General features: G+C 41.0%; 2 protein-coding genes and 1 pseudogene across 3 annotated transcripts; 1 reads left to right on the top strand and 2 right to left on the bottom strand.

The window, feature by feature from the left end:
• Nucleotides 1–118,216: 118,216 nt before the first annotated feature.
• Nucleotides 118,217–403,915, top strand: slc6a9 (solute carrier family 6 member 9). Its single transcript, XM_072273648.1, has 14 exons — nucleotides 118,217–118,349; nucleotides 156,118–156,298; nucleotides 346,301–346,457; nucleotides 359,505–359,636; nucleotides 366,096–366,357; nucleotides 370,920–371,052; nucleotides 374,196–374,330; nucleotides 376,180–376,283; nucleotides 379,257–379,494; nucleotides 382,634–382,768; nucleotides 383,943–384,042; nucleotides 391,478–391,578; nucleotides 393,222–393,392; nucleotides 398,380–403,915. The coding sequence occupies exons 2-14, from the start codon at nucleotides 156,269–156,271 to the stop codon at nucleotides 398,611–398,613; spliced, it is 1,932 nt and encodes a 643-aa protein (XP_072129749.1). The 5' UTR covers nucleotides 118,217–118,349; nucleotides 156,118–156,268; the 3' UTR covers nucleotides 398,614–403,915.
• Nucleotides 168,965–170,621, bottom strand: LOC140206307 (protein Red pseudogene; annotated as a pseudogene).
• A 40,919-nt stretch (nucleotides 403,916–444,834) lies between the features above and the next one.
• On the bottom strand, nucleotides 444,835–570,340 carry ccdc24 (coiled-coil domain containing 24). 2 transcript variants are annotated; one of them, XM_072273644.1, is made up of 9 exons: nucleotides 570,268–570,340; nucleotides 562,675–562,927; nucleotides 531,774–531,946; nucleotides 518,740–518,907; nucleotides 486,336–486,428; nucleotides 463,149–463,203; nucleotides 446,975–447,044; nucleotides 446,531–446,648; nucleotides 444,835–445,785 (listed from the first exon to the last, which is right to left on the bottom strand). In XM_072273644.1, the coding sequence occupies exons 1-9, from the start codon at nucleotides 570,330–570,332 to the stop codon at nucleotides 445,074–445,076; spliced, it is 1,707 nt and encodes a 568-aa protein (XP_072129745.1). In that variant the 5' UTR covers nucleotides 570,333–570,340; the 3' UTR covers nucleotides 444,835–445,073. The 2 variants fall into 2 exon arrangements, with proteins under 2 accessions (XP_072129745.1, XP_072129747.1); XM_072273646.1 differs by having other exon boundaries at nucleotides 570,176–570,338.
• Between the last annotated feature and the right edge of the window lie 6,376 nt (nucleotides 570,341–576,716).

Here is a 576,716-nt window from a genome sequence, read left to right as displayed (position 1 = left end):
CGAAGGACTTGTGCTTGCCTCAATGACCCCCTCCCTGAGCAGCCACTGCACCTCCAACTTAATGAAGGCTCTGTCCCCCGCGCTGTACCTCCTGCTTTTAGTTGCCACAGGTTTACAGTTGGGGGTCAGGTTGGCGAACAGCGGTAGGGGAGGGATCTTGAGGGTGTAGAGGCCGCAAGTGGTGTTGGTAGTGTGGCAGTTGGCATGGTGTTGGGTGGGATGTGCGGGTCGGTGTGTGTGTGTGTGTGTGTGGTCAGTAGCAGGGTACGTGACATATCTCGACAAAACTGGGGATTTACGACAGTGATTGGTAGGAGGGGCCCATCACACTCCATTGTCATGCTTTTCAGGTGGCTCTGGAAGCCGAGCCCCAATAGCACAGGGGCACACAGTTGAGGCATGACCAGTAACGTAAAGTCTCGATATTCTGTGCCCTGCACCACTAGCGTCGCTACACAACCCCCCCCCCCCCGGATGTCTGTTGTATGCGACCCAGAAGCCATGGTCACCCTCTGACTTACCGGCCATATCACAAGTCCGCAATGCTGCACCGTGTCTGGGTGGATAAAACTCTCCATGCTGCCCGTGTCAAACAGGCAGCTTGTCCTGCGCCCCTCCACCAGGATGTCCATCATTGACCTTGCGAGCTGGTGGAGACCGCTTTGGTCGAGGGTCACAGAGGCCAGGGTTGAGTTACAGACCTTGGTGAAGTGGCCCTTCTTTCCGCAGCTGGAGCAGGTAGCTTCGCGGGCCAGGCAGCGTTTCTGGGGGTGCTTCTCGAGTCCGCAGAAGTAGCACTTCGTGGACTCGCAACTGGCAGCAGCCGAGGTCGAATCGCCAGCGGGTTGCGGGGTCTGCGGCGCCCACAAGGCCATCGGCGGATCGTGTGCCTGGAGACCCTCAGAGTTGTGCAGAGCGGCCTCCAGCGTGTCGGCCAGCTCAGTTGCCGGACGTAAGGTAAGATCAGCTTTTTCCAACAGCCGCTGGCGCACAAGCATTGACCTGGTCCCCGTGACGAAGGCGTCTCTCACTAGGAGCTCTGCATGCTGCCCTGCCGTCAGCCCCTGGCAATTGCAGGCTCACGCGAGCATCTGTAGTGCCTGGACAAACTCGGCATTCGATTCCCCAGGCCGCTGGCGCTGTGTCGCTAATCGGTGCCGTGCATAGACGGTGTTTAGCGGCCGCAGGTATTGTCCTTTGCGTGCGCTCATCACGCCTTCGTACCTCGTCCGGTCTCTGATCATCGAGTAGACCCGTGGACTGACCCTGGAGAGTAGAACTCTGCACTTTGCTGTGGAGTCGGTTGCTTTAATCTCCTCTAGGTACGAAGCAAGCCAGCCAGAGTTCGAAAGCGTTTCCAGCTTCAGGTGTTTGCGGGTAGAGGTCTAACTTGTCGGGTCTCAGAGTGCGTTCCATGATTTTTAAAATTACTGCGAATAAAATTGATGCACCATCAATAATTCCAAAAGACTGGAAGTAGGGTAAATACTAAAAGGCTTTTATTCGCAGTAAAACGTGACCTCCATGCTATGTGTCTGCCCCTGGACTAAGGAGGAGGAGCAGTGGCGAAATCGCCTTTATTTAGGGATCTGTGGGAGGAGCCACAGGGGCAGTCAGTAGAGGGGCGTGTCCAGACAGGTAATCCAGTTACAACATACATACATATATATATAGTTTACCACAATGTGAAATGTGCCAACTGTGCTAGAACAACTGTTGCTGCGCTCCAGCATTATCCTGGTTACTCAGAGATGCAGTAGTTGAGATGTTCACCTCACCCTGCCCCTCTCCTTTCAGCCATGTGACAGTGCTAAGCTATAGGGCAGGAATTACAGAGTAGTTGTGAAGCATCTTTCTCACAGAAAACTCCTGTAACATTGCACTTGCCTCAGCAACAATCAAGCAGAGAACAGGTTCAGTGCTGATCCATCTCTTTTTTCCTGACAATAATAATTTCCTGAAGTTTTTATTCTGCCTGACCTTTAACCTTCATCTTTTATATCCTTTCAGAGTCAACAATCTTCCTTCTGTTCTCGCACTACTAACTCTGGAGAGCTCTGAGAACATCTCCTTGGATTTCTCCTGTTGCTTGTGTCCATGCCATTCCTCAATATCATTTGTCCAAAGGCAAGTGGCTAATTCCAGCCTTTGTTGACATCACCCATCTGTCTCCTAATGCCATCTCTCCTGAACCATCAGCATCTCTTTCCTCAGTATCCCTGGTTGATGCCAGCCTCAAGTAAACCATTTCAACATCATGAGGACCTAGGCAACAGTCTTCATTCCCTGTTGCAAACTCCATTCCCTCATTGTCATTTACATTATTCACCTGCAGCAGCTAAGTTGCTAACACCTTAAAGAAAGAAGTACCGACATCCTTAAGCAGAAACGTAAACTGTAACATTGACTTGCAGCACTTTCAGAATTCAGCCATGTGAATAACTTCGTTCTGTTGTTTAGAGCAAAGAATTCCAGCGGACCAGTCTGCCTCTGCAAGGAAGCTGTCTGTCTTTGTAGAAGTATGTATGTAGTAGACAGATAGCCTCTGTGGCTAAATTCAGTTGTTCCCAAAGTACTTTATTGGTGCCCTTTGTGATTTCTGTGCTCTCCGGTCTTGCAACGGATTGTGAGGACTGCTGAGAGAATCATTAGGGTCTCTCTACCTCCTTTTCTCTATCCTGGACATGCACCCGAAGTGTTGCATTCACAGAGGCCTCAGCATTGTCAACGACCTCTCCCATCCATCCTACAATTGTTTTGACCCCCAACTGTCAGGCAGAAGGTACCACACAACACAGTATAAAAACAAGTATAAGAATAAGAACAAGCGATTAGGCTATGTAACAGCTTTTTCCCCCAGACTGTAAGATTTCTGAACACCCTGTTACCACCCAATACACATTTACAACAGCACCAGTCACATTACACTGTTTTATATATAACTCTATGTTATATATGCATTTTATGTCAACTTGTACATCTACATATAGGCATCCGTTAGTCTCATGAGACCATGGATTTGCACCTTGGAAGGTTTCCAGGGTGCAGGCTTGGGCAAGGTTATATGGAAGACCAGCAGTTGCCCATGCTGCAAGTCTCCCCTTTCCACGCTACTGATGTTGTCCAAGGGAAGGGCATTAGAACCCATACAGCTTGCAGCGGTGTTGTCGCAGAGCAGTGTGTGGTTAAGTGCCTTGCTCAAGGATACACACATTGTCTCAGCCAAGGCTCAAACTAGCAACCTTCAAATCACTAGACGAATGCCTTAACCACTTGGTCCTACGCCAGCACATCTACATAATACCTTTATTATCTGTTAATATTATTATGTTAATATATTTTTATGTACTATATATGATATATATACTGTATTTTGCTCCTTGGTCTCAGAGGAATGTTGTTTTATTTAGCAGTATACACGTGTACAGTAGAATGACAATAAATTTGAACTTGGTTCTTTGATTTCATTCCAACCAAGAATTGTTATTATTACTAAGTACACTTCCTTAGCACTTGTCAACATCACAATCTTGCCCACGTGTTTCCCTGGTTTGTTCGTTCTCTCTCTCTCTCTCTCTCTCTCTCTCTCTCTCTCTCTCTCTCTCTCTCTCTCTCTCCCTCACTCCCTCATTCCCTCACTCACTCACTCCCCCCTTCTGCAGACCATAAGACATAGGAGAAGAATTAGGCCATTCAGCCCATCAAGTCTGCACCACCATTCCATCATGGCTGATTTACTCTGCCTTTCAACCCCATTCTCCTGCCTTTTCCCTGTCAGCTTTGACACCCTTACTAATCAGGAATATATCAACCTCCAGTTTTAAATATACCGCCCACAACCATGTGCGGCAATGAATTCCACAGATTCACCACCCTCTGACTAAAGAAACTCCCTCCTCATCTCTGTTCTAAAGAGACATTCTTGTATCCTGAGGCTGTGCTCTTATATTCCCTTACTATAGGAAAAGTCTTTTCCATATTTTTAAATATTTGATAGGTTTCAATGAATTGCTCCCATTCTTCTAAACTCTAGCAAGTACAGGCCTAGAACCATCAAATGCCCCTTATACATTAACCTTTTCATTCACTGGATCATCCTCATGAACCTTCTCTGGACCCTCTGCAATACCAACACATCCTTTCTTATAAAAGGAGTCCAATACTGCTCACAATACTCCATGTGGTCTGACCAATGCATTAAGCCACAGCTTTATATCCTTACTTTTATATTCTAGTCCTCTTGAAATGAAGGTTAACATTGCATTTGCCTTCCTTCCAACCAACTTAACTTCCAAGTTAACCATTAAAGAATCCAGCACGGGACCTCCCAAGTCCCTCTTTCTGTTCTGATTTCTGAATTTATTCCCCGATTAGAAAATAATTTATGCCTTTATTCTTTCTCCCAAAGTGCAAGACCACACACTTCCCTTCATCTGCCACTTCTTTGCACATTCTCCTAGTCTGTCTAAGTCCTTCTGCAGACTCCCTGTTTCTTCAACACTACCTGGCCCTCCACCTATCTTTTCATCGTCAGCAAACTTGGCCACAAAGCCATCGATTCCATCATCCAAATCACTGACATACAGTCAATGGTCAGTTTATTAGTATACCAGTACACCTGTTCGTTAATGCAAACATCTAATCAGACAAAGACAAGGCAGCAATTCAACGCATAAAGGCATGTAGAGATGGTCAAGAGGTTCAGTTGTTGTTCAGATCAAACATCATAATGGGGAAGAATTGTGATCTAAGTGACTTTGACCATGGAAGATTGTTGGTGCCAGATGGGTTGGTTTGAATATCTCAGAAAATGCTGATCTCCTGGGATTCTCCTGCACAACATTCTCTAGAACAGGTTCCCAAACCTTTTTTGGGTTATCACTCCCATCGTCCCCAGACCACATCTCCAGTGTTTCCCTCTCCTTTTCTGGCCATTAGATAGAAACTATAAAGCATTTTGTTTTATGATACACATTGAAAGAAAATGTCACTCCACTCAGTAAGAGAGGAGAAAGACAATAGAGAGGAAATTATAGGCCATTTAGCCTAATTTCAATGGTTGGAAAAGTGTTGAAGTCCATTATTAAGGACAAGGTTTTGGGGTACTTGGAGACTCATGATGAAAGAAGTCAAAGTCAGCATGGTTTCTGTAAAGGGAGATCTTGCCTGACAAATCTGTTAAGAGTTCTTTGAGGAAGTAACAAGCAGGGTGGACAAAGGAGAAGCAGTGGATGTCATTTACCTAGATTTCAGAAGGCATTTAATAAGGTGTCTCACATGAGTGCTTAACAAGATAAAATCCTATGGAGTTACTGGAAAGATACTGGCATGGATAGAGGAATGGTTGACAGGCAGGAGGCAGCAGTGGAAATTAAAGGGGCCTTTTCTGGTTGGCTGCCAGTGACTACTGGTGTTCTTCAGGGGCCAGTATTGGGACTGCTACTTTTCACATTGTTTGTCAATGATTTAGGTAGTGGAATTGATGGCTTTGTGGCAAAGATTGCAGATGATACAAAGATAGGTGGCGGCATAGGTATTGCTGAGGAAGCAATACGATTGCAGCAGGACTTAGACAAATTGGAAGAATGTTCAAAAAAGTGGGAAATGGAGTATAGTGCTGAGATACGTATGCTAATGCATTTTGGTAAAAGGAACAATAGTGTGGACTATTATCTAAATGGGGAGAATATTCAGACATCGGAGATGCAACGGGTCTTAAGAGTCGTCATGCAAGACTCCCAGAATGTTAATTCACAGGTTGAGTTTCTGGTAAAGAGGACAAATGCAATGTTGGCATTTATTTAAAGGGGAACAGAATATAAAAACAAGGAGATAATGCTGAAAGCAGTCAGGCCACACTTGGAGCGTTGTCAATAGCTTTGGGCCCTTCATCTCAGAAAGGATGTATTATCATTGGAGAGAGTCAGTTGAGGTTCACGAGGATGATTCCGAGAATGAAGCAGTTAATATATAAGGAGTGTTTGGCAACTTTGGGCCTGTACTCACTAGAATTTAGAAGAATGCATGGGGATCTCATTGAAACCTACCAAATATTGAAAGGACTAGATAAGGTGGAAGTGTAGAGGGTATTTCCTCTGGTGGGTGTATCCAGAACTAGAGGGTACATCCTCAAAATTGAGGGGTGACCTTTTAGAACAGAGGTAAGGAGGAATTTTTTTTAGCTGAAGAGTTGTGAATATGTGGAATGCTCTGTCACAAACTGTGGTGAAGGCCAAGTCTGTGGGTATATTCAAAGCAGAAATTGATAGGTTCCTGATTAGTTGGGGCATCAAATGAGAGGGCAGGTGTATGTGGTTGAATGGGATCCAGGATCAGCCATGATGAAATGGCAGAGTGGACTCTGAACTGACTGGCCTAATTCTGCTCCTATGTCTTATGGTCTTACAGTCTAAAATAGGAACTACAAATTCAAAGCAGTGGCAAATAATTGCAAAAATGATTCAATCCTATATAGGGCTTAAATAACATTATTTCTTTATTTAATTACAGTAAAAACAATATCATTAATAATTTTAGAGTGTACATTAGTCATCCAATTATTCACTACTTCATTGCTTTTTCACCTTTAATAAGATGTTTGGGCTTCATGCAGCAGTATCAAGCTTCTCAATATCAGGCTGAATGTCACTCAGAAGGAGACTCAGATCCCCACCTTTAGTAACTTGCAGTCTGTTTCACTGCTTTGAAAGAAGCTGAGCGAATACACTGAAATTATGCTCCAGTAAATATGATGCTGGAAAGGCAATAGGTAACATCTTGACCTTTTTCCACAGTGCAGGATAGCATTCAAAGATTTATTTCTGCAACGAAAACTCCTGATATAATTTTTGAACTTTGGCTTTAACATAAAGTCATTTTGTAGCAAGACCAGTTCTACTTCTAGCCTTCCTGTTAATTCTTCATTACAAGTGTTTAGTGAAGATCATAAAATTTCTCTGACATGTCTTTACGCAGCTCACCCAGGTGGACACAGTTTCCTTGAACATCATCATCTGGTATTCTTTCTTTCTCTTCCAACTCAGAAAGGCTCAGTAATTAGAAAAGGGTTGTGACAGCCAATGTTACACTTAAGTAGGGTTAATTTGGACAGAAATGTGGATCAAACTGATTTGACTTTGATAAAATTCACATTATTTCATTAAACTTTGCGAATAATTCTGACAAATAAGTAATGTCATGCATAATATTTTTGAGTTGATTGCTGAATGAATCATTTGAGACTTCAAAGAATTTTATCGCAGTTTCAGATAGCGCATAGAAGTGTCTCCGTCAGTTTCCTTTTGAGAACCAAAAGACTTCTGTGTGCAACGGCTAGCATGCAAACTGTTCATCATTCCCAATACAAAGCTTCAAAATAATCTAGAATTGAGAGCATAGGACTTGATCTTATTTTCCGCTGTGGTAAGAGTATTTAATAATGATGGGTGCAGCCCACTTGGGTTTTTTGTGACAAGATGTTGTCTGTGAATTACACAGTGAATGATAGATATGTCAGATGCAGCTTTATTCAGAGAAGTAGTAACTCCATGACAGTGTCTTATCATTGATGATGCCCCATTTGTTGCAGAAGCAAGAATATTGGAATATTGGTGAGCAGAATGCCAATTTGAAAAGTTCTTAGCCATGCTTCAAACTTTTATGAAGCAACATAACCAAGAAGCAAAGGGTTGTTGCTTGGCAAAATTGATTCATCCAACTGCAGAGCAAATTCTTTTGTGCTAAGTATGTCGCACAATGTGTCTTCCACATTCTCAGACATGCCATCTATTAGTCTTTGTACAGAGTTGATGCTGAGTGGAATCGCTGGTGACTTATGCAAAACCATACTCAGAACCTCCCTTACTGCTGGCAGAACTAGTTCTTCTCCAATTGTATAGAGCTCTCCAGATTTAGCAATGAGCAATGAAATGTTGTATGAAGCATGCAAACCATTACTGTTTTGTTGTGAAGTATTGGCAAACATGTTTTGAAGTGTTTTCTGTTTCTGAAAGTTTTCACGAAGTAACTGAAAATAAGCCAAGTTCTTGTTTATGCTTTCAGAGTGTATTCTCTTCAAATGTTCAAGGAGTTTGGACAATTTAATTGCCTCATTTGAAAAATCTTTTTCACACAGCAGACACATTGGCTACAGTTGGTTCACAAACAAGAGAAAATCTCTAGATGCTGGAAATCAAAACAATGCACACAAGATGCTAGAGGAACTCAGCAGGCCAGGTAACATCTAGGGAAAAGAGTAAACAGTCGAGATTTCAGGCCGAGACCCTTCATCAGCACTGCTGTTGCTTGGTGTTGGTAGAAATCCATGTTTCAGATACTCCATGCTAAATTGTCTACACTTCTTTTGTGTTTGATCTACTTCTGCCATTTTCATTGTGGGTTAGTGATGGTGGTCGATCACCTATTGTTCAAGTCCAACCTCAAGTGCTGCAATCAATTAAAGGGAAAGTTTTGACATCATCATAGCTCAGGCAAAACCTGATTCTCTGCCTGGAGGTATATAAAGCGGGGCAGTGATTTCTCAGTTGGGCCTAGGCAAGAAATGCAGTCAAGACCATTTGAAAGGGAAGATTCTGAACTTTATCCCATTGAATGCCATACACTGATTCAAAGGAATTGTGTCATTGCATGGTTAGAGTTTGGGAATCCTACTAGCTAACACTGTGCTACAATATTGAATGGCAATAATGCATGGAGCCAGCCAGGAAATAACACTTTTTCTTCAAATTAGGTTTTGCATGATATGCCAAGTGCAAAAGGGTCAGATTGCTTTTCAACAACCATAGCACACTTCCAGCAAACTCTCAGAGAATGGTGGGTTAGCAAGAAATGAGGTGATTGTATGATCTTTGTAATCAATTGTGAGGCACTGAGGATCAAATGCTTATAATGTGTAATTAATTTCTTAAATTAAGCCTGTAATCCCTCAGCTGCCCCCGTTACTGCCAAGCACACCCCCACCACCCCCTTTATCTCTCACAGACCCTAGGTGACAATATCGCCCACTTTGGGAACCACTGGTCTCCAGTTTACAGAGAATGGTGCAAAAAACAAAAAAAATCCAGTAAGTAGCAGTTCTATAGGCAAAAATGCTTAGTTAATGAGAGAGGTCAGAGGAGAATGGCCAGACTGGTTCAAGCTGACAGGAAGGCGACAGTAACTCAAATAACTACATTTTACAAGAGTGATGAGCATCTCTGAATGCACAACACGTTGAACCTTTAAGTGGATTGGTGACAGCAGTAGAAAGCCATGAGCATACTCTCAGTGACCATTTTACTAGGTACAAAAGGAAGACCACTATTCATTGCAGACAGTCAGAAAAGACCTCCCCCCCCCTCTTATTCTTTTCAATCACTATTGCCCACACACCTACCATGATGAAATGCTTTGTGAAATTGGTCATGGCCATCTCCTTCTGATCCTCTCCAGCTAGGGAGGTGTTATGGACATTAACATCTCCCCATCTCTGCATTGCCTATTTTTGTCCCCTTCCCCCTCCTACCTCCATCAACATCTTATCCACACAGTTCACCCACTATGTCTCCCCCTTCACCACCCCTTCCATTCACATAGACACATGAAATCCCAGTTCCAACTGCCTTTCACATCTCCCCTAATGGCTTCCATTATTACCTTCCTTCCTGGTCAGATTCCAGCACAGCTAGCATTTGTATTCCATCTTATCATCCTCTAGCAGTTCTCTCTGCTTTGAAACTCTCCTCCTCTTTGATGATGGACCAAATATCCTCATACTCCTAATGAAGTATAGTTGCCTGCATGCCTGATTCATGATTGCATTAATATATTGGGCCCAGAATGGATCCTCTCAGATGTTAATGTCAAGGAACTTGAAGCCACTCACCTTTTCCACCACTAACCCCTCAATGAGGATTGGTCTGTATTCTCCCAACTTCCCCTTCCTGAAGTCCACAATGAATTCCTAGGTCTTACTGGCATTGAGTGCAAGATTGTTGTTGACATCACTTAAGCAGCCAATCTATAGTGCCTATATAAAGTATTCACCTGTCCCCTTGAAAATTTTCATGTTTTATTGTTTTACAACATTAAATCTCAGTGGATTTAATTTGGCTTTTTTGACACCGATCAACAGAAAAAGACTCTTTTGTGTCAGAGTGAAAAACAGATATCTACAAAGTGATCTAAATTAATCAATTGGGAAAATCCAGTGGGTAATGGTTCTCAAGAGAGTGAGTTTTATGTGTGCCTACAACTGGGCAATTAGGGAGATTAAGGTAAAGGAACCTTTAAGAGGCAGTGATCACAATGTGATTGAGTTCAACATGAAATTTGATAGGGAGAAAGTAAAATCTGACATAGCAGTATTTCAGTGGAGTAAAGGAAATTACAGTGGTATGAGAGAGGAGTTGGCCAAAGTAAATTGAAGGAGATGCTGGCAGGGATGACAGCAGAGCAGCAATGGTGTGAGTTTCTGCGGAAAATGAGGAAGGTGCTGAATAGATGTATTCCAAGAACAAAGAAATAAGTAATCAAATGGAAAATAGTACAACTGTGGCTGACAAAGGAAGTCAAAGCTAATGTAAAGGTAAAAGAGAGGGCATACAACAAAGCAAAAATTAGTAGGAAGATAGAGGATTGGGAAGCTTTTACAAACCTCCAGAAAGCAACTAAAAGAATGATTAGGAGGAAAGGATGATATAAGAAAGCAAGCTAGTAAACAATATCATGGTGGATAGAAAAAGCTTTTTCAATTATATGAAAAATAAGAGAGATTAGAGTGGACATAGGACTGCTAGAAAATGAGGCCGAAGAAATAATAATTGGGGACCAGGAGGTGGCAGATAAACTAAATAAGCATTTTGCATCAGTCTTCACAAGCAGTGTGCTAGATGTTGAAGGGTGTGAGGGAGGAGAAGTGAGTGCAGTTACTATTACAAGGGAGAAGGTGCTCAAAAAGCTGAAAGACCTAAAGGTACATAAGTCATCCGGACCAGGTGACCTGTACCCTAGGGTTCTGAAAGAAGTCACAGAAGGGATCCTTCTAAAATCATTGGACTCTGGCATGGTTCTGAAAGACTGGGAAATTGCAAATGTCAGTCCACTCTTTAAGAAAAGATGGAGGCAGCAGAAAGCAAACTATAGACTAGTTTGACTGAACTCAGTGGTTGGGAAGATGTTGGAGTCAATTGTCAAGGATGAGGTTATGGAGAACTTGGTCACACAAGACAAAATAGAATGAAGTCTGCATGGTTTTCTTAAGGGAAAATCTTGTCTAACGAACCTGTTGGAATTCTTTGAAAAGAGTACAATTAAGATAGGTAAATGGGCTGCAACGTATGTTGTATATTTGGATTTTCAGAATGCCTTTGACAAGGTGCCACGCATGAGGCTGCTTACCAAGTTAAGAGTCCGTGGTATTACAGGATAGTTATTAACATGGTTAGAGCATTGGTTGATTGGTAGGAGGCAGTGAAAGGATCCTTTTCTGGTTGGCTGCCAGTTACTAGTAGTGTTCCACAGGGGTTGGTGTTGGGACCACTTCTTTTTATGCTGTATATCAATGGTTTATATGATGGAATAGATGGCTTTGTTGTCAAGTTTGCAGAAGATACAAAGATTGGTGGAGGGGCAAGTCACGCTGAGGAAACAGGTAGGCTGCAGAAGGACTTGGACAGATTAGGAGAATGGGTAAGGAAAGAGGCAAATGAAATATAATGTTGCTCATGCACATTGGTAGAAAAAACAAATGCACCGACTATTTCCTAAACAGGGAGAAAATTCAAAAATATGAGATGCAAGTGAACTTGGGATTCCTTCTGCAGAACACCCTAAAGGTTAACTTTTACGTTGAGCTGGTGGTGAGGAAGAAAAATGCAATGTTAGCATTCATTTCAAGAGATATAAAATACAAGAGCAGGGGTGTATGTGATGCTGAGGCTTTATAAGGCACTGGTGAGGCCTCACCCTAAGTATTGTGCCCCTTATCTAAGAAAAGATGTGCCGGCATTGGCGAGTGTTCAGAGGAGGATGAAGGGGGATCTCATTCAAACCTTTCAAATGTTGAAAGGCCTAGACAAAGTAGATGTGGAATGGACATTTCCCATGGTGGGGGAAGTCTAGTACAAGAGAGCACAGCCTCAGGATACAGGGGTATCCATTTAAAACAGAGATACAGAGAAATTGCTTTAGCCAGAGGTTGGTGAATTTGTGGACATTGTAACCACAGGCAACTGCGGAGGCCAGGTAGTTGAGTGTATTTAAGGCAAAGATTGATAGGTTCTTGATTGGCTATGGCAACAAAGGTTACAGGGAAAAGTCAGGGAGTGGAATTGAAGAGGGTGAAGAAAGGATCAGCCATGATTGAATGGACTTAATGGTCTAGCTTAGTGTAGTTTTGTGTTGTTTCATGTAGCAGCATGGTCCTGGAGGAACATTGTTTCCTTTTTACTGTGTACTGTACCAGCAGTTTATGGGCGAAATGACAATAAAAAGTGACTTGACTTGACTATTTCTGTTCCTATGTCTTATGGTCTTATGGTCTAAATTGCAGGGGCCCCAGAAGAGATATTAAAATTATCCTTAGTGACAGGTGAAGTACCGAAGGATTGCAGGATAGCTAATGTTCTTCCGCTGTTTAAGAAAGGCTCAAAAAATAAACCAGGAAATTCTTGGCCAGTGAGCCTAACATCAGTAGTGGGAAAATTATTGAAGGTATTTTAAAGGAATGGATCTACGAGTATTTTGATAGATATGGGCTGATTAGGGATAGTCAGCATGGCTTTGTACATGGTCGGTCATGTCTAACCAATCTTAGAGAGTTTTTCGAGGAAGTCACCAGGAAAGTGGATGAAGGTAAGGCAGTGGATGAGTCTAAATGGACTTTAGTAAGGCATTTGGCAAAGTCCCAGATAGAGGGTTTGTCAAGAAGGTTCAAATGCTTGGCATTGAAGATGAGATAGTAAATTGGATTAGACAATGGCTTTGTTGATGAAGACAGAGAGTGGTTGTAGATAGTTGTCTCTCTGACTGGAGGCCTGTGACTAGTTGGGTGCCACAGGGATTGGTGCTAGGTCCGCTGTTGTTTGTCATCTATATGACCTGGTTGATAATGTGGTTAACTGGATCAGTAAATTTGCAGATGACACCAAGATTGGGGATGTGGTGAAAAGCGAGGAAGGCTATCAGAGCTTGCAGCAGGATCTGGACCAGCTGGAAAAATGGGCTGAAAAATGGCAGATTGAACTTAATGCATAAAAGTGCAAGGTGTTGCACTTCAGTAGGACCAACCAAGTCTTACACATTGAGTGGCACTGAGGAGTGTGGTAGGACAAAAGGGTCTGGGAATACAGGTTCATAATTCAGCCAAAGAGGCATCACAGGTAGATAAGGTTGTAAAGAAATATTTCAGCACCTTAGCTTTCATAAATCAATGTACTGCGTACAGGAGATGGGATATTATGTTGTCGTATTAGACATTGGTGAGGCTTAATTTGGAGTATTGTGTACAGTTTTGGTCATCTACCTACAGGACAGATGTAAATAAGGTTGAAAGAGTGCAGAGAAAATTTACAAGGATGTTGCCAAGACTGGAGGAGCTGAGTTATAAAGAGAGATTGAATAAGTTATGACTTTATTCCTTGGAACATAGAAGATTAAGGGGAGATTTCACAGAGGTGTACAAAATTATGAGGAGTGTAGATAGGTTAAATGCAAGCAAGCTTTTTCCACTGAGTTTGGGTGTGACTGCAACTAAAGGTCATGGGTTAAGGGGAAAAGGTGAAAAGTTTAGGGGGATCATGATGGGAAACATCTTCACTCAGAGGTCATGAGAGTGTGGAATGAGCTGCCAGTGCAAGTGGTGCAAACGAGCTCAATTTCAATGTTTAAGAGCAGTTTGGATTGGTACATGGATGGTAGGGTTATGGACGGCTATGGTCCGGGTGCAAGTTGATGGGAATAGGCAGTTTAAATGGTTTGGCATGGATTCGATGAGCCGGAGGGTCTGTTTCTGTGCTGTACTTTTCTGTGACTCTATAGAATACTAGTGTTTGCAAAGTTTCCATTTCAGGCAGCTAAAATTAACAACAATCTAACAATCTCTGAGTGCATGTAATTTATGTTGTGTCATATTAAAGAGAAACTTTTCACTTACTGACTGCAAATGTAAACTATTCAATCTCATTTTATCTTAGACTGATTACATAACAATGACTGTCCGCACATCAGGTTGGACTGGGTAAGAATCCAGAAATGAAAGGAAAAGGTTTCTAATACAGCAGAAGGAAATGTGTTCATCAGTCAGTGGTTTTATAAGATTGCAGTTGAGTCTTTCAGCCACAGTGTGGCACAATGCAGTCATGAGGCAACTAGGAAGGTGTTAGGGCTTTGTTGTCATTGCCGGGGACAACGAGACCGCAGTGCTGCTACAGTCAGCGCAAAACAGCACACTGGTAATTCAATTATTAAAAACACTGCTTAAATTTAAAGTAAAATCTGAGTTATTTAGAGTGACATCTAAGTTACTGCTGAACTAAAAACAAACAACTCTAAAATGGAGCATTGCTCAGTTGCATGACAGCCCTGGGGAAAGAGATATTTTTTCAGTCTGGATGTCCATGCAGGGAAGTTTCTGGATCGCCTGCTGTAAGAGACTAGACAGATGATTATTGGTGTGGGATGAATCCATTACAATTTTGAGAGCCCACCATAGACATTGTAATTTGTAGATGGTTTCTATATCTGGTGGTTGTGTGCCAATGATGTTCAGTGTAGTCCTGTCATTTGCCTGAAGTGCTTTTACGTCAAACTTGTTGCAGATTGTGTTACCATAATGTTATGCAGTAGATCCGTATGCTCTCAATTACACATCGATGAAGGTACACATCTGCACTTTTTGGGGCAGATTATGTTGTGTATTTAATGTTTCAGTTATATTTGAGTAATCCTTTATATTAAGTGTAACACTCAGCTCTATCAACCCACGTTTGTCTAGGGGAAACCGCCCTCTGCCCGCCAAACTGTGTCTCACGTTTGCATAGATGCTGTGTATGCACCCCAGCACAAGCCTACAACGTAAAATATCAGTCAGTACACAATGTACGTTTAAACGATTACACTTTATAAATTCTACTGTGACTATGAGGTTAGTAGAGAAACAAATATATAAAATAAAAAGGCGCCAAGAATAGAGATTATACATTTTGTGCACAACGTTGGAGTTCACGCAATATCCTTGGTCCACCATTCAATTTCCTCCGAACTCCACGACCTTCGGACTGGGACCAACCACAGTGGTCTACCAGAGCACTTCCCACACATCCTCGCTCTTCGCTTCTCCTCACCGAACTTCCCGCGCACTCACTCAGGTTCCCACACATACAGATAGAATAACATAACTTCCATTGGTTAATTCCCATTGTCTACAATTATAACCCAAACACTTAAGCTACAACAAACATTACCTCATCAGTTAACATTACAAAGAAGCCAATTAATTATAACACTTCAGAGAAGCCATTTTATTATTAGCAGTTAACAGTTAACATTACAGTTAATATTACTGAGAAACCTACATAAGCTTTTTGGTTCATTAAAATAATCCATTATGGGTTAAATGTACAAATATATGAATTGCATATGTCATCACATTACCACGTGATATACGCGTGCCTTGCTTAAAATGAACGCAAAGTTTGGCCTGCATTCCCAGACATCTGTATCTTCCTTTGAATCAGATTTATGTTTTGAAGTTACAAAACATAACATTGGTGGTGAGGTATTTATAAAATGAACCTGAGATGGCTTGCCTACCCGTTGAAGCACAATGAGGCATTCAAATTTTTAAATAAGCACAGTAAGGAACAGTGAGTGAAAAGCACAGCTCAGCACATGTTCTTCAGAAAGGAAGACATGATCATTTAAAAAAAGTATTAAACGGAAGAATTCATAGGTTCATAAAGAGTGGGTACTGGGTAATAATAATAATAAATAAAAGCAGAAAAGGCTGGCTATGTCAGAAAGATTGACAGATTTGATTACATAACAGGTAACTGGCTCATATATACTGGGCTAATTCAGCAATATTTTGAAGCAAGTGAAATATCCATTGAGAAATGAGTACCAATTTTGCAGAGTGCAGTAGTTTTAAAGGCATACAGATTGCTTTGAAGTTTTACTGTTTCAACCAAATCTGCAAAAATGAGCTTTGCTGATATTGTCAGGAACTTTTAGGCCCAAGGCTATTGTTGATCGCAGATGGCTTTAGGTTTCAAAGTGGAATCAAAAATATGGGGAGCTCACTTCAGCGTATGTGGCTGAATTGAAGAGATTGTCTGATTATTGTTAGTTTAGTAAAGGTCTTAATGATGGACTGAGAGATCATTTAGTTTATGGAATCTTACAAGAAAGCATTCAAAAATGGCTTGTAAATAAAGCTCAACTTACATTTAAAAGAGCAGTTGAAATCACTGTTTCAATGGAAACTGCAGACAGAAACTCAATTGAGTTGCAGTCAGGAATGAAAATGAGCGTGAACAAAATTTAACTGTCCAACAGAAACCAGTCTTGCTGAACAAATTGTGTCACCATTGTGGCAGGGGCTCACATACACCAGACCAATGTAGGTTTAAAGGTGAAACTTACAGAAAGTGCAACAAAGTAGGTCATGTACAAAGAGCATGTCGGGCAGACAAAAATAAATGGTCTGCACAGGGAAGAGATAAATGTAAAAAGTCAAGTTGCAGGTTCCAAAAGTGTTCTAATCTGCAAGCTGTTGATGAACAATCTGCAAGCAACTAATAATGATGAGTGTGACACAGGACTGGCTAGCATTAAGATTTACTATGTGAAAGATAACAATAGGCGAGCAATATGAGTTATACCATAAGTGAACAGCAAATTAATTAAAATGGAATTAGACACTGGTTTGGCTGTTTCAGTCATTCCACAAAACGAGTTTGAGAAGCATTTCAAAAATATTAAACTGAAGCCTGCAGATATCCAACTAAGAACTTATATCGGAGAAAATATGGGAATGACATTCAAACTGTGAAATACAACAACCAACAAGCTACATTGAGTTTGTATGTGTTAAAAACAGAAGGACCAGCATTGTAGGAAAGTGATTGGCTGAGACAACTATAACTTGATTGGAGATCCATCCACCATTTGCATGCCACATCCCCTGCGATGAAGTCAATGGAAAGCGAATTAAGAAAGGTACTGGATGATGCCGCAGTAGTTTTCAAGGATGCATTGGAAAGCTCAGGCATATAAAGGGTAAAATTGTGTTAGATGGAAATGCCCCACCCATGTTTTGCAGGGCATTTCGGTTCATTACACCATCCGTGATAAAGTAGCCAGTGAGCTAGATCACAAGGAGGCTGAAGGAATTCTTTTGAAGGTTAAGTTGGGCCAATGGGCAATATCAGTGGTCCCAGTAGCCGAGAAGAATGGATCGCTCAGGATCTGTGGTGATTTTAAGGACACCAACAATCCATTACTGAAAGTAGATCAATACCCCCTACCCAGGAAGAGGGTATCTTTGCCTTTCTGGAGGAAAACACTTCAGCAAAACATACCCAGTGGAGGCCTACTTGCAAATAGAGATAGAAAAAGAGTCCAAAGTATTTCTCACCATTAAAAATTCGCAGAGGGCTTTATCACTATAATAGGCCTAGAGTCAGAGAGTCATAGTCATAGAAAATTACAGTAAAGCAACAGGCTCTTCAACCCATCTAGTCTGTTCTAAACCACTTAAGCCATCTACTCCCATTCACCTGCACCGTGAACATAGTCTTCCATACCCCTATCAACCATGTATTTATTAAACGTCTTTCAAACATTTAAGTCAAGTTTGCGTGCACTACTTGTGCTGGTAGCTTGTTCCATGTTCTCACAACACTCTGAGTGAAGAAGTTTTCCCTCATGTTCCCCTTAAACTTTTCACCTTTAACCCATGACCTCTAGTTGTTAGCCCACCCAACCTCAGTGGAAAAAGCCTGCTTGCATTTTTCCTATCCATACTCCTCATAACTTTGTATACCTTAATCAAATCACTTTGCTATCTTTTACGTTCCAAAGAATAAAGTCCTAACCTTTTCACAATCTTTCCTTATAACTCAGGTCCCGCAGGCCTGGAAACATCCTTGTAAATTTTCTCTGAACTCTTTCTACCTGATTTACATCTTTCCTGTAGATAGCACACAATACTTCAGATTAAGCCTCACCAATGTCTTGCACAACTTCAACAAAACATCCCATCTCCTGTACTCAGTACTTTTATTTTTGAAGGCCAATGTGACAAAAGCTTTTCTAATGACCCTATCTATCTGTGACACCATTTTCAAAGAATTATGGACCTGCGTAAGATCTATCCTAGTTAGTCCTAGTGATGTGCAACACCTCACACTTGTCTGCATTAAGTTCCATCTGCCATTTTCAGCCCATTTTTCCAGCTGGTCCGGCCCCTGCTGCAAGCTATGAGAGCCTTCCTCACCATCCACTACACCCCTAATCTTGGTGTCATCCACAAATCTGCTGATCCAGTTAAACACATTATCATTCAGATCATTGATACAGAAGACAAACAACAATGGGCCCAGCACAGATCCCTCTGGCACTCCACTCGTCATAGGCCTCCAGTCAGAGAGGCAATCATCTATTCCCACTCTCTGGCTTCTCCCACAAAGCCAGTGTCTAATCCAGTTAACTACCTTATCTTGAATACTGAGCAACTGAACCTCTTGATCAACCTCCCATATAGGCCTCATCAAACGCCTTGCCAAAGTTCATGTAGACAACATCCACTGCCTTGCCTTCATCAACTTTCCTGGTAACTTCCTCAAAAAACTCTGTAAGATTAGTTAGACATGACCTACCACATATGAAACCATGCCGACTATCTTTAATCAGTCTATGTCCATCCAAATACTTATATATCTGGTCCCTCAGAAAACTTTCCAATAATTGTTCCACTACTGATGTCAGGCTCACTGGGTAATAATTTCCTGGTTTATTTTGAGTACTTTTCTTTAACAGCAGAACAACATTAGCTATCCTCCAATTCTCTGGTATCTTATGTGTGGCTAGGGATGATTTAATTAACCCTGCGCAGACTCCAGCAATTTCTGCACTTGTCTCCTGCAGGGTCCGGAGGGGACACCTTGTTGGGCCCTGGGGATATATCCACCCTAATTTGCTTCAGGACAGCAAACAACTCCTCTCTTGTCATCCGTATCGGGTCCATGAAGTTGATGCCACTTCGCCTGATTTCTATGGACTCTGTCTCTTGAGTAAATACAGTTGCAAAAAATCCTTCTAATATCTCCCCCATATCTTTTGGCTCCATCACAAACAAGAGAGAATCTGCAAATACTGGAAATCCAAGCAACACACACAAATACTGGAGGAACTCAGCAGGCCAGGCAGCATCTATGGAAAAAAGTACAGCCGACGTTTCATCATGAGCTTATATTTCATCTGGGTAGCCTCCAGCCTGATGGCATTGAAGCACCTTCAATAACTCCAAAAGACTGAAGTTGGGTAAAATACTGAAAGGCTTTTATTCGCCATACAATACGACCTCCATGGTGAGTGTCTGCCCCCGGACTGAGGGGGAGGGGCAAGGCCCGATCATCTTTATTCAGGAATCTGTGGGAGGAGTTACAGGGGCAGTCAGCAGAGGGACGTGTCCAGACAGGTAACCCAGTTACAACATATATATGGTTTACCACATTCACCCCTCCTTTTTTAAAATGAGTCCCACGGGCTGAAGTGACTGACAATATTTAAAACAAGTATATTTATGGGTCAAGTCTATCAGGCGGTCGAGTCCGTCGCTGTGATCTACGTAGCACCAGTGGTGATTGCATCGGCGACGGCGGTTGTGCTGGCTCTGGCCTGACTTGAGGTGCCAGCACGTTAGGCGTTGTTAATCCCTCATGCGTGTGCATCGCGCCCGGTATGGGAGTGTCGTGTGGTGTCTGTGTAGGGCTTGGAGTGCGCGGTGTCTGGTGGGTATATATATCGGCGGATACAGGGTTAATAGTCACCACGGAGTGTTCAGGGTAGGGGCCCGGTGCTCCTGCAGGCGCCAGGTCGCGGATGGAGACCATGTCCTTCCGCCCATCAGGAAAAACCAAGTAGGCATACTGGAGGTTCACATGAAGTAAGTGAACCCTCTCGACCGTCGGGGAGTATTTATTGCTCCTCGCATGTTTCCGGAGCAGCACTGACCCTGGACACATCAGCTAAGTTGGTAGGGTGGTCCAAGTGGTTGATTTTCTGGGAAAAGAAAAGAGCCGCTCATGAGGAGTGGCATTGGTGGCCGTGCATAACAGGGAGCGGATGGAGTGGAGTGCCTCGGGAAGGACCTCCTGCCAGCGAGAGACCGGCAGTCCCTTTAACCCGAGGGCTAAGAGTGTGGCTTTCCACACTGTGCCATTCTCCTTCTCTATCTGTCCATTCCCCCGGGGATTATAGCTCGTGGTCCTACTAGTTGCAATTCCCCTAGCCAGTAGATATTGGCGCAGCTCATCACTCATAAACGAGGACCCTCTGTCACTGTGGATATAGCATGGGTATCCGAACAGAGTGAAGAACTTGCGCAGTGCTTTTATAACTGACGTGGTAGTGGTGTCGGGGCAGGGGATGGCGAAGGGGAACCGCAAGTACTCGTCGATAACGTTAAGAAAGTACACATTGTGGTCGGTGGAGCTAAGGGGGCCCTTAAGGTCAACACTCAGTCGCTCAAAGGGGCGGGTGGCCTTGATTAGTTGTGCCTTTTTGGGTCGGTAGAAGTGCGGTTTGCACTCTGCGCAGACTTGGCAGTCCCTGGTCATCGTCCTGATCTCCTCAAGGGAGTAAGGCAGGTTCCGGGCTTTCACGAAGTGGAAAAGCCGGGTGACTCCCGGGTGGCAAAGGTCTACATGTAGGACGTATAGCCGGTCGATCTGCGCGCTGGCGCACGTTCCCCGGGATAGGGCATTGGAGGGCTCGTTGAGCTTCCCAGGCCTGTACATGATGTCATAGTTGTAGATGGAGAGTTCGATTCTCCACCTAAGAATTTTATCATTTTTGATTTTGCCCCGCTGTTGGTTATTAAACATGAATGCGACTGAACGCCGGTCAGTTAGCAGGGCGAACATTTGCCGGCGAGATAGTGCTTCCAGTGCCTAATAGCTTCCCCTATGGCCTGGGCCTCTTTCTCCACCACGGAGAGCCGAGTGTCAGGGCCTTGAAGAGTACGGGAGAAGAACACCACTGGTCTTCCCGCCTGGTTGAGGGTGGCAGCCAGTGCAAAGTCGGAGGCGTCACTCTCTACTTGGAAGGGAATGGCCTCATCCACCGCATGCATTGCTGCTTTGGCAATATCCCCTTTTATATGGCTGAAGGCTGCGCGGGCCTTGGCAGAGAGGGGTAATGTGGAGAACTTGACCAGGGGGTGGGCCTTGTCTGCGTAGTTAGAAACCCATTGGGCGTAATATGAAAAGAAGCCGAGGCACCTTTTGAGGGCTCTGAGGGTGTTGGGAAGAGGGAGTTCCAACAGGGGGCGCATACAGTCGGGGTCAGGGCCAATGACTCCATTCTCCACGACACACCCAAGGATAGCAAGTCAGTTGGTCCAGAATACACACTTGTCCTTGTTATAGGTGAGATTGAAAGCTTTGGCCGCTTGGAGAAATTTTTGGAGGTTGTCGTCGTGATCCTGCTGGTCGTGACCGCAGATGGTGATGTTATCCAGATATGGGAACGTGGCCTTCAGTTGCTGCTGGTCCACCGTCCGGTCCATTGCCCTCTGGAAGACAGACACACCATTCATGACACTGAAGGGAACGCGCAGGAATTGATAAAGCCTGCCGTCCACCTCGAAGGCAGTGTAAGGGCGGTCCTCCTGGCGGATAGGGAGCTGATGGTAAGCAGATTTTAGGTCTATGGTCGAGTACACCTTGTACTGTGCTATCTGATTGACCATATCCGTGATGCAGGGCAGAGGGTACTCGTCGATTTGCATGAACCTATTGATGGTCTGGCTATAGTCCACGACCATCCTATTCTTCTCCCCATTCTGAACAACAACCACCTGCACCCTCCAAGGACTTGTGCTTGCCTCAATGACCCCCTCCCTGAGCAGCCGCTTCACCTCCGACTTAATGAAAGCTCTGTCCCCCGCGCTGTACCTCCTGCTTTTAGTTGCCACAGGTTTACAGTTGGGGGTCAGGTTGGCGAACAGCGGTGGGGGAGGGATCTTGAGGGTGGAGAGGTCGCAAGTGGTGTCGGTAGTGCGGCAATTGGCACGATGTTGGGTGGGATGTGCGGGTCGGTGTGTGTGTGTGGTCAGTAGCGGGGTACGTGACGTATTCCTACAAAACTGGGGATTTACAACAGTGATTGGTGGGAGGGGCCCATCATACTTCATTGTCATGCTTTTCAGGTGGCTCTGGAAGCCGAGCCCCAATAGCACAGGGGCACACAGTTGAGGCATGACCAGTAACATAAAGTCTCGATATTCTGTGCCCTGCACCACTAGCATCGCTACACAATCCCCCCGGATGTCTGTTGTATGCAACCCAGAAGCTATGGTGACTCTTTGACTTACCGGTCATATCATGAGTCTGCAGTGCTGCACCGTGTCCAGGTGGATAAAACTCTACGTGCTGCCTATGTCAAACAGGCAGCTTGTCCTGCGCCCCTCCACCAGAATGTCCATCATTGACCCTGCGAGCTGGTGGGGAGCACTTTGGTCGAGGGTCACAGAGGCCAGGGTTGATCAGCTGCACCTTACCCCCGAGATTCGGCAGAGTCAGAATGAAAGAGGTTGTGATCCTGGAGGACTGTCAAGAGTACGAAAGAATACCATCAAAACATGGATGAGAATATTAAGATCAAGTAATTGCTTTATCAGGAGATGTAATAGGTCAGGCATACAGAATGCCTGAAGTAAATTTTAGGTATTGTCATGTTTCCAGAGACAAAACTATTGAGGTTTTCCATGATTCTTTGGTGGTAAGGAAGGTATAGATAAGGGATTCAGTAGCAGATAAGGTGAAGGAGGAGTAGAAAAGGGCAGTACAGTTTTACAGAGATTATTATATGTTGGCCCGTGGCGAAATGGTTAAGGCGTTCGTCTAGTGATCAGAAGGTCGCTAGTTCGAGCCTTGGCTGTGGCAGCGTGTTGTGTCCTTGAGCAAGACACTTAACCGCAGATTGCTCTGCGATGACACTGGTGCCAAGCTGTATGGGTCCTAATGCAGGGAAATTGGAGCAGTTTAGGTAGGTATTGATGAATTGGGCTGAAGGGTTTGTTCCCATGCTGTACGACTCCATGGTTCTAAGAGAAATAAGGTATGACCAAGGATGGACTCTTAAAGACATCAAGAGAGCAAGTTTGGGAGGGAGAAAACAATCGATTGTAAAGGATTCTCTAGCTATGGCTCAATGTATAATAACAGACCAAGCCATGATCAAATGAATGCCCACCCATTCACAGAAATAACAAAGGAGAAGTATTAGACAATAATGGTGTGGTTAACAATCCAAACAGACAAGAAGAACAAGGAAGGGTAAATTCCCTTTGTTATAATTACATAGTAAGGCAGTAGTATTTTTAATAAGGGATATTTTGTTGGATGGCAATACAGAAAATCTGATTGAAGGAGCTCAGATACAGAATTCTGGGTAAGTTAAAGATAGACTTAGTGGTATTAGAATGTTTGGAGAATTTGGAGAGACAAAGAAACCTGGAGCTGGGTAATGGTGAAACTGGTCCTTAGTGATAACACAGAATGGGTAATAACAGGTTGTAGCTTAAATGCATACCTGATTTCCTTCTTGGAAATATTGAGGAAACACCCAAGGTGCTGTGTGATATGCACTGAGGTATTACAGGCCAAACATTTCCCAACCCCTAAGAATTGCGTCCTTTTCATTGGTTAGCAGAGTCAGTGAACCTTGTTCAATAATTCAGTTGTAAACAAGGTAATGTGAATATCAATCTAGTTTCAGTATGAAGAATGGGAAGCCTTGCTTGAGCTTCACCTCTGCTTCGCTCAGATTCCACTGCTACCCCAACTGCAAATTTGCACATACCAGTTACTGAAACTAATAACTGGCCTGTAGGGAATACTTCATAAAATTATAAGCCATTTTTACAGGTCATGGATAAGCTGGTTGAATGAGTTCAAGGGCTTATCTAGGTTAAGATTTTGATCAACAAACTTTATTGCAAAAGCTTTAAATAATCATTCTAAGATCTATGTGTGCTGTTTTAGTGCAGAAGTTGAAACAAATTGTTCAACACCTGCTAATAAAAGACATTAACATGGTTGTAGTACAAATATATAGAATGTCTGTCTGCCTGCCTCACTGCTTGGAATTTCCTATAATATTTGTGAGCCAACTCTCACAATTCCCCAAAGGAAAAAGAAAAATGATGCATTATTAATTTCCAATCCTGATAAGAAATAAAAATAATACAATATAACATAGCAGCAGTCAGAACACTAGGGTAATATCTCTACTAGTTAAAATATAAATCTGGTATTTATTATGGTCACCATCAAGAGTGGGAAAGACTTTAGTTCCAAATGCAAATTGTGGCCATTAAGCACAACTTTTTCATGTTTTTGACCTTGTCATTGAATCTATTTAAATTATTCAATAGGGAGTACTTAACCATTCATTTAATTTTTACATAGGAGTGCAGGGGTCTATATTCAAGGCTTTTGAATTCTCAACTAAAATGTGGCTGGAAACCACCCCCCCCCCCACCCTGAAGGAAATTGCAATAGATCCTTAATTTAGGAGATTAGAAATATAGTAAGGTTTAACTTATAAGGACAAGCTGCATAGAGCAGTTTTGTAATCTTTTAGGTATGGAAGATTAAGGGGTGCTTAAAGTGATTAAAGTAATTTCTGGCGTTGTTAGGGATAAACTGCTTAATCTTCTAGGGAATGTATAAAATGCATAACCTTAAATTTAGAGCAGGTGCATCCAGTTCTTGTATCGGTAGATATTTCTTCATGTAAAAGGCAACAAAAATCCAGAACTCAAGTATTATTTAGATGACAATAATAGAAAATTTTAATATTCAGAAACATTTTTTTGCTGAATAAATGTATGTAAGGTTATTGGTCGAAGGTGGGTTGATTTTGTAGTTGAGGGACTGGGCGTAAAATGGATTAGTAAATAAGATCAGAAATGGGCCTGTGTTCTCAAACCTGTTCTGCCATGTAATGCCATGACGAATGCTTTATTTGAAGAAATTTTCTCAGCCAAAGGTGAAGCAACATGCCAGACACTAATCAACTCAACTGCTGCAAGTACAATTTTCAAGTCCTCTTTGAGAGCAGAGTTTTAATTTTGAGCAGTAATTAACCAAACTGGGGATGTTCCTCTTGGAAAATAAAGAAGATTGAAATGAGATGCATCAAGTATTCCCACTATCCAGGTCATGACCTCGTCTCGCTGCGATCATCAGACATGAGACACAGAAGCCTGAACTCTCACTCTAACAGATTCAAGGACATTAACTTTCCTACAACCATCATGTTATTGAACAACCTGCACAACCCTAATCCAATCTCAGCGATGGAACATAATGGACCACTTCTTGTACTACCATGGACATGTCTCTAATTGTGTGTTTTGCTTTACACTGTCTTTCTTTGGCACTCTTTTTCTTCTTTTGCCGCTGTCTTCTTTAAGTGTAATTTATATTCTTTGTTTTTGTACCTACACACCTGTGATGCTGCTGAACATGTATGTCAACATACTTATGCACATGACAATAATCTCAATTGGACTTGATTTGACTATGAGATACCTAGACTGGTTAAGCTGCAGGAACCTGCTTTTCCTTGCAGAGAATTCAATAACAATGCTCATAGATTTGAGATCATTGGTAATGTTACATAACCGGCAACAATGAATATCAATCATGACAGGTTATATAAAAACAACCAAACATTTATTAAACACGGATAAACAATAAAAAAAAACAAACGAAAACCTTAACTGGAAGTTAACCGCTATGCGGCCATTCAACAAATCGCCACTCGGTACTGGTTCTTAAAGCGATAAATGCGAAAACAGTTCTTAAAGCTGTAAAGTCAAATACAGTTCTTAAAATGGTAAATTCGAAAGTCCATCAGATTTATACATTCAATTGGGAGAGACTTCTCTGGAGAAGGATTTCTTCATAGACGCAACTTTCCTGCTGGTTCTATCCAAAAGGATTCACAATGAAGGAAATAAACGGCTTAAAACAACTGACCTTTCTTCTGGCGAGAAAATCCTGCATGAACTACCTTTCTCTTTTGGCAGGAGTTATCTTCAACGAAGACTCAATAAGGTCGATTCTTTGTTAAACTGCCGAACGATACCAATTTCTCTTAATCCTTCAGGTCCTGTACTTCGATAAAGTCTTCACTCTCCAATACTACCGAAAAAGTACATCAACAAACCTGGCAGAAATTGCCAGTCCAGCACTATTGTACCTTACAATAGAACATAACACTCCTTTTTAAAAATGAAACTGGGTCATAACATAAGCACGCAACGGAACGGAGACACTGACGAACGTTCTAGCTGAGAAACTAATTGCGTCACCAGGGGTCTACTCTTTTATACCCATGGTGAACATCTCATCACGTGACCTCACATCGGCAGGAAAATTACATCAGGTGACCTCCAAAAACTCATTACATTATTCTCACAAGAAAGTCACAAGATCTCCTTGAGGTATGTAACAGTAGTAAGATGAGCTAAGCAAATACATGTATCTTTTTCACCCAAGGAATGAAATTTACTCCCTGAAATAGCTGTTCAGCATATTTTAACGTACCTGGAGAACTACTAGAAATGGTACAACTGACACGGCAAACTACTAAGTGTTGGGGTGTGAGGATAGTCTAATAGTTCTTTCTCTCTCTGAAATGAAGATAGTGGACCAAATGTCCTCTTTTGATAATTCTTCTATCAGTCACTGTATAAAATAATCAATACAATGAGGAAATGTTTCATGAAAGCAACACCATATTCTCAGTGTTATATAACATTGCAGCCTACGCTACCTTGGTCTCAATATTTCTTTAATTGTCCATATGAGGCGTGACACACTGGCACAAACAACATTTATTACCCAACCTTTAAGATGGTAAATTTCCTTCTTACACTGTGGCAGTCAATCTGACAAGGGTGCTCCCAAAGTGCTGCCAGGCAGAGAGTACCAGGGTTTTAATCTGAGAACGGAGGAAAGAAACATGATTCCAAGTAGACACCGTGCAGATGCTTGTATCTAGAGCATCACAACGGATGCAAGGTTCAACCAAAACATCCACAACTTCCTTTCCTCTATAGATACTGCTTGATTCGCTGTGTTCCTCCAGCAGATTATTGACATAATTCCATGTCTACATAGTATGTGATGTAGAGGGGGAACTTGTAATGGTGGTCTTTCTCTTTACAGCTGCTGCCATGTTTGCTGAGTATTTCCAACATCTTCAGTATGTATTTCATATTTAAAGCAACTGCAATTTTCTTTTGACTGTGTCTGCTTCCATGTTCCTGCAGGAAAGAAAATTAGCGGATTCACAAATTCAGCAGTTATAGCCAAGATTTTTCTATTTAATATAAAAACCTCACAAGATTGATTCAGCAAACTTCCACACATAATTGGCACAGCCCAATAAGGAGCTGATTGCATGAACTTGTAATTAAAGCTATAGTCACCATTTATATGAATAGAACATTGATCTGTACAGCACGGCAACAGGGCTTTTAGCCCATAATGTAGTGCCGAACAAATTAAATTATTGATCAAGTGGCTAACTAAACTAAATTCTTCTGCCTGCACAATGTCTATATCCTTCCAGTTTCTTCATATTCATGTGCCTATCTAAATGTCTCTTCAAACTCCTAATGCATCATCCAGGCACTGCATTCCAGGCACCCACCACTTCCTGTGGGGAAAAAAAATTGCCCCTCACAACCGCTTTGAAATTACCACCTCTCACACTAAATGCATGCCTTGGCATTAGAGATTTCAAAACATCTTATTATGCACATGCCCTTTAATCTAGAAAACAACCTGGTAAGCCCTTTTGCACCCTCTCCAAAACCACTAAAATCCATGTCGACAACACCCACGGCTATACCTTCATCAATCACCATTGTCAACTTGCCAAAAAACTAGATGAAGTTAGTAAGGCATGACTTGCCCCACACAAAGCCATGCTGGCTCTCCTTAATTTGGCCACAATTTTCCAAATACTCATAAACCATATCTTAAGAATTCCCTCCAATAACTTCTCTACCACTGACAGGATATTCACCAGTGATAATAGTTTCCAGGATTATCCCTTGTTCTCTTCTTGAATAATGGAACAGCTTTAGCTACTCACCAGTACATTGGGACCTCAATTGTGGTTAGTGAGGAGATTAGGGCTAAGAGGAAAATTGGATCAGCCATGATGAAATGGTGGAGTAGACTTGATGGGCCAAATGGCCTAATTCTGCTCCTATATCTTATAGTCTTGTGGTCTAATGGTCTCCCCTTATTGGACTATCTACATATTGATTTATGAAAGCCTCCTGGATGCACCTACATAATTCCGCACCATCTAGCCTTCTCGCACTCAGAAGGTCCCAATTTATATTAGTGAAGTTGAAGTTCCCCATGATAACAACTCTATTCTTTTTCCACCTTTTCTTCGTGTGCCTGCATATCTGTTCCTCAATGTCCTGGTAGCTATTAGGGAGTCTGTTGATTAATCCCCTCAGAGGGATTGCACCCTTCTTATTTTTGAGATCTACCTATATAGACTCAGTGGATGAGCCCTCCATTATGTCCCTTCTGAGTGCAGATGTTATATTGTCCTTGATTAGTTGTGCCTCCTCTATCTTTTCTGAAACTTGAATCAAAATCAGGTTCAATTTCATTGGTGTATGTCATGAAATTTATTGTTTTGTGTCAGCAGTACATTGCAATAGATAATTAAAAAACTATAAATTACAATAAGAAATACATATATTACATTAAGTAAATAGTGCAAAAAGAGAGCAAAAAAAGAAAAAAAATTAGTGAGGTAGTGTTCAGAAATCTGATGGCAGAGAGGAAGAAGCTGTTCTTGATGTGTTGAGTGTGTGCCTTCAGGCCCCATGGTTTCCTCCTTGATGGTATCAATGAGAAGGTGGCATGTCCTGAATGTCGCAGGTCCTTAATGACGAATGCTGCCTTTTTGAAGCATTGTTTTTTGAAGGTGTCATTGATGAGGGGAGGCTATTGCTTATGGTGGACTTAGCTGAGTTTACAAAGTTCTGCAATTTTTTCTGATCCTCTGCAGGGGCCCCTCCATACCTGACAGTGATGCAACCAGGGCCGGATTCACCTAGTAGCAAAAGTAGCATACACCACAGGCTCCGCATTTTCAAGGGCCCTGCACTAAATGCTTGCGTGCTGCAGTCTGGTGAAGTCCGCATCTCACCGTTGTGTTGCCCTTAAGGCATTTATTTAACTTTATTAAATATCAGATTTAAATAATTTGTTTGTAACTATTTTCTAGTTGAAGTTAAAGGTTGGTAACGACGTTGCAGTTTAACAAAGGGCAAAATTTATTGTTTACGGTATATCGCGGCATGTGATGACATCACCTCCAGTTTCACCGCGTCTTGTGGGCAACTTCCATTTCGGCAAAAACAGAAAGGAGGGGGCCCGCGTGAACAGCACGAAGGTGAAAAGCTCCACCTCCACCTACAAAGAAACGTTATAAAAGCAACGCCGTAAGTTCATATAACAGTAGACATGTTGAAGTAAATATAGTAATGCGGATTCTGTTAAAAGTAGCGTCGGTTGATGAGGTTATTTACAAGTATTTACAATGCAAGTGTGGTGTAGAGAATGAAACAGACACTGAATATGTTTTGTATTATTTTATGAACAGCTTTCACCATACGATGTCAATGTGGAAGAGTGAAAAGTAAACGGTCAATTTTACTGCGACTCTGTCTTCATTGGCTCTGGTTTAACCTGGTGTTTAGTCAGAGTTTCAACACACTGCAAGAGAATACTACACACCGTGTTCTCATGACGATCTGGTAATGCTGTTGTTTTCATGTCGGGGGAGCTGCATGCTGCATGGTATGTGTGTGCAGGTGTATGTTGGCTCCTTGCTGTGTCCTGGTGACCCTTGTGCTATCTCCCACGCTCCCAAGCCGCTGCAGCGTGCACTGTTTCGCCGCTGGAAGGTGCGCCGCTGACTTTGTGCGCTATGTTTTGCCGTCTGGACCAGTTGAAAAATTTGTGAAGTTTTTGGATATGGAAGGTCATAGTGCTGAACAGCTCGCTCAAAGTTTACTTGACTTTTTAAAGGAAAATGACATTGATATAAAAGACAGTCATGGTCAAAGTTATGACAATGCCAGCAACATGAGTGGCAAGTATAGTAGCTTACAAGCACAAATTAAAGAGCTGAATGAGTTTGCGGATTACAGTCCATGTTTTGCACATTCACTAAATTTGGTTGGAAAATGTGCTGCTGAATGTTGTCAAGAAGCATTAATTTTCTTTCAATTTGTAGAAAGCCTGTACACATTTTTTTCTGCTTCTACTTATCAGTGGGATCTCCTTTCTGCTGCATTATCTGATGGTGGTGCTCATTTGCCCATTGTGAAAAGAATATCAGATGCCAGGTGGTCAGCTCGTGCAGATGCAACAAAAGCACTTTCACACAGCTTTTCTGCAATAAAACAAGTCCTGGATGACACTTCAAATAACAATGATCAGAAGGCAGATTGTCGACAACAGGCTCGTGGACTACTTTCAACCATGATGAAGATGGAAACAGGAATAATGGTCATATTGTGGGATCAAGTATTACAGCATTTTCAAATGACCAGTGCTTCTTTGCAATCTTCTGGCCAAGACTTGAACACAGCTTGTGCACTCTATGAATATATTCAAGCTATGCGGTCTACTTTTTCTGACTAAGTGTGAAGATTATCAACAGCAAACTCAAAGAAAACACAAGCAAAACTGCGCATATGATGATTTCAGTGGTTATAGCATTCTTGATCCACTTGTTAAATCTCAAAGCTTATCTAAAGGTGAATGGTGTTTTTGGATTCCTTCATCAGTTACAGTCGTTTACACCTGAAGAGATCATAAAGAGGTCATCAAATCTTATTAAATCATATCCGGAAGATCTGGAAGGAGGTCTTGACGAAGAATTTGTGCAGTTTACTGAACTGTTGAAAACTAATCTTGCTTCTCATATTGGCACCAAACAAGACCTTGTAGAGTTACAGTTGTACCGTTTGATACCTGACAATTCTTTGGAGTCATGTTTTCATGTAGAAAATGCCTTGTGCATCTATTTGTCACTCATGGTTACCAACTGCAGTGGAGAACGCTCATTTTCAAAACTGAAAAGGATTAAAAATGAACTAAGAAGCACCATGGGTCAAAACAGATTGAACAATCTCACTCTAATGAGCATTGAACATGAACGTCTGCGTGAAATAGTCATTTCCAGTATCATCAACAAAATTGCTCATGCTAAATCTAGAAAATGTAACTTTTAAATGGTAGTTTTGTTGCTTTTGACATTTGAAATTGATACCTACATGTAAGTAATACTATTACTGAAGTGTCAGGCATTTGTCGTATTATCTGGCTGTATAGCAAATGAAAAAATTGAATTACTTTACTATGCAAGTAATTTATGTTTTAACACTTACGTGCATTTTTAAAATTTAGGGCCCCTTTATACAGACATCCCACCTTGCAAAAACTCATTTCAGGGAGGTAGCACCCTCGTCCCCCCGCAACCCCATATAGCCCCTCCCCACCTCCCGTCGACCTCCAAGGGTGTATGTAATACTTCGTTTAGTGATTTTGTCTAATCTGTAAACCAAGTTGAGCATATGCAGAAAATGTGACATTAAAATATGTACTTATATTATATTATCATGTTTATTCTATTACAACTTTAAGCAAGTCTACAGGGAATTTGGCCTATTGTAGGACATCAATAGCGTAGCTCCTTGGCAACTAGCCAGCTAGTTTAAATCAGGGGTTAAAATAAAAGGTTGGCACATAAATGGCGGCCCAGATCAGAGGCAACGCAATCTGCAATCGCCTCTGATCTGGGCCGACATTTATGGGCCGGGCAGCACCTAATTAATTAGCTTGTTTATTTCGGCTTTTTTCTTAAAGATGTGCTGGGTGCGTTCCGGCCACTGCTGTATTCTTCATGGCACGGAGGTTGGGGACCACTTAATTATAAGTCACTTATAAGTCAATAGCATCATAACATTTTAAGTAACATTTGGATGTTAAACACACAGCGCATATTTTCCTCGTATGAACATATAAAATCATTGCAACACACCAATATCGCTGAATCAGTGGGAGCCCTGGGCTTGTTTCCCTGCAACAACACGGTCCAATCGAGGGGTGATGGGAGACAGCGATACTTGAAGGGGGTTCCTTATGTCCAGTCTATTCCGCAATTTTGCTTTCGTTGCATTCATTGCAGAAAACTCTGCTTCGCAGCGATATGATGTTGGAAATGGAAGCAACGTCTTCAGTGCTTTCGTGGCTATCTCAGGATATTCAGCCCTGTCTTTGATCCAGAATGCCAGCAGAGATGTTATGTCAAACATACTTTTCAGCCCACCGCCATTTGCAAGCTCGAGGAGTTGATCTTTTTCCCGCGCTGACATGGATGATTCACCGGGGACATTCACAAATGGGTCACGGACCCATTCCTTTGCACGTCTTGGGTCACTGATGACCTCGCATGCGTTAAAATTTAGCAGTGTGTGACAGGGAATGAGGAAAGGTGCAGCTGACTCATATCGTTTCATATCGCCAAATCATATCTTTTCCTCGCGGCCCTGTGGTTGGGGACCACTCTTAGCACGAAGAGAGACCAATCAGGATGCTCACTCTCCCTCTCCCTCTCAAAAAAATCTATTTCCATGATATTGTATATAAATTCCGGGTGTCAGGGAGCCACTATCGATATGTGGGAGAGTCCCGCAACTTCCGGGAGAGGTGGGATGTCTGTTTATAACATATGCTACAGGCCCCGCACTAGCTTAATCCAGCCCTGGATGCAACCAGCTATAATGCTCTCCACAGTACACCTGTAGCAATTTGTGAGTGTTTTTGGTGACATCCTAAGTCTCCTCAAATTCCTGATGAAATATAGCCATTGTTATGCCTTCTTGGTAATTGCGTCAATATGTTGAACTCAGAATAGAGCTTCAGAGATTTTGACAAAGATTTTGAACTTGAAATTCACTCTTTGCACTGCTGATTCTTTGATGAAGACTGTTCCCTCAACAATCAATTCCTTGGTCTTGCTGACATTGAGTGCAATGTTGTTGTTGCCACACCACTCAACGAGCTGATCCATCTTGCTCCTGTATGCCTTCTCGTCGCCATCTAAAAATTTTTAGATGGTGTTTGTGCTGTGCCTAGGGTGTAGAGCAGGGGTGGCCAACCTTTTACATTCCATGCGTCAATTTTTTCATGCATGAGTTCAGCTGCGATTTTTTTCACACACCAGTTCTATATTAACATTTTTACAAGAATTGAATGGGGGTACAAGAGTTGTATGGCACATCTGAACTCGTGCGTGAAAAAATTGACACGTGGAATGTAAAGGTTGGCCGCCCCTGGTGTAGAGGAAGTAGAGCAATGAGCTAAGCACACATCCTTGAGGTGCACCAGTGTTGACTGTCACTGAGGAGGAAAGCTGAACAGCAAAATCCTGGTACGTTAAGCACCCATTCCTGTCCCTATCTCAATCAAGGCTCCATAATGGCCACAACATCATAGTTCCTTGAACTGATCCATGCGCTTAGTTCAGTACCTTTACCAGTAATACTTTTGGCATTAAAATACATACTGTATATTTTAAACCAGTGGTCCCCAACTACTGGGCCACAGACCGGTAGCGGGCCACAAAGCCTGTGCTACCGGGCTGCGAGGAAACAATATGATTTGGCGATATAAAACGATATGAGTCAGCTGCACCTTTCCTCATTCCCTGTCACGCACTGTCACGCATTGCTGAACTTGAACAACACCGGCCCCCCCCCCCATCCCCCCGGCTGGCAGATCCACAAGAATATTGTCAATATTAAACCGGTCCGCGGTGCAAAAAAGGTTGGGGACCCCTGTTTTAAACTATCTGTCCCATCATACCTATTATTTTCAAAACATACATTACTTAAAAAATCAGAAAACAGCAATCAAAATTCTTTGAACACATCACGCGAAGAGAGACATTAGAATATTAGTTACAACTGGAAAGCTGGAAGGAGAAAGAAGCAGAGGCTGACAGAGAATGAAAATGATAGATGGAATAACATCATGGTTAGAAACAGAGGAGGCAACAACTACAATTCGGAGGGTCAGGGACCGTGACGGATGGAGATAGACACACCGAACGGCAAGGCATCTGAATGATGATGAAGATTGTTCTGATTGCATGTTGTGCAGTCTACTCATTTCAGAGGATTCAATTTCTGTGGATATATTAATTCCATTCAGTCAGTAGAAATGCAAGAATCGAGTAATTTCACTCTTAACTTAAATCAAGCTAGATCAACTCAAAAGATTAAGTCCGGTAAAAATTATCTTAGAACATTTAAAAATTTGAGTTTATTTCAGAAAGCAGTAAGTGCATTCGCCTCTGAATGAGAGAGAGTGTGTGTGCATGTTTATTTATCAAAGAGGATAATCTTTTCCTCTTTGCTAAGCACACACATGCACACACACTCTCTCATGTGAAATTATGGCTCAATACACTAGTTCCTTGTAATTTCTGATTTTGTGCTGTAAGCCCCAACAGACATGATAATTTGAGAAGCAAAGACCATGAAAATTCACAGACAGCAGAAACTGAATTCTGACCTTTGATTATTCCAGCACCAAACCTGTGCATGCTTAAAGAAGAGCATCTCTATTTCACGGGATCAGCAGCCATCAATGGCAATATGGAGATAATTCCTATTTAATAGGGCCAAACAAAGTTTTAAAAATTTTTAAATGATCCTATTTTTCTTTGAAAGCCCGATGGTTTTTCATTCATGACTTCAAGGAATCCACTTGCAATTAACCTTTTCTGTGTTCTGGCTTTCAGGAATACGTACTTCCTGTTTTAGCAGGAGATATGTATGTTTGCAGCCCAGAGAATACTTTGCAATAGCCTTTATTAACCCTTGACAACATTGGCTTTGTGAGAGGTTGACAGATATTATGTATTTACAATCTGACAAGGAACCTCCAAGGTCAACAGAAGCAACCTTTACCAATTCCCTTCCTCCACCATCAACTCTGCTCTCAAACGCATCTCTCCCATTTCACGCACATCTGCTCTCACCCCATCCTCCTGCCACCCCACTAGGAATAGGATTCCCCTTGTCCTCACCTCCCATCCCACCAGCCTCCGGATCCAACATATAATTCTCCGTAACTTCTGTCACCTCCAATGGAATCCCACCACCGAGCACATCTTTTCCTCCCCCTCCCCCCGCTTTCCGCAGGGATCACTCCCTACGCAACTCCCTTGTTCATTCGTCCCCCCCAACTCTTCCCACTGATCTCCCTCCCGGCACTTATCCTTGTAAGCGGAACAAGTGCGACACATGCCCTTACACTTCCTCCCTCACCACCTTCAGTGCCCCAGACAGTCCTTCCAGGTGAGGCGACACTTCACCTGTGAGTTGGCTGGGGTGATATACTGCGTCCGGTGCTCCCGGTGCGGCCTTCTATATATTGCCGAGACCCGACGCAGGCTGGGAGACCGTTTCACTGAACACTTATGCTCTGTCTGCCAGAGAAAGCAGGATCTCCCAGTGGCCACACATTTTAATTCCATGTCCCATTCCCATTTTGATATGTCTATCCACAGCCTCCTCTACTGTCAAGATGAAGCCACACTCAGGTTGGAGGAACAACACTTTATATTCCATCTGGGTAGCCTCCAACCTGATGGCATGAACATTGACTTCTCTAACTTCTGTTAATGCCCCACCTCCCCCTCGTGCCCTATCTGTTATTTATTTGCTATTATTAATTTTTTTCCTCTCTCTCCTTTTTCTCCCTCTGTCCCTCTCACTATACTCCTTGCCCATCCTCTGGGCTTCCCCCCTCCCCCTTTCTTTCTCCCTAGGCCTCCCGTCCCATGAACCTCTCATATCCCTTTTGCCAATCAACTGTCCAGCTCTTGGCTCCATCCCTTCCTTCTCCTGTCTTCTCCTATCATTTTGGATCTCCCCCTCCCCCTCCCACTTTCAAATTTCTTACTATCTCTTCTTTCAGTTAGTCCTGACGAAGGGTCTCGGCCCGAAACGTCGACTGTACCTCTTCCTAGAGATGCTGCCTGGCCTGCTGATTTCACCAGCAATTTTGATGTGTGTTGCTTGAAATTCCAGCATCTGCAGATTTCCTCGTGTTTACCAATTTTTTGGTAAGTTTATTAGATATACCAAAAGAATTCATAGCTAATGTCTTTTCTTTCCTCACACTGAAATTTTTTAAAATATCCAAGTTGATTTTGGACCTGTGGAAAAGCTTCCAATGATTTCATTTGGGTCTCAGTGAGAGGGAAAGTGAACATTCGAATTAAAGGCGTTGGGAGTAGGAAGAATATAGAGAAAAAGAGATAAGAGGGACAAATGTTTCCAGGAGATAATTGGATGGAAAGAGAAAATAGCATAAAAGAAAGGGCTTTTCCTCACTGCCAAACATATTCTTTTTAATTGAACAATAAACAAAAGGTAGAACATGGTTCAGAGAGAATAGCAAATGGGATTAGCTCAGATGGGAATCTTGGTCTGCCTGCTTCCGTACTATAAGACTCTAATAAGACAGAGGGAAGCAAAAGTGAAAAAAAAACAATCTTTACAAAAGTACATATTGCCATGATCTAAAACTAACTGTTTAGAAAATCAGAATGGTTTGCAGTCTGAGTGAAAATTGATGGCTTGATTAGTAGACACTATTTGTCTGTTTGCTCCGTTGGAGCCAATTACCCTTCCAATCTTGCAAAGTAAATTCTAATTAATTAACCTAAAGTTTTGTATTTTTCTTTGAACTTCACAGGGGCAAAAATAGAGTTAATGGATCCAATAATCTGCTTTCTCTTCTGTCCCTTGAGTTAATGGATAATGCTTTTTTGTTTTCAATTTATGTATTAGTGTGGAGGAGGTAAAATTCTAAATTTCAGAAGATATAAACTAGAATATGCTAAATTGTATTAAAATACCATGCATTACGTTACTAGTTCAGGCAGATAAATAAAGCAGGTTCTGGAGCTAAATGGCCGATAAAATAGATATCTGGCAATGAAAACATGTTTGGTTTAAATTTGCATTGATTAGACATGTGTCCTCAGAAGCAATCAATGGGAATTTTGTTAATGGGTTTTTAGGAATGGGATTAAGTAATCAAATATTGTTTAATCAGGAGTTACAGCAAAGAGTTGGTGCTTTTTATTTTCCTGAAGTGAGGTCTGTTATAGAAGGAAGCCGCAGTGGCTGAAGAAAGTCTTGTGAAATCAGCTGGAGCCTAGGAGTGAAAGAGATTCAACAAAAAGCAGTAAAAGCTTGTGACAGCTGCCTAAATGGATGAAGGAAAGGAAGAGAGAGTAGCCGAGAATGCTGATTACCCCTCCCCTTGTGCAATTACAAAGGACAAGTTCAGCTCTGACCCTGTAAAAGGAACAGCTATTAGGTGAAGTGCATTGAGAATAGTGGTGCCTGGGAGAAGTGAAGGGGCACCAGAGAAATGTTCAGACGGAATGCCAACATGCTGCCATAGTGTGAATTTGTGTTTGGCGTGAGCTCTCGATCCATTGATATTAATGTGACGGAGGTAAGGAAGTAGGCGTGTAGTTGCTAAAGAGTGCCACCCAAAACTGAAGAATACAGAGAAGCTCTTTCAAAACCTATTAAGCCAAATAGTCCAATAGATCCTGGTTCCTCAACAGCATATGAAGAGAGGCAAGAGCACCTAGTCATGAGTATTCCATTTTAACAGCAGATGATGTAACGTTTTGGTGGTCTGATCCTTAATTTATTATTCTGCTTGAAGTTACTTTTTGTTCTTTAGCTGGTGTTCTAGTTGCTTTGTGAATGAAACTATTAAAACAACAATTTCCCCCCACACCCCTACCCCCCCTGAGTGAATGATTTCTGAAAATCATCAAACATGAAACTATTTCACAAAATGATTAGGGTGTTTGAGGTGCTACTGCTTATAAACTGGACCCATTACCGACTGGTATTTATGTATGAAGTATACTGTGATATTTTTCCCCTGGTTAGGTTGCACTAGAGATCTTTTCGTGGCGAAATCAAGTTCATGAGGAAACTTGACCAGGTGATTCCAGTCACAATACTGATGCTTCTTTAGTACCAGTAATGCTACTTGTTGTGTAACACACATACAGTAAAAACACTCAGTGGCCACTTTATTAGGTACACCTGTACACCTACTCACCAATGCGACTATCTAGTCAGCCAATCATGTGGCAGCAATTCAATGCATAAAAAAATGCAGACATGGTCAAGTGGTTCAGTTGATGTTCAGGAAAAATATTGGAATGGAGAAGAAATGTGTTCTAAGTGACTTTGACCATGGAATGATTGTTGGTGCCAGGTTTGAGTGTCTCAGAAACTGCTTATCTCCTAGGATTTTCACGCACAACAGTCTCTAGAGTTTCAGTGAACAGTGCAAAAAAACAAAAAAACATCCAGTGAGCGACATTTCTGTGGGTCTCGTTAATGAGAGAGTTCAGAGGAGAATGGCCAGAATGGTTCAAACCAACAGGAAGGTGACAGTAACTCAAATAACCATGCGATACAACAGTGGTGTGCAGAAGAACATCTCTGAGCGCACAACATGTTGAACCTTGAAGTGGATGGGCTGCAGCAGTAGAAGATCATGAACATACAGGAGGTACAAAATGAAGTGCAACAGAGGGTAAGATGGAAGTTCTGTGCACAACCTACAACCTTTGTTAAATATTCACAGTATAATTAGCATTGCATTGCTCTAGCCTGTTGTATGTGTGTTTACTTAGAGAGACACTCTGCTGTCGTAAGGAGACCAGACTGTATCGTTTCAATAGGCTGCTTGAACAAAGTTCCAGAGTTCACGGAACGTACACAAACTGTTTTTTTCAATAAGGACTATAGGCAACAGTGACAATGATGATCAGAGTAATCTCAACCAGATGGTAAAATAAACCACATTTCTTGCTAGAGTAGTTATGCAAAATCTTTATAGGCACAGTGGTATCACGAATATAGTTTTGGATAATTTATCACTATGCCAGCACCTCTGAGAGATGTATCTCCCAAACTGCTGTTCACAGTGACAGTGGAAGTACAGTCAAACAATTGAATTGTACACAGAAGAGTTCATATGCTTTGATTTCAGTGCAGTCAGAATGGAACTTCAAGCACTGTGATTTACAGGGACTCTGGTGATACAGAAAATAAAGGGTTAATTGTGTTGTGTATTTAATAATTGAATAATTTTGTATATAAATTGTTTGTGTAAGTATTCTTGTTAATTTTATTACAGGTTATATGTAAAAATACGTTAACTGCATACATCATCACACTACCACATGATATGTGTGTGCCTCACTGAAAATAATCTCTAAGTTAGACTGGCATTTTGGACTCCCTTGTCCTCATTTGAATTAGTTTAATGTTTTAAGATTACAAAACTTAACATTGGCGACAAGTTATTTTCAAAACAAACCCGAGACCTTCAAGCGGAATGAGGTGTTCGTACTAAAAAAAGCACAGCGTGTAAAATACGCAGCCCAACACATGTAGAGACTTTGAGATAACAAAACAAAGAGACCGCAAATGGAAGAATTCATGGTTTATAAAGAGTGAGTACTGGTTAGTAATAATCAATTTAAAGATCAGAAATGGCTAGCTAGATCAAAAAGATGGATGAATTTGATTACATAACGAGTAATTGGCTCATATACACTGAGCTATTGGAACAGTATTTTGAAGCAAATGAATGAGCCAATGAGAAGCGAGCGCCAATTTTGCTAAGTGTGTTGGGTTTAAAGGCATACAGTTGGCTTCGAAGCTTGACTGGTCCAACCAAACCTGCAGAAGTGAGCTTTGGTATTGTAAAATTGATTCAGGAACACTTAGAATCGAAGCCAATTGTTCATTGCAGAAGGGTTTCGATTTCATAAGCAGAATCAACAGGAAGGGGAGTCTATTTCAGTGTACATGACTGAATTGAAGAGGTGGTCTGAGCATTGTGAGTTTGGTAATGGTCTTAATGATACACTAAGAGGTTGTTTAGATTGTGGAATTTTACAAAAAAGAATTCAAAAAGAGCAGCTAACTGAAGCACAGCTGACATTTAAAAGAGCAGTGGAAATCCCTGTATCAATGGAAACCTCAGACAGAAATACAACTGAGTTGCAGTTAGGAATGAAAGTGAGCGTGAACAAAATTGCATTGTCTAAACAGAAACCAGCCTGGCTGAACAATTTGTGTTATCATTGTAGTGGGGGCTCACGTACACCAAACATAAGCAGGTTTAAAGGTGAAATTTGCAATAAATGCAACAAACTGGGACTCATACAAAGAGTGTGTCAGGCAGGCAAAAATAAATGGACTGCTCAGGGAAGAGAAAAAGCTAAAAAGGCAAGTTGCGGTTTCAAAAAGCTACTAATCTGTATCTCGGTGTCGGTGCTGTGCAATTGCTCAGCAAAAGTAGGTGTAAGGCGCTTCTTCTGTCCGATAGCCTACAAGTCACCCTTGGGCAAGGTGTAGTACATGTTTAGCCTCCCAGTCAGGGTCATGTGAAGCCATGGTTTGCAGGTGGAGGATGGTTTTACAAGCAGATTCTACAATTGAAATTTATGGTTGTAAAAGTAAAAACGCTGGGAAGATGAATCTGCTGATCAAATGGCTAGCAGGGCTGGACTTTAGGCAGGGCTAGGCTGGGCTGCAGTCCAGGGGCCTGAGTTTCAGAGAGGCCCAAAATAGGTAGCTATCATCATAGTGGACAAAAAAAATACAAGCGTGGAGCACAGAAAAGAAAAAAGAAAGGAGAAAAAGAGGACCGTGAGAAAGAAGCATTAAAAAAGACATCGAAATTGATAGCGCGAACACGAGGAAATCTGCAGACGCTAGAAATTCAAGCAACTTTTATGTGTGTTGATGGAAATTGACAGATTTTTTTTAAACCTGTTCTTGATGATGCAGCAGTACCATCGCTCTTGTCACAGTCTGAGACCGGTGGACAGATGGAGACTTGTTCAACAGCTAGTGCTAGCACCAGCATTAGCACAGGACCACCGTCCTTGCCACAGTCAGCAGCTAACGTTAAGAGGCAGAGACCATGACTTTGGGATTCCCGACCACAGAGGCCTCCGAACAACCAAGTCGGGTCACCACTAATGTTAACGTTACCGCTACTGAGGATCCTTACAGCACTGATCCTGCTCGCTGGGGAAAGGAAATGTTAGATGATTCAGTCCGAGCATACTGGGCTAAGAAAGGGCCGGATTCCTGCCAGAATAAGGATGTGGATATTCGATTAGATTATGAGAACACTCAGTCCTCTTTTATTGTCATTTAGAAATGCATACATGCATTAAGAAATGATACAATGTTTCTCCGGAGTGATATCACAGAAAAACAGGACAAACCAAAGACTAACACTGACAGAACCACATAATTATAACATATAGTTATAGCAGTGCAAAGCAATACCATAATTTGATGAAGAACAAATCATGGCCACTGTAAAAAAAGTCTCAAAAGTCCCCGAATCAATCGGCTCCCAAGTCCCTGATAGCAGGCGGCAAAAGGGAGAAACTCCCTGCCATAAACCTCCAGGCACCGTCAACTTGCCAATGCCTTGGAAGCAGCCGACCACAGCCAACATTGAGTCCATCCGTATCAAAGCTTTGGAACAAGTATACAAACAGCGGAGATGTTTTTTCTCCAAATTTCACTTCAAATGCAAGCTCGTAAATAGTGAGTACATATCAAGGCAATGACTCTTATATTCCCCTTCCACCGGCATTGCATTCTTCAGCACTTTGAAAGTGCAAGTGTTGCATTGCAAGCTGTAAATCTAGACCTGTATAATGCTGTATACTTGGTGAGATCACTACAGGGATATATAGCAAGCTTGTGTGATCAATTTGATACTTTTGAGACCCAGGCTAAAATTATGTCTCCAACAGTCTCACAAGTGTACAAAGAAGACACCCAATGAAAAAGAAAACGTAAAGCCTTTCTGGGTGAATCCACAACACCTGATGTTGGCTTGTCAGCCACAGAAAATTTTTCAGCTACTGTTTTTTTTTGGTCATGATTACTTGCAGAAATTGATTGCAGATTTGCATCATATAATGACCTTAACAACACATTTGGCATCCTAAACAATATCCCTTCTCTCTAGGTTTGCCAACTGTCCCATATTTGCTGGGACATCCCGTATATTGGGCTAAATTGGTTTGTCCCATGCGGGACAGCCCTTGTCCTGTATTTCCCCCACTAAGGTAGAGCATTCCTATGAGAACTTTTGTGCGGAAATGGCATAAAGCGAAGAAGCAATTACCATTAATTTATATGGGAAAAATTTTTGAGCGTTCCCAGACCCAAAAAATTACTTACCAAATTATACCAAATAACACATAAAACCTAAAATAACACTAATATATAGTAAAAGCAGGAATGATATGATAAATACACAGCCTATATAAAATAGAAATAATGTAAGTACAGTGTAGTCGGGAAGATTAAACCAAAACCGATTTGTGGGGAAAAAATTGGCACGTACATGCATGCGCACACAAGTGCCCGCGCAAGGCTTCGCAGTCATGATCGTCTTTCACAAGTGTCCCGTATTTGACTACTACTGTTGCTCCTTATTTGGGAGTGAGAAAGTTGGCAACTCTACTTCTCTCTCTGTACAAGATCTGCGCAAGAGAGCATCTGATCTCCAAAGTAGATATTCAGCTGACCTGGAGTTAGACTTTGTGGAGGAGGTTGTCCATTTCAGGGAATTTGTAAGTGGCAAATATATTTCAACCGCAACAGGGCTTTTATGCTTCCTTAGAGAAAAAAAACTTGCAGATCATCTTCCCAAATTTAAGCATTGCTTTGAGGCTTTACCTGACTCTCCCTGTCACAAGTGCAAGTGGTGTGCAATCTTTCGCCAAGCTCAAGCTGGTGAAGAATAGGCTCAGATCCACAATGGGACAGGACAGGCTGAATCATCTTACTCTGATGTCACTTGAAAGTGATCCTGTTCAGAAACTGGATTTTAGTGATCTGATCAAGGACTTTGCTGCGAAGAAATCCAGAAGAACTAGGCTTAATTTTGAAAAACAAGCATCTGACTTTGTAAATATCTAGGCTTATGTGTCAGTGCTGTTCCTGTTTTTGTGGCAATATGCTAATAGTTGACTGTTCACAAACCTAGTAAGTAATAAGTGGTCTTTACCCTGCAAGCCACACAGCACAGCAATAGGTTAGTATGTGCTAGATCTCATTTTCCAAAAAGATTGTTGAGTATCGTCAAGTTTCCTAGTTTGCCATAGTGCCATCTCTCTTGGCCTTTTTGTCTCTCATTTCCATATTAGAACACACGGTTGAGAAAAATACCTAGATAAAAATGCTTTGGCATTGTTTGAGAAATAAAGCCTATGGTATGTGCGGCAATAGCTAAATAAAGATTTAAGATTGGGTACATCATACTTTGTCTCCCTCATAGCTTTACTAAGCCAACTAAGCCTAGGTCAATTTTTGAGTGCTTTAGATGTTGTCCTTCAAACTAAGAATCTGCATTACTTTCTGTCCTCCCTCTTAAGGCCTGCAAGTTTATAGCCTACGTATTGTACTAAACCAATGCCTTGGTCCACAGCTTTGATATTTAGACCGGTATGACCTTTGCTCTTGTTCTTGCATTTTTTTGCTTGATACAGCAGCATTTTAGGGTGTCGGCAGGGGCCCATCAGGGCCTCCAGCCCAGGGGCCCCGACCCCATTAAATCTGGCCCTGATGGCCAGGGTTACCCATCCAGTATGGACACTGCAACTGAACAAGGCAACGAGAAACCACTTCAGTATTCCTCCCTTGTACAATAATGAACTACAACTGGAAAGCTGGAAGGAAAAAGAAGCAGAGGCTGACAGAGAATGAAAATGATAGATGGAATAATATCATGGTTAGAAACAGGGGAGGCAACAACTACCATTCAGAGGATCAGGAACCGTGATGGATGGAGAGACATGATCACCCACGCCGAACGGCAAGGCACCTGAATGAATCTGCATGCTGTTGATGAAAAATCTGATCATGATGAAATACAGGACTATGTAGCCTTGAGATTTATAGTGTAAAAATTAGCAATCGGCAAGCAATATGACTAATGCCAGAAGTGAACGGCAAATTAATTAAAATGGAATTGGGCACGGATTAAGCTGGTTCAATCTTTTCACAAAATGAGTTTGAACAGAATTTCAAAGATACTAAACTGAAGCCTGCAGATATCCAACTACAAACTTATTCTAGAGAAAAGATAACTCCTGTGTGAATGACACAGTGAAGTGCAACAACCATCAAGCCACATTGAGCTTGTACGTGGTAAAAACAGGAGGACTAGCATTGTGGGAGGTTGATTGGCTGAAACAACAACAACTTGATTGGAGAACCATTCACCATTTGCATCCCCTGCAATGAAGCCAACTGAAAGCAAAGTAAGAAATGTACTGTATGATGCCACAACTGTTTCCACACCAAACACCCTGAGCATTGTTCAACAGAGGGAAAACTGGCATTGGTACCAGCCTTTGTGGCTACTGGTTGGAAAGCTTATTGACCAAGGAAGGACTGTGCTGCTCAGAGGAATATTGAGTGACAAAAGCAGTGGTCCAAATACAACGGCTTTTGTAGGCAAAGTATCTGAGAAGACTTCTGATATGTTAATTAGGCAGTTACTTGTGAAATACGGCTTGGTGTTAAGCTGGAAGCAAATTCAAGGAGCTTCAAGAAAGTTACCAGCATTCGGCTTTTGTGAGTAGAAAGATCCAGAACCTACTCTGCGTGCATTAAGGTTATTGCATGAACCTCAAGTGGGAGGCAAAAAGCTGCTTGTCAAAGTTGATGCAAAGACCAAAGCCTTGCTGGATGAATGGAAGGCCAAAAGGAAAGGAGTCAATGGAGATATGAAAACAGAGGATTTGTCAGATGACGTTGTGGATGAGGAAACCAAGAGGAGAGATCAGATTGTAAAGGCAGCAATAGAAGAATTAAGAAGAGAATACTCCAGTGAACTAGATGCATCTCCCCAAGATCAAGATGCACAAATTAGAAGAAGAAAAAGAAAGAACGGTGTCCAGAGCTGTCAGAACCACTTCCAACAGTCTCAGAGTCAACTCCTACCTCCTACAACCACCACAGAGGAGGCCCCAGAACCGGAGATTGTTTCACAGCCACAAGTCTCACCTGTCGCCCAGAGTGATCCCCTTTGTCTGGGAAGACGTAATCCCACAGGAGTAGGAAATCCTCCACAGTGATTAAATCTTCAGGCCTGAATGGAGCAAATTAAACTTACAATGCTGTGGATGTCTATATACAATAGGTGTATGAAATAATATAGTGTGTATACAGTTGAAGAGCATTCATTTATAGCTAAGCAGGGAGGAGAATGTTGTATTTAACATTTCAAAAGTAGTTGAGTAACCTTGTATATGAATTTGTTGATTAAGTATTCTTGTTCATTTAAATAATTAATTATGGGTTGTATGTAAAAACACGTTAATTGCATACATCATCACACTACCATGTGATACATGCATACCTTGCAGAAAGTAAACTCAAAGTTAAACTGCCATTTCAGACTCTTGTCTTCATTTGAATTAGTTTAATGTTTCAAAGTTACAAAACATAACAAATTGGAACTCGTGCATAAAACGCAAAGACATTTCACAAAACGTGCACAGAATGTGCAGCCAGCATCAATTCCAAATCGGCCACTTTATTATTAGTATCTACTGTAACTGAGTAGGCTCTTCCCAGTGTACTTGTACTAAAGATTTTCTATATCCAGCTGACTCCTGTGACCCACAACCACGGGAGTGAACTGAAGTAAGAAATAAAACTTCCCAGAAATGCAGGCCAACATTCCATGCAGTAGTGAGGAAGGCAAATGCAATGTTGGCATTCATTTTGAGAGGAATAGAATACAGCATACTGTAAAAGTAAGGATGTAATGCTGAGACTTTATAAGGCATTGGTCAGAACATACCTGGAATATTGTGAGTAGCTTAGACCCCACATCCAAGAAAGAATTGGAAGAGGCCCCAGAGGAGGTTTACAAGAATGATAAATGGAATAAAAAGGTTAATTTCTGAGGAGCATATGATGAGCCTGCAACTATACTCTCTGGAGTTTAGAAAGATGAGAATGTTGGGAGGGGAGTATCTTATTGAAACCTACCAATTATTGAAATGACTCAATAGAGTGGTCATTGAAAGGATATTTCAAATAGTGGTGGGGTCTAGAACCAGAGGGCCCAGCTTCTAAATAGAAAGATGTCCCTTTAGAACAGGGATGAGGAGGAATTTCGTTCTCCAGAGGGTGATGAATCTGTGGAATTCACAGCCGCAGATGTCTGCGGAGGCCAAGTCATTTGGTATGTTTAAAATGGAAGTTGATAGGTTCTTAATTAGTAAGGGCATCAAAGATTACAGGGAGAAGGCAGGAGAATAAGGTTGAAAGGTAAAATAAATCAGCCATGATCAAATGGCAGAGCAGACCTGATGGGCTGAATGGCCTAATTCTGGTCCTATGTCCTATAATCTTACAGTCATGCACTTAGCTCTCTCTGGAGGTTCTCACTGACAACCCCAACCTTTTCAATCCTAGTAGAGCTTCCCACTCCTTTAGTGCTCAGGGAAGGAGGATAACCCAAAAGCTTTTCTGGTAGTCATGCCAATGTTTCTAGTTAGCTCACCTGATGTACACATGATGCACACGTCCTCAGGAGACCATGTTACTATGTCAGAATCAGAATCAAGTTTATTATTGTTGTTTTGAGGCAGCAGTATGGTGCAAGGCATAAAAACAATACTATAAGTTACAATATTACTTGGCCAAGTGGCCAAGTGGTTAAGGCATTGGACTAGCCACCTGAAGGTCGTGAGTTCGAGCCCCAGCCGAGGGAATGTGTTGTGTCCTTCAGCAAGGCACTTAATCACACATTGCTCTGCGATGACACAGGTGCCAAGCTGTATGGGTCCTAATGCCCTTCTCTTGGACAACATTGGTGTCATGGAGAGGAGAGACTTGCAGCACGGGCAACTGCTGGTCTTCCATACAACCTTGTCCAGGCCTGCGCCCTGGAGAGTGAAGACTTTGCAGGCGCAAATCCATGGTCTCACAGGAATAACGGATGCCTTAAAGTTACAATAAAAAATGAAAATACAAGAAGTATAGTGAGGTAGTTCTTGAGTTCATGGACCATTGGCAGAGGGGAAGGAGCTGTTCCTAAAATGCTGAGTGTGTGTCTTCAGGGTCCTGTATCCCCCACCCCACCCCCGATGATGGTAATGAAAAGAGGGCATGACCCAGATGGTGAGGGTCTTGTGGCACCACCTTTAGAAGATGTCCTTGATGGTGGGGAGGCTTGTGTCCATGATTGAGCTGGTGGAGTCCAACCCACTGCAGCTTCTTTCAATCTTCCGTGCAGAGATGTACAGAATGCTCTGTGCTGTACATCTGGAGAAAATTGCTAGTATTTGGAGGCATGCTAAATCTTTTCAAATCCCATATTAAGTATAGCTGCTGGCATGCCTTCTTTGTGATTGCGTCAGTATGTTGGGCCATATTTTGGCGTATCTGAAGGTATGAATCTTGGCAGACAAGGGCTTCCCGCTCTTTCATTGGTTCCTTACAGCAACTTGAACACTTACCAAAGCTGCAGAGCCCTGTTACCTGAAGAGGCAGACAAGTATCAGAATTTTTAAGGAAAGTACTATAGATGTTGTAAAAACAAGACTCTAGTGCCTACATCAGTCCTTCACAGCTGTAGTGTATGCCCAGCGTATGCAGAGACCTCATCCACATGTGCTTTATGTGAGTGGAGAGGAGTGCTTGATGCAGGCTGAGTATATACTAATGACAGAGAGGAATGCAGACTGATAGAGGAGTATATAGGGGCATATAAACCAAGGCAAGAGATAAAACAAAATCTATGCTTATCATTACAGTCAAGGTTGCCAAGCTTATTTGTTGAGTTGTCCATGTTATAAAATACTAGTCATCACTGTTGCAAAGCAGAGAGTTAAGATAGAAAGAGCAGCAACCCCTCAGCTCAGAAGATTTGTGTTCCATCTCTGGAGACAGTGAGCTGGGAGGCTAGATATACCAGCATTCGACCTCTAGCTCACTTACCTCTCACAAAGAGATATACGGACATAAAAGTCAAAGAGTAATTCCCCAGGAAGAGGACCTCACTGCAGAAAAACCCAGCACAAATGAAAGACATTTTGGCATACATTGAATTTAAAAGTGAATGAAGAATTTCTCAATGCATTACTTAAATGGCCAATCCACCTCCTGCAACTGGTTTAGTTGCTTGCTCCTCGTCAAATGGTCACGTTCATGAAGCCGCGTTCCTTATTCAGGCTCTTTTGCCTATCCATTTGTCTTTAGGAGGTAAAATTCTGTCCATTTAATTTCTAGCTAAATAAATCCAATGAAAATCTCCAAAACCCAAGAACCTGTGGTTTGGTGCCACGTTAACCATGTTTAAAAGAGAAAATCCTAGCATTAGTCCTGGTCATAATTCTGAAACACCAAGAGTTATTATATCCAGGCTGACAACCAACCTACAAGATTTTCCTCAGCGGATACTCCTCTGGCCAGTGTTTCCAATCTATAACTTTAAATTCACAATAAAGCTTTAATTACATCACAGGTCCATTTATTTTTCTTAATGAGGCACCCAACTGATCTAATTGTTTTATATTTCTTAATGAGGCACCCGACTGTTCAGAAGATTATGCTTTGAGTTGCCTGGCGTACATAATCCATGGATCAGAAGCATCCATGAGGACAGTAATCACTGGAGAGAAGCAGACAATGAGCTTTGTGTCAGGATATATATGCATCACAGGATCCAATAGAAATCATGTCTCTGTTTATTAGAAAAATTATTTTGTAAAATAACACCTGGTTTCAGGCTGGTAATATTCTCAGACATTACCTATTTATCACTTGGATGTCCTCTTCTGCTTTCAGTACTTTCCGAATATAGGTTACATTTGATCTAAAATAAAAAAAATAAAGATGCATTTGTTATCATTTTAATGGATGAGCCTTTTAATCAATTATTAGATCACGATACTTTTATGTTTGCTCTCTGCTAATATACAGAATTCTAAATAAAAGATACCTGCAATTTCAGTGATCACTTTCAATACTCAAAACACCAGGTCTGATTCAGACTTCTCCCTCAATGTGGGAGATCCAAAGGCCAAGTTACATCTTTCCTCGAAAAGGGAGCCAAGAGAAGAAATGTTCCTACAGGAAGTTCCTTAAGATGAGCTTGTAGAGAGGCAGGGATTACTTTTCGAAATAGTGTAAATTATAATAAATAAACTTCACAGAATTTTTCTAGATATGAAAATATTGCATGATCTCTCCCCTTAAAGATAAAATCTAACCTAGAATATTTGACTGATCTCAAATAATTAAATACTGTATACATTGTTTTGTACAGAGTTTTGGATATATTAATTTAGAAGTATCATATCAGATGATGAGGATTCTTTGGATTAAATGTCAAGTTAAATCATTGCATGGTTTACCAGAAGTTTATAGATCTCACATACATTGGATTTCTTGCACTTCGTAATTCCATTCTAGCAGGTCATAAGCCTGGGAAAGGTAATTGAACAAAAGCAGTACTTTGAGAAGAAAATGTGGCGACCAATTAATTCCCATTTCCAGTCTATTATCTCTCAAGAGTATTATTTATGAGCTGAATCATGTTGAAACAATATTTCAATGACTGATGGAGCAGTAAACTCAATTGATTAAATAACACTAATGCAATGAATTACTATACTGTATATCCAACATCTGTGACCCATTAGAGACTATAGCACAAGCAGCACTCTGTGTTAAACTAAAGATTAAAATATTGATATGTAACCAAGTGAGAACTACAATAGAGTGTTTCAATTTGAAAGAAAATTCCAAGATTCAAGATTGTTTAATGTCATTTCCACTGCACAGAATAAAGGAAAAGAAAATAACTGTTACTCCAGATCTGATGCAGCACAAAAAAAATTTAAAACACGATAAATACAAATACGTGAAATAGCTTATGTACATAAATTGATTGTATGTACATAAAGAGATGTCAGGTACAGAAGTGTCTGTACATAAAGAAACTGACAGGAAATAATAAAGCAGTGGTGGTGGGGTGGGCCAGTGGTTGAAGATGTTGATCAGCCTTACAGCTTGGGGAAAGTGATCGAATCTTCTTGACCAGCCTCCCATGCGGGTCTTTGTCAAAGGGCTTGCTGAAGTCCATGTAGAGAACATCCACTGCATTGCCTTCATTAACATTCCTGGTAACCTCCTCAAAAAACTCTATAAGATTGGCTAGAGAAAACCTACCACACACAGAGCCATGTTGACTATCCCTCAGTAGGCCTTGTCTATCCAAGTACTTATATATCCTGTCCCTTAAAATACCTTCCAATAATTTAGCCACTACTAATGCCAGACTCACCGGCCTATAAAGTCCTGTCATATTCATAGAGCCTAATACAAATACAAATAAGTATGATGTGATGCATTTTGAAATCATGTACCCGCTTAGGACTTATAGTATGAATTGTAGGGCATGAGGGAGTGTAATGAAATAGATAGACCTAGGAATAAAAGTGCATAGTTCATTGAAAGTGAGCTTTATGCCAGGTAAACAAGTTGGTGAAAAAGGTGTTAGCAGGCCTTCATCTGTCAGTCCACTGAGTATAAGAGATAGGACATGATGTTGCTTTTGGATAAGTTGTTAATGAGGCTGCTTTTGGAGTACTGTGTACAGATTTGGTCATCCCGTTATAAGAAAGATAAAGCTAAACTGGAAAGAGTGCAGAAAAGATATACAAGCAATTTGCTAGGACGAGAGGGCCTGAGTTAGAGGAAAGGTTGGCTAGGTTAGGTCTTTAATTCTATGAAACTTTAAAAATGAGGGATGACATCGTAGAACTTTTAAAAAATATGAAAGGCATAAATAAGATGAATGGTAACAGTCTTATCCCCAGGACAGTGAAGGCCAAAACTAGGTGGCATAGGTTTAGGGTGAGATGGGATTTAAAGGGACCTGATTTCAGCTTTTCCTGGTGAGTATTTGGAATGAGCTGTCGAAGTAAGTGGCTGCAGCAAGTACAATAGAACCATTTCTGGACCGGTACAAGGAGGGACAGGGCTGAGGAAGATTTGAGCCAAACACAGGAAGTAGGGACTAGCTAGATGGGTGCCATGGTTATCACAGAATGTTTGGGCCATGTTTGTCCATGTTGAATTGCTCTATGACTCTATGGCATGCTTAGAAACATCCATTTGCCATATACGTATGTCATATACCTATGAATGGGAGCACCTACTGAACACAAGTAAGGTGTTGGCCTTTAGGTTTGAAGGAAGTAAATGTTATACCAATGGAACTATTGAGTGTTAGAAGTAATAAATGACATGGTATGAGAAAATGAATTGAGGATGCTTTATTGGTTCAAGGTGAAATTGAACATAATTTGTCACTTCTATTGTAGATGAATCTAAGGTTTATCTTCCCTAAACAGTCAATATTTATTTTCATTTACTCTTGGGCTTCAATTTGTCAAAGAAACATAGCTCCTGGGCAGAAACTCTAAGGAGAGGTTGGATTATTTCCTTGCAAAGTCAGAACTGAGGGAAGACCTGTTAGAAATATATAAAATTATGGAAGGTTTAGATAAGGTAGATAGATTTATTTTCCCAGGGTGGATTTATGAAATACTGGTGAGGAATAGCTTATGCCTTCTAGTATAGCATAGGGAGGGGGAAAGTTTACAGTAGATTTGCAAGGCAAGTCTTTGACACAGGGAGTTGTAGGTGCCTGGATTGCACTGCTAGAGGAAATGTTGGAAAATGCATGATCATGCACTTTGGTAGTAGAAATAAACATGCAGACCATTTTCTAAATGGGGAGAAAATCCAGGAATCTGAGATACAGAGGGACTTGGGAGTCCTTGTGCAGAACACCCTGAAGGTTAACTTGCAGGTTGAGTCGGTGGTGAGGAAGGCAAATGCCATATTAGCATTCATTTCAAGAGGTCTAGAATACAAGAGCAAGGATGTGATGCTGAGGCTTTATAAGGTGCTGGTGAGGCCTCACCTTGAGTATTGTGAACAGTTTTGGGCTCCTCATCCTAATAAAGATGTGCTGGCATTGGAGAGGGTCCAGAGGTTCACAAGGATGATTCCAGGAATGAAAGGGTTATCGTACGAGGAACATTTGATGGCTCTGGGTCTGTACTCGCTGGAATTTAGAAGGATGAAGGAGGATCTCATTGAAACCTTTTGAATGTTGAAAGGCCCAGACAGAGTAGATATGGTATGGATGTTTCCCATGGTGGGAGAGTCTAGGACAAGAGGGCACAGCCTCAGGATAGAGGGGCGCCCTTTCAAAATAGAGATGCGAAGAAATTTCTTTAGCCAAAGTGTGGTGAATTTGTGAAATTTGTTACCACGTGCAGCTGTGGAGGCCAGATCGTTGCTGGGTGTATTTAAGGCAGAGATTGATAGGATCTTGATTGGACATGGCATCAACGGTTACGGGGAGAAGGCTGGGAACTGGGGTTGAGGAGGAGATAGAGAAAAAGATCAGCCATGATTGAATGGCGGAGCAGACTCAATGGGCCAGATGGCCTAATTTTTCTCCTATGTCTTATGGTTTTATGGTTCAAGTGGTAGAAGCAGATATGACAGCAACATTTAAGAAGCATTTAGATAGGCACATGGAATGTAGGAACATGGCCCATGTGCAAGCAGGTGAAATTAGTTAGACTGGAATCATGATCAGCATAGATATGGTCAACTGATGGACCTGTGTTGTACTATACTGTACTGTTCTACGTCAGAATCAGAATTGGAAACAGAATCAGGTTTATTATTATTGTCGTGAGAGTTGTTAACTTAGCAGCAGTAGTTCAACGCAATGCATAATATAGAAGAAGAAAATGATAATAATAATAATAATAAAATAAATAAGTAAATCAATTACAGTATATGTATATTGAATAGATTAAAAATTGTGCAAAAACAGAAATAATATATATTACAAAAGTGAGGTAGTGTTCTTGGTTTCAATGTCCATTTAGGAATCAGTTGGCAGTGGGGAAGAAGCTGTTCCTGAATCACTGAGTGTGCGCCTTCAGGCTTCTGTACCTCCTGGAACTAGGGGCCATAGCCTCAAGATTCGGGGGAATAGATGTAGGACGAAGATGAGGTAGAACTACTTTTCCCAGAGAGTGGTGAATTTGTGGAATTCGCTGCCCAATGAAGCAGTGGAGGCTACCTTGGTAAATGTATTTAAGACAATGTTGGATAGATGTTTGCATAGTAGGGAAATTAAAGGTTATGGTGAAAAGGCAGGTAGGTGGAGATGAGTCCATGACCAGATCAACCATGATCCTATTGAATGGCGCAGCAGGCTCAATGGGCCAGATGGCCTACTCCTGCTCCTATTTCTTATGTTCTTATGTCCTACCTGATGGTAACAATGAGACAAGGGCATGCCCTGGGTGCTGGGGGTCCTTAATAATGGACATTGTCTTTCTGAGTCATCACTCCTTGAGGATGTCCTGGTACTTTGTAGGCTAGAGCCAAGATGGAGCCGACTAAATCTGCGGCTTCTTTCAGTCCTGTGCAGTAGCCCACCCCACATACCAGACAGTGATGCAGCCTGTCAGAATGCTGTCCACGGTACATCTATAGAAGTTTTTGAGTGTATTTGTTGACATACCAAATTTCTTCAAACTTCTAATGAAGCAGAGTCACTGTCTTGTCTTCTTTATAGCTGCATTGATATGTTGGGACCAGATTAGGTCCTCAGAGATCTTGACACCTAGGAACTTGAAACTTCTGATCCCTCTATGAGGATTAGTATGTGTTCCTTCATCTTACCCTTCCTGAATTCCACAATCAGCTCTTTCATCTTACTGACGTTGAGTGAAAGGTTGTTGTTGTGACACCACTCCACTAGTTGGCATATCTCACTCCTGTACACCCTCTCGTCTCCATCTGAGATTCTACCAACAATGGTTGTATCATCAGCAAATTTATAGATCATTTTTGAGCTATGCCTAGCCACACAGTCATGGATATAGAGAGAGTAGAGCAGTGGGCTAAGCACACACCCCTGAGGTGCACCAGTGTTGATCGTCAGCGAGGATGAGATATTATCACCAATCCGCACAGATTGTGGTCTTTTGGTTAGAAGGATCCATTTGCATGTTCTATGTAACATAGCCTCTACCCAGGTACAATTAAGGAGAAGTGTGTTGGATTCTCTGATTACAGAACTAGATCATCCAACCTGATGGTTGGTGGTTACTGGATTAATTCCTGAAACTTGCTTTTACTTCCACTCAGAAGGTCTCCAGATCAGTAACACGAGCTTTCTGATTTCTGAGACAGACACTCACTAACTACAAGTTTGCCACTCCTTTAACACAAAGCCATGAGGCTGAATCCCTCAATGTGTACAGTGTATCAGTGTGCTACCCCAGCAGAAAGTGATCCAGCTCCACCAATTCTTTCAGCCTGGCTGGACGACTGATTGGTGAGAGACCTCTGATCGAGTAAGAAACCAGTTTGTCTGAATCAGTCTGGAAATACTGGCTTGGTAGCAGGGAAGGGAAGTTAATCTGATGGACTTCCACATGTAATTGTTTGTTCAAAGTAGCAACCAACAGAGCAATAATGGCAGGAGCTGGCTTTGATTTATTTTTTAACATTTTTAACATGCTTTTAATTTTTTCTCACACATCCACTCAGATGATTGACATGGAAACCCTGTAACATTACTTAGCAGTGTCTATTTTCATGTTGTCTTCTTGAGGAAAGGCAAGTGGGAGGGGGTATAATACAATGAATCCATTCAAAAAGGAAAAGGTTTCAGGATATGCCTCTTTGGTTTTCTGTATCAATCATCTCCACAACAAAGTAAGTGAAGTTATTAGCATGTGCGAGGGATGCTTTCATGAAGTCCCCTACATGACAATAAGTACCATGTGGTGCAGAGATCACCATGGGCTCTGTGCACCTAAATTAGTCTGACATCAGTAGCCTCATCAGAGGTACGTTTCAGGTGGAAATATGACTCATTTTGCAAAATGAACATTATAACAGATGTAATGCCCTGGTTCATATTTTTACTATCATGCTGTTCTGTATTTCATCTTGTGCTGTTCTGTGTGAGCTGCTTGTTTTCCGCTTATGTTTGGGTTACTGTTGAAGATAAGAGATAGGAGAATTGTGTGCCATCCAATTAGGATGATCGGATTAAGGGGAGGTTTCTCTGGTGAGGAACACTAAGGTTGGGCTTGGGGCTTTTGGTCGAGAGGAGATGAAAAGAGAAGATGCTGGGGAGAACCAGTTGTAGCATACGATCTGGTGGGAGACCCGTTTGTTCAAGATGGATTGCGAGCGGTGTTCGGAAGGCGGTGTGTGCCTTCACCTTGACCGAGGGCCCAGCGCATGAGTAACAAAGAAGTTCAAGATGATCTCCAACTTGTGCACATTTGACTATTTAATTAGAATGAGCCCTTTTCTTTTTGTTATTCTTTACTAACCCTTTAGTTAAGATTCATAAATATAATTCCTTTAATCGTATGCAGTGAAGTGTCTGCTATTTCGTGGCATTAATTTGTAACAGGGTAGCAAATTACACAGCATGCACACAAACAGAAGTTTGTGTTCAGAGTGCCTCAATCCCACATATTTGGTGGGGCTGAAGATTGTCTTTCCTAGACTTACGCAGCCGAGGAAACCAGGGTGTTTCACAGATCATGTCATAACATATATCCTACTGTCACCGTCACTGACCTACTGTGGTTTCATAAGCCCTGCACCTACCTAGAGGAGTTTCTCTTGCCAAGTCATTTTGTCACCTTATCATTTCCTGTCAGTCTCTTGCACTTAGCGTTACTTTATGTACATGCAATCAGTCTAAGCTAATCTTATGTATATATGGGCACACTCAAACAGTCACTTGTACATAAACAAGAGAAAGTCTGCAGATGCTGGAAATCTGAGCAATACACACAAAATGCTGGAAGAACTCAGCAGGCCAGGCAGCATCTATGGAAAAAGTACATGCGATCTTTCAGCCGTCCAGCATTTTGTGTGAGTTACTTATATAGGATTGCCTTTATATTTATATTTATTGTGTTTTGTTTTTTAAATTTTGTTCTTTATGCTTATTGTGTCTTTTAATGCCGCATCAGGTTCAAAGTTCAAAATAAATTTAATATCAAAGTACGTATACTACCCTGAGTCTCATTTTCTTGCAGGCATTCACAGTGAGTACAAAGAAATACAAGAGAATCAATGAACGACTACACACAAACAAAGATGGACAAGCAACCAATGTGCACAACAAGACAAACTGTGCAATTGCAAAAGAAATATAACTAAATAAATAATAAATAATATTGAGAACATGAGTTGTAGAGTCCTCGAAGGTGAGTCCATAGGTTGTGGAATAGTTCATGTTGAAGTGAGTGAAGTTATTCACGTTAGTTCTGGAGCCTGATGCTTGAAGGATAATAAATGTTCCTGAACCTGGAGGTGTAGGACCTAAGGCTCATATACTTCCTTCAGTGAGAAGACAGTACGGTCTGAATGATAGGGGTCCTTGATGATGGATGCTGCCTTCTTGTGGCAGTTCCTTGTAGGTGTGCTCAATGGTGGCGAGGGCTTTACCCATGATGGTCTGGGCCATATCCACCACTTTCTGAAGACTTCTCCATTCCTGGGCATTGAGGTTTCCATGCCAGGCTGTTTGCACAAACTTCTAAGAAAGTAGAGGTGTATCCATGCCTTCAACGTAATGGTACTTACATGCTGGTCCCAGGACAGATCCTCTGAGATCCAGAGTAACAATCATTTTGTTCTGCTTTACACTTGTGTACTGAAGAACAACAATAAGCAATCTTGAATCTTGAATCACATTACATATAACTACCTAAATTGGATATCTAGCTTCTCAACAAGCTTGCAATTTCATCATATTTTCAAAATAAACTCAATCTTTCCCATAGTTAACATCAAGAGTTTAAATTAATAACTTATTCTGAGCAAATTTTGAGTGAACCCTGCGTAAACAGGGGGCATGCATTTAAGATTAGAGGGGGCAATTTCAAACGAGGTGTGAGGGGCAAGTGTTTTCCACAGAGAGTTTGGGATGCCTGGAATGCGCTGCCTGGAGGGTGGTAAAGTCAGATATACTGAAGATTTTTAAGGGAAGTTTAGATAAGTACATGAATGTGAGGGAAATCGAAGGAAGTGGACATTGTGGAGGCAGAGGGGATTGGTTTAGTTGGCCATTTGATGAGTAAATGAATTGGTTTGGCACAACAATGTGGACTGAAGGCCCTGTTCCTGTGCTATACTCTTTTATGTTCTATGTTCTACCTGTTTGGACCCGGCGTGAGATTATGAAACTAGATCCTAAGCAAAGCTGGACCTTTAAGAAGAGCTGTATGATGAATTCCTCTGTTAAGACTGTTAATCCTATTTCCTCTTTTGCTTTATACCAGAGTGATTACTTTCCTGGTAGGCTTATCTTCAGTATAATTATCTTTGTCACAATTTCCACAACTGATGAAACATAGCAATTGGGAATTTGCACACACTAATCAAATCATCCATTAATATCCAGGTTTAACTGAGCAAAGACAAGCATTTTCAATAAATTTTTGTGTGTTGCACAAAAGCAAATGAGAAGTAGATGTTAATAGCTTCAATCGACTAGAGAAACACTTCATAAATTTATCAAACATGTACAGCTGAAAATGAGATAGCTGTGACAAAGAAAACTGCTGTGACTCATCAGTGATATAATCAAGTTGTACCTTCAGAATGTGTAAGCAATCCATCATTATTGAAAATGAAATATAATGATAACTATTATATAGTTAACTGAAAATGGAAGTAACAAATGGTGGCATAAAGATAGAAGGATGTTATAGTGATCGATAGGTCTCACTGGACTGGTTCATCCCTTTCAGTAAGTACTGATGCAAAGTATTCATTTGGGACCTTGCCCACATCCTCTGTCTCCAAGCACAGATTCCCCTCTTTATCCTTGAGTGGTCCTACCCACGGCATTCTCCTCTTATTCTTAATATATGTACAAAGTTTGTATAAAATGCTTTGGGATTCTCTTTAATGATACTTGCAAAAGACTTTTTCATGGCACATTCTGAATGTCCTAATTCCCTTCTTGAATCCATCAACTCTCTCAACAACCATGATTTCCTGACCTTGCCATCCATGTCCTTCTCACTGGAACATACTGTAGCTGTCCTGTACTCTATGCATTTAGTCTTTAAACACCCTCCACATACCAAACAACTTTTCCCAATTAACTTTCCCTAGTTCTTGCCTAATACTCTCGTAATTTACCCTGCTCCAATTTAATACTCCCCTGTAAAGTCCAGATTTATAAATTATAAGTTTTAAAAAGCTATCTTAAATCTTAGGGATTTGTGATCACTGTTCTGTATTGGTCTCCCGCTGACCAGGCTCGTTACCCAACACCAGGTCCAGTATGGCCCCCTCCTCTTCTTGGACTAGCTATATATAGATTAAAGAAACCTTCCTGGACGCACTTAACAAATTCTGCCCCACCTAAACTTCTTCAACTAAGGAGGTTCCTCTCTATATTAGGGAAGTTGAAGTCACCCATGACAATAATGCTGTTGTTTTTACACCTTTCCCTAATCTATCTGCATGTCTGTTGCTCACAAATTTCTATAGATGTACAAATTTCTAACTGGTTGTATCACCATCTGGTACAAAGGGGCCACTGCCCCCACCACCAGGACATGCCCCCTTCTCATTGCTACCATCAAGGAGGAGGTACAGGAGCCTGAAGACACATATTCAGTGTTTTAGGGACAGCTTCTTCTTACCATTAGCTCTCTGAAAGGGCAATGAACCCATGTACACTACCTCACTATTTTTTGTTATCTTTGTGCTCTGCTTATTTAATTTAATTTTTTAATATACAGTACCATGCAAAAGTCTTAGCTAGTGTGCCCAAGACATTTGCATGGTACTGTATTTGTCAACATAGAGCGCAGTGCAAATTTGTCAAAGGAGTTTGGGAACAGCAAGGGTGGAGCACCACAGGAGAGGTGTGAACAGAAAAAGAGTGCCAAGGGCTCGGTGGGTGGTGTAGATGCAATCAGATCAGGCAAGGTCATTTAATTCTAAACAATTGGTTTATTGATCATTACAGAATGCCTCTCTGATGCTTTCAGCTCCCTCCCATCTGCTTTCCCATTTTCCCAGCCATGATTCCCCTCTCCCTGTCCCCTTCCCACTCTCAGTCGGCAATAGAGAGACCCATATCAGAATCAGGTTTATCATCAGTCACGTATGCCATGAAATTTGTTTTTCTTTTGAGGCAGTGCAATACAAAAATTACTACAGTACTGTGGAAAAGTCTTAGGCATCATAGCTATGTATATTCAGTACATTTCCCAGGCTTTTGAACAGTACTGTATATTTTCATTGCAATTTATAGTTTTTTATTATTATGTATTGCAATGAACTGCTGCTGCAAAACAACAAATTTCAGGACATATACCAATGATATTAAACCTGATTCTACTTCTGATTCAATGTCACAGTGGTTAAGTGCGGGGTGGGGATCTGGGGGAAGTCTGTAGTACAATCCCATCACAGTGATTACACCTTTCTTATTTTTGAGTTCTACCCATACAGACTCCGGATGAGCCTCTATTGTGTACCCTCTGAGTGCAACTGTGATATTGCCCTGAACAATAGTGCATTTTCCCCAGCTCTTTTTACCTCTTTCTCTATCATTCCTAAAATATTGAAACCCTGGAATATTAAGCACACATTCCTGTCTCAACCAAGTCTCTTTTATGGCCACAACATCATAGTCCCATGTACCGATACATATTCGAAGTTCTTCATCCTTGCCCAGTTTAAGAGACTACTAGACAAGTATATGGAGGAATTTAAGGTGGGGGCTTATATGGGAGGCAGGGTTTGAGGGTCGGCACAACATTGTGGACCGAAGGGCCTGTACTGTGCTGTACTATTCTATGTTCTATGTTCTGTTATAATACTCCTAGCATTAAATTACACACTTCAACCTGACAATCTCTTTGTGTTTATTACCTTGCTCTTGCCTGTTTTTACTGCTTATGACATCTACATTCCTCTCAATTCCTCCACTTTCTAAACTGGAACCAGATTAATTTAAACTCTCACGAGTAGTGTTACCAAACCTCCTAGCAAGGATATTGGATTAAGGTGTAACTTGGCCCTTTTGTAGAGATCAGCTCTGCCCTAGAAGAGGTTCCAATGATTCAAAAATCCAAACCTCTTCCCCCGTGCCAGTTCTTCAGCCACCCCATTCATCTATTCTATATTTCTATTCCTGCATGGACAAGCATGTGACATTGGGAGTAATCCAGAGATGACTATTTTCAAGATCCTGCTTTTCAGCTTCTTTCCCGATTCCCGATACTCACTGTGCAGGATCTCTTCATCTTTTCTACTCATGTCATTAGTACCAACTGCACCATGTCCTCTCCCTTGATAATGTTCTGCAGCTTCTTCTGAGACGCCCTCAAACAGGAGACAACACACCATCCTGGTGTTTTTTCATGGCCACAGAATCTCTCTCCTGTCCCTTGACTATTAAATCTCCTACCATTAATGCTCTGCCTGACTTTACTCTTCTCTGATGGCCTCTGAGCCAGCCGGAGCGCCATTGACTTGGATGCAGATGCTGTGCCCTGATCAGTCACTTCCCCCCACTGACCTCCAGCAGTTTTGAAAGGGGTATACATCTAGTAACATGAGGAAATAAATTGTAGCAGCAGAGATGTGGTTTTTGAGGAGGATGCAAAGAATATTATGGACGAAACGAATATCTAACGAGGATGTCATGAACAGAGCAAACACAAAAAGAGAAATAATGTATGAGATCATGAAAAGGCAAAGTAACTTCATTGGACATGTGATTAGGAAAGAGGAGTTAGAATGCACGGTAATTATGGGAAAGATTGAAGGGAAGAAAGCAAGAGGAAGACGAAGACAAATGATGATAGAGACAGCAGCCAGAGAACTGGAAATGAATACCAATGAATTGATCCATTTGACCCGAAACAGGAGTGTGTGGGCCATGGCAGTCAAAGCTCACACTGGGCATGGCATCTGATGATGACGATGATGATGATGATACATCTCACTGAAGTGAATGCCTGCAGTGACTGCCTACTCCCCCACCTCTCCTGATGGTCTGAAGGTTGTACTTTGGGTGTGACCATCTCCGTAGAAGTCTCATCTATGAGGTTCTCAGCTTTCCGTATTATCTAAATTAGCTAAGACCATCACCTACAGGGGCATGGGCTGTCAACAGCAGCTCAGTAGAGTCCTCTGTCCTGGGCTAGTCTTCAAGTTGTCCCCAGGTGTAGCCCATTTTCTTGGTATCAGCTTCAAGGTCACATCACCAGGTGTTCCACTTTCCCTGGGGATTCCACATTAGTGCTTGCTTGGAGATGTTGTTACTTGGCATCTCTATATTCTTGACCCTGAATTTTCTTCCTCTGGTAAATGGTGTGTTCTGTGCTATAGATTAGTGTTGCTGATGACTTCTGGTCAGTGGATTTAGACGATTTTTCTCAGCTACATATTTATAAATGTCTGCACTTTCCTGATGAGAGTCTTTGCGATCCAAAAGACCATAATACATAGGAGCAAAATTAGGCCATTCAGCCTATCAAGTCTGCTCTACCATTCCATCATGGCTGATCCTGGATCCCACTCAACCTCATACACCTGCCTTCTTGCTAAATCCTTTGAAGCCCTGACCGAACAGAAAACAATTGACTTCTGCCTTAAATATACCCACGGGCCTCCACCACACTCTGTGGCAGAGCATTCCACAGATTTACCACTCTCTGGCTAAAAAAAAAATTCCTCCTGACCTCTGTTTTAAAGGGTCGCCCCTCGATTTTGAGGTTGTGCCGTCTATTTCTGAATCCCCCCACCATAGGAAATACCCTCTCCACATCCACCCTATCTAGTCCTTTCAACATTCAGTAGGCTTCAATGACATCCCCACAATTCTTCTAAATTCCAATGAGTACAGGCACAAAGCTGCCATACGCACATCATATGTTAACTCCTTCATTCCTGGAATCATCCTCGTGAACCTCCTCTGGACTCTCTCCAATGACAACAAATCCTTTCTGAGATATGAGACCCAAAACTGTTGACAATACTCTAAGTGCGGCCTGACTAGTGTCTTAAAAAAGCTCAGCATTATCTCCTTGCTTTTATATTCTAAACCCCTTGAAATTGCAACATTGCATTTGCTTTCTTTACCACAGATTCAACCCGTAAATTAACCTTCTGGGAATCTTGCACGAAGACTCCTAAGTCCCTCTGCACCTCTGATGTTTGAACCTTTTCCCCACTTAGATAATAGTCCGCACTATTGTTCCTTTTACCAAAATGCATTATCATACATTTCCCAACTCTGTATTCTATCTGCCAGTTTTTTTGTCCATTCTTCCAATTCATCTAAGTCCTGCTGTAATCGCATTGCTTCCTCAGCACCACTTACCCCTCCACCTATCTTTGTATCATCCACAAACTTTGTCACAAAGCTATCAATTCCATAATCTAAATCACTGACAAACAATGTGAAAAGCAGCAGTCCCAATACTGACCCCTGAGGAACACCACTAGTCGCTGGCATCCAACCAGAAAAGGCCCCTTTTATTCCCACTCGTTGCCTCCTGCCTGTCAGCCATTCCCCTATCCATGCCAGTATCTTTCCTGTAACGCCACAGGGATTTATCGCGTTAAGCAACCTCATGTGGCACCTTATCAAACGCCATATGAAAATCCAAGTAAATGACATCCACTGCCTCTCCTTTGTCCACCCTGTTTGTTACTTCCTCAAAGAACTGTAACAGATTTGTCAGGCAAGATCTCCCTGTACAGAAACCATGCTGACTTTGACTTATTTTATCATTAGTCTCCAAGTAACTTGAAACCTCATCTTTAATAATAGACTCCAATACTTTCCCAACCACTGAGGTTATACTAACTGGCTTAACTGCTCTGTATATAGAAGAACTGACTTCACACTGGAGTTGAACACTGGTCTTAATACACTGTGTCAGCTCCTTGGAGCATCAGATGTTCTTGAGTTGGACGATCCTTGTCTTGCCATCTGTATCGGTGCTGCCCTGTCTGTTAATGACACCACACAGGTAGGTGAAGGCTTCTATCTCCTCAAGAGGATTTCCTTCGAGAGTGAATAGGTTGATGCAGGTTGAGTTGATTGTTAGGGAGCATTCTGGAGTTTTGTGAATATAACAGATAGTAATTCAAGCAAGAAGCAGCTTTCAGTTCTTAATTGTATTTGCAAGTGGCAAATTGAAGTTAAAAGCACAGGCTGGCCCACGGATTGCATATGCATCAGCCAAATATGCATCAGGTGGTGTTAGTTGGCTTGCATCAAGTCGGGCAACATGGATTTAAGTAATTTGCACCATTGTGACTTGAGTTAAAGGAGGCTTTGAAACCAGACTAATATTGTCATGTCAATTATTTTGTTCCAGCCAACGTATTTTCAAATTCAGAGGTGTTTCCCACTGTAGATATGCAATTCAAAGGAAACATTGTCACCCCAAAGTAGTGAAGTAAGCAATGTCCTTGCAACTATTGAAACTGTATTGAATCACATATTGATATTAAGGGTTTAAAAATGTGATGTACTTTTGAGTTTGTGAGACTCTACCATGAGTGTCTCCAGAAGAACCCCTGTTTGTTGTGATGAATAAAAACTTCATTATCATCATTTTTAAGCCTCTCCAATGGCTTTCATCATAGTCACAGTATTTGGGGCCTGTCAGGGATACAATCAAGACCCACTGTGTGGCCAGTGACTTAAGCAGTGTGTGGTAAACCATATATATATATATGTTGTAACTGGGTTACCTGTCTGGACACGCCCCTCTGCCGACTGCCCCCGTGGCTCCTCCCACAGAGTCCTGTATAAAGGTGTTCGCCTTGCCCCTCCCCCTCAGTCCGGGGCAGACACTCACCGTGGAGGTAGTGGAGATCGTATTGTACAGCAAATAAAAGCCTTTCAGTATTTTACCAAACCTCAGTCTTTTGGAGTTATTGAAGGTGCTCCAATTTTATTCGCTGTACATTTTAAAGCATGGAACATGCACCAAGACCAGACAAATTAGACCTTGATCTCCAAACACCTGAAGCTGGAAACACTTTCGAACTCTGGCTGTCCTGCTTCTAATCATACCGAGAGGAGATTAAAGCAACCGACCCCGTAGCGAAGCGCAGAGTTCTACTCTCCAGGGTCAGTCCACGGGTCTATTCGCTGATCAGAGACCAGCTGAACTACGACGGCGCGATGAGCGCTCTCAAAGGACAATACCTGCGGCCGATAAACAGCGTCTATGCTCGGCACCGTTTAGCGACGCGGCAACAGCGGCCCGGGGAATCGAGTGCTGAGTTTGTCCGGACACTACAGACTCTCGTGCGATCCTGCAATTGCCAGGAGCTGACGGCGGCGCAGCATGCGGAGCTCCTAGTGAGAGACGCATTCGTCACGGGGACCAGGTCCGTGTATGCGCGCCAGCGGCTGCTGGAACAAGCTGATCTTACTCTAAGTTCGGCGATGGAGCTGGCTGGTACGTTGGAGGCCGCTCTGCACAACTCTAAGGCTCTCCAGGCACGCGATCCCCCAATGGCCTCGTGGGCGCCACAGACCCCGCAACCCGCCGGCGAATCGACCTCGGCTGCCGCCAGTCGCGAGTCCGCGAAGTGCTACTTCTGCGGACTGGAGAAGCACCCCCGGAAACGCAGCCCGGCCCGACAAGCTCCCTGCTCCAGCTGCGGAAAGAGGGGCCACTTCGCCAAGGTCTGTAAGTCAAAACCGCGAGTGGGATCGAGCAGCACCGCGTGCGAGACGTGGGGGTCGCCATCTTGCCTGCTGCCATCTTCCCTGCACTCGGCCACCACGAGCGAGACATGGGGGTGGTCATCTTGGTCGGCGCCACCTCCCACCGCCTACGACCAACGGGTGCTGACGGGGCACCCACCACGCCGGACCAAGACAGCGACCCCACCCTGGCTTCTGTGACCCTCGACCAAAGCGCTCCCCACCAGCTCGCAAGGTCAATGATGGACATCCTGATGGAGGGGCACAGGACAAGCTGCCTGTTTGACACAGGCAGCACGGAGAGTTTTATCCACCCGGCCACGGTGCAGCATTGTGGACTCATGATACGGCCGGTAAGTCGGAGAGTCGCCATGGCTTCCGGGTCGCATACAACAGACATCGGGGGGGGGGGGGTTGTGTAGCGACGCTAGTGGTGCAGGGCACAGAATATCGGGACTTTACGTTACTGGTCATGCCTCAACTGTGTGCCCCTGTGCTATTGGGGCTTGACTTCCAGAGCCACCTGAAAAGCATGACAATGGAGTGTGATGGGCCCCTCCTACCAATCACTGTCGTAAATCCCCAGTTTTGTAGAGATATGTCACGTACCCTGCTACTGACCACACACACACACACACACACACACACACACACACACACACACACACACTGACCCGCACATCCCACCCAACACCATGCCAACTGCCACACTACCAACACCACTTGCGGCCTCTACACCCTCAAGATCCCTCCCCTACCGCTGATCGCCAACCTGACCCCCAACTGTAAACCTGTGGCAACTAAAAGCAGGAGGTACAGCGCGGGGGACAGAGCCTTCATTAAGTTGGAGGTGCAGTGGCTGCTCAGGGAGGGGGTCATTGAGGCAAGCACAAGTCCTTCGAGGGCGCAGGTGGTGGTTGTTCGGAACGGGGAGAAAAATAGGATGGTCGTGGACTACAGCCAGACCATCAATAGGTTCACGCAGCTCGACGCGCACCCTCTACCCCGCATCACGGATATGGTCAATCAGATAGCACAGTACAAGGTGTACTCGACCATAGACCTAAAATCCGCTTACCATCAGCTCCCCATCCGCCGGGAGGACTGCCCTTACACTGCCTTCGAGGCGGACGGCAGGCTTTATCACTTCCCGCGCGTCCCCTTCGGTGTCACGAATGGTGTATCTGTCTTCCAGAGGGCAATGGACCAGATGGTGGACCAGTGCCAACTGAAGGCCATGTTCCCATATCTGGATAACATCACCATCTGAGGTCACGACTGGCAGGATCATGACAACAACCTTCAAAAATTTCTCCAAGCGGCCAAAGCTTTCAATCTCACCTATGACAAGGACAAGTGTGTACTCGGGACCAGCCGACTTGCTATCCTTGGGTGTGTCGTGGAGAATGGAGTCATTGGCCCTGACCCCGACCGTATGCGCCCCCTGGTGGAACTCCCTCTTCCCAACACCCTCAGAGCCCTCAGAAGGTGCCTGGGCTTCTTTTCATATTACGCCCAATGGGTCTCTAACTACACAGACAAGGCCCACCCCCAGTCAAGTACACCACATTCTCCCTCTCAGCCGAGGCCCACGCAGCCTTCAGCTACATAAAAGGTGACATTGCCAAAGCAGCAATGCATGCGGTGGATGAGGCCACTCCCTTCCAAGTAGAGAGTGACGCCTCCAACTTCGCACTGCCTGCTACTCTCAACCAGGTGGGAAGACCAGTGGTGTTCTTCTCCCGTACTCTTCAAGGCCCTAAACTTCGGCACTCCACAGTAGAGAAAGAGGCCCAGGCCATAGTGGAAGCTATTAGGCACTGGAGGCACTATCTCACCGGCAAAAGGTTCACCCTGCTAACTGACCAGCGCTCAGTCGCATTCATGTTTAGTAACCAACAGCGGGGCAAAATCAAAAATGGTAAAATTCTGAGGTGGAGAATTGAACTCTCCACCTACGACTATGACATCATTTACAGCCCTGAGAAGCCCAACGAGCCCTCTGATGCCCTATCCCGGGGAACGTGCGCCAGCGCGCAGATCGACCAGCTATACGCCCTACATGTAGATCTTTGCCACCCGGGGGTCAACCGGCTTTTCCACTTCGTGAAAGCCCGGAACCTGCCTTACTCCCTTGAGGAGATCAGGATGATGACCAGGGACTGCCAAGTCTGCGCAGAGTGCAAACCGCACTTCTACCGACCCAAAAAGGCACAACTAATCAAGGCCACCCGCCCCTTTGAGTGACTGAATGTTGGCTTTAAGGGCCCCCTTCCCTCCACCGGCTGCAATGTGTACTTTCTTAACGTTATCGACAAGTACTCGCGGTTCCCCTTCGCCATCCCCTGCCCCGACACCACTACCACGTCAGTTATAAAAGCCCTGCGCAAGCTCTTCAGTCTGTTCGGATACCCATGCTATATCCACAGTGACAGAGGGTCCTCGTTTATGAGTGACGAGCTGCGCCAATACCTGCTGGCTAGGGGAATTGCAACTAGTAGGTCCACGAGCTATAATCCCCGGGGGAATGGACAGATAGAGAAGGAGAATGGCACAGTGTGGAAAGCCACACTCTTAGCCCTCAGGTCAAAGGGACTGCCGGTCTCCCGCTGGCAGGAGGTCCTTCCCGAGGCACTCCACTCCATCCGCTCCCTGTTATGCACGGCCACCAATGCCACCCCTCATGAGCGACTCTTTTCTTTTCCCAGAAAGTCGACCACTGGAACCACCCTACCAACTTGACTGACGTCCCCGGGGCCAGTGCTGCTCTGGAAACATGTGAGGAGCAATAAATACTCCCCGATGGTCGAGAGGGTTCACTTACCTCATGCGAACCCTCAGTATGCCTACATGGTTTTACCTGATGGGCGGGAGGACACGGTCTCCATCCGCGACCTGGCGCCCGCAGGAGCACCAGGCCCCTACTCTGAACACTCCGTGGTGACTATTGACCCCGTACCCACCGATATATATACCCATGAGACACCGCGCACTCCAAACCCTACCCAGACACCACACGACTCTCCCATAACGGGTACGACGCACACGCGCGAGGGATTAACAACGCCTAACGTGTTGGCACCTCAAGTCAGGCCGGAGCCGGCACAACCGCCATCGCCAACGCAATCACCACTGGTGCTACGTAGATCACAGCGACGGACTCGACCGCCTGATAGACTTAACCTGGAAATATACTTGTTGTAAATATTGTCAGTCACTTCACCCCGTGGGACTCTTTTTTAAAAAAAGAGGGGTGAATGTGGTAAACCATATATATATGTTGTAACTGGGTTAACTGTCTGGACATGTCCCTCTGCTGACTGCCCCTGCGGCTCCCCCCACTGAATCCAGTATAAAGGTGTTCGCCTTGCCCATCCCCCTCAGTCTGGGGCAGACACTCACCGTGGAGGTCGTATTGTACAGCGAATAAAAGCCTTTCAGTATTTTACCAAACCTCAGTCTTTTGGAGTTATTGAAGGTGCTTCACAGTGTAAGGGGGTGAGTATTTTTAAAAATAGCACTCAGGTTTACCTCAGCTCAATGAGATCACAAAGTATCAAAGAACATGGCGGAGTAATAAGTTGGTAGATATAAAGGCATGTGCGTTTGTGTGAGGGACCAGTTATCAAACAGTCTTGGGTAACTTGGTGAGACAGGGCCAACATTTGTGACAGATGATTACTAACCGTTCAGGATGCCTGCGGGTGTGTATATATGCATTCTGGAGATGATATGTTGTAGCTTTGGCCTATCAGGCCATCGTTGGAGGCAGCGTACTAAAATGGGAGGAAAGTGCAAGAAGCACTCACTGAGACCAACACAAAAACCACAGCAGTGCCCTCTCTATTCGATTTGACTACTGATCAGATCATGGAGCTGGTGAAGACATAATCCAAGGCAGACAAATGGCTGGTGGAAGGCTCTATTGCTAGTAGTGGTCACCCACAGATGTACACAAGAGGTTTATTAGGGGGAGGCGACAAAGTTTTGTGTTAGTGGACACAGGGTTATTAGCATCAATAACTGATCTACCCTTGCAGTGACTAGTGGAGTACCGCAAGGCTCAGTGCTGGGACCCCAGTTGTTTACAATATATATTAATGACTTAGATGAGGGAATTAAATGCAGCATCTCCAAGTTTGCAGATGACATGAAGCCGGGCAGCTGTGTTAGCTGTAAGGAGGATGCTAAGAGGATGCAGGGGTGACTTGGATAGGTTAGGTGAGTGGGCAAATTCATGGCAGATGCAATTTAATGCGGATAAATGTGAGGTTATCCACTTTGGTGGCAAAAACAGGAAAACAGATTATTATCTGAATGGTGGCCGATTAGGAAAAGGGGAGGTGCAATGAGACCTGGGTGTTATTATACACCAGTCATTGAAAGTGGGCATGCAGGTACAGCAGGCGGTGAGAAAGGCGAATGGTATGCTGGCATTCATAGCAAGAGGATTCGAGTACAGGAGCAGGGAGGTACTACTGCAGTTGTACAAGGCCTTGGTGAGACCACACCTGGAGTATTGTGTGCAGTTTTGGTCCCCTAATCTGAGGAAAGACATCCTTGTCATAGAGGAAGTACAAAGAAGGTTCACCAGATTGATTCCTGGGATGGCAGGACTTTCATATGATGAAAGACTGGATCGACCAGGCTTATACTCATTGGAATTTAGAAGATTGAGGGGGGATCTTACTGAAACGTATAAAATCCTAAAGGGATTAGACAGGCTAGATGCAGGAAGATTGTTCCCGATGTTGGGGAAGTCCAGAACGAGGGGTCACAGTTTGAGGATAAAGGGGAAGCCTTTTAGGACCGAGATTAGGAAAAACTTCTTCACACAGAGAGTGGTGAATCTGTGGAATTCTCAGCCACAGGAAACAGTTGAGGTCAGTTCATTGGCTATATTTAAGAGGGAGTTAGATATGGCCCTTGTGGCTAAAGGGATCAGGGGGTATGGGGGAAAGGCTGGTACAGGGTTCTGAGTTGGATGATCAGCCATGATCATACTGAATGGCAGTGCAGGCTCGAAGGGCCGAATGGCCTACTCCTGCACCTATTTTCTATGTTTCTATGTTTCTTGCCCACAATTGGAGAGGTGAATTACATTACCAGTACATGGGCTGAAACAATGAGGGCAGAGAGAAGTAAGTCACAAGCAATGGAGATAGAGTGAGCACAACTCCCTGCAGATTTTTGGGTGTGCCCAAGCAATAAGCAAACTGTCCTAGAACAGACACTGAGTAAAGCAGGTGCTATCACAGACGCAGCAAAGGGAGACATAACATAGACAAGACAGGGGCAGCAAACAGATATGATCTTCAGAGCGGACAACATGGCCCACAGAGAGACAGCAAACCCCGAGCAGGGACAGGAGATAAAACAACGTATGTGAATCATGTCAGGAGGACCCAACGATAGGAGCTAAATATAGTCAGAAAGCACTAAAAGCAATACAGCAGCCTGCAGAAGTAGCAGCATTTAAAGTAATGCCTTGCCAGAAAGGGGAGAGAAAGGTGAAGAAGAAGAATGAGAGTGCAGATCATGGGGCAAAGATAGAAGAGGAACATGTGTCAACAGAAGTTGAAAGTGCACAGGAAGAAACTACGGGAGCTAATTCAGCAAGATTATAAAACCATAGGAGCAAAATTAGGCCATTTGGCTCATCGAGTCTGTTCCACCATTCAATCATGGCCGATCCATTTTTATCCTCCTTAGCCCCACTCCCCAGCCTTCTCCCCATAACCTTTGATGCCATGTCCAATCAAAAACCTATCAAGATCTGCCTTAAATACACCCAACGATCTGGTCTCCACAGCTGCCTGTGGCTAAAGAAATTTCCCTGCATCTCTGTTTCAAATGGACGCCCTATCCTGAGGCTGTGCCCTCTTGTCCTAGACTCCCCCACCATGGGAAACACCCTTTCCACATCTACTCTGTCTAGGCCTTTCAACATTCGAAAGATTTTTTTGAGATCCCCCCTCATCTTTTTAATTCCAGCAATTACAGGCCCGGAGCTATCAAATGTTCCTCATGTGATAACCTTTTCATTCCCAGAATCATCCTTGTGAACCTCCTCTGAAATGTATCCAATGCCAGCACATCTTTTCTGAGATGAAGGACCCAAAACTGTTCATAATAACTAAGGTGAGGCCTCACCAGTGCCTTATAAAGCCATTATAAATCACATCCCTATTCTTGTTTTCTAAACTTCTTGAAATGGATGCTAACATTGCATTTGTCTTCCTTACCACTGACTCTACCTGCAAGTAAACCTTTAGGGCATTCTGCACAAGGACACCCCGTGTCCCTTTGCATCTCTGATTTTTGGGTTTTCTCCCCTTTCAGAAAATAGTCTGCAGATTTACTTCTACTACCAAAGTGCCTGACCACACATTTGCCAACATTGTATTTCATTTGCCACTCTCTTGCCCATTCTGCTAATCTGTTTAAGTCGTTCTGCAGCCTACCTGTTCTCTCAACACTACCTGTCCCTCCACCAATCTATACATCATCTGCAAACTTGGCAACAAAGCCATCTATTCCATCATCTAAATCATTGATATGCAGCTTTAAAACTTTAAGACGGATTATTTAACTAGGGAAGCAAAGATTCCCTTCATTTTGGATCCGTTCCCCAATACCCAACCTATCATGTCCCTATGTGCATGCTCACTTCTCAAGAACTATGACCCCCAGATGCCATATTACTTCAAAATTTTCTTATCTTGCTCCATCTAAATAATAATTTGCTTTTTCATTCTTTCATCAAAATGGATAACCTCACATTTTCCCATATGATACTCCATCTGCCAACCTTTTATCTACACTTAACTTACCTAAATAAGTATGCACTTTGTGCCCTCTTCACAACTGGCTCACCTAACTTTGTACCATCAGCAAATCTGGTTATCATACCTTCTTGTCTCTTCATCTGATTCTTCACAATATATTGTAAATAATCAAGGCCCAAGGACTGATTCCTATGACAGCACACCAGTTACTGATCACCTATGGAAAAATCTACTTATCTCAGCTTTCCGTTTTGCATTAGTTAGCTAATACTTGCAACCCTTGTCTGTAATCTTTTATCTGGTCGCTTAATGAATGCTTTTGGGAAGCAAACTTTTTACTCGTTGAGCACTAGTTGTCACAACCTCAAAGTACTTTGGCAAAACTGTCCCTATTTCACAAAAACAACGTGGACTGTTCCCCATTTGTCTTTTGATTTTCTAATTGTCCTGCTATTACATTATTGTTATCTATTAGGGATTAAAGCATCTTCCCAATAACAGATGGTATGTTAATCAGCCTATCGTTTTCTGCTTTCTTTCTCCTTTCTTTTTTGAATAGTTGCATAACATTTGCAAATTTTCAAGCCACTGGGTCTTTTCCAGAATTTCTGCAGTCTCTTCCTTTGAGAACACAAGGATGTAGGTTATCATAACATCATTAGACCATAAGTCATAGGACCAGAATTAGGCCATTCTATCCATCAAATCTGCTCTGCCATTCCATAATGGAGACTGGAAGGACTGGAAGACCGGAGGACTGGAAGAATGCAAATGTCACTCTGCTATTTAAGAAGGGGGCAAGGAAGCAAAAAGGAAATTATAGACCTGTTAGCTTGACGTCGGTGGTTGGGAAGTTGTTGGAGTCGATTGTCAAGGATGAGGTTACAGAGTACCTGGAGGCATATGACAAGATAGGCAGAACTCAGCATGGATTCCTTAAAGGAAAATCCTGCCTGACAAACTTATTACAATTTTTTGAGGAAATTACCAGTAGGCTAGACAAGGGAGATGCAGTGGATGTTGTATATTTGGATTTTCAGAAGGCCTTTGACAAGGTGCCACACATGAGGCTGCTTAACAAGATAAGAGCCCATGGAATTACAGGAAAGTTACATATGTAGATAGAGCGTTGGCTGATTGGCAGGAATCAGAGAGTGGGAATAAAGGGATCCTATTCTGGTTGGCTGCCGGTTACCAGTGGTGTTCCACAGGGATCAGTGTTGGGGCCGCTTCTTTTTACATTGTACATCAACGATTTGGATTATGGAATAGAGGGCTTTGTGGCTAAGTTTGCTGACAATATGAAGATAGGTGGAGGGGCCGGTAGTGCTGAGGAAATGGAGAGTCTGCAGAGAGACTTGGATAGATTGGAAGAATGGGCAGAGAAGTGGCAAATGAAGTACAATGTTGGAAAGTGTATGGTTATGCACTTTGGCAGAAAAAATAAACGGGCAGACTATTATTTAAATGGGGAAAGAATTCAAAGTTCTGAGATGCAACGGGACTTGGGAGTCCTCGTACAGGATTCCCTTAAAGTTAACCTCCAGGTTGAGTCGGTGGTGAAGAAGGCGAATGCAATGTTGGCATTCATTTCTAGAGGAATAGAGTATAGGAGCAGGGATGTGATGTTGAGGCTCTATAAGGCGCTGGTGAGACCTCACTTGGAGTACTGTGGGCAGTTTTGGTCTCCTTATTTAAGAAAGGATGTGCTGACGTTGGAGAGGGTACAGAGAAGATTCACTAGAATGATTCCGGGAATGAGAGGGTTAACATATGAGGAACGTTTGTCCGCTCTTGGACTGTATTCCTTGGAGTTTAGAAGAATGAGGGGAGACCTCATAGAAACATTTCGAATGTTAAAAGGCATGGACAGAGTGGATGTGGCAAAGTTGTTTCCCATGATGGGGGAGTCTAGTACGAGAGGGCATGACTTCAGGATTGAAGGGCGCCCTTTCAGAACAGAAATGCAAAAAAATTTTTTTAGTCAGAGGGTGGTGAATCTATGGAATTTGTTGCCACAGGCAGCAGTGGAGGCCAAGTCATTGGGTGTATTTAAGGCAGAGATTGATAGGTATCTGAGTAGCCAGGGCATCAAAGGTTATGGTGAGAAGGCGGGGCAATGGGACTAAATAGGATAAAATGGATCAGCTCATGATAAAATGGCGGAGCAGACTCGATGGGCCGAATGGCCTACTTCTGTTCCTTTGTCTTATGGTCTTATAATGGTTGATTTATTATCCCTCTCAATGCCATTCTCCTGCCTTCTCTCCATAACCTTTGATGTCATTACTGATCAAGAGCCTATCAACCTCTGCTTTAAATATACCAAATGACTTGACCCGCACAGCTGTCTGTGGTGATGAATTCCACAGATTCACCACCCTCTGGCTAAAGAAATTTCTCTTCATCTCTGTTCAAATGGGATGTGCTCATATTCTGAGACAGTATCCTTTATTACTAGACATACCCCTATAGGAAACATCCTCTCCATATGTACTCTATCTAGGCCTTTCAATATTCAATATTCAATCTCTTTCAATGAGATCCCCTCTCATTCTTTTAAACTCCAGTGAGTATAGACCCAGAGCTATCAAATGCTGCTAATATATTAACCATTTCAATCCTGGAATCATTCTTGTGAACCTCCTCTGCAATCTCTCTAAAGTCAGCGCATCCTTTTTCTGGGTAAGGGGCCCAAAATTGCTCACAATACTCCATGTGTGACCTGACCAATGCCTTATAATGCTTCAACATTATGTCCTTGATTTTGTATCCTTGTCCTCTCTAAATAAATACCAGGGACACCCAGCTCATGTGACAAGGTATACAAACCATAACCAATTACAAGTCCTGCACGTCAACGATTGCATCGCCTCCACTCCCTTCTTTATAGGCTGAATGCTTACAATGCATGATTTGACCAAAGTTCAAATTAAATTTATTAACAAAGTACATGTATGTCACCATATACAATCTTGAGATTCATTTTAGTGTGGACACACTCTATCGTCATCATTGTGGCTATCCCTCGAGGTCAAGGATGATGGTCTTCGTTCTGAAGAAGTGGCCCACAGAGCGAAGACGCCTGTGCGTGTATTTGTTTAACGTGTACTTGATGTTGCACTCCAAGATGCACATGATACTTCACAAGTCAACCAACTGATTCCAATGGCATGGAAACCACGATGATTGGAGCTGATGGATTTGTTGCAGCCTTCATCCGCCTTCACAGCCATTGAGTTCGAAGTAACTTTGTCCGCCTGTTCCACCATTGAGGTCTTGGCTGGATTGTTCTTTGTCAGGGACCTCACCCTTGACCTTACCGCCATGGGTGACCCTACTAGGAGCATAGCTCCAGACGGCATTGCTCTCGGGATCTCAGGACCACACAAGCTTCTCCACCGCGACAAGGTGACAATCCACAGAGAAGACATACTCAATAATCCACAGAAAAATAACCATAACAGAATCAATGAAAGACCACCCAACTAAGGTGTTCAACCAGAGTGCAAAAGGCAACAAACTGCGCAAATACGAAGAGAAGAAATAACAATAATTAATAAATAAGCAATGAATATCAAGAACATGAGATGAAAAGTCCTTGAAAATGAGTCCATTAGTTTGGGAATATTTCAAAGATGGGGCAACTGAAGTTGAGTGAAGTTATTCCCTTTGATTCAAGAGCCTGATGGCTGATGGGTAATAACTGTTCCTGAACCTGGTGATGTGAATCCTGAGGCCCTTGTACCTTCCTCCTGATGGCTGCAACAAGAAGACAGCATACCTTAGGTAGTGGGTGACCCACTGATGACGGGTGCTGCTTTCCTGTGACGGTGTTTCATGTAAATGTGCTAAATGGTTGGGAGCGCTCTACTGTGATGGACTGGGCCATATTCATTTCTATTTTGTAGGATTTTTCACTCAAGGGCATTGGTGTTTCTATACTAGGCTGCGATGTAGCCAGTCAATATACTCTCCACTACACGTTTATAGAAGATTGTCAAAGTTTTAGATGTCATGGCAAGTTTTCACAAACTCCAAAAGAAGAGGAGGCACTACCATGCTTTCTTCATAATTGCACTTAAGTGCTGGGCCCAGATCAGGTCCTCTGAAATATTAACACCTATGACTTTAAAATTGCTAACCTTTTCTACCTCTGATCCCCCAAAGAGGACTAGCTCATGGACCTCTGGTTCCTTTCTCCTTAAGTCCATAATCAGCTTCTTGGTCTTGCTGACATTTACTAAAAGGTTGTTCATATGACACCACTCAGCCAGATTTTATTCGCCCTCCTATAGACTGACTCATCAGCAAACTTGAATATGGCATTGGAGCTGTGCTTAGCCTCACAGTCATAAATGTAAAGCAAGTGCTGATGGAGATCGTGGAGGAGATGTTTTGTTGCCAATCCAAACTGACTAGGGTCTGCAAGTGAGTAAATCCAGGGCTCAGTTGCACAGGGAGGTACTGAGGCCAAGGTCTGGGAGATTCTTGATTAGATTTGAGAGGATGATGGAATTGAATGCTAAGCTGTAGTCAATAAAGAACATCCTGATGGATGCATCTTTGCTGACCAGATATTCCAGGGTTGAGTGAAGAGCCAATGAGATGGCATCTGCTGTGGACCTGTTGCTCCAGTAGGCAACTGGAGTGGATCTAAGTTGCTACTCAGGCAGGATTTGCTATGTTTTATCAGCAACCTCTCGAACACTTCGTCACTGTGGATGTAAGTGCTACTGGCCAATTGAATGAAGTGACATCAAGGAAAGCCCCCTCACTTCCTGAGGAATAGCCACCATGTCTGGCCGCAGCTGAGGTGAGGAGGACCCTAGTGGTTGGCCTCATCAGCAACAGTGATGAGTCGGGATACAGAGAGGAGGTAGAGCGGCTTGTCAAATGACGCAAGAACAACAACCCAGGTCTGATCGTGGACATTCAAAAGAGACGATTGTGGACTTCAGGAAGGCACAGGTTGACCACCCTCCTCTGTACATCAATGGCTCTTCCGAGGAGAGAGTGAAGAGCACTAAGTCCCTTAGTGTGCATATAACGGGCGATGTAACCTGAACCTACAAAACCTCCTCACTCATCAAGAAGTCAAAGCAGTGCCAATACCTTCTAAGGAGACTGAGTCGTGCAAGACTCCCCATTCCCATTCCAACAACCTTTTACAGGAGCACTGTCAAGTGTGTCTTGCCTGACTGCATCATTGTGTAGTATGGAAGCTGCAAGGCATGGGCAAAGACTCTACACAGGACAGTAAAATCCACTGAGAGGAGCATCGGGGTCTCTGCTTCACCCCTATTTGTGACATTTACCGGGAGCGCTGCAAACGAAGGGCCCAAAGTATTGCTGAGGATTCCTACCATCCGTCCCATAGTCTCTTTGACTCACTGCCATCAGGAAGGAGGTGCAGAAGCATCAGGACTAGCACTGCCAGATTGAGTAACAGCTTCTTCCCTCAGGCAGTGAGACTAATGAATACCCAGCCACCACCACCTCATCACTAGGACAGCGAGATTATCCATGCCAACTAAGTTGTCTAACTGACCCCGGTGGGTTGCTCTGTACCTATCACCCTCTGTGTGAAAAACTTCATCTCATCCCTTTTACATCTTCCCTCTCTCACTTTAGATTTATGCCCTTTATTTTTAGACACACTACCTTGGCAGTGTTGCATGAATGAAGTCACCGGAAAAAAGTACTGGTAAATACAAAGCAGCTTCTTTATTCGACAAAACAAGGTACAGCAGGCATCATATGAGACTCTTTCAGTCAAAAGGTCTGCTGGCCCAAAATGGGGCTCGATATTTTATGTGCCAAACATCAAAGGACAACTCTATATTTACAATGAATTGGCAATGCTTTCTTTGAAACTACATACAATCTTCTCACCTCCTGAATCGCATCCACATCACAGACATCCAAATGAATTTTAATCAGCGTCGTCTGGTCCGAGATTCACGGCTTTTAGGAACCTGTTGTTCAGAGCTGCACTCCAAATTAAATGCACAATACATTTTCAGATATGAAGCATGGTAGCCAAAGTCAATTGCTAAATGTATTTGTCCTAAAACCAAAAATCGCTCTAACAGCATAACAAAACCATGACCATTCACCTTATCTATACCCCTTATGATTTTATATTCTTCTACAAGTTCATCCCTTAGCCTCCTGAAGAAAAAAGTCCCAAGAGCTAGTAAGAGATTACTAGCTCTTCCTTCAGTTAGTCCTGATGAAGGGTCTTGGCCCGAAACGTCGATTGTACCTCTTCCTAGAGATGCTGCCTGGCCTGCTGCGTTCACCAGCAACTTTGATGTGTGTTGCTTGAATTTCCAGCATCTGCAGAATTCCTCGTGTTTACCAATCTTTCCTCTATTCTTTCCTGCTTAATGACATCCTGGGCTTTAACATTTCAGAGGATTTGTTCTGGTAATAATAAAGAAGTCACACCAGCAGCTATTCTCCATTCAGAGTTTGAAGAGATTTGGTATGTCATCAAAGACTAGAGAATTTCTGCAGATGCACAGTGGTGAGCATTCTGACTGGTTGCATCACTGTCTGGAATGGAGGCACCAATGCGCAGGATTGTAAAAGGCTTCAGAGGGTTATGGACACAGCCAACTCCATCGCAATCAAAAACATCCCCACCACTGAGGACATCTTCAAAACGTGATGCCTCAATAAGGGGGTATCCATCATTACTGTCTAACACATGCCCTCTTCGCATTACTATCTCAGAAGAGATACAAGAACCGATGATTCACATTCAATGTTTTATGTACAGCTCTTCCCCTCTGCAATCAGATTTCTAAATGGTCTATAAACCCATGGACACTACCTTGTTATTTCACTTGTACATTTGTTTATTTATTGCAACTTATAGTAATTTGTTACTCCTGCACTGTACTGCTGCCACAACTGAACAAATTTCACAACTAATGTAAGTGACAATAAATAAATTCTGTTTCTGATACTGTTTCTCATTACTGGGTCTACACATTACTGTAGTGAGGTCTCACAAAGGACTTGTACAGTTGTAACATGGCTTCCCAACTCCTTTACTCAGTCCACTCACTGCTGAAGGCAAGTATGCCAACCTCCTCCTTCATTAGCCTGTCCACTTGTATCTCCACTTTCAGAGAGCTAGCTATATATCTATGCCCCTGTTCTCTATTCTACAACACTCTTCAGGGCCTTACCAAATACAAGAAAATCTGTAGATGCTGGAAATCCAAAGCAACACACACAAAATGCTGAAGCAACTCAACAGGCCATTCAGTACCTATGGAAAAGAGTAAACAGTCGACATTTCGGGCCGAGACCCTTCATCATAACCTTTTTGTTCTTCAGGGCCTTACTGTAAGTCTTGCCCTGGTCTCACGTAACAAAGTGGAAAACTTTACCTTTGTCCAAGAAAAATTCCACCTGTTATTCTTTTGCTCACTTCCTCAGTTGATTTAGATTCTGTTGTGGTCCATAAAACCATATGACCATAAGACATAGGAGCAGAATTAGACCATTTGGCCAATTAAGTCTGCTCCGCCATTCAATCATGGCTGATTTATTATCTCTCTCAACCCCATTCTCATGACTTCTCCTTGTAAGCTTTAACTCCCTGACTAATCAAGAATTATCAACCTCTGCTTTAAATATATTCCATGTTTTGGCCTCCACAGTCATTTGTGGCAATGAAATCCACAGACTCACTACCCTTTGGCTAAAGAAGTTCTTCCCCATCTCCGTTCTAAATAATCATGCTCCTATTGTGAGGCTGTGCCCTCTCATCTCCATGTGCACTCTATCCAGGCCTTTCAATATCCGATGGTTTCAATGACATCCCTCCTCATTCTTCTAAGCTCTAGTGAGTACAGGCCCAGAGCCATCAAACACTACTTATAGATTAACCCTTTCATTCACATAATCATTCTCATGAACTTCCTGTGCCAGCACATCTTTTCTTATATAAGGGGCACAAAATTAGTCACAATACTCCAAGAGCCGTCTGCCCAATGCCTTACAAATCCTCAGCATAACATCCTTGCTCTTACATACTAGTACTCTCAAAATGAATGCTAACATTGCATTTGCCTTCCTTACAACTGACTCAACTTGCAAGCTAACCTTTAGGGAATCCTGCACAAGGACATCCATATCTCTTTACACCTCTGACTTTCTCCCCGTTTAGAAAAAGTCTATACTTTTATTCCTTCTAGCAAAGTGCATGACCATAAATTTCCCTACACCATATTCCATCTGCCACTTCTTTCCCATTTTGCTAATCCATCCAAGTCTTTCTGCAGACACCCTGCTTCCTCAACACTACCTGCCCCTCCACCTATCCTGGTGTTGTCCACAAACATGGGCACAAAGTTATCAATTCCCTCACCTAAATCATTGGCATATAACATGAAAAGAAGCGGTCTCAACCCCTGTGGAACACCACTAGTCACCTTCGGCCTACCAGAAAAGGCACACTTTATTCCTACTCTTTATCCCCTGTGAGTCAGTAATCTTCTATCCATACCAGTAACTTTTCTGCAATACCATGGGCTCTTCTCTTGTAAGGCAGCCTCATATGTGGCACCTTATCAAAAGGCTTCTGAAAATCCAATTAGACAAAATCTACTGACTCTCCTGTGTCTATCTTGCCTGTCATTTTCTCAAAGAATTCCAATAGATTGGTCAGAAAAAGATTTCCCCTTAAGGCAGCAGTCCCCAACCACCGGGCCGCGGACCGGTACCGGGACGCAAAGTATGTGCTACTGGGCCGCAAGGAAATGCTCTGAGTCAGCTGCACCTTTCCTCATTCCCTGTCACGCCCACTGTTGGAACTTGAACGCACGCGCGGTCACTACGCACGCGTCATCCATGTCAGCGCGGGAAGGAGGTCAACTCCTCGAGCTTGCAAATGACGGGGGGCTGAAAAGTATGTTTGACAAAACATCTCTGTCGGCATTCCGGATCAAGGTCAAGGCTAAATATCCTAAGATCGCCATGAAAGTACTGAAAATGTTGCTTCCATTTCCAACGTATCTCTGCAATGAATGCAACGAAAACTAAATTGCGGAATAGACTGGACATAAGGAACCCCCTTCGAGTATCACTGTCTCCCATCACCCCTCGATAGGACCATCTTGTTGCAGGAAAACAAGCCCAGGGCTTCCACTGATTCAGCGATATTGGTGTGTTGCAATGATTTTATATGGTCATACATACAGGGAAAATATGTGCTGTGTGTTTAATATCCAGATGTTACTTAAAATGTCATGATGCTATTGACTTATATAACCATATAACGATCACAGCACGGAAATGGGCCATCTCTGCCCTTCTAGTCCGTGCTGAACTCTACTCTCACCTAGTCCCACCGATCTGCACTCAGCCTATAACCCTCTATTCCTTTCCTGTCTGTATACCTATCCAATTTTTCTTTAAATGATAATATCGAACCTTCCTCTGCCACTTCTACTGGAAATTTGTTCAACACTTACTTCAAGCTCCCCTGTCCTCCCCTGATAATTGACTTATCACTATATTCATGCGAGGAAAATATGCGGTGTGTTTAATATTAAATTCGTTAGATAAACCCTTTTAGAAAGGAAATTGAGTGTATTAGCCATTTAACACCTATATTCCGGTCGTGATCGACATCACCCCCCCCCCAACCCCCCAACAGAATCGCTGAAAACAGGGAAAAAACGGCACTTACACGCAAGCGCACTGGTGCCCGCGCAAGGCTTCATGGTCATTGTAGTCTTTTTTGGGGTAAACACAACGTACTTGACTGCTACTCTTGTCTGTTGGCAACCCTACCCCACCGCCTCCCCCCCCCCCCCCCGGGTCAGCCAGTCCGCAAGAACATGGTCAATATTAAACCGGTCCGCACTGCAAAAAAGGTTGGGGACCCCTGCCTTAAGGAAACCATGCTGACTTCGGCCTATTTTATCATGTGCTTCTAAGTACCCCGAAACCTCACCTTTAGTAATGTTCTCAAATATCTTCCCAACCACTGAGTTCAGGGTAACTGGCTTATAATTTCCTTTCTTCAGCCTCCCCGCCTTCATAAAAAGTAGTGATAGTTGCAATTTTCCAGAATTCCCGAACTATTCCAGAATTTAGTGATTTTTGAAACATCATTACTAGTGCCTCCACAATTTCTTCAGCTACCTCTTTCAGAATCCTGGGATGTAGGCCATCAGGTCCAGGTGATTTATCTACCTTCAGACCTTTTCGTCTTAGGTAACTCATGATGACAAGAAAGGGTAATGGCTGAGGAAACTATGTAGGGTGAACCAACCGTGGTGATGGATAGAATAAAGGAGCAACTAACCAAGGAATGTGCAATTGTAAAGGGCCTCAGGATGAGCCGGGTGTTTGGAAGTGGACTGCAAAATGTGATCTGATACAGCAGGATAAAGCAGAAAAAATGTGAGCAAATAAGGTTAAGAAGGTATATGGACTGCATGGACATGATGGGTTGAAGGGTTTGTTTTGTGCTGAATGACACCATTCAACCATTCTATAATGCACAAGCATCCAACCTGGCTTTTTTCTATAACAATCAACTTCCACCTGAGTTTAGAGATTGCAATAACAACATGACGGCAGCTACTACAACTTCCAATACCTTCACTAATTTATGAGTTAACCCTCCACAAACGCCCCCACCCCCACAGCACCCATATTTCTATTCCCATCTCTGTGATCAATCTGCAAATGATCTGGTGATCTACAGTGTCTATAAAAAGTATGCATTCCTCTTGGAAGTTCTCATGTTTTATTGTTTTACAACATTGAATCAACATTGGTATTTTTTGACACTGATCAACACAAAAGAAAACTCTTTCATGTCAATGTGAAAACAGATCTCTACAAAGTGATCTCAATTACAAATATTAAACACAAAATAATTGATTAATTAGGTATTCACCCCCTTTAATATGATACACCAAATCATCACCAAATTTCAGCCATTGCTGCTCTGCCATCATCCCTGCCAGTGTTCTTTTCCAATCAATTCTGGTCAACTCCTCTCTCATGCCTCTGTAATTTTCTTTACTCCACTGTAATACTGATACATCTGACTTCAGCTTCTCCTTCTCAAATTTCAGGGTGAATTCAATCATGTTATGATCACTTGCCCCTAAGGGTCTTTTATCTTAACGTCTCTAATCAATTCTGGTTCATTGCACAACACCCAGCACAGAATAGCTGATCCTCTAGTGGGCTCAACCATGAGCTGCTCTAAAAAACCATCCCGTTGGCACTCTAGAAATTCCCTCTCCTGTAATCCAGCACCAACCTGATTTTCCCAATCTACCCCCCATGACTATTATAACATTGCCCTTTTGGCATGCATTTTCTATCTCCCATTGTAATTTGTAGGCCACATCCTTACTACAAAGAAATACTAACAGCCATGCACTTAAATAATAACTAATAAATCTTACAGGGAATTCAGGAGAAATATCTTCTCCTAGAGAGTGGTGAGAATGTGGAATACACTGTAGCAAGGAGCGGTTGAGACAGGTAGCATTTGACAAAGTGCATGATTAATATATTGGGGAGAAAGGAATATCAGTACATACTAATGAGATTAGATGGAAAATAATTCACACAGTGACTACTTTAATAGATAAACCCTGTACTTAATAAAATTACCACTGAGTGCGTGTTCATGGTCTTCTACTGCTGTAGCCCATCCATTTCAAGGTTCGACATGTTGGCTTTCAGAAATGCTCTTCTTCACACCACTGTTGTAACACATGATTATTTGAGTTACTGTGGCCTTCCTGTCAGCTTGAACTAGTCTGCCCATTCTCTTCTGACCTCTCTCATTAACAGGGCATTTTAGCCAACGGAACTTCTGCTTTTGTTTTTCACACTATCCTCTGTAAACTCTAGAGACTGGTGTGCAACGTTCCCTCTTTTTTTTTACAGCTGTGCGGACCAACCATTGCTCTGAGGTGGAAATTTTTACATGGCTTGAAAACTACATGGCACTTTAAATGTTTTTCTTTGGAATAAAAGAAAGCCAGAATATAGAATTTTTCACATCAAACAAAGTCAGACCACAACTCATAGCACAACTAAGCAATGCCAGACAATCAAAACAACTGACAGGCACAATGACAAAAGTAAAATGTTTTGACTAGATGTGTTTATTGTTACAATTTGTAACAGTGTTGTAACTTGAAACACTGACAATGTAAGTACATTGAAGCTCCAAAATATTTTAAAGTAAAGGCTGTGGTACATTTATTGTTCAGAAAATTTATGGATTCTATTCATGAACACAATTAATTACAGAGTATTTCATAATTATATTAACATTATATAAAAGCAAATTCCTGCTGCACAGCAAGAAAGTCTATGTGCACAGGAACATTTCAGTTACTGCAAGGCCGCGCACCCATGCAGCTTGGAAGTAACAATGGTGTTGTGCATGAAAATACCAGATCAACAGTTTCTCTGGCACCAACAATCATTCCATGGTCAAAGTCACTTTGATCTCATTTCTTCCCCATTTTAATGTCTGTCTGAACAATTTCTGAATCTCTTGACCATGCCTGCATGATTTAATGCATTGAGTTTCTGCCACATGATTGGCTGATAAGGTACTTACCTTATCAAGCAAGTGTACAAGCATACCTAATAAAATGCACACTGAGCTCAGAAGTCATTGGAATGATTAATATCAAAAGAGACCTGCTGGACTGAGTAGCTATTTCTGTGTTCTAAGTCCCACATGAATCATATTAAAGAGGCTTGAAACTCCTCATCATTACATTCCCAAGCCCTACCCTAGTTGCTGTAGAGCAGAAATAGAGGCCTCTGTTAAGTCCAAGTCCAAGGTCTCAATAGTTGCACAAAAGTGTTGGTGACAAAGGACAAACTACTGCTGATACATTTCTCCGTGCCAATTGATTTTTGATATGCTGCAGTTTTCCAGACTCCCTTTTGATGTCTCCATAGACGCACTGCTGTGAATTCTCTGCTGCTTCCTACACAGGGACCTGAAATGCACCGTATACGAGGTAGGAATTTGAGTTGATTAATCTCCACTGCCCCATTAATACATAAATCACTAAATATGGCAACAACCAACCCCTCTAGCTCTTTCCTTCCTGCTACACATGTGCTACTTTCTCATGATTCCCATTTTTCTTCCTTCTGAGGATTCTTGTATGACTCCTGCCTTTTTGAATCTTTTGTGCATACTTCTTTAGCCTAAAATATGACTGTGGCCCTTTCTGTCAAATTAGCAATTTCTTTAGTGGTGCAGCAGCTCTTTAGGAGCTACAGAAGGTCTTACGGCCTTGAGACCAGGTTAGCTGTTGTGGATTATGTACAAAGAATATAGAATCAAGTGGAATTGACTCCATGTTGTTGATTCATGATACAGTTAACATGAGCACACAGAGGAGCACTGAAGACAAAGGAACAAATTAATTTTCTCCTATGATAACTAGTGCCAGTGATATATTGAAGTAATACATTCAATGGCCAGTTTATTAGGTGCACCTGTACACCTGCTTGTTAATACAAATATCTAATCAGCCCATCGAGTGCAGCAGCTCAATGCATAAAGCATGCAGACACAATCAAGGGGTTCAGTTGTTGTTCAGACCAAATATCAAAATGAGGAAGAAACTGACTTTGACCATGGAGTGACTGTAAAAGCTAGATAGGGTGATTTGAGTATGTCAGAAACTGCAGATCATTTGGGATTTTCACACAGAATAGTCTCTGGAGTTTATGGAGAATGAAGCAAAAGACAAAACAAAAAATCCAGTGAGTGGGTGAAAACACTTTGTTAATGGAAAAGGTCAGAGGAAAATGGTCAGACTGGTTCAAGCTGACAGGAAGGTGACAGTAACACAAATAACCACGTGTTACAGCAGTGGCTTGCAGAAGAACATCTCTGCAGTACAGAAGGAGTGCATCTCTGAACACACAACACATTTAACCTTGAATCTGATGTGCTACAGCAGTAGAAGACCACAAAATACACTCAGTGGCCACTTTACTAGGAGCTGTGTATGGGAATGTTTGTGCCAATCCTCAGATGTCAATACCAACACCAATCAGACTATAGGAATACACAGGTAGAGGCAATTCGTACACAGAATTCTGATTTTGTGGAAATAAATCACAAGGAAGCAACCAATGAAGCGATAAACTGCAAGAGACAGCTTATGTGCCGCATATTATATAAACTTCAGATTGGATTAGTGCCTGTAATTCTCTCAAATATTCACTGTTTTACATCAAAAGGATTATTTTGTGTTTAATATAAAAACCTAATCCTCAAGAGGCCTGTTGTAGTAATGCTTAAAGAAAATCAATTAGGAGTGAAATGTTAATAACTAAAGTTTACTATATTGGTAAATAGTGAATTAAAAAGTGGGGCTTCAAATTACTGAAATATGAAACCTTAAAATGCTTTTCTTGAAATTTCTGTGTGGCCTGGAGCTGCATAAAGAATCTGCAGAAACATAGATAATAATCTGTGAATAGCAATTGTTATGCTGCTGTGTCAGTGTGCTAGCTGGTGTTCTCTGCATTTAGTGACTGCTACATTCTGTGCTGAAGACCATTCTCCTGAGTGTTCCGCATTTTACTGCATTATTCATGTCAAAGCGCACATTTCTTGGTATTACCGCATGTGGGAGGAAACTGCAAGGTTTGCATTTGAAACCAGATTAGACAAGAAACTGTTTTTCACAGTACTCCTTTCACATAGTGAACTGTCTCTGTGGACTGTCTTTCAGGCTGGTAGGCCACATAATTTATGTCAAATGGTGCAGATTGCTTGCAAAGGCAGTTGGTTTAATATTTCAGAGGATGACAGTTGACCTGCTATCATTCATACATTACAACATAGAACATAGAACATTACAGCACAATTCAGCCCCTTTGACCCACAATATGTGCTGGTCTTTTAACCTACTCTAAGATCAATTTAACCCTTCCCTCCTACATAGCCCTTGATTTTTCTATCATTCACGTGCCTATCTAAGAGTTTCTTAAACGTCATAGAAAACATAGAAAACCTACAGCATAATAAAGGCCCTTTGGCCCACAAAGATGCGCCGAACATGTCCTTACCTTAGAAATTATGAGGCTTACCCATAGCCCTCTATTTTTCTAAGCTCCATGTACCTATCCAAAAGTCTCTAAAAAGACCCTATTGTATCCGCCTCCACCACTGTTGCCAGCAGCCCATTCCACGCACTCACCACTCTCTGCATAAAAAACTTACTCCCTGACATTTCCTCTGTACCTACTCCCCAGCAACTGAAACCTGTGTCCTTTTGTGGCAACCATTTCAGCCCTGGGAAAAAGCCTCTGAGTATCCACACGATCAATCATTTTATACACCCTTATCAGATCACCACTAATTCTCCGTCGCTCCAAGGAGAAAAGGCTGAGTTCACTCAACCTGTTTTCATAAGGCATGCTCCCCAATCCAGGCAACATCCTTGTAAATCTCCTCTGCACCCTTTCTATGGCTTCCACATCCTTCCTGTAGAGAGACGACCAGAACTGAGCACAGTATTCCAAGTGGGGTCTGACCAGGGTCCAATATAGCTGCAACATTACCTCTCAGCTCTTAAACTCAGTCCCACGATTGATGAAGGCCAATGCACCGTATGCCTTCTTAACCACAGAGTCAAACTGCGCAGCTGCTTTGAGCGTCCTATGGACTCGGACCCCAAGATCTCTCTGATCCTCCACACTCCTCACTTACCATTAATACTATATTCTGCCATCATATTTGACCTACCAAAATGAACCACTTCACACTTATCTGGTTGAGCTCCATCTGCCACGTCTCAGCCAGTTTTGCACCCTATCAATGTCCCGCTGTAACTTCTGACAGCTCTCCACAATATCCACAACACCTCCAACCTCTGTGTCATCAGCAAATTTACTAACCCATCCCTCCACTTCCTCATCCAGGTCATTTATAAAAATCACAAAGATTAAGGGTCCCAGAATAGATCCCTGAGGCACACCACTGGTCACCAACCTCCATGCAGAATATGACCCGTCTACAACCACTCTTTGCCTTCTGTGAGCAAGCCAGTTCTGGATCCACAAAGCAATGTCCCCTTGGATCCCATGCCTCCTTACTTTCTCAATAAGCATTGCATGGGGTAGCTTATCAAATGCCTTGCTGAAATCCATATATACTTCATCAATGTGTTTAGTCACATCCTTAAAAAATTCACTCAGGCTCATAAGGTACAACCTGCCCTTGACAAAGCCATGCTGACTATTCCTAATCATATTATACTTCTCCAAATGTTCATAAATCCTGCCTCTCAGGATCTTCTCCATCAACTTACCAACCACTGAAGGAAGATTCACTGGTCTATAATTTCCTGGGCTATCTCTACTATCTTTCTTGAATGAAGGAACAACATCCGCAACCCTCCAATCCTCCGGAACCTCTCCTGTCCCTATTGATGATGCAAAGATCATCGCCAGAGGATCAGCAATCTCCTCCCTCACTTCCCACAGTAGCCTGGGGTACATCTCATCCGGTCCTGGCGACTTATCCAACTTGATGCTTTCCAAAAGCTCCAGCACATCCTCTTCCTTAATATCTACATACTCAAGCTTTTCAGTCCGCTGCCATTCATCACTACAATCAGCAAGATCCTTTTCCGTAGTGAGTACTGAAGTAAAGTATTCATTAAGTACCTCTGTTATTTCCTCCGGTTCTATACACACTTTCCCACTGTCACACCTGATAGGTCCTATTCTTTCACGTCTTATCCTCTTGCTCTTCACATACTTGTAGAATGCCTTGGGATTTTCCTTAATCCTGCCCACCAAGGCCTTCTCATGGCCCCTTCCGGCTCTCCTAACTTCCTTCTTAAGCTCCTTCCTGTTAGCCTCATAATCTTCTAGATCTCTAACATTACCTAGCTCTCTGAACCTTTTGTAAGCTTTTCTTTTCTTTTTGACTAGATTTATTACAGCCTTTGTATATCACGGTTCCTGTACCCTACCATAACTTCCCTGTCTCATTGGAACGTACCTATGCAGAACTCCACACAAATATCCCCTGAACATTTGCCACATTTCTTCCATACTTTTCCCTAAGAACATCTGTTCCCAATTTAAGCTTCCAATTTCCTGCCTGATAGCCTCATATTCCCCTTACTCCAATTAAATGCTTTTCTAACTTGTCTGTTCCTATCTCTCTCCAATGCTATTGTAAAGGAGATAGAATTATGATCACTACCTCCAAGATGCTCTCCCACTGAGAGATCTGACGCCTGACCAGGTTCGTTTCCCAATACCAAATCAAGTACAGACTCTCCTCTTGTAGGCTTATCTACATATTGTGTGAAGAAACCTTCCTGAACACACCTACAAACTCCACCCCATCTAAACCCTTGCTCTAGGGAGATGCCAATCAATATTTAGGAAATTAAAATCTCACATCACGACAACTCTGTTATTATTACATCTTTCCAGGATCTGTTTCCCTATCTGCTCCTCGATATCCCTGTTACTATTGGGCGGCCTATAAAAAACACCCAGTAAAGTTATTGATCCCTTCCTGTTCCTAACCTCCACCCACAGAGACTCCATAGACAATCCCTCCATGACGTCCACCTTTTCTGCAGCTGTGACACTATCTCTGATCAACAGTGCCACGCCCCCACCTCTTTTGCCTCCCTCCCTGTCCTTTCTGAAATATCTAAAACCCAGCACTTGAAGTAACCATTCCTGTCCCTGAGCCATCCAAGTCTCTGTAATGGCCACCACATCATAGCTCCAAGTACTGATCCATATTCTAAGCTCATCCGCTTTGTTCACAATACTCCTTGCATTAAAATAGACACATCTCAAACCTTTGGTCTGAGCGCGTTCCTTCTCTATCACCTGCCTATCCTCCCTCACACACTGTCTCCAAGCTTGCTCTATTTGTGAGCCAACCACCTCTTCCCCAGTCTCTTCAGTTCGGTTCCCACCCCCAAACAATTCTAGTTTAAACTCTCCCCAGTAGCCTTAGCAAACCTCCTCGCCAGGATATTCGTCCCACTGGGATTCAAGTACAACCCGTCCTTTTTGTACAGGTCACACCTGCCCCAAAAGAGGTCCCAATGATCCAGAAATCTGAATCCCTGCCCCCTGCTCCAATCCTTCAGCCACGCATTTATCTTCTACCTCACTCTATTCCTATACTCACTGTCAGGTGACACAGGAAGTAATCCCGAGATTACTACCTTTGCGGTCCTGCTTCTCAACTTCCTTCCTAGCTTCCTGTAGTCTGTTTTCAGGACCTCTTCCCTTTTCGTACCTATGTCGTTGGTACCAATATGTACCATGACCTCTGGTTGTTCTCCCTCCCACTGCAGGATATCGTGGACGCAATCTGAAACATCCCAGACCCTGGCACCTGGGAGGCAAACTACTATTCGAGTTTCTTTCCTGCGTCCACAGAATCGCCTGTCTGACCCCCTAACTATAGAGTCCCCTATCACTACTGCCTTTTTCTTCCTCTCCTTACCCTTCTGAGCCACAGGGCCAGACTCAGTGCCGGAGGCACGGCCACTGTTGCTTCCCCCAGGTAGATTGTCCCCACCATCAGTACTCAAACAGGAGTACTTATTGTCAAGGGCTACAGCCACAGGGGTACTCTCTAGTACCTGACTCTTCCCCTTCCCTCTCCTGACTGTTACCCATTCGTCTGTCTCCCATGGCCCTGGTGTGACCACCTGCCTATAACTCCTTTCTATCACCTCCTCGCTCTCCCTAACCAGATGAAGGTCATCGAGCTGCAACTGCAGTTCCCTAACACGGTCCCTTGGGAGTTGAAGCTCGACACACTGGATGCAGATATGACTGTCCAGAAGGCTGGGAGATTCCAGGACTTCCCACATCTGACACTGAGCACAGAACACCTGCCTCACACACATACTTCCTTTCCGCAGTTAACACAGGTAAACCTACCTCATCCCGTTACCGCTTAAGCCTGTTGAGCCAAAGCCCTATCACTCTGCCACCTCTCACTCCGCTGCCCACTGGATATGGTGGTCTCCTTTTTAAACTTTCCCCCACTCTCTTGGCCTAATGTATCTGCCTCTGCCCCATCCCTGACAGGGGATTCATAGAGCAATACAGCACAGAAACAGGCCCTTTGCCCCAACTCATCCCTGCTAACTATGCTGAACATGCACCTAGTCCCAGTGGCCCATGTTTGGCCCAAACCCCTCCTGTCCATCTTTTATCCATACTAATATGTTAAACCCCATCCCCAATACCATATGTTTTTACTTCTCTAATTGCAAAGAATTTTGTAAAGCCACAAAATCTATTTACTGCAAATTGGCACATCCTGGGGTCAATTAGAATGATTGTCATTGGTGAGGGGGGGCTATAAATTGGTGGGTCTTTACATCCATATTCCTTTATAGCATAGGAGGCCACTATTGAATTGATGTCAACCAATAGAGCAATTCCATTTGCCACACTCATTTTCCTTGTAGGAACAAATTTCCTACTCTCAGATTCTAACAATCACCTACTCTGTAGTCAATTAACAGCAGCTATTCAAAATGTCAACCTGCACGTCCCTGGGATGCGGGAGAAAACCCATGTAATCGTAGGGAAGGTGTAGGTGTGCCTACTGCACACACTGACAGCACCAGACATCAGGATTAAACACAGTCACTGGAATTGTAAAGCAGCAGCTCCTATGTCACAGGGAATAAAATCATTGGACTCTACTGTGTATTTTCTAATAAAGAATAATCTCTCTAAATTGAGGCAACTAGCCCTCATCAGCGCACTACCACCATTCTTTTATCCAGGAAGCAACTCTATCATAGACAAGGAGCTGTAAAAGCCTACAACTAATCTTACATCTGGTTTCCACCACAAAAATACACATGAAAAACACTATCTTAAAAATATGCAGTAATAAAAAGTTATAAGACACAAATAATCATCAAGACGGCTACGTCTGTCTTGCAAACACACATGCAACACAGTTACGCACGATGTTACGGTCCATTACATTATCGCACCTTACATTTTCCGCAATTGTTCTTTCAACCATAAAATCAAAACCAGCCTCCTGTAACCTCTGTGATACAGAATATTTAATAATTATCTTTCCCTACCATCCAGTGTGTTGGGCACGTGGCCAAGTGGTTAAGGAGTTCATCTAGTTATCTCAAGGTCGCTAGTTCAAGCCTCAGCTGTGGCAGTGTGTTTGTGCCCTTGAGCAAGGCACTTAGTCACACATTGCTCTAGTCTGTGCCAGGAGTGGCGCCCCACATAGACTTCCAATCTGCACCTTGTAAGGCATGAAAATGTCCGATGCAGGCCTCTCATGGTCTGAGTCGACGTTCCCCTCCCTACCATCCAGTCCTAAAAACTGACCCCAGTTTTCCAGAATCTGGAGTTCACTTTCACTGTCCCATGTCTGGTTAGATACTTTTATTTTATTTATTTTTAGATACAGCGTGGAATAGCCCTTTCTGGCCCAGCGTGCCGTGAAGGCCAACCACCCAGTCATTGAACACTAGCCTAACACAAGTAAATTTACAAAAGCTAATTAACCTATTAATCGGTACGTGTTTGATCTGTGGAAGGAAACTGGAGAAGAAACCCATGCAGTTATGGGGAGAATCTACAAACTCCTTACAGATGACACCTGAATTGAACTCCGAACTCCAGTACAGCCCCAGCTGGAATAGCATTGCGCTAACCACTACACTATCATGGCACCCATACGCATTTCCTAAAAACTAACGGGCTGATAATTTCCTACAGGTCCTAAGGCTGTTACATCTGGTAATGATATTGTTCAGAAGGTTCTTCTGAGGTCAAGAAAGAGGCGCAGAAGTTATGGTTATGGCCATTTTATTAGACATTCATTATAGTACAGGTCAGACTGGGTCAACCCAGATCAGCAAGCAAGGCCAGTAAAGACTAATAAAGGAACGCTGAGTACATGCTTTCCTTATATTCTGCAAACTAGTCTGAAGCAACTTACATTAAAAAAAACGTGAACAGGTACTGACAAGAGTCTCCCCTCAGCTTTACAGATAAAGAAACCACAGAAGGAAATACATTACAAGAAACTAGAGGAGTATAGACAAGGAGGTGAAGCAATCATAAAGAAAGCTAAACTACAAAAAAAAAGACCAAAAACAACAATTTGGACCTGAATCTAGTAGTCCCCCCCCCCCCGCCGCTCCCGATGCTAAATACAATATTTTTAATCATTACATCTGAAACTTCTGAAGTAAAAAGAAAATCTTTTGGTACAAAGTTGAGCATAAGATTTAATCATGTCCAGTGGTTGGTGACCTCATTTAATGTCTTGCGGTCAGTTAGTGATTTATTCATTGCAACCCAGCTGTCTCCTTTTCCATTTCTTAGTGCCACTTTGGCTTGCTTACAATTGCGAGTGTGTATTCACTTAGATTTTTCCTTCAATATTTACTACTAAATCAGGAATTAACTGCACCTAATAAGACCCTTCCTACTGAATGTCCAATGGCTCCTTATGTGGTTTCCTTATCAAAACCCACTCACCAGGAATCAAGGTGTGTCCTCCTTCTCCTGGATTTCTCCAAGCAGCAGAATCCTATTGAGAAGCAGATTGAAAAGTCTGAGTTAGTTTAACAGAATAGTCAACTAGGCTGTCTGTTATAATATGTATATCATAATGTGCATGTAAGATATTGTTAAGTTCATAGGGATGGTATTTGGAGACAGTGTGGGAAGTTAGAGGTCAGGTTAGGGAAAGGGACAGAGAGAGAGGAGTGAGAGGTCAGGGAAGAAAATGAAGTGTTTGAGGAAGGAACAGAGGTTGGATGCAAGTTATTCCTCTAGAGCAGAGGTCCAAAGTCTGCCTGGCCCTGATAACGAGGGCCAGTGACCTCCAAGGTTAGCGAGACCTGAGGATGAAGGGATTGGAGGCCCAGGGTCAGTCAGCTGGTTCTGAGTTTGGAGCCCAGGGGTGGGTGAGTCTGGAGGTCGAAGCCCCAAGGTCAATGAGTAAGGAGGTCAGACTCTTAATGTCTGCGAATCTGGGGCCACGGTCTAGAGGTTGGAGGCCCAGAGGCTGTCTGTTCTGGGGTTGGAGGCCTATGGTAGGTGGCGAAGGGGGTTTGCTTGTTTGTTTTGTTGCTGCTCCTGTGTGTTCTGCTGAACATTGTGGGCAGGCTATGTTGGCACCGGAATGTGTGGGACACTTGCAGGATATCCCTAGCACATCCTCAGAATGTGTTGGCTGTTAATCCACGTGACATACAGTTTTTCACTGTATGTTTCAATGTGCATGTTCCTAATAAATACTGTAAATCTAAATCTAAATCTAAATTTAAATTAACCTCTCTGAGGTCAATAGCCGCAGATAATGATATTGGTCATATTGTCACCACCTCAAGCCTAGTGTCTTTACTTGGGGTTTCCGTGATGCTACAAGACTATAGGGGGGTCATGGTCCATGGTACACATTCCTCACCATACTCAGACTTTGTTTATTAGTTCCATTCATTTCTTCCACCTGTCCTGATAACTCTGGATAATGTGGACAGTGGAAATGTCATTCAATGTCCATCAGTCAGCATAACTCTTGACATATCCCTTGGTCAGAATCAAGCAGCTGCTACTTGAGAGGTCCCATTCCTTGTCAGTAAAGTGCATGCAGAGCGAGGACACCAGGCATTCATGGCTTGATCAAGCACAATACTGGAATCAGCCATATCTGCCAGATAAGTTGCTTGCTCTGCTCACAAACATGAACCCTATTCTAATGCTACAGTCATAAAAGTTGCCGGTGAACGCAGCAGGCCAGGCAGCATCTCTAGGAAGAGGTACAGTCGACGTTTCGGGCCGAGACCCTTCGTCAGGACTAATGCTACATTATCTAGTCTGACAGCTCCAGTCCTTTAACATGTTCCTTAGAGAACGTGTTAAAGAACTGGAGCTGCAAATTGATGGTCTTCGGCTCATATGGGAGAATGAGGAGGTGATAGATTGGAGCTACAGGGAGATAGTCATCACTAGGTTTCAGGAGGCAGCTGAATGGGTGACCGTCAGGAGAAGGAATGGAAATAGGCAGCCAGAACAAAGTGCCACTGTGGCCGTTCCACTCAATAACAAGTACACCATTTTTGATAGTCTTTGGGGATGTCTCGGCTTATGTCCATGACATTCTAAAGGGGGGAGCGTGAGCAGCCAGGTGTCTTGGTACATACAAGTACTAATAACGTAGGAAGGAATAGAGAAGAGGTCCTAAAAAGAGAATTTAGAGAGTGAGATACAAAGCTGAAAAATAGGATCTCCAGGATAAGAATCCATGGAATGTTGCCTGTGCCACGCACCAGTGAGGGCAAGAACACAATGATTTAACAGATAAATCCATGGCCGAGGACCTGGTGCAGGGGACAGGATTTCAGATTTCTGGTTCACTGGGATCTCTTTGGGGGAACGTGTGACCTGTACAAAAAGAACGGGTTACACCTGAACCTAAGAGGGGCCAATATCCTTGCGGGCAGGTTTGCTAGAGCTGTTAGGGGTGGTTTAAACTAATTTGCAGGGGGATGGGAACTGGAATGATAGGGCTAAGGACAGGGATGTTGGTTTACAAGCAGAAGGTAACGTATAGTGAAACTGTCAGGAAGGACGGGCAAATGAGAGGGAAAGATTGCAACCATTGGGATGGGTTGCAGTGTAAAGGGGGACAAAAATGAAACGGGTGACAAATACAGTACAGTAGGTGTTATATTGAAATGCACACAGCATACAAAATACAAGGGGTGATTGATAAGTTTGTGGCATAAAGTAGCAGGAGATGAGTTATTAACTTCAAAACTTCTGTATAATCACTCGAAGATTTGAACTGCATGTGAATGTAACGAGAGCTATATAACTCATCTCCTTCTACCTTGGGCAAAGAACTTACCAATCACCCCTGCTGTGGACCACTTTCTGGAGGTCCAAGACGCCGACTTCTACAAAGAAGGGATCCGTATGCTCCACAACCGCTGGACTAAGTGTATAAATGTAGGAGGGGAATATGTTGAAAAATAAATGTGCTAGGTTTTCTAAAATTGACTCCTTCTACCGTAGGCCACGAACTTATCAATCACCCCTCGTAAGCTAGATGATCTTGTAGTGCAGCTAGAGCTTGCTAGATATGATGTTGTGGATCTCATGGAGTCATGGCTGAAAGATGATTTTAGATGGGAGCTTAATATTCAAGGATACACAAACTATTGAAAGGACAGGCGGGTAGGCAGAGGACGAGGAGTGGCTCTGCTGGTAAAAAAAAAGAAATCCAATCTTTAGAGAAAGGTGACATAGGATCAGAAGATGTAGATTCCTTGTTGGTAGAGTTAAGAAACTGCAAAGCTAAGAAGACCTTGATGGGAGTTACTTACAGGCCGAAAAGTATCAGGATATGGTCTACAAATTACAGCCGAAGATTTTAAAAAATCATGTCAAAAAGGCAATATTACAGTGGTCATAAGAGATTTCAATATACAGATAGATTGAGAAAATCAAGTTGATGTTGGATTCCAAGACCAGAGAATTTGTGGAATGGCTCCGAGATGGCTTTTTGGAGCAGAATGTGGTTGAGCTCACTAGGGGATCAGCAATTCTGGATTGGTTGTTGTGGAATGAACTGGATATGTTTAGGGAGCTTAAGGTAAGGGAAGCCTTAGGAAACAGTAATCATAATATGATAGAATTCACCCTGAAATTTGAGAGGGATAAGCTAAACTCAGGTGCATTAGTATTACAGTGGAGTAAAGGGAACTACAGAGAAATGAGAGAGGAGTTGGCCAAAGTTGATTGGAAGGGGACACTAGCAAGGATGATGGCAGAGCAGCAATGGCTGGAGTTTCAGAGAGCAATTCAAAAGGCACAGGGCAGATATATCCCAAAGAAGAAAAAGTATTCTAAAGGCAGTATGATGTAACCATGGTTGACAAGGGAATGCAGAGCCAATATAAAAATCAAAATAGAGGGCATATAATATAGCAAAAATTAGTGGGATGTTAGAGAATTAGGAATTTTTTTAAAACCAACAGAAGAGAACTAAAAAAGCAATGGGGGGAAAGATGAGATATGAAAGTAAGCTAGCCAATAATATCAAAAATTACATCAGAAGTTTCTTCAGATATACAGAGTAATAGAGAGGTGATTTTGGACCATTGGAGAAAGATGCTGGAGAGATAGCAATAGGGAACAAGGAAATGGCGGATGAACTAAATATTTTGCATCAGTCTTCACTTGAGGTATCAATTGAATCTTGCAGACACTTGAGGTATCTTGGAAGTTCAAGAGTGTCGGGGGCAGAAGTAAGTGCAGTTGCTATTACTGGGGAGATGATGCTTGGGAAACTGAAAGGTCTGATGGTAGATAAGTCAGCTGGACCAGAAGGGCTACACACCAGGATTCTAATAGAAGTAGCTGAAGAGATTGTGGGTGCACTAGAAATAATCTTTCAAGAAACAATAGATTCTGGCATGGTTCCAGAGGACTGGAAAATTGCAAATGTCATTCCACTGTTCCAAGAAGAGAGGCAGGCAGAAGAAAGGCAATTATAGGCCAGTTAGCCTGTCCTCAATGGTTGGGAAGATATTGCAGTTGATTGTTAAGTATGTGGTTTCGGGAAACTTGGAGGAACATGACAAAATAAGCCAAAGTCAACGTAGTTTCCCAAAGGGAAAATCTTACCTGACAAATCTGTTGGAATTGTTTGAAGAAGTAACAAGTACGGTAGACAAAGGAAAATCTGTGGATATTGTGTACATGGATTTTCAGAAGGCCTTTGACAAGGCAGCACATATAAGGCTGCTAAACAAGAAAAGAGTCCAGGGTATTACAGCAAAGATATTAGCATGGATAGAGCATTAGCTGATTGACAAGAAGCAAATAGTGGAAATAAAGGGATCCTTTTCAGATTGGCTGCCGGTGACTAGTGGTGTTGGGATCGCTTCTTTTTTACATTGTATACCAATGATGAAATTGATGGCTTTGTGGCCAGGTTTGTGGTTGACACGGAGATAGGTGGAGGGGCAGGTAGTGTTAAAGAAGCACAGAGGCTGCAGAAGGATTCAGATTAGGAGAATGGGCAAAGAGGTGGCAGATGGAATATGGTGTTGGGAAGTGTATAGTCATTCACTTTAGTAGAAGAAATAAAAGCATAGACTATTTTCTAAATGGGGAGAAAATATAAAAATCCAAGATGCAAGGGGATTTAGGAATCCTCTTGCAGGACTCCCTAAAGGTTAACCTGCAGGTTAAATCAGTGGTGATGAAAGCGAAAGCAATGTCAGTATTCATTTTGAGAGGATTAGAATATAGAAACAGGGATGTAATGTGAGGCTGTATAAAGCACTGGTGAGGCCTCACTTGGAGTACTGTGAGCAGTTTTGGACCCCTTATCTAAGAGAGATGTGCCGATATTGGAGAGGGTTACGAAAATATTTCTGAGATTGAAAGGCTTGTCATATGAGGAGCATTTGATGGCTCTGGGCCTCTACTCACTGAAATTCAGATAAATGAGGATTGACCTCATTGAAACCTATTGCATGTTTAAAGGCCTCGACAGAGTGGATATGAAGAAGATGTTTCCTATGGTGGGAGAATTAAAGACCAAATAACAGAGCCTCAGAATAGAATGGAGGTTAAGGAAGAATTTCTTTCACTGGAGAGTGGTGAATCTGTGGAATTTATTGCTACAGGTGACTGTGGAGGCCAAGTCATTGGGTATATGTAAGGCAGGAATTGATAGATTCTTGATTAATCAGAGCATGAAGGGACTTAGGGCAAAGACAGGAGATTGAGACTGGGAGGGAAATGGATCAGCCATGATGAAATGGCAGAGCAGACCTGATGGCAAAATAGCCTAACTCTGCTCCTATGTCTTATGATGCTATAATAGAAAATGAGATGCTTGTTCTTGAGACAAGACTGCTGTCATGTACCAGGTTTCTCATTTCACCCATGTCACAGATTCCTAATGTGGCTGCTGTGCATAATGCTGCCTTTATAGTTTGGAATTCCTTGAATTATTCGCCAGCGAGAGTCACAGCGTCATAGAGTCACAGAGCACTAGAGCAGAGAAACAGGCCCTTCAGCCCACAAGACCATAAGACCAGAAGACCGAGGAGTTGAATTAGGCCATTTGACCTTTTGAGTCTGCTCTGCCATTCGATCACGGCTAAATTATTTTCTCTCTCAATCCTATTCTGCCTTTTCCCTGTAGCTTTAATGGCATACAAATCAAGAACCTATCAACCTCCACTTTAAATATATTGAATGACTGAGCCTCCATAGCCACTCTCTGGCGAAAGAAACTCCTTCTCATCTCTGTTCCATAGGGATGTCCCTCTAATTTGAGGCTTTGCCCTCTGGTTCTAAACTCTCCCACTATTGGAAACATCACATCCACTCTATGTAAGAGTTTTAATATTCAGTAGGTTTCAATGAGATCCTCCCTCATTCTCCTAAGCTCCAGTACATACAGGTCCAGAGCTATCAAATACTCCTCTTACACTAACTCTGTCATTCCTGAGATCATTCTGTATACTCCCTGCTTCTTCAACACTACCTGTGTACCATCTGCAAACTTGGCCACAAAACCATCAATTCCTTCAACCAGATCATGAACATATAACTTGAACAGTAGCACTCAACTCTGAATGCTATGGAACACCACTTGTCACCAGCAGTCAAGCAGAAAAGGCCTCTTTTATTTGGGCCATATCCTTCCAAACCACTGTCATGCATGCACCTATTCAAACTTCCCCTAAATGTCATGGTAGCTCATTCCACATTCACACCATCCACTGACTGAAGATGTTTTCCCTCAGATTCCCTTTAAATACTAAACCTTTCATCCAAAGCCTATGACATGTAGCTTTAGTATCACTGGTCAACCAAGTATTTGCAGCCCTTCAATGAATTTTCAGTACATGAATCAACCAGGCTCTGTTATATTTACACAAGCCCAGAAATGATCAGAATCACTGGACTGTTGCAGGTGCTTTTGCTGATATGATAGCCTTCATATGATCCTCAGCGATTTCCTGCTTATCCTGAGAAATTCTTTGTACCAAGTAAATAACTTCTTTTTGTTATAATTATGCTTTGTCCAAAGTTGCCTTTGGGAGGATAGATAATTGAGTAAGGAAATTACATCATACTCCTGATGGTCTGCAGTGTCAGGTGCAATCAGGACACCATCCAGATGTTGAGTGATGGCCAAATCAAAAGTTGGTAAATCTGTCAGATGTTGCCTTAAAACCATGTGGTAAACAACTGGGCAGATGTAGAAGCCTTGTAGCAGCCTCGTCCGCTGTAGGGATGATCATTGATTGTGAAAGCAAACTATAGTTGACATTCAGGTGTCAAGATACAGAACAGAACCAATTGGCAATGTCAATGACTGTGAAGCATTTGTGTGACATTTTCAATACATTGAAAATGATTGAAGGTTTAGTCACTTGAAGAGTTAACTTGTCAGTGCTTTGATTATTAATATATAGACCAATGTCAGTATACAGCTTTCTTAAAAGGCCAAACCAGACCATTTGATGGACTATGAGTTTCAACAACAATTCTCTGTTCCACCAGCTGATTAATGAAGGGTAAAATGCCTTCCACAGATATTTTGTTGGGAGGATACTGCTTAGTACATAGGGGCACCTTACCAGTAAATGTGAAAGGGCCCATTTCTGGCAGCCACCATTACTGAGTGGTTTCCTAGTTCAGATTTGACCAACTGCATTAGGTTCCAGACAACCTTACCCTAAAGTTTAGGATCAGCAATACATCCATTCCAAGGACAGGTTGTAAGATGTCTCCCATATAAAATTATCTTTTTTGTTGATGAAGACCAAGCTAGGGACCTCAACTGGTCTGGTTTTGGCTGAAGTTATCTTCTGACCTCCAGCACCATATACACGTTTGTGAGTATTGCTCAGTTATACTTTGCATTTTTTTTGCAATTGTTTTGGTTATATACATTAGCTAAGGTCTGGTATTTAATAAGAATTCAGGACATTTGTTTCCAATAGACTCCCTATTTTTTTTTTGCACTATCAGGATGAGCAAGGGCTGCATGGTAAGATCCAGTTCTTTTTTTCACCTTGAGTCTCCATCCAAAGGCTGCACTTGTGGATCAGGTGTCAGGTCAGGGTCTACCGACATAGGTGGAGCTGATGGTTGAGCCTGTTTCCATTGACCACCTTGTTATCTGGTCCTCCAACCTCTAGCCCAATGTCCCATTTTACCACGATAGTGACATGCTTCTTCAGGGACTTGGTTTTGCTTCTGTCATTGGCCAACAGGCAGTCCTGCCTGTAATGTTCTTATTCAGACTTCCATGTCTCATTCCACTTGGTTAGCAGCATCCACTGACTGACTGTATGAACTGTCAGGTTCATTCCAATTTGATTGTGTTAACCTAACCATTGTGGCAACATCTGGTCTCAGGCCATCCATAAAGTTTGACGTGAGTGGACTCTGGTCAGATTCTCCTATGTTGCTTTCATTTACCTTTGGAATTCCTGAGCGGTTCAGAAACATTCCTCATATTCAGGGATATCCTTAGGGTTCTTCTCAAGCGACTGACTGCCTTTTTTCAGTCTGTTGGTGTTGGGGTTGGTTCATGCAACCACATCTCAATGGCATTCCAACCACCTTATATATTCTTGTTATCCTCTCCTATGTCAGTATTAACTTTTTGCATCAACACTTTTACTTGATGAGGAGACAACACAGTCGCCAGAACGAGAATGCCATCATATGGGTGCAGGTCACATATATTATTAACAAGCAGAAGTTAAGTCCAGGTCTTTGAATCTACTTTTAAAGCAGGGGTTCCCAACCATTTTTATGCCATGCTCCACTACCATTAAGCAAAGTGTCTGTGGACTCCTAGTTAGAAACCTCTGGTTTAATCGGACCATTCTCATGTTCAACAGTATTGTGAGAAAACACTTGTCTTTTTTTATATAGGATCTATCTTCCTGCCCACGCAACTTCACTTCCTTGGTCTTCAAAGGAGCTAATTCAGGAGTGGCTGACAGTCCCATTTTCTCATTGCTGTCATCATCGCTTGAATCACTAGAGGTCACTGTAGCATCCATGTCAAATCCATTCGGCAGTTCTAAATGCAGATAGAGGAGCTGCTTTGGATTCTTGTCCGATGAAGGGGGATTATCCAAGGGTCACCCCTCGGAGCACATCACTCTACTTCACCACACTTTCCCACTTTGACTCGAACACACTTCTGCTTGTGCCTTCTCACTTGTTCAGTTAAGGCACAGATTTGATCTTTAGTCTTACCAATGATTTTATCACACTAACTTCATAAGTGAGCATACTGTCTCTTTCATAATTGTAGAAGATTGTTGATGTGCACCCAGAATTTTTCTTTCTCTCAGGCATTATTTGGATCTTAGCCCATGCTCTTTTAGTATCATCTTGCAGCCATATTCTATCAGAGTCAGAATCAGGATCAGGTAGAATATCAACGGCATATGTTGTGAAGTTTGTTATGCGGCAGCAGTACATTGCGATACATACAAAATAAAAACTTAAGTTACAGTAACAAGTATATATACTTCAAATTTTTAATGCAATAAGTAGTGCGAAAGGAGCAAAAATGTAGTGAGGTGTTGTTAATGGTTCAATGTCCATTCAAAATCAGAGGAGAAGAAGCTGTTTCTGAAATGTTGAGCATGTGCCTTCCAGCTCCCTGTACCTCCTCCCTGATGGTATCAATGAGATGAGGACATGTCCTGAGTGACAGAGGTCCTTAATAATGGATCCAGCCTTTTTGATACATCGCTCCTTGAAGATATCTTGGATGCTGGGGAGGCTAGCACCCATGATGGAGTTGACTGAGTTGACAAATTTCTGCAGCTTAGCTTATTCTGATCCTATGCAGTGCCACCTTCCCCTCCCCATACCAGACGGTGATACAGCCAGTTAGAATGCTCTCCACAGTACATCTGTAGAAATTAGTCAGTGTCTTTGGTGACACACCGAATCTCCCCAAAGTCCTAATGAAGTACAGACGTTATTGTGCCTTCTTAGTAACTGCATCAATATGTCAGGCCCAGGGTAGTTCCTCAAAGATGTTGACACCCAGGAACTTCAAATTGTTCACCCTTCCCAAGTCTGATCCCACGATGAGGACTGGTGTGTGTTCCCTCATCTTACCCTTTCTGAGGTCCACAATCAATTCTTTAGTCTTATTGATGTTGAGTTCAAGGTTGTTGCTGTGACACCACTCAATTAGGTAATCTATCTCTCTCCTGTACACCTTCTCGTAATCATCTGAAATTCTGCCAACAATAGTTGTGTCATCAGTAAATTTATAGATTATATTTGAGCTGTACCTAGCCACACGGTCATGGGTGTAGAGAGAGCAATAGGCTAAGCACACATCCTCGACGTGCGCCAGTGTTGATTATCAGTGAGGTGGATGTGGTATTTCCACTCCACACAGACCGTAGTCTTCCAGAGAGGAAGCCGAGGATCCAGTTGCAGAGGAGGGCCCAGAGGCCCAGGTTTTGGCTAATCTTAATCAGGGGTGTAGGGATGATTGTGTTCAACGCTGAGGTGTAATCAATAAACAGCAGCCTGACATAAGTATTAGTATTATCCAGTTGATCCAAGGCCACATAAGAAGCCAAAAGTGAATGAAATATACCTGAATTGATGGTGCATTATGGCAAGGATTAGGTGTTTATCTGATGATTGATCTCAGATGGTGATAAGGAGGCATACAGGAGTGAAATAGATCAGGTGGTCAGGTGGTAATATTGGAAGTTTGTTAGGAAGGGATTTCACTCAGGTCCACTGCCTGAGAAGGCAGCAGTGGGTCATGGTGTAATAGAGCTTTGACCAGCGACCAATCTGAATTTAAGATTGATTAGCAAGAGCAAATTGAAGGAAGGCAGGGGCAAGTGCAGCAGCCGTTGTTGCAGTGGACAGAGTCAGAGCGGTGATATTGATACTTTCGCCCTTTGCGTCTTCAGTCAAGAGAAAGCAAAAGAAAAATAAATGCTCTCGGTAAAAAAAAATTCTCCTTCTCTTCTTTATATCTGCTCAACTGGGACAGTAGAGATATCAGGCAGGATGTGGGAATGCAGAGGGACTTCCAGTATTCCTGACGACTACAACTGTGAGAAATACATCCAGCTGCAGTTTCTAACAATCCGCGTTAAGGAGTTGGAGCTGGAACTGGATGAAATCCAGATCAATCAGGAGGCTGAAGGGGTGATAAATATGACATATATTGAGGTAGTTCCACTGAAGGTGCAGGACACAGGAAACTGGATGACAATCAGGAAGGGGAAAGGGGTTAAGGAGCCAGTGCAGAGTACCCCTGTGGCCATTCGCTTCAACAACAGGTAATCACTTTGGACGCTGTTTGAGGGTGTTGACCTTACAGAGGAAAGTCACAGTGGTCAGTTCTCTGGCACTGAGTCTGGCTCTGTAAATAAGAAGGAAAGGCAGGAGAAAAGCAATGTTGTGGTGAAAGTGGCTTCATTATTTAAAGGGGTGGAGAGGAGGTTCTGTGGACGAGATCGGGATTCCCGGATGGTGTGATACCTCCTAGGTGCCAGGGCCCAGGACACCTTGAATCAACTCCTCAGCATTCTTAAACGGGAGGTTGATCATCCAGAGGTCATGGTCCATGTAGGTATTAATGACATGAGTAGGACGAGTGACCAGGTTCTGCATAGGGAGTTCAGGGAGTTAAATGCTAAGTTAAAGGCAGGGCCACTAGGGCTGTGATCTCTAGATCACTCCCCATGCCACATGCCAGTGAGGCCAGAACTAGGAAGATTATACAGTTTAATATGCGGCTAATAGTTGGTGTAGGAGGGAGGGCAGAATATTTTTGGATCATTGGGCTCTTCCAGAAAAGGTGGGATCTGTACAAATGGGCCAGTTTACACCTCAACTGGAAGGGGACTAATATCCTAGCGGGAAGTTTTGTTAATGCCGCACGGTGGGGTTTAAACTAGAGTTGCAGGAGGATGGGAACCAGAGTGCTAGAACAGTTCATAGAGAGGTTGTGGAGGCAGATGTTGGTAAGACCCCGGACAAAGTTAGGAATCAAAAGGTTAAGCATGGTGCGACTGGCGTCCTGAGCTGCTTATTTTTTAATGCAAGTATCGTAGGAAAGGAAGATGATAATGCTGAAGGTATCTGGTTTACAAACAGAGGCGATGTGTAGTGAGGAGAGGCTGTTAATAGGGCAAAATTGCAGTCAACAGTACGAGTTGCAACGTAAAGGGCGGACAAATTAAAAAAGGTTGAATACAGGACTGAAGGTGTTATATTTGAATGTTCGCTGTATACAGAATAAGGTAGATGAACTTGCAGCACAACTACAGATTGGCATGTATGACGTAGGCATCACTGAATCATGGCTGAAAGAAGATGGTTGAGAGCTTAATGTCCAAGGATACACATTGTATTGAAAGGACGGGCAAGAAAGCAGAGGGGGTAGTGTTGCTAGTTTGGTAAAAAATGAAATCAAATTATTAGAAATAGATGACATAGGGTCAGAAGGTGTTGAATCATTGTGGATAGGGATAAGGAACTGCAAGGGTAAAAAGATCAAGATGGGAGTTGTTTCAGACCCCCAAACAGTAGTAAGGATGTGGTCTTCAAATTACAACAGGTGATAGAAAATGCATGCCAAAAAGGCAATGTTACAATAATCACGAGGAATTTCAATACTTCAGTATGCATGTTGATTGGAAAAATCACATTGGTGCTGGATTCCAGGAAGGGGAATTTCTGGAATGCCTACAAGGTGGCTTTTTAGAGCAGCTTGTGGTTGAGCCGACTAGAGGATCAGATATTCTGGATTGGGTGTTGTGCAATGAACCAGAATTGATTAGAAAAGGTAAAAGAACCATTGATCATAATATGTTCAAATGATCATAATATGATCATAATATGTTCAAATTTGGTGAGATTTGTGAAAGAGAATCTAAAGTCAGATGCAACAGTATTGCAGTGTTGCAGTGGAGGAAAGGGAATTACTGAGACATGAGAGAGGAGTTGGCCAAAATTGATTGGAAAAGAACACTGGCAGGGAGGATGGCACAGCAGCAGTGGCTGGAATTTCTGGAAGCAATTTGGAAAGCACAGGATATATACATCCCAATGAGGGAGAAATATGCTAAATGCAAGATGACATAATCATAGCTAACGAGAGAAGTCAAAGCCAACATAAAAGCCAAAGGGAGGGAATATAATAGAGCAAAAATTGGTAGGAAGATAGAAGAATGGGAGGCTTTTAAAAACGAACAGAAGGCAACCAAAAAGTCTTTAAGAAGGTAAAGATGGAATATAAAAGTAAGCTAGCCAATAATATTAAACAGGATACCAAAATTTTTTTCAGGTACGTAAAGTGTAAAAGAGAGGCAAGAGTGGATATCAGACTGCTGGAAAATGATGCTGGAGAGGTAGTAATGGAAGAGGAAATGGCGGATGAACTGAATAATTATTTTGCATCAGTCTTCACTGTGGAAGACACTAGCAGTATGGTGGAAGTTCAAAATGTCAGGGGGCATGAAGTGTGTGTTGTTACCATTAGTCGAGTGAAGGTTCTTAGGAAATTGAAAGGTTTGAAGGTAGCTGAATCACCTGGACCAGATCATGTACACCCCAGGGTTATGAAAGAGGTGGCTGAAGAGACCGAGAAGGCATTAGTAATGATATTTTAAGAATCACTAGATTTTGGAATGGTTCCAAAAAATAGAAATCGGCAAATGTCACTCCAATCTTCGAGAAGGAAGAGAGACAGAAGAAAGGAAACTATAGGTCAGTTAACCTGACCTCAGAGTTTGGGAAGATGTTGGATTCAATTATTAATGATGAGGTCTCAGGGTACTTGGAGGCACACAATAAAATAGGCCATTGTCAGCATGGTTTCCTCAAGGGAAATTCTTACCTGACAAATCTGTTGGAATTCTTTTAAGAAATAACACACAGGATAGACAAAGCAGAATTGGTTAATGTTGTTTACTTCGACTTTCAGAAATCCTTTGACAAGGTGACACTAATGAGGTTGCTTAACAAGCTACGATCCCATGGTACTACAGGAAAGATTCTAGCATGGATAAAGCAGTGGCAGGAGTCTGTGTTGCAACCGACTCTTCTTACAGTATATGACAGAATTTGGATGATGGAATTTAGTGGCTTTGTCGTGAAGTTTGCAGACGAAATAAAGATAGGTGGGGGTGCACATAGTTTTGAGGCAGTAAAGATGCTACAGAAGGACTAAGGCAGGTTAGGAGAATGGGTAACAAGATGGCATTTGGAATATAGTGTTGGGAAGTGCATGGTCATGTACTTTGGTAGAAGAAATGAATGGGAAGACTATTTTCTGAATGGAGAGGGAATATAAAAAACGGAAGTGCAAAGGGAATTGGAAATCCTTGTGTAGGATTTCCTAAAGGTTAATTCCCTAAAGGTCTGTGGTGAGGAAGGCAAATGCAATGTTAGCATTCATTTCAAGAAGATTAGAATATAAAAGAAAGGATGTAATGTTGAGACTTTATAAAGCACTGGTGAGGCTTCACTACGGAATTGTGAGTAGTTTTGAGCCCTTTATCTAACAAAGGATGTGCTGAAACTCAAGAGGATTCAAAGGAGGTGCATGAAAATGATTCCAGGATTGAATGGCTTGTCTTAGGAAGAGTCTTTGATAGCTCTGGCCCTGTATTCACTGGAATTCAGAAGAATGAGGGGTGACCTCATTGAAACCTATTGAATAGCGAAAGGCCTTAATAGAGTGAATGTGGACAGGATGCTTCCCATGCTTGGAAGTTTCAAGGCCAGAGGACACAGCCTCAGAATAGAGGGGCGTCCTTTTAGAATAGAGCTGAGGAGGAATTTCTTTAGCCAGAGAGTGGTGATTCTGTGGAACTCATTGCCACAGGAAGATGTGGAGGCCAAATCTTCATGTATATTTAAGGCAGAGGTTGATAGATTCGTGATTGGTCAGGGCATGAAGGGGTATGGGGTGGGAGTGGGGGGGAAGGCAGGAGATTGGGGCTGAGAGGAAGAATGGGTTGGCCATGATGAAATGGCGGAGCAAACTCGGTAGGACAATTGGCCTAATTCTGCTCCTATATCTTATGGTCTTATGGTAATGCAATAAAAACCTTGCACACAACCTCTGCAAGGTTAAGGAATTTATTGTAGACTTCAGGCAGGGGAAGCAAAGAGGACATATACCAATCCTAATTGAAATGTCATTGGTGGAAAGGGCGAGCAGCTTCAAGTTCTTGAGTGTCAACTCCTCAGCGGATCTATCCTGGGCCCATCATATTAATCCACAGCCAAGATACATCAGCAGATTTACTTCATCAGGAGTTTGATAAAGTTTGGTATGTCACCAAACAGATGCTCCTCTTATGAGACATCATTAGAGAGCGTAAACGTGACTTCCACAGTTATGTAGAGTTGAGCCTGACGCTGATAACGACTTATTTTTGCCGATTTGCAGTACGTTTACAATAAACAAATGGATGAGCAATAATTTCCTGAAACTAAATGAAGATAAAACTGAAATACTGTCATGTAATGATGCTGAAAGCTAATCCACACCTTTATATCGAATAGATTAGATGACTGCAATGCACTTTTTACTGGCATTCCAAATCAATTTATTGACAAACTACAAGTCATTCAGAATGCCACTGCTGGACTTTTAACCAAAACCAGGATGAAGGAAGATATAATTCCCATCCTAGCTATTCTGCATTGGTTTCCTGTGTATTTTAGAATTGATTTTAAATTTCTCTTACTTGTTTTTAAAGCTCTTAATGGTCTGGGACTAAGAATACATCACGGAATCGTGTTTCTTTCATAACCCTGCTCGAGCTTTCAGGTCTTTTACTGCCAGTCTCTTTAAATTAAACTCTCTCCCTCAAAAGATAATTGGCAGGTCAGCTTCTTAAACTGTGTTTAAAGTTATTATTATTAATTTCTACAAATATACTATGGGGGTCATTCTGACTGGTTGCCTACTACAGAGCCTCCAATGCACAGAATCATAAAGGGCTTCAGGGGATTATAGACGAGGCCAGCTCCATCATGGTTACGAGCTCACCATCATGGACATCTTCCAAAAGTGCTGCCTCAAGGCCCCTCACCATCTGGGACGTGCCCTCTTCTCATTACCACCATCAGGGAGGAGGCACTGGAGCCCACACTCAAGATTTTGGGAACAGTTTCTTTCCCCCTGCCATCAGATTTCTGAAAGTTCCTTGAGCCCATGAACATCACTATTCCTCTAATGAACTATTTATTTATTTTTATTAAAACTAGGCATTTAGTTTGACATGGAATCTTACAGTAGCAAATACAACTCATCTGCTCAAGACTTTGTTTGACCACATTAATAAAAATCAATTCTACTTTAACAGTGCAAGTAGCCAAACAACCCTTAATAACTTGCCAAAACAAATATAACTTGCAAGAGTTTGTTTACAATTAATCTTAGGACTCATTGGCCTGTCATTCAACCATGGTTTAAATCTGAATAATGTTCTATTTTAATAACAGGAAATGCTATAAATACTCAGCCAATCAGTTTGCACCTGTGAAAGGAAAAACAGAGTTAACATTTTCAGGCAAATACATCATAATACAATGTTCTAGCTTATCTATTTCGGGAAATTAAGTCTTTGTAGATTGAAATTAACTTCATAACCTAATATAAAATAAATCAAATAAAAAGTAAACTTTCTGGATCAACAAGTTTACAAATGATACCACAACAGTAGATATCACAAATAATAATGAGTTGGAATACAGGAAGGAGACAGGGAGCTTAGTAACATGGTGCTATAACAACAACTTTTCCTTCAATGTCAGCAAAACGAACACCTGAGAGGGTTGTGAGCTTCACGTTCCCAGCAGTGAACATCACCAGTAGTCTATCCTGGTCCAACCATGTAGATGTCAAGAAAGCTCACAGATGCCTTGACTTCTTCAGAAAGTTTTTTTTTTAATTGACAAATCCCTGTCAACCCTTACCAAATTTTAATCAGTGCACCATAGAAAGCATCCTATCTGGATGCATAATGGCTTGGTATGGCAACTGCTCTGCACATAACCAAAGAAATGGCAGGCAATTGTGCTTACAGCTCAGCACATCACAGAAACCAATCTCTCTATGGACTCTGAACTCACTGCATCAGTAAAGCAGCCAGCATAATCAAAGACTCCACCATCTCTGCATACTCTCTTTTCCGCCTTCTTTCATTGGCCAGAAGATACAAAAACGCACATGCCAGCAGGTTCAAAGGCAGTTTCAACCTTGCTGTTAAAAGACTATTAAATAGTTCCCTAGTACGATAGGTTGAAACTTCGACTTTACAATCTACTTCATTATGATCTTGAACCTTATTTTTTACCTGCACATCACTTTCTCTGTAGCTGTTGCACCTTATTCTGCCTTAATATTGTTTTGCCCTGTACGACCTCACTGCACTGTGTAATGATCTGATCTGTATGGACTGTTTGCAAGACAAACTTTTCACTGTTTCTCGCTACATGTGACAATAATAAAACAATTTCAGTTCCTTTTCCAGCAGGTGAGCAATTAACATGTACTGAGGACTTGCACACTATTATGAATATCATGGTGTAATGGAGCGAGAGAGTATCAGTAGTGCTGAGGTCTTTCTCTTGATTATTATTAAGTCTCAAATAAGTATTAGCATGGTCCTTCTGCCTAATGCCATCATGGCACATATACGGCATTGCAGGACCTCCTTGCTTGTATTTAATAGTTACTAAATAATTGGGCATTGTTCTTTCAAGGATATCTGATTTGCAGTAACTTTGACATGTTGCTGACTTGCTGATTTCATTGTTTATTTCATGATGTCCTTAGGTTTCAATCCTATAACTCTTTAGACGTTCTTTGAGCTGCACCCTGTCTGCCAATCATGGGTTGCTGGCTGAAGGAACTGTTTGTTTCATTGACAGAAACAGCACAGTAGCAGGCTCCTCTGACCCAATATGCTCGTGCCACCAGTTTACACCTATGTGGACAATTAACCTACTAACCTGTACATCTTTGGGATGTGGGAGGAAACCGGAGCGCCCAGAGGAAAACCACGTGGTCATGGGGAGACTGAACAAACTCCTGACAGACAGCGGTAGAATTGAACCTAAGGTGTGTCGCTGTAACTAACCATTATCCCACCACGCTGCCCCCAAAATGTAATTAACCTTAACCAAAAGAACCCTGGAAATGAATAGAGGAAGGACATGGCATTATGACTTACATCCAGTGCAAAATTAACTCTTATTAGCACCACCAAGCCATATCCACTGGCTTGTTACCTATGGAACCCTCCTACGATACTCCTCTCCACACAATCCAAGTTACATCCAGTATTCCACATCAAGGATGAAGAAGAATCCAAGTGAATGCATGCCCTAATCCAATGAACTTTTGCTCTTCCATTTCCTGATGCCTGCCAGTGTGACAGGTATGAGAGACTAAAAGCTATTAACATGGATATGAAAATCCACGTTAGGAAAATGATGTGACCTGTTCCCTGAGTGTTTTATATTCTCTCACCATGATAATGACATGACAAAAAGAACCAGCTGACCAGTTCTGATTATTTGGCTGTTTCTTTAAATTCTGTACGAGTTTAGTAATTATTAAGAAAAGAAAGTTGCAGATCAGATTTCTGTGTCTGCTTTTGTTAAATACAATGTTACAAGTCTTATCTTCTAGAACCGGAGTGATGAACAATTTAACTTAATAATGCCATGTGTAACCTTTTCAAAATGCGCAAGATTCCAGCAACTGTTTCTGGGATGCAAGGCACAGTATTAATTTGATGTGAATTGGATGTAAAGAAGACCAGAGGTACTATGAAACATGAGTGGGAAAGAAAGAAGAGGAATTCCACTTGAAAAGACAGTACTTACATGAATGATGCACCTGTTGGTTAAGGTAATACTGTCTCTGGTTTTCCTCCGGTGTTCTTCAGACCACATATTAGGTATTATCAAAAGTCTTTGGAGGGAAAAAAACACAGCTCATTGCCCAATAATTCTGGGACTTCTTCTGCTTTGTATATGACTGAGCCTGTGCTCACAACTTTCAGAGCTGAAGGTATTATGGCTCCGGAAAATGATGACTCGAGGCTTTGTAGCTCTGAAGCCTAGAACCAAAGGCAGTGCGGTGAACAGCACTTCAGAGGACCACAGATATATTTCAACAGATGGAAGGTATCAAAGTAAAGAGGCAAACAGGCAGAGAAGGACAAAACAGATAGAGTCTCGTCATGTGCCACCCAGGTATTCCGGCAAATGGACAGGCACTTATGATTGCGGCTGCTAGATATATCCCAATGGATGTAGTGACACCTCACTTACCTTCTACAAATGAGGGCCACTCCGACAGGTTTTACCAAATCTGGTAAGGTACTATTAAATCTGTTTTCCCTTTCCACAGATGCTGCTTGACCTGCTAAGAATTCGCAATATCTTTCAGTATTTGAAGTGCCTTACTTGATGTATCTCCCCAGACACACTAAAGGTTTATCTTATAGAGTCATAGACATAGTAGCACAAAGGAAACTATATAGTCTATTGTGTCCAGGCCAGCTCTCTGTACAGTAGCCCAATCAATTCAATTCCATCACTGTGTTGCTGTAGCCCTGTGAATTTATTCCCCTCAGATTCCTATCTACTTTTCGTTTGAAATCATTTATCTTTATTGATTCCAGGGTCCAGGTTATTACCGCTTGCTGCCTAAAAATGTTATTCTTCTCATCTTCCTGATATGTCCTTCCCAGAGCCTTAAATCTGTGCCCCATTGTCCTTCTGACAGCAGTGACACCAACACTATAACATGGGAACAGCTTTTCTTTCTCTACCTTATGTGTATCCTTGTACACTTCTGTCAAATCCCTACTCAAACTCCTTTGTTTGAAGGAGTCGTCTCTTGTTTGAACTACATATCTAAAATCCCTCATTCCTGGTATCATTCTCAGAAATAATTTTTGCATCTGTCAAGGGCCTTCACCTCCTTTCTAATAAGTTGTGACCAGAACTGGAGGAAATACCATTGCTCATCGTGGCCTTACAATGGTTCAGGATAATTCTGTTACTTTTGACAATAGCTTATTTATTTTCTGAAGTCCAAGATCCCAAATGCTTTGCCAACAAACCTTTCATTGTATTCTACTCCATCCAAGGATTTATGCACATAAACTCCAGGGACCTTTTACACATTTCCAAGTGTAGTATAAATTAATCTTTGTCTTAATGGACTTTGCCTCATCTCTTTTTTTTTATTAGTCATCAAATATCCTGAGTTGTGAAATGAAATGAAACTAACCTGATGCTGTGTGTTGCTTCCTTGATGTAATCGACAGAAGTGAATCTTGCCATTTTTCCCATTTCCCTCGCTGTTACTCCTCAATGAAGCCTGAGAATCAGTTCTAAATCATTCTGCTGCGGGCCAACTATTTTTCTTCTTTCAGGTGAAGTACAGCTTTAAGGTAGCTCATCCATGACTGTGAGTTTTTCACGTCAATGAACTAATTCAGAAATGTAGTTCAAGGTCAGCCATCTGAGCTACAGGTGTCATTTCAGAAAACCGCTTTATTGATTCCAAGCACTACATAAATTTCCCAGCTGACATTAATGTCTCTCAGGGTTTTGTGCACCTGTGGTTATCAGGCTAATTTTTAGTCATAATCCTTTGTTTCCAATGAAATCATTCCTGGTGGAAGGAGATGCCTCTGCATTTTCATGCATTAACAAAATATGTTTCTTATATAAAAAGTGATTTTTAATTAAACAAGCTATTAGATATACTGAGCAACACACACAAAATGAACTCAGCAGATCAGGCAGTGTCAATGGAGGGGAGTAAAGAATTAGTGTTTCAAGCCGACAACCTTCATCAGGACTGTGAAGGAAATGGGCAGAAGCCAGAATAAGAAGGTGGGAGAGAGGAAGGATACCAGCTGACAGATGATAGGTGAGACCAAGAGAGGGGGAAGTTGGATGGGTGGGGGAGCGGGTGTGATGAAGTAAGAAGTTGTGAGGGGATATGTGGAAGAGGTTGAAGAAGAAGGAATCTGATAGAAGAGGACAGTGAACCGCGGACGAATGGGAAGGAGGAGGGGAACCAGACAGAGGCGATGAAAAGGTAAGGAGAGGGAACCCAAAATGGGGAATGAAAAAGGGAGAGGGGTGAAATTACCAGAAGTTAGAGAAGTCGATGTTCATGCTATCAGTATGGAGGCTACCAGATGGAACATGAGGGGTTTCTCCTCCAGCCTAAGTTTGGCCTCATCATACCAGTAGTAGAGGTCATGGACAGACATGTCAGAATGGGAATGGGAAGCTGAATTCAAATGAGTAGCCACCGGGAGATCTTGTCTTTTGCAGAGATAGAGTGAAGATGTTCAACAAAGCGATCCCTCAATCTGTTTTGGGTCTCACTGTTGTACAGAAAAAAGCTGCTCCAGGAGCACTGTACACAACAGATGATCCCAACAGATTTGCAGATGGAGTGTTTCCTCACCTAAAGGGGCTGTGTGAGGCCCTGAGGGAGGAGGTATAGGAGCAGGTGCAGCACTTGCAAGAACATGTGCCAGGAAGGAGATCAGTGGAGTGAGACTGACCTGCATGATACTGCAAAGATGAAAGAGGGTGTGGGAAAGAGTAAGTTTCATTTCATAGCATACAAAAAATGATTCAGTTTAAGGTCAACCACAATCCTGATATGCAAATTAGAAAATAGTTACACCCAGGTATCAGAAATGTTGCAGATACTGTATGCTTAAGGGGTGGATAATTCATTTCATTCTTAATGGAAAGAAAAAGATTGGTGTCCAGTGGGACTGACTGGCCTTTGCTCCACCTGCAAAAAGCAGGATTTCCTGGTGGCCAACTATTTTAATTTCAATTCCCATTCCAACCTGTTGGTCCATGGCGTGCTTTACTGCTATGATGAGGGTGGAAGATCAACACCACATATTCCATCTGGATTGCTTCCAACCTGATGGCATGAACATTGATTTCCCTAACTTGTGATAGTATTTCCCTCTCCCCCTTCCCTCTTCTTCCATTCCCCTCTCTGGCTCCACTCTTATCACTTCTCTACACTCACCTGCCTATCACCTCCCACTGGTGCCCTTCCTTCTTGCTTTTCTCCCGTGTTCACTCTCCTCTCCTCTCAGATCCCTTCTTCTCCAGCTCTTTACCTATTTCACCTGTTACCTCCCTGCTTCTTCCTTCATTCTCCCTTCCCCATTCACCTGGCTTCACCTATCACCTTCCAGCCTGTACTCTTTCTCCTCCCCCCACCTTCTTACTCTGGCTTCTTCCCCCTTCCTTTTCAGTCCTGATGAAGGGTCTCAGCCCAAAACACCAACTGCGTACATGATGATTGCTGAGTTTCTCCAGCATTTTGTAAGTGTGGGTGGGATTTCCACTTTTGTTCAGAAGAACTGACAGAAAGAATCACCGTGCCACATAAACTTATTTAGTGATACAGCATGGAATAGGTCCTTCTGGGCCTTTAAGCTATGCTGCCCCAGCAATCCCACAGACCTGATCAACCCTAACCTAATTATGGCACAGTTTACAATGACCAATTGTCTTTGGACCCAGGGAAAACCCATGCTTTCTAGGGGGAAGGCAGACAGAGATTCCTTACAGAACAGTGCCGGAATTGAACTCTGAACTCTGGAATGCCCCGAGCTGTAATAGTGTTGTGCTAACCACTAGGCTACCAAAACACCAACGCTTTCATTTTAACTGATCAGTGCATCGCTAACAAATCCACCCTGTAGTCAAGAAAAGCTCTCCCAGAAGGCTCCTGTGGCAATTTCAGAATAGCATGTAGCATACTATCCCCTTTTGACTTGCAGAAAGTTACTACTATGATTAGTGCTCTAAGTTTCCTTGCCAGTCAAGGATTATTCTGTTCGGGTCGACTCAACAAAGCAGCGTGAACATTGGATTTAAAAACGCAAACATGAGAAAATCTGCAGATGCTGGAAATTCAAGCAACACACACAAAATGCTGGTGGAACGCAGCAGGCCAGGCAGCATCTATAGGAAGAAGCACAATCGACGTTTCCTGTACTTCTTCCTATAGATGCTGCCTGGCCTGCTGCGTTCCACCAGCATTTTGTGTGTGTTGCTTGAATTTCCAGCATCTGCAGATTTTCCCGTATTTGCGTTTTTAAATTCACTACTGCGAAGCATCTTCCAGTGATGCCTACACTGAAGAAGTTTAAATCTTCTCTTCGACGGGAGTTTAGTGAAACCCTCTCTCACTGCTCCCCATCTGTAACTTCTTCGGCCCCTCAGTTTTCTGACCATGAACACCGGATGTCCAGTTTCAAATAACCTGCACACTCTCTGTCTCCTGCAAATCCAGCTAGGTCCTTTTGCACACCTCCTTCTCTTCCCCCCCCCCACCCCACCCCTACCTCCGTTACACAGTTTCTTTCCTCTGTACATTAGATAACTTAAAAGTTGGTGTGCAGCCATGGAAGCAGGGCACATGGGCTTACTACACAAATTGTTTTCTATTGTAGTTGTTAAGCTGTTCCACACAAAGAAACATATTGTATTGAATTAAAGGTAATGAATCACTGAAGGTAATGTCCTTTCAATCTTTGGAAATGTATGCATAAGGTAAGAAATATAGACAAAGGATGTTACTGGTGAAAGGGTTCCTACAGCTAGTCCCCAAAGAAAGCAAAACAAACTCAGTGGATCAGCAGCATGTTTGGAGGCAGAGGGATAGTCAACACTTTGACTGAAGACCATGCATCAGACTGTCAACCATCCCTCTGCCTTCATAGATGGTATCTGACTTGCTGAGGTCCCTCGTGATTTGAGATGCTTCTTGACAGACTACAAAACTGAGCAGCACCATCCAGCCCAACAGGTCCACATTGGCTACAGGCAGCGCGATTCCATTTCCACTCTCACATCCCCTTCAGCTCCTGTCCTGATTCCTTAGCCACTTACCCACACTCTGAGGCACCATACAATTGGAGTGCATGCTGTAAAACCATATTGTCTCAGGGAGAGCATGCAAATTCCACACAGAGAGCACCAACCACCACATCATCAAGACATCCGAATTTAAAATCACGAAAGACATAACGAAAACGATACACTGTTTCATACATTATTTTTAGGGGAAACAGTGGAGGTACATAGAACAGAACAGCACTGTGCTAGAACAGTCTCCTTAGACCACTATATCTGTGCAAACCATGATGCCATTCTAACTACTTGCTCATTGTCTATCGCCCACTATTCCCTACTTATTTCTATGACTGTTTAAATGCCTTCTTAAATATTGCTCTCACACCTGTTTCTAGCACGTCCTCTAGCAACGTGCTCCAGGCATTTAGCACCCTCTGTAAAAATAAACTTGCGTACCAAATCTCCTTTAAGCTTTCCCTCCTTTCACCTTTAAGCTATGTCCTCTAGCATTTGTCGTTTATACCCCTATCTCAGCCTCTGGTAATTTTATACACTGTATCAGGTCGCTCCTCAGCCTCCGCCGCCGTAAGAGTTTAGATAGCCGCTGGATAACGAAGTGGAAGCAACGGATTTATAGAGGTGGGGGAGAAAGGGCGGAACTAAGACTGATCTCATATCGAACCAGTACGAACAAGATGGATCGAATGTACACTTTGTGTGCTGTATCGGTCGTCTGATTCCTTGCTGTAGTCATCACTGTTTGAAATCCCTTCATAACGGATCAGATGTGATTGATACTGAGGCGGCCTGCGGTAGAAGATACACGGCTACATTTGATTTCTAAGAAATGTCAGCGATCTCCTTTCGTTTTCGCTCTGCGATCCGTGCACCGACGATTCGCCCATCACGTTAACGTGAAAGTGTGATACTTACGTGAAAGTGTGTGATGCTCAAATGAGGTGAGGAGAAGGAGGTGGGTGGCACCACTACAAATAAAATGTGAGGCTTTGTGGACGGAGGAGGAGTCAGAGAGAGCCGAGTGGATTTCAGTAGGTCATTTCATTAGAGAGAGGCTGACGCAACTAACAGGACCAAATCCGTCCGGAAGATCACCACCGTAAAACAAAGCAAATTATTGTACGTGTTACATCTGTAGAAGGTTACTGATCTGCTTGCATAGAGAAAGGTAAGAGTCTAGCTGCGGTTCCACGTCGTTTATATTATGAAGATTCATTGTGTAGTGTCACTCTCTCTCATGCTGGCATGCTTCAGAATGTGGGGAACGGTTTTTTTTCTTCTTCTGTGTTTCTTTGTGTTTTTTTTTAACTGCAGCGATCGACGTGTTCAGCAAAACCGAACTGGACTAGGTTTGCTGTGGGACGTGGTCAATGGGTACCGCGGAGGGTTTAAGTTTCAGACTGTGTGTGTGTGTGTGTGTGTGTGTGTGTGTGTGTGTGTGTGTGTGTGTGTGTGTGTGTGTGTGTGTGTGTGTGTGTGTGTGTGTGTGTGTGTGTGTGTGTGTGTGTGTGTGTGTGTGTGTGTGTGTGTGTGTGTGTGTGTGCGCGCGCCCGCGCGCGCGTGCCCGCGCCCCTGAGCGCGCACAGTGTTGACTGATAAAACTTGCTCTCCAGGGAAGGAGCCTGGATCATTGCAAAGTGATATTGACTGGAACACGTGGCAGGTCCTGCAGTCAAGGGACCGAACGTCACAATAACGAGCTAAATAAACTAAAAAAAAAGTCACAATTAATTTGTAAATGCAGCGTGGGCAAAAGTAATATTTCAGCGGCGTGTTCCCGCTGATTAGTGCAACATCAAATCCCGCAGCCGCTGTACGAGATAGCGTGTTGTCAATGCAGAATATATCTTCCATTCGTACATGTCCCGCATAACAAAATACTGGTACCTTTCTTTTAGTAGCCGATCACGTTTGAATAATTGCCGCATTTACGCAGACTAATCTTGCTTTTCCTTCTTTCGATCTCTCTCCCTCCCTGTTTTCGTTTCTAATATTAATTGTCAATAGCGGTTTTTTGTAAAGACGGCGAAATGAAGCGTACTTATAAAAGATAAATTTCCCTAGAGGATTCAAGAAAAAGGTTTCCTACCGGTTGAAGGGGGAAAATTCATGTTACAATTCGGAACTGAATGCAGAAATGGATGGAAATACAAGCGTACGTATGCAGGTTAGGTGTTTTCACCTGTTAGAAGGGGAAGGCGATATTTTAGATGAAAGGTGCTTCAAAAGAAAGTGTCTTGTATCTAATTAGTCTCGTCTTTTCTCTTTGGAGATGTCAACAAATCTGTTGTGCATTTTCAACATTTTCTCCGTTTCCAGACTGGAAACCTGGCAGTGTCTGCTACACGAATGTTTAGCTGTCTGGGGGAATATCCGCAGTAGATTTTAGTATTTGTGAGGGATTTGTGGGAGCTCTTCACAATCCCAGAAGGATCAAGGCAGAATGAAAGACTGGACAACACTACCCGTTTTTCATAAGTATCAAAGAGGATATGGTGCCAGAAGATCTGAGGAATTTATTTTCACAAGGCTGGTGACCACGGTCTGGAATGCAGTCAGTTGAAACGGTGTCAATTGCCATTTTCATAAAGGATCTGATTAGAAATGGGAATGAAAAAAAATCTTGCAATGCTATAAGGCTGGGAAAGGAAATGTCAGAATTGCTGCTACATAGAGAGAGAAGTGGAGGCACAATGGGCCAAATGGCCTTCTTCTGTGCTATAATGGTTCTGTGACTCAATGCTTGTGTCATGCAAGCAACCCCTAGCATGAGGTTTTTTTTTGCACATTTTCAGAAAGCCTTGAGGGATTCGGCAGTTAGTCACTCAAGGTGAAGAAATCTGAAGCTAAATGCAAGGAGTGGGAAGATTTTCTCCTTGAAGAACATTCATAAATCTCCACAATCCAGCAGTTTCCATAATGATTTCTTGGCAGCTTGCATGAAAACAAATTTAGTTTTTTGCAAGTTGCCACACTGGGCTTGTAAATCCTCAGGTTAACATCTTCATAATATTCCAGCACCTATTCTATTCACCAGTAGGATTATCATTTTATATTTTGATGTCTGGAGTCAATTTTTAAATGATGATTTGGGCGATCAATGACGGTAATATAGCACCCAGAGGATTTCTATGTTGACAGACAGCAGCACTTGATAAGTTTTCCCAGTAACCAACTGTTTTGAAATATTCAACTGCTGATTGGAGCTGGATGGCAGAACTGGCCCAGAGTTTTATTTTGGTCGGAATCTCTGGGACTGAAGTATGCAGACCTGAAATGGAACTGACTGAATGTGGGTAATGTGAGAGATTACCTTTGCAACAAGATAACAACTTCAGAAAATGTATTGCAGCAAAGAATTTGAAGCTTTCTGTTACAAAATAAGTAGAACATGATGTTAATAACTTTGGGGTGAAAAGCCACAACATCTAGTTTTAGCAACACACGCACAAAATGTTGGAGTAACTCAGCAGGCCAGACAGCATCTATGGAAAAGAGTAAACAGTCGACGTTTCGGCCTGAGACCCTTCATCAGGACTGGAGAAAAAAGAGATGAGAAGTCAGAGGAAGAAGTTGGGGGGGAGGGGAGGTAATAGTGATAGGTGAAACCTGGAAGGGGGAAAGGGTGAATTAAAGACCTGGGAAGTGGATTGGTGAAAGAGATAAAGGGATAGAGAAGTGGGAATCTGATAAGGGAGGACAGAAGCCAATGGAAGAAAAGGAAGGGGGAGGAGCACCGGAGGGAGGTGATGAGCAGGTAAGGAGATGAGGGTGAGCATGGGGAATGGTGAAGATGGAGGGGGGGGGGGTATTACCAGAATGTTTGAGATTTAGTTTTAGTTAATTTAAGAATTGTTATTGCATGGCCCCATTTTGCCTGATTTAACAATTAACTTCATCATCTTTGTCTATTTACATAAATATTTTTGCATATCTCTCTTTTTCAAGGTATTGATGCATTTTACATTTTCTGTTTTCCTGCATTGATCAAATATTGTCTATGTGGCTTTCTCATTTCTTGTCTGTTGCATATGACCAGATGCACTCAGCCTTTCTGAACATACACAAATTAAGAACTCCATTACTAAGGTGACATCAAGCCCCCACACTAACACATTCTGAGATTGGGATTTATTTCAAAACCAAGCTATTTTTGCACTATGAAGTAACCGATGTTCAACTAGGGTGAAAGAGGTTTCTAGACATGTTTAAATGGCCACTTTGATCAACAGCAGTATCTGTAAGAACTTGCATGAATTCCAGAAATCTTGCCTTCTCTGACTAATGACTGTACTAAGAAAATATCTTTCATAATGGATGAGCAACTTTCCCAGTATGAGGTAGGCCTGAAGCATTTTGCGATGAAGCACTTGGAAGTGTAGTTATTGATGGAAGTAAATACTAGAATCAATCTTACAAAAAGAAATAATGGAAGTCAGAACAACTGGTTTCTTTTGATGGTTAAGGTTGAGGGATGACACCAGCAATAAGATACCCAATATACGTGCACCTTTAATACCTGAGACTTTATGGCAGACGTGGGATTTTAAGGAATATATTTGTGAGTTTTGGAAAGTTAATTTCAAAGCCTATATGTGACTTGGCACGACTGCTGAGGTGAAAGGGTTATCTTAATGTTTCAGTTCATTGACTTTTAACTGGAAAAGCTGGTCATTGAGTTGAAATTTTAACTATGTTTCTCTCTTCACAGATTCTGTCTGACCTGCTGAGTACTTTCAATCTTTTCTGTTTATATTAGTTTCTCGAACTGGCCTTGAACAAATGACATTCTGATCAGAAGCAAAAGTCCTGTTGCTGAGTAAAAGCTGAGACTTGAAAACAAAATCTGTCTATATACTGATTTTGCTTGCAGACTTAACACTAAATATATATAAGTAGACCATAAGACATGAGAGCAGAATTAGGACATTTGACTATGCTATTCAACCATGGATGATTTACTTTCCCTATCAATTCAATTCTGCCTTCTTCCTGTAGCCTTGCGCACACTTGCTAATCATCCTCCTTTCAACCTCTGCCTTAAATTTACCCAATGACTTGGCCTCCACAGCTGTCTGAAGGAATGAATTCCACAAATTCACCACCTTCTGGCTAAAGGAATTCCCCTTGTCTCTATTCTAAAGGGACATCCTTCTCTTCTGAAGCTATGCCCTTTCGTCATAAACTTTACACTATTGGAAACATCCTCTCCATGTCCACCCTAGATTTCAATGAGATTCCCCCCCCCACCCCATTTTTCTAACTCCAGCGAGTACAGGCCATCAAACGCTACTCAGAAGTTAACCCATTCATTCTCAGGGTCTTTCTCATAGTGATCAAGACTGACTATTGAGTATTTTTTGAGCTGATCTTTGTTTCTCTTACCTGCAGTTTTCTTCTAATTACTGAGTGCCTGAAAGGATCTCATCCAAGTAGCCATTCTTCATATGATTTTATGAGCTGTTTGACAAGGCAGCAAGAGAGCAAGTGTTAGATGACAATATCACACTCCAAGACAATTTTTAAGGACTCTATTAATTCTTTTTTACACTGTAACCCTGAACTCCAACTGATTTTACTATTTCTGAAGCCCTTGATAAGTAATGGCCTGCTTCCTTAAACTACCCTGCACAAATGATGAGGTAACATAAGCAGGCATTGATCAGTGACATTTGGCGTATGGAATATGAAGGTAGGGGACCTATAGCATAGAATATAAGATGAGGCAATATCTTGGACTGGGAGGCCAGTTTGAAATTGTGGAGGAAAATTAGATTTTGAAATGGGCTAAGGAATTCAATAGGCTTATCCTTTTCACTCCTACTACAACTCTTTTGTGGGTTGTCCCATAATTTATTTCAGGGAAATTTCACAATCAGTATGTTTCCTCAGTTTCTTCTTGGGATTGTTCTGGAAGATATCCAAAGTCCCATACGCCATTTATAAGGTCACTACAAAATTCGTGAGGAGGAATGACAAAGCAGGTGAAAGACCTCATAATGCTGAGGATTATGTGGACAGCCCTTCAAGATTTTTCAGATCATCAAATCCTGGGATATCAGGAGGACAGATTTTACTGAGTCCCAGCCCTGCTCCCAGAATGTGCTCAGGAATCTTTGGGACCTTGTGTCCGGTTACAGCAAGTTTAATGTTGAAAATTCAACAAGCAACTCAAAACTACAAGTTTTCAAACTGTCTGTTTAGTTTGGAGATGCATGGACGGACTGGTGGTTGACTTGATATAATGCAGTAAACAACAATACAGGTGTCCCCCGCTTTTCGAACGTTCGCTTTACGAAGCCTCACTGTTACGAAAGACCTACATTAGTACCCTGTTTTCGCTTTCAGAAGGTGATTTCACTGTTATGAAAAAAATCAGCGCGCGATAAAAGGCAGCGCACGTCCCAAGCAGCCGCTCTCCCCCGGATTCAGAATGGCATTCTCGCTGGCATTGCTTAAACACTTTGTATTGAGCAGCCATTAGCAAGATGAGTTCTGAGGTATTGGAAAAGCCTGAAAGAGCTCGTAAGGGTGTTACACAGCGTAAAACTGACATAATTACGCGTTTTGATCATGGTGAACAAAGTAAGGACAACGTGAGTTTGGCTTGTGGAAGCTGACGAAGATGATGTTGAAGAGGTTTTGGCATCCCATGACCAAGAACTGATAGATGAAGAGCTGATGCAATTGGAAGAGGAAAGGATAACAATCGAAACCGAATGCAGTAGCGAAATGAACGTGAAGCATCTGCGTGAGATTTTCGCTGCAATGATAAAGTACGACTTTAATTTTGAAAGGGTACATAGGTGTAGGGGATATTTGCAGGATGGTTTGAGTGCTTACAAAGAACTGTATGATAGAAAAATGCGCGAGGCTCAGCAGTTAAGCAAGACTTCCACATCAGCCACAGCAGACGACGAACCTCAACCTTTGACATCAAGGCGGGCAGTCATAGGCGAAGATGAGCCACCTGCTCTAATGGAAACAGATGACATTGAGATGACATCCCAGTGTCCCACCACCCCAACCCCCGGGCCATGGACAGATACCAATTCATGGAGAATGCAGCGGTAGCCGGGAGGCAACAGCACATCTTTAAGAAAAAAGCCGAAATAAACATGCTAATTAATTAGGTGCCGCCCGACATGTAATTGTCGGCCCAGATCAGAGACGATGCAATCGGCAATCGGCACCTAACAGTGCCAGCAATGATTGTGGAAAAGTATTTCTACTTTATATAGGCTGTGTATTTATCATATTATTCCTGCTTTTACTATATGTTACTGTTACTTTAGGTTTTATGTGTTATTTGGTATGATTTGATAGGTTATTTTTGGGTCAGCGAACGCTCACAAAATTTTCCCATATAAATAAATGGTAATTGCTTCTTTGCTTTACAACATTTCGGCTTACGAACCGTTTCATAGGAATGTTCTACCTTTGGATGGCGGGGGAAACCTGTACAAAGAATTGAATTTGTTGACAAGTGAGCACAAGTACTTACCCAGCCCATGACTGAAACAGCACTTACCCTCCCACAGCCCTCCACCATCTCATATGTGTTTTATTTTGTGTGTGAAACATTGAAATATCACAAGAATTAGATAAATGTAACAGCTTAATGCATTTTACTGGTTTGGAGCATATTAAGTATACTAAGATAATTGGTAGTCTAATAAAATGTCTCTTTTGACCACTATGCATTTGAAGTGAATTTGGCCAAAATAGATTGCTTCTGACCACTTGTGGTTATGAACACGTCAATATCAAAAGTGATAATAACTTTTATTTAAATAGCACCTTTAAAAATAAATAGTTCTGAGGTGCTTCTGATAAATAATAGTTCTAGAAGGATATCTAAGAGCATATTACGATACTAATTTAGGAAATTGATGCCTTTTAGAAAGCAACATCACAGAGCTGGGAAGGGGTGAAAAGAACTTTATTCTATATATAATCTGTGCCATCCCCAACATTGGAACATAGGGTACATTCTCTTGGGTGCTGCTGATCCATATTTTCAAATACTGGATTCGAAATCTGGAATTAACGTGCTGACTCTAAGGTTTTTCTCTTGATACTGTGTTTGCATAATTTTCTGAAATAAGATCCTGATACTTAAAACTCTCCAACACACAGTTAACCCTTTATTATACTTGGCTGGAAGATTACTCATCTTAAATTCAAAACCTATGTTAAGTTTGAGCTTTCTCATCATGGTGTTATGGCTGTTGAGATCAGGGCAGGAAGGGAATTAATGGAGATATCAGAGTTCTATGGTGTTACAGCATGTTACCAAACCTGTTTTTGAAAGGAAGCCTTTCTGTTTTGCAACACCAAATTTGGGAATTACATGGCAAATTTTGTCCAATTTCCATACGATAACCAATCATAAATTGTCTCTTCTTTGATCTTGTGCATATTGTTTATAGGCTGTTTGTTTTAAGGCATCAGGGAAGTATTCTCTTACAAAATTTTATTCTCTCTGTCGACATTTATGAATCAGACTTCATTTCCTTGTGGACAAAGGCACAAGGGGCTGCAGATGCTGGCTCAGTGGGTCATGCAGCATCTGTGAAGGCAAATGGTTCTGAAAAGGTTTCATTTTGTCCACTTCCTTGAGCCTCTCTATTTCTGAGTGTAAGCAGAAATATCCCAATGGTACTGTAAAATGCTGAAGCCACATTACCACAGGAAGTACTGAGCTATTTCAGTGGAATGGAAGACCAATTTGATATTGCAGCTGAGGTGGAAGAAGAAGACTGAGGAGTTCAGCAGTTAAATGCCGAGCCTGAATTGACAGGTCTCCCTTCAAGCATCAACTACAAGAGCTTTTTCACAATGGAACATCACTTGCCCCAACACCCCTGAAACCCCACATCTTCATAAAGTGGTTGCATCTGAGAAATCTCAATTACCCAGGATATATCTGTGGCCACCATTTTGGAAATAGGAGATAGGAAGGGAGTAGAAAAATTCTTGTATCAAACAAGAAGGCCTTTATAACATGAATTTTCTCACACGTTCTACTCAGACCACTGAGTCACGGAAGATAATTCTGTTTATGGGGTTTAACATTGTTAGTGTACACGTTCAGAAGATAATCATCGACTGGCCAGAGAGATGATTACAGGAGAATGTTATGATTGTTTGGGTGGAGGAATTACTGGCTGAGATGTTGTACTTCCTTCCATTAGTCAGAAGTGGAAAAGTAAGATATCGTCGCAGTGTAAGTACACTGCCTACACTGCCTAGGAGGTACCTTATTGATTGTCTCATTCTCCTAATATTGAAATTTGGTGAGAAGTCTGAATCAGATTTAGAATCGGGTTTAATATCACTGGCATATGTCAGCAAATTTTGTTATTTTGCGGCAGTACATTGCAAAACCTAATTTAAAAAACTATAAATTACAATAAGATATATTTAAAGGAGTAGTTCAGACAGCAAAGAGAAAAGAGATTTGTTATCCATTCAGGAATTTGATGGTGGAGGGGAAGAAGCTGTTTCTGAAATGTTGATTATGTGTCTGCAGGCTGCTGTGCCCTCCTCCTCAATGGCAGCAATGAGAAGAGGGCACATCCTGGGTGATGGGGGTCCTTAATGATGGATGCCACCTTTTTCATGCGTCGCCTTTTAAAGGTGTCCTCAATGCTGTAGATACTAGTGCTTATAATGGAGCTGGCTGACTTTATAAATTTCTATGGCTTTTTATAAATCTTTCCAATGTACTCTCTGAGCCAAACCAGACACTGATGTAACCTGTTAGAATGCTCTTCACAGTACAACTGTAGATATTTGCTTGAGTCTTCAGTGACATACCAAGTCTCCTCACTCCTAATGAAATATAGACACTGTTGGACCTTCTTTTTAATTGCATCAATATGTTGGGCCAAGGATAGATCTTCAGACATGTTGACTCCTAAGAACTTGAACCTGCTCATCTTTTCCACTTCCGATCCCTTGATGAGGACTGGAGGGTGTTCCCTCAACTTCCCCCTTCCTGAAGTCCACAATAATTTCCTTGGTTTTACTGATATGGAGTGTAAAGTTATTGTTGTGACACCACTCAAAGTTCAAAGTAAATTTATTATCAAAGTACATGTATGTCACCATATACAACCCTGAGATTGGATCATTTGATCTTCTGATCTGTCTCACTCCTGTATACCTCCTCGTCACTCCATCTGAAACTCTGCCAACAATGGAGAGTTTAGAGATGGTGTTTGAGCTGTGCCTAGCCACACAGTCACGGGTAAAACAGTGGGCTAAGCATGCACCCTTGAGGTGCGTCATTGTTGAACCTCAGCGAGGAGGGGATGTTTCCAATCCGCACCAGCTGTGGTCTCCTGATGGGGAAGTCAAGGATCCAGTTGCAGAGGGAGGTGCAGAAGCCCAAGTTTTGAAGCTTGTTAATTAGAACTGAGAGTATTATTGTTTTGAATGTTGACTGTAATCAATAAACAGCAGCCTGATGTAGGTATTGCTATTGTCCATGTGATCCAAAGCTGAGTGGAGAGCCAGTGAGATTGCATCCACCATTGATCCATTGTGGCGTTATGCCAGCTGCAGCAATTCCTTGCCCTTGATTCTGACCATGACAGACTTCTCAAAGCACTTAATCACAGTAGATGTGAGAACAACTGGGAGATTACTGTTGAGGCAGCTCACCCTGCGGTTCTTGGGCATTGGTATGAGTAGTTTCATTCTCCCTTTCAAAGTGTGCATAAAAGGTGTTAAAGTCATCTGGGAGTGAAGCATCACAACTATTCATAATTCAGATTCGCCTTGTAAGAAGTAATGGCATGCAAACCCTAGCAGAGCTGACGTGCATCCGATTCCATCTCTAACTTCAATTGTTTCTTCATTCTTAAAATAGCCATTTGTAGGTCATAATTGGGCCTGTTGTATAGTCTTGATAGATGAGAAACTGCAGTCATAGTGGATGTCACTGACGATTTTATTAGTACTGGGTTTTAAGATTGAGGAAGACAAAATGGCATTAAGGTTGATGTCAACAGAAGCAATGAGTTCGTGTTTGAATTGCAATATATTCAAAGGTTTTGCATATAAACACAATGGTTACAACATGAGAGGCTACTCAACCTGCTCAGACTACAGTATGTGAGAAAAATCCAGCTAGTGACACTCACCTCTCCCAAGGCCAAGCAAATTTGTTCCTTTCAGGTACTTAGCTTGCTGCCTTATGAATGTTACAAATTGATTAAATCCACTGACCAAAATTTCATTTAAGCTAGCTCTATATTGCCCATATTCCATGGAACCTTGCTTATCTATGCACATGTCCAAATTACTGGGCCGGGTAATTTATCCACTTTAAATGCCAACAGCCATTCTTGTAGTTCCCTTTTATCAAATCTTCCAGTTGAGTTACAAAAAAAAGAGATACTGGAAATCTGAAACAAAAAGAGTAAATGCTGGATGTATTGAACGGTTCAGACAGCATCTGTAGAGAGAGAAACTGAGACTAAATCAGCAGCATCTTACAGTTGTGGGCTGGTGTTAAGCGCTTGTATAATATTGCTATGGTGCCAACATTCTCTGTGAATAAATTTCCTTCTATGTCTTTTCTCAGCCCCTGTGCACTTTTAGTCCTTTCCCTGCTTTCATGTGTTTTTGGATTTCCTTTTATGTTTGCTTCCAGTTTTTATTTCCTGATCTCTCTTTGTTTCTCTTATTTCCTTTTTTAAATTTCCCTCTGAAATTCTCACAATTGGATTGGTTCTCACAGGTGTCAAAAACCTGGCATTTGTCATATGTTTGGATCAACCTGAGACATTAACTCTGATCCTCTCTCCATATTTGCACACGGATTTGCTGAGTATCACCAGTATGCTCCAGTATTTTCTCTTTTTGCTTCAGACTCTGGCATCTGCAGTTGTTCTGCTTTTTCATTTTTTGTACATTCTTTTTATTCTATTTCAGAACCCTCCCCAGTGTTCATTTACTCAGTTATATACTTGCTTGTTAAGCTTTGATTCCTGTTTAACTGGGTTAAGTAGGAATTCGTCCCATTAAAAGTGCACCTCCTCCAGTTGACTATATTCGTCCTGGAGAAGTCCACCTCGGTTTCCATTGCTATTCTAATCTTTATGCCATAAAGCATTACCTTGAGTGATTGTCAGGGCAGAGAGCAACAGCTAGCTAAGAGTAAGCTGAACAAAATTGTTGTCAGAAATTTTCCACTCTGGAACTTCCATGGTATTTCATCTTGTGAACATCTCCTGACAGACCTGCAAAATTGGTTATGGTCGTCAATGGCAGTCAACAACAGGAAGACATATACTGTTATAGCCCCACACCTGAATTTATAGAACCATAGAACATTACAGCACAGAAACAGGTCTTTTGGCCCTTCTTGGCTGTGACAAACCATTTTTCTGCCTAGTCCCACTGACCTGCACCTGGACCATATCCCTCCATACACCTGTCATCCATGTACCTGTCCAAGTTTTTCTTAAGTGTTAAAAGTGAGCCCGCATTTACCACTTCATCTGGCAGCTCATTCCACAATCCCACCACTCTCTGTGTGAAGAAGCCCCCCGCTAATGTTCCCTTTAAACTTTTCCCCTTTCATCCTTAACTCATGTCCTCTGGTTTTTTGCTCCCCTAGCCTCAGTGAAAAAAGCCTGCTTGCATTCACTCTATCTATACCCATCATTATTTTATATACCTCTATCAAATCTCCCCTCATTCTTCTACACTCCAGGGAATAAAGTCCTAACCTATTCAACCTTTCTCTGTAACTCAGTTTCTCAAGTCCCGGCAACATCCTTGTAAACCTTCTCTGCACTCTTTCAACCTCATTAATATCCTTCCTGTAATTTGGTGACCAAAACTGCACACAATATTCCATATTCGGCCTCACCAATGCCTTATACAACCTCACTATAACATTCCAACTCATATACTCAGTACTTTGATTTATAAAGGCCAATGTACCAAAAGCTCTCTTTACGACCCTATCTACCTGTGACGCCACTTTTAGGGAATTTTGTATCTGTATTCCCAGATCCCTCTGTTCTACTGCACTCCTCAGTGCCCTACCATTTACCTTGTATGTTCTACCTTGGTTTGTCCTTCCAAAGTGCAATACCTCACACTTGTCTGTATTAAACTCCTATCTGCCATTTTTTAGCCCATTTTTCCAGCTGGTCCAAATCCCTCTGCAAGCTTTGAAAACCTTCCTCACTGTCCACTACACCTCCAATCTTTATATCATCAGCAAATTTGCTGATCCAATTTACCACATTATCATCCAGATCATTGATATAGATGGCAAATAACAATGGACCCAGCACTGATCCCTGTTGCACACCACTAATTACAGGCCTCCACTCAGAGAATCAATCCTTCACTACCACTCTTTGGCTTCTTCCATTGAGCCAATGTCTAATCCAGTTTACTACCTCTCCATGTACACCTAGTGACTGAATCTTCTTAACTAACCTCCCATGCGGGACCTTGTCAAAGGCCTTACTGAAGTCCATGTAGACAGCATCCACTGCCTTCTCTTCACTTTCCCGGTAACCTCCTTGAAAAACTCTAATAGATTGGTTAAACATAACCTACCGTGCACAAAGCCATGTTGACTTTCCCTAATACTTATAGGTGCAGGAGGAGAAGATGGCGATGAGCCTGCGCGTGCGCAGCCCTCCGGTAAAAAATGATATCATACCTGTTAAATAGGGGCCATGGACAATTCTGATTTGATGGAGAATGGACGTGAAAGCACAGAGGAACATCTGGAGAAATTTCTGAAACGCCCATTTGCTGCTGTTGTTACTGTGTGGTTGGGAATCTTTCAGAGGGTAGGCCTCAAAATCCCCGGCCTTGCCTGTTTTTGGTGACCGAGAAGGAGGTCGAATCGTTCGGACAGAGATGGCACTCAGTACTCGGTGTTGGAGAGCTGATCAGAGCTCGAAGTTTTCAGATGACTCAGAGTCGGACCGTGGTCGGGTATGGCAGGGAGAGTTTTTCTTCCTTCTCCCGTCTGGGACATTTGAGAAACTTCGAACTTTACTGTGCTCACGGATTTCTTCATCAAGTTATGGTATTGTTACACTGTTTGTAACTATATGTTATAATTATGTGGTTTTGTCAGTTTTTTCAGTCTTGGTTTGTCCTGTGTTTTGTGATATCACACCAGAGGAAATAATGTATCATTTCTTAATGCATGCATTACTAAATGACAATAAAAGAGGACTACGTGTCTTTATAATCATAATAAGTCTCTGTCTATCCAAATACTAGTAGACCCTATCTCTTAGTACTCCTTCCAACAATTTACCTATGACCGACGTCAAATTTACCAGCCTATAATTTCCTGGATTACTTTTAGAGCCTTTTCAAACAACGGAACAACATGAGCTATCCTCCAATCCTCTAGCACCTCACCTGTAGATACTGACATTTCAAATATATCTGCCAGGGCCCTTGCAATTTCAACACTAGTCTCCATCAAGGTCTGAGGGAATACCCTGTCAGGTCCTGGGGAATTATCTACTCTGATTTGCCTCAAGGTAGCAAGCACCTCCTCCTCTTCAATCTGTGTACGTTCCATGACCTTACTACTTGTTTGCCTTATTTCCATAGACTCCATGCCAATTTCCTTAGTAAATACAGACGCAAAATCCCATTTAAGATCTCCCCCATTTCTTTTGGTTCCATACATAGCCGACCACTCTGATCTTCAAGAGGACCAAATTTATCCCTTACTATCCTTTTGCTCTTAATATCCTTCACCTTGACTGCCAAAGCAACCTCATGTCTTCTTTTAGCCCTCCTGATTTCTTTCTTAAGTTTTTTTTTGCACTTTTTATACTCCTCAACATCGTATTTGCTCCGTTTCCTATACATGTCATACCTCTCTTTCTTCTTCTTTTTCAGAGTTCCAATATTCCTTGAGAACCAAGGTTCCTCATTGTTATTCACTTTGCCTTTAATCCTGACAGGAACATACCAACTCTGCACTCCCAAAATTTCTCCTTTGAAGGCCTCCCACTTAGCAATCACATCCTTGCCAGAGAACAACCTGTCCCAATCTACGCTTTTTAGATCCTTTCTCATTTCTTCAAATTTGGCCTTTTTCCAGTTTAGAACCTCAACCCGAGGACCTGATCTATCTTTATCCATGATCAGGTTGAAACTAATGATGCTATGATTACTGGAACCAGAATGTTCCCCTACACACACTTCTGTCACCTGTCCTAACTCGCTTCCTAATAGGAGATCTAATATTGCATCCTCTCTAGTTGGTACCTCTATATATTGATTTGGAAAACTTTCCTGAACACATTTTACAAACTCTAACCCATCTAGACCTTTAACGGTATGGGAGTCCCAATCAATATGTGGAAATTAAAATCCCTTATCACAACTTTATGTTTCCTGCAGTTGTCTGCTATCTCCTGCAGATTTGCTCCTCCAATTCTTGCTGACTATTGATGTGGTCAAACCTTTCCTGTTTCTCAGCTCCACCCATATGGCCTCTAAACTGTCCTGCCTGAGCACTGTTGTAACATTTTCCCTGACTGGCAATGCCACCCCCCCACCCTTCATTCCTCTGCCCCTGTCGCATCTGAAACATCGGAACCCTAGAACATTAAGCTGCCAGTCCTGCCCCTCCTGCAGCCAAGTTTCACTAATGGCTATAATGTCGTAATTCCATGTGTTAATCCATGCCCTCAGCTCGTCAGCCTTCCCCACAATACTCCTTGCATTGAAATAGACACCTCAGATTACTACCACCACACACAACCCTTCTATTTGTGACTTTGCATGAACTTTTTAACATTTATTTTCACCCCTGCTCCACTATCTGCTCTGGCACTCTAGTTCCCATCCCCCTGCAAATCTAGTTTAAACCCTCCCCAATAGCACTAACAAACCGCCCTGCAAGGATATTGATCCCCCTGTAGTTCAGGTGCAACCCATCTCTCTTGTACAGGTCCCACCTGCCCCAAAAGAGGTCCCAATGATCCTGAAATCTGAAACCCTGCCCCCTACACCAGTTCCTCAGCCATGTGTTCATCCACCAGAGCATCCTATTCTTACCCTCACTGGCACGTGGCACAGGCAGCAATCCTGAGATTACCACCCTCGAGGTCCTGCTTTTTAACTTCCTACCAAGCTGTCTATACTCACTCTTCAGGACCTCTTCACTCTTTCTTCCTACGTCATTGATACTGTACTGATGTGTACCATGACATCTGGCTGATCACCCTCCCACTTCAGAATGTTGTGCACACGATCAGAGACATCCCTGACCCTGGCACCCGGGAGGCAACAAACCATCTGGGAGTCTCTGTCACGACCACAGAACCTCCTGTCTGTACCTCTAACTATCGAGTCCCCTATCACTACCGCTCTCCTCTTTTTCTACCCTCCCTTCTGCACTGCAGAACCAGACACAGTGCCAGAGATCCGGCTGCCACAGCTTGTCCCAGGTAAGTCATCCCCCCCAACAGTATCCAAATCGGTATACTTGTTGTTGAGGGGAATGGCCACAGGGGAACCCTGCTCTGCCTGCCCTTTCCCCTTCCCTTGCCTGACGGTAACCCAATTACCTGTGCGCTGCTCCTTTGGCGTAACTACCTCCCTGAAGCTATTATCTATAAACACCTCATTTTCCCCAGTGATCTGGAGGTCATCCAGCTCCTGCTCCAGTTCCCTAACGCGGATTGTTAGGAGCTGCAGCTGGATGCACTTCTTGCAGGTGTCGTTGTCAGGGACACCGGAGGTCTCCCTGATTTCCCACATCCTGCCTGGCATTCTCTCTACTCTAAACAAACAAAACAAAACAAAACTTACCGGAACTTACCCTCGCCTCTGCCTGTTCACACCAAAGCCTGTTGAGCCAAAGCTGTCCCTCACTCCACTGCCCGCTGTATATGGTGGTCTTTTTTTTAAACCTTTGGTGCTGTACGTCACGTGCCTGCGCAGTCTAGCCTCTTTTCCCCAAGCAGTGTAAAAAAAAAATCTTCTCTCTGAGATTCCTTTACTCCTTCACTCTCAGCCTCTTGCTCTGCTTTTTAAAAAATGTCAGGTGCTAAATAGAATAGAAGACCATAGATTTAGATTATTTTGTACTTCCTTCTGGTTGGATTTCAAGTCCAACTATTCATACAGGAGGCTCTTCATTCCCTAAAGCACAGTCTACTTTTTTTTTATGGAGAAAAATTCCAACCCTACGAGATTTTCAAGAAGCTGTGTGCAAAGAAGATGGCTGTGACTGAAAAAATACTTGATAATATATGTACAGTATCTGTATAATGTCTCTTATCAAGAGGTAAAATTTAGAAATAGTTCATGAAACATTTTATAGAAATGGCTACTGACCCAGTGTGGATAAATTCACTCGCCTCAAATCTGAAGTGATTTCACAACCTATAGACTTCCTTTCAAGGGCAGGGCAACTGGTGTACTCATTATTATTCATATATTTTTTTAAAGTTTTTCATCTTTTGCACATTTGTTGTTTCAGTCTTCCTTTGTGTGCGGTTTTTCATTGATTCTATTCTATTTCTCCATTCTACTTTGAGAGCCTGCAAGAAAATGAATTTCAAGGTAGTATATAGCAACATTTACACTCAATAATAAATTTGATTTGAAACCATGATGGCGAGGAGAAGAAAAGATGAAAGTACAAGTAATAGAATTGTTTACATGGGAGTAACTGCAAGAAGCCATGATGGTTGTCAAGGTTATGGAGGAAGTGGTGAGGAACTAGCATGGGAGTGTAGCAGTTAACATAACACTATTACAGCGCCAGTAACCCTGCTTCAAATGCATTAATATCTGATAGGATTTTGTATGTTCCCCTGTGACCACAGAGGTTTCCTGCGAGTGCTCCAATTTCTTCTCACAACCCAAAGGCATACAGATTACTTGGCTAATTGGTCACATGGATGTAAATGGTCAGCATGGATTTGTTGAGCCGGAAGGGCCTGTTACTATTCTGTATCCCTAAATAAAATAAAATTTCAAATCTCCTGTATGTATTCATTCGGAAATGTCTCGGGCTTTGCTTGCTTTGGCAGTAAGTGTTTGATTGCATCATGGATTACTATTTTGCATAATTGGGAGAGAAAAAATTGTTGCCCTGCTTTTAAAACTTCCCTGTATTCCCTGTCTTAAAGGATATAATTATGTGTCTTAAGTCCTCTAACAAAAGGCTCAATGTTCACACAATTTGAAAGATATTTTTTGTAATCTCTTCATCTCAGTATCAAGTAAATTAGCCAATCAGTGATGCAAATATGTCAATTAAATAGGTCTTTCTTCCTCATATTCATCCTTCGCCATAGCTTTCCCTGTTCCAATGGAAGTGTTCCACTATTATATATCGAACTGATTTCCGAAGAAAATTGTTTATCCTTTATCTTGCACTTTTCATACAGTCTTCCTCCTTGTACTCCCTACCCTTGATTACAAGGAGTTATTAAAAGAGCTATTTACAAGAGCTGTTTCCATTTTAGCTTTTATCTTTTTAATGGTGAAATTGCATGGCATAGCACCAGTTATTTCAGCATCATGGGTGTTGATTTCCAATTCCTTGTATGAATCTCAAATATGCCTTTTTAGTGGGAGTTGAATTTCGAAATTAGTTGGCAGACAATTCGAGCAATCCACATGAAATGCTTGAGGAACTCAGCAGGTCAGGCAACTTCTATGGAAATGTACAGAGTCAACATTTCAGGCTGAGACCCTTCTTCAGGATTGGAAAGGAAAGGGGAAGATGCCAGAATTTTTAAAAAAGTGAGGTGAGGGGAGGGGAAGTAGGATAGTTAGAAGGTGGTAGGTGAAGCCAGGTGGATAGGAAAGGCCAAGGGCTGGAGTGGAAGGAATCTGATAGAGGAGGAGAGTGTACCATAGGAGAAAGGGAAGGAGGGGGTTCAGGGTGATGTAACAGACAGGTGAGAAGTGACAAGAGGCCAGAATGGGGAATAGAAGGGGGGGGTTAATTTTTTTACTGGAATGAGAAATTGATAGTCATGCCATTTTGGAGGATACCCAGACAGAATCTAAAGTGTTGCCCCTCCTTCCTGAGGGTGGCCTCATCACGGCACAAGAGGAGGCCCTGGGCAATTAGGGCAATTCTTGATCTGCTGCTAATTCATAACAAAATTGCATCATTCAGCCACATTTGTTTAGCTGAAGTATACTCCAGCTCCTTGTTTCCTGGTTACTGGCATTTTTTCTAAGACTCTGAATGACTTGATTGGTTGGGAGACAATTAATTGTTCAAGGCTGTGATTTGGGAATATGTGTTTAAAAACTTATAAAGTCTTCTAGAAGTATTATGGGTAAGCAGACATCCCACCTCTCCTGGAAGTTCTGGGAGTCTCCCACATCTCGGTAGTGGCTCCCTAATGCCCAGAAATTATATACAATATCCCGGAAATAGATTTTTTTGAGAGGGAGAGGGAGAGCGAGCATCCTGATTGGTCTCTCTTCGTGCTAAGAATGGTCCCCAACCACCGGGCTGCGAGGAAACGATATGATTTGGCGATATGAAGTGATATGAGTCAGCTGCACCTTTCCTCATTCCCTGTCACGCACTGTTGAATTTTAACGCATGCGAGGTCATCAGTGACCCGAGACGAGCAAAGGAATGGGTCTGTGACCCATTAGTGAATGTCTCCGGTGAATCATCCACGTCAGCACGGGAAAAAGATCAAGCTTGCAAATGACAGTGGGCTGAAAGTATGTTTGACTTAACATCTCTGCCGGCATTCTGGATCAAAGTCAAGGCTAAATATCCTGAGATAGCCACAGAAGCACTGAAAACGTTGCTTCCATTTCCAACATATCTCTGTGAAGCGGAGTTTTCTGCAATGAATGCAACGAAAACTAAATTGCGGAATAGACTGGACATAAGGAACCCCCTTCGAGTATCGCTGTCTCCCATCACCCCTCGATAGGACCGTCTTGTTGCGGGAAAACAAGCCCAGGGCTCCCACTGATTCAGCGATATTGGTGTGTTGCAATGATTTTATATGTTCATACGGGAAAAATATGCGCTGTGTGTTTAATATCCAAACATTACTTAAAATGTTATGATGCTATTGACTTATCACCTATATTCCGGTTGTGATTAACACCCCCGCCCCCCCCCCCCCCCCCCCGTCAGCCAGTCTGCAAGAATATTGTCAATATTGAACTGGTCTGTGGTGCAAAAACGATTGCGGCCCCCTGTTAAGTAGACCCATCAGTTTTCTCTGTGGGCGGGCTTTACAGTCGACCTCAAAAATAATGACAGTGTTGCTCGCTGCACTGTTTGCAACAGTGACTTTTCTATTGCCCATGGTGGGTTAAAATGTAAAAGACATGTTGAGGTGAGTTTAACAGGTGTCATTTGTTCATTAGCATAGCTAACGTTATTTAAGCCAGCTGGCTGGCTGCTAAGGAGTTGTGCTATTGATGTCCTACTTGATAAGGTCAAACTCCCTGTAGACTTGCTTAAAGTTGTAATAGAATAAACATGATAATATAATACAATATAATATAAGTATATATTTTAATGTCCCATTTTCTGCATATACCCAACTTGGTTTACAGATTAGACAAAATCACTAAACAAAGTATTACATACACCCTTGGAGGTCGACCGTGGGCGGTGGGGATATGGGGTTGTTGGGGGCGGGGGTGCTACCTCCCTGAAATGAGTTTTTGCAGGGTGGGATGTCTGGGTAAGGATTAAATAGTCTTTTCTTACCAGATGGATGTAAAGGAGGAAAGCAATTTTAATAGGATGATTAGCCAGAATAAGCGGAAGTGAAAGAGTAGGATAAAAGCAACTAGCTGGAGGCCCTTTAGTGTATGTAGACAGTAGTTCTCTTAGAGTAATATTTCAGAGAATTTGTCTCCAGAAAGGAGATACTCATTTTCAACCTCTATATCCTAGTCATAGAACTGTAGCGGTGCTATTTTGGACAGTGACCATGAGCTTTAGACAATAGACAATAGGTGCAGGAGTAGGCCATTTGCCCCTTCGAACCAGCACCGCCATTCACTGTGATCATGGCTGATCATCCACAATCAATATCCAGTTCCTGCCTTATCCCCATAATCTTTGATTCCACTGTCTTTAAGCGCTCTATCCATCTCTTTTTTGAAAGCATCCAGAGACTTGGCCTCCACAGCCTTCTGGAGCAGAGCATTCCATATATCCACCACTCTCTGGGTGAAAAAGTTTTTCCTCAACTCCGTTCTAAATGGCCTACTCCTAATTCTTAAACTGTGGCCTCTGGTTCTGGACTCACCCATCAGCAGGAACATGCTTCCTGCCTGCAGCGTGTCCAATCCCTTAATAATCTTATATGTTTCAATAAGATTCCCTCTCAGCCTTCTAAATTCCAGAGTATACAAGCCCAGTCGCTCCAATCTTTCGAAATATGACAGTCCCGCCATCCCGGGAATTAGCCTTGTGAACCTACACTGCACTCCCTCAATAGCAAGAATGTCCTTCCTCAAATTTGGAGACCAAAACTGCACACAGTACTCCAGTTGTGGTCTTACCAGGGCCCTGTACAGCTGCAGCTTTCTTGTCTTGGGATCTTTCTAGACTGGCACTAGCCACATTTAGAATCAAAATTAGATACGTTATCACTGACAGAAGCAGCAATATTTGTTTTCTGGCAGCAGTACAGTGCAAAGTATTTTAAAAAATTACTATAAATTAAATAAAAAATACTTAGTGCAAAAAAGGCCATGCTCAAGGATTATTAACAAAGCGGCTGAATTTGTAATGCACTTTTGCAAAGCTGCTCGACAAGCTAATAGGGTTGTTAAGAAGGTATATGATATGTTGGCCTTCATTAGGAGATTGAGTTCAGCAGCCTTGAGGTAATGTTGTAGCTCTGTAAAATCCCTGGTTAGAACACACTTGGAGTATTGCATTCAGCTATGATCCCCTGAAGGATGTTGAAGCTGTAGAGAGGGTGCAGAGGGGATTTATCAGGATGCTGTGTGGACTAGAGAGCATGTCTTGTGAGGATAGCTTGAGTTTGTTAGGGCTTTTCCCTTTGGGGCAAATGACAATGACTGGCGACTTAATAGAGGTGTACAAGATAAGACCATAAGACATAGCAGCGGAATTGGGCCACTCAGCTTATCAGGTCTGCTCCACCATTCCATCATGGCTGATTTATTATCCCTCTCAACCTCATTCTCATGCCTTCTTCCCGTGAACTTTGACACCCTGACTAATCAAGAAACTATCAACCTCCGCTTTAGATATACCCAATAATAAGGCCTCTACAGCCATCTGTGGCAGTGAATTCTACATATTCACTACGCACTGGCTAAAGAAATTCCTATTCATCTGTGTTCTAAATGGATCCCACTATTCTGAGGCTGTGCCTTCTGTTCCTAGACTCCCCCACTATAGGAAACATCTTCTCCACATCTACTCTATCCGGGCCTTTCAATGTTCGATAGGTTTCGATGGGATTCCTCCTGCCCTCCCCCCACCCCACCATTCTAAATTCCAGTAAGTACAGGCCTAGAGCAATCAAACACTCCTCATACGTTAACCTTTTCTTTCCCAGAATCAGTCTTGTGAACCTCCTCTGGACCTTCTCCAATGCTAATGCATCTTTTCTTGAACAACGGGCTCAAGACTGAAGGAAAAATGGAGAGCTATATGTGAGGGAGGTGCTAGATTGATCTTGGAGAAGGTCGCACAAGATTGTGGGCTAAAGGGCCTGTACTATGCAGTACCGTTCTATGTGCTGTATTAAGTTGAGGAGGTGCAGGAGAATATTTCTTTATTGAGGAAAAAAGGGACAGCCAATTCGAGCTTCATTGAGCCTCTGCCACTCCATCCATGCAACCTGATTCCTGATAATCTGAAGGTGCGAAGGCCTTTCAGCCCTGGTAGTTATCGCGAGAAGCTTAAGCTTCTACCACAGGTTACAGTTGTTTGTGGCTCTGCTTCCTGCTGCATTAGTTTTTGGAGCAATGATGGTCACACGGTGGTATATCAGCAAGGGCTGAGATGAAACTATCCTCAGTATCCATGCTAGAGAGGAGCAGTTCCATTTTTTTTCCAACCAAAATCGTTTACAAAAATGAAGTTGGATTTCCTGCAGATTTTGACATTTATAGCAGGGTTTCACCAAATGTGCTAGTGCCTCAGGCATTGTGTGCACTAGCCCCTGTCTATAGGGAGCCATGTTAAGGTCTTTACAATTAGACTGGAGCAAAATTTAGAGGTAACCTCAGTTTACAGGTGTTGCATGAATTGGCTGGCAACTGTACAATCCTTTTCCACTGGTTATTCATACCTAATATTGCATGTTGATCCCAACAGTAAGGTAACCTACAAGATTTGCAGTACCAGTATTTAAGCTGGTGGTTAAACATACTCCCAGATTATTCAGTGTTGTGTTTTATGGAATTCTTGGGTTCTTAGCAGTCAGCAATCTGTCAAAAGAACACTTAAGGAAAGGGTTAACTAGAGACGAGGGAGCAAATAATTATTGGTAATATGTCAGCATTGAAATTTATAGATACATGTAAGGTGATAAACAGTTGAATTGTCATTGCTGGAGCTGTAATCATGATAGTGAACAAAAAAAAAAACAAGATTTTTATGTCTTGTGGTGCATCATGAACCCAGCACACACTTTATTTAGGGTCATCCAGTCTAGCTTCATGAGTATATGGATCAGTCATTTACTATTTTCACCCCACGTTCAGAATTTTCCCATTATTTGTATGTTGGCATTCTTTTTTTCCTAATGTGGCATTTTTGTCTAAGTTGTTCAGTATATGAAAGAAAGAGTGAGGCCTCAGTATGATTCTTAATAATGAAAGGAAGAATTGGTGCCTTAGCAGTCGGATGGAAACTGAGACTCCAAGGACTAGAAACAAGGAAGGAACAAAGAACAGTAAATTACAACGTGAAATCTTCAGGAGGAGAAAAAAGAGAAAGAATCAGAGAAACAACTATGGATATCATTAAAGAGTGTGGATAGAAAAATAATCTAAATCGAAATCCAAGAAACGAGGGTAGGTTTTGGCGTAGATAGAAGCAGAAAGGAAAATAACAGATGTGATCTAAATGCTATCATTGACAGAGTTAATATGTGAAAACTTAGTATGTTAATGTGACATTCCACTTCCTGCCATCTTAATGTAGCCATTAATTCATATGGATTAATATTACTAGTAAAATAATGGAGAGAGCAATAACATTCAGTATGAACCTCTATAGAGCAGCAAAGGTTATTATCTGAGCATTAAGATAAAGATTGAAATTAAACAACTGAAGCAATTAGAATAGGTAATTGTGAAGAAAGGTGAAATAAAAAGGACAAAATGTAAGAACTTAATCAGCGAAAAATGAAAAGGAGCAGAACATATCAGTAAATAAAAGCATCCTAATGGATGCAATACAGTCAAGAAGTTTGTAGATGATTGATGTGGTTGACATAGTGGAATAAAACTCTTTTACAGCAGATTGTAAATGGTTTAATCATTTAGGAAGATTAGAGTTAAATGGGATCTGATTCAGGTAAGTACGAGGTAATACGTTTGGCAGGTGCTGCAATTTAAAAGGGAATATAGAATAAACAAGAGAATACAGAATATGATGCAGGAACAAATAGACTGTGGAATGTCTGAAGATCATAAAAATCTCAAGACAAATTGATAAGATAGCTACAAAGGCATAGAGGATGATTTCTTTATTAAACAAAGCACAGAATGTGTGATCAGGGTGCTATGCTAGAAAGAGATACAACAATTAGTAGACCACAGATTAATGATTATATACAATTATGGCAATCACATTACAGGAATGATGTAGTTGCATTGACAAGGGTATAGAGACTGCCAGGACTGGGAATGTCTGACTATGAATAAAGATTGGTATTTTTTGAGGATGTAACTATGAAAATGGACAAGGGAGAGCCAGTGGATGTAGTGTACCTGGACTTTCTGAAAGCCTTTGATAAAGTCCCAAATAGGAGATTAGTGGGCAAAATTAGGGCACATGGTATTGGGGGCAGAATACTGACATGGATTGAAAATTGGCTGGCTGACAGAAAACAAAGAGTAGCGATTAATGGGTCCCTTTCGCAATGGCAGGCAGTGACCAGTGGGGTACCACAGAGTTCAGTGCTGGGACCGCAGCTGTTCACAATATATAGTAATGATTTAGATGAGGGAATTAAAAGTAACATTAGCAAATTTGCCAATGACACAAAGTTGGGTGGCAGTGTGAAATGTGAGGAGGATGTTATGAGAATGCACAGTGACTTGGACAGGCTGGGTGGGTGGGCAGATGCAAGGCAGATGCAGTTTAATGTGGATAAATATGAGGTTATCCACTTTGGTGGTAAGAATGGGAAGGCAGATTATTATCTAAATGGAGTCAAGTTAGGAAAAGGGGAAGTACAACGAGATCTAGGTGTTCTTGTACATCAGTCACTGAAAGCAAGCATGCAAGTACAGCAGGCTGTGAAGAAAGCTAATTGCATGCTGGCCTTCATAACAAGGGGAATTGAGTATAAGAGCAAAGGGGTCCTTCTGCAGCTGTACAGGGCCCTGATGAGACCACACCTGGAGTACTGTGTGCAGTTTTGGTCTCCAAATTTGAGGAAGGACATTCTTGCTATTGAGGGAGTGCAGTGTAGGGTCACATGGTTAATTCCCGGGATGGCGGGACTGTCATATGTCGAAAGATTGGAGCGACTGGGCTTGTATACTCTGGAATTTAGAAGGCTGAGAGGGGATCTTATTGAAACATATAAGATTATTAAGGGATTGGACACGCTGGAGGCAGGAAGCATGTTTCCGCTGATGGGTGAGTCCAGAACCAGAGGCCACAGTTTTAAGAATAAGGGGTAGGCCATTTAGAACGGAGTTGAGGAAAAACTTTTTCACCCAGAGAGTGGTGGATGTATGAAATGCTCTGCCCCAGAAGGCTGTGGAGGCCAAGTCTCTGGATGCTTTCAAGAAAGAGATGGATAGAGCTCTTAAAGATAGCGGAATCAAAGGTTATGGGGGATAAGGCAGGAACTGGATACTGATTGTAGATGATCAGCCATAATCCCAGTGAATGGCGGTGATGGCTCAAAGGGCCGAATGGCCTACTCCTGCACTTATTGTCTATTGTCTATTGTCTATTGCCATGGGATGGTTTTCTTGAAAAGGAAACTGATTAGAGAATTAACTGGGGGTTTTAGACTTGTGAGACTCCTAATTAGAATAGGGGAATGACACAAAGCAAACTTTTTCTCCTTTACAGAGACATACAAAACCACAGAGCAAAAGTTCTAAAGTGAGCAATGAGAGGGTTAGAGGAGATCTGAGGAAGGCTTTTTCCACCCTGTGAGTGGATGGAATCTACTTTGCATTGTCTGAGGACATGGTGGCTGTGGTTCTCATTATAAAGAAGTATCTTAACTTCATAAGGCATAGGAAGCTGTGGAACAAATGCTGGTGAATGATGGGATTGGTATGGATGGATTATTGACAGTTGACATGGACATGCTGAACAATATGTGTTTGACTTTATTACTAACAATAGTATGTGGAGAGGGAAAACAACAGATCCATAGCTTTAAGATATTTGCAACAAAGAAAAATGTTTGAATCCAGATAACGCTAGTCCTCTGAAATTCACTGCGTGAAAGTCTGGTAGAGGCAGAAAATATGTGGATATGTTCTTGAGGAGCAGGAGTATAGACCAAGCATTGGAAGCTGGAATTAGGGTAGGTGGTTATTTTTCATCCGGTACAGATATGAAAATATTGCATCAGTGTTGGAAAATATTGTGATTGAGAACTGATGAAGAATTTAATTAATGTTTAAATGTGTAAAGAGAATTGTTGAATAAAGTGTGTCTAACAATGAAAGCAAGTCAGCGAGAGAACTGTAAACATTACAGCTGGGCTGTGTTAAATCTGGAGGACATTTATCAATTCATTGTTTTTGAAAGAAAACAAATAAACCTTTGTAAAGGAATTGTTGATCTGTTTGCAGGGCATCTTGGAAGCTCTTACTCCCACGCAATGAATTTTACAACTAACTATAACTCCTAATTTTACCTTATCTATCTCCCCATTGTTCTCACTCTTGCAGTCTCTTGACTCCCTCATTCTTCTTTATATTTCTTTGTCACTGAAAGAGCCTTAAACATATGCTGTTGCAATGAGTTGTACATTTACACTTAAATTTAGAATTCTAGTGAAATGAATTGTGCTTCCTCGTACTCTGTTGGAACATCTAGCAATTTTTAGGCACTGATAAAAGATCTCAGCCTGAAATGTTATCTCTTCATTCCTTTCCATCGATGCTGCCTGAGCTGTTATCATAAATGTAGTTATGGCCATATATAATCACAGCTTCATTAAAATCACTGTTTCTAAAGATTTTGTGTATTTTTGCTATATGTTTACCACTAAAGTAATTCCTTTTAGCTTTATAGTTCAGAAATATCAGACGACTTGAACAAAGTAGAAAAATAATTCGTTGTAACATGCAATGAAAACTGATACATAGTCATAGTCATAGTCATACTTTATTGATCGCGGGGGAAATTGGTTTTCGTTACAGTTGCACCATAAATAATAAATAGTAATAAAACCATAAATAGTTAAATAGTAATATGTAAATTATGCCAGGGAATAAGTCCAGGACCAGCCTATTGGCTCAGGGTGTCTGACCCTCCAAGGGGGGAGTTGTAAAGTTTGATGGCCACAGGCAGGAATGACTTCCTATGATGCTCTATGTTGCATCTCGGTGGAATGAGTCTCTGGCTGAATGTACTCCTGTGCCCAACCAGTCCATTATGTAGTGAATGGGAGACATTGTCCAAGATGGCATGCAACTTAGACAGCATCCTCTTTTCAGACACCACCGTCGGAGAGTCCAGTTCCATCCCCACAACACCACTGGCCTTATGAATGAGTTTGTTGATTCTTTTGGTGTCTGCTACCCTCAGCCTGCTGCCCCAGCACACAACAGCAAACATGATAGCACTGGCCACCACAGACTCGTAGAACATCCTCAGCATCGTCCAGCAGATGTTAAAGGACCTCAGTCTCCTCAGGAAATACATTCACTTACAAAGCAGAATTTGTAAGACCCATACTGTGCATTTCTACTAGCCATTGAAAAGGTGGGGATGGACACTTCCTTAATCATCTGCAGTACGTTTGGTGAAGGTGCTCCCAGGGAGGTGTTGATAAAGGGATTTGCACCCAATGTTGAGTGTGTGACACTGTTTTTACACATGCTGACTTTCACCACCTGCTTCATTTGTTCTTCAGTGTGGTAGAGGCTGTGAATTTGAAAAATGTTGAAGCTTTGGAAGTTGTTCCACTTTATTGACGATACATATCGTAGCTGTGGCATGCTAGTGATGAGCAGAATGAATATGCAGGGCTGTGTACGAAGTACAACTTGAGCAGGTTGTTTCAACTTGTTGGTGACAAGATTCTCAAATGTTACGGGTGCAATAGTCATCCGGGCAAGTTGACAGTATTCCATTGCACTCTTGATAAGCTTTGAGATTGATTTTATATATAAAAAAAAGTAGTTTTCTAGAGTCAGGAACTGAGTTCTTACTATGGATTATCCATTCCATCACATGCTTTGCAGCCACAGTACTTGTGTAGCGGGTCATTCAGTCACTCAACAACCATGGCACAGAAGGTCATTCAGCCCATCACATCCAGAGTAGCTCTCTTCTAGAACACAAGTTTGGCCTCTTTCCCCAGACACAATTTTTCCCGTTATTATTTAATTCCCTCTTCAATCCACAATGGAACTTGCTTCATCACATCTGCAGGATGTACATTCGAGATTCCAACCAGGTGCTGTGACAAAGTCTGTCTTCATCTCACTGTTGATTCTCTTCTCTATTATCTTATAGCCGTGACCTTTATTCCTTGACCTCTCTACCAAGCAGACAGCTTCCCGTTACTTTATACTCTCAGCATTTTATGTTGTACTATTACATCTCCCCTCAGCTTTCTTTTCAAGTTGGGGTTGTTTAAAGCAAAAGAGCGTAAGTTTAAAATGAGTTTTAAAGAGAATTTGATAAGAAAAGAGCTTTTATTTGCAGAGTAGTTGGTATCTGGAACCCATTTCCAGAGGAGGTAGTGGAATTGGAAACTGTTACAAGGAGGCGTTGGGAGCGGACCTAAGTGCAGGACATAGGCACAGAGGTAGTATAAACAGAACAGTGTTTATTGATAGTTACTAGGAAGGCCAGGGAGCGAGGACAAAATGTCAACATGGACGTAAACTTTGGATAACCAACCGGTAAAACCCGGACTTGACCTGGACTCGGACTTGACCTGGGCTTGGACTTGGACTTGGATCTTGACTCGGACTCGGGACTTGACTCGGACTCAGAACTTGGATCTTGACTCAGAGCCTAGAACTGGAACACGGAGCCTGGAACAGGAACACGGCTTGGGGCCTGGAACAGGAACACGGCTTGGAGCCTGGAACTGGACACAACTTGGAGCCTGGACTTGGACACGGACCTCGAGCCCGGACATGGACATGGACCACGAGCCTGGACTTTGACACGGACCACAAGCCGGGACTTGAAGGACTTGGACAACGAGGAGACAAACTACCCAACTCAGAGTGTAACGGCAAACGGCTGGATCTACTCAGCTGGAAGGACTTGGACGTCAGGCTCTCGACTCGACCCAGAAACAGCGGATGACAGGCTCTCGACATGACCAAGGAACAGCGAACAACAGGCTCTCGACTCGACCCAGGAACTATGCACGGCAGGCTCTCAACTCGACCCAGGCTCAGCCAGCCATGAAAACGACAGAATTTGTATCTTACTTGGAGTCGCGGCAAAATGGCCGACAACTCAGCTGGACACAAAAACGACTGAATTCACTAAGTGGCCATGGCACTGAAGCAACTGGAATCCACGATTCTTGGCAGCCCTGAGACGAGCAGAGCCACCTTGCTGAGATGACTGGCTTCCGGTGACTGGTTACCGGTGACGAACTTCTGATGACGGTCCTGCACTGAGTAGCTGTAACCCAGAGCCTTTGATGCTGCCAGTTCGAAATGAAGATCAGGTGCCTTAATCAAGCCGCCCAACGGAACACGGGGAAAAGGAAATGACCGAAATGAGGAGTCCACCGACCGGACCATGACAGGAAACAATCTCTACATTTTGGAGAAACTTGGAACAAGGCAAGGTGAAGGATACAGAAATAGGATTGAGTAAAATGATCAGCATGGATGTATTGGGGGAAAGGGCCTGTTCCTATGCTTACAAAATTGATGACTCCATCAAAGCACTCTTAGCCTCTCTGATCCGCCCTCGTCATTGCAGTCCCTTATCTCAGGAACCATTCTCGTAACCCCTTATTGAACCTTCTCCCATACCCACATATCCTTTTCATAATGGGCAACTAGAATTGAACACCTTAGTTGAAGCTTTTAATAAAGGTTCTGCATAATTATGTATACACTCAGTGTCTCCATAGATAAAGCCCAGAACTATGTATTTCTTAATAGCTACTCTCTCAATCTGCCCCACTTTAAAGGCTTTGTCTGCATATAACCGTAGGTTCCGGTATTCCTGCATTGCTTTTAGAACAGTATATCTACAACAGGAACCTTCAATGCACTGGAAAAATACCACCAATACAATCTCCTGGAAGTCCTCTAAATTCACTGCAAGGATAAAGGAAGCAGTATTGACATCTTTCCAGTCACGCTCCAAACACTGAGGTCCGACTTCTCAGTTAATTGCTTAAACAGGGCATATATTTCATATGTCTGCATCCTGAACCATACTCTGTTCTGAGCTCTGTCATGAGAGGAGATTGCCAGGTAGAAAAAAGTGCGAACTAAAGGTGTGCTCAACACTTCCTGGAGGAAGTGCAACACCCAGGAGTCTCTGGCTCCTGACCACTAACTATGGAGTTGGAGCATGCAGGATTCAGAACTCCAAGACCATGCGCACAAGAACTGTGTACAAGTATCAGAAGGAATGCATCACCTCACAAGCTACTCACTTTCCCGCCTCATCCAATATATCTTGCTCCAGCCGCAGATGTGTCTCGATTTCCCACACTGGCCTCGATCTGTTATATCAGAAACCACAAAGCCACAATGAAAATAAATCATCCTGAATCTCAAGGGGCTGCTTAACAAGAAGATTATGAAGAATTGCATAAATAGGAGGACGTCCAAAGTTAATGAGTTCAGAGCTTTATGCATAATTGAATTTTTATTATCGGTGATGAGTGAACTTGCTGAACTATAAATGAACTAAGGAACTTTTAGAAGTCACTAATAAAAGTAATGGCTCTGGTAGGATATTGATAATTAAAATGTCTGAGGATTTGAAGTTGCCCTGATTTTTACATTTGACCACTTTGAAGCTTTTAACAGAGCACAAGATAGACTTTAGACAGCGATAGTCTAAGACTGGAAAATGTAAAGCAATACTGAACCCTCCCTCTGAATTCCCAGTAAATGCTCTAATTGCACCTAACTCCATGACAAAATGATATGCCAGTTGTTTGAAGATTGTTTAAAATGTAATTTTGAGTGTAACAGGATTCAGCTTCAGAACTGGATAAACTTTTTTTGATTTTATTGTTGGTTGTACTATGAAAATGTTGAAATTTTGCAGCAGATAAATGTACTTCTGACTTTTGATTGCATGAAGCATATTGGGATCAAGAGTGAATCTGTTATTGAATACATTTGTAAACGTGTTGATGGATTCCAAAATTGTAAAAATGAAATATTAATTTTTGCGGACTCTGATTTGCCTCCATGTCTTTGTTTCTCTGTGTTCCCTCGTCTTACCCAGGGCTAGAATAAGTTGGGCTCATACATGTGGACACATTGCATGTATTTTAGTAACAAGTAATATAAACAATTAAAGTAAACATAGAGTTACAACCTCGCAGCAGCAGCAGACAACAAAGTAATTCGTGTGCAGTGCACCGAAAGCTGAATAAATGGCTTATTCAGCTCTATAACTGCATCATATGTGCGTACTTACATTTGATATATATTACATCATTGATTCACAGACAGTACAACAGTTTCCCATTCATGTTTTCACAATGCTTACACATTTAACCTTGCTGTAGAGTTTTATTTTAATCTCCTGGAGTGACTCAAAGGAGTTCAGGAAATTGTCAGTATATCCATTTCCGCCTCAATTTTCACTTTAAAAATTTCTACTATATCAACATCTAGAATGCAAATATTCACAAGTATTTTATTTTAGTTTTAATTAACCCTTGTTGGAATTGTATTGTTGTTTTGAAACTCCAAAAACTAATTGAAAGAAAAATCAGGTGAGCCAGGAATAAACATGTACTCTTTGTTTTTACTTTTAGTGAGGTGCACACCTATGATGTAGTGCATAATGACATATGCCATTCAAATACTTTTATATAGAACCCATCATGAATTGTGAAAACAACAAAGAATGCTTAATTACTGAATTGAATTGACTTTATTACTTCATATACATGAGGAGTGAAAATCTTTACATTACGTCTCCATCTAAATGTGCAATGTGCAATTTATAGTAATTTGTAATAAATAGTATGCACAACAGGACAGTCAATAAAACATAGAAATACAATTGTATCAGCATGAATTAATCAGTCTGAGGGCCTGGTGGAAGAAGCTGTCCCGGAGCCTCTTGATCCTGGCTTTTATGCTGCAGTACAATTTCCTGGATGGTAGCAGCTGAAGCAGTTTGCAGTTGGGGTTACTCGGGTCCCCAAATGATACTTTGTGCCCTTCTTACACACCGGTCTTTGTAAATGTCCTGAATAGTAGGAAGTTCATATCTACAGATGTGCTGGGCTGACAGCACCACTCCCTGCAGAGTCCTGCAGTTGAGGGAAGTTACAGTTCCCATATCAGGCAGTGATGCAGCCAGTCAGGATGCTCTCAATTGTGCCCCTGTAGAAAGTTCCTAGGATTTGGGGGGCCCACACCGAACTCCTTCCACCGTCTGAGGTGAAAGAGGTGCTGTTGTGGTTTTTTCACCACACAGCCAGTATGTACAGACCACGTGAGATCCTCAGTGATGTGTATGCCGAGGAATTTAGAGCTGTTCACCTTCTCAACCCCAGATCCATTGATGTCAATAAGGGTTAGCCTGTCTCCATTCCTCCTGTAGTCCACAACCAGCTCCTTTGTTTTGTTTTTGCGACATTGAGGGAGAGGTTGCTTTCTTGACACCACTGTGTCATGGTGATGACTTCTTCTTTGCAGGCTAGCCCATTATTTTTTGAAATTAGGCCAATCAGTATTGACAGCAAATTTATTTAGCAGATTGGAGCTGTGGGTGGGGACACAGTCATGGGTATATAGGGAGTAAAGGAGGGGGCTTAGTACACAGCCCTGAGGGGCACCTGTGTTGAGGTCAAACATTATACCTGCAATATTATTCAAAATGTTCTGTAATCAATGCTGGTTTCAGTTTCAATTGCTCTTGCATTACTTTCATGATGTCAACAAAGGTCATTTCTGCTATTTTAGTTGGAGCAGTCAAACTGCAAAGTAAACTCTATTCATTTCCACATATTGCACTCAGCAAAACTGCACTTGCTTTGCATTGGGTATTTCATTTGCTTTAAGATATTGCACAATTCACCTAGTGTATATCACCCAGTTAACTTTTGTGCATTTGAACGTGTCCATCTTTTCAATGCAGCCAGCCATTTCTGCTTTTTTTATTTGCTTATCTGGAACTCATTGTTTATAAACCCATGAATTTGTCTGTTTTCTGCCTGTACTGACTTTTTTTACTCGACCGTTTCTGTCCTCTTGTGAAGAAAGTGTGCTACACTTTTAAAAAAAATTCTAATATCTCGCTGCATTTCCACAGGCAAGTAGTCATCTTAGGTTCATTTTAAAACTTACTCATCACCACTGCTATGTTTCAAAATTTCAAAAAATAATTAAAAGAAAAATACTGGAGAGCTGGTAATAAATGTGTACTGTTCATTTTTACTTCTACCGAGGTATGCATATATGAAATGGTAGTGTGGCTTATGCTATTCACATACTTCTCATATAATCCACAATGAATTATATAAACAACAAAGATTGCTTAATCAAACAATATATCTACAATTTACTCAAATATCACTGAAATATTAAGTACATTATATATGAATTACATAAACATTTGATCTTGGCTCGTTATACTTTTTGCAAAACATTTCCAAGTTTCATACTTGTCAGGTGGTGTCAAACACAAATATTTATTTTTTGGTCCTGATGCAGTGCCTCAACCCAAAACATTGATTGCTTTCCTCCCAGTGGTGCTGCTTAACCTGGTGAGTTCCTCCAGCAGGTTGTTTGTCGCTCCAAATTACAGCATCTGCAGTCTCTAGTGTCTCCACACAAATGTTTGCGTCTCAATTGCTTCTTTCCAGCACTTGAGTATAACCTTGCTTCTAACTCAACAGCCTCTCTCCCACTCTTCCTTCAGGATTTAATTTGGGGGAGATTAGTTTCAGTGAGATGAACTTAGAACTGGCTCAGGATAATTGGAAACCAAAGTTGACAAGCCTGCAGGAACAAATGGTTCAGGTACAGTTTATGCATATTCCCTTGAGAAGCAAAGGAAGAAAAACAAATCCACAACTCCTTGGTCGATGAAAGAGATATATTGGAAAAGAAAACAAAATAAGGCTGCATAGGAAAATGTTGGATTGCAGGGTGAGGTGGTATTCCTGGAAAATTACGAAATCTGTTGGTGGGAGGGTGGGGGAAGAAGCTATTCTAAAAACATTGCTTCAGCATCTTCAGGCATCTTATCTCCTCCCGGATGGTAGTGATGAGAAGAGTGCATGTTGTGGATGGTGAACGCACCTCATGATGGATTCTGCCTTCATGAGGCACCGACTATTGAAGATGTCCTCAGTCGTCGGGAGATTAGTGTCCGTGATGGACCTAGCTGAGTCTGCAGTTCTCTGCAGCTTTTTCTTGATCTTGTGCATAGGAGCCTCCAAACCAGGTGGTGATGTGCCCAACCAGAATGCTCTCCACTCCATACCAGGTGGTGATGTGTCCAACCAGAATGCTCTCCACTCCATACCAGGTGGTGATGTGCCCAACCAGAATGCTCTCCACTCCATACCAGGTGGTGATGTGCCCAACCAGAATGCTCTCCACTCCATACCAGGTGGTGATGTGCCCAACCAGAATGCTCTCCACTCCATACCAGGTGGTGATGTGCCCAACCAGAATGCTCTCCACTCCATACCAGGTGGTGATGTGTCCAACCAGAATGCTCTCCACTCCATACCAGGTGGTGATGTGTCCAACCAGAATGCTCTCCACTCCATACCAGGTGGTGATGTGTCCAACCAGAATGCTCCCCACTCCATACCAGGTGGTGATGTGCCCAACCAGAATGCTCTCCACTCCATACCAGGTGGTGATGTGCCCAACCAGAATGCTCTCCACTCCATACCAGGTGGTGATGTGCCCAAACAGAATGCTGTCCTCTCCATACCAGGTGGTGATGTGTCCAACCAGAATGCTCTCCACTCCATACCAGGTGGTGATGTGTCCAACCAGAATGCTCCCCACTCCATACCAGGTGGTGATGTGCCCAACCAGAATGCTCTCCACTCCATACCAGGTGGTGATGTGCCCAACCAGAATGCTCTCCACTCCATACCAGGTGGTGATGTGCCCAAACAGAATGCTGTCCTCTCCATCTCCATAGAAATTTGTTAGAGTCTCTGGTAGCATGCCAAATCTCCTCAAATTCCTAATGAAATGTAGCTGCTCATGTGCCTTCTTCAAGATTGCATCAATACATTGGTCCCAGGATAGATCGGCTGAGATGCTGAAAGGAAGCTGGTTATCCTTTCAACTGCTGACTCCCTGATGAGGAGTGGTGCAATTTCTCCCAACTTCCCCTTTCTAAAGTCCACTACCAATTCCTTGGTTTTACTGACATTGAGTGCATTGTTTTGTTGTGACACCACTCAATCAGATGATCTATTTCATTACTGTACGCCTCACAAAATAAGAGTAAAAGATGGCATAAGAAAAGATATTAGCTGCCAAAATAAATAGAATCTTAAAGTTCTTTTGGTATAAATCTAGTAAAAGGTTGGGCATGTGGAATTTTGACACACTGAGGTGAAAAATAGACACTTGAACATACGAGGGGTGATTGATAAGTTTGTGGCCTAAGGTAGAAGGGGTCAATTTTAGAAAACCCAGCGCATTTATTTTTCAACATGGTCCCCTCCTACACTTACACACTTAGTCCAGCGGTTGTGGAGCAATCTCACAACACTCATGTCTCTCACAATACTCATGTCTTTGAGATGTGGAAGCAAATTGAAGCACAGAAAGAATATACAAATTTCCCACAGAGTGCACCTGTCATAAGGAGGGTGGCTGGGAACGGACCCAAGTGCAAGACACAAACACTGAAGTACTAGGGACAAGACTAGGATACAGGCTGAGGTCAAGGACATGGACATGAAAACCGGGAACCCGGAACGGGAATGGACAAGAGAGCTAGGAGCCTGGGCTTGGACTCCGAGCCAGAGACTGGACAAGAACCCAGTACCTGGGTCTTGCCTCTGGCTCGGACCCCAGAACTAGGCAAGGACGAGGTTGGCAGGCAGGCAGGACGAGGCTGGAGTCTTCAGGCTTGAGGCTAGAGGCGAGGCTTGGCAGGAGGCAGGAGGCTGGAGTCTTCAGCATTTTGTGTGTGTTGCTTCAGTTACTTTAATAGATTTGCTAATGTATGTTTTGCAACATGCTTGTTAAACGGCTTATTTGTTCTACAGCATTTTTTGTTTAGGCCCGTTCTTATAAATATCAATCTTTTATTTGCTATATTTTTTAAAAATCCATGCTATTAGTAGGTGAACGGAAAGGATCATGCATGCTTTCAAATGCAAAAAAGCTTCTAATGCAAATGTATTTTCTGATAATCTTCCAGTCATGCCATGGACACCGTTGTTTTGTAGTTATCAATAGACTCTGAGACTTACCTTTTTTTTCAGTTTGTTTTACATTGCTTTGTCCTCATGATCAATTTATAAGGTATGCTGATGCATTTGATATTCTTGACTATACTACAGGAATGCATCACACATATCATGCAAAACATTCCTTTGCATACATCACAGGTAGGAAATAAATACATCATTCAATTATATAAGATGCAAGCTCACAGTTAAAACAATTAACTTCAACCCCATACAGAAATTAGTTTATGTCTTGTACAGCAACTGCAGTGGGAGAAACAGGGAATCACTGCTTCACCATAGAGGAATAAGACAAAATGACTGTTCTGACATGGGTTGGTTGTATACACAATCAGGTTTGTGAGCCCTTCACACTTAAAATGTAAAGGATTTCATTAGTCCAAGAATGTTTTGTATCTCAGGAGAGAGAATCGTAGAGTTTAAATAGATTTTGTGCATCAGTATTTACTTGGGAAACCATCTATAGAACTGAGGCAAAACAGTAGTAAGGCCCATGGACTGTAGTCTCCAGAGCCTGACCAAGTGTCCCATCGGACCTTGTGGGAGGCTAGTGAAGAAATGACAGGGGCCCTGCCAGGGGTATTTAAAATGTCCTTAGCCACAGGTGCAAAGTGGACAGTGAGGAAGGCTATCAAGGCTTGCAGTAGGTTCTGGCCCAGCTGGAAAAATAGGCTGAAAAATGGCAGTTGGAATTGAATGCAGACAAGTGTACGGTATCGCACGTTGGGAGGATAAACCAGGTTAAGTCTAATACGATGAACAGCAGGCACTGAGGAGTCTGGTAGAGCAAAGGGATCTGGGAATACAGATCAATAATTTCTTGAAAGTGGTATCACAGGTAGATAGGGTCATAAAGAGAGCTTACAGTACACTGGCCTAAATAAATCAAATTATTGAGTACAGGAGTTGAGATGTAATGTTGAAGTTGTACAAGACGTTGGTGAGGCCTAATTTGGACCTCTGTGTACAATTTTGGTCACCTACCTTACATAGCTAAGCCCCATCAACCCTACTGGCCAGAGTCTTCTGTCCTGGGACAGTCTTTCGAGTCTCTAGATGCAGCCCAACTTCTTAGTGTATTCTTCCTTTCCCCGGGATGAGGTCTTTGAAACTTCTGTTGGTATTTCCATAGTGCTGGATTTTTACAGGATAGGGTTGCCAGTCGCAAGCCCAACCCTCATCTTTTCACAGCTGGGCTTGGGACTGTCCATGGCGCAGTTCACCTATGTACAAGAAAGATATTAATAAGATTGAAGGAGAAACTTTACAAGGTTTGCTGGGACTCGAGGACCTGAATTACAGGGAAGATGGAACAGATTAAGGCTTTATTCCCTGGAGTTTAGAAGGATCAGGGGAGATTTGACAGAGGTGTACAAAATTAAATGGAGTAAAGATAGAGTAAACGCAAGCAGGCTTTTTCTGCTGAAGTTGGGTGAGACGAGAACTCGGGGTCATAGGTTAAGGTGAAATATTTAAGAGGAGCCTGAGGGAAAACATCTTCACTTAGAGGGTGGTCCCAGTGATGGACACAAGCTAGATTTCAACATTTAAGGTTTGTTTCGATATGTAAGTGGATGGAGGGGAATGGAGGGCTATGGTCCAGATGTGACGAGGCAGAATAACAGATGGAAGGGCCAGTTTCTGTGATGTAGTGCTCTATGACTGTCGAATATAGTTTATTTGAAATATGCTATACTTCAGGTTCACAAGGAAATAATAAAAAAGATTGCATTGAATGTGAAATAATGAATTTTGGAGGAATTCAGTTCATTATAAATGTACAAAATAAAAATGCAACTGATCAAGTGCGTATTAACCAGGTATTAAGTGTTACAATTAGATCATCTGATCTAGAATCTGATACAAGTGTCAAGATCTGGATTGTGTCAAATATCATTTCAGAGTATTCAAGATTCCTGGATGGACGTGTAACAGAGTGAAAGAGAAGCTCAATACAGTCACAGCAAGAAGGAGGCAGAGGGCAGCAGTGACTGAGCTGAGCAAAAGTTCTTGAAGAGTGTAGAGTGAAAACTCTGAACAATTTATTCAGACCATGCCTGACAAAAGTGCTGAAGCCATGTTGGTAAGTTATCAGTAACATGTTATTATAACAAAAAAATTATCAGTCCCTGAAGATGTACTGATAAACCCGGATATCCCCTTTTCTGCAAGATTTTGCCTGGGTGTTGGTGTTTTCTCCAGCTCAGGCCCACTGTGGTTGCATCTCAGTTCATCTTGTAATGGAGGGAAAAGTGTAAGGAGTGTTTGAGAGCATTACTACAGCAAAGTTAAGTTTTTGTGTAGTCATTGGCAAGTTCGACCACAATCTTCATAGCCCAGAAAGAAGTTGTTTTCGGACCTGGTAGTTCTCAACTGTTCAATTTGCATTATAATGAAGAAACAATATTCACATCTTGCTCTTTTCACTCATGCATCTTCCTCCACCCGTTCCCCCCACCCCCACCAGCTGCATTTTCCTTAGATGAGGGAGTAAACCAGATTGCAACGATATCACAAGTATATTCCCAAGTATGTGACTTGGGAAGTTAAGACCTTCTCTGCCGTATTAGATTCGGATTTACTTATCACGTACATCCAAACATGTAGTAAAATGCATCATTTACATGAACAACAAACAGAACGTAGGGATGTGCTGGGGGAAACCCACAGTGTCACCACACATTCCAGTGCCAACATAGCATGCCCCACCAATTCTCAGCAGAGCAACACAGAACACAACAAGCAACAAAACAACAGCAAAACAAGTTTCTTTCCTCCCTCCCACCCACTTCCACAGATGTGGACTGTCTTCCAACTCCAGTTCGAGCATCTGGGGGTCAAGTCACCAGGCTTTAGCCGTTGGCTTGGCCTTCTGAATTCTGATTGACTGTTGGGCTCCAATCTCTGGTATTGCCCCCAGAATGGTGAATGGTGAACGTCAGGCTCTTAATTGTGGGTGTGCCGATTGATCAACCCTCATGCCACCTGTTCACATGGACATCCGATCCTGGGACACACTGACTGGGACAGCCTGACTACATGAATGTCCTCTGTCACCTGGCCGTATTGATGTCCTTCGTGTCGAGCAGAGGCCTGAACTACAGGTTCCTTTCATCACGATCCACGTCATTGGGCTTTGAATGGAGAGTCAAGGCCTGACTTTCTCCACATGCCCCACAGCGGCATAGTGGTTAGCGCACTCTATTACAGCTTGGGACGTTCTTGAGTTCAGCTTTCATTTCCATTGCCAGTCTGTAATGAGTCTCTGTACATCCTTCCCGAGGAATGCATGGACTTTTTCAAGGTTCTCCGGTTTCCCCTCTCACTCCAAGGACATACTAGGTATGTAATTGGTTATTGAAATTCATCCTGTGATTAGGCTAGGGTGAATCGAGTTACTGTTGTGTTGCCAGGGTGGCATGATTCATAGGGCCTGCTTTGTGCTGTGTCACTAAAGGAAAAAAAATGCCTGTCTCAAAACCCTAACCTGACCTCTAATTCCCTTTTCTGTCTCCAAAACCATCCCTACAAACTTAAAAAACCACTAAGACAGAACCACAATCTCAGCAGCCTCAGCCTTATTCCTCAGCTTTAGAAATGGTAATCAGAGGGTTGACAATGCGTCTGGGGTAGTGTCAAGAAACCCCCTTTTGGTGTGAGTCAGCCCAGCCACCAGCATTCCCCAGTCTCCTCTGGACCCAAGCAAGTTTACAGCTGAGTCTGAAGTCTGAGAGAAAATTTGGTGGTATGTCACTTAGGTTCTGATATGTAGCGGATTGACACAGGAGAGCTGCTGCCTCCGCACCAGAGATCTGAGTTCAGTCCTGGCCTTGGGTGTTCTTTGTCCGCATGCTCTATCTGTGGCCATGTGGACTTTCTCTGGGTGCTCTGACATCCTCTTACCATCTAAACACGCATGGATTGTTTGAGTAATTAGTCACTGTAAATTGTTCCTGGTGTGGAAGTGATTAGTTGAATCTGCGGAGGGAATGAAAAAGGGGATTAATTTGGGATTGGTGTAAATGGGTGCCTGACGGTTAGCATTGAGCAGTCACTGTGTTAAAGGGTTCATTTGCATACTGTATGTTGCAGTGACCCCATTGTTATACCTTTCTAAAATTTGAAATCTTGGCTTTCAAGTGTGGCAGCTATCATTGGCAGTGGTGACCATTACCTTCTAGCTGAGCTGAAGCCCAACGAGGAAGAGCGGAACATGACCAAAGCAGGCTCAGGGTAACCGTCCAAACAAGAGAAACATTCACCTTGCTGTATGATGCAGTATAAACATGGCTTTTATTTAGCAGGTCAGGCAGCATCTCTAGGAAGAGGTACAGTCGACGTTTCAGGCCGAGACCCTTCGTCAAGACTAACTGAAGGAAGAGTTAGTAAGAGATTTGAAAGTGGGAGGGGGAGGGGGACATACGAAATGATAGGAGAAGACAGGAGGGGTAGGGATGGAGCCAAGAGCTGGACAGGTGATTGGCAAAAGGGGATATGAGAGAAAGCAGGATCTCCCAGTGGCCACACATTTTAATTCCACATCCCCTTCCCATTCTGACATGTCTATCTACGGCCTCCTCTACTGTAAAGATGAAGCCACACTCAGGTTGGAGGAACAACACCTTGTATTCCGTCTGGGTAGCCTCCAACCTGATGGCATGAACATCAACTTCTCAAACTTCCGCTAATGCCCCACCTCCCCCTCGTACCCCATCTGTTATTTATTTTTATACACACATTCTTTCTCTCACTCTCCTTTTTCTCCCTCTGTCCCTCTGAATATACCCCTTGCCCATCCTCTGGGTGCCCCCCCCCCCTTGTCTTTCTTCCCGGACCTCCTGTCCCATGATCCTCTCATATCCCCTTTGCCAATCACCTGTCCAGCTCTTGGCTCCATCCCTCCCCCTCCTGTCTTCTCCTATCATTTTGGATCTCCCCCTCCCCCTCCAACTTTCAAATCTCTTACTAACTCTTCCTTCAGTTAGTCCTGATGAAGGGTCTCGGCCTGAAACGTCGACTGTACCTCTTCCTAGAGATGTTGCCTGGCCTGCTGCGTTCACCAGCAACTTTGATGTGTGTTGCTTGAATTTCCAGCATCTGCAGAATTCCTGTTGTTTGTTGATGGCTTTTATTTATCTGGTTTGCTAATTATACTGAGGATTCTACACTTCTGATTTGTACTTATTCTCTTTTATATTTTGAAACTCCTTCATCCCTGTTAGCAGAAATTATTAGTGAAGGGCTGAAATAATGGAAGTGATATGAAAGCAATCCAGGTTAAAGACCACTCCATTTGTCAGGTGTCAGACCTCAAAACAACAAACTGGGAATTGTGCACACTCCTCCTTTTCCAATTGGTGCATTTGTAGGGAAGGTCCCCCAGGCAGTGAGCCCATTCATAAAAAAATCAAAGATTCGGATCATTCCCTCCTAGTCTCTTAACTTGCTTTGCTCCAGAGAGAACAGTCCCAGACTACCGAGACTTTCCTTATGACTCCAGTCCTCCAGTCTCAGCATCATTCTTGTGAATCTTCTCTGCACACTCTCTAGTATAATTCTACCTTTTCCTGTAGTGTGGCAAAAGGTGTAATACTCCATGTACGATGTAACCAACATTATACACTACTGTAATGTGACCCAAACCTTGAACTCAATTCCCTGTGAAGGTGAACATGCCATATACTGCATCTTCTCCATCCTACCTATCTATATGCCACTTTTGAGGAACTCTGTTCAACAACACTGCTAGGGTTCTGCCATTCACTTTATGACTTGCGCTACTCAAACTTCCCAAATGCACAATTTTTTACTTGTTCGGTTTAAGTTCCATCTCCTATTTTTATTTTGGCAATTTCGTTTTCAAAAAAAGATGTGGCAGAGCAGATGGACTAAGTGTGTTCATGCCAAGATTATATTGATCATCTTTTTTCTCTTTAATTGATCTTTACTGATTTGGAGCCTGGACTCAAAATGTGAGTCAGGAAACATAGAACAGGAATAGGCACCCTATCATGATGTCAAACTAAATTAAACCTATCTGCCTACACTTGACCCATATCCTTCATTTCCTACAGGTTCATGTGTCTTTTTAAATGCCACTGTCATGTCAGCTTCCACCATCATCCCGGCACTGAGTGCATCCCAGCACCCACCAATTTCTGTATAAAAACACTTAACCACACATCACCTTTAAACTGTCTCCCTCACATTTTAAAACAACATCCTCTAGTGTTTGACATTTCTATCCTGAGGAAAATACTCCAACTATCAGCTCTATCTATGCCTCTCTTAATTTTGAGGTTTCCACTCAGCCTCCAGTGCTTCAGCGGAATCAGTTCAAGTTTGTCCAGCCTCCCTTATACCTAAAACTCTCTAATTCAGCTGCATGTCACCACTTCTCTTGTCCTTCATTTACATAACCTATCAAAACTTAAATGTTGAGATGACGTTTGCCTCAGCCTCAAAGTCCTTGAATTGAATTCTACAACTTCACAACTCAGTGTAATGAAATACTCCTGCATTCTGTTCTAAATATTTTATATTGTTGACAGAGGAGGTCCTTGCATTTTAAATGAATATGTCATTTTAATAAAAGTACAAAGCTTTCAGTCATAATTGCAAGGTTCAAGTTCCATCATAATTTGTTTAGTTGAGTGTTATTAGACAATTTCAATGAATATCAGGGGCAGATATTCAAAGGCCAAATATTAAATGGAATATTTTCGAGAAACTCCCTGCCTTGTTAATCTTTAGGTAGCAACACTGTAGCAGGCACAAGATAGATTTGATTACAAATGGTTACTTCGATCAGAGTTGTTAGCTTGGTGCTGGAATTTCCCAGTGTAATCATTATTAAGCAGTCATCTGTATTGCAGCCTTGAAATGGGTATTGGCAATATATGTAAGCAACCAAATATTTAACACATATAACAAACACAATTATTGTCCATCCCTAATTTCCTTTGGTGAGGTGATAGTGAGCCACTTTGAACTGTGCAATCCCTCTGAGGAGGGTGCTCTCACTATATGATTGAGTAAAGAGTTCTTGGATTTAGATCTAATCACTGAAGAGAATGCAATATATTATCTAGTCAGGATGCTGTATAACTTCGAGGAGTACTTGCATGTAGCATTGCTGTATTCTTCTAGGTGCCAAAAGGCATGAGTAATAAGATGATCGTGGAAAGGTCTTGATTAGTTTCTGCCGTGCATTTTATATCTGACCGCTGCCCTGGAGGTGCAGGGAATTAAAGTTTCATGTATGGATGTGGGTGAGCTGCTTTGCGCTGGGTTGATAGCAGATCACTCAATTATTGTTGGATGTTGACTTAACCAAATAGTGGAAAGTCTGTGGGGGGGGAAAGAGGAGATGAAACATTCACCGTAAATTCTGCAGCCTCTGAGCTGCTTTTGTAGCCACAGCATTTATTGGCTCTCTCAGTTACTTTTCTGCTCAATACTGACCCCAACCCCTGGATGATAAACGGGGATTTAATGATGTAATGTATTTTGCTGTCAGAGACAGAGGCAGGTAAACTCTCACTTATTGGAGATCATTTTGGAATCAAAGAGCATAGAAACAGACTATTGACCCACCGTGCCCATGCTGATCATCAAGTGTCCATAGGTCTTTTGGCAGAAAAAATACAGTTTTCTTTCTTTAAAGTTTATGGGGCAATGGGAATATATTCCCCATCTAGAAACGTCTAGGCTTCTTTCAATTATGTTTGGAGTTTCATTATAAAAAATGGAAATGGGTTTTATTGGTAAATGCTTATTAAAATTTTACAGTATTTTCAGCTGACTTACTGTGTGAAGAGACAGTATCTCCAGGCTAGATGGCCCTTATTTGGCAAGATTTCTACCTCTCATTCATCAGCCACTGGCAAGTTTTTTTAAAGATCAAACTAACTGCGTAAGATAGAGCAATTCATTTCTTTGACATTTTAATAGTCTATTTATTGAAAATCATATTAAAAAAACTACTTTCAAGCATATTAAGTTTAGTTAGTTAATTTTGATCTCATTAATTTCAAACTTATTTTAATGAAACCTGTTTGACACTGGCTTTTTTTTTGCATTCTTTAGTTAATTTTGCCACTTTAGCATGAGTTTGAATGTAGCCAAGTCTCGAATTGCAAGCACAGTTTTATTCCAGTGTGTTATTGCTGTAAATCCTTGCTGACAGGCCTGGCTTGTTGAGGCATTGACATCTGTCTGCATGAAATATGAATGTTTGATATTTAAGAAAACTGAGTTCAAATTCTGTAGTATATGCTGTTATGGATAGTGACCCTGGCCATCTAATTATTGTCACATCTACTGCATCCTTCATTGCTGTTCTTCAGAGAATCATTTGGCAGATCCCATGGGATGCATCATTTGGGGAAACCTAGCAACTGGAAGTTCTGCTGGTTGTTCATCAGGTTGTTATTCCCAAGTATACCTTCTTGGAGTGACACAGTGATCATCTCCAACAAGAGAATTTATTTGCCTCTCTCTCCCATTCAAATCCACTACACCAAGTCCTGAATTATCAGCATCCAGCAGGGGTGAATAGAGTCAATATTGATTGGAAACATAACTAAAATAATGAACAAAATACTTATAGAAGCCAGAATAATTGCTTTTAGCATATCATCCTGCAGAAATTTAACAGGTTCTGCACTTTGGGAGGACAAACCAGGGTATGACTTGCACGATGAGCAGCAGGACACTGTGGAGTGTGGTGGAAAAGGGAGATCTGAGAATACCGATCCATAATTCCTCGAAAGTGGTGTCACAGGTAGATAGGGTTGTAAAGAGAGCTTTTGGCACAATGGTCTTTGTAAATCAAGTAATGAGTACAGGAGTTGGAATGTTATGTTGAAATTGTATAAGATGTTAGTGCGGCCTAATTTTGAGTATTGTGTGCAGTTCTGATCACCTACCTACAAGAAAGATATCAATAAGATTGAAAAAGTGTAGAGAAAAAATTATAAAGAAGTTGCCAAGACTTGAGAGCCTGAGTTGTAGGGCAAAGGGATACTTTATTTCCTAGAGCGTAGGAGAATGAGGGGCGATTTGGTAGAGGTGTACAAAATATGACTGGTATAGATAAGGTAAATGCGAGAATCCTTTTTGCATCAAGATTGGGTGAGATGAGAACTAGAGGTCATGGGTTAAGGGTGAAAGGTAAAATGTTTAAGGCGAACATGAGTGGGTACCTCTTCATGTCAGAGGAGGGTTAGTGTGTAGAACGATCTGCTAGTGAATGTGGTGTATGCGGGTTCAATTTCAACATTTAAGAAATTTGGATAGGTATATGGGCAGGAGGGGGAATAGAGTGCTTTGGTCTGGGAGCAGGTTGATGGAACTAGGCAGAATAATATTTTGGCGTGGTCTAGCTAAACTGGAGGCCTGTTTCTGTCTTCTGTGAATCCAGGTCTGAAGAAAACATAAATACCTGAAACTCCTGATGTTTTTTCCCTGATTTATGTTAAGTATAACTTAATTTCATGTTGTTATGTTAGTTTCATCTTGTAACGTACTGTCCTACTGCCACATAAAGGTAACTTTCATGACATTTATACCTTGTGTATGTATGCCTCTAACAACAATTAACCTAATCCAGAAAATAATAAGCTACAACAGCAATGAGGCAAAAACTGCTCTGCTCTGCTTTAGGTAGTTCTATTTGTCTCTAATCTGGTTTACCATTGCTGGATTACTCATCATCATTCACCTTCTGGCTGGATAAAGGTGTCATCACTGTGAGCCCACGTCCCAGCACTCTCCACTCAACAGAGGCCCTCTGTTGGTCAGGGCTGACCATGGACATAGGACTCCAGCTCCGAATTCTTCCTCTGGGTTTACTCCTGAAACCTCCCCATAAGGCTGTAGTCGCAAGGTAGCAGAGGTTTGAGATCAGAGCTTTCCTTCTCCTAGGCGAGCTGATGAGCCCCATCTGCCCGAAGAGAATGCTTTTAAGGTGCTAGTAACTCGCCTTTGCTCCTTCTGTCAGTAGAAACAGCTCCACTGGGCTTAGTTACACATCAAGGCCAGGAGTTGGATTTGGTTGTCAGAGGCTATCTGAGTCCTTCACCATTGGGAGCATTTAATAGGTAGTGGGAGCTTATACCCACTACATTCCCCAGATATATCATCATCAAGGATCAATATAGGACGATTCTTCTCCTGGTGTATGATCTGCTGACTTGTGGGTCTTGAAATGACTGAAGGGGCTGATCCATGATCCACAAGTTCTATTGCAGTGTTGGCAGATGTAAGACGCTGATCTCATGGTGGACGTAGCTGGTTGGGCCTTTCCCAGTCTCTCCTTGTGTTGAAGCCGCTTAGTCTCAGCTACATGGTGGAGGTATTCTTCAAGCCCTGCAGTCCCCTCATTGAGAGTCCTTCTCCAGCATTCCCTATCCTGTGAAAATTTCTTCCGTCCATTCAGATTGATGTTGCGCTTCCACAGGTGGGTCTTGATATTGTCCTTGAACTGCTTTTTCTGCCCCCCAGGAGTGGGCTTTGCATCCTTGAGCTGCTGAACATGAGATGTTTAGGGAGGCGGGAGTCAGGTATACGGATGATGTTGCCGACCCATCACAACTGGTGTTGACTCACGATTGTGGCTATGGAATTAATGCAAGCTTCCTCCAGGATACTGCAGTTAGTACGCCTGTTCTTCCAGCTGACTCCCAGAATCTTTCGAAGGCACCTTTGATGGTAAGATTCTTGAGATTTTATGTGCCTGCTGTATGTTGTCCATGACTCCATTCCATATAGCAAGGAGGGGAGCACTGTAGCTTTATAGACCAGAAGTTTAGTGTTGGTCTTGATATCATGATCCCTTTCTCAGCCTGGCAAAAGCTCTACAGGCACAGCCTATTTTGTGATTTATTTCAAGATCAATGTTGGTTCTTGAAGAAAGAAGGCTGCCAAGATATGGAAAATAATCAGTCTTCACCAGAGGGCTGTCAGCTTGGATGGTTGGAGATTTAGGAGCTTGATCTGGAACAGGTTGGTGCAGGGCTTGGGTTATCAAGTCCCAGGAGCTTGTATGCTCTGGCAAAAGTATCCTTCATATAAAAACCCCAGATATTATAACCTTAAGTCCACACAACTACATACGGTGAATATATGTCTCTGTGACAATTAGTCATAAAAATTGGTTGCTAAGGTTCTCAGAGTACAGTTTATTTTCAATTCAAAGGGTGTTGTTGGCAGAGAAGGCCCTTAAAGTTTAAATGAATGTGTCATTTTAATAAAAATACAAAGCTTTCAGTCATAATTGCGAAGTTCAAGTTCCATTGTAATTTGTTTAGTTGAGTGTTATTAGACAAGTTCAATAAATAATAGAGGTGATGTACATAGTGAACCAGGCCAAATATTAAATGGAATATTTTCTGTGAAAGTCATTGCCTCGTTAATCTTTAGATAGCAACACTGTAGCAGGCACAAGATAGATTTGATATTATGAATATATCAGAATCTAATTGTGATGTCTACATTTGCTGATTAAAAAATCTGGGGGCCTTTCTTTTGAGTGCGGTGATGTACCAACAGATGTAGTATCCTCAGTCTGTGCTGTTGCCAGAACTGACAGTACTCCATATTCAAATTCAAGACGCAATAGCCACAGCTCTACACAGTGTCCTTACACACCCGGAGAGGAGGGATGCCTTTGTGAGAATGCAGTTCTTGGACTACAGTTCAGCATTCAACACCATAATTCCCTCCAGGCTCGACAAGAAGCTCAGAGACCTTGACGTTCACCCTGCCTTGTCTAGCTGGATCCTGGACTTCCTGTCAAGTCGCTGGCAGGTGGTAAGAGTGGGCTCCCTCACCTCTGTCCCTCTGACCCTTAAGTTGGGTGCCCCTCAGGGCTGTGTACTAAGCCCCTTCCTTTACTCTCTGTATACCCATGACTGTGTCACCACCCACAGCTCCAATCTGCTAGTAAATTTGCTGACGATACTACATTTATTGGCCTAATCTCAAATAATAATGAGGCAGCCTACAAAGAAGTCATCACCCTGACACAGTGGTGTCAGGAAAACAACCTATCCTTCAATGTTGCAAAAACAAAGGAGCTGGTTGTGGACCACAGGAGGAATGGAGACAGGCTAACCCCTATTGACATCAATGGATCTGGGGCTGAAAGGGTGAACAGCTTTAAGTTCCTTAGCATAAACATCACTGAGGATCTCACATGCTCTGTACATACTGGCTGTGTAGTGAAAAAAGCACAACAGCGCTTCTTTCACCTCAGACGTTGAAGAAGTTTGGTTTGGGCCCCCAAATCCTAAGAACTTCTATAGGGGCACAATTGAGAGCATCCTGACTGGCTGCATCACTGCCTGGTATGGGAACTGTACTTCCCTCAATCACAGGACTCTGCAGAGAGTAGTGCAGACAGCCCACTATTCAGGATATTTACAAAGACAGGTGTGTAAAAAGGGTCTGAGGGATCACTGGAGACCCGAGTTACCTCAACCACAAACTGTTCCAGCTGTTACCATCGGGGAAAACTTACCGCAGCATAAAGCCAGGACCAACAGGCTCCAGGACAGTTTCTTCCACCAGGCCATCAGACTGCTTAATTCATGCTGACACAACTGTATTTTTATGTTATATTGACTATCCAGTTGTACATAATATTTATTATAAATTGCACATGTAGACGGAGACGTAATGTAAAGATTTTTACTCCTCCTGTATATAAAGGATGTAAGTAATAAAGTCAATTCTATTCCATTCAATTCAGTGGGTTCAGTCCTGACTACAAGTGCTTGGAATGGCGTCAAGCAAAGACACAATGATGTGCTGATACACAGTGTTAAACCCACTAAGTACATATACAGGTGAATGTGATGTCTGCAATTGAAAAAATAGGGTAAGAGCCAGTGAACAGAAGAAATGTAATCATGGAAAGAGGCAACTGCAAAACTATTGGCTATGAGGTGGATAGCAAAAGATGGAATGGAGAGTCTATTGGTCATGGACGAGAAAGGCAGACTAGACTTAAAAAAAAGTTTTTATAGGAGGCAATCAAGCCTATCAACACACACATATGCTGGAGGAACTCAGCAGGCCAGGCAGCATCTATGGAAAAGTAGCCCGAAACGTCGACTGTATTTTTTTCCATGGGTGCTGCCTGGCCTGCTGAGTTCCTCCAGTACTTTGTATGTGAGTGTGTTGCTTGCATTTCCAGCAACTGCAGGTTTTCTCTTGTTTGTGATTTAACCAAGCCTATGCTGGGCAGGGAGAGGGAAGCAAGTACAAATATGAATGTTAGATTGGATGTGAAGGGTGGTGTGGAGAAAATGTTTTGAATAACTTGTATATCTGATCTGTTGATTTTTTTTTATTCTGGCGACTTCCAGTCTTGAAGAAGGATCTCAGCCCAAAACGTCGACTACTCATTCGTTTTTATAGATGCTGCCTGATCTGAGTTCCTCCAGCATTTTGTGTGTGTTCCTCTGGATTTCCAAAAACGGCACACTTCCTCATTTTATATTTTTGATCTATATATATAGAAGACTCAGTATAAATAATAGAATCTTGTTTACAATTATTTATTTTACTTGTAGACCCTTTATAATTGCTTGATGCCTGTTTAATTATGCCCTTGTTTTTGACTTTGTTGTGGTTTTGATGTTGCATTTAGCAGATAATAGATAATAAATAAGGGGAAACCAGAAGTGTACTTGTAGTCTCAAGCCATCAGTAAGGTTATTGAGCAACATTAAAACACATAAGGATTAATAGTACTAGTCAGCATGGATGTGGTTCATGCATTGAAAACTGAGGATCAGAATACATGTCATTTTGCGTTTGGGAGGCAGTGGTGAGTAGGGTGCAGCAAGAAACAGTGCCAGGATTGGAGCTAATCATCATCTGTATTAGTAATCTCACAGCCATTACAGTGTCCGGATTTCTAGGATAGTAAACTTGTAGAAGAGATGGAAAATCCTGATTTAAAAAAAAATGGGATAAAGGTAGTATAGAGAAAAAATACATATCTTAGCTGTGAAAATCAGAGTTTGACTGAAGCGAAGAAAAAGCCAGGGGCTGAAAACACTAATTGCCCCCCAAACAGTTCTGGTAAAGTAGGCCAGGGTATAAATTAAGATGTCAGTGTGCACATGACTAGGATGGTACGATAACCAGAGGGGGTCTTCATTCCACGTATAGATGAAGCAAACTAAATTGGCAATTATAGTGTGAATGAATCATGTATGGAAGAAATGAATTTTTACATCAGTACTTTTGAGTGGCATTAGATGAAATGGTAATAGAAGCCAAGAGCAATAACTTTCTTGTAGCATTTAAACAGTTGAGTTGATTTCTCATTTCTTCCTGTCTAACTTTTTAAAAAATCTATTAAATATCTCATTAAATTTAATCATTTGAAGCTTTTCATTACCATTTACAAAGACCAGAATATAAATGTGAGGAGATCCAAGCCTCCGCAGTCAATTCAAAGTTTAACCTGTAGACTCATTCAAAGATCTCTCCTCCATCTCACACCCTGTCAAACATATTCAACTTCAGCTTAAAAGTTATCAGCAGGCTTCAAAATAAAGATGTGGCAATCAATACAAATTGTGTGAGGGTTTTTCTAATGTTCTACATTGTGATGGACCATTGCTGATGACAACAACAAATTATTTGGGACAGGTCACACACACAATTCAGCGCCAAGAAGCAATCGGCATCATGGAATGTAGGAACAGTTGACGTCTCTCCGCTCCGCCACTCAGTACTTGGGTCTCTTCACCTCGACACCATCAGCCTCTTAACTTCTTTCTCTTTTCAATGATCGCACTGATCTTCTTCCACTGCCGATCCGGTTCTGCCTTCTCATTCGTTTCCTTGAAACGTCGTGTTTTACGTCCCTCTGACACCTTGATGCCGTATTGGAAAGCAGCTTTGGGCAAAGCCTCTTTGTTGTTCATGTATTCACTGTATTCCTCCTGTGTATCAAAATTCCAGTGGCCAAGGGGTCCCTTCTTGTTACCCTGATCCATCTTACTGTAATCCACCTCTTCATCGCTGTCAACAGCCATATCATCCAGCGTGGCTGGATAACATTCTGCATAGCTGTCTGACGTTCCGAAAAAAACTCCAAGCCACTTCTTCTCTTCCTGTCTCTTTGCCGATTCTGCTCCCTGCCAATCTCCAGCTCCGGCAAACTTCTCATTGATCGACTTAATCAGATCCTTTGTCAGCCCAGGACCAGCATCCATCTCCACTGGTTCATCATCCACTCTTGGCTTTTCAAAGTAATTGTGCCTGGATTTTTTTTCTTCGTCTCTCTCTCTTTCCCTCTCCCACTCCCGCTCTTGTTCTCTTTCTCGCTCTCTCTCCCGCTCCTGCTCCCTTTCTCTCTCCTTCTCCCGGTACTTTTCACGCTCCTTCTCACGAACAACCTTCGCGGTTGTTGGCACATAGTCACTGGTGTCATCGAAGATGCCTCTTTTCATCACCTCCCAATTTACCTTTATCTTTCTTCTCCATTTTCTTGTTACGAGTTCCTTGGCGCAAGTAGGACAAGATCTGAGTCAGTTTATTGATAACAATGTCATTGGTGGTCAGCGTTGTTTGTGCTTTCTTGGTAGGGCAGTCGGCTTTGCTTCTGATTAGCATTGTGGGTACATCCATGTCTGCATATTCATCATCTAAATCCACAACATACGCCATGCATCTGGTAAAAACAGCTCATTTCGCTCTTGGGGCTTCATTTTAAACAGAATACGGTATATGTTGTGTCCCAAGAGGGTCTTGAATTCAGTTTTATTTTCTGGATCTTCATCTTTCTTCACTTCCTTCTGTACTTTCTCAATCATATCCTCTTCTTCTGTCTCTTTGCTGGTGATTTCTGCTCGGACCTTCTGCAGGAGAGCAAAATCCAGCCCCTTCACCAAGTGAGTGTGCTCCATGTCACCACCCAAGAACTTGGACTCCTGGATGAGCTGCCGCCTCTTCTCTGCTGCAGACTTGTCCGCCTCAGCAGTTGGTCCAACGGCTCTGTAGTTTGCTGCTGTACTGATGAGCTCAGTTTCCTCATAGTCTTTGTTCACACCATCTTGTCTCTCCCATGCTCGATCACAGTACTTCTCAGCCAGCTCACGCTCGCATTCCAGCTCCTGCTGCTGCAGTTTCGCGTAGTAACTTTTCTTCTTCCTCCCCCGGGCAGCAGGATCAGCCTGTTTGTTGTATTCCCTCGGCATCTCACGTTGGCGAGCTTTTGAAGGTGGAGCCGATGATGGCATTGACCTTGGGTTTGGAAGTCCTCATTGGTTAGCTTTGACTGATTCAGTGACTGAGGATCTTCCATCTCGTGTGAATCAGGCGCCAGAAGGTTTGAAAACGGCTCATTGTCGCTCTCCGGCATCTTGACCGCTTTTTGTGCCTGTTCCACTGATGAATTGGACGCGATACCACGACAAAACCAACAGCACTTCACAACTCCTCCAGACCTTCAGCAACTATCCCACATTCTTGTCTAACTTTTATCTATGTAACTCTAGCCATTCCCTCACTATCTGTCCTATAAATGCATCTCTGCAATTTGCTTCATCTCTGTGGTGATAGATTCTCTCCCTACCTTCCCCACACCTCCCTCCTTTCTGTCTTCAAATTACGACTTGATGTTGCTGCTTTTAGATATGTCATTGTTTATCATAGCTCTCTGAATGGTAACTGAGTTACAACATGCAGGTCAGGGTTAGTTCTTCAGTCAAACTAACTGGATGTTATACTTTGTGTTCATTTAAAAATGACAATTCTTAGTTAAATGTCAACACAATCTAAGTCAGGTTAGTTGCACTACGTATAACCACATCACTACCATTGATGTTACTACTTCAGTTTTCCTTAGTCGTTGACTTTGTGGTATTTAAGTTATTTTGGGAATTATTAAGCATTTGAGTAACAACCATTACTGCTGAATAGTTATTAGCATTATTATTCATTCAGTGATATAGAGAACTTAACTGAATTAAGTAAGGTTTGAAGTAAATGAAAGGGTCACACATGCATGTGGTCCGATGATTGGTTGTTACTGTGGGTCTCTGCTGAGATGACAAAGCAAACATTTCTCTTGTGAATGTGTTTAATTTCAACATGAGTGGAAGCAGTTTCAAATGCCAAGTGTTTATGTTGTCATAATGAATTTTGAAACTTTTATATTTGACATTTCAAAGATAGTTTCTGCCGGAGCATGCCAAGAATTACTGGCATCTGTGGATATAAGCTGCCTTTTTGGTCAAGCTACCATCTGACACTACTTGCATAATGAATAGTGAAGGTATGAGTATTAGATGTTTTGTGTCAAAGGCACAGGAAGAGTGTCTGAACTGACTTCCAGCCAGATATTTCACCATGACTTCCTTCTGAGATCCCAATTTCAGTCACTTTGCTTTAATTCTATGTGATATCAAGAAATAACCCTGAGCAATGAGTACATAGTAAGGGCCAACAACATCTGGACTATAGAAACTTGTGCTCCGTAACTGGCAAGATCTGGACTATTCTAGCAGAGTACCTGCTAATGGTTTCTGTACAACTATAGGTAAATTTTTCCAGTACATACTCTGCTTAAGAAGTAAGACAAGTGTCTACATCTCATTCTGTCAGACCATGCTTAATTATAAGCATCTTGGCAGAAGGTATTGATGAGAATGCTTATCCATAATCTGTTCACTGATGCCTGATTCAGCCAGGACCACTTGGTTCCATTGCACTCTTGGTCCAAATGTAGGCAGAAGTGCTATATTCCTGAGGTTAGGTAAGAGTGACACCCTTTTTCATTAAGGTCAAATCACAAACTAGAGAAAATCTGCAGATGCTGGAAATTCAAGCAACACGCGCAAAATGCTGTAGGAACTCAGCAGGCCAGGCAGCGTATATGGAAAAGAGTAAACAATCAATGTTTCGGACCGAGACTCTACAACAGGATGTTGACTATTTACCCTTTTCCATAGATGCTGCCTGGTCTGCTGAGTTCCTGTGCATTGCTTCAATAAGGTCAAACTCAGGTCAGTGGGAATTCAGGGAAAACTGCCCTACCCTCCATCAACAGTTGAGAAGCAAAGTATTGATTACTGAATGCAAAACATTCAATTCCATTTGTAACTCTTTAGTAAATAAAGCTGCCGTCACCGTACACAAGATTCAGATAACATTCAGGCAAGAGATAAAAGCAGCTAACATTTTGTAAGAGATAATGATCTTACATAACAAGCTTATGTAAGAGCTTATGGTTGGGCACAGGAGTACATTCAGCCAGAGACTCATTCCACTGAGATGCTACACAGAGCGTCATAGGAAGTCATTCCTGCCTGTGGCCATCAAACTTTACAATTCCTCCCTGGAGGGTCAGACACCCTGAGCCAAGAGGCTGGTCCTGGACTTATTTCCTGGCATAATTTACATATTACTATTTAACTATTTATGGTTTTATTACTATTTATTATTTATGGTGCAACTGTAACGAAAACCAATTTCCCCCGGGATCAATAAAGTATGACTATGACTATGACTACCACTTAACCTTAATATTCAGTGACATTATTACCACCAACATGAGAGAATCAGAATATTAACTGAACCAACCACATAAACACTGTCTTAAGGAGCAGATCAGAATCTGACAATGATGGGCTAACTCCTCTAAAAACTTACCACCGTCAATTGATGTGAGGAGTGCAATTGTCTACTCTGCAGCAAAATGAATTGGATCCAGACTCGATGAGCCCATGGCAAGATCAGCCTTGATCTTATTGAATGGCGGAGCAGGCTCGATGGGCCAAATGGCCTACTCGTGCTCCTATTTCTTATGTTCTTGTGTTCCTATCCTCACCAGTTCAGTACAAAACAGCCTGCTTGATCGGTATCCTACTCACCAGAGGCTTCAGCTGTATCATCTGTCAGCCTGCTTTGACAGGACCTCCCAAGCCCATCACCTCCAGGCCTAAAGGGACAAGGTCAGCATTCTCCCACATAGTGCCATTATCACCTGCAGACTTCCCCTCCAAATCACACAACATTCAATCTTGGAAAATTATCATCGGTCCTTGAGCTCCAAAACATTGGTGCTCACTGACCTATAATAATGGAGGTAGATTTTCAACACACGGGCTATGGGGGGTCTCAACAAGGCTGCACCTTTTTAATACCACTTTGACATCAGAAATTGGGTACCAGCAATAAAAGCTGCACTAGCCAATAACGCCCCATGTTTTGCACAAATAGGCTTGGTTTTAGATTTTCCTTGAAAAGCAGTGTCTGATGTCTGGTGAAGTTCAGTTTACAGCTGTGCAAGTTAGACTTCCCAGAGCACTTTAATTGAATCTTTTATTGAATTGCCCTTTGAAGAAACAGAGTGCACAGCTCTTAAGATTGCGCCAGAACCTGCTGGGGAATGCCAGCAGTCCAGCACCGAGATTTAAATGCAGGATTCCTGTGTGAGCAATAGTACTCCTGGCAATTGCCCAATGGAACATTGTACTCCTGCAGTGGATTGTGAACCTAAGGATTGAATCTGCATCAGGTTAGACTTGATGCAGCAATACTCGGGCTATTAATAAGAATGGAGAAGCATGTTAGTGAGGGGTAAGGGTTTTAAAAAGAGATTTTGGAATAAAAAAGATTAAGTTTATTTATGTTTTAAATGTTATTAAAATATGAATATGCTTTAAATTTTATTAGTTTTAACTTTTTAAAAATGTCAATGATTTTTAATAGCTTTGACTGTTTCTGACTGTCGACAACATCCAGAGGGCTTAAGGTCTCACTAATGCAGCGTTTGTTTATGTACATTACATTCTTATCTTTATACATAATACGAGGGGTGATTGATAAGTTCATGGCCTAAAGTAGATGAGTCAATTTTAGAAAACCCGGCACATTTATTTTTCCTACATTACACACACAGTCCAGCAGTCGTGGAGCATACAGATCCCTTCTTTGTAGAAGTCTGCATCTTGGACCTCCAGAAAGTGGCCCACAGCAGGGGTGATTGATGTTTGTGACCTAAGGTAGAAGGAGGTCAGTTATAAACTTCAAACTTTCTGCATTTTCACTCAAAGAGTTGAAATGCACGTGCATGTAACAAGAGCTGTATAACTCTTCTCTTTCTACCGTAGGCCACAGGCTTATCAATCAGCCCTGCTGTGGACCACCTGGAGGTCCAAGATGCTCTCGTTACATGCACGTGCAGTTTCGACTCTTTGAGTGATAATGCAGAAAGTTTGAAGTTAATAACTCACCTCCTTTTACCTTAGGCGACGAACTTATTAATCACCCCTGATGTGGACCAGTTCTACAAAGAAGGGATCTATCTGCTCCACGACTACTGGACTAAATGTGTACGTGTAGGAGGGGACTATGTTGAAAGATAAATGTGCTAGGTTTTCTAAAATTAACTCCATCTACCTTAGGCCACGAACCTATCAATCACCCCTCGTATGTGTACTTAGTGCTAGTGAAACAACATTCTTTAAAAAAAATGTGGAGGATTTTGTTAGATATTGTTTATGTCTGGTATTGTCCAGGAATCATGGATTCTTGTAAATATCTATAAATTGTAAGGCATACAATGCTGGATTTATATTATCATTTTGAATTAAAAAAACAAGTTTGAAGGAAGGAGAAATAGTTTCTTGCTTTTTAAAGCATTCTGTGTTAAAAGTTCTACCACATTGCAATGTATAAACAGAAGTAAAATCACATACATTTATGTTATTGAAACATTTACATTGGCAATTCTATTTACTTGTATCTCTGTTCCTTCACTCTTTGGTGCAACGCACTTTACATTAGTAAATCATTAATAAATGTGTGGATTCATGAATTACTATTTTGCAAAGGTCAAACATAAAGTTGGACAACAGTTTATTTATGATCTGTGGCCTGCCTGTTCCGCCAACTCCGAGATAATGTCTGTTTGAGGTCTTAACTTCACATGGTAAATTTCACCATTTCAGCAAATGGCTTAAGTCATCTTTACTAGAAGAATAAAGCAACATGCCTGTGAATTTCAAAGCAGTCTCAGTGTTTGTTTCTAGAACCCAGAGTTGAAGGAACCCTTCTGTAGTCATAGTACCATTTGCAGTGAAACTTGAAATAATAACACACAGGTTTGGTAATTCTATTGCCAGCTCACCATCTATTGTCTGAAGCCAGGTTACTGCCTGCACAGGAAAATTTTCTTTGAACATATTGACTGCAATAATCACCAATGCATGCATGAAATGTGTTAAGTCCAATTTTTCACATTTGATGACAGCAAGTAGAATGTAATAAGCAAAAAATAATTTCTATCTTTCCCATCCTGAAAGATGCGTTCCAGCAATGAAATGTAGTAATTCCAGACAAAGAGGAGGAAAACACTTCTCACAGTACATAACTATAATATAAAAGGCTGTAAATTTGTTACTGGTTATGCAACAAAGTTGCAACAGTTTTCTGCAATATAAGAAATATTTAAAAGCTGAGAAGTATTTATAGAGAAAAGCTGGGCCTCTATGGCTAATATCAAAATGTAGGATTGGTCCTCTTCTTAACACATCAATGTATTTTCTTCGAATAAAATGCTCTTTGGTGGATATTATTATCATTATAATTATGTGCTGTGTTGTATCACATAAGCAATCATGGTCTTTGACCAAGATTGTTCATGGCAAACTTTTGTGGTTTGCCATTGCCTTCTTCTGGGCAGTGTCTTTACAAGACAGGTGACCCCAGCCATTATCAATACTCTTCAGAGATTGTCTCCCTGACGTCAGCAGTAGCATAACCATGACTTGTGATATGCTTCTGCTCATACAACTATCCACCCACCTACTCCCAAGACCCAAGGTATTATACTCATTTTTAAAAAAATTCTTCTTTGAAAATTGGGAACGAGTATTCTGCAAGTAAGCTCTAAGTCACTGATAGTTATACAAAATTGAAGGAAAAGAACAATATGATTTGGGAATAAATAATTACTTTCTTTGAAAATTCCATTCGCAGATTTAGATTGGGAAGATTTTCTCTACAGAGTTTTAATTATAAGAGAGCTGGTACATAGTTAAAATAACTTGTCCTTTATTATTCTAGCTGCTTACATTTGGAATCTCCATGAGGAGTCATACTTCCTGTGTTTAACTAATCAAAAGAACCCCAGCTCCGGTGCAACTTTAATGCAAAGAACTGTTGTTGTTTTGTATCTCCTCTTAGAATAGAAAGAAGTTGCATATGTATTATGAATGGAGGACTGTGAGATACTGTTTCTTTAGATGGTGTTTGGTCCAGCTCTGACAGTAGAGGTGGCGAAGGACAGCCAAGTTGGTGGAAGCATCAAATGGCATTCAACCAGGAGCTCAAGACCTGTAGGTAATCAGCAAAGCAGTCTACTGTACGTTTGGTCTTGCTGATCAGAGTAGGTCACTTTGTGGGGCACAATGTTACAGTAGGTACAGATGAATCTGTGTCTCACCCGCTAGTATTGCATCATTTTGGTTGCAGGAGAAAGTCCCAGAGGAGGAGAGGCAGGAGAGCAAATCAGTGAATCACGGAGACAGTGATTCCTGTGGAAAGAGGTGGGAGTGGTGATGACAGATGGTGGGATTGCATGGTAATTGGCAGAAATCATGAAGGGCATTCTGCTGGATACAGAGGTGGATAGGTTGAAAGGTAAGGACAAAGGAACGTTCTCTATGCTCTATCAGGGGCAAGGCAGCGTGAGAACAGAAGTTTGGGAAGTGGAGGAGATGCATGCAAGGGCTCTGCCAACCTTATAAAGGGGATGCTACATTTCCTGACAAGTAATGTCCTGGAACAGATGTGGCAGTGATGGTAAAATGAGAGAGAGGAATGGTGTCCTTATTCAGTTGAGAGTGGGCAAAGTGTAATCTGAGTGACTGTGGGCATCGGTGGCATTACAGTAAATGTCAGCAAAGTGTTTGCCTCTTGAGGTAGTAACAGGGCAATAAAGAGAGGGGAAAGAAGTGTCAGAAATCATCCAGGTGAATTTGAGGGTGGTGTGGAAGTTTACTACAAAGTTGATAACATTGACAAATTCCATATACAGTACAGCACAAATGCAGTTAGTGATGTTACAGGTGAAGAGTTAGGGCATCCTTTCCCTTCTTTTCCACTCCTGATGAAGGGTCTTGACCTGAAACATCCACTGTTTATTCATTTCCATAGACACTGCCTGACCTGCTGAGCTCCTCCAGCACTGTGTGTGTGTGTGTGTGTGTGTGTGTGTTGTTCTGGATTTCCAGTGACTGCAGAATCTCCTGTGTTTAGGGAGTGGTGTGAAATAAGGTTTGGAAAAATGTCTGTTCCACATAGCCAATGAAGGGTATCGCTGGAGTCCATGGCTACACCTTTGATTTGTGGCAAATGAGAGGACTCAAAAGTGCACTTATTTGTTCAGAGTAAGAAGTTCTGCCAGGCAAATGAGAGTGTTAGTAAAAAAGGATGTCTATGTGGAGGGTCTGGACATCCAGAGTGAAGATGAGGCACTGGAGCATATTGGAACTGTGTTGCCTGTTACAACACACAAATCTGGTTACTACATTGTAAGAAGGATGGCATAATGTTAGCTAATACACAAAAGATATTAAGAGAAAGTGATCAGAAATGAAAAATGTTGGATGATGAACCAAAATTTAATTGTGGTGCTTAAAATTATGAAGGGTTCTGATATGAAGGACATATTTCCCTTTATAATAGTTAATGGGGGAGGCCATTAATTTAAGATAATAGGTAGAAGGAATAAGAGTTTAAAAAATCAGAAGTTCGTACAGGTTTCAAAAGATGAGGGAGTCAGAAACACACAGCACATTAACAGGCATCTGAATAGCTAATTGATAGACATAAACTGTAAGGCCATGGAGTTCAGCTGGAAAATTGGATTAGTCTGAATTTGTTTTGTGGGCAGCATGATGTCATGAACTAAATTTAGAACATAGGTCATTTCAGCACAGTGTAGGCCCTATAGCCCACAATGTTGTCCTGTCCCTGCTCTAGGATCAATCTAACTCTCTGTCTGACATAATGTATACAGGGAGTACATGGCGGTTACATTAAGTTGGTAGTTTCCACCTTTTGTGCCATAGACCCCGGCCATTAACTGAGGGGTCTGTGGACCCCTCGTTGGGAAACCCTGCGTTAGGGGCTTTTAAGCAACTCTTAGATGGACACGTGGGTGATAGAAAACAAGAACCAGTCTCCAGTTCTTAATGTAAATTGCAAGCAGCAATTAGATTGGAGTTAGAAGCACAGGCTGCTAAGAGGTGTACTTTACAAACTAAAATTACGAGGTCATTTTTTTTTCGTCTTCATTAAACAAGCTTAAGACAATGTCATTTAGCATATAAAATGTGATTACAAGTTGGGATGTTTATGTATTCAGTGAGTCAGGCCTCACAGCCTTAGTTGTGGATGTGTGAGATCTCTGTCACCAGAAGCAATTAAGACCATCTGTGTGAGTTACTTTGTCCCAGCAGAATTATCTAGAAAATATTATATGCAGATGACGTCATCTAGTAGAAAATCGTATAAATATCATCAGCATTGGGGATTGTTAGAAATGTCAAGGAGAGTAACAGAGAGATGGGGTGACAGAAAAAAAAGAACTGGAATTCATTCCTCATCCTTCAGTTTCTGTGACAGATGACTTGTTGGTCTGCAACTCATTGCTATGTTCTTCTAGTTAGATAAAATTCTACCTGTGTTTGGAAATCCTTTGTAGTTTGTAAATCTTTTGCTATTTGGAATTTTTTCATAAATCAGAAATCCTCTGAGTGTTAAATGTGTGTTAAGAAATATTTGTCTAAATTTAAATGAGTATCATTAAAAAATAAAATAATTATGTTTAAATGATTTTGTTATCTGGAAGTATCCCCTCCTTGATAGGGTGGGGGACAAGCTACTCAAGCAATGGGTATTGTTCGGATGGACCTCTCCGCAGAGAAAAGACAGTGTAACAAGATTGCCCTTGAAGTGTATGTGGTACGGTATAAGCTCTTATAGTGAGGTACCCTTTGATACCTACATTGGATAGGACTTACATCTGATTTTGAGTTTAAAGATCTGCAGCTAGGGAATCTAATCACCCTGGGATTAGGGTATTGTGTGTATTAAGAGTATTGGGCAATCAGCAACATGAATTGATCTTTTGTCTAAAGTGTCTTTTTGTTATTCTAAATTTGATGCATGAGGTTTATGACAATATTACTATATTTGGAATAAAAAGTACTGTACATCGACTAAAGCTTGCTTTAAAGTTTTTGGAGGTATAAAGTAAACCCCCTAATACTCAGCAACATATACCTGCCTTTTCATTGTCTACGTAGAACAAACAGTCCATGTTCCAAGCCTTCTGCAGTAATGCTCCCCAACACTTCCTCCGCTACATTGACGATTACATTAGTGCTGCTTCATGCTTCCATGTTGAGCTCATCAATTTCATTAACTTTGCCTCCAGCTTCCACCCTGCCCTTAAATTCACTCAATCCATTTCTGACACCCCCTCCCCTTTCTCAGTCTCTCTGTCTCCATCTTTGAAGATGAACCGTTGATCGATATTTTTTTATAAATCTGCTGATTCCCATCCTGTTTCCTGTAAAAATGCCATTTCCTTTTCTTAGTTCCTTCATCCTTGCTGCATCTGTTTCCAGAATGAGGCTTTCCTTTCCAGAACTTCAAATATTGTCCTTCAGCGAACTTCCCTTCCTCCATCACTGATGCTGCCTTCACCGGCATCGTCTCCATTTTCCGGACATATCACCCCATCTTCCATCACCTTACCAGTGATAGAGTTCCTCTTGTCCTAACCTACCACTCCATGATCCTTCACATCCAACACATCATTCTCCAAAACTTCTGCCATCTCCAAAGGGTTCCTTCCACCAAATGCATCTTTACCTCCCTCCAACTCTCCGCTTTCCACGGGATCACTCCTTCCATGAATCCCTTGTCCACTTGCCTCTCCCCACTTATCTCCCTTCCGGCACTTATCCCTGCAGGTGGCCAAAGTGCTACCCCTGCCCACTCACCTCCTCCCTCACCTCCATTCAGGACCTAAACTGTCCTTCCAGGTGAGGCAGCACTTCACCTGTGAATCTGCTGGGGTCATCTGTTGTATCTGGTGATCCCGATGTGGCCTTCTCTGCACTGGGGAGAGCTGACATAAATTGGGGGACTGCTTCATCAAGCACCTCTTCTATCTGCCAAAACTGGAACTTCCTGGTGGCCAACATTTTAATTCATATAACCATATAACAATTCCCATTTCCTTTCTGACATGTTGGTCCAACAAGAGGCCACCCTCAGGGTGGGGAAGCAACTCCTTATATTCCATCTGGGTAGCCTCCAACCTGATGGCATGAATGTCAATTTCTCCTTCTGTTTTATTAAAAAAAAGGTTCCTTTCTTCCCTCTTTTTATCACGACTCTGGTCTCTTACCTCTTTTCATCTGCCTGTCACCTCCCCCTGGTGTGCCTCCTGCCCTATCTTCTATGGTCCTCTCCTAAGAGGTTCCTTCATCTCCAGCCCTTTACCTTTCCCACCTATCACCTTCCAGCTATCCTCATTCCCCTCCGCAACCTTTTTATTCTTTCTTTCCAGTCCTGAAGAAGGGTCTTGACCCAAAACGTCAATTGTTTTTTTCACTTCCATGGATGCTTCCTGACCTGATGATTTCCTTCAGCATTTTGTGTATGATCCCACTAATACTCTAATCTCCACCCCTTCTGAATATTAGCCATTTTCAAAATTTGCAAACAAAATATGTTGGAGGTTGCAAATGACAAATACTGCAAGTCCTTGGAGCTATGTCTCTAAACAAATGATAGATTGTTCATGTTTATGTGAGGTGACTGAGCCAGTGATCAGATGCATTGCCTCCGGCAACATCTGCGGCCCAGCTTGTGCCCATATGTTCCATGAAATCTGGATGTCCTCTTGTTTTCTGCTTGATTTCCCCTTCATTTGTTCCCATTGCACTTCATTCCTGCACAGGATTTCAAACAGGCATAATTTTATTTTACTAGATTTCACAAAATAAAGCGAACTTCCATCAAAGCATACAATAGGTGTACAGTTTAAAGATAAAAATATCCAAATGTTTGGCCATCGACTTCAAGTTAAAACTCATGCAATCATTTTTTTTTTAAATTTAAATTCCCTTTGAAGACAAGCTGTCTTATTGATAATATCCAATATGTCTAGATTACTTTAGAACTACGAAATGGTCTCAAAAGTGTTATCACTGTTGCTGGCAACAGTGATACAAATCAAATTCAAGGTCTCATTGACTAATTCTGGATGAAGAACAGGAAAAGGTTATTTCTGGGTGCTTAAAAGTTACCACATTTGTAAGAAGCTATTTTGCTGTCAATGTAAGAATTTGCAGGAAAGCATTTTATGCTACCAACTGGAGACCTATTTCTAGTCTCCCTTCCTCCTGCCTATCGCCCCTCCTGATACGGATCCACCAATCACTCTCTCCACCCCTTCCCTCCACCCTCAATCTTTTTGTCCTGACGAAGAGTCATGACTTGAAAAATCATCTGTGCATTTCCCTCCACATACTGTATGCTGCCTGACCCATAGTGTTCCTCTAGCATATGTGTTGCTGCATATTTGACATAGTGAGGGACATTTATTTAGGTGAGATTTGAACTATTCCACAGAAAATAAATATTAAAATGTATTAAGATATATGAGGTGACAATCTAATTATTAATGAATAATTTGGTCAGCTACATAGTCATTTTCGAATGCTGTTACCTATAACAATAGAAGTGCTTTGATATTTTTGAAAAATAATTACTTTCAATAGCAAGCTTCCAAATTTTACTAAGGAGATTTGTGATATGCAGGCTTACAACATAGAGCTATCTGTTGTACAGGTATTCTGTGTTAGGTTGCATTCAACTGAAGAGATGATTAGGAAGTATTGAATTCAGTGTTGAATTTGGTTATCTTCAGATAATCAAATGTATCTTGAACAGGAATAGATGGAATAGATTTGTAACAGTCTGAGAGTAATACTTACCACAGTTTTATGAAGAGAAAGGCTCTTAAGTTTTATTGTGTAAAATTTGAAGTGTATGGGTTTATGATCTTTTTAAAATCAATCAAATCTCCTTATGCTGGAACGTATGGGAAAAATTATTCTTGCTGAACCTTAAATGGGAAGGCTGTATATGCATAGAGAGAATTATGCAAAAATTATTTGACACATGCCAGGATAGAGCAGTGATAGCATTGTTGATCAAAATATAAAGGAATGATTTTGTCCTGACTGTTCAAGTGATGAGTAAAGATGAACTGAAATGTGTATCACAGATTGATTGTATACCTATGTGAGGAAATTGTTACTATTCCAGAGTTTGACCGTGAAATCACAAGAAGAGAAATTGAAGAAGCACAAATCTAAATGTTTTTCAGAGAATGATCTTACTGAAATTCTCTGACTTAGAAAATGAAGAAAAATGTGTTTGAGACTTCATGTATTGTAATCAGAGTACATGCACTGGCATTGGTAAGAGTTATTGCAAATGTGTTTTTCATTCATCAGATCAAAGCAAACTAATGAAATCTTTTCTTGTGTTTTGTAACTTAAAAACATTAAAGTAATTCAAAGGAAAATGCGGGAGTCCAGGATTACAGGTCTAACTTTGCGTTTACTTTAAGTGAGGTGTGCAGGTATCACATGATAGTGTGTGTGTAATACATGTAGTTATACACGTAAACCATGGTGAATTATTTAAACAAACAAGAATGCTTACTCAAACAATATAAATGCAAGTTTACTCAAATATTACTTAAATATTAAATACGCAACACTTTATATAAACTGTTCAATAAAAAAGATAAAGACTTAATCTCAAACAAGAGAAAATCTGCAGCTGCTGGAAATCCGAGCAACACACACAAAATGCTGGAGGAACTCAGCAGGCCAGGCAGCATCTATGGAAAAGAGTACAGTTGATGTTTCGGGCCAAAACCCTTCTCTGACCCCTGAAAAATAAGCCAAAATCAGGTGTGTTCCTGGAGCATATCTTATTAGCCCAAGATCCACCTAATCATTTCATTTGAACTACGTTGTGCAATTTCCAAAGAAAAGTTGGCTTCATTCAGCCAATTTTAGTCTTTGAAAATTCTAAATTATTCAGTGATGATTGATTGCAATCCTGTTTTGAATGAGCTTGTGGATTTTTGCAACTGAGAGATAAGGATATCAGCCTGAATTTCTATAACATAGAACATATGCAGAAATATAAAATTCCTCTACACAAATCGGGAATGAAATAATGTCTGCTGCACAGCAAGAATATCAAAAATAAAATGGTTTCAACCTGCATCTCGGAACCGAAAGCAGACATATTAACCCTTTTAAAATCTGTTTTGGATATAACCAATTTCTCAAAGGAATACAAGGTTCTATTCAATAAAATTCACTCAAATCACTGCAACCTTTTTATTTTCCACTGCTTGTAAGACAAATGTTTGCTCTTTTCCTGACTCATGATTTTGCAGTATGGGCCAATCACACAGGTAGTTCCATATTGTATTTTTCCATCAACTTTTACAGCTTTTGCCAAAGTTGATTGAGTACTCCTTAAGTATCTGTAGTACTTTTGGTTAAGAGTGGTGTCAGTGATGTAAATTAGTGTTTGTTATTTGTTTAATTTTAGTAAATTACTCTTAGATTCTTGGAGAAAAAAGTCCTTTCCCTCTGTAAAACTGTTCCAACTTCTTCTGATTTTAATCTGCTCTTATGTTTTACCTCCTGCAAAAAGAAACTTATTGCACAGCAGATGCAGGCATAAAACCACCAGAAAAATTACTCAGTTTGCTGGAAGCCACCTTTGCAAAGTTGTATGATATGGGCCAAGGGCTTAGCATTGCCATTAGATGATACAATCATGATGTCTAAGGACAACTTAGTAGACAGACCTTAAATTCCCTTTTTCTACTTGTCCTCCAGACACTTGTTTAGCAACTCTAGACCAAATTTGTAAATCAAGTGTATCGAGATAAATACAAACTAATCAAAAAATACACTCCATTACTTACTTCTTCAATAAACCTGAATATAAAACCATAAGACATAGAAGAAGAATTAAGCTATTCAGCCTGCTCCACCATTTAATCATGTTGGATTCATTACCCTTAGCAACCCTATTCTCCTGCCTTCTCAACATAACATTTGACACTCTTTGTAATGAAGAACATACTTACATTCACTCTAAATACGTATACCCAATGTCTTGGCCATCACAGCCATCTATGAGATGAATTGCACAGATTCACCACCCTCTGGCTAAATAAATTCCTCCTGCACTCTGTTCCTAGTTTGCACCAGTACAGTATAGGAAACATTCTCTTCACATCCACTCTATCTAGGCCTTTGAATATTCATTAGGTTTCAATAAGATCCCTCCTCATTCTAAATTCCAGCGAGTACAGTCTCAGAGCCATCAAATGGTCCTCATACGTTAACCCTTTCATTCCCATGAAACTCCTCAAAAGAAATCAAATATTCATGCATCTATTATTAAAGCATGTATGCAGTATACAGTCGTAAGATTCATCTTCCCCCATAGACAGCCACAAAAGAATGAAAACCATAGAACCCGTTCAAAGAAAAACATCTCACCCTCCTCCAGCAAAATAAAACCAAAATCAAACATATCATGCAAACAACAACAAAAAAAGAGTGAAAAGCACAGAATATAAAACACAAAATCAAATGAGTCCAGAAATATTCAAGCAACACACATAAAAAATGCTGCAGGCCAGGCAGGCCAGGCAGCATCTATAGGAAGAGGTACAGTCGACATTTTGGGCCGAGACCCTTCATCAGGACTAACTGAAAGAAGAGATTTGAGAGTGGGGGGGGGAGATCCGAAATGATAGGAGAAGACCGGGGGGGGGGGGAATGGAGCTAAGAGCTGGAAAGTTGATTGGCAAAAGGGATACGAGGCTGGAGAAGAGAGAGGATCATGGGACGGGAGGCCAAGGGAGAAAGTAGGGGGGAGGGGAGCTCAGAGGATGGGCAAGGAGTTATAGTGAGAGAGACAGAGAGAGATAGAAAAAAATGGTAAGAATAATAAATAAATAAATAAATAAATAAGGTCTAGGGTACGGAGGGGAGGTGGGGCACTAATGGAAGTTAGAGAAGTCAGTGTTCATGCCATTAGGTTGGAGGCTACCCAGATGAAATATAAGGTGTTGTTCCTCCAACCTGAGTGTGCCTTCATCTTGACAGTAGAGGAGGCCGTGGATAGACATGTCAGAATGGGAATGGGACGTGGAATTAAAATGTGTGGCCACTGGGAGATCTTGCTTACTCTGGCAGATGCAGTTCAGCTCAGTGTATGTTATCTGCAGGTCATTCTGATTCAAAGCTGCCAAAAATAGTAACAAAAAAAGGAGTGACCAGAAACCAGAAACACATCTTAGCATGAACTAGAGTCCAAACTACAAACCGCATTGATTAAACCTTGCGCAAGACCCAGGATTCTGGCACCATTCTCTGCCAGCACTGAGAGAGAGAGAGCGCATTCAGATGCAGGGTTTTTCCCCTGGCAGCGGTGAGTGAGATGCTGATAGATAGCACGGAACACCTGCTTGCATTCCGCACTCGCCCTGATGATTTCAGTCTTCAGCGCTACAAAATGCTAGATCAGCGAGAAATGCAGTTGATCAATGGCTTGCACCCTGTCTCCAGGCTTCTTGGCCTTAAGGCTGCAGTGCCTCATGGAACACCCTTGGAGACAGCAAAGCAACAGATTGCTCAATCAGCCCAAAAACACACCACCAACTTGTAGATCTCTGGCTCCAGCAGTAGCAGAACCACGTTTGACAGAAAAAGGAGATGTGAACCGTCTGGTTGTATTGTTTGCTGGTGCCATCTTCTTCAGGAGACTCTGGATCCTCTCCAGTGCCAGCACATCCTTGCTTAGATAGGGAGCCCAAAACTGCGCATTATACTGCAAGTGCGGTCTGACCAAAGCTTTATAAACTTTCAGCATTACATTCTTGCTTTTATATTCTAGTCCTCTCAAAATGAATTTTAACACCTTCCTTACCTTCTTTTAATGCCTTTCTTACCACCAACTCAGCCTGCAAGTTAAGCTTCAGAGAATCCTGCACGAGGACTCCTAAGTCCCTTTGCACCTCTGATTTTTGAATTTCCTCAGTGGTTAGAAAATAGTCTATGTCTTTATTCCTTCTAGAGAAGTGCAAGACCATACATTTCCCTAAACTATATTCCATCTGCCACTTCTTTGCCCATTCTCCTAGTCTGTCTACGTCCCTCTGCCAATTCGCTACTTTCTCAACACTAACTGCCCCTCCACCCATCTTAGTATCGCAATAGTATGAACTCTTGCCCCGCAGTGACCAGAGTGTGGCTGGTGGAAGATGCGAACATTCAATGGGGGAGACTGCTGTTGAAATTAAAGGGTCTTCCAACTGTGGCTTCCTGATTGCTAGCTGACAGGTAGCAACAGAATTAAAGAGAATTCCAAACCCTTTTATTAGAAGCAAGATCAAAAGGGAAGCCTTTGTGTGGAACCAGTGCACAGTGTCTTGAGTGATAAATTCATGTTGGTATTTACCAGGGAGAAGGATGGAGTGTTAACAGAGGTGCACACTGACAGTCTGAAATGTGTGTATCAGGAAAGTGGCCATGTTAGAGAGATTGATGCATACATTGGTGGACAAATTCTTAGGGCCTGATGAAATCAATTCTAGGTTTCATGGGTAGTAAGGGAGGAAATTGCTGGACCCCCACAAGGATTTTTGCATCATCTTTAGTCAAGACTAGAGAATAGCTAAACTTGTTTCCATCCTCAAGAAGGGTGGCAGGGATAAGCAAGGAAACTACAATCCAGTGGTGAAAACTATTCTAAAGAATAAGATGCTTGAAAAACCAGGGTCTGATTAGGGGGGTCGGCTTGGTTTTGGACGTGGGAAATTTGACTGAAATTTGACTGGACTTTACTGAGAAAATTGATGAAGCAAAGTGGAAGACTTGGTATATATGGACTTTTGCAAGGCACCACATGACAGGCTGGTCCAGCAAGTTTGGGCACCTGGTCCAAGCTGCTTTGGCAGACTGTATAGACGGCACAGTGCAGTTGTAGAAGATGGCTTTTGTGACCAGACGTCTGTAATCAGTGGTCGATGCTGGCACCTTTGTGCTTTGTCATTAATATAAATGACTTGGATGAGAACGTCTGTGGTCTGATAAGTAAGTTTTCTGAAAACACAAAGATTGATGGAATTTTAGATTGTGAAGATGTTTGGCTAAGGGTACAAAATGATATAGAACAATTGTAAATGTGGCGTAGGGAATTTAGTTCAGCCCAAACCTGAACAAGTATATACAGTAAATGGTAAGAACCTTGTAAATATTGATGTGAAAAGGACCTTGGGTTGTACAGTATGTTGATTGCTCCCTGGACACAGATGGATAGGATAATGAAAGTACATTTAGCTGGCTTGACCTTACAGGCAAGGGTATTGTGTATAAGGGTTCTGATATCATGTTGCAGCTGGATAAGACATTGTTTGGGAAAGATTTGGAATATTCTGTGCAGTTCTGGTCACCACGGTGTAAACAGGACATGGTAGTGCTAGAAAGAGTGCATAAGCGATTCATTGAGAAGTTGACTGGATTCGAGGGATTTAGTTACAATAAGGATTGTTATCACTCATGCAGGAGGCTAAGGGGTAACCTTACAGAGGTCAGTAAAGTTATGAGGGCATAGATAGGGTAGATAATCACAGTCCTTTTACAAGGGTAGAATAATCTCAAAATAGAGGACACCAGTTTAAGGTGAGACAGGAAACATTTAAAGAAGATCTTATGTGCACACTTTTCTTATAAATGGTGGTGGGTAAATGGAACTAGCTATCAAAGTAAGTACCAGTTACAATCATACTGTTTAAGATGTGTTTGCACTGGTACGTGGATAGAAGAGGAATAGAGAGATATCGGCCAAATTCAGGAAAATAGAATGAGCTCAGATAGGCATTCCAGTTAGCATGGAAAAGGTTTCATGCTGTATGACTCGACGACTTTATAACTAGTACACTAAGGGAGTGGTAATCTCCTCTCTGAGCGAGGAGATTCTGTGAGGTGGGTTCCTTAGGTTAGAATCAGCCCTTTTTGGTACATTGTTTCTCTTAATCTGCAAAATTACCACTACGTCTGTTGTTATTCACTTCAATTGTTTGCATAGTTTTAATTTATTTTTTTCTTTCTCTTGCGCATCAAGTGTTGGTCTTTTATTTTTATTCTTTTTTTTCTTTAATTAGATTCTTTCGGGTTTCTTGCTTTGTGGCTATCTGTGAGCAAGCAAATCTCAAGGTTGTATAAGTTATACATTCTTTGGAAATAATAAATGAATCTTGAATCTGATAATCAGTGCTTGGACAAAGTGGAGTCAGGCTTGATCTTATTCTGTTAGAGAAGCTGATTCTGAGAGACTGGTTGGATCCTTGCAAAGATAATGTGTTGTGTTCCTTGGGTTGGCAATGCTTTTTAGTTGCATCTTTGTCTGTTGTTCATTGAACTGTACAATCACAGTAAAACAGTCTTGTTAATTTAAAAAAACTGGACAAGGAAACTTTGTCTTTAGTCAGCAAAAGTACTGCATTATTTCCCATGCACGGCAAGATCAATTAGTTTACAGTGTATGCTTTGTGCAAACAGGGGTGAAGTCATTCCATCTGAACTCTCCTTTGTAACCTATAAACTGAGGATAAATTTAGATTTAGATTATGAAGACACGCAGTTCTCTTTTATTGTCATTTAGTAATGCATGCATTAAGAAATGATACAATATTTCCTCCGGTGTGATATCACAAAACACAGGACAGACCAAGACTGAAAAAAAACTAACAAAACCACATAATTATAACATATAGTTACAACAGTGCAACAATACCATTACTTGATGAAGAAGTCCATGAGCACAGTAAAAGTTCAAAGTCTCTCAAATGTCCCACATCTCACGCAGAGGGGAGAAGGAAGAAAAACTCTCCCTGCCATACCCGACCACGGTCCGACTCTGAGTCATCCGAAAACTTCGAGCTCTGATCAGCTCTCCGACACCAAGTACTGAGCGCCATCTCTATCCAAATGATTCGACCTCCATCTTGGTCGCCAACAGCAGGAAAAGCCTGGGATTTTGAGGCCTTCCCTCCGAAAGATTCCCAACCGCGCAGTAACGACAGCAGCGAACGAGCGTAATTGACCATCAGTTCATCAATTAGGCCTCTGCTTTGCTCTTTTCTTGGGTTAAGGGTGTAGAAGAGAAATATTCAGAGTCATTTATTTATCATGTGAGCATCGAAACATACAGTGAAATGCGTCACTTACATGAACAAGTGACACCACCTAAGGATGTGCTGGGACCAACCCGCAAGTGTCATCACACATTGTGATGCCAACATTGCATGCCCACAATATTCAATAGAACAACACAATAATAGTAACAAAACAAAATAACAGCAAAACAAGTCCCTTTCCTCCCATCCACCCATTCAGTCGTACGCACCGACTTCTAATTCCAGCTTTGGCCCCTTTCCTTTCCAGTTCTGATGAAACGCCTCGGCCCAAAACAGCAACTGTTTATTCCCTCCGTAGATGCTGCCTGACTAGCTGAGTTCCTCCAGCATTTTGTGTGTGTTGCTTAACATAAAGCACTGTATACAAATTGGAAGCAGTTTAGCGTTGCTTAGCTAATGCTGGCTTTTGGTACATCCACACTTCCAACAAGCTGCGTCTGTAGCTGTATTTTTGTCTCTGATAACAAGCTGTGGGTTCAAGGTACTTGTGTCAGCTTTGTCCCATAATTCTGTCTATGTGGAACGCTGCATTTAGATGGGCACCAAACCAGAGCTTTGTCTTAGATGCCTATACAAACTGAAGCAAGCAAGTGATCTGATCAAAAATTTGCCTCAAGCACAACACTGAGGGAGTGCTACACTGCCCAGCATTCTAATTCCTTGACATTACTTTTTACGAGGAATAAAAATAGAATAACTCAGTGGGTCATGTAGCATTCCATTGAGGCAAAAGTTGTATTTCAGGTTGAAACCCTGCATTAAGGCAGTTTATGGAGTGGGGAGGGTGGTGAGTTGGGGTGAGATCAAAGGCTGGTAGGTGGTAAGTGGAACCCAATGAAGGGGAATGACAATAACCAATTGGAAAAGGGAGGGGATAACAGATGGGAAAGATGAATAAAGAGAAATCAACCTTGCTAGATAGATAAGTGTTTATGGGAGAAGACCACCAGGGATGTGGATTATCTGAATTTAATTGTTATGGAGAGATTAAACACAAATTATAGGAATGACATATCATAATTCCACTTGGCTAATTTACAACCTAATTCTATGAAGACTGAATTTTCACCTTTGTTGACAAAGGCAGCATTATTATTTTTGAGTTGTGTCAACTGAACTCCATTTGTATGTATAAAGAATGGAACCAAATAGATTTTTATGCACTTTTTTGCAAATGATTATGTGCTTTCTCTCCATCCATTCCTTCCCCAAAACAATCCTCACCAATTTTTGTTTCCTCAGAAACTCAAAATTTGCCTCCAGGAATAACCAAACAAAATTTCATCATATCAGTTGTGCAATATATACCACCACTAAGCACTTCTTTCCCTCCCTCCCCCCCCCTCTGCATTCCACAGGGATCGCTCCCTACGCGACTCCCTTGTCCATTCACCCCCCCATCCCTCCCCACTGATCTCCCTCCTGGCACTTAGCTGTGTAAGCGGAACAAGTGCTACACATGCCCTTACTCTTCCTCCCTTACCACCATTCAGGGCCCCAAACAGTCCTTCCAGGTGAGGCAACACTTCACCTGTGAGTCGGCTGGGGTGATATACTGCGTCTGGTGCTCCCGATGTGGCCTTCTATATATTGGCGAGACCCGACGCAGACTGGGAGACCGCTTTGCTGAACACCTACGCTCTGTCCGCCAGAGAAAGCAGGATCTCCCAGTGGCCACACATTTTAATTGCACATCCCATTCCCATTCTGACATGTCTATCCACGGCCTCCTCTACTGTAAAGATGAAGCCACACTCAGGTTGGAGGAACAACACCTTATATTCCGTCTGGGTAGCCTCCAACCTGATGGCATGAACATCGACTTCTCTAACTTCCGCTAATGCCCCACCTCCCCCTCGTACCCCATCTGTTACTTATTCTTATACACACATTCTTTCTCTCACTCTCCTTTTTCTCCCTCTGTCCCTCTGAATATACCCCTTGCCCATCCTCTGGGTCCCCCCCCCTTGTCTTTCTTCCCGGACCTCCTGTCCCATGATCCTCTCATATCCCTTTTGCCTATCACCTAGCTGCACCTTTCCTCATTCCTGGTCACGGCCACTGTTGAGCCATTGCGCATGCAAGGTCATTACCCACGCGGCATCCATGTCACCGCGGGAAGGAGATCAACTCTTCGAGCTTGGCAGGCTGAAAAGTATGTTTGACATAACATCTCTGCCGGCATTCTGGATCAAAGTCAAGGCTAATTATCCTGAGATAGCCGGGAAAGCACTGAAAACGTTGCTTCCATTTCCAACATTTTTCTGCGCAGCGGAGTTTTCTGCAACGAATGCAAGGAAAACTAAATTGCGGAATAGACTGGATATAAGGAACCCCGTTCGAGTATCGCTGTCTCCCATCACCCCTCGATAGGACCGTCTTGTTGCAGGAGAACAAGTATTCAGCCCAGGGCTCCCACTGATTCAGCGATATTGGTGTGTTGCAATGATTTTATATGTTCATACGGGGAAAATATGTGCTGTGTGTTTAATATTCAAACGTTACTTAAAATGTTATGATGCTATTGACTTACTTATATAACCATATAACAATTACAGCACGGAAACAGGCCATCTTGGCCCTTCTAGTCCGTGCCGAACGCTACTCTCGGCCGGTCCACAAGAATATTGTCAATATTAAACCGGTCCGCAGTGCAATAAAGGTTGGAGACCCCTGTCTTATGGTCTCATCTTCAGTCATAGAAAAAGAATCTAGTGCTTTCCCGGCGTATATGATGAGTAAACTCTTCTTGGACTTCTAGCTAGGTACAGATACCGATTATAACTGACATTTTGATGACAAACTCTGCCATTTTCTTCAGGGATAATGCGTGGGTAAGTCTAGTCCAGTGATATTTATATCCCCATAGTCCGTCCCTCCTGATTGGTTAGTCCTCATCCAATCAGGTTTCTGCTCTCCCACCTTGTTTACAATCAGATTCCAGATCTTACTTCACAAATTTTAACAAAGACAAAGTTCTCTCTAAGTAAGAACTACAATTTGGTTGGAAGCAAGGTGGGAGAGCAGAAACCTGATTGGATGAGGACTAACCAATAAGAAGGGATAGACTAAAGGTGGGGGGAGGGGGAGGGGAAAGGAGGTATAAATACCACCGGGCTAGACATGCTTAGGCCTCATCCCTGAAGAAGATGGCAGAGTTTGTCATAATCAATATCTGTATCCTTTTGGAAGCCCGAGAAGAGTTTATTCGTTCAGTCATAGAAGTTTAGGAGCTAAAACATGTATAATATTCCTTTTTATCTTCAAGTCTCTGTTTCAAAAACTACAGTTCCTAAGGTGATTTGTTAGTCACCTGTCTTAAGAACATAAAATTCTTAGGCAAGAGATGCTATTGATTGATCTCATACATACACAGCATTATGTTGGTATCTAGTTTCTTCCTGGAACTATCAGAGTTTTTTGTTTTACCAGTTGTGCTGCCAATCTATTTCAACCTTTGGTTTTGCATAACCGTTCCTGAAATACCTCCTCAGGTTGCTTCTAAATATCTTCATTGTTTGGACGGGTGCAACAGAAGTGAGTAATACCACAAAGGCTTCAGCTTTGCCAATATGAGAGTAGGTTAAATATTCTACATCACAAACAAAAGAAGATCTGCAGGTGCTGGAAAGCCGAGCAACATACACAAAATGCTGAAGAAACTCAGCAGGCCAGGCGGCGTCTATGGAAAAAAGTACAGTCTACATTTTAGGCCATGACCCTTTGGCAGGGCTGGAGAAAAAAAAGATAAGGAGTAGATTTAAAAGGTGGGGGGAGGGGAGAGAAACACAAGGTGATGGGTGAAACTGGGAGGGGGAGGAATGAAGTAAAGAGCTGGGAAGTTGATTGGTGAAAGAGATACAGGGCTGGAGAAGGGGGAATCTGATAGGAGAGAATAGAAGGCCATGGAAAAAAGGAAAGCGGGTGGAGGGGGTGGTGGTGAGGAGCACCAGAGGGAGCCGATGGGCGGGCAAAGAGATAAGATGAGAGAAAGAAAAGGGGAGGGGGAATGGTGAAGGAGGTGGGCTGGAGGCCATTACCAGAAGTTTGAGAAATCAATGTTCATGCCATCAGGTTGGAGGCTACCCAGACAGAATATAAGGTGTTGTTCCTGCATCCTGAGTGTGACCTCACCTGGAAGGGCCGTTTGGGAACACTAACATACAGGAGGCCACACCAGGACCTCTGGGCACAGTATATGACCCCAACGGACTCACAGGTGAAGTGTCACCTTACCTGGAAGGACTGTTCAGGAATGTAGAGCAGGGAAATTAAATTCAGGAAACAGGAGAAAATCCGCAATAATCCAACAAGTGCATGGAAAGATAGCAACACACACAGAATGCTGGAAGAACTAAGCAGTCCAGGCGGCATTTATATAAAAAAAAAGAATAAATGGTCATGTTTCAGGCCGGGACCCTCCATCAGGACAGGTAGCTTTGATGGTCAAATGAACTTACTTGACGTTGTTTCATTTAATCATTTTATTCAGGGCCATTTATAAAAATTCAGCCTTTCTGCTCTTCCTTTCAATCTCTCTATTAGCTTCTGCCTCTTTTCACACCTCTGCTTCCTCAGGAGTTTGTCCCTCTTAAGGAATCTTCCGTGCTTTGTTTCTATGATGTCCTCTCTGTGCTCACTCCAGACAATCAGCACCTTGTCTGTGCCTGGAGTTCCCAGCATTGTTTCCGTCAGTGGCTATGGAAACTGGGTAGGATGATTTGCCAACTACACCCACCTTTGTCAATATATTGACTGAAATATGGCTGGCACCTTAGAGATTGCCACATGATCCTGTGTACTATTTCCCTGTACCATTGCTATAGAAGTTAGAAGTTACTATTCCAAGTGGAACTAATGGAACAGAATATCTTTACATGTAAACAGAGTAATAAGACACTATTGGAACACAGCATTAAGTGCCCCCTTCAGGTTTTTGCAGACTTTGAAGTCAGTCGAAGTCCTATTTCAGCATAAACACAAGCCTCCTCTACTGCCACAATGAGGCCATTCAGGCTGGAGGAGCAACATCTCATATTCCATCTGGGTAGTCTCCAACCTGACAGCGTGAGTATCAATTTCTTTAACTTTCAGTAATTTCTCCCCCTCCCCCCTTCCCCTTCTCTCTTTTTTGCATTCCCCATTCTGGTACCTCCCTTACCCCTTCACTTCTCCTCACCTACCTCTCGCCTTCCTCTGGTGCCCCTCTCCCATGATCTGTTCCTCTTCTAACAGATTCTATCTTCAACCCTTTACCTTTTCCACCGGTCACCTCTCAGCTTCTCACTTCAGAATCAGAATCACCAGCGTGTGTCATAAAATTTGTTAACTTCACAGCAGCAGTACAATGCAATACATAATATAGAAGAAAACATAAAATAATAATAATAATAATAAGTAAGTAAGTAAATCAATTATAGTATACGTATACAGGTTTCCCCTGCTATCTGAAGGTAGAGCATTCCTATGAAATGGTTTGTAAGCCAGAATGTCGAAAAGTGAATAAGCAATTACCATTTATTAATATGGGAAAAATTTTTGAGTGTTCCCAGACCCAAAAAATAACCTACAAAATCATGCCAAATAACACATAAAACTGAAAATAACAGTAACATATAGTAAAAGCAGGAATGATATGATAAATACACAGCCTACATAAAGTATAAATACTTTTCTGCAGCACTGCCTAGCACAGCAAAAATCTTGCGGAAGCGCTCTCAGCAGAAACACTCTCTCCAGTAACCTTTAAGCTATGAAGCTGCCAAATCATACCAAATAACACATAAAAATACACAGCCTATACAAAGTAGAAATAATGTATGTACAGTGTAGTTTCATTTACCGGAATTGGGAAGACTCCAATAAATTGCAGTTTTGTCACAGTTAAACACTTGCTTATATGAATAACCACCTGATGCAATTGGCAATCGCCTCTGAACTGGGCCGATATTTACGTGCTGGGCGGCATCTAATTAATTAGCTTGTTTATTTCGGCTTTTTTCTTAAAGATGTGCTGGGTGCGTTCCGACTACCATTGCACCACTGCATCCTTCGTGGCAATGTATCAGTCCGCGGCCCGGAGTTTGGGGACCACTACTTTAACTATGAAGCTGCCTTCACCTCAGAAACCGATCAAACCACCTGTGACTATCTTTAAGTTCCACTTTCGCAACACTTTCATCACCATCATCCAGTGCCTTCTGTTTCAGCTTATTAAACAGACTGACTGATTTCTCCTTTAAACCATTGTCCAGTGCTTTCTGTTTCAGTTTATTAAAAAGACTGACTCATTTTTCCTTTAAACCATTGTCCAGTGCTTTCTGTTTCAGCTTACTGAAAAGACTGACTCATTTCTCCTTAAGTATAAAAAAACTTAACAGAACACCACACTTTGTACACCCATCAATCCACTCAAGCAATAGACTTTCTATTTTATCCTTTATTGGATGCCGACTAAGAGAGACCACTTTGCTACGAGCAGAACCAACAGTAACATCGGCACCTTTCAAAATTCTTTCTCTCTGCGGATGAATAGTGCGAATGGTGGATGCAGGCAAGATCAACACACGGACAATGTCCTTACTTCATTCAATATGTTCGAAAGGCTTAATTATGTCTGGTTTTACGGTAAGTGTAACACCCTTACGAGCTCTTTTAGGCTTTTCCGATACCTTAGAACTCATCTTGCTAACGGATGCACAAAATAAATTGAGATAAAGCACGTGTTTAAGCAATGGCAGCTAGAATGCAGTTCCGGGGGAGGAGCTTGGCTGTTCGGGCATGTGCTGCCTTTTCTCGTAACAGTGAAAACACCTTCTGTTAGCGAAAACAGGTAACTAATGTAGGTCTTTCATATCAGCAAGGTGTCGTAAAGTGAACATTTGGAAAACCGGGGGCCACCTGTATTGAATAGATTAAAAATCATACAAAAACATAAATAATATATATTTAAAAAGTGAGGTAGTGTCCAAGGGTTCAATGTCCTTTTAGGAATCAGATGGCAGAGGGGAAGAAGCTGTTCCTGAATCGCTGAGTATGTGCCTTCATGCTTCTGTACCTCCTGCCTGATGGTAACAGTGAGAAAATGGCATTCCCTGGGTTCTGGAGGTCCTTAATAATGGACACTGTCTTTCTGAGACACTACTTCCTGAAGATGTCCTGGGTACTTTGTAGGCTAGTACCCAAGATGGAGCTGACTAAATTTACACGCCACTGCAGCTTCTTTCTGTCCTGTGCAGTAACCCCTCCATACCAGACAGTGATGCAGCCTGTCAGAATGCTCTCCATGGTACATCTGTAGAAGTTTTTGAGTGCATTTGTTGACATGCCAAATCTCTTCAAACTCCTAATAAAGTACAGCCGCTGTCTTGCCTTCTTTATGACTACATCGATATGTTGGGACCAGGTTAGATCCTCAGAGATCTTAACACCCAGGAACTTGAAGCTGCTCACTCTCATCACATCTGATCCCTCAATGAGGATTGGTATGTGTTCCTTTGTCTTACCCTTCCTGAAGTCAACAATCAGCTCTTTCGTCTTACTGACATTGAGTGCCAAGTTGTTGCTGTGGCACCATTCCACTAGTTGGCATATCTCGCTCCTGTACGCCTTCTCGTCACCATCTGAGATTCTGCCAATAATGGTTGTATCATCAGCAAATTTATAGATGGTATTTGAGCTATGGCTAGCCACACAGTCATGGGTATATAGAGACTAGAGCAGTGGGCTAAGCACACACTCCTGAGGTGCACCAGTGTGCATTGTCAGCGAGGAGGATATGTTATCACCAATCGGCATAGATTGTTGGCTTCCAGATAGGAAGTCGAGGATCCAGTTGCGGTTGGAGGTACAGAGGCCCAGGTTCTGCAACTTCTCAAGAATTGTGGGATTGATGGTATTAAATGCTGAGCTGTAGTCGATGAACGGCATCCTGACACAGGTGTTTGTGTTGTCCAGGTGGTCCAAAGCCATGTGAAGAGTCATTGAGATTGCAGCTGCCATTGACCTATTGTGATGATAGGCAAATTGCAGTGGGCCCAGGTCCTTGCTGAGACAGAAGTTCAGTATCGTCATGACCAACCTCTCAAAGCATTTCATCACTGTAGATGTGAGTGCTACCAGGGGATAGTCATTAGGGCCCCCCTTCCCTCACCCACACTTTCACTCTCACTTGGTTCACCCGTCACCTGCCAGCTTGTACTTCTTCCCGTCCTGCCACCTTCTTATTCTGGCTTCTTCCCCTTTCTTTTCCAGTCCTGATGAAGGGTCTTGGCCCAAAACATCGACTGTTTTTGCACAGATGCTGCCAGACCTGCAGACTTCTTCTAGCATTTTGTGTGTGTTGCCCTATTTCAGCATACATTTTGCAGGTAACTGTGACTGTACAATGTTTAATGGATGTTTATGACCATTTTACATTTAATCCCAGTTTAATTTCGATAAAGCTTATTTGATTATAAAATTGGGTTGGAGGAAATATAAATTCCGCTGTTCGGTGCCTGGTTACTGGACATTATCAGTGTGGAGGATTTTGAATGTATGATGGCACAGCAGAATACAATAGGAGCTAGAGTTTGGACAAAGAAAAATCACAGAAATGTACTATGTTGTACTTTTCTATGATCTTATGTTGCCAGTTCACTTTCTCTAGTTTCACTTTAGTCATAATTCCACCACCATGTGTATTTTGCCAAAGCATAAATTGACTGATCTTTAATTATGTTACATAGCATGGTGAAAATTAAATTTCTTGTACTCTGTGTTAAATCTTTATGCTGAAAAAAAAGTCACTGTGACCTGCAGTTCTGAAGTAGCTTAGTTTCACTCACCATTTACTGTAAATGTCAAATGTTCACTGGTAGATGAGACATTGCAGGCTACAGCCAATCTCTTTTTGGCAGAAAAACAGTTGCAGGAATGTTACCAAAGCAGTAAGTCTTTCCACACAAAACCAATTACACCAAAGTACCAAAAACAAAACTAAATAACACTGCATTGTCTGAAATGCCACTGATCTTTCAAAAATCTATCAATTTTATCACCAAAAGCATGTTTTTTTTTCAAAAAGAATATTTTTAATTATCACATCCCTAAATTGTTCTATTACGTGATTTGGATTATAGGTGAACTTTATATGATGCAATTCGTTTATATGAAGTTTGCGTTCTGAAACTGGCCTAGAGTCTGATTTGATATTATCTAAAATGGCAGCACCTTGTACAGGCTTTGTTCTCCCCTGCTCTTTTGGTTTTCATTGTGCAGAACCATCGAAGATGGCAGATAGCATGTTGGCGCTGTAGTCCTAATTTACCTCACCTTATTAATTCCAATTATAAAAGAAAACCTGAAATGGCAGTTCTCAGCAAGGGGAAATGCAATTAAACTGAAAACAAAATAAATTGCTGCTTCTTAATCCAGCACAATGAGGCACAATTTTTGCTGGAAATACTCCTGCAGGAATTGCCTGTTGAAGCCCACATTTTATTTCACTACTTTAGTCGCAAGAGTAGCTTTGATCCACTTGCAAAACCTTGAATATTTGATACTTACATATGTTTTATGCAAATTTCTTATTCTGAGTTGCAGTGAGGATTGAGCATTTTTAGAATTTAAGCCTTCTCATGACCTTGTCAAAGTGGTTTGAGTCGATTGATGTAACTGGATTACACAGCATCTTTCGTGAAAACTTGCAGCCAGGCAGGGCAACTATGTTTTCATCAGATCCTATGAAAGTATTAAATGCAGAAGTAATTTTCGTCTTGCCTCCCTGGACGGTCAATAAAATAAAATGGAGGTCATGAAGAATCTCTGCAAGTTTGTTCCCCAGGCAGAGGAGTAAAAATGGCCCTAATTCATCGTGGGTTTCTACTACACAGAACCCAGCCAATTGTTAGTTTTGGAGAAATAATTTTCTGAACAAAGCAAGGAAAATAAGAAAGAAAGGGAAAAAGGAGAAAAGAGAAGGAAGGAAAAAAGAAAGAAGAAAGGTGGTTCTCTGTATTTCACAACCATAGAAGTGTTCTTGAATTATGGTAGATGTGTAACATAGGGAATACTGTATAGTACAAATGAGAGCTCTACAAGTTATGTTGAGAGATAAATGACCAATAAGCTGCTTTTTCCCCATTCTTGGAGCAGAATACCTACTCTTATATGATCCACACCATGGTACCCTCTACATCCATCCTGAAGCAAATCAATCTTTGCCTTTAACATCTTATTGGAGCAACAGCACTCGGACAGTCTGTTTTCAAGTAGAAAGTTTATTTATCCGTGTTGAACCTTTTTAATAGTTTCATATTGCAGGATTATCTCTGTTCCCCCGCCCCTCCCCCCCCCCCAAAACTTGTGGATATAATGGTTTTCTTGTTGGTGAATGCAGATTAGAAGTATTCATTTAAGACATAACACATGCCCTCTGGCTCCCCTTTCCACGATTACCCCATTGCTCTTAAAACACTTATAAACTGCTTTGAGAGTTTCCTTAATGTCACCTACCTGTGATATTTTGTTCCCTCGCTTTGCCTTTTGAATTTATTGTTACGCCCTCACCCACAAACTCTCTATCCTCTTGAAAGGGCTTCTCTTTTTTTCATTCTGTATGCTCTCATTTTTCATTCTGTCCTCAATATCCCTTGACCGTTTGGTTATCTTAGTCTTTTCATTGAATCTGAACTCTCATTATTTTACCTTTAAATTATCTTACTCATCCAGTGGAGACTTACCTGCAAGTAGCTACTCTCACTCTATTTTGTCCCAGACATTCTATTATGTCCAGATCCTGTCTGATAATGTTGAAATTCTCCAATTCAGAACTTTAACTTTCAGATAGTCTTTATCCCTTTCCATCACAAATTTTCAGAGGTATGGTCACAATCGCCATAAAGATTCTTCCACTTTCATTTCAGTGACGATACATTCCCCAATACTGCTCCTTTCCTGAATGCACTTTAAAATTTCACCCTCATTATGACCTTCCACACTCAAAATTACTATTGGATTCCGCAAAACCTCTTCCATATTGATCTGCCAGATTTTTTTCACACTCTAGGACTTTCAAAAGCTTTGATAGAGAGGGGACATTAATAGTGAAGTTGAAATCCTCTGCTGCTCAGAGTCATCCCCCTATAACTCTTACTTTATATTAGAAGCACCCATTTTATGGATTCCCATAGATATATGTAATGCCCTGGCATTAAAGTATGTAATGCCATACTTTAACGGTAACCCAAATACTACTGCAAAGCTGTGGGATATTTCATTTAATAGTTTTCTGTAGAAGCAGTGTGTTCTGCTGGTAGTGTTTGGGTTACTGTTAAAGGTAAGGGGTTGTGATGTTCAGCTTTGGAATGTCAGATCAGCCAATCAGGATGGTGGAATTGGGAGAAGGGTCCAGAGAAATCTGGGCGGACAGGTTTTGTGAGAGGGGTTTTGTGAGGCCCTTTTTGGTGGGAGATGGAGAAAGAAGAAGATCAAGAGAACCGGCAGTAGGATTCGATCCAACTGGAATGCGCAATTCAGTGGAGTCGAAGATGGAAAGTTCTATCAGTGATTGGTGAATCGGAGTTGGCACCCAGGTTTTGGAAGATCTGAGCTCCAACTTTATGCACATTCGATTATTTTAATTATAATGGGCCCTTTTATTTTTTTCCTTTTACCCTTTCTTCAATATCTTACATTAAGTGACGTTCATAAATATACATTTCTTATAACTGTATGCAATTACTGTATGTATGTAATTGGGTAATTGCAAGTGAGCAGGATTTACACAGTATTCGCTCAGGTTGGGGTGCAGGCTGCTGAAACGTCTCGGTTCTCCCGGTCTGGTGGGACCCAAGTCATATCGACCTTAGACATACAGAGTTCGAGAAAGGTGGTTTTCTTACTGCTGAGTCCATTGGCTTGTTAGCAAGGGGCTAACCAGCTGTGTTTCTAGAAACGCCTGGTAAAAAGGGGTTTCATATGAATGAGCTCCATTATATTATTAAATTTGGAAATACATCAAACATACAGATTGGCAGGTATGTTGTGGGCATCTAGCCAATAATATAGAAGAAGATACAATAAGTTTTTTCAGATATATAAGGAGTAATAAAGAGACGTGTATGCATATCAGACCACTAGAAAATGACATTGTTGAGGTAGTAATGGGGACAAAGAAATGGCGGAGGAACTTATAAGTATTTTGCATCAGTCTTCACTGCGGAAGACACTTGCAGAATGTCAGATATAAGAGAATGTCAGGAGGCAGAAGTGAGTGTCATTGCTATTGCTAAGGAGAAGATGCCTGGGAAGCTGACAAGCCTGAAGGTAGGTAAGTCACTGGACCAGATGGACTATGTCCCAGTGTTCTGTAAGATGCAGCTGAAGAGATTGTACTGATCTTTCAAGAATCACTAGATTTTGGAATGGTTCCAGAGTATTGTAAAATTATAAATGTCATTTCACTCTTTAAAAAGGGAAGGAGTAACTTCCGGTGATGCCATGATTCAGTTTTGACCTGCCTCGCATTCCCTCCCACGAAACTCGAGGAATAATAGCTGTTAGGTTATCTTAGACCATATATGAAAGATATTTTTGCTTAGTAAAGAATAGAGGAACGTGAGTATGGCGTCTCGGACTTCAAAACACGCTGGAAAACAAGAAATACAAAGAGAAAGCAAAGATAAAAAGATACAGTTCACTCCAGAACAGGCCGAAGCCAGCAAAGATGATGATATGGCCGTGATACTACGTGAGTTGAAAGAGTTGAGAAAAGAAAATCAAGAGTCATTATTAGATACCAAGGCATCCCTGCTTAGACCGGAAACTTCGATGACAGACCTGAAGGAACGACTGGATCTACTTGAGCAGAAGTCTATCAAGTCTGAGTCCAGAATTAGTGCTAACGAGGACGCACGTTTCCGGCATGAGAGAGCACTTAAGTACTTGTTGAAGCGAGAAGCCGCTCTTACCGCGGCTTATGATGATCTACAGAACTGCTTTCGAAGAAATAACTTAAGAATCTATCAGATACCTGAGGGTAGTGAGAAAGGAGACATGGAGGGGTTTGTCAAACAGTTAATTAAAACGATGCTTCAGCTGCCAGAGGACTTAAATAATGCACATTGAAAGAGCTCACCGATCTCTAAGCACAAAGCCGGCGCCTTCTGCGCCACCACGCTCCATCGTTGTACGCTTCTTGGATTATACAGTGAAAGAGGCAGAACTGCGTCAAGCATGGGCTCAAAAACAAGTTATGTTTCAAGGCAGAGTCATCTATTTTGATCAGGACTACTCTCCTGAGGTCCAGAAAAGAAGAGCGAAAGTCCGTGCCGTGATCAAACAGCGAAAGGAGAAAGGTGTGCGAGCAAGTTGTCGCTTCCCAGCGCAGCTGAGAATACACTTGGATGCTGGAGTGAAGACCTTTTCTTCCTTGATTGAAGCTTTACCTACACTGAGCAACCTGGGCATCTCCGTGCCGGTGAGTGGGAGGGAGAAGCTGGAGCAGCAGCTCATCAGCGAGGTATGGCAGGTGCAGCAGAGGGGGCGAGGAGGAGGGAGCACTGCGCTGTCAGAGGCAGACATGAGAGTTCTCCTGACATAAGGAGAGGACGATTATTTTTTTTTCGTTCAAAGAAGGAGGTATTATGAATGGTGTCTTCTTCGGACTGATCAATAATTTCTGGTTGTGAGGAATATTTAACTGTCTTCGTCAACATGTGCATCTATTTAGCAGTCTAACTGACATACTTTGATATACAGTGCAGTTTTATGGGGGGGGGGAGGGAGGGCAAGTTAAATTTTGTTAAGAGAAGGAATTGCCAAGGGAGGGCAACAACTCAACCAGGGGGATATGTTTTCCCCGAGGTTTGTAGCTATGACAGCACTGTGTGCGTGTTCCTCAGAGAGAAGCAGGTGTCATTACTCTCTGCCTGATTATCATCAGGGGTTGGTCTTGATAAGAGAAAAAGCAGTCATAATAATTTGTTTTATCAGGAATCTTAAAAGACCAACTGGGTATTTGGAAGTCTTGTTTGGTTTTGTTGGATTTGTTGTGTTTTGTGGGTTATACTCTTTTGTAAATAGTTCTCTAGGCATTGGCAGGTCTTTACAAGTTTTTCAGTTATTAAACTATAAAAATGCCGGATTTGGTTGAAGGTGGGAGGGGGGAGGTGATGTAGTAAGAGAGATATTGTACTATGGCCACTTTGAACATAATTAGTTATAATATTAATGGAATCAATCACCCCATTAAAAGGAAAAGAAATATTGGCTCAGTTGAAAGAACTTAATTGTTCTATAGCTCTATTACAAGAAACACATTTAGGAGACATGGAACATAAAAAATTAAAAGAGAGTGGGTAGATCAAGTCTATTATTCATATTGCCCTAATAGTAGAAAGAGAGGAGTTGCAATATTAGTTAACAGATCAGTTTATTTCATGGTGGAAAAAGACGTTACAGACAAGCAGGGTAGATGTGTGTTCGTTTTGGGCCCGATGGGAGGTGAAGAGTTTACCATCATGAGCATCTATGCACCGAATGAAGATAATCCCACCTTTTTCAAAGAAGTAGCTGTATTACTTGCCAGGGGAGCTAGAGGTACTGTTATAGTTGGAGGAGACTTTAATTGTATTCTTAATAGGAGTTTGGATAAATCACCTGGGAATGGGGAACCCCTGAGCAAGAAGTCTAAAGCAGTAAAAATTATGTTGGGTGAGCTTGGGCTGGTTGATGGCTGGAGAGTATTGAATCCAGGTGTCAGGGATTTTAATCATACATCAAGAGCCCATAGCTCATATTCAAGAATTGACCTTATTTGCATCCCAAAGACGAATCTACATCAGGTGAAGGAATGTGTTATTGAACCCATTACACTGCCAGATCATGCTCCCGTTAAATTTGTACTGAAAGTAGGCTGTGAGTGGCACGTCAGATATTGGAGACACAATGTTGATGGATCCCTCTTCCTATAATCAACTAAAACAATGCAGTGACGAATATTTTGTGACAAATGACAATGAGGAGGTTTCCTCCTTGATACTGTGGGAAGGTGCAAGAGCCGTGATTAGGGGAAAATGTATTGATTTGGCTGTTCAAGTGAAAAAAATCCCGAAACAAAAAATGTAATCAGTTACAAAGTGAAATAAAAAGATTAGAACAAAGGCACAAATCAACATTGAACAAAGATGATTGGAAAAACCTCCAAAAGTGTAGGGATGCCTTGAATGAGTTGCTCACATATAAAGTGGAAGGAGCACTTAGATACACAAATCAAAAGTATTATGAGATGGGGAACCGGGCCAGCTGTCTGTTAGCATTTCAGTTGAGAAAGGCACAGTCTAGTAGAGTTGTACCAAAATTTAGACATCCTTTAACTTTCTCCGAGGTATCGAACCCAAACGATGTAGCAGAGGCATTTAGGGCCTTCTATAAAGATCTGTATGATTCTTTGGATCCACCACAAAATAAAGGCAAGCTGGACGAAATTTTAAGAGACACTTGTATAAACAAACTTTCAGAAAATGAGATTGTCTCACTGACACAACCAGTCTCAGAACTAGAAATAAAAGATGTTATTAAAACATTAAAAAGTAATACATCTCCAGGTATGGATGGATTTCCGGGTGAGTTCTATAACAGAACAGAACTTACTCCAGTTTTATGTAAAGTTTTTAATTATGCTTTGAATGAACATGACCTCCCGGAGAACTGGTCAGAGGCAATTGTATCAGTAATCCACAAGGATAGAAAGGACCCTATAGCTTGTAGTTCATATAGACCAATCAGCCTACTTGGTACTGATGTGAAGATTCTTTGCTCTATTTGAGCAAAGAGACTACAGAAATATATAGGGATATTGATTAATCCAGATCAAACTGGATTTATTCCAGGCCGCCAGGAGGAAATCATATTAGAAGAGCTTTAAATATCCAGTCTTTGCACAGAGATCCATCCAACCTTCAACGCTTCTTAGCTTAGATGCCGAGAAGGCATTTGAAATGGTGGATTGGATATACTTGGACTGTACCTTAGAAAAAATGGGCTTTAATGCAACATTTTGAAGTTGGATGAAGATACTGAATAGAGATCCAGTTTCCAGGGTTAGAGTAAATGGATACTGTTCCAATTTCTTCAGGCTCAAAAGGGGAACCAGACAGGGGAGTCCCCTATCCCCGATATTATTTGCTTAAGCATTGAACCACTGGCTGAGTTAATAAGACAAAATGAACAAATTGAGGGTATAACAGATAAAGGAGGTATAACCCACAAGATAGCTTTATTTGTAAATGACATTCTTCTCTTTCTTTCATCAGTTCCCCCGCTTATACAATGCTTGAGAAGCTATGGAGAGGTCTTGGGATACAAAGTTAACAAAGCAAAATCTGAAGCTATGATGATTACAAGGACCTGGCCAAGCCAGCTCGATGATGAAGTGACTTTTCATTGGTCAGGACAGGGTTTTAGATATTTGGGGGTAGTTTACCTCATAGTTCCTCTCAGCTCTTTGCAGCCAATTATGTTAAACTTATTAATCAAGTGAGGAGAGATCTTGAACATTGGGAGATGCTTCCTTTATCACTGATAGGTAGAGTAGAAGCGATCAGGATGAATATTTTGCCCAGGTTTCTTTTTCTTTTTAATGCTTTACCCATAATAGTTCCTATATCTACTTTTAAAATGTTGGATTGACTCATCAGTAGGTTTATATGGCCGAGGAAGAGGTCCAGGATGAGATTAAAAGTATTATACTCAAATAAAAAACAGGGAGGTTTAGCTTTACCTCATTTAAAGACCTATTACTGGGCTGCCCAATTAGGAGCAATTGTGTCATGGATCAGAGAAGATGTGGATTCAAGATGGGTTCACATAGAGCAAAATTCAATTGGTGAGTTATCTTTAGCAGCTCTTCCCTTTTTAAATCCACATGTGTAGAAGAATGTTGAGACTCAGAATGAATGGGTTAACTATACATTGAAAGTGTGGGATAGAATTAGGAGAAAATTAGGTCTTCCAAGGTCTATATCAAGGGCAACCAGAATTGCATTCATTTCAGATTTTATTCCAGCAAGACTGGATTCTGGTTTTAACAGGTGGGCAGAAAGAGGCCTGGTTCTTGTGGATCAATTGTTTGATGGTGAGATGCTCAAATCTTTCTCTCAGCTCCAAACTGAATTTGACCTTGTATCAAATGACTTTTATAGATTCCTCCAAATTAGACATTACCGTACATCACACAAAGAATGGAATAATCTTAAAATACAGCCAAATAATTTCGTAAAATTTTGGACAGAGATCATCATGGGTAGGTCGCAATCCCAGAAAACTGTATCTTGTCTATATACAAACATACACCTGGATACAATGGATAACACGTTAGATGTTAAACATAAGTGGGAATTGGAGGTAAATACCATAATAGAAGAGGAAGAGTGGTAGAGGTCTTGGGAGTCATGGCATAAATGCTTGAATAGTCCCAATTGGAGGGAATTTGCTTGGAAAATAAGGATGAGGTACTTTAAAACCCCGTTAGTAATATCATTATATGCAGAAAAAAACAGCAGACTTTGCTGGAGGGGCTGTGGCCCAGTGGGAGATTTTGTACATATATTCTGAGACTGTCCCAAATTAAGGGAATTTTGGTACAGGGTCACTGAGGAAATGAGAAAGATTTTAGATATAAGTATACCCTTTCAACCTAATCATTTAATTTTAGGTAACCTCCCGCAATTTGCACTAGAGAAGAATAAACTATACCTGGACCTGAGACAGGTTTTTCAAGTCGCCTATGTTATCATTAAAGCAGCAAATTCTCCACATCCTGGCAACTGGGTTTTGTAGCGCTCAATCGATGGCATTACATTTGAACCATGGCAGTACTCTGCCACAAGTGATACTGAGTGCCTGACCCGATACAACATTGCACCTGGAATTGGACCGCCAACCTACAAAAGAGATGATGAAGTGATCTGCACTTCTTATTATTCCAGGCTCGTCCCAGTGGAGCATGGAGAGGTAATGTCATCTTCATAGAAAGATATCAAATACCTGCTGGAAGGTGCGTTTTAAAATAGGGTTCTGGTGGATCACCCATCACTCAATACAGGAGTTGGGATGTTCTGTTGAAGTTGGATTAAATATTGCTGAGGCCAATTTTTGAGTAATGTGTGCAGTTCGTCTACTTACAGGGCAGATACCAGTAAGCTGAAAAGAGTGCAGGAACGTTGCCGAGACTCAAGAGCCAGAGTTACTGGGAAAGGTTGAATCAGTTAGGACATTGTTTCTTGGAGCGTAGGAGAATGAGGGAGGATTTGATAGAGCTATACAAAATTATGAGAGGTATAGACAGGGGTAAATACAAGCAGGCTTTTTTCCCCACAGAGGCTGGGTGAGACTAGAGCTAGAAGTCAAACATTTACTGGAGGTGAAAGCTGAAATTCTTAAGGGTGATCTGAAGGGAAACTTCTTCACTCAGAGGGTGTTGTAGAAAGAACTGCCAGAAGTTTGTTCTTTGGAGTGTAGAAGGTTGAGGGGGGACTTGATAGAGGTATTTAAAATTATGAAGGGGGATAGATAGAGTTGTCGTGGATAGGCTTTTTCCATTGAGATTGGGGGAGATTCAAACAAGAGGACATGAGTTGAGAGTTAAAGGGCAAAAATTTAGGGGTAACATGAGGGGGAACTTCTTTACTCAGAAAGTGGTAGCTGTGTGGAACGAGCTTCCAGCAGAAGTGGTTGAGGCAGGTTCGATTTTGTCGTTTAAAGGTAAATTGGATAGATATATGGACAGGAAAGGAATGAGGGTTATGGGCTGAGTGCAGGTCGGTGGGACTAGGTGAAAGTAAGAGTTCGGCACAGACTAGAAGGGCTGAGATGGCCTGTTTCCGTGCTGTAATTGTTATATGGTTATATATGTTAAGAGTCTTGATTTTGATTGCTCATAAAATGATAACTGTCAACTGGCTTAAACCTCGCCCACCCACTTTGAAACAATAGATACAGAGACTGAAAGAAGTGAACTGTATGGAAAATATCACTGCAAGTCTACAACTGAAAATGGACTCTTACTTGGAAAGATGGAACTCTGTTATAGTGTACCTGGCACCGTGAAAGGCCCTTACAGGAGCCTGGGAAAATGTGGGACTTGAGTTGATTTGCTGAAGAATGTGATTTTATTTAAAATAGATGTAAATCTACATTGAGGGGTGATGTAAAGTATGTAGATCATGTGTATGTTTGTTTGTATGCAATTATATGTATGTGCTCTTTGTTTCTTTTTTCTCTTACTCCTGTTCTGGTATTGTTAATATAGATATTTACCATTGTGCAGTGAACCGTGGACTAATAGCTGATGCTTGTTTGTTGATATGTGTTTGTTCAATAAACTTTTTTAAAAAAGGGAAGGAGCCAGAAGAAAGGAAATTATAGGCCAGCTAGCCTGACTTCAGTGGTTGGAAAGATGTTGGAGTCTACTATTAAGGATGAGGTTTCGGGGTACTTTGAGGTATACAGGTCAAAGTTAGCATGGTGTTCTAAAGGAGAAATCTTGCCTGACAAATCAGTGGAATTCTTTGAGGAAATAACAAGCAGGATAGACAAAGGAGATTCAGTGGATATTGTTTATTTGGATTTTCAGAAGGCCTTTGACAAGGTGCAGCACAAGCTAGAGCCCTTGATGTTATAAGAAAGGTACCAGCATGGATAGAATATTGGGTGGCTGGCAGGAAACAAAGAGTGGGAACAAAGGAGGCCTTTTCTAGTTGGCTGCTGGTGACTAGTGGTGTGCCACAGGGGTTGATGCTGAGACTGTTTTCACATTGTTTGTCAATGATTCCGATGAAGGAATCGATGGCTTTGTAGCCAAGTTTGTGGACTATACAAAGATAGGTGGAGGAACAAGTTGTGTTGAGGAAGCAGAATGTCTGCAGAAGGAGTTAGATTGGGGAAATGGACAAATAAGTGGCAGATGAAATATAATGTAGGGAAATGCATGGCCATACACCTTGGCAGAAGGAAAAAAACTGTGGACTATTTTCATAATGGGAAGGAAATTTAAAAATCAGAGGTGCAGAGAGACTTGGGAGTGCTTATGCAGATTCCCGAAAGGTTAACTTGCAGGTTGAGTGGATTGTGAGAAAGGCAAATGCAATGTTAACATTCACTTCGAGGAGACACTAGAATACAAATCAAGGATGTAATGCTGAGGCTTTATGAGGCATTAGTCAGATTTTACTTGGAGTATTGTGAGCAGTTTTGGGTTCCTTATCTAAGAAAACTTGTGCTGGCATTGGAGAGGGTCCAGAGTAGGTTCACATAAGAACATAAGAACATAAGAAATAGGAGCAGGAGTAGGCCATCCCGCCCATTGAGCCTGCCCTGCCATTCAATAAGGTCATGGCTGATCTGTCTGTAAACTCAGCTCCATCTACCTGCCTTTCCCCCATAACCCTTAATTTCCCTACTATGTAAAAATCTATCTAATTTTATCTTAATTATGTTTAGTGAAGAAGCCTCAACTGCTTCCCTGGGCAGAGAATTCCACAGATTCACCACGCTCTGGGAAAGAACAGTTTCTCCTCATCTCCATCCTAAATCTTCTCCCCTGAATCTTGAAGCAATGTGCCCTAGCTCTAGGCTCACCTACCAATGGAAACAACTTTTCTACTTCTATTTTATCTATCCCTTTCAAAATTTTGTATGTTTACGAGAATGATCCTGGGAATTAAAGGGTTAACATACATGGTTTATTTGATTGCTCCTGTACTTCCTGGAGTTTAGAAGAATGAGGGGGATCTCAGTGCAACCTACCAAATATTGAAAGGTCCGGATAAAGTGGATGTGGAGAGGATATTTCTTACAGTGGGAAAGCCTAGGACCAGAAGGCACAGCCTCAGAATTGACGGATATCCATTTAGAACAGAGGTGAAGAAATTTTTCTTTAGCCAGAGAGTGGTAAATCTGTAGAATTCATTGACACAGATAACAGTGCAGGCCAGGTCATTAAAGCAGAGGTTGATAGGCTCTTCATTAATCAGGCACCAAAGGTTATGGGGAGAACAGAGTTGAGAGGATTAATAAATCAGCCATGATGGAACAACAGAACAGACATCTGGGCTGAATGGCCTAATTCTGCTCCTACATCCCATGATCTTATGGTTGCTTAAACTTTCCCCCTCTCACCTTGAAGCTATGCCATTTTGTTTTTGACATTTCACCTCTGGGGAAAAAAGATATTATTTACCCTTTCAACATCTACATGTCTGCTCCTCTCTTTGTTGATAAGTTTCAGGAGGCTTCGATGTACCTTCAGTAATCTTTTGTTTCTAACCTGTACCAAATGGACTAATTTAAAGTCTGCATTAGAATAGATACAATTTACCCTTGCATTCCTCCCATGTACCTTATACTCATGTGTGCTCTGCCTATTGGTTGTCTTAGCTTTCCTTCTATATTTAACTGCACCTCCCACCTCCTCAAATGTACATCTAATCTGTATCCCATTACCCTGCTAAATTAGCTTAAACTTTTCCTGATAACTAACAATAAGGATTCTTAGCAATGTGGAAGAACAGGGGGATTCAGGATCCTTAGCAGTGTGGAGGAACGGAACTGAGTGATCCTGGAGTCCATATCTGTAGAGCCCTGACAACTGTTGTGCAACTTGTAAGGGTGGTTAAGAAGGCATATGGTGCGTTAACCTTCTTTAGTCGGAGGGTTGAGTTCAAAAGCCACAAGGCAGCTCTATAAAACTCTAGTCAGACCACACTCGGAATATTGCATCCTGTTCTGGCCAGCTCCGTATAGGAAGGATGTGGAAGCTTTATAGAGGGTGCAGAGGAGATTTAGTAAGATGCTGCCTGGTTTAGAACATGTGTTTTAAGAGCAAAGGTTCAGCAAGCTAGGGCTTTTCACTTTGGAGTGAAGAAGGATGAGAGGTGACATTAAATTGGTGTGTAAGATCATGAGAAGCAGAGATAGAGTGGACAGTTCAATGCTCTCTATGTTCTACAACACCAGCAAACCATCCCACAATGTTGGATTGATTCTGGTTCAGTTGCAACCCATCCATCTTAACCCAATGCCACCTTTCCCAGAAACAGTCCAAATGACCCATTAAGCTAAAGCACTCTTGCCTGTCCCTTTAACTACATAATCATCTGAACAGTCTTCATCTTCCTATACTCACCAGCATATGATACTGGAAGTAATCCAGAAATGACCATTTTTAGAGTTAGATATGGCCCTTGTGGCTAAGGGGATCAGGGGGTATGGAGGGAAGGCTGGTACAGGGTTCTGAGTTGGATGATCAGCCATGATCATACTGAATGGCGGTGCAGGCTCAAAGGGCTGAATGGCCTACTTCTGCACCTATTTTCTATGTTTCTATGTTTTTTACAGGACCTGTTGGTATCCTAAGAGTGTTAGTAAGAGGAATCTGATATCTTTATGTAAATTAATATGAAGGTACATTGTGCAATTGCAAGATTTGAGTACAAGAGTAATAGCATCAGACTGCAATTACTTGAACTCTGGTGAGACTACATTTGGAATATCATGCACAGGCCTAGTCTCCCTAGCTGCAAAGCCATTGCAGTGAAGACTTGACAGAGTGATTCCTAAGATAACATATTTGTTGTAAGAATAATAGATTAAGTAAACAATGCCTATACGGTCTAGTGTTTAGACGAATAAGAAATAATTTAATTAAAATGTACAGATATCTTGCTGTAATTGACCAGAATTATATTTTCTGTGGCGGAGCTATCTAGAGTCAAGAGTCGCAGTTTGAAACAAAGGATCAGCCAGAGAATAGTGAACCTTTAGCAGTCTCTAACCAGGAGGGCAGCCGAGGCTCAGTCAGTGAGTATCTTCGAGAGAGAAAATGATCACTTTATCAATATTGTCATGAATCAAATGATATGATGTTTCAGCAGATATGAGGGCCACATAGTCAACTCCTGCCACAAACAAGAGAAAATCTGTAGATGCTGGAAATCCGAGCAGCACAGTTCCTCCAGCATTTGTGTGTGTTAGTCAACTCCTGCTTTGGTTTTAATGTCCTTATATAATCATTGGTATGCAACCATAAGTTCTCAAGATCTTTTACGACCTCCCAGCAGTAAAAGCATTTTTGTATCCTTTTTTACCAAGAGTATCTTGTAACTTTAATATTTTTAGAAAATAAAACTCATAAACTCAAAGGGGATCATAAAACAGACCAGAAAAGAGTTAGTTGCGAAGTTTGGTTCACAAAGAGTTCTACAACCGGGTTCCATTCCTGGTTGAAACAATAATGTGTACAAGGAGGACAAACCAGCAGTAAATGAAAATCCTGTTTACTTAGCCTGCAAGACTATAAACAGCCCCACAGAAAAAAACAAGGTGATAAAGAACCGAAAAGAGGAACTAATTTAAAATCGAGAAGTGCAAATTCCAGGATGACTTAAATAACTTTTACTTCATCCTGAAAATGAGGGATTTCATTTACCATAAATCAAAATACCTTGACAAATTTGTTTCCATATATTTCCCAACGTTAGCTTCTCTTTGTGTACACAGGCGGAGCGCTGGAGAAATGACAGAAAATGGAGGCCTATCTGTACTTTTCCAAAAAATGTGCATGATCAGGGAGGGAGTACTATTTTTAGCAGAAGCAATCGTATTATGGAATGGAATTCGTAGTGGATAATTTGACACCCAGATGCATTGCTTCCCTCACACATTCATACGTTGAGAAGGCTGTTGACACATACAGTCCAATGCTGGACATTGCAACACTGGGGTGGGAGGAGGGGGAAGGTTTAAATAACTCCTCCGTGGCCGAGTTAAAATTATATTCTTCTGTCTTATTCAGGAACTGGAACTATAGGAATGGATTTTATCTGAGTTGAACTCCTCTGATGATAATACTTATCTATATAGTAATGTAAAAAGAAAAAAAAGTTTTCATTTATTGAGAAGCTTTCACAGACTTAAAAGAAGCACTTCACAGCCAGTGAATTCCTATTGGAATGTAGATGATGTTGTGAGGAATGTTGACAGATATGTATTGAAATGGATTGCTAGCCTATTTCCTGTTATATTTACTGATCTCTGTATAAATCCACTGAGTGCTTTTATCAGTGGTGTGCATTTCATATGGTTCATGGTCACTAATGTTCCATTATTGTGTCTGTGTCTGTGTCTGATGCCACGTGTGTCATTTGCAATCTGCATATATGACCTAGCTAGCAAAATGGAACGGTGAGAGAGCTTATAGAGGTACACACACAAAATGTTGGAGGAACTCAGCAAGTCAGGAAGGGATTAAACAGTCAATGTTTTGAGCCGAGACCCTTCATCAGAATCAGAATCAGGCTTGGTATCACTGGCATACGTGGTGAAAATTGTTAATTTAGTGGCAGCAGCCCAATGCAATATGTGATAAATATATAAAAAGATAAATAACTGAATACACTAACTATATAATGTAAGCAACACACATCAAAGTTGCTGGTGAACGCAGCAGGCCAGGCAGCATCTGTAGGAAGAGGTGCAGTCACCTCTTCCTACAGATGCTGCCTGGCCTGCTGCGTTCACCAGCAACTTTGATGTGTGTTGCTTGAATTTCCAGCATCTGCAGAATTCCTGTTGTTTGCGTTTAAGCTATATAATGTAGATTGAGTAGTCAAATTAAAAATAGTGCAAAAACAGAAATAATAAAAACCTGAGATAGTGTTCATGGTTTCAATGTCCATTTAGGTGTCAGAGGGGAAGAAGCTGTTACTGAATATCTGACTGTGTGCCTTCAGACTTCTGTACCTCCTACCTGATGGTAATAATGAGAAGAGGGCCTGTCTAGGACTGGAGAGGAAGGGGGAAGAAGCCGGATAAAAAGAAGTGGGGTGACGGGGAAGGGAGGGGAAAGAGTACGCATAACTTTAAGGTGTGTGGAGGTATGTATGGGGACGGATGTCAGAGTGGCAAGTACAAGGAATGTGCTATCGTGTAGTGGTGGAGGCGGATACATAAGGGACATTTAAGAGTATCTTAGATAGGCACATAGATGAAAAAAATGGAGGGCTATGTGGGAGGGAAGGGTTAGATTAATATTAGAGTTAAAGGGTTGGCACGACATTGTGGGCCAAAGGGTGTGCACTGTGCTGAAAGATGTGTTAACTAATGCAATTTGTACTACCATTGTCTCTAAATTCTATGGCTAGTGTCAGATTAGCTGAAGGTGCACAAATCATAAACTGTAGGAGCTTATGAAGAAAAGAGAGAAAAGGGTAATGTTAGCTAAGTTTTGCTGCCTGGAATAAAGGCCCCAAAATCCACAGTTATATAAAGACTAACAGTGAAAAGAACTCTTCCATTCATTCATCAGTGCGTTCTGCTTCAATCATCATGCAATGGTGCTGTTGGACATCAATTCTTCATTTTTCCCATTATGGAGGTCATGCCTTCACAGAAATAGCACAGTAAAGAATATTTTCTATTTTCTTCTTTTCAGATTGGAACTATATTTGTGAAAGGTATGGCAGTTTTTGACGTAATTATTTAACCAGAGCTTTTCATTTCTTAATATTGCATCTTTTTATTTAATTTCCTTCCCTTCACAGCCATGCTAATTTGTGGATCTCATGTCGTACCAAGTTCAGTCAGCCAAAGTGATAGAGATACTGGCTGAATTTGAGGACAACTCCTTGAATTGTGCTGAAATACCAATCATCTTGATCTTCAGGTAGAGATTTCTTTGACAAAATTGCAAACTTTTTATCATCTTAAAAAATAAGAGTTGTTCAGCTAACTATGTTCACTTTTAACATACTCTGCCCCCAATCTTCAGAAAAGATTGCTATTTTTCCCTGCTCCCTTGAAGTTACAATAAGTGTAACTTATTGAAGAATACCATTCACTGTATCCTCCGTCATTCATTTCCTGAGCAGTCATCTTGCCTGCATAACAGAAAAAACATCCAGTAGTAGAGTATCAGGGAGTACAAAACAGATATTCGCTAGCATGGATCTTGTCATCTTTTTTACATCCATTAATTGAACGCTCACAACCTTCAAGGTCCAAGGACAATTATATTGCACATCACATTCTTGATATGTATTTAGCCATTTTCACTCAGTTTAAATCTGACGTTTGAAGATTGGAATTGTCATCTAAAACTTCTTGTGAATAAAAACGTAAATAAAAAATTGGATGCAAGTTTTTTTTTCAGCATTTATATGCTCTCCTTTAACTTAACACTTCAGGTGTACAGGTTAACCTTGCTTTGCACCTCTTAGAAATGTAGCTACAATAAAAACAACATTTACAAGCGAGAGAAGATCTGCAGATGCTGGAAATCCAAGCATCACACACAAAATGCTGGAGAAACTCAGCGGGTCAGGCAGCATCCATGGAAAAGAGTACAGTCGACATTTCAGGCCAAGACTCTTCAGCAGGACTGGAAGTGAAGGATGCAGACAGGAAGGATGGGAGAGCTAGGAGAAAGGGCAAGGTAGATGTGTGAGAGAGAGATAAACAAGAGAGAGGGAAAAAGATGATGTGATGGATGTGTCGATTGAGGTAGGAAAGAGCTAATTAGATAAACTATAACCCTAAAAGGAGTATGTTGCTTCAATCAGACATTACCTGAAAGTTAGTATTACTAACTTTATTTATTATACTTACTCATCTTTCAGGACTTCAGCATCTCTGGCTCATCATTCCTAGCTATCTTTGAAAAGCTGGTGATGAGCTTCCTTCTTGAACCACTGCAGTTCAATTGGTGAAGGTGCTCCCCACAAAATACTGCAGAGCAGAGAGAAGCTGAGCTGGGTGCTGTGTTAATCAGGGTTCAGCCTTCTTTATTTATTCCTCTCCTACCAATTTCTCCTTCTGTTAAATCTGACGAGACATTAGTGGAGCAACTCAGATGCAGACACCTGACCTGTGCCTACTGGATGGTGGAAAGAGAGGAGTCACTTGTTGGAGGCTACCTCACCTTTGAGCTGCTGTCCTATTCGTGGTGTTTATGTGGCTGCTCCCATTGAATTTCTGCTCATTGATGACTCTGGGATATTGATGTTGAGGACCTGGTGATGTAAAGCCACTGGTTGTTAATGGTAGGTGCTAGAATCTCTTGTTGGAGGTGGTCAATCTCTGGTACTCTGATACAACTTACCAACCCATTATCTGGAGGTTTTCAATATTTTCTTTCTGTCTTTTTAGTGCAATCTTTGCTCCTTTTTGTTTCTTTAAGTAATCTTCAACACACCACTAGTAAAGAGGTCAGACCTTAGATATACCATCAGATTGACTTATCTGTAGAAGCTACTCAAATCTTCATATCAGAGTGGGTTTAACTATTGTTCCAAACACAGTGGAAGAGGATTCTGCATTTTGTAAACTAGATGTCTTTTGTTAACTGATCTTAATGTGAATCAGTGGCAGCATGGTTAAATATTACACCCTCCAATTGTGTGTGTGCATTGCAATATCCTTGTTTGGAGTGAATAATTAACATTTGTAAAGTGGAGGTTGATAAGTCTTACATCATTTATCCCTAAACCCGTAAATGAATGGAGCATCTTGCAGGGCTCCTGGGAATTCAGCAACTTATTACTAGAATAACAAGCTTGTGAAACCTGCAACAGCAAACAATCTGTTGGAGTAACTCAGTGGGCCAGTCAGCTTCTGTGTAGGGAAAGGAATTGCTGCCATTTTAAACTGAAACCCTGCATAGGGACTGGAAAAATCTACTAAAGAAGTTGTGAACCTGTGCTGGACATACTCAGCAAGTCAAGCAACATTCTGGAAAAAGAGACAGTTCACATTTCAGGTTGAAGATTCTTGATTAGATGTTGTGCAGTTTTGAAGATGACATTGACATCCCAAAGGAACTGGCGAAACTCCAGCGAGTGATTCACAGCTGTGCTTGACTGCTGGATTTCCCATGGAGTCCAGCAACAGAGTGACGACCTTGCTGAATTTCCCTAGTGCTTTCACTGGGGATGCTGCTTTTAGATTATGTTAAAGGTCTAACCTGAAGCAGGATCTACAAGACACTGAATCAGATTAACAGGGACAGTGAACCTGTGGGAAAGGAAAGAATATATTCAATTTATTACATTGTTGCTAAGTAATTTTATTTTGTATAATATTTCATATTATTTAATAGTCTATTTTTCTATTTGATCATTTTAAAATATGCTTGATTAGCTTTTCTAATACTTTGCTTTTATCATTTTTAAATAAGAGGCTTAAAGAAAAAAATAAAAATGTTTACCAGTTCGATAGGTGGGAAACCTGGAGGTGGAGCCTTGATGGTTACCAGAGGCATCCAGGGCAGATTCATAGAAAGCTCATTACAAGGGGGGCCATTCAGCCCATCTTGTCTGTGCCACTTGAAACAGAGCTACCAAACCTGATCCCACCTTCCAGCACTGGGTCCATGGCTTTGCATGTCATACTCTTCAAATAAATATATAAGACATTAAGATATAGGAGCAGAATTAGACCATTTGGCCCATCAAGTCTGCTCCGCCATTTCATCATGGTGGATCCAATTTAATTGTTTTGTTTGTATTGTTTAAATATGAAGAAGGCTTTTGCCTTTACCATCCTTTTGAGCAATGTATTCAAGATTCTTTACATGCCTCTGGGTGAAAAAATTTTCCTCATGTCCCCTTTACTCCTTCTACTAATTAATTGTACGGGGTCTTTCTTTTGTTACATTTAAAATGGCGATTTTTGTTATGTTAATCTGTGGAATGCGGCTTTGTTGTGTTTTAACGCTGCAGAGAGTTTGCGCTAGCAGTTTATTGTGGTTTAGAGGGTGATAAGAGGGTGCTATTAGCCAATGGGTGGTTATGTATCGTTTTGTTTTCGGATGCCATGCTGTATGATATGACTGTGGACTGAGTTTTGGCGGGGAGTCGGGAGGAGAGACGAGGAGGACGGCGGACGTGCGGAGAGGCTCCGGTCGATCACTTCGGGTGGTCCCGAGCCGTGGGTCGACGGAATTCGGGTGGTCGTCTGACGTCGAACTTGAGCTCCAACGGTAGCGCGCGAAGAACTTGGACTTTGAATAAGTGTTGGCGCCTTTTTTTTCCTTACTTTCCTCTCTGTATCACATGTATATTAATGCCCTAGAATTAGTAATATCTATAAAGTGTATGTGTTAAAATTTACTGGGTGTGTTGGCTGATGATTGATGTTTGTGATTGATTCGGGCGACGATTGACCCTGAGGGGACTGCTGAAGCAGGTGCTGGGCGGGATTTCCCCTAGACATACACGAGCCAAAATATTGGAACGTTACATAATATAAATTTATCCCCTTGGTGAATGTCTCCTCATATCTATACTTTGACAGGCCTGACAATGTATACACATTTCACTCTCTCCATCTTCATGGATGGGACTTGGTCAAAGGCCCAGATGTCAGTCATTACCTCAGTATTCAGTGCCAAGATCATCTGGGCCAGTGAGATAGGCCATTCCAGCCCCAAGCAAGATAAATATGGCGATATGGGGTATGGGGGTAGAAAGTGCACTCAGTCAACACAAACATGAGGAATCAGACTTAATGTCCTGCTGTATGAGGCTATTAAATGGTTCCCTAGTACGATAAGATAGACTCTTGACTTCATAATCTACCTCACAATGACTTTAAACCTTATTGTTTATCTGCACTGCACCTTGTAGCTGTTACACTTCATTCTGCATTGTTATTGTTTTATGTTGTTCTACCACAGTGTACTGTGTAATAATTAGATCTGTCTGAGCAGATGCAACAAAAGATTTTCACTTTATCTTGGTGCATGTGACAAGAATAAACCAACTCCAGTTCCAGTTGCAGACTCAGCATTGGCTTTAGTCAGTTGGACCCTTTATAGTCCCTTCAATGGGATTATGTAAGACTGATGTTGATAATTAAAATAACACCTCAACTTCAGTGGAATTGGGAATTGAGAGAGCAGTGAGCATTGGTGTCTGAGGATAAGATTGCCCCATTTTGCTATAAAGGCAACTGCATGGTGGGAGTTCATGCTATGGCAGAGAAGTTGAAGCAGGCAAACACCCTCCATTGTATGTCTGTTTGCTGATTTCAAATATTAAGCTGCAATGCAGTAACATTCCTCCACACTAATCATTTTCATAGTATCAGCGTTTCCAAGGCAGCACCTAGGCTATTCATTTCAAACCATGCCAAGGGAGTGTTTGTTGCATAAGCACAATAGCACAAAGAATCAGTGAGGTTCAGGCAGCAAGCCTGATGTGAGGTAAATGCCCTTTCATGCCTTGGTGAATTAGCACGTAAGAGCCTATCCGTTTTTGCAGTATTTGAACAAGGCGCTAAAACATCCAGGAGCTCGAGATCACTACTGTGGCCACTCGGTGAGGAAGCATGGATTGAGTTGACCACCCCTCTCCCCTGAGTATGAGTCTGTCCCAACAATTGATCTATGCCTAGAAAGTATGAACTCAAACATCATTCCCCATCTACAGGGTGTGATAGAACACCAACCCGGGGTACTGAGCTTTTCCCATGCCTGGAGAAAATTGGCTTAATCTCCTGGTGGACAATTTCCAATACAGTGCTGAATGGTCTGGGTGACTTAAAATATTGCATAATCATTACCAATTCCAAGAAACAGGTGCAGGATTGTTCATCTTCATTTAATTGCAGCAGAATAAGAGATTCTTCTGATTCAATGAATGAAATTTGAGAAGTGCACATGTTTCTGGTATCAGAGTTTCTGGTATCTTTCCATTAGGCCACTGCAAGTGTATGAGAGTATCCCCACTTCTCTTCCCTAATCTCTATTTGTTACATAGTGACATATTATCTGTGTTTAAATTTCTTTATCTTAAGTTTACATCACTCAGTATCTGTTCCCAGACCTCTGAAACAGCAGCCGGAAGAGATAAGAACAGATTAATTCCTTCTTATTATCCTTCACTCATGCTGACCTGACTGAAATTGGGGGCTGGCTACACAGGACAAATGCAGGGCACCGATGTGAAGTCTTGGTAGAAATTGCCTTTATAAGTCAATTCTGCTTGGGACTCTCCCCTGCAGCGTGGAGTAATGACAGCAAAGACTGCCGAAACCCATCTCGTATCGTTAACTACTTCTGCTGGGTCAACGTTGGAGACATCTGCTCAGTTGTATTCTTGCTGCTACGAAGGGCCCTGCCTGTGCAGGAGAAGAGATTCTTCTTGCAATAGGACTGCAGCTGAGGTATGAAAAGATGCAGCAAGATCATAAAATCAAAACCATCGGAGTAATAGAGTTGTGCCATGCACTTACCTAAACCTTTATCCCATAACACCACTGTTATGAATAGAAGTTTCCCATTATTTACCCTATCTATGCCCCTCAAACAGGTCCCTGTCTACCTTCTTCACTGCCCCGCCCATCAAGTTTCTCCTCATGTGATACACCTTCCTTGTCAAATATGTGCACAGAATATAGGTATCATTGTAAGGCTTCATCTGTTACCCATCCCCCTTGAGCCTGTGCCATCATGTATGATGTATTAAGAGGAACAGATGTCAAATATGTGTTTGGCTGGGACCTGCCTGTTGCTTTCTCTGTGTGTCAAGGAAGCAACAGCTGCCGTAATTCCTTGAGGGTGGGAGAGAGAGGAGACTAACTGGGAAGGTGGCAGTGCACTTTTCTGATTTTCGCAGTGGTTTCCAGGGATGGCGGGGGAACATCCAGACAAGACAGTGGTTTAGTGCACTCCCATTTCATTAATACCAAGAAAAACATGTGACCCTTTGTTAGACAAACTACAGAAATGAAAAAAGGCTGGGCTAATATATTTGTACTCATGCAGCAGAATTCTGAGCCGCTTCAGAATAATAGCATTGTTTGAGATTAGTTTCGGAAATGTGCTTGGTTTGACTGATTGAATTTTGACAAAAGTCAAATGAACACCACATCAGTCCCACAGTAGAAGATGATCAAAGCCTTCATTCAGCTGAAGAACACATTCCATTGTAGGTCTGATGGCAGGGCTGGCCAATGCCAGGAGCTTACAAACTGGCAGGGAGCCGACAGAGTGCCCATATCCTGGCACAAACTTGTCTAATACACTAGGATACAGGAATTCCACTCAGCAATAACAATGGAAGTACAGAGACTGTAAACCTTGCTTAGATTGTACTAGCTAATTAGAATTAGAATCAGAACCTTGCAAAATTCTTGCAGGGTTAAAGCAAGGCTAATGCTTCTCCTGGCTGGGACGTCTGGAGCCCAGGGTTACAGGATAGAAATTATCTATCTCTCTATCTCTTTATGTGCTTATTTATTTATTTAGAGATACAGCATAGAATAGCCCCTCTGACCCAATGAGCCATATCACCCAGCAGCTCACCTACTTAACCCTAGCCTAATCACGGGACAATTAACCTACTAACCAGTATGTCTTTAGACTGTGGGTGGAAACCGGAGCACTTGGAGGAAACCCTTGTGGTCACTCAGGGAGAACGTACAAACCCCTTATATTCGTCCAGAATTGAACTCTGAACTTCCAACAAACCATGGTGTCCCAAATAATGGACTGACCGTTCAGGACTAAGATGAGATGAAATTTCTTCATCCAGAGGGCAATGCTCTTTGCAATTCTCTACCCAAGAGTTTGCTGAATATCATAAGAACAGAGATCAATAGATTTTGGATGTTGAGAGATATGAGGTTATCATAGCAATGTAGTACTGAGGTATATGATCTGCTATGATCTTATTCAGTGATAGAGCAGGCAAAAGAAGTTGAAATGCCTTCTCCTATTTCTATTTCTCATGTTGTATTCTTACTTAAGAAGCAATATAAAATGTCACAATATGGCAGATGTGTTAAAGCCTTTGAGTTAGGTTTGGCTCTTTATGTTTATTGGGTGTTTTCTGGTAGAGCGTGTACTATTTCATAGTATGTGAAGTATGAGTAGCTCATACATAAATCATATTTCTCTGTTTATGCTTATTTGGCATGTAGATATACAAAAAAGTCTAGTCCTATTTAGATTCATACTGAACAGAAGCAAGTGCCTAGACCCACCAAGACCATGACCATCATCAAGACTTCTTTAAATATTAACCTTACACTAAGCTAATCTTATTCTCCCCACGTTCCACTCACCAATGCACCAGGAGTAACTTACAGTTGCCAATTAACTGAGCAAGCTGCAAGTCAATGCGATGTAGGAGGATACCAGTGCAGCTGAAGAAACTCGATAGTCTTGAGGAGGATGTGTAGTCTCCAGCCAAGCAACACCAGCGGTGAAGATTAAACCCACCTACCAGAGGCTGGGAGGCTGTAACACTGTGCTGCAATTCTAATCTACCATTGGATCACCTGGATAATGCAAATAACTGTCAGGATGCTATTTATTGACTGCAGCTCAGCATTTAACACCATCATTTCTACAGTTTTGATCAAAAAGCTCCAGAAGCTGGACTTCTGTACCTCTGTCTGCAGCTGGATCCTTGACTTCCTAACCAGAAGACCACAGTCTGTGCAGTTCGGAAACAACATCTTCAGCTCGCTGACAATCAACATTGGTGCTCCACAGGGATACTTGCTTAGCCCACTGCTCTACTCTCCCTACCCCCATTACCGCGTTGCTAGGCTTAGCTCAGATTTATAAACTTGATGACGATACAACTACTGTTGGCAGATTTTCAGATGGTGATGAGAAGCTTTACAGGAACAAGATGGTGTCGCAGCAACAACCATGCACTCAACACCAATAAGACCAAAGGACTGAGTGTGGTCTTCAGAAGCAGTAAGACAAAGAAACACACACCAGTCCTCATAGAGGGATCAGAAGTGGAAAGAGTGAGCAATTTCAAGTTCTGGGTGTCAGTATCTCTGAGGATCTAACTTAGACCCAGCATATCAATGTAGCTACAGAAAAGCCACGACAACAACTATATTTCATTTGGAGTTTTAGGAGATTGGGAATATCACCTAAAACACTGAAAATTTCTACAGTACCGTGGAGAATATTCTAACTGACTGCACAGGATCAAAACCCAGGATATGGGGAGACAAAATTGGAAGAAATAAAGAAACCATTAACCAACTTGCGTAAATAAAATAAGTAATTTCAACATAATCCTCATTCCTTACCTTGCAGGATGCCAACAATTCCAGACAAATCCGTTAGCAAATTGCTTTGATGTTGCTTTTACTTGGTGAGAAGCCAGAGTTGATCAATACAGGAGGCATACTTTCTGTAGGAAACCTTAGACTGTTGTAGCTCCCACAATGTTTTCCTTGTATGTGCGCTTGCAAAAGCTACAGTACCTGCACTAAAGTGGAATTAAATTGCCCCTTTTGTATTTTAGTAGCTGATGGCTATTGAAATTGATATACCTTTTTCTACACATGGCACATTTGATGCCTATCAAAAAACTATTGGTTGGTGATGTCTGTTCATACTGTGGCTGTTCCTTGCTATGCACCTGGTTATGTCCCAATTTTAAAATCACTTTAGTTTGCCATGATCAGACATTAGATTGCAACTTCCTTGCTAATACGTTATTGGCATTTATTTTCCTCTGCAGAGAACTGAGATATATGTAAATACAGACATCCCACCCTGCAAAAACTCATTTCAGGAAGGTAGCACCATCAATTTGCGGGAGACTTCCAGGAGAGGTGGGATGTCTGCAATAGAGTAGCCCTTAGCAGCCAGCTAGTTTAAATAACATTAGCTATGCTAATGAACGAATGACACCTGTTAAACTCACCTCAACATGTCTTTTACAGTCTTAACCCACCATGGGCAATAGAAAAGTCACTGTTGCAAACAGTGCAGCGAGCAACACTGTCATTATTTTGACCCCTATTAGGCAGGGGTACACTTTAGTGGGGTGATGTATGTTTTATTTTTTTTTTGGAACACTCTGCAATGGCACGCTCTCTCTCTCTCTCTCGTGGTCACTCGCACGCTCTCAAGTGCTCTCGCTTGCTTTCTCTCTCGCTGGCTGTCTCTCTCTCTCTCGCTTGCTTTCGCTCTCGCTTTCTCGCTCGCTTGCTCTCTCTTGCTTTCTCACTCTCTCGCTCGCTTGCCTTCACTCTCGCTTGCTTTCTCTCTCACTCTCTTGCACGCGCTCTCTCTCTCTTCACTCTCGCGCTCTCTCTTGCTTTTCTCTCGCTCGTTCTCAAAAAAATTGATTTCCGTGATATTGTATATAATTTGCGGGCATCAGGGAGCCACTATTAATATGCGGGAGACTCTCGGAAGTTCCGGGAGAGGTGGGATGTCTGTAAATATTGGGAATCCAGATTCCCATCTCCCTGTGCTGATGTTAATTATTATCAAAAGGCCATTTGAGCTACCCTGTGTGAATAGAATTTGTGACAACTGTGGCAGCTTCGACTGAGCTTTCGTTATCTGTTCATTGACCAGAATTGGAATTAGGTTTAATATCACCAGATAGATCACAGCACAAAGTATATTCAAACAACAGAAAAGTTCACTGACAGTAAAGTAAATAATACTTCTAACATATTCATGGTTTTGTGACTGAGGGCTGCGTTCCAGCAAGAAAGTCATGGGCCCAGTTCCCAGCGTGACCTGTCTCTTGAATTCCCTCAGCCTCACTTAACTTCAAAAGGACACAGACCAGTTCCTGCAAGACAAAACATATTTTCTTTAGGGAACATAGATAGAATTGTTGTTGCTGAACTAACGGCACTAATTATAACCCTCACTGACTGATCTCACTCAGCAGACTAGTCTGGAGGAAGGATTTAACAATTAATTGGCTAATAATAATATGCATTCTTTAGCTTAGGAAATAATAAACGAATTGACCTGACAGCAGAATGACTAAATTCATCTATCTTTGTGAGTTATACCAATCAGGAATTTCCAGGCTTGGACTGAATTAGTTGAGCTTACCTAGATAGTAAATCTCCATGTTTTTAGATACCAGGTTTGGGTTGGGTTTTAGGTATTTAATCCTCCACAATATTCCATGTGGGGATTTAAACTGGAGGTGGCAGTGTTTTTTTTACGAGGTTGATTTGCGAGCTCGACATCAACCCGGCATGGATGGAGAGCGCGCTCGGGAGCAGTCTGTCACTGGATCGAACTCGGGAACCTCCGTTCTCGAGCCCGGCGCTGATCTCACTGCGCCACCAGCCGACCTGGTGAGCTGCAATACCAAGCCAAATTCGATGCACTTAAAAAATGAATGCTTAAAGCCCATGGAAATACGGCTTCTTGTCCAGCACAGTGAGTGGTTCAGTTACTAGACTAGCAATCTGGAAGTTTACAATAATAATCTGGGTATCAGCAATGGTGAAGATGTTAGAATAACCGTATCCTGCTGAACCATATGAAATGGCAGTCCCATCTCAAAGTTATTCACTCTCAGCTGCTCTTTCAAATTATTCACAGGCCAATTCAATTTCAAACCAATGCGAAGGACTGTTCAGGAAGAGGGCAATATATCCAGCCTGGCCTGCAAATTCCACGTAGAGAGTAAGAACTAAATTGCCCAAGTGTGTTCACCTGAGGAAACTGGAAATTCTGGAGAGAAATGGAGTTCCCCAGAACGCAGCAGTGGGACCCAGCTTTTCCTAACATATAATATTACTTGGATACCATGCAAATTGCAATTTCAAAACTGCAGATGGCATAAAATGAAGGCATAGTGTCCTATTAGAAGGATAGTAATGAACCTCAAGGAGATGAAAACCGGCTAGGATCTGGAATGCACTGCAGCATGCAGAAGAGAACTGATTTATATCTGAAAGAGAAGGATTTGCAGCGCTGTAAGGAGTTTGTTCATAAAATAAACTAGTTCAGGTTCAATGGGCCAAAAGGCCTCCTACATGCTATAACCATTCCATGATTCTGTAAGTAAAATACCAGCAATTTGTGGTGGGTGAAATTTAATGCTAAGGTACAAACACTCAGTGGCCACTTTATTAGGTACACCTGTGCACCTGCTCGTTAATGTAAGTTTCAAATCAGACAATCATATGGTAGCAACTCAGTGCATAAAAGCATCCGTACATGATCAAGAGTGTCAGTTGTTATTCAGACTAAACTTCAGAACGGGGAATGAATGTGACCTATGTGACCTTGACCCGTGGAATGATTGTTGGTGCCAGACAGGGTGGTTTGAGTGTCTCAGAAACTGCTGATCACTTGGAATTTTCATGCACAACAGTTTCTAGAGTTTACAGAGAATGGTGCAATAAACAAAAGACATCCAGTGAGCGGCAGCTGTGGTGGGGAAAGCACCTTGTTAATTAGAGATGTCAGAGGAGAATGGCCAGACTGGTTGAAGCTGACAAGATGGCAACATTAACTCAAATAACAAACACATTTACAGCGGTGGTGTGCATAAAAGCATCTCTGAGTGCAAATTGAACCTTGAAATGGATGGATTACAGCAGCAAAAGACTATGTACAGGAGGTACCTAATAAAGCGGCGGAGTGTAAAGTGCTACATATTGGTAAGAAGAATAAGAGGAGAGCACGAATGTAATTGTCTACAGCAACGAGTTGGAATCCATGTGCATGATCATAGAGTAAAACCAAACTACTCCTCCTATGTGCATAGTGTCCACTTTTCCACCTGCTGCACATTCATGTGCCTGTGTAAATGCTTCTTGAACACCTCAGTTTTATGTGTCGCCACCAACATTGAGAGAGGCGGAATGAGAAAGTGGCAAATAACCACAGGGAAAGCTGAGGTTTATAGAGGTAAGAGTAAGAAAGATACCATTTTTTATTAAATACTGCCTTTGGCCAGTTCAAGGTACAAGGTACAGGGTACAGTTCAAGGAAAGGCAGGAAACCAATTAAATCTTGTAGAAATGAACTGTTCAAGTGATTCTACAGATGAGAGACTTGGTTATGTGGATAGACTGGGGAATATGGGTTGTTCTCGTGGGAACAAAAAATATTGAAAAGGGATGAAAGAAACATTTAGATCATCACAAAGTAGATAGAGAAAATCTATTCCCATGGACGGAAGAGTGAGAACTAGGGAACATAGATGAAGGTAACTGGCAAACGGGTCAAGAACCAAGGCATGAAGGAATTTTAACACAGCAAGTGGTCGGGCTCTGGAATGTACTGCCAGTGTTGTAGTTGAGTCATATTTAATTGTAGTTTTCTAAAAGGAACCAGTTAAAAGGACAGAATTTATAGGCCTATGGGGGAGGGTTGAGGAATGGGACTAGCTGGAGTTACACTTACATGGAATTAGTACAGACTTAATAGCTGTTTCCTGTTTTAAACCATTTTGAGTTCAGCGAATAAAACATCAGACTTCAGTTGCAGGTGAAGAGTAGCAGGAATATGAAGTTAGTAGGCAGAGACTGAAGGAGTAATATATTCAAGATGGAATAGGAAAGGCAGTGGTGTCATTTTCATATTAGCTGTTTGCTGTATTTCAGCGGAACTTAAATTAGACTGGAAATTTCCACCCAGCACTAAGCTTCCCACAATTTTAAGGATAGAAGATAAATAATGGAGCACCGCCAAGAGGGAGAAAAACTGAGAACAAAATAAGATTATAAAGATTGTTTATGGAATTATTTTATGTATCAATATCTGGTATTTTGTTGTCTCCAGACAGTATCAGATTACATGAAGAGAGGTGAGTAAACTTACCCTTCATCCATGCTTAGAATTAATGTGCAATCACTACTCTCAATCGTTCGATATTAAGTTCACTGAAGTGGAATTAAGCATATCCATTAAATTAAACTGAAGCTAATTATGTGTGCTGCAACATGTTTACATGTTTGCATACAAAATAAACATAGATTCTCTGTAGTGTTGCGCAGTTTACAGGACTAGTGAGATATACGAAAAGGGACACAGTCATACCCGCCACTACTGGAGGAAGAATGTTAATATTCTAATAGTGATATTATTTGTAAAAATTTAAGCTATTTTGTAAATTATGATTTAATTTTTGTTTGAACATTTAAATAAACTTTCATTACCCTTACTGTATGTTTCCCTCCCCCCCACCCCTATCTGTATCATATAATTAGTCAATAGATGCTCAAGGTATATTACAGCACGAGATGGTTGAATGGCTAGGATCTGATTTCCCTACTCCCCTCCCCTCCCACATCCCTACCAGCTGTCACCCTGGCAAACTAAGAGCCTGTTAGTACTGGAAGCTATTAGGGGAAGTCTGAATGTGCAGCCAGGTGGGTAACCCCCCATTGCTATGCACTCTCTTATACCTAATAAAGTGGCTACTGTGTATGACTTCATGGTCTTCTGCTGCTTTGGGCCATCCACTTCAAGATGCAATGTGCTGTGCTTTCCGAGATGTTCTTCTGTTCACCACAGTTGTAACTCGTGGTTAGTTGAGTTAACGACATCTTCCTGTCAACTTGAACCAGTCTAGCCATTCTCCTCAGACATCTCTCATTAACAGGGCATGTTCGCCCATAGATCTACCGCTCATTGGATGTTTTTCTGTGTAAATCACTGTTGCCTGTAAACCCTAGTAACTGTGGTGTGTGAAAATCCCAGGAGATCAGCAATTTCTGAGATATTCAAACCACCCCATCTGACGCCAAAAACCATTCTACAGTCTTAAGTTACTTAGATCACATTTCTTCCCCATTCTGAGCTTTGGCCTAAACTACAACTGAAGTCTAGACTATGTCTGCATACTTTTTTGCATTAAGTTGCTGCCACATGATTGGTAGATTATATATTTGAATTAACGAGTACTTGTGCAAATGTACCTAATAAAATGGCTACTGAGCCTGTTTCTTTTGGCCAGATGCTTCAGCACTGTGAAAATGCAGTTATTCAAAATATGGGCTGGTTGCAGGGTAAAACTCAAGACTGAAACTTTCTATGTCAAATCAAAATATAATCATGTCAGAGAGGATTTTGTTGGTGTCACGAAGGAGTGGTGATTAACTTTCCGCTTTAGCATCAAACAGTCCTGGTTCCCTAAACATTTAGGCCTTTTTATTCTGCATTCAAGCTGCCAAGATCCTAAATGGCCTCACTTACACTGTGGACCAGGCGTGCTAGAGTGTGAAGTTGCTGCTTTTGCACAAATGCTGCAGTGTTGAGCAAAGAGAAATAGAGAATTATTCTTTGCAGGGCACTATTTATTGTAGCTTATCAGCTGAGGCCGATAGAAGTGAGGAGTTTGTAAGCCTGAATGCTGAGCATGGCTTTTTGCTGCAATTGTTCTTTCCTTGGCACTCTGCTTATGCAGAACACACTTGTCTAATTTCCATCAACTCAGTTTCAACTAGGGCATTCCAGAATACTACAAGTCATGGAAGCAGAATTAGGCCATTCAGCCCATTGAGTCTGCTCAGCTATTCTATCATGGCTGATTTATTATTCCTCTCAACCCCATTCTCCTGCCTCTCCCTATAACTTCTGATGTCCTTACTAATCAAAAACCTATCAACCTCTGCTTTAAATATACCCAATGACTTGGCATCCACAGCCATCTATGGCAATGAATTCCACAGATTCACTACCCTCTGGCTAACGAAATTCCTCATCACCTTTGCTCTAAAAGGGTCGTCTTTCTCTTCTGAGACTGTGTCCTTTGGTCCTAGATTCTGCCATTACAGGGAACATTCTCTCCACATTGCATCTTTCTAGACCTTTCGATATTTGATAGGTTTCGATGAGCTCCTCCCTATTTCAGCAAGGCATTTGATAAAGTACCCCATGCAAGTCTTATTGAGAAAGTAAGGAGGCATGGGATCCAAGGGGACATTGCTTTGTGGATCCAGAACTGGCTTGCCCACAGAAAGCAAAGAGTGGTTGTAGACGGGTCATATTCTGCATGGAAGTCGGTCACCAGTGGTGTGCCTCAGGGATCTGTTATGGGACCCCTACTCTTTGTGATTTTTATAAATGACCTCGATGAGGAAGTGGAGGGATGGGTTAGTAAATTTGCTGATGACACAAATGTTGGTGGTGTTGTGGATAGTGTGGAGGGCTGTCAGAGTTTACAGCGGGACATTGATAGGATGCAAAACTGGGCTGAGAAGTGGCAGATGGAGTTCAACCCAGATAAGTGTGAGGTAGTTCATTTTGGTAGCTCTTGTCAGTGTGGAGGATTGGAGGGATCTTGGGGTCTTGAGAGGATCGGAGGGATCTTGAGAGTCCATAGGACACTCAAAGCTGCAACGCAGGTTGACTGTGTGGTTAAGAAGGCATATGGTGCATTGGCCTTCATCAATCGTGGGATTGAGTTTAGGAACTGAGAGGTAATGTTGCAGCTATATTCGACCCTGGTGAGACCCCACTTGGAGTACTGTACTCAGTTCTGGTCACCTCACTCTAGGAAGGATGTGGAAACCGCAGAAAGGGTGCAGAGGAGATTTACAAGGATGTTGCCTGGATTGGGGAGCATGTCTGATGAGAATAGGTTGAGTGAACTCAGCCTTTTTTCCTTGGAGCGATGGAGGATGAGAGGTGACCTGATAGGGGTGCATAAGATGATGAGAGGCATTGATCATGTGGATAGTCAGAGGCTTTTTCCCAGGGCTGAAATGGCTGGCACGAGAGGGCACAGTTTTAAGGTGCTTGGAAGTAGATACAGAGGAGATATTGGGGCAAGTTTTTTATGCAGAGAGTGGTGAGTGTGTGGAATGGGCTGCCGGCGACAGTGGTGGAGGCGGATATGATAGGGTCTTTTAAGAGAATCCTGGATGGATACATAGAGCTTAGAAAAATAGAGGGCTATGGGTGACCCTAGGTAATTTTTCAGGTAAGGACATGTTCCGCACAGCTTTGTTTGCCGAAGGGGTCTGTATTGTGCTGTAGGTTTTCTATGTTTCTATTCTTTTGAACTCCAATGAGTACGCACCCAGAAGCAACAAATGCTCTTCACGTGTTAACATTTCATTCCTGGGATCATTCTTGTGAACCTGTTCTGGACCCTCTCCAATGCCAGCATATCCTTTCTTAGATAAGGAGCTCTGAACTGCTGACAATGCTCTAAGTATGGACTGATCAATGCCTTATAAAGCCTCAGCATTACATCTTTGCTTTAATATTCCAACCCTCTCAAAATGAATGATAACATTGTGTTTGCCTCCTTACATCTACTCAACCTGCAAGTTAACCTTTAGGAAATCCTGCACAGGGACTCCTAAGTCCCTTTGCACCTCTGATTTCTGAATTTTTCATCCCTATTTAGAAAATAGTCTATGCCTTTATTCCTTCTTCCAAAGTGTTTAACTGTACACTTTCCTACACTATAATCCATGTACCACTTCTTTGCCCATTTTCCAAATCTGTCCAAGTCCTTTTGCAGACTCCCTATTTCCTCAACACCACCTGCCTCTCCACATGTCTTATTATCATCCACAAACATGGCCACAAAACCATCAATTCCATCATCCAAATCATTGACATATAACATGAAAAGAAGTAGACCCAGTACTGACCCCTGTGGAACACCACTCATCACCAGCAGCCTACCAGAAAAGGTCCCCTTTATTCTCACTCTTTGCCTCCTGCCAGTCAGCTGATCTTCTAAAGCTAGTATCATTCTTGAAATACCATGGGCTCTTATCTTTCTAGCAGCTTCATATGCTACATCTTGTCAAAGTCCTTCTGAAAATTCAAATAAGCAACATCCTTTATCTAGCCTGCCTGTAACTTCATCAAAGAATTCCATCAGATTTGTCAGACAAGATTTCTTCTTGCAGAAACCATGCTGACTTCAGCCTATTTTATCAGATGTCTCCAAGTACCCTGAAACCATATCCTTAATAATCAATTCCAACGTCTTCCCAACCACTGAAGTCAGGCTAACTGGCCTATAATTTCTTTTCCTTTGCCTCCCTCCCTTCTTAAAGCATGGAGAGACATTTGCAGTTTTCTAATCCTCTGTACAATTCCAGAATCTAGTGAATTTTGAAGGTTCACTACTAATGTCTCCACAATTTCTTCATTACATCTTTCAGAACCCTGAAGTGTAGTCCATCTGGTCCAGGTCACTTAACTATGTAAAGAACTTTGAGCCAGGAACTTAGTGCATGAAAAATGCTCTATGAATAAGTTATTATTAATATTTATTTTTTCTCGGGTCAAGCTGGTAAAACCTGAGGTACGGCATTGCCAAGCACACTCATTTCTTAATTGCTAGAACTTTCGGACTATTCAAGTAGTGTTCAGTATTGTAACTTCCTGGAGATTTACATAAATATTGCTCTGTAGGCCTAATTGATTTATGCTATTGTGTAGTGACTTTGGGAAGATACCAATTGTAGATACTGCTGTTGGGACAATGTATAACCTGTTCATGTTCCATAACTTTCAGTTCCCTCTTTTAATTTGGCATATTTGTGTTGTTTTTCACTTTTTTTATTTCTGTATGTTATGTGTGTTTGGAGTGGCTATATCTATTGAGTAAATAGTTCTTGCTTATTTATCCTGTAATATTATATCTAAATGATTATTATGGAGTGTCCTATTTGTAATAATGGATCAGTCGTAATATAATTTATAGCACTCTGACTCTAAAACAGGATCAGGGTTGTACTTATAGTAAGGTATGATGCCATTAGGAGTTTGTATATAAAAGTCTGAATCTGGTGAATGATATTTGCCGCTTGATTGTGCCTGTGTAAGTAATCAGATTGAGTTAAACTGCTGCAGGATCCTGTAATGCAGATGTACCCAACCCGGAGTGCATGGATCCCTTGCTTAATAGTATTGGCCATTGGCATTAAAAAAGTTGAGAACCCCTGCAGTAACGTGTTGGATTTTTTCTGGTTTCTCTTGGCATTTTCTACATTTATTGACTTGAATTTGTTGGTCTTTTATTATTTATTTTTTGTGTTAACCACCTGGTCTTGTCGTGCCACAAGGAAACCCTCTGTTTCTGGGAAGAGGTCTCCAACTCTGAGCGAGGTGTTCAATGCTTCCTTGTCAGCATCAAGCCTTATTATTTTTGAGTAGGAGTTTCATAGGATACACAGGCAACTATCAACAGGGCATGAAGAGCTATAAGATATCAACCCCTGCTTCTTCAGGTTATACAGATGAAAGAGATCTTCAGAGGACATTGCTATATGAATAAGAAGGAATTATGAATGCTTATCACAACAAAAATGATTAGTTAACAGTCTGAAGTAAAATTAAAGATTACTCAATCTCCAAACAATATGGTTTGATTGGAACACCTGGCTGTAAACAGAACCTATTTCACCTACTGGGAATTGTCTATTGATAAGAAAGCTCTTAATAGTGACACATGAATAATTAAAACTTCACCATGATCCTCTTAAAATAAGTGTCATGTTGCACATGTTGGAAAGAGGATGGGAAAACTGTTGTCTTTAACTGCACTGAATACCTTGAAGTCATTCCAAGAGTGGGATTTTGCCTTGGGAAATTGAGAGATTGCATCAGTTCAACTCATTGTGGATTTTGACAATATAGGGAATCCGAATCAGAATCAGGTTTAATATCACTAATATATATCATCAAATCTGTTGTTTTGTGGCAGCAGTACAGTGCAATACATGAAAAACTATAAATCGCTATAGAAAATACAGGAAAAGAAGTTAAATTAAGTAAGTAGTGCAAATAGAGAGCAATAATAGTGAGATACTGATCATGCGTTGATTCATTGTCCATTCAGAAATCTAATGGTGGAGGGGAAGAAGCTGTTCCAATAACATTGAGTGTCTTCAGATACCTGTACTTCCTCCCTGATGGTAGCAATGAGAAGAGGGCATGTCTGGGTAATGGGTGTACTTAATGATGGATGCCACTTTTTTGAGGCATTGTCTTTTGAAGATGTCATCAATGTTGGGGAGGCAAACTCGGCCAACTCCATGATGGAGCTGGCAGAGACTGAAACCTTCTATAGCTTTTCCAAACTTGTACTGTATCCTTCTCCATAGCATATGGTGATGCAACCAGTTAGAATGCTCTCCACCTCTATAGAAATTAGAGATGTGATAGAGTCTTTGATGACATGCCAAATCTCCTCAAACTCCTAATGAAATATAGCCATTGGTTTTATATTCAATGCCTCTAGAGAAACATTTTTTTATTATTATTGGGTAACAATGAACAGAAACATTCTAGTTAAGGACCTGAGGCTGGATGCAGACCAATGTGAGGTGAAATCTGCTTGCACACCAGATCAGCAATAGCTGGAAACAGAGATTTGAAAAAGTGAGGAAACAATACTGAACCTACTGTTGTATTCAACAGTGGAAAGTTACCTTGGGCAGAAACTAATTATAGAAAAAGGTCTGTGAATATTGTGGCCCTACTGTATCTAGAGTAACAGCTCATGCAACAACTAAGCTTCTAGAATTACACCAACATCGTTAGCTCAATTAAAATTGTTATATAATTATGGAATGCTTAGAATGGAATTAAATGCGCCACAACCTCATTAAGTAGCAACATAGATTAAATCAATTAATTTCTTGGAAGCTGTTGATTTTTACTCCTCATGTATATGAAGGATGTAAGAAATAAAGTGAATTCAATTCAAACTAATTTCAGGAACATCGTAGCATCAGTTTTTGTCATTGTTGCAGCTGCTGACAACATGGGGAGAAGAGGGTGGTGGGAGGATGAAGTGAAGTGGGAGAAGTAGGGAGGGATCAGTGGAAGGTTGGGGTAAATAATAGTAGAGGCATGAGGTGATTGTTAGGGAGACAGAACTTCTGGCACAAAATCTTACACTTTCCTATATCCCAAAATATTACTCGAGGTATAACCAGAAAGAAAGGTACGGCAAAATAGGAGGATATTGGAAGAACGCTCAAAAGATTGTTTAATAATATCAGAGGTGGATGGAGTGGAGAAACAAATAAAAGTAATCCCCACAAATAAAGAAACATCTATCAGCCAGTTTTTTTTTGTCATGAACCCAGCAGCTTGCCATAGCATGTCGGGCTTCAGTGGTCTTTGAACACCTGTGTTAGCTAATCAGTGTCTTGATTGTAGTTGTTAAGCTCTTGTGCTTTCAGTTTGGTTCTGCTAATTTAATTGTGTCTGCCACCTGTGTCTGGGACTCTGTGATTATTTAGAGAGGACTCAGTTAGTGCTTGAGGTTAGCATTTGGGGTGGCTATTACCAGCAAAAGGAATTGGAATTAGCAGAAGAACATCTAATAAGTTAGGGGTGTATACGGTGGAGATGCTGGCAGTGTTGGTTGCATTGTGAAGGGTGGAGAAAGCTAGACAAGTCAAAGTGTTGATATGCTCAGATTAATCCTCAATTCTAATGAGTTTAAGGTCTTTTCATTCAAACAGTTGGCAAGATGTACTTTATGAAGTCCTTCAGTCAGTCACAATAATTGCAAATCAGGGTGGTCAGGTAAAATTTCTATGGGTTCTAGCACATGTAGGGGTGAAGGGGAATGAGAGGGTGAACGAGTTGGCAAAGAGGGTGTTAAAGAAAATATAGAAATGCACATTAGTATCAGTAAAGCAGAGGTTAAGTGTGTAATCTGGGGAAAAAATCAACTAAAAGTGGTAAGAAAGGTGGGACAGGTAGGGGAAAGGGAGGCATTTATATCAAATACAAAAGAGTATTGCAGGTAGTAGGGTAGGTTGTGGATATAGAAGAGAGGAAACTCTGTGGACTAGGTTAAGGCTGGGGCACTGTGCATTAAACAAAACATTGAAAATGATAGGGAAACACCAGACAGGATTGTGTGCGGAATGTCAGGAAGAGGAGTCAGTAGAACATGTAGTTCTGAGTTGCAGGAGGTATAGGATACAGAGAGATGGAGAATTAATCTAAGGGAATTGGGGGTGCAGGAACTCCCATTAAAAGGGTTGCTGGGCATGGGTGAGAGAGCATAGGTCAGGGTATTTTTAGCTTTCTTAAGGGATGCAAAGGTTTTTTTATAGGATATAATGGATAAGCAGGAATAGGGTACTAGGATGGCCAAAGATGGGAGGGTAAAGTGTAGGTTAGTGTGTGTATGTGATTGGGTGGAGGGATTTAGAATGTAAGTCTATTGCACACACTGCAGCAGAAGGTAGTGGTAATGCACCATTAAGCTGGGTGCCAACTGCTGTAAAACAGGATGGAGAAGAAGAGAGAAGGTGCCTGAGGTTGGTCATTATGTTGAAGAGAATGAATTCTTGTGGTGTCATTTCTCCAGGGCTCTGGTGGTATTCTTACTGTGGTTGGAGATGGAGTTTACCTCATGGTGTTGCTTAGTCACGCTTCTGAGGCTGATTCTGACATTTACCTTCTTGTTTTTGCCTTTTCCTGGAGGTCCTGCCATTCCACTGCACTGGGGTCTGATCCTTCGGGAGTACTTAATAACAGTCTTATTCTTTAATTGTTCTGCTAAACTTTGAGAATACATTTCAAATAAAAGCGCAGATAAGTTTGTGAAGCAGATAAAAATATGACACCCAAATTATCGAGTGTCACAGTGTTTAAAATTGAAGATTTTCTTGGATTGTATATTTGTACTTTGTAAAATCCTGCTTATCTATTACTGCATTAGGTGTTGTAGATCTGGTAACATTATGTAACAAGCATTTGTCATGCATGCAGATTATTTGGGATAGTGCACTCAGATCACATTGAATGCTAAGATCTGTTTATATGATCTCTGCAGTCTTTTTTGCATAATGCACACAAGTTCCATTCATGCTTTGCATTGATTATTTTGCTATAATGGTGGTTCTTGGTGGTACATCATTGTAAGGTTGCATTGGTGAAGTTGTGATTAAACCAAAAGTCGTGTTACAGTGGTTTGTAGCTTTCTCTGAGAATTCATCTTCAATTATATAGTATGGTATTATAAACCTGTTGTTCTTTGCTTTGTCAGTTCCTGCTCTTGTTTTTATCTAACCTGCTGTGCATCTTATTTGGTAACACTAACACCTTTGTTTGCCACATGTACACATCCTCATTTGTTTATTCAGTTACTTATTGCTTCTGCTACTACTTTTTTAAGGTAATTTACACTTCTTTCCTAGCTCTCTAGTCCCCTAGGACTGAATACCATCATAATGGGGTCATTATACAGTCCACTGAAAAGAAAATTATATTGGGTCAGCTGTATTGACCCAACTGTAAATTGGAGACACCATTTTGCTTCACACCAAAAGTTATTGTCCTTGGGCTGTAAGTTCCCAGTCATCAGAATGTTTTTGGTCTTTACTATCTTGTAAAATCTTCTATGTTCATCTATTTTCCTATTCTCTTGACATAAAATCTCCTAAAATGTAGACATGTTCTTTGTTTTCAAACTTGAATGAATTCCATTTTTTTTGCTACTATTTACGCAAGTAAATTTCTCCTAATTTTGTCCGTATGACTAAATGGCTTCTGATTTTTTATGCTGGAGGAGCTCAGCCAGTCAGGCGGCACCCATGGAGGGAAATAAACAGTTGACACTTCAGACCAAAGTGTCTTGGCCCAAAATGTTGATTGTTTCTTGCCCTCCTGATTTGCTGAGTTACTCCAACATTTTGTGTATGTTGCTCAAGATGTCCAGCCTTTGCAGAATTTCTTGCATCTCATTTTCATGTCCTCTTGCTTTAGATTCGCTCTGTATTCTGTGATATAATGTTGTCATATCAAACCCATCACAATTCTTAAAGACCAGCTAGTTCTCCGTTAATTTCCCCAGACTGCTCGATCTATCCTGGTTGTTGCTGCTTCCAATTTTGTTAGCATCTGCATAACTCTTTTGTGCATTCCATATAGAGGTAATATTACTTGTAGCACAGAAATCAGAATTCCATGTGATAATACCAAAATCAGTCAAAATAAATCATGTACAAGATGAGACGCATAGATCGAGGCCAGAGACTTTTCTCAGGGCAGAAATGGCTAATACAAGGGGGCATAATTTTAAGATGGAAAGTATTGGGGGAGGGATGGGTTGTCAGAGTATCTAAGTTTTTTTTTTACGGAGAGTGGTGGGTGCATTGAGCACCCTGCCAGGGGTGTTGGTGTATAAGATGATGAGAGGCATTGATCATGTGGATAGTCAGAGGCTTTTTCCCAGGGCTGAAATGGCTAGCACGAGAGGGCACAGTTTTAAGGTGCTTGGAAATGGGTACAGAGGAGATGTCAGGGGTAAGGTTTTTTATACAGAGTGGTGAGAGCTTGGAATGGGCTGCCGGCAACAGTAGTGGAGGCGGATACGATGGGGTCTTTTAAGAGACTCCTGGACAGGTACATGGAGCTCAGAAAAATGGAGGGCTATGGGAAACTCTAGGTAATTTCTAAGGTAATATGTTCGGCTGGAATGTAAGGCAGAAGTTCCAGTTCCCCTATTTTTTTTCCAGTGCTGGGATGAACTTGCCCTTGAGGGAGGTTGCTTTATGTGGGGATTGAGAGTTCTTGTACCATCCAAGCTGAGAGCTAAAGTATTGGAGGAGATGCAAGCTGGTCATCTAGGAGTGATCAAATGAAAACGTTGACCTGAAGTGTTGTCTGGTGGCCTGGGACAGATCAGCAGATTGAGCAGTTTGCCAAGCAGTGTTTGGGACAGCAGTATGTCTGGAAGATGCCAAGAGCAGTGCCTCCCTGTCCCTGGAAATGGCCTTCATTGCCCTGGCACAGGATTCATGTGGATTTTGCCAGATCATTCATGGGCACAAATGTCTTGGTAAGTAGATACAGCTACAAAGTGGCCAGAAGTGTTCACAATAACCTCTGCAACAGCTTCGCACGCTGTTAATGTGTTGAGAAGTTTCTTTGCAAGGACTGGTGTTCCAGAGCACCAAGTCAATGATAATGGACTATAGTTTGTTGTGGAACAGGTTTGGTCACTTCTGAAAATGAAAGGAATAAGACATATTACATTTGCACTGTGTCACCCAGCTACAGATGGCTTGATGGAAAGTTTTGCACGGAGTCTAAAGAACACAATTATCAGTGGAACACACTGCACTGAATCAGGAGCTCGCCTTTTTCCTCTTTGCATATCACAATGCAGCACACTCCACAACCAACAGCTCACCAGCTATGCTGTTCCTGAGTCTTCTTGCACTGGGATATCCTCACTTCCAATCTCAGAAGGAGTTTGCAGGACAAATAGCTGAGGCAAGTTGAGGTCTCCTCAAACAAGCAGGCTCAGTGTTTCACTCCTGGATGTGCTGTCCTGTCAAGGGATGAAAGAGATGCTCAAAAGTGGGTATTTGTAAAGATCAAGGACAGAACTGGACCACTTTCTTACATGGTGGAGATGGCGTCTGATGTCATCTAGAGATGGCATGTTGATCAGTTGGAAAAGAGCAGAGTGAATTGTTAGAGGAGAAGTGTCCAGAGCTATCAGAACCACTTCTTGCAGTCCCAGAGTCAAATACTACAACCACCACTGAGGAAGTTCCACAACCTGAGATTGTTTCACAGCCTCAAGTCTCACCTGCCAAGCAGTGTAAACACCCTGTCTCGCTTCTGCCCCCCCCGTTATGAAAGATTTACCCCACAAGAGTAAGAAATCCTCCAGAGATTAAATCTTTATGCCTGAATGAGACAATTTAAAATTTGCTATGCTGTGGCTGTATATATAGTAGTTGTATTATGTATGTATTCTGTATATAAAATGACCAGAGAGCAATACATTACACATTTGAGTTGAGATGCCTTCAGTATGGAATTTATAGCTAAGCATGGAAGAGTATAGTGTATTTAATATTTTAGTAATATTTGAGTTATTGTTTCATTACACATTCTGTTTCTATAATTCATTATTATATGTAAAAGTATGTGAATGGCATATGTCATTAAGCCACCATGTCATATGTGAGTGCCTCACTTTTTTTAAAAAAAGAAAAACTAAACAGACAAAGCATATCCTGGCTTCTGTTTTTCTTTCAATTAGTTTCGGGAGCTGTAATACTTAACAGTGAGAGAGCCAGTAACAACAGGCAGAGAATCATGGCTTGGGGTCCTGCTCCAGAACCTCAGAGTTAGAGAACTAAATAAATTGGAACATTGTGGTTTGGGCAGTCAGGGGCCCTGAAACAGAGGAATTGGAAGGCAAGGAATTTTGTGTTTCAGAAATATTGAGGGATCATTGTGTTGGGGATTCAGGAGTACCAGGGGATCAGGGCTTAGTACCATTGGTTCAGGAACATCAGAGGATTAATGGCAGAGAATGTCAACAGATTAGTTGCCTAAAAATACAAGGAAGTAAATTTCTTAAGAAATACTAATTTTATTCCCATTTCCCTCACACTGGTCTCACTGCTGTTCTGTTAAAGTTTATCATGAGCCCCCTTTATTTTGGCAATTAGTTTTTAAACAGCTCATTCCACTGTTATTTTTCATAAATATATTTTTCCAGGCTTGGGTTAGAAATACAGCAGGAAAATATACAGGAACCCTGGAATGTTCATCACATTTCATTCCAGGAAATCTCAAATTTGATGCTAAAATATGTAATCTAAGCCCACAGTTTCTTATTTAACTGGGATGGAGTAACTCCATATTTCTCCCACCAAAAGTAACCACAGCCCACTTTGCTGTATTAAATTTCATTTGCAATATACATACACTTTACAAGTCTATTTAGGTCCAATGATGTTTTTTTTTGAGTCCAAACCAGTTACATAAAAGGTGAACAACTTTGATCCCAGTATAGATTCCAGTAGATCACTTCTAACATTATGTCAGTCCAAGTTACTTCACCTAACATTTGCAGTCAATTTTCTGGTTTGTAGCCATCTTTTCAATTTGTTCTGACAGTCGATAACGTGGTCTAGAAATTTAATTGCATATGACTCCCTTCATCTTTGTGCTACTAAAAATTGATCTATTTTAGGAGTAGAACAGGATTTACTTATGTAGTGTAATACAGAGGAGACTGTTCAGCCCTTTGGGTTCTGTTGACCCCCAATACAGCAATTCCATTAGCCCCTTTTGCCCTTTTCATATTTCCCTATGGGCCTGTAACTGAATCTTTCTCACACATTGACTCACTTTTGTTTTTTTTTTTTGCTGATTAGGGATAACTTGCAACATTTTAACATACTGTATTTTTAGAGCATGAAAGCAGAGATCCTGGCAGAAACCATACAGTAATTAGAAGATCGACACAGTCAGTGCCAGCCACCATTACTGGGTCATGTTATTTTCTCTGGAAATCCTACTCTGCACACATGAGTCATTCTTGTTCCCTGATGCAATTTCTGCAAAGAGTAGTTGTAGAGCAACCTTGCCATGGGTTGTTCTGGGAAAAATCTGTAATTGGGAATGCCCAGGATGAGATGGCTATAATATAATCTACCTTCATTCTTGAATTACACTGACTCGCCCACCAAATGCTGACCTCCTGTTCACACCCTGCTTCCCTGGCTCCATGTTGACCTAAGTCCCTGGATTGACCCATTGGTCATAGAAATCCCACCATGCTCTGCTCTGACCTCAGAACCAGCCATCCAAATTGAGCACTGGATGGCATATTTTCAATGCCAAAAGTATGTGATGATTTAACTGAAATTTGCTGCAGGAAACCAATGCCAAATGGCTATTGGTGCCAAATTGCTACTTCCTCTTTTGGGCCAGAATCTCCAGACACATGGTCTTTGATCTTTGTCATGAATCAGTTGAGACACCTAATCAAAGGCCTTCCTATCTCCTTGCAAGAGCATGCTAGCCTTTTTTTGGACTCTCCGTTACTTGTTCAAAGTATTGATGTATATGCTTTCTGTATCTGGAAGAATGAATTAATCTTGTAAGAGCTAAAATACAATGTATAGCACATTTTGTGAATTTTAGTAAAGATTCTAGTACCTTTCCAACTCTGATATCTAGAAATTGGATCCATTTGCACTTGTATCCATGTATGAATGATGTGAAAAGAGTTTAGAACCTGTCTTGAAGTATGTATGTCTGTTTCCTAGTGGTTCCTCTTACCAAGTAACTGGACTGGGTGGTACTTGTCATGATTCCTCCAGTCATTTTACACTGTTCCTTTTTCCATTGAATTTTTACATATTACTTTCTATCGTTTCTTCAATTCTGCAACCATCAACTACTTCCTAATCTTACCCAATCAGAACCAGGTTTAATATCACCAGCATATGTTGTGAAATTTGATAAATTTGCAGCAGCAGTAGGATGAAATACATGACAATATAGGGTAAAACTATGAATTACAGTAAGTGTATACAGAAATAAAAATGTAGTGAGGTAGCATTCATGATTTCAAAGTTCATCAGAAATCGGATGGCACAGGGGAAGAAGCTGATCCTGACAGTAACAATGAGTAGAGAGCATGCCCTGTGTGGAGGGGTTCCTTAATGATGGAATCCTTCTTTCTACTTTTTCTAACAAATTAATATTTATGACATTACTTTGCTATGGAGATGTCAGGGGTAATTTTTTTTTTACACAGAGGGTGAGTGTGTGGAATGGGGTGGAGGTGGAAACGATATGGTCTTTTAAGAGACTCCTGGATGGCTACATGGAGCTTGGAAAAATTTGAGGGCTATGGGTGAAGCCTAGGTAGTTCTAAGATAGGGACATGCTTGGCACAGCTTTGTGGGCCAAAGGGCCTGTATTGTGCTGTATGTTTTCTATGTTCTAGTTGCTTCCTTTCCATCCCAGTCAGATTTTTCAATTAGAAAACATTCTATCTACTTCCCTACTACTTAAGCACTTTCTAACTTCCTCTCGGTCAACCCTTAGTGCGCTGTCCTTCCACTATCACAGCTGTGCAATTATCCCTCATTGTTTATTTTAATTTATATGTAGTCTGATATTAACTTTTCTTGCTACAGCCATTATTTGTTTTATCCACACTTCATTTCTAAATACATTAAAACTGTAGTGTTCGGCTATTGCTCTGTGCCAGTACAACTTACCCCAGTTACTTTTGCTGCCGTTTTTTAGTAATGTAATATTGAAGAAGAGATGAACAGTAGAAGTGAATGGGGAATGAAGGGGCTTCAGAGCCCTGTGTTACTAGGGAACACTCACAACACGCTGGAGGAACTCAGCAGGTCGGGCAGCATCCATGGAAACGATCAACGTTTTGGGCCAGAACCCTTCATCAGGACTGTAGAGGGAAAGGGCAGAGGCCCTATAAAGAAGGTGGGGGGAGGATGGGAAGGAGAAGGCTGGTAGGTACCAGGTGGAAAAACCAGTAAGGGGAAAGGTAAAAGGGTGGGGGAAGGGAAGCAGGGAGGGGATAGGTAGGATTGGTGAAGGAATAGGGGAAAGTACAATGGGTAGTAGAAGGAGGCGGAACCATGAGGGAGGTGATAGGCAGCTGGGGGAGGGGGTGGAGTGAAACTGGGATGGGGGATGGGAGGGGGAGGGAATTACCGGAAGTTGGAGAATTCAATCTTCAATACCCCTGTGTTACTAGGGGTAGTGATGGGTCTGGCCATTCAGTGCCTTGAATTTCAGCAACAGTACTGAATTTGCACAATACTAATTCTGCTGATTGGGTAATTGGATTTTAATTACTGTCTAATTATAGTGTAAATAAGGTTTAACAAAATAAATAGCTAGGAACTAGAGACCTAGCAGTGGTTGCTAGGCAATCATCTCTGCAAGGATGTTAAATAACATATTGTGTGAGCAAAGTCTATTATTGATATCTAAACCTTGAAATAAGATTATGGTGTAAATTAATTTTGGTCACCATTACATTTTGCTAGTAAACTCCTTTGTTATTGGACTGCAAGCTGCATGTGTGACTGGAGTACATGTCCAGAGTCAGGAAACAGTCTATCTGGAGGTTAGCAGTGAGGTAAGAATGGGCGCAGTCCATGCCAGCATAGTGCCTAATGTTGGGTGCTGGGTGTAGGTTGATTGACAAGATGAAGTTTACCTTGAGTGGTGTATGCAAATAAATGGAAGATAAATGAAAATATCTTGTTGATTTCACTTCCATGTTTTAATCACATTCCTATTTATCAGACTAATTATTGAAGCCCATTAATGTTTGGGTTATTTTTAATGCTTTTATAAATATTTCCCAAAGGAAAGTACAAAAAAAAAGGATGAGGTGACCTGATAGAGGTGTATAAGATGATGAGAGGCATTGATCGTGTGGATAGTCAGAGGCTTTTTCCCAGGGCTGAAATGATTGCCACAAGAGGACACCAGTTTAAGGTGCTAAGGTGCTGGGGAGTAGGTATAGAGGAGATGTCAGGGGTAAGTTTTTTTTTTTACGCAGAGAGTGATGAGTGTGTGGAATGGGCTGCCGGCAATGGTGGTGGAGGCGGATACAATAGGGTCTTTTAAGAGACTTTTGGATAGGTAGATGGAGCTTAGAAAAATAGAGGGCTATGGGTAACCCTAGTAACTTCTAAGGTGGGGACATGTTCAACACAACTTTGTGGGCCAAAGGGCCTGTATTGTGCTGTAAGTTTTCTGTTTCTAAAAAGAGCTATAAAATAGTGCCAAACCAGTTTATTGTGGGCATGCTACATTAGCATCAGAATGTGCGGCGGCATTTGTGGGCTGCTCCCAGGCTGCACGTGGGTGTGTTGGTTAACACAAATAACACATTTCACTGTATGTTGTGATGTACGTGTGATAAATAAATTTGAATCTTGATCTAATTATCATGGGGTTATATCCAATTGGATGACTAGAAGGGGCAGTAAAACTGACATTCCCAAAATCTCTCTGCAAACTTACTAGTTGCAGTCAGTTAGTTGCAGCTTGTTCTGCTACTTGGAGGCTTTTACATATTATGAGTTCACCTTTGGGCATCTATGGTATTATTATAATACTGTAACTTGGAGCACTTTTCATGAAGATGGCGAAGTTGAAAGTGCTTTACAATGGGATAAAATGAAATCATGAAAATAAAAGGTAAAAAAAAAAAGATGTTAGTTAAAAGCAAAGTGAAATAAACAGGTTTTGAGCTGTCTTTTAAAAGTGTCGATTGTGTCTGTGTCCTTTATAGCTTTAGGTATTGAATACCACAGTTTAGAAGAGTTGTTCAAAAAAAGCTGATCTGCCAATTATCTTTTGAGGGAGATGGTTTAAATTTAAGAGACTGATGGAAGAAGACCTGAGAGCTCGAGCAGGATTATGAAATGAAAACAATTCTGTGATGTGCTCTGGTCCCAGACCCTTGAGAGCTTTAAAAATAACTAATAGAACTTTAAAATCAATTTTAAAAGATACAGTAAGCCAATGTAAATTAGCTAATATTGGAGTGATATGCTCACTCATCCTGATTTTGGTTAAATGTTTTGCAATAGCATTCTGAGTTAGGGTTTGTCAATAGATTATATTGGAAGGCCAGTAAAAGGTGCTTTGCAGTAATCTAGTCTATTTGATATACAGGTGTGGTTTAGTTTTTCAGCATCATTACATGACGGACGTACCTTTGCAATACTATTTAATTGTAGAAAAGCTGCTCTGTCACTTTGAGGGATTTAAAATTCAATCTGAATCAAGGATAACACCCAAGCTATTTACTTCTGATTTTACAAGGGGAGCCAACTTCCCAATTTTGTCAAGAAGTTTATTTCTTTTGGCTTTGGGACCAAGTGTTTCAGTTTTATCTTCATTTAGTTTTAGGGAATTATTGCTCATCCATTTGTTTATTGGAGCCATACCAGAAGTCAGAAGATGGGGTGTTCTCATCATTAAGCTCAACTGAGATATACATGTGTGTTATCTGCATATCTGTGGAATCACATCAAGTTTATGCTCTCTAATGATGTCTCCTAAGGGGAGCATAAATAAGGAGAAGAGTTGAGGACCAAGACCAACACCAAAAGTTACATCATATCTCTTAGAAACTTGGTCTCCAAGCCAGACAAAAAAATTTCTCTAAGGTACACAAAACACAGCCCCAGTAGGCTGGTCCTGGACTTATTTCCTGGCATAATTTACATACTGCTATTTAATTATTTATGGTTTATTACTATTTAATTATTTATGATGCAACTGTAACAAAAACCGATTTCCCCTGGGATCAATAAAGTATGACTATGTATATGGGCGAAACCATTTAAGGACACTGCAGAAAGGACAACCCAGTTCTCAAAGTGATTGAGGAGAATGTTGAGGCCAATTGTGTTGAAGGCAGCACTTAGACCTTGGAGAATTAGAACTGAGACCCTGTTGGCATGATTTTGAGCCTAAGATCACTGACAATTTTGGTAAGAGCTTTGGTAACCTTTGTGCTGAGGTTTGCTCTAAAACCTGACTGAAACTTTTCTAGAATTTTGTTTTCATTCAGAAATTTGTCAAGTTGGTTGAAAATGATTTTTCTCAAGAATTTTGCGCTGGAAGGGAAGATTTGATATAGGCCTGTAGTTAAGTAGTACCTCATTATTTAAACTTGGCTTCTTAAACAGGAGTTTAACAACTGAATTTTGAAAGCATCTGGAAAAACCACATTTTCAATGGATATGTTAGTAATTTTCCTTACGGAATTGAAGATCTTATTAAAAGAATCCTTTAAAAATGTGGTAAGGACTGGGTCGGGACAACAACTAGATAGTTACTCTTTGTTACAATCTTAGAGTTCTGAATCGGAAATACTTGTAAGTTTTGACACGGTTGCCATCTTTTTGAGGTTTCCTATAGAGGTTATGAGTATCTGTAGCTATACTCTTCCTGGAAGTATTTTTGTTGAGAAAAAATTTGCAAATTCCCTGCATCTGTGGCAGATGCTTGACTGAGGACATTATAGGTTGGGGCAGAGTTCAACAGTTGGTTTATAGTTGAGAACAATGTTCTTGAATTCCCTGCTATTCCCCATAATAATCTTGGAAAAATGGGCTCTTCTTGCAGAGTGTATAGCAGCATTAAAAGAGGCTAGATTTTCCTTGAAAATATTATGGTGGATTTCGAGCCCAATTTTCCTCCAAGAGCAGCATGAGCTCTTGACCTGCAAACAGAATTGTTTAACCATGGTGATAATTTACTCAGTGATTTCTTTTTAACCCCAAGTGGGGCCACTGTATTTAAAATATTTGTCAAAGTTATTGCTGAAAGAATCAACTCTTTTATTTACTGAGTGGTTTCTGTCACATGGGTCAGATAAACTAACGAGCTCAGAATTTAACTTGTGTTGCAGCATCAAAATACTGGTTGGCTGTAATTTTTTTGCGGTTTTGTTTACAGGCTGGAGGGCATCACAAAGTTCACAAAAATGATCAGAGATAATGATATCAGACAGATGTACATTAATAATATTTAACTCTTTTGTCATTACTAAGTCAAGTGCATTTCTAAGTCAATGGGTGGTTTCAGTGACATGCTGGGCAAGATCTAGGCTGTCTAGTAAGTTCATAAATTCAGCTGCCTTGGAGTTCATGTTTGAGAGATAATTAGTATGAATATTGAAATCACCAGAAAATATAGGCAGATAGGGAGCAAGAGCAGCAGCAGAGGTAATTAAGCGAGTTCTGCCATTCAGTCAGATTATGGTTGATCTCACTCTGACTTCACTCTCACACTCATTCCCTGCATCGTGGATTCCAAAAAACTGTTAATTTCAACTTTGAATATAATCAACAACTAAACGTATGGGGACAATAGAGACTATGGATGCTAAGATCTGGCGCAAAACACAAACCGCTGGAGGAACTGAACAAAGAAATGGGAGCAATTCAGTGAGTCAGGTAGTAACTATGGACGGAAGTGAATAATCAACTTTTGAGGATAAGACCTTTCAACAGGACTGGAAAGAGGGGAGGTGGCTGGTATAAAATGGCAGAGGGAAGGGGGTGGAGCAAGAGCTGGCAGACTAATAGGTGGATCCAGGTAATGGTTGTGATAGGCATACGAGTGAGGGAGGAGAGCGGAAATGATGTGAGAAGCTGGTGGTGATGAATGGAAATGATAAAGGGCTGAAGAAGATAGAATGTGTTAGGAGAGGATGTAGACTAGGGTATAAAGGGAGGGAACCAGTGGGAGGAGTGTGTGAGTGGTGGGCAGATAGTGAGGGTGGAGGAGGGGGTAAAGTTTGATGGAGGGTAACTGGATCAGGAGAGAAAAAGGTGGTGGAGATGGGAAGAGTGGGAGGGGAAGGACAGAAAGCAATTACCAGAAGGTAGAGAAATTGATGTTCAAGAACTCACTTTCATATTAAGAACTATTGTTTCACCAAGTGAAATAGGAGATTTAATTTGCTTTCTTAATGTGAATTTGGGACAAATTGGCAATGATCTGTCCTGACCCGAATTCAAACAAATGGCAAAAGAGTAGGCTTGCCATTGCTTTTGAATGTACTTCCGCATTATTGAGTGAATTGGTAAGCTTGGTAAATGAGCTTATTGTCACGTGTACTGAGGTGCAGTGAAGAACCTGTTTTACATACAGTTCATACAGATAAAATCATTAAACTACATTGAAATGGTACAAGGTAAAACGATGATAGAGTGCAAAATAGTGTTACAGTTATGGTGAAAGTGCAGTGCATGTAGACAGTAAGGTGCAAGATCCTAATGAAATTGTTGGTGGTCAAGAGTCTATTTTTATCATGGTAGAGAACAGTTCAATAGTCCAATAACAGTAGGTCAGTAACTGTCCTTGAGCCTAATGATATGAGCCTTCAGTCTTTCTTGTCTTTTGCCTGATGGCTGAAGGTGGGAGTTAAGAGAATGTCTGGGGTGGGTGGTGTCTTTAATTGTGCTGGCTGCTTTACTAAGGCAGTAAGAAGTGTAGTTAGTGTCCATGGCAGGGAGGATGCTTTCTGTAGTGTCCGGAGCTGTGGCTAAAGCTCCCTGGAGTTTCTTGCTGCCATGGAAAAGAGACTGCAAATGCTGTAATCTTGAGCAAGTAACAAACTGCTGGGGAAACTCAGCTGGTCAAGCAACATCTGTAGAGTCAGAGGGATAGTTGACATTCAAGACCCAAAATATCAACCAACCCTTTGCATTCACAGATGCAGACCTCATCCAGAATTTTGCTTTTTGCACCATTATTAATGCTCTCTGTTCTCAGGATGATCTCGAAAGCTTTTTCTGTGTTCGTCCTGTCATCATCGCCGGAGAGCAGTGAAGTTAGAACTAATGAGCTTCCTGTTTCCTCTTGTGAGCTTTGCACCATCCCCCTGCTGTAGCAGTGAGTTACAGGCTCTGTTTTCAGGCAGAGAGATGAAACAAATATTCCAAAGAATACTGTTTCTGGCACATCTCTACCCTGAGCAACAAAAAAATTAGTACAGCTTCAGGGTAGAGGAGGCTTCCTACATTGAGCTTCAGACAGGAGGGCAAATAATTGCAAGGAAGTGGCAGAGGGGTTGAAAAAGCTATTGCATGAAATGAGGTGGACTTAATTCACACATTAATCAACCTTGATCATTGGATCCCTCTTTTAATCAGGGCTCCTTTGTGTGAGAGAGAGAGAGAGAAGGTGCAAGACAAATATTACTTCACTAAGGAGAAATAGAGCTGTTTTATTTGCAGTAGATCTGACTTGATTTAAATTAATTTAATATTTTAAAAATCTTAATTATAACTAATTATCTGAGAAAAGGAGTTGAGAACTTGAGTGCAGTAGGATCAATGTGAATGCAAGCCCTTTTGTAAGAGTTGTCTTGTATTAAACTAACCCCAGTACTGAGAAAAACCTTCAGTGACCAAGGGGAAGTTTGTGTCAGCATCAAAGCAGCATTGTTCAGGGCTCCAGGGGTGATGGTGAGAGGTGCTTAGGAATGGCATTTATCAAGAAAGTGCATTGTCCCTCCTGCATCTCTTTTTGTGATTACTCAGGGAGTCCCTGACGACTCTGTGTGGTTTCCTCCATGTGATACAAGGCCCTAACCTCCTTAAAAGTCTGTCAGCGTGCAGTTTAGAAACTTTTTTTTAAGGAAAAGCACTTCAGCCAGATTAAGCGAAGAGTGGGACAGTCAGAAGCAGAGAGAGCATTGTTGGGTGGTGGAGTGTGTGTAAGTAAGTGCAGTTACTGGGGAGAGCCTTTCTCCATATTTCCAGCATATCATATTCTGTTACTTTCTTGTGAATGTGACAAGTGGACGATTCAGCAACACTTGAAGGAGCAAAGCGAAAAAATATCATTATGGCATATTGTCCGATTGGGATTTATATCAAGAATCAAGTGTTGAGTGATTTCATGCTTTTTCCCTTCGGAGGCAGATGTGTGTTCTTTTGGTAGACAACCAAAACCTTTCTTCCCCCAGCAAGTTTCTTGCCCTCCAAGACTCAAAAAGGTAAAGGCTGTACGCTAAATTCTTCGCTAGGAATGGGTTTGTTTCCGGTAGGTGAAAATATTCATAACTTTTATTATTATGCTCTCAGCACAGAAGTGTGCCTTTTTTAATCAGACAAAAGGCTTTTGCAATAAAATTTAGTTTGTTTAATTTTAATTTTTTATTTTCAGAAGTTGTTTTGATAAATCCTCTGATGGCTAGCTTTATTGGTATATGATGGAATAGTTTATCAAGTTTAAAAAGTTTTCATTTTAACTTTCAAACCAGAAAACAGTCTAAGAATATTTAAGCTGTGGGCATTTGTAACCATAATCTACCTACTTCTGCTGACTCTTAATTAGTTGAGGCAATTTTATTTTGAAGTTAATTGCCAATAAGTGATAGTGCGTCTCACATAATAACAGCAAAGGAAATGGAGCAGGGTAGTATGAGGTGCCTGAAATAAGCTATATCAGATCTCAAGCTTGTTTGTTTAAAAGAGAAAGAATGTCTCAGGATTGTTCTTCAGAAGTATCTAAAGTTTGTATATTTAATTAAATACAAGTGAAAAGGGAGAGAATATAACAGAGAAGTCATCATCTTTTTCTGTTTGATCACTAATCCAAGTCTGGCTTGATGTATTTATGAAAAGTTGTTGGAAGAAATAAGCTGTAAAGACAGACAGCCTGAAGAGGGACAGCAAAAACATTAGTGTTAGATAAATGGAAATAAAATAGCCATTCAAGGGGAGAAAATTTCTTCCCTGTATTTTTGGGTGAGAAACTACTGTGGAAGGGAGACAAACTTCTGTAAGTGACTTGAATGTTCCCAGTCCACCAGAAATGTATTGGCGGCCAAATTGGCAGTCAGTAACTTTGGAGACTCCGTACATTTGTTCAGAAAGGTTTGTGCCTTGAATGAACTATCAGTGCAAAGGTAGTTCAGTATTCATTTCTCTTTACGTGAACATGATGTGTAAGGATAGTCATAAAAATTAAAGAAACTGAAGTATGACATTCGGTGTCTTGTGCCTATTCCACCATTCTGTAAAACCACAGCTCTTATCCTGTGGTGCTACTTCTATTCCCTTAATGTTTAAGTATCCATTTATCTTTATCTTGAATATATTCAGAAACCGAGTGCCCATCACCCCCATGCAAGAGCATTCCAAAAATGTACTATTTTCTTGGTCCCTCCCCAACAGATACCTACTTTATCCCCCCTCAAAGAACAATTCCTTCAGCCCTCCCTCATCCGAGGAAATCAATCTGGTGAACCTTTGTCCAATCATGAGTACATCCTCCTTTAGTCTGAGAGCTTGGATACATACATGGAATTACGACGTAGTGGCCATTACAGAGACTTGGCTGGCACCAGGGCAGGAATGGATTCTCAATATGCCTGGATTTCAGTGCTTTAAAAGGGAATGGGGGGGAGGGGAGGAGGGGTGGCATTACTGGTCAGGGATACTATTACAGCTACAGAAAGGGTGGGTAATGTAGCAGGAACCTCTTTTGAGTCAATATGGGTGGAAGTCAGGAACAGGAAGGGAGCAGTTACTCTACTGGGTGTATTCTATAGGTGCCCTGGTAGCAGCAGAGATGCAGAGGAGCAGATTGGGTGGCAGATTTTGGAAAAGTGCAGAAATAACAGGGTTGTCATCATGGGTGATTTTAACTTCCCTAATATGGATTGGCACCTGATTAGTTCCAAGGGTTTAGATGGGGCAGAGTTTGTTAAGTGTGTCCAGGACGGATTCCTGTCACAGTATGTGGACAGGCCGACCAGGGGGAATGCCATACTAGATCTAGTACTAGGTAATGAACCGGGTCAGGTCACAGATCTCTCAGTGGATGAGCATCTGGGGGACAGTGACCACTGCTCCCTGGCCTTTAGCATTATCATGGAAAAGGATAGAATCAGAGAGGACAGGAAAATTTTTAATTGGGGAAGGGCAAATTATGAGGCTATAAGGCTAGAACTTGCGGGTGTGAATTGGGATGATGTTTTTGCAGGGAAATGTACTATGGACATGTGATCGATGTTTAGAGATCTCTTGCAGGATGTTAGGGATAAATTTGTCCTGGTGAGGAAGATAAAGAATGGTAGGGTGAAGGAACCATGGGTGACAAGTGAGGTGGAAAATCTAGTCAGGTGGAAGAAGGCAGCATACATGAGGTTTAGGAAGCAAGGATCAGATAAGTCTATTGAGGAATATAAGGAAGCAAGAAAGAAGCTTAAGGGGCTGAGAAGAGCAAGAAGGGGGCATGAGAAAGCCTTGGTGAGTAGGGTAAAGGAAAACCCCAAGGCATTCTTCAATTATGTGAAGAACAAAAGGATGACAGGAGTGAAGGTAGGACTGATTAGAGATAAAGGTGGGAAGATGTGCCTGGAGGCTGTGGAAGTGAACGAGGTCCTCAATGAATACTTCTCTTCGGTATTCACCAATGAGAGAGAACTTGATGGTGAAGACAATATGAGTGAGGTTGATGTTCTAGAGCATGTTGATATTAAGGGAGAGGAGTCCCCTGGGCCTGATGGAATATTCCCCAGGCTGCTCCATGAGGCGAGGGAAGAGATTGCTGAGCCTCTGGCTAGGATCTTTACGTCCTCGTTGTCCACGGAAATGGTACCAGAGGATTGGAGGGAGGCGAATGTTGTCCCCTTGTTCAAAAAAGGTAGTAGGGATAGTCCGGGTAATTATAGACCAGTGAGCCTTACATCTGTGGTGGGAAAGCTGTTGGAAAAGATTCTTAGAGATAGGATCTCTGGGCATTTAGAGAATCATGGTCTGATCAGGGACAGTTGGCATGGCTTTGTGAAGGGCAGATTGTGTCTAACAAGCCTGATAGAGTTCTTTGAGGAGGTGACCAGGCATATAGATGAGGGTAGTGCAGTAGATGTGATCTATATAGATTTTAGTAAGGCATTTGACAAGGTTCCACATGGTAGGTTTATTCAGAAAGTCAAAAGGCATGGGATCCAGGGAAGTTTGGCCAGGTGGATTCAGAAGTGGCTTGCCTGCAGAAGGCAGAGGGTCGTGGTGGAGGGAGTACATTCAGATTGGAGGATTGACTACTGGTGTCCCACATGGATCTGTTCTGGGACCTCTACTTCTCATGATTTTTATTAATGACCTGGATGTGGGGGTAGAGGGATGGGTTAGCAAGTTTGCAGACGACCAAGGTTGGTAGTGTTGTAGATAGTGTAGAGGATTGTCAGAGAGACATTGATAGGATGCAGAAGTGAGCTGAGAAGTGGCAGATGGAGTTCAACCCGGAGAAGTGTGAGGCGGTACACTTTGGAAGGACAAACTCCAAGGCAGAGTACAAAGTAAATGGCAGGGTACTTGGTAGTGTGGAGGAGCAGAGGGATCTGGGAGTACATGTCCACATATCCCTGAAAGTTGCCTCACAGGTAGATAGGGTAGTTAAGAAAGCTTGTGGGGTGTTAGCTTTCATAAATTGAGAGATGGAGTTTAAGAGTCGCGAGGTAATGATACAGCTCTATAAAACTCTGGTTAGGCCACACTTGGAGTACTGTGTCCCGTTCTGGTCGCCTCGCTATAGGAAGGATGTGGAAGCATTGGAAAGGGTACAGAGGAGATTTACCAGGATGCTGCCTGGTTTAGAGAGTATGGATTATGATCAGAGATTAAGGGAGCTAGGGCTTTGCTCTTTGGAGAGAAGGAGGATGAGAGGAGACATGATAGAGGTGTACAAGATAATAAGAGGAATAGATAGAGTGGATAGACAGCGCCTCTTCCCCAGGGCACCACTGCTCAGTAGAAGAGGACATGGCTTTAAGGTAAGGCGTGTGAAGTTGAAGGGGGATATTAGAGGAAGGTTTTTTTTTACTCAGTGTTTGGTGCGTGGAATGCACTGCCTTAGTGGTGGAGGCAGATACACTCGTGAAGTTTAAGAGACTACTAGACAGGTATATGGAGGATTAAGGTGGGGGGGGGTATATGGGAGGCAGGGTTTGAGGGTCAGCACAACATTGTGGGCTGAAGGGCCTGTAATGTGCTGTACTATTCTATGTTCTAGTGAAGTGCCAAAATAGGTTGAGGGATTGGTCAGTTCAGATGCAGTTGCAAACAATTTAAAGGGATCTTTTACATTACATGGTATAAATGCATTCCAATTGGAAAGGGGGAACAATATACAGTCAACGCATTCTACATCTTTAACCAAAAATGTAAATGATAGTTTCAAACTTAGAGAAAACATAATTGCACAAAGACAAGTGATAGGTCTAAAATAGGTCAAATATAATGCAGCAAAGAAGGACTAAAAGATTATAAGGAATGGAAATTAGAGTATGAGATAAAGTTAGCTAAAAATGTGGAAATAGAGTTTCTATAGATTCTTAAAATGGGAAAATAATTAGCAAAGCGATTGTCTTATAGAAGGAGTGCAAAGGATTATTGATGGAAATGAAGATGAATTAGACATTACTTTTTATAATAGAGAATACAAGTGACATCCCTGCAATAGAGGAAAATTGAGAATTAGAGGACAGAAATGCAGTAAAATTGTAATTTCCAGAGATGTGCTGTGGGAATCTTGCTGGAATTGTGGATTAACAAGTCTCCAGCTCCTAATGCTCTTCATCTTGGAGTATTAAAATAAGTGGCTAGCTTGTGAGATAGTTGATATATTAGTTTTGATTTTCCAAAATTTCTTTGATTCATTAAAGTTTATATTAGATTGGAAAATAACAAATGGAACTCCTTTATTCAAAAGTAAAGTTGGAGAAAGCTGGAAGCTCTAGGTCTGTAAGAAGATATTGCTGAAGAGACAGTATTGAAAAAAGTGAGACAATCAGCAAGTCAGTGTATTTTTGTGAAAGGGAAAACATGCTTAACTAACTTATGGACGTTCTTTGAAGAAGTAATATGCTTTGTAGATAAAGATGATTCAGGCATGTTCTAAACAGATTCAAAGAAATATTTTGATAAAATCAAACGAAATGTGAAAATAAAAATTCAAGATATGAGGCAACAAGTTGATGTAGGTTAAGATTGGTTGACTATCAGAAAGTAGAAGTTAAGCATCATTGTCAAGATGTAATCAGTATTCTGACACAGAGACCTAAACTTTTCAGTCTAAAGAAATGTCCTGGATGAAGAGGCCAAAGGTAAATTTGCTAAATCTGATGTTATAAAGATAAGTAGGGAAGTAAGTTGTAAGGAGGATGAAAGGAGGCTACCAAAGGACATAAGTTAAATGAATGGACAAATGGAGTACAATATGGGAACATGTGAAATTGTCCATTTTGGTAGGAAAAAGAATGAAGAAAGTTATTGTCTTAAAAACTTCAGAATTCTGAGTTGCAAAGGGATTTTGATGTCCTAGTGCATGATTTGCAAAAAAAAGAATATATAGGTACTGCTGATAAATGGGGAAGCTAACAATGTTATTTTTCATTGTTAGAGGAAATGAATATGAAATAAAAAGCTTATGCTTCAGTTGATGAAACTATGAACAGTAATGGTTTATTTGACAAATACTTGGAATAAATAGGAAATCATTGGAAAGGTTGGGCTTGTATCCACTGGAGTTGAGGCAGCTTAATGGCACAGCTTGTAAAGCTACTGCTTCATGGATCCAACTTGATCTGGTTCATTCCTGAGCTCAGGCACTGACTATGTGGAGTTTACTCTGTGACAACATGGGCATTTGCCAAATGCCCTAATTTTCTTGCACATCTCAAAGATGGTAGGTTAATTGGCCATTATAAATACCAGCTAGGTCTAGGTGATTGATGGAATCTGTGAAGAGTTGATGGGAATGTGGTGAGATTAAAAAGATGGAATTAGTCTAAAACTGTAGTCTTGTGAAAGTGCTCAGACCCAAACCATTTGTTCACATAAATATTACAATCAGGGATTTTGATCAATTTAACTGAATTTTTATTTGTGAATCACATGCTCCTGTTTTTTCCACATTACAGCCCAAACCAGGTAAATTGTAAAGCATGAAAAACTATAATTTCAATAACAAGTGGCAGCAGCTCAAAAGCATTCAGCCCCCTTTGCTCAGTACTTCATTGAACCACCTCTTGCAGCTATTGAAGCCAGTAGTCTTTTTGCATATGTCTGTATCAGCTTTGCGCAAGGTAATGGGGCAAGATTTTCCCACTTGCAAAATTAGTCAAGCTGTGCCAGATTAGTTGGGAAGTGACAGTGGACAGCAATCTGAGGTCTTGCTGGAGATGTTCGATCTGGTTAAGGTCAGGACTCTGACTGGGCCACTCAAATCTTCAAGTTTTTTCATTCAAAACCATTCATGGTTGTTCTGGCAGTGTGCTTTTCATCGTTGTCCTGCTGAAAGATGAACTTTCTCCCCAGTTTAAGCTTTCTGGCAGAGGCTAACAGGTTTTTATCCAGGATTTGTCAGTATTTAGTGGCATTTGTCCTCCCATCAATCCTGACCAAATTTCCAGTCCTTGATGCTGAAAAGCATCCCATAGTATGATGTTACCTCCATCATTGTGCCCAAATTTGTGCTTCTGTATTATAATTTCCCTGACTTGCCTTGAATGCTCTTTTGTCTTCATTTTGGTTTGGTCTGTTGAAAATATACCATACTGTCAGATCTTACAGGGAGAAGAGATATTTACAGTTGTTATGAAATTTTTGAAAACAGGCAATCCTCCAATTTTCTATATCAACAAATTGGGTGAGTTGGTAAGGTAATACAGGTTATTACCCTACCAACTGAGGAAAGTTAGGGTCGTAATTACAAAATTGATGAATACTTTGTCAGCCTCACAATTTTTGGTAAATTTTTGACAGATTTTAGAATTTTCCATTTGATTTGACATGATGCACGATGTTTTATAGATGAGCTCAAAAATACAATATATCTTAAATTTAGAAAATGACAGTAAAGTGAATATCATTTTTGTTTTGAAATATAAGGTCTTGAGCCTTAATGCAGAGAAGACACTTCTACTTGTGCGAGAATCTATAACATGAAATTTTGAAAAATAAAGGTAATCTGTTTGAGGGAAATGGAGTGAATGCTTTTCTCGCAGGAAATTGTGAGTCTCTGAGCTCTGTTTCTCAAAAGCAGGGCTAGATAGATTGTGAGTTGACAAGGTGGATAGGGTGGAAGATTATACAGGATAGCCAGGAATTACAAAGTTCTAAATAGCCAGGAATTACAAAATTTCATCAGAAGAGCCATGATCTTAAATACTGGAGCAGGCATGAAGGCTGGGTGACTTACTCTGATCCTAAATGTTTTATTCATTTGTGTGTTCAGAGGAAAACCAGAAATATAAATCATATTGCAGGTGTTTTTAAACCAAGGCCCTGTTTTGTTGCAGTAAGATGACTTTGCTCTTGTGCTCAAAATCATCTTCTAATTCAGAATCAGGTTTATTATCACTGTCTTATAGGAAATGAGGTTTTGTTATTTTGTGGTAGAAGTACAGCACAAACACAACATTATAGATTTAAAATAAATAAATATTACAAAGGCAAAAGGAACAATGCGGTAGTATAAATGGGTTCATGGACTATTCAGAAATCTGATTACTGAAGAGAAGCTGCTCCTGAATTTTTGAGTGTAGGTTTTCAGATTCCTGTATGTCCTCCCTGATGGTATTAATGAGACGAAGGCGTGTACGGAATGGTGGACACTGCCTTCAGAAGCCACTGCCAGTTGATAACGATGAGGGGGATTGTGCCCATGATGGAGTTGCCTGAGCTCATGACCCTTGATAGCTGTGAATTGGAGACTCCACACCAGGCTGAGGTGCAAGCAGTCAAAATGCTCTCTGCCATACATGTATAGAAATTTGCAAGGATCTTGGTGGTGACCTACTAAATCTCCTCAAATTCCTAATGAAGTAGAGCTGCTGGCATGTTCTACTGTGATTTGTGATTGCTTCAGTGAGTTGGGTCCTGGACAGCCCTCAAAGATTTTGACAGCCAGGAAATTAAAGCAGCTCACTCTTTCCACTGACCCCTTGAACCCTGGCGCCTGTTCTCCTCATTTCCTCTCCCTACAATCACAATCAATTTCTTGGTCTTGCTGACAATGAGTATGTGGTTGTTGTTGCAGTACAATTTAATTAGCCAATTTATCTCATTCCTGTAAGCCTCCTTGTTGATATCAGATATTTTACTGACAGTGATGTCATCTGAATTACAAATGGCATTTGACCTGTGCTTACCACACAGTTATGACTGCAGAGAGAGTAGTGCAGTGGGCTAAGGACTCTTCCTTGTGATACGCCTGTGTTGCTTTTCAGCGAGAAGATGATGTTATTACCAGTCCATACTGACTGTGGCTTCCCAATGAAGAGGTTGAGAATCCATCAGCAGCTGGATATGCAGAGACTCATATGCAGAAGCTTAATGATTAAAATTGAGGGGGTGATGGTATTGAATATCGACGTGTTTTGCTGGTATCTAGGTGCTTCAAAGCAGAGTGGAGAGCCAGTGAGATTGTGACTACTGTAGTGCTGGTGTGAATTGCAGCAGGTCCAGGTCTAGGAGTTAATTCTAGTCATGACCAACCTCTTCGAAGCACCTCATTACAGTAGACAAGAGTGCTTCTGGTTGATAGTCTACAAAGAGTTCTTAATAACTTTCTGTAATTCATGTTAACTTCAAGTAATTCATGTACAAGAACACCAAAATCGCCCTGATGTGCATGAACTCCTTTTTAGTCTCCCACCACTGGCAGCTAATGTTTCATAACCAAATTGGATGGATATGTTGTTTTTGATCCATAATCCATATTGTTGATGTAGATTGTGAACAGCTGGGGCACCAGCATTACTTCTGAGGCACCCCATTCATTACATCTGCTCAATTCCAAAATGACATTCATTCCTACTTGCAAGCACCGACACCAGAAAGTGGTGTCACAGGTGGAAAGGGTAGTTACACTGCAGTTACATGAGGTTGGTGAGGCTGCATTTGGAGTGTTGCATTCAGCGCTGACTACCCTGCTATAGGAAAGGTGCTATTAGCTGGAAAAAGTGTGGAAAAGATTTGCAAGGATATTGCCCAGACTTGAAGGACTGGGTTATGGGGAGAGGTTGAGCAGATTAGGACCTTATTGCATGGAGCAGAGAAGACTGAGCATATAGATTTGTGTAGATTATGAATGGTTTAGATAGGGTGAATACAGTTTTTTGCCCAGGGCTGGGGTATATTAAAAAAAAATTGATGACACCGGTTTAAGGTGAGAGGGGAATGATTTAATATAAACCTGAGAGGCAACTTTGGAATAAGCTGCCAGAGGAAGTGTTTGAGGCAGGTGCAGTTATAATTTTTAAAAGACAATTGGACAGCTTCATGAGTAGGAAAGGTTTAGAGCGGGGTTCCTGACGTGGGTCCACACAGCCCTCCGTTAATGGTAGGGGTCCCTGGGATAAAAAAGGTTGGGAACCCTTGATTTGGAGGGATATGGGTCAAATCCAGGCAACTAGCCAAGATGGGCATTTTGGTCAGCATTGATGAGTAGACCAAAGAAACTATTTCCATGCCTTATAACTCGATGACTTGTATATTATTTTCAAACTTCCAATATTACGTGTTAACCTATGTCCTTCATTAGCACTACTGCTTGGAAACCCACAGACAACTGGCATCACACATAAAAGTTGCTGGTGAACGCAGCAGGCCAGGCAGCATCTCTAGGAAGAGGTGCAGTCGACGTTTCAGGCCGAGACCCTTCGTCAGGACAACTGGCATCATTACTTTTTGTCTTTGCTGTTCCTTAGCTCTGCTCTGATTGACTTTAGTTCTTGATCTTTTTCTGAGCTCAGATCCTTTCCCTCCATTCCTTCATTATTGAGGCCATCCTTCCTCCTCCATTTTATGTTTCATTTGACATCTTAATTGATTTTTGTCAGCAGCATTTTATCGCCTTTACTCAAGTATTAAAATAATCTGACTTTTTTCAAGTCTATGCATTAATTGGGTAAAGAGGAAAAGGTGTTTTGTTGGCTAGGGTTGCAAAATACCAAGTAAATAGTACCCCATGACCAGCAAATGGGTGGGGATTGTTTGCTCCCTTTGTGTTTACAGTTACAAATAAGACTGAATTTAAACAGCAGATCAATACCAATAAAAGATTAGAGAGAGCATGTGCTCACCAAAACAAAACTCATTCAGTACCCGGGGATGGCCTGAGCGTCCTGTTTTCTAAACAAAGCAACTTTAAAATTGAGTGCAATATTTGTACAATTTGGACCAAGAATATACTTGTAATATTTCAGTATTTAAATGCCAGTTCAGTCTTGAGGCTAGCAGATTGTTGAATAATGCAGCAACTTCACTAAGGTCTGTTACTCCGGCTTTGTGCCACTGTGATTGTACCTTAAATACTTCCTATGAGCAGCCTAGAAAGCTGTTCAGTTGTTTGGACAATAGAAGTCGACTTGTTTAATGGACAGGCATGAGTTTTTTTGAACATTGTGGGCTATGTTAAGAGAAATATTATGTACGTGATTAGTCAACCCTATTTTGTAAATTCTTGCAATGAGCTTGCCCCAGCAAAATTACTTTCATCCACCATATTGATTTTCATACATTAACACAAATAATATAGAGACAATTAATATTAAAGCTTGAAACTGAGCAATGTGGGCAGGTAATGCACTTCAATAATCTATTCAGAGTTGGAAAAGTGTATATCCAAAACTTGACTAAGGACTGCAGACAAATTGTGTATTAAATGACATGGTCCTTGGAAACAAATGTGGGAATTACAATATCACTGACCCACAACTGTAGCTTCTGATGTAGGCAGTAAGCTAGCTTTGTACTGCTCACTGCTGAATGTGACTCTGATGGTAATGGGTTCTGTGCCAGCAAAGCCCTAAACGTAAAAGATCTTAAGCCCTATCCGATGTAAATATCTACCAGTACCCTCAGTATAGGGCTGTATCTGTATCCACCTACTTTTCAAAGACTAGTTTCCTTCCCTTTCTAGTCTCTGCAGCGAGGTTTAGCTACCAACACCCCTACCTTCCAAACCAAGGAGGAGGTTCTTCGAGCTTACAAAGTAGTTTAAACAGTTTATTTCAAATGGTAAATGTCTAAAGTTAAACAAATAGTTCTTAACATGCATTTGATACTCAGATTTCAGATTTATAAAATATTTTTGAATTACTGAAGACTTACGAACTACAAAGTATTTCCAAACATAGGTACAATCCTTATGAACTAAAAGAACATGCCAAAGAATTGCAAATTAAAATGAGTCATCCATTACCGAAACTGAAGGCTGAAGAATGAGTGCGAGTTCTTCTTTCTGTCACTCCCTATTTCTGTCATTCTCCTTGTCATTATAAACAATTCCCAAATATTCAATGAGTCTGCTCCACCCTTTCATGGCTGATCCATTTTCCTGTCAGCCCCAACATCCTGCCTTCTCCCTGTTACTTTTCATGTCCTGACTCAAGGCACATTCAGCAGTGAGCAGTACAAAGCAAGCTTACTGCCTACAGCAGAAGCTACAGTTGTGGGTCAGTCATCAAGAATGCATCAACCTCTGCCTTAAAAAATACCAAATGACCTGGCCTCCAGTGGCCTGTGGCAATGAATTCCGCAGATTCACCACCCTCTGGCTAAAGAAATTCCTCCTCATCTTGATTCTAAATGGATGTTCCACTATTCTGAGGCTGCACCCTCTGGCCTAAGACTCCCCCACCAGACGAAACATCCTCTCTATATTTACTCTGAGGCCTTTCAACATTCAGCAGGTTTCAATGAAATTCCCCCCTCATTCATCTGAATTCCAGTGAGTACAGGTCTAGAGCCATCAAATGCTCCTCTTATGATAAGCCTGTCAATCCCAGAATCATTTTCATGAACCTCCTTTGAACCCTCTCCAATGTCAGCACTTCCTTTCTCAGATAAGAGGCACCAGACTGTTCTCAATACTCCAAGTGAGCCCTTGCCAGTGCCTTATAAAGCCTCAACGTTACATACTTGTATATTCTAGTCATCTTGAAATGAATGTTAACAGTGCATTTGTCTTCCTCAACACTGACTCAACCTGCAAATTAACTTTTTGGGACTCCTGCATGAGGACTCCCAAAGCCCTTTGTAATTCAGATTTTTGAATTTTCTCTCCATTTAGAAAATAGTCTATGCTTTTATTCCTTCTACCAAAGTGCATGGCCATGCACTTTCCAACACTATATTCTATCACCACTTGTTACCCGTTCTCCTAATCTGAGTCCTTCTGCAACCTGTTTCCTCAACAGTATATGCCCTTCCAGCTTTCATTGTATCATCTGTAAACTTGCCCACAAAGCCATCAATTCTGCCATTCATATCATTGATGTACAACTTAAAAAGAAGTGGTCCCAACACAGATCCCTCTGGAACACCATGAATCACTGGCTGATAATCAGAAAAGGATGGCTTTATTCCCACTCTTTGCCTCCTGCCAATCAGCCAGTGCTGTATCCAAGCTATTTTCTTTCCTGTGATACCATGGGCTCTTAATTTGTTAAGCAGCCTTATGTGTGGCACCTTCCCAAAAGCCTTCTGAAAATCCAAACCATTCTCCTCTGTCTATGCTGCTTGTTATTTCTTCTAAAAATTCCTACAAATCTGGCAGGCAAAATTTTCCCTTGAGGAAATCCTCAACATACTTTATCATGTGCTTCCAAGTACCTCAAAACCACATCCTTAACAATTGGTTCCAACATCTTCCCCACCACTGAGGTCAGACTAGCTGGCCTATAATTTCCTTTCTTTTGCTTCTCCTTCTTGAAGAATGGAGTGACATTTACAGTTTTCCAGTCCTCTAGAACCATGCCAGAAACTATTGGTTCTTGAAACATTATTACTAATGTCTCCACAATCTCTAAACCTCTTTCAGAACCTTTGTGTAGACCATCTGGTCCAGGTGATTTATCTACCTTCAGAGCTTTCAGTTACCCAAGCACCTTCTCCCTAATAATGGCAACTAGACTTGTGTCTGCCTCCTGCCACTCTCAAGCTTCCCCCATTCTGCTAGTATCTTCCATTTTATGTATCTGAAGAAACTTTTGATATCTGCTTTAATATTATTGGCTAGCTTACTTCTGTATTCCATCTTTTCCTTTTTTTGACTTTTAGTTGCCTTCTGTTAGTTTTTAAAGCATCTCAATCCTCTAACTTCCCAGTAATTTTTGCTCTTTTATATGCCTTCTATTTGGCTTTTATGTTGGATTTGACTTCCCTTATCAGCCATGATTGCATCATCCTATCTTTAGAATACTACTACTGCTTTGGGATGTAATTATCCTGCGCCTTCTGAATTACTCCCAAAAGCTCCATCCAATGCTGCTATGCTGTCATCCCTGCTAGTGTCCCCTTCCAATCAACTTTTTCTCTCATGCCTCTGTAATACCCTTTATTCCATTGTACTACTGATACATCTGACTTTAGCTTCTCCATCTCAAATTGAAGAGTGAATTCAATCATAAACAAGACGAAATTTGCAGATGCTAAAAATCCAAGCAACACACAAAATGTTGGAGGAACTCAAGCAGGTCAGACAGCATAGATGCTGTAGCTCCCCCCCAGTAGGTCCCTCCCCACCAACAGTACCCAAAACAATATACTTATTATTGAAGGGAATGTACATAGGGGTACTCTATATTGGCTGCCCAGTTCCCTTTTTTCTTCTGACAGTCACCTGCCTCCTGCAACCTAGGGGTAACTACCTCCCTGTAGCTCCAATCTATCACTTCCTCCGTTTCCCAAATGAGCCAAAGGACATTAAGCTGCAGCTCCAGTTCCTTAACACATTCTCTGAGGAGCTGCAGCTCGGTGCACCTGGTGCAGTTGTGGTTATTCAGGAGGCCGCAAGTCTTCCAGAATTCCGACATCTCTCATAAAGAACACAATACTGCTCCTGGAGCCATTCTCACTACACTGACTGTGCCCTAAAAAATGAGAAATAAAGAAGGAAGAAGAAACTTACCAGCTACTTGCCTCACCAAAGCCTGATGAGCTAAAGCCACTCTAACACTGGCCCAGTCAAACAATAGCCACTCCTACAATGGCTGCTCCTCTTGCCCCTTCCTTATTTTTATCTGCACTTCTTAATGCATCTGGTCCACTGATTGGTCACAGTCTACACTCCAAAAGCTACTGCCAAGCGCTGCTTTCTTAATCTTCAATTTCAGACCTGTGTGAAGTCATCACTTCTCATGCCCCCAATTACTGATTGGGTATGATCCAAACTCCCATGTGATGTTTTCCAAATACCACATCTGCATGTGATGTTTACCAGATACCTTTGCTGGGACAAAGTAATTTACATCGATGGCCTAAAAGATTCTGAAGACAATGGTGCAAATACCTTGGCTGTAGCTGCCTGGTTTAATATAGGCCAATTAACATAGCCCAGTTGTGTTGTGTTTGGCCAATGCAAACAATAAGTCTCATGGTCACTTCACTTTGCAGAAAGCACAAGTGTCCTTTGAATTTCAAACAGATTACTGCTTGCAAATTGCATTGAGAACTTGAGGCTGGTTCTTGTTTATAACAGGAAATCGAGCAAGGAATATTTGTTAAAAGCTTAACTTTGTCACAAACAACTCTGACCCTTTAGAAAGGTCATGCTGCTGTAGTAGAAAGCTGAAGTTAGTAGTAATCTTCTTGGGCCTTGGAAAGTGAATATCCATCGCAATTGCAGCACGTAGCCAACACTAACTTTAACTGTTGCTGCGTGCTTCATCAAGGTGAGGTGTGTCAGAACTGAGTCCCAAGCACCATTGGAAGTTTGTTCTACTTAAAGCCCAGCCAAACCTCTTAAAGGTAAACCATGACATACAGCAATGGGCAGATGTTACAGCCAACATCCTTATTTATTTGACCTCACTGAAAATCATATTGGGGAATCGATCACTGAATACCTCACAGATAGGGCGAGGCTAAGAGCTGTTATCCATCCTCCCGCTTCTGTCTGTTATTAACTTGAACTGCTAATATGGCCTCTGATTATTCTCAAGGTTCTGCTCCCATCAAAAGGGAATTCCCTATCAATGCACCCATAGCTAGACACAATTAAATCAAGTGCCTATGTCTAGGAATATTTGGTTTCATCAGGCTACTAATAAATACATTCTTCAGTGTCTGTCACCACTCACTGTAAACTTTAACAACTTAATGAACTCTCGGAAGTTCGATAAACATTCACATCAACAGCTAGCATACATCAACTAACAACTTACCTAAAAGTAGTTAAGAGTCCTTTTAAATAGCAATGATAGTGTTCCTGCTGGTGTTCTGCCTGTTGCCCCAGCACACCAGCCCACATAGAAGATCGTACTGGCGACAGTAGACTGGTGGAGCATGTGAAGGAGAAGCCTGCATACTAAAACCTCAGTCTCCTCAGGAAGTAGAGGCGACTCGACTCTCAGTAGAGCAAAAGGAGTGTTGGCCTCTAGTATGCCGGTACTGATATCAGACTGATGATAAAATAATGCGATGCCTCCACTGTTCAGATAATCAAAGTCTGCTGAAAAATGGGATGAAATTCTTTTTGCCTAAATGTAGTGTGGCCTTTTAGATGTGGAAATTCAGGTGCCTGTGTTATCTAACTGCCTGTCAATCATGGTGAAATTTGGGCTTACTACTGTAATTATAATTATGAAATAGTAGGCTAACAGTCACTAAGTTCTAGCTAGCAATCTTCAATTAATATATTACTGTGTGATTTTATAAAAATGTAGTCCATTGCCATTATTTGTGGTGGATGTCATGATAGCAAATGGTAACCAGGATTCTCTACAGTTTGTGTATGATACCGTTGACATTCAAGACTGAGAACTCTGACATCACTTAGTGAACAATTTATGGATGTTACAAACTAAAGGCCATTCAAATTTAATAATGTCATTTGTTATTAAACTTTTGTCAGTCTTTCTGCATGATTTAAATTGTATGGCAGAAGGTTGAATTGTTTGAATGATGGTACAAGCTTGTGTAACTTTTTTTTTCAGACTTTGGAGATGAAGAAATTTCAGCACCACCTCATTTCACAATAAATGAAATTTTGCCTGGGGCTTGAGCGTGCAGAATGGGGTAAATTAAGTTGGCACCTGGTTTGAACTAATAGCAAGCAGTTCTATAGATGGAAAACACTGACAAAATAAGTCCAAATATATCCTTTTCCCTTCATTGAGATGTACTAATTCAAATCTTAATCAGGCCAATCTGGTGCTATGCAAGTATTGTATCTTCATTGACTAATTGTTGGAGAAACTTGGATTTGGTAATAATGTGCACCTCAAATTGTTGCTAGGATTTTTGTCATTTCTATGAAACTCTGAGTAGATTGTTTTATGGAGGCATGATAGACTCATGGGTGGTCATAATATAGACTCAGGAAACAAAGAAAGTAGGAGCAGGAGTAGACCATTTAGCCTGTTGAGCTTGCTCCACTATTAAGTATAATCATGATCACTACAGTATTCCCAATCTTTCGATACTCTTTATGTCTCGAAATCTATCTCTTTAAATATTTTTGTGCCTCTGTGATAGAGCTCCATGGGTTTACCACCCTCAAGAGAAATTATTCCTCCTCATGTCAGTCCTCTACTCTGCATCCTGTGGGGCTGGATGCAAGGGAAATGTCCTCCCTACATCCTGCCATCAAGCCCTGTAAGAAATTTGTATGTTTCAATGAGGTCTCCTCTTTCTTCTAAACTCCAGTGAATACAAGGCTGGTTGGCCCCACAATCTACAATGACAGTCTGACCATCCTAGGAATTAATCCTGGGAACCTTATTTGCATGACCCCTCATGCATGTTTATCTTCCCTTAGGTAAAGAAAACCAAATGTACACACAGTATTCCAAGTATGGTGTCACGAAGGCCAAGTATAATTTAATGCCACATGCCTGTACTCATTTCCTATAAAGCTCTTGCAATGAAAGCCAACAGAGAAAACAGAACAATGCAGCGCTAGACATGCTATTTAGCCTACAGTGGGACAACCTTGATGCCAATTTATTTGAAATGTCTTGCTCCTGTGTATCATCAAACTCTCTCCATTCTCTTCATATTCATGTGTCCCACTAACTTGAAAAGCATAACCTTTGAAATTTGACAACATATAATTTGCTACCTTAAATGATGATTCTACCTGTTGTTTACTTTAAGTTGCAGTTTCAAAAAGTACTAATTTGCATGCTGTTGATGAAGAATCTGATTGTGATGAGAGTGACCAAGCACTGAGTAGCCTTGAGATTTGAAATGTGAAAACTAGCAATACACAAGCAATGTTGTTTACACCAGAAGTGAACGATAAGTCAATTAAAATGGAATTGGACACTTGTTCAGTTGTTTTAATAATTCCACAAAATAAGCTTGAGTGGCATTTCAAAGATGCTGTACAGAAGCCTGCAGATATCCAACAAAGTAAGAACATACTAGGGAAATGTAACTCCTGTGCGAATGACATTTGTAACAGTGAAATACAACAACCAACAAGCCACACTGGGCTTGTAGGTGGTGGAAACAGGAGGGCCAGCATTGTGGGGTCTAGAGTGGCTGAGACAACTACGACTTGATTGGAGAACCATTTCGCATTTGCATGCCTCACCCCCTGCAACAGAGTGAACTGAAAATGAATTAAGAAAGTTACTGGATGATGCCACATCTGTCTCCACGCTGTTCTCCATGAACTGTTGTCCAACCAAGGGCAAACAGGTATTAGTGCCAACCTCTGTGCCTTTCTTTGGAAAGCATATTGGACCAAGAAAGGACCATGCTGCTCAGCGGAATCGTGAAAATGATGAAAGCAGTGGTCTGACCACAATAGTTTTTGTAGGCAACATATCTGAGAGAGCTTCTGATATGTTAATCAGGCAGTTTTGCAAAATCTGGCTTGGCTTTACACTGGAAGTGAGTTCAAGGAGCTTCAGGAAATTTGCAAGCATTCAACTTTTGTGAAGAACCATGGTCTACTCTGTGTGCATTAAGATTATTACATGAACTTTAAATAGGAGACAAAATGCTGTGTGTAGAAGTAGATACAAAGACCAAAACCCAAAGCTGGATGAATGGAAGGCCAAAAAGAAAGGAGTTAATGGAGATATGAAAACAGAGGATTGATAAGATGTTGTGGATGAGGAAACCAAGAGGAGAGATCAATGTAAAGGGAACAATAGAAGGATTAATAAGAGAATACTCCAGTGAACTGCATGCACTTCCCAAGATCAAAATGCACAAAATAGAAAGAGGAGAAAGGAAAACAAAGAAGAGGATAATATAAGTGCTATGGAAATGGATTGTGTTGAATAGTGGAACAGACCCAAAGAATCAAAGGGCCACCTCCTGTTCCTATTGTCTAGACAGATTGAAACTCCTTTGTGCCTGTCTGGTGATGGTCCACAGAAAAATGTCCCCAATCATCCTCCTCTAAGCAGGAGAACTGTTCTTTTGAAGTATAGACACTCCTGGGTTGTGTAAGGGTTCCAACTGTCTGTAACCCTATGTTTCTGTAAGTCGGAAATGCTAGTGGCTAAGTATGCTCTCAACTGAGATCACAAAGTTGCAATTCGAAGTTAATTAGCTGCACATTAGTATAGAACTTAGTTAATTTTATTCTTAGCTAGATATCAGTTTGAATTCATTAATTGGTTAGATTTGTGCTACAGATTCAAAATATTCCATCCCATAGGAGTTGCTGGACTGCAGAATGCCAGACCTTAGTTTCAAGCTATATTTTTGATCCATCTTACAATTAAATCACATTCCCAATCTTTTGAAAGCCTGCACAGTTTTCTTTGGAGATGCAATTACTATTAACAAGATGGCTGCAGCCAGTGGAAAGAAATGAACCCAGGTCTCTGAGACCTGAATCTGATTAGAAGCAGAACTTAACTGGTGTGGATACAATTGCACCTACTTCAGTTTATCAAAAAAACGTTTGCATCATTTCATAAATAATCTATGACTTTGGTGTAGGACACCTGAGTACGACATTGGGAAAACATATTATGGAAGGTTAGTGGGGTGCTGCAGCAATCTGAAAATTGTTTCGGAATAAGTTCTCACCCTTCTGTGTGAGATACATGGTTGTCAGCTTTTTGAAGCATACGATTGTTGGGAGTCATCTGACTGATTTTATTGTGAATATGGGGAAAATAAGCCAACTAATTTAGGGTTCAAGTTTATTATTTTAACTGGAGATTTTAAAAATTATTGCTATAGATCCTGAGTCAGTGTTTCCTGGAAACTTCACCATTTCAGCTGTTTCACAGTCTTTGCCTCTGCTTAGTATCAACTGAAACAAATCCATTGAAAATACCTGAATCTTTGTTTTGGGCAGGATCTCACTTAGCTGTGAATCCCTCACTCACACCTGTGTTCCTAGGCATGAACCAGTAGTACTGAACCTTGCGGAAATATAGTGTGAGATTGTGAAATGTATCTGTCCTGCCAATTGACAGCTAGAGAAATATTATCAACTCTGGTGCCTGGCATAGGTTAACTGGGGTTGTAGTGGAAACAGCATTTGGTGGAGGTGGAGTTAGATAGATGTGTGAAATAGAGGTATATACCTGATACTCAGGAGGCTGACTTTTGGTATAAATTGACATCTGGATTAACACAAATAGCCTATCCATTGCTGTACTGTTCTATATTTTATATATTTGCCTACTATACAGCAATTTATTAAGTTGAATGAAAACACAATACAAAAAATAAGATAGGGAATTATATTTTGAATCACTGAAACCAGATTTGTATTTGATTATCTTCATCAATAATCTCGTGTTTCCATACAATCTAAAGCAATCAATCTGGAAAAATCAAAGATATCAAATGAGAGTGCATTTGTTATACAATCATCCTCCACTTCAGAAGCTATCACAAGGAACACAATCGATTTCTAAACACTATTCCTTTTATCTCCAAAAATGTATTCTTAGATTTTGTCAAAAATGGTTAGATCAATTGACCTAAAGCTCTCTTTTCACTTGCTTATCATTCTCCCTCTCATAAACAAATATATTACTTTCAAGTCAAATGACTCAATTTGCCAGCTCAGTGATGGATTGGAAATTTATAGCTTCTGGCATTACCTAGCTGCCTTGTTTATATACAGTCAGCCCTCCTTACCCACGAGTTCGGCATGCGCAAATTCAACCAACTGCGAATCAAGAAAACCCGGAAGTGCTCTTCCAGCACTTGTTGTTTGAGCATGTACAGACTTCTTTTTCTTGTCATTATCCCCTAAACAATGCAGTATAAAACTATTTTACATAGCATTTACATTGTATTAGGTATTGGAAGTAATCGAGAGATGATTTTAAAGTATACGGGAGGGTGTGCGTAGGTTATCGTGGATAGAGATTTAAAAAAAAAGGAAGTTATCTTACTAAGTAAGTTAGAACAGGTACATCTGGTATTACTTAGCATCAGTTAAATGTTTATCTTAGTATATAGTGTATATATTTTGCCTTTCTATGCATATAAAACACTTAAACGTATGTTTCGGCGCCGGGCTCAGGAACAAAAGTTCCCGAGTTCAATCCAGTGACAGACCCTTCCATCTGTGCCAGGTTGATGTGGAGGATCATGTGGTAAACCATATATACGTTGTAACTTGTTTAACTGTCTGGACACATCCCTCTGCTGACTGTCCCTGTGGCTCCTCCCACAGATTCCTGTATAAAGGTGATTTCGCCTTGCCCCTGCCCCTCAGTCCGGGGGCAGGCACTCACCATGGAGGTCGTATTGTTGTACAGTGAATAAAAGCCTTTCGGTATTTTACCTAACCTCAGTCTTTTGGAGTTATTGAAGGTGCTTCAGATCAAAAACCCAATAATTAAACCTTGCTTAGTAATAATTGTAGCTTTCATCGGGGCTTAGTAATAATTGTAGCTTTCATTCTCACTTTTTCCTTTAAAATTGTTCTGATCGTTGACCGACTGTAGCCTAACACTTTTCCAATGACCGATGGCATTTCACCTCTTTCCGCTCGCTTTATTATTTCCACTTTATTTTCAATCGTGGTTATTTTCGTGAACAGAACACTGCGGATTCAGAGCTTCGCCGCCGTGTCCTAATGTCCACCACATTGAGACCGGTTGAATGAGGGACTTGAGCATCTGCGTTTTTTGGTATCCGCGAGGGGTCCCGGAACCAATCCCTCGTGGGTAAGGAGACCGACTGTAGTGCACACTATCAGGACACAAAACTGTTCATCCTTTGTAAGTCATTTCTTTGACTATAGATATATGTACATAGCCTTTAATGTACACTAGGAATCATATTTCTTTTCCCTGTTCTCAAAATTCCATACAATATCCTTAACTCTTCATGCAGTGCCAGAATCACTTGCTAACACTCCACTTCACTCCCCTTTTTGCCTCCAACTCTTTTGTAAATGCCATGATTGAGAATGTTAAGTTCTCAGTGTAGTCTAAGCCTAAGGCATGAACCTGTTATAACTCTTGTATTATGTGCATGACCAACAATGAAGACTGACATGCAGTAACATGCATAAAGTAGATTCTTATGTAATAGATCCAAGTCACAGTTTGTAACCTATTAAAAGAATGAGTTTTAAAAACATGGATTAGAACTGTAGGGCTCTGCAAGGCATGCCTGGCCTGTTTTTCATAGTTATTTAATTTTTGGTATTGCATTGTTTTGACAATTATATCCTTCATGGGTATATAGCTTTGTTACTGTTCTTTTGCCAAAGGCGGTATTACAAACTCAAGCTATCTTCCATGACACTAGATTGTCTGAAATGTCAGACTTGGCATTCTGAAGAAATGTCTAGAAAGCAACAAAAATTGTACACTATATTTAGTTGATCATTTCTAATATTATTATGAGGGTGTATTTGTCTCCATTAATGGCAGAAGAGAACCAAGTTGCAAATCCCATTTGCAGGGTCTCTACCCGTATTGATCTGTGCAATCATGCTCAAGTGCCTGGAATAAGTTCTCTTTGAAACGACGTAAGGTATTACCAAAAAAATAGGTTGTGAATAAGCCATACTGTCTACAAACGTATTAAAATGAAATAGCTGCTGATGGGGTAATGCAAATGAAAGGAAATGAGCTAAAATATTGATATCATGCTGTCTTTTACCTTTAGTCTTTACCTTTAATTAGCTGTTTATTCATCTTTATGTGTATTCTCCATGGCTGCACCATCAATGCTTTAATGTAGACATCGGCATAAGTTAATTTCAGTGAATTTGGCAACATATCAAATTATGATCAGACCTTTTTTGAGTTTTGTATTCGCAATTCACAATATCATCTGACTCTTTAATACAATTGTTCATTTTTGATTATTTAGAATACTCTGTATAATAAATCATTGTTTTACAATGGTTGTGAAATGCTGTGGGATATCCTAACAATGTCAAAGCCCAATTTTTGCCTTCTAAACTACATCTGAATAGATTTTTATTCATCTCTAGATCATAATGTCATAAATATATCCCAATTATGCTTGCCATTTTGATGCAAACCAAATGGAAAAAAAAATTGTATAAAATGGAAGAAAACCCTAACACCTATGTATTGTGGTAAACTCTAATCAAATATTGAACAGCTGATAGTTAGCAGTATCTGCAGAAGTTCGCTTTTGTATCCAAGGGCCTTTTTATTTCGTTACTGGCTTTTAGGAAAACAAAATCTGCTTGGATTGTCAAAATGTGACTACAGACTGAACACAATGACTGGCTCTTAACTGCTGTTTAAAACAACCCACCAACCCACTCAGTTCACATAGTGATTCACTATCAAAGGCAATTGGGGATGGGCAATAAACATTAGCCTTTCTAATGAGCCCCATTTTCCCAGAAAGAATCAAAGGCCAATTGTCCAAAAGCTAAACTGCACCTGAAGGGAGCAGAGAAGAACCTGGGAGCCTTTCAGAAGTCTTAACATAGAGGCTTAACATAACAATACCAACATATGAGGAGAAAGAATGCTTTGAATTTCAAAGTAACAGCCTTCGTAGCATACAGATTTCATTTTAATTACAGTAAAAGTTAAAATTCTGTGTTACATTCTTCATTTACTTCAAAACTCTGAAGACCAAGCACTGCATGTCTCCAAAACTGCTTGGAGCTTCGCTGAGGAGTTGGTGCCACAATCATGGTTTTATAATAGCTCTAATTGTTGGCTGCCAACAAAGGTTCACTGAGATATGCAGGAATTGGGGAGGATTATATTTGTTGACAGAAGGTTGTTTCTTAAAATTACAAACTTGCTGAGCTTCATTCTTAAACATCGTTCAACAACAACCTGCATATGTTGTTTTTATCATAGAGAAACATCCCAATCCATTCTATAGAGATATAGCCAGAAAAATCAAGATGGCTGGCATCATTTTAAAAAAGGGAAGCACTGAAAAGGACAATCAAATGCTTGATCAATCAAGTGAATTTTATAGATTCTCGCTAGTGGTGAGAGAGGTAGAAAGGGAAGGGGATAGGAGTTTGGGCAGAGAGCCATTTTCTTTTGGGTTTCCCAGACATTTTTATATTATTTGGAATTGAATAAGGTTTTAACAAGCAAAGAAGCAGCAAAACTTTGACATGGAGAACACAAGCAAATCCAAAATGCAAAGAATAGATTTGAGATTTAACCAATGTTTAAAGATATCCTTGTCCAGTCGTGAGCAAGCTGACAGAGCCCATTCCTTCAAGTTGATTACTGCAAACATATCACCCCTATGTCAGCTTCTATTAAGTACAACCTAGAAATATTTTGATCCCAGGTTATAAGGTGCTTAAATGGTGTCCTTATTCAGTAACAGTGGTAAAGAAGCTCAAGGGCGCAGGGTAAACATGCTAATTTAAAGTCCAGTCTAATATTCCTTCACCTCTATGCCTATAAGCTCCCAGATGAATAGATTTTTCAAGAAGTCCTATCCTTTTGAGGTAGATGGAACAGGATAATTTCCTGAACAAGGAAAATTTTCCTTTCATTGTGCAAACAATTGATGCATTTATTTGAAGGGACAACCAGTAAAAGAACAAAATTCAAAGCTAGAATAATTTCTAAATTATGGCAAGCAAGAATAAAACTACTATATGAAGAGGGAAATATTTCAGGCTTTGGACTATGTTTGTACCTTGGAGAACTTGTCTGATGATATAGAGTGATTCAGAGACATAGCCAGAGGTGCTGCAGATCACCTGGTCCTTCATAAGAAAGGAAATGTATTGCTGTGTTTCATTGAGATCCAGAACAGGTGCTGGAAGTGGCAACTGATAAATCGGAATCAGAATCAGATTTATTATCACCAGCATGTGTCGTGAAATTTGTAAATTTAGCAGCAGCAGCAGGACAATGCAATACATAATGAAGAAGAAAAATATCAATTACAGTATGTGTATTGAATAGATTAAAAATGGTGCAAAAACAGAAATAGTGTATATTAAGAAAGTGAGGTAGTGTTCACTGTTTCAACGTCCATTCAGGAATCAGATGGCAGAGGAGAAGAAGCTGTTCCTGAATCGCTGAGTGTGAGCCTTCAGGCTTCTGTGGTGGCATCCGTTAGTCTTGCGACACCATAGATCTGCGCCTGGAAAGTCTTGCTTCAGTCTGTGTTGGTAGAGCAGCGTCTGTTGTGGCTGTAGAGGCCCACATGGGAGTGACAGTCTTGACTGCAGCGACTGTACTTGAAGGCACTGTCCTCCAGTGCTGTCTTGGTGCTGTTTTTTTCGGTGAGTGCGCTTTTCTTCAGCAGCAAGTCTCAACTTCTCTTTTTTTTTTTTGACCTCTGCGCTCTTGTAGACATCTTTGAAATGAAGATGGGGCCGCCCTTGTGCTCTCTTGCCGAAGTCCAGTTCCCCGAACAGCAGGTCTTTCGGGATCCTCCTGTCTGAAGTGTGGTGTACATGGCCCAGCCAGCGAAGACGGTGTTGTTGGAGCAGGGTGAAGAGGCTGGGTATCTGGGCGTGGGCCAGGACCTCATTGTTGGTGACTCGGTCCACTTGACGTCCAGGATGAGTCTCAGGCTGCAAAGGTGGAAGGCATTGAGATGCTGCTCTTGTCTGGAGTAGAGGCTCCAGGTCTCACTGCCGTAAAGCAGTGTGCTGAGGATGCAGGCCCTGTAGACTGCAACCTTGGTGTGCGTCGTCAGCTCTCTACTCTCCCAGACTCCCTTTGTCAGCCTGGCGAATGTTGAGGCTGCTCGTCCAATCCATCTGTTGATCTCAGGGTCCAGGGAGAGGCTGTCCGTGATGGTGGAACCAAGGTATGTAAACTCGTGAACTACCTCCAGCTCGTAGTTGTTGATGGTAATGGCAGGGGAGTGCTCAATGCCTTGGCCCAACACGTTGGTCGTCTTCAGGCTGATCATCAAGCTGAAGTCCTGGCAGGCTCTTGAGAAGCTGTCCATGAGGCGTTGCAGTTGCTGTTCAGAGTGTGTTGCCAGTGCTGCGTCATCCGCAAACAACACGTCCCTGATGAGTACTTCACGAACCTTGGTTTTTGCCCTCAACCGGGACAGACTGAACAGCCTCCCGTCCGATCTGGTGTGGAGGTAAACACCATCAGTTGATGTTCCAAAGGTATGCTTCAGCATGACTGCGAAGAAGATGCCGAACGGGGTGGGGGCAAGCACACAGCCCTGCTTCACACCGCTGCTTATGTTGAACGTTCCAAGGTTGTCAAGCCGAGGAGTGGTAGTGGGGACAAGCTCCCACTACCTAAAAGTGGGATGCTCCGCATGGCACGCACCTCAAATAGCCTCTGACAACCAAGTCCAGGGCTTCTGTAACAATGAGAAAAGGGCATGCCCTGGGTGCTGGGGGTCCTTAATAATGGACACTGCCTTTCTGCGACACTGCTCCTTGAAGATGTCCTGGGTACTTTGTAGGCTAGTACCCAAGATAGAGCCGACTAAATTTAAGACTCTGCGGCTTCTTTTGGTCCTGTGCAGTAGCCCTCCTGTACCAGACAGTGATGCAGCCTGTCAGAATGCTGTCCACGGTACAGCTATAGAAGTTTTTGAGTGTTTTTGTTAACATACTAAATCTCTTCAAACTCCTAATAAAGTATAGTCGCTGTTCTGCCTTCTTTATAGCTGCATTGATATGTTGGGACCAGGTTAGGTCCTCAGAGATCTTGACACCCAGGAACTTGAAACTGCTCACTCTCTCCACCTCTGATCCCTCTGAGGATTAGTATGTGTTCCTTCGTCTTACCTTTTCCTGAAGTCTACAATCAGCTCTTCCGTCTTACTGACGTTGAGTGCCAGGTCGTTGCTGCGACACCACTCCACTAGTGGATATATCTCACTCCCGTACACCCTTTCATCTCCATCTGAAATTCTACCAACAATAGTTGTACCATCAGTAAATTTATAGATGGTATTTGAGCTATGCCTAGCCACACAGTCATGGCTGTAGAGAGAATAGAGCAGTGGGCTAAGCGCACACCCCTGAGGTGCATCAGTGCTGATCGTCAACACTGATGATGTAGAAAGTTTGTTGAAATATTACTGTTCCTTTATCAATTACTGAGAATCAATTGGGAAAGTAACCACAAAATATGACATGGGATCAGAATCTGAATGAAAGTGATAGGGATGGAAAACTAATTCAAGCAAAACCATGCAAACTAAATTGAGAAAATAAATAAGCAACAGTGAGAGGTAACTGCAAAATAACGGAGGCGCAGGAACACCAGTATTGCATGGAAAAAAAATAAGAACATTGTTGAGGCATTTTATATCCTGGGATCAAAATATTTCTTGGTTGTACATAATAGAAGTTAGTGTAGGTGTGATATGTTTGCAGTCATCAACTTGAAGGAATAGGCAGGAAAATGAGCAGAAATATTCTAGCAAGATCATTTGCAAACAAATAGGATTTCTGGGTTTACAATTCTATGATTTTGAATCTTGTGAGACATTCATTGAGATTTTCCATATTTTAAGGGAAAATATTTTATAAAAATATTTTATTTTCCATATTTCCTCTATTGACCAGTCTTTGGAAGTAGAAGGATTTAAATATTCTATTTTTGGGCAGGCAGAGGTGAGAGAGGCACTGTCAAATTGTGCAACATTTCACAATGTTTTTAGTCATTTTTGAGCAGCAAACACTCCCAAATCAAGTTATTTGGAGATGCATACCAGTATTCATCATTCTGTGTCCAAGTGGTTTTATTATTGCCAATGACTTAACATTGTCCATTGTGACATTTCTGTTTCTAAACCACTCTACTTAGGATCTTTCTGAATAAACCTGCCAGTCTAATGAGACTTATTTCCAGTTCATGAGCAGCTTGGAAGCTCGGAAGCTTGCCCAGTAGCGACTAGATTTACACTGCCAAAGTAAAAAACCTAACACATCCGTGAGAAAGGAAGACTTTTTCCCTAAAACTGGATGGGATTGGGAATTGTAATCATGACTGCTGAAGAAAGGCTTCTTTGCTTGGGCTAGATTTATTTCTGGATCTGGTGAAAGGATGTTACACTTACATGGCTTCAGTTTGCCAGGAATGGCACGGTAGCAGCAGAATCTTCAAGTGAACATTACTAACTGAAAAACCAGCGTCGCTGAGCTGGTATTAACTCAGGTTGGTCTCCTTTCTTTCTTCACTGGTCCAAAATATCACAACCACGTGCAGGAAGCAGATTACATTGCCTCCTGGTTATGTACAGAAATTACCGGCTGTCAGATCACGGTAGAGCAATACACTAATTAAATGTTCTGGTTAAGCACACAACATGCTTGATGCCAACCTCTGACAGCATGAACAAATGCAAAATGACATTTCATTTTTATTTCGAGTGGAGAGGAGGTGAATGGAGCTGTTTTGGGCATTGACGGGTGATTAAATCTTTATGATCACCAAACAGTGTTCATTTATAGTAAACTTAAAAATAAGTTTGAAGCACCTTAAAGAAATTAACTTGGAGCATACCTTCTAAAAATTGTAATTTTTAAAGTTTAGAATTTTGATATCTATCTTTAGAAAGTTTAAATAAGAGCTATCTCCTAAAAATAAATGCACATCAGTAAGAAGTAAAATGTAGAAGTCTGATACATCATGAAATCTATTGTAAATAGAGACCAAATGCATATCAATATATGCATTGCAGAAGTCCCTAAGATTTGTAGCAGCAAATAAAACTATTTAATAACAAGAACATGGATTTTGGAGCACTTTAATCCCCTATTCAAATTTTGTCAGTATAAATACAGTAAAACTGTTATTTGTTTTCTGACTGCTTCGACACAACCTCTGTTATCATGTCCCAGCTCACCCATTCCCTTTAACAGACTGGGACCCAGGTTTCCACACTGTTAAATTTCAATTACAGATGCTCCTTCAACACACTAGGTTCCTGGTGCCCTTGTTCCCTTCAACACATTAACTTCCTGGTTCCCGCACTCATTCTAACATGCTGGGTTCCCAGATTCTGTACTCTGTTTAAACTTAACAGGACCCCATTCCTATGCTTCCTGTAACCTGGCTAGGGTTCCATATTCTGTGCTTCCTTTAAACTGACCTGTTTCTATTTCCTACAGTCCCTTGAATCTTACTAGAGTCTTTAAACTTGATGGGTTCAATGGAAAATATATTACTCTGCAGTGAAAAAGTTGATTAAAATGTATGTTGGAATATTAATAGAAGTGGCATCCAACATTCTGGAAAATCTAAATTCAGCTCCAGCAAAGTCCCAAATCTGCTGGATTAAGTGTTTTTCTATCTAATACACAAACAGTCTAATCCCCATTGAGAGTACAGGTGATTTCATGGGGAGCGGGTGGAATTTGGAAAGTGTTACGGGGTTTATGCGCTGTGCCTGGAAAATGGTCCGTAAATGATTTTCTGTCTTGTAAGGCCACATTGTCAAGTCATGGGTTATGAAACAGATACTGAAAAAAAAAGTTTATTTATTTACTGTTTCCACATATTCCACAAAAGTGAATTTTGTTTTGTATCTCAAATTTTTTGGGTAGTGATCTGTGAATTCTATAGAAGTGAATTGCCATTACCTAAACCATCATAATTTGAAGGTCAGCTGTAAATAGAAATCTGTCTGAAGTCACATAATATCTAAAGGAATGCTCCTTTGGCTTGCATTTGTATCACAGTTTATCACATCACCTTTCACAAGACCTTCATATTCACAAACATGAATGTATACATTTCTAAATCTCAATTTAAGTGATTTGTAGTGAAGGCTCATGGGCATTTTGTTCTTTAGGTGAATACCAGTTTTACATAGAACAGAACAGTACAGTACAGCACAGGAATAGGCCCTTCAGCACACAATGTTGTGTCAAACTAACTAAATTGGTAATCAAGTGGCTAACTAAACTAATCTCTTCGACCTACACTATTCCATTTTCCTCACATTCATGTGCCTATCTAAATGTATCTTAAAATTCTCTAATGTTTCTGCCTTTAACACATCCACCACTCCCTGTGATTTAAAAACTTGCCCTTACATCTTTGAAATTATCCCCCCTCATCTTAAATGCATGCTGTCTGGTATTAGATACTTCAACCCTTGGAAAAAGACATTGTCTGTCTACTCTATCAATGCCTCTTACAAGCCTCTATCAGAACTCCCCTCAGCCTCCAGTATTCCAGAGAAAACAACACAAGTTTGTCCAAATTGTCATTATAGCATGTGCCCTCTAATTCAGGTAACATTCTGGTATACCTCTTCTGCACTCTCTCCAAAGCCTCAACATCCTTCCTAAAGTAGGGTGACCAGAACTGTATGCAATACTCCAGATGCAGTCTAACTAAAGGTTTACAAAGCTGCAACATAACTTCCTGACTTTTGAATTCAGTTCCTCGACTAATAAAGGTAAGTGTGCCATATGTCGCCTTCACCATCCATGAGCTACTTTCAGGGAGCTATGAACTCGGACCCCGACATCCCTCTGCTCATCCACGTGTAAGGATCTTGTCCTTTTCAGTGTACTGTTTCTTTGTACTTTACCTACTAAGGTGCAACATTTCACATTTGGCCAGGTTGAACTCTATTTGCTATTCCTCCACCCACATCAACTGATCTATTCTATATCCCATTGTATCCTTTGCCAGTCTTTTGCTCTATTCACAACAGCACCAATCTTCATATCATCCCATCCATTTACATTTTCATCCAGGTCATTTATTTACATCACAAACAGCAGAGTTCTCAGCACAGGTCCCTGCAGAACACCACTAATCACAGACTTCCAGCTCGAATAAGTCCCTTTGACCACTACCCGGTATCTTCTGTGGGCAAGCCAGTTCTGAATCCATACGGCCAATTCACCATGTATCCCATGTATCTTAATCTTCTGGATGAGCCTCCCACAAGGCACTTTGTCAAGTGCATTACTAAAATCCATGCAGACAACATCCACAGCTGTAACTTCATCAATCACCCTCATCACTTCATGGAAAAACTCAATCAGGTTACTAAGACACACACAACTTGCCCTGCAAAAAGTTATGTTAGCTGTCCCTAATTATGGCATGGTTTTTCAAGTGCTCATAAATCCAATCCCTACAAATTTTCTCCAGTAATCTCCCTGCTAATGACATGAGACTCATCAGTTCAGTTTCCTGGATTATCCTTGATTTACTTCTTGAACAATGGAACAATATTGGCTACTCGCCAGTCTCCAGGACGTCGCATGTGGCTAGAGAGGACACGAAAATATAGGCCAAGGCCCCAGCAATCTCTTTACTTGCCCCTCTCAATAATCTGGTGTGTATCCCATAAGGCCCTGAGGACTTGTATACCTTAATGCTCTTTAAGAAACATAAAACTACCTCCTTTACCTTGAAGTGCCCCCATATATCAATATACACAGCACTGATCCCTCTATTCTCCACATCATTCTCCTTGGTAAATACTGATGTAAAGTACTCATTAAGGATCTTGACCACATCCTCTGCATCTGAGCAAATGTTCCTCCATTTATCTGCTCCCCAGTTATTCTTGCTCTCAATGTACAGTTTGTATAGAATGTCTTGGAATTATCTTTAATCCTACTTGCCAATCACTTTTTAAGGCCCCTCCCGACTTTAATATTTCCCTTGAGGTCATTTCTGGCTTCTTTATAATCCTCAAGGGTCTGGTTTGATTCTGGCTCCCTAGGGTCTGCATACTTTTCCATTCTCTTCTTTACTAAATTTATCACCTCTCTCAATATCCAAGTTCTCCTACATTGCAATCTTTGTCCTCCTTTCTTACTGGAACATATCCACACATCCCACCTCTCCCGGAAGTTCTGGGAGTCTCCCGCATATTAATAGTGGCTCCCTGATGCCTGCAAATTCCGGAAATCAATTGTTTTGAGAGAGGGAGACATGGCAGAGTGTTCCAAAAAAAGAAAATATAAAACGTACGTCACCCCAGACTACACTAAAGTGTACCCCTGCCTAATAGGGGTCAACAATAATGACAGTGTTGCTCGCTGCACTATTTGCAACAGTGACTTTTCTATTGCCCATGGTGGGTTAAGACTCTAAAAGATATGTTGAGGTGAGTTTAACAGGTGTCATTTGTTCATTAACATAGCTAACGTTATTTAAACTAGCTGGCTAGCTGCTAAGGAGCTACTCTATTGCAGACATCTCACCTCTCCCGGAAGTTCCGGGAGTCTCCCGCAAATTGATGATGCTCCCTTCCTGAAATGAGTTTTTGCAGGGTGGGATATCTGCATGTCTATCCTATACCCTGTGTGTACAGTTGGTCTTTAAACAGCTGCTACATGAGAGACAAACAACAAGAATTCTGCAGATGCTGGAAATTCAAGCAACACACATCAAAGTTGCTGGTGAACGCAGCAGGCCAGGCAGCATCTGTAGGAAGAGGTGCAGTCGACGTTTCAGGCCGAGACCCTTCGTCAGGACTAACTGAAGGAAGAGTGAGTAAGGGATTTGAAAGTTGGAGGGGGAGGAGGAGATCCAAAATGATAGGAGAAGACAGGAGGGGGAGGGATAGAGCCAAGAGCTAGACAGGTGATAGGCAAAAGGGGATACGAGAGGATCATGGGACAGGAGGTCTGGGAAGAAAGATGGGGGGGCGGGGACCCAGAGGATGGGCAAGAGGTATATTCAGAGGGACAGAGGGAGAAAAAGGAGAGTGAGAGAAAGAATGTGTGTATAAAAATAAGTAACAGATGGGGTACGAGGGGGAGGTGGGGCCTTAGCGGAAGTTAGAGAAGTCGATGTTCATGCCATCAGGTTGGAGGCTACCCAGATGGAATATAAGGTGTTGTTCCTCCAACCTGAGTGTGGCTTCATCTTTACAGTAGAGGAGGCCGTGGATAGACATGTCAGAATAGGAATGGGATGTGGAATTAAAATGTGTGGCCACTGGGAGATCCGGCTTTCTCTGGCGGACAGAGCGTAGATGTTCAGCAAAGCGGTCTCCCAGTCTGCGTCGGGTCTCGCCAATATATAAAAGGCCACATCGGGAGCACCGGACGCAGTATATCACCCCAGTCGACTCACAGGTGAAGTGTTGCCTCACCTGGAAGGACTGTTTGGGGCCCTGAATGGTGGTAAGGGAGGAAGTGTAAGGGCATGTGTAGCACCTGTTCTGCTCACACTGATAAGTGCCAGGAGGGAGATCAGTGGGGAGGGATGGGGGGGGGACCTCCTGTCCCATACCCCCCCCTTGTCTTTCTTCCCGGACCTCCTGTCCCATGATCCTCTCATATTCCCTTTTGCCTATCACCTGTCCAGCTCTTGGCTCTATCCCTCCCCCTCCTGTCTTCTATCATTTTGGATCTCCCCCTCCCCCTCCAACTTTCAAATCCCTTACTCACTCTTCCTTCAGTTAGTCCTGACGAAGGGTCTCTGCCTGAAACGTCGACTGCACCTCTTCCTACAGATGCTGCCTGGCCTGCTGCGTTCACCAGCAACTTTGATGTGTGTTACTGCATGAGAGATGTGTACTTACCCAAAAACAGCTGTTCCCAACTAACTCTGCCTAGTTCCTGCTTAATGTTCTTGTAATTTGCCTTGCACCAATTACATACTCTCCTGCAAGGTCGTTACTTATTCTTACCAACAGCAATCTTAAAGCTTAGAGTTGTGGTCGCTGTTCCCTAACCGCTCACCCACTGAAAGGTCAGTTTACTTAGCCAGACTCACTGCCCAGCACCTGGTCCAGTACAGCCCCTGCTCTGTTGGATTATCTACATATTGATTTAAGAAACCCTCCTGGATGCACCCATCAAACTCTGCACCATCAAACCTCCCACATTCAGAAGATCCCATTTTGTCTTGTGTGGGGCTTTTTTTTTGTGCTGTATTGGAGCTAGAGTAACAATTATTTAGTTCTTCTGTAAACTTGTGTACTGGAAATGACATTAAGCAATCTTGAAATTGAAGTCTCCCATGACAATAACTGTATTGTTTTTGCACCTTTCCTTAATCTGCCTGCATATCTGTTCCTCAATGTCCTAATGGTTTTTGAAGTGTCTGTAGTAGTACAATCCCATCAATGTGATTGCATCCTTCCTATTTTTAAGTTCTGCCCATGTAGACACTGTGAGCGAGTCCTCCATTATGTGCCCTCTGAGTGCAGATGTGATCTTGTCCCTGATTAGTAGTACAACTGCACCCCCCCAACCACCCCCATCTTTTCTAAAACATAGAAACCCTGAGGCATTAAACACCCATTCCTATCCCTGCCTCAATCAAGTCTCGGTAATGGCCACAAGATCATAGTTCCATGTACTGATCCATGCTCATCATCTCTACCAATAATTCTAGCATTAAAATACACTCACTTCAAACTATCTATCACATCATACCTATTACTTTGCTCTTCTCTGTTTTTACAGACCCTGGCATCCACCTTCCTCTCCATCCCTCCACTTTCTGACCTGGTGCTATGGTTCCCTTTTCCCTTGTCAAACTAGTTTAAACCCTCCCAAGTAGCACTAGGAGACCTTCCAGCCAGGATATTAGTTCCCGTAGAGTTTATATGCAACCTGTCCCTCTTACACAGGTCACTACTACCCCAGAAAAGGTTCCAATTATCCAAGCACCTGAAAGCCTATCCCCTGCACCAGATCCTCAGCCACTCAGTCATCTGTACCATCATCCTATTTGTGCCCTAACTAGCACATGGGATTGGGAGTAATCCAGAGACTACTATCTTGGAGATCCTGCTCTTCAGCCTCTTTCCTAACTCCCTGTACTCACTGCGCAGGACCTCTTTCCCTTTTCTACCTATGTCATTGGTGCCAGTGTGTACCATGACCTCTGGCTGCTCATCCTTCCTCCTGAGCATCTTCTACAGCCCATCTGAAACATCCTCAACCGTAGCACCCAGGAGGCAATGCACAGTCATGGCATTTCTTCCATGGCCACACAATCTTCTGGCCGTCCCACGAACTATTGAGTCTCCTGTTGCTACTGCACTACCTGACCTTACCCTTCCCTGCTGAGCCTCCGAGCCATCCACAGTGCTATTGATCTGGCTACTCTTGCTGTGCCTTGATAGGTCATCGCCCCCTCACCCATTGCGCCAGCAGTATCTAAAGGGGTGTACATGTTGCGGAGGGGAACACCACTGTGGAACCTTGCACTAACTGCCCAGTGCCCTTGCTTCTCCTGGTGATCACCCATGTACTATCTGAAGCCTGCATTTTGGGTGTGACCACCTCAGTAAACATCTCATCTATGAGGCTTTCATCTTCCCAGCTGATCCTGAGTATATTCAGCTCCAGTTCCTTGACCTTGTCGGTCAGGGGGTGAAGTTAGGTGCACTTCCTGCAGATGTAGTCATTAGGGATTGGTCTTGAATGTAAAGCATAACTTCCAGCAATATTTAGGGAATCACAGGTCAATAGAAGGCATTCATAGTAATGAGTAAACGCGAGGAATTCTGCAGATGCTGGAAATTCAAGCAACACACATCAAAGTTGCTGGTGAACTCTTCCTTCAGTTAGTCCTGACGAAGGGTCTCGGCCTGAAACGTCAACTGTACCTCTTCCTAGAGATGCTGCCTGGCCTGCTGCGTTCACCAGCAACTTTGATGTGTGTTGCATAGTAATGAGTCCTAATTTTTACTGATAAACTTATGGTTTATTATCTTGGATTAGTAGTTGCCACTAATTTAACGAAACTTTGTAGGCTTATAGAAATGTAGCATCTTACTGATAAAAACAGAACTTTTAAAATAAAAGTATTTTACATATTCTTTTAGTGACACATTTTTATACCTGATCTTGAGGACTTGATAAATAATACAGTATGTTTATATTTCCATTTTATTTCAATTGTTTTCTGATATATGCTGCACTGATCTTCTAAGTTATTAATCTGTACATTTCAGACATCCCACCCTGCAAAATCTCATTTCAGGGAGGGAGCACCATCAATTTGCGGGAGACTCCTGGAACTTGTGGGAGAGGCAGGATGTCTGCAATGGAGTAGCTCCTTAGCAGCTAGCCAGCTAGTTTAAGTAGTGTTAGCTATGCTAATGAATGAATGACACCTGTTAAACTCACCTCAACATATCTTTTACAGTCTTAACCCACCATGGGCAATAGAAAAGTCACTGTTGCAAACAGCGCAGCGAGCAACACAGTCATTATTTTGACCCTTATTAGGCAGGGGTACACTTTGGGGTAGTCTGGGGTGACGTACGTTTTACATTTTCTTTGGAACACTCTGCCGTGGCGCGCTCTCACTTTCTCTCGCTCTCGCACTCTCTTGCTTTTTCTTGCTTGCTCTCAAAAAAATTGATTTCCATGATATTGCATATAATTTGCAGGCATCAGGAAGCCACTATTAATATGCGGGAGACTCCCGGAACTTCTGGGAGAGGTGGGATGTCTGACATTTTAATGCAATTATTAAGGTTGTTTACCATTCAAAACTTGATTTGGTGAAGACAATTTCTCGTTTGTTCAGTCACAACTTTAAATACTCTTATTAACTCTTAAAGTTTCTTGGTAATTTTGGAGTGTGTGACCAGTGACCAGTGATAGTTTTGCCATGATATAACTCCAAAATTAATGTGAAAGTGAAAAGTCTTAAATTTAATAAGTACTTCATAGCAATACCTTAATGTAGTTCGACATACTTCCAGTTTTCTTGCTCATAAAAAGTGTCAAATTGATTATAATGGATCACTATGCTTCATTGCACTTGATTAGCTCAGTTTTATTCATAGTCTTTGGCTCTCATATTTTCTGGCATTGTAACAGAATGCAGATAAGTAAGTTAGAACAAAGATTTTAAAGATATAATCATAGGATAGTATCATTTTTAAAACATTGATTTGCGTATTTATCTTTATAACTGGTTGTGCATTTTTGTCAGGCAAATAATGCCAGAGATTTTAAGCCTCTTCATCTATGCAGTGTTTCCAAAAGCTTAGTGAACCTGTCAAACTAAGCTGCAACTTTTATCTGCTAGCCAGCTTCTAAGTGAACCTATTATTCATTTAATTTGAGCAAATAGAATTTTTGGGGCTTAAAAGAAATTAACAGCGACTATTATCTACAATGTCATGGCCTGTTTTAAAGAATACTGTATTTTCTGATTTATTTGAAATAGATTAAAAGCAGAATGTGTGCACACTCCATTCATTGTTGTAAATCTAAAATAATCTCAAATTCCTATGTTTCTCAGTTGGAGCTTGAAGGTACTCATTCCCATTCCTTAATCAAACAGCAGTTAAACTTTGAATGACCCACTTCATTATTTAAACAGGAGTGAAACACCAGCTTGTATTAGACCTGTCAGTTTAACATAATTTTCAGATATGTTCCTAGAAGGATGGGTCGTGGCTCACCCCTTTGTGCCAAAATTCATGAGAGAATTGTTGGTCAGTTCAAAAGGAACATTTCTCAACGCAAGATTGCAGAGAATTTAGGTCTTTCAACGTCTACAGTACATAATATTGTGAAGAGATTCAGAGAATTCAGAGACATCTCAGTGTGTAAAGGGCAAGGTCAGAAACCACTGTTGAATGCGCGTGATCTTCGAGCCCTCAGGCGGCACTGCCTAAGAAACAGTCATGCTACTGTGACAATTATAGCCACCTGGGCTCGGGAGTACTTCAGAAAACCATTGTCACTCAACACAGTCCATCGCTGTATCCAGAAATGCAACTTGAAACTGTATTACGTAAGGAGGAAGCCATATATCAACTCTATGCAGAAACACTAGAAGTTCTCTGGGCCCGAGCTCATCTCAGATGGACCGAAAGACTGTGGAACCGTGTGCTGTGATCAGATGAGTCCACATTTCAGCTAGTTTTCGTATATAAAAAAAACGGGCGTTGAGTTCTCCGTGCCAAAGATGAAAACGACCATCCAGATTGTTATCAGCGAAAGGTGCAAAAGCCAGCATCTGTGATGGTATGGGGGTGCATCAGTCCCCACAGCATAGATGAGTTGCATATATGTGAAGGTACCATTGACTCTGAAACATATATTAGGATTTTAGAGAGACACGTTGCCATCAAGGTGAAGTCTCTTCCTGGGACGTCCATGCTTATTTCAGTAGGACAATGCCAGACCACATTCTGCACGGGCTACAACAGCATAGCTTTGTAGAGACAGAGAGCGTGTGCTTGAATGGCCTGCTGCCAGTCCAGATCTATCTCCTATTAAAAATGTATGGTGCATCATGAAGAGGAGAATCAGACAACGGAGACCACGGACTGTTGAGCAGCTGAAATCTTGTATCAAGCAAGAATGGACAAAATTTCCAATTGCAAATCTACTACAATTAGTATCCTCAGTTCCAAAACGATTAAAAGGTGTTATTAAAAGGAAAGGTGATTTGACACGATGGTAAACATGCCTCTGTCCCAACTTTTGTGGAGTGTGTTACAGCCATCAAATTCTAAATTTGTGTATGTTTACAAAATACAATTCAGTTAGTCAGTAAAACTATTGAAAATCTTTTCCTTGTACTTTTGTCAGTTAAATAAAGGTTCACATGAATTAACATATCACAGATTTTTGTTTTTATTGCATTTTGGAAATATCCCAGCTTTTCTGGCTTTGTAGGTAGCAGGCTGGGTTTTGGCACAAAGGAAATGGCAGTGAGTTAGACTGGTTTGAGGCCTCTACCCACATAGTTTCACAACTCTTGGCCTTTGATCTTGTATACTAATAGAATTGGAGGGGTGCCTATTCTGGATTTCAGGAAAGAGATTAGTTGGGGTGGTGTGCCCTGGAGACATTCAAGAGGAGAGAAATAAAATCAAGTCAAGTCACTTTTTATTGTCATTTTGACCATAAGCTACTGGTACAGTACACAGTAAAAATGAAACAATGTTCCTCCAGGACCATGGTGCTACATGAAACAACACAAAACTACACTGGACAAAGTGAAACAGCACAAGGCTACACTAGACTACATAAAACATCACAAAAGCTACATTAGACTACAGACCTACACAGGACTACATAAAGTGCACAAAACCGTGCAGGGCAGTACAATAAATCATAAACAAGACCATAGGCACAGCAGAGGACAAATTACAATATAATAATGAATGATGTCAGTCTAGACTTTGGGTATTAAGGAGTTTAATGGCTTGGGGGAAGAAACTGTTGCACAGTCTGGATGTGACAACCTGAATGCTTTGGTACCTTTTGCCAGATGGCAGGAGGGAGAAGAGTTTGTATGAGGGGTGTGTGGGGTCCTTCATAATACCTGTTGGCTTTACGGGTGCACCGTGTGGCGTAAATGTAATGGTGGGAAGAGAGACCCCGATGATCTTCTCAGCTGACCTCACTATCCGCTGCAGTGTCTTGTGATCCGAGATGGTGCAATTTCTAAACCAGGCCGTGATGCAGCTGCTCAGGATGCTCTCAATACAACCTCTGGAGAATGGTGAGGATGGGCCGTGGGAGATGGACTTTTCTCAGCCTTCGCAGAAAGTAGAGATGCTGGGCTTTCTTGGCTGTGGAGCTGGTGTCAAATGACCAGGTGAGATTCTCTGCCAGGTGAACACCAAGAAATTTGGTCCTCTTAACAATCTCTACAGAGGAGTCATCAATGTTCAGCGGAAAGTGGTCGCTCTGTGCTCTCCTGAAGTCAACAACCATCTCTTGTGTTTTGTTCACATTCAGAGACGGGTTGTTGGCTCTGCACCACTCTGTTAGCCAATGGACCTCCTCTCTGTATGCTGACTCATCGTTCTTGCTGATGAGACCCACCACAGTCGTGTCATCGGCGAACCTGATGATGTGATTCGAGCTGTGTATTGCTGCACAGTCGCGGGTCAGCAGAGTGAACAGCAGTGGACTGAGCACACAGCCCTGGGGAGCCCCCGTGCTCAGTGTGATTGGTGTTGGAGACGCTGCTTCCAATCCAGACTGACTGAGGTCCCCCAGTCAGGAAGTCTAGGATCCAGCTGCAGAGGGAGTTGTTCAGGCCCAGCAGTTTCAGCTTTCCAATCAGGTGCTGAGGAATGATTGTGTTGAATGCTGAACTGAAATCTATGAACAGTATTTGAACGTAGGTGTCTTTTTTGTCCAGGTGGGTGAGGGCCAGGTGGAGGGTGGTGGCGATGGCGTTGTCTGTTGAACGGTTGGGACGATACGTGAACTGCAGGGGGTCCAGTGAGGGGGGCAGCAGGGTCTTGATGTGCCTCATGACAAGCCTTTCAAAACATTTCATGATGATGGATGTGAGTGCAAGAGGACGGTAGTCATTGAGGTAGGACACTGAAGACTTTGGCACAGGGACGATGGTGGCAGCCTTGAAGTACGTTGGAACGACAGTGCTGCTAAGGGAGATGTTGAAGATATCAGTGAGAATCTCTGCTAGCTGGTCTGCACATCCTCTGAGCACTCTGCCAGGAATATTATCAATTGTGCCAATTGTCAAAATAAATGTAGTCAGGAGGCTGGATGTTGTAGATCTCCGCTGCTGTGAGTGAAACTCTCAAAGGTGATTCTGTTGTCTGCCCTTTGTTGGATTTAAGGAGATTTTCTCAGGATTGAATGGGTCCTTGGAAGGGGTGAGGGTAGATAGGTCCTGATAGATATAATGACACTGGAACAAAAGTTCTATTGAAAAGGAGAATGAAGAGCTAAATTAACAGATAGAGCATTGCAATGAATACACTACTGGTGTATGTAGCTTTGGATGTGAAATCAGAATCAAGTGTGGACACTGACAGTGTATGTATTAAAACAAGAGTAAATCAATGTAACTTCGTCTAGTTAAAAAAAAATCTATCTTTTTAACAGAAGTATATGTGAAGAACTGTGCCGTGGATGATAGCACTTCAATCTTAAACTATAAAAGCAAGCAGTTGCTAAATATTGGATAAAAATAGTAATAATACAATGAAATATATTTATGTAGAGACACAAAAGACTGCAGATACTGGAGAAAGCAAATTACTCTGCAGGTTGAGCAGCATCTGCGTAGGGAAAAGAATTATTTCAGTCAAGTGCATGTATCAAGAGGAGATGGAGTAGTGAGAAAGGGTCCAGTAGGATATAGGTGGACCAAGGAGAGGAATGACAGGCAGATACAGCCAGATGGGGGAGGGGAGAGGTGGAGTCGGGTGACAGGCGGGGCAGGTGGGTTATCAATGGAAGCAGGCAAAGAAAATACTAGGTTTTATGTAATTCTGTAACAGCTTTCTGACGCAAATTGTTAGTTTTTAGCCCATTAAGAACTCAACGTGTTTTCTATTTGTGTCTGCTTTAAACATTTTCTTACTCTTTGTGACACAATGATTTGGAATATATTCTGTCTTCCTGTTGAGCAACTGGGTGGATGGACCTTGATAAATCTTAAGCCTATTCCAGTGGCCGCCTCAGCAAGGTCCCATGTAGTATTTGCATTTGCCGAGCAATTTAGATTTCACTTTGTTTGGTGTGTTAACTTGGTGCGCCTGTTCACTCTGATGAAGTATTGAGGGTCAGCAAAATAAAAGAGATGTACTTGTCTTTAAGAAGCAATACAAACCTAAATTGAAAATAAAACCCATGTATGCAGCCATGTGATGAGCGAAACCTGGTACTCTAAGTGAAATATCACTATATAGTTAAGCCTACAACATTCCCTTGCTGATGTAACCAGGTTTCCATTGAATATCATTATGTATTCACCCTGGTAATACTAAAATAATTGCCTGTGCCTTTAAGAGAAAACGGTGACATCATTATTCACGTGTGGAGTAGCAAAAAGAGTTGCAAGGTTCTAGAAATGACGTCAAATTCTAGTCATATGGTGAGGAAATGTGAATAATATTTGAGAATATCCATGTATATCTGTTACATTTGTTTGTAAATCTAGAATATCGGTAACTTGTTTTACATGTGGATGCTGTATATTTTTGCGAGTGAAGTGTTGCCGCTTAATAGCGTGGTTGTGCAAAGTTCCTTATTGGCCTGGTAGGTTAGTCTTTCTAGTAATTTAAACTCCAAGGCAATATGTTGTAAAAGTTTTTGTAAAAGTTTATTTTTTTGTCTGTCTTTATTGTTTCATGACCAAATGTGAATGTAACAGAGTAATGTGAATGTGTTAATCTGTTTATGTAGCGTGAGTGAGGAGAACTCATTTCAAGGTCTAACCTCTGTGTTTGGAAGTTAAGCATGTGTGTGCCGATCACTTAGTTAGGATGAGATGTATTTATTCATATTTTTGATGTGTACAAGGTTGGTGGGATTCTAACATTTGTATTGTTTAGTAGAACTTCCACTACTGTATTGGTTTTGTATAATTTGTTTTAGTTATATTCATACTGCATACATAACAAGTGTGTGGACAGAAATTAAGCTGAGATTGTAACAGCCGGAACTGTTTTTTAAATTCATTTTGTCATTTTAATTTTGATACCCTCTTTCTGCATTCAAACATCTAAAACAGATAAAGGAATTAAAGACGCAGAAAATTATTTGTTGTCTTGCATGTGCATTTTTCTCCGGGCTACAAAACATAATTCATAAGTTATTAAGACTTGGCAGTCTGGCTCTTGTGATATGCTTTCCCATCAACGCTGAGTGTAATGTCAAGCTTTGAAAAAAGCACAGTCACTAGGTGGGAATAATTTACCAAGCAACTGACAAAAACACAATGGGTGTTTGTCACATTTGTTCAGATCAACACCATCATAACTTGGATTTATTTATTGCTAATAAAGTAGAAAAGATCCCAGGGCGCATCAGGAACACATCTAAAGAAAAATCATGATATTAAGGGACAACGGAGCCACTAGGACAGATGACAAAAGTGATCAAATTATGTTTTAAGAAATGCATTTAAGAGAGGTAAGAGTTCACTGAGGCAATTTAGGACTTGAGGCTTAGATTCAGTGTTAGACTCGTGTTGTGTCATCAGCTCAGATGCCACCTATGTGGGATTTGTATATTTTCCCTCTGACTCTGTGAACTGCTCCTGTTTCTGTGCACATCACAAATATGCGCTGGTACATTAATTCACTACTGTAAACTGCCCTAGCATAGATAAATACTATAAGAATCAAAAGGGAATAGATAGGCATGTGAGAGAGAATATGTGTGCATGATTACAGGGGTAATAGTATCCTAAGTTATAGTAATTAAATAATTGCTACAATAATTAACAGTTCTTTGTTAATTCCAAGGTGAAATCCTCAAGAGTATGAAGTCACTTGGTGTATAGGTTGTGTGTGGAAAGCAGGTGATACGTCAGTGTTATTTTTATGGTATTTGGGTGATCACTAACATATAAATGATGGAAATTATTCACTGTAGTTTTTGTATCATCAACCTATGTAGAAAATGCAAGGATCCTAAGTTCTCCTATTAATGGAACCATCCTCTCCATGTATGCTCTTTTCATCTCCTACAGTATTCGGTAGGTTTCAGTGTGATCCTCTCGTCCTTCTGAACTCCAGCGAGTACAGGCCCAGAGCCCTCAGATACTCTTCGTATGTTAACTATCTCATTCCAAGGATAATGGTTAAATTAAAAAAAAAAGCTGATTTTGGTTTTGTGTTGGAGAAATATTAATGTTGAAAGATGTGTACGGAATCGTGAGAAGGAAATGAAGGAGTACACGCTGAATGAGCTCAATGCATGACTGTCATTCCTACATTCTGTATGTAGGGAGGCTTTGCAAGCCATGACACGTAACTGAGTTCCAAACTCAGATGTATTTCAAGTGGCTGACTCATGCCCAAAAAAGCAATTTTTGGGAAGAACCTGTTATTTTTTAAAAAAAGAAAAGAAAATCATAACAAAACACATTGATGGGATGAAACAAGACACCTTGATGAAGGTAGTGCAGTGGATGTAGTGTATATGGATTTTAGTAAGGCATTTGATAAGGTTCCCCATGCACGGCTTCTTCAGAAAGTGAGGAGGCATGGGAACTAAGGAGACCTTGCTTTGTGGATCCAGAATTGGCTTGCCCACAGAAAGCAAAGGATGGTTGCAGATGGTTTGTATTATGCATGGAGGTCGGTGACCAGTGGTGTTCCGCAGGGATCTGTTCTGGGACCCCTCCTCTTTCTGATTTTTGTAAATGACCTGGATAAAGAAATAGAAGGGTGAGCTAGTAGGTTTGCTGATGACAAAGGTTGGGGATGTAGTAGATAGTCGAGGGATGTCAGAGGTTACAACGGGACATCGATAGGATGCAGAACTGGACTGAGAAGTGGCTGCTGTGAAGTGGTTCATTTTGGTAGGTCAAATTTGAAGATAGAATGTAATATTAATGGTAAGACTCTTGGCAGTGTGAAGGATCAAAGATCTTGGGGTCCGTGTCCATAGGACACTCAAAGCTTTTGCGCTGCTTGACGGTGTTACTAAGAATGCGTATGATGTGTTAACCTTCATCAACCATGGAATTGAGTTCAAAAGCCGTGAGGTAATGTTATAGCTATATAAGACCTTAGTTAGACCCCACTTGGGAGTACTGTGTTCATTCCTGGTCACCACATTACAGGAATGACGTGGATCCTATAGAGAGAGGGCAAAGGAGATTTACAAGGATGTTGCCTGGATTGGGGAGCATGCTTTATGAGAATAGATTGAGTGAACTCAGCCTTTGCTCCTTGGAGCGACAGAGGATGAGAGGTGACCTGATAGAGGCGTATAAGGTGATGAGAGGCATTGATCGTGTTGATTGCCAGAGGCTTTTTCCCAGGGCTGAAATGGCCAACACAAGGGGCATAGTTTTAAGGTGCTTGGAAATGGGTGCCAAAGGGATGTCAGGGGTAAGTTTTTTACTGAGTGAGTGTTGGGTGCGTGGAATGCACTGCCAACGGCAGTGGTGGAAGTAGATGCAATAGGGTTTTTTAAGAGCCTCTTAGATAGGTACATGGAGCTTAGAAAAATAGAGGGCTATGCAGTAGGGAAATTCTAGTAGTTTCTAGAGTAGGTTACATGGTTGGCACAACATTGTGGGCTGAAGGACCTGTAATGTGCTGTAGATATCTATGTTCTTAACTTTTTTTCCTAGAAGTACTGTACATTTGTAAGCATCTTTATAAATTTAAATATTGCATCCTAAAGTTTAATGTAAAATTTATTATCAGAGTACATACATATCACCACATACAACCCTGAGATTCGTTTCCCTGTGGGCATACTTAGCCTATCTATAGAATGGTAACTATAAACAGGATCGATGAAAAGAGCAAGTGGAGCATTGAAGACAACAAACTGTGCAAATACAGACATAAATAGCAAAAATGACAAGATGAAGAGTACTTAAACTGAGATCCGTTGGTTGTGGGAACATCTCAATAGATGACTATGCTGCAGTTCCATATGCCTTATACTTCTAAGCAACTAAGGTAACACGAAACTGTCTTCTAACATTGATTGAACATCAAACATTTAATATCCCTTTTAAAGCAGTTGGTATTCCTTGTTGATAGCTGATTTCAGTGACATGAGTTTGTTACAGCTTTGTTTACTATTTGCTCACCGAGAAGCTGTATTTGGGATGCACATCACAAGCTGGTTTTTGCTCAGGTGTGAGACTTTCAAAACAATACAACGTTCATGGCATAGAGAGTCCCCGTGAGTGCCCTACTGGAGTATAGGACTCAAGATTTGAGATAGTTAAGCAAATGTTTTTCTTTCTCTTGCCATTATCATTCTCTGCCTTTTCCTTGACATCTTTGTTGTTGACGAGTTAGGCTGGGAACCTGTGCCATGTCTGCTAATGGCAGGATCTCCCTCTGATACGGTCCTATACTAGACAAAGTGGCCTACTTCCAGCTCCTTTGGTTGGGAGACTTAAAATATGTGGCTATGTGACCAGAATGCCTTCTGCACATTGCCACGAAATCATTACTTTACACAAAGCCACTTTAGTTTCAGGAATTGCTTGAAATCTGACAACTCTAAACAAACATTTATTCTTCGGGCCAAGACCCTTCACCAAGACTGATCTTGGCCTGAAATATCAACTGATTATTCCCCCATCATAGACACAAGAGTTATAGAGAAGTACAGCACAGAAACAAGCCCTTTGGCCTATCTAGTTCATGCTAAAACTGATTAAACTGCCTACTCCTATCGACCTGCATCAGGAGCGTAGCCCTCTGTATCCATACTATCTGTGTACCTATCCAAACCTCTCATTCTGCCTGACCTGCTGAGTTACTCCAGCATTTTGTGTTTTGTCTGGATTTCCAGTATCTGTGGAATCTCTTGTGTTTAAACTTTTAAGCATAGTGATTTTCATTTCACCTCTATTATTCTTGGAAAACTGTAGATGACATGACATCTGAGGCCATTATACACATTTCATACAATTCTAAACCACCCAGGGAGCTGTTTAGATTTGGGGTAATGCCTGCTCTTGCGATCCATAAACAGTGGGCTCTTTGAGGTTAAATAAGCATGGATTGTTTACTCTGGGGTGTTAGAAGCTGAGAAAGCATCCTGAGATAAGTATATAAAATTAAGAAAGGCATTAACAGGGGAGATAAACATTTTCCCCAGAGCAGAAAGATCAAACATTGAAGGATGCAGGTTTAAGGCAAGAGGGGGAAACTTTACAGGAGATTTAAAAGGAAAGTTTCTTTTGAATGATAGGTCAGCAACACCCCATCAAGAAAGGTGATAGATCAATGAGGAAGGTGCAGGATAGATGCACTCCAAAAACAGAGGAGTACTCAAATAGCAAAATTATATGTCTGAGGCTGACAAGAGAAGTCAAAGCTAATGTAAAAGCAAATGAGAGGGCATACAACAAAGCAAAACTTAGTGGGAAGATAGAAGATTGGGAAGCTTTTTAAAAACCTACAGAGAGCAACTAAAAGAATCATTAGGAGGGAAAAATTGAAATAGGAAAACAAGCTAGCAAACAATATCAAAGTGGATAGTAAAAGCTTTTTCAAGTATGGAAGAAATAAGAGATGTGAGTGATATAGAACTGCTTTTTAAAAAAAAAAAGAGGCCAGAGAAATAACAATGGCAGCAAGGAAATGGGCAGATGAACTAAATGAGTGTTTTGCATCAGTTTTCACTGTGGAAGATACTAGCAGTATGCCAAATGTTGAAGGGAATGAAGGAAGAGAAGTTGCTATTATAAAGGAGAAGGTGCTCAAAAATCTGACAGACCCACAGGTTACACAAGTCATCCCGACAAGATGAACTGCACCTTTGGATACTGAAAGAGGTAGCAGCAGAGACTGGAGGCATTAACAATGATCTTTCAAAAATCATTGGACTCTGGCATGGTGCCAGGTAATAGGGAAATTGCAAGTGGCACTCCACTCTTTCAGAAAATAGGAAGGCAGCAGAAAGGAAATTATAGACCAGTTAGCCTGACCTCAGTGGTTGGGAAGATGTTGGAGGTAATTGTTAAAGATGAAGTTATGCAGTATTTGTCGAGACAGGACAAGATTGGACAAAGTCTGCATGGTTTCATTGAGGGAAAATCATGCCTGTTGAACTTGTTAGACCATAAGACCGTAAGACAAAGCAGCAGAAGTTGGCCATTCGGCCCATCAAGTCTGCTCTGCCATTTTATCATGAGCTGATCCATTCTCCCATTTAGTCCCCACTCCCCCGCCTTCTCACCATAACCTTTGATGCTCTAGCTACTCTGATACCTATCGATCTCTGCCTTAAATACACCCAATGCCTTGGCTTCCACTGCTGCCCGTGGCAACAAATTCCATAGATTCACCACCCTCTGACTAAAAAAATTTCTTTGCATTTCTGTTCTGGATGGGTGCCCTTCAATCCTTAAGTCATGCCCTCTTGTACTAGATTCCCCCATCATGGGAAACAACTTTGCCACATCCACTCTGCCTGTGCCTTTCAACATTCGAAATGTTTCTGAGGTCTCCCCTCACTCTTCTAAGCTCCAAGGAATAGAGTCCAAGAGCAGACAAACGTTCCTCAGATGTTAACCCTCTCATTCCCGGAATCATTCTAGTGAATCTTCTCTGTACCCTCTCCAAAGTCAGCACATCCTTTCTTAAATACGGAGACCAAAACTGCCTACAGTACTCCAAGTGAGGTCTCACCAGCGCCTTATAGAGCCTCAACATCACATCCCTGCTCCTATACTCTATTCCTCTAGAAATGAATGCCAACATTGCAATTGCCGCCTTTACCACCGACTCAACCCGGAGGTTAACCTTAAGGGTATCCTGTACGAGGACTCCCAAGTCCCGTTGCATCTCAGAACTTCGAATTCTTTCCCCATTTAACTAATAGTCTGCCCGTTTATTTCTTCTGCCAAAGTGCATAACCATACACTTTCCAACATTGTATTTCATTTACCACTTCTTTGCCCATTCTTCCAATCTATTCAAGTCTCTCTGTGGACTCTCCGTTTCCTCAGCGTTACCGGCCCCTCCACCTATCTTTATATCATCAGCAAACTTAGCCACAAAGCCATCCAAATCGTTGATGTATAATGTAAAAAGAAGCGGCCCCAACACGGACCCCTGTGGAACACCACTGGTAACCTGCAGCCAACCAGAATGGGATCCCTTTATTCCCACTGTTTCCTGCCAATCAGCTCTATCCACGTGTGTAACTTTCCCGTAATTCCATGGGCTCTTACCTTGTTAAGTAGCCTCGTGTGGCACCTTGTCAAAGACCTGAAAATCCAAATATACAACATCCACTGCATCTCCCTTGTCTAGCCTACTTGTAATTCCCTCAAAAAATTGTAATAGGTTTGCCAGGCAGGATTTTCCTTTAAGGAATCCATGCTGAGTTCTGCCTATCTTGTCATATGCCTCCAGGTACTCTGTAACCTCATCCTTGACAATCGACTCCACAACTTTCCAACCACCGACGTCAAGCTCACAGGTCTATAATTTCCTTTTTGCTTCCTTGCCCCCTTAAATAGCAGAGTGACATCTGCAATCTTCCAGTCCTCCGGAACCATGCCAGAATCTATCGACTTTTGAAAGATCATCGCTAATGCCTCCGCAATCTCCACAGCTACTTCCTTCAGAACACGAGGGTGCATTCCATCTGGTCCAGGAGATTTATCTACCCTTAGACTATTCAGCTTCCTGAGTACTTTCTATGTCGTGATTGTGACTGTGCACACTTCTCTTCCCTGCCACCCTTGGGCGTCCGGTATACTGCTGATGTCTTCCTCAGTGAAGACTGATGCAAAATACTTGTTAAGTTCCTCTGCCATCTCCTTATCTCCCATTACAATTTCTCCAGCATCATTTTCTATTGGTCCTCTATCTACTCTCACCTGTCTTTTACTCTTTATATACTTGAAAAAGCTTTTAGTATCCTCTTTGATATTATTTGCTAGCTTCCTTTCATAGTTAATCTTTTCCCTCTTAATGACCTTCTTAGTTTCCTTTTGTAAGCTTTTAAAAACTTCCCAATCCTCTGTCTTCCCACTAATTTTTGCTTCCTTGTATGCTCTCTCCTTTGCTTTAACTTTGGCTTTGACTTCTCTTGTTAACCACGGTTGCATCCTTTTTCCATTTGAAAACTACTTCTTTTTTGGAATATACCTGTCTTGATCCTTCCTCACTTCTCACATAAACTCCAGCCACTGCTGCTCTGCCGTCTTTCCAGCCAGTGTCCCTTTCCAGTCAACTCTGGCCAGTTCCTCTCTCATGCCACTGTAATTTCCTTTACTCCACTGAAATACCGACACATCAGATTTCTGCTTCTCTTTTTCAAATTTCTCTGTGAACTCAATCATGTTATGATCACTGCCTCCTAAGGGTTCCTTCACCTCAATCTCTCTAATCTCCTCCGGTTCATTACACAATACCCAATCCAGTACAGCTGACCCCCTAGTGGGCTCAACAACAAGCTGTTCTAAAAAGCCATCTTGCAGACATTCTACAAATTCTCTCTCGAGATCCAGTGCCGACCTCATTTTCCCAATCCACTCGCATGTTAAAATCCCCCACAATTATCATAACACTGCCCTTCTGACAAACCTTTTCTATTTCCTGTTGTAATTTGTAGTCCACATCACTGCAGCTGTTTGGAGGCCTATAAATAACTGCCATCAGGGTCCTTTTACCCCTGTGATTTCTTAGCTCAACCCATAAAGACTCTGCACCTTCCGATCCTATATCACCTCTTTCTAATGATTTAATATCACTTCTTGCCAATAAACCATGCCACCCGCTCTGCCTACCTTCCTATCCTTCCGATACACCGTGTATCCTTGGACGTTCAGCTCCCAGAGACATGCATCCTTTAGCCACGTCTCAGTGATGGCCACGATATCATACCTGCCAATCTGTAGCTGTATGACAAGATCATCCACCTTATTCCTTATGCTGCGTGCATTTAAGTATAACACCTTAAGACCAGTATTTGATACTTCTTGCTTTGATTTCACTGCAACTTTATTGCACTGCAACTCATCCCAATGGCTACAAATTTGCCTCATCATCTGCCTGTCTTTCCTGACATCTTTACTGCTCACTATCTTAGATTTATTTCTGTTTTCCCCTTCTGCTCTATCATTCCATTTCCCATCCCCCTGCCAAATTAGTTTAAACCCTCCTTAACAGCTCTATTAAACTTTCCCGCCAGGATATTGGCCCCCTTCGGGTTCAGGTGTAACCTGTCCATTTTGAACAGGTCATACTTCTCCCAGAAGAGATCCCAATTATCCAAGAATCTGAAGCCCTGCCCCCTGCACCAGTCTCTCAGCCACGCATTCATCTGCCTGATCCGACTACTCTTGCCCTCGCTAGCACGTGGCACAGGTAGCAATCCCGAGATTACTACCCTGGAGGTCCTGCTTCTCAGCTTCCTTCCTAACTCCCAGAAATCTCTCTGCAGGACCTCCTCCTTTGTCCTATCTATGTCATTTATGTACCAAGACAACTGGCTGCTCACCCTCTCCCTTCAGAATATTCTGGACCCGATCCAAGACATCCCGTGCCCTGACACCTGGGAGGCAACACACCATGCGGGTATCTCTATCAGGGTCACAGAATCTCCTGTCTGTTCCCCTGATTATGGAATCCCCTACGACTACCACATTTCTCTTCACCCTCCTTCTCTCCTGCACAACAGTGCCAGGCTCAGTGCCAGAGACCCGGTCACTGTAGGTGTCCCCTGTCTGGTCATCCCCCTCAACAGCATCCAGAACAAGATATTTGTTGCTGAGGAGAACAGCCACAGGTGTGCCGTCCACTATCAGGGCATTTCCCTTTCCTCTGTTGACAGTGACCCAGTTTTCTGACCCCTGTAGCCTAGGGATGACTACCTCCCTGTAGCTCCTGTCGATCACCTCTTCACTTTCCCTGATAAGCAGTAGGTCATCAAGCTGCAGCTCCAGATCCCTAACACAGTCTGAGGAGCTGCATCTCGGCGCACCTGGCGCAGATGTGGCCATCAGGGAGGCTGTTGAAATACTTTGAGGAGATTACAAGAAGGATAGAGAAAGGGGATGTAGTGGATGTTGTATATTTGGACTTCCAGAAGGCCTTTAACAAGATGCTACACATGAGGCTGCTTACCAAGTTAAGGACCCATGGTATTACAGGAAAGTTACTGGCATGGTTGGTGTTAGGCCCACTTTTTATGCTGTATATTAATGATTTAGATGATGGAATAGATAGCTTTGTTGCAAAATTTGCAGATGATATGAAGATTGGTGGAGGAGCAGGTGGTGTTGAGGAAACAAGTAGGATGCAGAAGGACTTAGACAGATTAGGAGCATGGGCAAGGAAGTGGCAAATGAAATACAATGTAGTAAAATGCATGGTCAGCACTTTGGTAGTAGAAATAAATGTGCAGACTGTTTTCTAAATGGGGAAAAGATCCAAAAATCTGAGATGCAAAGGGATTTGGGAATCCCTGTGCAGAACACCCTAAAGGTTAACTTGCAGGTTGTGTCAGTGGTGAGGAAGGCAAATGCAATGTTAGCATTTATTTCAGGAGGTGTGTTATTCAACTGCAGGGATATGATGCTGAGGTTTTATAAAGCACTGGTGAGGCCTCACCATGAGTATTGTGAACAGTTTTGAGCTCCTTATCTCGGAGAAGATGTGCTGGTATTGGAGAGGGTTCAGAAGAGATTCACAAGGATGATTCCAGGAATGAAAGGGTTATCATAAGAGGAATGTTTAATGGCTCTGGGTCTGTACTTGCTGGAATTTAGAAGGATTAGGGGGCGTCTCATTGAAACCATTTTGAATGTTGAAAAGCCTAGACAAAGTTGATTTGGAAAGGTTGGTTCCCATGGTGGGTGAGTCTAGGACAAGAGGGCACAGCCTTAGGATAGAGGGGCGTTCATTTAAAACAGAGATGCGAGAAGTTCTTTAGCCAGAGGATGGTGAGTTTGTGGAATTTGTTACCACATACAGCTGTGGAGACTAGGTCATTTGATGTACTTAAAGCAGAGATTGATACGTTCTTGATTAGACACTGCATCAAAGGTCACAGGGAAAAGGCCATGGATGGGGAGCTGAGGGGGAAAAAAGGATCAACCATGATTGAATGGTGGAGAAGAACTTGATGGGCCAAATAGCCTAATTTTGCTCCTATGTCTTATGGTCTCATATAGATACGATAACATTTTGAGAGGCAGAGCAACAGACTTAGTAGGTCAGACAGCATCTATGGAGAGGAATATGCAGTTGACATTTTGGGCCAAGATCCTTCATCAGGGCTGGAAAGGAAAGGGGAAATCCTGTCCTGATTAAGGACCTCAACCAAAATACTGACTATTTGTCCCTTTCCACAGATGCTGCCTAATCATTGAGTTCCTCCAGCATTTTGTGTGTGTTTCTTTTAAGAGGCATTTAGACAGACATACGAACAGACAGGGAATGGTAAGATACAGACTCTGTGCAGATAGATGGGTTTAGTTTGGCGTGGCATTATGATTGACAAAGATACCATGGGCCGAAGGTGTTTTCCTATCTTCTAATATTCTGTGATCCAGACCATTATGAAAATTTTACTAGTCTCAGCACCTACACAATTCATATGAAAGGTGTCTTCTGGTTTTATACCTAATGGGCCAACTCTAATTTTAAGATTGTGGCTTTTTCTTGCACCAGAGGAACTGTTGAATTCTTGAATTGTTTCAAACCTCCATGTCGCATCACCCTTTGTTTATGTTACATTAAAACAGCGAGTTTCTCATGGAAATATTTCCGTAAGACATGGAAGCAAAGGTGGTGGTGGGATAAAATGCTTTTAGTGCAGGTAAAATGCAGATGAGGGACTATTGAGGGTATGGAATATTGGGGTCAAGCAAAGACACTGAAATTTGGAACCATAAAGAAAAACAAAGGTATATTAAGTAGGAGAGTAACATATTTAGTTTTTAACTTTCTAACAAAATAGAAAAATAATTCATTTGGGTCATTGGTGGATAAATCTATAAGAACAGGAGCTTCTCTTGCATATTTGTATTCTGTAATTAGCTTTATTTTTCAGTGTCTGCCTCCACATTGTCCTTGGGAGGATACAGCAACTATTCTTGCACATTCTCCTCCCGCCCCTTCCCTGAAGTCACTGTCAAAATAATGTCAGAAATTTTAAGGAAGGCTTTATTGGCTGGAATGATTTGTGTCCCAATTTTACAGCTCTCTTTCTGAGAAAATGACCTTTTCCACACAATTTCTCCCCAACAGCCTCGCAGATAAATTGACTGCATTGACACCTACAGGGAGCTGCTTATTTAAGCACAGACATTTATTACTCTGCCAAGAAATGTTACTGTCTTCACTGCTCAGCCACTCAGTCAAGAAATGGAAAACTCTAGTTTGCCATGAAGATACTATATAATGTATCTGTATATAAAGTAAGATAAATTCCTTGGAATTTTCTGAATAATAGAAATAATATGATTTTGGCAAGAACAGTTTTGTCAGACTGCTAGTTTTGGTGCCATTATGAGCTGGAAGGATTGTTCCAGGTTGATTGTGCTGTTTTTTTTTTGCACCACATGAAGCTGGCAGCCTTCAATTGTTATATCTGTTCCCAGGAGTTCAGTGCAAGCTATACAGCTGTGTCAATAATATAAGTTGAGTGTTGGCCAATTCACAGCAAGTCTGTGATGAAATAGGTTTCTGTCTTTTCTGCTGGCACAAGAGTGAGATGTACATAGGGATTTTGACCCAAATTATGTTGAACTCCTAAGGAAGGATAAGCGATAGGTTTAGACTGGTAGACTCTTGTGAATTTTTCAATGATTCTCTGAACAAAGACATAGGAGAATAATTAGTCCATCGGGTCTCTCTTGCTTTATTATCCCACTCAACCCCATTCTACTGCCTTCTCCCCATAGCCTTTGACACCCTTTCTAATCAAGAACCTATCAACTTCTGGTTTAAATATGCCCAATGACTAGACCCATGGCAATGAACTCCACAGATTCACCATACTCTGGCTAAAGAAATTCTTCCTCATTTCCATTCTAAAGGGATGTCCTTGTATTCTAAAGCTGTGTCTTCTGCTCTGACACTCACCCAATATAGGAAACATCCATGTCCACTCTGAGCCTTTCAGTATTTGACAGGTTTCAATGAAATCTCTCTTTTCTCCTCTTCCCCCCCCATTCATTTAAAATCCGGAGAGTACAGGCTCAGAACCATCAAATGCTCCTCACGCATTAACCCTTTCGTCCCCAGGAACTGAGGGTCTGAACTGCCATTCCAGAATGGAAAATACTAGTTTTCTTGTATTTCTGGAATACTGAAGCAGCAAGGTATTCTTTTGAAATAAACTCCATATGCTTGAGCTCCAAATTTCTAGACTGCAGGCCAACTGCCTGACTACCAATACTTTGACCCTATTGCACTGCTGAGTGAAGCCATAGTGGCTCTCCCACTCTGAGAAGCTTTCAGTAGTAGTTGCATTAACAAGTAGAAGGTTTAAAAGATTAATAGCACTGATTGCATTGAAAGAATGTTAGCATTCCTTCTTGAGCCGTCTAATTTGTCAATGTCAGCAGAAGAAAAAAAACAAATATTGAAACACCACCACTAAGAATCTGGCATCCAAAATGCATACTTTACAGAGCATAGCTTTTAAAGGAGAGGTTTGGAGGTACATCTGTGTCCCTGCAGGAATTTTCATTTCAAGGAGATGTGATAGCCCCAAAAAAAACACACAATTGAGCCTGTCACTCCAGCTGCCATTTTATACTGGCAAGCACTCTTTGGAGCACTAAATTAAAAGTTGCATGACAATTATATACAAAAGAATCTTCTGCAAATTGCTTCATCTTCCTGAAGGAATTTGCAGATTGGTTTATTTGTTTATATATCCACATCACAATTACATCAATCATATCTAATAGCTTACCATGTAACACTTATGTTGGAGACAACCCATTGCATTTCTCACTTCCACGCATTGCTAGGCACGTTTCTATGAAGGCAATTATTTTCTTGATAAACAAGTGCTTTCTCCTGGAGATTAATATGCACTATACTGTAGTCATAATACTTCCTCCTTTATGTGTCAGGTTTCTTTCCCCTGTTATCTAGTCTACAACTGTTAATCTTTGCTGTGAAGCCCCGTCCTAGAGCAATTTATGCTGGAAGTCATGATTAGAGTTTAATCAAGATATTTATGACTAAGTAAAATTAAAAAGGAAAGTCATCCACTGTTGAAAAAGATTTATAACAGATCAAGTAGCAGCTGGGGGAGGGAAAAGACAAATGGCACCTTTAAGAGTGTGTGTATCCAGCTGTGTCTATTTCCCAGGAAGAAAATAGATGAAAACAGCAGCATTTTTAAGAAAGTGCATCTCACAAAATCCTATGAAAAATGACCAGCCTCAAATGAGAGGGCATCAGTCTTCAGATGTATCTGCATTCTTCCCGAAGCCAGTTGCTGGCACCTCCCCACCATTATTCTTAAACTTGAACCAAAGAAGACTTTAAATGTGTTGAGAAGAATCATAATCAGGTAAATTGAATGGTTTTAAATGATTATAGCCACATAAGACATTCAGGCAAGTAGTTAGTCCATGACCAGCTTCATCTAGGCTGGTTGCACACAGCAACCACACAAATAAGGATCATCAGACACAAAAAATGCTAGAGGAACTCAGCAGGCCAGGAAACATCTATAGAAAAGAGTATAATCGGTGATTTGGGCCAAGACCCTTCATCAGGACTGGAAGATTTAAACAGCTACAGGGTAGGCATCCCTGGAAGAGACTTTGCAGTGTAGTAGTCCAATCACAAGCAAAAGAAAATCTGCAGATGCTGGAAATCCAAGCAACCAACATGCACTCACGCACAGCCCAAACATCGCCTATACTCGTTACCATAGGTGCTGCTTGGCCTACTGAATTACTCCAGCATTTTGTGTGTGTTGCTTGGATTTCTTTTGCTTGTGAGGATCAGCAGAGGCATGTTGCTCGCATATCAAAACCTATTCTTTGCTGCTGTCCAGTTTATCTTACAGCTATCCTTCTCCATACCACCCAGTTCATTCTTGGATCAAAATATAATTTTCTGATTTTGTAGAGCAGAGTTGATACACTTTTCTTTCTGGATTTGAATTAATAAATATAAGAAAATATTATGATATGAATGGTAATGAGGATCCTAAAATCAAAATATGTTTCATCCCACATTCTGATGTGTTCTTAACTTAGGAGAAATGTCAGTGCCACTTTCGGATACCTGTCAGTGAAGGCAACCCATGTTACTGCAACTATAGTTGTTGATGAGAAGGAATTATTGTGGTGCTTTGACCCTGAGAAGGGTCTTTCTGCAAATTACTCTGTTCCATAGACAGGCAATGGCATTTGTTTACATCTTCAATCTGACTTCAACGTCCTTAGAAAATGTAACTGGAGTACAGCCTTTCTGTTATCTGCTTCACTGATCACTCCCCTTCAAGTCCTTTGCCCCCATCCATCATAGGATGGAAAACAGAAAAATCAGGGCAACTCCAAAAATTTACCTAGTTTAATAGCAAGGAACAATGGAAGTCTCAGTGGAGCCACAATGATGTCCCAAACAAAGACCCCATCACTGACCCTGCAGCTTCCTATGCATTACAAGGACAGCATTAACCAGATATCAACTGGACAAGGAAGATGTATCAATATTTTATAGGATTGGAAATGTCTATCCAGTCCTTGGGAATGCAGCTGCATAAAAAGTGAAATACTGTACATAAAGACAGTTTATTGCTGTACTGATCTAACACAGCCATATCATGGAATAACCTGGCTCCAAAATCCTCCTAAGAAAATACATCTCAAGGTAGTACAGCATGACATATGCGTACTTTGATAATAAATTTACTTTGAACTTGAAAGGAAAATCCTACAAAAAGTAGTGAATATGGCCCAGTCCTTCACAGGTAAAGCCCTCCCCACCAATGAACACATCTACATGGAACGCATCTATCATCAGGGACCCCCAACACTCACTACTACCATCAGGAAGAAGTCTCAGGACTCACACCATCATGTTCAGGAACAATTAGTATACCTTAATCATTTACACCTCAACCATCAGGCTTTTGAGCCAGTGAGGATAACTTCACTCACCCCATTACTGAACTATTCCCACAACCTGTGGACTCACTTTTCATCTCATGTTCTTGATATTTATTACTTGTTTTTGTTTCCTGTTATATTTGCGCAGTTTTTTGTCTTTTGCACATTGGTTGTTTCTCCAGCTTGTTGGGTGCAGTCTTTTTTTGATTCTATTATGGTTCTTGGATTTACGTTTTCTCGTAGGCATATTCTGTATCTCAGGTTTGTATATGGTGACATATACACATCTTGATAATAAATTTACTTTGTACTTTGAAAAGTAGTCATCAATATGTAAACCACTGCCATTGTAATACAACAAGAAGAATTGAAAAGCATGATGGGTAATGGGAACATACTGCACATGACCTGAGTGCACGATGCTGACACTTAGAAATGGAATAACACCTGGATGAGCATAAAATTTAGCAAGGTATATTTCATTAATTAAATGTTTTGATTTCTCCAGTGTGAATTCCGGTTAAGACTGTCTCAGATAAGCAAGTGTGTGTGTGTGGCAAGCATTCATTTTTAGCAGGAAGCGGTCATAGATTCCCATACTTTAATGATACAGATTACAATCTGACCCATGACATACAACTTCCACGTGAAGCATGTGTCAAAATAATGTTTGCAGTGTTAAAACCATGTACCGGAAAAACCAAAGAGAGGACGTGGGAGTACAACCACCACAAGTTTCATCATCAAGCTGTTTCTGCTGCTAGTTTGTTCTGTTTGGAGATTTAGAACTGAAATTAGGTGAAACTTGAGAAGCTCACCTTGTGATGTGATGCTTTCGTGTGCAAGGACTAATAGTCCGTGTATTTTGTTCTTTTGCCCTCTGGTTGACAATTGCTCCAAGTAACAGTTTGATCAAATATCTTACTGCAATTTTCCCCATGTCAAGCATTGCCTGGTTTGCATCACTTCTTGCCTTAACAATAATTGTTGTGTCTCATTTTCAATCTTTGAATTAATAACCTCATTTTGAGGATCATGTGGTCTTCCTGTGTGTCAACTGTTCATTCCCTCACAAAGCACGGCAATATGTACACTATTTCTGAGTAGCTGCAGAGTTTGGTGTAGTGAATAAAGCTGATCTTAAACAGAGGACAACATAATGATACAAACATTCTCATCTCATTCCAAAAAATGCAGTTGCATTATCCTTTTTGGAATGATGAAGGATTGTTTTAATATTTTCCAATTAAGGTTATTTATCACCTTTTCAAATCTTTTCTGCAATACCATTCATCTAATAGTTTAATATTATCTGTATTTTATTAACCTATATTCAACCTCTGCAATTGGATCCTCAACTTCCTAACTGAAAGACCACAGTCTGTGCAGATTGGTGATAACATATCCTCCTCGCTGACGATCAACACTGGTGCACCTCGGGTGTGTGCTTAGCCCACTGCTCTACTCTCTGTATGCACATGACTATGTGGCTAGGCATAGCTCAAATACCATCTATAAGTTTGCTGATGATACAACCATTGTTGGTAGAATCTCAGATGGAGATAAGAGGGCATGCAGGAGTGAGTTATGCCAACTAGTGGAATGGTGCTGCAGCAACAACCTGACACTCAACGTCAGTAAGACAATAGAGCTGATTGTGGACTTCAGGAAGGGTAAGACGAAGGAACACATACCAATCCTGAGAGGGATCAGAAGTGGAGAGAGTGAGCTGCTTCAAGTTGCTGGGTGTCAAGATCTCTGTGGATCTAACCTGGTTGCAACATATCGATGTAGTCACAACAAAGGCAAGACAGTGGCTATACTTTATTAGGAGTTTGAAGAGATTTGCATGTCAACAAATAGATTCAAAAACTTCTATAGTTGTACCATGGAGAGCATTCTGACAGGCTGCATCACTGTCTGGTATGGAGGGGCTACTGCACAGGACCGAAAGAAGCTGCAGAAGGTTGTAAATCTTATCAGCTCCATCTTGGGCACTAGCCTATGAAGTACACAGGACACCTTTAGAGAGCGGTCTCTCAGAAAGGCAACATCTATTGTACTACTTTTAAAGTCTATTCAATATATGTAATTGATTTACTTGTTTATTATTATATTTTTATTTTTTTCTGTCTGCCAGATTATCTATTGCATTGAACTGCTGCTGCTAAGTTGACAAATTTTACGTTACATGCTGGTGATAATAACCCTGATTCTGGTGAACACTTTGGGTTCTGAGATCATTGTAATTTCATAGAAAAAATGAAAATTTCTTAGTATAGTCACAAATGAGAGAAAATCTGCAGATGCTGGAAATGCAAGCAACACACACACAAAATGCTGGAGGAACTCAGCAGGCCAGGCAGCATCTATGGAGGAGTAAACAGTTGATGTTTCAGGCCAAGGCCCTTCATCAGGACTCTTAGTATATTAGCAAAATTATTGTGGGAATTTTAAACATAGAAATTTACTGCACAGAAGGAAGCGATTTGACAGTGTTTCTGCTGGCTGAGTAACAGAAGCTAGCCACCAAGTGCTACGTTGCACATCTACATCATTGTTACAACACTGCACATCAAGTACTTGTTAAGAAAGTTCATGCTTCCACGACACCTTGAGCTAATATCAAGGGAATGATGAAGACTTTAAGTTTGCCAGCATGGGTATATTATAGGGTGAACATTCATAAATGTATGTTCATAAAATACATTTGTAATCGTATGCATATTTGTTGATGATTCCTGACCAAGTGGTGGGCAACAGTCTTCCTGTATGCCTACACTTATGCACATCCTTGGATTTGATTTCTAGAACTACTTCATATCTGGGTGAAAAATAACCTGCACTCATCTACATGTAAATGGTTCAATATGGTGAAAAAAAAGATAGCATGCAGTCAGACTGTCAGGAAGAACAGGCAGATGATGGAACAAAACTGCAGGCAGCAGAGTGAGTATCAGTGCACTAGGGATGCAGATCAAAGAGTAGTAAATACTCAATGCACGGAGTATAAGGAATAAGGTGGATGATCTTGTGGCACGATTACAGATTGTTGGGTATGATGTGTTGGCCATCACTTTGTGGCTGAAGGATGGTTATAGTTGGGAGTTGAACGTTCAAAGTTGCCCGTTGTATGGGAGGGATAGGAAGGTAGGCAGAGGAGGTGGCATGGCTCTGTTGGTAAAGAATGACATCAAATCGTTGGAAAGATGTGGCATAGGATTGGAAGATGTTGAGTCCATGTGGGTTGAGTTAAGAAACTGCAAGGGTAAAAGGACCCTGATGGCAGTTATATATAGGCCTCCCAACAGCAGATGGGATATGGGTCACAGATTACAACGGTAAGTAGAAAAAGTGTGTCAAAAGGGCAATGTTACGAGATTTCAAATGCAGGTCGATTGGAAAATCAGGTTGATAATGGATCTCAAGAGAGTGAACTAGTTGATTGCCTCGGAGACGCCTTTTAGAGCAGTTTGTTGTTGTGCCTATTAGGTGATCGGCTACACTGGATTGGGTGTTATGTAATGAACTGCAGGCGATTAGGGATCATAAGGAAAATAGCCCTTAGGAGGCAGGGATCACAATATGATTGAGTTCAACTTGAAATTTGATAGGGAGAAAGTAGCAGTAATTCAGTGGAGTAAAGGAAATTACAGTGGTAGGAGAGAGGAGCTGGCCAAAGTAAATTGGAAAGAGATGCTGGCAGGGATGTCAGCAGAGCAGCAATGACGTGAGTTTCTGGGGAAAATGAGGAAGGTGCAGGATAGATCTATTCCAAAAACAAAAATATACTCAAATGGCAAACTAGTACACCCGTGGCTGGCAAGGGAAGTCAAAACTAATGTAAAAACAGAAGAGGGGGTATACAACAAAGCAAAAATTAGCAGGAAGATAGAGGATTGGAAGGCTTTTAAAAACCTACAGAAATGAACTAAAAGGTCACTAGGAGGGAAAAGATGAAACATGAAAGCAAGGTAGCAACCAATATCAAAGTGGATAGTAAAAGCTTTTTCAAGTATCAAAAAAAAAAGAGAGATGAAAGTGGGTATAGGACCACTAGAAAATAACCCTGGAGAAATAATAACAGGGGCCAAGGAGAAGGCAGATGAACTAAATGAGTATTTTGCATCAGTCTTCACTGTGGAAGATAATGGCCGTGTGCCTGATGTTGAAGGGTGTGAAGGAAGAGAAGTGAGTGCATTAACTATTACAAGGGAGAAGGTGCTCAAAAAGCTAAAAGACCTGAGGGTACATAGGTCACCCAGACCAGATGAGCAGCACCGTAGGGTTGTGAAAGAGGTAGCAGTAGAGATTGTGGAGGCATTAGTAATGAAATTTCAAAAATCACTGCACTCTGACATGGTGCCAGGCAATAGAAAAATTGCAAGTGTCACTCCACTCTTTAAGAAAGAAGGAAGGCAGCAGAAAGGAAATTATAGACCAGTTGGCCTGACCTCAGTGGTTGGGAAGATGTTGGAGGCAGTTGTTAAGGATGAGTTTATGGAATACTTGGTGAGACAGGACAAGATAGGTGAAAGTCAGCATGGTTTCCTTAAGGGAAAATCTTGCCTGATGAACCTGTTGGAATTATTTGAGGAGATTACATGTAGGATAGATAAAGGGGTTGCAGTAGAAATTGTATATTTGGACTTTCAGAAGGCCTTTGACAAGATGCCACACATGAGTCTGCTTACCAAGTTAAGAGCCCATGGTATTACAGGAAAGTTACTGACATAGTTAAAGCATTGGCTGATTGGTAGGAGGCAGCGAGTGGAAATAAAAGGATCCTTTTCTGGTTGGCTGCCAGTGACCAGTGGTGTTCCGCACCAGTCTGTTTTGGGACTACTTTTTTTATGCTGTATAACAATGATTTTGATGAAATAGATTACTTTGTTGCCAAGTTTGCAGATGATATGAAGATTAATGGAGAGGCATGTAGTGTTGAGTGCAGAAGGTAGGCTGCAGAAGGACTCAGATTAGGAGAATGGGCAACAGTGACAAATGAAATACAATGTTGGAAAATGCATGATCAGACACTTTAGTAGTAGAAATAAATCTGTAGACTATTTTCTAAACGGGGAGAAAATCCAAAACTCTGAGATGCAAAGGGACTTGGAAGTCCTTGTGCAGAACACCCTAAAGGTTACCTTGCAAGTTGTGTTGGTACTGAGGAAAGCAAATGCAATGTTAGCATTCATTTCAAGACATCTAGAGTACAAGTGAAGAGATGTGATGCTGAGGCTTTATAAGGCACTGGTGAAGCTTCACCTTGAGTGTTGCAAACAGATTTGGGCTCCTCATCTAAGAAAAGATGTGCTGGCATTGGAGAGGGTTCAGAGGAAGTTCACAAAGATGATTCCAGGAATGAAAGGGTTATCATACGAGAAATGTTTGATGGCTCTGGGTCTGTAGTTGCTGGAACCTAGAAAAATGAGGGGGATCTCATTGAAACATTTCAAATGTTGAAAGGCCTAGGCAGAGTTGTTGTGGAAAGGATGTTTCCCGTGGTGGGGGAGTCTCGGACAAAAGGGCACAGCCTTAGGAAAGGGGCATCCATTTAAAATAGAGATGTGGAGAAATTTCTTTAACCAGAGGGTTGTGAATTTGTGGAATTTGTTAGCACAGGCAGCTGTGTCATTGGATGTATTTAAGGCAGAGACTGAAAGGTTCTTGATTGGAGTTGGCATCAAAGGTTACAAGGATAAGGCTGGGCAGGAAGGGTGAGGTGGGGAACAAAGGCTTAGCCATGTCTAAATGGCAGAGAAGACTCAATGGGCCAAATGGACTAATTCTATTCCTATGTCTTATGGTCTTATGGTCGATATTGATTCCTCTTAAAAATGGCCGGACTCTAGGTCCGCAAATCTCTGCGACTCTGCTGGGGAAGTCAAAGGTCCAATATCTGCAAACCCACCTGTCTGCTGGAGGCTGAAAAGATGGGTTCAGGGGAGAGAAAGTGTGTGTGTAAGGCAGTGAAGGCCAATTCATTAAATGTATTCAAGAAGGTATTAGATAAATTTCTCATTGTTAAAGGAACCAAAGGATTTAGGGAGAAGAAATGAACAAGGTATTGAGTTGGATGTTCAGCTTTGATGGTGTTGAATTTTGGAGGAACCCTGAAGGGATGAATGACATTTTCTGTCTTGCTATCTGAGTTTTGATGTTTATGTTCAAGATATTACCTAGGGTTATTACTTCATAATTCATAACTTTTAAACACCTTAGTGGAATATGCTGTCTGCCTTCTCTTAAAACAAATCAGCACAGCCTAAGGCCAACTCGGCTAAATAAAAGCTAGAAGTTCTCATAAGGCCGATCCTGTCCATCCTGTCAGCTTGTTCCAGTCTGGCCATTCTCCTCTGACCTCTCTCATTAACAGGGTGTTGATCCTGACAGAATTCCACTCAGTGGGTTTGTTTTGTGTTTATTGTACCATTCTCTGTAAACTCCAGACATGGTTGTGCATGAAAACCTCAGGAGAGAGCATTTTCTGAGATATTCAAGCTACCCATCTGGAATCAATAGTCATTCCACAGTCAAAGTCATAGATCACTGCGTCGTAGCTGAAATGAGGCCATAGTTTAACATTAGAGGATGCACTTTGTATCAAAAGGACAGGCAGGAAGGCATAGGCAGTGGTGTGGCTCTGTTGGTAAGAGATGCAATTACATCTTTAGAAAGAGATGACATGTTGAATCTTTGTGGGTGGAATTAAGAAACTGCAAGGGTAAAAAAAAATTATGGGAATCATATATAGGCCTCCAAATAATAGCCAAGATGTGGGGTTGAGATTGCAAAGGGAGCTGGAAAAGGCATCTAATAAGGATAATGCCACAATTGTAATGAGAGACTGCAATATGCAAGGGGATTGAGAAAATCCTGTTGATGTCTGATTGCAAGAGAGGGAATTTGTTGAATACCTATGAGATGGCTATTTAGAGCAGCTTGTGCTTGAGCCTACTAGGGGAAAGGCTACCTTAGAATGGATGTTATGAAATAACGTGTTATTACACAACCCAAATCTTATTAGGGAGCTTAATGTAACGGAACCCTTAGGAGACAGTGATCATAATATGATTGAATTTATACTGCAATTTGTGATTGAGAAGCATAAGTGATATATATCAATATCTCAATGGAATAAAGGGAAGTTACAGAGGCATGAGAGAGGAGCTTGCCCAGGTAGATTGGAGGAGGATACTGACAGCACAGCAGAGATGGCAGAAGTTTTTCGGAATAGTTCACAAGGCGCAGGATAGATCTCAAATGGCAGGGGTAGGCAACCATAGCTGAAAAGGGAAGTTAATAACTGCATAAAAGCCGTGGAAGGCGCATATGATATAGCAAAACTGAGTGGGAAGTTGGATGATTGGGAGGCTTTTAAAATCCAACAAAGGGCAACTAAAAAAGCTTTAAGAAGAGAAAAGATGAAATGTGAGGGCAAACTAGCTAATAATATAAAGCAGGATACTAAAAGTGTGTTTCAGTTCCATAAAGAGTAAAAGGGAGGTGAGAGTTGTTATTGGACCGCTGGAAAATGACGCTGGTGAGGTAGTAATGGGGGACAAAAAAATGGCAGATGAACTTAATGAGTACTTTGCATCTGTCTTCACTGTGGAAGACACTAGCAGTCCAAGAGTGTCAGGGAGCAGGAGTGGATGCCATTGCTATTACAAAGGAAAAAGTGCTACGCAAACTCTAAGGTCTTAAGTCACCTGGATCAGATGGACTACATCCCAGAGTCCTGAGGGAGGTTGCTGAAGAGATAACAGATGCATTGATCATGATCTTTCAAGAATCACTTGATTCTGGCATAGTCCTGGAGAACTAGAAGATTGCAAATGTCACTCCACCCTTTAAGAAGGGAGGAAGGCAAAAGAAAGAAAATTATAGGCTAGTTGCCTAACTTCAGTGATTGGGAAAGTGTTGGAATCTATTATTAAGGATGAGATTTTGGGGTACTTGGAGACTAAGGATAAAATAAGTCAAAGTCAGCGTGCTTTCTGTAAAGTGAAACCTTGCCTGACAAATTTGGTAAGAGTTATTTGAGGAAGTAACAGGCAGAGTAGACAAAGGAGAGGCAGTGGATGTCATTTGCTTGGATTTTCAGAAGGCATTTGATAGGGAGCCACACATGAAGCTGCTTAACAAGATAAAATCCTATGGCATTACAGGAAAGATACTGGCATGGATGAAGAAATGGCTGACAGGCAGGAGGCGTCAAGTGGGAATAAATGGGGCCTTTTCTGGTTGGCTGCCATTTTGACTAGTGGCGTTCCTCAGGGGTCCATATTGGGACCACTACTTTTCACATGGTTTGTCAATGATTTGGATAATGGAATTGATGGCTTTGTGGCAGAGTTTGCTGATGGTACAAAGATAGGTGGAGGGGTAGGAAGTGCTGAGGAAGCAAAGTGATTGCAGCAGGACTTAGACAAATTGGAAGAATGGGCAAAAAAGTGGCAGATGGAATACAGTGTTGGGAAATGTATGATGATGCATTTTGGTAAAAGGAACAACAGTGCGGACTATTATCTAATTCAGACATCAGAGGTGCAGAGGGATTTGGGATTCCCAGGAGGTTAATTTACAAGTTCAGTTTGTGGTAAAGATGGCAAGTGCAATGTTGGCATTTATTTCAAGGGGAATGGAATACAAAAGCAAGGAGATAACGCTGACCCTTTATAAGACCCTAGTCAGGCCACACTTGGAGTATTGTCAACAGTTTTGGGCCCCATATCTCAGAAAGCATGTGTTGTCTTTGGAGAGAGTCCAGAGGATGATTCAGGAATGAAGGGGTTAACATATAAGGAGCGTTTTGGCAGCTTTGTGCTTGTACTCATTGAAATTTAGAAGAAAGTGAGTGTGATCTCATTGAAACCTGCTGAGTGTTGAAAGGACTGGATAGGGTGGATGTGGAGAAGAAATTTCCTGTGGTGTGGGTATCCAGAACTAGAGAGCACAGCTTCAAAATTGAGGGGTGACCTTTTAGAACAGAGGTAAGGAGGAATTTTTTTTTTAGCCAGAGAGTAGTGAATCTGTGGAATGCTCTGCCAAAGACTGCGGTGGAGGCCAAGTGTGTGTGTATATATAAAAAGAGGAAGTTGTTTGTTGCCCCAACCAGTCAGGAAACTAAGTATATGGCAAGAAGGCAGGTGTATTGGGTTGAGTGGGATCCGGGATCAGCCATGATGGAATGGCTGAGCAGATTCAATGGGCTGAATGGCCTAATTCTCCGCCTATGTCTTATCACATTTCTTCTCGCATTCTGATGTTTGAACTGAACCTCTTGACCATGCTTTTATGTATTGAGTTGCTGCCATATGATTGTCTAATTTGGTATTTGCATTAACAAACGGATGTACAGGTGTACCTAATAAAGTGCTCACTGAGTGTATACACTTCCTTTTCAGTGCTCTTAGAATACTAATCTGGCTACACTGCAGTATAGTCAATACAAGTATGTATGATTGTAACAAATAACAACAGAGCTGTAAATGAGTGAGACCTGAAATCGAAAGGAGAAGGCTGGAAATGCCCAGGAGATCAGGCAGTGTAGGTGGAGAGAGAAAAGCTGTCAATATTGCAAATTGATAATCTTGCATTAGAATTGGTCAGTTCTGATTCAAATTGTAAAAGTTTTTAAATGCCAGGCTACTCAGGAATAAATTGATTTAAGTAAAATGGAGAGAGAGTGTAGTTATGAGAATGAGACATAGATTCACTGATCATTCATGTATTTTGCAGTCTACGAGACTGTTGTGTGCAAGTGGGGTATCCTCTTTGCTTACAAAATAACAGATGATCCAGGTGCACATATGCAGCAGCCTTTGCATGGGAAATGAGGCTTGGGAAATCTCCCATAGGGTAAATTAAAAATAAAAGGAACAGCTGTCCCCCTGTCTTCTACATCTCATATCTGCTGGCTGCATATGGCACGGGCTAGATTCCAATTTGAACTGGGATGTAGGCTGTGTGACTAAGTTACTAGTTGTGGTCAATCTGTACCACATGTAGGCAGCTCACATGGGAAGTTATAGGCGGCCTTCACCTTAGGTGTGGAGAGTGCTGTGCCGGCCTCAGTTCCACAGATGGAGTAGCCCCGCTCTCTACCATGCACATGCAGCAACTACCTACGGAAAGCATCCTGTTAGATTACTACTTCAAACAATTGCTAGTTGAAGTGCACAGAATCTGTTGTGAGCATCTCTTGGAACTACAGCATAGGGAAAGAGGGAAACATAGCTTTACCAGAATGATACTCAGCTTAAATGCTATGTGGAGTGATTACGCAAACTGGTGTTGTATTTACTTGATAGAGAAAAAGATGAGGGCATTTGACCAAAGTTTGCAAGACATTTCAGAGAGCCTTACACTGTATATAAAGAGGATCTATTTCCAGTGATTGGGGAGTTCAGAACTAAAGTGAGCCAGCCAAGAATATCATTAATTAAACTTTCCTATGCATAAATGATAACAAACATTTGGAGTGCTAGTAATTAACGTGAAGTAAGTTGTTAAGTTTAAATGTAAGACCTATAGTGTTTCCTTAGCCAAAACTCAACATACTTTAGCTGGCAAAACACATAAAAGTTGCTGGTGAACGCAGCAGGCCAGGCAACATCAAAAGGAGGAGGTACCCGCCCACTTTCTTTCTCCTTAGGCCTCCTGTCCCATGATCCTCTCATATCTCTTTTGCCAATCAACTGTCCGGCTCTTGGCTCCATCCCTCCCCCTCCTGTCTTCTCCTATCATTTTGGATCTCCCCCTCCCACTTTCAAATCTCTTACTAGCAATTCTTTCAGTTAGTCCTGGCAAAGGGTCTCGGCCTGAAACGTCGACTGTACCTCTTTCGATAGATGTTGCCTGGCCTGCTGCATTCACCAGCAACTTTTATGTGTGTTGCTTGAAATTCCAGCATCTGCAGATTTCCTTGTGGTTGCGTGATACTTTAGCTGGATTATGGGGCCAAGGTACCTGGAATAGGTTATTGATCGGCTTATCTAAATAAGTATGAAGATTTGCATTTTGGGAAGTGAAAGCAGGGCAGGATTTACACAATCAATGGTAGAGACCTGGGGATTGTTGTAGAACAGAAGGACCTTGAAATGCAACTACATAGTTCCCTGAAAGAAGCATCTCAGGAAGATTAGCCTGGTTAAGGTGGCATTTGGCACACTGTGCTTTGTTAGTTAGGGCACTGAGTAGAGCAATTGGGACATCATGTCACAGTTGTGCAAGATGCTAGTGAAACTGTACCTGGGGTATTGGGTACAGATTTGGTTACCTGATCATAGGAGTGATGTCACTATGCTGGAAGGAACACAAACAAGACTAATGAGAATGTTACCAGGGCTTGGGGGCCTGAGCTAGAGAGAGAGGTTAGGTAGGCTGAACTTTATTCATTGGCACACAGGAGAGTGAGGGGTGACCTGATAGCAGTGTATAAAATCACAAAGGATATAGGGTAGATGGACACAGCTTTCTTTCCAGGGAAGGGGAATAAAAAAAACTAGAGAGTATAGGTTTAAGGTGAGCAGTGAAAGATTTAAAAGAGACCTAAGGGGGCAACTTCTTCACACAGAGTGGAGCATATATGGAACGAGCTGCCAGAAAAAGTGGTTGAGGCAGGCGCAATACCAATATTTGAAAGACGTGGATAGGAAAGAGTTTGAAGGATGTGGGCCAAATTCAGGCAAGTAGGACTAGCTTACATGGTTGACATGGATGAGTAGGATGGAGAGGCCTGATTCCCTGCTGTATAGCTCTATGACTCCATGACTCTATCAGTTAGGACCTTATTGATTAGTAAAGGGTTTAAAGTGCTGAATGATCGGCTGTTTTTCCTACATTCCATGTCCCAACAATGAATGCACTATGTTAATGCAGGAAGTAAGTAACAATTGACTTGTAGTCTGCCTCAGAATTCACTTCCACCTTTCAATAGAATTGAATTTTGGAAATGGAATATCAATTTACCAAACAGTGATCTAATTGGCAAATCATGACGTTAGTCTTTAAATTAATATCCATTCACTTAAATGGATGGGATGTCACAAAAACGGATTGGTAACTTCTTAACTAATGCCTTTCAATGAAGTAACATTCACCTAATTTAGTTACTTTCTAAGCTTTAATTGCTTTGGCAAGTTTGAATGTTGCAAAGAGAGCAAAGGTTAACTGTGCCCAATTTCTTGAGAGAGTTTTTATATTGTAATCCCTGAATGAAGCACAGAATGGGAACCGTCTGGAGCTCGCAGAGCTGGCGTTCTTTGCCTCTACCGGGAGCTGAAGCTGTGCTTTACTCCTCATTCCAGGAATTGACTACAGACGGAAATTTACTCAAGCAGACCAGCCTCAATCCCCCTCTGACCCTGTGCCATATGGAGCCAGCAGCTTTGAGATGAAGAGGACAAGAAAGACAGCTGTGTCTTTTATTTCCCCCTCTCCCTGTGGAAATGTACTCGGGCTTTATTTTCCATGCATTAATTGCGAGTTGCTAGAAAGTTAAACTCTTGGTTAGTTTCTACTGGTGATTTCTTATGGGCACAATGGTAGCATAGTGGTTAGCATGACACTATACAGCTTGGGTCATTGGAATTCAGAGTCCAATCTCAGCGTCCTCTGTAAGCATCCCCACGGAACACATGGGTTTTCTCCGATTCTTCAGCTTCCTCGACCAGTCCAAAGACATACCGGTTACTAGGTTAATTAGCCATTGTAAATTGTCCTGTGATTAGGTTAGGGTTAAATCGAGGGTTGCTGGGCAGTGTGGCTCGAAAGGCTGGAAGGCCCTATTCCATGCTGTATCTCTAAATAAATAAGAAAGCTCTGAGAATGGGAGCTTAGTAGTGTCAGTGATAAGGGAGCAAATTGGAACTGTTTTGTTGGATGGCTACTGTCCTTGATAAGAGAGCGGTGTAGATTACAGTGATAATTATAGTGTAGATAGACAGCATCAAATGTGGCTCCAACCTTGGAATTCATTATTTGTGGTGGAATTACTGAGTATTTAAAGATTGATAAGGTAATAAAAAGACAACCAAGATAGCTGTAGAAAAAGCAATTTTGCTTGACAAGTATAATTACATTTTTTAAGAAGGGACTGTGTGTTCATAAAAGGAACATGGCTGAAATATGCATGGATTATCAGAAGCTATTGTGTAAAAATCCTTTTCAGATGTTTGTAGGTACAGACTAATACACAAAAAGGTGACACAAGATAAAGGCTAATTGTCGGGAAATAAAATGTGCGTTACTATAAAGAAGAAGGGTTACAAGGAATGTAATCCATTTTTGTTTTGATTATTTATGTGTAAATAATTTAGATCTGGGCACAGGGAGATCCATATAAATATTTTGGGGAACAAATAATGAATAGCATTGATAAGGACTTGGTGGTGAATGGGCAGTTTTTATTAATTATGAACAGGCATATTCAGGAAGGAAAGACTAGGGTTAGGATGGTGATTACATGCTGAGCAAAAAGCTGCAGAGGTGTTTTAGCTTCCTCTCTCACGCTGCTAGTAGAAACAACAAAATAATCATGGGCATTTCAAACAGCAGCACAGCCTTTCTTCATTTGTTCTGTAAAACTACATAACTTTTAAAAGTTCTGTTAAATCTCACTTGAATACTCCAAAGGAAAGCTGAAACTTCTCCATATCCACCTGAATGCAGATAGCTAAGGTCATTGAGAGGTTTATTAAATAGTGATGTTAAGTAAAGGAAAAAAGAAATTACAATAAGTTGAACAAGACAGTGAAAAAGCCTTCGAGAGAGTTCAATGCATAGTTTTGTAGGACATGCTGAGCTACAGATTGAGCATTTCAGTCTGTGAAGAGTACTGCACTATTTAGTTACCTTGTGAGCAGTTTGGGTCCCATATCTCAGAAAGAATGTACTGTCATTGGAGAGGGTCCAGAGGAGGCTTACAAGAATGATCCCAGGTATGAAAGGGTTTACCATATGTCTCTGGGCCTGCACTCGCTGGTGTTTTGGAGGATCTCATTGAAGTCTACTGAATATTGAAAGGCCTAAACAACGTGGATGTGGAGTAGATGTTTCCAGTAGTGAACAAGTCTAGGACCAGGGGGCACAGCCTCACGATAAAAGAGTGTCACTTTAGAACAGAAATGAGGAGAAGTCAGAGGGTAGGATTCATTCACAGCTTATGACTATGATCCATAATTAACTTGTGAGTAAATTCTCAACTGTTTACTTAATCTGTACAGTCTGTATCTGTAACAGATATCAATAGATACTCAGTTACTTTGGCATTAATTGGGAAACCAGATCTAGTATAGACTCTATTCTAAACTCAGGAGGTAGTTAGGGATGGGTAATGGTTGCTACTTTTGCCAACAAATTTAAAAAAAAATGAACACCATGCACAAAATGTTGGAGGAACTCAGCAGTTCAGAAATTACTGTAATTTCTTTTTATGGAAATGAATAAACGGTTGACGTTTGGGTCAAGGCCCTTCTTCAGGAAAAGGAGGAGGAAGCCACCTGGGGTGGGGAGATGAAGGAGGATTAGCTAAAAAGTGATAGGTGGAGCCAGGTGGGTGGGAAAGGTAAAGGGCTGGAGAGAAAGGAATATGATAGGGTAGAGTGGACCACAGGAGAAAAAGAAGTGCACCAGGAGGAGGTGACAGACAGATGAGGAGAAGAAGTAAGAGGCCAAAGTGGAGAATAGAAGAAGTGGGTAGGGGGATGGAAAAAAAAAATTACTGGAAGAAAAACTCGATGTTCATGTCAACAGGTTGAAGGCTGCCAAGGTGGAATATAATGTGCTGTTTTTCCACTGGGAGAGTGGCCACATCATGGCAAAAGATGAGGCTGTTGACCGACATGTTGGAATGGGAATAGGGATAGGAATTAAAATGCAAGGCCACTGGGAAATTCCCCTTTTGGCAGATGGAACAGAGGTGCTCAACAAAGTGGCCCCCAATTTATGTTGGGCCTCACCAATGTAGAGGAGGCTGCATCAGGAGCACTGAACACAATAGATGAAGAATGTCCATTGACATTACATAGTGTATGGAAGCAAAGCATCCAGTCTCTTTGTAAAGAAAAGTTAACATCCATTGGAGCTTGGAAATGTTGTTGCTTATGATTTTACAGCATTTATTAATTGTTATTAATCATTTTGACAGAATTTCAAGGGCATGACCCCAAATTGCCAGCATCACATCAGATTATCCCATAAACAAGAGTATTAGTATCCATGGCAACTGGGACAAAAGATTCAGTTGGTTGAAACATAACATTGGCAACTGAAACAAAACATTGGTCAACATACAGAATAGGGTTTTTATTCCAGTAAATTAATAGAAATTCCCAAAATATTGTTTTCTCCACAGGAAACTATTTAAATATGGTTATTGCAAAGTGTATAATCATTTGAAAGTGAGATTCCGTTGTAGTTTTATCTCTCTCCCTCCCCTGGAAATTCCATTAAAATTAAAATTAAAATTTTATCTCTGCTTTTTACAGCTAAGCTCTTTATGGCTTCTAATGTTCTAAACTACTTTATGCAACTTATTACTTAACAGAACTAGATTTTTTTCCTGAATATTTTTGGTGAAGTAGGATAAGAGAGGCAGAAGAGAAATGAAGGTTGTCAGGCAGTGGGTGTAGTGGTGGATATGACAGATAATGAGCACCAGGAGATCCTGAGAACATTTTGCGGATTACAGCTGAGATAATACTGGCAACGTGGATGGGGAAATGAAACTGGCTAAATGAAAGAGATTGCTGCTCAGCTGTGGGAATACACTAGGACCTGCCTACTTGTTTTAATATTTGTTGGGATGCCTGTGAACACATCAAAACGGGAGTCTCATACAGCACTCGAGGAAAAAACTGATTGTTTTTCTTTATTTTATGATTGTGTCTACCAGAGGTGGGGGAAAACCCTAACAGAAAGACAACTGAACATGAGAAACAAAATGTTTCTCAGAGGAAATCTTTTCTAAATAACCCAATAAGGAGACAGTCACAGTCCCAGTGTCATCAAAAAGCAAGCAAGAATTTGCTTTTACCCAGGGCGGTCAGAACTAATAAAGAACTAAACTGTAGCAATTTAAAGGAAATGTGTACGGTTGAATGAGTGTTCATTGCTCATGTACATGTACAGCTTAAAATTCTTAAAGGACCACCTGCATACCTGCATTTTCTCTGGGGTTTGAATGATTTTAAGGCTCCACAGCTGAAAGTCCTCCAGTTTATAAATTGCAATTTTTGCTTGCAAGGGTATTCTTAAAGTCAAATTGGTTAAACAAAGCAATACATATAACTCATTTAAAAGGATGAAAGTCAAATATTTCATTGCACTACTTTCAGAAATTAACAAATATTGCCTCGCAGTGTAAAAAATGTAGCCGTGTGCTCTGCCTACCGCCTACTTGACTATCTTTGTGCTGGTAGCTGGAACCAGCTCATTGGAAGTCACAATGCCTGGCACTCTATAAACACAAACTTCCATCTTTAATTCCATCTTGATTCTTGCTTTTTGCTGAGAGTGCTTATTACTATTGCCAAATTCAGTCATATTGATGCCAGATAGAGCACTAAAACCTACACAACGCCAATGTGTAGATCTCCAGAAATGAACACAAAATATAAGAAAGTAGCCAAGTCAGAAATTCTCAGTTCTCACACCTTAAAAAAAACTAAATGCCTAGTAAAGTAGAGCTACACATTTAGGTCATACCCTTTGTTCTTAAGTGTTGGCTGCCAGACAGTGATTCTGTTACTTAATGACTTGTGGTTTTTAACAGGAATGACAGTAACCACAGAATAAATGACTTAAGCTACTGCAGTGAAAACCCATTCCTACGTGACTTAATAGGCTTTTGAAGAAAGTCAGTCCAGTCTTTTCTGAAGTGAGGAAAATTCATTCAATACTGAGCTTAATTGATAAATCTCAAATCTGAGCTCTAACCATGCTTGTCATGAAATACTGTAATTTATTCCAGAAATTCAAAGGTGAAAAACAGTGATAATCTAAATAGATGTTTTGAAAATGTAAGAATATAGGAAAATTTTAAACACTATGTTATGATAGTAAAAATATGATACAGGTGTGGTAAGCTTTAATGTTTCATGTATTGTAGGCTTGTTACTGTTTGGCTTCTACATTGAGGTTCCTCTACAACAGAGATGAAGTATACAGGACTGGATTTATACAATGAGCCCTTGAAAATCAAATATTATTATTTGTCCGAGGGAAAGGAGCAAAGGCAGGTGCTGGTTCAAAGGTGCAATTTTCTCATGGCATATGATTTCCTACAGCATAGAAGGAGACCTTTCAGCCCATCAATTCAATGTCAGCTCTCAGAGCAACCCTATCAATCTCAATCACTTGCAACACAAACAAAATGCTGGGGGAACTCAACCGGTCAGGTAGCATCTATGGAAATGAATAAATAGTTGTTATCTCAGGCTGGGACCCTTCTTCAGGGCTGGAAAGGAAGGGAGAAGATTCCAAAATAAAAAGGTGGGGGAGGGAAGGAGGATAGCTAGAAGATAATAGGTAAAGCCAGGTGGGTAGGAAAGGTAAAGGGCTGGAAAGGAAGGAATCTGATAGAAGAAGGGGAGTGGACCATAGGAGAAAGGAAAGAAGGAAGGTCTCCAACATGCACATAATCTTCTGCCCTGATTCTCTTGCCATCAATCAGCACTGTATGCAATTCAAGGGAGCAAATTAACCAAATAATTGGCACATTTTTGGGATGTAGGAACAATCCCATCAAACAGAGAATATCCAACTTCACATAGTCAGCACCTGGAATCAGGCTCAAGCCCATACAGCCGGAGTCTGTGAGAAGCTTCAGCAACAACTATATACAGTAAATTACAAATATTGTCAGAGGCTCAACTGTGTTTTTCATACAGCTATCTAACTTTCCATTTCAAAACTTAATAGATGGGTTTATTATTGGCACATATACCTAGGTACAGTGAAGAACCTGGTATGCCATCCAATAGATCATTTTATTACAACCATGCATTGAGACAGTAAAGAAGAAATCAATAACAGATTGCAGAATAAAGTGTTACAGGGAAAGAGTAAGTGTAGGGAAAGAGTAAGTGTAGCGAAAGCAGGGAAGGAGGTGTAAAACCATGGCAATTAGATTAGATTGGCTTTATTTTTTCTCTGTGTACATTGAAACACAGTGAAATTTGTCCTTTACGTCACCAACCAACACAGTCTGCACATGTGTCTGTAGCAGCCCACAAGTGTCCCCACGCTTCTGGCGCCAACATAGCATGCTCACAACTTGCTAACCCTAATTAAATCATATGTCTCTGGAATCTGGGAGGAAACCAGAGCACCCGGAGGAAACCCATGTGGTCATGGGGAGAATGTATAAGCTCTTTGCAGACAGCGGTAGGAAATATCCTATGAATTCTAAGGACCAGTTATGATATTTGGAATTCTTCATGGAATCCCGTTGATGCTTTCATGATGTTAATGTGATGGCTCTAGAATAATCATTACCTATGGCAAATAGTGGTTACAAAGTATGAAGATACTTTTCTTTTGATGGAACATTAAATTAAGTCCCATCGATCCTTTTGGATCGACTGAAGTTATCCTACTGTATAAAATTAATCAAGACAATAGAATTGTTATTTATTCCTTAAATATCATTAAAACTGGATTTCAACAAAATGCAAATGCTGAAAGTCTGAAATAAAAAAAAACAAGTACTCAGAAAGTACATCCTAGGAAATGAATGGTAGTGACTCAAACAGCAAAAGAACAGCAGAGAGTTATATATATGTATATGTTCTTATTTCAGATTGTGCTGTTTTCCCACCATTTAATTAATTGTTGAATTCAGTGCCATTTCTATTTGAGGAAATCCAGTTCTGATGAAATGTCAACAATCTGAAACATTAACCCTATTTTGTCTTCACAGATTCCTCCTGACCAGCTAAATATTTCTACCAGTTTCTATTTTTAATTTATTATGACAGAGAATGGTGATTAAGTAGCATGCAAATGAACTGGCACCTTGGCTGCAAAGCCCTCAGGAAACTCACAATATAAATTTATATTTTTCAATATAAATTTGAATGTCTCTTTCATTTAACGTCCTTAGAATTGTGATCTTGTGATTGGGGTGGTTACATGGAAAGGTGAGTATTGACAGAAGTTGGGGTATCACTTCATCTCTTGTCCAAGTTGAAGACCCTCATGTGCATGAATTTAGATCGCCAAATTCAGAGAGAGTTAGCTGTCGGAGGATGCACGGATGTGAGTACTTGAAGTGACACAAGAGTGTTGATCATATAGTTTGACCTGTCCACTGAGTGACCATGGGGGTTAAAGAAGAAAAGACATGGTCAAAATTTCAACTACCTCTCTCTGTTTCTCTCCTGCTCTTTCTCACTTCCCCTTTTGCTGTGTTCTCTTACATTGAAAAAGCCCTCAATTCTCTCTTGGATTGTTGTTTGTTCATTTCTGATTTTTCAGCTATCTGCTGTCTCTTCTGTATAGCTGGTTGGCTCTATAAGTGTTGGTACAATTAGCATTTTTTCCTACATAATGACTACACCTTTGGAAGAAAATAAATAATGAATTGGTTATGAACTCTATCAACAGTTATGGTTCTGGAAGAGAATGCAATTCAAATTGAAAGAATAAATGAATGTAAATGACCAACAATAGACTTAATATAGCTTTCATTTAACTATGTGCTTTTTATAAACTTCAGAATATTTATGGTCACCTAGCAACACTGGATGTCTGTTTCACATGGAGGTATTAATTTGATTCTATAAAACAATATTTGTATTTTTAAAAATACTTGTATTTGGAAAGGTTAGAAGTAGTCATCATGGCTTTGTTCATGGAAACATTTGTCTCATGAATTTGATTGAGTTTTTTGAAGAAGTGACCAGGAGAATTGTCGAGGGCAGGTTGGGAGAAGTCTACATGGATTTTAACAAGGTATTTGAAATGATCCCTTACAGTAGTCTTGTCTAGTAGGGTTGAATACATGAGATCTAATATTAGGTACTCAATTGAGTACAAAAATGGGTTGGTGGTAGGAGGCCGAGCGTGGTAGTGGAGTGTTGCTTTTCAGATTAGAAACCTATGACCAATGGTGTGCATAGGGATCAGTGCTGATCCACTGTTGATTGGATGAGAATGTAGGTGGCAAGATCAATACATTTGTAGATGACACCAAGACTGGTGTCACCAGCAAACTTACTAATCATGTGGACAATGAAGAAGATTCTCTAAGGTTATACTAAGCTACTGATTAAGTGGGAAAGTAGGTGGAGGAATGGCAGATAGAACTTAACTCACACAAGCATGCAAAGATCCTGGATAAATCAGGGCAGGATATAGAACGTAAATGGCTGGGCATGGGATGTATTGTTGATTAGAGAAACGTAGAACATTTAGATAGTTGCCTGAAAGTGGCAACATAGGTAGACAGCGTAGCAAAGAAGGTAAATGGGGAATGCTTGCCTCCACAGAGCTTGACGTCATGTGCAGGAGTTCAGATGTTGTGATACTTTTCTGTGAAACATTGGATAGACCACACTAAGATACTGTGCGCTGTTCTGAACGCCATGCTATAGGAAGGATGTGATTAAGCTAGAGAAGTCTTAGAAAAGATTCACAAAGATATTGTATAGGCTGTGACTGTTTTCTCTGGAACAAAGGAAGATGAGAAGTGACCTTATAGAGGTTTGTTAAATCTTGGGGGACATTGATAAGGTAGAGAGTCATAGTCCTTTTCCCAGGATAAGGGAATCTAAATATAGAAGGTATCCATTTAAGGTGAAAGGAGACAAAATTAAAGGGGACTTGAGGGACAAGTTTTAAAAAAAATGGTGGTGATAATATGGAATGAGGAAGTAGTAGAAGTGTGTACTATCATATTTAAAAGGCATTTAGCCCAGTAAACGGATAGATGCATTCTAGAGAGAGATGTCCAAATGCAGGAAAATGGAACTAGCTAAGAGTCAGCAAAGATGAGCTGCACCAAGGGGCCTGTTTCTATATGGTATAACAACTCTATGACTATGACATTGGGATATGTTAGACTGGTTACTAAATATGTTCTCATCTGGTAAAACGAACTTCACCTACATTTACTAAGCTTCCACAGAATAATTCCACACATGATTTGTCTTTGATGTTCAAAAGCTCCTTTCACAGGCATATAGCACGGTCAAATAGGATTACCACCATCTGGGTGCAGAAAGAGGGTGACTTCCTGTTTAAATTTCTGCCCACCTAAAACGTGTGCTGTATTTATCTGCAGAGTTCAGTGAGTTGTGTTTAATCCCTGATTCTTCAGTGCACCATGTGCTGTGTTAGCATGCCAGCTTCCACTCAGTGCATTCACAGTAATCAAGCATGAGTACGATCAAGTGGCGGCAGTACATCTGTTTACCCTGCAGCACATTTAATGGTAACAGTAGAATATGGAAAGCACAGAAGTTCTGAGTGTATTAAAGTTTGAGAATGGTTTGTCCTTGGCTTAACCTTGATGTTTTTGCTGCACAGGTTATGTTTGTATCTTTTTGTAAACGCTGGACACATGCAGTTTCTATAGTAATTCAAAGGCTGAACCCAATTGTAATTTCACTGCATAGAGGCATCATTAGTGATTAGAATATCATAAAAAAAAAACAAGTATGTATTGTTTTTATATTCTTGATTGTTCCAATCAGGACTCTTTTTAAGAAGAGTTGGTGCAGTTTAATGCTGATCAACATAAAGGTTGCCAAACCTTGCAGGATGAAGGGCAACTCCTGTTAGGAGTCCTTTCTGTCATTAGTAAATATGGCTGGATCATCTTATGGTGTGATTAGACACACAGAATTGTAGTCTATTTGCTCTGTATTCATTATCCATAACCACAAACAAACAGTCCATTTGCCACATCACTATAACACATTTCTCAAAGTAGTTGCCCTCAGTAAGATTATGAGGAGAAATTCATCTTCATGTTCTTATGTTAGACACTGCAAGTGTTTGGACTGCTTTTTTTTGTCTCACCCTTGGACAATGCTCTGGCACCCATGTGGCTTCAGCAACCAAAGAATAATTTCTGCAATGTTTGTCTCTTTCTGAGCGCAGACTTACTAGTTCGACAAAGGATCAGAACATCTGACCCATGGGACAGTAACTTCCTAGTAATTGCTCTGTCCATTCCTCCACAAACCCTTGGCAGCCCTATCAAACCTGTGACAGAGTTCAGCAGTCTCTCCTAGCAATATGCTTCCACATAAATGTGAGGCATGTCACGCGACTGGTACCCCCCATATATGCTGATAATGTCAGCATTAAAAGCACAGCTTCCAAGCTACTCCTCAGATAAAATCCCTGAATGAATAAGGAAATTACAGCATGTTTTGATAAAAGGACAGGACAGCATAGTACAGACCCTTCAGACTACAATGTTGTGCCGACCTGTTAACTCAGGGGTCCCCAACCTTTTTTGCACTACGGACCGGTTTAATATTGACAATATTCTTGCGGACCGGCCGGGGGGGGGGGGGGGGGGGGGCGCGATCAAGTAGGGTTAAACTGGCCTCAACATGTCTTTTACAGTTAGGGTTGCCAACTTTCTCACTCCCAAATAAGGGACAAAAGTAGCAGTCAAATCCCGGGATACTTTACCCCATGAAAGACTACCATGACCATGAAGCCTTGCGCGGGCACCTGTGTGCGCATGCGCATACGTGCCGAATTTTTCCCCCGCAAATCGGTTTTGCCTTCATCTTCCCGACTATAAAGTTATTTCTACTTTATATAGGCTGTGTATTATATCATTCCTGCTTTCACTATATGTCGGTGTTACTTATTTTCAGTTTTATGTGTTATTTGGTATGATTTGTTAGGTTATCTTTTTGGGTCTGGGAACGCCCAAAAATTTTTTCCCATATAAATTAATGATAATTGCTTCTTTGTTTCATGCCATTTCGGCACGAAAGGTTTCATAGGAACGCTCTACCTTAGCGGGGGAAATACGGAACAAGGGCGGTCCTGTATGGGACAAACCAATTTAGCCCAATATACAGGATATCCCGGCAAATACGGGACAGTTGGCAACCCTATGTTCAAGTTCAACAGTGCGTAACAGGGAATGAGGAAAGGTGCAGCTGACTCGTATCGTTTCCTCACGGCCCGGTACCAGTCTGCGGCCCGGTGGTTGGGGACCACTGTGTTACCCTACTCCAAGACCAATCCAATCCTTCCTTCTCACTTAGCTTATTTAAACTTGGAGTTTACTTTAAAGTGAAAAGTGGAAAAAAAATAATGCAGATGGTGAAAATGTTCAGCAGGTCAGACCACGTCTGTGGGAAGAGAAACAGAACTAATGTTGCAGGTATATCATTTATTAGTATTTGAAAGGAAACATAAGCAGTTTGAAGCTTTAGACCGGGGTTCCCAACCTTTTTTATGCCATGGACCCTTACCATTAAACAAGGGTCCGTGCACCCTTGGTTGGGAACCACTGCTTTAGGGAATCTGGGGGAGGAGGGTACAACCAGAGCAGCCTTGGAGACAAGCTGTATGTATACCAGGATATCTGTAAAATGTTATGATTTTGGAAACCAAACAACATCAAATCACATTGCATTTAAAATTCAGCTGCTCAAACATCAATCTAATTATATTGTCAACTTCAAAATTATAGAATGCGTTAGAAATGTTGTTCTGACATGTTCACTGCAATTCGATTGACAGAACTGAAAAACCGGCCAGACCATTATGATTAATCCTACAAACCAAAGAAAAAAATTTCTGGCTCACTTGTGATATCAGCCAGAGAGCAAGTATATCCACATTTGGCATTATTTAGAAAAGAGGACTTTGGTACCCTATGTCTCTTGGATGAGAAGTTAGTTTTGCTAAGGAATGTGGTAGCAGCCAGCTTAGAGAGACTATGGGCAAAAAATGGTATCCTCCAATCAAAATCATTAGCTCAGCAGAAGCATATGTCCCTGAACTTTAATCAGGTTGCAATAGGTCTTTGGAGACCATTTTTGATTGAATAAATAAGCAGATATTTCTGGTTGCATAAAGCTCTTTTGCTTCCACTGCTATTTTGTAAATAAGTAGCAGGCTTCTAGAGCGTAGCTGCTTTTATCTGCTCCCCAGCAAGCTCCGCTAACTAGAATTAGTATGAAATATTAACTCCATTTCTCCATGTGCAGACACTGCTGAGTAGTCACAGCATTTTATGTTTTGTTTCCAATGATGAACATCTGCAGTATTTTGCTTTTCAAGCAATGAAAAGATATGTTTTGGAGGGGATGAAGTATGCAATAGTTTCTCAGTGGTTTTGGTTTTGTATATACAGGGCACAATTTCCAAACTATGAGGAACATAACAATATGCTTCAAAGACATAAACTCCAGCTGATTGACAGGGTGATTAGATCTGGATGAATGTTAATAATAGGGAGAGCAAAGAATGAGATATTGACGAATAAAATGGCGGACATAATTCTAAAAGGCATCCAGCAACAGAACGATCTGGTGGTACAGGTAAGTAATTTGTTAAAAATGGCAGGGCAGGTTAAAATTGGACAGGATTCTGGTCTTTATAAGTAGAGACAAGAAGTAATAGAAGCAAAGAATTTATGACAAAGCTTTAATAAAATATTGGTTCAGCCACGGCTGAGAGTAATCTAGTTTTGGGGCAATGTATTTTAGGAAATATGTGAAGGTTTACTAGAGGTGCAAAAGAGATTTATTTGGGTGATTCAAGGGTTAAGGAATTTTAGTTATGTGGATAATATGAAAAAGCTTGGTGATAGTTCTTGAAACAGCTGAAGTTGGATGGAGATTATGAAAGAAATTACAAGAGTAGATGGAGAGAAACTTCCTATTGCCTGAAAGGTCCAGGGATTTGAGGACATAGAATGAAGATGATTCACAAAAGTTTCATGAGGATAAACTTTGTTTACACTGTGAGAGATTAATATCTGTGATAAATCTGGATTCAATTGAGATGCTCAGCAAAGAACTGGAGGAGTATCTGCAAAGGAAGTATTTCAGCACCAAGGGAAAAGACTGGGAGATGGGACGAGCAGGACTACTCTTGCACAGAGCCAGTACAAACTCAATAAGCACATGGACTCTGTGCTTAACCATTCTGTGATTCCATTATAAATTGTCACGTACATGACTGAACTTGTCATTATGTAATTAAGAGACTTCCTGCGATTGATGTAGCAGTAGACTGCAGATTATGGAATATGACACAACAGAGGATCTTCTGGTGACACTCAGCAGGTTGAGGATCGGCCCTTGTGGGGAAAGGATTTGTTGATGTTCAGGTTGAAACCAGTATCAGAACTGAAAATGGACTGGGAAAGGTGCCATGTATATAGAGAAAGTGAGTGGTGAAACTGTAATCCAAAGTGATTGATGAGGGATGGAAGTTGATGGGCAGGTTCCACCAGCCACATTCTTGTCTTAAGCAATAAACACTCCTTTGCAGCTCTCTGGTCTACTCTACTTAATTCCCTGTGCCCCCTGCCACGATTCCTTACAATCGCAGGAACTGTAACATTTGTTCTTACACTTCCCTTGTCACCATCCAGTACTTAAACAGCTCTTCCAGGTGCGGATTGGTGGCCTTCTCTACACTGGTGAGACCAAGCACAGACTAGAAGACCTATGCTCTGTCCCCAGTGGCCAACCCAAGATCCCAACTGCATGCCATTTTAATTCCCTTTCCCATTTCCATACGAACCTGTCAATTCTCAGCCTTCTCCATAGAGGTCCGATGCAAGGAAGAGGAACGGCACCTCATATTCTGCCTGAGGAGTCTGTATCCAAGTTACACAAACACTGAGTTTTCCTATTTTACTATAACCCTCCCTTTGGTGGGTTTTTCCCTCACATGTCCCCCCTCCTTTCCAATCCTCCTCTGGTCCCCCCATTTTATAAGGTCCTCTTTCAGACTTACCACCTACCCCCACCCCCACCCATCTGGTTCTAGCTCCACCTGCCTCTCCCCTAATGGTTCCCATTATCATCTCCATTACTTCTCATATTCTACCATTGGTTGACCTTTATGTTCCTAATTATCTTCCTCTAGTAACTAACTTCACCTTTCACTCTCCCCTGCCCCTGTCTTGCTCAATCTCCCTCTCCTTTATTTTCTCTTTGCCTCCATGTAACCTCCAGCTGGCACTCCCCCTCCCATCTCCTTCATCTGGCAAAATCTGTCAATCTTTTGCCACTCATTCTCAGTCCACCAGCCACCTGGGGCTCCTGTCTTATCACTTCCACTCTCTCCTTTATACTGGCCATCTCACCTAGACACTCTTGAGTTCTGATGCAGGGTCCCTGAGGAAACACATTGATGAATTCTTTTCCTAGATGCTGCTTGACTTGTTATGTTCCTCCAGCAGATAATTTGGGATGACATGGTAGCACAATGCTTCACAGTTCTAATGACCCGGGTTTAGTTCCTGCCGCAGCCTGTAGGGAGTTTGTAATTTCTTCTAGGTGGTCCAGTTTCTTTCCACAACCCAAAGACGTACCAGTTGATAGGTTGTAAATTGTCCTGGTGATTAGGCTAGGATTAAATTGGGGGGGGGGGGTGTTTCTGAACCGTGTAGCTCGAAGGGCCTGTTCCACACCGTATCTCAATAAATAAATAGATTGTTGTTACTGCCACTGTTAATTTTGTGGTGACACCATCGGAGAGGGTGGAATTACAAGATGATATATTGATAACTTGCATTATAAATGTGGTGGTACCTCTCAAACACCAAAAAAATGAGAAGAGGTATGTCAGACATGGTTATTAATATACAGTTTAAAATGAGGGTCTCTATTTATTGCTGAGAATAAATTTGCTTTAATTACAAGCACCCTTTTGTACCAGAATTGCTTTCTAAAATGCTGGAGCATAGCCAGGAAATTGAACTAAGTTCTTTATTAAACAAAACAATTGATAGAAGGGCATACATGTTTTTTTCTACTGTGTGTCTGCCACCGGCAGGCAAGTACTCCAAAGAAAGAGATTTTTTGGAAACTTCCCCCTAAACATTGTTGCAATAAGAACTAAGAGCAGTGGATAAATGCTATAATCTTCAAGGATTACATTGGTCACATAAATTTAATTGTAAATCTTCACTACAGTATCTTAAATTTAAAATCTCCAGCTGGCATGTATTGTCGACAGAATGCAAACAAGTGCGTGTTAGATTTGCATAGAGGCTGTCTTGACAGGACGCTTTTCCTCAATGAAGTCATGTGCTACAACTGTGTTTTTGTTGTTCTTAAAGGAGAATTGTACTTTGATGTAAAAAGTGAACATTTTCAATGGATAATTCACCAAAAAAAAGAAAAAAAAATCCTCCTGCATTCCAAGTGTTTAAGTACTGTGGAGAGGTCTCTGGTATGTTGTATTTTTTCCAGCACATGGAGCGCTGTCAGTTTTCCTTCCCCCCCCAGAGTACAATGTAGGTCGAGTGATATCACTGTGGGGGGCTTGATGCTAGAGCTGATTGACACAGAAGTTTACAACAATAAAATAAAAGTTTATTTCAAAGAACTTTGGGCAAAGTTCGGAAATGCAACTTCACATCACAAAGCAGTAGTAGTTACTGGCTGTTTGGAAGATATGTTAAATGACAAGATTACAGCCAAGGCGAGAAGAATGACAAGATGTTGGCTAAACTGCTGTAACTAGGTCAGATTACATAATTTCCTGACGTGTGCAGTACAGTCATGTCTTTGTCAGCAGCTATGTGATAATCCTTGGTTTATTACATTTTATTTTATTCCCATTTTTGCTGCTGACTTGTTTTGTCTGTCTGGAATTGATTAATCTCTGCCTTCATGTTGCATCATGTACCCCCGATTAGCTCTGAAATGGAAAGTGAACCTCTCTTTATGTCACCTGCACTTTGTGGTTCCTCAGCCTAAGAAAATTAGTTAGTTCTTTTTGTTTTATCTTATTGAGTGCAGACAGAAGTAAGTGACTATTTGTGCTATAAGTTTTGAAAGACTCTGTTTTTCAGTCATGCTGGTTATATCTTTACCTTACACAAACTTCAAAGATGGTCTGCGTAAGTGTGCAGCTCTCAACTTTAGGTAACTTATATTTAGTCAATGATTTTCCTGTTGCCTTCACATTGAAATTTGGATTGCAAAATACACAAAAATGCAATGCTGCACTGCTACTTCATATCCAACTGCATTAGCATCTGCTGGCTATTTGTGCAGTTATCCTGCATTATTTTGCAGGGAGCATCATTTTAGTCCACTGTGCAGTATTGTCTTGACTTTATATTGTTACAACTCAAGTACCTTACCACAAATTTCTACTCATAATTTTTATTTTTCTATAGACAAGATGGAGAGCCCTGTTGGCAGCTGATGGAGTAACATCATTTTAGATTGCTCCTACCATATTTACTTTGTCTCCTACCAGTTTTTTTTTGAAACCTTATTATACTTTACTGCTCTACTATGGCTGGGGAAAAAAAAACAAAAGCTTCTGCAAAAGAAAGGGAAACAGAAGATGAATCCCCAGTCACTTTGGATTCAATCAGCGACTTCCTTCAACAGCAAAAATCGGAATTTTCTGAGGAGTTTCAATGACTTAATGACAAATTGGATACAATCTAATAATCTTCAACTGAGCACGAGAACCAAATTCAGGAAAATACTGCAAAGCTGTTGACACTTGAAGAGGATGTTGAAGATACAGTTCAACTCTGCAAAGAGTTATCTTTATCCAATGAAAAATTGATGAAAAGGATTATCAATCTAGAAAATAGAAATAGGAGAAATAATTTGAGAATTCTGGGTCTTGAAGAATCAATTGAAGGCGCTAACTCTACGAAGTTCTTTGCAAACTTTCTGAAGCGGCTGTTCCCGGTTTTATTCACTAAAGAGCCGAAGCTCGATCGAGCATATCACTCGCCGACTTCGAAGCCACTGTTGTCGGCAGTGAGACCTAGGTCAGTCATTCTAAGTTTTCATGAATTTCGTATTAAGGACCTTTTAATTCGCCATACCCGTCGACAAGAAATGATCGATTTCTATGGTTACAAGGTCAAATTTGTGGAGGACTATTCACCTGAAGTTATGGCTGATGGTATGGAATATAAAGAATATATGTCGGAATATTATAATAAAGGATTTAAACCATCCCTTTGGTTTCCCGCCTGTCTGAGTATTGTTTTGAAGAACGGTTTGCAAAAGAGAATAAAGTCGGTTGAAGACGCAAAGGAGTTTCTGAAGGCTGAAGTCTAAAACTGTTACATTTCTTATTTGATCAATTTTTTCTTCTGTTAATATGAATTTGAAATAAGGTTTCAATAAGCTTACGTTTTGGCTGTTCATATATTGTCTTTTGTTTCTTTTGATACTTTTTTATCATATTCCTTTTTGAGGCTTTATTTTAATGTATCTTTCTTTGAATTTGTTTAAATTGATCCTTTTATATTTTCGAATACCGAGTTATTTTTCTTTTTATGTTGTGTCTTGGTAGGGACATAATTAACCTTGAAGGACTGGAGTTTCTGGGGATTTTTTGGGGAGGAAACTTTTTAGTTGTTAGCTCGCTGACTGTCTATTGGTCACCCTTCTGGCTTTGAGTGGGGGGGAGGACCTATTTCTCTCTGGGAGCTGTGTTGGGTTGATTGTACAATTGTCTGTTTGACTACCTTACCCTACGGTTTGCTTTCTAGTTTTAATAACTTATGGCCAGATCTTTTAATTACATGATGATTGGTATTTAAAATGGTTTGAAATATTAACTTATTTAGTTTGAATGTGAAAGGGCTGGATCACCCCATTAAACAGACCAAAGTGTTTGCTTTTATTAAAAATATTAAAACCACCCATTATTTTCTTACAAGAAATGTACATACGCAGCTGTGATAGCTTACATTTTTTAACTTGGTGGAAGGGTATGCAATTACATTCTTCGTTTAATGCAAAATCACGTGGAGTTTTGATTTTTGTAGATAATACGGTTTCTTTTGTTCAGCATAATACAGTTTTTATAGATAATGCGGTTTCAGTTGTTTCGGATCCTAATGGTCGATTTATTATTGTATCAGGGAGTTCAAACAGTAAATAGATTATTTTTGCTATGTATATGCCCCCAACATAGACGATCCAGGATTTTTTGAACGTCTATTTTCGTTTTTGCCAGATTTGTGTACTTATTCTCTTGTGATGGGAGAAGATTTTAACTGCTGGTTAGATCCAATATTAGATCGCTTATCTGTTAAACCAGCCATACTTAATAATTCAGCTTTGTTTATCCAATCCTTTCTAACTAAATGTGGTACAGTTGATGCTTGGAGTTTTCTTCATTTGGCAGACAGGGAGTATTCTTTTTTCTCTCATGCCCATCATTCTTATACCAGGATTGATTATTTTTTTATTGACAGTCAAATGATTCCATTGGTTCAATCGATCGAATATAAAGAGATTGCTATTTCTGACCGCTCTCCTGTACTTCTATCTTTAAATCTTCCTGGTCCTATCCCTATGAGTAGATTTTGGTGATTTAATTTATCTCTGTTATCCAATGAGGACTTTAAGAAATTTATGGAGAATCAAATTACTCTTTTTTTTTGAAGAAAATACGTTGGAAGAGACCTCTAGTCTTATTATATGGAATACTTTTAAAGCATATATCTGGGGTCAATTTATTTCTTATACTGCAAACATCATTAAAAAAGTTAACAAAGAGAGAAACAAACTAGCTAATCAGTTAAAACAACTGGACCATAAATATGCTTCAGTACCTGATCCTGAAATATATAAGAGATGTATTGAAACCAAAACTAAATATGATCTTATTTTAACATATCCAATTGAAAGCCAGCTTTTGAAAGATAGAAGTCAATTTTATATTCACAGAGATAAAACTGGTAAGCTACTGGCTAATCAATTGAAACCATTCATAGCCAAGCGACAAATTAAAGAAATATGTAAAATAATGGTGACATGACAACTGATCACTTTGAAATTAATGACACTTCTAGGGAATTTTATTCCAATTTGTATAGTTCTGACTCTGTTAATGATATTGCAATGAATAATTTTTTGGATCAATTAAATATTCCTAATCTTTCAATAGATGATCGTAGGCAACTGGATCAACCTATTTCCCAGGAGGAAATTGCTCAGGCTATTTGAGAATTGCATTCTGGGAAATCCCCAGGACCCAATGGATTCTCTGGAGAGTTTTATAAGCCTTTTCCTCCTTGCTTATACCACACTTATGTTCTACCATTACAGATTCCTTTAAGCTAGGAAGACTACCACAGTCTTTTTACGAAGCTTCCATTTCGCTTATTCTTTAAAAGAATAAGAATCCTACTGAATGTCCTTCATATAGACCTATTTCTTTACTCATATTTGATACTAAAATTTTATCTAAAGTGTTGGCTCGCAGACTTGAAAATATATCTTCTATAGTTTTGGATGATCAGACAGGATTTATTAAAAATCGATATTCCCGTTTTAATATACGGCGTTTGTTAAATGTTATGCATTCTCCATCTAAGGAAATATCAGAATGTGTGATATCTTTGGATGCGGAGAAGGCCTTTGACAGAGCTGAATGGGATTATCTTTTTACATCCTTAAAAAAAATTTAATTTTGGACCTAATTTTATTCACTGGATTTAATTACTTTATTTATTTCCCTCTGCTCAGGTTCTTACTAATCTTCAGAATTCTAAACCCTTTAAACTCCAACATGGGACTACACAAAGTTGTCCTTTGAGACCTCTGCTTTTTGATTTAGTATTAGAACACTTAGCAATGGCTTTTCAAGAATCTAAAGAGATTACTGGTATTTTAAGGAGAGGTACTATTCATAAAGTGCCACTTTATGCTGATGACATTGCTTTTTATATCTAATGCTACAACCTTTTTACCATCTGTGTTCCGTTTACTGACTAATTTTAGTCAGTTCTCAGGATATAAATTAAATTTACATAAGAGTGAACTATTTCCTTTAAACAATTTAATACCAACTGATATTAACCTTCCTTTTAAAATTTTCAGAAAACAGTTTACATATTTAGGAGTAACAATTACTAAGAATTATGAAGATTTATTTAAGGAAAATGTTTTAACTTCAATGAATTATGTTAAAAAACACTTTCTAATTGGTTGCCTCTCTCTTTATCACTGATTGGCCAAATTAATTCTATTAAAATGAATATCTTACCTAAATTTATATACCTTTTTCAAGCTGTGCCTGTTTTTATTCCTAATTTTTTTATTGACTCTTTGGATTCAATTCTTTCTTCCTATATGTGGAAGAATAAAAAACCTCGTATAAATAAAGCTCACCTTCAAAAAACCAAAAAGAGTGGAGTCTTTGCCTTACCTAATTTTAGATTATATTATTGGGCCGTTAATATACAAAATATTACATTCTCGATATATTACATTAACCATGAGAATTGTCCTATATGGGTCTTTTTGGAAGTCAATTCTGTTATGAAATTTTCCATTATTTTTTTACTTGGATTCTCGCTTCCTTTGTCTTTAAATAAACTAACTGACAATGTGGTAGTCAAACATACTTTGAGGATTTGGTTACAGTTTACAAAACATTTCGGTTTATTGAGATTCTCCTTCTCGAGTCCCATCTTTTCTAATTGTTTTTTTAAACCATCTATGATTAACTTACCTTTTTAAGAATGGGATAGATTGGGTATTATATGATTTCAGGATCTTTTGATGGAGGAAATCTCTCTTCTTTTGTGCAACTTTCAACAAAATTTAACCTTTCCAATACCCACTTTTTTCGTACTTACAGATTAGAGATTTTTTAAGATCTCAATTACATACATTTCCTACAAGTCCAGATAAGAATACAATAGATACAATTTTTAATCTGAAACCCTTTGACAACCGTCCAATATCTTACATTTACGGTCTGCTGTTGGGATTGAAATAGGCTTCTTTAGATAAAATTAAAGGAGACTGGGAAAAGGATTTACAGATTTTCATATCTGAAGAGAGCTGGAAGATTATTTTAAAACTGATTAATTCTTCATTATGTGCTCGTCATTCTTTATTACAATTTGAAGTGGTACATCGAGTTCATATGCCTAAAGGTAAGCTCTCTTGTTTCTACGCAGATATTTCCCCTTACTGTGATAGATGTACTAATGGGGTGGCCACACTAATTCATATGTTTTGGACATGTCTGAGTCTTGAAAAATTTTGGAAAGATGTATTTCAAACTTTTTCTGTACTTTTCAATGCTAGTTTTAAACCCAATCCCTTGACTGTCATGTTTGATATTGTTGTGGATAGTACTACAATACTGAAACCATCTAATTTGCAGGTATTGGCCTTTGTCTCTTATGGCCAGGAAGGTGATCTTGCTCAAATGGAAAGAGACCACCCCGCCCACTCATGTTCAATGGCTATCTGATATTATGTTGTGCCTTGATCTACAGAAGATTCGGTGTTCAATTTCTGATTCTAAACATGATTTTCTAATGTTATGGGGACCCTTTCTGAGTTATTTTCATAATCTTTGAACTGTTATTAAAGTATGGATCTGAGCCATTATCACAGTAATATTATATGGTAAGGTTTTTTTCCCTTTTTTTTTTACCAACCAGCTCATTTTGGTAGTGGAGGTAGATTTTTTTTTAATAAAATAAAATTATTTTATTCTATTTCATTTCATATTTCAATTTTTTTCCTACATGATTGATTTGGAATATGGGATACTGTGATCATATTACTGTGATTTCAATGTAATGTAATTCGTATTACTTGTATCCTTATGAATTTTGTATTTGTATTCATGCAATTTATAATATTAATAAAAATATTGAAAGAGACAAGATGAATTTCAAGACTTGACTCTGACCAGATATTGTTAATGCTGTCTTTGAATCTGATTCATGTGATGCAGCCATTGTGTTTCTGCTTCTTTGCAATCCTGTCACAACCAACTGCACCCAACTGTTCCTGACAAACACCCCTCACTCTGGTCTGTCTATCTGTCAATTGCCACTGAACGTCAGCCCTTCCATTCACTTGCGGAGCCATTCTACCACATAGGGGAACCAGAGGAGCATTGCAGCTAATTTTGATCAACTGCAATAGCTTGAAAATTCCCAGTGCGTGGGCTTCAGTTTTGTTTCCCTGGAGACTCCCAGACTCTAACTTTCAGCTTTCAGCTTGGTGTTCAGTAAACCTCCAGTGTGGAGGCCTCTGCTCCTCACTAAATTACATGCACTGCTTACGGCATCCCCCTTTGTCTACTACTAATGACAGTAATTGAAAGACAAATCCAATTTATAGTGCTTCACATTCAATGAATCATAGATTGGGTGGACAAAATGAGGTCAAAGCCAGTTTCAATGAAAGGTGCTAGTCCATTAGGTACAGAGGAGATATCAGGAGGAAGTTTTTTTACACAGTGGTGAGTGCGTGGAATGGGCTGCCAGCGACGGTGGTGGAGGCGGATACGATAGGGTCTTTTAAGAGACTCCTGGACAGATACATGGAGCTCAGAAAAATAGAGGGCTATGGGTAACCCTAGGTAATTTCTCAGGTAAGGACATGTTCGGCACAGCTTTGTGGGCTGAAGGGCCTGGATTGTGCTGTAGGTTTTCTATGTTTCTATGCTTGTCCTGCAGGAGCCTCTGACTAACTGGGATAAAACCATAGAAATTGACAGTGATCTGTTTAATGAATGCCAAGTTTGAATGGAGATTAATTTCCTACGGTCCCAAACTCCTTAAAACTCATTGACATATATTGATAACTTTCTACATCCTTTCTGCTCTTGTTACTTTGTCACCCATAGGCAAACTGGTGTCAGTTTCTCATGCATTCTAGCTGGACTATGAAGAACTTTTTTTCTTAATTTCAAAAGGTACGTTATTAGTAATGTTTACAGTAAGTACAGTTGGGACATGTCTTTCCCTAGATTGATCCAGTTCAATATATTCTCTTACAAAGCATCAGCACCACTCCTGTCTACTCCTCAAACAACACATCCTTGGGCCACCTGCGATCATTTTACACGGGGCCTAGTAGTGCTATGATCCCAGCTTTCCCTACAGTGCCATTCTAGTGTCTGAACCCAGCTTTAGTCTATCCATGAGCGTGTACTTCTGCACCCTGGAATATGTTAGATGGCAACATTCATGTGTGAATACCTCCTTAAACTGGAAGACTAACAAGATTCAGGGAGAGAGAAGTGCATCTTTCATGAGTTGATGATCGTTCATTTTTTTTTGAAAAAGATCTGAAGACCTTCCGACTCCAGAAATACTCAGTCGTGTTCATGCATGCAAGGGTTGACAGTTACAGGCTGATATTTTACATGGCAATATGGTTTAGTGACTAGTTACCTGGAACATTCCAAAACATTGGGCATGGCTGTTTATTTTCTAACCCTTCCTACTGAGGTGATTGTTTGGTTGCAGAAGTTTAGCAAATAGTGATTCAATGGGATTATATACGATGGTGCGTCAACATCCTTAGATTGTGGTCAGAATGTTCTGAAAATAAGAAATTCGGCCACGAAATCCAAGCAAATGCTGTGATGGGCTGTTTCCATGTGATCGAATCGCAAGCAGCTGTGAACGGTAGCTCTGTGCAGAATACTAGAAACTGTGAACTGTTTGTAGCAAGCTGATTTGGAATCTCGGCTCCAAAATCTCATGCGTTACTCCTTTGGCAGAGATTAGATTCGATGCACTCTAATCAAATTGAAAACACTGAACCATTGATGTTGATATTCCAACAAGGGGCTACATTGTTTACATCAAATAACAAAGTTTTTTTTTACTTCCACTGCATGGAGTTTAGGGGGACACAAACACTATCATTCCACAGGCTGTCATCGGTTTTGTTTATTGGATAGTTAAATGGGATGGGACATACTGGCATCTCTCCAACATAAGACATAGGAGCAAAAATTGGCTATTCGGCCTATCAATGTTGTTCTGCCATTCCATCATAGCTGATTCCTCTCAACCCTATTCTCCTGCCTTTCTCCCTGTAACCTTTGACATCCTTGGGAGTCAAGAGCCTATCAATGTCTGTTTTAACATCTCAGTCGGTTACCTGCATGCATGAACTTAGACAGACGTGGTAATTGGATTGTGTAGGGCAATAGTAGTGTCTAAACCAGCGCATCTGCAGCAAAAGACAGAGGAGACCAATCAGGGATTACAGAATAGTTTGATATTTTACCTTGGGAAACATAGAAGCCAGTTGTGGAATTAAAACAAAACTGGGGATATTCAACAGCTTATGTGGAAAGATTGACTGCAAGTTAATGTTTCAGGCAAATGAAACCAGTTGGATGCCATTATTTTCTTCCCCTCCTCTCTCCCCCCTCCTCTCTCCCCCCCATTCCCTCTTTCTTTCTGTCTATCCATCATTCTCTCCACTGAATGTGGGTTTAGCCTATGCACTTCACACACAGACATAAACAGAAAGGATCTTTAGATTTGCATAGCATATTGAGTCTCCTGGGAACCACTGGAGACCTTATCAGTTAATTCAATAATACTGTTTTTCTAAACATGCTTGTTGTTTATACAATGGTGCTAGGTAACAACTTACCATGGAAGACTACTGTTGAGATGGTAAGTCTCTAAAGATCCCAGATACTTGTTCTGAAGGAAAAGAAGACAACTAGAGAGGAAAGATCGTGGACAATCTGTAATACCACATCCATTTCTCACTCCAGCTAATACCATATATTGCCAAGTGACCGTTTGTACACTTTGTCCATCTAATGGCTACTGCCTGGCAAAGGCAGAGACCTGAGACTGGTAGCCTGCTGCCCGTTTTCTCTGGGGAAGGTTTTCATATGGAATAACAAGCCAATGTGAACTAACATTGAAAATAATTATACTGGACCGCATTTTAAGGTGTTGCTTCCTCAGAATTTTGTTTTGTTTATGATAGACTACTTGTAGCTGAACACAAGTATAATTTCAGACTACGTGTATCACGTAGGAATTTGGAGAAACAAGAAATCAACTTTTATTGAATACAATGTGTTAAATTGCATAATGGTACTGATGCTGTGCAATAGTTCAACTAGGCTAAAAATGTTTTGCTGATGATTTTTGTTTGTACTCAGTGACTCAAGCTTCTCGCTTAAGTGTCCAATAATAATCTGCCAGCACTCGTGGATTCCAGTTGCCCTGATACTGTTCCTCCATGTCCTGGTGAAACCTTTCACTGTGCTTGTCACTGACAGTGCCAATATTTGCAGGGAAGACGTCAAAATAGGAAAGCAGATAATGAATCTTTAGTGACACATTGTAGTTCATGGTTTTGTATACTTGAAGCATGTTGTCAGCCAGCTGCATGTGGTTTGGTGCTCTGTCATTGCCAAGAAAATCTTCAACAACATTCTTGAATGCAGTTTTCTCCGGTCCCACTAGAAGTTCTTCGAATTGTCTGTAATTGATGACCTGTTTGATTTGTGTGCCAGCAAAAGTGCCTTCCTTAATCTTGGGATCAGTTATTCTTGGAAACATCTGTCTCAAGTATTGAAATCGTTCATGGAAATGTTTGCACTTGGTGACAGCAGATTCCATCCGTGCAGTTTTGAACCCAGTAGTTCTGTTTTTGCCTTTGACAAACCCAAGTCTCTGACCAGGTTATTTAACTGAGATTGAGTTATCGGATGAGGCTTACTCAACATAAAGGGATTAAAATCTGTATCGATATCAGTGTCATTTTCCATTCCTGGCTCGTGCATCATTGCACCTTCATCTGCGTCCTCTAGACTGAATGTCTCTGGTAGCTTTGTACTGGAAAATTATCGTCATGCAACACAGGTCTCATGGCTGAAGGAGAGATTGGGGTATTCAATGGATTTCTTGTTATTAGCGGAGAAACCAGACACGCTGGTCAGACAGAAGTAGCTGTCCGTCACATGATCCTTCTGATCTCACCATATCATCCGGACAGCAAATGACATTAACTTCTGAGTACCACTGAGCCAAGCTCTAAGATAGAGCTTGTTGCACAACAAGTGTGAGGAGCCCAGACATTGTCTTGATCACCAATTTTACACCCAAAGTAGAGCTCATAGGCATTCTTAATAAGAGGAGTCCTGCTCCTCCTTTGAGATTTAAGTGTGTACTCGTCACAAATATAACAACAAGTATCACAGCTGTTGCAACATTGGTGAGACATTTTGCTATCACAAATACATCTGAAAATGAGTACACGCAATATGCTCTGCTCATGGAACACGTGCATCAACCTGATCGCAAACCAATATACTTGTAAATGCAATACATAGCACAATGTGTGTGTGATGCTTTTATATCCCTTCTAAAACCTGCCCTGCCATGTAGCATCCACCCTGCCTAAGCATGCCTGTACAAGACAGAAAACTTTTCAGCTTACATTGTGGGTAACATTTTAATTGACCTGAATTGTGAATTGAAATAGCAAGTATAGGCGATTTCAAAAAATAAAATGTATGATAGGGAAATTTCATGGTGATTTTCATGATCAGCAGCCCAATATCCATAAGATACATCCAAAAGTATTTATGAAGCAAAATCTTTGTTGTCCAGTGTTACATGTTAGGGGATTATAAAGTGTTTAAAACACAAACTGCTGTAGGAAATCAATGAATTGAGCATAATCTGTGGGGTGGGAGAGGGAGAAATTTGATTTCCCCCAAAGATGCTGCTTAACCCACTGAGTTCCTTCAACAGGTTGTTCTTTTTCCCCTGATTCCAGCATCTGTATTCTCATGTGCCTCTGCTATAGAGTGTAACAGAGCTTGGTTTCTAGGACACTGATGGTTTTCTTTGAACTTTTTGCAGAATGGTGCTATTCCAGGTGAGATGGTGAAGAAAGATGAAAACTTGAAGCGTGGGAACTGGTCCAATCAAATCGAGTTTATCCTCACTAGTGTTGGATATGCTGTAGGTCTTGGAAATGTCTGGAGGTTCCCATATCTGTGCTACAGAAATGGAGGAGGTGTGTAGAACTTCTGTAATTTTCATGTGAGCATGTGTGCATTTTTAAGAGTATGTGAATTGTGTTAAAGCACCTTAGGGCATTTGTATGATGATGTGGATGTATTTGTGAATGTATAAGTGTTTAAATCTATATGTGAATGTGAGTGGACTGTGAATTCTTGTTTGTTTGTTCACATCTGGATTAGTGTGTGGCTGTGTCTGTCTTCCTATCCTTAAGTGTGATTATACATCTATCTAATGTACAATATGTATAGTATGAGCTACTATGTCACTTCCCCATCAAACGTATTTGCACCGGTGTCATAAGGACATGCCCAAAATCTGAGAAACAAATAAGAAGTTAATAAAACCTAAGAACAGCTTGAATTCAATCAAAATTCACTTATAGTCAAAATTTACCCTGCAATTCCACAAGTAATTTAGCTGCAGATCTGACTGAAAGATGCTTGGCAATAGCATAACATGTCAATGGCACAGAACTGCGAATAGGCCCTGGAATTCAATATGTTAAATCTCTAAAGATCCCTTCTCTGATTAATACCATATATTTGCATGTAGGTTCTTGCACATCAGCAAAATTCCACAATTTGTCTCCTTTCAAGAATGGCTGGCTTATTTGTACAAATAGCAAATAGAAGTACTGGGTTTTATTTTAGCAATATATACACAATATTCACAGTCCGTCACACTTCAAGTTTGTTTTCACAGTAACTCATTTTACTGGTCTGTTATTCTTTGTGTCACATTTGCAGTACATTATTCTCCGTGTACAACATTTTCAGTCTGTTAAACGCAATGTGCCACATTCTCGGTGTTGTTTCCATTGAGTCAGATTGTCAGCTGTTTGGTATCCTCGCTGTGTTAAACTTCCAGTCTGTTATTCTTAGTGCACCAAGCTGGCATATGCTTGTTAGTCTCATGTCATTCTCCTTGTGCTACACTCACGTCATCTGCAGTGCACCAGATTCGCAGCACTCTTCAGTCTGTCATTTTTGTAAATGTTTGTTATTCTCAATATATCATCCTGTCAGTCTCTTATTCTCACTGAGTCACATTTGCAATGAACTATGTCCACATTCTGGCTTAATATGCCATATTCACTATTTTTTAAAAATCATGCTCAAGGAGCCCCTCTCCTAGGCATGACAGATTCTGCAGATGCTGGAAATCCAGTGCAACGCAACGCAACACACACACACACACACACACACACACACACACACACACACACACACAAAAAGTACTGGAGGGACTCAGTAGGCCAGGCAGTATCTACGGAGAGGAATAATGTTCGGGCTGAGACCCTTCATCAAGGAGTCCTGATGAGTGGTCTCAGCCTGAAATGCTGGCTCTTTATTCCTCTCCATAGATGGCGTATGACCTGCTGTGATTTTACAGCATTTTGTGTGTGCCATTCTCCTAGTCTGTTATTTTCAACCTAGGGTATTCTCAGCCTGCTAAGTGTGTTATATTCACAAAAGTTTGTTATTATCAGTTTGTTGCAGTTTCATCCTGTATTCTCAGTATGTCAGACTTCCGGTCTTTTTATTCTTAATGTTAAATTAATTTGCTCATATTATCATATTGTCTCAATATTGTCATATTCTTAGGTTATTTGCATTGTAAGATACTCCCAATTATTTGTTATTCTAAGTGTAATACTCTCAGTTGTCTGTTATTTCCATTGTGTCCTATTTGCAGTTCGCTATGTGGACAGATGTTTTTATCAGAATGATACATTCTCAGTGTTACATCTTTGTATGTTGTCATTTACTACTTGGTGTGTCTAATTCTCTGTGTCACGTTTTCAGATAATTTAGTGTGTTCACATCTGTTTTTCTCAATCTAATACATTCTGAGGTATCTGCTCCTCTTAAGTCTGTACTGAATTCTCTGCTGTCCATTTCTCTTACAATGTCAACATGGCATTTTATCTGTGAGTCATACACACATTTAATTAAATCTTAGTTTCACATTCTCTGCTGTCTGTTATTTTGACTAATCCCACTGACAGTTGTATTATTTCCAATCATTTTTAATAAAGCTATTTCTTATGTTTCCTAGAAATGTCTGCTTTTCTTATTGTGTGCTGCTGATTTAACATATTCTCAGGTGCCTGATGTTCTCATTGTGCGGCTGTTATTCTCAGTAAATGTATCCTCAGATGTTTATTGTTCTCATTCTGATTCATTCTCAAGTCTCGGTGTTCTCACTTGTCACATTATCAAGCACCTAATGTTCACAGTAAAATATTTTTTAAGGTGTCTGTCATTCTAGGTCTATCTAATTCTTGCATGTCTGAAATTCTCTTTACTTAGACTGAAGGGATTGAGATTCCTTTCTCTTAAAGACAAAAAGAGGGGTAACCTGACAGATGTATGTAAAGTTATGAACATGTTGATTAGGTAGATAGGAAGATGTTCCTATGTCTTATGGTCTTATATTTTCAGCGGGAGAAAGTGCAATCTAGGGATCATGAATGTAAAATAATCACCAATAACTCAGATGGAGAGTAGAAGTAGAAATCTCTTTACTTGAAGAATATTAAGAATGTGCAGAATAGTTGGCACAAGTAACAGATGGTTTTGGGAGAGAGGGGTGGACTAAACACATTTGAGAAAGTTAAAGAAGACTATGCTGATATAGTCAGATGAAGATAGGTGGGAGGAGGTTCATAGGGAAGTAAACTCTAACATGCCAAACTTCCCTTTTTGTGATTTATTTAAAATAACCAATATTATATGAAGCAGAAAGAGGCAATTTGACTGAATTTCATGATCCGCTTCATGTTGTTCCTTTTCAAAGTCTTAACAACATAACCCTCTATTCTCATGTCCCTCATGTTCTCATCAAGCTTTTGTTAATGATTATAAGATGGTAGTCAATCTCTAAGATCCATTCTAGTCTCTCTGTAGCTAATACTGTATTTCCAAGTAGGTGATTATTCCTCTTAAATGAAACCATTCCCTGTGGTAACAAGTTCCATATTCTTGCCACGTTAGGTAAATATTTTTTTCGGAATTTGCTGTATGAGTTCTTGATGACTATTCTATTCTGATTTTGCCATCCCCTACACAGAGAAACAGTGTCCACTTTACCAAGACCCTGATAAAGTGATCCTTAGCCATTGCTTCCAAGAAAAATGAGATCATTTCTTTGTCAACTAGTCTGCCTCTGTGTTTCCAGCATAATCCTCATTAATTCTTTTTGTATTCCCTCTAATGTTTACAATATGATTACCAGAATTAGACAGAATATACCAAGTTTTGTCTAACATGAGGTCTTATGTATATTTTGCATAATATTCAAGATGTCCCACTCAAAATAGCTAGTCATTTTTGGCTTGCAAACACAAGGAATTCTTCAGATGCTGGAAATTCAAGCAACACATCAAAGTTGCTGGTGAACGCAGCAGGCCAGGCAGCATCTCTAGGAAAAGGTACAGTCGACGTTCAGGCCGAGACCTTTCGTCTGGTCATTTTTGGCTTGCAGTTTTATGGCCTTATTATTGTGCTTTTAGTGTTTTTGTAGTTATTTTCCGAGATACCTCATTTCCCCTACCCCATAAAGATTATTATTTTCTTTAGTTTTCTTTCCCAAGTATTCTACATCACCCTTATGATTGACACTCTTGTACAAAAAATCTCCATCCTACACGTGTTTATTAATTGCTGACCATAATTTTTCCAGTTCTACTCAGCATTGACCAATTCCTTTACCTTGTTTTGGGGCTGTCTGCAAATTTAGAAATTATGTTGAATCTATAATTTAAAAAGTATAAATTTTAAACTAATGTAGTCTCAGTATTGGCTATTGTGGAAGCCCACTTTCTGCCTTCTGTCACTCTAAGTTAAAAACTCATCATCCTTACCCTCTGCTTTCTAAATTGATGCCAACTATTTATCCATGCTTACTCCAGATAAGGTGACCTTGGTCATTAACTCTCTTGTGTGACACCTGCTCAAAGGCCTTTTGAAAATATATTACATACATCTGTGATATGAACCTTCTGAAAACTGTTGCTTATTTATATTTATAATTTTGATTGCTAGATGGTTTTATATTTCAACTTTACTAGGGATCCCATTAGTTTTCCAACCTGTGACATTTTCAATCTCTGAATACATTCCTCTAACCTCCTTTCTTAACCGCTGATATTACTCTTGCTAACAGTCTCAGGCACATTACATTTTTCAACAAATTCTATGTAAAAGTGCCTCTTCTATCTCTTTCTTAACATCTTGTAAAATACACAGACATAATCTGTACAGGCCAGGGATTTTATTCTCTTTGCAAAACATTTATTCTCAATGTAACATTTGTGACGTTTGTTTCCTTGTGTGATATATTTTGTAAAATGTTGCATAAGCCATTTGAACATTTTCAGGCATTATTTTCATGTTTCTTAAATGTTTGGTATTTTTCACATATCAGTCTTATAACTAATATTGTCAAAATAATGGAATGGCTGGTTCTTAAGATAATTTCTTTTAGGAGTTTGATACTGATACTAAGCCTTATTTTTCCCATACTAGTATGTACACAATTAGTTGCAATTGTCAATCCATTATTTCTGCAAATAAATTTATGTTTGATGAAAATAATTGACATTGGCTACAACTATTTTTTATGGATGGGAAATAACTTAAAAACCTATGTAAACAAAGGGCAAGCAATTTACTTATTCTTCAAGAAGATGAAAAATACTGTGGCCTTTAGTGGAAAATAATTAATTTAAAATTAACTTTAAATATATTTAACACCAATCCATCCTGAAATATGCCTCTGTGGACTTCTAATGCCTTTCATCTATTTCATTTCTTTCTCATGTCTTCAGTTCTACTCGTCTCTTTTTTTCTTACGAGTGCACATATCCACTTTTACATAAGCACAACTTGCAAATCATCCGACAGTCACTGAACCTTAATGTAATCTGTAGGGAAAATGTAAACATGTTTAAATCTAATCAATAGAAGAAGCTTTGCTTCTTGGGTTGGCCTGACACCTGACACTCTCATTGATGTGACTTTATCTTTAACCTTGAACAAGAGAAAATCTGCGGATGCTGGAAATCCAAGCAACACACACAAAATTCTGAAGGAACTCAGCAGACCAGGCAGCACCTATGGCAAAAAGTGCAGTTGACGTTTCGGGCTGAAACCCTTTGGCAGGACTGGAGGAAAAAAACTGAGGAGTAGACTTAAAAGGTGGGGGAGGGGAGAGAGAAACACCAGGCAATAGGTGAAACCTGGAAGTGGGGTGGGGGGGGGGCTGATGAAGCAAAGAGCTGAAAAATTGATTGGTGAAAAAGACAAAAGGCCATGGAAAAAGAAAAAGGGGGAGGAGCACCAGAGGGAGGTGATGGGTGGGCAAGGAGATAAGGTGAGGGAGGGAAAAGGGGATGGAAACTGGTGAACATGGTGGGGGTGCTGGAGGCCATTACCGGAAGTTTGAGAAATCGATGGTCATGCCATCAGGTTGGAAGCTACACAAGTGGAATATAAAGTGTTATTCCTCCAACCTCAGTCTGGCCTCATCACAACAGTGGAGGAGGCCGTGGATGGACATATCGGAATTGGAATGGGAAGTGGTATTAAAATAGGTGGCCACTGGGAGATCCCGGTTATTGTGGTAGGTGCTCAGTGAAACAGTCTCCCAATCTATGTTAGGTCTCACCCATATACTGGAGGCCACACTGGGAGCACGAACCAAGTAAAAGACCACAACAGATTCACAGATGACGTGTTGCCTCACCTGGAAGGTCTGTTTAGGGCCCTGAATGGTGGTGAAGGACGATGTGTAGGGGCTGGTGTTGCACTTGTTCTGCTTGCAAGGATAAGTGCCAGGAGGGAGATCAGTGGGGAGGGACAAATGGACAAGGGAGTCACAAAGGCAATGATCGCTGTGGAAAGCAAAAACTGGGGCGGGGGGGGGCAATGGGATCCCATTGGAGGTAGCAGGAGTTTCCGAGAATTATGTGCTGGACGCAGAGGCTGGTGTAGTGATAGCTGAGGACAAGAGGAACCCTATCCCTAGTAGGGTGGCGGGAGGATGGGGTAAGAGCAGACATGCGTGAAATTGAAGAGATGTGTTTGAGGGCAGCGTTGATCGTGGAGGAAGGGAGGTCCCTTTCTTAGAAAAAAGAGGACATCTCCTTCATTGTAGAATGAAGAGCCTCATCCTGAGAGCAGATGCGGTGGAGATGGAGGAATTGAGAGAAGGGGATGGCGTTTTTACAAGTAGCAGGGTGGGATGAGGTATAGTCTAGGTAGCCTTGTGAGTCCATGGGTTTGTAATAGACATCAGTGGATAAGCTGTCTCCGGAGACAGAGACAGTGAGATCGAGAAATGGAAGGGAGGTGTTGGAAATGGACCAGGTGAATTTGAGGACAGGGTGGAAGTTGAAGGCAAAGTGGATGAAGTCAACGAGTTCAGCACGGGTGCAGGAGGTAGCACCAATGCAGTCATCAATGTGCTGCTTCCATGTGACATGCTGCATGCAAACCTGTCCCCACTATGAACTTCACCTTCACCAGACGGTATCGCCGGGGTTTTTCAGGTAGCAGCTGACAGTGCAAATTATTGTTAATTTACACTCTTGATCACCTCAGCTCAGCTGAAGTCCATGTTCAGGTGACGATCTTGCTTCTGGGGCATTTAAATACATAAAAAAAACACTGTGGAAATGTATGTCTAAAAAATTGAAAATATCATTCACTAAAAACAATGCAGTTTTTATTCAAACCAAATGAGAACATCAGAAGGCTGCAGGGTAGCCTTCTGGAAGAGTTTATGAGTCAAGAAGTCCAATCCTGATGCTGAAGCACCCAATATTTAAGTACTTTTGCTGGCACTCTAGTCATACTTTATTGATCCCGACAGATCTACCTGTTTAATGAAGCAGTTGAAGGCAAGTGAATCAGTCAGAACATGTTGCCTTCATTCATTGTTTGGCATTTTTACAACTGAGTAGAGATTAACCAAAGTATAATCTATTTCATGTTAATACATGTACCATTCAGAACTGATTAAATGATTAATTATGTGATCTATGTCAGAACTGAATATGAGAGTCCATCGAATGCCAAAGACCAAGGAACAACTTTATTTGCCATATGTATTTACGTGTATTAGGAATTAACTGTGCTGTGCTGGCGAAACATACAACGAAATAAAACAACGAGACTCAAGAGTTACACAGGAGAAAGAACTATACTTTTATACTTTATTGTCGCCAAACAATTGATACTAGAATGTACAATCATCACAGCGATATTTGATTCTGCGCTTCCTGCTCCCTGGAGTACAAATCGATAGTAAATATTAAAAATTTAAATTATAAATCATAAATAGAAAATGGAAAGTAAGGTAGTGCAAAAAAATCAAGAGACAGGTCCGGACATTTGGAGGGTATGGCCCAGATCTATACAAAAGTAAAGCTAGACGTTCTGACATAGAATAAAATATGGATAAAAATAAATACCAGCATGTATTTACAATGAAAGTGGTTTAAAGTATAAATGCAAGAGATTCTGCAGATGCTGGAAATCCAGAGCAAATAACACAAAACGCTGGAGGAACTTAGCAACCCTAACCACAATCCAAACCCTAAGGCAGCATCTATGGAAATGACTAAACAGTCAGTGTTTCAGGCTGAGAAAGGAAGGGGGAAGATGCCAGAATAAAAAGGTGGGAAAGGAGGACAAGCTAGAGGTGATAGGTGAAGCCAGGTGGGTGGGGAGGAGGGGAATGAAGTAAGAAGCTGGGAGGTGTAGGTGGAAAAAGCAGAGGGCTGGAGAAAAAGGAATCTGATCGGAGAGGGGTGTAGGCCATGGGGGAAGGGGAAGGAGGAGGGCACCAGTGTGATGATAGGCAGGTGACGAGAAGAGGTAAGAGGCCAGAGTGGGGTATAGAAGAAGGCAGAATGGGGAAGGGAAAAAGGATTACCAGTAGGAGAAATCGATGTTCGTGCCATCAGGTTGGAGGCTACCTGGATGGAATAAGATGTCTCTGACTGTGATCGAAGTCACTGGAGAGACACTGAAGCCAGTGATATAGAAGTCTTTATTTGTTACAACAAGCAGGCATCATTCCAGAGACATTCTCAGTCTCCAGTTGATTCATTAAAGTTACAATGGCATAATTTACCTCAGTACTTTGGGGCGATCATGCTTCCTTTGTATTGTATATCTGCAAAGGGAGACATCTCTGAATATTCAAGTACCTTTGCTGGGACAATTCCCTGAATTTATTTAAATTTGCAAAGGTGCAAATTCCGTAAACCCATAGTTGTTGCAGGTCAATTAACACAACCACATTGTCTTAACTTTTGACTTATGCATATGCAAATGTCGGTTGGTCACCATTTTGCAAACCACATCTCTTTTTCTATGGGCTTTTAATTTCAGTTTACTGCTTGCAATTTACAATAAAAACTGAAAACTAATTGCAAGCTTCCAGAACGTATTTACAGCACATTTACAGTACTGCAGACTGGTTCTTGTTTACATTGATATTTGTTATATTCACGTAACTCCAGAATACTCCTGATCAAGGTGTTGCTTCTCCACTGAGAGTGGCCTCATCGTGCAGAAGAGGAGGTCATGGACATTGGGATGGGGATAGGAATTAAAATGATTGGCCACTTATTGCAGTTAGAGTGGAGGTGCACGGCAAAGCTGTCCTCCGCTTTACAATGGTTCTCACAAACGTAGCAGAGGCTGCTTCAGGAATACCGGATACAGTAGACAATTGCAACAGATTTGCAGGTGAAGTGTTGCCTCACCTGGAAGGACTGTTTGGGGACCTGAAAGGAGGTGAGTGGCCAGGTGTAGTATTTCTTTAACTTGCAGGGATACATGCCAGGAGGGAGATTAGTGCGGAGGGACATACGGACAAGGGAATCATGGAGGGAACGATCCCTGTGGAAAGTGATGAAGAGTTGGGGGGGTGGTGGAGCAGAAGTGGGAAGTAAAGATGTATTTGGTGGCAGGATGGCAAAAGTTGCAGAGAATGGTGTGTTGGATACAGGGCCTCCTGGAGTGTTGGATACAGGGCCTCCTGGAGTGGTAGGTGAGGACAAGAAGAACACTATCCATGTTGGGCAGCGGGAAAATAGGATGAGCTTGGATGCCAGGATATGCAGGCAACAGCAGCATCAATGGTGGAGGAAGGGAAATCCCGTTCTTTGAAGGAGGAGGACATCTCTGATATCCTGGAAAGGAAAACCTCAACTTGGGAACAGATGCAGTGGAGATGAAGGAATTGAGAAAAGGGAATAGCTTTTTCACAGGAGACAAGTTGGGAAAAGGTATAGTCAAGATAGGGAAGGGAATCAGTAGGTTTATAAAAGTTATTGGTAGACAGTTTGTCTCCGGAGATGGAGGCAGAGAGATTAAGAAAAGGGAGAGAGGCATCATTAATAGACCAAGTGAATTTAAGGGCAGAGTAGAAGTTGGATGCAATGTTGATGAAATTGACAAGCTCAGCAGAGGTGCAGGAAGCGGCACCAATACGATTGTCAATGAGGCAAAGAACAAATTGGGATGCAGTACCTGAGAAAGCATGGAACATAGACTGTTCCACATAGCCAACAAAAAAGGAAAGCATAGTTGGAGTCTATGCAGGTGACCATGGCTACCCCTTAAATTTGGAGAAAGTGTAAGGAGCTGAAGGAGAAATTTTTGAGGGTGAGGACCAGTTCTGCCTGGTGGAGGAGGGTAGTGGTGGAGGGGAACTGGTCGGGTCTGTTGTCAAGGTTTAAATTTTTGAAGATGCAGTGCAGTGACTGAGGTAATAATTAGAGGGGGTGGGAGGTAACTGCAAGGGTTGATCAGATTAACTGTATACAGTTTGTCAGTCTTAATTGCAATGAAATAAATCTCGATTTTAACTAGGAAATCTAATATCAGTCTAATTTTCTTGTATACAGTGGTTCTTGGATTTGAAATCAATAATTAATTGCATGAACCTTATGAGGATTTACCAGTATTGCAGAACAGTGGTGAATATTTGGTGTAAAGTTAAGCATGCATTACCAATTCACTGTACCACACAGTGCTGGATAGGTAAAGCTTGAAAGCAGATAAACTTTAATAACAGGTTAGCCAACCACATTAGTTTGCATTTATATCAGCCAAGCTTTCATCTACATTTATGCAAAATTGTACCTTTTCCTGAAAGTTCTTAAGAAAAACATATTGGTTGAATATTGTTAATAGATGTTTGCATTTACATACAGCAGCAATTTGTTTACACATTAATTGATTTTATGATGAATGGATAGTCTCTCATTTTTACACCTTATGAGGAATTTTCCTCCCAAAGCCTATTTAAAGGATTTTTAATAGGAAATCAACAACTATTTCCATCTAGTTTCGATCTAATAACAGTAAAAAATAAGAATGAGAGTTTATTTGGGATCTAGAAACAAAAAGGATTTGTAATATTTGGTTCTGCAACATCATCCAAGGTATTTTGTCCATACCCAACACAGTAGCCGGGGACAAAAGATGTTCCAGGACTTGCCAATTCACATTTCAGATTGTAAAAGCATTACATCACCTCAGCTTGTACTGATAGAAAGGATACTTGCATGAAGAATCGCCTCCAACTCACACTACTTGCCATGTCTGGATGCATGTTTTACAGAGGAAATCTGGGACAGGGTATTGGAGACAAAGTTAAGCAGAGCATGGAGCTTTTATTCTACCTGATCCTAGTCAGAAGTCTCAGAGAATTCATGCCATAATGGACAGTTTGAATAATACAAGAAGAAGAAGAAGAATATCTTTATTGTCATTGTTGTGGAGCAATGAAACACAGTTTAGCAGCTCAACGTTTTGCAGCATGACAAAGAATATATACATAAAATAAACTCTAAAGCCTCAGGATTACAGTCCAAAATTAATAATATATGGATGGGGGGGGGTGGGGTAGGACTATTGCACACCTGCCATTCCTGGAAGTGTGATGCATTTAGCTGCTGCCGTCTTAGGAGGGGGCAGGAGAAGGGAATGGGGTGTTATACATTTCACTGCTTGTGGGTAGAAGCTGTTAAGGAGTCTCTTTGTTTTCATCCTTAATGCTCTGTATCTCTTCCCAGAAGGTAGAGGGGAAAACAGGTGATGTCCAGGATGAGGGGGATCCTTTGAAATACAAGTAGCCTTCTTTTGAAGTCTGCCAGTATAAATGTCTCTGAGGGAGGGTAATGTTGTGCCAATAACCCGCTCTGCTACCCTCACCACCCGCTGCAAGTCCTTCCTGTTCTGTTCTGTGCAGCTGGCAAACCACACTGCACAGCAATACGTCAGGAGGCTCTCTATAGTTGTCCGATAGAAGTTGATCAGCAGGTGATGAGGGAGGAGAGTGTGCTTTAGCTTCCTTAGGAAGTAGAGCCTCTGTTGGGCCTTTCCCACCTGATAAGAGATATGGGCAGTCCAGGTGAGGTCAGCCGAGATGTGGACGCTGAGGAACTTGAAACTCTCTACTGTCTCCACCTCTTTCCCGTATATGTGCAGAGCAGAGTGCTCGACGCTCTTTGATTTCCTGAAGTCTACTATCAGCTCCTTGATTTTTGTGATGTTCAAGTCCAGGTTATTATGACAACACCATTCTGTCAAATGCTGTACCTCCTCCCTATAGGTTGTCTCATCACAGTCTGATATGATACCTATTAGGGTGGTATCGTCAGCAAATTTGACAATGGTGTTGGTGGAGTGAATGGTAGAGCAGTCATGGGTGAAAAGAGGATAGAGGATGGGGCTGAGAACACACCCCTGTGGTGTACCAGTGTTCAGGATGAGAGTAGATGATGTGTGTTCTCCCATCCTGACACTTTGGGGTCTGTTACTCAGAAAATCCAGTATCCATGAGCACAGTGAACTGTCAAGGCCCAGGTTGCTCAATTTCTGCACCAGTTTGCAGGGGATGACTGTATTAAAAGCTGAGCTGTAGTCCACAAACAGCATTCTTACATAGGTGTTATCCTGATCCAGGTTTGTAAGGGCTGTGTGGAGAGCTGTGATGACTGCATCCTCTGTCGATCTGTTTGCACGATATGCAAACTGGTATTTATCAAGGTCAGCAGGTATGGCAGACTTAATATAAGACAGTATGAGTCTCTCAAAACATTTCATGATGATAGGAGTTAGAGCAACTGGGCGATAGTCATTAAGGCAGTTCACCGTACTTTTCTTTGGTATGGGTATTATTGTGGCTGACTTAAGGCAGGTGGGGACTACAGACTGTAGTAGTGAGAGGTTGAAGATGGTAGCAAATACTCTCGCTAGTTGATTTGCGCAGTCCTTAAGAATCCTTCCGGTGACTCCATCTGGGCCAGCTGCTTTCCTCACATTGACTCCGAGCAGGGTGGATCTGACCTGGAGTTGGTGTAATTGTATAGGGTCATCCTTCTCTGTTAGTGCTGACTGGATGCCAACTTCTCCATTCTGACTGTCAAAGCGAGAAAAGAACTGGTTCAGAGTGTCTGGCAGTGTCCTATCTGAGGAGTTTGTGACTGTATAGCTGCCCTTGTAGCCAGCAAGATGAATATTGCACAATTCTCTTGGACAATACAGGGCATGCCTAATGGGGCACACATGGTAAATAGGCTACGGCCACTCATTCCCAGGGCCATTAGGAATAGTAGTTGGTGTCACAATGGGAGGAATGGGTGCAAAGCTCAGCAAAACATTTATATCTGTGTTATCATTTCCACCCACAAAAAAGTGGTAAAACTGTCCAGCAGATGCCGTGATAATATTAAATTAGGCATAGTAATGTGGGACTTCTCCAAGTTACACATCCATTTAGCACTGTTTAAATGTGCAACTCCTCATCAGAAAATAAACAACAAAACTGTTTGCTTTATTAGCAGAATTAAATATAACTAACCCAAACGATCATGTTTTCATCATTATATAATCTGAGTAAACAGCACTCAGTTTATAGTTAAGCTTAAGCATAGTTGCTAAAGGAACTTTCCTTCAAGTTGTTCTCAGAATTTGACAGTATTGTCCGTAATCTTGGATCTTCTTTTTTAAAGGTGCTTTTATGTTTCCCTATATCATCATGCTGGTCTTCTGTGGTATTCCTCTTTTTTTTCTGGAGCTTTCCTTTGGACAGTTCACCAGCCAAGGATGTCTTGGTGTGTGGAGAGTTAACCCTATGTTCAAAGGTAAGAAAGTTCATTACCAACTGTGCCAGGGGAATGGATAAGCGGCACAGGAAAGCTAGAGGTGGGGATGTTATTAAAATGTATATTGAGATGATATTAGCGATATTCCCAGAAAAATGTGACTGCTGCATCCATAAGCAAAATTAAACACTGGGAGGTATTACTTTGTTGTGTGAGAAGAAGCAATGTCTGAAGACTTTTGATTTACAGTTGGTGGCCACTATTATTACACTGTGCACCTCATTAATCTATATATCTAATCAGCCAATCGTGTGGCAGCAACTCAATATAAAAGCATGCAGACATGCTCAAGAAGTCAGACCAAACATCAGAATGGGGAAGAAATGTGATCTGAGTGACTTTGACCGTAGCATGGCTGTTGGTGCCAGATGGGGTGGTTTGAGTATCTCAGAACCTACCGATCTCCTGGGATTTTCACACACAGCAGTCTCTAGAGATTACAGAGATTGGGTTAAAAAAACAAAAATACTTTGGTGAGCAGCAGTTCTGTAGGCAAAAACACTTTATTAATGAGAATGGCCAGACTGTTTCAAGCTGACAGAAAGGCATCAATAACTCAAATAACCGCTTGTTACAACAGTGGTGTGCAGAAGAGCACCTCTGAATGCACAAATCTCGAACCTTGAAGTGAATGGGCTACAGCAGTAGAAGGCCATGAACATACACTCTGTGGCCACTTTATTAGATGCAGAAAAACTGAATAAAGTTGCCTTTGAGTGTATATAATTGCAAGACTCTGGTTAGGAAATCCCTTAAGATTGAGGATGATGTGCCTCCACTCTGTACTTGGGTTCTGAGGTGGCTGATGGGATCCACCACAACACAAAGAACAGGGTCTATTATGTGAGGGAAATAGCTCCTGCCATTTTAGCTCAGTTTTTCATGTGTTTCAGACAGAGATTGAAAGACCCTCATGCTACCCTGATGTTCCAGCTTCATTTTGAATGTAATGGAACAGTGATACCTACCAGTGGCAGTGTTACCCTTGCTGCTGGCAACTTTGAGAATATCCTTGGATCACTTCCTCTGACCTCCAGCAAATCCATTACTCTGATGGGGCTTGAAATAGAGTGCTCATTTCCCAGTGACAGACTGCAAAGTACTAAATGTGTCACAATCACATATAAATAATTTTACCAGGACAAGGCTATTTACCACTATTTGTTACATCATGTCCAAAGCGGAGAAAAGCATATGAACAAATGCTTTGTGAAAGTTTAGTCCACCCACCATGAAAAATTTGCTGGGAGGTCTTAGACTACCATAAATGCCCTTCCCACTTGGCACCACATTATCTGCCCTGTGAAATTGGATGAGGCTGCCACACAGGCAGATTGATAGTCTAACCTTAACGGGTGGAGACTACCTATTCAATTGTGGGTCCCCAAGGTGCCAACTTGAGCAAGGAACCCTGATAGCATGCAGCAAAGTGGCCTGCAGAGTCCAAAATATAGAACTATCTAACTGTACAAGGGAAGAAAAAGGCGATTTCTGCTTTAGTGTCCTTCTCCCCCAAATGCTATCAGCATAATTTTGAAATATGGGACATACTTAATGGAGGAGAAATTATTTCCCATAGATGAGTTATATTTTCTGCATCCCAGGGAGCTATGTGTGTCAAGTCACTGTATATTCAAAGCCAAGATATTTTTGGACGAAAGGAGAACCCTGAGTTAGGAAAGAGGAGGTCAGCAATCAGACTTTACTCATTATATTTCTGACAGTTCCTTAATTTATTATAGCCTTGTTACGCTTTCAGTTTCTGTTACTAATTATATGACTTCTGTTAAATTTTGCTGTTCACATTGTAAAGAAGTTGTGGTGGGAACAGTGCCACTTCCTGTTTGTCCTAGAAGCCTGCACATCAGAGTCATCATAATTTAAAATAATGACACTAAATTGGCACTCTCATTCCAAGGACCTCAATAGTGGAGATTTCCTGCATGCCCTTTGAGGCAAAATTATGACTTGCACATAGACGTTAAATTTTATTACTCTATAAGATATAGGAGCAAAAGTAGGCCATTCAGCCCATCAAGTCTGCCCTCCCATTCAATCATGGGCTGATCCAATTCTTCCAGTGATCCCCACTCCCCTGCCTTCTCCCCATACCCTTTGATGCCCTTTCTAATCAAGAACCTATCTATCTCTGCCTTAAATGCACCCAATGACTTGGCCTCCACAGCCACTTGTGGCAACAAATTCCACAGATTTACCATCCTCTGACTAAAGCAATTTTTCTGCATCTCTGTTCTAAATGGATGTCCTTCAATCCTGAGGTTGTGCCCTCTTGTCCTAGACTCCCCTATCACGGGAAATAACTTTGCCATATCTAATCTGTTCAGGCCTTTTAACATTTGGAATGCTTCTTTGAGATCCCCTTTCATTCTCTTGAACTCCAGGGAATACAGCCCAAGAGCTGCCAGACATTCCTCATATAGTAACCTTTCATTTCTGGAATCATTCTCGTGAATCTTCTCTGAACCCTCACCAATGTCTGTATATCCTTTCTAAAATAAGGAACCCAAAACTGCACACAATGCTGCAAGTGTGGTCTCACAAGTGCCTTATAGAGCCTCAACATCACATCTCTGTTCTTAGTATTCTATACCTCTAGAAATGAATGCCAACATTGTATTCGCCATCTTCACCACCGACTCAACCTGGAGGTTAACCTTTAGGGTATCTTGCACAAGGATTCTCAAGTCCTTTTGCACCTCTGCATTTTTGAATTCTCTCTCCATCTAAATAATAGACTGCCGGTTTATTTCTTCCACCAAAGTGCATGACTATATACTTTCCAACATTGCATTTTATTTGCCATTTCTTTGCCCATTTCCTTAAACTATCTAATTCTCTCTGCAGGCTCTCTGTTTCCTCAACAGTACCTGCTCCTCCACCTACCTTTGTATCATTGGCAAATTTAGCCACAAATCCAGTAATCTCATAGTCCAAATCATTGACATACATCGTAAAAAGCAGCAGTCCCAACACTAACCCCTGTGGAACTCCACTGGTAACTGGCAGACAGCCAGAATAGGATCCCCTTCATTCCCACTCTGCTTTCTGCCGATCAGCCAATGCTCCACCCATGCTAGTAACTTCCCTGTAATTCCATGGGCTCTTATCTTGCTAAGCAGCTTCGTAGGATCGGATGGTCAGTTGAGTTAAACTGCAAGGGTGAAAGGACGTTGATGGTAGTTATATAAAGGCTTCCCAACAGAGCGGCTGGGAGGTGGACCACAGGTTACAGCAGAAAATAGAAAAGGTGAGTCAAAGGGGCAATGTTATGATAGTCTTGGGAGATTTTAACATGCACGTCAATTGGGAAAATCAGGCTGGAAATGGATCACAAGAGAGTGAGTTTGTTGAATGCTTAAGAGATAGCTTTTTAGAGCAGTTTGTCGTTGACCCTACTAGAGGATGTTATGTAATGAACCAGAGGTGATTAGGGAGCTTAAGGTAAAAGAACCTTTAGGAACCAGTGAACACAATATGATTGTGTTCAACTTGAAATTTAATAGGGAGAAAGTAAAGTCTGATGTAGCAGTATTTCGGTGGCGTAAGGGAAATTACAGTGGTATGAGCGAGGAATTGGCCAAAATAAATTGGAAGGAGCTGCTGGCAGGGATGTCAGTAGAGCAGCAATGGTGTGCATTTCTGGGAAAAATGTGGAAGGTGCAGGACATGTGTATTCCAAAAGGGAAGAAATACCCAAGAAAGGGCATACAATAAAGCAAAAATTAGTGGGAAGATAGACGACTGGGAAGTTTTAAAAACCTACAGAGAGCAACTAAAAAAATCATTAGAAGGGAAAAGATGAAATATGAAAGCAAGCTAGCAAATTATATCAAAGTGGATAGTAAAAGTTTTTTCAAGTATATTAAAAATAAACAGAAATGACAGTGGATAAAGGACTGCTAGAAAATGAGGCAGGAAGCCATAAGGAAGTTTAGAGCGGCAAGGAGATGGCTGGTGAACTAAATGAGTAGTTTGCGTCAGTCTTCACTGTGGAAGACACTAGCAGTATGCCTAATGTTGTAGCGTGTGAAGGAAGAGAAGTGGGTGCAGTTACTGTTATAAGAAAGAAGGTGCTCAAAAAGTTGAAAGACCTAAAGGTATATAAGTCACCCGGACCAGATGAACTGTACCCTAGGGTTCTGAAAGAGGTAGCATTAGAGATTGTGGCGGTATTAGAAATGATCTTTCAAAAATCATTGGATTCTGGCACGTTGCCAAAAGACTGGAAAATTGCAAGGCAGCAGAAAGGAAATTATAGACCAGTTAGCCTGACCTCAGTGGTTGGGAAAATGTTAGTCAATTCTTAACGATGAGGTGATAGAGTACTTAGTGACACAGGACAAGATAGTACAAAGTCAGCACGGTTTCCTTCAGGGAAACTTCTGCCTGGCGAACCTGTTGGAATTCTTTGAAGAGATTACAAGTAGGATAGAGAAAGGGGATGCAGTCGATGTTGTGTATTTGGACTTTCAGAAGGCCTTTGACAAGGTGCCACACATGAGGCTGCTTACCAAGAGCCAATGGTATTACAGGAAAGTTACTAACAGGGTTAGAGCATTGGCTGATCGGTATGAGGCAGAGAGTGGAAATAAAAGGATCCTTTTCTACTTGGCTGCCAGTTGACTATTGGGACCGCTTCTTTTTACGTATATAAATGATTTAGATGATGGAATAGATGGCTTTGTTGCCAGGTTTGCCGATGATAAGAAGATTGGCAGAGAGGCAGATAGTGTTGAGGAAACAGGTGGGATGCAGAAGGACTTAGGCAGATTAGGAGAATGGGCAAGAAAGTGGCAAATGAAATACAACGTTGGAAAATGCATGATCGTGCACCTTGGTAGTAGAAATAAATGTGCGGACTATTTTCTAAACAGGGAGAAAATCCAGGAATCTGAGATGCAGAGAGACTTGAGAGTCCTTGTGCAGAACACCCTGAAGTTTAATGTGCAGGTTCAGTCAGTTGTGAGGAAGACAAATGACATGTTAGCATTCATTTCAAGAGGTCTAGAATACAAGAGTAAGGATGTGATGCTGAGGCTTTATAAGGTACTCATGAGGCTTTATAAGGTACTCGTGAGGCCTCACCTTGAGTATTGTGAACAGTTTTGGGCCCCTCTTCTTAGAGAAGATGTGCCGGCATCGGAGAAGATCCAGAGGAGGTTCACAAGGATGATTCCAGGAATGAAAGGGTTATCATATGAGGAACGTTTGATGGCTCTGGGTCTGTACTCCTGGAATTCAGAAGAATGAGGGGGGGGATCTTATTGAAAAACTTTTGAGTGTTGAAAGGCCTAGACAGAGTAGATGTGGAAAGGATATTTCCCATGGTGGGAGAGTCTAGGACAAGAGGGCACAGCCTTAGGATAGAGGAGCGCCCTTTCAAAACAGAGATGCGGAGAAACTTCTTTAGCCAAAGGGTGGTGAATTTGTGGAATTTGTTGCCTGATGCAGCTGTGGAGGCCAGGTCATTGGCTGTATTTAAGGTAGAGATTGTAAGGTCTTGACTGGACATGGCATCAAAGACTACAGGGAGAAGGTAAGGAACAGGGGTTGAGGAGGAGATAGAAAAAAGGATCAGCCATGATTAAATGGCGGAGCAGACTCAATGGGCCAGATGGCCTAATTCTGCTCCTATGTCTTATGGTCTATGTGCAGCATCCTGTCAAAGGCCTTCTGAAAATCCAAGTAAACCAAATCTTTTGCACCTCCTTTGTCTGCCCTGCTTGTAATTTCCTCAAAAATTGCAGTAGGTTAGTCAGGTAGGATTTTCCTTTCAGGAAACCACCCTGGCTTTGGCCTATCTCGTCATGTGCCTCCAGGCACTCCGTAATCTCATCCCTAACAATCGATTCCAACAACTTCCCAATCACTGATGTCAGGCTAATAGGTCTATAGTTTACTTTCTGCTGCTTCCCACCCTTCTTAAATAGCGGAGTAACATTTGCAATTTTCCAGTCATCCGGTACAATGCCAGAATCTATCAATTCTTGAAAGATCATTGTTAATGCCTTCGCAATCTCTCCAGCTACTTCCTTCAGAACCCGAGGGTGCGTTCCATCAGGTCCAGGAGATTTAAGCTTCCTGAGCACCTTCTCAGTTGTAATTTTCACTGCACATACTTCACCTCCCTGACACTGTTGAATGTCCGGTACACTGCAGATGTCTTCCACTGTGAAGACTGATGCAAAATATGCATTAAGTTCCTCTGCCATCTCTGTGTCTCTCATTACAATACTCCAGGGAATTCATCATGAATAGATATATCTGACCCAAGGTGGAGGTTGTATGTTCTCATTTTTCTTACATTTTCCAGGCATTGAAATCTTTGCCTCATTGAGCATATCATTTCTTAACTAAAACATGAAGGAAGACTATGCTGTGGAATTATATGACTTGTGTCCTTATTCATGTGAACAGGAGTCGGGTATGGGATGATGGTTGTATCCTCGTACATTGGAGTCTACTACAATGTGGTCATTTGCATCGCCTTCTACTACTTCTTCTCCTCCATGACTTCAGTTCTTCCATGGACATACTGCAATAATAACTGGAACAGGAAAGATTGCAGCAGCATGCTGAATCCCAACAGAACTGTCAACTTCACTGAGCTGTCACAAAACATCTCAACATTGCTGAACCAAACTGCAAAGAGGACCAGTCCCAGTGAAGAGTTCTGGAAGTAAGAACAGCCTTCCCCTTTAACAGCGTTATACTACTGTATATTAGCATGTTTTATTAAAGTTTGTCTCTTCATTTTCTATTTACTACTGAATGCAGTGACAGTGTTTGTGCACAATCCCATAATCCTTTCTAAACATTAGTTCACACAAAGCCATAAGGAAGTTCAGAGTGGAAACATTTTGAGCATAAATGCAACTCCTAGTGGATTTCCCAGAGTCCTGGAGAGTTTTTTCTATCACTGATTTCTTTTTTTTTTGGTAATTTCCAGGGCTAAATTGAGGCTATATCTAGAAAATATATGCTCCCTAATGATTTCTCCTAAAGGAGACCGCGTCAGCTTCCCTGAGCAAAACCAAAAGGTACATCGTATCTCTTAAAAAAAATTGGTCTCTGAGACACACAAAAAAAATCTCTCTAATATATATGAGCACAACCATTTAAGAGCACTAGCAAAGAGGAAAAGCCAGTTCTCAAGATGATCTAGGAGAATGTTGTGGACAATTGTGTCGACTATTCCTGCTCCTATTTTCTTGTGTCTTCTGAACCTTTAGCATCAGTGATAAGGATATGACTTGACAGGAAGTCTAGAATAACTACTCCGTCCTCCATTATGATGAGCAAAGCTTTTACCATGTTTGATTACTGCAATGAAACTGAGTGCACATCATGACCAGGTAATCATGAACTTGTGTTCTACTCTGCATCGAGCTGCCCATATTTTAAGTGCAAGACTTAATTAAAGGCAAATGAGTCAGGCTTTCCTCCCCAGTGATATGTTACAAAGAATCATGCATATTTTCATCCTAAAGGTAATAACTAAAATTAAAATGCCTCCCTTGTGTGGCCATATAATGACTGGAAGGTATTGAGACAAGGAATAATGACAATGAAATCTTTCAAACCTGAAAGAACAACTGGAAAGGGATCTGTGGGTGATTAGTTAAAAAGGATAATGTTTCAGCATCAATATTAATTGAGAGTGAAGAAAGTAAAATGTTCCTATTGAATTGCTGCTACAAATAGTCAGAAGCTTAAAGTAATAGAAGATATTTTTAAGGAGCTTTGTTTGTGTCACACAACTGGAGGAAGCTGTTGGCCCACTGAAATATTTCCCTCCAATTGATTCAGTGAACTCCTTAAGCTCAGTTGGTCTTAGAAACAGTCTGTTTGGATTGTTTACTGATCTCCATTCTGAAATCAGTGTCAGCAGCAATGGTACAATTAGAGTCTTCTTTATGATGATTAATTAATGGACCAAAGACATTGAATAATTGAAATATTTGTCTTTAAAAGAACATACTAATAACTGTGAAATGAGCTGTTGGGGAAGGTTTAAACTAATTTGGCAGGGGGATGGGAACCGGAGTGAAGGGACTCAGGAAAAGATGGTGGTAAAAAAGCAAAGATCGTATGCAGTCAGACTGTCAGGAAGGACGGGTGGATGATGGGACAAAATTGCAGCTCGCGGGGTGAGTATCAGTTCTTTAGGGATGCAGAATCAAAAAGGGTAGCAAATACAGTACTCAGTGTTATATCTCACTATATCGCACGGAGTATAAGAAATAAGACGGATGATATTGTTGCACTTTTCAGGATTATTGGATATGATGTTGTGGCCATCACTGAATCGTGGCTGAAGGATGGTTGTGGAGCTGAATGTCTAAGGTTACACATTGTATCGGAGGGATAGGAAAGTAGGCAGAGGGGGTGGCGTGGCTCTGCTGGTAAGGAATGGCATCAAACATTAGAAAGATGTGACATAGGATCGGAAGATGTTGAATCCTTGTGTGTTGAGTTAAGAAACTGCAAGCCTAAAACTGATGGCAGTTAGACAAAGGGCTCCAAATGGTAGCTGGGATATGGACTACAGATTACAACAGGAAATAGAAAAGCCGTGTCAAAAGAGCAATCTTGACAGTCATGGTAGATTTTAACATGCAGATATAATGGGAAAATCAGGTTGGTAATGGATCTCAAGAGAGTGAATTTGTTGAATGCCTATGAAATGGATTTTCAGAGCAGTTTTTTTTTGAGCTTATTATAAGATCAGTTAACTGGATTAGGTGTTATGTAATGAACCGGAGGCAATTAGGGAGCTTAAGGTAAAGGAACCCTTAGGAGGCAGGGATCACAATATGAATGAGTTCAACTTGCAATTTGATAGGGAGAAAGTAAAGTCTGACATAGCAGTATTTCAGTAGAGTAAAAGAAATGATGGTGGTATGAGAGAGGAGTTGACCAAAGTAAATTGGAAGGAGATCCTGGCAGGAATGACACCAGAGCAGCAAGTGTCACTCTACTCTAAGAAGGTATGGAGGCTGCAGAAAGGAAATTATAGATCATTTAGCCTGACCTCAGTGGTTGGGAAGATTTTGGTGGCAATTGTTAAAGAATGAGTTTATGGAGTACTTGATGAGACAGGACAAGATAAGACTAAGTCAGCATGGTTTCCTTAAGGGAAAATCTTGCCTGACAAACCTGTTGGAATTCTTTGAGAAGATTACAAGTAGGATAGATAAAGGGGATGCATTGGATGTTGTATATTTGAATTTTCAGAAGGCCTTTGATAAAGTGCCACACATGAGGCTGCTTACCATGTGAAGAGCCTGTGGTATTACAGGAAAGATACCGGCATGGTTAGAGCATTGGCTGATTGGTAGGAGGCAGTGAGTGGGAATAAAAGGATTCTTTTCTGGTTGGCTGCCAGTGACTAGTGGTGTTCTGTAGGGATCGGTGTGACCATTTCTTTTAGTGTTGTATATCAGTCATTTAGATGATGAAATAGGTGGCTTTGTTGGTAAGTTGGCAGATGATATGAAGATTGGTGGAGGAGTGGGTAGTGTTGAGGAAACAGGCTGCAGAAGGACTTAGGTTAGGAGAATGGGCAAGAAAGTGGCAAATTAAACACAATGTTGGAAAATGCATGGCCATACACTTTGATAGAAGAAATAAATATGCAGACTATTTTCTAAATGGGGAGAAAATCCAAAAATCTAAGATGCAAAGGACTTGTGAGTCCTTCTGCAGAACATCCTAAAGGTTAAGTCGGTGGTGAGGAAGGGAAATGCAATGTTAGCATTCATTTCAAGAGGTCTAGAATATAAGAGCAGGGAATTGATGCTGAGGCTTTATAAGGCTCTGGTGAAGCCTCACTTTGAATATAGTGTACAGTTTTGGGCTCCTTATCTAAGAAAAGATGTGCTGGCACTGGAGAGGATTCAGGCGAGGTTCACAAGGATGATTCCGGGAATTAAAGGGTTATCAAATCAGGAATGTTTGATGGCTCTGGGCCTATACTGGCTGGAGTTTAGAAGGATGAGGGGGAATCTCATTGAAACCTTTCGAATGTTGAACGGCCTCGACAGAGTAGATGTGGAAAGGATGTTTCTCATGGTGGGGCCAGTCTAGGACAAGAGGCCATAGCCTCAGGATAGAGAGGCGTCCATTTAAAACAGAGATGCGGAGAAATTTCTTTAACCAGAGGATTGTGAATTTGTGGAATTCATTACCACAGGCAGCTATGGAGGCCAGCTCGTTGGGTGTATTTAAAGTGGAGATTGATAGATTCTTGATTGGCCACGGCATCAAAAGTTATGGGGAGTGGGGCTGAGGAATGCGAAGAAAACTGATCACCCATGATTGAATGGTGGAGCAGACTCAATGGGCCAAATGGCCTAATTATACTCCTATGTCTTATGGTCTTATGGAAATTAATGTTCATGATTTGAAGACTCAGGGGTATAATCTTTCTTTGAGTGCCAAATCTTGGTATCTTCTGTCAGTTATTTTAGACTTCCCGCCTTTTAGAGTCAATGCAGGAGGCTAGTGGAATTGTCATCTGATACTGTCACATTTGTATATTGCTAACACTCAAGGATGAATTCCAAGTCTTCACAGGGTTGTCAGTGTTTCCAAAGCTAAACGTGCTCTCTTGATTTATGTAAATTCCAATATAAACTCCTCAAACAGTGAGCAAAAAGGTCTCTGGTTTGTTCCCTGGGGCAAGTGTTGTGCAGGCAGTGGGAGGGAGTTTCCCAAGCTGCAAACATCTTTGTCCCAAGCCCAGCAAATCAATATCAGTTAAGCAGCAGGGGTGATTGATAGGTTTGTGGCCTAAGGTAGAAGGAGATGAGTTATTAACTTCAAACCTTCTGCATAATCACTCAGAGTTGAACTGCACGTGCATATAATGAGAGCTGTATAGCTCACCTCTTTCTACCTTAGGCCACAAACTTATCAATCACCCCTGATGTGGTTCACTTTCTGGAGGTCCAAGACGCCGACTTCTGCAAAGAAGGGGTTCGTATGCTCCACGACAGCTGGACTAAGTGTGACTATGTTGAAAAATAAATGTGCTAGGTTTTCTAAAATTGACTCCTTCTACCTTAGGCCACAAACTTATCAATCACCCCTCATAATTTGTTCTTCTCTCAAACATGCCAATTGTCCTTTTGATGTTGAGATCAAGGTATGCTGTGCATGGATCAAGCATCAATTTGATGCAGGTGAATAAAGTACTTAACCTTGTTATGACCTGACTGTGACCATATCTGTTGACAGTTATTATGTACTGAAGACCTCGGATGGCATTGGAAATTTTGGGGAGGTCCGCCTACCTTTGCTGGGATGCCTTGCTGTGGCCTGGGTCGTAGTCTTTCTGTGCCTCATTAAAGGGGTCAAGTCTTCAGGAAAGGTAAGTACAGTGCTACTGTCAACAAATTAACAATGGAATGCCATGAAGGGAAGGCCTGGTTTGGGTGGTTGGCAACAAGGGCAAGAACTTTGGAGAAAGGGCAAAAGTTTTGAAAGTGTGCCTACAAAAGGGAAAGACATTAACCACACTAAGAGATGAGCTTTTCCAGATCTCAAGAGATTTCCCAGGTCATTGAGAACAATATAACAACATTCCCCATCACAGGTCCCAGTACTTCTCAGTTATGTTAATGAAGTTGTAAGTAAAAGCTTCGCCTCTGAATCTATGCAAATCAGACATATGTAATTCAGAAGCAGGTACAAAGCAACATAGCGGATCTATAGCTACCATGTAGACACTGCTCTCAAATAATGCTTCCTTGTCTTGTATGTTGAAGCTTTCTTCCTTAATCTGTAAGATCAATAATTATACAGGGAGACGAAGAGAGAGAGAAGAAAGACTGCAGATGCTCCATTCTCAGAAAGATGAAAGGTCCTGACCCAAAATGCCAATAGCCCATTTCCACCCACAGGTGCTGCCTGACCTGCTAAGTTCCCCCAGCATTTTGTGTGAAGATGGAATTAAAATACTGAGCACAAGTACTAGTAGATTGTAAACTGTAGTTATTGGATTCCTTGGGTATAACTGGGACAAGCATAGTTTTGGTCAGGACCCACTGTGAACATTTCCAGTTTCTTAAAAGTAATGCCTTGTACAAAGGAAAAAAAGAAAAAGATCCAATGATTCATTTTAGGACAGTCACTGCTCCACCACCTGTAGGTTCTCCTCCAAGCCACACACCATTCTCGTTTTGAAGTATCTCACCATTTCTTCATTGCTATTGACTCCAAATCCTGGAGATTCCAATTAAACAGCATTGTAAGAGTACCTTGCACCAGAATAATTGGCAGGAATTAAAGAATATGGTTGACCAACATCTTTTTCAGGGAGATTACTAATGGGCATTAAATACTGGCCTTCCCAGAGATGGCCACATCCAGAAATAAAAATAATGATAAATAAATAAATCTTATTCAGTATACTCTATTCAGTGAAAAATCTGATCTGAATCAATGTGTCCAAAATTGTGTCAGTGTGGGGAATAGGTCCTATTCATCCAGACACACTGAGGCAGTCACATCAATGCCAGTTGTATTAAGACCTCAATACTCATCAGTAATTCCTCATTTGATCTGCTTCATAATGAACTAGAATAATTTGAAGCCCCAAACAGATGCAAACTGTTCCCTCAATGTTGGGTGTGAAACAGAGGTTCAAAGGTACATTTAATGTCAGAGAAATGTAGACAATATAGATGTACCATGGAGAGCATTCTGACAGGCTGCATCACTGTCTAGTATGGAGGGCCTACTGCACAGGACCGAAAGAAGCTGCAGAGGGTTGTAAATTTAGTCAGTTCCATCTTAGATACTAGCCTAACAAATACCCAGGCTATCTTCAAGGAGCGGTGTCTCAGAAAGGCAGCATCCATTATTAAGGCCGTCCAGCACCCAGGGCATGCCCTTTTCTCACTGTTATTAATATATAGTATTCCTGTTTTTTTTTGCATGATTTTTAATCTATTTAATATACGTATACTGTATAAAGTATACTGAATAAGATTTACTTATTTATTATTTTTTTCTTTTTTCTATATTACGTATTGTATTGAACTGCTGCTACTAAGTTAACAAATTTCACGTCACATAAACCTGATTCTGATATAGATCCTGAAATGCTTTTCCTTCGCAACCATCCACGGAAACAGGAGTGTCCCCAAAGAATGAATGACAGTTAAATGTTAGAACCCCAAAGCCCCCCCAGCACCTCCCCCCCACGCATAAGCAGCAGCAAGCAATGGTTCCCCCTCCCCCCACCAGCAAAAAAAAGCATTGGCACCCACCAACGAGCACTCAAGCGTGCAGCAAAGCAACAGCAAAGACACAGACTACGCATTAAGCAAATATCAGAACGTGTATACTGGGAAGGTCGGATTAATATCTTATCCTGACGCACAATCTAAAGTTAACATGACCATCATGAGATTGAGGAGAAACAATAAAGGGCATTCTGAGGTGAGCACAAATTGTCGTGAAGTCTTCTTAACAGCTAAGCAGAGCCACTAACTTGCAAATTTTTGTCAGTGATCTGTGAGGTAATTATATTCCCGGTAACTGCCCGAATAGTGAAGGTTCTCAAATAGAGAAAATAGTTAGCATTCTGCTGGGGAAAGTCAACAGGGCTGATCGGTAATGGTGGGGAGGGGGGGGGGAGGAGCTGTTGGCCTACTAGACTGAGACTCTGCATTAACAACTGAGACAGGGTCTCCACCCAAAACATCAACAGTTCTCACCCCACACAGATGCTGCTTGACCTGCTGACTTGCTCCAGCAGTTTAATTTTTTAAAAAATTCAGATTCTAGCATGGCAATCTTTTATGTACCCTCCAGTTTTTCTCAATTTGGATAGTTTTGCAAAATGTAAACACTTTTAGTAGTAGATTTAATGAATTAATTCTCAATTCAGGAGCTTTGCACAGCAGTATGAATGACTCATTCTACCCTACACTCATGTGTGAGTGGCTGTTGCAGAGCATACTAAACCATGTTAATTTATACTGAGAGTAGACTCCTCCAATTTCCCATTGCACGGGCTCACCCACCGTGATTAATTTCATGACGCTCCAACAGTGAATCCACATCAATACAGTAATGGAAAGCATGTTATTTATTTAAGGAGACTGCACTGTACTCTGAATATAAAGGGGACTAGTCCCTAGTTGGCTGTGGAAGATTTTCTAAGAGCTCTGTTTTGTTCTGTCACTATGCGACACATGCCAGCAGTGCTCTGAAATCTTTAAAAAGGAAAAAAAAATGCTGTGATGCTTGTTCTAAGCGCATTTGGAAAACTGGTGTTTTTGCAAAAGAGGTTTACATTAGAGGGTTTTCGTATCCAGTTTTGTCTCCACAAATGGGTCAATGGTCCTGTCAGCCATATATAACTGGGAAAACCCTCTTTGACCAATGATCAGATTCTGTGTTTTAATATTGCTGCTACATTCTAAAAAAAAACCTGCTGGACAGGGAACTTTCATCAGTGATGCTTACACATGCTGGAACTGACAAGGTGCATTATTCTTCCAGGTGGTGTACTTTACAGCAACATTTCCATATGTTGTGCTGACTATTCTGTTTGTCCGGGGGATAACACTGAAAGGAGCTGTAAATGGCATCACTTACTATCTCACTCCTCAGTGGGACAAGATTTTGGATGCAAAGGTGAGCCATTTATAGCTTAAGACTTGGTCACAAAATATTGTGTCGCTTAGGAGTATTTGGTGATATTGTACTAAGTTGTTTTCTGTGGACTTGGCCCACAGTGTTCTCTGTGCAATCATGAAGGAGTAACAGGCAAGCAGTGCTCCCTTACTGAGAGAAGTAGGGAGCCAATTGCAACCAGCCTCTGCAAGTTTCCACCACTCAATAATTCAGCAAACGATAGTTAAAAACAATAAAAGTGTTGTATTCTATTTGGTCTTGAGTCAGTTGATTGGATTTATGTTGATTTATGCCCTGATTTCCCCTAATTAAAAACTTCCAATCTCAGTCATTTTTTGAAAGGAGATTGAGAGGGGACGTAAATGACTGTCTGTTTTCAAAGGTTCATTTATTATAAAGTATACAACTCTGAAATCATTCTTCTTCCGATAGCCATGAAACAAAGAAAGAAAAGATCAGCAGCACAATCAGCAACCCCTAAATCCCTCCTCATTACACACAAAAAAGAACAAAGATGGAACAGGCACATTGACCCCCAAATCTCCCTCTCTTGCACACAAAAAAATAAGAAAGATCAGGCAAAAAACACAGAATATTAAAAAAAACATAAGACTGGGGAAAAAAAAGGCCAGAGTCCAAGTCCATATCCAAAATGCAGAAAACCTGGGTAACATTCTCCAGGCCTTTCCCTCTGTGGCAGCAGAGCAATCCTCCAGTGATCAAAAGGCAGTTTCCCCTCTCCAGTTGCGGAGCGATCTCCCAGCAATGAAAAGGCGGGTGGCCAGCACTCACCTTCCTCAATCACCTCAATGTTTCATTCTCTCTCGTCGCTTTAATCGGTGAACAATGGAAGCTTTAATCGGCGAAATGGAGTCAAACGTTAGTTCACACCCCGCAGCCTTCTTCGCACAAGGTTCACACACACTGCTTCAGCTTCCCGGAATCCTCTCGGAGACTGCAGAGCGTTGAAACACCCAATCGATCTCCAAACTGCAAATCACAGACTCCAACTGTTCCAGAATCACATACAAGATGAAAAACAAATGTAAAAGACATAAAAGAAGTGAGGTATGGTTTCTTGATTGATCCAGAAGATGTTGACTGAAGGAGCATTGCATGCAGGCACCATCTTGATCGGAAGTGCTACTGAGAATTGCTGCAAGTAATTAAGGTCAAGAATGCACTGACAGTGTAATTGTGGTGGTACATCTAATTGCAGGACTCAAATAGGATCTGGATGATTCTCTGAAAGGAAAATTTCAATAGGGTCTCAGGGAAAGGGTGGGGGGTTAGAAGTAGCTGATTTGCTCTGTTGGTAAGTATTTGATTGGATATATGATCTGCTTTTACATTCTAAAACCATCTAAGGATAAGGGTTGATTTTAAAGCGAGACCAGGCAAAATACTGAGTGAAGTATTCAGCTACAGTAGAGCATAGTGCGTCATCTGCTTGTCAAGGCCATACTGGATGTACAGTTGGCCACCAATCTCTTCCACACATGTCCCATCTTGCCCACTTTTTAAAATAAGCCGCTTCAGACACTTCTGAAAATCATAGAACTCTCATCTATAAACCACCACTAAATTGATAAAGTTCTAGCCTGTTGCTGTGACCATGGACAAGAATACCACATTAAGCAGGTTGATGAATCCAGGAGAGAAAAATGATGGAAAATTTAAAAAGTTGCACTGTGATTGCGAGATAATGTTGCCAGTGTACGTTACCATTCCTACAGAAGAGGTTGTGGGGAAACTCAGGTAAACACAATCCCAACATAAAATTTAATGACTACTTTCATTGTAAATATTGAAAAATTCTAACATTCATTCAATTTGTATTCATTTCCAGGTATGGGGTGATGCTGCTTCCCAAATTTTCTACTCTCTGGGATGTGCTTGGGGTGGCCTGATAACCATGGCTTCTTACAACAAGTTCCACAATAACTGCTTCAGGTTTGCAAGCATTCTCTTATTTTCTTCCTTCTTTGGAATCATGCTCTGAAATTTCGTCATTGAAGGGTTTAAAATTTCTGGCAGTACTGTTGCCAACTCAAGTGCAAACTTTCAATAATGGGCAATTGAAGAACTATATAAATACGTACTGTCCGTTCCTTGGCTGTGGTTAATTGTGAGTCATAAGATCGTAACGCCATCAGACTAGGAGCAGGATTACAACATTCAGCCCATCAAGTTTGCTCTGCCTTTCAATCATGGATGATTAATTATTCCCTCTCAACCACATTTGCATTGCTTCTCCCCATAGCCTTTGACACCCTTACTAAGCAAGAAACTATCAACACACACAAAATGCTGGAGAAACTCAGCAGGCCAGGCAACATCTATGGAAAAAAGTACAGTCAACGTTTCGGGCCGAAACCTGCTGAAATGTTTCAGCCCCAAAAGTTGACTCTCCATTTTTCCATCGATGCTGCCTGGCCTGCTCAGTTCCAGCTTTTTGTGTGCATTGATCGGATTTCCAGCATCTGCAGGTTTTTTCTTGTTTGTCATAAGAAACTATCAACCTCTGCTTTAAGTATATCCAATGACTTGGCCTCCATATTTGTATGGGGCAATAAATTGCACAGATTCACCACCCTCTTGTTAAATAAATCAGTTAACACTCCTCATACATTAACCCTTTCATCTTGAGGATAAGTCTCCTAATCCTCTGGACTTTCTCCAAGATATAAGACCATAAGACATACATGCAAAATTAGACCATTTGGCCCATCGAGTCTGCTCCACCACTTGATCATGAATGATTTAATTTACTTTCAACCCCTTTATCCCACTTTCTCCCCACAACCTTTGATGCTGTTTTTAATCCAGAACCTATCAACCTCCACTTTAAATATACAGTACATAATGTTGTACCTTCCTCCACCATCTGTGGCAATGAATTCTACATACACATCACCCTCTGGTGGACTCTCCTTTGTTTATCCTGTCTGTTACTTCCACAAAGAACTCAAATGTATTTGTCAGGTAAGATCTCCCCTTAAAGAAACTGTGCGGGCCTCAGCCTATTTTGTAATGTATTTCCAAGTCCCCCAAAACCTTGTGCTTTATAATGCACTCTAAAATCTTACTAAGCACTGAAGTCAGACTAAGTGGCCTATAATTTTCTGTCTTTGCCTCTTTCTGTTCTTAAGGTATAGAGTAATATTTGCTATTTTCCAGTTCTTTGGAACCATTCTTGAAAGATCACTTCCAGTACCTCCACAATAACTCCAGCTACATTTTTCAGAACCTTGGGGTGTAGTTTGTCCAGTCCAGGCAACTTTCCACCAGCAGACCTTTCAGTTTTGCAAGCACCTTCTCCTTAGAAATAGCGACCACACTCACTGCTGTTCCTTGACTCTCAAATATTTGGCACATTGCTAGCATCTTCCAGAGTGAAAACTGATGCAAAGTACTTACTAAGATTATGTGCCATTTCTCTTATGTCCATTATTACTTCATTGAATTTATGCCATGTACTGTGCAGGAATGTTACTTCAATATAAATGCATTTATCTTTGAACAGGAAAAGCACCCACTTATATATTCGACTCACATTCCCTTGCAATCACAGTGCAACTTTTTAATTGCATTTTCAACATCCATATTATTTGTTTAAATTACAAAATATGCAATTATCTTTTGGGAAAGCTTACATGGTGCATTTGAGGACAGGCAAGGAAAGTATTTGCCAACCTTTCAGTTTGTAGGTGAAACTTAATAAGGTTCTGTAATAAGGCCCGGCTCTGCTCTTTGTTGAGGGCTGTTCTTATATTTGGAACATGTGTTAGGCCGCTTCAGTGAATAGTGAGTGTCACCATGATCGTAGCTCACAGATGACCACATCTGATAATTCATCATTAGCTAATTCTGCAGAAATTCTGGCCTAAATTGATTTTTACAGTAAGGAAATAATATGATATTTTCAGAGCCTAATATTGGCAAAGTTCTGATGTTTTTTTCTATATTATGATTATGTAACTAATCTCAATCATAATTGTCAATATTGATTTACTGCAGATATACTTGGCACACTACCCACAAATGCTTGTGACTTGGATGCCTTCCATTTCTGTAAATACATATTTGGCTTGGGAACATTTAATTAAATTACAACTGAAGTACCCACAGTGAATTATCTACATGGTTCACCTCGCTGTCGTATTTAATGAACCATGTGGCTGTCTCTCTCCTTTAAGTGTCAGGATTCTTCAGATTACAACCATGGTGCAATGAGAACATTGGGAACATGGAAAACTGCAACAACCCGAATCATCCTGATGTCCCCAGCCTTTTCAACAAAGCCAGAGTTCTATTGAGCCAGTGTATTAATGGATATCATGGACAAAAAGGAAATAAACACAAGGGTTCTAGTTCAGGCTAGTTTGGACTCTGCTAATCAGGCACATGTCCTCTGTGCATCAAGCCGCAGCATTAGTAGGGGAGGATGGTGGGGGGCCTTGGGACTCATCTTGTGTTTGCTTACAGTGTGTGACTGTTGGTAAGATGTCTTTGCACTTTGACCCCATAGTAACGCTGTCTCATTTGACTGTACTCACGAGTGTTCATATATGGTTAAACGACAATTAAATTTGAAATCAGGTGAATAGTATACCGGCTGCTAAGTGCATGCTTTGCCTTGACTGAGGAGCAGGAGTGGGAACCTCTGGTTCAGGGAAAGCCCTTTTAGACTCTGACCTCTGATCACAATTTGCCATGTAATGGGAAAGCAAAAATCCAGTCTCTAATAGACATTAAAGAAACAACCAAAATGTTCAAAAATGATACCACTTTCCTGGGGGTTGCATTAGAGCTGAAGAGAAAATAATAGTGTTTAAAAATGGATAAATTTTAGTCCTTTAATTCTTTCGCAAATGACTTGTAATTTCATCCTTACTGTGACTGACATTCGTCCCTTTGTTACAGAGACAGCATCATTATAAGTATCACCAACTGCGCAACCAGTGTTTATGCTGGGTTTGTCATCTTCTCCATTCTTGGATTTATGGCCGAACACCTGGGAGTTGATGTCTCAAATGTAGCAGATCATGGTCCTGGACTGGCCTTTGTGGCCTACCCAGAGGCTCTGACCTTGTTGCCGATCTCACCCTTCTGGTCACTTCTGTTTTTCTTCATGCTGATTCTTCTGGGGTTGGGTACGCAGGTGAGAGATACTTTTCTTTACTCCTCTTTCATTAGCAATCCTCAATTAGAATGATGAATCTGCAGATGTCTCAAAAAAGATATTTAGCAAAACATCCTGAAGAGAAGACTCAGAGTTCTCTTTTTGGCTTTCACTATTGGAAGTGCTCTTAAGTTTCAAAGAAGTTCAAGCTCTGTCTGAGTATGAAACAAGACTGATTTGAAAAGCCTTCAAGATAACAACAATGAGATCTCATCTGCTTCATCTGGAATCTCTGATCTAATTTCAGACCCCGCTTAATGCCATATGTGAATCTAATCCCGTTGTAAGTGATGTCAGAGAACATGCCATTTTCAAATAATGTTTCATACCTCATACATTAACACGCCACATACTAAAATGTGTTAAGACAAATTTAGAATGAGTCTAGTATAAAAATTTTTAGAGCTTCTCAACTCTGCATCATTGAGCAAGAGGCAGTTCATCCTAGCAATCTGTTGCGTACTGCATTAATGTAATGGATATTATAGATGTGGACAATATTTAGTAACAAAATAATTAAGTGATATAATGGTCACAGCATTGACCTTTGACCTATAAATTGAAGCAAAACCTAACAAATGTAACACAAGTTTCTAATACCTGCTGGCTTGTCAATGACCGAAGTGTTGTCTGAAGTGGGAAATGGAAATGACGTTCTAGAACATCAGGATGACATTTGGTATTGGCAGAGAAGGATGTTGCCACTTTTTGCACCCTCAGGGTCTGATTTGACTTAAAATTGCCCCCAGTCTCTTTTTTTCAAAAATTGCCTTGCTGAATAATTCTGTGTGCTGAGGACTACAAATGGTTTTCCAAAAAGCACAGATCCAGTTGATTTATAAACAAACCTGTAATGATTTTTGTATGCCAGATGAACATTTAATGTTAAGAAAATAATGATCATAAATCAAAATTATAGAAAACATTATTAGCCATTTACCTTACTCTGTGTCACAGGAAGACCTGGAACACTTGAATATAAAGAAGCAGACATGAATACTCCAGCATTGACAGTTCATGCAACAATGTGCAATGGCAGCAAATTTCACCCCAATTTTTGTCTTTTTTTTGAAATAGATCTTACCCATGGCTAGCCACGATATGATAGTTACAAACCAAACAGGTAACACATGGCAAGGAAGTTACTGTGTATCCATTGGATTCATGAAATGTATAAATATTGCATTATGCTGGTATTTATACAGTGAAGATGATGAGAAAAAAACATCCCTTTCTTTGTAAAAAACAGAATTTTTTATTTCTCTCTTTCTTCATTAGCCTGGTACTTTACTTCCGTGGAGATGGAGTGGTACCCGACCCCATACAACAAGCCGTGCTGTTGTGAAAGATTCTCCATGGCTGTGCAGGACAGGGTGTCAGCCCAGTCAGCAAGGTCACTTTCATTGCATACAAAAACTAAATCCCAGGGAGGAAAAAAACTTATACTGCAGTACCATTAACATGATGCCTGGGCTGAGTCACGATCAACATCATTAACATCTCATCAATGCCATGCATAATCCCACTCTTAAACAGGATCTGTTGTGGAATATGTAGATTATCTTTAAATAATCATTTCTAACCATGACAGGTACACTTTGGTACACGTTGGCATCTTGTAGCTAGTACTGAGGTATTAACAGCTTTTTTCCCTCCCATTTAGCAGAACAGCTGGAGTATTGCATCCACTTCTGAGTGCCTTACATTGATTAGAAAGGGATAAATGTTGCTGGAACTCAGCGAGACTAGTGAAGCCATGTTTTCTCAACTAACATCAACAAAGATTAATGGGAGATTTAATAGAGGTGAAGGGATTTAATAAACAAATAGGAAGAAATTGTCTCCAGTGGTACATTGGATGGTAGTTGGATAATGAAGATCTAAGTTAATTGGCAAAGGAATCAGAGATGACATGAGGAGAAATACTAAGGGCGGCATGGTAGTGTAGTGGTTAGTACAACGCTTTGTAATCCAGGTGACCCCAGTTCAATTCCCGTCACTGCCTGTAAGGAGTTTGTTCGTTCCTCCCACATTCCAAAGACCAGTTGGTAGGTTAATTGGTCATTGTAAATTGTCCCGTCTTTAGGCTAGGGTTAAATCGGGGGTTGCTGGCAGCAAAGGCAGCACAGCTTGAAGGGCTGGGAGGGCCTCCTCTGTGCTGTATCTCAATAAATAAATATTTATTTCTGGAATGCAATCTGGAAAGCAATATCTGAAGAAATGGTGAAAACAGAAACAATACTAAATTTCAAAAGGGAATTGTTGAAATACTTTTTCAAGATGATCGGGAAAGGATTGCACAGAGTTGGTACAGATGTAATGGAACAAGTAATCCTGTGGTATATGAATCTATGTAGATACTTTGAATACTAAGAAAAAAATAATTTAGGATTGGGAAATTTTATTTGGAGTGATTGTGTAGGCTAGAGTATTAGATATTAATTGTAACTTATGCAGTATAGTATAATATTCTATACTATAAAATAGTCATAATATTCTACATAAATGTAAAATAGACAATGTAATGTGATATTCTATACAGTACAATTATATCGTATAACATATTACATTGTGCTAAATTTTATATTTTGCATTATGTATGACAAAATATTATATAACATAATTATGTCATTTATCCCAAATGTTATCATGTAATACACTAACCCTTGTGATATTTTTGTAGGACGGGTACTTGGTATCATTCCATCATTGTAGGAAACCACCATTTATGCCTCTCTCAGCAACTCCCGCTTCTTCATCATTACTTCAAACCACAATGGAGCACCTGTGCTGGAGCAACACCAAGCAAATTCTTGAGATATGACTTATTATTCAGAATAACAATACTTAGGCCAAAAACCATGTTAGAAATAGGAATTGTAGAAACTTGAGGGATTTGTCCCAAGAATTCATTTTGAAGGGAATTGTTTCCCTCAGTTATCCAGTACACCACACAGTATCTGATGTTGAATGCACATTATTTCAGGATATGCTGTATGTATAGTAAAATGTGGATATTACAATTAGAATACAACATTCACCCTACAGTATCAGTTTCCGATGTCTGGCATAGTAAATATTGTGTACCAAAGACTAATGCTTCTTGTTACTTCCGTAGTTCTGTCTGCTGGAAACATTGGTCACTGCTGTTGTCGATGAAATTGGCAGTGATTGGATTCGCAGACGGAAGTCCCTTGTCACTCTAGGAGTTGCCGTTATTGGCTTTCTTCTAGGAATCTCACTAACTACACAAGTAAGAGAATAAATAATGCATTCTTTTTTTAAATAAAAATTCTGTTTACATAAGTAGAGGAAATCATGTCCAAACATTTGTATTGAAAGATAACTTTGATCCTGGTTAAACCAGAGTTAATATTTCATTTGTGGCAAGCAAATTCCATGCATGTTTCTAAAGCAGACTTTAGGTGACAGTGAACTATTCCTGATATACTATAGTTTTACATAATTTTGTGTATAATTCCAAAGGTGGTAAATTATAATTAATCCAGTTTATTTTTATTTAAGACTTACGATCTTAATCATGTTTTCCACCCTACAACTAACAAGAGCATCAAATTTATAATGTACAAAATAAGTAATGTGAGAACATAGATCTATTAATGTTTCAGGGTATTTTGGTGCTCCATGAATCTGTGGTTTCAAATGTCTGAAGTGTCAAGAAATTGCTTATGATAAGAATTTTGTTAGTTAATCTGAATAACTATGGAGAGACATAACAGCTCCGAACAACACAATCCCCTACACAATTTTACTTAACTTAATGTGCTGGATGTGTAAGGCAGCTTCTTACAAACTGTGATACATTTGTGTTTCTTGGCAGAAGCCACTTTGAGTGTCAAATGATGGGCCGTATAATGTTTAATGCTACTTCCAATATCTCATCGATCCATTACAGCAACAGAAGTCAGCTATCACAGCATGTACACAATTTGCTTTTGCACAAGTTAGTCATTTATCAGATTATTGCATGAATACTGGAGAGAACTGGGCATCTTTAAATACACACCAAACCCCTTTTACACATCCTCCTCATGTCAGTAATGCCATAGTTGAAATTCAGGCCCCCAGTAGCTAGCAAGTTACCTCAAATTAGTGATTCACAATACTTATTTCTGAGTCCCAAGGTCCTGATTTCATCCCCTCTGATTTGATCTGAAGATTAATATCTACCTCTCCTCAGTTCCCCAGACCAATGTAATCGGCACTCTGTATCCACTGACAGAGCAGTGGCAGAGAGAGCAGAAGAAAGACATGATTGTGTGTGACCAAATACTAAACAAGCAGCAGCCTCTCCACAGTGCCCTTTGCCACAATTAGTTGAGGGTGGAAGAATTTTGAGCCCTATGTCTTTAAATGGATTTGTTAAGTCAGCAAATGATTGGTATTCTTTTGCCTTTCTACGATAGGCTGGCATTTACTGGCTCCTTCTCATGGATAACTATGCAGCCAGCTTTTCACTTGTGGTGATTTCCTGCATTATGTGTATTGCGATCATGTATATTTATGGTAAGTAAATGGCAATGCAGGCTAGGCTGAATTAATGTAAGCATAATTTGAGCATGTCAGGCACGCATTTGTCAGTGCTACACCTGGACGACTAACCAGTGTCCCTATGATCATTCAAATTGCATCTGATATGCCAAAGTAGCATTCTGATGGACTAAATCAGCCTAATTAAAAAAGAAAACGCTGGAAGCACTCAGCATTTGCAGAAAGAAAAAGTTAATGCTACAGGTCTGCATGCCTTTGGCAGTTTTGACATCTATTTCCACAGACGCTGCCTGTGTCCTTCCAGCAAATTTTCATTTTTTAAATTTCAGATTTTGAACATTTGCAGTTCTATTTTTATCTTTGTTTTAAAGTTATTTTTGTGGCATTTATACTGTAGATAGGTATGCCTATGTACCTAAACTAGACCTGCACTTAGCACGGAAGCGAGCTGTTTGACCCAATTAATCCCTGTCAACCAAGATTCCAGTCAAAACCAGTCCCATTCACTTGCATTTGGGCCATATCCCTCTAAACCAGGGTTCCCAAACCTGGGGTCCACAGACCCCTTGGTTAATGGTAAGGGTCCGTAGCATTAAAAAGGGTTGGAACTACTGCTCTAAACATTTCTGCTCTATGTACCTGTTCAAGTAACTTTTAAATGTAGTTAATGCACTTGCCTTAATTACGTCCTCTGGCAGCTCATTCCACATGTGGACCACTCTCTGGGTGAAAAAATTGCCCCTCAGGTTCCTATTAAAATTTTTCCCTCTCACAAATCTATGCCCTCTAGTTTTTGATCCCCCAACCCTGCAGAAAAGACTGTGCATTCTGTCTATGCCCCTCATAATTTTATACATGTCTTGTAGATCACCCCTCATTCTCCTACAAACCAGTGAGAAATGTTGCATTCTGCTCAGGCTCTCTGCCTGGTAACATCCTCATAAATCTCTGCACCCTTTCCAGCATAATGGAGTCTTTTCTACAGCAGAGTGGCCGAAACTGAACAAATGTGGCCTTACCAATGTTTTGAACAACTACATCTCAACTTCAGTACTCAGTGACCTGGCTGAAGGGCTGCATGTCAAAAGCTGTCTTCACTATCCTGTGCAACTGTGACATCAGTTTCAGGGAACCATGTCCCTGATCTCCAAGATCCCTCTGTTCTTCAACACTATCTAGGACCATACCATTCATCTTTAAAGCCCTACCCTCATTTGTATTCTCAAAATGCAACAGCTCACACTCATCTGAATTAATCTCTACTTGTCATCCCTTGGCCTATTTACCCAGCTGATCAGGTTTCTCTGTAAATTCTAATAACCACCTTCATTGAAAGCAGCACTTCCTATCTTAGTGTCATTTACAAACTACCAACAGTGTCTGGTTACATTATCATCTAAAGTGGTGATATAGATGATAAAATAGCAATGGGCCTATTTTCAAGCCCTGGGTAACACCACTGGGCCTCTAGTCCAATAAACAACAGACGTCCCTCCCTGCAAAAACTCATTTCAGGGAGGTAGCATCATCAATTTGCGGGAGACATCTGGGAGAGGTGAGATGTCTGCAATAGAGTAGCTCCTTAGCAGCTGGCCAGCTAGTTTAAATAACGTTAGCTATACTAATGAACGAATGACACCTGTTAAACTCACCTCAACATGTCTTTTACAGTCTTAACCCACCATGGGCAATAGAAAAGTCACTGTTGCAAACAGTGCAGCGAGCAACACCGTCATTATTTTGACCCCTATTAGGCAGGGGTACATTTTAGTGTAGTCTGGGGTGACGTATGTTTTATATTTTTTAGGGAACACTGCCATGATGCGCTCTTGCTCTCGCTTGCTTTCTCTCTCGCTCGCCTTCGCTCTCGCTCGCGCACTCTCTTGTTTTTCTCTCTCTCGCTTTCAAAAAAATTGATTTCCATGATATTGTATATAATTTACAGGCATCAGGGAGCTACTATTAATATGCGGGAGACTCCCGGAAGTTCCGGGAGAGGTGGGATGTCTGAAACAACCACTGCTAAGTGACAGAACAGTTGGTGTAATTGGCAATTGCAGTCACCACAGTTACCAGAGTCCTACACACTGCTGACATCTGACATGATGGTGCGGGAGGCACAGTGCGGGGGCCCTGCTCAGACTCATCATAATGACTAACAGTCTTTGGTATTGGGGCAGAGCATACTCATTTGTAAATCTGTCCAGAATTTTACACTCCAGTAAACTTAAAAACTATTCAATGCAAATAATATATAGAAACATAGAAAATAGGTGCAGGAGTAGGCCATTCGGCCCTTCGAGCCTGCACCGCCATTTATTATGATCATGGCTGATCATCCAACTCAGAACCCCGCCCCAGCCTTCCCTCCATACCCCCTGACCCCCATAGCCACAAGGGCCATATCTAACTCCCTCTTAAATATAGCCAATGAACTGGCCTCAACTGTTTCCTGTGGCAGAGAATTCCACAGATTCACCACTCTCTGTGTGAAGAAGTTTTTCCTAATCTCAGTCCTAAAAGGCTTCCCCTCTATCCTCAAACTGTGGCCCCTCGTTCTGGACTTCCCCAACATCGGGAATAATCTTCCTGCATCTAGCCTGTCCAATCCCTTTAGGATCTTATACGTTTCAATCAGATCCCCCCTCAATCTTCTAAATTCCAACGAGTACAAGCCCAGTTCATCCAGTCTTTCTTCATATGAAAGTCCTGCCATCCCAGGAATCAATCTGGTGAACCTTCTTTGTACTCCCTCTATGGCAAGGATGTCTTTCCTCAGATTAGGGGACCAAAACTGCACACAATACGCCAGGTGTGGTCTCACCAAGGCCTTGTACAACTGCAGTAGTACCTCTCTGCTCCTTTACTCGAATTCTCTCGCTATAAATGCCAGCATACCATTGGCCTTTTTCACCGCCTGCTGTACCTGCATGCCCACTTTCAATGACTGGTGTATAATGACACCCAGGTCTCGTTGCACCTCCCCTTTTCCTAATCGGCCACCATTCAGATAATAATCTGTTTTCCTATTTTTTTCACCAAAGTGGATAACTTCACTTTTATCCACATTAAATTGCATCTGCCATGAACTTGCCCACTCACCCAACCTATCCAAGTCACCCTGCATCCTCTTAGCATCCTCCTCACAGCTAACACTGCCGCCCAGCTTCGTGTCATCCGCAAACTTGGAGATGCTGCATTTAATTCCCTCATCCAAGTCATTAATATATATTGTAAACAACTGGGGTCCCAGCACTGAGCCTTGCGGTACCCCACTAGTCACCGCCTGCCATTCTGAAAAGGTCCTGTTTATTCCCACTCTTTGCTTCCTGTCTGCTAACCAATTCTCCACCCACATCAATACCTTACCCCCAATACCGTGTGCTTTAAGTTTGCACACTAATCTCCTGTGTGGGACCTTGTCAAAATCCAAATATACCACATCCACTGGTTCTCCCCTATCCACTCTACTAGTTACATCCTCAAAAAATTCTATGAGATTCGTCAGACATGATTTTCCTTTCACAAATCCATGCTGACTTTGTCCGATCATTTCACCGCTTTCCAAATGTGCTGTTATCACATCCTTGATAACTGACTCCAGCAGTTTCCCCACCACCGACGTTAGGCTAACCGGTCTATAATTCCCCGGTTTCTCTCTCCCTCCTTTTTTAAAAAGTGGAGTTACATTAGCCACCCTCCAATCCTCAGGAACTAGTCCAGAATCTAATGAGTTTTGAAAAATTATCACTAATGCATCCACTATTTCTTGGGCTACTTCCTTAAGCACTCTAGGATGCAGACCATCTGGCCCTGGGGATTTATCTGCCTTCAATCCCTACAATTTACCTAACACCACTTCCCTACTAACATGTATTTCGCTCAGTTCCTCCATCTCACTGGACCCTCTGTCCCCTACTATTTCTGGAAGATTATTTATGTCCTCCTTAGTGAAGACAGAACCAAAGTAATTATTCAATTGGTCTGCCATGTCCTTGCTCCCCATAATCAATTCACCCGTTTCTGTCTGCAGGGGACCTACATTTGTCTTTACCAGTCTTTTCCTTTTTACATATCTATAAAAGCTTTTACAGTCCATTTTTATGTTCCCTGCCAGTTTTCTCTCATAATCTTTTTTCCCCTTCCTAATTAAGCCCTTTGTCCTCCTCTGAACTCTGAATTTCTCCCAGTCCTCAGGTGAGCCACTTTCTCTGGCTAATTTGTATGCTTCTTCCTTGGAATTGATACTATCCCTAATTTCTCTTGTCAGCCACGGGTGCACTACCTTCCTTGATTTATTCTTTTGCTAAACTGGGATGAACAATTGTTGTAGTTCATCCATGCAACCTTTAAATGCTTGCCATTGCATATTCACCGTCAATCCTTTAAGTGTCATTTGCTAGTCTATCTTAGCTAATTCACGTCTCATACCTTCAAAGTTACCCCTCTTTAAGTTCAGAACCTTTGTTTCTGAATTAACTATGTCACTCTCCATCCTAATGAAGAATTCCACCATATTATGGTCACTCTTACCCAAGGGGCCTCTCACGACAAGATTGCTAATTAACCCTTCCTCATTGCTCAAAACCCAGTCTAGAATAGCCTGCTCTCTAGTTGGTTCCTCGACATGTTGGTTCAAAAAACCATCCTGCATACATTCCAAGAAATCCTCTTCCTCAGCACCTTTACCAATTTGGTTCACCCAATCTACATGTAGATTGAGGTCACCCATTATAACTGCTGTTCCTTTATTGCACACATTTCTAATTTCCTGTTTAATACCATCTCCGACCTCACTACTACTGTTAGGTGGCCTGTACACAACTCCCACCAGCGTCTTCTGCCCCTTAGTGTTACGCAGCTCTACCCATATCGATTCCACATCTTCCTGGCTTATGTCCTTCCTTTCTATTGCGTTAATATCTTCTTTAACCAGCAACGCCACCCCACCTCCCCTTCCTTCATGTCTATCCCTCCTGAATATTGAATATCCCTGAACGTTGAGCTCCCATCCCTGGTCACCCTGGAGCCATGTCTCTGTGATCTCAACTATATCATAATCATTAATAACAATCTGCACTTTCAATTCATCCACCTTATTACGAATGCTCCTTGCATTGACACACAAAGCCTTCAGGCGCTCTTTTACAACTCTCTTAGCCCTTATACAATTATGCTGAAAAGTGGCCCTTTTTAATGCTTGCCCTAGATTTGTCGGCCTGCCACTTTTACTTTTCTCCTTAGTACTTGTTGCTTCTACCCTCACTTTACACCCCTCTGTCTCTCTGCACTGGTTCCCATCCCCCTGTTGTGAACTAACCTCCTCACGCCTAGCCTCTTTAATTTGATTCCCACCCCCCAACCATTCTAGTTTAAAGTCACCTCAGTAGCCCCCGCTAATCTCCCTGCCAGAGATCCCAATGATCCAAAAACTTGAATCCCCGCCCCCTGCTCCAATTCCTCAGCCACGCATTTATCCTCCACCTCATCGCATTCCTACTCTCACTGTCACGTGGCACAGGCAGTAATCCCGAGATTACTACCTTTGCGCTCCTTTTTCTCAACTCCTTTCCTAGCTCCCTATATTCTCCTTTCAGGACCTCATCCCTTTTCCCACCTATGTCATTGGTACCTATATGTACCACGACCTCTGGCTCCTCACCCTCCCACTTCAGGATATCTTGGACACGATCAGAAATAACCCGGACCCTGGCACCAGGGAGGCAAACTACCATCCGGGTCTCTGGACTGCGTCCACAGAATCGCCTATCTGACCCCCTTACTATCGAGTCCCCTATGACAACTGCCCTCCTCTTCCTTGCCCTACCCTTCTGAGCTACAGGGCCAGACTCTGTGCCGGAGGCACGGCCACTGTCGCTTCCCATGGGTAAGCTGTCCCCCCCCAACAGTACTCAAACAGGAGTACCTGTTGTTAAGGGGCACAGCCACCGGGGTACTCCCTATTACCTGACTTTTCCCCTTCCCCCTCCTAACCGTGACCCACTTGTCTGCCTCCCGTGGCCCCGGCGTGACCACCTGCCTGCAACTCCTCATTCTCCCTGACCAGACGAAGGTCATCGAGCTTATATTTTATATTTTAAATATATGTAACAAGTAAATGATAAACATATGAAAGCTTTTGAAATAATCAGGACATTAAACTAAGCAAAAATAGTTAAAAAAAAAAGACTACATCCAAATCTGCAGGCCCAAATCCCTCCGGGTGCTCCGGTTTCCTCCCACAATCCATTGTAAATTGTCCTATGATTAGGCTAGGGTTAAAAAGGTGGGTTGCTGTGCAGTGTGGCTTGTTGGGCCGGAGAAGCCTATTCCACGCTGTATCTCTAAATTAAATAACTGGCTGCACTTCACGCTTCCCTTTAGAACCATTGGCCACAGTCAGCTCACTTTGTCTCCAGGTATCTTGCTTGTATGATTTGGTTTATACTATTAAATGTTTTCAAAAATCTTTTCTGTGTAGTTGTCCGGCTGAGTATTATCTGAACCTCTAGATTGCATTGTTGTTCAATGATTCATTGAAATACACTTTAAATCGAAACACATGAGATTTTCTTTTCATCCACAGCTAACACATAAGGGAACTACAAATCTAACTTTATTGTATTTTATAAAGTTAGTGCTTAACTGTTCCAAAGAATTTGGCCATACTGAACACTGGATGTAAGCATTTTATGTGACATAAATCAGATGGTAGTGTACTAGTATCAGCACTGGACTTGGAGTGAGTGGTTCCGAGTTTGAATCCGGCCAGCACCTTGCATGCTTTCCATATGTACTGAGTTGAGTGTCGAGCTAGCAACTCAGCCTTGTAAAAAAAAAGTTAAATCTTATGGAAATGACAAAAATGCCACCCGATGTGCCACAAGGAACAACGTATCATTTATATACTTAGATTTACTTAATAAATCATTTATAGTGATTTATTAATTAACCAAAATATTATATACTAAGTATTAAGTAAATCATTCATAAAATTTTGTTGTTTTAAATAATGAAGCATTCAAAATGCTTTTTGAGAGCAAAGATTACCTGCCATTTTCTGACAATTGAAATATTTGCTACCCAAAATAAAAGTTGTTCATTAATTTTTTTTTGCAACATTTTGATATTAGTAATGTCCTTTCACTATTGTATTTTTCAAATTGGATGACGTCGACAATGTGTGCAGTTCACTTTGCATGCTTAATGACAGAAATTGGATCAAAAGAGATTTACATCACAGTGTTTATGCTGATTGCTGCATGAAAGAAAATGCTTTCCTTTGGGATATAAAATATTTAAAACCGCTTGTGGTTTTTATTTAAAGAAAATTGGTACTCTCATGCCACTGTAAATAGAGGTGTTTCTGCTAACTCAAATAAAATGTGGAAAAGGTTGCGTGAATTCTGGATTTCTATACGGTCTCATTAATTTCCCTTGCCTTTTTCAGGACATCATAACTACTTCAAGGATGTTGAGATGATGCTTGGTTTTCCACCTCCAAAGTTCTTCCAAATTTGCTGGCGTTTTGTTTCTCCCAGCATTATCTTTGTAAGTACCCATTAGATGCACAAGTAAAATTGTTTCAAAAATGAGTAAGAAGCAGTTGTCACATTTCCCTACAATTCTCTTGAATGCATTGAGTTAGAACTCTATCATTTCATATCCAGTAACTGGATTCAAGTTCCAAAGACGTGGGGGTTAGATTTATTTTTTACTTTGAAAGCTATGATAGTGTAGGAAAAATGAAATTCACATGCTGAACTGAACGCCAGTGTGTTCGACTCTTCACATTACAAATTTTGAAGTATTAACTGTAACATGAAGATAATTTCACAGAAGGATATAAGGGAAGTAGGCCACTCTGGAGGTACTCAACTGGTTAGACAACATCTGCTCTGAGAAAAAGAGTTAAAGCTTTGGATCAACAACTTTTTTATGAGGACAGAAGAATGGCTGCTTAATGAGTTTTGCATGTCAATGTGATGCTACAGGGGAAGGATTTTAATCTTAAGTGGCTACTGCTTGAGACATATGGTTGAAGCATCATGAACTGGGAACATCCACCTTGTACCTCACGTGCATAAGTACTGAGCTTTATGAATGCTTGTTCATGTCGTTGGTACAAGAATGGAAAACATTCCTTAACAGGTACAAAATCATTAGGATACAAAGGTGGAGTGGGAATATGGATGGGGGAGGGGCTTGGAACTGATCTATAGCCTAATTTATACATTCTCTCAATTATGTAACTATTCATTTGGTTTGCTGAGGGCCAATTATATATTAATTAAAGGGGATTAATAGGATAATACTAGTTTTGTTCACCCAAATATTAACATTTCTTTGTCTTCCTCTGTTTACATGTTGCATTACCATGCACCATTCCCCAGGCCAGGAAGAGAGTGGCTGCGCTGCTTCCAGGCCTCTGCCAGGGCCATTTTAAACTGGCCTTTTCGAGGGAGCAGGAATGGTCCAGGGTGACTCACCTTCTTTTCTCTATTTCTGCAAACTCTTGTTGATCACTTCCCTTCAAACACTGTGAGCACCAGGAATCCATCAGAGGAGACAGTTATATTTGGAGGCTAATTCCCACCACAGTAGAGGAATAATAGTGTGCTGTATTACCATATCCAAGGTGGTTCTAACCTTTGGACTGACCACTTCATGCCAATAGTAAATTCAGTGTGCAAGTAAAAGCTTGAATTCTTTTTAAAAGATTTGCATTTATAAAGCACCTTTCTTATCCCATGTAGAAAGTCCTAACCCATTTTACAGCAAACAAACTATTTCTAAAGTATAGTCGTTGTTTTTGTATTGTTGTTTTTGTTTTTGATGGCAGCCAGTCTACAGAGATAGTCCACACAAGAAAAATATTTGTTAATAAACAGGAACTCCCCCTTTTTCAGCACTCACCGGTACAGGCCTGGGCCTTGGGATGAATTGTTTCTAAACATATCCTTTTGTGTGGAGAACATGATAAAGGATTTTCCAATAACCTTCTAAGAACAATGGCTAATAATCAGCAGACTGACATAAGAAACTAAAGACAGAAGATTGTTATTGAGAGGAATGACTTAAATAAATAAGAAAAATTCTAATCATGAGAGAATTTATGCTTTATTGCAAATTCCATTGATTTGTAAGGTAAATTTAGCTTTATAATCAATCGTATTTTTATTTGTTCCCTCTAGTTCATACTGGTGTTCACTGTGATCCAGTATAAGCCCATCACTTACAATAACTACATCTACCCAACATGGGCTATCACTCTCGGTTTCCTGATGGCACTCTCCTCAGTAATCTGTATTCCAATTTATGCTTTTTGGAAGATTTGCAGTACTGATGGTTCCACATTTTGGGAGGTAAGTGAACTAGGTAGAACACTGGTTTAAGTGTAGGTGACTTGGCATGAAACATTCTTTGTACATTGAGAAATCTCAGTGAGCAGCACGGTGACTGTCAAAAGATTAGAAGAAAATAAAAAGAAATCTTCTTCAACAATGCCGAGGAACCAACGAAGACTTGTTTCTACTCTGGTTTTGTAGTTTCTAAGATGGCTTCTTGGGTTAATGTGAGAACCCAAGAAGCAATTTTCCAACAAGGATGTGGGTAGTCTATAAGGAAGTGTGCTTCCACAGGGCTTCCATGTGCTGCCAATATTTTTAATGTACTTTCAGTGGTCATGAGTTTGAGGTTCCTGGGAGTCAGTGGGGAGTATTGCACTTCCTTAAAGAGACTTTGAGTCTTTAATCTTTTCTTCTGCCCACCTGATAATCTTTTCTTGGTCAGAGCTTAGAATAGGGCTCAGTGATAACAGACATGGCTTATAAAAGACAGGCAGATTGTCAGAGAAACAAAAGAATCAGAAACTTAACTCCAATTCAAGATTTAAGTGCAGACAAGTCTGTAAGGGTAGGAGCAATACCTCCAGCATTATTATTCTCAACACCCTACAAGGTTGCATCCTTAGCTGCATACTCTACTCCCTGTACACTCAAGACACCTTGACCAGATTTTGCTCTAACGTTATCTGCAACTTTGCAGATGATATCACCGTAGTGCACTAAATGTCAAGTAACAATGAATCACAGTACAGGAGGGAGATAGGGAGTTTAGTAACATAATGTCATGACAACAATATTTCCCTCAATGTCAGCAAAGGGAAAGAGCTTGGTCAGTGACTTCAGAAGGGGGTCAGGGCACATTCTCCTGTTTACATCATTGGTGCGGAAGTCAAGATGGTTGAGAGCTTCAAGTTCTTAGAAGTGAACATCACTGTTACCCTGTCCTGGTCCAACCACGTATGTGCCACAGCCAAGAATGCCTCACTAACACCTCTACTTCCTCAGGAGGCTAAAAAAATTTGGCATGATGCCATTTACCCATAAGATCTGGAGCAGAACAAGGCCCATCGAGTCTGCTCCACCATTCCATAAGGCTGATCCCGGAACCCATTCAGGACACTTTGATGCCCTGACCGATCAATAAATGATCAACTTCCGTCCTAAATATATCCACTGACCTGGCCTCCACTGCAGTCTGTGGCAGAGCATTCCACAGATACACTACTCTCTGACTAAAAAAAAATTTCTCCGTACCTCTGTCCTCAAAGGTCACCCCTCAATTTTGAGGCTGTGCTCTCTGGTTCTGGATACCCACACCATTGGAAACATCCTCTCCACATCCGCCCTTTCTAGTCCTTTCAACATTCAGTAGGTTTCAATTAGATTCCCCCCATGTTCTTCTAGATCCCAGTGAGTACAGGCCCAAAGCTGCCAAATGCTCCTCATATGTTAACCCCTTCATTCCCAGAATCCTCCTCGTGAACCTCCTCTGGACTCTCTCCAATGACAACACATCCTTTCTGAAATATGGGGCCCAAAACTGTTGACAATATTCCAAGTGACAATACTAGTGTCTTATAAAGGCTCAGCATTATCACCTTGCTTTTATATTCTACTCCCCTTGAAATAAATGCCAACATTGCATTTGCCTTCTTTACCAGACACTCAACCTGTAAATTAACCTTCTGGGAGTCTTGCACGAAGACTCCTAAGTCCCTCTGCACCTCTGATGTTTGTACCTTCTCCCCATTTAGCTAATAGTCTGCACTATTGTTCCTTTTACCAAAATGCATTATCATACATTTCCCAACACTATATTCCATTTTTTGCCCACTCCTCGAATTTGTCTAAGTCCTGTTGCAATTGCATTGTTTTCTCAGTGCTACCCACCCCACCACCTATCTTTGTATCATCCACGAACTTTGCCCCAAAGCCATCAATTCACTGCCTCTCCCTTGTCCACCTTGTTTGCTAATTTCTCAAAGAACTCTTCACAGATTTGTCAGGCAAGATTTCTCTTTACAGAAACCATACTGACCTTGACTTATTTTATCAATAGTCTCCAAATACCCTGAAACCTCATTTTTAATAATAGACTCCAACACTTTCCCATCCACTGAGGGTAGGCTAACTGGCCTATAATTTCCTTTCCTCCCTTCTTAAAGAGTGGAGTGACATTTGCAATCTTCCAGTCTTCCAGGACTATGCCAGACTCAAGTGATTCTTGAAAGATCATGACCAATGCATCTGTTATCTCTTCAGCAACCTTCCTCAGGACCCTGGCATGTAGTCCACATGGGCCAGGTGATTTATCCAACTTACGACCTTAGAGTTTGCCTAGCACTTATTCCTTTGTAATAGCATTGGCACTAACTCCTGCTCCCTGACACTCACAGACCTCTGGCACACTGTTAGTGTCTTCCACAGTGAAGACAGATGCAAAGTACCCATTAAGTTTATCTGCCATTTCTTTGCCTCCATTACTACCTCACCAGCATCATTTTCCAGTGGTCCAATATTAACTTTCACCTCTCTTTTCTTCTCTATATAACTGAAAAAAAGTTTTGGTATCCTGCTTTATATTATTGGCTGGTGTGCCCTTATATTTCATCTTTTCCCTTCCTATAGCTTTTTTTAGTTGTCTTCTGTTAGATTTTAAAGCTTCTCAATCACCCAACTTCCCATTCACTTTTCCTACCTTACATGCTCTTTCCTTGACTTTTATGCAGTCTTTAATTTCCCTTGTCAGCCACGGTTGCCTACCTCTGCCATTTGAGAACAACTTCTTCTGTGGGACATATCTGTCCTGCGCCTTGTGAACTATTCCCAGAAACTACAGCCATCTCTACTCTGCCCGCATCCCCACCAGTATCCTACTCCAATCCACCTGGGCAAATTCCTCTCTCATTCCTCTTTAATTCCCTTTATTCCATTGTGATGCTGATACATGTGACGTATGCTTCTTCCTCTCAAATTGCAGTGTGAATTCAATCATATTGTAAACACTGTCTCCTAAGGGTTCCTTTACATTAAGCTCCCTAATAAGATCTGGGTTGTTTCACAACACCTAATCTAAGATAGCCTTTCCCCAAGTAGGCTCAAGCAAAAGCTGCACTAAAAAGCCGTCTCGTAGATGTTCAGCAAATTCCCTTCCTTGCAATCCAACACCAACTTGATTTTCCCAATCCCGTTGCATATTGAAGTTCCCCATTACAATTTTCCTATTCCCCTTATGACATGCCTTTTCTAGCTCCCTTTACAATCTCAATCCCACACCTTTGCTATTATTTTGGAGCCCTATATTTGATTTCCATAATGTTTTTTTAAAACCCTTGCAGTTTCTTAACTCCACCCACAAAGAGTCAACATTCTCTGACCCTATGTCACCTCTTTATAAAGGTGTAATTCCATCTCATACCAACACAGCCACACCACTGCCTATGCCTTCCTGTCTGTCCTTTCGATACAAAGTACATCCTTTGATGTTGGGCTCACAGCTATGGCCGCCTTTCAGCCATGACTCAGTGATGCCCATAACGTCATACCGACCAATCTCTAATTGCGCCACAAGTTCGTCTGACTGACTCCAAATGCTATGTGCATTTAAATACAGCACCCTCAGTCGTGCATTCTTCATCCCTTTGAATTTTGCCTCTGTGCTACAATTTATCTCTTTTCTCTGTCTGTATTTGTTAGCTTGTCCTTCCTTACATTCATGTTACACCCATCATCTACTTGTAAATCTGCTGGCTCATCTTCAGCTCCATCATACTGGTTCCCATCCCCCTGCCATATTAGTTTAAACCATTCTCTGTAGGTCTAGTAAACCTAACCACAATTTTTATCAAGGCACTATAGAAAGTATACTATTCCCCTTACCATTTACCAGTTTTTATCCTTACCAATTTTTATCAAGGCACTATAGAAAGCATACTATCTGGATGCGTTACAGCTTGGTATGGCAACTGCTCTGCCAGTGACCGCAAGCTACATGACTGTAGACACAGTACATCAGTGAAACCAGCCTCCTTTCCATGAATTCTGTCCACACTTCAGTTCAGTAACAAGCATAATCAAAGACCCCAAGCACGTCAGACATTCTCTCTTCTCCTCCCTCCCTCCAGGTAAAAGATACAAAAGCCTGAAAGCGTAGAGTTGTTATAAAACTATTGAATGTTTCTCTAGTAGGATAAGATGGACTCCTGACCTCACAGTCAACTTCATTGTGACCTTGCACCTTACTATCTACATTCACTGCACTTTCTCTGTAACTATGATCATTTATTCTGCATTCTTTTATTGTTTTAACCCTAACCCTACTTACCTCAATGTACTGTTGTAATGAATTGATCCGGTATGCAAGACAAATTTTTCTATTGTATCTCAGTACATGTGACAAAAATAGACCAATTTACCAATTGCTACAGAAGGTATTAGACTGAGAAATCTTGCAGCTTTCAGTTTCATTGAAGAAATAATATCGCAAAGTGATCAAGAGTGATTTTCTGTAATATCTTTTATAATTCTGAGAGTGTGGCTTCATTTCCAAATGAAACCATATCAGTTTCTATAATCTTTTCTCGTAACTCAGTTTCCCATTTTGAAGATTAGGATTGAGGTCAGCTCCATTATTTGAAAATTTACATTTCAACAAGCAAAGCTGACTAGAGTACATGAAGGTAAACTATATACAGAGAGGAAAGAAAAGCTATGTAATGAATCAAAAAGATATAAGAACAAAGCAAAGCTACATTAGTGGATTTTTTTTTACATATTACTATTTGTTACAGCTGAGAACCTAAAGTTGTAATATCACTCCAATTGAGAATAAGATAGGAAAATCAATTTATAGCAGGATCTAGATATTGAGGAATAATTTAAGGATTACTTAGAAACTGTGTGCAAGCCAATTTAGAAAGCTGATTATATAGTGATCAAAATTCCAAGGTTAGTCACAACTTGGCTACCAAGTCCAAATTCACAGGTCTCTTTCTTGTTTATTCAGCGCCTGAAAAATGCAAATAAACCAAGCAAAGACTGGGGACCTGCTTTATTGGAGCACCGTACTGATCGATATTCCACACTGGGCAGCCCATCCTATGATTTCAGCCTTGAAATTCAACAGTTGAATCCGGATAAGGAGCGAGAAAAGGAGCAGCTACCAACAGAAAATATAGAGCATAACCTCAACTTGCAGGGCAGCAATGGTTCTGCCAGAACACAGAACCTTAACGTGTAGTCAAAATCATTTTTAAATCAAAGAAGATAATTAATTTGTGGTGGAGGGGGGATGGCAGTTGGGTCAGGAAATAAAAGCCTTCACCTTATAGTGAAAGGATCTGCTCCTATAATTTCCTGTACGATCTATGGATTTTGGCAAGTAGTCAACACAATTTAATTGATTGTTCTTCCTTCAGGTATCAACATTTTTTCTTTTCATTCATTTTTAAAATTATCAATATAGCTACATAATTTAATATTTAACCTTTTTTTCAAGAAATCAATTATTTTTGTTGTCATTTTGCAGAATTCTATACTTCTTGTGGAAATTACTTGTACCTTTACGCAACTGAGATGTGACGTTCCCAGTTGCAAGATTTATTTGATTCTGATTTTCATTAGGCATCTGTTTGTGTCTGCCTACTCCACACAAGAGCGCTGCTTCTTTCCAACAACATGAATATATTACACATGTAGAATACCAAAAAGGTAGAAGGAGACTTTGTGAAGGGACTGGTTAATGCCACTTCAATATGAAGTGTGTGACATCACACATTTCCAAGTAACCACTTGTTCACCACACACCAAACTAAGGGATGTCCTCCTCCTTCAAAGAACAGGGTTTCCCTTCCTCCACCATTGATGCTGGCCTCAACCGCATCTCCTCCATTTCCGGAACATCTGCACTCATCCATCTTCCTGCCGTCTTAACAGTGATAGTGTTCCTTTTGACCTTACCACGAGCTTCCACATCCAACACATCATTCGCCGCAACTTCCGCCATCTCCAAAGGGATCCTAACACCAAACATATTTTACCCCCTCCCTCACTGATTTCCACATGGATCGCTCCCTCTGTGATTCCCTTGTCCATTTGCCCTTCCTTACTAATCTCCCTCCCAGCACTTATCCCTGCAAGCAGCCAAAGTGCTACCCCTGCCCATTCACCTCCCCCCTCACCTCCGTTCAGGACCCCAAACAGTCCTTCCAGGTGAGGCAACACTTCACCTGCGAATCTGCTGGGGTTGCCTATTATGTCCAGTGGTCCCAATACAGCTTTCTCTACATCGGTGAGATTTGTTGTGAATTGGGGGATCACTTTTTTGAGCACCTCTGTTCCAACCGCCAAATACGGAACTTCTTGTTGGCCAAATATATTAATTCCAATTCTCATTCCCGTTCTGACATGTTGGTCCAAGGCCTCCTCTTGTACCACAATTAGGCCACCCTCAGGGTGAAAGAGCAATACCATATATTCATCTGGGTAGCCTCCAACCAGATGGCACGAATATAGAATTCTCCTTAGGGTAAAAAAAATATTTTTCTCCCCCTCCCCTCTTGTTCTATTCCCCACTCTGGCCTCTTACCTCTCCTCACCTGCCTTTAATCTCCCCTTATGTCCTTTCCTCTTTCCCTTTCTCCCATGGTCCACTCTTCTCTCCTCGGGTTCCTTCCTCTCCAGTCCTTTACCTTTTCCACCCACATAGCTTCACCTATCACCTTCTAGCATTTGTCCTTCCCCTCCCTCCCACCCTTTTATTCTGGCATCTTGTCCTTTCCTTACCAGTCCTGAAGAAAGATCTTGGCCCAAAACATCATTGTTTATTCATTTCCGTAGATGCTGCCTGACCTGCCGAGTTCCTCCAGCATTGTGTGTGTTGCAAGGGATACAGGTTTCTTGATTCCCTAATATACTAGGTTTGTTCATCTTTTTTCTTAATGCAACACAGATTTTTTTATATATATTACAAAATTCAAAGCTGTCCCGTTATTTTCTGATAAACTTATGCAGAACACAAACAAAAGATATATCACACATGTTTCAATCATTTATGCAAAAGCTGTACACCATTTGCATAAGTTTTTCTACAGCTACTGGAGACACCAGTTCCTGGTATTTTCAGTTTGTAAAACATGGCCTCACTGTCAGGTAAAAAGCCTCTGTCACCAGTAATATGATGCTTTCATCACCATCATGATCTTTAATGCCAGTACCTCTTCACAAGAAGATCCATAGCAGTAAACCTATAACTATAACTAAACCAGCAATATAGAGTACATGACATATTATCAGACATGCATGTCCAGTATACATAGGAATATTTGATACTTTTACTCATATGACTAGTACTTAATTTTTCCAAATTTATTAACATGTCTGAACCTACTGATCATCTAACTTGTACTACTTCAGAGGAAGTTAAAAATTACAAAATGCCATCAGTACATCTAAAAGGCAGCAATTTGCTAATGAAAAGCAAAGAATCTGAAGCTGATAATGCATCTGGAGGATGTTTATATCTGAGGAACATACCATTTTATGTATTCAGTTAGCACTTTAGTACACTTCATTGGAAGAGCTTTTGGAGATGTTTTAATGGTACTAGTATCAACTAAGTAATAGGTTTTCTTTGATTAAAAATCTATTTTGTAAAATTATCAAGTAGGATGTTAGAAGTAATAGTGCAAAGAAATACTGCAACAGAGGCCTAATATGTAGTTGAGTGTGATTCTGAAATAGAGACTTTTACAGTTTTTAAAGCCAATTACCTTCAGATGACAACTAGCAGTTTTCAAGATCTCTTGTGTTTGGGTTTTAGCAGCGCTAGAGTGGGGGAGCTGGGAAAATTTGAACTTTTGGTTGCATAATCTTTTATCTTACCCATGCCCTGCAAAAGAAGAAATATACCATTTCAACAAAACAGGCATGAATTTTTACAGCTACCTATCTATCAGGCAGTCACAATACAATTCCTTGAATAGCCAAGACTTACTAAGCTCAATTTATAATTGGGTATCTGCCATTCCTATCCAAAAATATGATGGGATTGTTCATATAATCCAATTGTCATTTTCCTGAATAAATTAACATTAAACGTGGTATGCACATGAGCCCTTATTTCACCAAAAATTTTATGATTTAACCTTTAGAAGAACTCCTGACTGCCATTCCAAAACATGCCAAAAGATTTTTTATGATACAGACATCCAAACATTGTAACAGTTCATCCTGCCAATTAGTACTACACAGGAAATGATGGTTTAACTAAAGCAGCAAGTTGCCATGTAAATTTGCCTTACATTGATCATAATTCATCTCAAATTATATAGTTGAAAATAGTTCGTACTACCTAATGTAGATGAATCAATGGATGTCATGGACTCATTGCCATCTCCACAATGGTCTTGGGTTAAAGGCAGAGCCTATACACAATAACCTAAAACTAAAATTGGGAAGGTATTCACACCCATGCAGGACTCTTTGTTAGGAGAGGTAGAACAGCACAAACAGATGCTTTAAATATTTGTTCTTTTGGATTATTTTTAAAGATCAAAACCAACCCGCTTTTTCCACTCCCACCACTGCCAAAACAAACTTGTAATGAAATCAGTCACCTCACTTTATTGGTCAGTCTTTGAAATCCATGTACAGTTACATTCATGTGTCAAATTATGTAAAGTACTTGAATTGTACAGTGTACATTCCAGTCCTAAATTTACAAATGCAGAAAGGGTTTATGCCAAAAGATTTTGTGCTTAAACCCAAATTTTGATTAGATTGGAATTTCCATTTAATGGAAATACATGAAATGTTCCATTAAGGTTCAAGTTCTGAAACAAAATTATGTTTATATCAGAATACTTGCATGATAGGAATGGTCATAATGGGATTTTGTGCCTGGCTGCAAAACAAATTTATGTAGATTCCATTGCATTTGCTTCAAAATGTTAAACCTTGATTCCATGAATGCAGTATGACAAAGTAGACATTGCCAATTAGAAGCTATAAATTAAATTCTCTCTTTCTCCCCTTGTTCTCCTTACTAACCCTTTCCCTGCCTCATTCTATGCTAATATTATTCTGACCATTTCAATATTTTCTTTATTCATATCTCTATGGGGTTTAGTTCTGGATGGGTAATTGAATGTCTATCTTTACTGCACTGTGGTTGTGGCAAATAGTAGAACTCTAGCCTTAGAGCCAGAAGGTTCGAGGTTTAAACCCAATTGCTTTAACAAGAATAAAACTTAATACTTTATTTTAATATTGAGAGAGTACCATCTTTAAAAAGAGGTGTTAAACAGGGACCAGTCTTCCCTTCCAGGACGACTTAGAAGATCCCGTAGCGCTGTTTCAAAGAACAATGGTGCTGCCTCCAACTTCAATGGCTGTTAAGCACTTTAATAACCAACATTTCAACTTAAGCCCTCTGTTAGATGCACAGAGTGAATAATTAGTTTCTTATCCTTATGACACATACTTCACCCCTTCAGACTGCACGTTACTTTCTTAACATAATGGGAAATAGTTTACAAATTACAACCAAAAAATACAGTAAATACACATTTTATTATGCTGAACTATATAATATGTCCCTTAATTCATATTGACAAAGCAATAGGCTGCACTTTGTTGACTTTTATTAGCAGACATAGGAAAGAGTATTTTTTCACATGGTTTAGTCAAATGAATGTCATGTTTCAGTCTAAGGAAGTCTGACCCAGATCATCCACATCTCTACAGCTTCCTGGCTTGATACTGTTGTAACATTGATATATTGGTATTAATATTCAGTGGCAGACTTTATTTGAGCTTAAAAAAATCTTTTCCTCAATATGTCAGGTAGCAATGGCAAAATGTCTGTGATGATTAAGGTTAATTCAATGGAGCTTGACTGCTAATAATTTGATTCACCAAGGACATACGTAGCCACTAACAGGTTCAATTAATTTCGACACAGGTCATTTAAAAGTCTGCCTCACTTGTACTCAAGGATAGGTAATTGCCAGCCAATACAGTGCATAAAAACTTTCATAGTGCCAGTGCTTCCCTAGTCATAGATCTCTCAGACTATTACATTTTCCAATCCAGGTTACTTCAATGCCAGCAATAAATCATTTAATTTAAAAATAAACATAATTTAAATGGTTTGCTGCTCGCTTCAAAATAACAATGTTTGCACAATTCAAGCTTGTAATTCCCAGTATTACATAGTGTTGGTAATATCTACAATATGCACATGCATTCATTTTCAGTCTCTCTCTCTCTCTCTCTCTCTCTCACGCGCGCGCGCACACACACACACACACACACACACACACACACACACACACACACACACACGCACTCACACTCCCTCTCTAGATGATGCTTACACTGTTGTAGACTTTGGACTGTACAAACGTAGAAAGCATCAATATTACATGACCCCATTAGTGGCACAGAGTATTGTAGATTAGGGGTGATTTTGCTCTTGAACATGACTGGATTTTACACTACACTGAAACGCTTAAATTGAGTGGGGGTGGAGCTGCTTGTTGTTGTGGGGTGGGGTGGGGTAGGGGTTAGATTTCATTCTTCACATTTTGTGAAGTTTCTCAAGCACACAACTTTTATATAGTGTAAACAGTGATCTGGATTGAGCCATGTTTCTGGTTCATTTTAGTGCTTTCTTTACTCTCTATTTAATCTGTTTTCTATCCATGTACTTGGTCTATCTCATTTTCACAATTGCCAAACCTCTCAACTTTTTGCCTATTTATAGCTGTAAATATGTAGATTTGTAATCTATCCTATATGCCATTGCCCAATTTGTTCACCTTTTCTGACTGGCAAGCTCTTGTATTCACTCAGTAAAGGTTTTTGGGGAAATCTTTGTAACCCACGCTTCCTTCCTACCTCTGACATTTATCAATATAAAATACTCATACTCTATTTAATGTATAATTTAAATTGAGCACTACCTTGCATTTCCTTTTAGCTGTGTGTGCTGAAAAATAAAGGAAGGGTTTACTTTCCAATGTGCCAATAGCTCAAAATGAGAAATGTAATTGTGTACACAGTTTTCTCTTGATAGTGTATATTGTTTCAAGTGACTGTAATCTGTAGAAATATACTTATGGAAGTTTACCTGACTTTTTTTTTAGTGTTTAGAAGACAGAAATAAACAGTATATAAGAAGCTACTTATATAAATCTCTTTGAGTTTGGGGTCAGTTGCATATATCAGTCATTAACAAAAGCTGTAAATCACATTTCCAAATGGGATTGAGTTGTGTTTATACTATTTGTTCTTGTATTTAATATAATTAATAAAACTATAATAATAATAATAATAATAATAAAACTAATTATCAAAGGGAAGATGTCACCAAACTGAATATTTCATTAAATAAGTGATTTGTGCAGGTCAAACACCATTGCAACAAAACCTATTGCTGTACTTCAGCAATAAATACCTCCTCCATCTTGGATTCGGTTTCTGAATTTTAATGAAATTGACAACTCTTTTAAGAACGATATAGCTTAGTTCGCCAGTCCAAGACCACCACCGCGCCCTTCTACTTCATGAGAAGTAGAATTTTCTCATTAACACCATATATTTAGATCAACAAGTGAATTTCTTGATGTAAAATGTGCAAGAGTTTTCTTAGAGGCAAAAGTTAAAGATGAACAATAATTCTCTTAATCCCTTTTCAACAATTCAAACTGATATAAGCCATGTCCAGTTATTTTTCCCTGGAAAAGATGAAAATGTCTATTATTCATTTTTCTCACTTACTAGCATAACTAATTCCCCTCGTGACAGATGCAACCAGGTAACTAACCTGAGAGCCCTCAGTCTGCGCCAGACTTTACAGTACCCACATTATGATGCCTCCTAAATTTACATTGTGTTTTAAAATATGAATGACTGCCTTAGGGCAACTCCACTAGACAGAGTGCACATGATATTAAGACTTGAAGAGGCAAGCTTACAGTATATTCACTCCTAGTCCCATGCTACAGCTGTTTGCCACAGCAAAATTCATGTGCAGAAATTCTTTATCAGTTGCACTGAAACTGAACGTCAGAAGTAGGGTAACAGGCAATATTGCTACAATTAGAGCACATTTAATATTCCCAAACAGAATGAATCTTTAGCCAAATGACGATCAGACTTGCTTCAGCTTATTGTGGATAGAAACTTAAATTATACATAGAATGTACAACAGGCTGAAAGATTTGTTTCCTATAAAGTGTGAGACAGTTGTCTAATTATAGTGAGGTTTAGTAGGGTTGGTTGAGGATGGTGGAAACCAATATAGAGCCAATCCCCATCAGATACCACCTGGTTGGTGAACCTGGTTACATGATGGATTGAAATATTATCTCTTCCACTCCAGACCTGGCTGGAAATAGCACCATCTACTGGTGACTGTGAAATACGTTAAGCTGCTCAACCCAATTCTTACGGCATCAATGAATTACGGGCAGGTGATGGAGATGAGTATCACAACATTACATTTCATTCACTTATTGGCTGAAATAGTGTCCAGAAATATACTGAGACAGAAGAGACTGCAGATGCTCGAAAGAAACACGCAAGATGCTGGAGGAACACAGCAGGTCAGGAGGCATTTATGGAAGAAATAGTCAGTCACTGTTTCAAATTTGGACCCCTAATCTGAACTGTATGGTTATCAGTCCAGATAAATGTTTCAACCTGAAACACTTCCCTCGGTAAATGCTACCTAACCATCTGAGTTCTTCCAGGATCTTGTGCAATGCTGCAGAAATGTTATGTATACCGCCTAGGCAATTATTACAGCAGATTTGTTCACAAAACTTAATTGTTTTCAGTGCCTACAGAATATCAGCATTTGCATTTCAAATTAATAATTGGCATAAAAAGTGACCAAGTTAAATTTGTCCTTCCGATTTTGTTTTCCACACACTAATAGCTGCTTTAAGATGCCAATTCATTCAGCTTTCCATGACTGATTTTATGCAACAGGCCCCATGTTGGTGCTGAAGGGATAGTGTAACTGTAGGAGGATTCATTGCAGAACTGCATGTTAGCACAATTTTCATTACATCAGACAAAACTGCTGTAAATTTTATTCATTTACAAACTGAAACCCAGCAAAGCTTTAAAATGGAACCTGTAGATTCCAGAATAAGTTTATTTTAGAATTGGTCAGAAATGTGAATTAAAAAATTAATTAACCTGCAGAATTTGGAATTTGTGTTTTTTCTTTTAACACTATGGGCTAATTTCTTTCTTTATTTTATTTAGTGATACGGCATGGAGTAGGCCCTTTGGGCCTTTCAAACCACATCATTCCAGCAACCCACGCCAAACCCGATCAACCCTAACCTAATCACAGGACAATTTACAATGATCAAATTAACCTACCCAGTACATCTTTGGACAGTAAAAGGAAACCAGAGCACGTGGGGAAAACCCATGCATTCCCTAGGGACGACAAAACACACAATACACTGGAGAAACTCAGCAGGTCAGGCACCATCTATGGAAATGAATAAACAGTCAACGTTTCAGACCAAGACCCTTCATCAGGACTCATCCCGAAATATCAACTGTTTATTCATTTCCATAGATGCTGCCTGACCCGCTGAGTTCCTCCAGCATTTTGTGTGCTTTGCCTTGGATATCCAGTATTTTCAGATTTGCTTGGGTAGATGGTGCTGGAATTGAACTCTGAACTCCAGAACACCCCAAGCTGTAATAGTGTCATAAGACCATAAGATATAGGAGCAGAATTAGGCCATTTGGCCCATTGAGTCTGCTCTGCCATTTCATCATGGCTGATCAAATGTTCCCCTCAGCCTCAGTCTTTTACCTTCTCCCCGTATCCCTTCATGCCCTGACCAATCAAGAATCTATCACCCTTTGCCTTAAATATACATAAAGACATGGGCTCCACAGCTGCCTGTGGCAAAGAATTCCACAGCTTCACCACTCTCTGGGTAAAGAAATTCCTCCTCATCTCAGTTTTAAAAGACACCCCTCGATCCTGAGGCTGTGTACTCTGGTCTTAAACTCTCCCGTCATAGGAAACATCCTCTCCACATCTACTCTATCAAGGCCTTTCACCATTTAATAGGTTTCAGTGAGGTCACCCCTCATTCTTCTGAAATGTAGTGAATACAGGACCAGAGAGCACAGCCATAGAAGGGCGTCCATTTAGAACTGAGATGAAGAGGAATTTCTTTAGAAGTGGGGTGGTGAATCTGTGGAATTTCTTGCCATGGATGGCTGTGGAGGCCAAGTCATGGAGTAAATTTAAAGTGGAGATTGATAGGTTCTTGATTAATCAGGGCATCAAAGATCACGGGGAGCAGGCAGGAGAATTGGTTTGGGAGTGATATGCTGGAATGTCAGAGAAGACTCGATGGGCTGAATGGCCTAGTTCTGCTCCTATAATTTATGGGCAAAATTCAAACAACTCTAAAAACATAAAACATTTAAAATTACTTTTAAACATTTCTGAATCCCATTAAACACTCTTTAAATGATGGTCTAAATTACCACAACTGGTCCCCTTGCAGAAGGGTATGTTGTCTTATAAGATATTGGGAGGGGGAGATGATATTTAAAAGTGCCCTTTTAACAACAACCACTCTAGCTCCATCTCCACCACTCCCAGGGTTATCCTGGCTAACAATCTTTTCATCTATTTACAATTTTAAAGAATACTGGTGCAAACATTTACTGAGCATTGCACAAACAAGAGAAGATCTGCAGATGCTGGAAATCCAAGCAACACACACAAAATGCTGGAGGAACTCAGCATGCCAGGCAGCATCTATGGACAAAAGTACTGCCAAAGGGTTTTGGCCCGAAACGTTGAGATCATCGACTAGGTTTACTGTTTATTTACTCAGTAACATACAGCAAACTTACAGTACTTTGCTGTAGAAACTCAGTCAGACAGGAGGATGGTGAAAGGATGCCTTTGGCTATTTCTCTACAGAAGAGTCAATAGCCTGAGAGTAATTTTTTCAAGATAGCATTTTATCTAGTCAGAGGCTCCGTTGTGAATCTTTCGTCTTGCAGAAGAATGTTGCGGATTATCACTTCCGAGAGGAAGATCAAGCAACTATCTTTACTAACTTCTCTGCTATTTCTTGGAAACAAGGCAAACTTTATCTCTCAGCATTTTTTGGGAAATGACTGATCCCTCTTGTGAATTTCCATTCCTGTAACATACTCTTGATAGATTTTAAAAACGCAAACACGAGGAAATCTGCAGATGCTGGAAATTCAAACACACACAAAAAATGCTGGTGTGGGTGTTCCACACAGCAGGTCTCTAACTGGCTATTCCTCTGGTCAGAACAGCTGAAGAAACTTACCTGTATCCTTTTTAAAAACTCTGATAATTCTTAAGAAGCCAGGCAAAATAATCACAATATGTTTTTTTATAAGGAAACACACAAACTCGGTTTATGGTTTTTAGTCCCATAAATCATTCTTTTGTTTTGCTTCCTGCCCTTATTTTTCTCTCCAAGTCTCTGTCTTTCAACAAGTACAATGTTTAGATCACCATTAACCAATAGAAATGAAAATGCAGCCTCAGCTCTTGGCTCCATCCCTCCCCCTCCTGTCTCCTCCTATCATTTCGGATCTCCCCCTCCCCTTCCCGTTCCCACTTTAAAATCTCTTACTATCTCTTCTTTCAGTTAGTCCTGACAAAGGGTCTTGGCCTGAAACATCGACTGTACCTCTTCCTATGGATGCTGCCTGGCCTGCAGCGTTCCACCAGCAGTTTGTGTGTGTTGCTTGAATTTCCAGCATCTGCAGATTTCCTCGTGTTTGCGTTGGTTATACAGTCAATGCTGCCTTCAAAACATCTTAAATATCAGCTGGGAAGATAGAAGAACCAACGTCGGTATGCTAAATTAAGCAAAAAACAAGCATTAAAGCCTATGTCATCAAGAACCAACTAAGATGGAGCAGTCACATTGTTCTGATGAAAGAAGAACGTCTGCCAAAACAAATCTTCTACTCCCAGCTTAAAGAAGGCAAACGTAAAAGAGGCAGACAACAGAAGAGATTCAAAGACGTCTTAAAAGCCAACATGAAGAAATGTAACATCAACATCAACAATTGAGAAACCAATGCCAAGGACAGGAAGCTCTGGCAAGCCATCATCCGAGAAGGAACAGCAACTTTCGAAGCCAACAGATGTGCAGAATTAGAAGAAAATGGAAAGAGAGGCAGCAACAACCAAAGCCCGATCTGCCATCTGGAACTACCTGTCCTGAATGCGGAAGAGCTTTCAAAGCCAAGATTGGACTCATAAGCCACTTGAGAGCCCATAAGTAGATCAACAGAACGAACACCATCACCTTCAACCTCGAGGGATAGCCATGATGACGAGAGTAATGAATTTGGCCATATTGACACTGCTTCTACCTTGCATTGTTAACAGCCTTATGCAAAGAACAAGTAAATACCCTTGGCATGTACACTGACTTTGAAAGTATTTGACAAGAATCGTTGCACATCTGAAAAAATGATCATCTTTATTGAGGGAATCTATGAACTTAGCTTTGAACTACAATGGCATTGCAATTGTTAAGTCTCTCCACCATTAGTATTCCTAAATTGACCAGAAACTCAATTAGAGCAGCAAAAAATATTGTGTTTACAAGAGCAGGTCAAAGGCTGGATATTCTGCAGTAAATCATTCAGATCCTGATACTTATTGCTTTCTCACCTTCTGTAAGGTACAAAATGCTGGAGGAATTCAGCAAGTCAGGCAGCATTTATGGAAAGTCGATGTTTTGTGCCAAGACCATTCTGTCCTGATGAAGGATTTCGACCGGAAATATCAAAGTCAGTATTCCTGTCTTTGTTCTTGTGATTGAATAAAAGACTGTAAGATAAAGGAATATAATCAGGCTATTTGGCCCATCCAGTTTGCTCTGCCATTTCATCATGGCTGATCCATTTTTCATCTCAGCACCAATCACCTACATTCCCTCCACATCCCTGCATGCCCTGACCAATCAAGAATTTATTAACCTCTGCCTTAAATATATGTAAAGACTTGGCTTCCACAACTGTCTGTGGCAAAGAATTCCACAGATTCACCACTCTCTGGCTAAAGAAATTCCTCCTCATTTTTGTTCTAAAAGGATGCCCCTCTGTTCTGAGACTGTGTCCTCTGGTCTTAGAATCTCCCACTATAGGAAACGTCCTCTCCACATCCACTCTATCAAGGCCTTTCACCATTCGATAGGTTTCAATGAGGTCACCCCTCATTCTTCTGAATTCCAGTAAATATAGGCCCAGAGCCATCAAACATTCTTCATATGACAACCTCCTCAATATTTTCAGACTCATTTCTCACATGCATAGAAACATACAGTGAAATGCATCATTTGTGTTAACAATCAACTCACTCAAGGATGTGCTGGGATCACAAGTGTTACCATACGTTCTTGCCTGGCTGTGTGCCACTCCAACAAGACTCAATACCATCCAGGATAAAACAACCAACTTGATTGGCAACCCAGTAACGCACGCAACTACAATATGTGGCGTCAAAACTTGCACTGCAGTTATTCATCTGGAATACAATGACATCATCTTTAAAGCACCCCACTTGTACTATTAATAGAGACAAAAGCAGGAGACTGATCGAAGCCTCGGAATTTATAGGATTCTCCCTCCAGATCATACACAATCATGATTTTCCATTCCATTATCGCTGGGTCTAATTCCTAGATGTACACAACAGTTATGGAACTACTTCCACCAGAAGAACTGTAAGAGTTCAAGGAGGTAACTCATCATCACCTCATCAAGTTCAACTGGGAGTCTTTCCAGCCTCATTTACCAATCCAGATAAACATCTGAATGCAAGACTAGCTTTGCCCACTATCTACAAAAAGTACCTTTGATGATATTCAATTGATTTCTGAGAATACTGACTTACATACGTAGGTGAACTGGAACTAGCCCTTTTCCCCATCCAGCTCGAAGGGGACAAATTATGGAGTTGGAGTTACTTATTATTGCTTGAGTATTGGTGCGCTTCCACTGGCCTAAATTAGTCATCCTTATTGGTCAGTTTGACTGCGCTGATAGTTCCCCCCTTCACACAATGTTGCTGTTATTTTCCACAATTCTGATCTTCACTCATGTTAAATATCAAATTAGCAAAAGAAAACAAGCAGCAGTGATCATACACCATAAGGAAGAATAAGGATTCTTGGCCTCTTATCATTTTATCAATAAAAATGAACAATGGTGAAGTCAAATGTTCATGCGCATGATATGTGAATGGACAATGAGATGGATTATTATATTTTTCAATTGCTTATCATAACTACTACTATCCACCACAGACTTTTCAATTAGTCACATATGCCCTCTGTAACACACAAGTGAAAAGAAAGGCAAACCTTCAACCAAATGTTAGAGTGCGGATGTAATGCAAATTCATAGGATGTATATATTTTTTGTTTATTGTATCTTTACATAGAATTACAAAGTCATACAGAAAGGAATCAGACTCTTTAGCCAGACTTGTCCATGTCAACAGCTTTGCCAGTGAGCTAGTCCCATATGCCCATGATTGACCCACAGCCCTCTAAACCTCTTCTGTCCATGTCCTTCTCTTGCTGTCTTTTAAATGGTGCTAACATACCTGCCTCGCTGGGGTCTGATCAGCCCTGGCCGGGTCACCTGGAGGAGGTTGTATGATGTTGAAAGACCCGAAACACCCAATGATTCCAGGAACATCACTGAAGGTGTGTCCAGAAGCATCAGTAGATGTATGTACACAGCTAGCAGCTCAATCCAAATACACACTGCCCTTTGCATGAAGAAGCTACCCCGACTTCCCCCTTTAAATTCAAGAAAGGGAGTAGAGATAGCCCAGGAAGTTATAGACCAGTGAGTCTTACTTCAGTGGTTGGTAGGTTGATGGAGAAGCAGGATTTATGAACATTTGGAGAGGCATAATATGATTAGGAATAGCCAGCATGGCTTTGTCAAAGGCAGATTGTGCCTTACAAGCCTGATTGAATTTTTTGAGGATGTGACTAAACACATTGATGGAGGTAGAGCAGTAGATGTAGTGGATATGGATTTCAGTAAGGCATTTGATAAGGTACCCCATGCAAGGCTTATTGAGAAAGTAAGGAGGCTTGCAAGGGGTGGCATAGAATCAGGAGATGTAGAGTCAGTATGAATAGAACTGAGTAAGGGCAAAAAGACCCTAATGGGAGTTATCTACAGGCCCCCAAACAGTAGCCTGGATGTAAGGTGCAAGTTGAATCAAGAGTTAAAATTGGCATGTCGCAAAGGTAATGCTACAGTTGTTATGGGGGATTTCAACATGCAGGTAGACTGGGAAAATCAGGTTGGTACTGGACCCCAAGAAAGGGAGTTTGTGGAGTGCCTCCGAGATAGATTCTTAGAGCAGCTTGTACTGGAGCCTACCAGGGGAGAAGGCAATTCTGGATCTTATGTTGTGTAATGAACCGGATTTGATAAGGGAACTTGAGGTAAAGGGGCCATCAGGAGGTAGTGACCATAATATGATAAATTTTAATCTACAATTTGAGAGGGAGAAGGGAAGATCGGAAGTGTCAGTATTACAGTTGAGCAAAGGGGACTATGGACACATGAGGGAGGAGCTGGCAAAAGTTGACTGGAAAGATACCCTAGCAGGGATGAGAGTGGAACAACAATGGCAGGTATTTCTGGGAATAATACAGAAAGTGCAGGATCAGTTCATTCCAAAGAGGAAGAAAGATTCTAAGGGGAGTAAGGGGCAACCATGGCTGACAAGGGAAGTCAAGGACAGTATAAAAATAAAAGAAGTATAATATAGCAAAGATGAGTGGGAAGCCAGAGGATTGGGAAACTTTTAAAGAGCAACAGAAGATAACTAAAAAGGCAATACAGGGTGAAAAGATGAGGTACGAAGGTAAGCTAGCTAAGAATATAAAGGAGGATAGTAAAAGCTTCTTTAGGTATGTGAAGAGAAAAAATTAGTTAAGACCAAAGTTGGGCCCTTGAAGACAGAAACGGGTGAATTTATTATGGGGGAAAAAGAAATGGCGGATGAGTTGAAGAGGTACTTTGGATCTGTCTTCACTAGGGAAGACACAAACAATCTCCCAGATGTAATAGTGGCCAGAGGACCTAGGGTAACAGAGGAACTGAAGGAAATTCACATTAGGCAGGAAATGGTGTTGGATAGACTGATGGGACTGAAGGCTGATAAATCCCTAGGGCCTGATGGTCTGCATCCCAGGGTACTTAAGGAGGTGGCTCTTGAAATTGTGGAAGCATTGGTAATCACTTTCCAATGTTCTATAGATTCAGGATCAGTTCCTGTGGATTGGAGGGTAGCTAATGTTATCCCACTTTTTAAGAAAGGGGGAGGGAGAAAACAGGGAATTATAGACCAGTTAGCCTGACATCAGTGGTGGGGAAGTTGCTGGAGTCAATTATAAAAGATGAAATAGCGGCACATTTGGATAGCAGTAACAGGATCGGTCTGAGTCAGCATGGATTTACGAAGGGGAAATCATGCTTGACTAATCTTCTAGAATTTTTTGAGGATGTAACTATGAAAATGGACAAGGGAGAGCCAGTGGATGTAGTGTACCTGGACTTTCAGAAAGCCTTTGTTAAGGTCCCACATAGGAGATTAGTGGGCAAAATTGGAGCACATGGTATTGGGGGTAGGGTACTGACAAGGATAGAAAATTGGTTGGCAGACAGGAAACAAAGAGTAGGGATTAATGGGTCCCTTTCAGAATGGCAGGCAGTGACTAGTGGGGTACCGCAAGGCTCGGTGCTGGGACCGCAGCTATTTACAATATACATTAATGATTTAGATGAAGGGATTAAAAGTAACATTAGTAAATTTGCAGAGAAAACAAAGCTGGGTGGCAGTGTGAAATGTGAGGAGGATGTTATGAGAATGCAGGGTGACTTGGACACGTTGGGTGAGTGGGCAGATGCATGGCAGATGCAGTTTAATGTGGATAAATGTGAGGTTATCCACTTTGGTGGCAAGAACAAGAAGGCAGATTACTATCTGAATGGTGTCATGTTAGGAAAAGGGGAAATACAACGAGATCTAGGTGTCCTTGTTCATCAGTCACTGAAAGTAAGCATGCAGGTACAGCAGGCAGTGAAGAAAGCTAATGGCATGTTGGCCTTCATAACAAGGAGAGTTGAGTATAGGAGCAAAGAGGTCCTTCTGCAGTTGTACAGGGCCCTGGTGAGACCACATCTGGAGTATTATGTGCCGTTTTGGTCTCCAATTTGAGGAAGGATATTCTTGCTATTGAGGGAGTGCAGCATAGGTTCACAAGGTTAATTCCCAGGATGTTGGGACTGTCATATGTTGAAAGATTGGAGCAATTAGGCTTGTATACACTGGAATTTAGAAGGATGAGAGGGGCTCTGATTGAAACATGTAAGATTATTAATGGATTGGACACGCTAGAGGCAGGAAATATGTTCCTGATGTTGGGGGAGTCCAGAATCAGAGGCCACAGTTTAAGAATAAGGGGTAGGCCATTTAGAACGGAGTTGAGGAAAAACTTTTTCACCCAGAGGGTTGTGGATCTGTGGAATGCTCTGCCTCAGAAGGCAGTGGAGGCCAATTCTATGGATGCTTTCAAGAAAGCATTAGATAAAGCTCGTAAAGATAGTGGAGTCAAGGGATATGGGGAGAAGGCAGGAACGGGGTACTGATTGTGGATGATCAGCCATGATCACAGTGAATGGCGGTGCTGGCTCGAAGGGCCAAATGGCCTACTCCTGCACCTATTGTCTATTGTCTATCCAAGGGGACACTGCTTTGTGGATCCAGAACTGGCTTGCCCACAGAAGGCAAAGAGCGGTTGTAAACGGGTCATATTCTGCATGGTGGTCGGTGACCAGTGGTGTGCCTCAGGGATCTGTTCTGGGACTCCAACTCTTCGTAGGAAGTGGAGGGATGGGTTAGTAAATTTGCTGATGACACAAAGGTTGGAGGTGTTGTGGATACTGTGGAGGGCTATCAGAGGTTACAGCGGAACATTGATAGGATGCAAAACTGGGCTGAGAAGTGGCAGATGGAGTTCAAACCAGATAAGTGTGAGGTGGTTCATTTTGGTAGGTCAAATATGATGGCAGAATATAGTATTAATGGTAAGACTCTTGACAGTGTGGAGGATCAGAGGGATCTTGGGGTCTGAGTCCATCGGACACTCAAAGCTGCTGCACAGGTTAATTCTGTGGTTAAGAAGGCATACGATGCATTGGCCTTCATCAACTGTGCGATTGAGTTTAAATGCTGAGAGGTAATGTTGCAGCTATATCGGACCCTGGTCAGACCCCACTTAGAGTACTGTGCTCAGTTCTGGTCGCCTCACTACAAGAAGGATGTGGAAACCATAGAAAGGGTGCAGGAGAGATTTACAAGGATGTTGCCTGGATTGGGGAGCATGCCTTATGAGAATAGGTTGAGTGAAATCGGCCTTTTCTCCTTGGAGTGACGGAGGATGAGAGGCATTGATTGTGTGGATAGGCAGAGGCTTTTTCCCAGGGCTGGAATGCCTAGCACAAGAGGGCAGAATTTTAAGGTGCTTGTAAGTAGATACAGAGGAGATGTCAGGGGTAAGTTTTTTTACGCAGACAGTGGTGAGTGTGTGGAATGGGCTGCCGGCAACGGTGGTGGAGGCGGATACAATAGGGTCTTTTAAGAGACTCCTGGAGCTTAGAAAAATAGAGGGCTATGGGTAACCCTAGGTAATTTCTCAGGTAAGGACATATTTGGCACAGCTTTGTGGGCCGAAGGGCATGTATTGTGCTGTACGTTTTCTATGTTTCTAACTAACTTCTCTGACCTTAAACCTATGCCTTCTTGTGTTTAGCATCTCCCCTCTGGAAAAAAAAGATATGTGCTTTCACCATGTCTGTGCCTCCCATGATTTCACACATCTCTATCAGGTCACCCCTCAATCTCTTATGTTCTCAGGAACAAAGCCCCACTCTCCTTGTAAACCAAACCTCCAAAGTCTAAGTAATGTTCTGGATATCTAGAGCATCACAGAATATGTTGGAGGAAATCAGCAGGTCAGACAGAATCTAGATGTAATTCGCATCTAGATGCTGCCTGACCTGCTGAGTTCCTCTAGCATTTTGTGTGTTTTTATCCTTCTGATAAACCCTTTCTGCACTCTTTCCTATAACAAGATAACCAAAACTGAACATGATACTCCAACGTCTTATATAACTACAGCATAATTTCCCAGATTCCATACTCATCGCTCTAACTAAGAAGGCCAGTGTGCCGAAAGCCTTTTTCACTACCTTTGAAGGCAAATGCAATGTTAACATTCATTTTGAGAGGGGAAGAATATAAAAGCAAGGATGTAATGGTGAGATTATGTAAGGCATTGGTCAGTCATGATTTGGAGTATCATGAGCAGTTTTGGGGCCCATATCTAAGAAAGGTTAAGCTGCTGTGTAGAGGGTCCAGAGGAAGTTTATGAGAATGATCCCAAGAACAAAAGGGTTTCCCCAGGGATCAATAAAGTATGACTATGACTATTAATGTATAAGGAGCGTTTGATGGCTTTGACCATATTCCCTGGAGTTTAGAAGAATGGGGCGGGGGGACGGGGGGAATCTTATTGAAATCTAGCAAATATTTAAAGTCCTAGACAGGGTGGATGTGGAAACGATGTTTCAATATTGGGTGTGTCTAGGACCAGAGGGCACAGACTCAAAATAGAAGGATGCCCCTTTATAACAGAGGTGAGGAGGAATATATTTAGCCTGAGGACACTGAATCTGCAGAATTCATTGCTGCAGACAGATGTGGAAAGCAAGTCACTGGGTATATTTATAGAGATTGATATTAGTAAGGGCATCAAAGGTTATGAGGAGATAACAGGAGAATGAGGTTGAGAGGAAAAATAAAGCAGCCGCAATTGAATGGAGGAGCGGACTCACTGGGCCAAATGGCCTAATTCTGCTCCTACATCTTATGGTCTATGAACAGCACTGGCTAGAACTTAGAGAATGAGAAGAGGAGCAGGTAAAAATTAAATAATCATCAGGAAAGATTTTCGCAGATGGTTTCCTTTGGCTGGAACAACTCAAACTAGACCCAGGATAGGAATGGTTTCAAATCTTTTGCATTCTCTACACCAAAGAATTGTAAATCCTCAGCTGGTCAAGTCAAGGTAAGTGAATTTTGATTAGAGAAGTTTAGAGCAGAGAAATTAACTTGATGCAGTAGTTAATGTACAAGATTCATCAAAAATGATTGCAATATCCACCCGTAGCTCATAGCACCGTTTTCTTCCCTCTGGTCTTTCCATTATTCATTTTTATTGTTCCTTTGCTAATTTTCTATCCACTGTCATTTTATTCCATGTACTTCACTTAATTATAATACACTTCAAGAGATAGCATCAAGCATCAAGTAACACTATTAAAACTCATGCTATCTTTAACTGATTTATAGCACTTGCCTGCCACCCAGTGGTCTCTCTGTGTTTTACTACTCTTTTTAGCTTTCATTGTGGAAAAAAACAGCTGTGGGAATCCTGAAAACAGAAACGAAGTGTTGAGAACTCCCAGCATCTGAGACAGAAACAGAGTTAAACTTACGGATGAATAACATTTCATCAGAATTTTTCCAAGTTTTGATGCGGATTCGTTAACTTGAAACATTAATTCTTCCTCTCTCCGCAATAGCTCACAGTTTAATTTAGGTTACCCAGCATCTGCATTGAAGCTTCAAAGGTGATACATGACAGCAGCAAAGAAAGAAAAGGGGAAGCACAGTCTTTTAACTATATTATCCACGTTTTATCATTGCTGTTTCATTTCTCTCTCTTGACATCCAGAATAACTTACCTCTGCTCCAGTTCTGAGGATTCTGAAGCCAATGAGGGAGATGCAGGTGGGGCAGGACATGCCCAACAATATGAAAGGTGGTACGTTCCCTCTGCCATTCCGTTGGGCTTCCACATGCACAAGAGAATGCACAACTGAATGCTCCATCTTCACTTTGTTCTATGATGGGCCAGGGTTTCTCACGTTTTTCTTGAAGACTTTTAAAGTCATAGAGTCACAGAGTCATAGAAAAGTGCAGCACAGAAACAGGCCCTTTGGCTCATCTAGTCCATGCCAAAACCATTTAAATTGCCTACTCCCATCGACCTGCACCAGGACCATAGCACTCCATACCCCTACCAAGCTTCGTTTAAACGTTGAAGTTGAGCTTGCATGCACCATTTGTGCTGGCAGCTCATTCCACACTCTCACAACCCTCTGAGTGAAGAAGTTTCCCCTCATATTCCCCTTAAACTTTTCAACACTCACCCTTAACTAATGACCTCTGGTTGTATTCCCACACGACCTCAGTGGAAAATGCCTGTTTGCATTTACCCTATTTATATCCTTCATAATTTTGTATACCTCTATCAAACCTTCTTGCAGTCCTGTACGCTCTAAGGAATAAGGTCCTATCCTACTCAATCTTTCTTTGTAACTTAGATCCTACAGGCACAGCAACATTTTCTCCATTCTCTTTCAACCTTATTTACATCTTTCCTGAGGTGACCAAAACTGCACACAATACTCCAAATTAGGCCTCACCAAAGTCTTACACAACTTCAACATAACATCCCATCTCCTGTACTCAATACATTGATTTATGAAGGTCAATGTGCCGAAAGCTTTCATTATGACCCTATCTACCTGCGACACCACTTTCAACAAATTATGGACCTGTATTCCCGAATCCCTTTGTTCTACTGCACTCCTCGGTGCTCTACTCTTCACTGTGTAAGACCTGCCCTGGTTGATCCTACCGAAGTGCAGCACTTCACACTTGTCTGCATTAAGTTCCATTTGCCCCTTCTCAGCCTATTTTTCCAGCTGATCCAGATCCCTCTGCAAGCCATGATAGTCTTCCTTGCTGACTATTACAGCCCCAATTTTGGTGTCATCTGCAAATTTGTTGATCTAGTAGATCTTTGATATTTTTGACAAACAACAACAGTCCCAGCACCAAACCCTGCAGCACTTCACTAGACACAGGCCTCCAGTCAGAGAGGCAACCATCTACTACAATCCAATTTACTACCTCATCTTGAATGCTAAGCGACCGAACTTTCTTGATCAACCTCTTATGCGGGACCTTGTTCAATGCCTTGCTAAAGTCCACATAGGCAATGTCCACTGCCTTGCCTTCATCCACTTTCCTGGTAACTTCCTTGAAAAACTCTAAAAGACTGAGTAGATATGACCTACCATGCATGAAGCTGACTATCCTTAATCAATTCATGTCTATCCAAATACTTATATATCAGGTCCCTTAGAATACCTCCCAATAACTTTTCCACTACTGATGTCAGGCTCACCAGCCTATAATTTCCTGGTTTATGTTTAGAGACTTACTTAAACAGGAGAACAACACTGGCTATCCTCCAATCCTCTGGTACTTCTCCTGTCACGTAGGATGATTTAAATATCTCTGCTAGGGCCCCGGCAATTTCTGCATTTGCCTCCCATAAGATCCAAGGAACACCTTGCCAGGCCCTGAGGACTTATCCACCCTGATTTTCCTCAAGACAGCAAACACTTCCTCCTCTGTAATCTGTATAGGGTCCTTGACATTGATGCCACTTTGCCTCACTTCTATATTCTCCGTGTCTGTTTCCTGAGTAAATACAGATGTAAAAACAATACTTCAGATCTCCCTTCATCTCTTTCAGCTCCACACATGGATGACTATTTTGACCCTCCCGAGCACCAATTTTGCCCCTTGCAATCCTTCTGCTCTTAACATATCTGTAGAATCCCTTAGGATTCTCCTTCACCTTCTCTGCTAGGGCATCCTCATGCCTTCTTTTGGCCCTCCTGATTTCTTTCTTAAGTATTCTCTTGCATTTTTTATACACTACAATTACCTGATTTATTCTTATCTGTCACTACCTGCTATGCAACTCCTTTTGTTTTCTTCACTAGGGCTTCAATATCTCTTGAAAACCAAGGTTCTCCACACCTGTTATGTTTGCCTTTTATTCTGACAGGCACGTACAAGCTTTATATTCTCAAAAAATCTCTTTTGTTGGCCTCCCACTTACCAAGTACACCTTTGCTAGAAAGCAGCCTGTCCCAATTGACACTTGCCAGATAATTTCTGATATAATCAAAATAGGCCTTTCTCCGATCTAGAATCTCAATGACCAGACCTATCTTTTTGCATATTTACTTTGAAACTAATGGCATTGTGATCACTAGATGCAAAGTGTTCCCCTACACAAACTTTTGTCACCTGCCCTGTCTTATTCCCTAATAACAGATCAAGTATTGCACACTCTCTTTGGGACTTCTATGCACTGATCAAGGAAACTTTCCTCAACATATTTGGTAAACTCTATCCCATCTAGTTCTTTTACTGTATGAGAGTCCCAGTCAATATGTGGAAAGTTAAAACCACCTACTATAACAACCTTATATTTCTTCTAACAGTCTGCAATCTCTCTACAAATCTGTTTATCTCAATCCCTTAGACTTTTGGGTGGTCTGTGATATAGCCCCATTAATGTGGTCATACCTTTCTTCTTTCTCAGTTCCACCTATAACACCTCACTAGACAAGTTCTCCAGTCTGTCTTAACTAAGCACTGCTGTGACATATTCCCTGACTAGTAACACCATCCCCCCTTCTTTGATCCTTCCCGCTCTGTCACATCTAAAACAAAGGAATCCTGGAATACTGAGCTGCCAGTCCTGCCCCTCCTGTAACCAACTGTCACTAATAGCAACAGTATCATAATTCCAAATGTTGACAGATGCCCTGAGCTCATCCGCCATTCCTACGATACTTCTTGCATTGAAATATACGCAGTTCAGGACACTGGTCACACCATGCTTAACCTTTTGATTCCTGACTTTATCTGAGGTCTTACCTGAATATGTGTCCACAACCAACTCTCCACTAACTGTTCTGGCTCTCTGGCTTCAATTTCCCTGCAACTCTAGTTAAAACCCTACCATACAACACAAACAAACTTCTCGCTAAGATATTATTCCCCTTCCAGTTCAGGGGCAAACTCCCTCTTCTGTACCGGTTGCACCTTCCCTGGAAGAGAGTCCAATGATCCAAAAATCTTATGCCCTCCCTCCTACACCAACTCCTTAGCCATGTGTTAAGCTGTATAATCTTCCTATTCCTGGCTTCACTAGCACGTGGCAAGGGTAGCAATACTGAGACCAAACCCTAGAGGTCCAGCCCTCTAACTTAGCACCTAACTCCCTGAACTCCCTTTGCACCTACATGGACCACAATCTCTGGCTGTTCAACCTCCCACTTAAGAATGTTAAGAACTGAATCTGAGATGTCCCGGACCCTGGCACCCAGAAGGCAATGTGCCATATGGGAATCTTGTTCTTGTCCACAGAGCCTCCTTTCTGTTCCCCTAACTTGCCGCTTCTCCCTCTTTCGCAGAGTCAGATTCAGTGCCAGAGACCTGACCGTTATGACTTCCCTCTGCTAGGTCACCACCCTCAACAGTATCCAAAGTGTCGTTGAGTGGGATGGCCACAGGGCTACTCTGCACTGGCACTTTAACCTCTTTCCCCTTCCTGACTGTCACCAGTCTCATGTGTCCTGCACCTTGGGTGTAACTGCCTCTCTCTCTGTCATATCTATCACACCCTCAGCCTCTTGAATGATCCGGAGTTCATCCAGTTCCAGTTCCAGTTCCAACACCTTAATGCAGATTGTTAGAAGCTGCAGCTGGATGCACTTCTCACAAGTGTAGTTGTCAGGGACACTGGAAGTCTCCCTGCCTGCCCACATCCTGCAAGAGGAGCATTCCACTATCACGCCTGGCATTTCTACTGTTCCAACTGAGCAAATGTAAAGAAGGGGAACAAAAGCTCTCTCTACAGCCTTTTTGCCTTCTCTGACTGAAGCCTCTCCTTGCTGAAACCTCGAGTAGCTAAGCCTCAAAATCTCCACTCTAACTCTGTCCACTCTGATGATGACTACTCTGTTTGGCCCTGCCTTACTTTAATTTGTAATCCCAAACACTGATTGGTTGCTGCTCAAAGCTCCAAAACTGCCGTGAGTTGCTGCCTTTTCTGCTCGATCAGTAAACCCACATGAAATGTGTCTTCTCAGGCTTCCGATTGTCCAAATGGCCCTGCTCAAAGTCATTTTTGTTAAACGTTAATGGTATTATGATTTTTTTTGGTGAATTCAGTAAGTTTAAAGGGAGTGTGACAAACTCTCAAGTATTAAAAGGGAGTGCAGAAACAGGGCTATGGTGTGTTAAAGGGAGTGTGGGACCAGATCCTGATCTGACCAAGGGAGCACAGGAAGAAAAACCATGATGTGACAAAAGGAGGTTGCAAACCAGAGCCTAGTGTGTTAAAGGAAGTGTAGGTGTCTGGCGAGAGATATGTACTGAACCCTTAGTGCTGGGAGTGTTGAAGTGGGAAGTGAGGCTGCCATGATTTGCTTCTCCTTCCAGTAGATTAATCGTATTTTGCACAATGTTGGTGCTACTACTCCACTGTTTTAAGGTTTCCACTGTTGGTAGTTTGTGACTCAGAAGGAGAATAAACCATGAACTTTGTGTTGGATTTGAGGTGTTAATTTTCATACCCTCTGCTCAGACGCCCCAAAATTGTGTTGATGCACTGCAGTTGTAACTGCAACACTGCATTCTGCACTCGTTTTGACTTTTTATGGTCAGTGAGTCACTTTGGGATCACACTGACCAGAATCGTATTAATTTTTAAATACTCATGATGGAAAATAAAAAGACACAAGTTCAAGTTCTAAAATGACAGAGACAAATTTGATTGAATTAGGCAGGAACTTGCAAAGATTGATGAGGAGAGACCATTTGCAGGCTCATCACCAACAACAGTGAGATGGCCTACAGAGGAAGAACTCGAGGCCTGGTGCCAGGCAGATAACCTCTTTTTTAATGTCAACAAGTCAACGGAGATGGTTATTGACTTCGGGAGAACTCGCATCTCATAGCACTTTCATACTCGTGACAGTGCACATCACACTCAACGTCTCATGGTCCCAGAACTCATCTGAAGAGAGCTGGACTTTGCACATCCATACGCACACCATTCTACAGACAGCATCTTAACAAGCTTGGTACATCCTACTGCTGGGGGTGGAAACTGCACTGTGGCAGACATGAAGGCTCTACAACGGGTAGTCCAAGCTGCCCAGCACAACACTGGCACCAGCCTACCTGTCTTAAAGGACATATATACAGACAGGTGTGGTAAAAAGGGCCAGTTACGTCATGAAAGATCTGGCCCACCCAGTTCATGGACTGTTGTTCCAACCCCATCATGGAGGAGGCTATGAGCATCCATGCCAGGACCACCAGACTCAAAAGCAGTTACTTTCCCAAGCTGTAATGATGATCAACCCTTCATCCACTAACTCACTACTTCTTTATTATTTCCTGTCACTCACCTTATGTACAGCCAGCGTCACTTTTTGAACATACAGTTCAATAAATTTATGTACATCAGCTATATGTATTCATATTTATTGTGTTTTTTATTATTATTACTGTGCTTTTTATCATTTTTTGAGCTGTATTGGATCCAGAGTATCAATTGATTTGTCCTCTTTTATGTACACTTGAGTACAGGAAATGACATTAAACAATCTTGAATCTCCAATGGATTATAAATCCACTGCCATTCGCATTCCAACACTTCAGTCAATGATAAGACTACTCTCAGGTTGGAGGAGCAACAGCTCATATTCTGTCTGGGTGGCCTCCAACCTGACGGCATGAACATCAACTACTATAACATTTCATAATTCCCACCCCCCCTTCATCTTCCATTCCCTTCTTACCTCTTCTCCTCACCTGTCTATCACCTCCCTCAGTGCTCCTCCTCCTTCCCTTTCTCAGATTCCTTCTTCAGCCATTTACCTTTCCATCTATCACCTTCCAGCTTCTCACTTCATTGCCCCATCCGCAACCAGCTGACTTCACCTAGCGCCTTCTATCTTATACTCATCCCTCTCCCCCCCCACCTTCTTATTCAGGTTGCTTCCTCCTTCCTTACCAAACCTGATGAAGGTCTCGGCCTGAAATGTCAACTGCTCATTAATTTTCATAGATGCTGCCTGACCTGCTGAGTTCCTCTGGTGTTTTGTGTGTGTTGCAGGTAAAAGGATGTATGGCAAGTGGGAGACTTTTAAAAGTGAGGTGGGGGAGCTCAGGGCCAACATGCCTCTGGTTGAGTGGAGGGTAAGGCTAGCTGGATTAGGAAAGCCTGGCTAATAAGGATTATTGGGGCTCTGGTCAGGATAAAGAAGGTGTATGTCAGGTGTAGGCAGCTGGGATCAAGCCAATTCCTTAAGCAATGAAAATGAAGCACAAGGACACTTAAGGATGAAATCAGGAGTGCAAAAAGGGGACATGAGATATCCTTGGCTGATAAGCTAATGGCAAGTTATACCAGAAAATAGGTACACTAAGAGCAAAGGAGTAACTAGGACTCCTTTTTAAGATTCAAAGTGGTCTTTTATCTGCCACAGCAGATGGACAAGGTGTTAAATGAATACTTCTGTATTTTACGATAGAGAATTGCATGGAGGGCAGGAAAATGAAGGAAAAGAACAGTGAAACATATCGATATTATGAGAGAGGACATGTTGTTTGTATTAAGATGGGTAAAAATGGATAAATCCCCAAGCCTGATCAATTATTTCCTAGGATGCTCTGAGAGGCAAGAGAAGATATTGTTGAGGCCCTGGCAGAGATTTTTGTTTCCCCCTTAGTATTGGGTGAAGTGCTGGAAGACTGGAGAGTTGTGAAAGTTGTGCCCCATTGTTGAAATGGCTGCAATACCAAACCAGGGAACTACAGTCCAGTGAGCCAACATCAACGGTGAGAAAGTTACTGGAAGAAATTCTGAGGGACAGGATCTATCTGCATTTGCAAAAGGCAGGGATAGATTAGGGATAGTCAACATGGATTTGTGCTTGAGAGGTGATATCTTATGAATTTGACTGAGTTTTTGCGGTGGTGACCATGTTGTCTACATGAAATCTAGCAAGGATTCTGACGAGGAAGCTGAGGAGTGACCTTATGGAGGTTTATAAAATCATGAAGGGATAGATCAGATGAATTGAAATAATCTTTTTTCCAGGGTAAGGGAGGCTAAGACTGCAGGGAATAGATTTAAGGTGAAAGGAAAAAGATTTAACATGGACCTGAGAGGCAGAATTTTCACATTGACGATGGCAGGTGAGTGGAACATGATGCCAAAGAAAATAGCAGAGAAAGGTTCAATGGCAATGTTTCAAAGACATTTGGACATGTTCATGGATATGGAACTTTTTAGAGGGATATGAGCCTAACACAGGAAAATGGGACTAGATCAGAAAGGCATTTTGATCAGCTTGGAAGAGATCAACTGAAGGGCACCTTTCTGTGCCAAATAACTGTATGACTCTAAAACAGACCTGGGATATTTCTTTTCATAAATTTACAACAATTCAATGCAAACCTGTTAACATTTTTAAGTGCCTAGTTACATATAGATTCCAGCAATTCCCTTAATACAGATGTCAGGCTAAGTGGTCTATAGTTCCCCATCTTCTGTCACCCTCCTTTCTCTGAAGTGCAGATATTAATTATGGTGCACTTCAGGCAGTACACTAATATATCAAGGAGCTGAGCTATTCCTCAATGGAAAAGAAACAGTTCTAGGAAGTTTCTAAAGGCAGCAATTCAACCAAAATCCCAAAGAGGAAAACTGGGTAGTCACCACTCAAACAACACACATAAAAGTTGCTGGTGAACGCAGCAGGCCAGGCAGCATCTCTAGGAAGAAGTACAGTCGACGTTTCAGGCCGAGACCCTTCGTCAGGACTAACTGAAGGAAGAGTGAGTAAGGGATTTGAAAGTTGGAGGGGGAGGGGGAGATCCAAAATGATAGGAGAAGACAGGAGGAGGAGGGATGGAGCCAAGAGCTGGACAGGTGATAGGCAAAAGGGATACGAGAGGATCATGGGACAGGAGGTCCGGGAAGAAAGACAAGGAGGTGGGGCGGGGGACCCAGAGGATGGGCAAGGGGTATATTCAGAGGGACAGAGGGAGAAAAAGGAGAGTGAGAGAAAGAATGTGTGTATAAAAATAAATAACAGATGGGGTACGAGGGGGAAGTGGGGCATTAGCGGAAGTTAGAGAAGTCGATGTTCATGCCATCAGGTTGGAGGCTACCCAGACGGAATATAAGGTGATGTTTCTCCAACCTGAGTGTGGCTTCATCTTTACAGTAGAGGAGGCCGTGGATAGACATGTCAGAATGGGAATGGGATGTGCAATTAAAATGTGTGGCCACTGGGAGGTCCTGCTTTCTCTAGCAGACAGAGCGTAGGTGTTCAGCAAAGCGGTCTCCCAGTCTGCGTCGGGTCTCGCCAATACATAAAAGGCCACATCGGGAGCACCGGACGCAGTATATCATCCCGGCCGACTCACAGGTGAAGTGTTGCCTCACCTGGAAGGACTGTTTGGGGCCCTGAATGGTGGTAAGGGAGGAAGTGTAAGGGCATGTGTAGCACTTGTTCCGCTTACACGGATAAGTGCCAGGAGGGAGATCAGTGGGGAGGGATGGGGGGGACGAACGGACAAGGAAGTCGCGTAGGGAGCGATCCCTGTGGAATGCAGGGGGGGGGGAGGGAAAGATGTGCTTAGTGGTGGGATCCAGTTGGAGGTGGCGGAAGTTACGGAGAATAATATGTTGGACCCGGAGGCTGGTGGGGTGGTAGGTGAGGACCAGGGGAACCCTATTCCTAGTGGGGTGGCAGGAGGATGGAGTGAGAGCAGATGTACGTGAAATGGGGGAGATGCGTTTAAGAGCAGAGTTGATAGTGGAGGAAGGGAAGCCCCTTTCTTTAAAAAAGGAAGACATCTCCCTTGTCCTAGAATGAAAAGCCTCATCCTGAGAGCAGATGCGGCGGAGACGGAGGAATTGTGAGAAGGGGATGGCGTTTTTGCAAGAGACAGGGTGAGAAGAGGAATAGTCCAGATAGCTGTGAGAGTCAGTAGGCTTATAGTAGACATCAGTGGATAAGCTGTCTCCAGAGACAGAGACAGAAAGATCTAGAAAGGGGAGGGAGGTGTCGGAAATGGACCAGGTAAACGTGAGGGCAGGGTGAAAGTTGGAGGCAAAGTTAATAAAGTCAACGAACTCTGTATGCGTGCAGGAAGCAGCACCAATGCAGTCGTCGATGTAGCGAAGGAAAAGTGGGGGACAGATACCAGAATAGGCACAGAACATAGATTGTTCCACAAAGCCAACAAAAAGGCAGGCATAGCTAGGACCCATACGGGTGCCCATAGCTACACCTTTAGTTTGGAGGAAGTGGGAGGAGCCAAAGGAGAAATTATTAAGAGTAAGGACTAATTCCGCTAGACGGAGCAGAGTGGTGGTAGAGGGGAACTGATTAGGTCTGGAATCCACTCAAACACCATTTATAAATTTGCCAAAGACACTACACTTGTTGGCAGAAATTCAGATGGCAATGGGGAGGCATACAGGAGTGAGATATAAGACTGAGCAGATTCAAGATCCTGGCCGATAACATCTCTGAGGATCTATCCTGAGCCCAACACATTGATCCAATCCTGAAGAAGGCACACCAATGGCTATACTTAATGCCGATTTTGATATTTGGTACGCCATTGAAGACTGTTGCAAATTTCTAGAAATGTAAGGTGAACATTGGTTGCATCATTGACTGGTATGCAGGCTTCAATGTAAAAGATTGCAAGAGGCTACAGAGTGTTGACTCAGCCAGCTCCATCAGGAGCACGACCCTCCCTATCCTCGAGTACATCTTCAATAGGCAGCGTCTCAAGAAGGTGGAATCCATCATTCAGGGCTCTCACCATTTGGGACATCCCTTCTACTCATTACCACCAACAGAGAGGAGCTTCAAGAGCCTGAAGAGTAACACTTAAAATTTTAGTAACATCTTCTTCTTGTTCATCATCATATTTTTGAACTATGAACCCATGAACACTACTTCATTATTGCTCTTTTACACTATTTATTTACATGTAACATATAATAATTTTTAATATTGTGCACTATACTGCTACCACAAAACAACAAAGTTCACAACATATGTCTGTGATAATAAACCTAATTCAGATTCCTATCAAGAACAATGTCAATGCGCACTTGAGGAAACAGATTAAATAGTTCCTCAGCTATGGCCCTCTCCTTGACAGAACTTCAGAGTGTTTATTCCAGCTGGCGTTAACTGATGAGCTCATCTCCATTGATACCTCTTTCCCACAGCTCTGTTCTATCCAGTCTTGCAGTTAATTCAGACCAACATTAACTGAAAAGGCCGTATTCCAACTTCAAAAACAACTAGGTGCCAAAATCAGATTTTATCCCCATTGAACGGCAGAGACTTGTGGACACAGCTCAGCACGTCACAAAATACAGACTTCCCTGTAAGGCTATGTCTACACTTCTCACTGCCTCAATAAAGCAGTCAGCAAAATTAAAAACCTCAATCCTCTTCCATCGGGCAGAAGATACAAAAGCCTGAAAGCATGTACCACTGCGCTCAAGGACACCTTCTACCCGGCTATAAAATGTTTCTCTAGTATGATAAATTGGACTCTTGACTTCACAATCTACCTTATTATGATCTTGCACCTCATTGTTCACCTGCACTGCACTTTCTGCTACACTTTCTGCTGTATTGTTATTATTTTACCTTGTTCAACCTCAATGCTCAATGTAATGATCAGATTTGTTTGGAATTACACAAGACAGGTTCTTCACTGTATTTCAGTACATGTGACAATAATAAACCAATTCCAAAGTCCCAATTCCAAGTTATAAACCCTGGCAATGAAAGGTTCAGTCATGAATCCATAATATGATACTACATTTCTGGGAAGAGGAAGGCGTGCCAGAGGATATCAAATGTCACAATATTGACTACAGGATAGAAGGCAAACCTGAGTTGTTATCTGTAGGGAAAATTAGCACCAGAGACTTCTTCAACAGCTGTCTCTTTGTGGCCATAAAACTGTTTCCCAAATCATACTGTGAACCCGATCTTCACCTCACAATACCAAGGAACGCATCATTATTACCAATAGCGTATTTTAACCTCAATGAAACATTTGACTCCATCAGCCACTATGGAATACTTTTCTCAAATTTGGCTGGGCAAAAAACTTATCTCCATCTATGAGTGCTTCATGAAAACATACAAGCCATGATACAAATCAATGGGTCCATACGAGAGAAAATTTCATTGAAGACTGTTGCCAAACAAGGCTGCATTATGCACCAATATTTCTTATGATCTTTCTCATCACAATGCAGCACTTCATTTCCAATAAACTTCCCATGGGAGTGGAGTGAGCCAACGAGACTAATGGAAAGCTGTCCAGCCAATAGTAACCATCCCCTAGCATCAACATCATCTCAGTAGTCAAGCTGCAAATGTTAATGCTAGCATTTGTGTCCTTCTAGAGGTCAAGATCCAAACCATCATAGGCTTGTTTACCGAAGCACGCAAGGGGGTGGAGCTTAAAGTCAGAGTGATAAAGTCAAAGATTCTGTGCCAACCTGCCCCCTTCTACACACTGCTCTCCCATAATAAAAGGTTAGGATGTGAACCACTTCTCAGCAAAGGTAGGCATGGATGATGATGAAATTTAAATCACCTTTGGAGCACCAGCACAACCTTTTGCCTTTTGTCATTTCAGGTTAAGAATTTGAACACATTACACGGCAGCTGTGATTATTTCAGTACACATCCAAAGATGGAGGAGGCATATGCCCAAAGGCGTCTTTACAAAATCCTTCAAATCCACTTGAAGTGTAATATAGATATTTGCCAGTGGGCCTCTTGGTTTTTTGCAAAGTTAGCTTTCTAGATACCACTTGTACGATCAAAACAGTTGTAAGTAAACTTCCAATATCCATTGCTTAGCTTCTGGTCATAAATGGGAGCCAGTCTTCAATTCTTAAAATGTAAATAGGAAGCAGTAATCAGGTTGAACTTAAAACAAAATACTCTCTACGGAGCTGCTTTGGAAACAAGCTCTGTACATAGCAGATTGTAGAAGGAGGAGGTTAGTCACTGTACCTGGTTTATCGCTGCTCAGAGAGATGCAGTATAAGAAAATGAGTTATTTAATTTGGCTTGTTTCAAAATAGACAACATTAGCTAAGTTGCTTAGTTCAAAGAAGCTTGCAGACTACAGAGGATCAACCATTTAGCATATCATATAAGTGATCTATTAATGTTGGAAATTTTATGCATTCAGAGAAGTTAACTTTACAGCATTAATGGTAGGTAGCTAGGAACTATATCTCCAAGAAGCTTTAAGACTACTTGCATAAAAAAGGTATCTGACGAAATATCACATGTGACATCACCAAAGTGGCAGTAAAAGGGTGTAAATGTAGAGAGCAGTTCAGGCTTATTAAGAATGGTTAAAGAACATCAAGAACAAAGATGGGAAAACAGGATGACAAGAACCCATTCCTCTGGCTTTGACTTCTACGAAGGATGATTTGTTCAACTGCATCATTGATATGTCTTTTTAGGTTATAGGAATCGTACCTGTGTTTTGTGTTTTAGAAATGGTTCGTAATTAAGAAATGTTTTTTAAGATGCTTAAAATATTTTTCTGTGAGTTTTAAACATGCTTTAAGAACATTGGTTGGATTTAAACATACTGTATATTATTGAAAATAAATGTTCTGTGTTTAAGCTACTTTGTTAGTTGGAAGTATCTTCTCTTTGGTGCAGGGTGGTTGGGGGGGAGGGGAAGGTGAGATCCACTGCTCTAATAGTGAGGTATTTGCATCTAAAACATGCCATGGAGAATAAACAGGGAAGTGAACTAGTCTTTGAAGATCGGGTCATTACCGTACACTCTCCCTTTGGTGAGAGTACCAGTGGCTATTTAAGGTCTTTGTTTGAGTTTAGAACTTTGCAGTCAGCAAACCCAAAACCCACCATAGAAGGAAGGGAAACCAACATCCATATCCATCCTTGTTACACTTAGTCAGCTCCTTTTAGTGAGGTATATCACTCATATGCTCGACACCAAATTTCCATGAAGGACATTCTATTCCAGCTGGAAGTGGTCTCAACATTTAAGATACCATCTTACACTTAAGAATGAATTCTTCTAAAATCTTCTATGACCACAGCGTGCCCTGCTGATTCCAGGATTTTATATCAAGGCAATTTGGGTAACTCCGTTTCAGTGCACAATGATACAGGACACAAAAGAAAATTACTTCCAAAACTGCAAAAATTGATTAAGTTTAATTAAAAAGGCCATAATCATGGCCAATATTTAACCTGAATGATGCATGGTAAAAACTCTTCTAACCTTAACGATTAGGTTATTTGGGGTATGGGGCAATGGAGTAAGCTTATTGGCGAACGTAGGTTGAAATCTGAACGTTATCTCACATGATAGAAGTAGCTGAAGCTGATGGCTCAGATGCTGGTCAAGATAAGAGATATTCCATTCCACTGCAGCACCATCTCCCATCATATTAAGCACAACAGAAAAGTTCGACAGATCAAATTTATTGTGGAAATTAAGATAGTTGCCATTAGGTAAAGGTTTCATCCTGTGAGGAAGCAATTGCAATTTATTATACTGAACCATCGCGATATGATAACTAACAATTGCCTTGAGTCTTTTCAATTTCATCCAAATGGACAATGTCTACCAAGTTACAACTTGCAGCATCTGATAACAATTTGATTCCAGCTCCACTGAAAAGCCAACAGCTTGGTTATATTGTGTCATTTTAAGGTAGATTGAAAAACCCATGCTCAGAATTTTGTCCCAGTCCCAAAACCATTCAACATACCATTGACATATCTGAAAATAACTCAGACAGAAAGAAAAGAATACACATTTGTAGCCCATCCCTGGGAATGAAAGTACGTAAAGATTCTTGGTTCAGTTGTATTACATTTATCAATAAATTAATTTATTTTTTTGCTGATTATGTTGACTATTTGCTTACATTAAAAGGTCCAAAGTCCAAAGGTTCATTTATTATCAAAGTATATATCCATATATAACTCTAAACTTGTCTTCTCCAGGATAGCCATGAAAGAAGAAAGAACATTAAAATCATTCTAAGAGAAACATCAAATCCACCTCCGCTGCACAAAAAAGAACATCATCCCAATCAACCCCCAAACCCCCCCCCTGCACGAAACAGAATAGGAACATTGACCCGCAAACAACCTCTCCCCATACAAAAGCAACTAACAGAACACAACAGAACATTGACCCCTAAACACTCTCCCCTCGCACAACAAAATGGAAAAGGAACGGGCAATTAAAAACAGAATATAAAAACCAAAAATCTGAAAAAGTCCACAGTCCATAAATGCAATAGCCCAATCCATAAACACAGAACCACGATACCATCCTACAATATCACTGACATTCATCGAAAGATAGGGACACCACACGAGACAGAGAGTCCTAGCCACTTGCCACAGTGAGTCACACACCGATAGGCTGCTCGCAGATCCCTTCTCCGGTAGAGATCAAAAGGAAGGCAGTTGGCACTGAACTCTTGCTCGCCTTCCACATTCGCCTTGATGTCTCAATCTTCCTTGAGATTTTAATCGGCAATTAATGGACGCTCGAACTGGCAAAATGGAGGCAATCATCCACTCACACGCCGTCTTGAAGTTTTTTTGCATCAGGGCTAACCGAGCACACGCTCGCTTTCCAGGTTCTTCTCAGAAACAGCTAAGCACTGGGTCACTCAAGTGATCACCAAACTGTAAAACGCAGGCTCTAACACTCCAGAAGCACATTTAAGGTGAAAAACAGATGTAAATTATGTAAAAAAGACATTTTCATGAGTTATCTGAGAGATGTCGACCGAGGAAGCCATCTTGACCGGAATGCTGCATCATTCCACTTTTTACTGTAATGATAACCTGGGTGCTAACTATATATATATTTTCTGCTTTATCCTCTCCGTGCAGTTTAAAAACATCTAAGACTGTTGAAATATCTTAATATAAGAGACAATTAGATGACTTTTGGTTCACTTTTTGATGGGGAACTGCCCGATTCTGAGAATGAAAGTATTAACCTATGAATTTTTGATGACTCTGGGCCTGTACTCACTGGAGTTTGGAAAAATGAGGTAGAGGGTGTCTCATTGTGATCTATTGAATATTGAAAGTCCCAGATGGAGTGAATATGGAGATGAAGTTTCCAATTGTGGTTGAGTTTTGGACCAGAAGGCCTAGCCTCAGAATACAAGGAAGTCCCTTTAGAACAAGATAAGGAGTAATTTCTTTAGCCAGATGATAGTGAATCTTTGTAATTCATTGCCACAGATGGCCGTGGAGGACAAGTCATTGGGTATATTTACAGTGGATGTTGATACTGTCTTGATTAATAAGGGCATCAAAGGTTACAGGGAGAAGGCAGGAGAATGGGGTTGAGAGGGATAATAAATGAGCCACGATTGAATGGCAGAGCAGATTCAATGGGCCAAATGGCCTAATTCTTCTTCTATGTCAGATGGCCTTATGGTCTTATTTTTGGTTTGAACATCTTTGCAGTTTAGAATAAGATTAGAGCATGAAGAACAGCCTAATTTGCTGGAGTTCTGGAACTTTAAAAGCATTGTTACTATTTACTTCTTTGCCAAATCAACAGATGGGAATTTAGTTGCTTTATCACTGTCAAACCTGAATAGTAAATGCTGTGCAAACTCAGCCCATGTTTTCTGGAAGAAAAGATAGATGCAAACTGTAATAAATTGGAAACCAATGGAATTTGTTCAAAAAATTCAGGGATATGGAACAAAAAGGAAAGCAAAGAGAGAATATTAATTAATGGTCAACAACATTTTTTTGGAAATATCAATAAAATTTTGAACCAAAAAGACAGAAAAGGCTGCAGGTGCTATATTCTGAAGCAAAACCAACCTGCTAGAGGAACTCGGTGAGTCAGGGAGCATCTGTGGAGGATGTTTCGAGTTGAGACCAGGTCAAGTGGGGTTGATGGGCAGATGGAACCAGGTGTGGAGAGAAGGAAGAAGGTAACAACATAGGATAAGAATAGGAGCATTTGGCAGGAGCATGTGACTGAGGAACTGGTGCTGGTGCCAGGGGTTCAGATTTCTGGATCATTGGGACCTGTTCTGGGGAAGGCACGACCAGTAGAGGGACAGGTTACATTTGAACCTGAGAGGAACAATATCCTTGCAGGGCGGTTTGCTAGAGCTGTTTGAGAGGTTTAAATTAATTTGGCAGATGGATACGAATTGGACTGATAGGGCTGGGGATGGGACAGTGTGTATTGAGACTGCTAGCAAGGATAGGTTGATGATAAGGCAAAAATGTAGTCAACACGATGAGTTGCAATGTAAAAGGGGGGCAAAATTGAAAATGGTAATGAATACAGAATTGAATACGTTATATCAGAATGCATGCAGTATACGGATTAGATCAACTTGTAGCACAGTTAGAGATTGGCAAGTATGATGTGGGCATCACTGAGTGATGGCTGAAAGAAGATTATAGCTGGGATTGTTAAGGACGTGGTTTCAGTGTACTTGGAGATACGTGATAGAATGGGCTGAAGTCGGCATGCTTTCCTCAAAGGAAAATCTTGCCTGAAAAATCTGTTCGAATTCTTTACAGAAATAGCAAGCAGGAGAGATAAAGGAGAATTGGTGGATGTTGTGTACTTAGATTTTCAGAAGGCCTTTGACAAGGTGCTACACATGAAGCTGTTTATCAAGTTAATAGCCTATGGTATAACAAGAAAGATACTAGTATGGTTAAGGTAATGGCTGATTGACAGGAGGCAAAGACTGGAAATAAAGGGAACCTTTTCTGGTTGGTTGCCAATGACTGGGGTGTTCCACAGGAGTCTGTGTTGAGACCGCTTCTTTTTACATTATATATCAATGGTTTGGATGACAGAATTGAGTGCTTTGTGGTCAAGCTTGGGAACAATACGAAGATAGGTGGAGGAGCAGGTAGTGTTGAGTAAGCAGGAAGGCTGCAAGAGGACTTAAGTTAAGAGAATGGGCAATGAAGTGGCAGATGGAATACAGTGAGGGAAAGTATATGGGCATGCACTTTGGTAGAAGAAATAAAAACATAGACTATTTTCTAAGTGGAGAGAAAATTTTAAAAAAATTGAGCTGCAAAGGGACTTGGGATTCCTCATACAGGATTCCCTAAATGTTAATTTGTAGGCTGAGTTGGTGGTGAGGAAGGCAAATGCAATGCTAGTGTTCATTTTGAGAGAACTAGAATACAAAAGCAAGGATGTAATGTTGGGCTTTATTAGGCATGGTAAGGCCTCATGGAGTATTTGAGCAGTTTTGGGCTCATATCTGAGAAAGGATATGCTGACATTGAAGAGGGTTCAGAGGAGATTCACAAGAATGATTTCTGGAATGAAAGGATTACCATATGATTGATGGCTCATGAAGAATGAAGGGGGGAATCTCATTGAAACCTATTGAATATTGAAAGGCCTCAGCAGAGAGGATGTGGAGAGAATGTTTCCTATGGTGGGGAAGTGTAGGACCAGAGGGCACAGCCTCAGAATAGTGACATCCATTTAGAACAGAGATGAGTGGGAACTTCTTTAGCCAGAGAGTGGTGAATCTATGGAATTCATTGCCATAGGTGGCTGAGAAGGCCAAGTCTTTATATATATATTTAAACCAGCGAATGACAGGTTCTTGATTAGTCAGGGCATAAATGGTTACAGGGAGAAGGCAGGAGACTGAAGCTGACAGGGAAATGGATCACCCATGATAAAATGGCAGAGCAGATTCGATGGGCCAAATGGCCTATTTCTGCCTCTATCTCTTATTTTCTTAAAGGATGGAAGTTGATAATTGGAGACAACAAAGGGCTGCAGTCCATGGAATCTGATAAGAGAGTGAGTGAAACAGGACAGAAGGATACATGGTAAATGGGAACGAAGTTCAAAGTTCAAAAGTTAAAAGTAAATTTATTATCAAATTTATTATACAGTATGTCAACACATACAATGCTGACATATGTCTTTTTGTGGGCATACTCAGTAAATCTAAGAAACATAATAGAATCAATGAAAGACTGCACCCAACAAGATAGACAAACAACCAATTTGCAAAAGACAACAATGTGTGCAAATACAAAATAAAAAATAATAAGTAAATTAGAAATAACTATCAAAAAGATGAGATGAAGTGTTCTTGAAAGTAAGTCCATAGGTTGTGGGAACATTTCAGAGCTGAGACAAGTGAAGTTGAGAGCCGTTATCCCCACTGGTTCAAGAGCCTGATGGTTGAGAGGTACTCTTTCCTGAAAGTGGTGATGTGGGTCCTGAGGCTCCTGTACCTTCTCCTTGGTTGTAGCAACAAGAAGAGAGCATGGCCTGGGTGACGAGAGTCCTTGATGATGAATGCTGCTTTCCTGCAACAGTGCTCCCTATAGATGTGCTCAATGGTGAGGAGGGCTTTATCCATGAGACTGGGCCGTATCCAATACTTTTTGTAGGATTTTCCATTCTGGGGCATTGGGGTTTCCATACCAAGCCATGATACAACCAGTCAACATATTCTCCACCAGATTCCTATAGAAGTCTGTCAGAGTTTTAGATGTGATGTTGAATCTTCACACTTCTAAGAAAGTGGAGGTGCTGTCATGCTTTCTTTGTAACTGTACTTCAGTGCTGGGCCCAGGACAAATTGTATGAAATGATAGCACAGAGAAATTAAAAGTTGCTTACCCTCTCCACCTTTGATCCCCCAATTAGGACTGATTCATGATTCTCTAAAAGTCAATAATCAACTCCTTGGTCTTGTTGCAATTGAATGCGAGGTTGTTGTTGTGGCACCACTTAGCTAGCTTTTCAATCTCCCTCCTCTGTGCTGGTTCGTCATCACCTTTGATTCAATGACAGTGACAGCAGTGTTATCAGCAAACTTAAGTATTGTATTAGACTTGTGCTTAGCCTCACAATCCTAAGTATACAGCTAGTAGAGCAGGGAGCTAAGCCCACAATGTTGTGGTGCACCCGTGCTGATGGATATTGTGGAGGAGATGTTGATGCCAATCTGAACTGACAATTGCACAAGGAGGTATTGAGGTCAAGGTCTTGAAACTTATTATCTTTGAGAGAATGATAGTATTGAATGCCGATCTGTAATCAATAGCATCCTGATGTATGTATCTTTGCTGTCCAGATGTTCCAGGGTTAAATGGAGAGCCAATGAAATGGCATCTGTTTTGGGCATGTTGTGCCAGAAGGCAAACTGAAGTAGATCCAAGTTGCTTCTCAGGAAGGAGTTGGTATGTTTCATCACCAGCATCTCAAAGCAATTTATCAAAGTGAATGCAAGTGCTACTGGACAATAGTCATTGAGACAGGTTGTATGTTCTTCTTAGGCACCGGTATAATTGAAGAGGTTAAAGATATCAGTGAACACTCCAGCCAGTTGATCAGCGCAGGTCTTTAGCTTTCAGCCAGCTACCCCATCTGGGCAGGATGCATTCTGTGGGCTCACCCTCCTGAAGGATGCTCTCAGAGACTCAAATAGAGGGAGAGGAGGGAATAGGCTATGTGGTGACAAGCAGTAGGGAAGATAGAACCACAGTTAATGGTAGGGAAGAAACTGGGTAAATGGGTGCTGTGTGGGGATAGGGATGGGAATGGTTTGAAAAGAAGGAAATGAGTCAAAGGATCTGGGTGAGTTATCCCAGCAATTTGTGTTTTGCTTAGAATTCTCAATCAACCTTCTTCAGAAAATAGGGGAGAAATTGCATTTTATTTATGTTCAAAGAACATTCATCAAGATGAAGAATGTCAGAGATATTAGACAGAATTTGTAAGGAAATGGTAAGTTCCTCCTTGAACTGCTGGATTTTCTCCAAGTAAGCAACAGCAAAGTCAGGTTTTCAAGACTTGCATGTAGAAATCCCACACATGCCAATTGCTGGGATGCTGATTGCACTCCCACATTGGAATCATTATACCACGGGAGTACAAAATTATATTAATTTCCTCCCCCACCTTACTGTTCAAACAATCTGCACCAAATCGGAACTTTGCACAGGGATTTTCCCTTTCAATAGAAAAGAACGGCTGCAAGAGATTATGGCATGTGTTAATAATTTTGGTTTTAATTACTTGAGTTTGAGTATTCAGACAAGTCCCACTTTTTGCAGATTAAGTTTGCTATTCATGTGCAACTTAATGGCAAACATAGTCAGTTTGTCATTGATTGCAAAATCGGTAACAATGTACAATTTGCATGCTAAAGATTAAAGATTAGCTTTATTTGTCATATGTACATTGAAACATCCAGTGAAATGTATTATTTCCATTAATAACCAACGTAGTCCAAGTATATGCTAGCAGAAGTCCATAAGTGTCAGCATATCCCAAACTTAGATAGGAACGGTAAATAATACTTGGTCCATTAGGTTCAATCAAGAACAAGAAAAAATCTGCAGATGCTGGACCTCCAAGCAACACACACAAAATGCTGGAGGAACTCAGCAGGCCAGCAGCATCTGTGGAAAAGAGTAAACCGTCAATGTTTCGGGCTGAGACCCTTCATCAGGACTAGAGAAAAAAAATTAGAAGAGGGGAAGGGTGCAATAATGAGCTGGGAAGTCAATTGGTGAAATAGATAAAAGGGCTAGAGAAGGGGGAATCTGAAATGAGAGGACAGAAGCCATGGAAGAAAGGGAAGGGAGAGGAGCACAAGAGGGAGTTGATGGCTAGGTAAGGATATAAGGTGAGAGAGGGAAATGGGAATGGGATATGGTGAAGGACAGTGGGGGGCCATTATCGGAAGTTCGAGAAATCGATGTTCATGCCATCAGGTTGGAGGCTATCCAGACAGAAAAATAATATGTTGCTCCTCCAACCTGAGCATGTCTAATCACGGCAGTAGAGGAGGCCATGGATTGTCATGTCAGAATGGGAATGGGAAGTATAATTAAAATGGGTGGCCATCGATCCTGCTTTTTCTGGCAGATGGAGCGTAGGTGATCAGCGAAGTGGTCTCCTAATCTACATCAGGTTTCACTGATATACAGGAAGCCACACCGAGAGCACCAGATACAATAGATGACCTTACCTGGAAGGACTGTTTGGGGCCCTGAATGGTAGTGAGGGAGGAGGGGTAGGGCCAGGCATAGCACTTGTTCTGCTTGCAAGGATAAGTGCCAAGAGGGAGATCAGTGGGGAGGGATGAATGGACAAGGGAGTCACATAAGAAGCGATCCATGCAGAAAACAGTAAGTGTGGAGGGGGGAGGGGAGGGAAATATGTGCTTGGTGGTGGGATCCCGTTAGAGATCACGGAGGTTATAGAGAATTACATGCTGGACGCGGAGGCTGGTGGTGTGGTAAGTGAGGACATGAGGAACCCTATCCCTGGTGAGGTGGCGGGAGGATGGGGCGAGGGCAGACATGTGCAAAATGAAAGAGATATGGATGAGGGCAACATTAATGCTGGAGGAAGGGAAGTCCCTTTTTTTTTGGAGTAGGAGGACAGCTCCTTAGTTCTAAAATGAAAAGCTTCATCCTGAGAGCAGATGTGGGGAATTGGCAGAAGGGGATGGCATTTGGTTACCTTGGCAATGTAAAACAGTTAGCATCCTTAATGGATAAAAGCAGCAAAAGTTAATATACAAGACAGGCACAGAAAGTTTGTTGGAAAAAACATCCAGAGATCCTGAGTGAGGCAGCTCCAATGTAGGGTACCTATCACTCATACCAGTAAAGATCAAACCATATCTATCTAGGAACCTATAACATTTGATTGGAAAATATTGTCACCCGATTCTAAGCAACATGCAAGGAAATTAAAATTTGACTTCTGGAGAGGCACTTTAAACAAGTGGACACAAATATATACATGTTTTCCCTTAATGCTCAATTGCAAGATTGTCCTTGAAATATTGAAAACACAGTGATTTTAGAACTATTGTTATTACATGTATTATGTAATATTTCAAATTCAAAGTTCAAAGTAAAATTTATTTTCAGCATACATATACATCATCACATACAACCCTGAGATTCTTTTTCTGCAGGCATATTTAGCAAATCCATAGAACAGTAACTGTAAACAGGATCTGTAAACAGTAAATATCAGGAACTGTAAGCAAACTGTGCAAATGCCTAGAAAATAAATAAATAGCAAAAATAATGAACATGAAATAACAATACAAAAGAACCCTTAAATAAGTGTAGTTATCCCCTTTTGTTCAAGAGCCTGATGGTTGAGGGGTAGGAACTGTTCTCGAAGAGATGTTAGTGACCCACTGCCAACTCATTAGATCTAAAGTCACCATGCAGTGAATGTGTATAAATTTGAAACTAAGATGCTGCAACAGATGAAGCAGCTCAGGAATTAAGTTCAGCAATCAATTGTGCCCCTTTCCTTTCCCTGGCATCGGTCATGACTTCACATCACGTCTTGGGAAAAAAAATTAATACAAAGTGAAGGATTTCAATTCGTTCATCAAGAGATATCCTGAAAACATCATTAAAACATTCAATTGTTTTTTTAACATGATTACACACATTTCTTTGTGATACAAGAGTGGCTACTTGGCCTACTATGTCTACCCAGCTCTGAAAGCAATCCACAACCTTTTCTCTTTATTTGTTCACCATCTCCAGTTATTCTCCTACCATCTAGTTACAAGGGATAATATAAAGTAGCCAATAAGATCTGCCATCTCACAATTCCTTGGGATGTTTGAGAAAATTGGAGCACCTATGGAAATCCATCTGTTCACAGAAAGAACATGCAAACACCATAGACAGAATCCTAGGAGAGGATTGAACCATGGTCTTTGAAGCTGTGTGGCCACAGCACTAAGTAATGTCCAACAATACAGAGGACTCTAATAATCTTTTAGCCCTGTGTCGAGAATCTATCAATAATCTAATTATTAATATTAAAAGACCCTACTTCCACAACTCCTTTGAGGTAGGAGGTTAGCCAAACACTCACAATTTTCAGTGAGAGAAAAATTTGCTTAATCTGTGTCCAATTGGCAATTCATAAACACAAGAGATTCTGCAGATACTGGAAATCCAGAACGACACACAAAATGCAGGAGGGAATCAGCAGGTCAGGTAGCATCTATGGACGGGAATAAACAGTCAACATTTCAAGCCAAGACCCCTCATTCAACACCACCTCATTCTGGTTTCTTCTCTCTTCCTTTCCAGTCCCAATGATAGATGCTCCCTGACCTGCTGAGTTCCTCCACCATTTTGTGTGTTGCTCTAACTTGGCAACTTTTTATTTAGAAAACTCCACAAGAGGGAACATTCTATCTACTTTTATTCTGTTAGGACCCCTCAGGATCTTACGTTTCAGTTGAATCCTTTTACTGCTCTGAACTGCAGCAGATACAAAGATTCAAAGTGCATTTATTATCAAAGAACATATAAATTATGACCTTGAGATTTGTTTGCTCACAGGTAGCCACAAAGCAAAAAATCCAAAGAACCCATTTAAAGAAAACAAGTAAAGAAGAAATTTTTAGTTAGATTTCTAAGTCCAGCTTTTCCAGATTTTCCTCATAACTTGCCCATTTCTGGTATCTGTTTAGCATATTAGTATTCCAATCACAGTAAGACAATAAGACATAGGAGCAGAATTAGGCTACTCGGCCCATTGAGTCTGCTCTGCCATTCCATCATAGCTGACTTATTATCACTCTCAACCCTATTTACCTGCCTTCTCCCTGTAACCTTTGATGCTATTACTAATCAAGAACTGATCAATCTCTATATTAAATATATCCAATGACTTGGCCTCCACAGTCATATGTGGCAATGAATTCCAGAGATTCACTACCCTCTGGCTAAAGAAATTCCCTCTCATCTCTATTCTAAATAATCGTTCCCCTATTCTGAGGCTGTATGCTCTGGTCCTAGATTCTCTCACTATGGGAAACATCTTCCCCATGTCCAGTCTATCTAAGCCTTGCAATATTCGACAGGTTTCAATTAGATCCCCCCCTCACTTTTCTAAAACATTAAGTAAACTCATAGGCAATCTCCTGCACTCAGAATCTTTAACTTCCCATAATCACACGATGGGAAATCCAAAATGTGAAATTTTCTATAAACATGTATAAAGGAAAAGGTTAGTCAAAGTTAATGCGGACGTCTTACAGTCAAAGTGCATCTGTATTTTGTATTTTGTTCACGAAAAACAGACATCTGAATAAAACTATGGAGAACAATAGCTCGACTAGAGTGAATGTGAAGCTATAAGAAATTAGGATAAATTTTTAAAAGTGTAGTGTTTAAGCAAATTATAATGAAAGGTGATAAATCCCTAGCACACTTTTACCTGCATCACAAAGTTTAAGGTGATGTTTATGGAGATCCTGAATATACTGGTTGTCAACTTCCAGAGATCCATAGGTCCAAGAATTATTCCCACAGTTTGGGAAATGGAGAAGGCAAAAGAGGAAGAAAGGAAACAATAAATTATAGATGGGCTAATTTAACACAAACAAAATGGAGCATGCTGGGATGTAATATAAAGAAAAAGGTAAGAGAGCTCATGGAAAATAGTATTAGCATTTATAAAGAGGAATCATAGATACACATATAAAAATGAATTCTTGTTTGATAAATTAAATTGAGAGAATAGATAAGGGGGAAAAAGGTAAACTGATGTGTTTGGAGTTTTGGAGGATCATCAATTAGATGCCACAAAAGTGGCTATTATTAAACAAACTTGGAGTACACAGTATAAAAGGTAGTGATGTGGTTTCAGGATTGGTTAACAATAGATTTAAACTGATTATTTTCAATCTGGGAGGCCAAAATTAATGGGATGCCACAGGGATTGGTTTCAAGGGTTCAAATGTATAAAATTCAAATCAACAGTTTGACTGAAGAGATAAGTGCGATATATTTCAGTTTGCTGATGAGTAAAGGTGGGTGGTAGTGTGGACAGTAACAAGGATAGAGAGAGGATTTTTAGAGATAGAGACAAATTAAGTAAATAGTCACAGACATGGCAGATGGAATAGAATGTGGGGAAAAAACACTGGTATGGTGGGGGGCACCGCACAGGATCAAAATAAGCTTCAGAAAGTTGTAAACTCAGTCAGCTTCACCATGGACACTAGCCTCCCCAGCTTTCAGGGCATCTTCAAGGAGCGATGCCTTAAAAAGGAGGCATCTATCACTAAGGACCTCCAGGATGTGCCCACTTCTTGTTGCTACCATCAAGGAGGAGGTACAGGAGCCTGAAGGCAATAGCTTCTTCCCCTCTGTCATCAGATTTCTGAATGGACGTTGAACCCAAGAATGCTACTTAACTATTTTTTTCTCCTTTTACACTACTTATTTAACTTTTTTATATACTGTACATATACTTCTTACTGTAATTTAGTTTTTATTATGTATTGCGATGTACTGCTGCTGCATAGCAACAAATTTCACAACATATGCCAGTAATATTAAACCTGATTCTGACTCTGATACTGAATCTGAAAATGAGGTAATCTATTTTAGTTGAAAAAATGTTGTGTGATGAAAGATTAAAAGATATTGTTTGATGTCCTTGTAGTCAAAGCACTAAGTTAACACAGAGATATAACAAGAAATTAGGAAAGCAAATGATATGTTAGCCTTTGTTAAGAAAGGAATTACATACTCCAAATATTGGTAAGATATGACCATAGCTGGACTGTTGTACATGGATCTGGTCAAGGCCGGACAGGCTTGTGAGAGAGGAAGTATAGGCTAGGACTAGATTGAGTCCTAGAATGGTGGGCTTCTTGTACAAGGTTAATCAGACAAGCCTATACACAATATTAATAATAACAAGAGGTGATCACATTGAATTGCACAAAATTAAAGAAAGATTAAAGAATTGATAATGTTTCAGCTGCCTAGTTCTAAAAGACTGGGCAACAACCTCAAAATGAGAGTTTGGCTATTAAGGATGGAGACAAGAAGACACTCCTTTACTGATTGGACATGAAGCTTTGGAATTCCCAATTCAAGAAGGTATGAAAACTCAATATGATTAATAGATTTAATAAAGAGATCATTCAGTTTTTAAATATTGAGAGAATTAAGGAATTTTGATTTGGTGCAGGAAAGTGGTGCTCAAGTTAAAGGTTAGCAATAATCTTATTGAATGATGGAGTATACATGAGGGGGCAAAAGGTCTATCCCTACTTCTATTTCTTATGTTAGTATTTTAAAAGTTTGTACCATACATAATAAAGTGTTTGGGTATTTTAGATAGGAAAAAATGAAGAATTCAACTCAATGTTAAAAGAGATAATTTATCAGTAAAACATGCTATAAAGTTTATTTAAATTTCCATGCTTTCTTCCAATTCACAAGAAAATAAACATCTTTGTAATTTAGTGTCATTTTTGTTTTTACTTAGCACACATGATATAAAATATGAATTAGTGGATGGAAGTACTGTAAATTAATCAAAAATGCCACAATCTTAGGAACATTTACTATAACCTAGATTATTCAATTGTAATTAAGACAAATGTTATTTCAACTCAAACCACAATTCTAAACTGGGGCAGTTCTCTGAAAACTGGCCTCATTCTATGTATGACCAATGAGGCTGTCTCTGTGGGTTCTTCTCAATCTGTGTGTGGACTTGCCCTGTGTACTAATGGGTTTCTCAGTGGTAGGTGGTGTTGGATTAAGAATATAGCCATTCTGTTTAGGCACTTCAGTAGGGCTTCTCAAACTTGACAACAATGTTCTATTATTTTCTGTAGTGCAACAAACTCTAGTCTGGGAGGAAAAAGCAATTGACTGCTGGCCCGTCGGAAAATTATCGGTTGACTGGGAATAAACTGATGATTTTTCTTCTTCTTCTTGTAATAACAGTGATTCTTCTATGTTATTTCTTTCAGACACAGTCTCTATTTTCTTTGGATTTAAAGTCCTTGGCATCTCATCCATTTTCTGTTCAATTTTACTATGAGTTTTCACCTTAGAATAAACCACAGGACTACACACACCTTTCGGTGCAAGATACATTGCTGATGCGCCCTTGCCATGGAGAGTAGGTATTGATAAGTCCACAGCCGCAGAAGATGTTGTCTGTGGTGAGATATTGAGTATTCCAGAATATTCCAATTTTGTAGAACTGTCTCTAGTTCCACTAGCACTGGATTCGCTCAGCGGTGAGATATTGTGCCGCTGCATCCTCTGCTCTAGATCTGGTTCTGATTGGCCAGATGTTACTGTTGAGCAATGACCTCCTTCTGATGGGTTGAGTGCTGGATTGTTCAATCTCACTGCTCTCCTATATCAAACAAATATTTTTTTTTTTATGTACAATGTGATTATATACAATTTTATCAACAATTTTTGATTTGCTTCTAAGTAAATGAATTTGTATACATATTTCTAAAATTGTGGAAGCCCTGTCAGGGGCAAGTTAATTATCTCTTGTACAGCAGGTTTGTGCATACTTACTATATCCTGGTTGATTATAATACAGCTGTGGGCAATTTTATCCTTTCAATCTCTGTATACTGTATATATAGCTCTGCTACAAACAAGAACAAAATGGGGCCTAAGTGAGGAAATAATTTCTCAAGCCTATGCACCCATTATCATTTTAATATAAGAGCTGTCTAATTGGCTCATTGTTGGCACCCTTGCAACAAGGAACCCTCCAAACTCAAGATTTACAGCAGGAAATCTAGGCCACTACATTGATGCAGTGATGATGTATTGTTACACTGTCTTTTAGTTGACAGGTATGTCAAAAAGGAGAAATCTCATCCAGTTTGTTCTACTATCAGACTCCTCCAAATCAGTAGCAATGTAAGAAATTTCTATTACTCAGTTTTTGAACTTTCTGGTAGTTTGCTTAACCAAGCATGAAGCAAACACAACGAAATCCAATCCATTTCTGAGAATTCAGATTGAATCCATAATTTACCAAACTTCATGGTACAGGGATCCATACAGCACTGGTGACCGAGCCCCTCTTCTCAACAATATTCGAAGCAGCAATACGCAGAGACCTGATTGCATCTTACCCACAGGATCTGGAGGAGGATCTGTACCCAGATGGTTTATGAACTTGCACCAGACTTTGTATTGAAGGTGGTGCCAACTGCAGGTCCTGTTCTAATATTTTCCGTTCCTCTCGCAGTTCTGAAGATTAAAAAAACTGAAGCTGTAAAAACAATCTGAAATACAGAGCTCTCTCTAAAATAAGTTATACTAGGGCAGGAACATGGATGGAATCAGAAGTCTTTCAACTTGCATAAATTTATATAAATTTTAAAGGATGTATAAAATGATACAAGATACTACATTAACCTTATTAAGCATGTACTTAAATTAAAACCATATCATTATAGGATCATCTTTGCACACATAGTATATCATCGTTCACAAAGATTGTAGTATATTTTGTTAATGTATATATCGATATTTGCCAGTACAGGTTAAAGCATGAATCTCACAGTGGGACATACCTGCAATTGATGGCACTGCAATTTGTATCTTGGGCTCCAAGCTGTAGTTATGTTCTTCTTCTAAACACTCCTGTAGATATCACGAAACAGGATTATGGTTCTGCTACTAACACACTTTAAAACAAGTTCCTCCTTCTCATGTTCATTCTAAAATAACAAGAAGCATTGAATGCTAAATTAGTTAACATTTGAATTTTGAAAGTACTTTTGTGGTTCACAGCTCAGTTGCTTACTTTTTATTTCACTGTACAATTACTCTTTCTTCCTTCACAATTATATTTACCAGTGGAACATCACTGAACTTGTAAATATCCCCAAAAGTTCAAGAGATTATTTTTCTTTTCTGTGAAAGACATCGTGAGCTTTCACTACTTCTCCCCATGTTGCTAACAGCTACAATTATGGGTAAGTTCATTGAAGGCCATAATTAGTTTAGCAGAAATTATGCTAGCTAAGTAATTTCAACTGCTGGGTTTCCATGAATACACCAATTAATTTATCTTCTATTAGCTTTATTATGATTTGCCTCCTAAAACGGAATGCTCTAGCAGGTGAAAAATAAACAGCAATTAGGGTTAATGAGCACTTAAGAAGAGGAAACAAGAACTTCACCAGACATCTCCTGGTCTGGCAGATCTCCCCTAATTCAGGAATTGAATTAGTCTGATTTTTACTAATATGGTAAATTACCCATTCACAATACTGAAACAAAAATGCTCCATAAATAAAAGAATTATAATCATATTTACAAATCACTTGCAAAGCTTCCTTAATGTACAAATGCTTGTTTTCTCTCCCCGAAGCTTCTTATTTTTAACTAGATATATTACAATCCTGATTTTCCAAGGACAAAAATCAATAACTTTGGGATCAGCACATATGCATAGGAACACAGCAGTACTGAAACTGGGATCAGCTGAGCGAATTCCTCTATGTATACGAATACTGTTTAAACATTGTCAGAGGGACCAAGTATCCATACTTTTCAATTCCCCTTAACATTTAATTTTCATCTCTTAGAGGACAGGTTCATCCATTATCACCAGAAAAATATATGTAGGAGGAAGTATCATTAATTAAAAGATGAAATTTGCAAGAGGAAGAGGATTTAGCCATCATCCTCGAGCTAATGCTTCCCATGTTTTCTGTGGTGTCCTAATCCATTTTTGATACATAAGATTAAAATTATCACATTCAAATAAAAATGAAAAGTTAATATAGGTCAACCTTCACTAATCTGACTACCTGTAATCTGGTTCCTTCGATAATCTGGCACTGATTATGCTTAATGTGATCCTTCTGTAATTCGCCATTTTCACTAATCCGGCACTCCTCAGGTCCCAATGGTGCCGGAGTAGGGAAGGTTGACCGGTAGTATCATCAAGGCTGCCTGCCATCTCGGACATTCCCTTTTCTCTCTTTTACCTTCCGAGAGAATATACGTGAACTTGGAAACAGGGACGACCAGACTCAAAATCAGCTTCTTTTTCACTGCTATAATATTTCTGAACCAATTACCTCTTTCATGTCTAGTGACACTGCCACATTCTCAAAATCTTATTTCTACCTCTTCTGTTCTTGTAACTTCAGCATTTCTTTTTGAGTTTGTATTATCTTACTTTCATAAAACTATTATGTCCTGAAGATCTGAAATAAAAATTGCATCAGGGGTGTACAACAGTTTTCAGAGTATTACCACAGTCATGAACAACTGACATCACAGGAGCAATAAAATCATCGTTACGGCCACTGGCCAATAAATTCTGTAAGAAAGCTAACTGTTACCCTAAGAGATAGATATCAATCAGCTGCCATTGCTCGAGCCATGTCCTGTGGATTACACTGTAGAAAAAGAAACCACAGGGCTTGAACTTTTATATTATAAGGGGGTATTTAAACATAGAAACATAGAAAACCTACAGCACAATATAAGCCCTTCGGCCCACAAAGTTGTGCCGAACATGTCCCTACCTTAGAAATTACTAGACTTCCCCATAGCCCTCCCTTCTTCTAAGCTCCATGTACCTATCCAAAAGTCTCTTAAGAGACCCTATCGTATCCGCCTCCGCCACCATTGCCGGCAGCCCATTCCATGCACTCACCACTCTCTGAGTGAAAAACTTATCACTGACATCTCCTCTGTATCTACTCCCCAGCACCTTAAACCTATGTCCTCTTGGGGCAACCATTTCAGCCCTGGGAAAAAGCCTCTGACCATCCACACGATCAATGTCTCTCATCATCTTATACACCTCTATCAGGTCACCTCTCATCCTCTGTCACTCAACCTGTTTTCATAAGGCATGCTCCCCAATCCAGGCAACATCCTTGTAAATCTCCTCTGCACCCTTTCTATGGCTTCCACATCCTTCCTCTAGTGAGGCGACCAGAACTGAGCACAGTACTCTAAGTGGGGTCTAACCAGGGTCCAATAAACCTGCAACATTACCTCTCGGCTCCTAAATTCAATTCCATGATTAATGAATGCCAATACAACGTATGCCTTCTTAACCACAGTGTCAACCTGCGCAGCTGCTTTGAGCGTCCCATGGACTCGGACCCCAAGATCCCTCTGATCCTCCACACTGCCAAGAGTCTTACCAGTAATATTACATTCTGCCATCATATTTGACCTACCAAAATGAACCACTTCACACTTATCTGGGTTGATCTCCATTTGTCAATTCTCAGTCCAGTTTTGTATCCTATCAATGTCCCGTTGTAACCTCTGACAGCCCTCCACACTATCCACAACACTTCCAAACTTTCATTGAAATATTGCCTATTAACTCAATTGGTGAGCTAGCAAAGCTCTAAAATCCACAGCATATTTTTATTTAATATCAAATTTTTCATCCAGTACATCAAGAAATAGATTTGGCATTAGCTAGAGAAAATACCAATTTTTTATCCATTTGTATCTACCATTTAATTTTTTAATTCCAGGGATATTAAATAACATTGAGCAATTAATGTTGTTAACTAGATTTGTTTCTGTGCATAAGCTGAACTGACAAGATGGAGCTGCTGAAGTTGCAAGTTCAAAACGGAATATTTAACATCTGTGATGGAACACAATTTAGTGACAGTCAAATATGTGAAGAATATAAACATTTACCATATTAGTGCGTTTTATAATGGCACCACATGGAAATTATAAATTCTGCTGAAGCTTTATTCACATTTGCCACATACATCAATAAGGAAAAGAGTTCAAGTCGAGTCAGCAACAAGTCCAGTCTTTGAAAAACAATCTAAAACAAATATATTGCTTAATATTGATCCATAGGATGCTATGTTAAAACTGTATGTTGTTTGAGTTACATTGTATTTTGAAGCTATGCTCTGAAATTAGTACTCAATTTTGGTCAGGAAGATTTAAACTTGGCACACATCTTTGAAGAGAGCAAAGAATAACTCACAGTGTCTGGAGATAATTATGAGGAAAAAAGTGTGTGATTTTTCAGCTTGAAAGGAAGCAAAATAGTTTTTTTAAAAAGAGTATGTGGTACTAGAAAGATCAGTCAATTACTACTATAAACAAATACAAGAGAGAGATAAATAGGTTAATTCCACCTACCTCAATATTTCTTGAGCCTGGGTAATGTACTGCATTTTGGGAGTAAATTTTTTTCTACATAGAAATCTATATCCTATTTATTGGTTTGGTAGTTAAAGACAAGATTTGACCAAATACCACATTCAATTAACTGTAATATTGCATGACAGCAGTTTTCAGGTAAACATAATTAAAAATATTTTGTTTCCTGCTGTTTTCTAAATGATTTCCTGAGTACAAGATGAAAAATGCATTCATGAACTAGCAACAGAATGGTGATTAGGAATACAAAACTGGGTTGAATGACAGTGCCTGCATGCAATAGCTGTTTCAGGGTCCATTACAGACTTTTTTTTTACAACAGTTGCTCTTCTGTTACGTTTGGTGTTGGCAAAGCAAAACTTATCATTGGTTGCCCTAACAAGATGGTGAGGGACTTTCTCCTTAAGCCACTGCAATTTTTTTTTGCTCTGGCATTTCAGCCATGAGTCAGACAGTTCTGCTGCAGTTTTATAAAACTCTAATTAGGTTGCATCTGGAGTATTGAATACTGTCTGGTCACCCCATTATAGGAAGAATATCAGGGCTTTGGAGAGGGTGCATAAGAGGTTTACCAGGATGCTGCCTGGATTAGAGGACATGTGCCATCATGAGAGATTGGACACACGTGGGTTGTTTTCTCTACAGCAGGCGAGGCTGAAGGGAGTTCTGATACAGGTTTTTAAAACCGCAAACTTCAGGAAATCTGCAGGTGCTGGAATTTCAAGCAACACACAGAAAAGTTGCTGGTGAATACAGAGGTACAGTCGACATTTCGGGCCGAGACCCTTCGTCAGCAACTTTTATGTGTGTTGTCTGATACAGGTTTATAAGATTATGAGAGGCATACATAGAGCAGACAGTATCTTTTTCACTTACATTGGGGCTCACTATGCCAATGGAAGAGGCCTCAGTGAATAACAGCAGGATTGAGAAAGTGAGAACGAGATCACCCAATCCGTATTTGGTTACTCTGGTGTGGTAGGGGCCACACTGTGACACCAAGCCCAGTATCTGGATTGGAAGAAGTACAAGTTAATTACAGCTTCACCTGGAATCACTGTTTGTGTCCCTGGATGATGGGATGGGGTGGGGGTTTGGTGGGGGGGCGGGGAAGATTAAAAAGGTTCATCTCCTCAGGTTGCATGGACCAAGGCCTGGTGGCTGGAGGCAGAAGAGTGGACCAAGGTGTTGTGAAGTCTCTGTACAAATTAGGTATTGGGAGGAGACGATATGATGTAACAGGTCCCAATATTACGTTGGAGATGGGAACATAACAGAGTGAAGAAAAATAAACTTAACTTTTTTGCCAGGTGTATCATTGATTTGGATGAAGGAACAGAGATCTGTAAATCCAAGTTGCAAATGCAACTAAGTTAGAAAAAATAGTATTTCCTGAGGCACCACACAGGGCAAGGCCTTACATGACTAATTCTTTTCTGAACTCAGGGCAGGAAACACTGATATTCTAGAGCAGGGTTCCCCAATTAGTTTTCCACAAGGGCCAAATTATGTCAAACATGCCAAGCCAAGGGCCAAAACGTCCAGGTCTTTTTTTTTTTCCATTGCGCCAGTAAGTTGTTTTATGGGCAGATGTTGTTGTTGCTGCTATTGCCATTATTATTATTAGTATTATTATTATTAGTAGTAGTAGTAGTAGTAGTAGTAGTAGTAGTAATTTAGGCCTGGGATTCTCAAAGCCCTTGTTGTGGGTCACACAAGAAAAAAAATGCACTCTTGAAACAAAATAAGTCCAAAACCAACTATTTAATTATGACTCTAGTTATCACAACTGTCAGCTGTCACACTGAGAACTCATCTGGGACTTAAAATGCGCGCGCGCATGCACACACACACACACATACACACACACACACACAGTAAACATGGTATCTTCACTACTTCTCTTCCACACAAAGAGTTTTAGTAGTACTACCTTTTCCACTGTTTCTGTTCTTTCATTTAATCTATTTGTTCTTTTTAATTAAGCTATGTAGCATTTAAAGTATGAAGTGTAGCTATAAATGAAATTATCAGTGTTATTGTTGTTGTAATATTATTATACCACAACAGGATTGACAAATGGACAAAAATAAATTGATTCACTCACCATTGTCACTGACAATGGCACCATCTTTAATAGCTCCACAACCGTTTTCTTGGTTTTCTCATCATGACTTAAAACTTCGCCAACCATATCAATTGCACATGTTTTAATCAACTCGGCATCAGCGAATGGCTTCTTAGCTTTGGCAAGATTTCATGACACATGCAATGACGCACCTGTTGCGCTCTCTTGTGCAGATGTTGACTTACAGATAGTAGAAATGGAGTGCTTGTATGATGTTATCATATTTGCAATTTTTTGTTTGCGTTGATCTGATTTTGCAGGTAGTTGGCATTAAAACTGGCAGCATGCATAGTGTTGAAGTGCCGCTTTAGATTTTCTGATTTGCAGACAGCTACGGACTGCATGCATATTAAGCATGTCGGTTTAGCATTGGCATGGTCTGGTAAAATAAAACAAACTGATCAGTCCAGTCAGATTTGAACTGACGGTTTTCCTGGTTGACTTTGCGCTTATTCGCACAGGCCATGCTGTTCTTGGTTTAGGGTCTGTGACTTACTGCTGGTAACAATTCGCTTAGATGACAGGCAGGTAGCTGGTGCGTGCCACTGTCTAGTTGAGGACCATAGAGAGTGCGCAATAGGTCGCGCGTTCTACGGGGACGTAGGTCAAGTGTACGGTGTGGGATGAGGTTAAAATAAATTAGAGCAGTGCACGTTTTATTTACATGTTATGACAGGTGCGTTCACTTAAGTGCCAATGGGTCAGCACGGTCCGGACCTGGCCCGCGGTCCGCCTATTGGGGTTGTCTGTTCTAGAGCATATCAGCATACTGAAGAAGGAGTTGCTGGAAGTCTTATATTGTATTTTCTTCAGCCACAGGTGAGGTACTGGAAGACTGAAGCATAGTTAATGTTGTGCCTTTCTTTAAGAAGGGCATTATGAATAAGCAAGGTAATTACAAATAGTGAGCTTTGCATCAGCAATGGGAAAGTCATTAGAAGGGACTGTGAGGGGCAGGATTTATCTGCATTTGATAAAATAGGTATTGATAAAGAATAGTTGGAATGGCTTTGTTCATGGGAGATCATGACCCGTGAATGTGATTGAGTTTTTTTTTTTGAATAGTTTAGTTGACCAAGAATTTTGATGAGGGCAGGAAAGCTGGCGTTCTTTACATCAGATTCAACAGAAGGATGTCATAGAAACATAGAAAACCTACAGCACAATACAGGCCTATCAACCCACAAAGCTGTGCCGAACATGTCCCTACCTTAGAAATTACTAGGGTTACCCATAGCCCTCTATTTTTCTAAGCTCCATGTACCTATCCAAAAGTCTGTTAGAAGACCTGATCATATCCACCTCCACCACCGTTGCCGGCAGCCCATTCCACGCACTCACCACTCCCTGCATAAACAACTTCCCCCTGACATCTCCTCTGTACCTACTCCCAAGCACCTTAAACCTGTGCCCTCTTGTGGCAGCCATTTCAGCCCTGGGAAAAAGCCTCTGACTATCAACACGATCAATGCCTCTCATCATCTTATACATCTTTATCAGGTCACTTCTCATCCTCCATTGCTCCAAGGAGAAAAGGCCAAGTTCACTCAACCTGTTTTCATAAGGCATGCTCCCCCAGTCCAGGCAACATCCTTGTAAATCTCCTCTGCACCCTTTCTATGGTTTCCACATCCTTCCTGCAGTGAGACGACCAGAACGGAGCATAGTACTCCAAGTGGAGTTTGCAGTGTCTTATATAGCTGCAACACTACCTCTCAGTTCCTAAGTTCAATTCAATGATTAATGAAGGCCAATATACCGTATGCCTTCTTAACCACAACGTCAACCTGCGCAGCTGCTTTGAGCGTCCTATGGACTCGGACCCCAAGATCCCTCTGATCCTCCACACTGCCAAGAGTCTTACCATTAATACTATATTCTGCCATCATATTTGACCTACCAAAATGAACCACTTCACACTTACCTGGGTTGACTCCATCTGCCACTTCTCAGCCCAGTTTTGCATCCTATCAATGTCCTGCTGTAACCTCTGACAGCCCTCCACACTATCCACAACACCCCCAACCTTTGTGTCATCAGCAAACTTACTAACCCATCCCTCCACTTCCTCATCCAGGTCATGTATAAAAATCACAAAGAGTAAGGGTCCCAGAACAGATCTTTGAGGCACACCACTAGTCACTGACCTCCATGTAGAATATGACCCGTCTACAACCACTCTTTGCCTTCTGCGGGCAAGCCGGTTCTGGATCCACAAAGCAATGTCCCCTTGAATCCCATGCCTCCTTACTTTCTCAATAAGCCTTGCATGGGGTAGCTTATCAAATGCCTTGCTGAAATCCGTAGACACGACATCTATTATTCTTCCTTCATCAATATGTTTAGTCACATCCTCAAAAAATTCAATCAGGCTCGTAAGGCACGACCTGCCCTTGACAAAGCCATGCTGACTATTCGTAATCATATTATACTTCTCCAAGTGTTCATAAATCTTGCCTCTCAGGATCTTCTCCATCATCTGACCAACCACTGAAGTAAGACTCAGTGGTCTATAATTCCTGGGCTATCTCTACTCCCTTTCTTGAATAAGGGAACAACATCCACAACCCCCCAATCCTCTGGAACCTCTCCCGTACCCATTGATGATGCAAAGGTCATCGCCAGAGGCTCAGCAACCTCCTCCCTCACCTCCCATAGGGGCCTGGGGTACATCTCATCCAGTCCCAGCGACTTATCCAACTTGATGCTTTCCAAAAGCTCCAGTACATACTCTTTCTTAATATCTACATGCTCAAGCTTTTCAGTCTGCTGCAAGTCATCATGTCATGCCGAAACTTTATAAGGCATTGGTCAGATTGCACTTGAAGTATCACAAGCAGTTTTGGGCCACTTATCTAAGAACATATAACAAGCTTTTGATGGCGCTGGGCCTGTACTCACTGGAGTTTAGAAGAATAAGGGAGGATCTCATTGAGAACCATCGAACACTGAAAGGCCTAGATAGAATGGATGTGGAGAGAATATTTCCTATATTGGGAGGGGGGGGGAGCAGTTTATGACCTGAGGGCACAGCTTCAGAATAGAGGGATGTCTATTTAGAACAGAGATGAGAAGGAAATGCTTTAACCAGAGAGTGATGAATCTGTGGAATTCATTGCCACAGATGTATATAAAGGCCAAGTCATTGGACATATTTAAAGTAAAGGTTGATAGGATCTTCATTAGTCAAGATGCCAAAGGTTATGAGGAGAAAACAGGAGAATAGGTTTGCGAGGGATAATAAATCAGCCATGACGGAATGGCGGAACTGACTCAGTGAAGCAGATGGCCTAATTCTGCTCCTACGTATTATAGTCTTATGGTCTATCTAGGCCTTTCAATATTGGATAGGTTTCAATGAGAAGAAACCCCTCATTCTTCAAAACTCCAGTGAGCGCAGATAGATATATCCTGATCTCTGACTAGATGTAATCATGGAATTTAATAAAGAAATTGAAAGAATTAATACTTACCTATTTGAAATTTCCCCTGTTAGAAACTCAGAACTTAAAAAAAAGGTAGTTTCCTGCCTCCTAAGAAATGGAGTCAGACTCAAATACATTGTTCACGTGAATATACACCATTGGCTGGATAGACCCAATTCGAAATGCAAAGGGATCCTTTGAAGCCTCTATTGCTTGCAGCTCCACTGTGGTCTTTTAGAGGTTCGTAATTTTAAAAAATCAACATCAACCAGTTTACTACTCAATTAATGGACTTTACAGTCCAATATTTAAATCAACTGTTCAAGGCACAAGATTGGAAAGTACTACAGTTAATCCTATAAATTCATCCTTTGAATGAACAGGAGTACTGTAATCCTCCCATAAGCATACAAAATGGGATTACTTATCAGTCTAAGGCATCTACAGAAAACATCAAGAACTGCAAAACAAAGGGTATCACAGAACTTAGCTGTTGACTAGAAAGTAAATGCAACTCAACAGTACATATACTGGACTAACCTTCTTAAAATTACCTCATCTTAATAACATCCCCAAATCCTCCCCATCTTAGTAACAGTCCCAAAGTCCCTAAGTCATCAAGACCTTCTACAGTTAGAATCCTGACTGGCTGTATCACTGCCTGGTACGGGAACTGCACCAACCTTAATCGCTGGACACTGCAGGGAGTGGTATGGACAGTCCAGTGCATCTGTGGTTGTGAATTTATTACCACAAATAAATTAACAAATAATAAAGTGCATATACAAGTTAAAAAGTAAACAGTATAACACTACTGGGACTTCAATATTGTATGATGAAATTCATACGTGGTGGCAGTGGTTTCAGTAGTCTCATGGCCTACTGTTTCCCATCCTATTAGCTATTGTCCGAAAGCTACAGTACCTCCTGCCTTATGGTAGAGTGTCAAAGAGACTGCTGGATGGATGGGAGGGATTATTGACAATGCTAGGGGCCTTGCATGTACAGTGCTTCTGATAATGCTCTCTCATGGATAGAAGAGAGATACTGTTAGCAGTTCTTGCAATCCTTTGTAGGGACTTCCCATACCAGAGGGTAATGCAGCTAGTCAGGACCAGCTCAATGGTGTTCCTGTACAAATTAGTTAAAATGGGAGGAGGGGAGCCTCACTCACCTCAATCTCCTCAGGAAGTGGATATGCTGCTGTGCTTTCTTGACCAAAGAGGTGGTGTTGAATGACAAGACAAGACCATCCATTTTGTGCTCCCAGGAAACTTGGTGCTCTAACTCTCTCCATGGAGGAGCTGTGTATGTGCAATGAGGAGTGGTCAGCCTGCACCTTCCTAAAATCCACAATCACCTCTTTGGTCTTCTCCAAGTTGAGACCCAAGTTGTGTGCTCGCACCATTCTACCAGCTGCTCTACCTCCTCTCTGTACACCTTCCTGTTGGCATCAGTGAACTTAATGATTCGGTTTGAACTGGATCTGGCAATGTAGTCATGTGTCAGCAATGTGAACATAAGAAATAGGAGCAGGAGTAGGCCATCCAGCCCATCGAGCCTGCCCTGCCATTCAATAACATCATGGCTGATCTATCCGTAAGCTCAGCTCCATCTACCTGCCTTTTCCCCATAACCCTTAATTCCCCTACTTAAATATATCTTAAGTATATTTAGTGAAGAAGCCTCAACTCCTTCCCTGGGCAGACAGTTCCACAGATTCACCACTCTCTGGGAAAAACAGTTTCTCCTCATCTCCGTCCTAAATCTTCTCCCTTGAATCTTGAGGCAATGTCCCCGAATTCTATTCTACCAATGGAAACAACTTTCCTACTTCTATCTCATCTATCCCTTTCAAAATTTTGTATGTTTCTATAAGATCTCCTCTCATCCTTCTGAATTCCAAAGAGTATAGTCCCGGGCGACTCAATCTCTCCTCATAGGTTAACCCCTTCATCTCTGGAATCAACTTGGTGAACCTCCTCTGCACTGCCTCCAAAGCCTTCCTCAAGTATGGAGATCAGATGTGCACATAGTACTCCAGGTGCGGCCTCACCAGTACCCTGTATAGTTGCAGCATGACCTCCCAGCTCTTGAATTCAATCTCTCTAGCAATGACGGCCAACATTCCGTTTGCCTTCTTAATAACCTGCTGTACCTGCAAGCCAATTTTTTGCAATTCATGAACAAGCAGTCCCAAGTCCCTCTGCACACAACAGCATGCTGCAATCTTTCACCATTTAAATAATAATCTGCTCTTCTATTATTCCTTCCAAAGTGGATGATCTCGCATTTACCAATGTTGTGTTCCACCTGCCAGACCTTGGCCCACTCACTTAACCTATCTATATCCCTCTGCAGACTCTCCACATCCTCTGTACAATTTGCTTTTCCACTCAGTTTAGTGTCATCAGCAAATTTTGCTACGCCACACTCAGTCCCCTCTTCCAAATCATCAATGTAAATGGTAAACAGCTGCGGGCCCAACACCGACCCCTGTGGCACCCCACTCACCACTGACTGCCAACCGGAGAAACACTCATTTATACCAACTCTCTGACTTCTATTGGTTAACCAATCCACTATCCATGCCAATACATTTCCTCCTACTCCGTACATTTGTATTTAATTTATAAGTGAACAGCAGCAGGCTGAGGACATAGTCCTGGGGAGCACTGGTGCTCATCGCTATTGAGCAAAAGATATTTCTGCCAATATGGACTGACAGTGGCCTTTCTGTCAAAAAGTCCAGGATCCAGTCACGGAGAGGGGTATTGTGACCCAATGAGGACAGTGTACCCACCGGCTTCTGAGGGATGATCATATTAAATGCCCATATGAAGTCAATAAACAACATTCTGACATGTGAGGCAACACTTGCAGAGGCTATGGCATAATTAGTGGACCGATTTGAGCAATAAACAAACTGGAAAGGGTCCAATGAAGCGAGAAAATGGGACTTAATGCAATTCATAACCAGCTTCTCAAAACACTTCATTATTATTGAGGTCAGTGCCACTGGACAGTAGTCATTGTGGCAGGTTACTGTCACCCTCTTGGGCACCTGGATGATGGTGGTTCCTTGAAGCCTGGGGGCATCTTGATTGGAAAGGACCAGTTAGACCAAAGAGTGTTTCGATGCTGCTTAACTCTATGAACCTTGTCTTGCAGCTGAAGATTTGAACATATACCCCAGATGGATGGACTTACTTAAAAGTGTACTACTGTATTTGATTCATATTATTCATCTCATTCTTTGCTAAATTTTCTTCTACCACACATATAACAGTCTTCCTGGTCTGCTAATATTATATTCTCCATTTATTGCATTTCTGAAAACATTGATATTATTTTCAAGTCCAGATTGCATGTACTTAGAAATAAATTCTGAATACAAAATCTAAATGTTCATGGAATCAAGTTGGACCTGCATTTTATAGTTAGACAACATACAATGCCTATAAAAAGTATTCAACCCCTTGGAATTTTTCATGCTTTATTGTTTTACAACATGAATCACACTGGATTTAATTTGGCTTTTTTGACTATTTTGTGTCAGAGTGTAAACGAATTTTTACCAATTCGTCTAAATTTACAATGATTATTAAAGAAAATAATTGACTTTGTCATCACCCCCTTCAAATCAGTATTTAGTATATGCACCTTTGGCAGCAATTACAGCCTTGAGTCTGAGTGGATAAGTCTCTATCAACTTTGCAGATCTGGACACTGCATTTTTTTCCGATTCTTTTTTTTTTTACAAACCTGCTCAAGCTGTCAGATTGTACGGGGATTGTGAGTGAACAGCCCTTATAAAGTCCAGCCACAAATTCTCAATTGGATTGAGGTCTGGATACTCTAGGACATTATTTTGTTATCCTTAAGCCATTCCTGTGTAGCTTTGGCTTTATGCTTGGAGTTACTGTCTTCCTGGAAAACAAATCTTTCCCAAATTGCAGTTCCCTTGCAGACTGCATCAGGTTTTCCTCCGGAATTTTGCTGCATTCATTTTACCCTCTACCTTCACAAGCCTTCCAGGGCCTGCTGCATTGAAGCATCCCCACGGCATGATGCAGTCATCACCATACTTCACGGTAGGGATAGTGTGTTTTTGATGATGTGCGGTGTTTGGCTTACAGTTATGTGATAAAAAAAATATTGGTCTGCAGGGGTGAGGAATGGATATAAAAATTGAAGATGCAATATGAGGTATAATCCATTTGTGGAGCTGGGTGAAAGCATATTATCTGCTTTGATTGAAGGAGAGGAATCTAGTAAGGAATTATTTTTGTTCCTTCTGCCCTACGAAGTACTGGAAAGACACTTAGCTACAGGGTCTAGCCTTCCAGCTCCAATACCTCACTACTTACTTCTTGGACAAATTGTAAATCAATGCCGGAAATGATAAATTCAAATACAATATTCTTTGCAAAGACCCTAACTTGAGAAAAGTAGGTTATTTATAACAGTTGGAGCCAGGTTGTGATCATGATATTCAGATACAGATTTATTTATCACGAGCACATTGAAACACACAGTGAAATGTGTTTTTTGCATTAACAACCAATATACTCAAGGATGCACTAGGAGAGCCCACAAATATGGCCCATGTTCCAGCCCCAATATAACATGCCCACAAGGTTCTGCAGAACACCAATGGCAGCAACAACAGCAGCAAAACAAATTCTTCGCTCAACCTCCCACCCACCAACTTACACACATAGACAAGCTTCCAACCCCAGGACAGACTACCTCAAGGCCTCCAGTCCTTGACCCAGATATAAGTACAGTGGATTCCACTGAATTGGGCCATTGGTTAATTGGACAGCCAATTATTTTGGAAAACTATTAAAGAAGGAAGAAACTAATCAATAAAATAGCCGGGATTCCCTTTGTTTATTTGGGACACTATGCCTCTTAATTAGGACAGGAGAATATTGCCAAAGTTTCTAACTAGCATCAATCGCATGCACTTGAGTGGCTGTTAAACACTGCACTCAGAGTGAACAGTTTTAAAATAGCATCAGTTGTGAGTGTTTGTGTTCAAACAAGCAGTGATTTTTGTCACTGATAGTTGGTGAGAAATAAGCAGTAAGACAACTTGGAACTGATTTGCTCACAGCGATTTTAAGCAATCAGGCTTAGAGATACAAGAAGCCTCCAGGAGTGAGAATGAAATGATTTCACTACTTCAACAAGTTAGGATTTACAAAGAACTTGAATGTACTGACAATCATTCTGAATATTACAATGAAAACAAAAATTTGGAGGCTGCATTTGTCAAAAACATTGTATGAAGACAGTCCATTATCTCTGCTAGCTACATGCACTGGTTTTGTTCATTTATAGTCAATCATAAGAACATGACAGTGTACAGCAGATGAATTCATCCATCGATTTCATCCATTGGGATCTACCATTTTATAGTACTGTAGTATTATTGGTTGTGTTCTAATTTGTTCAGTATTTTATTTAAATACATAATTTCTTACTCAGTTAAACAGTAGTTACGCCTTTTTTAAATACCTTTTTAACTATAGTGGATTCTGGTTAATTGGAGCACGAGGACCAGTGCATTTTCGCCCAATTAAGTGACATTGGGTCCCAAATGAATGAAGGGAATCCTGTCTATTTTCTCGATTTGTTCTTGTTTTTTAAGAGTTGTCCCAAATAACTGGCTGCCCCAATTAACCAATGGCCCAATTAACCAGAGTTCACAGTATTTCCATGAAACCAGTAATTAGGGCAGCTGCTTTAATTGGGCCTAAATGTATTGGTCCTGATGTGTTCCAATTAACCAGAATCCATTCTACTGGCCATTTTAGTTACCCATTTCCTCTCACTACAACCCTTTGTGAGATAAATAGTGGCCAAATAGTGGCTCCTGCCTTTAAGATCCAAAAGAAAAATGATAACTTTCAGAGGTCACAGTGCAGCAGTCCCTTAGATTGAACGGTCATTTGCATTCAAATTTCTTAAGCTTTTAGTTTTATGATTTTCAACAGCAGAAGTTAACTTCTGATAAATGTATACACAATAAATCCATATTTTCTGGCAAGCCATGTAATATGTCATGGCAATCATTATTGCGGAGTGTAAGATTAAAAAGTTTTTATTACATTTGTACAGCTGTTGGTAGCATCACTCATGGAATACTGTACAGAGTTTTGGTCTTCTTTATTAAGGGGATATAATTCCATTGGTGGCAGTGCAAACAAGATTCATCTGGTTAATTTCTGTGATGAGAGCGTCATCCTATCAAGAAACACTAGACAGATTGAGTCTATATTCCTTAAGAGTTTGAAAGAATAAGAGGTGATTTTAATCAGACACAAAAATCCCAAGAGGACTTGACAGATTTTGAGATGTTTTCATTCGTGGGAGAGTCAGAAACAAAAGGGCATAGCTAAAATAAAAGGCTGGTCATGTAAAACGGAAATCATAGAAATTCTTACCCCTCAGAGGGGAGTGGATCTCTAGATTTCTCTGCCCCAAGGATGATGGAGGCCAGATGATTAGATATATTTCAGGTGGAGATAGGTAAATATTTGAAGAATCATGAAATTGAGAGCTTTGAAGAATTAACACAGAAGAGGAGTTGAAGCGCAGCATAGATCAGCTGTGATCATACGCAATGGGTGACAGGCGTAAGGGGCCTGTGGCCTATTCCTCCTCCCATCCTCTTGGTTCTTATTTGTTATTTTCAGGTCCTGCCTTGTGAAGTGAGGTGCAGGGTACTGGGCTTGGAAAGTAGTACTGGAAGGCAAATAGTCACACCGCATTTGAAGGTAATTGATGGCACACACACATCCAAACACTTCAATGAAAACTTATTTTTAAATTTATGGATTTTATGCAGAAAACTCCATTTCAAAATTCCAATGAAATATAAATGGGACTGCATTCAGATATATAAAATATTCGTGAACAAGATTTCAGAGGTGAACTTGGGGGCCAAATATCAGAACCGTAAAGCAAGTAAATAATGAATTGCACCAGATGATTTCAAAAACTCTTTACCTGTAAGAACTGGATGTATTTCTCCAACATTTTGGATTCTTCTTGTAAAATAGATCTGTAGAAAACATGGATACATATATTAAGCTTAAATAAATTGTTTGGAATACCCAAACATCTTAGCTTCCAGAGCAGAAGCATTCAGATTCTTATTCCAGAATATAGTATAGATATCCAAATCCTTTTAAAAATAGTAACTAAAATTAGGTATCCCTCAAACTTCGATCAAATTTGTCAGTAGATTTACCACTTCAATCTCCTAAGTCACATACCTAAAAAAAATGATGCATTTACAATCTTTGTCACCCAGGTGTTGACAAAAAAAACCACAAGGTTAATGATAATAGGAGCAGAATCAGGCCATTCGGCCCATCAACTCTGCTCTGCCATTCTACCATGGCTGATTTATTTCCCCTCTCAACCCATTCTCCTGCTTTCTTCCTGTAACATTTGAACACCCTTACTAATCAACAACAAAAGACCAGAGAGAGAAATATCACAAAATCTCAAATAGAAAGCCTGAAAATGTTGCTCCACATAGTAGAGTTTAAAAGAAGTGAGTCTCTGTTTGCTTGTGAGTTCCCTTTTTTTTAAAACACTGTTCATGCTCAGTACTTGTTTCAGTGTAGGTGGCATGGCAGCTAGGGTAGTGAAATGCTTCTCCTACAAAATATGGGAAGTCAGGAAATGTCATGGTGCTCCTGATAACCACACCTATGGGATGTACATCCAGCTACAGCTCCTGACAGACCAGGTCAAGAAAATGGAGTTGGCTATACTCAGGACCATCCAACAGGCTAAGAACCTCACAGATGAGAATTATTACTGAGGTAGTCGCAACCAAGGTATAGGGTTTTGGATAAATAGGTGACCACCAGGGAAAAAGGAGTAGGCAGTCAGGGCAGCGTTTGCCTCAGACCATTCCCCTCACTAACAGTTTTACCCCCTTGGATAGTGCTGGGAAGTTCTTTCAGAGGCTAGCAGCAATAGCCAGGGCTCTGGAGCTGTGAATAGTTCAGAAGGGAATGGTGTAGTCTTACAGGGTGGTAGTGATAGGAGATTTGATAGTGGCAAGGACAGACAGGAGATTCTGTGACCAGAAGAGATGCAGGTCACTACAGTACCATAGCAGAAACATTATTACAGCTTGATGCATTGAAGTTCAATTCCAATATTCTCTGTAAGAAAGTCTGTACGTTCTTCCTGTATGTGTGTGTGTGTGTGTGTGTGTGTGTGTGTGGGTTTCCTCCAGGTGCTTCGGTTTCCTCTCACAGACCAAAGATATACTGGTTAGTAGGTTAATTGGTCATTGTAAATTGTCCTGTGATTAGACTAGTGTTAAATAGGTGGGTTGCTGCATGGCACTGTTCGGTGCACCGACATGATCTGTTTCATGCTGTATCTCTCTGAAAAAAGATAGTGTGCTGTCTCCTGTGTGCCAAGGTCCAAGATGTCTTTGAATAGATCCAGAAAATTCAGCAATATTATTGGTAGAACAAGGGATGAGGTCTTGCAGAATGTGTGTAGGGAGTGAAATAAGATGTTAAGAAGCAGGACTCAAAGGAAAATGTCTCTGGATTACATTGGTGCAATGTTCTAGTGAGGTCAGAAATGAAAGAACAGTTCAGATTAATTTATGGATAAGGAGCTGGTGCAGTGGGCAGAGATTCGGATTTTTGGACTATTTGGATTTCTTCTGGGTACAGGTAGTCTGCACAAGAGGGATAGGTTTCACTTGAACCAGAGAGGATCAATATTCTTGCAGGAAAGTTTACTAGAGCTACATGGGAGGGTTTAAACTAGTTTGGAAAGGAAGTAGGACTCTTGAGTGGGAAGCAGGAACATGGTAAAAACAAGGAATGGAATATTTAGTTAAACTGTATTTATTTCAATGCTTGAGGCTCAACAGGGAAGGAATATAAACTCAGAGCATTAATTGGTTCTGAGGACTGGGAATGTTATAGCCATAACAGAAACATGACTGAAAGAAGGATAGGACTGACAGCTCAATATTCCAGGATAAAAAATGCTGCAGCAATAACAGAGGTACAAGCAAGTAAGGAGGGGGTGTGGCCTTGATAACAGTAATATTAAAGATTAAATTCTTGGGGGATCATCCAGTGAGGATAGATGGGTTCACTCTGGCAGGGCTGTATTATAAACCTTCTGATAGTCAGCAGGAACTGGAGGAAAAGATGCAAAGAAAAATTGCTCAAAGTTGTAAGAAGAATAGTTGCATAAGCGGAAGCTTTTTATTTTCCCCAGCATTGACAGGGCCATTCAGGGTGTTAAGGGCCTGGACAAGGTAAAATTTGTTAAGTATATTCAAGAAAGCTTCCTGAGTCAATATAGAGAGTCCCTACAGTGGAGGATGCAACACTTGGCCTCCTCTTAAGGAACAAGGCAGGGCAAGCAACTGAAGTGGCAATAAGGAAACATTTTGTTGGCTCCAGTGACCATAATTCTATTAGCTTTAAGAAAGTGATGAAAAAATGTCAGATCCATAGTTTAGGGTCTTAAACTGGAGCAGATCTAATTTTGGGGAATTAGGCAGGATCTAGCACAGGCTGAATGGGTGAGCCTGTTTGAAACCAAACTGACAGATGGCAAAAAGGAAGCTTTTAAGAGCATGACAGCAAGTGTCCAGGAACAGCAAGTTCCTGTTAGGACAAAGAGTAAACACGCAAGTGTAGGAAACCTTCTCAGACACTGAGGATCCAGTCAAGAAAAAGGGACCATACATTGGATCAGGATTGAGCAAGTACTTCCCCACTAAAAATTAGAAGGAAATTAGGGAGACAAAGAAGGTATGAGATGGATTTGGCAGATAAGGTTAAGAAAAATACCAAAAGGTTCTATAAATAGTGGATAAATCTCCAGGCTTGACCAAGTGCATCCTCAAACTTTGTGGAAGGCTAAAGAGCTAATTGTGGAGGCCTTTGTGGAAATATTTGTTTCATTAGCTACTGGGGAATTTCCTAAAAACTGGAAGATAGGTAATGTTTTTATGTTTAGGGAGAGTAGCAAAGACAAAAAGGGAAAAGGAAAATGCAGGCTGGTCAACCTGCCATTAGAGGTGGGGAAGTTACTGGAAGGAATTGAGGGACTGGAGTTCACAGAATTTGATAGAATATGATTAGGAGGAATCAGAATGGCTATAATAAGAACCTTTAGTTTTTTGAAGTAACCGAAACAGTAGGGCAGGGAATGTCCATTTGGACTTTAGTAAGGCCTTCAAGGTTGTGCATGGCAGGTTGTCTGGAAGGTTAGGTCTCATAGAGTCCAGGAAGAGCTAGTTAAGATTCAAAATTGGCTTGGAAGCAAGAAGCAGAGGGTAGTGGTTGAACGTTACTTCTCAGATTGGAGGCACGTGACTAGTGTGCCAGTGTTGGGACCCTTGATATTTATTATTTATATAAATGATTTGGATGTGAGTGCACATAGCTCAATCAGTAGGTTTGTGGATGAGGCAAAATTAGAAGCATTAATAGTGAAGTTTACGGTAGATGACAAGAGGATCTTGATGATAAGGGAATGTTTTATCAGAACATGGAGGCATCTTCATGAGCTCCCACAGCCCCCGATGACTTTGATTTCAGTCTGAGGGCAATGTGAGAGCATCCTTAAGAGGGTGAACCCATAGAAGCTTCTGGCCCAGATGGGTACCTGCTTGAATACTAAAGACCTCTGCTGAACAACTAGTTGGGGTGTTTACTAATATCTTTAACCTCTCACATCAGCAGTCTGAGGTACCCACCTTCTTTAAGCAGGTGCATAAGAAGAATGTGGTAACCTACCTCAATGACTATCATCTAATCGCATTTACATCCACTGTGATGAAATGCTTTGAGAGGTTGATGATGAAACATTTCATTGGCTCTTCACTTGACCATAGAACATCTGGACAGTGAAGGTCCATACATAGGAACACTCTTCATTGACTGCAGCTCAGTGTTCAATACATCCATCCCCTCAAAATTAACCAATAAGCTTCAAGACCTTGGCCTCAATACCTTGTTGTGCAACTGGTTCCTCTATTTCCTCATTTGCAGACCACACCCACAGTCAGTTCAGATTCTCAATAACATCTCCTCTACAATCACTGTTGGCACATGTGCACCATAAAGCTGCGCGCTAAGTCCCTGCTCTACACAATTTATACTTATGACTGTGAGGCTAAGCACAGCTCCAATGCCATATTAAAGTTTGTTGATGACACTACCCCCGTTGGACAAATCAAAGGTGGTGACGAATCAGCATAGAGGGGGGAGATTGCCAAAACAAAAACCTCTCACTCAACATCAACAAGACCAAGGAGCTGATTATTGAGTCCAGAAGGAGGAAACTCGTGATTTACAAGTCAGTCCTCATCAGGGATCAGAAGTGGAGAGAGTTAGCAACGATAAATTCCACAGTGTTATCATTTCAGAGGATCTGCCCTGGTTCCAGTACTTAAAAAGTGCCATTACAGAGAAAACATGGCAGCTCTTCTACTTTCCTAGAAGTTTGTGAAGATTCGGCATGTCATCTAAAAATTTGACAAACTTCCATAGATGTGCAGTGAAGAGCATATTGACTGGATGCATCAAGGCCTGCTAAGGGCCCTTGAACAGAAAAGGCCCATACAGCCCAGATCATCACAGATAAAGCACCTCTCCCCCACCATTGAGCACATCTACATGGAGTGATGCTGCAGGAAAGCAGAATCCATCTACCATCCAGGTCATGCTTTCTTCTTGCTGCTGCCATCAGGAAGGAGGTACAGAGCCTTGGGACCCACACCTCCAGGTTCAGGAACAGATATTACCCCTCAGTCAGAGTCCTTGAACCAGAGGGAATAACTTCACTCAATTTCACTCATTCCATCACTGAACTGTTCCTACAATCCATGAACTCACTTTCAAGGACTGTTCATCTTATGTTCTTGATATTTATTGCACATTTATTTATTATGATTTTTTTTGTATTTGCAGAGTTTTTTTTGTCTTTTTCACATTGGTTGTTTGTCCATCCTGTTGAGTGCAATCTTTCATTGATTCTACAGTATTGTGTTTCTTTGTATTTACTCTGAATGTCCACAAGAAAATGAATCTCAGGGTGACATGTATGTACTTTGATAATAAATTTACTTTGACCTATGATCAGTTAGGGAAAGGGGGGGGGGGGGGTCAAGGATTGGCAAATGGATTTCAATAGGGGCAAGTGTGAGGTGATGCAATTTGAATTGCAGACCAGTGTAGGATATGTACTATGAATGGTAGGGCACACAAGAATGTAACGGAACTGAGAAATTTTAGGAATTAAAGTGCATAATTTGTTGGAAGCAGTGTCATAGGTAGACAGGGCAGTGAAAAATGTATTTAGCATACTGGCCTTCATCAGTCAGGGCAATGAGTTGAGGAATTCAAATGTTGTGGTAGTACACAAGTTATTTGTGAGGCTGCACTTGGAGTACTATGTACAGTTTTGGTCACCATTTTATTGGAAAGATGTGGTTAAACTCAGAAGAGTGCAGAGAAGATTACAGAATGGTGCCAGGACTAAAGAACCTGAGTTATCAGAAAAGTTTGTCCAGGCTAGGTCTTTATTTCCTTGGAACGTAGGAGAATGAGGAGCAACTTCATTGAAATGTTTAAAATTGAGAGGTAGAGATAAGGTGACAGTAATCCAAGGTAGGGAAGTCCAAAACTAGGGGGCATAGATTTTGGATGAAGGGAGATTTAAGAGACCTGAAGGGCAACTCCCCCCCTCCGCCACCCCCAAAGTGGTAAGTATATGGACGTTGAGTGCGCAGTCATCAGCAAACAAGAAGTCTCTGATGACAGTCTCTTGCACCTTTGTAACTGCCTGCAGGCGCCTAAGGTTGAACAACCTGCCGTCAGTCCTGTACCTGACGTGGATTCCTTCTTCGTAGTTATGGAAGGCATCTGTCAGCATGGCAGAGAATACCATACTGAACAGAGCCAGGGCAAGAACGCAGCCTTGTTTGACGCCATTTGTCACTGGGAAGGCCTCCGACTCGTCGCCGTCATCCAGAACTTTCACCATCATACCGTCGTGGAACCGCCGGACGATTGTGATGAACTTGCTGGGGCAGCCAAACTTCTCCATGATCTTCCACAAGCCTTCTCTGCTGACTGTACCGAAAGCCTTGGTTAGATCGACAAAGGTCATGAAGAGGTCGCTGTGTTGCTCCTGGCATTATTCCTGGAGTTGGCGCGCAGCAAAAATCATGTTGTTGTTTCTTCTTGTTTGCTGATGACTGCGCACTCAACACCAGCACAGAGCAGGAGATGCAGCGTGAAATGGACTGCTTCTCACAAGCCTGCGACAACTTCGGTCTCACTATCAGCACCAAAAAGACCGAAGTTATGTACCAGCCTGCCCCAGGAAAGCCATACCAGGAGCCATGCATCACGGTGAAGGGCCAGAACCTCCCGGCAGTCGACAACTTCACCTACCTGGGCGGCATACTCTCTCGCCAGTGAACATAGACGCTGAGGTCAACAACAGGATTGCCAAAGCCAGCACCGCCTTTGGGAGACTCCGTGAGAACGTCTGGGAGCGGAGAGGACTCAGCCTTACCACCAAGCTGAAGGTCTACTGTGCAGTGGTCCTTACCACCCTCCTTTACGCTAGCGAGACCTGGACTGTCTACAGCAGACATGCCAAATAGCTCAACCACTTTCACCTGAGCTGTCTCCGCAGACTCCTCCACATCAGGTGGCAGGACAAAGTCCCCGACACGGAAATCCTGGAACGAGCTGGGCTCTACAGCATCTACACCCTCCTGCTGAAAGCCCAAGCCAGGTGGGCTGGACATGTGGTCAGAATGCCAGACAGCCGATCGCCTAAGCAGCTGCTGTACGGAGAACTGTGTCAGGGCAAGCGCTCAGTCGGGGGGGGGGGAGAAGAAATGTTACAAAGACTGCCTCAAAGCGTCCCTCAAAGGCCTGGGTGTCAACATCAACACGTGGGAGACGCTTGCCCTCGACCGTCCAGCTTGGCGCAGCAAGATCACCACAGGAGCTCGTGCAGCTGAAGTAAGGCGCATCATTGAGGCGCAACGAAAGCGTGCTGTGCGCAAGGCCCGAGCAGCATCCACTGCCACGACAGCACCCACCCACTTGTGTCCCACATGTGGGCGAGCCTTCAGGGCCCGGATTGGCCTCATCAGTCAGCTCCGGACCCACAGCCATCAATCTCCCATTTGACTTTGAAGCCATGGTCATCTTCGACTACGAAGGACGAACAACAACAACAAGTATATGGAATGAGATGCCAGAAGTGGCTGAGGCAGGTATGATGGTATAATTTAAGAATCACTTAGACAGGTACATGGAAAGGTGGGACTTAGAGGGATATGGGCTAATTTCAGGAACTTGGGTCTAACTGGGTGGGCACTGGTCACCATGAACTTGTTGGGTGAGTCAAGCACCTGTGCCTGTGCTGTATTGTTCTGATTTTATGATCCACAGATAGAACAAAATATATTAGACAATTATACAAATAATCTTCCATTTACTTTCAACATCATCAACTGTTCTTTTAAAAGACTATTCCAATCTACAATATAACGGCTGTAGACATCATCTTGTGCAAATGCGTCTTCATTGTTGTAAATATTTTAGTATTTTAAACATAACCTGAGATCCAGCAAGTGGAAGCATCTATGGAGTTCTATGTCATACCTAATCTATAACCAACTTACTACATGTAATTGAGAAACAAGAGTAAATGTAAAGTACTTGTAATGGGACCTTGTGTATCTTTCAGTATGAATGTACAAGAACTGGATTTTCATTTACTTTTCCTTACATTGGGTACAAGAACAGGATGAATACGGTTGCTTCCAACAGTCGTTGAGTCTAAGTTCAGAGGGCATAGCCTCATCATCTAAGGAACAGATGAGGAGGAATTTCTTTAGCTAGAGGGTGGTGAATCTGTGGAATTCATTGCTATGGATGCCTGTGGGGGTCAAGACATTGGGTGTATTTAAAGCAGAAGTTGATAGGTCCTTGAATAGTAAGGGTGTCAAAGGCTATAGGGAGAAGGCAGGAAGATGGGGAGCAGACATGATGGGACAAATGGCATAATTCAGGCCATATGCCTTATGTTTGTCGTTGCATGTTTATAAATGTACAAGATCTGTAAGATTGCTCAGTAGATAACAACATCAAAACCATTCCAGAACAGATGTATCTAATATACACCGGTAATTTAATCCAGTACTAAGGAAATACTGTCCTTGTGTTACTATGGTGCAGTAGTACCAATAAAGGAAAAAGCAAAGGTTCTCAATTTTAGGAAGCGATTTTTTCATATAGAAAAGCAAATGTTATGTGATTTGATGTCGTAATGAGTGTCACATGATAAAACCTCTAGGAATACTCCAACTAATGCTGGTAGTTCAATGGTCCGTTACATCAATTAAGTTGTTAAAGGCAACAATCACTCGCATTTACACAGAGCTTTTCACTTCCCTTTACAACCAATGTACCACATTTCAAACTTGGTCACTTTTACAATTTCATTGGCAATGTTGTAAAATAGTCAAATTGCACATATCAATCTCCCAAACAGTAGTACCGTAATGATTAGATAATGGCATAGAAGTCCAGATACACCAGGTTTCTTTTTCCTCATGCTATAAGTCTGAAAATCCATTCCCCCCCCCCCATGGAACTGCTAACAATTGCTAGCATTTCCAGGTTGAATCATACTAATTTCAAAATGAGATCCATCACTCAGGTCACACATCACATTGGTATGAAAAGCCATAGTTGAATGCAAGAAGATAGTGATGCTTTGAGGGTGGCAGACACCAACATTTATGTTCTGTATTTATCAGTGTAGTTTAAGCAACGATGTGTTTCATGGATAGCCAGAAACTTCAGATTAAACAGATTCTTCCCCCAGCCATCGAACAAGAGCAGTTTCTTCTTTTTAAATTTTTTTCCCCTCAGGTAGTTACAAAGGATCAAAGGTGATTTTCTTCCACTCTAGTTTTGTGGGTTCTGGTATGGTTAATGAAGCCAAAGTAGAAAATGCAGATGGTGAAGAATTGGCTAGTGTGGGCAGATGGCATTATGGGGGAGTCATGTGTGGCCCCAATGCCTTGATTCTCAATACTATCGTAAATGCCTCCTCTCTACTTTGAGCTCCCATGGGTTGGATGTTAGCAGAAATCATCAGGAATATTGTACATCATGTATCAGTACTTGATTTCTACAACAGAGCATGTCATTCACAATTTTAAAATTCATTGTTAACTCTATTTTCCTTGTTGTGTGAATTGAGTTGAATTTATTTAAATCTTACATCCATTCCACAATGTGTGGGAGTAAAAACCTTTGCGTTATGGCTCCGTCGCAATGTACAGACATGTGAATTGATAAGTCTAATGGCTTGTAGAATGAGGCTGTCCCGTAGCATGTTGGTCCTGGCTTTAATGCTGCGGTACTGTTTGCCAGATGGAAGCAGCTGAAACAGTTTATGGTTAGGGTGACTGGTGTCCCCAATGATCTTCCAGGCCTTCTTTACACACCTGTTGCTGTAAATATCCTCAGTGGAGGGAGATTCACATCCACAGATGCACTAGGCTGTCCGTACCACTCTCTACAGTGCCCAGCGATCAAGGCTGGTGCACTTCCTGGACCAGGCGATGATACAGCCAGTCAGGATGCTCTCAATGATACCCTTGTAGAAGGTCTTGAGGATTTTGGAGCTCATGCTGAACTTCTTCAGTTGCCTGAGGTGGAAGAGATGCTGTTGTACTTTTTTTTTTGCCACACAGCCAGTGAGTACAGTCCAGATGAGATCTTCGGTGATGTGTATACTGAGGAACTTGAAACTACTCAACCTCTCAAATGCAGTGCCATTGATGCTGATTGGGGCAAGCCTTTCTCCATTCCTCCTAAAATCCACGATCAGCTCTTTTGTTTATTTGACATTGAGGGAGAGATTGTTAACTTGGCACCTCTGTGTCAGGGTGTTAATCTCTCCTCTGTAGGCTGTCTTGTTACCGCTAGAAATAAGACCCATCAATGTTGTGTCATCTGCAAATTTGATCAGCAGATTGGAGTTGTATGTGGCAGCACAGTCGTGGGTGTAAAGGGAGTAGAGGAGGGGACTCAGGATACAACCCTGAAGTGAACCTCAGTTGAGGGTCAGGGGGCAGAGATGAGGTAGCCCACCCTTACATCTGTTGGCAATCCGGAAGGAAGTCTAGGATCCAACTGCACAGGCAGGGTGCAGGCAGAGGGCTCTGAGCTTCCTGTTAAATATGGAGGGAATTATGGTATTGAATGCTGAACTGTAGTCCAGGGACAGCATTCTAACGTATGCAACCCTTTTCTCTAGATAAGTGAGGACGGTGTGTAGTACTGTGACCATGGCATCATCAGTAGACTGGTTCCGTTGGTAGGCAAATTGTAGGGGGTCCAGTGTGGGTGGTAGCATGCTGCAGATGTAGTCTTTAACCAGCATCTCTAAACATCTGCTTATAATTGAGCTGAGTGCAACAGGGCGCCAATTGTTCAGGCATGCTACCTTGGTTTTCTATGATGAACGATTTGTAAACGTATGATACAAACATGATATGCAATAAGGTACCAAGCGATGCTAGACTTACTAAAAAGAGATAAAACCAGGATATTTTGATCATATAACCTCTTCATTGCATTTCTGATAGTATTTTATTATTAAAATTAAGCAAATATTATTTCCAATTTTTGTAATTTGAGCAAAATAATACCGAAAATTGAAATTACATTAAAAATTACAATTAAAAAGGTTATATCCACTTCTAGAAGACTAAAAATAAAGCTACTGCAAAACATCTAACACCATAAGTATTGCAATAACTGAGATTAATATAAAATATTGCAGAATGGACAAGACGGATTAAAAATTGCATTTAAACTTGCATTTTATCCTTCACGATTGCATAATTGAATAAATTTATCCATTAATCCAACAAATTTGAAAATCAGTTAATTTTTCAACCTGAAGTTCTGTCCCATAACCATGTCATTGAAGTAAGATTATAATATCATGTAGGAACATTGCCCTCTTTTTGCCACTCACTACCTACAACAGCAGTACTCAGCTACCTTCTCTACTTTCCATGCTAGTTTATTAATTCCAATGAAAGCAAATAAAAATTTTAAAAAAAGATTTTCTTCTTTAGGATATACATTTCATTTCAAAACAATAGACTCTTTGTTGCTAAAATAGTGGTGCTGAATTTTTCAACACCAAATTCCCTTTAGAGTTTGATATCTTAAGTTTTTCTTTGCTTTTCTTCAGCTCAGTACCATACAGATAACAGATATTACACTTGCATATCATTAAAGTTAACTGTTGGATTTTCTTTATAGAGAAGAGCATTTAAAAAAAACAAGTTTTACTACATTTTATTGAATGGATAATGATGACAATTCATTAGTTATTTATAATTAATTGATGATTTTGATTAAGCTTAGGAGGGATAATGGCGCCTAATGACAACTCCTTTGCTTGCATCTTCAGAAACAGCTCTATCTCGACCTTTACTATCTTTATTTTTCCATTTCAGGGTTCTTTTGAAGACCCTGACCTGGAGTTACACGCAGGCTTCAGTTCTTTGTGGGAATGGGACACGTTCTCGGGGTTCCACAACTGGCTGTTATTCGACATGCCGAGGGTTTGGCCTGAGAGTCTCAATCATGTTTGGAAGCCTAAGATTTCTGGGCTCTGGAGACTGGCGGATCCAAGGGTCGGTGTCACGGCAGCAGACTCGTGTCGTCAGGAAGGCTGGAAAATCTTTTGCTGTGGTCCTGAAGACCCGAGGTCTTTGTGATCTTCGGACACAGAGCTCGAAAAAAAGCGACGAAATGGACTTTTAACATTGTAAACCAGCAGGTTGTTGTTATGTCTGCCGCTCACTATGAAAATGGGGGAATACCACCTTCTCCCTTGCCAGGGAGAGAGAGAACCTGTGGTTTGTCAAATGTCAGATGAAATGCGAAGCCTTTGGGTAACTTTGGTCTGTGTTTTTGCTATTGCTTAGCTCACGCTTGGGCTCGGTGATGGTACCAATGCACTTTTTTTTTACTGGTGGGGGGAGGAGGGATCGTTGCTTGTTGCCACTTACACACAGGAACTGGGGGGACTTTGAGGTTCTCATGTTTAACTGTCGTTCATTCTTTGGGGCACTCCTCTGTTTTTGTGGATGTTTGCAAAGAAAAAGCATTTCAGGATGTATGTTGTATACATTTCTCTGACATTAAATTCAACCTTTGAACCTTTGAACATAGATAATGTGATCTAGTTATGCACAAGAACAGAACAGTACAACAGAGGAACACGCTCTTGGCTTCCCGTGTATGCTAACCATGATGCCAAATTAAACCCTTCGTACTGGCATGTGATCCATTACCCTCCATTTTCTGCATATTCATGTAACTATCTAGAAGCCTCTCTAATGTCAGTATTGTATTCCACTACCATCGTGGCTGTATGTTCCAGGTACCTTTCATTTTTAGTATTTTTAAAAAAAATATTTGCCAAGCCTATCTCCTTTAAGCTTTCCCACTCTCAGTTTAAAGCCAAGCCCTCTGGTACTTTACATTTCCATCTTTGGAGAAAAATTGTCCACTCTCTCTAAATCTCTCAATTCTACAAACTTCTAACAGGTTCCTCCCTCAGCCCAAAACAATCCAGAGAAAACAATCCAAGTTGTCCAACTTCTTATCACTAATACCCTCTAATCCAAGTATCATCTTGATACACCTTTTCTGCATGGTCTCTAAAACCTCCACACCCTTCCTGTAATGGGAAAACCAGAAATGCACACAGTCCTGCAAGTGGGCCCGAACCAAAGTTTTGTACAGCTGCAACATGGCTTCCTAACTTTTAAGCATAATGCCCCAAGGCAAGAATGCCTTCTTCACCACTCTGTGTTGAGACTTTCAGACAGCAACGAAGGCCAAAATGCCAAAAGCTCTCTTTATGACCTACCTGGGATGCCATTTTAAAAGAATTATAGATTGTATTCTCAGATCACTTTGTTCAACTGCACACCTCAGTGCAGTACCATTCACTGTGTAAATCCTACCCTGGTTTATTCTGTCCAAGTGCATCACCTCATACTTGTCTGCATTAAATCTCCTGCTAAGACAATGCTGAATCCAATTTACAATTTCATCCTGAATGCCAAATGAGTACACCTTCTGGACCAGCCTCCCATGCAGAACTCTGTCTATGTTGAATATGTCCACTGCCTTTCCTTCATCAATCTTCCTCGTATTCTCCTCAAAATCACTAAGATTGATTAGATATGATGTAGACACACAAAACCATGTTGGCTATCTATAATATGGCATTTTATGTCAAATTACTTGCACATAATTTACCGATGACTGATAGGCCTGTAATTTCATGATTTTTAGAGCCTTTCTTGAACATTAGAGCAACATTTGCTGTCCTCCTACTCTTAACCGTGGCTAAGGAAGTTTTAAACATCTCAGCCAAGGTTCTGGCAATTTCTGCACCAGACTCCCATAAAGTCCAAGGAACACTTTATCAGTCCATGGGGAATCATCCAACCCAATTTGCCTCAAGATAACAAATGTCTCTTCTTCTGTAATCTGGATGTGGTTGTTTATCTTACTACTCTTTTGCCTCAGTTGTACAGACCCTGTGTCTGTCTCCTGAGCAAATACAAGCACAAAAACAAATCATTTAAGGTCTCATCCATCTCTTTTAGCTCCATGCATAGGTGACCAAACTGATCTTCCAGGGGACCAATTTTGTCCCTTGCTATCCTTTTGCTATTAATATAGCTACAGAACTCCTTGCGATTCTCTAATTTTATTTAGCTCACCCTCATTTCCTCTTCAAGTCCTCTTGATTTCTTTCTTAAGCATTCTGTTGCATTTTTTATACTCAAGTGCTCATTTAATTCTAACTGCCTATACCTGATATGTGTCTCCTTCTTCTTAACTAGGGCCTCAATATCCCTCAAAAAGTAAGGTTCCATAAATCCGTTAGCTTAGTCTTTTATTCCAACATGAAGACACAGATTCTGTACTTTCAATATTTCACTTTTGAAGGAATCCCACTTACCAAGCAATCCTTTGTCAGAAAACAAGCTATCCCAGTCCATACTTATCAGATTTCTTCTGATGTCATCAAAATTGGCCTTTCTCCAACTCAGAATCTCAACCCAAGGACCATCCTATTCATCTCCATAATTACATTCAAATTAATGGAATTATGATCACTAGATCCAAAGCATTTCTCTATACACACTTATATCACTTATCTTGTCTCATTCCCTAAGAGGAAATCCAGTATCATGCGCTCTCTTGTTGGAACTTCTACATATTATCATCAAAATATACAAATGTGGTACAATGAAATAATCGTATAAGAAGAACAATATATTGGCTGGAAAACAATACAGCAAAATAGATATTTACGTAGTTATAAACATAACAATTTGAACACAAGCCATCAGGATGGTATTAAATTGGATGACAAAAACATGATGGGCAAAACCATAACTTTGTCAAGTCTGCTTCTACCACAGTGTTAAGAGCTAGATATATTTAATCACCAACGAAACAGAGTCTTTAAATGACCAACCTGTCAAAGTTACCTGTTATTCACAAAAGTTAAAACCAGATTCATATTATTTTCCTGTTATGAAACAATCTCGCAAGCATAGCAGACAGAAGGTCAACAGAAACATAACAAGGGAGAAGGAGCTCAAAAAGATGAAAGACCTAGAGGTACATAAGTCACCTGTACCAGATGAACTGCACCCTAGGGTTCTAAAAAAGGTAGCGGTAGAGATTGTAGAAGCATTAGTAATGATCTTTCAAGAGTCATTGGACTCTGGGATAGTTTCCAGAGGACTGGAAAATTGCAAATGTCACTCTACTCCTTAAGAAAGGAGTGGGGGGGGCAGCAGAAAGGAAATTATAGACAAGTTAGATTGAGTTCAGTGGTTGAGAAGACGTTCGAGTCAATTGTTAACAATGAGATTATGGAGTACTTGGTGATACAGGACAAGATAGGACAAAGTCAGCATGGTTTCCTTCTGGGAAAATTTTGCTTGACCAATCTGCTGGAATTCTTTGAGGAGATCATATGTCAGACATATAAAAAGGATGCAGTAGATGTTGTATACATGGATTTACAGAAGACTTTGACAAGGTAGCAAACGTGAGGCTGCTTGCCAAGTTAAGAGCCCATGGTATTACAAGAAATGTACTAGCATAGTTAGAGCATTGGATGAATGGTAGGAGGCAATGAGTGGGAATAAAAAGATCCTTTTCTGGTTATCTCCCAGTGACTAGTAGTGCTCCCCAGGGGTTGGTGTTGGGATCACTTCTTTTTATGCTGTATATCAATGATTTAGATGATGGAATAGATGGCTTTGTTTGCAGTTAATACAAAGATTGGTGGAGGGACAGGTAGGGTTGAGGAAACAGGAAGGTTGCAGAAGGACATAGCCAGATTCAGAGAATGGGCAAGGAAGGCAAGTGAAATACGATGTTGGAAAATGTATGGTCAAACACTTTGGTAGAAGAAATAAATGTGCATATTATTTTCTAAATGAGGAGAAAATCCAAAAATTCAGAAAAGGGACTTGGGAGTCCTTGTGCAGAACTCCTCAAAGGTTAATTTGCAGTTTGAGTCAGTGGTAAGGAAGTCAAATGCAATGTTAGCATTCATTTCAAAAGGTCTGGAAAACAAGGGCAGGGATGTGATGCTTAGGGTTTATAAGGCACTGGTGAGTATTGTGAACAGTTTTAGGCTCCTTATCTAAGAAAAGACGTGCTGGCACTGTACAGGGCTCAGAGGAGATTCACAAGGATGATTCTGGTAATGAAAGGATCATCATATGAGGAACGTTTGATGGCTCTGGGCCTGTACTCACTGGAATTTAGAAGGATGAGGAGGGATCTCAGTGAAATCTTTCAAATGTTGAAAGGCTGGGACAGAGTAGATGTGGAAAGGATATTTCCAGTGGTGAGGGAGTCTAGGACAAGAGGGCACAGCCTCAGGATAGAGGGGTGTCTATTAAACAGAGATACAGAGAAATTTCTTTAGCCAGAGGGTGGTGAATTTGTGGAGTTTGTTATCACAAGCAGCAGTGAAGGACAGATGGTTGGGTGTATTTAAAGTGGAGATTGATAGGTTCTTGATTGGCCATGTCATCAAAGGTTACGGGGTAAAGCCGGGGAGTGGGACCGAGCAGGGGGAGTAAATGGCAGAGCAGACTTGATGGGCCAAATTGCCTAATTCTGCTCCTATGTCTTATGGTCTTCTGGTCTTGTAAGAAAACTAAATGGATAACACTTTATAAAAAAGGTAATGGAAGTTCAGCCCTAATATAAAGCATGCTAACTAAAAAGGTAGTTTGCAGATCATAAATTGTGACTGAGTGAGAGTAAAATAATTTATTTGGGCATTCTGAAAAAAAAAGTTACAGAGAAGGTTTTATAGAGCTTGTAAATGTTTTATGATGGGAATTATAATTGAAAATCAGTACATTCCAAGAGTAAATTTGTAGAGAAACAAAGGACAGTCAATTTATCCAGTTGGCAATTGTTATTCTGTCAGCTCTATACATTATTACAAGATAAAAATGGCAAATGTATAGCAGTCTATATACCCAAAGATATAGCAAAGTGTAACTATAAAAGCAATGGTGAAGAACTAGAAAGGGGCAGACGGTAGGAAAGAGGATTTAACATTTTGGTTAATCATAAGAAAAATCAAGAAGGAAGATCAATAGGCAAGTGGTCGGATAAACGATAACTTGTCTCGGCTATTTTATGAGTGGTATGCTTTGAATATCTTAATTTTAAATTAAGCTTTTTTTCAGAAATTCCATTATCAATTTTGTAAAGTTCTATTAAATAAATTGAAAGGAAGAAATATTTAGAAGCTGGAAATCTGAAATAAAACAGAAAACCTAGAAATATTTTGCAGGTTAGGAGGCATCTGTGGGGAGAATATTCAAGCTCATAGGACTAGATAAGCAGATCCTAACTTGGGACATAGCATAGAAATCTTGAGGTGGGGCTTGGTGGGTGGCAGATGCTTCCCAAGGGTCATCAGGTGAGAACCCCCCTTCTTAGATGTTTCATCAGTTTAAGCCCACTACATCTCCAGAGGGCTCAAAAGTACAACCTGGCATCCCAGGTGCACCCCTTTCACATCTGGCCAGCCATGGGTCATTTTAGGACCCAGCTGCCTTCACTCCTCTTCATCCATAGTCAGTGGCTGCTTCACTCATCTACCTCCGAGAGTTCTTTTATAGCTTGCCAGTGGCTCTGGCCCCAGACTCCCAATCCCTTCAGTAATCTGAGCATGGAAGTAGCCACAAATCTTCTGCATCCAACCTCTGCTGGGAAAATGTGCACCTTGCATCCATGCTGCTTAGCATCTGTGGCCAGTTCAGCATATCTTACATGTTCCCGCTCATATGCCTCGCAGACTGCATTCTTCCCAGAGCACTGTGAGCTCTGAGAATTACTAGAGTCTTCAGACTGCTGGACCACAAGACCAAATCTTGTCTGAGGGTGGTGGCTATCTCCAGGGGAAATATTAGCCTTTGTCAAGGTTGACAGCCATGTTCCAGTCATGAGCAGGCTCCAGTATACCTGACAACAACCATGTCACTGAGGATGGCACTGTCTGTCCTTGCTGGACAAAGGAGATGGTGGTTCTTCCAGTCATATGATGCTTAAGAGTTGTTATTCAGCCTTCGCTTCTCCACAATGGATGCCAAATATCCAAGGACCTGGTTGTGCTTCCATGTGCATCTTCCTTGAGTGAGGCTTACTTTGCAAGATGAGAGGATGTGATAGAGGTTTGCTGTTCTTCCACAGAGTGGACAAGCTGGATCTTCACTGAGCTACAGGTTCAGAGTTGGGAGAACATTATAAACAGCTCTTACAAGGAAGCTAATCTTTCTTCCTTCCTTTTCTTTTAAGTCTTTGCAACTGGATTTTCTTTTCTCAATGTTTTCCCACCTTGTCCAGTGTCCCTGTTTTGCCTGAGACACTGCTCTTGCATACCTCATCTTCGCCTCCTGTCGCTGTACTTCCTCCACCACCATAGCTCAACTTTTGCTTTCGTGCTGTCGCCTTTTGCCAAATGGGCCTATTTGAGCCTGTGCCAAGCCCCCCTCTTCCAGATTGCACATGGCCCACCATGCCTGCAAACCTGAGTGCTGCTTTTGCAAGTTTTACTGACGCTGCTGGAAGCCACTTTCTCCCTGTTAAGGTCCTGGATGTAGTATTCTGGACAAAACTGTCACGAGATTCCAAGAGAGTCATCTCAAGCCTCACCTTGGCACACCTGAATTCTTCAGTCAGCCCTGTGACAGGCAACTTCAGAGCTCCTTTGCCATACGGGTAGATGTTACTTAGTGATCTTGGTAGACCCACCCACTTGTTAATGAAGGAACTAACTGTCCTCTCCATCTTTTCAACATGAGGTGATGGGGAATTCATACAGAGTCAGTGGCCACAACACCCAAGGGAGAAATCCAAACTGAAGGCACCAGAGGTTGAGGTTTCCTGGCAGCAAGGCTTTATTGATGCTTTAAGCCCTTTGATGATTTCTTCTCTCAGCAGTTTCACTTGATTTGTATCACTGAGGTTTATCGTACCAATGCCCAAACTTTAAATGACATTTCTGACACAGTAAAAATTGCTTCCCTTCCACATGGCACTTGTAGTCAACCAGCCTTCCCTTGACTATAGAAATGCTCCTAGACTTCTTTGTTTTAATCATCATTTGGGCCATTTGATGTTTGAATGGAGCTTCTCAAGCAACAATTTGATAGTTATCAGGACAGTTAAATCATCCATAAATGCCCAAATTGGTGGTAGGTGTAATCCTGACTTCAGTCATTCTCCTCCTACCACCCATTTAGAAGCTCCAATGATTACTTCCATTGCCATGGTAAAGGTCAACAGAGAGATGGTGCAACTTGCTATTATACCTATCTCCACAGGCTGCTTTCAAGTCAATAACCTTTCATCACACCTAGTGAAGGTTAGAAATTCAATTAATAAGTCTTCTTCAACTTCTGTCAGCCAACCTCGCTATACTTCTGTCAGATTCTCTTTGTTTCTACACCATCACAAATAATGTCCCCTCCACCTTTGGAGCCCAAACCATGTTTTATATCAAACTTCACCCCGTTCTGAAAAAAGTACTAACTTTGTATCGCTCTCAGCCCAACTTGATGAGTATTTCCAGCATCTTCTCTTTATTCCCAGTAAATACAGTGGTGCTAGAAAGTTTGTGAACAGTGTAGAATTTTCTCTATTTCTGCATATGATCTAAAATGTGATCAGATCGTCACACAAGTCCTAAAACTTGATAGAGAGAGCCCAATTAAATAAATAACACAGAAAAACATTATACTTGTCCATTTATTTATTTATCGAGAAAAATGATCCAATATTACATGTATTTGTTAGAAAAAGTATGTGAACCTTTACTTTCAGTAATTGGTGTGACCACTTGTATGGCAATAACATCAACCAAACATTTCTGGTAACCGTTAATCAGTGCTGCACATCAGCTTGGAGGAATTTCAAAGCCATTCCTCCTTACAAGTCTGCTTCAACTCTGGGATGTTGGTGGGCTTCCTTGCATGAGCTACTTGTTTTAGGTCCTTCCACACATTTCTGTAGGTTTAAGGTCAGGACTTTGACTCGGCCATTCCAAAACACAAATTTTCTTCTTTTAAAATCATTCTGTTGTTAATTTACTCTTGTCTCTCAGATCATTGTTTGGTTGCATTATCCAACTTCTATTAAGGCTCAAGTGATGAACTGCTACCCTGATATTCTCCTGCAAAATGGCTTGATATAAGTTTTGAATTCACTGTTCCCTTAATGATTGCAAGCTGTCCAGGCCCTGAGGCAGCAAAGCAGCCCCAAACCATGATGCTCCTTCCACCAGGCTTCACAGTTGGGATGAGGCTTTGGTGTTGGTGTGCAGTGCTCTTTATCTTCCAAACATAGCAATATACATTTCTGACAAAACGTTCAAATTTTGTCTCATCTGTCCACAGAACATTGTCCCAAAAGCTTTATAGAACATTTGCATACTTGAGACACGCAGCAATTTTTGTTTTTGGACAGCAATGGTTTCCTCCATGGTGTCCTTCCATGGATACCATTCTTGTTCGGTGTTTCTCTTACAGTGGACACATGAACAGAGGCTTTAGCAAGTTCTAGAGATTTCTGCAGGTCCTTTGCTGTGACCCTTGAGTTCTTTTTCACCTTCTTCAGCATTGCACATTGTGCTGTTGGTGTGATCTTTGCAGAATGCCCATTCCTAGGGAGAGTAGCAACAGTAGAGTTATCTCCGTTTGCAGAAAATTTCTCTTACTGTGGACTGATGAACAATCAGGTCTTTAAAAATGCTTTTGTAGCCTGCTCCAGCTTCATGCATCTCTACAATTCTTCTTCTAAGTTCCTCTGAAAGTTGTTCTGATCGAGGCATGGTGCACATAAACAGATCTTTCTTGAGAAGAGCAGGCTCTGTCAGTAACCTGACTCTGTGTGATATATATACCTCCAATCCCATCTCATTGATTGGAATACCTGACTCTAAGTAGCTTTTGTAGAAGGTATTACCCCAGAGGTTCACATACAGGTTTCCCCTGCTACCCGAAGGTAGAGCGTTCCTATGAAATGGTTCATAAGCCGGAATGTTGTTAAGTGAATAAACAATTACCATTTATTAATATGGGAAAAATCTTTGAGCATTCCCAGACCCAAAAAATAACCTACAAAATCATGCCAAATAACACATAAAACCTAAAATAACAGTAACATATAGTAAAAGCAGGAATGATATGATAAATACACAGCCTATATAAAGTAGAAATACCTTTCTGCAGCACTGTCTAGCGCAGCAAAAATCTCACGGCAGCACTCTTGGTGGAAGCACTCATGGCAGAAACACAGCGCAAGCACTCTCGGCAGAAACACTCTCTCCAGTAACCTTTAAGCTATGAAGCTGCCAAATCATACCAAATAACACATAAAAATACACAGCCTATATAAAGTAGAAATAATGTATGTACAGTGTAGTTTCACTTACCAGAATCAGGAAGACTCCAATAAATTGCAGTTTCGTCACAGTTAAATACTTGCTTATACGAATTACCACCTTCTGTAATTATTTTCTTCAGTTCTGCTGGGAACTTTTCGGCAGCTTCAGTATCAGCCGAAGCACTCTCTCTGGTAAACGTTAAACTATGAAGCTGCCCTCGCCTCAGAAACCGATCAAACCACCCATGACTACCTTTAAATTCCACTTTCGCCACACTTTCATCACCATTGTCCAGTGTTTTCTGTTTCAGCTTATTAAAAAGACTGACTGATTTCTCCGTAAGTATAAGAAAACTTAAGAGAACACCACACTTTGTACACCCATCAATCTACTCAAGCAATAGAGTTTCCATTTTATCCATTATTGGATGCCGACTAAGAGAGACCACCTTGCTACAAGCAGAACCAACAGTAACATCGGCAGCTTTCAAAATTCTTTCTCTCTGCGTATAAATAGTGCGAATGGTGGACCCAGGCAAGTTCAACGCGCAGACAATGTCCTTACTTCCTTCACCATGATCGAAACGCTTAATTATGTCTAGTTTTACGCTAAGTGTAACACCCTTACGAGCTCTTATAGGCTTTTCCGGTACCTTAGAACTCATCTTGCTAACGGATGCACAAAATAAATCGAGATAAAGCACATGCTTAAGCAATGGCGGCTAGAATGCAGATCCGGGGGAGGAGCTTGGCTGTTCGGGCGCGCGCGCTGCCTTTTCTCATAACAGTGAAAACACCTTCTGTTAGCGAAAACAGGTAACTAATGTAGGTCTTTCATAACAGCGAAAGGTGTCGTAAAGCGAATGTTTGGAAAACGGGGGCCACCTGTACTTCTTCCAAAGAATACATGTAATATTGGATCATTTTTCTCAATAAATAAATGAACAAGTATAATGTTTGTTTTATTATTTATTTAATTGGGCTCTCTTACATAAAGATCTGATCATATTTTAGGTCATATTTATGCAGAAATAGAGAAAATTCTACAAGTCACAAACTTTCGAGCACTACTATAAAACCATGTCACTTGAAAGTGATTAAAGTGGATGTGGATAAATATTCAATAGATAAGGAAGAGAGGAGAATAGGGAAGAGGAATAGAGGGGAATAGGGAAGAGGAATAGAGGGGAATAGGGAAGTGGAACAGAAAAGGATTTGAAGCCAGTAGGTCAGACATATATTGGATGGTGAGGCTGGTTAGATAGCCTACTCCAGCCCCTAATTTTCTTGTGTTCTTGTTCACTTCCTTTATTTTATTGATGCCATAATTGAGAACAGATGACACTAAACTTTCATAAGCAGAACTATTTTCAAAATGCACACTTTCTTCCACATCTGATTAAAGACTAGAAAAAAATTCACTACACAAGTGAAATTATCATATTACTTAAAACATTAGAAAAAGTAAAACTCAGCAATACTTGTAAGTTAAATTTATATATTAGATCTTTACTGAGGTGATTATTTTAGTTAAAACATTTGTTCATTTCCACTGTCATAAAGTTCCACTTTGAAAATTTGTCTTGATTAAAAGACTTGACTTTCTATTGTGCAAATATATTTTCCCTTCCCACTAAAACTGCAAAATAAATTGGTCAAGCGTAAAGACTGTGATTGGAAACAACTACCAAAACTAGCCCTAGACATTTACACATATGACAGGAGGCAACTTATCTCATTAAACAAGCTCTCTGTGTAGATTCAGTAGGTGGTGTACAACAGACAAGTTTTATTTCAAAAAACAAACTTGCAAGTTTGAAATAAAACTTTGGAGATAAGTAAAATTGGAAGATTCATTAGAACTCACAGACATTCTTGGTGGATGTAGGACCATGTCTCTTCTTGTGAACTTCAGTGAATCAGCAGAGTAATATACAGGTATATAACATCACTTACAGTAATGCAGTTTAATAAAGGTTACTAAAATCATAACTGGGACTAGATTTTTACTTCACAGGAAATTCATACAACAAATCATTTTCTATGAACATTAATTTTAGCAATGCTTTAACAAAATTCAAAGTTTGAAAAGGGAACTGATACATACTGTAAATGCACCACAATCTCGTCAATATTTGTAATATTAACCTTCTCCTTTACAGCTTCCACATCGTTCTTTAAGTGGGAAAGACTTGAAAAGCTGGGAAAAATAAGAAATTATAGTTATTTTAAAGACTATATAAAAATGAATCTGAGCAGGTGCTACACCAACAAATTTTTCCAATTAACTTTAACCTTTGTTCCTTGGAGCTACTTTCCTTGAACACGTCCACTACTTAAATTTTCTTGTATCCCCAGAAAAATCCAACTAATTTGAAATACAGATTTCAACCAGAATCACTGAAAGTGGAACAACACTAAATAATCTCATTAAAGGTATTTCACATTCATTATGAGAATTCCAGAGACAGAAAAATCAGTGAAGACAGAAGCATGCAAAGTATTGCAACACTGCAGGTAACATCACTTTTTCAGAGCAATAGGTATGAATACCAACTGCCTTAACTTGCTATTTCCATATACAAAAATCTATCTGGATTAAATTGTTTCTCAACTTTCATTATCATACTTTACTAATTATCCATGACACAGCATCTCATAATATTTACTAATGGGCCAGAAATAATTACCCATGCCTAGTACAATCAAGTACTACATCATTGAAGAATACTCTTGAGTCTATAAGAGCTCTTCCTTCCAAATCACCTGCTAACTACTTTCAATTATTAGAATATTTTAATATAATTCAGTATTTTAGTCTCAATTATCCTTTCTAGGAGCAGTTCTATTGACCATCCTCTGTAGAAAAGAAAGTTGGCTATTTTCTACAATTATTATACCACTTATTCCACCTAGATATTTCAGAATATCAAAAATCATATTTGCAAAGAGGGCATTTTATCAATTCCTGCCTGAGCAGTTCTAGTTCCTAACCAGTAAAATGGGTTCTTGTTCACTTCTATTCCATAATCAAAAAGCACTGTTCTGCATTTGTTCACTGTCATATACCAACCTCCCTTCCCCCCCCCAAAAAAGGTGGTTATTTGTTGCAGAAACACTTATGATGGTGTTTAACTTCCTAATTCACTATTCTGTAGATACATTTACAGGGATGCTGCCACAAGAAAGCACAGACTCAACCGTGCCCTCTTCTTGTCACTACCATTGCAAGGAAGCATGAAAGCCTTAGGTCCCACACCACCTGGTGCAGGAACAGTTATTACCCTTCAACTATCAGGCTGCTGAACCAGCGTGGATAACTTCAATCACCACTACTTCAAACTGATTCTATGACCTTCAGCTCATTTTCACGGACTTGTTACAACTCAAGTTCTCCATATCATTTTTATTTGCAAAGTTTGTCTTCTTATACACACTATTTGTCTGCCCTTGCCTGCTTATGTACAGTTTTTCATAAAACTCTATTGTATTTCCTTCTGCCTGTAAACACCTGCAAGAAAATTAATCTCAAGGTAGTACATGGTAATATATACACACTGTGGTAATAAATTTACTTTGAAATTGTTTGTCAAGGCCATACACAGTACTTCAAGAGTGATCTAATCAAAGGATGACCAACTCACATACAAAATATTAAATATCTTCAGAATTTGTCAGGATTTGACAACTGATATATTTAGATAAAACTCACTACAGTTTAACTCTTCTAACACAACTCTACATTTGTTACATATTATCAGTGACTGATGAATTAGCAATTTATAATCTTTTCTACCAATGGCAGGGCTTATAATGACAATGCTGTGATCACATTAAATCATTACTACAACTCTAAACACCTTTACACATAGCTTATACATGTCACTGGCAGTGTCAGAATTTGTTGGTCATCAATACTGCCGCTTGAACCATGTAGCTTGCTAGGCCATTTAGAGAAACATGACGAGTTCATGGTGAGCCCAGAGTTGCAGATAGACCTGAATTGGTATGGACAGAATATATGAAGTACATTAGTGAACCAAATTGTTTTTTAAACAACCATCCAGTGGTTTTAATAACCCAAATTGAGATTTCATGTTTTTTTAAAATCCAGGGTTCAATTTAATTTCTTGAATTCAGATTCTCTTGCTGCAACAGAGGAATTCAAATGAACATTTCTATAATAAATACCCCAGGTCTCCAGAGACTTGTCTAGTGAAAATGGTATAAAAGTTGTAAATTATATGATGTCTAAACAAACAACTTACCAACTAAACTAAATGAAATGCAGAATTTTGAAAAATTAAGTTTAAGAGAATATTACGACTCCCCTATTTTCAGATGTATTGTACATGGTAGATTAACAAATTGAGGTGATTGATTAAAGTAAATGGAAACATATTGAATTCAGTCAATGCCTATGCTTGCTTTAATACTAGTTATTCCATGCATTTATTCCATTCTAATTCTACTGAGCAGTAATTTTTGTTAAGCATGCAATAAAGGATTTCTTTCTATGGGTAGATGGAGTCAGTCATTCCAGGATTACATTCAAATCACCCACTGTCAAATTCATTTAATGTCAAGAACTATGAGGTAAAGAATAATAAGAACAGGCTGCTAACCATTGCAAATGGGATCCAAATATCTGCAGCTGCAACTATAAAGATTAAGAAAGGATTACTGCTTGAACAAGTACTTGTCAAAATCATGAACTTCAGATGTACTTGAGTGGACCAATATTAGCAGCTTATTTCCTTTCATCCCAATCTGTATTAAAAACCCATAATAAACTACAATCACATAATTAAGCCACATTTCATATAGAAATCTGCATTTTTATTGAGTATTTTATTGAGAATTTAATTGACCATCCAGTAACAGGTAAAATTAATAAGATTTTTTTTTTGTAAATAGTGTGGTGACCTTTATCAACCAATCTATCAAAACTTTGCCGACATAACATTAACTGGAACAAAATCAGAAAACATTGCGCAGCAAATAAGTTCGGAAAATAGTGTGATGTAAAAAGATTTGCTGGAAAACATTCCTCCTGCTGGACATCAATTCTACATGGTTTTCACCAAATTTTATGGCAACAGAAATTTATGGTGAAATTATGGTGACTGAGCTGCCTTATATAATACCGATCAATCTATAAATGGCATTATGAATCACAAAACCCTGGGTTATATATGTGAAATGTTTCTACATACAGCTTCAATCTCAGCAGACATTCTGAGGATAAACAGGGTGGAGGACCAGAAGTTTCTCCAAACATGCTTCAGGGTTTTACTGCCGTAAGTCTATGATTGGCTGCATATTACTCCATTTCAAATGTAACAACAAAGCACTGGAAACACACAACTTTGAGGAAAAATGTTTTGATTTTACTCTTGGTCAGTTTTCAACATGTAACCTTAGCTTGAAATTAATATGCACATTTTGCAGTGCTTCAGCAAAAACTCTGTGCACATCAGATGTGAGCACTGAATGCTGTGCACTTAATTGGAATGAGGGCATATGAACCATTGGTTTACCTGAAGGGTGTGCATGGGTAGGGAGAGAAAAGATAATAGGTCAGGTACTGCATCTCCTACAGTTTCACAGAAAGGTGCAATGAGTAAGAAGTTAGATAATGGAGGAGATGGAAGAATAAACCAGTGGAATGCAAAGGGACAGGCTCCTCACAATGCTAAGTGCAGATAATTTTAGATCTTATGGTGATCAAATATCAAAAAGTGAACTTGCTCATTCAGCTTAGTCCAGTAAACATACATATAACAGCATGATACCATATTGTCATTTAACCTTATTCCTGCAAATTGTTATTCAGTTGTCCTTATAATGTTGCTTATATTTTTCTCATCACATATTGCAGTTACTGTCTTCCAAAAATAAATTTAATTACAAAAGTAATGAAGTTATTTAAAACAAACTAGGGAAGCAATTTATTGTGTATTATTATTAAAATGTGATTATTGTTGTACATCAATACCAGCTGTTATTGTTGCACATTATTAATACACTAATGTTATTATAGTGTGGGTTATAATATAGACAGTCTTAAATAAACTAGTCTGTCTCTATACATGGACAGCTCAAAGACGAAATGGTAATTCTTAGCAAATTGACTAAAATTTTCAATATCCAGTAATAAGTGACAGTTTAACTCTGTGTTCCTCTGCCACAGAGAATATCACATTTATTTCCTGTTAATGAAGACAAACAAATACCCTTTTGTAATATTTACAGGACGGTTACAGCTCAACACCAATGCAAAGAGGTAAAACATCTACATCTCTAACTGAAACTTTTACATGTCTTTATACAAATTCGTTTCTATAACAACACCCATCTTATGCAACCTTAAATTTAGTAGGCCAATTTATAAAACTGAAGTGTCTCAGCACAAAACGTCAACTATTTATTCCAACACCTACATCTCTAATTGAAACTGGCTGGAATTTTGTCATTAAATTTTAATAACTCTTAAATAGGTATTTATGTACATCAAAGGCAATCAGATATGTGACAAATTTGGTAATAACATGGTGTTAGAAACAGTCCTTGAATCTAGAGCTGAATAGGTCTCAATGCAGCAGTGGCAATAACCACAGTGGCAATATAGTAAAAGCATGAAGACTGGCGTGCTCTCTGTATAAACAGTTATCAATGAATGGATACATTGATAAAATATTGATGAGCCTAAATACCACTTGCTTGACTAGCTCCATAAAACATGATGTAATCAAGGTTCAAGAAATACCTTGATTTAGAAAGACCAACACATTTGAAGAACTAGATTAAAGGAAATTTATAAAGCATGGAATATTTTGCCACAGAGAGTAATTACACAGAGGTTGCTACATCCTTAAAGAGAAGATGAATATTTGAAGCAAAGGGATATGAAGTTCTGGATAGGAACAGTGGAATTAGTTTTGGATTGATCTGGAAAAGAGCTACCACACAAGTACATATGAAAGCAGTCAAATGGGAATCAGCTTGTTTTATTAAGTTGATTCAGGTTGCCAAATATATCCTACTCCAAACAAGACACAAGTCATCTCCAAGAGAACAACCATTTCCTTCTACATTGTAAGGAAAGAGGGAAATAATTAAGGGTAATACATAAAATAAAACAGATGTTGGAAATTCTCAGCAAATCAAGCAGCATCTGTGAAAAGGCAAAGTTCACATTTCAGATCCAAGATTCTTCATCAGTTCTACTGCTGACCTGCGGAGTGATTCAATTATTTTACCTTTTACTTCTGATTTTTAGCATCGGTTTTATTTTTATTTTCAATTGTGCTATTTATTTGGAAGGTATTGTTCTAGTATTTTGCAAGTGTTCACTTTTGATAAATATATCAATGATCCATCTCCTATTGAGTTTTTCTGTTAGATATCAGAGAAAAGCAGGTTCTTCCTATGTCCCCGTCAACATTCACTGTCCAAAAAAAAAAATCAGCTGAGAATTCTACTCATCAATTCTTATGTACAAAAATAGCTGAACAAAGACTGTTACAGTTCAGAATAACTAATTGCACACTCTCTCCTCATCTCAGTCAGCAATCATCTCTGGATTCTGTATCACTACTTCCCTTCTGCTCTTCATACTAGCTATTTCATCCCTGCCCCCCATGCACCCACCCCTCCACGATGCTGCGGAGCCCACTGAGTTCTTTCAGAGGACTGTTTGTCTGGACAGTGGGTTTTTCTGCCTTCAGGGGTCCTGAGAGACAAGAGGCATGTCATCTTTTTGCTAGATATGTTTACAAATGCAGTTCTTCTGTAAATATCTTAGGTAATATTGTTCTTTCTTGGGGGATTAGTTGCATTGCTTTACGGCTTCTCAACTGACGTGGTCCAACAGGATTTGGTATGAATCAAGAAAATGTTTCTTCCTCACTGCTATCAACCTCAGCTCCAATTTTATTTCCTTCTCTCTTTTTAGTCTTTTCACTGTATCTTCCCTCTCTCACTTGCCCATTTGCAGTCCTAGATCAAAAGATTTTTTTCAAGACAATGGATATAAAGTGTTTTTAATTACACTTTACATTTGGTTTCAATTAATCATTCTGAAGTGCTTTAGATTTTGTATGCCACCAAACTCCTCAACTATCTTGTACACAAGTATTTGAGTAAAGAAAACTTCTATTACATTTACCCGCTTTCATTCAAAGATATAGTTTTAATTCAGTATATCATTTCCATACAAATATATGAATTATTGGAAAATTGAATAAGAATTCTTGAAATATGGCAGGAATTACAACATACCAATGAACTTATTTTTATTTATATACAGGTGTTCCCCACTTTTCAAATGTTTGCTTTACGAAACCTTGCTGTTACGAAAGACCTACATTAGTTACCTGTTTTCGCTAACAGAAGGTGTTTTCACTGTTACGAAAAAAGGCAGCGCGTGAAAAAAGCAGCGCACACCCCGAGCAGCCAAGCTCCTCCCCCGGCTCTAGCCGGCGTTGTTTAAACATATACCTGTGAGCAGCCATTAGCAAGATGAGTTCTAAGGTATCGGAAAAGCCTAAAAGAGCTCATATGGGTGTTACACTTAGCGTAAAACTAGACATAATTAAGCGTTTCGATCCTGGTGAACGAAGTAAGGACAAAGTGAGTTTGGCTTGTGGAAGGTGACAAAGATGATGTTGAAGAGGTTTGGCATCCCATGACCAAGAACTGATAAATGAAGAGCTGATGCAATTGGAAGAGGAAAGGATAACAACTGAAACTGAATGCAGTAGCGAACGGACCAAAAGTGAAGTCGTCCAGGAACTGAACGTGAAGCAACCGCGTGAGATTTTTGCTGCAATTGACAACAATGATTGCAGAGAAGTACGACTTTAATTTTGAAAGGGTACGTCGGTTTAGGGCATATTTGCAAGATAGAGTTTGAGTGCTTACAAAGAAATGTATGATAGAAAAATGAGCAAGGCTAAACAGTCAAGCATACTGTCATTTTTCAAGCCTTCCACATCAGGCACAGTAGACGATGAACCTTGACCTTCGACATCGAGGCAGGCAGACGTAGAAGAAGATGACCTGCTTGCCCTGATGGAAACAGACGATGATGAGATGACACCCCAGTGTCCCACCACCCCAACCCCTGGGCCGCAGACCGATACATTGCTGCGGAGAATGCAGCGGTAGCCGGGACGCATTTAACGCGTCTTTAAGAAAAAAAGCAAGTGTCGGCCCAGATCAGAGGCGATTGCTGATTGCCGATTGCGTCGCCTCTGAGCTGGGCTGACATTTACATGCTAGACGGCACCTAATTAATTAGTTTGTTTATTTCGGCTTTTTTCTTAAAGATGTGCTGGGTGCTTCCTGGCTACTGTTGCATTCTTCGCAGATCGGCTTCGGTCAGCGGCCTGGAGGTTGGGGACCATTGCACCACCCCAACCTCCGACGACTCAGCCTTACACATCATCATCAGTGTGCCAGGCGCTGTCTTCCCAATTCCAGTAAGTGATACTACACTGTACATACATTATTTCTACTTTATGTAGGCTGTGTATTTTTATGCATTATATGGTATGATTTGGCAGCTTCATAGCTTAAAGGTTACTGGAGAGGGTGTTTCTGCCGAGAGCGCTTGCGTGAGGTTTTCGCTATGGAGAACAGTGCGGCAATGATTGTAAAAAAGTACTTCTACTTTATATAGGTTGTGTATTTATCATATCATTCCTGTTTTTACTATATGTTAGTGTTATTTTAGGTTTTATGTGTTATTTGGCATGATTTAGTAGGTTATTTTTTGGGTCTGCCAACGCTCACAAATTTTTCCCATAGAAATAAATGGTAATTGCTTCTTCGCTTTACAACATTCCGGCTTACAAACCGTTTCAAAGGAACGCTGTACCTTCGGATGGCGGGAGAAACCTGTATTTAGAGATAAGGCGCAGAAAAGGCCATTCCAGCGCATTAAGTTACACAGCTGAGCAACCCTTCACTAATCACAGTACAATTTACGACGATTAATTAACCTACTAACCAGTACTTCTTTGGACTGTGGGAGGAAGCTGGAGCACCTGGAGGAAACCCACTTACTCATGGGAAGGAAGTACAAACTTTAAACAGAGGACATCGTAATCGAGCTCTGAACAGAGGACATCGGAATTGAGCTCCGAACTCCAATGCCCCAAACTGTTGTAGCATCGCATCAACCTCTACCATGGTGCCCTACTGATGGTCTGGAAGTTTATTCTCACCCGAGTTGGAGAATTAATCTGCGGGATGAGCTGGTTCAACAGTATTTAGCCCCAATTCTCCTTTGTTTGTCGTGTATGTGCATGCTAGGTTTAACTGGCTAATGATCAGATAGACAGACAGGAGCAGAACTAGGCCTATCAAATCAGCTCCCCCATTCCATCATGGCCGATCCAATATCTCTTTCAACCCCATTCAACCATTCAATTAAAGTACATTTATTATCAAAGAATAGAAACATGGAAAACTTACAGCACATTATAAATTATACACCTTGAGATTTGTTTGTTACAGGAAGCCACAAAGCAAGAAACCTGAGAAACCCAATTAAAAAAAAGACCATAACCACTGCACAGAGAAAGAGGAGGAAAAAAACACACGCACATCATGCAAACAACAACATCTGAATCAGACTGAGTCCTTAGATCCACGTCTCGGAGGAGCCGAAGTAGTAGGCCCAAGCCTTGATCTCAAATTCATCATATTAGCGTGCCAAAAATGCTGCAGAACTCATAGAGACGGCGGCAACCATAGAGAGGAATGAACATTGTGGGAGAGTGAGTGAAGTCAGCCTGACCCTTACCTCTACAATCTGGTTTTCCAGTCTGTCCAGGCTGGCATTTAAATTGTCCAAGCACCTAGTAGCGTATTGCTCTAGGGCCTGAATCCTGATGCAGCGACACCCCTGGGCCACACTGCTCGAAGCCATTCTCGATCTCACCAAATTGGCTTGGCACTTGGAGCAATCCAACCTCGCACCCGGGTGAGGCAGGCAGGCATCAAAACTCCTCTGCATTGACTCCTCTCCAAATTGTTCACTCCAATAGCGACAGCGATAACAACTCCGTCTTGGGCACATTGCATTCTGGCTTTGCAATACATCTGCAGGGCCCATCCTTCGAATTAGCTTTACCTTCAATTGCTTCTTCATTGCTTGCAGTGACAGTTGACCACAATTTAGTTCAAAAACTTCTCCTGCCTTCTCTCCATAACTTTGACACCCTAATTCAGTGGTCCCCAACCACCGGGCCGCGGACTGGTACCGGGCCGCAAAGCATGTGCTACTGGGCCACGAGGAAACAATATAATTTGGCGATATGAAACAATACGAGTCAGCTGCACCTTTCCTCATTCCCTGTCACGCCCACCGTTGAACTTTTAATGCACCCGAGGTCATCAGTGACCCAAGACGCAACTGATCCAAGCTATGCAAAGGAATGAGTCCGTGACTCACTTGTGAATGTCCCCAGTGAATCATCCATGTCAACGCAGAAAGAAGATCAACTCCTCGTGCTTGCAAATGACGGTGGGCTGAAAAGTATGTTTGACATAACATCTCTGCCGGCATTCTGAATATCCTGAGAAAGCCACAAAAGCACTGAAAACGTTGCTTCCATTTCCAACATCATATTGTTGCGAAGTGGAGTTTTCTGCAATGAATGAAACTAAATTGCGGAATAGACTGGACATAAGGAACCCCTTTCGAATATCGCTGTCTCCCATCACCCCTCAATGGGACCGTCTTGTTGCAGGAAAACAAGCCCAGGGCCCCCACTAGTTCAGCGATATTGGTGTGCTGCAATGATTTTGTATGTTCATACGAGCAAAATATGCGAAATGTTACTTAAAATGTTATGATGCTATTGACTTATAAGTGACTTATAATTCAGTGGTCCCCAACTTCTGGGCCGCAAAGAATGCACCCAACACACCTTTAAGAAAAAAGCTGAAATAAACAAGGTAATTAATTAGGTGCCGCCCGGCATGTAAATGTCGGCCCAGATCAGATGCGATTGCATCGCCTCTGATCTGGGCCAACATTTATGTGCCGGGCAGCACCTAACCAATTAGCTTGTTTATTTTTGGCTTTTTTCTTAAAGGTGTGCTGGGTGCGTTCCGGCCACCGCTGTACCACTGCATTTTTCGTGGCCCGGTATCGGTCAGTGGCCCGGAGGTTTGGGACCACTGTTATAATTATCACTATAATCATGCGAAGGAAATATGCGCTGTGTGTTTAATGTTAAATTCGTTAGATAAACCCCTTTAGAAACAAAATTGAGTGTATTATAAGTGACTTACAGTTGACTTATCACCTATATTTCGGTTGTGATTAACACCGCCCCCCCCCCCCCCCCCCCCCCACCGGTCAGCCGGTCTGCAAGAATATTATCAATATTAAACCGGTCCGCGGTGCAAAAAAGGTTGGGGACCCCTGCCCTAATTAACCTCCAGTTTAAATATACTCAATGACTTGACCTTCAGAGCAATCTATGGCATTTAATCTGTGGATTACCATCCTGTGGCTAAATAAATTCCTCATTTCTTTTCTAAATGGATGTACCTCTACTCCCATACCATGCACTTTCGTGCTCGACTAACCCACTATAGGAAACATCCTCTCATATTCACGCCATCTAAACCTTTCAATATTCAATAGGTTTCAATGCAATTTTCACCCCCACCTCATCCTTTGAAACTCCAGCGAGTACAGATCCTGAGGTGTCAAAACACTCTACATGTCAACCCTGTCATTCAGAGAATCATTCTCATGAACGTCCTTGGACCCTCTTCAGTGCCAGCACATCTTTTCTTAGATAAGGGGCTCATTACACTCACAATACTCCAAGTGCAGTCTGACCAATGCCTTATAAAGCCTCAAGACCATAAAACATAGGAGCAGAATTAGGCCATTTGGCCCATTGAGTCTGCTCTGTCATTCAATCATGGCTGAACTTTTTTCTTCACCTCCTCAGTCCCACTACCTGGACTTCACCCCATAACCTTTGATGCCATGGCCAATCAAGAACCTATCAACCTCCATCTTAAATACACCCAACAACTTGGCCTCCACAGCTTCACATCTACTCTGTCTACGCCTTTTAACATTGAAAAGGTTTCAATGAAATCCCCCCCCCATCCTTCTAAATTCCAGAGAGTACAGATCCAGAGCTATTAAACATTCCTCATATGATAACCCTTGCATTCCTCAAATCATTCTTGTGAACCTCTCCAATGCCAGCACATCTTTTCTTAGATAAGAGCCCAAGATTGTACACAATACTCAAGGTGAGGCCTCACCAATGCCTTATAAAGCCTCAGCATCACATCTCACATCAAGGAGTCCCAAGTCCCTTTGCATCTCAGATTTTTGGATTTTCTCTCCGTTTAGAGAATAGTCTGCACATTTATTTCTTCTACCAAAGTTTGCATTTTCCAACATAGTATTTCATTTGCCACTTTCTTGCAAGTTCTCCTAATCTATTTAAGTTCTTCTGCAGTCTTTCTGTTTCCTCAACACTACATGCCTCCGACAACAATCTTCATATCATCTGCAAACTTGGCAATAAAGACATTTATTCCATCATCTAAATCATTGATATACAGCGTAAAAAGCAGTCCCAACACCGACCCCTATGGAACACCACTAGTCACTGGCAGCCAACAAGAAAAAGATCCTTTTATTCCCACTTGCTGCCTCCTACCAATCATCCAATGCTCCAATTATGCTAGTAACTTTTCCGTAATACCATGGGCCCTTATCTTCGTAAGGAGCTTCATGTGTGGCACCTTGTCAAAGGCTTTCTGAAAGTCCAAATATGCAACATCCACTGCATCCCCTTTATACATCCTACTTGTAATCTCCTCAAAGAATTCCAACAGGTTCGTCAGGCATGATTTTCCCTTGAGGAAACCATACCGACTTTGTCCCATCTTGTCCTGTATCATCAAGTACTCCATAACCTCATCCCCCCATCCTTAACAACTGCCTTCAACATCTTCCCAACCACGGAGGTCAGGCTAACTGGTCTATACTTCCTTTCTGCTGCCTCCCTCCTTTCTTAAAGTGTGGAGTGACATTTGCAATTTTGCAGTCGTCTGGAACCATGCCAGAGTCCAATGATTCTTGAAAGATCCTTACTAATGCCTCCACAATCTCTACTGCTACTTCTTTCAGAACCCTAGGGTGCAGTTTATCTGGTCCGGGTGATTTGTATACCTTTAGGTCTTACAGTTTTTTGAGCACCTTCTTCTTTGTAATAGTAACTGCACTTACTTCTCTTCCCTCACACCCTTCAACACCTGGCACACTGTTTGTGCCTTCCACAATGAAGACTGATGCAAAACACTCACTTAGTTCATCCGCTTTCTTCTTGTCCTGTTATTATTTCTCTGGCCTCATTTTCTAGCCGTCCTATATATCCACTCTCATCTCTCTTATATTTTATATATATTTAGACAATAGACAATAGGTGCAGGAGTAGGCCATTCGGCCCTTCGAGCCAGCACCACCATTCACTGTGATCTTGGCTGATCATCCACAATCAGTACTCTGTTCCTGCCTTCTCCCCATATCCCTTTACTTCAAAAAGCTTTCTCTATCCACCTTGATATTGCTTGCTAGTTTGCTTTCATATTTCATCTTTTCCCTTCTTATGATTCTTTTGGTTGCTTTCTGTAGGTTTTCAAAAGCTTCTTAATCCTCGCTCTTCCTGCTAATTTTTGCTTTGCTATATGCCCTCTCTTTTGCTTTTACGTTAGCTTTGACTTCCCTTGTCAGCCAGGATTGTACTATATTGCTAGTTGAGTATTTCAAATTTGAGTATCTCAGCATTACATCTTTGCTCTTATGTTTTAGTCCTCTCAAAGTATTGAAGATGGTGCCAGCGAACAATGCAATGTCCTTCAGACAATTCACGAAACTACGTCTTTCACTTCTCTTATCAAATATGATTATATTGCTAAGCTATGTGCAGTTGGAACCTGTGATTTACATTTTGATGGTGTTTTTGGGCTGATTGGGCGATCTGGAGCTTTGCCGTCTCCGAGGGAGTTCAGTGCGGTTTAAAGCGGAGAGTGAGGCCTAGAGGCCAAGAAACCTGGGGACGGAGCACATCTGCCTGTGTTTGACCGGTCTCTCTCTACCTCTCACTATCTGCTGCCAGAGGAAGGTGCTGGGGTCTTGTGGCTTGAGTAAGGTTTGATCAGCCTGGTTTGTGGATTGGATTCTGCAGTTCACGTTATATGTGTTTCTTATTTCTCCGTTTTTTTTACTACTATTTTGTGCAATTTTAATCAGGGCAGACTGGCTCTGCAGCTTGCCGTCAACAAACAACACAGTGCTAAATTGAACTGAACATTTTTAGATTGTTTTAATGACTCTGGATTAATGTTTAATATTCTCGATGTTTTCCCCTCATTTTTTGTTATTTGCATGATTCGTTCTTTTTTTTTGCATTTTGGGTGTTTGATATATCCACAACCAATGATCTCACCTTAAGGAACACACACAAAATACTAGAGGAATTCAGTAGGCCAGACAGCATCAACGGAAAAGAACATAGTCGACGTTTCGGGACAAGACCCTTCAGCAGGACTCATAGTAAATTAACATGATTAGAATTTTACAGCACAGAAAGAAGCCAGCTGAATAACAGAAGCTAGCCACCTCTGCAGACTCACTGCTTCGTCAACACTTCTTGCCCCTCCACCTACCTTTGTATTATCTGCAAACTTGGCCAGAAAGCCACCAATTTCATCATCCAAATCATTGACATATAATATGAAAAGAAGATGTCCCAAAACGGGCAGCCAACCTGAAAAGGACCCCTTTACTCTCACTCATTGCCTCCTGCCATTCCATGATAGTATCTTTCCTGTAATACTACGGGCTCCTATTTTGTTACGCAGCATCAGTGCAGCACTTGTCAGAAGCCTTCTGAAAATCCAAGTAAACAACATCCACTGACTCTCCTTTGTCTATCCTGCCTCTTATTTCCTCAAATAATTCAAACAGATTTGTCAGGCAAGACAAACTCTCTTTTGTATCCTCATTTATATTCCCTCTATATCCTTTGGTATCCTCTTTTATATTTCCCCTAAGGAAACCATGCTGATTTTTGCCTACTTTACCATGTGCCTTGAAGCACCCCAAAACTTCATCCATAAGAATGGACTCCAACATCTTCCCAAGCACTAAAGTCAAGCTAGCTACCCTACAATTTCCTTTCTTCTGCCTCCCTCACTTCTTTAAGAGCAGAGTGACTTGCAATTTTCCAACCCTCTAGAACCATTCCAAAATTTAGTGATTCTTGAAAGAACATTAGTAATCCCTCCAGAATTTCTTCAACCACCTTGTGGTGTAGTCCATCTGGTCCAGGTGACTTATCTACCTTCAGACCTTCTAATTTCCCCAAGCACCTTCTCTTCAGTATTAACAATTACACTCACTTCTGGTCCCTCACACTCTCAAATTTCAGGCTTACTGCTAGTGTTTTCCGGGGAGCAGAAGTGAGTGAAGACCAACACAATATACAACTTACTTATAGTATATTGAAGGCTCTTAGCCCTCAACCGCATCTCTTCCATTTCACGCACGTCTGCTCTTACCCATCCTCCTGCCACCTTACCAGGGATAGAGTTCCTCTTCTCCTTACCTACCACATCAGCTTCAGCGTTCAGCACATAATTCTCTAAAACTTCTGTCACCTCCAACTGGATCTGACCACCAAGCACATCTTTCCCTTCCACCCCCCCCCCAACTTTCTGCTTTCTGCAGGATTACAACCCTACGTGACTCCCTTATCCATTTGTCCCTCCCCACTGATCTCCCTTCTGGCACTTATCCTTGCAAGTGGAACAAGTGCTACACCTGCCCCTACACCACCTCCCTCACTACCATCCAGAGCCTCAAACAGTCCTTCCAAGTGAGGCAACACTTCACCTGCGAATCTGTTGGGGTCATTTATTGTGTTTGGTGCTCCCAGTGTGGCCTCCTGTACATCGGTGAGACCCGACGTAGATTGAGAGACCACTTCATCTGGCAGAACAAGTAGAATCTCCCTGCGGCCACCCATTTTTAATTCTACCTCTCATTCCCTTCCGATATGTCCATCCATGGCCTCCACCAGTACAGGTTTCCCCCGCCATCCTAAGGTAGAGCGTTCCTATGAAACTGTTCGTAAGCCGAAATGTCGTAAAGCGAAGAAGTAATTACCATTTATTTATATGGGAAAAACTTGTGAGCGTTCGCAGACCCAAAAATAACCTACCAAATCATGCCAAATAACACATAAAACCTAAAATAACAGTAACATATAGTAAAAGCAGGAATGATATGATAAATACACAGCCTATATAAATTAGAAATACTTCTCTACAATGATTGCCTGCACTGTTCTCCATAGTGAAAATCTGATGCAAGTGCTCTCGGTAGAAATACAGCGCAAGCACTATTGGCAGAAAATCTCACGCAAGCGCTCTTGGCAAAATACGCTCTCCAATAACCTTTAAGCTGTGAAGCTGCCCATTCATACCAAATAACACATAAAAATATGCAGCCTATATAAAGTAGAAATAATGTATGTACAGTGTAGTAGCGTAGTGTAGCACCGTGGACTCTCTCACGGTGGTGTCTGAAAAGAGGATGCTGTCTAAGTTGCATGCCATCTTGGTCAATGTCTCCCATCCACTACATAATGTACTGGGTGGGCACAGGAGTACATTCAGCCAGAGACTCATTCGTCCGAGATGCAGCACAGAGCATCATAGGAAGTCATTCCTGCCTGTGGCCATCAAACTTTACAACTCCTCCTTTGGAGGGTCAGACACCCTGAGCCAATAGGCTGGTCCCGGACTTATTTCATAATTTACTGGCATAATTTACATATTACTATTTAACTATTTATGGTTCTATTACTATTTATTATTTATGGTGCAACTGTAATGAAAACTAATTTCCCCTGGGATCAATAAAGTATGACTATGACTAGTATCACTTACCGGAATTGGGACAGTGCCGAGCACACTGATGATGGTGTGTTAGACTGAATCATTGGAGGTTGGGGTGGTCCAGTGCTCCCCACCCTCCAGGCCACTGACCGATACCGATCCGCAAAGAATGCAGCGGTCCAGCGGTAGCCGGGAGGCACCCAGCACATCTTTAAGAAAAAAGCCGAAATAAACAAGCCAATTAATTAGGTGCCGCCCAGCATGTAAATGTCGGCCCAGATTAGAGGCGAGGCAATTGGCAATCGCCTCTGATCTGAGCCGACAATTACGTGCCAGGCGGCACCTAATTAGTTAGCTTGTTTATTTCAGCTTTTTTCTTCACAACGTCCTGGATGCCTCCCGGCTACCGCTGCATTCTCCACGAATCGGTATCTGTCCGTGGCCTGGGGTTGGGACCACTGGGGTGGAGGGATACGGGGGTGTCATCTCATCGTCGATCTGGGCAGGCCGGTCATCTTCTTCTATGTCTGCCTACCTCGATGTTGAAGGTCGAGGTTCGTCGTCTGCTGTGGCTGACGTGGAAGGCTTGCTTGACTGCTTAGCCTCGCACATTTTTCTATCATACGGTTCTTTGTAAGCACTCAAACCCATCCTGCAAATATGCCCTAAACCGACGTACCTTTTCAAAATTAAAGTCGTACTTTATCATTGCAGCAAAAATCTCACACAGTTGCTTCAACGTTCAGTTTCTGCACGACTTCACTTTCGCTACTGCATTCGGTTTTGATTGTTATCCTTTCCTCTTCCAATTGCATCAGCTCTTCATCTATCAGTTCTTGGTCATGGGATGCCAAACCTTTTCAACATCACCTTCGTCAGCTTCCACAAGCCAAACTCACTTTGTCCTTACTTTGTTCACCACGATCAAAATGCTTAATTATGTCTAGTTTTACGCTAAGTGCAACATCCTTACGAGCTCTTCTAGGCTTTTCCAATACCTTAGAACTCACCTTGCAAACGGCTGCTCACAGACACGTGTTTAAGCAATGCCGTTCCGAAACCTGGGGAGAGTGGCTGTTTGGGGCGCACGCTGCCTTTTTATTGCACGCTGCTTTTTCCACGCGCTGCCTTTTTTTGTAACAGTGAAAACACTTTCTGTTAGCGAAAACAGGGAACTAATGTAGGTCTTTCGTAACAGCGAGGTTTCGTAAAGCGAATATTTGAAAAGCAGGGGACACCTGTATTGCAATGAGGCCACATTTAGGTTGGAGGAACAACACCTTATAGAAACATAGAAACACAGAAAACCTACAGAATAAAAACCTACCATATATTCCATTTGGGTAGCCTCCAACCTGATAGCATGAACATCGATTCCTCAATCATCCGGTAATACCCCCCCACCCCCCCCAACACACACTCCCTCCATTTCCCATCCACTTTTCCCTCTCTCACCTTATCTCCTTGCCTACCTATCACTTCCCTCTGGTGCTCCTTCTCTTTCTCGTTCTTCCATGGCCTTTTGTCTCTTTCAACAATTAACTTCCCAGCTGTTTAACCTCATCCCTGGGGCGGGGGGGGGGCGTCACGTGATGACGTGGGATTGAGACGTGTAAATCCAGCTCTCCCGCAACAAATCAGTAAAGTACTGTTTAAACAAAACAAAGTTAATAAATATTTTCTGAAAACTATTTATAAACTTTGTAAGACTACTTTACGATATGCCTCCTAAACCGCAACAAAAGAAGTCTGCTGTTGCGAAGCAACCGCAAGAGGGGAAGAGAAAAGGGCCTACTGCAACGATGGAGCCTCGGACTCAGGTTGGATCTCCTTCGGTAGAACAGGGAGCAATGGCAGTGGTAACGGGTTCTTCGAAGAAGGCACCGGAAATGTGCATGCGCAAAGAAGAGCGCATGCGCAAATCGACACAACGCAAACTACAAGAACCGACAGCCACTGCAATTGAAAATGACTCAGAGTCAGAATTGGATTCTGCAGAGAACACAGATGAAGAAGAGGAGGAAGAATTGGAAGCGATTGGAAGTAAAGGAGATGATAGAGACATAAGAGAGGCTATATTGCAATTAACGGCTGAACTAAGAAAAGTAAGAGAAGATCTTAGAGATACGAAGATGTGCTATAATAAAGTTATGGAAAGGCAGAACAAAATGGATAAGAAGCTTCAAAAGATGGAAAGAGCAATGGGGCATATGAATGATAGAGTGGAAAAGACAGAAAATGATTTGTTTGTCTGGAACTCGGAAAGAAATCGACTCTTGGAGAAAGTGGACATGTTGGAAAATTTCAGTAGATATAATAATATTAAAATTGTTGGTCTTAAAGAAGGTACGGAGGGAGAAAAACCAATAGAATTTTTTCAAAAATGGATCCCGGATGTTTTGCAAATGGAAGAGGAGGTTCGACCAATTGAAATTGAGCGGGCACATAGAGCTCTAAGACCAAAACCAAAAGATGACCAATATCCACGATCGATTTTAATAAAATTCTTAAGATTTCAAGACAAGGAAAGGATTCTACAGGCAGCTGCTCGAGCTGCCAAGGATAGAAAAGGGCCATTGATAATTAAAGGGAACAAAGTTTTTTTCTACCCTGATATAAGTTATGAACTTTTGAAGAGAAGGAAGAAATTTAATCCAGTGAAAAAAACCCTATGGGATCATGGTTATCAATTTATACTGCGTTATCCTGCAACCTTGAAAATTTTTTTGCCTGGTGGAGAAAAAAGATTTTTTGATGACTACCAGAAAGCAGAGCAGTTTGTGTGAGATTCTCTGAATATTCACCAGATACAAGAACAAATCCAGGGGAGCGAGATAGATTGAAGATGAAGATTGGGTTAAAGAATGGACTTGTTGGATTTTTGAAGCTGGATGAATGTATAAATATATCATTAATTATACGAGGGGGGTAAGAAAGGTTAAAACTGGAGGAATATTAGTTGGGAATAGTAACATTAATTTTGCCTACATATATATAATTTTTTTTTGTTGCGGGGGAGCTGGAAGAAGCACTGATCAATTGCTACGCTAATCATGTGTGCAAGCGTGGCTTTTGCCACGACCCGTAAAATGGAGGGGGATAGTGTTGTGTATCCTTTCATTCACAACATTAGTGGGGGGGTATTTTGTTTTTTCTTTTTTGTATTCTTTCTATCTTTTCTTTTCTTTTTGCCTGGAAGGTTGGGAGGGAAACACATAGCAACATGGTGAAGTTTAAAGAGATTCCCCAAGGAACTATGAGAGTTGAGAAGATAAGTAATGTTTTAGATTGGAGTAACTTTGTTAAGAATAATGACTAATTTATTGAATTTTTTGAGTTTTAATGTTAATGGGCTTAATGGACCAGTGAAAAGAAAAAGAATCTTAACACATATTAAAAAAATGAAGATAGATTTAGCTTTTTTACAGGAAACGCACCTAACAGAAACAGAACATCAGAAACTAAAGAGAGATTGGGTGGGAAGTGTTGTTGCGGATTCATTTAATTCAAAAGCGAGGGGAGTAGCAATTTTGATCAATAAAACGTTACCAATTAGAATACAAAATGTAATAACTGATTCTGCGGGGAGATATGTGATTGTACATTGTCAACTTTTTTCTGAATTATGGACTTTTATGAATATTTATGCACCAAACAAAAATGATGCAAAATTCATACAAGAAGCTTTTCTGAATTTGGCGGATGCACATGAAAAAATATTAATTGGAGGAGACTTTAATTTTTGCTTAGACCCAGTCTTAGATAGATCAACCAAGGCTGTTATAAAATCGAAGGTAGTAAATTTAACTTTATCATTGATGAAGGATTTAAATTTGATTGATATATGGAGAAGAATCAATCCTAAAGAAAGAAACTATTCGTTCTACTCCCATAGACATGAAACTTACTCAAGGATAGATTTGTTTCTATTATCAATGCATATTCAACACAAGAGTGAAAAATATGGAATATAAAGCAAGAATATTATCAGATCATTCTCCTTTATTAATGACAATAATAATGGCTGATAAGGAAGAAGTGGCTTATAGATGGAGATTTAATTCAACATTATTAAAACGTCAAGATTTCTGTGATTTTATGAAAAAGCAGATTCAATTTTTTTTGGATACAAATTTTCATTCAGTGGATGATAAATTTATATTATGGGATGCGATGAAAGCATATCTTAGGGGCCAGGTAATAAGTTATACGTCTAAAATTAAGAAAGAATATATGGCAGAACTAGATCAATTGGAAAAAGAGATTACAAAAATAGAAAAAGAATCTCAAAGATATATGTCAGAAGAAAAACGAAGACAACTTGTCAATAAGAAGTTACAATATAATACGCTTCAGACATATAGAACGGAAAAAGCAATTATAAGAACTAAACAAAGGTATTATGAGTTAGGTGAGAGAGCACATAAAATTCTTGCCTGGCAGTTGAAAACAGAACAAGCTTCCAAAACAATAAATGCAATTAGAACAAGGGCAAATAAAATACCTTATAAACCTCTTGAAATAAATGAAACTTTTAAAAATTTCTATTCTGAATTATATCAATCAGAATCCCAAAATGATGTTAATGAGATAGAAAGGTTTTTATCACAAATTTCTCTTCCAAAATTGAATTTGGAAGAACAGAAGGGATTAGATATGCCTTTTACATTAAAAGAAGTTGAAGAAGCTTTAGGATCACTCCAAAGTAATAAATCTCCAGGAGAAGATGGTTTTCCACCTGAATTTTATAAAAAATTTAAAGATTTATTATTTCCTTTTTTTATGGAACTAATACGTCAAGCAGAAAAAATACATAAACTTCCAGAATCTTTTTCAACAGCAATTGTAATAGTATTGCCAAAAAAAGACAGAGACCCTATGAAACCAACATCATACAGGCCTATTTCTTTATTGAATACGGATTATAAAATAATAGCAAAAATTTTATCGAATAGATTATCTAAATATTTACCAAAATTAATACATATGGATCAAACAGGATTTATTAAAAATAGACAATTGGCAGATAATGTAACCCGGCTACTCAGTATAATTCATTTGGCACAAAAAAGGGATGAGAAGAGTATAGTAGTAGCTTTGGATACAGAAAAAGCATTTGATAGATTAGAATGGGATTTTTTATTTAAAGTATTAGAAAAATATGGGTTAGGAACATCTTTTATAAATTGGATTAAAACTTTAAATTCTAACCCTAAAGCTAAAGTAGTGACAAATTCTCAAATTTCAACACCATTCCAGTTAAAAAGGTCAACTAGACAAGGTTGTCCATTATCACCTGCTTTACTTGTACTGGCGATAGAGCCATTAGCAGAACTAATCAGAATTGATCCAGATATTATGGGTTATAGAGTTAATCAGGAGGAATATAAAATTAATCTTTTTGCCGATGATGTTTTGATCTATTTAACAAACCCACAATATTCGTTATATAAATTATCTTCTAGATTGGATGAATATGGGAAGGTATCAGGTTACAAAATAAATTGGAATAAAAGTGAAATTTTACCTCTTACTAAAGGAGACTATAGTCAATGTTGATTAGTAACCCAATTTAGATGGCCGGTAAATGGTGTAAAGTATTTAGGTATAAGACTTGATAATGATGTAAAGAATTTATATAAATTTAATTATTTACCGCTGTTGAAAAAAATTCAAGAAGATTTTGACAGATGGATGATACTACCAATAACATTAGTAGGTAGAGTCAATGTTGTAAAAATGAATATATTTCCTAGATTACAGTATTTGTTTCAAACATTACCAATACAATTGCCACAGAAATTTTTTCAAGAGTTAAATAAATGTGTGAGAAAATTTCTTTGGAAAGGTAAAATGTCAAGAATATCATTGGAAAAATTGACATGTAAATTTAGGTTAGGAGGGTTACAACTTCCAAACTTTAAAACTATAAAGCAAATCAACTTAGATTTATTGCATCTTTCTTCGATGATCAAAAACCAGCATGGATTAAAATAGAACTAGATAAGATAGGAGAAAATAGACCTGAAGATTTTATATATAAATGGGAATCTAAATGGATACGGGAAAAGAAAGAATCTCCTATATTAACACATTTGATTGATTTATGGATTAAGATAAATGATGATAATGAAACACAGAAATCTCTATTAGCAAGGAGACCTTTGTTTCAAAACAGACTTATTCCTTTTACAATGGACAATCAACTTTTATATAATTGGTACCAAAAAGGGATTAAATTTATAGGAGATTGTTTTGAACGAGGTATATTGATGTCATTTGAACAATTAAAGGATAAATATAAAATATCTAATAATACTTTCTTTTGTTACTTTCAATTAAGGGCTTACTTAAAAGGTAAGCTGGGTCAAACAATGTTTTTGCCAAAACCTAATGAAATTGAAATTTTAATTCAAAAAGGGAAAATTAAAAAATTTATTTCTTGTATGTATAATTTGATTCAAGAACAGACAATTAAACAAGGAACCCATAAGTCAAAGCAAAAATGGGAAACAGATTTGAATATTAATATTGATGAAACAAATTGGTCAAGACTCTGTCTTGACAGTATGACAAATACAATAAATGTTCGACTTAGATTAGTACAATATAATTTTTTTACACCAATTATATATTACACCACAAAAAATAAATAGATTAAATTCAAATCTATCTGATAAATGCTTTCGGTGTAATCAAGAAATTGGTACTTTTTTACATTCTACTTGGTCTTGTTTTAAAATTCAACCCTTTTGGATAAATTTAAGAGTCTTATTGGAACAAATTACTGGAACTCAACTTCCACATAACCCTGTATTATTTCTATTAGGTGATATTGAATGGATAAAACTGAAACAAATTGAGTAAGTATCAGAAAGAATTTATAAAAATTGCATTGGCAGTAGCTAAGAAGACTATAGCAGTTACTTGGAAATCTGATTCGTATTTAAGTATGGATCGTTGGAATAATGAAATGGCTAGTTCTATTCCACTCGAAAAAATTACTTATAATTTAAGAGATAAATATGTAACATTTTTGAATATTTGGCGCCCTTATTTACAAAAGATAGGATGGCATATTTAAGTGCTCTGATAAAGACCTTGGTCCCTTGGGGAAAGTAACGAATAATTATACCAAATTTATTTTGAATCCCATGGAGCATGTGGAAACCTTCCAACACCCAGGCGGTTCTTTTCTTTTTTCTCTCTTTCTTTCTTTTTAGGTAGGACTATATATATGGGGGGTGGGAGGGTTAAGGGGAGGGGGAAAGGTAGATTTTATCTTTTCATGTATTCTTTTTGAAAACTCAATAAAAAATATATTTTAAAAAAAAACCTCATCCCTCCCCCTCCAGGTTTCACCTATCACCTGGTGGTTCTCTTTCCCCTCCCCCTACCTCTTAAATTTACTCCTCAGCTTTTGTTCTCCAGTCCTGCCAAAGTGTTTTGGCCCGAAACATTGGCTGTACATTTTTTCCCCACAGATGCTGCCTGGCCTGCTGAGTTCCTGCAGCATTGTGTGTGCGTTGTTCACAATATACTCAAGTTCGTCTGCCATTTCTTTGTTCCTCCCATTACTACATCTCCAGCATCATTTTTCAACGGCCCAGTTTCCCAATCACCTGCCTTTTACTCTATATTTGAAAACACATTTATATTATTGGGCAGCTTATATTCATACTTAATCTTATCTCTCCTTTTAGCTTTTTAGTTGCCTTCTGTTGTTTTTAAAAAGCTTCCCAATCCTCGAAATTCCTAATTATATTTTGCAACATTATATGCCCTCTCTCTTGCTTTTATGGTGTTTTTGACTTCCCTTGTCAGCCATGAATGCCTCATCCTCCCGATAGAATACTTTTTCACCTTTGGTATGTATCTATCCTGTACCTTTTGAATTGCTCCCAGAAATGCCAGCCATTACTGTTCTGCCATCATCTCTATAGTATCCTGTTCCAATCAACTCCCCCCGTCATGCTTCTGTAATTCCTCTTTCCCTTTCTCCTGTGGTCCACTCTCCTTTCCTATCAGATTTCTTCTTGTCCAATCCTTTATCTTTCCCACCAACCTGGCTCCATCTAGCACCTTTCAGCTAGCCCCCATCCCTTCCCTCAAATATTTTATTTTGGCGTTTTCTCTTTTCCTTCTCGATCCTGAAAAGGGGTCTTGGCCTGAAATGTTAACAGTTTATTCATTTCCATGGATGCTACCTGACCTGCTGAGTTCCTCCAACATTTTGTATGTATTGCTTAAATTCTCATTTGTTGGTGCTTTATTTCCGACAGATCGAGACAGGTAGAGAGGGGAAGGGGTGGAGTTCGGAGACATGAACCTTCTTTATACCAAATTGTACATTAAGCAAGGAATATAACATTTTACTCTCTAATGCTGATGAGGTAATCTTCCAGTAGTCTTTGGCCAGGAAGTCAGAGTCATACACTTAGTCTTATAGAGCCATGCAGCCGAGACACAACTCCAGTATAGCTACTACACCCATGCTTTACCATACTTCTGCCCAAAATCAGTGTGTAGTGCCCTGGTTCACATCTTTACTGTTATGCTGTAGATATTTCATTTAGCAGCTCTGTAAGAGCTGATTATTCTGCTTTCAGCCTGTTTGGGTTATTTTTGAAGATAAAGGATGATGTGGAATGTGTGCCATCCAATTAGCGGGAGGTTCCTCTTGGTGAAGGACAATAATGTTGGTCTTGGGTTTTTGTTCGAGAGCAGATGAAGAGAGAAGACGCTGGGTAGAACTGGTTGTAGCATATGATCCAGTGGGAGACCCTCTTGTTTGAGATAGATTGCGAGTGACGTTCGGAAAGCAGTGTGTGCTTTCACCTTGACCGAGGGCCCACTGTGCGAGTGACAGAGAAGTTCAAGATGAGCTCCAACTTGTGCACATTTGACTGTTTAATTAGAATGGGCCCTTTTCTTTTTATTATTCCTTACTAACCCTTTAGTTAAGATTCATAAATATAATTCCTTTGATCGTATACAGTGTACTGTCTTATTTCGTGGCATTAATTTGTAATAGGGTAACGAATTACACAGCATCCACACAAATGGGTGGGAGCTCCGGCCTCAATCTCACTTATCTGGCAGGGCCGGAGATTGTCTTCCCTAGACTTACTCAGCAGATGAAACCAGAGTGTTTCATTGTGGGAGTATCATCCAGGATCTATTTCATTGGATGCTGTGCGATTACCTCCTACCCCGAGCATTGACCCAGTGGGTTGTGTGTTTAAGTCTGTGTTAAACTATTGTTCGGTAAAGTGATTATGATCCGTCGTTATAGATGCTGCAGGGGTGGAGCGGAGGCTTGATAAAGACTTTGCTGCGGGCAAAGACTTTGTTCTAGTTCAGACTTGCACTGACGTAATAGCAGTAGAACTGCCTAGTACTATCAGGCCCCCAGGAGAGGGGGCCCATGGGCTGTCCATACTTCCCGGGAGGACAGTACAACTGCCTAGTACTATCGGGGGCCCATGGGCTGTCCATACTTTCCGGGAGGACAGTACAACTGCCTAGTACTATCAGGGGCCTGTGGGCTGTACATACTTTCCGGGAAGACAGTAGAACTGTCTGGTACTATCAGGGGCTCGTAGGCTGTCCATACTTTCCGGGAGGACAGTAGAACTGCCTGGTACTATTGGGGGCCCAGGGGTGTCCATACTTTCTGGGAGGACAGTACAACTGTCCGGTACTATCAGGGGCCCGGGGGTGTCCATACTTTCCGGGAGGACAGTAGAACTGCCTGGTACTATCGGGGGCCTGTGGGCTGTCCATACTTTCCGGGAGGACAGTAGAACTGTCCGGTACTATCGGGGGCCTGTGGGCTGTCCATACTTTCCGGGAGGAGGGGAGTGAAGGCGAGCGTGCCAAATCGGAAGCTGAGTTTCCCGTAATTGGGGTTGGAGACTTTAAAGACAAGTTACTCTCGTTTCTGCAGAGTCAGGGGAAGGAGTGGTCTGATGTAGAGGGTCTAATGAGTCCTCTAGTGTGGGCTGAGCATTCTGAGTTGGTAATGGCCCTTACTTTCCTGGTAAATAAATGGCAAAATGCCCAGGTTCAAAGTCCCAGCTATCGTAGGCTCAGCCCATTTTCAGAAACGAACTCACCCCTAAAGGGGAAGAGGAGTATGAGACTTGGGCAGAGCAGACCGCTCTGTTGCTACATGAGGGGCAGTGCTCTGATGACAAAAAAAGACAGTAATTGGTTGAAAGTTTGAAGGGGCCGGCTGTTGACTTAGTGGGGTCTGTAAAGACACAGAATCCTTTTGTTACCTCTGCAGCCTATATGCAAATGCTAGAAAAGGTGTTTGGCGTGTCAGAAAGCCCATTGGAGCTTATGACGGGGTTTCAGAGCATGGAGAAAGAGAGAAGCTTTCTGCCTACATTTTTCTCCTAGATAGGCAGCTAAATTGCTTGCGGCATAGAGGGGCCATTCAACCGGCTGAAGTGAATCAGTTAAGAATGGATCAGGTGGCAAAAGACATCCATTCGCAGGACCTGATCGCTTGGGGTCTCCAAATGTCTCGTAAGACATGCCCCCCCACCTCGTTTGTCGAGTTGATCAGAGAAGTAAAAGAGGAGGAATCAGAATCAGATTTATTATCACCGGCATGTGACGTGAAATTTGTTAACTTAGCAGCAGCAGTTCAATGCAATACATAATCTAGCAGAGAGAAAAAAAATAAAATAAAGCATAATAAGAATGCGATGGAGGCGTGGAAAGCCTCTGTCCATAGGGTATAGTCCTCGGTAGTGGTCCCTTTGGCTGAAGTGACCACTGATAAACCTGGGGAGAGGTGAAGGAGCTCGTGGCAGAGTTTAGGACGGAGATGTCCTGGTTGTTATCAGCAGATGTGCCTCTCCCCCCCCACCCCCCATTATGATAGACTCCCTAAGGGGACGGACTACACAGAGGGCTGCCAGTGTCTGGGATCCCACAAGAAGGGGAACAGCCAGTATTGTCTGTTATGACTGTGGTAAGGAGGGACTCTTGAGGCAAGGAGTGTGAACGACGGGAAACCCCTCAGAGAGTGAAACCCCAAGTACCTAAGCAGAGAGACCCAATGAGGGAACGGCCTGGCATCTCGGGGTGAACACTGCCCAGCAATATATCCAGGAACATCCTAAAGCAAAAAAACCCTATTCCTGAGGGCTTAGTGGGGCCAAGCTCCAGTGTATCGCTATGGATTGAGGGTATTTATGCTAGAGCCATACTTGACACCGGCTCTCAGATTACTATGCTGTACCATTCATTTTACAACTGGTATTTGACACATTTACCATTGACAACACTCAGTGCACTAGAGATCTGGGGACTTAGACTATCTGTATGATGGCTACTTGTCTTTGAAGCTGGAGGTTTCAGAGGCAGATGTGAGAGTAGCTGAAGTCCTTGATACATTAGTGCTGGTTTATCTAGACCCGACCGAGAAGGACGAAGCTTCGATTCTTGAGAAGACAAATACTCCTACTGTGAGGACGCTAATGGCAGCCTGCAAGGAGAAAGTTGGAGACAGCTTTCTGAAAACAGTGTCCATTTACTGTGTTCCAAGCTGCTTTGGAAGAAGTGTGTGGCCGCACTGGACTGGATGTTGAGCATAAATGAGGGACTGTATGGCTCACTCGGTCAAAACCAGTCGCGTTATGGCCTGGAGAAGTAGCAAGAATGATGGGAAACCCCAGATTTCCTGGAATGCTCGAGGCCGAGGCCCTCTTGGTGGTTGATCCGGAAGACCACAAAGAGGAGTCAGCCTTACCTGATGGGGTACTGGTGAGGCCCGAACTGCAGGAGCCTTCAGTTGTACAGGTGAACAGGATGACAGTGAGTGTCAGGAACACTTTGGAGCGGGAGGTCATCCACAGGCAGGAGGTGCCAATGGCGTACCTCTTCCCAGTGACGGTAATGCCTAGTGTTCCTGTGAGACAAGCTGGGGAGAAACTCTCTCTGAAAAGAGGAAAAATGAGTGCCGAGTCTTTCAATTTTAGGGACTCCTCGGTGCCTGGAGGTTGGAAGAAGAGGTTGATCGAGAAAATGCTGAAGCTGAAAGATGTCTTTTCTAATGACAAGTTTGATGTGGGTTGTTCTAAGAGCACTCGCCACACCATCCGGATGACAGAGGACACCACATTCAGAGAAAGGTCACGGCGACTGGCACCTGCAGAGGTGGAGGACGTTCAGCAGCATCAGCGAAAGTTGAAGGAAACTGGGATCATCACTGAGTCCAGAAGTCCTTACGTATCTCCAACAGTAGTGGCCAGGAAGAAGAATGGGAAGGTACGGGTGTGGGTGGACTTTCGGACTCCAAACAGGCGTACACTCTCTGACAAGTATACAGTCCCAAGAATGGTGCAACGTGGTTCAGTGTGCTGGACTTGAGAAGTGGGTATTACCAGATACCCATGAGTGAGGCTGATAAAGAGAAGTCTTATCTAAGGTCTATGTCTGATATGAGAAGGGAGTTGAAAAAGGCTTATTAATTAGCTGAGGTCTTGGCTGCCAAGCGAAATCAAGGAAATAAGAGGTATGATCATTCACAGATTCACAGAGTCCCGACGAAGGGTCCCAGCCTGAAACGTTGACTGTACCTCTTCCTAGAGATGCTGCCTGACCTGCTGCGTTCACCAGCAACTTTGATGTGTGTTGCTTGAATTTCCAGCATCTGCAGAATTCCTCGTGTATGATCAAAAAGTTAGATTCTCCCACCTCATGCCTGGAGACCGACTCCTCAAAGAATATGGGGCTACCTGGGAAGCACAAGTTGGCTGACTGCTGGGTGACTACACCCTATGTAGTGGAGAGTCAGATGCCAAACGTACCAGTTTTCAGGGTGAAACCAGAGGATGGGAATGAGCCTGTTAAGATTCTCCATCAGAACCACAAAAGGTGCACGTTGACCCAGAGCCTGACTGACCTGGACTCTACACCTAGTAAGGGGACTCTGTGGCAACGTGGAGAGACTAAAGAATCAGCAGCAGGAAAGATTAAATCAGTCTCCAGCCCTGAATAGGAACTCCCCACTAATTGAGGAAGAGTTTCCCAACCATTGAGGCAGGTGAAATCAGGGGAACTATCTGTGGACAAGCAGGTTTGGAGCTGGACCCCGAAGGGGGTCTGGGGTCTAAAGTAACTGTGAATGAAGCTGAGCTCAGCAAAGTGGCAGAAGGATCCGAGTTTCCGGAAGGCACGATAGACAGGGGGAGGCCTCGCCATGAAGACCAGAAGTATCCCAAGGAGTGTCTGAAACTGAAGATGTGGATGATGGGATACGGAGGTCTCAGAGAGTCAGGAGACACCCCCCCACCCCTGCCCAGATACGCTGGCCTACATAGTGCTGGGGAAATGGAAGGTTGGGACTATCCCCCTAGTCAGACATGTCACTACCATTTACAAATGGGTTGGAGGTTCTGACTCACAGAGTTCTTTTGAAAACAGCGTTATTAATGATGGGATGACAAATCAAAGTCATGAAAACATGACTATTTGTGGTGGTGGGGTGGGGGGGGGGGAATAAAGCGTGTAGTGCCCTGGTTCACATCTTTACTGTTACGCTGTAGGTATTTCATTTAGCAGCTCTGTAAGAGCTGCTGTTCTGCTTTCACCCTGTTTGGGTTATTGTTGAAGATAAGGGATGATGTGGAATGTGCATCATCCAATTAGTGGGAGGTTTTTCTTGGTGAGGGAAAATAAGGTTGGTCTTGGGCTTTTGTTGGAGAGGAGATGAAGAGAGACGCTGGGGAGAACTGGTCGTAACATACGATCCAGTGGGAGACCCGCTTGTTCGAGATGGATTGCGAGTTCAGAAGGTGGTGTGTGCTTTCACGTTGACTGAGGGCCCAGCACGCGAATAACAGAAGTTCAAGATTAGCTCCAACTTGTGCACATTTGACTGTTTAATTACAGTGGGCTCTTTTCTTTCTGTTATTCTTTACTAACCCTTTAGTGAAGATTCATAAATACAATTCCTTTAACTTTATGTACTGTCTGTTATTTCGTGGCATTAATTTGTAACAGGGTAGTGAATTACACAGCATTCACACAAACGGAGTTTGGGTGGGGGGGGGCCCATGCTTCATTCTCACACGTTTGGCGGGGCCAGAGGTTGTCTTCCCTAGACTTACGCAGCCAAGAAAACCAGAGTGTTTCAGGTGAAAAAATGAACGGCTACCATGACTTAGGTTATTGAATTGATCCTTCAAGTTGCACCAATTTTTGTCATAAATAACTTCTGAAAGTTGTGTTGTTTATATCAGGCAGAGTAGCCTTGTAGTTTATGACACTGGACCAGTAAACCAAAGGTAACCTCAATTTTCACTATGACAAGTTATAAATCGAGTTCAAAAATTACATTTTTGTGGAATAACTCTATAAAGCTTATTGATGTTCCATAGCCATAGACTATTTGATGACTCAGATAATTTAACTAGAGCCAATCTAAACATAAACCAAGTACTGTTGTGTTTTTCCTTACCTGATTCAGATCAGAGGCATTCACAGAATAATGACCTTGGACACTGACACCAAGTTAGACTTGAAATCCACACTCATGAAAGACATACCTAGCTCAGTAAGTCATCCACCTCCCCCACATCAGAAGAAATGTCACCTCTTGACCCTGGCACCAAAGCAAATTTAAAACAAACACCCTGGAAACATTTTTCAAACCAGCTGCCTTGCTGAAGATCAGATATGGCTGCTGACACCAAGTAACACTGAAACCAAGACCTACAAGTAACCCTTTTATCCCAGGTTAAGGCCCTCATCCAATCCCAAGCTGTCTCTATCTTAGCCATGACAAGGATAAAATGCTGACCTATCCTAAATTTAAATGTTTTGGCAGAATATGAACACCACCATGAACTCTATCTAACACAAACCTGGGTGATCTTCAGGACAGGGTGGCCAGACACATCGCAGGTTTAATTGGGATAAGTAACACCTACTGCCTTACAAACAAAAAATAACATTCAATAGTAGAATTAGGCCATTTGGCCCTTTGAGTTTGCTCTGCCATTTTATCACAGTTGATACAATTTTCCTCTCAGCACCAATCTCCTGCCTTCTCCCCATATCCCTTCATACCCTGACCAATCAAGAATCTATCAACTATGTGTATATAGAGATACACACACACACATAATATATATATTACAGTTTCTGTTCACAAAAATAATCACCATCACGATTTAAAGTAAAGTGGAAATAATAAAGCGATCAGAAAGAGGTGAAACACCATCGGTCATTGGAAAAGCGTTAGGCTACAGTCGGTCAAATGATCAGAACAATTTTAAAGGATAAAATGAGAAAGGCCTTGCCCGATCAAAGTTACAATTATTACTAAGCAACCTAGTGGTTTAATTATTGGGTTTTGGGGTTTCGGGTTTTTGATCCTTCACATCAACCCGGCATGGTTGGAGAGCACGCTCGGGAGCGCTCTGTCACTGGATCGAACTTGGGAACTTCCGTTCCCGAGCCCAACGCTGAAACATACGTTTCTTAAGTGTTTTATATGCATAGAAAGGTAAAATATACGATATATAAAAAGACAAGGCCTCCACAGCTGCCTGTGGCAAAGAATTCCACAGATTCACCGCTCTCGGGCTAAAGAAATTCTTCATCACCACCATTCTAAAAGGACACCCTCTATCCTGAGGCTGTGTTCTCTGGTCATCAACTCTCCCACATAGGAAACATTCTCTCTACATCCACTCTATCAAGGCTATTCACCATTCGAAAGGTTTCAATAAGGTTGAATGTTAACATGGCATTTGCCTTCCTCACACAGACTCAACTTGCAAATTAACCTTTGGGGAAGCTTGCACAAGGATTCTCTACGCCTGAGTTTTTTGTATTTTCTCTCCATTTAGAAAATAGTGAACTCTTTCATTTCTTCGACCAAACTGCATGACCATACATTTCCTGACACTGTATTCCATCTGCCATTTCTTTGTCCTTTCTACTAATCCATCCATCTGAAGCCTCTCGACTTCCTCAAAACTACCTGCCCTCCATCTATCTTCATATCTTCTGCAAACTTTGCAAAAAGCCATCAATTCTATCATCCAAATCACTAACATATAATGTAAAAAGAATCTGTTGCAACACAGACCCCTGTGGAACACTAGTCACTAGCAGCCAGTCAGAAAAGGCTCCCCTTATTCCCACTCTTTGTCTTCTACCAATCAGCCCCTGCTTTATCCATGCTAGTATCTCTCCTGTAATACTATGGGCTCATTGCGTGTTAAGCAGCCTCACGTGTGGCAACTTGTTAAAGGCCTTCTGAAAATCCAAGTACACAACATCAACTGATTCTCCTTTGTCCGGCCTGATGGTTACTTTTTCAAAAAATTCCAACAGAATTGTCAGGCAAGATTTTCCCTTGAGGAAACCACAGACTACAGCCTATTTTATCACATGCCCCCAAGTACACTGAGATCTCATCCTTAATAATCAACTTCAACATCTTCCCAACCACTGAGGTCAGACTAACGGGCCTACGGTTTCCTTTGTGTAATAACTTACAAAAAATATTTTATGGCACAAACCTTTCACTTTCAGAGTTGTTGACAGTTTGAGAGCTTTGCAATACTATCCATTTGTCTTTCGCATTCTTCAGATTTCCAGATCTGTTTGGCATATTTGCAGCTTTATTTTGTCCCAGTGCAAAACTGACAACATCAGGATTGTAACATGAAAGTGCATCACTCTCATCCCTAAAACAAAGGAAGTGCATATATCAAGACTTTGGCACAAAATACAATATGTCTACTAAAAGTTTGAAAGGTAATGATAGCAAACAGGAATAAGACTTTTTCAGAATCTACTTCTTTCCTCTCTCTATCTCTCTCCTCATGCATCCATAAGAAATTAAAAAGTTTTGTAAATTTCAACCCCTTTTTAAGTATAATAATAGTTTAGAAATTCTTTCAGAAACTATAAAACTAAAGATATAGGAGCAGAATTAGGCATTTGGCCAGTCAAGTCTGCTCCGTCATTTCATCACAGCTGTTCCAATTTTCCTCACAGCCCCGGTCTCCTGCTTTCTCCCCATATCCCTCCATGTCCTGACCAATCAAGAACCTATCAACCTCTGCCTTAGATGTAAATAAAGATTTGACCACCACATCTGCCAGTGGCAAAGACTTCCACAGATTCACCACTCTTGGGCTAAAGAAATTCCTCCTCCTTTCCGTTCTGAAAGGATGTCCCTCTATTCTGAAGCTCTGTCCTCAGTTCTTAGATTCTTCACACCCACTCTATCAAGGCCCTTCACCATTCAGTAGGCATCAATGAGGTCACCCCTCATTCTTCTGAATTCTAGTGAATACAGAGCCATCAAACACTCCTCATATGACAAGCCATTCAAACCTGGAACCAGATTTGTGAACCTCCTTTGAACACTCTCCAGTTTCAGCACATCCTTTATAAGCTAAGGGGCCCAAAGCTACTCACAATACTCCAAGTGAGGCCTCACCCTGCTTTATAAAGTTTCAACATTACATCCTTGCTTTTATATTCTAGTCCTCTTGAAATGAATGCTAACATTGCATTTGCCTTTCTCATCACACACTCAACCTGCAAATTAATCTTTAGGAATTCTGCACAAGGTCTCCCAAGTCCTTTTGCACCTGAGTTTTTTTTTGTATTTTCTCTCCATTTAGAAAATAGTCAACCTCTTCATTTCTTCTACCAACATGTATGACCAAACACTTCCCGACAATGTATTCCATCTGCCATTTCTTTGCCCGTCAGAACTACTCACCCCTCCACCCATCTTCATATCGCCTGCAAACTTTGCAAAAAAACCATCAATTCCATCATCCAAATCATTGACACATAACATAAAAAAGAATCGGTCCCAACACAGACCCCTGTGGAACACTAGTCACTGGCAGCCAGTCAGAAAAGGCCCCCTTTATTCCCACTCTGCGTCTTCTACCAAGCAGTCACTGCTTTATCCATGCTAGTATCTTTCCTGTAATACCATGGGCTTGTAGTTTGTTAAACAGCCTCATGTGCGGCACCTTGTCAAAGACCTTCTGAAAATCCAAGTACACATCAACTGATTCTCCTTCATCTACCCTGCTTGTTACTTCTTCAAAGAATTCTAACAGATTTGTCAGGCAAGATTTTCCTTTGAGGAAACCATGCTGATTACGGCCTATTTTATCGTGTACCTCCAAGTACCATGAGACCATATCCTTAATAATCGACTCTACACCTTCCTAGCATATGTTCCAGAACTTCCAGAACAAATTGGTCATCTATTGAAATATCAAAACCTAAACTATCAGTCAAATCTAACACAAGTCCAGGTCAACAATATTGGAAGAATGTGTAAAGCAGGGGTGGTGAACTTTTTGAGAGCATGTGTCCAAAATGACAAAAAAGAATGAGCTCTGCTGGTTATTTATGTGTATTCATCGCTTTACTCTTAATAAAAGTATAACAGAGACCTTGAAATAAATGAAGCACTATAGAAAAGCTGTTCAAAAACTCACATTAATCTTTTAAAAAGACAATTGAAAAAATAATATTTCTAAATAGTACTGATTTATGTAAACATTTACTATCCAAATACTGATGACATCAGGTTTGTTGAAATTCGAAATGTATCATCCAATGTCACATGTTCTTGCAACTGTCTAACTGGTGCCAAGCAGGTGTGGAATGGTTCCTGTGAAAACATCTCACTGCTCTCAGATTGTAAAAATTTATTCATTGCTTCATTTGGCAGAAAAGATCATTATTATGATTTTTATTTATGGGTGGGGTTTAAAGAATTGAGTACTGGCACTGCAGACGTGTGTGAACAAACCTCCTGGTGTTCCATATTGGTACCTCCCCCTTGATGAGGTGCATGAATGTTTACATAATGATTTAAAATCACTTGTAACAGTTGCATAAAGATCAAGATCTTTCATAAGATTTAGTATGTAACACTACTTTTCAACTGAGCGTCATTGAATGATCAACTGCAAGTTCACACAGCTGCCTGCATTTAGTCTCTCAGACATTAATTCTGCAGCCAATTCTCAAAAGGGCAGAATCCCATGGTGGAAACACTCTTATAGTGATGAGGATTACTGCTATTGAATCAATTAATTTTCCAATTATAGGAGAGATAGCACAAAGTTCTTAAGATCTCAGAAGACATCTCACCAGAGATGGTGAAGAACAGTGCCCACTGAATGTATTCTCTTTTTACATTAAAATTATCCAAACTAGCCTCCCCTCTATTAACATCATCTACACCTTCTGCTGAGTCAGAAAAGTACACAACATGATCAAGGACCCCTCCTACCTTCATTCTCTCTTCAAACTACCCCAATCAGACAGAAAATACAAAAGCTTGACAATAGATCCCTTCAGGCTCAAGTATAGTGGGATAGAAGCTGTTATCAGACTCTAACGCACCTCTCACACAAAAGGATGAACTCTTGATCTCCCAACATCTTCTGTCAGAGCTCTTGCACTTTATTTCACCACCTACATCACATTTTCTGAAATTCTAAAACTATATTCTCCATTCTGTATTTCCTTTTTACTCTCTCTTGGTATACGTCTCAGTAATAAAGCAAACCCAACTCCCAGTACAGAGAGGCAATCTTAGAGGGTGGTCACCAAGGAGATCACTGGAGGATATCAATGTTGTCATGCAATCGCAGGCCTTTGAAAAATCTTGAAACACATGCAAATACCTTGGCCTGCTCTACCTGTTCTTATTATCTGAAAGAAAAACAAATTAAGTCTTCTTGTAATATGGAGTTTGTGTGATCTCCCAAATGCAGCAACAGTGAGGCATTACAAAGATCAACATCAGCGACGTAGATGCAGTAGAAGTGTTCCCACGCAGGTCTGAAGCACAGCCGGAAAAACTTAATCCCTATGTAAAAAAAAAGAGGTACCATCTAGTGGAGCTGTCAACGTGGGAGTGCCGAGTCAGTGTGGTAAAGCTTTGGCGAGAACAGGCAGAGGTGAGGTAAGTAGGCAAGTTAATTTCTGATTTCTTTTTCTTATTTAACATTTGAAAGAATAGGGGGTATGTCTGCAGGGCCAGTATTCTGGGTGTCAGATGTAGGAATCTCAGGAGATTACCAGGCTCTCTGATGGCCACATCTGCATCAAGTGTATGGAGATGCTGGCCCTTAGAGACCGCGTTAGAGAACTGGAGATGCAGCTCGATGATCCTTGGCTTGGTAGGGAAAGTGAGGAGGGGATAGACATGAATTACAGGGAGGTAGTCACCCCAAGACTACAGGATACAGATAAATGGGTGACTGTCAAGAGAGAGAAAGGAAAATGTCAGATAGTAGAGAGCACACCTGTGGCCGTCCCCTTCAACAATACGTACTCCATTTTAAGTACTGTTGGTGGGGGGAGACGACCTACCTTGGGGAAGTAACAGTGGCCATGCCTCTGTCACTGAGTCTGGCCCCATGGCTCAGAAGGGTAGGGAACTGAAGAGGATGGCAACAGTAAAAGGGGACTCTACAGTTAGGAGGACAGATAGGTGATTCTGTGGATGCAAAAAAGAAACACGGATGGTAGTTTGCCTCCCAGGTGCCAGGGTCTGCGATGTTTCTGAACGCTTCCATCATATCCTGGAAGGGGAGGGTGAGCAGCTCGAAATTATGGTACACATTGGTACCAACAACATAATTTTTTAAAAAGGGAGGAGGTCCAGAAAACAGAATACAGAGAGTTAGGAAAGAAGTTGAGAAGCAGGACCTCAAGGGTAGTAATCCCAGAATTGCTGCCAGTGCCACCCGACAATTAGGATAGGAATAGAATGAGGTAACAGATAAATGCGTGGCTGAAGAATTACAGCAGGGGGCAGATTTCCGATTCCTGGATCATTAGGCCCTCTTCTGGGCAAGTATGACCCGTACAAGAGTGATGGGTTGCACTTGAACCCGAGGGGGACCAATACCCTTGCAAGCAAGGCTTGCTAAAGCTGTTGGGAGGGTTTTAAACTAATATGGCAGGGGGATGGGAACCAGGATGTTAGAACTGAGGATCAGCTAGCTGGTTTACAAGTAGATGATGGGTGTAATATGAATGGAAGGGAGGACAAGCCAATGACTGGATACATATGCAGATAATGCAAAGAGTTAAATTGTACCACGGAGGCAAGATTCAAAGGGGTGAAGAATGCAGGACTGAAGGTGCTGTATTTAAATGCATGTAGTATTTGGAATAAGGTGGATGAACTCGTGGTGCAATTAGAAATTGGGCGATATGATTTTGTGGGCTGAGTCGTGGCTGAAAGAAGGACATAATTGGGAGCTTATATTCAGACACAACTCTCCACCAACAACACATACAGCTTATGACAAGTCTGCACACCATCACAGACTTTAAAGCTAAATGCAGTGAAGTTTCCAACATCACTGCCTCTCTCCCAAATGAGCTAACTCTTTCTGACGGTCGATTCAATGTTGCCAACACTGAGTCCCGGAGGAATCCTGCAGCTGATGCGACCAGCAGCTTGGTCAACTCTGAGGCCAAAGTATGCAAGTGTTTCCAACGAGTGGATAGTAACAATGTGGGACCAGAAGGCCTCCAAGGGCAAGAACCCAAGGGTGTGCGCGGCACAACTGGCAAGTACGTTTACAGATATTTTTAACCTCTCCCTCTCCCAGTGTAGAGTGCCCTCCTGCTTCAAAACATCCACTATTGTTCCTGTACCTAAAAAGATCAAGGTAACATGTCTGAATGACTGGCATCCTGTCACACTCACCTCAAGAATAAGCAAATGCTTTGACAGGCTGGTCGAGAACACATCTGCAGCATGATGCCACCCACACTGGAGCCCCTACAACTCACCTACCAACACAACAGATCAACAGACAACACAATAGCCACAGCTCTACACACCGTCCTTAACATATCTGGAGAAGAAGAATACTTATGTGAGAATGCTGTTCTTGGACTACAGTTCTGCATTCAACACCATAATTCCTTCCAGGCTCAACAAGAAGCTCAGAGACCTCGGCCTTCACCCTGCAATGTATAGCTGGATCCTGGACTTCCTGTCAGATTGCTGGCAGATGGTAAGAGTGGGCTCCCTCACCGCTGCCCCTCTGACCCTCAACATAAGTGCCCCGCAATGCTGCATCCTGTGTCCTAAGTCCCCTCCTTTACTCTCTGTATACCCACGACTGTGTCACCACCCACAGTTCCACTCTGCTAATTAAATTTGCTGATGACACTACACTGATTGTCCTAATCTCAAATAATAATGAGGCAGCCTACAGAGAAGTCATCACCCTGACATAGTAGTGTCCAGAAAACAACCTCTCTCTCAATGTCACAAAAACAAAGGAGCTGGTTGTGGACCACAGGAGGAATGGAGACAGGCTAACCCCTGTTGACATCAATGGATCTGGGGTTGAAAGGGTGAACAGCTTTAAGTTCCTTAGCATAAACATCACTGAGGATCTCACATGTTCTGTACATACCAGCTGTGCAGTGAAAAGGCACAACAGCGCTTCTTTCACCTCAGACAGTTAAAGATGTTTGGTTTGGGCCTCCAAATCCTAAGAACTTTCTACAGGGGCACAATTGAGAGCATCCTGACTGGCTGCATCACTGCCTGGTATTGGAACTGTACTTCCCTTATTCGCAGGAGTCTGCAGAGTTGTACAGACAGCCCAGTTCATCTGTAGATGTGAACTTAACACTATTCAGGACATTTACAAAGATAGGTGTGTAAAAAAGGCCCGAAGGATCACTGGGGACCCAAGTCACCCCAAGCACAAACTGTTCCAGCTGCTACCATTTGGAAACAAAGGACCAACAGACTCCAGGACAGCTGCTTCCACCAGGCCATCAGACTGATTAATTCGTGCTGATACTATTGTATTTCTATGTTATATTGACTGTCCTGTTGCACATACTATGTATTATAAATTACTAAAGTTGCACATTGCACATTTAGATGGAGATGTAACGTAAAGATTTTTACTCCTGATGTACATGAAGGATGTAAGTAATAAAGTCAATTCAATTCAATAATATCAAATGATATACTTTGTATTGAAAGGACAGACAGGAAGGCATAGACAGTGGTGTGGTTCTGTTGGTATGAGATGAAATTATACCTTTAGAAAGAAATGACATAGGATCAGAGAATGTCAAATCTTCGTGGGTGGACTTAAGAAGCTGCAAGGGTTAAGAAAAAAAATGGGAATCATATATAGGCCTCCAAATAGTAGCCAAGATGTGAGGTTGAGACTGCAGAGGGAGCGGAAAGGGCATACAATAGGGGTAATGTCATAATTGTAATGGGGGACTTCAATATGCAAGGGAATTAAGAAAATCAGGTTGGTATCAGATCGCAAGAGAGGGAATTTGTTGAATGTCTATAAGATGGCTTTTTAGAGCAGCTTATGCTTGAGCCTACTTGGGGAAAGGTTACCTTAGATTGTGTAATAATCCAGATTTTATTAGGGAGCTTAAGGTAAAGGAACCCTTATGAGACAGTGATCACAATATGATTGAATTCATACTGCAATTTGAGAGGTAGAAGTACAAGTCAGATTTATCTATCACAATGGAATAAAGGCAATTACAGAGGCATGAGAGAGGAGCTTGTTCAGGTGGATTGGAGGGGGATACTGGCGGGGATGACAGAAGAACGCAGGTGGCTGAAGTTTCTAGGAATAGCTCACAAGGTGCAGTATTGTTCTCAAATGGCAGGTCTAGGCAACTGTGGCTAACAAGGGAAGTAAGCATAGTTCCCCCTAAGCTGAGCGCGTGTGCGCTCGCACACGTTTTTCAACCAGCGCACAAAGGAAATTAATGTGCGCATAAAAGGTCAGTTACCTAAAATAATGTAGTAGTTAATAATTATACTTATTGAAAATAATCTTTTAGCTAACTGTTTCTGTTAACTAGTTAGTCGTTTTTTCAAATACCACAATGCACGTCACTAATTTACGTCACCTCACCTTTCCTGTTCTGGTTTGTACAGCTGCATCACGGTGGCAGTCATCTTTGGTGGACAGTGTTCATATCGTAAAGTTTACAAAGATCTGTTTCAAATCCTGTAGATGGCTTACTAAGTTTTTATTGGAAAAAATATTGATTCACTATGTCGAATTCAAAAGAAGCGAAAGGCGTGAAGTGCAAAAGAACTGCAAATTTGTTTAAAGTTGACTGGCTTAATAAAATAGTAGAAACTGTTACACCAAAAGCTCATGAGGTTATGAATGTTCAGCTACGAGAAATATTTATATATGATTCAGAAACTGGAGTTATCTGTTTGTATTGTCGTGATGTGAAAGTTGCTGGAGAATTTGCTAGTGGACAGAAGTGGGATCATATTTGGAAACTTGACTTTTTGAAGCGTCATTTGACAAGTAAGTCGCATTTGGACAGTGTATAAAAGCTCAGGCAACAGAACCCGTCATTACCCGTTACAGGAGCGCTACGCATGTTACGGTTGAGTGCAGATGAGCGAGAGCGAAAACGATCAAACCCAGAGGAGATCAAAATTGAGGTACAAGAATGGTCAGCTTTTGATTTCTCCGCAATTGCAGATTGTGACTTCACATTTGGCGATGAACAAGTTATTGCCTTATGTCTAAAATATCATGATTTTCTAGCTGAAAATATTGTAATAGTTAGACAGTTTAATGATTTCAAATTTTCCGTGCGAGAAAAAATTAAATCCAAACTGATTTCTAACCTTGCTCAAATGGTGGCATTTGTACTTCAAAATGAACAGTTTTGCGACCTTGCACAGTTGATGGACATTGGGGGAATATTTCTTGCGTCTAGTGCGGACTGTGAGTGAGATTTTAGCCTAATCAATCAACTCAAAAACAAGCTGAGAAACCGTTTAGCTGAATGTCATTTGGATATGTTAATGAGAATCAAAAGCTATCAACGGGATGGAAGTTCTATTAGTCGGGATAGAGCTTACAAAGAATGGGTAAATGCCAAAGACAGGAGAGAGAAAAAATAACTGAGTGACTTAAATATGATAAAAATTAAATATCTCCAACCTGATGGCATGAATATTGACTTCTCTAACTTCTGTTAATGCCCCTCCTCCCCTTCGTACCCCATCCCTTATTTATTTTTTTTTCCTTCCCTTTTTTTTCCCTCTCTTTTTTCTCCCTCTGTCCCTCTCACTATAACTCCTTACCCATCCTCTGGGCTTCCCCCCTCCCCTTTCTTTCTCCCTAGGCCTCCCGTCCCATGAACCTCTCCCTTCTCCAGCCTCGTATCCCTTTTGCCAATCAACTTTCCAGCTCTTAGCTCCAACCTTCCCCCTCCTGTCTTCTCCTACCATTTTGGATCTCCCCCTCCCCCTCCCACTTTCAAATCTCTTACTATTTCTTCTTTCAGTTACTCCTGACAAAGGGTCTCAGCCCGAAATGTTGACTGTACCTCTTCCTATAGATGCTGCCTGGCCTGCTGTGTTCACCAGCATATTTTGAGTGTGTGACTTAAATATGTATGTTATTTTGTGCAGTTTTATAAACCTATATAAACTGTCCCATGTGTGCATTTAGTGTGCACATACTTTTGTCACAGGAAAAAAACATAAGATATTTGCGCACAATGACTACTAATAATTAGAGGGAACATTGGAAGTAAGGACTGTATAAAAGCCAAGGAAAGGGCGTATAATGTAGAAAAAGTGAGTGGGAAGTTGGATGCTTGGGAAGCTTTTAAAATCCAACAAAAGGCAACTAAAAAAGCTATAAGAAGGGAAAAGATGAAATACTAGTGCAAACTAGCCAAAAATATAAAGCAGGGCTCTAAAGGTTTTCCAGTTATATAAAGAGTAAAAGGGAGGTGAGAGTTGATATTGGACCACTGAAAAATGATGCTGGTGAGGTAGTAATAGAGGGACAAAGAAATGGAGGATGTATTTAATAAGTACTATGCATTGGTCTTCACTGTGGAAAACACTAGCAGTGTGCCAGAGGTCCGTGAGTGTCAGGGAGCAAGAGTGAGTGCCATTGCTATTACAAAGGAAAAAGTGCAAACTGAAAAGACTTAAAGTGGTTAAGTCACCCGGATTACATGGACTACATTCCAGAGTTCTGAAAGACGTTTGCTAAAGAGCTGGCAGATCCATTGGTTATGATCTTTCAAGAATCACTTGATTCTGGCATGGTTCCAGAAAACTGGAAAATTGCAATTGTCACTCCACTCTTTAAGAAGAAAGGAAGGCAAAAGAAAGGAAAGTTAGCCTAACCTCAATGCTTGGGAAAGTGTTGGAGTCCATTGTTAAGGATGAGGTTTCAGGGTACTTGGAAACCAATGATAAAATAAGTCAAAGTCAGCATGGTTTCTGTAAAGGGAAATATTGCCTGACAAATCTGTTAGCAATCTTTGAGGAAGTAACAAACAGGGTGGACAAAGGAGAGAGTATGGACGTCATTTTCTTGGATTTTCAGAAAGCATTTGATTACATGATGCTGCTTAACAAGATAAAATCCCATGGCATTATAGAAAAGATACTGGCATGGATAGAGGAATGGCTGACAGACAGGAGGCAACAAGTGGGAATAAAGGGGGTTGTTTCTGGTTGGCTGCCTGTGACTAGTGGTGTTCATCAGGGGTCAGTATTGGGATTGCTTCTTTTCACATTGTTTGTCAATAATTTGGATAATGAAATTGATGGCTTTGTGGCAAAGCTTGTAGATGATACCAAGAAAGATGAAAGAGTAGGTAATGCTGAGGAAGCAATGCAATTGCAGCATAACTTAGACAAATTGGAAAAACGGGCAAAAATGTGGAAGATGGAATACAGTGGTAAGAAATGTATGATAATGCATTTTGGTAAAAGAAACAAAAAAGTGCAGACAGTAGAGCAATCACTTTATGTGACAATGCACCCTTTACGACTTGCTCCATCCTCTAGCAATTTCTCTCAGACAGTTGAATGCCCCCTTTGTGGCACAAACAGTGCAGCAGCTTTTCCAACATAAAAATCTAGCCAGACAACTTTTCTCCTTCCTCCTGAAATGTGTGCTTAAAATTTATCCTAAGATGTGTTGCACTTCCAGCAGTGCCAAAAGCAACTTCCAGAGCTAGCAGATAATTAGCTGACGTGGCTAACGGATTTTCTGCCTTGAGGAACCCCACTATATTAACTGGTGACCCCTTTAAGCTCTCTGCCAGTCTCAGTTTTTTTACATTATCTCAGCACTGCCATTCATCCAATAACTGAAATGTCTGTTCAGCCCAAGCCTCACATTTTTCTTTTCCATCAGGTGTGAGCTTGACTCCAGAGAACACTCTCTGCCGACAATAACTTTGGCTTTCCACAGATATACTTCTGCACTTATCAACCAGCGATGTAAAAGCCAAAATGAGCTTAAAATTTAAATTAACAGCTGAGGGATTCAGTAGACCCATCACATCAGACAACTCCTTCCTTTCACTCCACAGAAACAAGAGCAACTTGTCTTTAAAGTCTCTGCCCTCAGCTGTGGGAAACTCGGCTTCCAATACAGCTCCCTCATCTACTCTCCCCTCTTCTCTGAAAGTATGGATGGCCAATGGCCCCACCTCTCCTGGGATCGCAAGTGTAACAGGCAGATCCACTTCCATCATGTCATCGACAGTCTGAACTAAAACCACATAGTTGCCCACCTTTTGGTCAAACTGCTGCTCCATGATTGTAACTTTCCCTATTGTCTGAACAGTGCTTAAAACCCTAATCAACAATTCATCTGAAATGTGAATATCCACCCCACTCAGAATGCAAGTATTAGTTACAGGCAATCTCTTTGAACCGCACAAACGCTTAATCCCTGCGGCATCCATAACCACGTTTCTTAATCACTTTCCCAGACAATGGTTTAATACAGGCTTAAAACACAAACCTATTTAATCAATTCTTAACACAATTACACAGCATTCAACGAATTCAATCCATGATAATAGCCCCCACAATGAAAACCTTTATACTGGGCGTCTCTGGAAATGCGGCTCATTAACTCCACGCGAACAGACATCGGACTCTGCAGCCAGGAACCCACTTTTCTCAGATTCTGTACATTTAGGGTGTATACAACTTTGGTCCCTCCAAACCCATGAGGTTGGGATGTCTTGCCCACCCAAACCACAGTTGGCGTGAATGCTGTGAGATTTACTGGCCCCTGAGAAATAACAGATTGTACACTGCATACAATTATAAAGAAAGTATATTTAAGAACGTTAACTTAACAAAACAGTTGTTAAAGAAAAGAAAGAATAAAACAAAAGGGCTCATCATAACTAAGCAATCAAATATGCACATAAATGGGAGCTCATCTTACAGTTTTCTTTAACTCACAAGCTGGACCTCGGTCTGTGTGAAAGCATACATCACCTTCTGAAACTCACCTGAAGTCTATCTCGAACAAACAGGCTCTGCCACAGGAGTACTGGCCCTCCTCCTTGAATCTGTACAAAGCACCTTGTGCAACAGAGATGGCACCCTCAGCCATCTTCCTCCCTGTCTTCTCCCAGTTCCAGCCAAAAAGACCTCAAACTACACCAGTGTCCCTCACAAAAACCTCTCCACCCGGCGTTCTCCCAATTCCACCATTCTGACTGGTTGACACCACACTCCCAAGTTGAACAACAAAGCCCCTTATCTCAGCTCAAAACCAAACAGGTTGAAAGCAGTCTAACTGCTAAAGTGAAATGCCTGCAACATAGCAGTAAAAATCTCAACTAGGGTGTTACACTTGTTTCACTTCAAGCTCCTAATCCAGCCCCCTTTAGTGTTGGCTTACTAATTATAAAAACACACCAGAATAAAATTCAAATATTAGGAGACTGAAACAATTACTTTTTTTTAAATTCTGCTCTCACAACGAGTTATTTCAGCTGTTTAAAAATCTGAAGCTTATCAGATCAGAAAACATGCTCCTCTGTATCCATTCTTATATTCTTCAACTGACATCCTTAAGTATCCTCTTTTATTTTTGATTGTCCCTCTACTCCTGAGGGCAATGATCATTATTTTTGACCACCAAGATTGGTGAAATTCAACTCTCATTTTAATTTGTTTGCAGCAAAGCATAGAGTGGATAGCTGGCGCCTCTTCCCCAGGGCACCACTGCTCAATACAAGAGGACATGGCTTTAAGGTAAGGGGTGGGAAGTTCAAGGGGGATATTAGAGGAAGGTTTTTTACTCAGAGAGTGGTTGGTGTGTGGAATGCACTGCCTGAGTCAGTGGTGGAGGCAGATACATGAGTGAAATTTAAGAGACTACCAGACAGGTATATGGAGGAATTTAAAGTGGGGGGTTATATGGGAGGCAGGGTTTGAGGGTCAGCACAACATTGTGGGCCGAACAGCCTGTACTGTGCTGTACTATTCTATGTTCTATGACATATCTACCAAATGTAAATATATTTGGACAAATTCTATGAATCACAACTTTGAAGGATTTGGTTTTAAAATTAAATTTTAAAACTCCTGAGATCTTTCCTCCCTTTCAAATTGGCTAGTAACTTGATTCTTCTCACATAATCATATATTCTTACATACAGAATACCAAACAACAATCCATACCAAACCCAAACCAGGAATATAAAATCCATGGGAATACTCAACCTGCCCTCTTTGTGTGCTTTGTTTTGAATATTTAAAAGTAGAAGTTGAATTTCCTTGCGAAGCAGATCTTTGATTGCAGGAGATTCTGGTAGCACTGCATGTGAGGCTTGTGAATGACAGGAAGTCAATCTGCTTGTTCTCATCGATTGCCAGATTTCCCACAGCATAGCCACCTGAAATTTAGATACATATGAAGAACTATAGGCAGGTTAAGAACCTTACAGTCGTATACAATTAATAAACTATGGAGTAAGAAACTATTGAGACACTGGACACCATAAATTGGTAATTAACCACCAGTTCATTTATGCAATCCATTAGGGTTAGTAACACAAGGCCCGGTTTCCATATTTTGTAATGTATACTTCAGTTCATGTTCTGTTTTTGACATCTGATTTATTGGAAACTGGTGCGCACGAAATTAGATGGTTTCTCTGTCAATGTGGTTAAAACAGAAATGCTAATATGTTATGTTGTAAATTGTAATCTCGTCTGAGGAATTCACATGATCACGTACAAGTTAACATGACCCACAATTACTTGGATCTAAAATGAGATTAAAACCTTTATACACTTCACAAATGACAAACCACTCACAGCAAATTGTTAGTTGTTTCATAAGTAAAAGCATGATTTGATGCAATATATTACTGTGCCACTGAAGAGAAGTGGTGTCAAGTCACTGTGACAAGCAGAATTTAATTGTTGGATCTGAGAGTTGGGCAGAAATAAAGTGTTTATAGGATTTTAATTGCATTTCCATTAACAGCAAAATTCAAGTAACAGGCATCTGCTTTTTATCCCCTAAAGCTTAATTGCCAAGATTAATTGTAATTATTTTTTTAAAAAACATGCAGATGTCGTAATCTGAATTAAACAAAACAAAAAAATGATGGAATTACTCAGGTGAGATAGCATCTGTAGAAAGAAACGATCTTTGTTTTAGATTGGAGACATTTTTTCCAGTATTTTCCATTTTTATTTATGGTCACAGCTGTGTTTCTAAATCAAGAAATATCCTGGCTGATTTGCTAATAAGGTAAAGGATTCAGGCAACTGGAGGTCTACAGTGGCAGAATAGTGCAATGGAAAGGGGACACAAAGGGATTTTTGGGGTACTCATTTCCAAATAATTAGAAGTCACAACATGAATAAATATTCTCAATGACTTGGCCTCAACAGCTATCCGTGGCAATGAATTCCCTCTGATTCACTACCCTCTGGCTAAAGAAATTACTTCTCATCTCTATTCTAAATGAACATCCCTCTATTCTCAGGCTGTGTTCTCTGGATCAAGACTCACCCACTATAGGAAACATCCTCTCCATATCCACTCTGTCTAGATCAGTGTTTCCCAAGCTTTTTTAGCTCAATGCCCCCCTAAAGCACTTACATACTTGCCAAAACCCCCAAGGCACAATGTGCTTTTTGGCGCCCTCATGGTGCAAAACAATGTCTACCATATGCTAACATGAGAAAAATTATTCTTCTTTATATTTTTATTTGTCTCTAAAGCTACCTCACACAGTACCTGGGTGCTGTACTTGTTCACTGAGCTTGATGGTTTTTAGCAAGAGCTGAAATATCTGGTTCACAATGTGACAGCAAAAGCCTAAACTCCCCACACGTAACAACGTCCAAACAGTTTCTGTTTTTGCGAGTATATGGTTCACTGCACTGAAACCTTTTTCCAACAAAGTTGGAGGATGGAAATGCAGTGAAGAGCAGCATGGCTCTTCTCCAAAGACCAGGAAACTTCATATGACAGTGTAACCACATACCACAAAAGTCAACATATTTGAAAAGCATTTGTGCTTCTTCATCATTGTGAATTTTGATAATTTCTTCTTGCAAGCTCTCTTCCTGTTCTTTCACCATGCAAAAAATGGGTTAATTACCCAGACCAAAATTTCCAGATTGTTCAAATCCTTGAATCAATTCTGAAAATCCTTCTTCAGTGACTGCAGGTGTAAGCAGTATTCTTGCAAATCAACGTCTGTGAAAGAAAGTGCCATTCCTTTCACTCAGGGGAACTGTAATAACATTCTTTTCTCAATGTTTTACTTATACATTTCAAATTTTCTGACAAAAGTAAACACTGCATTTTTTGCCTGGATTAAATTTAAATTCTCATCTTGCAGTATCATATTTAGATGTTCATTTTGTCATACAGATCACCCAGGTATGCCAAATCTCCACGAAGAACTTCTTCTTTCCAATATTTTTATTAGTTTCTACATAGAATACAGAGTACAAGAAAGTATATATAAAAGATCAAAAAAGATTTTAAAAACTACCAATTACATTATATCTATTCATAATAACAATCTCATTACCCAGTATTCATGCAAATTAATCAATAGTTATATTGAAATATACTAATTTATTGCAAAAAAAAGAGTCTAACTCCTACCAAGACCGAAGCTGTTTATTAAGGAGAAAAAAAGGGAAAAATACCTTCTCATATAATAAAAATTAATAATAGCCAACATCTGAATTTAAACAACGAATTAAAAGTTTTGAAAGTTTTGAAAATAATTCAGATAAGGTCCCCACAATGTTTGAAAGTCTTGACCAGATTCAGAAATTGAACAACAAATCTTCTCTAAATCTAAGCATGACATAACGTCGCATAACCATTGAGCATGAGTAGGAGGAGAAACATCCTTCCATTTAAACAAAAGCGCCCTCCTAACTATAAGAAAGCTAAAGGCCAAAATATCTAAATCAGATGTCTTCTGCTTGATATCTTGTCCTGCAACAATACCAAATGGGACCATCAAAGGATTAGGCTTAAAATTGACTTTGAAAAGTAAAGAAAAAGTTTGAAAAACTTTCTTCCAGTATTTTTCAAGACTTGGACAAGTCCAAAACATATGAATTAATGAAGCTTCTCCATTATTACATCTGTCACAGTAGGGAGATATATCCAAATAAAAACAAGAAAGCTTATCTTTAGCCATATGGACTCTATGTACCACCTTAAATTGTATGTGGGAATGGCGAGCACATAGCGATGAAGTATTAACCAGTTTAAAATTTCATTCCAAGTTTCCTCAGATATTGATGTCTCTAAATCCTGTTCCCAGAGATTCTTAATTTTATCAAAAGGAGCATTCCTCGTCTCCAGTAACATACCATAAATATTAGATATTGAACCATTATGAAAAGGTGTCAAATTAAAAATTACATCTAGTAAGTTCTTATCTGAGTTTTTAGGAAATGTGCATAATTGAGATCTTAAGAAAGTCTCTGATTTGTAGATACCTAAAAAGGTGAGTTTTGGGTAAGCTATACTTAGCTGACAATTGCTCAAATGAAAAAAGATTTCCTCTAACAAACAGATCCCAAAAACATTTAATACCCAACCTGTCCCATTCTTTAAAAACTAAATCAGTCACGGAGGGTTTAAAAAAATTAGAATATGTGGGACTTGAAAGGGAAAATCTCAATAAACCAAAATGTTTTCTAAATTGTATCCAGATCCTCAGAGTATGTTTAACTATTAAATTATCAGTTAGTTTACTTACAAGTAAAGGAAGTGAGGATCCAATAAGAGAAATAATAGATTTATTAACAGAGTTAGCTTCTAAAGAAACCTATACCAGACAGTCTACACGATTAATATAATATAGCCAAAACGTAAGATATCGTATGTTAACTGCCCAGTAATAAAACCTAAAATTAGGTAAGGCTAAACCTCCAGACTTTTTAGATTTTTGAGGATGAACTTTATTTAAATGAGGGCATTTATTTTTCCATATATAGGAGGATAAAATAGATTCAAGGGAGTCAAAAAAGGATTTAGGAATAAAAATGGGTAAAGCCTGAAAAAGGTATATAAATTTAGGTAGAATATTCATTTTAATAGAATTAATTTGTCCAATCAACCATATTGAAAGAGGTGACCAATTTAATGATATCTTTTTTACATGGTTTAATAAAGAAAGTTTTCTTTAAACAGGTGTTTATAATTCTTAGTGACTGTTACACCCAAATAAGTAAATTGATTCCTTACAATTTTAAAAGGAAGATTAGTATTAATTGATACCAAATTGTTTAAAGGAAATAATTCACTCTTATGTAGGTTCAATTTATATCCTGAAAACTGGTTAAAACGGTAGAGTAAAGAAAGTATGCAAGGTAGCGAGGTTTCAACATTAGAGATAAAAAGCAATATATCATTAGCGTAAAGCGATATTTTGTGGATGATACCTCTCCTTAAAATACCACAGATATCATTAGGTTCTCGAAAAGTAATGGCGAGGGGTTCTAAAGCTAGATCAAAAAGCAAAGGCCTCAATGGACAACTTTGTCTAGTTCCACGGTGAAGTTTAAATGGTTTGGAATTTTGAAAATTAGTAAGAACCTGAGCAGAAGGAGATAGATAAAGTAATTTAATCCATTGAATAAAATCTGGTCCAAAATTAAATTTTTCTAAGGTTTTAAATAAATAATTCCATTCAACCCGATCAAAGGCCTTCTCAGCATCTAAGGATATCACACATTCTGATATCTCCTGAGAAGGAGAGCAATTAACATTTAATACACGGTGTATATTAAAATGGGAATATCGGTTTTTACTAAATTTCATCTGATCATCAGAAATAATAGAAGGTAAAATATTTTCAATCCTACGAGCCAGAACTTTAGAAAGAATTTAGCATCAACATTGAGTAATGAACTTGGCCAATATGAAGAACATTCAGTTGGGTCTTTGGTCCTTTTTAGGACAAGCGAAATAGAAGCTTCATAAAAAGATTGAGGCAAACTACTCAATTTGAAAGAATCCAAAAAGGCTAAGTGTAACTGCAGTATAATTAATGAAGAAAAAGCCTTATAAAGTTCTCCAGAAAAGCCATTTGGACCCGGAGCTTTCCCCGAGTGTAATGAATGTATAGCCTCGGCGATTTCCTCATAAGAAATGAGTTGATCCATCTGTTTGCAATTATCTGCAGAAAGTGCAGGAATATTTAATTGATCTAGAAAATTATTCATTACAGCATTATCTTTAGGGGAACCAGAACTATAAAGTTTAGAATAGAATTCTCTAAAGGTATCATTTATTTCAGAGTAACCAGTTGTCCTATCACCACTAGTTTTGCAAATTTCTTTAATTTGTCATTTAACTACAGAAGTTTTTAATTGGTTGGCCAATACTTTGCCTGATTTATCTCCGTGAATGTAAAATTGAGTTTTACCTTTAAGAAGTTGAGGTTTAATTGGAAATGTTAACAGAAGATTATATTTAGTTTTAACTTCAACACATCTTTTATATAAAACAGGATCTGGAGCTATAGCATATTTTTGATCTAATTGTTTCAATTGATTGGCTAATTCAATTCTTTCTTTATTAGCTTTATTCTTAACACTGGCAGTATAAGAAATAATTAGTCCTCTAATATAGGCCTTGAAAGTGTCCCACACAATAAGATTAGAAGTCTCTTCCTTTTTATTCTCTTCGAAAAACAAAATAATATGCTTCTCTAGAAATTTTAAAAACTCCTTATCAGATAACAAAGTTGTATTAAAACGCCAAAATCTGTTGGTTTGAGGAAGACCAGGGAGATTTAAAGATAGAAATCCAGGAGCATGATCTGAAACAGCAATCTCTTTATATTCACAGGAATGAACTGATGAAATTATTTGACTATCAATAAAAAAAATCAATCTTGGAATATGTATGATGAACATGGGAAAAAAACGAGTACTCCTATCTAAAGGATACAAAAAATGCCAAACATCAACAATACCACACCTCAATAAAAAAGATTGAATAAACAAAGCTGATTTATTAAGAGACGCTGGTTTAGAAGATGATCGGTCTTAAAAAAAAAAAAGGGTCTAGTCAACAGTTAAAATCTCCTCCCATCACCAAAGAATAAAGATTCAGATCTGGTAGAAATGAGAAAAAACGCTCAAAGAATCCTGGATCATCTACATTTGGGGCATACACATAGGCAAATACTATTAATTTATTATCTAGTTTTCCTGAAACTATAACAAACATCCATTAGTATCAGACACTACTTTATGTTGGACAAAGTATATTATCTATAAGAATCAAAACTCCTCTAGATTTGGCCTGAAAAGATGAAAGAAAACAAAGTCCGTTCTAACGGCTAAGAAAAAACGTGGATTATCACATTTGCGTATGTAAGTTTCTTGTAAGAAAATAATAGGGACCTTAAATTTCCTAATATAAGCAAAAATCTTATTACGTTTAAAAGGGTGATTTAACCCTTTCACGTTAAAACTAAGTAAATTAATAGTTTGGTCCATTTTTAATATTATTTAAAAGGGTTAAAATGTAAGTTAAAACCAAGCCATAAACCTTGAGAAACGGTAACCAAGCAACAAGTTAGCTTAAAATTCAAAAACAGCTTCTGAGAAAAAAAACCATACCCCCACCCACCTCCCAAAGAAAGAAGACCAACCAATAGAAAGCCGTCATCTACAACGACAGACAACCCCCCAAAAAACCTGGTGATCGCTCCAATTAGTTTCAAGGTTATTTATATTCCAACCTAGACTAAACAATATCCAAACAAGAAATTCAATTCTCGTATATCAAAAATACAATATTAAAAAATACGAAAGGAAATTAATTACAAAGGTTTACCAAAAGTAAAAGATACAATAATTCATACAGAAAGACATTAAACATTTAATCTTATATCTTCATGAAAAAACAGACTAAGTAGTCAGCCTTCAAATTTAAAAAATCTTTGTTGCTTCAGCATTCAAACGAAACCATTCGAAGGGTCCATTTTTAATGAGATTCTCAGTCAAATTGGGTAGCCAAGGGACAGGGTTAAAACCCTTGTTAAAAAAATTCCAACAAAACTTGTTTGAACTCAGCACGTTCCTGCATAACCTCAAGCGAATAATCTTCGAGAATCTTAATATTCTACCCTATAACCAATCATGCCCCTTCGACAGGATTTGCAAATTAAAAGTTTCTCATTTAATCTTGTGTCTTCACGTAAGGGCAAACTAAACAGCTAGCCTTCCGATTTAGCCTTCTGATTTTAAAAACCTTTGTGCTTCAACAGTCGAATGGAACCATTCAAAAGATCCATCTTCAAGTGTAATCCTGAGTCGGGCTAGGTAGCGAAGGGAAGGCTCAAAACCCTTATTAAAAAGCTCGGACATAACTTCTTTGAACTTAACACGTTCCTGCATAATCTCAGGCGAGTAATCTTCGACAATTCTAATCTTACGACCATGATAGTCAATCATGCCTCTTCGACAAGATTCATCAATTAATAGTTCCTTTGTTTTAAATTCCTGAAAACAGATTATTACTGATCTTGGTCTCTGACCCTTAGGAGGTCTAAACGCAGGAGATCTGTGAACTCGATCAATCACAGGCACAGACGTCAAAATCTTCAGAAATAATTCTTACAAAAAGTTTACAAAAAATTCCATAAAATGATTACCTTTGATTAATTCTTCGAGACCCAGAACCCGTAGGTTGTTTCTTCTATTTTCTAGGTTGATAATCTTTTGTCTTAACTTTTCGTTGGACTTCGATTGCTTTTCACAAAGCTTTTGCGATTCATCCACTTCCATTTCCAGAGTCACCAAGATTTCTTCGTTATTATTTATACGTTTATCGTGTTCATTAAGAGTTTGTTGAATAGAATCCAACTTACCATCTATTTGTTTAAATTCAGAGCTGAACTGTTGAAACTTCTCAGAGGCTTCTCGTGTATGACTTTGCAGCAAATCCATAATAGAATTCAAAGAAGCAAGGAAATCATCCTTTTTAGTACCTCTAGCCCTCCTTGTATCCATAATGAAAGAATGTCACACTTAAAAAAGAAGTTTCAAGACAGGTTGGAAATAGTAAGATAATTAGAGTTTTAGCAACGGCAGATTGCTGTCACTCCATCAGCCACCACCAGGAAAAGTGCACTTTTTGCCTGGATTAAATTTAAATTCTCATCTTACAGTATCATATTTAAATGTTCATTTTGTCATACAGATCATCTAGCTATGCCACATCTCCACGAAGAAATTCAATCTTGTTTTCCAAGCTCTTGTCAACTTTTGAGCAAAAATTCAACCAGTGTCAAAAAAAAAATCAAAGAAACGTTTTAAGCAGCAGCCTTTTGACAGCCAATACACTTCAGTGTGAAAAGCACTCAAACTCTTCTTTGATATCTTGGCATAACTGGTGAAATATTCTGCTATGCAATGGTTGAGTTTTAATTTTGTTGATTGCTGATATTACAACAGTCATGCTTGAAAAAAGTCACTGGCTCAGCTTTTTTTTGCTGTGAGATGTTGATGATGAATTACACAATGAATTACAAACAGACTTGGAATTTCTATTTACCTAAGTGCCACTAAACCAGCATGGCAACCTGTCATATATGATTTTCCATCAAGAAATCATGTTCCTAATCAGAATATCTTTATCCTCAATATACATTTTGAACTCATTATAGATTGATTCTCCATTGATACAGGTTTCCCCCACCATCCGGAGGTAGAGTGTTCCTATGAAACGGTTCGTAAGCCAAAATGTCGTAAAGCAAAGAAGCAATTACCATTTATTTATATGGGAAAATTTTGTGAGCGTTCGCAGACCCAAAAATAACCTACCAAATCATGCCAAATAACACATAAAACCTAAAATAACAGTAACATTTTGTAATAGCAGGAATAATATGATACAGCCTATATAAAGTAGAAATACTTTTCCACAATCATTACTGCGCTGTTCGCCGAAGCAAAAATCTCATGCAAGCGCTGTTGGCAAAAACATGGCGCAAGCGCTCTCCAGTAACCTTTAAACTATGAAGCTGCCAAATCATACCAAATAACACGTAAAAATACACAGCCTATATAAAGTAGAAATAATGTACGTACAGTGTAGTATCACTTACCAGAATTGGTTCAGCGCCGAGCACACTGATGATGGTGTGTTAGACTGAGTCGTCGTAGGGTGGGGTGGTGCAGTGGCCCCCACCCTCCAGGCCACTGACCGATACATTGCCACGAAGCATGCAGGGGTCCAGCGGTAGCCGGGAGGCACCCAGCACATCTTTAAGAAAAAAGCCGAAATAAACACGCTAATTAATTAGGTGCTGCCCGACACGTAATTGTTGGCCCAGATCAGTGCCGATTGCATCACCTCTAATCTGGACCAACATTTACATGTGGGGCGACACCTAATTAACATGTTTATTTCGGCTTTTTTCTTAAAGATATGCTGTGTGCCTCCCGGGTACCGCTGCATTCTCCGCGAATCGGTACAGTATCTGTCCGCGGCCTGGGTGTTGGGGTGGTGGGACACTGGGGTGTCATCTCGTCGTCTGTTTCCATTAGAGCAGGCGGCTTATCTTCTCCTATGACTGCCCGCCTCGATGTCGAAGGTCGAGGTTCGTCGTCTGCTGTGGCTGATGTGGAAGGCTTGCTCGACTGCTGAGCCTCGCGCATTTTTCTACCATACAGTTCTTTGTAAGGACTCAAACCATCTTGCAAATATCCCCTAAACCTACGTATCCTTTCAGAATTAAAGTCGTACTTTATCATTACTCATTCGGTTTCGATTATTATCCTTTCCTCTTCCAATTGCATCAGCTCTTCACCTATCAATTCTTGGTCATGGGATGTCAAAACCTCTTCAACATCATCTTCGTCAGCTTCCACAAGCCAAACTCACTTAGTCCCTACTTTGTTCACCATGATCAAAACGCTTAATTATGTCTAGTTTTACGCTAAGTGTAACACCCTTACGAGCTCTTTCAGGCTTTTCCAATACCTCAGAACTCATCTTGCTAACGACTGCTTACAGGCACGTGTTTAAGCAATGCCAGCTAGAATGCAGTTCCGAATCCAGGGGAGAGCGGCTGCTCAGGGCGCACGCTGCCTTTTATCGCGTGCTGATTTTTTCGCGCACTGATATTTTTCGTAACAGTGAAAACATCTTCTGTTAGCAAAAACAGGGTACTAATGTAGGTCTTTCGTGACAGTGAGGTTTCGTAAAGCGAACGTTTGAAAAGCAGGGGACACCTGTATTTGTTTCTAACTTTTTACAAAACAAAATCTCTTCATAAACTTTTCCATTTTTGATAAACCATACATATGCCATTAGCAATGCTTTGTTGTGTCACACAATTGACTCATCCAGTTGTATCCCAAATTCCATTTTGTGTGGCTCTGTGCATTGCTGATACTCAATTACTTCACTCATTTTGTAAATACAATAAGCCACAGAGTTATTACACAGAGGAATTGATTTTGAAATGCTGGTATCCATTTTGAGAACAGTGGTGAGCACTTCTGATACATGATGCATTAATAACCTTTTATCAATTTTCAGCACTTTGCTATCATTTTGGAAATGTTCTAAGAAGCAATGAAACCACTATCGAGGTCATTTTTAGCTTTCTTAGCAAGTAACTTGAATGTGCAATGCTTTTCAAATTCTTTCATCTTCTGGAAATGAGTAATACCATAAGTAGCCTTTTTGGGGTGTCTTTTACAGAAGTGCTCCTGCAATCTTGATGGTTTCATTATACAGTACAGTGTTACAAATAAGACAGATAAGCCGTCACTGATCTAACGGGAACAGAATAAAAGCATACTCCAGGTACGTAACATTGTATTGCTGCACCTTCTGTAGTTTCTGCTTCTTAGCAATATCGAAATTCAAGGCTTCTCTGCCTTCAGATTCAGAGATCGCGCCATACATATTTATCCATCATTAATAGGGCTAAATTAAAATAAAAAATTAACACAGACTGGGAATGCCTATCGCAGGGGTCCCCAACCTTTTTTGCAACGCGGACCAGTTTATTATTGACAATATCCTTGCGGACCGGCTGAACAGTGGGGGGGGGGGTGGTGGTCGGGTTGCCAACGGACAAGAGTAGCAGTCAAATACATTGTGTTTACCCCGAGAAAGACTACCATGACCATGAAGCCTTGCGCGGGCACCAGTGCGCATGTGTGTACATGCCGATTTTTTTCTATAAATCATTTTTGGCGATTCTGTTCGAGGGGGCGTGTTAATCACGACCGGAATATAGGTGATAAGTGGCTAATACACTCAATTTTGTTTCTAAAAGGGTTTATCTAACGAATTTAATATTAAACACACCGCGCATATTTTCCTCGCATGACTATAGTGATAAGTCATTTATCAGGGGAGGACAGGGGAGCTTGAAGTAAGTGTTGAATGAACTTCCAGTAGAAGTGGTAGAGGCTGGTTCGATATTATCATTTAAAGAAAGATTGGATAGGTATATGGACAGGAAAGGAATGGAGGGTTATGGGCTGAGTGCAGGTTGGTGGGACTAGGTGAAAGTAGCTTTCAGCATGGACTAGAAGGGCCGAGATGGCCTGTTTCCGTGCTGTAATTGTTATATGGTTATATAAGTCACTTATAAGTCAATAGCATCATAACATTTTAAGTAATGTTTGGATATTAAACACAGCGCATATTTTCCCTGTATGAACATATAAGATCATTGCAACACACCAATATCGCTGAACCAGTGGGAGCCCTGGGCTGAATACTTGTTCCCTGCAACAAGACGGTGCCATCGAGGGGTGATGGGAGACAGTGATACTCGAAGGAGGTTCCTTATGTCCAGTCTATTCTGCAATTTAGTTTTTGTTGCATTCATTGCAAAGATATGTTGGAAATGGAAGCAACGTTTTCAGTGCTTTTGTGGCTATCTCAGGATATTTAGCCTTGACTTTGATCCAGAATGCCGGCAGAGATGTTATGTCAAACATACTTTTCAGTCCACCGTCATTTGCAAGCTCGACAATCTCCTTCCTGCGCTGACATGGATGATGCGCGGGTAATGACCTCGCATGCGTTCAAGCTCAACAGTGCGCGTGACAGGGAACGAGGAAAGGTGCAGCTGACTCATATCGCCAAATCACATTGTTTCGTCGCGGCCCAGTAGCACATGCTTTGCGGCCCGGCACCGGTCCACAGCCCGGTGGTTGGGGACCGCTGGCCTATCGGATGTTGACGATGGCAGTGACATGACCTGGATGGAACAATGGGAGTAGCACACAAAGGAATGGCAAGGCAAAGATGAAGACGATCACAAAAACAAAAATTACATTGGCAAGGATTCAGATTCGGTCTGAATGTTAGTTGGGATACAACTGATGTTCAGCAAGCTACCTTTATACTATTCCAGTTAGCATGATCACATAAGGTCTCCTAATTCCTAAAGGTGGTTCTTAACCACATATTTGAAGCAGAGGTTGCTTTGAACACCTCAAGAGGAAATCTCGGGGTTGGCAGGTTCACTGATTGGCTTTAATTCATCGTTTGGTTCCAGTCAGCACTCTTCTCATTGTGCAACCTGCTTTCTGTAGATCTGTAGAGAAAGTTGAGCGGGTGTACTTGACCTACCAACTGTTAAACTGCATGAGCTCATTCCGTGCTGTGAGTGAAGGGGAACCGTTGGGTATCCCAGTTACTAATCAATGCATCCCCAATAACATCTGTTTGGTTGGTAAAGGCAGATGAGATTGTCGAATTTCAGACGTGTTGTGATGACGAGTGCTCACTGCCTGCAGAGCTATGGTTCTTCCTGCGTTCCAGTGCCTCATCCTTTTTTTGGAATTGCCTGCTCTACTAACAGTCGGTCAGGTCTCGTGTCTCAAATTAGGGTGCTGCTTACTTTCTCCCCCCCCCCCAAACAATCTTGAACAGCCCCCGACAATTTCTATTTTCCCTAACACCCCCTTCGGACACATAACCGCCCCGGTTGGGAATCACTGGTCCAGGCTATTCAATATTCAGCAGGTTTCATTGTGACCACCCCTTATTTTTCTAAACTCCAAATATTTTCTGTTTAGAAAATAGTATACATTTTTATTCCTTCTACCAAAGTGCATGACCATACGCTTCCCAACACTATATTCCATCTAACAACACACACAAAAAATGCTGGTGAACGCAGCAGGCCAGACAGCATCTATAGGAAGAAGTACAGTCAACGTTTCGGGCCCCATCTGCTATTTATTTTCTCCATCAGTCCAAGTTCTTCTGCAGACTGTTTTTTTATGTACTAGATAAAAGCACCTGCAATTTTATTTCTTCATTTTCTCACTTTCCCAGTTCTGACAAAGGGTCTTGAACCTAATCTTTAACTCCACTTCTCTTCCCTGAAATGCAACCAGATATGCTGTTTGTTTTCAGCATGTTGTATTTAGATTTCAGTTCTCCAGTTTCTGTAGTATTTTACTTTTCATCAACTGATATGGTCATAGTTTAAATATTGTCTAATTCATTGCAAAACTCAAAGTAAAGGATTTACTTAAGGATTTAGAAATATGAAGTCTAGAAAATTTTACATATGGACTCATCTGGACTTAAGTTCCAAACAAACCATGACAAAGAAAGCCAAATTAAAAATACTTAAGTGGTAACAGACTTAACAAACATCAAGTAAACTTCAAAAAAGAAATCTAGCAGACTATTCAACAGAAACAGATAAATGGACCAAACAGTGCATCATTTCCAAAGTGAGATGCTGAAACTTTATAGATTATATCATTCCTGATACAGCAAGAAAACACTTTACAGTTTCAAAATGTACTTTAATGTTCAGAGAGGCAATAAAATGTTCATTGTCAACAAGACTGTATTTCACTTGGATGGGAATTGACAAGCATATTTTTGCCATGCATTCCATTTTTCTTTACATTCTTCATACTCCTTGCATTTTATGCTTGGGGTTAAATAACTTCAGATACATTTGCAACTTCTTTAGACTCTGCTTAAAAATAGGAATGGTGTAAGCCAATCCCTCTCTCAAGCTTGTCTCCCATTTCCTTTGAGCACAGTTCATCCATTATTGTTTCATATTTCTTGAAATCTTAACAACTAAACAGTCTTTAAATGCATAAATTTCATTTGACATTTTGGATCATAGAAATTTGTTGTGCAGGAGGCCATTCAGACATGCTCATCCATGCTAGCCAAAACATAGACAAATGCTTTTCAGGACATCGGAAATGTCCTCCTCCTTCAAAGAATGGGGCTTCCCTTCCTCCACCATTAATGCTGCCCTCACCCGCATATCTTCCATTTCCCAGGCATCCGCGCTCACACCTTCCCACTGCCTTAATAGGGATGGAGTTCCTCTAGCCCTCACCTACTACCACGAGCCTTTGCATCCAACACATCTTTCTCTGCAACATCGGCCATCTTCAATGGGACTGTCCACCAAACACACCTCCCACAACCCCCCTCCCACTCTCTGCTTTCTACTGAGAACACTCCCTCTGTGATTCCCTTGTCTGTTAATTCCTCCCCACTAATCTCCCTCCTGGCACTTATCTCTGCAAGTGGAAGAAGTGCTACACCTGCCCATTTACCTTCTTCCTCACCTCCATATCTGTTGGGGTTGTCTACTGTATCCAGTGCTCCCGATGCTGATTCCTCTACATTGGTGAGACCTGACATAGATTGGGGTCAGCTTAGTCGAGCCCTTCCACTTGTTACGTACCCCGTAACTGGGTTGCCAAACCAGCAGAAATGGATCACTCAGTTGGAGTCTGGATTACTAGAACTAAGAAAGTTTTATTAAAGAAACAAGCAACACAGTAATCGAAAGGATAATAAATGCAACAGTTCAGCAATGATAAGCACACATGTGCACAGAATTAAGATAACAGCATCAATCAAGCTCTATCATTGTCTAGGGGTAAATGACCAAATTTCAAAGTGACACAAAAGTTCAGTCCAATTTAGTTCAATTCGCAGTAATCGTTGCCATGGCGATGGACAACATGGGGGGAGAGAGAGAGAGAGAGAGAGAACGGGAACGACTGATCATTCAGACACGGCTTCCACTCACAGACCGGCAATATGGCTCACAAACAGCTTCTAGGCAGGTCCTTGGTGATGTCACCTGAGGTCACCGACTGTGACCCCTCCTCCAGATGCGGTCGATCCTCTGCAGTGAACCCGGCACCCAAGCGAGGGTGGACACACACCGGGTTCCCGCTGATCGTACCTTTCCACCCTGTGCGTTTAAGGCTGATCCCCCGATCAGCCATCCAAGAGCTTCTCACCGACTTGTGAGAGGCGCATCGCTTCCAGGGTCTCGTTATCTCGGGTGTCGTGTGTGTCGCCTTAGCGAGCCGGTCCCTTTTTATCCCCCTGCTGGGGTATCGCCTGTCCATCACTTCAAACAGTTCAGGGTTCAAAGGGGGAGCCGCTCCAGACAGCTCCCTCTCTCCCTTCCCTTCATTACACATCTCCAGATCGACTGTCCATCACTTCAAACAGTTCAGGGTTCAAAGGGGGAGCCGCTCCAGATAGCTCTCTCACCCGTCCCTTCATTACACATCTCCAGACGCTGCTCCATTGTTCCTTATCTCTCCTTCCCCTGAGGACAGGTGGCAGACCAACTGCTGATGTCACTATGTGTATTCTCGTCACACACTCCACCTGCAAAAAGCAGGATTTCCTGGTGGTTAACCATTTCAATTCCAATTCCCATTCCGACATGATGAGGCCACTCTCAGATTAAAAGAGCAACACCTTATATTCGGTCTAGGTAGCCACACCACTAAATTTTCCCCTCCCATTTTACTCTTCTTCTCCCCAACTGCCTACCACCTTCCTTTGGTGCCCCTCCTCCTTCTCTATCACCCATGGTCCACTCTCCTCTCTTCTCAAATTCCTTCTTCTCCAACCCTTTACTTTTTCCACCTATCACCTCCCAGCTTCTATCTTCATACCCCACCCCACACCCCTGGCTTTCACCTTCTAGTTTGTACTACTTTTTTCCCCCTACCCCCACCACTTTCTTATTTTGGCATCTTCTCCCTTCCTTTCCATTCCTGATGAAGGGTCTCGGTCCAAAACATTGACTGTTTGTTTATTTCCATAGATGCTGTATGACCTGCTGAGCCTCCAGCATTTTGTGTAGGTTACTTAACTAATCTGACTTCTCTTCATTTTGCTCACAACACTCTACTGTAGCTCACAGATCTTTAAGTGCTCATTGAAGTACATTCATTCACCTTCTTATTTTCTTACTTACACTTTGTTCTTTTTAAACATATTTCTTTTTTAGTCTAAGGTATTAAGGGTCAAGTTACCCTTGTTTCTGAGCGTTCAGGCTCAGTACTGAAGTGATTCTAACTGTCAACTGTATGCCAGATCCAAGGTTCCTCTTCTTCCTTGTCAACTGTTGGTCTCCAGAGTTGTCTCTGCCCAGATACTAAATCTTTATTCTGTTCTGTTTTTACAACAATCTTTCAGAATGTTGGAACTCCCCAAATCTTAATTGATCTAATCATTCACAGGGAAATATGAAATTGCTCCTGACAATTTCCCCATGTGGGTCTCATGACCACATTTTTGCCACATAAGCATTTCACTGTTTTTAGCCTTAGCCTCTAGTTATGACCATAGTCTTCTGTCTGCTATTTTTGAGCTTGGATAACAAAGAGATGTTTCAAAGCATTCCCATCATTTCTTAACTCAATACCACCATACCCCTGTTGTTCTGTGGATTACAATTTACTGAAGCCAACTAACTCCCTAGCCAAAATAGGAAGGCCCAGCTTCAATGACAGCTCATTTACTACCGTTGATTTCTCTATGACTTGATTACTTTAATTATGAATCAGGAATTATTTTGAGAAGTACAGTATAGTATGGATATAGGTCCTTTAACCCAATTAATCCATTCCGAACGTGGTGCCCACCCAGTTGGTCCCAATTTCCTGCATTCATCCCATATCCCTCTAAGCCCCATACCTTCGTGTACAGTGGTGCTAGTAAGTTTGTGAACCCTGTACAATTTTCTCTATTTCTGCATAAATATGACTTAAAATGCATTAAGATCTTCATGCAAATCCTGAAGCTAGAAACAGAAAACCCATTTAAATAAATAACAAAAATATTATACTTATTCATTCATTTATTGAGAAAAATATCTAATATTACATGTATTTGTTGGAAAAAGTATGTGAACCTTTGCTTTCAGTAACCGATGTGACCCCCTTGTACAGCAATAACTTCAACCAAATGTTTCCAGTAACCGTTGGTCAGTCCTGCACATCAGCTTGGAGGAATTTTAGGCCATTCCTCTTTACAAAACTGCTTCAACTCTGGGATGTTGGTGGGTTTCCTTGCATAAACTGCTTGTTTCACATCCTTCCACAACATTGCTATAGGATTAAGATCAGGACTTTGACTCAGCCATTCCAAAACACAAATATTCTTTTTTGAACTATTCTGTTCTTGAGTTACTCTTGTCTTTCAGATCATTGACTTGTTGCATTATCCAACTTCAATTAAGCTTCAGGTGACAGACTGCTACCCTAACATTCTTCAGTAAAATGTCTTGATAAAATTTTGAATTCATTGTTTCCTCAATGACTGCAAGCTATCCAGGATCTGAGGCAGCAAAGCAGCCCCAAACCATGATGCTCCTTCCACCATGCTTCACAGTTGGGATGAGACTAAGGTGTTGATATACAGTGCCCTTTATCCTCCAAACATAGCAATGCGCATTTCTGCCAAAAATGTCAACTTTTGTTTCATTTGTCCACGGAACATTGTCCTAGAAGCATTGTAGAACATCCAGGTGGTCTTTTGCAAACTTGAGATGTGCAGCAATGTTTTTTTTGGAGAGCAGTGGTTTTCTCTGTGGTGTCCTTCCATGGACACCATTCTTGATCAGTTTTTTCTTATAGTGGACAGTTGAACAGAGACTTTAGCAAGTTCTTAAGATTTCTGCAGTAACTTTGCTGTTACCCTTCCATTCTTTTTCACCTCCTTCAGCATTGCATGTTGTGCTCTTGATGTGATCTTTGCAGGATGCCCACTCCTAGGGAGAGTAGCAACAGTACTGAGTTTCCTCCATTTGTAGACTACTTCGCTTACTGTGGATTCATGAACATGCAGGTCTTTTGAAATGCTTTTGTAACCTTTTCCAGCTTCATGCATCTCTACAATTCTTCTTCTAAAGTCTGTCAAAAGTTGTTTTGATTGATAAATGGTGCACATAAACAGATCTTTCTTGAGAACAGCAGGCTCTATCAGTAATCTGACTTCGTATGTGTCTTTTTTATAAGGCAGGGCACCTCTACAACCCACATCTCCACAACCCACACCTCCAATCTCATCTCATTGACTGGAACACCTGACTCCAAATAGCTTTTGTAGAAGGCATTCCTCCAGAGGTTCACTTACTTTTTCCAACAAATTCATGTAATATTGGATCATTTTTCTCAATAAATAAATGAAAAAGTATAATTTTTTGTGTTATTTATTTAATTGGGTTCTCTTTATCTAGGTTTAGGACACGTGAAGATATGATCACATTTTGGATCATATTTATGCAGAAATATAGAAAATTTTACAGGATTCACAAACTTTCTGGCACCAATGTAGCTGCTTACTATGCCTCCTAGAAGTCAGTGTGTACAGTATGTTCCCTGAGAATTATATTGGTACGATTTTCGAAGCTTCTCTTAGTACTGCACTATTTGAATAAGTGCTTTCTCATTGGTTAACTCTTATCTTCAAATCTGAATGGGATTTTCCTGATCTATGGGTATAAAAGAGCTGACCATGAGGCCAGCACCACCTTAGTCTATCAGCTTTTTGTCTTTCCCTGCACTTAGTAGGTCCAAGTAGAAATTGCTTGTTTCAATTTCTCTTTCTTCTAACAATGCTTAATAAAACAATTGTGAAGCAACAAGTTTTGTGCCTCTTTCCTGACTTCTGAAAGAACTTTAGATTAAAACATCAGAATCCAACAATTGGCATAGTCTGCAAGCATAGCAAAGTTTAAGGACTTGGAACAATTGTAGACAAAGTGCAATTTTTATCGTGCAACAAAAGTAATAAGAACTTCCTCTCTTCCAACTTGTCTGAGAAAGCTTAATTCTGGCTTCAACATAATCAGATGGGAGTTAAGAGTGAAAAACTGCTTCATTGCTATTTTTAAAAAAACTGATCTAGAAAAAAGAAACACAAGCTGGTAGAGCCACATGCAAGCCAGTAGAGTGGAGATTAAACATGTAAGCTAGTAGAGCATAAATGTGCAAGCTAGCAAGGAAAAACTTAAAATCTTGGTTGCAACCTATTAATACTTTGAGATCACGGTCAAAGTAAAATGAAGTATGTACAAATTAATATCAAACTAAAATATGGCCAAAAATCATGAAACCCACTAAGAGCTCTTAACTGAATAAGACATCTGTTTGATAAAATTAATGACAAAGTCTGGATTAAATATACCAACAATGTTAAGTTTATTAAAATCCAGAGAATCGCTGACGGAAAGGAAAAGCCTGGAATGATTACTACTGATGTAGAGAAAAGACCGCATATGCAGTTTGGTCTAATATACGAGCAAATTAAAAGGTTGACAAGGTGAGTAAAGACTTTTACTAATTGAAAGAGATGCAAAACATGATAAACATCATAATTTAGTACAAAGGTAGTATGATATAGGCAGTAAGGTATCTTAAGAGCAAATCTCTGCATTAACCAAATGAGCAGAAGAACAACTTGGCAGTTCAACCAAAGTGCATCATACGTAGCTCAGAAGCAAACTGAAACAATATGGAGAAACTGAACAGGAACTCCACGGGGACAGTCCTGCTAATGATGCATCCACTGACAATTCCTGTGACAATGCATTAAGAACACCTGACGTGGTTGAACTATTTACCCTGTATGTTAACAAGAAACACACTATGGCAGTCTTAAGAACATAGAGAGAGACAGCATCATTTTGGTTGTTACTCTGCCAAAGGTCTGTACATTGATGGCTCCTCATGATTGAGAAATGAATTTAAATGGTTGCTTCTGGAACTGAAGTGCTGGTATCAGGAAGCATGGCTCTGCTCAACAGGCAAAACCAAAAGCTTTGATTGAATCCCGCAAGTTGGCAGAAGGAAGATCAGCTAATACCTACACTGATTCTCAATATGCTTTTGGAGTTGTCCATATTTTTGGAAACATAGATACACTGAGGGCATCTTTCAGCTGTAGGAAAACCAATTACAAGCACTACGCCAACTAGTACAAGGAATTATGGATTTCATACAACTGCCAGAGGTTGCTGTATTAAAATGTAAAAGCCACTTCAAAATGACTACAATGGAAAGCCATGGAAATGTATTTTCAGATGAAACAGCAAAAAGGGCAGCACAGAAAGAAATAAAAGAAGTACCAAGAACATATGCAGTGAACCCAACAACTGGAATTATGAAAACAAAGTTGAAATCTGTATCACATAAAAACTTACAGTACAAGATATTTGAGGGATGCAAGTTCAATGCTCTAAACAGGAAAATTGGCTCTGGGTGGAGAATGGTGAGGGGTTAAAAAGCGATGGAGCATGGAGGTATGGCACTTGTCAGACTAGTAGCTCTATGTTGCTTTCTTATCTAGCACACGGTGGAGTGCAAAAGATGATCGACAGATTCTCCCAATGGTGGTGGATCCAAATATCAGGCTACAAGCTTGACAAACATCTGAAAGATACATGACATGCCAGAAAACAAATCCTGGAGCAGCAGAGAAGTTATCACAATTAAGTGCTCCTGTCCCACCTACTCCATTTTTACACTTACAAATGGACTATATTACTTTATCAAAGTGTCTAAAATATTCAGGTGTACTAAGACATAATGGACAAGTTTTCAAGATGGGTGGAAGCTACTCCAGCAAGAAAAGCCACTGCCACACACACAGCAAAAACTCTGATCAAGGACCAACTTCCTAGAAGGGGACTGCCACGTCACATTGACTCTGACCAAGGAAGATATTTCACTGGGACTGTTTGTCAGGAATTATGTTGACTGATGAACATTGAATGGTCTTTTCATTGTCCATATCACTCAGAGTCATCAGGAAAAGTCAAATAAATGAAAGGAATCATCAAACAGCTAAGAATCATGAGGTTGCTGTATCATGGCCTACAGCTCTTCCTATAGTCTTACATAGCATCAGAGTAAACCCAACAAGAAAACTAAACTAAGTCCAAGATGATAACAGGGTGCCTGCCTTATGTCACATGCAAGTACACTTAAATTCATCCATACTACAGCAGTATCTCTCTATTTAAACAATGAAATGAATTACACACCATATATGTACATACCATATATATTCATCACACAGAGTTGCAAGAAAAAAAACAGCAAGTCTTTGTGAAGTAAATTGTTTTATCAGCGTTCATGGGTACAGCAATCTACAGCAGAACAGCTCTGAAAACCCATGAACAGAGGCCTAATCAGTCCCCCTTCACTAGAGTGAACTTGTCCTCTCATTGAACAACTTTTTCTTTAACCCAATTTGCCCACTACAAATTAAAACTGGAACTATGAAAACTTGAAGGGGTCTTTCTTTGTGAGATAACATATATGGACATCTTCATATCCGTGCTGTAATTGTTATATGGTTATAGTATATTGGTCCATGCCCTCACTATTTTGAGTACATTAATAATTGTTGTGATTGTACACATTTTCAAACAAGTTTCATAAATTTTGATACTAATTTTTTAGATTATGAAGACACGTAGTCCCCTTTTATTGTCATTTAGTAATGCATGCATTAAGAAATGATACATTATTTCCTCCGGTGTGATATCACAAAAACACAGGACAAATCAAGACTGAAAAAACTGACAAACCCACATAATTATACATATAGTTACAACAGTGCACAATACCATAACTTGATGAAGAAAGTTCATGAGCACAGTAAAGTTCAAAGTTTCTCAAATGTCCCACATCTCACGCAGATGGGAGAGGGAAGAAAAACTCTCCCTGCCATGCCGACCACAATCCGACTCTGAGTCATCCGAAAACTTTGAACTCTGATCAGCTCTCCGACACCGAGTACTGAGCGCCATCTCTGTCCGAGCGATTCGACCTCTTTCTCAGTTGCCAAAAGCAAGCAAGGCCATGGATTTTGAGGCCTACCCTCCGAAAGATTCCCAACCACACTGTAACGACAACAGCAGATGGGTGTTTCAGAAATTTCTCCAGATGTTCCTCTGCTTTCACATCCATTCTCCATCAAATCAGAAATTGTCCACGGCCCCTATTTAACATCATTTTTCACCGGAGAGCTGCACACGCGCGGTGCGCTGCCATCTTCTCCTCCCGCCTACTCTCATTTGTACGCTACTCTCATTTTCACATGGCCCATGCCTGACACATCCCTTCCTCTTCTATTCTATCACCATTTCACAGGATAGATGAATTAACAGTATCCAATACATACTTGCAAAATTCACAGCCACCTTGATTATATTTTCTCTCACTCTGCTTCCTGCATGGACAACATTCTAATCTCCCAGTTCCTCTGTCTCCAACAGATCTGTTATGATCCAAGTCTGGCTATCTATCCTAAGCCCACCTGGATTCGATCATAAACATGAGAAGGTCTGAGCATGCTGGAAATCAGTCCTAAAGAAGGGTCTCGGCCTGAAACATCGACTGTTTATTCATATCCATAGATGCTGCCTGACCTACTGAGATCCTCCAGCATTTTGTGTGGACTTGACAATACATTAGGTTCAGGCAGTCAAGTGCCCATGCTTACAAAGCATTTGGTCCTACTTCATAATGCAAAGCTTATACCCGCTGAGATTTCACCACCTGACTTGAATGTAGACATGTGTTTGCTGTTGACAAGACAATCCAAGCACCTACTTACCTTTCTGAATGGTCTAATTCTGCTATGTCTTATGATCTTTCTATTTGTCAGAATCATAGAGTCAAACAACATGGAAATTGACCCTTTGCTCCTCAGTATCTGTGTCTACTGTCATGCACCCTGCTACACTAATCCCATTTTTCCTCCCATTCCCCATAAGCCCCTTCTGTCATCCATCGTCAATAAGGTCAATGTGCAGTGGCCAATTAACTTACCAACCAGCACATTTTCGATGTGTTGAGGAAAACTAGAGAACCTGGGGAAACCTACACAGTCACAGAGAAAACATAGAAATTCAACAAAAACATCACCGGAGGTCAGTATTGAACTTAAGTCACTTTAACTGAGACAGCAGTATTAATGGCTACGTTATTGAGCCACCCAGTTGAAATATAGTTAATTCAAAGAACTTGTCAAACAGTAAACTGAACTCAAATCCATCAGTAGGTAGGTTCAATAACCAACCATAATGTCAACAAACTGTTGCAGCTACAAATTTAAACTCGTTACTCATCAGCTCAAGTTTCACATCTGCATATATCCTGTCACTGAATTGTAGGAGAATCTCATCCATTTCCTTAGAGACTTTAACTCAAACCACAGTACAAAAGCTACACAGTGAAAACGAGCAGACCAAGTATATTTTAAACAGCTAAAATTCCAACCTATACCAAAAGTTTATTCAGAAAGTCTGACAGAACCCTTGAAAGGTTTTATTGTGCTTTTTCAAAAAGAAAATATAACTATTAGGTCTAACCTCTAGATTTCATTACTGCGTAATTAAATCACCAACTCCAACCTATTGAATTGCAGATGATGCTTTGCTGTTGACTTCTTATGACTGCAAAAGCAGTATCCCTGCCTCACATGTAATATACATGTTTCATGTGGTTTTCATTATATACTTAATTCTAGAATAAGTGAACATTTTATTTTATTACTTTGCTTCAACTGGGTCATGTCAAATATTCACCACAAAATACTTAACATAAAGATGGAAAAACATTGACAATGGGAAAAAAATACTAGCAGTATTAGAAGGCAGAACATATATCAGTACAGCACAGGAACAAGGCCTACAGTCCATGGTGTCTGTGCCAATTTACAATAAATTGCCAATTTGCCTGTACATGGTCTATCAATACCTGTCAATTTTCTGCCTATTTGTTTGTCTAAATGCCTTTTAAATGTTTCTACCATATCATGGAGGATAGGGAGGTCAGGAAGGGGTATGCTTACAATCTAGGCAGCGTATGTTAATATCAAGGAAGAGATCGTGAAGAACATTAAGGTGGATATCCCCAGGATCTGATCTGAACTATACCAGGTTCTTGACAGAGGGAAGATGAGATGAGATTTCTGAGAAGTTAACAGAGAGAGAACTTGAAAATACCAATGTTGTTCCTCTATTCAGAACATAGAACAGTACAGCACAATACTGGCCCTTCAGCCACAATGTTGTGTCAACCCTTTAACCTTATCCAATCCTCTCCCAAATAGCTCTCCATGTTTCTTTCAGCCATAGGTAGGCCAGTGAGTCTTACAAAGTTGAGAAATTATTGCAGAAGCTTCGTAAGGATAGAATGTACTTGCATCTGTAAAAGCACTGACTTTATATAGTTTATAGAGTCAGCATGGCTTCCTGCAGAGGAGGTCATGTCTTGCAAATATAACTGTGTCTTTTGAGGAACTGGCATACATAATAAATTAGGGTAGACCAGAAGATATTATATACTGTACATGGACTTTAGTACAGCTTTTGACAAGCTCCCTCATGGTGAGCTGATCCAGAAGATTAAGGCACGCGAGATCAATGGAAACTTCGTAGATTGGATTAAAAATCCTTGGACCAGATTCAAAATTGGCTTGGCCACAGAAGACGAAGGATGGTGATGGGATGGGAATATTGTTCAGACTGGAGGTCTGTGACCAATACTGTTCTGCAAGGATCTGTACTGTGACCTCTGTTGTCATTAATATGGCAAAAATATAGGTGGATTGATTAGCAAGTTTCCAAAACTCTAAAAGGTACGAATAATGAAGAAGGTTGTCAATGGAGTCAGCAGGATACGGACCATTTGGAAATGTGGACAGAGAAATGGCAGCTGGAGTTTAACCCAGATAAGTGTGAGGTGTTGCACTATGGGAGGTCAAATTCAAGTAAAAAGTATATAATAAACAGCAGGGCTCTTAGTAGCATTGATGCATAGTACTACGAAAAAAAATACTAGTCTGGTGGCATTGTGTGCAATTGCAATAGCCCAGGTCATATTAATTTGAAGAGAAATGCTTCAGACCATGTTACTTAGATTACTGCAAGCTACTTCAGGAAAGAAGTCATTAAGCTACTGAAAACTATCATTGGCTGTAGCAATGAACTCTCAAACTTCTCTACATTATGAGTCAAGAGCTGCTCAATTAGCATAAAGATTTGAAGTGCAAGATCACACATGCTTGCAATTTTAGTGTATGGAATAAGAGGGATAACAGAATACTATTTTACATTTATTGGATGAATGACTCCTTTTTAAATACAGTACAGACAAAAGTTTTCATAAAGTCTGCTGAAATCAGTGCATTTCCACATTCATTCTGCATACGCACCAAAATTGAAGTGGCCATGGGAGTAAAATGGCAGGAGTCTGAAAAATTATTAAGTCCTTCAAAAAACTGTAAAGATTTTGGATGTCCAAGAGGAGTCTAATTCTACTTTTGTATAATGCAGTACAACAATGATAATCTAATATCTAAATGTTCAAAACTCCTGATAGCTTAGCATTTCAGCTCTCTCATTTATCCAGAGTATGAAAAAGTTATGTAGTCAGAGCTAAAGTTAATGATTGGAACACTAGGTGTCAGAACATGGTTAGGTTTGGGGCCAGAGCTAATGTCCATGCCCTGTTTTTCCTCCTCTCCTTAAAAACAGCCAGGTTTTCTAGAAAATTTGTCATACCACTGTGTAACATTGAAAAAGTAAAAGTTTGCCTATTAATAGTAGTAACATTCAATAGTCCAAGAAAATCAGCTCAACAAGCACCCAAATCCCAGGAGTGATGGCTTGCCGTAGTGGTGGCTTAACAGGGGAGATATTGGTGATCAATTTGATGAGAAAATCAAGGTGTACAGATGTGCAATAGAAAAAGTTGCAAATGCAATCCCACAATTTGAGCAGAGAGAGGAGGAAGCAATGTCCATGGTTCATCTACATGGACTCTTGTAAGTGATATCAGTACAATTAGAAATTTGTAACAGAATTCAGCAGAGTCAACTTGGTTTTATGAAAAGGAACACAGACAAAGTGTTGAAGGAACTCAGCAGTCAGGCAGCATCTTCTTCTTCTTCATCTGCCTTGCGCTTTACCGGCTTGGGCAATCATGGCTCTCCACATCGACGATCCCTCGCAGTGTCAATGATACCTTGCACATTTAGATTTGTTAGTTTTTTCACAGTGTCCATATATTTTTTTCTTTGCCTTCCTCTTCCACATTTCCCAGGCATACAGCCTTGTAACGTAAAGCATTCTATTTCTCCCTTTCTGATGACATAGCCCAGGAAATTAAGTTTCCTCTCATTTAATGTTCTCATTAAAGATCTTTTTGTATGGGCACGTTGGAGTACTGTCTCATTAGTCACCCTATCTCTATATGATATTTTCAGCACTCTTCTAAGAAACCACATTTCTGTTGCTTCTAAGTTTCTTTGGAATTCTGGTGTTATAGTCCATGTTTTGGAAGCATACAGCAAGATTGACCAGATGTAACATTTTAGTAGCCTAAGCCCTGTTGTCATAGAAATATGTCTGTTGGTAAAAATGGGATTCATTTTTGGAAGTTGGTTTTAGCAATGGCAATTTTTCTTTTTATTTCTACTTTACTTCTAGCCTTCTCTGTGGATTGTCACCTTGTCGTGGTGGAGAAGCTTGTGTGGTCCTGTGATTCCGAGAGCAACGCCGTCTGGAGCCATGCTCCTGGTAGGGTCACCCACGGCGGTAAGGTCGAGGGTGAGGTCCCTGACAAAGAACAATCCAACCAAGACCTCAACAGTGGAACAGGCGGATGAAGTTACTTCGGACTCAACGGCTGTGAAGACAGATGAAAGCTACAACAAATCCATCAGCTCCAATCGTCGTGGTTTCCATGCTATTGGAATCAGTTGGTTGATTTGTGAAATATCGTATGCTTATTGGAGTGCAACATCAAGTACACATTAAACAAATACACGCACAGGCATCTTCACTCTGTGGGCCACTTCTTCAGAATGAAGACCATCATCCTCGACCCCGAGGGATAGCCACGACGACGACACTGACAACTTCTAGCATCTTGTGATATAAAACTACCAAGGCAATTAAAGCAACACACATCAAAGTTGCTGGTGAACGCAGCAGGTCAGGCAGCATCTCTAGGAAGAGGTACAGTCGACGTTTCAGGCCGAGACCCTTCGTCAGGACTAACTGAAGAAAGATTTAGTAAGAGATTTAAAAGTGGGAGGGGGAGGGGGAGATCCAAAATGATAGGAGAAAACAGGAGGGGGAGGGATGGAGCCAAGAGCTGGACAGGTGATTGGCAAAAGGGATATGAGAGGATCATGGGACAGGAGGCCCAGGGAGAAGGAAAAGGGGGAGTGGGGGAAAAACCCAGAGGATGGGTAAGGGGTATAGTCAGAGGGAGAGAGGGAGAAAAAGGAGGAGAGTGAGAGAGAGAATGTGTGTATAAAAATAAATAACGGATGGGGTACGAGGGGGAGATACGTTAGTCTTTTTGTTGAAAAATACTGTAGAGAAAATAACCTCGATAGGTGCCTTGTGATTGTTGATAATTGTGCTGCTCGTCCTCCTGACATTACCGGGTATGGCGGCAACATTCGTGTTGCGTTCTTACTGCCAAATACAACATCGTTGCTGCAGCCGTGTGACCAAGGCCTAATAGCCACAATTAAGGCTTACTATATGCAAAATGTGATGCGGTTTATTGTAAGTGCTAATGACAGAGAGGGCAACTCCGAAGCATCTTTGCGAGAGATCTGGAAAGACTACAATATAAAACTGGCAATCGCCAACATTGGAGATGCTCTCGATATGCTAACAGTCTCGATGAGAAATGGCGTTTGGAGGAAACTATGTCCCGAAGCAGTGAACGATTTTAAAGGCTTCGAACCATCAACAATAAATACAACAATAGTGAGCTTGGCTAAGGAGGCTGGGTTTGTGGAAGTTGACGAAGATGATGTTGAAGAGGTTTTGGCATCCCACAACCAAGAATTGACAGATGAAGAGCTGATGCAATTGCAAGAGGAAAGGATAACAAACGAAACCGAACGCAGTAGCGAAAATGAAGTCATCCAGGGACTAAATGTGAAGCAGTTGCGTGAGATTTTCGCTGCAATTGACAGCACTGCAATGATTGCAGAAAAGTCTGACTTTAATTTTGAAAGGGCACGTAGGTTTAGGGCAGGTTTGCAGGATGTTTTGAGTGCTTACAAAGAACTGTATGATCTAAAAATGCTCGAGGCTCAGCAGTCAAGTATAATGTCGTTTTTCAAACCTTGCACATCAGCCACAGTAGACGATGAACCTCAACCTTCGACATCGAGGCAGGCAGACATAGAAGAAGATGACCTGGCTGCCCTATTGGAAATAGACTACGATGAGATGACACCCCAGTCTCCCCTACCTCCCACCACCCCAATTTCTGACGACTCAGCCTAACACACCAACCCGATTCCCGTAAGTGAAACTACACTCTACACACATTATTTCTACTTTATATGGGTTGTGTATTTTTGTGTTATTTAGTATGACTTGTTATTTGGTATGATTTGGCAGCCTCATAGCTTAAAGGTTACTGGTGAGAGTGCTTCCGCCGACAACGCCTGCGCCAACAGTGCTTCCGCCGAGAGCGCATGCGTGAGATTTTCGCTGCGCTAGACTGTGCTTCAATGATTGCAAAAAGTATTTCTACTTTATATGGGCTGTGTATTTTTGTGTTACTAGTATGACTTGTTATTTGGCACGATTTGGCAGCCTCATAGCTTAAAGGTTACTGGAGAGAGTGCTTCTGCCGAGAGCGCATGCATGAGATTTTTGCTGCACTAGGCAGTACTTCAATGATTGCAAAAAGTATTTCTATTTTATATAGGCTGTGTATTTATCATATCATTCCAGCTTTTACTATATGTTACTGTTATTTTAGGTCTTATGTGTTATTTGGCATGATTTGGTAGGTTATTTTTTGGGTCTGGAAACGCACAAAAATTTTTCCCATATTAATAAATGGTAATTGCTTCTTCACTTAACGACATTTCGGCTTACGAACCGTTTCATTGGAACTCTCTACCTTCGGATTGCGGGGGAAACCTGTATTTGTACATCTACAACACGCCCTATAGCCCTGACATTCACTGTGAGGGTCCGCACTGATTTGATTTTACAAAATGCAATATCCCACACTTACCAAATTAAACTCCATTTCCCATTCCTAGGCCCACTTACTCAGCTAATCAGATCTCCCTGTAATTTTTGATAACCTTCTTTATTGCCCAGTATACCACCTATTTTCGTGTCATCTGCAAACTTGCTAAACATGTATTGTAAATTTCTTTCCAAATCATTGATATAGATGACAAACAACAATGGGCCCTATGCCAAGTTATACCACTAGTCACAGGCTTCCAATCCAAAAATCAGCCTTCTAATTTGATTCTTCCTTCGTGCCTATTGCATCCAATTTGCAAGTTCTCCCTAGATCTCATACAACCTAACCTTCCAAAGCAGCCTCCCATGTGGAACCTTATCAAATGTCTTTTTTTTGTCAAGAATCTTATCAAGATCTAACATTTTTAGTTCTGTGGCATACGATTGCTGCAACTTACTGAACCCCTCATGCAAGTTTTTTTCCCCCACTGCTGTTAGGCCCAAGAACACGCGAGTCCTTACCATTTCCCCTTCTATATTCCATTCTACTTTTTTTCTTCCCCAACCTATGAAAGAGGTCATCTAGTAATAAAGAATTTAGGTCCTTATTTACAACAATTAGGTCCAAGCATTACCAGTAATTTTTCCCAATGATAAAAACCAGGCAGAGTAATTATCTGGACTGCTTGCCTTTACTAGCCAAGGCATAGAATACTAGAGTAGAAGGTTATGTTGGAAGTACATACAACACTTATCAAGCCGGAACTTGAGTACAGTACTGTTATTAAAAGGGGTCACTGCAGAAGAGATTTATGAGGATGTTGCTGGAAGGCAAGATAAATAGGCTTGGCTAATTTAATTTCTTTGGAGCATAGAGGAGGAAAAGTTTAATCGACAGAATTAAAGGACTCATTTTCTCTAGTGGAGGAATCAAAAAAAAAATCGGGACATGGGTTTAAATTAATTGGGAGGATTAGAGGAGAAATTATGTAAAGTTCTTTTCTACCAGAGGATGGTAGGAATTGAAAATTGCTACCTGAAAGGACGATAGAAGCAGTAATCTTCATTGTTCTTAAAATCTACTTGGATGTGTCATGCAGTGCTACAGACTTAGTGCTGCTCGTTTTTCTGCTAGTTACCTTTAGTTTGTGACTACCAGATTACTTGTACACTTGCTCAAGTACTTATTTCAAAGTTATAAAATCTTTGAATTTTTTGCTTTTTAAACATGGGTATGATGAATCCAATACCATATTTTCAACCAGTAAGATGCTTTTGAATTATACTTTCCTGTTACTCAGAGGAAAGTGAAAGGACCTAAAGGCTAGATTCCAAACAAACACACATTCTGTCTGGAGGTTGGTGACCAGAGTGGTGTTCCTCAGAGATCTGTTCCAACTCCTCTGCTCTGTGATTTTTATAAGTGACTTGGATGAGGAAGTGGAAGAGTGGGTTAATAAGTTTTCAGATTACATGAAGGTTGGTGGTTTTCCTGTACTGTTCTATGTTCCATGATCCATTTGCCAGAGGTCATGAGTTTAAAACCATTTCTCTATATCAATAAGCTGGGAGGAACTTAAAAGGTGATGAAATCTAATTATACAAATGATGTTAAATGAGACTTGGTCAGGTACTCAAGGATAAAAATAGTTTACAACTTTGGACCAAAAGCAAGCATAGGGGCTAAGCACAAGTTCAACAGAATGAATAGACCACTTCTGTGATCTGGCATCAAAAGTTAATCACTTAAATACACCTAGCGGGAGTATGGCACGGATAGTGATATTTCTTGCCTCTGCATGCAAGTCCTGGTTGAGGTCCACTGCTGATTCTCCCAGAATTACCCTGATTTCATCTCTCTCAGATGGAGGGACACATTCCTCTATTAGTTTCCACAGTGATGACGGTTGCTTATAGTTATTAGTAAATCTGTTTTCATCTTCAAACTTTAGACTTTGTTCTGTGTCAGATCCAGAGGCATTAAACCAAGGTGTCTGTCCCATCGATGATTGCATATACACATGCCAATTACTCCCCAGGCAGATCCTGCAAAAGAAAATGGTAGGATAAATGGACTGATAAATGAATCAATAAATGCTTTAGTGCTGGAAGAAACGCTGACAATTTCAAAACCTTTATTTAGAATATTCACAAACAAAATAGTAAGAATAAGGCAATGAGTGATGGTTAATTGCTAGGTGGAGCGCAAATTTAGAGTGCACCTCCAGTCCAGGAAGAGCAGTGTAAGACGACAAAAGCCTCCCTAAACTGTAAGAGGCGCTGATACCCTATTAGGAAAGATGAAAATGTCAAAAAGAGAATATCATCAAGAGATTGAATCAGCAGGAAAATTGGAAATAACAAATATAGATTGGCTACTTTGGAAACTCAAAAAGAGAAAGGAAACATTTAGGAGATTAATACATTTAGGAATCTGAAGAATAAGGTGTGCCTCGTTTTGTTGAGGAATAAATTATAAGATTTAGTTTATATGTTACTGCTTTTCATTACCAGTCTCAAGTAGAACTTCCTCATTAGCAAAGGACCAAATTTAATGGGAAAAAGGAGGCTTTGATCCAGTTCAAGCAGAACCAAAATGAGCAAATAAAAAGGTAATGGAATACTGGGAGACATATAAATAAGAGATGAGAGATGTTTCATATAACAGCCAAATGCATTCCCACAGAACAGGACAAAGTAGATGAACTTATGCCACAGCTGCTACTATGACAAAAGGGATACAAATATGATAAAACGAAGAAAGTGGGGGCACACAAGTGCAACACTATTACAGCTCAGGGTGGCAGAGTTCAAAGTTCAATCCCAGAATCCTCTGTAAGTAGTTTGTACATCATCCTTGTGGAATATGTGGGTTTCCTCCAGATGCTCCAATTTCCTCCCACAGTCCAAATGCATACCGATTAATAGGTTAATTGGTCATTGTAAATTGTCCTGTGATTAGGCTAGGGTTAAAAGGTGGGTTGCTGGCAGCACAGCTCGAAGGGCCAATTCCAATCTGTTCCTCTAAATAAATAAATAATATAATATATGCAAGAAGAAAATCAAACTAAATCATTGTTGAATGGATGGATGAAAAGGACAATCAAATGAGAAAAGTGAAAATAGAATTGCAAAAAATCCAAAAATCTACACTCAACATGTGAACTATATACAATAGTAATAGGATAGGAAGAAGAGTTTAAGAACCAAGAGAGTCATCCAAGCATTCAGAAAAGACCAGAAACAGGTCAAATAGCCCCTCAAATTTGGTCTGCTCTTTGGTAAGAACATGGTAGGTTCGATTTTGGCCTCAATTCCACTTCCTTGTTCATTCCTCATCACCCTTGATCCTCCAATCATCTCCCTCAGAATATATTTAAAGATATAGTCTTCATAGTTCTCCAGAACAAATAATTCCAAATATCCATTTCATCTGAGAGAAATAATTGCTCACTTTATCATAAATGCTCAGTGTGTTACTCTAACAATGTTTCCTGATTTTAGATTCCTCCCCATGTCATATTTATCAACTTTAGCTGTTTATAATATTAAATGATTATTTGTCATTTTTCTAAACCAGTGTTTCCCAACCTTTTGTAGCCCAACACCTCCCTAAAGCACTTTCATACTTTGCCAAAGCCCCCCTAAAGTGTATTCATACTTGCCAACACCCCTTTTAGGCACAATATACTTTCCAATGGCCCTAGACTGTAAAAAGATGTCTACCATATGCTAATATGAGAAAAATTATTCTGCTTTAAATTTTTTTTATTTGTCTTTAAACCTAGCTTACACAGCATTTTACATTGTACAGCAGCTCGATATCAATGGGATCCTTGAGCTTGATGGTTTTTCGCAAGAGTTGAAATATCTGGTTCAGGTTGTGACAGCAAAAGCCTAAAGCCCCCATGTGTAACAATGTCCAAGCAATTTGTGGTTATATGGTTCACTGTACTAAAGCCTCTTTCAACAAAGTAGGAGGATGGAAATGTAGTGAAGAGCAGGAAAGACCAAGAAATTTTATATACCAATATGGCCTTCTGCCCAGGCTTCTCTGGCTCTTCACACTTTGAGTTCCCCATGACTGCTGTAAGAGGGCATTGAGAGAAAAACCAACAAGCACCTACAGAGATGGTTGGGAGTTCCCCCAAGCTTCTCTTCAGTGGGCCTCTATATTCGATCTGGGCAACTGCAGCTTCCCTTGTCATCTGTGGTGGAGGAATTCAAGGTGGCAAAATGCAGAGCCTTATTAAGCTTGAGAGATTCCAATGACATTTCGGTAAAGCAAGCAAGCGTTACAACCAGATATGGGCGCAATTGGGCAGCCAACACAGCTGTAGAGCAGGCAGTGTGTTCTATGAAGCTGCAAGATATCATCGGCAACCCCTGCGTCGGGTGGCAAGGCCTCGGCTCAGTTCACTTCCAGAAGTGGGGAACGCAAGCATAAGGGACAGGCAAGACATGGTACAGGCAGAAGTACGGATTCATGAGGAAGAGAAGCGGATGTTAAAGGCAGTGGAACAAGGGTCCCAGGGTGCGTGGACAAAATGAGATCTGCCCAAACACAGGATCTCATGGGCAGAGTTATTGAGACTGGAGCCCTTCCGTATTTCCTTCCTCTTGTGAACCGTGTATGACACCCTTCCTTCACCATTATATCTGTACACATGGGGGATGAGGGAGGACCCGAACTGTAAGCTCTGTGGTCAAAAGGGGACACTGGCTCATATACAGTCTGGATGCAAAACAGCTCTAACTCAAGGACAGTATAGGTGGCGCCATGATAAGGTGATTCTGGCTCTTGTTGACACACTAGAGCGAGAGAGATGCAAGATGAGGACGGCTGGCACAGATTTGAGGAAGGCCATCACTTTCATCAAAGAGGAAGCCAAGCTTTCTGTAACCAAACAACCAAAGCCCAATCTGCTGCTAACGGCCAGGTCCTGAGAGGTGAGGGTTGATGTGGGAAGGAGGCTGCAGTTCCCGGATGTGGTGCACACAACCCTCCGCCCGGACATTGTTCTATGGTCATCTGAAGACAGGGAAATAATTCTGGTTGAGCTGACTGTGCCATGGGAGGAGGGATGGGAAGAGGCTCACGAGAGAAAGGCCTTGAAGTACCAGCCCTTAATGCAGGAGTGCAAAGACAAGGGATGGCAGGCATGGTTGTTCCCTGTGGAGATCGGCTGCAGAGGTTTCCCAGCCAAATCAGCATGGCAGTTATCAGCTCTGGGCCTGGACAAAAGGAGAAAAAACAAGCAGCTCTTAGGATGGGAGAAGAGGCAGAACGAGCCTCTTGTTGGATTTGGAGTAGGTGAGAGGAGGGAAGCTGGAAGCCAGGAGCAGATGGGCAGTGATTTGGCCACCACTGCCGACCCACCAACTGGAGAATGTCGTAGTTAAGGGTCAAAACACTCTGTTAAGGTTGGGAACCACCTGATGATATCTGCTCCTGGCTGAAGGCTACGGTTACCTTATAAGGTATCTGGAGAATGCACCCTAACAGGTGTATGTAACAAGTAACAAGCAGCCACATACCACAAAAGCTGACATTTTTTGAAAAGCATTTTTGCTTCGTTATCATTCTGAGTTTCAATAATTTCTTCTTGCAAGCTCTCTTCCTGTTCTTACACTTTGCAAAGAAAAGGGTTAACCACCCAGTCCAGAATTGCCAGGTCATTCAAATCCTTGAATCGATTCTGAAAATCTTTCTTCAGTGACTGCAGGTGTAAGCATACTCTCACAAATCTTCGTCTGTGCCATACTTTCCATGCAGAGAAACTGTGAGAACATTCTTCTTGAATGTTTTGCTTATACATTTCCAATAAAAGTGGACACTGCACTTTTCCCAGGAATAAATTGAAATTCTCACCCTGCAGTTTCATATTTAGAATGTTCATTTTGTCATACAGATCAGGTTGGTATGCCACATCTCCACAAAGAAGTTCAACCTTGTTTCCCAAGCTCTTGTTGGCTGAGCAAAAATTTAACCACGGTGTCAAAAAGATCAAAGAAACGTTTTAACTAGCAGCCTTTTGACAACCAATGCACCTCAGTATGAATAAGCAAGCTTTCAAACTCTACATCAATATCTTGGCATAACTAGCGAAATATTGTGCTATTTTATAGACGAGCTTTAATTTTGTTGATGATGAAATGTCAGAGCAGACTCGATGGGCTGAATGACCTAATTCTGCTCCTATATCTTGTGGTCTTACTTCTCTGCCCATATTTGCAACTGATTTACATCCTGCTGTATTCTTTGCGAGTCATCTATACTGTCTATAACACCACCAATCTTCATATCATCTGCAAACTTACTACAGTAACACATTGATTTTATTTTCATCCAGGTCATTTTTATACATCACAAATAACAGAGGTCACAGTACAAATCCCTGCAGGCACTTTTAATCACAGACCTCCAGCTAGAATAAGTCCGTTTAACAACCACCCTCTGACTTCTATGGACAAGCCAGTCCTGAATCCAAATGGCCAATTCACCATGGATCTCATGTATCCCACGAGGGACCTTGTCAAACATCTTACAGAAATCAATGTAGGCAACATACACAGCTCTACCTTCATCAATCAGCCTCGTCACATCATCAAAAAATTCACATCAATTTAGTAAGACACGATTTGTCCTGCAAAAAAAGCCATGCTAATTCTCCCTAATTAGGCAATTGTATTCCAAATGCTGCTCATAGATCTTACCCCTCAGAATTTGTTTGAACAACTTCCCTACCACTGACATGAGACTCACCAGTCTATAGTTTTCAAGATTAACCCTTGTTCCCTTCTTGAACAATGGAACAAAATTAGCTAATTGCCAGTCCTCCAGGCCCTCACCTGTGCCTAGAGAGGGCACAAAAAATATTGGTCAAGGCCCCAGCACTCTCCATTTGCCTCTCTCAATAACATTGGACAAGAAAGATTTAGCTTCCTGAATACTTTTGGGTGCATAGAGATGCAACTTGTCAGGATGCTCTCAATGGCGAACCTGTAAAACACAGTGAAGATGGTGGGTGGGGTAAACCTTGCTTGCCTCAACATTCTTGGGAAGTGGAGGCACTACTGTGCCTCCTCGTTTGGGAAGGTGATATTAAGGGACCAGGTGAGGTAATCTGTGATGAGAACTCCCAGGAACCTGGTGCACTTAACTCTCTCTACAGAGGTGCCATGTATTCACAAAATCATCAGCACCATTAGGCAATTAAACACATTATATTCAATAAAAGTTAATTTCTTGTTTCTCCAAATTCTTATGTGATACAAGTAGTCTGAAGTTATATGTGTGTTCGTAATATTCTTCAAGCGGCCTTCATAACAAAAAAAATTCAGAGGAATCAACAGCTTTGAAAAAGAATTGTTGTCCATTGTGACCTGGGGTATATCCCATCAGGCCTGTGAACTTATCCACCTTAACACTCTTTGAGACCCAAAGGCCCTAGCATATTAATAATCTCAGCACTGATCTCCCTGTCCTCCCCATTCCTACCCTGGGTAAATACTTATGAAAAGTACTCATTAAGGACCTCACCTATCTTTTGTATCTAAGCAAATATTCCCCCCTTTATCCCACCCTCTCCCTTGTTATCCTCTTGCTCCTAACGTATGCCAGAATCAGGTTTAATATTGCTGGCATAAATTGAGAAATCTGTAAACTCTGCAGCAGAATTATAATAAGTATATATGTATATTAAATAGTTAAATTAAAATTAGTGCAAAAACAGAAATTAAAAAAGTAGTGAGGTAGTGTTCATGGGTTCAATGTCTACTCTGAAATTGTTTGGCAGAGGGGAAGAAGCTGTTCCTGAATCCCTAGTATGTGCCTTCAGGCTTCTGTACCTCCTTCCTGATGGCAACAATGAGAAAAAGGCACATCCTGGGTGGTGGGGGTCCTTAATGATGGATGCCACCTTTCTGAGGCTTCACTCCTTGAAGATGTCTTGGATAACTCGGAGGCTAGTACCTATGATGGAGCTGACTAATTTTACAACTTTCTACAGCTTACTTCAAAGAAGCCACCTCTGCAGCAGCACCACCACCCCCCAATACCTGACAGTGATGCAGCCAGTCAGAATGCTCTCCACAGTACGTCTGTAGAAGCTTGACTGTTTTAGGTGACAAACTAAATCTCCTCAGACTCCAAATGAAATACAGCCACTGTCTTGCCTCCTTTAAAGCTGCATCAGTATATTGAGACCAGGTTAGGTCCTCAGAGATATTGACACCCAGCAACAGGAAATTGCTCACTCTCTCCACTTCTGAATCCTTTAGGAGGATTGGCTTGTGTTCATCTTACCCTTTCTGAAGTCCACAATCAGCTCTTTGGTCTTACTGACCTTCAGTGCAATGTTGTTGCTTTAACACCACTCACCTAGTTTGTATGCCCTCTTGTCACCATCTGAGATTCTGCCAATTTAGCAAATTTATAGATGGCATTTGAGCTATGCCTAGCCACACAGTCATGGGTGTGAAGAGAGTACAGCAGTGTATGAAGCACACATCCCTGAGGTGCACCAGTATTGATTATCAGCAAGGTGGAGACGTTATTGCCAATCTACGCAGATTGTGGTCTTCTGGTTAGGAAGTTGAGGATCCAGTTGCAAAGGGAGGCACAGAAGCTCACTTTTTGATCAGGACTGTAGGAATGATGGTGTTAAACACTGAGCTATAGTCAATAAGCAGCATCCTGACATAGGTATTTGTATTGTCCAGGTGATCCACAGCTGCAGGGAGAGCCATTGAGATCGTGTCCGCCAAAGACCCATTGTGGCGGTAGGCAAATCGCAGTGTTTGCTGAGGGAAGAGTTGATTCTTAAGGAGTGAGTTGTATAGAATGCTTTTGGGATTCTCTTTAATCCTACTCGCCAAGATCTTTTCATAGCCCCTCCTGGCTTTCCTAATTCCCTTCTTGAGTTCTTTTTTGGCGTGTTTATAACCCCGAAGGGTTTGATTCTAGCTTCCTAAATTTATATATTTTTAAATTTGTATTCTTGACTAAATTCACTACCTCACTTGACATCCAAGGTTCTGTTACTTTGCCATCCTTATCCCTCCTTCCGACTGGAACGTATCTGTCCTCTACTCTGTCTTTAAACAGCCTCCACATGTTGCATGTGGACTTGCCCAAAAACAGCTGTTTCAAATAAACTCTCCCTAGTTCCTGCCTAACGCTATTGTAACTTGACCGCTCTCCACCACCCTCGGGGAGTCCGCAACTCCAAGAAACACTTCTGCAGCCGTCCATGACGACAGCCTCACACCCACTCTTCGCCCTGAAGTTACCTGAAAAGGGAGGCTTCCTCCGGTCGAACAAATCAATACACGGGAAAGGAAGCGGGCGGACGGCACCACTGGACACCCGGAGGAGCACTCACCTACCCCGCAGCCAGCCACCGACTTTTCCCCGCTGTGCCAGGCTCCCCACCAACACCGTCGCCATCACAAACTCTCATCTCCAAGGGCGACGTCTCGCGAGCACAGAGCTCTTAAGACGCGGTCGCCCTTTTACCGCACCGACGCGGCGGCCTCGAGCAGCGGGCGGCACGGCAGTGATCGCGAAGAAACCTGAAACCTGGGCACGGTAACTCAATTTCTGTGACGTGTTAGTCAGACTATCAATTAAACAACTACCCAAAGCGAGGATTATTCTTTTCACGATGTATTGTTTCACAAAATCCTCCTTAATCGCGAGGGATAGGAATATATACTTCAAGCAGCTAACAAGAAAATTGGATCCTGTCTGAGGCTGAAAAAAGGATCTCGTGCTTTTCCGACGTTTATGAGGAATAAACTCTTGTCGGGCTTCCAGTCGGGTACAGGTATCAACGTTAACCTGAAATCAGTATCTGTACCCGGCTGGAAGCCCGGTAAAAGTTTTATCTGTCTGAGACTGTGATGATATACTCGCTCGGTTCCCCCCATGGAAGTGGCAGAACACTTCTAACCCCACCTCAGTCCGCCAGTACATCCATATTCCTGATTCCCAGGTGTTCCCTAGAGAGACTGAGATGCTGGAAACCTGGAGCAACGCAGACAAAACTGGAGTCCAGGAAATTAGTACGTCCGATAATACCTATGGAGGAATACGAATACGGGTTTCTGGCTGAAACTCTTCCTCGGGACTGTCTTACCTTGAACTCTGTTCCTCCTCCTGTATGCAGAATTGTTCAACAATTTCAGATAATCAGAAGCAGAATCAGATTTAATGTCACTGACTTATAAGACATGAAATTTGTTGTTTCGCAGAAGCAATCCATGCAAAGATATTAAAATTATTGTAAATGGCGACCCCCTCTAACCTCTAAGCTGCTGTGGGTGCATGGCTTCACCTGCATGAAGTAACTGAAATGCTCCAGCGCACATCGCCTTTGTTGCCATGCTGCTATAATTTTCTTTTAATATGTTGATATAATTTTGAAATTAGGCTAATATAATTTAGAAATCTATGTTAATAGTGAAATACCCTATAATTAATTGTTTTTATACATATAATCCATAGATTTTCTAAATAATATATACCACAACCTTTACTTTGAAAAATTTTAGTCCTTCAACATATTTACATTGTCAGTGTTTGAAGTTACAACACTGTTACAAATTGTAACAATAAACACAGAATAGAAGTTGGTAGCTCATTGTTATTAAACCACCAGCCCGCTGAATGCCAGTGCCATCTTGTCAAAACATTTTACTTTTGTCATTGTGCCTGTTTGTTGTTTTGAGTGCCTGACACCATTTACTTATGTTGTGAGTTGTGATTTGTGTGTGTTTGATGTGCATATTTCCAAAAAAATTTAAAGTGCTGCATAATTTTCAGGCCACATTAAATTTTCCTGCTCATACCAATGTGCAGCATTAAAAAAAAATTAGAGGGTACATTGGTTAAAAAAGTAAATAAATAAATGGTGACAAAAAAGACTAAGGAGGCTGTGTTTGTGGGTTCATGGATCACTCAGAAATTTGATGCTGGAAGGGAAGAAACTGTTTCTAAATCATTGAGTGTGGATCTACATTCTCACCATTGGTAGTAACAAGAAGAGGGTGTGTTCCAGATGGTGATGGATGCTGTGTCCTTGCTTTCTTCATTATTGCATCAATGTGTTGGCCCCTGGATAAATCCTCAGAATGAACACTTACCAAATTCTCCCACCATACATATTTTCTATTGGTATTTTAAATTTCCAGAATCCACAATGGATTTCTTTCAAATTCCAGGTGATTATTCGTCTTATTTTGCCTTCACTTGACCAATCATTTCTTCCTTTGCTTGTACTATTATCACCCTTTTTCAGCAAGTACCATTTCTTTGCAATTTAAATCCTTCCAGATGTTTCCTTTAATTCTCGCTCTTTTTCTACATTTCAAACTAGATTTTTTTTCTGGCAGACTTTAAGAAATATCATCAAACTGAAATGTCAATTCTGTTTCATTTTGTGTAGGCACCGGCCTGAGTGTTTCCTGCTTGTATTTTCTATCCCAAATTCCTACAGTACTTTAGTATTATATTGAAGAAGGTTTCTCTCATTGTTGAATGTTGGGTCCTTGCAGATTAACCACTACTCTCCTTGTAAAGAAAGATTGAAGTAAGTGGACAGAGAAGAAACTTGTATGGAGTATAAGTACTAGTGTGGACGAAGTGGCTGTTCTTTGCAGTTTCAATGAGCAAACAGTCCTTGTTCCGGCACAGACAAGCATCAAAGCCTATAACTTCAAACATACCTTTTTAAACATAGTTGTGACATTTAATTACAGGATTGGAGCAGTATTGTTTGGTTTCTTTAGGCAAGCAGAGTTAACTTTTCCAAAATTTGCCTAGGTATTCATTTGTATAGTGGAGATTCATAGCACATAGAACAGTACAGGAAAGGAACAGGCCCTTTGGCCCACAATGTATGTGCTGAACCTAATGCTGAATTAAACTAAATTGCTTCTTCCTGTGCATGATCCATATTCCTATATTCCCTGCATATTCATATATTTACCATACAGCTTCTTAAATACCACTATCATATCTGCTTCCCCCCATTGCCCCTAACAGCATACTCCAGGCACCTACCATACTCTCTATATAAAAAAAACTTGCCGCCTCTCACCTTGAGTGTTATTTCCTCTAGTACTTGACATTTCTAGCCTGGGCAAAATATTTTGACTGGCTATCCTGTCTATGTCTGCAATAATTGTATTAATTTCTATCATAAGTTGTCTCAGCCTCCAACTCTCTAGAGAAAACAATCCAAGTTTATCCAACTTTTCTTCAACGCTTACCTTCTAGTCCTGATAGACCTCTTCTACACCCTTTCCAGAACCACACTATCATAACTGTTCAAAGTTCAAAGTAAATTCATTATCAAAATATGTATACCATGTATAACCTTGAACCATGAAACAAAAAAGACAATAGAATCCACAAAAACCCCCACAAATGTTAGTTCATTTCTCGCTCTTGCAATCCAGCTGAAGTCCACTCCAGAAATGGTGCACTGAGGCCATACCTACATTCTTGAGAGTCCAATTCGCCAGTTCCTTCAGATGACTGCAAAAATGTCAGATCGTTCAGACAGCTCAAAAGTACACCTATTACAATAGTAAACAACCAGAATTCCATACAATACTTCCAAGTCAATTCTTACCATTGTTTTATAGAGCTACAAGTCTCGCTTACTCTAGCGTTCGATGTCTTGACCAGTGAGTCTCAGGGTTGTATATGGTGACATATATACTTTGGTAATAAATTTTCTTTGAACTTTGAAAATATCCATAGAAAACCATAGAAACTACAGCACAGAAACAGGCCCTTTGGCCTTTCTTGGCTGTGCCGAACCATTTTCTGCCTAGTCCCACTGACCTGCACACGGACCATATCCCTCCATACACCTCCCATCCATGTATCTGTCCAATTTATTTTTAAATGTTAAAAAAGAACCCGCATTTACCACCTCGTCTGGCAGCTCATTCCATACTCCCACCACTCTCTGTGTGAAGAAGCCCCCCCCTAATGTTCCCTTTAAACTTTTCCCCCCTCACCCTTAACCCATGTCCTCTGGTTTTTTTCTCCCCTTGCCTCAGTGGAAAAAGCCTCCTTGCATTCACTCTATCTATACCCATCATAATTTTATATACCTCTATCAAATCTCCCCTCATTCTTCTACGCTCCAGGGAATAAAGTCCTAACCTATTCAGCCTTTCTCTGTAACTGAGTTTCTCAAATCCTGGCAACATCCTTGTAAACCTTCTCTGCACTCCTTCAACCTTATTTATATCCTTCCTGTAATTTGGTGACCAAAACTGAACGCAATAGTCCAGATTCGGCCTCACCAATACCTTATACAACCTCATCATAATATTCCAGCTCTTATACTCAATACTTAGATTAATAAAGACCAATGTACCAAAAGCTCTCTTTACGACCCTATCTACCTGTGACGCCACTTTTAAGGAATTTTGTATCTGTATTCCCAGATCCCTCTGTTCCACTGCACTCCTCAGTGCCTTACCATTAACCCTGTATGTTCTACCTTGGTTTGTCCTTCCAACGTGCAATACCTCACACTTGTCTGTATTAAACTCCATCTGCCATTTTTCAGCCCCTTTTTCCAGCTGGTCCAAGTCCCTCTGCAGGCTCTGAAAACCTTCCTCACTGTCTACTACACCTCCAATCTTTGTATCATCAGCAAACTTGCTGATCCAATTTACCACATTTTCATCCAGATCATTGACATAGATGACAAATAACAATGGACCCAGCACTGATCCCTGTGGCACACCACTAGTCACAGGCCTCCACTCAGAGAAGCAATTCTCTACCACCACTCTCTGGCTTCTTCCATCGAGCCAATGTCTAATCCAATTTATCACCTCTCCATGTATACCTAGCGACTGAATTTTCCTAACTAACCTCCCATGCGGGACCTTGTCAAAGGCCTTACTGAAGTCCATGTAGACAATATCCACTGCCTTCCCTTCATCCACTTTCCTGGTAACCTCCTCAAAAAACTCCAACAGATTGGTCAAACATGACCTACCACGCACAAAGCCATGTTGACTCTCCCTAATAAGCCCCTGTCTGTCCAAATGCTTGTAGATTCTGTCTCTTAGTACTCCCTCCAATAACTCCAATATCATAGGCATACTGTAATTTATAGCTTCAGTTAAATGAAAAGTTACTGAAATGTCACTGTAAAAGCTTGATGTTATTTCATCCAGTTACAAATGAACTCGTACTCTGATGGCTGGGGAATTAGGGTAATATTAAGTGTAACTATTTGTACAGGAGATGCCCAGTTTCGAGACCAGTAGAACTGCTGCTTCATAGCTTCAAACATCCAGTTTCAATCCAGACCTCCAGTTCTGTCTGTGTGGAGTTTGTAAGTTCTCCTTGTGGCTACAGGGTTTCTGCTTGATGTTTCGGTTTCCTCCCATATTCTAAAGTTGTTGGCTAGTAAATTAATTAGATTATGAGAACACTCAGTCCTCTTTTATTGTCATTTAGAAATGCATACATGCATTAAGAAATGATACAATGTTTCTCCGAAGTGATATCGCAGAAAACAGGACAAACCAAAGACTAACATTGACAGAACCACATAATTATAACATATAGTTACAGCAGTGCAAAGCAATACCATAATTTGATGAAGAACAAACCATGGGCACAGTAAAAGAAGTCTCAAAAGTCCCCGAGTCGATGGACTCCCGAGTACCCGATAGCAGGCGGCAAAAGGGAGAAACTGCCTGCCATAAACCTCCTGGCACTGTCAACTTGCCGATGCCTTGGAAGCAGTCGGAAAACTTCGAGCCTCCAATCAGCCCCTCTGATACAGCTTCCTGAGCGCCTTTGACCTAGCCCCGGCCACTGAAACAGGCAAAACTGAGGATTCGGGGCCTTCTGCTCCGGAGATTCCGGTTACCACAGAGTAGCAGCGACAGCAAAGCGGGCATTTCAGAAGTTTTCCAGATGTTCCTCCGTTCTCTCAGGTCCATCTCCATCAAATCAGAATTGTGCACGGTCCCCTACTTGACAGATAACAGGTATTCATCACCGGAGAAGCTGCACGCTATAATTTGCTGCTCGTATATAGATGAGTGGTAAAGTTTGGGCCAAATTGATGGATAGGTGAGAGAAAATTTTAAGAAATGGGAGTAGTATAGAGTTAATGGAAATATATACTTAATGATTACTGTGTATTTGGTCACTGAACATTTCCATGCTCTGTGACTTGGTGGCTCTTTATCAGCTAAGATACAATAAGGGTTCTGGAATGTAACTGTTTGAAGTATTTCTTGTTTAATTTTCAGTACTCAGTCATACAATAAAATTGGACCTTTTTATATTTATAATTTCTGGCATTAGAACTTATTAGTTTCAGCACAACATATATTCATTCAATGGAGAAGAGGGTCTGACTGTATCAGGACAGTCATTCTACATGATTCTCATTAAACATTTTGGAAATTCATCCACACACTTAAAAAAACTTCAAATGTAAACATCCTTGTGCACGCATTCTTCAAAATCTAACCTGTTTCTGATCTCAAGGATGCCAATGAATGAGATGTGTTCAGAATTTTTAAAGAAAACATTGCCTCCTTTTCAACCTTTTAAGTGTTTCTCATATTACACCTTCAACACATTAACACTCAAAACACACTGTAAATGGTGGTTTCACTTTCTGTATGGCATTGTACAACTAAGTTTCACAAAACTGAAAACCTTCCAAATTTACTTTCATATTCCACAAAGAAGCATAACAATATTGTCAATAATCATTCACATGAACTATTAATAATGGATTAATGGATGTTGAGATAGAGGTAATTTATCATA

This window comes from Mobula birostris, chromosome 12 (assembly GCF_030028105.1).
Source record: "Mobula birostris isolate sMobBir1 chromosome 12, sMobBir1.hap1, whole genome shotgun sequence".
In the NCBI taxonomy this organism is placed as follows: Eukaryota; Metazoa; Chordata; class Chondrichthyes; order Myliobatiformes; family Myliobatidae; genus Mobula; species Mobula birostris.
This window is presented reverse-complemented; position numbering and strand designations above follow the sequence as displayed.

Excerpts from the sequence above, each read along its gene's own strand:
- ccdc24 (XM_072273644.1), bottom strand. The coding sequence starts at position 570,332 with ATGGCGACGGTGTTGGTGGGGAGCCTGGCACAGCGGGGAAAAGTCGGT. Across the intron at positions 518,908-531,773 it reads AAAGCACACAAAGAGGGCAG|GGATGAGAGTGATGCACTTT; the intron begins GTTGAGTATTCC and ends CCTTTGTTTTAG. Across the intron at positions 486,429-518,739 it reads AACAACTCTGAAAGTGAAAG|CTTTTCAAGTCTTTCCCACT; the intron begins GTTTGTGCCATA and ends TATTTTTCCCAG.
- slc6a9 (XM_072273648.1), top strand. The coding sequence starts at position 156,269 with ATGCCTGACAAAAGTGCTGAAGCCATGTTG. Across the intron at positions 156,299-346,300 it reads AAAGTGCTGAAGCCATGTTG|AATGGTGCTATTCCAGGTGA; the intron begins GTAAGTTATCAG and ends AACTTTTTGCAG. Across the intron at positions 376,284-379,256 it reads TTCCACAATAACTGCTTCAG|AGACAGCATCATTATAAGTA; the intron begins GTTTGCAAGCAT and ends CCTTTGTTACAG.